The sequence below is a fragment of the Schistocerca gregaria genome, chromosome 8 (genome assembly GCF_023897955.1).
Source record: "Schistocerca gregaria isolate iqSchGreg1 chromosome 8, iqSchGreg1.2, whole genome shotgun sequence".
NCBI classification, from domain to species: domain Eukaryota; kingdom Metazoa; phylum Arthropoda; class Insecta; order Orthoptera; family Acrididae; genus Schistocerca; species Schistocerca gregaria.
Genome location: NC_064927.1, coordinates 125,041,013 through 125,542,564, shown reverse-complemented (window position 1 = coordinate 125,542,564; position 501,552 = coordinate 125,041,013). Strand labels below are relative to the sequence as shown.

Sequence of the window (501,552 nt, the reverse complement as noted above, 5' to 3'; positions counted from 1 at the left end):
CGACAACGTTTTGCAGCAGCATGGACCCATTGCTGCGGTTACCCTTGACAGTGCATCACAGACAGGAGCGCTTGCGATGGTGTACTCAAGGATGAACCTGGGTGCACGAACGTCATTATTTCGGTTGAATCCAGGTTCTATTTACAGCATCATGATAGTCGCATCCGTGTTTGGCGACATCGCGATGAACGCACATTGGAAACGTGTATTCGTCATCGCCATACTGGCGTATCACCCGGCGTGACGGTATGGGGTGCCATTGCTTACACGTCTCGGTCACCTCTTGTTCGCAACAGTGGACGTTACGTTACAGATGTGTTACGACCCGTGGCTCTACCCTTCATTCGATCCCTGCGAGACCCTACATTTCAGCAGGATACTGCACGACCGCATGTTGCAGGTCCTGTACGGGCCTTTCTGGATACAGAAAATGTTCGACTGCTGCCCTGGCCAGCACATTCTCCAGATCTCTCGCCAATTGAAAACATCTGGTCAATGATGGCTCGTCACAATGCTCCAGTCAGTACTCTTGATGAACTGTGGTATCGTGTTGAAGCTGCATGGGCAGCTGTACCTATACACGCCATCCAAGCGCTGTTTGACTCAATGCCCAGGCGTATCGAGGCTGTTATTACAGCCGGAGGTGATTGTTCTGGGTACTGATTTCTCAGGATCTATGCACCCAAATTGCGTGAAAATGTAATCACATGTCAGTTCTAGTATAATATATTTGTCCAATGAATACCAGTTTATCATCTGCATTTCTTCTTGGTGTAGCAATTCTAATGGCCAGTAGTGTACTTGGCGGTGTCAAAAATTTTAGGTTCTAAGTCAATGTAGTCAAATACAATGTATTTGTATATGTTACAAATTTTGTTACTCGCAAACTCGATCATCAAAACCGTTGACCTAAAACCGTAAAATCTGGCAAGAAACAGAATTTAACTGATCAAATAAAGGAAAAAAATTCAAAAATTGTTATTTTGTAATTTTATCATGTAATAATATTTTTTCCTCATTTGTTGTCCGTCTGCCCGATAGTTAAGACCCCTTTTTCTAAGAGATTTCAAGGCGAAATTTTTGTCACATACTGAGGTCTGCGACCCCTCGGCAGCAGCTTCTAAGTCAAAGCAATCACAAGACTCGGCGATATATGCACATATTTTGGTACGCGCAAGCACACTCATGAGAACCTTTAGACGTAGGAAGGTGTTACCTGCATACGTTCCGTCCTGCTGGTCTAGCCATAAAGCCGCGGGCCTGCAAATTGAGAAATCTCAGGATCGAAAATCTCGGTTGGATCACGGGTTTTTCACTCTTCGTTTTAACCCAGCCCTCAACTCTCAACGACTTGGGGAGTCTCCATAAGCATGCTGATCGGATTCCACGTTAAACCCTAAGTCCAATAGATAGATTTGGTTAGTTGGTTTGTGGGAGTTGAAGGGACCAGACTACAAAGGCCATCGATCCCTAGAAAGTTGGACCAGTTGATTGAGGCGCACGAAGTTATCATGGTCCTCAGAGTGCAAGTCCTAATCGCATTTGTGAGGTGTTTTGGAATAACAACTGGGTTTAATGGATCTTCGCGGAATTCATCGTTGACACAAGTACAGGAAGCGATATGAGAATAGTTGTTGAATTAGGCTATAACAGAAGTCGTAATAAATCATCCAACGAGATGCAAAATTTTCATTTTTTTCCCAACAAAGTTTCTTTAAACACTTATAGTAAACGAATTACTCCGGCAACTCCACTACGCCCTTGATGAGATGGGGGATGGGCTATCAGCAGTTAAAATTAGCCACTATTTAGTCAAACGATTTTGTAAATTTTAGATATACTAAAATTTTTATGTGGTGTTAAAAATGGATTTTCTCATGAAATAAAATCTAGATGGCAAGTTGCGTTGGTTTATAGATAAAAGGCTGAACTATTGATTATGTAAGACATTTACACAGGTGAGTGAAGTGATGAGTTTATGTAGCTTGCCATCGGTAGGGTACCATGGGACTCGTAAGTTTTGGGTGATGTCTAGGACAGCGGTGACTGACAAAAAAGCGTCGCACTGTAAATGCTTTCAGGCGGTTCCGCGTGTTCTCGTGAAGTATCACGATAACAATTCACGATATGCCGACCGAAATGGCCTTACTTCCAGGTACAGTAATACTGTGGTCGACTGTCATACACTGGACTCGCATTCGGGAGGACGACGGTTCAATCCCGTCTCCGGCCATCCTGATTTAGGTTTTCCGTGATTTCCCTAAATCGTTTCAGGCAAATGCCGGGATGGTTCCTCTGAAAGGGCACGGCCGATTTCCTTCCCAATCCTTCCCTAACCCGAGCTTGCGCCCCGTCTCTAATGACCTCGTTGTCGACGGGACGTTAAACACTAACCACCACCACCACCACCTCGACTGTCATAGCGTCAGCACTGCCTGATGTAAGCACAGCTTGTTCCCTTACTCCCCTTCCTGTTTTCGGGAAATCTGTAGGCGGAGCTTGATTCCTCTGCTCTCCACGCCCCCCCCCCCCCCCCCCCTCATCCTTTCCCTCAGAACCAATACATGCAAAGGATTGTTAAACGCGCTGTACACCTTGAACAAGTGCACGGGAACGACCTGCTGATTCGCCCTATGAAACAAGAAGCGTTGAAGCTGCTGGTATAATCATGGAACAGTTTGAGCTGTAGGAGATACTGTACCGTAACCTCGACGAAAATCGCGCTGCATAGTTGTAACTGAATTGCACCTGTTGGCTCGGATGACACAAAACACCTGCTCTTCCTTTGTTATAGCCATCTTAATTCGACGTACATTGGGTAATGAACGAGGAAGCGAGAGAGCTAGTTGCATCAACGAGCTCTACTGGCAACCTTGTGATCTGGCAACTTAAACTAGCCATCTTAAGTGGGTGGATATTTGTTCGAGTAATTTAGTAGGGTGACAAGGGACGAGGTCCCGAACCAAGCCTTATGATGTGGATCGAGGGGAGTGGTGATGACGAGGATCCTGACACGGAAACGAAGTCTGTGTTTCGCTAGATCTGGTAGGACGGGTTTCAAGGTCGGGTAGGCTCTGTTTACATGGGGATACTTAGATCTCCGAGCGGCTGAGATACTCTGCGACCAAGAGATCAGGCATGTGTAATTAGGTGGGGTCGTTCAGATGGGGACACTACAATAGCGGCCGGCGTCCCAGTCGCCGCGATTTGGGTACTATACGACCCGAGGTGCTGGTCGCCGAGTCTACCAGTCTGTCAAGTTGCATTCGTACCGCTGAGTTGCGCAATGTAAGAACAAACGTTTAATTTGAAATTCGTAGGAGAAGTGGAGAAATATCCGAACTATAAATTTACAAATTGAAAGAGTATCCAAGGAAGGAGGTGGCAGAGAGAGCATGGCAAAATCTAGCCAAGGAGCTTGATTATTAGATAACGTCATTAACAGTAGTTAAAATTTTTAACATAAAATAAATACGCCCTACTAAAAAAACTAATCAACGATTTATAAGCACTCACTATACAATAACTGTAATAACTGTAATAAATATGTAACTAAAATGGTTTTAATTACGTATTAATATGTAAATAAAAATTTACAGAAATTCATTTATAAGTTTTACGAACATACACATTACACATAAAATTTTTTTATAAAGAAAGATCCCGATTATTCTTGATGCAGTACTGTCACTACCACGGGCTGGAAGCACAAGGCGTCAGAGAGTAATTGGCTAAATAATTTCTTACTTCGCGTCCGGCATAGTGATTTAGGTTTTCCGTGATTTCCCTAAATCGCTCCAGGCAAATGCTGGGATGCTTCCTTTCAAAGGGCACGGCCGACTTCCTCCCCCATCCATCTCTAATTCGATGAGACCGATCACCTCGCTGTCTGGTCTCCTTCCCCAAACAACCCAACCCAATTTCTTACTTCATATGCAGTAGAATGAGGACGCAGTGTATGTCTTTCGTTGGCTGTATTCCGACTGTTGTCGTTTCGGAGTTGTTGCATTGTTGCTCATCCCATCTGTATTGGATACTTTCATGTTTTCGAATGAAATTATGCAATATGCAGACGGATTATATTAAGTCACCATCCTTCTGTAGTTCGAGAACGAGCAGGACTGCTCAGAACTTGGAACTTCTGTGTCAGCATTCCAAAAGCGCATTCCATACATTTTCTTTCTCTGATTAATCTATGATAATAAATTCTCTTCACATTGCCGAGTGTGGGTACGGTTAACATTAAGTTGAGTCATAACGGAAACGCTTTATCTCCTACAAAGTAATATGGGAAATTATATTTATTTTCATCATTTGGTAATCTCGAAGGCAACGGCAAGTTTAATCTTTCATTTGTAATCCAATGTTTAGTTCCTGAAGCATGAAATATCCTTCCTACATAGTTTCAATACTGATGAACAAACCGTCAGTATCACCGCATGCCAACAATACTGTGGTGTGGTATTGTTTATGACTGAAATTAAGTGAATCCGTCCCACGTAATTTTTCAATGCGGGTATGTTTTCCGGCCAATGCACCCAAGAAATTAGGCAACTTGTAACCTACATTTTATGTGGACCCACAACTTTCTCCTTCTGTAACAGCAGTAATTACAATACTGTGTGATAGTATCATTATCACTAACAGAGTCACAGGACGTTGTGCTACTGGGGTCACGGCTCACGATAAAGCGCGCTACATACATTCTTTGCCCACAACCAACGAAACTGATTTAATTTTCTATTCACACCGCAAGTGACTTGGCAGTACGGGAGACTCGTACGTGTCTGTGTGAATGTGATCTGCTACTCGAGTCGTCCAGTCTCCCAGTCTCTTGGTTGTTAAGTAGCTGAAGACGTGATTTGAGTATCCCCATGTAAACAGGTCCTTAAGAGGAGGTGACTGTACTCTCGTTGGTAGTGGTCGCCGAGGGTGCGCAGGTCTAGTGTAGTGGGAATATGGTGGTACAGTCGCTGCACAGTACCAAGACAGGAGAGCATGGGGAAACTAGAGGATGGTTGGTGTCGAGTTCACAAGAATGTCGAATATTCAGGAGTGTTAAGTATGGAAGGGAAGACTGGGCAATTTTATAAATTAATATAGTATTCACGTAGAGCACTTCTTCAGTTGCAGAACTATTACTTCAGAGACGACTTTGGCATTCACAAAACGACAGAACTAAAGTGTTCACTGGTTTCGCTATGTACAGCCATACATTAAACCATTTTCGTTCAGCTTTTACACGCATCCACATACAATTTTGGGGTACTTTTAATTATTACATTTAACGTCAGAGTTTTCATTCACTTTTCACAAATGTTCACTGTTCCCTCCAACGGCCGAACGACAAACGTATGGTAAAAATGTCACATACTTTGCGAGCACGTCTAGAATTACTGCATTCACAACGTTTGCCAAGCGACGTCGCTCTTTAGCCAGGGTTCATGGAGACAGGGGCACATAAATGGACTCTTTCACAAATCGTCACAAAAGAATACCGCGAGATCACGCGATCTTGGACGCCAGTAATGGAACGGGTCAGTAATGCGGTGCGACTTCATTGAGGTAATTCTCAGCTGGCATGATGGGTAGTCCTTCATGAACTACAGTCTGTTCACAAAGAATGGAACGAGGACTCCCTAGTTGTGGATCGTCAGAAGTCGGCACAAGTTGGTCGACAATGGATCTATTCATATATTGTGTCCAGGTACTTGCTTTGCAAGTTAATACACTACTGGCCATTAAAATTGCTACACCAAGAAGAAATGCAGATGATAAACGGGCATTCATCGGACAAATATATTATACTGGAACTGACATGTGATTACATTTTCACGCAATTTGTGTACATAGGCCCTGAGAAATCAGTACCCAGAACAACCACCTCTGGCCGTAATAACGGACTTGATACGCCTGGGCATTGAGTCAAACTGAGCTTGGATGGCGTGTAGAGGTACAGCTGCCCATGCAGCTTCAACACGATACCACAGTTCATCAATAGTAGTGACTGGCGTATTGTGACGAGCCAGTTGCTCGGCCACCATTGCCCAGACGTTTTCAGTTGGTGAGAGATCTGCAGAATGTGCTGGCCTGGGCAGCAGTCGAACAGTTTCTGTATCCAGAAAGGCCCGTACAGGACCTGCAACATGCGGTCGTGCAGTATCCTGCTGAAATGTAGGATTTCGCAGGGATCGAATGAAGGGCAGAGCCACGGGTCGTAACACATCTGAAATGTAACGTCCACTGTTCAAAGTGCCGTCAATGCGAACAAGAAGTGACCTAGACGTGTAACCAATGGCACCCCATACCATCACGCCGGGTGATACGACAGTATGGCGATGACGATTACACGCTTCCAATGTGCGTCCACCGCGATGTCGCCAAACACTTATGCGACCATCATGATGCTGTAAACAGAACCTGGATTCATCCGAAAAAATGACGTTTTGTCATTCATGCACCCAGGTTCGTTGTTGAGTACACCACCGCAGGCGCTCCTGTCTGTGATGCGGCGTTAAGGGTCTCCGATCTGATAGTGCATGCTGCTGCTCACGTCGTCGATCTGTTCGTGCAAATGGTTGTTGTCTTGAAAACGTCCCCATCTGTTGCCTCAGGGATCGAGACGTGGCTGCACGATCCGTTACAGCCATGCAGGTAAGATGCCTGTCATCTCGACTGCTAGTGATACGATGCCGTTGGGATCCAGCACGGCGTTCCGTATTACCCTCCTGAACCCACCATATTCTGCTAACAGTCATTGGATCTCGAGCAACGCGATCAGCAATGTCGCGATACGATAAACCGCAATCGCGTTAGGCTGCAATCCGATCTTTATCAAAGTCGGAAACGTGATGGTAAGCATTTCTCCTCCTTACACGAGGCATCAGAACAACGTTTCACCGGGAAACGCCGGGCAACTGCTGTTTGTGTTTGAGAAATCGGTTGGAAACGTTCCTCATGTCAGCACGTTGCAGGTGTCGCCACCGGCGCCACGCTTGAGTGAACGCTCTGAAAAGCTAATCATTGCATATCACAGCATCTTCTTCCTGTCGGTTAAATTACGCGTCTGTAGCACGTCATCTTCGTGGTGTAGCAATTTTAATGACCAGTAGTGTACATCTCTTGGAGAGAGACAAAGTGGTTCCTGGCCCGTCACAGGTTCTTTTTCGCAGAAGTGCAAGGGGTAAACTTTAAGTAGTGGAGCTACAAAATAATTAAAAGTTTTCGATGAACATTTCAAGCACAAGCTAGAAATACCCGACCACAATATTACTGCCCCTTGTGGCCGTTATCGGAAACATATAATGACGTTACAACATGTACAGCGATGAATAACCAAAAAGCATCGCACTGTAAATTCTTTCAGGCGGTTCCGCATGTTCTCGTGAAGCATCAAAATAAAATTCACGATAAGCCGACCGAAGCGGCCTCACTTCCAGGTGCAGTAATACCGTGGGTCGACTATTATAGCGTTAGCACTGCCTGACGTAAGCAAGGCTTGTTCCCTCACCACCCCTTCCTGTCTGTGTGCGGAGCTTGCTTCCTCTCCTCCCCCCCCCCTCCCTCCCTCCAGAAGTCGTCATCTAATGAACAAACATACATGCAAAACAATGTTAAATGCGCTGTGCGCCTTGAACAAGTCATGGGAACGACCTGCGGATTCGCCTTACATAAACAATACGCTTTGAAGCTGCTGGTATCGTCATGGAACAGTTAGAGCTATAGGAGATACTGTGCCGTAACCTCGACGAAAATCACGCTGCATAGTTGTAACTGAATTGCACCAGTTGACTCGGGTGACACAAAACACCTGTTCTTCCTTTGTTATAGCCATCTTAATTCGACGTACATTGGGTAATGAACGAGGAAGCGAGAGAGCTAGTTCATCAACGAGCTCTACTGGCAACCTTGTGATCTGGCAACTTAAACTAGCTCCAACGTAAACTTCTAGTTTCTATCAAACTTACTCGATGTTTCTGCCTAAATTCATATAGAAGAAACAGGCTTTTGAAATCAAATGTTGCTTTTAATCATCCCATAAAGGGTGATTTTGGTAAATGGGGACAAACTGTAGGAAATAGGAAACACCAAGAGTACAACACATTACCGTGCCTAATATGGTGTGGGAAATTTGTTGGCATTCAAACTAACTTCCATTTGCCTCGGAATGGATAAATAGAGGTCCTGTATGGTTTTGCAATGGAGTCTCAAACTATTCTTACCACAAAATTGTGACAAGTTCATATAATGATGATGGAGCTCAATAATATTGACATCTCATGAATATGATGGCCATGGGAGATGCGACAATTGGTGCTCATGCTCACAAAACCAGACTTGGACAATGAGAGCTATGTGAACAGGTGGCCTGCCGTATTGGAACACAGAATTTCCATTGGGGAACATACATTGCGCCTTGGGAAGGACCTCATCAGTAAAGCCGGCCGCTGTGGCCGAGCGGTTTTAGGCACTTCAGTCTGGAACGCGCGACTGCTACGGTCGCAAGTTCGAATCCTGCCTTGGGCATGTGTGTGTGTGATGTCCTTAGGTTAGGTTTAAGTAGTTCTAAGTTCTAGGGGACTGATGACCTCAGATGTTAAGTGCCATAAGGCTCAGAGTCATCATCAGTCAAAATGGTCACTCAATCCTTTGAAGTAATCTGTACTTGAAGAACAACCATGGGGCCAATGGAATACCACAATATGGTTGCCAAATCATCACCGAACTTCCGTCCTGTTTTATTCTTGGGACATAAAATCAGCCAGAAATACGAAACAGTGTGAAACAAGACTCATCCAGCCAAATGATTTTCTTTTGCTGCACGATAGTGCGAGTTTTCTGTCTTCTGCACTGCGTTTGCTGTTAGGGGCATCTGCAACACTGATGAGTGGTTCTGGAACTCCAGCTTGCTCTATAGTTCTCATTTCATGGAGGTTCCTTCATGTTGCTTTGCTGCCGATGGGGTTCGCTTGCCGGTATTCAGTTCTGCAGTGACTTCTCTAGCTGTTATCATCTTATTTTTCGTTGCAATCATCTTCCATGACCCCGATTTCCTCGGTGCGATATAAATCTTTGATACAGTGCCACCTTCAACAGCAAACACTTTGGTTATAGAAGCACATACTGTACGAGTTCCAACAATTTGTCAACGTTCGAATTCACTTAAATCTGTCATAATGCATGAACAACTAGACAGAGCGCTGTTCTGCCTCTGTTCTGACACTTGCAACATATGAGGACATTGCGTAGGTGCCATTCATGGTCAAATACAAGTTTGTAACGTGCAGTGACCCCAGCATCAGCACCAGGCTAGTGGCCAGCAGTAGGGGCGCAAAGTGGGATCAAGGACAACTGCTTAGTGCGGTCTGCATACATAGCGTTGTTCTGACAATTGATTTATGACCCCCTGGAGGTGCATTTATGGGGATAATCTGCCCTTCTCAGAAACCCTCATCCTTCCACTCCTCGTACCCACACCTTCCCTTCCTCTTCACCTACCCCTTTTTTCTCCCCATCGACGATACAAGAACACTTTTGATATCAGATTAACTGACTAATTAATTAAACCGACCAATTAATTAACCCCTACACCTCTGGGATATCCTGCAGCCCTGTCCCTCCTCTCCCCCACCTGGAGACTAGTGGGAAAAGGAATCAGTCTGTGCTGGAGAGGGAGGATCTCACGACAGGAAATTCAAATAAGTGTCAATTCCATAGCAAAGGATATACCGCTTATTTATAGAATTCAGTTCACAGGTGTTGGATCTCCCTTTTATTTGGTGGGAAAGCACACTGTTCTTTGTTGTTTGGGAAGATGCAGGTATTGTAAAATACATCGAAAACAAGTAATTAAATAGATCGCTTTTTTCCGATCGAGCAAGGAATCCCATCACAAAACCGATGTCAACATAGCTCGTCGCAAACAACTACACGATTAAAAATCTCTCGATCCCGTCTTTGCATTGACTGCAGGGCAGGCATGCCAGCCACTTCCTGTACAACACTTGCTGGATCCCCTGGCAACCCTTTGAGCGCTGGACTGGGAGGAGCCGGTCACCTGCAGAGGGATGTGTGATACCGGATGTCGGCTTTCGTTGAAATTTGATTTTTGATTCACTTCCCGTTTTGTTCCCAGACACACTTGTTCCACACCAGGTCAGTGGAAGCAACTGTTCTATCATTGCAGATACCAACTGAGCTAGTTCACTGTGACACCACCAGGGGACATCCCAACCCCTTCCACCCCTCGCCCTCTCCCTCCCCATCCCTCCTGGAAAAAAACTGGCGGGAAAAGACTCGCTATGCGCTGAAGAGGAAGGATCTCATGACACGAAATTCGAATCAGTGTCATTAATATATTGGTGCATATTGTTTATCTAATCAATTTGTGGGAGTCAGGGCTCCCCCACTTGGGTAGAGCTCACGTCTACACCCCCACCGCCGTCTCCCATGATATAATAACTGTAAACAGTGAGGAATGGAATGAAGGGCAATCTCCTGTGCGTATCTGTCGTCAGAGCGCGGCCACAGAGGTGAAAAGCCACCAAATGTCCCAATTACAGATTTGTTCAAATGTGTGTGAAGTCTTATGGGACTTAACTGCTAAGGTCATCAGTCCCTAAGCTTACACACTACTTAACCTAAATTATCCTAAGGACAAGCATACACACCTATGCCCAAGGGAGGACTCGAACCTCCGCCGGGATCAGTCGCACAGTCCATGACTGCAGTGCCTTTGACCGCTCAGATAATCCCACGCGGCCCTAATTACAGACCACAGTACTAAATACTAGCAGTCACAGACTAGATGTTGGCCTTCATTGACCTCGCGACCATGAACAAAGCATCAGGTGGCGGCAACTCTTTGATATTGATACCTGAGAAATTCCATTCTCTTTCTCAAGTAGTTACTTCCTGCCCCATCTGTCGTGTACCACACTAACCCCTCTTTTGTTCTGAACAAAGTAGTGGATACCTGGTAAATCACCAGCTGTGGATGTCTTGGAAATATTCCCTCACTTTCAGACTGATTGTCTAATTTATTAAATCGATTTGATAGTTGTGGGACAGTTTTTCCTTGCATCCTATAGGTGGATAGTAGGACTGGTATATGTGGTGGGATTCGTTCCTACAACTGCCTGGTTTCCAAATCCTTCTGGATTTTTTTCCTTTGCCTCCTATAGGTGGACACCAGCAGAGTTACATCAATTGGCAGGAAGTCCATTACGTTGGAGGTAGTTGAGAATGTAAAATTTCAGCTCAATTGCATTTTGTATTCTTAAACAATCCGTGGAGGGGTTGGATTGATGTGTGTGTTCACATTACCACTATTGGAAACAATAAATTGACCAATGAGGAATTTGACATCTCAACTGGAAGTGTGCTATGATGATGATGAGGTCCCATACTCCGAGGAGCATGGGGGACGATGCGGAAGACCTGCACCGCCGTACTAGGCAAGGTCCTAGCGGAGGTGGTTTGCCATTGATTTCCTCCAACCGTAATGAGGATGAATGATGATGATTAAGACGACACAACAACACCCAGTCATCTTGAGACAGAGAAAATCCCTGACCCCACCGGGAATCGAAACCATGCAAGACCACGAGCTGCAGATGGAAGTGTGCTATATAAAACAATAGCTGAAATTTAAAATTTTGAGGTGAATTTTTACTGTCATGGTTGTGGAATTCCCAACTTCCCGACCACTACAAGTCTCCTAAGTGTATTTTATAAAGCATTATAGACTTCCTAATTTTGTTCTCTCAGCTACACCAGAATGAAGAACGAGGAGGAAAGGATCTACCGCGTGACAGAATAGTAACAACAATAGAAACCAGTACAATACAGAGAGGACAGCAATGTACTGAGGAGCACAAAACTATGATCCTAGTACCTGTCATGTCTAGATGCCTGAGATCGCTGAAAATACTCCTACATATGGCCCACTAACCTTCCAGATGTCCACATGTGGCACACCCATCTCCTGATACAGCCCCAGCTCCAAGACATAGAGGCCGGAGAAAATTGCCGCCACAACAGCCGCAGTCTTGGATGCATGTGTTAGTCAGAGTGCATCACGCTGATCGTGGAGGGCATCCAGCAATGATTGGAGTGATAGGAGTTCAGATATTATCAATACATCCAGCACAAACGCTTGGCCGTGATCAGTATTTAACTGTTCAGTTTTCCACTGAGAACACATGCAATACACGTGGAGACAGTCCAACACATACTGAGTATCAGTTTATTCAGATATCCAGAGGATGCCACAGCTGAGACTTGTCCCCGTAGCTGCGGGTTAGAACTCAGCAGCTGGCCGGCCATAACTTTTCTTTATACCCACCACTCGCGACCCCCTTAAGCCAGAAATGTCAATTCGTTCTGGCCACCTCTGCCACATGCCCAGAAATCCAAATGGTGTCGTCCTAAAAAAGCAGCCACGTATTTATCACTGTTGTTGTTGTTGTGGTCTTCAGTCCTGAGACTGGTTTGATGCAGCTCTCCATGCTACTCTATCCTGTGCAAGCTTCTTCATCTCCCAATACGTACTGCAGCCTACATCATTCTGAATCTATTTAGTGTATTCATCTCTTGGTCTCCCTCTACGATTTTTACCCTCCACACTGCCCTCCAATACTAAACTGGTGATCCCTTGATGCCTCAAAACATGTCCTACCAACCGATCCCTTCTTCTGGTCAAGTTGTGCCACAAGCTCCTCTTCTCCCCAATCCTATTCAATACTTCCTCATTAGTTACGTGATCTACCCATCTAACCTTCAGCATTCTTCTGTAGCACCACATTTCAAAGGCTTCTATTCTCTTCTTCTCCAAACTATTTATCGTCCATGTTTCACTTCCATGCATGGCTACACTCCATACAAATACTTTCAGTAACGACTTCCTGACACTTAAATCTATACTCGGTGTTAACAAATTTTTCTTCTTCACAAACGCTTTCCTTGCCATTGCCAGTCTACATTTTATATCCTCTCTACTTTGACCATCATCAGTTACTTTGGTCACCAAATAGCAAAACTCCGTTACTATTTTAACCGTCTCATTTCCTAATCTAATTCCCTCAGCATCGCCCGATTTAATTCGACTACATTCCATTATCCTCGTTTTGCTTTTGTTGATGTTCATCTTATACCCTCCTTTTGAGACACTGTCCATTCCGTTCAACTGCTTTTCCAAGTCCTTTGCTATCTCTAACAGAATTACAATGTCATCGGCGAACCTTAAAGTTGTTATTTCTTCTCAGTGGATTTTAATACCTACTCCGAATTCTTCTTTTGTCTCCTTTACTGTTGCTCAATATACAGATTGAATAACATCTCCCTTGAAACTTCCTGAGTTCGAGTGTCGGTCGGGCACACAGTTTTAATCTGCCAGGAAGTTTCATATCAGCGCACACTCCGCTGCAGAGTGAAAATCTCATTCTGGGAACATCTCCCTTCCCAACCACTGCTTCCCTTTCATGTCCCTTGATTCTCATAACTGCCATCTGGTTTCTGTATAAACAGTGAATAGCCTTTCGCTCCCTGTATTTTACCCCTGCCACTTTTTTATCACTGTAATTACAATTAAATATGACCATTGCAGTCCCAATCTGATGACATTTGACAATGAGCGTAGTCTTGGAGATACCTCCTCCTGGTGGCTGTGGCTCTGGAAATATTAATATCTATATACTTCACATGACTGGACATAATTTTCCACGTAAAGTCCTCCATCGCCTCTACCGCCATCGGTGCACTGAATCGTAATTTCCCATTTCAAATCCATACCTTCCTTTCAACAGGCTATAGTCATTTTCTTTGCACATGTCGAAACATTGGAACACTGATCACAGTAACTTTACACCCCAACACATATTTGATAAGTTCTCCAACCGAAAGCGAATCTGTCACATATCCCCTACCATGCATAATACTTCACCAATAATTGAATGTTGGTGGTACCAAACAATATTGGACGAAAATCGGCGATGGATGATCATGTATCATACGTTTTTCTTTCGAGTGGTACCAGCGTTTCTAAGGAAGAGAGACGTGATCGTCCTATAAGCGACTAGCTGATAAAAATACATTCGCAATTACTGTATAATGTCACACTGCATAAAAAGAGGTCTTGGTTCTGCAGGCACACACAAGTATCGCTAACAATGTCCATGTTAAAAACTATACATGCTTTATAAATTGAGGAATTGTAGTGCTTCCAAACGAAGTAGTCTGCCACACAAATACCGCGACATTGAATACAGACATGTATTGGGGGCATGTGTCTAACTAAGCCAAAATTGCGGGTGTACGATGCTCGTAATAAAACCACCCTTCTCACCGAGCTTGTAATGTGATTCGACTAAGGGACGTGGTATTAAGACGATTTTTGCAACTCCCTCGTGCCGCTGCTAGATATTTTCCACGCTAACGAACAGTATTTGTAATGCATTCTAGCTCAATATCATTTAGATAGTTAACAGAGGTTCTGCGACGTATCCACAAGGTTAAAGGCGAGGGTGGCTGATGGTTGACTGAGAACGATCACATACAGTAGACGGCGTGCTATTTGCGGAATTACTTTCAAAATGCATTTCTAGGTTGAAGTCGTAAGAAATGTTTAAAATCCTATGACCAATACACTGATTTTTAGGATCTATGGTGTTATACTTTCTGGTGGAAATTCTGTCTGCGATTTGGAATCAAGTCTCTCCATTCAACCACACTCTTGCGTTGGATCCTATGGAGATATCTTTTAATGATTACAGCCGCTTGTGAATCATACTCATGGCACTCTCATATCCCGAAATGAGTCAACTTTTCGAAACTGTCTGCAAGGACCCCAAACAGAAAAACCCCAGCATGGTTTTAGACAGTCTCTTTACATATTGTAACTGTTCCTCAGTCTCTGCCCCAGCCTCCTTGACCTTCTGCATACTGTGGAGATATAGGGTGAGCTGAGTTAATGTGACAGGAATGTGTTTTGATCACTTGGTGCAAATGGGATGACAATTATTGAACTATATGAAAAGAACCGTAAATTAGCTACAAACTACGGTGTGCACACACTTTATTCAACATGTAAACGCCACTACATATATTCAGACTTAGATAACAACATGTTCCATACGCCTGCCATCATTGGTGATGATGTGGCGCAGAAGAATAGCGAAAATCTTCATGACAAATTGATTCCATATTTTTTTATTTCCAGAAGGCTTTCGACACCTTTCCTCACAAGCGTCTTCTAACCAAACTGCGTGCCTACGGAGTATCGCCTCAGTTGTGCGACTGGATTTGTGATTTCCTGTCAGAAAGGTCACATTTCGTAGTAAGGTCACATTTCGTAGTAAAACAGAACTAATATCCGGCGTTTCCCAAGGAAGTGTTTTAGTCCCTCTATTGTTCCTGATCTCTGTTAACGACATAGGAGACAATTTGAGTAGCCGTCTTAGATTGTTTGCAGATGACGCTGTCATTTACCGTCTTGTAAAGTCATCAGATGATCAAAACGACTTGCAAAATGATTTGGATAAGAGATCTGTATGGTGGTCCTGAATAAGGAAAAGTGTGAAGTTATTCACATGAGTACTAAAAGAAATCAGCTAAATTTCGATTACGCAATAAGTCACACAAATCCGAAGGCTGTAAATTCAACTAAATACTTAGGGATTACAATTACAAATAACCTAAATTGGAACGATCACATAGATAATATTGTGGGTAGAGCAAGCCAAGGACTGCGATTCATTGGCAGGACACTCAGAAGGTGCAACAGGTCTACTAAAGAGACTGCTTGCATCACACTTGTGTGCCCTATTCTGGAGTATTGCTGTGCGGTGTGGGATCCGCATCAGGTGAGACTGACGGATGACATCGAAAAAGTACAAAGAAGGGCAGCTCGTTTTGTATTATCGTGAAATAGGGGATATAGTGTCAGAGACATGATACGTGGAGTGGCAATCTTTAAAACAAAGGCGTTTTTCGTTGCGACAGGATCTTCTAATGAAACTTCAATCACCAATTTCCTCCTCCAATTGCGAAAACATTCTGTTGGCACCCACCTACATAGAGAGAAATGATCATCACGATAAAATAAATCAGGGCTCGCATAGAAAAAATTAAGTGCTCGTTTTTTCCACGTGCCATTAGAGAGTGGAATGGTAGAGAGACAGCTTGAAGGTGGTTCATTGAACCCTCTGTCATGCACTTTATTGTGAGTAACAGAGTAGACACGTAGATGTAGATGTAGACCCGCTGAAGTATCGGAATATTGATGCTGTCGATGAACTTCTGAATGGCCGTTTTCAGCTCAGAAATGGTTTTGGAGTTATTGCTATACACCTTGTCGTTAATATGGTCCCACAAAAAAGAGTAGGATGTGTTCAGATCTGAAGAATATGGAGCGAAATCGAGGCCCATGCCAGTGGCCTCTGTATACCCCAGAGCTAGAATGTGGACCCCAAAGTGTTCCGCAGGACATTAACACTGCTGCTTCGATGGGGTCAAGCTCCGTCTTGCATGAACCACATCTTGTCGAAATCAGGACTGGACATTGCACACCGCACAGTAACCTGGTTGAGGGTGAAGAGAATTCTAGATCGCGAAGTGCGGATTCTCTGTCTCCCAAATGTTCAAATTTTGGTTACTGACGAACCCATCCAGATTAAAGTGGACTTAATCACTAAACCAAATTATATTCACATACTAATCCCCATCATGCCCCACAGCCAACCATGCAGTTTGGACGTCCTAATTCAAACCGTTCAGAAGTTACGACGACTTTATTTCATATACTTCAATAATTATCACCCTGTAACTACAATTGGAACAAGCGGTTATTCTGCAGGACGTAAACCTGTTGAGCACGGATAGTATGCACCATCAGTTGTCAATACGACCCTTGGGAGGAATGGAATGATTTTCATACATCTAGGTGTGCACGTAAACACCCTCATTCCCCAACACTTTTTCGTCGTATTTTCATCAGGGTTATGTATTTTCCATTAATTTTCGTAGTTTTAGTAGGTTTTGCGTAATTTCAACGCATTTTACTCAATTACTCGATGTTTAAACATTCACTTTTGACGAGCTGTCACGACAAAAAAATCATCTCATTGCGTCGATCTCGTGATGTTATCGCTCACTGACATTGCAGCATGGTTCTCAGTATCTGTATTGTTGCTAAACCACCACCTCCATTACTTTGTAAGGGTCATGTGGACATATCACGAACCCTGTCACACAGCCTACATCACATGACACAAACACTGTTTTTTATTGTATGTAGTAAATAGTAGGCAGAGATGTAAAAACTACGTTCCTTAGCCGAAACACACTATAAACTCGGTAAGATTTTATTACGATTTGCCATCTGCCCCATGTGGATGGAGTCACAAAGTATTCTTGCATTCGTGAGATAAAGTCAAAGATTCGAAGCTCTAGTACTTAGTCCTCTGTTTAGAAACGAACTACCCTTTCGTTAAACCTATAGGTTAAGGGCCCTGAGCAAAGCTCTATATGGCCTCTCTTTATGCATGTCGTAACTCTTTTTCTATCTTCAAACAATTCTCTCTGCAACTGTGTCTCAGATTTAATCTGAAATTGACAGGAAGTAGGAGGGTACTATATCCTCTGCATTCAACGTCTCAAGAAGGAACAGAACAAGCTGAGTTCCACGTAAGCAATACGTTTCGATATTTTGCTCTCGCAAAGAGTATAGCACCTGCTCCAAACTTGTACTGACCTACGTTAACAATATATATCGGTTTTCTCGTTCCAATACTGTAATACTCAGTCACCCATCCAATTACACACGATCTCTCTAGATGATTGCATGCTGAGGAGTTTATCACTCCTTGTTGAAACATAGTACACACGAGCCTGATACATTTGACTGTGTTGTGGTGATATAACAGACAATTAAGAAGAAGAAGAAGAAGAAGAAGATGATGATGATGAAGAAGAAGAAGAAACGTTTGAGTTGTGTCTAACATGCAGTTGAATGTGAATCAAAGGCAAGTTATAACACACAACTGATACTCTCCGAGAGAACATTTAAAAGCGGTGAATAAGCCACATAGGATCATTTTAAGAAACATGTGCCCAGTAAATACATAAAGGGTGATTTTTCTAGAGGAACAAGCCACAGGAAACGAGAAAAAGGAGCATAAAAGGTCATGTGGACATATCGGTGAAAATGCATTCCAAAGGAGATATACCTACTTAAAGGTGGAGACAAAATACCTCTGTCAGTGTATGTTTCAATGGTTGAAAACACACACGAGAACACACAGGAAAGAACATTCTGTGCATACTAGTGTTTTAGTTACACACTTAAGAGGGCAGTAAAGCTTCCGCGATGCTGGGGCATTCACACACAGGTGCTAGGGGATGTCTGTGTGACTGCCTTTACTGACTCACTCTGGTGTAGAAGTGTGCCGTGTAGGCCAGCGCTGAGAGACGATGGCCTGATGTACCAATTAGGAACGAGCTGACATATACTAACAGCAAGTGGCACAGCGTCATTCATGAGAATGCATAACCCTGAAAGACGTGTGCGATCAGTAAATGTATATGGAACATTCTCCAAATTCTCCACAACTACCACTATATGTATCACAACACGTGCAGGCCTTATTACCTAAGGACTTGCCTCTGCAACGCCGGTTCGTTGCACATACCTCCACGGTGACGGGATATCTATCATCCGTCATATTCACAGATGAAGCTACCTTTACGAGGGGTGGTGTCATTAACCAGAAAACCGAATTGTGGGCTACAGAGAATTCCAAAGGTGTGGTGGCAGCGAACCATCAGCACTGGTTCAACTTCTGTGTGTGGGGAGGGACTGTTGACGATTGCTTTGTGAGACCAGCCATCCTGCCACAACGCTCACAGACGACACATACCAGCACTTTCAGCAGGTGACACTGCGCCCTTTGCTGTAAGGGTTACCTTTGGTGAGACGAAGGACAAGGTGGATACTACGTGATAGTCCTTCACTTCACTTCCGCATTTTCGTGTGGAGGCATCTTGACAACATCTGTTGTAGCCGATGAGGTGATTCTAACACATGACCCAACTGATTGCCAGATGTCACCCCTTTAGATTCCTATCTGTGGTGCCACCTGGAAGAAATCGTGTATACGGAGCCCATTCTGGACGTGCAGACACTGGAACAAGCACATTCATGCTGTCTGTGACGAAATTCTGTTGCAGGGTGGCACACTGAATGCATGTGTCAGTTTGCTTGTGTATGCTTAGAGGTATGTGAGGGGCCACTTTGAACATCTTATATGATGATGGTCTCATCAGAGCATGTCCTTCATTGTTTTGTACTGTAGGCGCATGATGAATTAATAAATACACTTTAGACTAGATACCATAAATTTCTGGCATATGTTTACATAATCTCTTTTGCTCCTTACAGTCTCAGGGACGGTTTCCTGCAGTTTGTCATCATTTAGCAAAACCACCCTGTATAGCTGTATGGATAGAGTATTCATCTTGTAAACTGAATTCTAGTTTGATAAGTATCCTGTTGTTGCACTCGTGGGTGATAACCTTCAGGGTGCACCAGAAATTAGTATGTATATATGAGTTAATCTATATCTAGAATATTACCTAGTGTTCTGCCTCTCATAAATATTCGTCCTGGTGACAGAACTGGTTTATGGGCAAACTTTCTTTAGTAGATGACGGTGTGGCACCAAATCAAAACCCTTATAGAAGTTTAAAAACAAAGAGTCCTATTACAACCATTGGGAAAAATTCCTTGGAGAAGAGACCTGCAATAAATCATGATCAAGAGTAAAATTAAATCATTCGTAAATACGATGCAAGATGTAACAAAATGGCATACCCGAACATTGAGAAGACATTCACCGCAAGTAGAAGACGAAAATATATATGAGCGTTGCCTCTATCCACGTTGGAAATAATTTTATACGTATTATGAATGTAGGAATGAAGGCTACTATTAATTTACCCTAAACATCCACAGTTTTCGTGTTATAGGGTAAACCTTGGCAATTTCGTGAGGATTTCTGTATTAAGTTAAAATATATAAAAATTATTTAGAAAGCGTGCTGAGTTACATATGTAAACCTGTTCTTAAATGCATTACTCAATATGCACAATACTATGATTAGTTGATTGTACATTCTCTCCCTTACGATTTCATCAACTAAGAATTTTGTAGGTTATTTCGTGATATCCCTTGGTAAGTTCATGACATTACTTGGGTAATTTCATGATAATGCATTAATTAAATAATGAAAGCATTGTATTTCTAGAAAAGATTTTATTTTGACATTTTATGATATTGAGGCTTATTTATGATAATAATGATAAAGTACTGACGAAGCAATGATTAAATGAAAGCCTCATTTTAGTCTTCATCAGAAAGGTTTTGAGACTTGTTGCACATAAAAACGTCCTCACTCTCTTCAAAAGTATGTTGACACTTCGAATGGTACCACATTAAATAGAAACGCCACTGAATCCATAGCGCCCCTGATTTTTTCCTCATGTGGTGGTGGTGGTGGTTGTTAGTGTTTAACGTCCCGTCGACAACGAGATCATTAGAGACGGAGCGCAGGCTCGGGTTAGGGAAGGATTAGGAAGGAAATCGGCCGTGCCCTTTCAAAGGAACCATCCCGGCATTTGCCTGAAACGATTTAGGGAAATCACGGAAAACCTAAATCTGGATGGCCGGAGACGGGATTAAACCGTCGTCCTCCCGAATGCGAGTCCAGTGTGCTAACCACTGCGCCACCTCGCTCGGTTTTTCCTCATGTCTTCTAAATAACTGTGGCCACAGGATCCACATTTATTGTCATCCTTCATCCTCTTGTTTGTCACTCCAGAGGTTTTGGATTGTGGATTTAATGTATCTTCCTTTCGTGGTCTACCTATAAATCAATAAATTTCATTAAAATAAGTAGACAACACCTCAAAGGAACGACTGTCAACTCTGTTAATAAAGCATGTGAGATAGTATTTTATAAAATGCATAGGCTTACCTCTGGTTCTTTTGGGAGCTGCTTCTTGAATTGGAGTCTTGCCTTGCTATCTGTCTTTCTCCTCCACTCTCATTTGTTCCCATCATCTCTTAACACAGGCAGAGGAAGAAGTTCATTCACCTCTGTATGATTTCCTGAACCATCTAATGCTGGTTCCAGATTGTCTTCTGCAGGTTTGTCTGTCAGCTTTGATGTTGCTATTGCCTCATCAGTCACATTGGCAGGATTAAATGGATATATCCCAGTATTTCTAAAAGCTGATAGGATGGCCTCAGGACTGAAAGCAGTGTAGTAAGCAGGTTTCAACAATTTGTGGAAATCATATCTGTTGGGTCTGAGACCTGGATTCTTGACCATGTAGCTATTTAAAGATTTTCCCCATGATCTTTTAAATTGCCTATATACCCCTACATTCAATGGTTTTTGCAGAATGTGAGTAGTGTGAGAAGGAAATGTCAGAATAAAGATCTGGTTCTTCTTGGCCAGATCAATGACCTCCTCTGAAATATGGGATCCATGGGGGGAAGCCATTACTAAGATTATTGGTCTTGCAGGAGGTATACATTGTATGAAATGATTGAACCATTCCAGAAAAAGTTCTCCATTTATCCACCCCTTTGGTGATAGTTTCACTATGGTGCCAGGAATTATGTCTTTCAGAAGATCTTCTGACATTCAGACACCCTTAAATATCACCATAGGTGGTCTTCAGTGACCACTAGCATTGACACAGGCAAGCAATGTGTGATTTTCACCTCGATCAGCAAACTTTCTACTATATACATACTTTTTTCCAAATGCTGTAAATATCTTGGATGAGAGCCCTGTCTCATTGCAATTCCATACTAGATCTGGACGATCTTTGGTCTGTGACTAATGCTTCTAATTTTTGATAAAAGTCAGTAATTAATGACCTATTTCCCACTGAAGGCCGATAAGCAGCTATATTTCAGGCACTCTTAAGGTAAGCCCATAACGTGTTTTAAAATCTTTCCACCACCAGTCCCCTGTAGCTTGTTCATCTTCATTGAAGGGATGTTTCCTACGAGTTGCTGTAGCTAGCTTATATGCCAGTTTGAGAATCTGAATTACAGTCAGTCTGAATCCTAATTCCTGCATGGAAAGTATGTAATTGCGTATTCTTTGTTCCATTTGTACAGGTAAAGCAAACGGTTCCCCTAATCTAGGTAGGTCTACACATTCACCTTCAGTCCTGCCAAAAAAGTGTTTCAGGGTACACCATGGCACTTCATATTGCTTTGATGCTTTGTAAACTGAGTACTTCTCCTCTTTTACCAACCTTGCTGCTGTAATAATACTGTAATATGTATTTGCGATATTTTGGAGGCATTTAACATGCCGAAGAAAAAATCTGGTTAAATTTGTGACAGTTTGCTTAATTCTTGTTGTGTAAATTTAATGTATTATCTAGTTTAAAATGAAGTGATCTATCTGTACCACGGGCATGTTACTACTTATAATTAAATATCTGCTTTTAATGCTGAGATTTTTACTAGCTCAGCTAAGGCTATTACGTTTAGACTTACGAAAGCAAAAACACAAACTTTAATCAGAAAAAGTTAATAATCACATAAACAACTGTGCAAAATCAAAAAATGGTACCTTGTTAATACGAGGAGTAATCAACACTTCGAAAACACGTGGGATTCTGCAGCTTGAAAGCGAAAGACAATTATCCCCAACGGAAGAAAACAACACACTGTACTGCCAACGCCGCTGGTAGCGCGGCGTGAAATGCCGCTGCAGGTAGGGGACATGCGCTGCTATCTGTGGGTCTACGGCTGCACTCCTAGAGTGGTTGATAAGTCCGTGAAGAGGAATCAACAATCGCGAAATAAGCAAATGCCACGAACTTACCAAGGTTTGCCCTAGTTTGTCAACGGTGGTCGTTGCACACTAAGATTCTTAAGAAGTCATCTGACGGTGCGTATTATAACACAAATTTGGCAACACGTTAAGAAATAACTAAAACATTTATTTTGAATATGTTACAAAATGGTACTTAATTTTGGTACAGTTTGATGCGTGGCAGCTGATGTTCTAAACCTAACACTACGATATCCAAATAAGTATACTCTCCATTGGCAGTATGATATTGTTGTTGTGGGTGAATGTAATTAGGCAGATACTGTTACTGGTTGTAGTTCTCGGTCAATAGCGAGTGTTAGGTCGGAAGATAGTCTTGAGGGTACTGTGCTGAGCTGACTGCAGGCGCTGAAGTGAATTGTACGAGGGTCGGTCAAAAAGTAATGCCTCCCATTTTTTTTCTACTTAAAAAAATTAAGTTAAGTGAAAAATTTGAATTTGGCGCCATTCCTCAAACCTTCTTCTGCAATCCACTGCAGTAGTAACTTTCTGTGTCAACAGGTGGCAGCACAGCAGAAGTTTGTAAGATGGCCGACATCGATGTTCGTTTTAGACAGCGTTGTGTGATTGAATTCTTGAATGCAGAAGGTGAAACGCCCATATGCATTCATGAAAGACTGAAGAAGGTGTATGGTGTTGTGACAGTGGATGTCAGCACTGTTAGACGATGGGTTCGTCGTTGTAAGGAAGCTGAAGGGCAAACACCGTTGACTGACGAAAAGCGGAGCGGCAGGCCGGTGAGTGCAGTGACTCCACACAACATTCAGCAAGTTGATGACATCATCCGTGGTGACCGTCGGGTGACTGCAGATGAAGTGTGTCGCATTATTTCTCTTAGTAAAGGCAGTGTGATCACGATTATTAAACAATTGGGGTACTCAAAAGTTTGTGCACGGTGGGTTCCAAGAATGTTAACCGATCAGAATAAAGAGGCAAGGAAAACAATAGCCTCCCAACACTTGCAGCGCTTCCGTTTGGAAGGAGATGAGTTTCTGAAAAAAATTGTGACCGGGGACGAAACATGGGTGCATTTTTTTGAACCCGAATCAAAGAGGCAGTCAATGGAGTGGCGTCACACAAGCTCGCCGAGAAAGAAAAAATTCAAAACTGTGCGATCGGCAGGGAAAGTTATGGCAACAGTTTTCTGGGATACAGAGGGTGTGATTCTGGTTGATTTTTTGGAGCAGGGATGCACAATAAATTCTGTTCAATACGTCACAACCCTCAAAAAACTTAAAGCACGTCTTCAGCGAGTTCGCCCAACAAAATCAATGGCAGATGTTCTTCTTTTGCATGACAATGCAAGACCACACACCAGTCGTCACACCTCTGACGAGATTGTCAAAACTGGATGGGAAGTTTTGCCTCATCCCCCATACAGCCCTGACCTGGCACCATCAGACTTCCATCTGTTCAGGCCACTAAAAGAAGCTCATCGTGGGATTCATTTTGAAGATGAGGAGGCCGTCAAAACATCCGTGCGTCAATGGCTTAGGAAGCAGAGCTGTGATTTTTACCGTGCTGGGATACATGCCCTTGTTCAAAGATGGACCAAAACTGTAGAGATGGGCGGAGATTACATTGAAAAATGACAAAATGATCCTCAATGTTGTGGTTTTCAACCTATGTAATTGCATTTAAATTTCCTGACAATTAAACGTAGAAAAAAAAATAGGAGGCATTACTTTTTGACTGACCCTCGTATGACTGCTGGTGAGCAACATCTGAGTGTCCATGGTGCGTCGAGTTTGTTGCCTGTCCAGCAGAAGAATTTCCATGGCCGCCGGTACGAGGAGGAAGCAAAGTTGTCTGCGATTGACAGCGTTCCCTATTGGCTACTCACACCATTGGCGGATGTGTACGGTGGCCAAAGAAAGCGGTGCAGAAGCAGGAACAGGACCGTTCGTGAGCGCCATATGGAGGCTGCTGCACAGAATTGAGGGACGCAAGACGAGTGGTGGCGGCCTGTCGCGATATTTGTTGTGTACCTCTTGGTTGCTACACAACGGTACAAATCTCCACAGCAGATTAATCATGCGAGACTCACAGGAAGAGATGTGACAGTGTACCACTTGATATTCTTTAGGCTCTGAGCACTATGGGACTTAACATCTATGGTCATCAGTCCCCTAGAACTTAGAACTACTTAAACCTAACTAACGTAAGGACATCACACAACACCCAGTCATCACGAGGCAGAGAAAATCCCCGCCGGGAATCGAACGCGGGAACCCGGGCGTGGGAAGCGAGAACGCCACCGCACGACCACGAGCTGCGGACTGATATTCTTTCTTATATATATCTTATGTGGAATGTTCACAACATCCGACATTGGCAATGATGAGTATCAGACAACAAATTAGCCAGCCCTCGTCCCCCAGGAAGCACCGCCTCTATCCTTGATAATGGCCTCAACTGGGCGAGGAATAAAGTGTCTTCACGTGTGACGCACCCAGCAGAACCAACACATTGATGAGGTCCTGTGAAGCTACCATACTGCAGGAATCAATATTTCTGCTAAGTTTTGCACGTCGTTGCAAATAGTGCCAGACATTTTCTGTGGGATAAAGATCGGGTGATTTAGCGGGCCAGTCGCACTGTGATATGGTATCGAGTATTCGTCAAACCAGGAGCGTAAGAGTGCCTCCCTGTGTCACCTTGGAAGAAGAGAGTGTCTGCAGTATACTCATTGTGGAGACGAATGGGCAACACTTGCCGAGAATGTTTAGGTAAATATCCTGGGTGATGTTCAAGTTAATCTGCATGAGTGGGTGCAGTCAAAGGTGCAAAAACCACCACCAAAACATCGCGGAACCACCTCCGACCTTAATTTAATCCTCCATACGGCGTGAGTTAAAAATCTAATTGAGCTGTCGGCGCATTCGACGCCTCGTATCGTTCGAAAAAGGCAAAATCGCGACTGGTCAGAGCACACTACACGCCTTCGGTAAGCTCTGTGAATGTCGGCGAACTGAAAACTAGCTTTGAGTGCTGCTGCAAACAATCACCTTATGCGAAGTACTTGACCCCAAAAGACCCCCAGCAAGATGGACCCAAAGTAATTCTGGTAGTGCGTACAAGGCCATTATTGGGAGCGAAGTTACTGTCCAGACTCTCATAGATGAAACAGAAATTGAAAGCGAGAGTAGCAAAGCAAAGCAGAAACACTTAACTCTATTTTCAAATGCTCCTTTACAAACGAAATCCCAGGAGTATTGTCCGAACTAAATTCTCCTACCACTGAAGAGACCAATGAAACAGATATTAGCGTCAATAGCGTTGATAAAGAGTTGATATCGTTACAACTGAAAAAAATCAGGGCCCAATGGAACCGTTATCAGATTGGCTGAGTTAGCCCTTCTCTTACCTGTAATCTACTGTAAATTTAAAAAAAAAAAATAGCCATGCCCAGCAGGAAGAAAGCTCAGGCCATACCTTTCTAGAAGAAGAGTAGCGAAGATATCTACAAAACTACCGTCCAACATCCTTGACGTCCATTTGTTGCAGAACATTAGAACATATTTTGAGCTCAAACATAATGAAGTTTCTCGAACAGAATGATGGTTCAAATGGTTCTGAGCACTATGGGACTCAACTGCTGTGGTCATCAGTCCCCTAGAACTTAGAACTACTTAAACCTAACTAACCTAAGGACATCACACACACCCATGCCCGAGGCAGGATTCGAACCTGCGACCGTAGCAGTCGCACGGTTCCGGACTGCGCGCCTAGAACCGCGAGACCACCGCGGCCGGCGAACAGAATGATCTTCCCCATGCCAGCCAGCGTGCATTTCGAAAACATCGATCATGTGAATCCTAAATCGGACTTTTCTCGCGTGACATACTTGAAAGCCATGGAGCAGCTAGATAGTTGCATTATTTCTGGATTTCCGAAAAAAACATTCGACTCAGGATTATTATCAGAAGTGCGATCTTATGGGGTATCAAGAGATATTTGTGCCTGGATTTTTTGATAGGGGAGACGCAGCAAGTTATCTTGGATGGAGAATCATCGACAGATGTATATGTAATTTCGAGGGTACCTGAGTGAAGTGTGCTCGGTCCCTTTCTATTAATACTGTGTATTAATGATCTTGTGGACAATATTAATAGAGGTCAGAGGCTTTTCGCAGACGATGCAGTTATCTGCTTAGAAGTACAGTTAGAAACAAGCTGCACAAATATCCAGTCATATCTTCATAAGATTTCAAAGTGGCTCACAGATTGGCATTTTGCTTTAAATGTTTGGAAACGTAATGTTTAGCTGGTAAAATAACGTCGAAAAATCAGTTAAGTTTACCATTGGTAACTTTATTCTACTCACAAAACATCATTTATAAATTGCACTATTGATAAAAGGAGATGTTTTAATACAGGATGGTAAAACCCAACTGCGTCCAACAAAAATGTGAACGAATATTCCCTGAATGGGTTTCCAAGTTCTACAATCGATCGAAGGATGACCTATGCCATATCACATCTATAATCTAGGTTTAGTTTAAGTTTCACAAAAGAGAAAACTATAAAAATGGTCTACAGTGGCCCTCAATTATCTTTAATTACTTATTTAACTTGTCGTGAATTACAGTGGCGGATGTGGCTTCTCAATAACTATATAAAAGAAAAATCATCGCGTTTCAGATCTGTTCTTCAAGTGGCAAATGTGAGATGATACACATGAGTTCCAAAAGAAATCCGTTGGAATTCGATTACTCGATAAATAGTACAATTCTCAAGGCTGTCAATTCAACTAAGTACCTGGGTGTTAAAATTACGAACAACTTCAGTTGGAAGGACCACATAGATAATATTGTCGGGAAGGCGAGCCAAAGTTTGCGTTCCATTGGCAGGACACTTAGAAGATGCAGCAAGTCCACTAAAAAGACAGCTTACACTACACTCGTTCGTCCTCTGTTAGAATATTGCTGCGCGGTGTGGGATCCTTACCAGGTGGGATTGACAGAGGACATCGAAAGGGTGCAAAAAAGGGCAGCTCGTTTTGTATTATCACGTTATAGGGGAGAGAGTGTGGCAGATATGATACACGAGTTGTGATGGAAGTCATTACAGCATAAACGTTTTTCGTCGCGGCGAGACCTTTTTACGAAATTTCAGTCACCAACTTTCTCTTCCGAATGCGAAAATATTTTGTTGAGCCCAACCTACATAGGTAGGAATGATCATCAAAATAAAATAAGAGAAATCAGAGCTCGAACAGAAAGGTTTAGGTGTTCGTTTTTCCCGCTCGCTGTTCGGGAGTGGAATAGTAGAGAGATAGTATGATTGTGGTTCGATGAACCCTCTGCCAAGCACTTAAATGTGAATTGCAGAGTAGTCATGTAGATGAACACCATGAGTTTTAATTAACGATCGACACTAGAATTACGCAAAAAAGGGGTGTAGCAGATGAGACTTCTGCAGTTCTGAGTGAAGCCTTATGCGCTCAAAAATGCGGCATCGCGTGCGTTCATTACCTTGTCGGTGTTTAGGCAGCGTCAGGGCGGCAGCGGCCGGCGCAGCAGCCATCCAGCTCCCCGTCTCGGAACCAACTCTACTCTAACTTCTCCTTACTACAATTTACCGAAGTTAGTTTAAAAAAAAACTATCTGGCTATGTTTTCATCTGACCAATCAGGGTCTCAATGTTAACCTTAAGCTCCGCCTACAAAAATTCTGTCTATCCAATGAGAAACGTTATACTTTTCGTGGTGGGGCAATGTTTTTTAAAGTTTGCAACGTAACAGAGACGCTAAAATGTCTCACACTGAAACCTGCAGCTGGTGTGGTCCTTTTAGCGTTCTCGTGAGATCTATACTGTTCTTCTGGAGGGCTCTATCTTTTAACATGGGCTGGAGGATTGTCCTAATGTAACAGACACGTGAAAAAGTCTCATGCTAAAACTTGCGGGCGGTAGTGGCCCTTTTTGTGTTATCGTAAGATCTATACTGCTTTTCTGGAGGGCTCCAGCTTTTAACATGGGCTGGGGGTGGTCCTTGACATACCTGAGACGCGAAACAGTCTTACGCTAAAACGTGCGGGTGGTAGTTGTACAGGTAGGCTGGGCCGTTCGTTCCTTATCGTAGGGCCTTCTAGCTCAACACGGTTCTGCTCTCGGCTTCTGTCCTCGTTTCTCCCCTCGGAACTGCGTCTGCCTCACGGTGGGAAGGTACGACATGCCTTTAGGCATTCTTGTGTTAGTCTGTGGTATTCCATTTGCTCACTCGTTACTCGTATTACTTTGATTAATTTAATGTCACGATTTATTCGGAGCTATGTGACATACTACTGGATTTGCTTATCATGTCAGGGTTTTCATGGAAGGTGTTGGATTTGCCTGCCACCTTACATATCACCACCCTTCGAACTTAATTTTTGCACTGAATTTAGGCAATGATTGAATCGTTGTCTAAGTCAGTCAAAAATTTTCAAATTTATCTAAATTTTGTTGCACACTGTTCAGCCACATTATTCTGTTCTATGCTAGTTTGTATTACTAATTTATATTTTTATATTGTTCCACATTATAATTAAAAATGACAAGAGAAGAATATTTTTATACTATTAGTTTTTAATTATTTTCTTTCTTTATTTAAGTGTGAAGTTTGTTTTTTAAGAAGTTTGTTATCGAAAGTGAGGAGTCTTTCACATCGATTTTCTTAGATATATTGTTTTTATAAATGTAGTAATTAAGTAAAATCTGTTCCTAACACATTTTCTAAATATCATGTGCAAGAAAAATGTTTTTGTTCCTTGACACTCATTTCAACATTGTTACACTAACAAGTAAGAATTAGTTCCAAGAATTGCTTTGACAAAGAAATATACATACACAAGTATTGAGATCTTATCCTAACAAATTTTACAAATGCTAAAAAAAAATTGCTTTGACAAAGAAATATACATACACACGTAATGAGGTATTATCCTAATAAATGGTACAAATGTTAAAGAAAGGGAAAACATCCAACAAGAAAATTTTTATTCTTTGTTTTTATAAGGAAAAAATAAGTAAAATATAGTGATTCTTTCATTTTTATGAGGAGAAAATAAGTGACATATTGTTTCTTTATACACTGTCCACTTCAGAACTAATGACTTATTTTTATCGATAGTCCATATTTTACTTAGTCCATAGTCAATGAATGTTATTTTTTTAGTTTATTAGCTGTGTGGTGTGCTTAACTTATTTAGTTTTTCACACGTTTCTTTTGCACAATTCCTGCATCACATAATTTGATTTCACACGTTCACACAATCCTATGAATGTTCAAGCATGAGGTTGGCGAATGTTTTTGCACGAAGGTGATGGACTTGAGCGGGATGGATCTGGGCAAGTATTTGATGTACAGCTTCGTTCGTCGTTCCTTGTTGGCTTTGCAAGTGTGTGTTGCTGTTGTGGAGGTCCCATAATGGAATGGAGCTGTGAGTGCAGAATCTCGTGGTCTACTGGCGTTGTATGCGTGAAAGTCATCGTTATGTGTCGCTGAATACGGTCGTTTTTCGTTGTAATACTTCGCCGACGACTAGTTTAGGATTTGGGAAGGTATGTCGTCTATTCTTCACCCATCGTCTTTCTTGGTCTCAATCTTGCGAATCTTCAACTTCTGTTCTTCCTGCTTTTTCTCTGCTTCTCACTTGCTTCTTGGTTCTTCTCTTGGCAGGATATGGAAATATTTATTGATAACTAGTCGCTTTGAAGTTCCTCCTAGTAACAGTTTGATAAATTGTTTGGGCGCGTCATTTTTACATTGTGGAAGTTCTTCTTCAGTTTCGTGCATCAGCGTGCTCTTTAATAGCAGTAGTGTGACTTTTACGCATATTTTTTTGCCAGTGGTGGCTTGCCCAAGCGGTCTTCTCGTCCGGCCGTTTTTTGCTCGCTCCGTTCATTCGGGTCTCGGAGACCCTTCCGCCGTTCGCCGTCCCAGCGCCGTCCCGCCGCGTCTCAGCAGGGGTCTGTCACTGTGCGGCTCAGCGTTCCATCCCAGCAGGATTCCTCCTAGCGGGCACATTTATTGCCCACTTTCGCTACGAGGGCCGTCTGTTAGTTTCGCCTTTCCCTTCTCTCGACGCTCCTGCTATGTAGGAATAGAGTCTTGCTGATTACGTCCTTTTCTTTCCTGATACATCTCGCGTTGCAACTTGTGGGTCGTTGCATCTCTTCCTTGCTGGAGTTTTTACAATGGTTCTTACAAAAAGTTTTACTTATAATCATCTAACATATATCTAGTACCTACTTGTTATACGCCGTCTTAAAAAGGTTTACAAATTTCGGCGCCCTTTCCATGTTACAATTCTAAGATATTTTAAGTCTTAACGTCTACTCAAGAATCCTCAAATTCGTTTTTTATTTTTGTATAGTGTCGTGGTGTATAGCATTTTAGTATTTCATGCTGTTAGACTATCTACGCTTTATCCCTTCACCTTAAGCTATGGTACTATTGGTGTTATTATTGAAACTACTTTCTTTTTCCCACCTTCCTCTCTCTTCATTCTTCTTTCTCCTGACCATCTTATCTGCAACATAATCTTGAAATATTGTGCTGATTATTTACGAGTAATAAAATTAGTCTTCATACTTGTACTGAAAGTGTTTAATACTGCCAGCCTTAGGTAAATGTACCTCTGCTTTATCTCGTAAAATACCCTCTAATTCTCTTTTACTGTGTTCCGAAATACCTTGAACTTCTTGCAATTTTTCGTCGATTTCTTTATGGACTTCTAACATGAGTTGAGGCGATTCCTTCTTTTGTGCATACTATTCTAATTCTTCATTCTCTTTATCTCGCGTCATTCTTAATTGTTTGTTTATAACTGGTATTTGTTCTAATTTTAGCTTTTGCTCCAAGAGAAGTGTGACATTCCCGAATGTTACGCTACTTTTCCCCATATCTATTATCGCTCGTCTCTCATTTAAAAAATCTGCACCTATTATCAAATCTACAGTTAGTTTAGGTATAATCACGAAGTTGGCTTCGATCTTTTGACTTTGGCACGAAAGAGTTAACCTTGTTTTTCTCGTAACTTCCGCAGCATTGTTTCTAATAGGACCTCTTACTTTAATCTTACGTGTTTTCAGAACTGGCAATTCCTCATTGGCATTTCACTGCATGAATAAATTTTCTGAGATCGCAGTCAGTTCACTTCCGCTATCAATTACAATATTGACTGGGATATTCTTTACTATGGCCTTCACAATTGGTTGAATTTGAAAGGGTTGGTTCTGTTCTTCTTCCTCTTGCATCAACGAATCCTCCACTGAATCATACATTTTTTTTTTAGGAATTTCCCTTGTGAATTCGAACTTTCTGTAGGATAAGCTTCGACTGCTACTTCTCTCTCTTTTATTTCCTCTTCTCTATTTCTTCCTTCATTTACGCTTTCTTCTACATCCTCTACTTTTTCCTCATCCTCGTCTAACTTCTCCTTCTTCGTCGCTACTTCCACATAATCGCATCTAAATGCTCTAATTATCGCTTCATAATTTCCTTCATTATATACGTTGGGTTGTGTGCCCACTCGTAACTTATTTTCAACTTCTGTCGACTGCGCATTATCCTCATTGAATTCGCTTTCCCTGGTTTCCCTCTCAAATAGCTCTGTAATACTCATTACTTCGTCCTTTCGTCCTACATTCGTTGTGCATGCCTCTGGTAATTCATCTTCATCGTCAGTATTCTCCCAACTAATTTCGTCCCAACACGATATTGTTATTTTCTCTCTTCTTCGTTTTCATCTGGTCCCTGCGGATTTGTTTCTTCCTTCTTCTCTTCTCGTGATAAGATTTTTACTTCTCTGTTCAAGGTACTGATGTTGTCCTGGGTCGGTGCGTCATTCTCTTTGGGATGGGCGCTTAGCTGTCAATTCGAACGTTTATCGGGGGTTTGGTGGCCTTACCTCCACCTCTTCTATCTGTGTTCGCTTTTCTTGTTCAGCTTGTTGATAGTGATTTCTTTGTTGATAATTTGTCGGTCTATTGGTTCTCCAGTATCCGTTCCAGTTGTCGTTATTCCCTCTGTAATAGTTGCTGCCGTTCCTGGGTGAATTATAGTTATTGCCATATTCTCTTCTAAATCCATAACCGGTTCTTTGTTGAAATCTATTGTCGTTTCTTGGTGCGAAGTTATCATGTGGTCCGTAATTATTGTTTCTTCGTACTGTGTCTTGTGGATTCCACTGCTGTTTGCTTCCGTTTTCACGTGTGCTTCGTCTTTTTCTTGTGTCATCTTCCGAAAATATGAACTCTAGTTCCCTTAGAGTACCTTTAAATGCTTCGACCTACTAATGATTGCTGATATTTCAATGGCAGCTTCATAGCGCATAATTTAATCAACTCTCCGTCACTGTATGGTACATCTAAGCATTGATTTTTGTTTGCCATTACTTCGAAAAATTTCACGGGACTCTTCTCTCCTGAATTTTCAAAATATGGGTTCTGTAATAATTCGTACTTCACTCTGTTCTGTGCTTCGCTGGACCAATATCGTGAGAGAAACTTCTCTCTGAAATATTCGTACGATCGGCATGTCGCTGCAACATTCTGCATGGGTTCTGCGACTGTTCCTGACATGTGTGCACATATAAAGTCTAATTTGTGTGCTAGCGTCCAGTGTTCTGGTAATCCTACTCGGAACTGATCAATAAAAGTTCGTGGATGTAATGAGTTTCCTTCTCGAAATTGTTGAAATTTTCTGACTGTGAGGAAATGATCGTTGTCGTACTTCGTCATAGGTCCATATGAAATTCGCGATTCTTCGCCACGTTTGTTTCTGATCATTTCTCTCGTCGTTCTTTCCGGTTGTGGTAAATCCATTGGATATTGTCCACTGTAACTTTCGCCTGCGCGCGGTGCTGTCTGTCTGATTTCACATATGCTACTTTCCTCCTGTGATTGGAATCGAAAATGTGTAATATCTTCGTTAATTGCTTGTTTTTCCGGTGCTGTTACAGATACGGACGTGGTTGCAGACTCAGTGCTTGTTCGATCCTGTTCACTACGCTCTCCAATGGTTTGCAACAACTCTGCTCACAATTTCTGAAACTGTCGCTTCGTTTGCGCTTCTATTTTGACTATGCGGTTATCATATCCTTTCAGCGCTGCTTTTCTGATACGTTTGTGCAACACACTGTTTTCAACAATTTTACGCGATGTACCTGCTGTAATTTCGTTTATCTGTTTCTTTACTTTCTTGATTTCTCCCTGGGTGTTGTTACGTAATGTTTTGATCTCGTCCTGAATGTCATTACGCAATGTTTGTACGTCCACTTGTACCTTGTCAATGTCTGTTCTCAATTGATTGTGACCTGTTATTAAGTTTCCTATCACTTGTCGAGATTCTTTTGCCTCGTCTTCAATATGACTTAGGCGTCACTGAATTTTTTTTGTTTTGTTCTTCAATCTCACGCATTTGTCTCGTGGTTTCAGCATTCTGAATTTGAATTTGGTTCGCAATTTCTTTATCTTGCCTTGTCATGGTTTCCGTAATTTGTTGTAATAATTCTGCCAGATTGGTGGGTCCTATTGCGTTTTGTTCCGACGTCCTACGCTCTGTCTTTTCTCCCAAGTGTTGGTTCGCAGCCAATTGCATTGAACTGTGTTGTGACACGTTTCTGCTCGCATTTCTTGTACTCTGTGGAGAGGGAGCTCTGATTACTTGTACTATGGGTTCTACATATTCAAGACGCAAGTTAAAATCCTCATCGACTGTCTCTCTACTTTGCTGCTCCTCTGTCGTATGCTGACCTAGGTTTTCTGTGCCTTGGCGTACATTATGCTCGTTATGGTTCGTTATCTGTCCTACTTCCCGCGATACTGCATCGTCTGTTGTACTGTCCTCTATTCTCTGTCCAATTTCATGCTGGGTTTCTACCTCAATTCGGTCAAGGTCTCGATTTGCCATTGCTAATCTTTCTGAATCCATTATTTTCTGTTTTAAAAGCAATTCACACGCCCTACTTCGCGACAACATGCACTCATACGATCTCACGAGTTTTATAAATTTTTTGTTTACAAGACTTGACACTACCAAGACTGACAATCCATTCACTTACTTGTTGGGACAGAACCAACTTGTCAACGAAGTATCCGCCACCTGTGCGCTTTCATTGGAGAGAAAACTTAATTCTAACAATTTTCAAAACTCATAACTTAATTATGCTATTGTCACTGATAGCATTCTCACTTTTTCTAGAATACTTTTACTATCTGTCGCTGCAGCTACTGTCTTTGACTATGTATAACGTTAAAAAATTTTTTTTTACTACAAAAATTTTTCAGCTATTATTTTTCTGACCTAGTTAGGCATGTGGTCGACCTTCAATCATGGTATTTTACCATCCTGGCAGGGTCGCCATTTTCTAAACATTCATGGGGGTGTCTGATTGTTCTATATCGTGTCTCCCTACCACTTTCGCACGCAACGACGCTCTGAGCGTGTTTTTTAGGAAATTAACTAGTTTGAACCTGGGACCTGTTGCTGGTAAGGAGACGCCAGACCACACATGACATGTAGAATTCAGAAGAGTTCAGTGAGACTAGCGATGATATAACCAAATACTTAATGATATCAGCGTCAGCTCCACTGCACTCCCTGTAAAAGAATCTTAATACTAACTAAATTTAGTGGAAAGGGTTCAAGGCTTTCCTATTTTTAGTTAGCTGGTAAAATAACGTCGAAAAATCAGTTAAGTTTACCATTGGTAACTTTATTCTACTCACAAAACATCATTTATAAATTGCACTATTGATAAAAGGCGATGTTTTAATACAGGATGGTAAAAACCAACTGTGTCCAACAAAAATGTGAACGAATATTCCCTGAATGGGTTCCCAAGTTCTACAATCGATCGAAGGATGACCTATGCCATATCACATCTATAATCTAGGTTTAGTTTAAGTTTCACAAAAGAGAAAACTATAAAAATGGTCTACAGTGGCCCTCAATTATCTTTAATTACTTATTTAACTTGTCGTGAATTACAGTGGCTGATGTGGCTTCTCAATAACTATATAAAAGAAAAATCATCGCGTTTCATATCTGTTCTTCAAGTGGCAAATGTGAACACCATGAGTTTTAATTAACGATCGACACTAGTATTACGCAAAAAAGGGGTGTAGCAGATGAGACTTCTGCAGTTCTGAGTGAAGCCTTATGCGCTCAAAAATGCGGCATCGCGTGCGTTCATTACCTTGTCGGTGTTTAGGCAGCGTCAGGGCGGCAGCGGCCGGCGCAGCAGCCATCCAGCTCCCCGTCTCGGAACCAACTCTACTCTAACTTCTCCTTACTACAATTTACCGAAGTTAGTTTAAAAAAAACTATCTGGCTATGTTTTCATCTGACCAATCAGAGTCTCAATGTTAACCTTAAGCTCCGCCTACAAAAATTCTGTCTATCCAATGAGAAACGTTATACTTTTCGTGGTGGGGCAATGTTTTTTAAAGTTTGCAACGTAACAGAGACGCTAAAAAGTCTCACACTAAAACCTGCAGCTGGTGTGGTCCTTTTAGCGTTCTCGTGAGATCTATACTGTTCTTCTGGAGGGCTCTATCTTTTAACATGGGCTGGAGGATTGTCCTAATGTAACAGACACGTGAAAAAGTCTCACGCTAAAACTTGCGGGTGGTAGTGGCCCTTTTTGTGTTATCGTAAGATCTATACTGCTTTTCTGGAGGGCTCCAGCTTTTAACATGGGCTGGGGGTGGTCCTTGACATACCTGAGACGCGAAACAGTCTTACGCTAAAACGTGCGGGTGGTAGTTGTACAGGTAGGCTGGGCCGTTCGTTCCTTATCGTAGGGCCTTCTAGCTCAACACGGTTCTGCTCTCGGCTTCTGTCCTCGTTTCTCCCCTCGGAACTGCGTCTGCCTCACGGTGGGAAGGTACGACATGCCTTTAGGCATTCTTGTATTAGTCTGTGGTATTCCATTTGCTCACTCGTTACTCGTATTACTTTGATTAATTTAATGTCACGATTTATTCGGAGCTATGTGACATACTACTGGATTTGCTTATCATGTCAGGGTTTTCATGGAAGGTGTTGGATTTGCCTGACACCTTACACTTCAAAAAGCCAAAAAAACGTAATGTTCTCCAACTACAGTATCAACGAGTCACATTTGGAATAGGTAAACTCACACAAATACCCAGGTGTAACACTTTGCAGGAACATAAAATGGAAGGATCACGTACGCTCAGTCGTGGGTAAAGTAGGCAGCAGAGTTCGGTTGATTGGTGGAATACTGGGGAACGAAATCGGGCTACCAAGGAGATTTGTTGCATATCACTCGCGCTTCTCATTCTAGAATATTTCTTGAGCGTATGAGACCCATAACGAATAAGGCTAGCAGGGAATATTGAACGTATTCAGAGAAGAGGAGCACGAATGATCACGGATTTGTTTGATCAGCGCCATTGTCACGGAGATGCTGAAATAACTGAACTGCCAGGTCTTGAAAATACATAGAAACAATCCCATTAAAGCCTACTTCGTTAGTTTCTAGAACCAACTTTAAGTGATTAATCTTAGAATACACTACAACTCTGTGGTTTGTAGAGTACGGATATAGATGTACATGTAGGTTTTATGCATTTCTCTTCGCAATGTTCACTCTGAATTTAGGATGGATCTACTTTCACTGACAGCAGCAATTACTGTCGAGTTTGAAACAGATCGTCATTGACATGGCATGACGCTCGTGTCCGAGCCTTACCAACTAGCATCCTTTTGCGACCACTGTTCTTACGATGAGCTACATGGCTGTGATTGTTATGATACTCCCCGAACACACGTTGAACTGTCCGCTTAAACGACGAGTGTGCTATTTTAAAGAGGTGACTAATATTTTGTGCCGTGAACTCACGTGCATCAACCCGCCGCCGCAGCAAATCCCAGGTATGTTGACGTATTCATCTAACAGAACGTATGCTGTCGCTGTGTTTGCAGCCTTCCACAATGCGGGCACGATGAGTCCTGCATCTTGTACCGATGTCTCGATGCACAAGAGCTTTCAAATGCTCTCACAAAGAAAAGTCCAGGGGATCTAAAACTAGAGAACGTTGACGCCAGGAAACTAGTCCATCTCTTTCTATCGATCTGTTAAGGAATATGCTAATTATCTGGCTACAGTCATTTAGACTGAAATGAAAAGGAGATCCGTAGTGCATGAAGTACATGTTTCGCTGTGCTGATGGAGACATATCTTCCAGCATGTCTGGTAGAGTATTCTCTAAGGACTGAACTACGGAGAGTTGCAGAAAATAAGTTGTAACATGGAACTAATGGTCTCCCAGACCATGTAACATACTGTATATCTCCCATATTTGCAACGGCGCCATAGTTAAACTGGGGCAATACTCTTTGATCTTCCCGTGTGAAGGAAAACTTAAAAACAGAGCTTCGCTTTTCTGCTTTTGGTTTCCAGCATTGAGTGTGTATGTGTGTGTGTGTGTGTCTAGAGAAAGCGATAATTACGTATTATCTGACGAGTAAATACGTCGTGGTAACGCGACAAGAATCTGCTGGGACACAATTTTGGCAAGACAACAGCTTTGGCTGCTAAATGAGAGAGTATTACGGGAACCTTCCCCTCCCCTCGTCTCCCTTCTCCTCCACACCCCCCTCCCCTTCCTTGCCAATCTTCTTCCTTCTCTCACCTTCCTCCAGAATCTCGCTCTTCGTTCTTCTGCATCTTTCTCAATATAAAAATAAGACCAGTTTTCGCAGTTTGACATTTGAGTGAAGACGCTTCGCTGCAGTATTCTAGGACCTGTCACAGGAGAGAAGAGAAAACTGTAACAGTGCCAGAGAGATCAGAATAGCTGCGTGTAATACGTGCCTCTCCCCACATTTCACGCACTCGTGTGCACTATCTGATTAAATGTAACGGGACACACGCATGTAATGCGGAACTGACCGCTAGACGTCACGAGAAGCCAGTATAAAAGAAGGTGAGGAGTATTGTGTTGTCAGCAGAGAAATAGTAACAGCAGAATCGTTAGGTGAGGAAAGCTCAGCGATTTCGAACGTGGACTGCTCATTGGACGTCACCTGAGTAATAAATCGGTAAGGGACATTTCAACCCTTTTAAAGCTGTCCAAGGCCACTGTTGGTGGTGTGATCGTGAAGTGAAAACAGAAGGAAGAATCACATTTACACTACTGGCCATTAAAATTGCTACACCAAGAAGAAATGCAGATGACAAACAGGCATTCACTGGACAAATATATTATACTGCAACTGATATGTGATTACATTTTCACGCAATTTGGGTGCATAGATCCTGAGAAATCAGTACCCAGAACAACCACCTCTGGCCGTAATAACGGCCTCGATACGCCTGGGCATTGAGTCAAACAGAGCTTGGATGGCGTGTACAGGTACAGCTGCCCATGCAGCTAAAACATGATACCACAGTTAATCAAGAGTAGTCACTGGCGTATTGTGACGAGGCAGTTGCTCGGCCACCATTGATAAGACGTTTTCAATTGGTGAGAAATCTGGAGAATGTGCAGGCCAGGGCAGCAGTCGAACATATTCTGTATCCAGAAAGGCCTGTACAGGACCTGCAACATGCGGTAGTGCATTATCCTGCTAAAATGTAGGGTTTAGCAGGGATAGAATGAAGGGTAGAGCCACGGGTGGTAACACATCTGAAATGTAACGTCCACTGTTCAAAGTGCCGTCAATGCGAACGAGAGGTGACCGAGACGTGCTACCAATGGCACCCCATACCATCACACCGGATGATAAGCCAGTATGGCGATGACGAATACAGGCTTCGAATGTGCGTTCACCACGATAATCGCCAAACACGGATGCGACCATCATGATGCTGTCAACAGAACCTGGATTCAACCGAAAAAATGACGTTTTGCCATTCGTGGACCCAGGTTCGTCGTTGAGTACAGCATCGCAGGCGCTTCTGTCTGTGATGTAGCGTCAAGGGTAACCGCAGCCATGATCTCCGAGCTGATAGTCCATGCTGTTGCAAACGTAGTGAACTGTTCGTGCAGATGGTTGCTGGCTTGCAAACGTCTCCATCTGTTGACTCAGGGATCGAGACTTGGCTGCCCGATGCGTTACAGCCATGCGGATAAGATGCCTCATCTCGACTGCTAGTGATACGAGACCATTGGGATCCAGCACGGCCTTCCGTATTACCCTCCTGAACCCACCGATTCCGTATTCTGCTAACAGTCATTGGATCTCGGCCAACGCGAGCAGCAATGTCGCGATACGATATACCGCAATCCGACCATTATCAAAGTCGGAAACGTGATAGTACGCATTTCTCCTCCTTACACGAGGCATCACAACTGCGTTTCACCAGGCAACGCCGGTCAACTGCTGTTTGTGTATGAGAAATCGGTTGGAAACTTTCCTCATGTTAGCACGTTGTAGCTGTCGCCACCGGCGCCAACCTTGTGTGAATGCTCTGAAAAGATAATCATTTGCTTATCACAGCATCTTCTTCCTGTCTGTTAAATTTCGCGTCTGTAGCACGTCATCTTCGTGGTGTAGCAATTTTAACGGGCAGTAGTGTATACCAAGACCCAGGCCGACCTTACGTACTGACGCACGAGAATCATCGATCGTAGTGGAGGATCGTTATAAAAAAATGTTATGAAATCAATTGTGAGTTCCATAATGCTACACCATGACTGTGTGTAGGCAGTCAAAAAGAATGTGATGTAATGGTCTAGCATCTCCTCATAAGCCACACGTCTCTGTAATAAAGCAGCGTCTGTGAGGCAATTGTTTTTGGTTCTAATATATTCCTGAAATGGACTGGCCTGCCCACAGTCCCAACCTGAGCCCAAAGCGAAATCTTTGTGATGAGTTAGATACGTGGCTCCGCTCCAGATCCCAGAGTCCTTATCTGGTTTCGGCTCTTAAGGAAAAACGGACATCCATTCTTCCACAGTCATTCGCCTCATTGAAAGCGTCCCATGCAGAGTTCAAGTAGTCATAAAGGCGAAGCGTGGAGAAATCCCATACTAATTGCCACTAATGAATGATTAGATAGTGTATATACTTAATTCAGTCCTTAAAGAAAATACTTGGGTAGTACAATGTGTTTCAAACTCTTAATATCAATATTACTTGGGTCCCCCCCCCCCCCCCCCCCAAGAACCATGGACCTTGCCGTTGGTGGGGAGGTGCCTAACGCGATACAGATAGCCGTACCGTAGGTGCAACCTCAACGGAGGGGTATCTGTTGAGAGGCCAGACAAACGTGTGGTTCCTGAAGAGGGGCAGCAGCCTTTTCAGTAGTTGCAGGGGCTACAGTCTGGTTGATCGACTGATATGGCCTTGTAACACTAACCAAAATAGCCTTGCTGTGCTGGTACTGCGAACGAATGAAAGCAAGGGGGAACTACGGCCGTAATTTTTCCCGAGGGCATACAGCTTTACTGTATGATTAATTGATGATGGCGTCCTCTTACGTAAAATATTCCGGAGGTAAAATAGTCCCCCATTCAGATCTCCGGGCGAGGACTACTCAGGAGGACGTCTTTATCAGGAGAAAGAAAACTGGCGTTCTACGGATAGGAGCGTGGAATGTCAGATCCCTTAATCGGGCAGGTAGGTTAGAAAATTTAAAAAGGGAAATGGATAGGTCAATGTTAGATATAGTGAGAATTAGTGAAGTTCGGTGGCAGGAGGAACAAAACTTCTGGTCAGGTGAAAACAGCGTTATAAATACAAAATCAAATAGGGTAATGCAGGAGTCGGTTTAATAATGAATAAAAAATAGGGGTGCGGGTAAGCTACAACAAACAGCATAGTGAACGTATTATTGTGGCCAAGATAGACACAAAGCCCAGGCCTACTACAGTAGTACAAGTTTATATGCCAACAAGCTCTGCAGATGACGAAGAAATTGAAGAAATGTATGATGAAACAAAAGAAATTATTAAGATAGTGAAGGGAGACGAAAATTTAAAAGTCATGGGTGACTAGGAAAAGGGAGAGAAGAAAACGTAATAGGTGAATATGGATTGGGCCTAAGAAATGAAAGAGGAAGTCGCCTGATAGAATTTTGCACAGAGCACAACTTAATCATAGCTAACACTTGGTTCAAGAATCATAAAAGAAGGTTTTATACATGGAAGAAGCCTGGAGATACTGACAGGTTTCAGATGGAATACATAATGGTAAGACAGAGATTTAGGAACAAGGTTTTAAATTGTAAGACTTTCCAGGGGCAGATGTGGACTCTGATCACAATCTATTGGTTATGAACTATAGATTAAAACTAAAGACACTGCAAAAACGTGGGAATTTAAGGAGATGGGACCGGGATAAACTGAAAGCACCAGAGGTTGTACAGAGTTTCAGGGAGAGCGTAAGGGAACAATTGACAGGAATGGGGGAAAGAAATACAGTAGAAGAAGAATGGGTAGCTCTGAGAGCTGAAGTAGTGAAGGCAGCAGAGGGCCCAGTAGGTAAAAAGACGAGGGCTAGAAGAAATCCTTGGGTAACAGAAGAAATACTGAATTTAATTGATGAAAGGAGAAAATACAAAAATGCAGTAAATGAAGCAGGCAAAAAGGAATACCAACGTCTCAAAAACGAGATCGACAGGAAGTGCAAAATGGCTAAGCAGGGTGGTGGTGGTGGTTAGTGTTTAACTTCCCGTTGACTACGAGGTCATTAGAGACGGAGCGCAATCTCGGGGTAGGGAAGGATTGGGAAGAAAATCGGCCGTGCCCTTTCAAGGGAACCATACCGGCATTTGCCTGAAGCGATTTAGGGAAATCACGGAAAACCTAAATCAGGATGGTCGGAGATGGGATTGAACCGTCGTCCTCCCGAATGCGAGTCCAGTGTGCTAACCACTTGCGCCACCTCGCTCGGTGCTAAGCAGGGATGGCTAGAGGACAAATATAAGGATGTAGAGGGTTATCTCACTAAGGGTAAGATAAATACTGCCTACAGGAAAATTAAAGAGACCTTTGTGAACAGAGAACCACTTGTATGAATATCAAGAGCTCAGATGGAAACCCAGTTCTAAGCAAAGAAGGAAAAGCAGAAAGGTGGAGGGAGTATATAGAGGGCCTATACAAGGGCAATGTACTTGAGGACAAAATTATGGAAATGGAATAGAATGTAGATAAGATGAAAAGGGAGATACGATACTGCGTGAAGAGTTTGACAGAGCACTAAAAGACCTGAGTCGAAACAAGGCCCCAGGAGCAGACAACATTCCATTGGAACTACTGAAGGCATTGGGAGAGTCAGTCCCGGCAAAACTGTACCATCTGGTGAGCAAGATGTATGAGACAGGTGAAATTCCCTCAGACTTAAAGAAGAATATAATAATTCAGATTCCAAAGAAAGCAGGTGCTGACAGATGTGAAAATTACCGAACTATCAGTTTAATAAGTCACAGCTGGCAAAAAACTAACACGAATTCTTTACAGACGAATGGAAAAACTGGTAGAAGCTGACCTCGGGGAAGATCAGTTTGGATTCCGTAGAAATATTGAAACACGTGAGGCAATACTGACCCTACGACTGATCTTAGAAAATAGATTAAGGAAAGGCAAACCTACGTTTCTAGCATTTGTAGACTTAGAGAAAGCTATTGACGATGTTGACTGGAATACTCTCTTTCAAATTCTGAAGGTGGCAGGGGTAAAATACAGGGAGCGAAAGGCTATTTGCAATTTGAACAGAAACCAGTCGGCAGTTATAAGAGTCGAGGGGCACGAAATGGAAGCAGTGGTTGGGAAGGGAGTGAGACAGGGTTGTAGCCTATCCCCGATGTTATTCAATCTGTATATTGAGCAAGCAGTGAAGGAAACAAAAGAAAAATTCGGAGTAGGTATTAAAATCCATGGAGAAGAAATAAAAACTTGGAGGTTCGCCGATGACATTATAATTCTGTCAGAGACAGCAAAGGACTTGGAAGAGCAGTTGAACGCAATGGACAGTGTCTTAAAAGGAGGATATAAGATGAACATCAACAAAAGCAAAACCAGGATAATGGAATGTAGTCGAGTCACGTGATGCTGAGGGAATTAGATTAGGAAATGAGACGCTTAAAGTAGTAAAGGAGTTTTGCTATTTGGGGAGCAAAATAACTGATGATGGTCGAAGTAGAGAGGATATAAAATGTAGATTGTCAATGCCAAGGAAAGCGTTTCTGAAGAAGAGAAATTTGTTAACATCGAGTGTCAGGTAGTCGTTTCTGAAGGTATTTTTATGGAGCGTAGCCATGTATGGAAGTGAAACATGGACGATAAATAGTTTGCACAAGAAGGGAATAGAAGCTTTCGAAATGTGGTGTTACAGAAGAATGTTGAAGATTAGATGGGTATATCATATAACTAATGAGGAGGTATTGAATAGTATTGGGGAGTAGAGAAGTTTGTGGCACAACTTAACTAGAAGATGGGATCGGTTGGTAGGATATGTTCTGAGACATCAAGGGATCACCAATTTAGTATTGGAGGGCAGCGTGAAGGGTAAAAATCGTAGAGGGAGACCAAGAGATGAATACACTTAACAGATTCAGAAGGATGTAGGTTGCAGTAGGTACTGGGAGATGAAGAAGCTTGCACAGGATAGAGTAGCATGGAGAGCTGCATCAAACCAGTCTCAGGACTGAAGACCACAACAACAACAACAACATTACTTGGGTGGTTAAGAATCTTAAACTGAGTACTTTGGGACGAGGAATCAGTGGGCGAAAAAGAATATTTAGTTTTTTATTTGTATAAACAAGCATATCTCACAACAGCAGCTTAAGACCATAGCAACTGTACACGGCGCTCTCATCAGTTAGAACGCAGATACTACAGGTTATTTTGTCACCGCTTCTGCGAGCACGTTATACTGACTTGTTACTGTATAACTTACTCAAACGCGTATTGTTATATGTAGAACTTAATTTCATTTGTAATTTTGTTTTCTAGTGTTTTCTATTCGTTTTTCTTTCTGTTCAAACAAATTACCTGCCGGTGACTTGGATATAAGTCCAAGTCAGTAACGAGACCACATGTGTGACCTAATGCCGAGATAACTAATGAAAAATTGTAACAATTGTTCAGATCCTTCCCCTTGCATGTGGATACAACAGTCCTGAAAACTGTGAGACCCTGCCAACTAGATCCCCTTCGTTTTCTGCTGGCATTTCTTACACTTACGACTTCATGTAAACCTGTAGAAGAGGAACATTCTGTGGACGCACAGCAGATCATTATGTCTTGTTTACTAGGAAGTGTTTGAACATAGGCCTGGATATTCATGGCCTCGAACCGTCGATCGTACGTCCTCATCTCAAAATACTAACTTTCAGGTCCTTTAGAGACTCTACAATTTTGACACTTTTAGAGATGGAACAACCAAAATTGCGAGAGACTGTCTTTATATGACTCGGAGTATGTTTTTGCCGTAAAGCGACTACTGGTATAATTCACACAGAAAAAACGAAGTGTTCTGGCACAGACAGAAGGAACTTAAACCATAGTATTTACTAGCTTAGTGTCCCATTCACCAAGAAATCTTTCAGGTTATTGTATGAGCTGACTGATTCCAATTCTGAATTACTCATATATGGTGAGGCAAATGATGTTAGCATTAAATTGGTGGTTAATCAAGCGAAATTACAAGGTAGCAATTTGGCTACAGGGTTTCAATTTGGCATCCTTCCCGCTCAATACATTTATAGATTCTGTAAGGTCCAGTGGATAACTACAGTCCCTCTCCATCCTGTTGCTCAATCTCTGTTCCGCCATCCCTGCACCTTTGCCCATGTGATCGTTCTAGTATAACTCGAAACTGAGCGGAAGTTTGAAAGCGCTGTATCTATCACCTTCTGTGAAACACGGTGAGCAGAGTTAAAGCAACAGCATCGTGTTTTTACCCTTGGTTGAAACTGGAACATGTTGTCGTATCTCTGCCAACTGTGTACAGTGTGTAAGGCCAGCGCCAAACGAAGCTTTTTCACGATACACGAGGTTGTAAAAAAAGACAGTATGAGCAATTACAGAGCTGCCTCTTATCAGAAAAATTGGAAAGGCTTCACATCATATGGGAACTGGAAGAAGGCCGAGGATTTTGCTACTGCATTGCAGTGTGTTTCCAGACTACATTTAGGTACTGCAGTCCGAAATACATCTGCGTCCCTCAGGGTGCATTCACGTTTGTCACCCAAATATTCTCTCTATCCTCATTATTTTGTACCATCCAACACAGAAGAAGTACGAATTATGAAAAGTTTACTAACGCTCCCCAGTAGAGAAGTCGATAATGTATTACTGTCATCCCTCTTTTCTGTCTTGGTGCTGGCATCGAGCATAGGTAGCTGTCATATTAAATATACAGGTATTGATCCACTGGAGCAGGTGGTCAGTGATTGAAGTTGCTTGCACAAATCAGTGTAATGTTTTATAGCCCGTATTATAGGAGGACCATATCCCACAGATTATCAATCGCAAGTGAGGCACCGGATGTTACGGTGTAACGTCAGTGATGGCACGCCAGTCGGGAACGATAGAGAAGAGAAGGCTGTGACTTCAGTCTGGCACACTGACTGATCTCCTTTCAGGAGGACAATGCGACAGCGGTGGCCCCTAGGTGAAGACGACATATGCGCCGCGCCTGACTGGTGGCATCCCACTTCGATAGCAGCTTCAACACTAGCCACTTCATTATCCGATGCATCGTAGCCTTCATTAGCAATCTCTACATAGCATAGATAGTGATCGGCAGTTACCGCAATTCAGTTGACAGACTTTTGCTAGTGTTTGTCTATTATGAAGAAAGATTATTTTGTATGCCACCCTTTGCTTGCGACACATCTGTGTAATTGCACTTGTGGATGATCATCTATAAAGGACTACAAGAATTCTCAGATCAATGTCAAGTATTTATGCTTGTCTTGTTGTAATAAAACTCATTAATACGAGTTGTTTGATTGTTTGTCTAGTCAACCGAATGTGTAGGATTCCTAGACACAACACCCTATGTTGTTTTTTCATAAGCAGTTATATACATTCTTTTTCAGCTGTGTTTGGTGTCCTCTCTCCATAACACAGCTGCATGCTTGTATTAACAGTGTTCTTTATTAAATCAAATAGGAAGCTACTTAAGATAGACCAGGTGTCTGGCTCTGTCTGGAGTCTGGGTGCATGGCAGAGGTAGCCAGTAGCCAGAAAGAATTGGCATTTCTGGCTTAAGGCTCTCGCGAGTGGCGAATAAAAGAAAAGTTCTGTCTGACCATCTTGTTGGTCCTTGCCTGTAGCTACAGAAGCAAGTTCCGATGGCGGCGCTCTCTGGATAGCTGAATAGTGAACTAATACTCTGTACGCATTAAGCTGTCTCCATGATCGGTGTGTTGCATGTATTCTCTGTGGAAACTTGAGCGATTCACTATCGATCCTTGCAAAGTATTGGTGCTGGTCGTATGAATAACATTCGAATTCCTACCACTCCAATCATTTCTAGATGTCCTTTATGGTCGGTGTGCCGGCCGGAGTGGCCGAGCGGTTCTAGGCGCTACAGTCTGGAACAGGGCGACCGCTACGGTCGCAGGTTCGAATCCTGCATCGGGCATGGATGTGTGTGATATCCTTAGGTTAGTTAGGTTTAAATAGTTCTAAGTTATAGGGGACTGATGAGCTCAGAAGTTAAGTTCCATAGTGCTCAGAGCCTTTTGAACCATATGGTCGGTGTGGTGCATCCTAGTATACACGTGTGTTCATGATTACGACCTCAGTCATGGTGTCAGTTTTTTCCAACCTTTGAGTGTTGGTGCTGAAGGTGCATGGGAGATGAGCGCATTGCATGTGGACATCAGAGCATGAGCGCAATGGGGTGTGCGAGTGTTTCACCGATCTCCGACATCTAGACATGAGAACAACTGCTACGGATTGGATCATGGTTTAAGTGTGTTACATTTAGTGCTTCTCAATACATTGTAGTGGACTCTAGCTTGCAGTGGTATTTGTTGTTGTCTCTGTCTAATTATGCAGTAGGCCCTCCCTACTCCTTTGGAATGTAGTGCAGTGAATCAACTCTATAGTGCTTTAATAACCCAGTCTCGACGTTGCATCCCGATTAATCAATTTATTGTTTCCAACAGTGGTAGTGAGAACACACACATCAGCCAACCCTCTCCCACCCCTTCCACAGTCTGTTTAAGGACATAGCATAAAACTGAGCTTAAATTTGAAATTATCATTTACTTCCAATGTAATGGACTTCCTACTAAATGAAATAACTGTGCCTGTATCCACCAATAGGAAGCAAGAGGAAAAATCCAGAAGGGTCTGGAAATCAGAGAGTCGCAGGATCGAGTCTCATCCGATATACCAGTCGTAGTATCCACCAATAGGATGCAAGGAAAAAACTGACTGCACACAAAGGGCATTGATTTAATTAATTAGTCAGTCAATCTGACATAGCGAGGAAATATTTCCAATACATCCACAACTGGGGGCTTACCAGGCATTCACTATTTTGTTCAGGACGAAGGTGGTGTAACGTTCTTTAACGAACGTCTGATCTATGGAATGGGTACTGAACTCGAATTATCGTGTTGCGTGTTGTAAGTGCAAGTGGTGTGCTTATTGTTAGCAAAACTTCACATGAACTGATTGGGCAATGCATCTCTCAATACCAATGAAGAAATACAGCCACTGTAAAATACATTCTGCCTCTTAGGCACTGAATCATCTGGCCCTGTTCAGAACAGATAACATTGGTCCCTGTGCACATAACAAATACATTTAATTGTCTTACCTCAGGAGTAACGATGGTGGAACGTGATATATTCTGGTCTCTCACAAAAAAATATAAAAGCTAGCTACACGCTCAGCAGTGCGCAATGCTGGCCACAATACTTTGAAATGGACATGAAATTTTTTTTTGGGTGATAAACGAGAACATTTAAGAAACATATAACTTCTTTTAAAAAATTCTTTACATGGACTGGGAGGCAGTACTGATTATGATAAACTACTAACACTGAGTTTTTTTCTAGCAAAATTATATTGCAAGTTAAGTTTGACTTTTCAAATACATCTGACAATTGAAGTTACATAACTCACAATTGATTTACAAACAATGAGATTTAAACAGCAAGTATTATGTAACCTCATTAAACCAGTATAAATGCAAATCGTCAAATTACATATAGCTCTATTAACGAATCTTAGAAGCATTACAGAAGTGAAATATCTAACTAGACATTTTATCAAATCAGTACGTGCATTCTGGGGTTACCCAACAAGTACAAATTATCAGCAGAGTAAACTATACTACCACACTGGCAAAAACAAAAATCATAATTACCTTGCTTTTATGAAGACTTCTGCTTCCATGTTCAATAATATTGACATACCTAAATTAATCTAACACTTGGTGGATTCACACAGCACACTTCAAAAACTGCCTACTCCATCGTCTTTCTCTCACAGGGAGATACCTACAATTGCGCACCCAGCTCCCTCTTGCTCCAACACTACAATCTCAGACCAGAAGCAGTATCTTAGGTTCTGCAGTCGCGCACAGTCAGCGATCCTCATTATCGAGCCTATCAGAGACGTTCACCATTTATAGTATTCTAGTTTCATTTTAATTTATTAATATTCTTATCTTATTCTGGTGCCACATACAAGTGTGCCCCAGTAGACCCTTTCAGTGGGCTCAGTGTGGCACGCAACAGACGTTACCTACTTCTCCTCAAATGTCTTTGTTCCATCTGATACAGTTTTCCATAGCAGTGTCAGAACAAAGGAATGTACAACTACCAACGCCAGGGCCGCATGAGCGGCGAGGGGGCAGGAGAGGGGAAGGAACGGGTGAGGGGGACATCTTGGTCTGTGTATGTTTGCATACGTTGGTTCTCACACAAAGGAAGCAATCTCTTGAGAGAGAGGAAGAGAGAGAGAGAGAGAGAGAGAGAGAGAGAGAGAGAGAAAGAGAGAGAGAGAAAGGGGGGGGGGGGCATATGTTTCGACAGGAATTCTTCAAGTATCAATATCAAAGAGTTGCTGCCACCTGATGCTTTCTTCGGGGATTAGCGTGACTTCCAACCTGTGTGTCACACCAGCCGATTAGCGGTGCAGCAGCCGACAGCGGCCGTAGGGCATGAGCGGGCATAGCGCAGCCTCTCCTATATCAGCGTTGGGTGCAACCTGGCGAAGAGGTCAGGGCGTGTGCCCTGCGATTCGCGTGAAACATTTTTGACAGTGTAATTACATGTGGTGAGTTATGTTGGCGTCGATTTCGTAACGTTACTCCTCTCCCGATCGGAAGTAATCTATGTAATTACCTCTTTTCGATGTACTTTATAAAACCTGCATCTTCGAATACAGCAGAGAATGATGAACAAGAGAGATTCAACCCCTGAAAATTCAATTTTATAAATAAACAGTATATTCTTTGCTCTTATTTGTTGTTGTTGTGGTCTTCAGTGCAGAGACTGGTTTGATGCAGCTCTCCATGCTACTCTATCCTGTGCAAGCTTCTTTATCTCCTACTGCAAACTACATCCTTCTGAATCTACTTAGTGTATTCATCTGATGGTCTCCCTCTACGATTTTTACCCTCCACACTGCCCTCCAATACTACATTGGGGATCCCTTGATGCCTCAGAATATGTTCTACCAACCGATCGCTTTTCCTAGTCAAGTTGAGCAGCAAATTTCTCTTCTCCCCAATTCGATTCAATACGTCCTAGTTAGTTATGTTATCTACCCATCTAAACTACATCATTATTCTGTAGCACCACATTTCGAAAGCTTCTATTCTCTTCTTGTCCACACTATTTATCGTCCACGTTTCACTTCCATACATAGCTACACTCCATACAAATACTTTCAGAAACGACTTCCTGACACTTAAGTCAATACTTGATGTCAACAAATTTCTCTTCTACAGAAACGCTTTCCTTGCCATTGCCAGTCTACATTTTATATCCTCTCTACTTCGACCATCATCAGTTATTTTGCTCCCCAAATAGCAAAACTCCTTTACTACTTTAAGCGTCTCATTTCCTAATCTAATTCCCTCAGCATCACCCGATTTCATTGACTACATTCCATTATCGTTGTTTTGCTTTTGTTGATCTACATCTCGTATCCTACTTTCAAGACACTTTTCATTCCGCTAAGCTGCTCTTCCAAGTCCTTTTCTGCCTCTGACGGATAACAATGTCATCGGCGAACCTTGAAGTTTTTATTTCTTCTCCATGGATATTAATTCCTACTCCGACATTTTCTTTTGTTTCCTTTACTGCTTGGTCAATATACAGATTGAATAACATCGGGGATGGGATACAACCCTGACTCACTCCATTCCCAACCACTGCTTTCTATTAGCCCTCGTCTTTTTACTTACTTGACCCTCTGCTGCCTTCGCTATTTCATCTCTCAAAGCTACCGATTCTTCTTCTATTGTATTTCTTTCCCCCATTCCTGTCAATGGTTCCATAATGCTCTCCCTGAAACTCTCTAAAACCTCTGTTTCTGTCAGTTTATCCAGGTCCCATCTGCTTAAATTTCCACCTTTTTGCAGTTTCTTCAGTTTTAATCTACGGTTCATAACAAATAGGTTGTGGTCAGAGTCCACATCTGTCCCTGGAAATGTCTTACAACTTCAAACCTGGTTCCTAAATCTCTGTCTTACCATTATATAATCTATCTGATACCTTTTAGTATCTCCAGGATTCTTCCATGTATACAGCCTTCTTTTATGATTCTTGATCCAAGCGTTAGCCCTGATTAAGTTATGCTCTGTGCAAAATTCTACCAAACGTCTTCCTCTTTCATTCCTTACCCCCATTCCATATTCACCTACTACGTTTCCTTCTCTTGCTTTTCTACTATCGAATTCCAGTCACCCATGACTATTAAATTTTCGCCTCCCTTCACTATCTGAATAATTTCTTTTATCTCATCATACATTTCATCAATCTCTTCGTCATCTGCGGAGCTAGTTGGCATATAAACGTGTACTACTATGGTAGGCGTGGGCTTCGTATTTATCTTGGCCACAATAATACGTTCCCCTATGCTGTTTGTAACAGGTTATCCGCATTCTTATTTTTTTATTCATTTTAAACCTACTCCTGCATTACCCCCATTTGATTTTATATTTATAAACATGTATTCACCTGGATAGAAGTCTTGTTCCTCTTGCCACCGAACTTCACTAATTCCCATTATATCTAACTTTATCCTATCCATTTCCCTTTTTAAATTTTCTAACCTACCTGCTCGATTAAGGGCTCTGACATTCCACGCTCCGACCCGTAGAACGCCAGTTTTCTTTCTCCTGATAACAACGTCCTCTTGAGCAGTCCCCGCCCGGAGATCCGAATGGGGGACTATTTTACCTCCGGAATATGTTATCCAAGAGGACGCCACGATCATTTAACCATAGAGTAAAGCTGCATGCACTCGAGAAAAATTACGGCTGTAGTTTCCCCTTGCTTTCAGCCGTTCGCAGTACCAGCACAGCAATGCCGTTTTGGTTACTGTTACAAGGCCAGATCAGTCAATCATCCAGACTGTTACCACTGCAAGTACTGATAAGGCTGCTGCCCCTCTTCAGGAACCACACGTTTGTCTGGCCTCTCAACAGATACCCCTCCGTTGTGGTTGCACCTAAGGTACGGCTATCTGTATCGCTGAGGCACGCAAGCCTCCTCACCAACGGCAAGGTCCATGGTTCACAACTGAATATCCAGTCGTCAGATCCTTCCACTCCAGCACAGACTGAGTCCTTTTTTCCGTTCATGTGGTGGAAGTGATAACTGAGCCCACTAATGACAAAGACAATGTGATGGACAATTTCTAGATGGAGACGTGGAATGCTGAAGTGTGGCAGGGGAGGGGTAAGCTGAATAATTTCCCAGGAGGGAGAAGGGTAATTAATTTGTCGATTTGATTAATTAGTCAATTAATTTGATATTGTGACATGTGCATGGATATCTGTGTCAGAAACCTCCGTAAACTTACAAAGGACTTTTTGAGTTCATATCACGCAAAATCACTGTGGCATTGCATCTCTGATGTAGGCCAACACATTATTAAGCAGTTCGTTATAATATTTAGGCTCATCTGTGTATATTGTAGTGCTTCACTGATGCTTCCTTAGGACAAGAGGGGATGCTTGGGTCGCAACTGGTACGTGAATCTTTCCCAAAAATCGGCTTATTCCCGTCATGAACAAGCGGCTTTGTTGTTGGGTAGCCGCTTTCTTGACTTGTTACAAAACAGCACTTGGTCAGGGATCCACGGACTATGGTGTGTTGTACCTTAACCTTGAGACCGATGCGGGAGTTCCTGGGATACGTATAAGAAGCCGCAAGACTGGAAATTTTCATTTTGTAAGAAGACAGGAAGGCGTGTTTACGCAGTATCAACTGTTCATGTGGTGGAATTGATAACTGAGCCCACTAATGACAAAGACAATGTGATGGAAACTTCGGTATCGTGACTGACATAGGGAGGGAAATCGTGAACATTACTGCCAAGAAGAAACAATCAAAAGAAGAGATTGATGGACTGTCGGTGGTTAGGAGGAAACAGTCAAGAGATCAGCAGACAGTCGATAGTCGTGGAGCAAGTGAGTAGTCAAGCAGTCACAGAGTCAGCAATGCAGAGAGAGAGAAATCAAACAGGAGCAGAGAGACAGCGGGTTTGCCTCCTGGGATCATGCCAGAGTATTGTCCGCTCAGTCTTCACACTTTGAGATAGATTTTGAGAATGAACAGTGAAGTGAACTAAAAATTTTGTCACTGTGTTTCAGGACCAAAGATCATGCAACACAGCTGAATACCATGGATACAATTAACGTTCTCTGCGGAGGCACATGATGTAGAACAGCAGGGTATCAGACAGTTGCCCCGAGCGGTCTAAGGCGCTGCAGTCATGGACTGTGCAGCTGGTCCCGTCGGAGGTTCGAGTCCTCCCTCGGGCATCGGTTTGTGTCTTTGTCCGTAGGATAATTTAGGTTAAGTAGTGTGTAAGCTTAAGGACTGATGACCGTAGCTGTTAAGTCCCATAAGATTTCCCACACATCTGAACATTTTTAGACAGTTGCCAACGACAGTTATTTTCTCCAAACGACAAACAATTACTGTCGTCAGTAAGCCTCAGAGGAAATGGAAGTCTATTGTTCGGAGAAACCGAAATTATTATGAAGAAACAGATATCAACAACATTATTGACATCAAACTATACAGGAATGTGTCGGCCAGTGGCAGCTCGAGCAAAATTTTACCAATGTGTTATAATGTGGTGGCCTATAGCCTTTTGTCTTAGAAGGGTAGTAATCGCAAATGAATTGAATATATTAATTTTAAGTGTGTAAATAGAACTGTTTAAGTGTATTTAAATTTCATAGTTAACCGGTTTATTTTATCTATTTTTTCGTATGGCCAATCAATCGAAAAATTCTAGGAACAAATCAGTGACCTTTGGGAAATCAACAAACATCTTTTGAATTCGGTAATCTGTGGTAAATGGTTGACTTCAGATTAAATGTTTGTTCAGAACATGATCTGCCCTTCCTAAATCCACCTTGATATTCACCCAAACTAATTTCCAGTGTTCAATATAATCTTATCTTGAACAGCCGGCCGGAGTGGCCTTGCGGTTCTAGGCGCCTGTCTGGAACCGAGTGACCGCTACGGTCGCAGGTTCGAATCCTACCTCGGACATGGATGTGTGTGATGTCATTAGGTTAGTAAGGTTTAAGTAGTTTTAAGTTCTAGGGGATTGATGGCCACAGATGTTAAGTCCCATAGTGCTCAGAGCCATAATCTTGAACAATATGTTGTACTCGTATGCAACGAATTGCACAGAAATTCCTCTGTAGTTTTTGTGTCTCGTTTATTGCCTTTCTTATGTAATGTATGTATCTAGGGTACTTTCGGCTTTCCTGGGAGTCTTCTATTTTTCAGGTTTTCTCAACATTAATGTTAGCTCATTTTTTGTTTTTGCTAGTAGAGATAATTTTAAACGCTCTGCGGTAAAAGAGGCTTCCACACTAGCTGTATAATATCTTCAATTTCCTTTGTGGTTAGGGAAAATTTTCTTCTACATTTCACGAGTGTTTGATTATTCGCGTTTATGGATTTTTTATGGACAATTAAGAAGATGATAAAATGTTTTGCAAGTACTTCGAAAATTTCAGTGTTACGGAAGGCAGATCGGTGAACCTCATGTCACGCACCTTTGTTGTTACATTTACATTTCAAATAGATCTATCTAACTCTTGATATCTTATTTTCTCCTCCAAAGATCTGTTGAAAAAGAGTCCCTTTAGCTGACCATCTACAGAAAACACTTAGATACTAAAGTCCCTTGTGTACTCGCTTTTTGTTACACCATCTAGCCTACAGCTTTTTGACTTGCAAGGTTGGTAATCGTAACTAAATCGAATTATTAATTTTACGTGTATAAACTTTACTGTTTCAATACTTTTAAATTTTATAATTCATAGTTTAACGTCGCGAGAAATAAAAAAAAGCGTTGGTAACAGCAGGAATCGAAACCGAGTCGACGAATTCTCGTACAGTGCACTAGACCTCTCACCCATTGCGCCGTCACAATTGCTTCTCAAAAATCTCTCATACTCTACTCTTGCACAGTACACTACTTGTAATTTTAAGGAAAATACTGAACTATTCCTGCGAGCAATGTGGCACTCGTAGTGCTGGAAGGACTGATGTCAGATCAGACTCCTGCGTTCCTTCTCTGAATTGATCCCAGCGCAGATGACTATAATTTCAGCACTTGACACTTCTTTCTAGTTATCATCGAGATAGCGCAGAAACACATGTTTTAGTCCGTTTTCTTTCCAAACCAGCATGCATTAGAAGAGAAATGGCGTAATTTTAGTGCAATATTTACAATATTAGCAGACGATAATCGGCGTTCACTAGTGTCACCACAGTGAGGGCTGGTGAATCTTAAGGTCAACACAAAATTCTCTACAGACTGAAATGCGTCACACGAATGTGGGCTGATATGTTTCGCATTTCTCTTTCATTGGACCAACTTCTATAGTCTGTAAAATGCTATTATGGATAATAACATTAACAGGAAAGATTGAGGCAACGGCCTTGCTGCAGTGGATACACCGGTTCCCGTCAGATCAGCGATCTTAAGCGCTGTCGGGCGTGGCCGGTAGTGGGATGGGTGACCATCCGGGCCGCCACGCACTGTTGCCATTTTTCGGGGTGCACTCAGCCTCGTGATGCAAATTGAGGAGCTACTCGACCGAATAGTAGCGGCTCCGGCCAAAGAAAACCATCATAACGACTGAGAGAGTGGTGTGCTGACCATATTCCCCTACTATCCGCATCCTGCGCTGAGGATGACACGGCGGTCGGATGATCCCGATGGGCCATTTGTGGCCTGAAGACGGAGTGCAGGAAAGATTGAGCTGTTAACACTCAACTAATTTTTGTCGCTTAACTATTTGGCTGTACATTTTTGATTTAGTTGCAAGTTTCTGTAGAGGACATGAAAGAGCCCCGTACCAGGTGGTATGGGAAGACATTTGCGAATGCCAGACGTGCCCCGAGGAATAGACCAAGGTCTAATGGGAGACCACCTGGGGCAGAGGGCACTGAACTCAGTGCTGGCCTCCAGGTAGAATCGGTGGCCAAGTCACTTCGGGTACAGCTACGCCAAAAGCTCACGCGCGTCTGCAAATCTTCAGAATTGCAAACTCTGTTCTGCTAGGTTTGGCATCACTTTCTAAAGAGCTCTGTTCGGCAGTAATGCAACGCATGAGGCCAACGCTACATAAATTGCATTACGAGCCGCTTACCTCTGTTAAAAGAACATTTAGATGGTGCGCTTTTGTTGAAATGCCTTCCAAGAAAGTTGGATGGAGTTATGGTTGACCAAAGATAGCTAGCTGGCTGTTTCTTTTACGCAGGAAAGCTTTGCGGCACGTATTGTTAACATTTTTCTCCTTTTTGTGAGACAGAAATAGTTTCATCCGGATGCAAAACCACGTGAGCAACAAAATTCTTTCTCTCCTGCCACTAGAAAGCATCTCACTGGGCTAGCTGAAAAAATATCGTCTGGATGGAAAGTCGGGGTGCCGTTTCTTAAAATTTCACTGGGTGGTTATTGGTCGGGCTTTGCCTTTGATGGAGGAAAGTTTATGGGGATTTTTGCGTGAAATTCGGGATTGACAGCGATCACACAAGACATTATTCTGGAGTTGGAGCTGAGAAGAGTCGCTCACACAGACATTCGGACGAGCGGCGTGGATTTGCGTTCGAGAGTCAGCTTGCCACTGAATGAGAGATGAGCTCCTGCTGCTGCCAGCAGGCCTTGTCGCTTTGTGTCTGGTAAGAAAAGCTTGCTGCTAGGGCTATCTGGTGATGAGAATGACTACGTTTTCGCTTCGTTTCCTCGTTAGATAATGCTATCTGAAATTACCTCTTACAGTAGGGGGCTCGCCCAAGCCTGAAGTTATTTAGGTCTTGGCACGTAATCGATACCTTGTTTCCTGGTTACGATCGTTTCCTGGTACGATCAGAGCAGTTATGACGCAGCCAACAGCGATTACGCATTTGTGGGAAGGACTTGCTGAGATGATTGTCATTCTTAATTTATCCATTCCTTGCGGAACTGTTTAATAGATTCAAGATGCAGTTAATTTATCGCGATATTCGCTACTTGTACTCCCCTTTCTTGTGAGTACGTGTAAATCATATTAATATGTTCTTCCTGTTGGCGTGTGTGCTTACTTAGTGCACTAGTTAATCTGGACCAGTGTTATCAATCGGTAGATAGGTAACTTTCCCAAGTATTAATCCTCATTTACTGTAAGAACTGACGCCCAGAACTCATTCTCACGGACCTTTCCCCTTTGTTAGTATACAACCTGTCGCTTGACAGAGTTGATTATATATCTGAGTTTAAGGGCAGGCATGTGAGTTCTGGTCGGTCCAGCAGGAACAGATTACAGAAACGACCGAAATAGGTGTTAGCTCGAATGGGCATGCTGCGAGAGATGACAAGATGAAATGTGTGTGAAACACACACACACACACACATGCACAAACGGACAAACATACACATATTCACGAACACACTCTCACGCACACACAAAGACACAAACACAGAAACACACACACAACCACACCACAGAGACAGAGATATAAAGAGCGAGAGGGAGGGAGAGAGAGAGAAGGAGGGAGAGTAGTGTTTAGTTTGTTGTCTTTGGCATGTAATGTGTATGATATACGAATAAAGTACACTGTATTCTCTCGCTGCAGCCTGATGATATAAGTGGAGCGAAAGTCTTGTCTAAATAATAAAATATTTTACAGCATTTTAAAAACTCGCCTGTCAAACAGAAGGTACGTAACATTAATTTATTTATTGGGAAAAAGCAAACAAGAGATTCTATCCGCCAGAACTTGATGTTGCTTGCATCAACTCGCATCGAGAGCTACAATGTCCACTCAGGTATGAGATACAGTTGAACAACATTGGTTTTGTTGACTACTGGAGGCTATAAGAAGTCACAAGAACAAAGTCCGAAAATCATGGGTTCCGGAATCACTGTCTACAATGACGATGCTTGTCTGTTGTGTGCTGAGAGAATGTAGTCCTATTTCAGATTTTCGCTGCGTGATTGATAAATGGTGTTCTTCCGGGTATACAACCGAGTTGTTATTTTATTTCATTTTCATTTTTTTTCGCAGCTCGTGGTCTCGCGGTCGCGTTCTCGCTTCCCGGGCACGAGGTCCCGGGTTCGATTCCCTTCGGGGCCAGGGATTTTTCACCTGCTTCCAGATGACTTGGTGTTTATGTTGTCCTCATCATTTCATCATCATTCATGAAAGTGCGAGACTGGACTGAGCAAAGGTTGGGAATTTGTACGGGCGCTGATAACGGTGCAGTTGAGTGCCGCACAAAAAAACATCATATCATCATCATCATTTTTTGCACAATACGGCGATGACCGACACAAGCATGGCACCAAGCGCTTTTTGCCTTCGTCAAAAAAGGTAACAAATATACTTTATAATGCTAAATACGATATAGTTATCCGAAAGCCGGGTGTGTACTGCATTCCACGCGGATTTGGCGTGTATTACGTGGAGAAGACAATTAGGACATTCGAAGAGAGACGCAAGGAACACCAGCAACACACCTGACTAAAACAACCAAGCAAATCAACTGTCGCCGGACACTACTTCGAATATAATCCTGAAACGGAATGCAAGGAGACCAGTATCGTAGTGCAAACTGGAAGTTTCTGGGATAGCATAATTAAGGAGTTTGTCGAAACAAAAACTGTCGGAAAATCTAATAATTTGGGATTGTTTTCGGCACTCAATTTATTGAGATCTCTCTGGCCATTCGTCGGAGCTGGGAAATGCTGGGAGAATGCGTGTTTCAGGGAATATCAGTACAGGCTCTGAAAACCATAGAGGATCAAAGATTGTAGTGGGCATCGGAAGTCGAAGTCACTATTACTTGTAAATAGCAGCACGGGACCAAGAAGTTCGCTGTCTGGTTGAATTACAACAAAAGCCGCAGAACCTGAACAAGGGGACTGGATCGGTCAGCGACAAGTTGAAAAAATTAAACAACTCGGGTGTATACCCAGAAGCACATCACTGAGAAAATAGTGTTCATTGTAGCACACACCCGTAACATCATACAGCCCATACTCACAACTAATAGTGCCCAGAGACTTGAATGCATGGTAGGAACCGAAACAGAAAATAGCAAAACAAAAACAGAAATGATCATTGTATCTTTTAAATGTTCTTTCATGGAGGAAACTTAAGCGATCTTACCATAATTCAACTGTTCCGCCACGGTAAAGATGAAGTAGAAATCATTACGAGTGATGTTCGAAAGCAACTTAAATGGCTAAAACTCTATAAGACACCAGAGCCCGTGGAGTCCTTATCCAGCTCCCTGCGGAATTTGCTGGTGAATTAACTCGGCTCTTGACAATAATATTCCACAATCCCCTTGAGTAGATGTACATTACTTCGATTGGGACAGATCACAGAGCATCTAAAAAAAGGTACAAGTGATCAACATTACGATATCTCATCTGTGGTAAAATTCTAGAACATATTCTGAATTCCATTAGTTTGACCTATCTACGTACAACAGAATAGCCTGCTCCAGTTAAATCAACATAGGTTTTACAAATATCGGTCAAGTGAAACACACACACGATATCGTCAGTGCCGTAGATACAAGAGATCAGGTTGATATGGTCTTTCTAAACATTCAAAAAGTTTTAATTTAGTACCACATCGACATTCTCGAAATACTTGCAACTGGATCGACAATTTCCCAACAGACAGAACGCAGTAAGTTATTCTGGATGGAAAATCGTCTACAGATACTGAAGTAATACGAGGTGAGCCTCAAGTAGGTCTACTCGTGAAAGGTCTGTTGCTGTTTATAGTACACAGTGAAGACTTAGCACATACTATTCGGTGTAATATCGGGATTTTTATAGATGATTCAGGTACGTATCAGGAAATTCTGCCTGGTAAAATTTATAACTACATCCAGCTAAATATCGATAAAATATAACTCTGGTGCAGAGACTTTTGACCAACTCTTAGTGCAAAGAAACACATTTGGTCACTTAAAAAAAACATAAAAGTATGTCACATCCGTTTATAAACTCCCAGCCGTTATATACTATCTGACCAAACGTATCCGGACACCTATTAGTGTGATGTCCTTAGGTTAGATAGGTTTAAGCAGTTCTAAGTTCTAGGGGACTGATGACCATAGATGTTAAGTCCCATAGTGCTCAGAGCCATTTGAACACCTATTAGTGGAGATTAATATGGGGTGTGTCCACCTTTCGCCTCTATGATGGTTTTACTGCGGCACTTCCATTGAGGTATCTGAACGCCTGTCGAGGAATGGCAACAAATTCTTCCTCTAGGTTATGAAGGGAAGTCGACGTTCTAACCTATCACAAAAGAAGTCCATTGGGTTTGAGGCCAGTTCATATCAGGAATGATCTTGTTCACAGATACTGCTTTATGACAGGCCACGTTATCATGTCGATTCAAACAATCATCATCTCCGAATATTTCCTCCTCTACAGTATGCAGTATACAGAACTGTAAAATGTGTTCGTATCATTCTGCATTTAGCGTTTTCTTAAGTGCAGTAAGGGTGAAAGGAGTTTTACCAGGAGGAAAGTAAAGGCCAGCAGAAGGGTTGTAATGTGGTAGGGGAACCGAAGAGTAACATAAGAGCAACACTGTTCAGAGTCAGAAAATTTTAATACAAAATTTATTTAACAGTTGGAAAGCTTAATTTGATATAGCAAGTATTTATAATAGTGAAGTCTTAAGGGAATTTTTTTGATCTCGCTCAGCTTGAACAATCTCAGATATATTTAAAAAAACACAGTATATAAAGCTTTAACAAATTACAAGAAAATGGCATTTTAAGTAAAATGTTTGCTTTACACATTTAGTAGTTATTAAGGCAATCAACATCTTGAACTACTAGAAACTCTGAGTTAGCACCAAAACTTGAGGTTACAAATGGTGACCTTAAGAAAACGACTGACTAGATTTATAACATCAAGAATACTAACACAAATAAGAACATTAGTCATTTCGTTTCAGACACAACCATTTCATAAGACACACAACTGGCCAAAACCGTACAACCCACATTCAGTAACTGGCTAGTAATAATTTACAGAGATCAAAACATGATTAAACGAATTTAGTGTACTCGCACAGAATGTAAGATAATACTCCGAGGCACGGACTTAAACACAGTTCAGTACCCAAGTGGCAAGCGAATAAAGCGAGGCACCTTAATAAACCTTCAAACATAAAAACTTTAACAAAACTGTTATGTACTTAACTTAGTCCATGACAAGGCCAAGACGACAACCCGTTCTCCTTTATCATATCAACATCACAAATACGGTTACTGCATTGTGCGCTTTCCTACCTTTATCAACTGATAGGCCCAGACCATTTGGACCACCGTAAACAACTTGAATTGCTTGCCCAGCAACATGGAGGGAAAGGTGCCAAAAAAAAAAAAAAAAAAAAAAATCAAACGTGTGTGAAACCTTATGGGATTTAACTGCTGAGGTCATCAGTCCCTAAGCTTACGCACTACTTGACCTAAATTATCCTAAGGACAAACACAAACTCATGCCTGAGGGAGGACTCGAACCTCCGCCGGGACCAGCCGCACAGTCCATGACTGCAGCGCCTCGGACCGCTCGGCTAATACCGCGCGGCGAAAGGCGACCAATTACAATACCCGAGGAGTAATGCTCTAAAGCAGACTAAGTTTACAACATTACTAAAGAATTGTACTTGGCCACGCCGAAAGCTTATATTGCTTAAAGCGGCTCTTGGCACATGAGCACTGACACAACGTCATCTGACAAGAATGAAAACAATGTACGAAGTTACAGCCAGTCTGCAGCAATCGCGACATGGCAAGGGAGCGTTTACAGTCGTGAAATAACAGACTAGATCAAGTAATTCAGCTGACCGAGCTATACCACAAACTCACACGCAGACGTATGCTTGACTCTACAACACAATCGGCATACAGCATTAAGCTCAATTTATAAGAAACATTTGCATTCAGCTTGTGATCCAACTCGTCACTTTATAGCCATTCGTTTCTCTGAGAGGGCTCGCCGTTTTCACTCGCTGGAACTGGTCCCGTCGGGCAGCGTACACAGTGGTATGAGTAGGCACGAGGCCTCCACTTCACAGCTCCACTTGCCGCTTCAGCGAAGGAGAATCGTAGCCGACCTAGGCCGCAGCACCCGACTGACGCCGGGCCGGTCTCTACACCCCCTGCGAGCCTACACGACTACTCGATTTTCCCTCTCCCGACAGCCGTCTACACGCGTCTCTTCGTGCGCGCCGCGACCCCGACCTCTCGCGGCTAGTTTCTCTACTCGATCTCTCGCAAAAATCTTTCTGCCGGAGAAAGCGCTCCTCGCATCGAACGCCAAGGCTCGAAGGGGACCACAACCTAAGCACGAAAAACACCACCATACCCTAGCACCAGGTCCTACATGCATCGCTGTTGGGATTAAACAGGGTGGTCCATTGATAATGACCGAGCCAAATATCTCACGAAATAAGCGTCAAACGAAAAAACTACAAAGAACGAAACTCGTCTAGCTTGAAGGAGGAAACCAGATGGCGTTATGGTTGGCCTGCTAGATGGCGCTGACATAGGTCAAACGCATACCAACTGCGTTTTTTAAAATAGGAACCCCATTTTTATTACATATTCGTGTATTACGTAAAGAAATATGAATGTTTTAGATGGGCCACTTTCTTCGCTTTGTGATAGATGGCGCTGTAATAGTCACAAACATATTGGCTCATAATTTTAGACGAACAGTTGGTAACAGGTAGGTATTTTTAAATTAAAATACAGAACGTAAGTACCTTTTAACATTTTATTTCGGTTGTTCCAATGTGATTGATGTACCTTTGTGGGCTTATTTCTGAGAACGCACGCTGTTACAGCGTGATTACCTGTAAATACCACATTAATACAATAAATGCTCAAAATGATGTCCGTCAACCTCAATGCATTTAGCAATACGTGTAACGACATTCCTCTCAACAGCGAGTAGTTCACCTTCCATAATGTTCGCACATGCATTGACACTGCGCTGACGCATGTTGTCAGGCGTTGTCGGTGGATCACGATATCAAATATGGCTCTGAGCACTATGGGACTTAACATCTGAGGTCATCAGCCCCCTAGAAATTAGAACTACTTAAACTTAACTAACCTAAGGAAATCACACACATCCATGCCCGAGGCAGGATTCGAACCTGCGACCGTAGCGGTCGCCTGGTTCCAGACCGTAGTGCCTAGAACCGCTCGGTCACAACGGCCGGCGATATCAAATGTCCTTCAACTTTCCACACAGAAAGAAATCCGGGGACGTCAGATCCGGTGAACGTGCGGGCCATGGTATGGTGCTTCGACGACCAATCCACCTGTCATGAAATACCGCTATTTAATACCACCTCAACCGCACGCGAGCTATGTGCCGGACGTCCATCATGTTGGAAGTACATCGCCAGTCTGTCATGCAGTGAAACATCTTGTAGTAACATCGGTAGAACATTACATAGGAAATCAGCATACATTGCACCATTTAGATTGCCATCGATAAAATGGGGGCCAATTATCCATCCTCCCATAATACCGCACCATACATTAACCCGCCAAGATCGCTGATGTTCCACTTGTTGCAGCCATCGTGGATTTTCCGTTCCCCAATAGTGCACATTATGGCGGTTTACGCTACCGCTGTTGGTGAATGACGCTTCGTCGCTAAATAGAACACGTGCAAAAAATCTGTCATCGTCCCGTAATTTCTCTTGTGCCCAGTGGCAGAACTGTACACGACGTTCAAAGTCGTCGGCATGCAATTCCTGGTGCATAGAAATATGGCTCGGGTGCAATCGATGTTGATGTAGCATTCTCAGCACCGACATTTTTGAGGTTCCTGATTTTCGCGCAATTTGTCTGCTATTGATGTGCGGATTAGCCGCAACAGCAGCTAAAACTCCTACTTGGGCATCATCATTTGTTGCAGGTCGTGGTTGACGTTTTACATGTGGCTAAACACTTCCTGTTTCCTTAAATAACGTAAGTATCCGGCGAACGGTCCGGACACTTGGATGCTGTCGTCCAGGATACCGAGCAGCATACATAGCACACGCCCGTTGGGCATTTTGATCACAATAGCCATACATCAACACGATATCGACCTTTTCCGCAATTGGTGCCCGCATCTCGTGGTCGTGCGGTAGCGTTCTCGCTTCCCGCGCCCGGGTTCCCGGGTTCGATTCCCGGCGGGGTCAGGGATTTTCTCTGCCTCGTGATGGCTGGGTGTTGTGTGTTGTCCTTAGGTTAGTTAGGTTTAAGTAGTTCTAAGTTCTAGGGGACTGATGACCATAGATGTTAAGTCCCATAGTGCTCAGAGCCATTTGAACCGCAATTGGTAAACGGTCCATTTCAACACAGGTAATGTATCACGAAGCAAATACCGTCCGCACTGGCGGAATGTTACGTGACACCACGTACTTATACGTTTGTGACTATTACATCACCATCTATCACAAAGCGAAAGAATTGGTTCAACTAAAACATTCATATTTCTTTACGTACTACACGGATATGTAACAAAAATGGGGTTTCCTATCTAAAAACACGCTGTTGATATCCGTTTGACCGGATCTAACGTCCCCGTATTTCTTTCTGTGGGGAAAGTTGAAGGACATTTGATATTGCCGGCCGATGTGTCCGAACGGTTCTAGGTGCTACAGTCTGGAACCACGCGGCCGCTACGGACGCAGGTTCGAATCCTGATGTCCTTAGGTCAGTTAGGTTTAAGTAGTTCTAGGGGACTGATGACCTCACATGTTAAGTCCCATAGTGCTCAGAGCCATATTTGATATCATGATCCACCTACAACGCCTGACAACATGCGTCAGCGCGGTGTCAATGCATGTGCTTTTACGGAAGGCGAACTGCTCGCTGTTGAGTGGAATGTCGTTACACGTATTGCCAAATGCATTGAGGTTGACGGACATCATTTTGAGCATTTATTGCATTAATGTGGTATGTACAGATAATCAGGCTTTAACAGTAGGCCTTCTCACAAATGGTAAGTTCACAAAGGTACAGGTATCACATTGGAACAACCTAAATAAAATGCTCAAACGTACCTTCGGTCTGTATTTTAATTTAAAAAACCTACCTGTTACCAACTGTTCGTCTGAAATTGTGTGCCATGTGTTTGTGACTATTACAGCGCCATCTATCACAAAGCGAAGAAAGTGGTCCAACTAAAACTTTCATATTTCTTTACGTACAACACGAATATGTAATAAAAATGGGGGTTCCTATTTTAAAAAACGCAGTTGATATCCGTTTGACCTATGGCAGTGCCATCTAGTAGGCGAACCCATAGCGCCATCTGGTTTCCCACTTCAAGCTAGACAAGTTCCGTTCTTTGTAGTTTTTTCGTTTGACGCTTATTTCGTGAGATATTTGGCCCGGTCACGATCAATGGACCACCCTGTATATTACTGTTATATGTGTAGTGTCTGTTCTTTTGGGCATGTCCATATAATAGCAATAACCATGTTTTTGTAAGAATGGAGCGTTTATATGCAGTTAGATTAAGTAGTGTGCAAGCCTAGAGACCGATGACCTCAGCAGTTTGATCCTATAGGAACTTACACAAATATCCAAAAATAATCAGCTCTTAACTCCTGCACCACATGCATTAGAGGGTACTGGTCTCAAAAGTAAAGATGGCTACCATTTGCTGCTCCACGTTGTTATGACCTGATGGAACTACAATCGCCCGATATAACTGTAAGTTCTCTGACTGCTCTGTGAGTTGGAGTGGAAATGTAACATATAAAATATTTATTACAAGAATGATAAAAAGATTTACTTAGTTTTATACAATCCATTGCCACAGGATTGTGCAGAGTATTAACACCTGTCTGTGAATATTGCAACATCATTTGATGTGCACCTTTAGTAAATTCCTCTCGTGAAGTACGAAGGTCACAATGTTCACAATGACAGTTCAATCTCCGAAGGGTATTCAACGAGTAATGCAACACATATTCTCTCGGACGATTTCGGCTGAAAAAAAAAAAGCGGAATTTGTTGTGGGACGTCGTGGAATATTTCCTGTTCATAAAGTTCCGTAGCCTTTCGAATGGCATATGTGACTGAGTAGCGTTCCAAGCATAGAGCTATCCCTTTGGTGTAAAACCAAAGCATCACATTCATAGGTGCTTCCAGAATGTCTATGGAGACCTAGCACTCAACAAAAGCACGTTGAGTCGTTGTGGAAGGCATCTGTCATCATCGCAACAAGGTCGCACAAACCTGTCCGATCTCCAGCGGGCAGGCCGGCCGCACACCGCTGTGACTCCTCCAATCGACACTTTCATTCGAGGTGATCGACAGACCACAAACACCTCACTGCTCATCTGGATGACTCTGTTGGTAGAGCTGAAACACTCTCCAACAGTTTGGAAGCTCTAAAGCGTTTGCTCGCTGGGTTCCTTGCAGCCCAACAGGAGACCATAAAGAGCAATGAAGGGCCATATGTGCGGAATTACTTGTGCGTTATGAGGTTGATCGTGGAAAACGCTGGTCGGAAATCGTCACAGGCGATGAATCATAGATTCATCACTTCGAACCGGAAACAAAACGCCATTCATTCTGGCCATGTGGTTCTAGGCTTTTCAGTCTGGAACTGCGCGTCCGCTACGGTTGCAGGTTCGAATCCTGCCTAGGGCATGGATGTGTGTGCTGCCCTTAGGTTAGTTAGGTTTAAGTAGTTCTAAGTTCTAGGGGACTGATGACCTCAGATATTAAGTCCCATAGTGCTCAGAGCCATCTGAACCATTTTTGGAATCACATGGAGTAGCGAAGCACCACCTCTTCTTCAACGAAAAAGTTCGAAGGCGCACTAGCAGCCGGTAGAATCATGACAACGATTTTCTGGGACTCTGAAGTTTTTATTTTGTTTGAGTGCTCCCTCATGGTGCAACTATCATCTCTGATGTGTATTGTGCTATCCTCCGAAATTGAAAAAAAGATGTTCGTCAGCAGAAAAATGAAGACGAATTTCTCCTTCTTCATGACAACGCAAGGCCTCACACAAGTCTCCACAAACTTCATTGGGCTGTTCTTCGTCATCGACCCTAAAGCTTGGATGTTGCACTTTCCTACTTCCATCTCTTTGGCCCAATAAAAGATACACTCTGCGGGAAGCAGTACGTAGATCATGGGGAATTATTGATTCGATAAGATGTTGTCTCCGGCGTCGGCCAATGGATTGGTACCATGTGGGCACACAGATTCTCCCTGTAGGGAGACGTAAGGCCGCGCATTGAACGGAGACTACGTTGAAAACAGAGTTTTCTAGTGAGAACAGTGGTGAATAATATGGTGTATTGGAATTCTGAAGAAAACCAACCTGATTTCAGAAAAAATTGTGTTGCATTACTTACTGGAGGCCCCTCGTAAGACATGAGCAACACATGTGTCCTCACTATGCAGTGTTGTTCAGAGGACGAGCGTTGCTTTGCTCGGCCTCTTGTCGGCATCTTGGTGCGGTGGTGCTGCGAAGCTGAGAGAGGATGTGGCTTCGCTATTGGACCTCATTCATCGTTGAAATATGCAGTGAGACCCAATTACTTTCTGTGGTATGGATGTGAGGTGCAGACTTTGCTAATGCACCACAATCTTTGGATGATACCACACACATAACGCAAAGGTTCGCTGCCATGTTGTTAAGCGACCGCTGTAACTTCTGAGAATTGCTGGACTTTATTAATTGATCCTAATGATATAGCAGGAATTCAGAATTCCATTTCCATAAGCTAGCAAGTCTGTTCATCCATAAAAGGTATATGAAGCAGCGTTTAATATATGCCTAAGTTTTTGTACGTTACTGACTCTATACCCAACGCAGATTATTTTCTGTTAAATTTAGGAGGAACGATATCAGAGAGGTAGGGAGCTGCCTGGCCACATCTCGCTATTATGAAGACATCACAAGCAAGCAAACTTTCCAATTACACATAACAATAGACTTAACTGCCTAAAGTACTTTTTGCTTGATTAACTCGGTCACTATTGTAGTTTAGTACTGGAACGTTAATAACCAATTTCCTTCATTAATATCTCAGTGATAAAATTTATAAGTAATTTTTATGTTTCATCTAGTTCAGGTATATATATGGACTCGGCTTCCTCCATGAAGTCGAGAACTGACTTCCAGTGTTGTTGGCAGAGTACTGTGTTCAGAGCTCCAGTTGATTTGGAGTAGTGGTATGAACATAGCAAGATTTACTGTGTGAAAAGTCAGTTTTATCCGCTACAAACAAATGCAAGGAAGATTGGGGGACTGGAGAGAGCGGAAGTGGTCGAAGTTGTGCCCAGCCTATGGCCAGAGCCAGGGTACCCATAGTGGGAACTGGGAGTGCCAGCTGCCTCCGTAGAACATGCATTTCTGTCATTAATAACTTCTGCTTTATCCATGCTGATTTCATAATACTGAATTTGAATCAATACTGTAAAAAAAAGTCCTATCAAGGAGGTACCGAGGACATGGCGAGGTGGACCCAAGCCAAGGGAGCAGGCACACAGGGGCGCAAAAGCTGACAAAAATACAATTTAACGATTAACTGAGAAATGTGCGTGAGTCCTCCTACCCCTTATGCTCCTATCCTCTGCCTGCGAGGAGAAGCCATTCCCTTGGTCTCAGTCTGTAAACACACCCTGTTGTCACAGTGTCATATCATTCAAGTTGCACCACAAATACGTATCACACGAGTTATGTATCAACAGTGTGCTTGGTTCATACAGCTACGACCTACAGGATTACCTCATGTCCAACAATGGACTATTTCACTACACAGTTTTGGGGTCTGATAGGTTGGTGTGTGGGTGCAGTATGATTCTTCTGAATGGGGGCAAACTGAATAAAAGAACTGAGAGCATAAAAGCTCATATGGACATGGTCGAGAATGCATTCCGTCGGAGGTATACCCACCTGAGCCACAAGATAAAAGATTTTTGCAGTGTAGGCTTCAGTAATTGGAAGGACACATGAGAAGACACCAGGCAAGTGGGAATGTTCTGCCTCTACAACTGATTTAGTATCACACTAAAGATGGCAATGAGCCATAGCGCGATCACATTGCAGCACGTTATACTTCCTGCCACCAAAGGCATGTCTTCCAGCAGGAGAAGTAGGGTCACCCACAGGAAGTGTCGACATGTCTCTTCTGTGAGACTCTGTGGAAGGATGGATGGTCCCACGACACAATCACAAATAATCCCCACCCACACACTGAGACTGAATTGGTGTTAATGATTCACTGTCACCATCGGCATTTTCTGTTGTATCGATCAGAGGTGCATAATTTGCTACTGCACCACAATCTTTGGATGGTACCACACACCTAGAGCAAAGGACCACCACCATCTTGTGAAACGACCCCTGTAGCTTCAAAGATTTTCTGGAAAGACATTTTATTAATTGATCTTAATGTTGTAGCAAGGGTTCAGAATTGGAAACAGAACCTTCGCTGCAAAGGTACCTACATAGGTAATAAGGCATACAGATTTTGTAAGTGGTATGGATAGTGGTAGATGTCATGGAGAACGTTCAACACTGTCGTCTCGCTCACCCCATACTGGCGTCTACTTGTTTGTTTTGGATACTGGGGTCACTGTGAAAGATCTTTTATCTCCATCTTCAAGTATTTTGGAACACATTTCCAACCATATGTTCATATGACCTTTTTAGCTCCTTGTCCACTCAGGGATTGTTTCCTGTCATTTGTACCGAGTGAGGTGGCGCAGTGGTTAGCTCACTGGACTCGCATTCGGGAGAAGGACGGTTCAATCCCGCGTCCGCCATCCTGATTTAGGTTTTCCGTGATTTCCCTAAAACCCTCCAGGAAAATGTCGGAATGATTCCTTTGAAAGAACACGGCCGACTTCCGTCCCCGTCCTTCCGTAATCCGATGAGACAGATGACCTCGCTGTCTGGTCTCCTCCCCCAAAAGAACCCTTCTGTCATTTGTCTGCATTTAGGAAAATCTCCCCGTATGTTGTATCCTCTACCACACATTTCAGAGTGGCGCCACAATATAAATTTATATACCGTGTTGTTACTGCGTATGACAACATTGGTGGCCAGTGTGCGGTACTGGGCATGGGGGATGGGGGGAAGGTTTATGTGGTTAACATTCCACTCCATCAGCTGTTATTGCAGAACATATTTTGATGCGTAGGCAAAGAAACGGAGAAAGTATGTTGCACCATTCCTTCCTACCCTCTATTGCTCATTTCTATTCACTCTCTCCCAAAAAAGTACTCTTTTCAATTATAATACGTTGTTGGTATCGATAATACACTCTAAGACAAAAAAAAAAGCACCATGAAGGACTTATTCGAATGGGGAATGGGACGGAAATCGGTAGAGGTGATGTACATGTACAGACAAACAAATGATCACAGTTTCAGAAAAACAGCACAAACAGCTTCACGAACTGAGCAGATCTATCTTTTGCCTTTCCGCAAACAGTTACTCGGCATGGCATTGATTGTTAGAGTTGTTGGGTGTCTACCTGAGGGATATCGTGATGAATACTGTATAACTGGCGCGTTAGATAGTGAAAATTCCGAGTTGGTTGCAGGGTCCTGTCCATAATGGTCAAAACGTTTTCAATCGGGGAGAGATCCGACGACCTTGGTGGCCAATGTAGGGTTTGGCGAGCATTAAGACAAGCAGTACAAACTCTCGCCATGTGCTGTCGGGCATTATCTTTCTGAAATGAATGTCCTGGATGGGTTGTCATGAAGGGCAACCAAATGGGCAACAGCATATTGTCGACGTACTGCTGTGATGTAAAATGGTTCATATGGTTCTGAGCCTATGGGACTTAATATCTGAGGTCATCAGTGCCCAAGAACTACTTAAACCTAACTAACCTAAGGACGTCACACCCATCCATGCCCGAGGCAGGATTCGAACCGGTGGTCGCGCGGTTCCAGACTGAAGCGCCTAGAACCGCTCGGCCACAACGGTCGACTGTTTTGGTGTAAGGGTGCCACTGAGGACAATCAGAGGGGTCCTGCCATATAAAGGAATGCTACCCCAGCCAACACTACTGGTTGTCGGATCGTATTTCGAGCGACAGTCCGACTCGCATCTCACTGCTGTCAGGGGCGTCTCCAAATAAGTCTTTGCTGGTCATCGGTGCACAATTTGAATTGGGACCCATCACTGAAGACAGTTCTGCTCCATTCAATGAGATTCCAGGCCTAAGACGAGTCTGCACACGTCCTTGAGAGCTGCGGGATACTGACTTGACTGCCGCCCACCATATGGCCCAACAGCCGAGAATGATGGTCTGCATTGCCATCGCATTTCGTAGCAGGTCCCCTTTGGCTGTCATCCGCAGTACCCTTGCAGCACAGCGGTGCTTCGACAATATTCTACATCCCGCTCTGTTGCCGTTCATGGGAAGGCATCCAGGGATTACCTTTCAGCAAGATAATGGCACCTGCACACGGCGAGAGTTTCTGTTGTTTGTCTTCGTGCTTGCCAAATCCTACCTACCTCGGCCAGCAAGGCAGCCGCATCTTTCGTGAACTGAGACCGTTTGGAGCATTACAAGCAGGGCCCGTCTCGGGAATCTGATGATCTAGTGCGCCAACAGTTGATTATCTGGCACAATATCCGTCAGGCGGACATCCGAAAATTCTGCCAATCGATGCCAAGCCGAATAACTGCTTGAATAAGAGCCAGAGGGGAACCAACGCATTACTGATTTCCTCAATTTGTGAAGCTCTTTCCCCCGAATAAATAATCCAGTTTTTCTGAATTTGTAATAATTTGTTTGTCTTTACATGTACATCACATCTACCATTTCCGTCCCATTCACACAATTCCATCGTGAAGCGCCTTTTTTTGTCTTAGTGTGTACAACAGGTATAATGCATCCCATATGTATGAGATTTGATTATAAAATAACAGAGGAATAACGCACTAACAATGTTTTAGAATTACAAGTCAACAAACGATTCATATGTTACCTGTGCTGTGGATATGGTGCCACACTATAGAAGTTAATTTCTCGACAATTTTATCTCCATGTCTGTGCCGGTAATAACTATCTGAAGTTTAGGCAGAAGTACACTAAAGATACAGCAAGATGCATTAGGAAATTAAATGTTTAGGATAGAGTAGTGTGGAGAGCTGCAACAAACCAGTCTTCGGAGTGAAGACCCAACAACAATACGTTTGCACCATACGATGTAACATGGACTGTTTATTGTGAAGCGAATAATAGAGCCCCTGTGCAACTGGATTCCAACCTTTGAAGATGGATATGAGACTCTGAGACACTATCCAAACATCCATCGGCACTAGAAATAACATTAACGGCTTAATTAATTATTAAGTTTGCAGAAAATCGGTGTTACTTAGAGGAACTGAAAGTGTCATTGGATCTAAATTGGACATGTGGATCATATTTTGAATATCATATTTTGAATATTTATATCTCATGTTTATGTGCTGTACTTACAGGGCGATTTTGGTTGTGTGGCCCCAAGAAAAAACCTTTTATGTTGTTGGTTCAGAATACTAAACCACTAATAACACAAGATGAGAAACTTAGTGTGTGGAAATGTTCTGCATTTGTGTCATAAATTTGGCGCACACCACTCACACAGTAAGAAGAGACGCCATGTTTCTATCCTCGTACAAAGAAAAAATCTTTGGTAATAACAAGAACTCAGACTCGCTCCTCCATGTAGCATTAAGATACATAGGCTCACATAGGCTAATCAACTGCACGTGGAGACCAAAAATGGATATGGACACTTTTCATTCGTTCTGTGAACTGTGCATCAGTACTAATGCGGGCATTATTCGAAAATGGTATACCCAGTCGTTGTACATCCTACTAACAATTGATACTACTAGTCGACAGACAACACAAGAATTTAATTATAGTTTCTCGTTCGGACAGAAAATTCTCCCTTCTTTTACATTCCATTTGATATGTTATTCATCCTTTGACAATTTACATTGCATGGATTACCTCATAACATGTACAAGTTAAAAATACAAAACTACAGCATTAAAGACAATAAGCCCTACATAAATTTGAGTCTGTAATGTCTTTGCATAAGTATTAAAATGAATAATTACTTGTTTCACGTATTTCATGAGCTTCTCAACATTAAGATACAAGTGGACACCCAATCTGTCTATACACACTTAATTTCCACTTTTACATGAGAGAATATCATTCATTAATTTTAGACATCACACCAGATGAATAATTCTCAGTTTAACTTACTTACTTACGCAACACAAGCAAGGCAATTTATGTCTAACAGGTACACTCTCCACATAAAGCGACTGCTTCAATCGATCAGTACTTCTTGCTTATTCACCTACTCTCCCAGCAACACATACTCGTCCACTGAATAAAAGCGATTGTCATTTATCGTACTGTTTTAGAGTATTGCTAAGTGACATAAATTACTTATGTGTTTAATGTATTGTGCCATAGTTGTTCCATAGGAACAATGGCAAAAAAAACTTTTCATGGGCCGGCAGGGGTGGCCGAGCGGTTCTAGGCGCTGCAGTCTGGAACCGCGCGACCGCTACGGTTGAAATCCTGCCTCGGGCATGGATGTGTGTGATGTCCTTAGGTTAGTTAGGTTTAAGTAGTTCTAAGTTCTAGGGGACTGATGACCTCAGAAGTTAAGTCCCATAGTGCTCAGAGCCGGTAGAACCATTTTTGAACTTTTCATGGTTTTACTTCTGTTTCTTCTTGGAATTTGAATGTCTTCGTTAATTGTAGTATTATAGTTTAAATAAGGGATGATCGCATAAAGGATTGATGATCAAAATGGGTAGAATAGTCTGGTGGCGTTGCGACTACGTGACGCGGTAACAAAAATATGTAAGCGCAGTAGACTCGGACGGGGGAACACGCTAGGGAAGATATAGGCTGCAGATGGGGAAAACCATTGAGGTAAGAGACTTTGACAAAGGGCACATTATTTTTACGCAGTCCGCCCTCGGCAGCTGAGTGGTCAGCGCGACAGAATGTCAATCCTAAGGGCCCGGGTTCGATTCCCGGCATTGTCGGAGATTTTCTCCGCTCAGGAACTGGGCGTTGTGTTGTCCTAAGCATCGTCATTTCATCCCCATCGACGTGCAGGTCGCCGAAGTGGCGTCAAATTGAAAGACTTACACCCGGCGAACGGTCTACCTAACGGGAGGCCCTAGTCACACGACATCATTAATACGCAGAGTTTGTGAACGAGTATCTCGGAGACGGCGGGCTGGTCGAATGTTCATATGGTACTTTTGTGAGCACCTACAGAAAGAGGTAGGACAGTGAAACTACCACTAGGCACTAAATGGTTGGCCGTCCACGACTCTTCACAGAAAGTGAGGTGCGGAGGCTTGTCTGAAATGAAAAGTAGCATAGATGGTGATCCGTGGTATCACTGTCGAAAGAGCATAATGCCGGTGCACGCTCAAGTGTTTCGGAGCACACCGTCCATCGTACATTGTTGAACACGGAGCCCCTACGTGTTCGCATGTTGACCCAACGACATTGTCAAATACGACTGCAGTGGCACGGGCCAAAAGAGATTCGACCGTCTATCAATGGAGACGTGTCGGCTGTCGGGTAAATCACATTTTTGCAACTGCAGGTGGATGGTCATCTCCACAAACGTCGTCATCGAGGTGAACAGCTCGAAATGTGCAGCGCGCCACGGGCTCAGGCTGGTGGGAGCAGTGCTAAGGTAAGGGAGACATTCTCTTGCGCTTACATGGGACCTGTGATAGTAATCGAAGATACACTGACAGCTGCGAATCACTTGCATCTCTTCATATTTGATGGCTTCCCCGATGGCGATGTCACCTTTCAGAAGTATCATTGTCCATGTCTAGGAGCCAGAACCGTGCTACAGTGATGTGAGGAACATTATAGTGGTCACGTTGACGTTTGTGCTACCAAATTTGCCGTATGTAAATCCTATGGAACCCGCCAAGGTCGCAATCGGTTGCCATCACCGATTAAGTAAATCAGCGACTCGTTATTTAGGCGAATTAGACGAGCAGAGCAAAGACATCTAATGCCACATATGTCCACAAACATACCAACAAACGTCGGATGCCTGATTTGCAGAATCAGTGATTTATTTCGTTCCAAAGACGGACAAAAGAGCAATTGAGCAGGTGATCATAATGTTTTTGCTCATCGATATAAAACAGCAAAGAGAAATAATTCATTTGGACGCCGAAGCAAAGGAAGGAAAGATCGATGTCGTAATAGACTACGCAGACACTTAGGTGATAAAATAAAAAGCTGCTAAGTAAGAATTTTGACAAATAAATTACAGCCTTTAAAATTTTCTGCTAACACCGTTGTCATATTCTAATAATATGTGTACCAATTAATCCTCTTCTCAGAGAGAGCTACGTTCTTGCTTTACTGTAGGGCTACTAGCTACTTGGATGTCCAGCAGCTTTGCAGTTACTAATCACGTGACAATGGATTCAATTGTTTGCTTCCGCACCACGATTGGCGCCCTTGATGCAGTAATTCGATGCCACTGGACTGACAAAACAGCTTGTCATCCCAAGTTCTGCATGGTGCTGCCATCTTACGCCGTGAACGAGAACCAACAGCGTCCGACGACGGCAGCGCCACCCAGTTTTTATGGGAGCCCGCGTTCCTGCGGCTATTCTCGGATTCAGCTCAGTGATACCACAGACAAATTTGTTGCTCGACAGAGAAAGCGCCAAGAAAATGCTCGCGTTTCACAACATATAGGACTTGTGCTTGTGTGTTGGAAGAGGTTCGTGGCTGAGAACGTTTCTAAGTTTTCTGTAGAAACACAATTGCCCGTCAAGCTTTTCAGTTTAAACTAATTGTTACCAATAGATTGTTCAAATTACGAACTTTAAGTTCAGGTTTGATTATAGTAAGCTTGTTGTGGGATAGGCGAAAGGAAACGACTAGCAAATGTGAGTGCGTTACAGTACGAAAAGTGGTCGGCATATGTGAGATAACATTTTCACCTCACGCTTTCAGTGTTCCGCACGCGTGGGTAAAGATTGGTCAGGTGGGAGTGGGACCCGCTCGCTGAGGCTTCCGTACAAACCTGTTTATATGCACATCGAGAGCTCACCTATTCCGGAAATCGAGAATCTCGACCATTTTTGCTTGTTATCGGCACATGCTGGCAACATGTGGGTCCCAGGGGTTCCAAGATTTTTGTAAATGTTTTCATTTCAATGACGTAAATGAGACATGAAGTCACGGAATTAGAATTATATATTAATATCTTCAGCTGCTGACTGGCGCTGATACATACCAACGGGGACAGGTGAAACTGTGTGCCCCGACCGGGATTCGAACCCGGGGTCTCCTGATTACATGCTCTATCCATCTGAGCCATCGAGGGCACAGAGGATACAGAGACTGCACGGACTATCTCGCGCACACCTTCCGCGAGGCCCACGTTCTCACGTTATACGTCCACACACTACATTCGTAGTGTCGGGAACCCAACACACTCATTACTCATGAAGACATACTTACCAAGTCCCGTAAGAGTTCGGATAATATGTGTGCATCCGCACACAAGAGGAAGGTCATGGCCGGTATTGCCAGAATTATATACCTCTATGGACATGGTGTCTCTTCTTTCGGACATGTCCGAAAGAACAGACAGCATGTCCATATAAGTATATAAAGTCACGGAGGAGGCAAGCGGCCTTTATTATAATAATCAGTAGTTCTCCATTCAGGATGACTGGGTCGCAGTTGTAAAAGTCAGACATAAGACAAGGAATGACTTTATTGATCATATCATGCGTTTCGGACTAGTGTGCGAATGTTTGTTTCACATACAATTTGAGTCTCCATATCTACGTGCAGTACTCGCTCCTGGATATCTGATGTTGGATAGGTTCCGGAACACGTCATGCGAGCAATAAAGTCATTCGTTGCCTGATGTTTGCTTACCATTGCGATCCATTCAGCCTGAAGGAAGAACTACTAATTGTTCCAATTTCAGGTTTGACGTCGGGTAACAAACGACAAAACAAATATTTTTTCGTCTGATATAAACACAAATTAACAGATTTCGCATTTTTTCCCTTACTTGTACTGTGAAACCTTGCATCTGCCAAATTTCATGGCTCTGAGCACTATGGGACTTAACATCTATGGTCATCAGTCGCCAAATTTCATGATCAACGGGATGTACCCTACAGGTTTTGAAGAGTGAGTTTGTGAGTACTGAAATACGTGACATAAACGTCTATATCTTTTGGCATTGACTTAGAAGCTTACGTTTACTGCACCGTAAAGGGCCTCTAGACCTTAGCATGTAATATAAATTTCAGCTTGGTACATTTACCCGTTCCTGAGAAATATGGATTACAAATTTTCAGTCTTAGGATTATTTCCGTTGGTTGTAATACGAAACCTTCCTTTTTGCCAACTTTCATGATTCTAGGCCAGCGGCAAATAGCTCATAGGTTTTGATGAGTGAATTTGCAAGTAACAAAATTGTGACATAAATTGCCGTATCGTTTCATTGCACTGACTTAGAAGCTTCATTTGTGTACACCGACAAGAGACTAACGTCGTTAGTATGTAACATAAATTTCAACTTGATACGTCAACCTGCTCCTGAGGAAAAGGGTTTTTAACAGTCGGACAGAGAGGCAGAGATGGTCAACAATGTGATCCTTCCGTTTTTATCGACTGAGGTACGGAACCCTTACAGGTTCTCTTTGTTGTCTGTCTGTTTGTTAAGATCGCTTTTTCTCAGGAACGGATCCAGGTGATAAGTTGAAATTTATATCACATACTTCGGTCTACAGGCCCTTGACGATGTAAATGTAACATTTTAAGTCAATGCAAACAAAAGGTTTGACTATTTATGTCACATCTTTCCATACTCGAAAATTCACTCATTAAAACCGACAGGGTACTTCCCGTTGACTTACAACCACGAATCTCGACAAGAAACAAAGTTTAGCAAAACTCATATACTACGTTAAGTGTTCCTTTCCTAATCTAATTCACACAGCATCACCTTATTTAATTCGACTATACTCTATTATCCTCCTTCTGCTTTTGTTGAGGTTCATCTTATATCTTCCTTTCAAGACACTGTCCATTCCATTCAACTGCTCTTCCAAGTCCTTTGCTGTCTCTGATAGGATTACAATGTCATCAGCAAATATTTAGTTTTTTCTCCCTAGACTTTAATTCTTACACCAAACTTTTCTTTTGTTTCCTTTACGGCTTGCTCAATATACAGATTGAATAACATCGGGAATAGTCTACAACCCTCTCTCGGTTCCTTCTCAACCACTGCTTCCCTTTCGTGCTCGTGAGGGGTATTGGGATTGAATCTTGGCATAAACAAGGATTTTTCATTCTCTGTTTTAAAGTAGGAGTTGCAAAAAGCAACACGTGTTTCGGATTCCACATTAAAATGTAGGTGCCATTTCCCCAGTTGAATAATTGGGATGAGTTAGGGACACGGAAGTTCTTGAAGTGGCGTCCAATAGAAAGACTTGGAGGAGGCGCTTGAGCTTCACGAAATTATTATTATCTATAACGTAATTAAGTTTGTGCAGAACCCTCAGAGCGCGAGTCCTACTTGCATTTTTTTGTGATGAGAAATATCAGAAAGGAAACAATGAATGACAGCGATTCATCTATTTCTTTTTAATAACTTATGAAACGATAGCAGTATCTGAGTATCTTCTTGTTTTTCCTCCTCCTCTTCTTCTTCTTGCCTACTTTCGTTTCTACAGGGTTGTCATTGTTACATGGGTTTTGGCTAGAGTTGCAAAACTATAGTAGGCTACCATAGACTACCACAATTAAGCATACACTATGGTAGTTTGCCGGGTAGCTTTGCTCAGTTAAGTTGGCACCTGCATTACCTGTATGTTGGGCATGTTGCGTACTTGTCAGGCATTGCCACCTAACGGTCACTTTCTTTATGTATGCAATCAGTGTCTTACTAGATTCCCCTAAAAACAAGAAGCAGTGAACCTTCTAGAAACTGGATGAGGATATATAAATGGCCGGGTAACCAGTGGAACATTTTTGTTCTACAAAGTTATCATCCTCTCCGTCACTTAATAATAACAGTGTTCATAATAAATCTGAATTTGTCAATATCTAGTTCAGGTTTTATTCGAAAATTGTTGATTTAAAATTTGAAACTGAGATATGTTGTAGTAGAAATAAAGAAAACAATAAATATTTACCGTATACCGCTGGAAAAAACGCAATTTTCTCAACAAAAAGGTAAAATAAAAAAGGCAAAACAAAATAAGTCAAACATCGCTTTCATACTTCGTCAAACGCGTATAAAATATATTTCTACTATTCACAAACAACTTTCGCATTTATCAGTAACAACAGAAGACTTTTGTCCTGCATCATGATGAAGAACATTGTGTTGAGTACAAAATAACTACAATAATCATGTACATTCTTTTCTGTTTGTGTCTGTACTTGGATCAAAAGTAATTCCTTTTGTTACATCAAACGCGATCAACTGATTTTTATTACATATAAAATGCAGTTTATGTTCTGTAAGGATACAGAACACACATGAAGTAATAATGAATGATGTGTGGTTCTAATTATGTGCAAAACAAACAACCAAGAAGAAAAAGAAACAAAGAGAAGTTATTGGTTCCCATTTTTTCTCTTACACATTCATTTTTTTCAGTTTTGATAGAGTGCAACTATAGTTTTGCGCAAATGTTAGTGACAACTGGTAACAAGATATCCTATCTGAATTCACTGCTCCCCTCAGATAAGAATTTCTGTAACCCGTCTGCCTGCAGCGAGAGAAATCTCATGTTCAAATGTGAGAACATTTCGAGAATGTTTTTATAGCGTTTTCATGGGATGGAATGTGCGTACCAGCCTGGTACTCACATAGCTGGATGCCATAACGTCTCTAAAAACCACAGACATGCTGGTCAGCTCACCAGCTCTCACTGTGAATCAGTGAGGTGCATTCGATCCGAGGGCAGGCTCGCCTCCCTAAATCTCATAAGATGCATGTCAGTGTGCTCAGCTGTCGGTGCTGTAGTACTGGAACAAATGGTGTTTTGTCCCATTATGTTTGTGCAGGTTACATACATTCAGGGGCTAGCAAATGGGGGCTAATTATCCTTCTCCTTCTAACCTATTGTTCTGTTAATTGATTCATGACCCCCTGGGATTAATTTATGACTACTGGGGAATAATCCATCCTTGAGAGAAACTCCAAGCCCTCCCCCTCCAACATCCCTCTGGGAAATCCCCAATCCTCCCCCTGCCAATAAGTGCACACTTTTGATGTAAAATTAATTGATTAATTAATTAAACTGATCAATTAATTACCCCCTTCCCCTCCTTGGAAATTACTCAGCACTCCCCTCCCCCAAGTCTCCCATTCACCTTCACATTTGTAAATTGGCATAAAAGTCTGTGATGGAGAGGAAGGATCTCACAGCTCGAAATTCAAATCTGTTGACATACAGGGTGACAATGAACTATGTGAAATAAAATCGTCATCACTTCTGAACAGTTTGTATTAGGACATTCAAACTGCACTGTTGGCTGCATCCAAGATGAGAATTAGTATGCACATGCTTGCATGCTTTAGCAACGAACTCCACTTTCATTTGGATGGGCTCATCAGTAAGCAAAATTGGCACATTTGGGGTACTAAGAATCCACACTGTGTAATCGAGAAGCCTCCTCACCCTCAACAGGTGACTGAGTGGTGTGTAATGTCCAGTCACAGAGTAATCAGTGCGATATTCCTTGACTGAAGGTGACTACATAACGATATGTGATGTTTTTGGAAGATGATTTCATCCACATTATCCAAAGTGACCTTGATTTCGACAACATGTAGTTCATGCAAGACGAGTCTCGACGCCATCGAGGCAAGAGAGTGTTTGATGTCCTGGAGGAGCACTTTAGGACTCCATTCTGGCTCTGGTGTACCTGGAGGCCACTGACATAGGCTTCGATTGGCCGCCATACTCTCTGGATCTGAACATATACGACTCCTTTTTGTGGGGCTATATTGAAGACAAGGTGTACAGCAGTAACCCCAAAATCATTGTTGAGCTGAAAAAAGTCATTCAAGAGGTCTTCGACACTATCGATGTCCCGACACTTCAGTGGGTCATACAGAATTTCGCTATTCGTCTGTACCACATCATCGCCAATGTTGGCAGGCGTATCAAACATGTCATAACCTAAATCTGAATATCTGTGGTTTACATGTTGAATAAAGTTTGGCATACCATAGTTTGTAGCTAATTTACTTCTTTTTCATATAGTTCAATAATTGTCATCATGGAGTAATACATTGTTCAATTAAATTTGCATCTTTGCTAAAGTCTTAAGTATAAAGTTCTATACAGAAATCCAGCAAGAATGTGGAGCAGAAGAGTTGCCGATACACGCAAAGGAAAATGTGGAATGCTATAAAATCCTACAACAAATAGTGTCATAAATGACATATGAAGAAAATTTAAAATTCCTGAATGCTCTCGTCTAGTAGAATTGCAGGAAACACCAAAGTTAGTAACTAAAACCATAAAAAAAATAATTGTCGAATTACTGGCTGGAGAAAGAAACAGATCACTAAGATGAGGTTTTAATTTATAAGTTAAAAATGAAATTCGATATTATTAAAACAATACATTAGAAAAATAAGAGAATGGTTATTTTCTGGGTGTTTAAGGTATATGCAAAAATTAATAAAGATTTTGTACGAGAATATTTAACTGTCTTACATGCTAACCTACCAAAAACCAAAAGAGACTTTTTGTATACAATGATCTAAGTGCATGATTACGGATAGGGGAAGTGGGTAGTAGGATGAACTTGAAAAGAGGTTGGAACTAGGTAGTTGAAAGCATAGCGACACTCTTGTTGTGCATATATGAAAAACACAGCAGCTGCCAGCCAACATCAGAAATTTTTCTCTCTCTGACAGTTCCTTCAAAGAAGCAGTTAAAAGTCGAAAAGTGGTGAGAGTCCTATTTCGAGTTACAAAGCTATTTATTCCGAGTTGTAGGCGAAGGGAGCGCTCTATGTAGAGTTTGAGTCTGTATGCTACTGGTTTCGAGTGGTGCTGTGCATTTTTTTTAACACTTGTGTGAAATTGTCAATATAAAGCTGTATTATGCTCTTTAGAAATAAATAAATAATGTCTGCATTTTTAACACCAGTTGTGTGAAACTGTCAATATCAAGCTGTATTGCGCTCTTTAGAAATAAATAAATAATGTGTGTGAATTCCATCACCGAAAACTGGTTAAATAAACGGTATTCCGCACTGGCTTGTCTCTTGCAAATTGTTTAAATATTCACACTTTGACAAGCTGAAAATGTGTCTTGACTTATTTGAGAAAACGGTGAGAACCCAAAACCTGAATCTACAGAATTTGCAAGATTGTGTCCTGTCATTTCGGATTCCTGAGGCGAGCCGTTGCCGACCGATCGATCGATAATGCTTCCCTGTTCACTAATTGTTTCACTGCGTACACCATTATTTGCAGCCCGTTCCATTTCCCTATGAACAATTACCAAATTACTACTTTGAACGTTAGTTAATTCATTACTCGGCGGCGCTAACACACTGCTTTCGTCTTCACTGTCATTTCTCAGTTTACTTTGGAGTCTAGTATGACGTTTTTCACACGCCATTATTGTCACAATATTTCACACGGTAACACAGAAAAGCACAATTTGAAGAGCAAACTAAGAAAACACATTAACATAGCATTGAAAATAATATCTCGTTAATTGCAAGCGCAGCTGCGAAATACTTGGTGCAAAACTACTTTTATGGCACAACTGTTTTACTGTACAACAATGAAAAACTACAACTACAAAGGAAATTCTCTCTACAATTACGCGCTAGCAATAAACAAAGGCTACACTAATTACACAAACTACAAGAAAAAATCAAAAGATTCCAGTGAGGTATCCTCGGCTAAGGGTCGACATAAGAAACGTCCCCTTACAAAAATTATACATGGCTGTGTTTAAACTGACACACAATATTTTTAGCGCAACGAAATCTGACTTTCAATAATCCCTACAAAAGAATGGCCCTGACTAACATTAACCTATACCTTCCACAAATCACTTACCTCACAAAAATCTTCGTTACTAAAGCTACTGCAATACAGGAAGCGCCACTACTGCCAGCTAAATAAAAGATTCAAACTACTGAAGGCACTAACTACTGATAGGCATAGTTAGCAAATGAAAGATTTTGATAGAGAGAAAACAAGGTATTTACCTTAATATTGTTCAAAAGTCATATTATATATATCAGTTCATGACATCCAGTCTAACAAATTTACTATCTCTGTCCAGATCATCCGCTCTCAAAATCCCGCCATCTCTCTCCCCACATCCACCACTGCTGGCGGCTCACCTCCAACTGAGCAACGCGCTACGCGCTGTTCACATCCAGCTGCCCAACACTACAATGGCAGACAACAATACAAACTAGCCACAGACTGCACACAACACAGCTAGTGATTTTCATACAGAGCGCTACGTGGCGTTACCAATAAGATAACCTAAACAGCCTACTTACAATATGATTGACGATATGCTAGGGTACTGTCATGACATTCTCCCAATCCAATAGTCCAACACAGACTGAGCTATTTTTCGTGCCATTTTTTCTGGGAGGGTTGGGACATCTTATGGTGGTGGCATTCCGAATTGTTTAAATAAATAAATAGGGTGAAATTACTTAAGTAAATACTGTATGGATCCTCCTAGTCAGGTAGGTCAACACTGACTAAGCGAGTTTCCTATGGGACAAGAGGTGTGGAACACAGACGTCAGACGTGAGTTTTAGGCAGACCAAGAACAGGAGGATCTCAACGGTGAAGTCAGTGAGAAAGAAGGTGAGTAGGCATGTGGAGGCTCTTGTTTATATAAATAAGAACACAGATGAGAACATACCGAGGAAAATTCGGCCTCGACAGTATAACAATGCTCAAGTGTCTTGAGTGACATCACTAATTGGAGAAGACTGGCCTAATCGGACGAAAAATATTATTATTATTGATTTTGGGATGGTAAAGGACATAAAGTAGAGCCTAGAAAAAGAATGGATGAAGTAGAGGAATAAGGTACTTGCGGTTGTGAACGAAGTGAAAAGTGAAATAGCGAAGGTCGGTGTCGAGTGTCGAGGCGAAGAAAAGGGCCGTTGAAGCCAAGAAGGAAGCAGAGTTATCAAGGGTTGAAGCAGCTGGAGCAGAAAAAGGCACAAGTCGCAAATAACAATGTAGGAATCCCTAGGCGAATTGGACACGTCAATATGGTAGGAATTGATGCAATAAAAGCCCAGGGGAAGGAAGCACTTGCATGCCTCGTTCTCATTCAAAATTCGTCAGAAGTAAAGAGGTACAAACTCTTCTCCACCCCGGCACCTCGCAAGAAGAACTCAGATACACTCCACAGTATGATATATTTCTGATGGAAATCTAATTATTTGATTTGCAAAATGTTTGAGTGTGATTCACAAACGGTGAAAATATGTTTTATTGTGATGAAGAATCGTCCTGAGGGGGCGGTGAGTGTTTTAAGCAATGCATTGAATTACTGCAAATCGTTCAACAATTAATTTGATAGGATACAGCAAATGGACTATTTCCCGTCATTTTTTATACTGCAGATGTGTCCCCATAACAGTGGACTATTTTTCCCACTCACATAAACAGAAGCACAGCCCAGCATTTCTCACCAATTTAATTGATTAATTTAATTACGGTTTAAATAAATAAACAATATTTTTCTGAATTTTACCACTCATTTCATGTCATGAGATCTTCCCAGTGCAGCGGTTCAGCTAAGGCTGTGTATTTTTCCCATCAGTTCACAAGTGGGGTAGGGGAGCGAAGAAGTCCTGTCTCCCACAATACTCATTAAATAAAGAATATGCAAATTTAATTGAACAATATATTTTTATGTCAACTGATATGAATTTCGTGTCATGAAATCCTTTCTCTCCAGCACAGACTGAGTCTTTTTCCTTCCAGTTTCCAGATAAGGGCCAATGGCCATGCCGCAGTGGTAACACCGGTTCCTGTCAGATCACCAAAGTTAATTGCTTCGGGCTGGGCTAGCACTCGAATGGGTGACCATCCGGTCTGCCGAGTGCTGTTGGCGAGTGGGGTGCACTCAGCCCTTGTAAGCAAACTGAGGAGCTACTTCATTGAAAAGTAGTGACTCTGGTCTCGGAAACGGACATATGACCAGAACAGCAGTGTGCTGACCATATACCCCTTCATATTTGCATCCACTGACGCCTGTGGTCTGAGGATGACGTGGCGGCCGGTCGGTCCGTTTGGCCTTCCAAGGCCTGTTCGGATGGAGTTCCAGATGGGGGAGAGGGGAAATCGGGGAGGGAAGGGTTGGGAGATTTCCCAGAAGTGGGAAGGGGCAATTAGTTGATCAATTTAATTTACGAGTCAATTAATTTTATATGAAGAGTGTGCTCTTATCGGCTAGGGGGAGAGGGAAGGTTGGGGATTTTCCAGAGGATGGGGGAAGGGGAGGCGTACGTGGTTTCTCAGACAGACATATTATCATCAGGTCGTCATAAATCAACCCAAAGGAGTCAGAAATAAATTAACAGAACAGTAGGTTAAGGCGAGAAGGATAATTTGCTCCTAAATGTATTTGTGCTCCTAAATGTATGAAACCCACACAAACAAAATGGCCGAGAACACCCTTTGTCCCTACACTGGCTGCAGACAGTATTACCTTATTATATGACCCATATATTAAATACTTATCAAACAACCATACAATGTATGATGTAGATACCTGATATTAACATAACACTTTCTGTTATGTGGCTCACACTCACAAAAAATGGCTCTGAGCACTATGGGACTTAACATCTGAAGTCATCAGTCCCCTAGAACTTAGAACTACTTAAACGTAACTAACCTAAGGACACCACACACACTCACAAAACTGTAGTTACAAATAGAGATGATATTCCACTAATCACTGTTCTTGACAAATTATGTCACTCTCCTGTAGGGGAGCAATAATTTTACGGCATTACTTCCACTGAATATAGTTCTGATTTCCTGTAATACTAGATATTAAAGTTACGGGACAATTAGCTAAAATTAGCTCGGTACTTGTCAGCAGGTCCTTGCATGTGAAATGACAGTGCTCTACAGTGCTAGAACGGCGTCACGTTCAACCACAGTTGCGACAGACAACAACCAAAACACACTGACTTGGTAGCAACCCCGTTATGTGGCTACCATAAAAAGAGCTATCTGAACAGATACGAAACTGAAAGTCAGCTTGTGTGTAAAAACCAACATAGATTCTGTAAACAGGGATCTTGCGAAACACTGCTCACTCTGTTCGTCCATGAAGTCCAGGGCGCCGCAGACAAAGGCATCCAAGTTGATGTGTTCCAAGATTTCCGGTAGGCATTCGATACAGTTCCGCATCGTTTAGTGATCAAGATACGACCTTACCGAGTATCGGAACAGTTCTATGTCTAGATTCGGCAGTTTCTAAGGGATGAAGCCAACACGTCATAATTCATGGAACGGAATCAATATATGCCAAAGTAATTTCTGGAGTACCACAAGGGACAAGAGATTGTAATGAAGTCATTGCTATATATATGGCACCCTGCCCCCCCCCCCCCCCCCCCCTCGCCCCCCACCAAAACGCACACATACACACATCAACATTGGAAACTAAACATAAAATGAAAAAGAATTTTGTTTGAATATTTTTATAATGGGTGTTTCATTAAGATGCAAGCTAATGAGTGAATGAGACAGTTGGTCTGACATCTTTTTTACGTTTCTGTCGTTCTCAGTCATTGCACACCATGAATCACGCTCCAAATCTCATCAATTTCTAGTTTTGCTACTGTAGGCAAAAAATCAACGTCTATCAATCTAGAATGTCTCATTTCTTTTCCATGTATTTGGGTAGTACGTACTGTAAGCTTTTTATAAAATATTGTCTGCATAAGGGAAAACTAACATTGATTTCGAAAATCTTCAAATCAAATAATATGTACTTATGATGAAGACGCAGTAAGATGCAGTTCAAAACTACGAATCGTGAAGGTAGGTTTTACTTTAAAGAAAATCGCTTTTGAGAACTCAAACTCTGATTTTTCACAAAAAGAGCGCACAACATAAGGAGAATGTAACAATTACACAATTCTCTCAGTACAAAGAAACTACAAACATACTTTTAAATACTTCCACAATCTTCTCTATAAATAACATGAATAAGAAAGCATTATATGTCAGTTTGTATCTCTAGAGTGAAGTATTCTAGACAGCTTCTTCCAGATTCAACCAAAACAGATCTCATTCTTTGAAAAACTCAACTGCACCTTACTATGACAAATAAGAATGACCCAGCGCCGCACAACGGACAGCAAGTCAACCACAAATAAAACTAAACACACAGTCGAGGATCTTACTCACTACTCCTGCAGTGCTATCATTCGCCTTTGCCCCAGTACAGTAAAAGTGAATTATAAACCATACGAAAACCTTACAGTGTGTGTGAGTGAGCACCCACTTTCGCGCGCCTGTGTGTGTGTGTGTGTTGGAATTAATGATGAAGCAATTGCCGGTGCATCGCAAGTGCAAACAACTCCCCTGATAAGAAACCTAACTACCCACAGTGAGGACAGACATTTAATATAAAACATGTTTTCGTTTCACTACGCCTCTTCCTAGCGACAGTTGCTTCATTCATACACTACATCCACATTTAAAAGTTAAAATGTGTGCACATCACTAACCATTTATAATTACTTGATTGCTAGACTTCTCACTTCTGAGTTGGAAGACTTAAGGCTGTTAACGCTTTGACCTCTCTAACAACAACAACAATAACAACAGAAACAATAATAATATGCGTACAGCACTAAAGTAGCACTTAAGTAGTTACAGTTTTGTCACGCTGTTAATTAGCTAATTAATCTGTTTCAAAGTGAGTAATGAAGAAATTTCTGCTCTAGTGCAGGAACCATCTACAACCGGGAAAGACATTTTTATGAGATATTTAGCGTTTGCTACGTATATGTCTCACTTTTACCATCATCGATGTATGGTACAGAGCACAAAGGATGTGTGTGAGGAACCTGTAACCTCCATCGTATCATGTCACGCTTTAATACTATTAACTGAGAAAAAAGAAATTGTTGATAACTAATACAATCAACTTAAGAATCTTAGTAAATTGTGATGATACACTGACGGAAAAAAACAAAATAAATGTAGAATAATGAATTTTTGGGAATATATTGGTCTAGCTTACACATTTAACTGAGTAACACGGCAAGATTACAGGTTAATGTAAGCACGAGAAAAGCCAATGAAAATGTGAAATGCTGGTACTTTAATAACCAGTGTAACCGGCAGACGGTTGAACGCAAGCATTCAAACGTGCGTCCATTCTGTTGTACAGGTGCCAGATGTCAGTTTGCCGGATGGAGTTCCACGCCTGTTGCAATACAGGGACGCGTGATGGCTGGGTGTTGTGTGCTGTCCTTAGGTTAGTTAGGTTTAAGTAGTTCTAAGTTCTAGGAGACTGATGACCATAGATGTTACGTCCCATAGTGCTCAGAGCCATTTGAACCAATACAGGGACGGTTAATTCTGTTTGCGGATGACGCTGGAGTTGTCGTCGAATGATGCCCCACCTGTGCTCAATTAGAGGCAGATCTTGTGATCGTGCAGGAAAAGGCAACATGTCGACACTCTGTTGAGCATGTTGGGTTACAACAGCGGTATATGGGCGAGCCTTATCCTGTTGGAAGACACACCCTGGAATGCCGTTTATGAATGGCTACGCAACAGGTCGAATCACCAGTTTGACGTACAGTTTCGCGTTCAGGGTGCTTGGGATAACCATGAGAGTGCTCCTGCTCTCATACGAACTCGCACCCCAGGCCATAACTACAGTCGTAGGTACAGTGTGTCTAGCACACAGACAATTCATTTGCAGGCTCTCAACTGGCCATCACTGTCACCGACGCAGAACCAACATTCATCAGGAAACACAACCGACCTTCACCCTGCGCTCCTTTGAGCTCCTGCTTCAAGAACCACTGAAGTCGCAAATGGCGGTGGTCAGCGGTCAGTGGAGTGCGCGCTGCAGGAAGGCCTGCTCGTAGCTGACCTTGAAGTAACCGATTTGTAACAGTTCGCTGTGTCACAGTGATGCCAACCACTGGCCATATTGCTGCTGCAGATGCCGTATGATGCGACATACCCATAGGCTGAATACGACGGTCTTCACTCGCTGTAGTGCCACGTGACCATCCGTAGTCCGGTCTTCTTGCGACAGTACATTATCGTGGCTTCAAACTCAGTGAGGTATTGATAATGACATCTCCGTCGTCTGAAAGGCGTTCTCGACTAAGATCAATCCACAACGTCCAGTGTTAAAGGTAACTATCGATCACGAGCGTTACACTGTGTATTTAAAGCAAAGCTGATTAGTATCCTCTTAATTTCGCTTATAGAGTCACTCTTATTTTACTGGTGTGAAATTTGAATAAATTCCATTTTCCAGACGTAGCAACACCAACTTCCGTTTATGTTGCACAACCTCATGGTTTCGCAATTTTTTTGTCAGTGTAGTAATGAAGCTTTAAAAATAATTTAGTTTCATGACAAACACAATGAAGCCATTTTGGTTTTACCGCTCAGAAAATTTCATTTCACCGCTCAGGGGATCATTACACCCATGCTGGAAGCCACGGATCTAGTGTGTAGCTCCATGAGGCTTTGTGGAGACGATGCTATCGTGTGTACGACGCTAAGTGGTCAGCGCGACAGACTGTCAATCCAAAGGGCCCGGGTTCGATTCCCGGCTGGGTCGGAGATTTTCTCCGCTCAAGGACTGGGTGTTGTGTTGTCCTAAACATCATCATTTCATCCCCATCGACGCGCAAGTCGCCGAAGTGGCGTCAAATCGAAAGACTTGCACCAGGCGAACGGTCTACCCGACGGGAGGCCCTCGTCACACGATAAAATAAATAAATAAATAAATAAAAAATAAAAAAACCGGCACTTGTAGACTAGTGAAGCACTGAAAGATCTTCAGGGATCTGTGACTGGTGTAATGGCTGGCAGTAGAGCATGAACATAAATAAATGTAACATGTTGCGCATAAAAAAATGTATTACTGTTGGACAACGCTGTTAGTGTAAACTCATTGGAAACGTTTTTCCTTTTTTTTTTTGCGTCAGTCTTCTGGCCGGTTTGATGCGGCCCACCACGAATTCCTCTCTTGTGCTAACCCCTTCACCTCAGAGTACGTTCTCAATTATTTGTCGGATGTATTCCAATCTCTGTCTTCCTCTACAGTTTTTGTCCTCTAAAGCTCCCTCTAGTCCCATGGAAGTCACTCCCTCATGTCTTAACAGATCCTATCATCCTGTCCCTTCTACTTATGAGTGTTTTCCACATATTCCTTTCCTCTCCGATTATGCGCAGAACCTTCTCGTTCCTTACCTTATCAGTCCACCTAACTTTCATCATTCGTCTGTAGCACCACATCTCAAATGCTTCGATTCTCTTCTGTTCCGGTTTTCAACCCAGTCCATGTTTCAGTACCATACAATGCTCCACTCCAGACGTACACTCTAAGAACGTTCTTCCTCATATTAAACCCGATATTTGATATTGGTAGATTTCTCTTGGCCAGGAATGCCCTTTTCACCGTTGCTAGTCTGCTTTTGATGTCTTCCATGCTCCGTCCGTCATTGATTATTTTACTGCCTAGGTAGCAGAATTCCTCAACTTCATCTACTTCGTGACCATCAATCGTGATGTTAAGTTTATCGCTGTTCTCATTTCTACTACTTCTCTTTACCTTCACCTTTCTTCGATTTACCGGAAACGGCAAGAACTGTAAAATACCTAGAAGTAGCAGTCTGCAGCGTCTAACGTGAGATGACCACAAACACTGAGGTGAAAGAAGTCATCGGATGCCTCCCAACAACGTGTCGGGTCTCCTTCTGCCCGCCATAGTGCACCATCTCGACGTAGAATGGACTCAAAAAGTAGTTGGAAGTCCCCTGCAGAAATATTGAGCCGTGCTTTATAGCCGTCCATAATTGCACATGTGTTACCACTGCCGAATTTTGAACACGAACTAAGCTCTCGATTATTTCCTACAAATGTTCGACGGGATTGATGTCGGGTGATTCCCTCGAATTGTCCGGAGTGTACTCCAAACCAATCGCGGACAATTGTGGCCTGGTGACAAAAAATTGCTCTGGGAATATAGTCTCCAAGTCACCGAATATAAACATTTCCAGTCAATGATCAGTTCAGTTGACCAGAGGATCCAGACCATACCACGTAAACACTGTCCATACCATTATGGACCCACTACCAGCTTGCACAATGCCTTGTTGACAACCTGGGTCCATGACTTAGTGGGTTCTGAGCCACACCAGAATCCTACCATCAGCTCTTATCAACCGTAAACTAGACTCGTCTGACTAGACCACGGTTTTCCAGTCCTTTAGGGTTGAACCGACACGGTCACGAGCACAGGAGAGACGCTGCAGGCGACGTCGTGCTGTTAGCAAAAGCATTCACGTCGGTTCTCTGCTGCCACAGTCCATTAACGCCAAATTTCACCGCAGTGTCCTAACGGATAGTTCATTGTACGCCCCACATTGATTTCTGCGGTTATTTCACGCTGTGTTGCTTGTCTGTTAGCACTGACGACTCTACGCAACCTCGCTGCTCTCGGTCGTTACGTGAAGACCGTCGACTATTGCTTTGTCCGTGGTGAGGGGTAATGCCTAAAATTTGGTACTCTCGGCAGACTCTTGACACTGTAGATCTCGGAATACTGAATTCCCTAAGTATTTCCGAAATTGACTGTTCCATTCGTCCAGTTCCAATTACCATTCCGTGTTAAATGTCTGTTAATTCCCGTTGTGCGGCCATAATCTCGTTGTAAATGTTTTCTCAGGAAATAACTGAGTCCAAATGACAATTCCGACAATGTATTGCCCTTTTATACCTGTGGGTGATACTACCGCCCTAAGCATATGAACGTATCGCTATCCCGTGACGTTTGTCATCTCGTTGCAAATTTAATTGCAGGGAAAGCAGATTTCAATCTGAGAGACATTGGGAGAAGGAATGAGATTGATCTGCGAAAGAAATGGCTTACAATACACTGACTCTACCGATTCTTGAATATTGTTCATTGGCCTGGGCGCTTACAGCGTTGAACTGTTAGAAGAGATAGAGACTATTCAACGTAGAGCGGCCCGTTTTGTCACGAGATCGTTTAGTCGACGCGATACCGTTACGGTGGTGCTCAATAAATTACAGTGACAGACTTTACAAGAGAGCGTTGTGTATTGCGGAGAGGTTTATTATTGTAATTCCGAGAACGTTCGTTCCGATTACGATCGGACAACATGCGGGTATTACAGCTACGCCACACAGGTGTCTCTGCTTTACTAACCCTTTCGTGGATGATGGGTTACATATCTCCCACTAAAGTAACATGCACTTTTGAGCCTTGGGATGTCTACATCACATAATGTCTAGCGCTAACATGTAGCGAAATGCTCTCGGAACTTACAGAAGAATGCTACAGACCATAGGGTTGGTATATAGAAGGCTGTGAGCTATAAAATGGGGCGCCGTGTGTTTATAGGCGGCAGAGTGCTTTTGTTTCACGAAAATCAGATTGAATCACCATCTTTCCCGTTCCAAGAATGTCTGAACTACCTAATTGTGTTTTATTGTACATCATAGACATTGTTTGAAACACTACTACCTGCTTCAGTGATTCTGCTAGTTTGTATGTAATAGCGTTTGTATACCCCAAAAATCTTCATAGAATGTAGAAAACCGTGGTGAGTGGCATGTGAAGCCCACTTCAAATGATATGTTGAAAACATGTGTGTAGTATTTCACGTTTAGTTGTCATGAGAATACATACGTTTTCGTACTAATTTGTTAAACGTCTTTCCATAATTGCCACCCTGAAATAATTATTAAAAAGTAAAAATCTGACTCCGAAAATCCTAGGTTCACATGAAAACGTGGATCTGGTGATGTTCGTGGGACGCATGCGCTCCATTTCACAGATTTTCAGAATCGGTCAGTTTAAAAATTTGTTGGTAATCAAAGTGTATTATTTATCACAAAGGAAGACAATTTTTGACCTTTTATTCTTCAAGTATATGCAAAATAGCTTTTAATCATGAAAGGGTTAAACAGATGGACATAATATTTTGGCTTACATCTCTGCAGTCTTTTTCCCAAATGACACATTCATCATAATGTTAAGGATGAATATGATCTACGGAACGTGGAACTAACAACTCGAACTGTTGATACTTTCCTCTACTAATTCTAGCCTTGCAAAATGTTTGTGCCAAGCACGTCCAGATTAGTTAAATGATCTCACTGGAGAACAGGAATTTGTGTAATACATTTACCGTTTGGTCTGCGTATGCTATTGTATATCTTACTGGCACCTTTCGGTTTTCAGTGACGAGTACGTTTTGCTGTCGGCGTGTCAACACAGTATTTCCGTGGGATACACGGGCGTGGCGCAGAAACGAGACCGCTCCGAATGTGGCACAGGAGTCGGTTAAACTCGCAAACTGGTTTCCGAGCCCGTTCATCGTCGCTGTAGTCTCAGGATACGTGGTCCAGACCCGGGAACCTGGGCGGCGAGCTGTGTAGGAGTTCGCGTGGCAGAAGTTTGCAAACGCTGCAGAAGGACGAGCTACAGAATGAGAAAATTATGATAGATCTGAACATATTTCCCTGGAAGCGACGAACTGACGAAAGTGAGTGAGTTGCAACATTGAAATAAAGTGAAAGCTGTCGTATACCTTAACGACGCCTTATGTTTTTCAGTGACGTAAGTTAATTGAAGAACACTATCGTCTATTTCCTTGTGGAAGAAATTGTCACCACAACACAATTTACTTACCGTTTATACTTTTAAATTACAATCCGTAACTACATTTTACTCATTTTCATGTTTTGCTTCAGACTGGATTTTACTCTTTGTCTTCGCGTTTCAAATTGCAAAGTATTTGTAGATTCCTTCAACACTGTTCGAACATTATAGTTTTCTTTGGCATCTGTCACTGCGCGCTGTTATTTGCAATGTCATATTACATCTGTGGCATTGTTTTGGCCCATTGAGATAAAAGTGCAGCATCCTATTGGTGTCGTTAACAATAGTCTATTCCATAATAACACTATTATCTACTCCCTTGTAGAAGAACTTGTCACACAGATACACCCAAATAGTAGAGCTGCTTTTATTCCGCACAGTTGTCAGATTTCAGATGACGTCGTCGATGAAGTCACTGTGCAGTGTTGCCAGATTTACCCACTACATCCACCCCTTTGACATTATAGACAAATTGTGTCATGTATAAAATGGCGGATAATCTAAAAAATAGCAGGAAATTCAAATAGCTACGGTTTTCCTCCACTTCTATTATGTCATAGCTCAAAGCCCTGTTGTCGTAAGTGTAAAACGGTGGGATATTAAAAGTTCAAGATGGCAGACCTATACCTTTTGAATCAATAAAATGAGAAACATCTTATGTTCATTACCAAAAAGCAAAAACTTGATGTGGGTCATTACATCAAATGAATTGCAGGAAATGGTGTTTTAGTGCTATTTATTAATGTATCGATAGCAACATGTTGTACAATATGTGCTCCTATGCATGTACGATGCGTCCTCCAATGAAATATTGTACAACATGCACGTATTCATGATCATCACCATGTTATGCATTTCTGCGAATGCGAAGTCAAAAAATCTGTCCATAAAACACTATCACTTGAGTTTCTTCAGGCACGTAAGGCCGAAACTTCTTGATGTCTTTGCTCCTGACTGGTGGAGATATGTTCGTTGGAGACTCCTTTTGACATGTTGAACGCTGATACTGCCAACCCATCAATGAAGGGCTTTGCAGTCACTATACCTCTCACGTTTTCATTTTCTTGTCTGGTGACTTCATGGGCTGCTTTGATTTTCTTCTTAACAACAACTTTTTGTAGTACTGGGGCCACAAGTCATGTATGTTCTCGATGTCAGAGATTTCAACCATTTTCACTTAAAACTTATTTTGAACACTTCATTGTAGAATAAGTTCTGTATATTCTTTAATAATGTCGACATGTTGTGTATTTATTATATTTCTCTTGACCATGCTGAAGTCCCTATCACAAGGTAGGTCTGAATGGCAGCTCATTGGGAATCAATTCATTATTGTTTCAGATCTCCTACATCCACCAACATAAGTAAGACCAAACAAGACTGAGATTTTTCTCCCCACCCCCTCCCTACCACATCTGATGTACAGATTTTTCACTTTGTGGCTAATTTTCTCTTCAATATAATCAAGAAGAAACGAGCAAACTTCATTAGTTTTATTTCTTCGTAGTACCTTCGTGATAAAGGTAGAATCTGGCAGTGTTGGTTTTGAGGAAATTGATGTTAAAAATATTCACTGTCAGCTGGCTAGATAGAAGTTTTTTGTACTGGAGTCAGACGAAGCATTACATTCTGCTGAAATAAAATGTTAACATGGCTATATCGTCATGAGTGTCCGCTAGTTCTTCAACTTTTTCAACTTTAGAATAAAGATTTTTATTCTGACACTTATGTACCATCAATGCCGCCGCAGCAGCTCTATTGGTGTTGATATTGAGTAAGGATTTATAATTTTGATGTTCAGCGCGTCATAGACATAACAGGTGTCAACGTTGGATTATCCAAATTTCAGATCAAATCTCATATGGAATATCTTCATGTGAAAGCAGTAAGTTACAGGCTCAGGTGGTTCATTCTTCTGGGCCCTTAACTATGGATGCATCTGAAAAATACTTGCCACATTATTTTGACGTTTATTCTTGGACTAAGATACTTGTATTCGTTGCTACCACAATGTGTCCTACAGACTGGATACATCTCAATGTGGTCTTGAACCAGCAACATAAGTCTGACAGATTAAGCATTTCCTGATGTCGATTTGCCTCTTTTGTCCTCTGGTGTTCACCCTAAGCCAGAAGTTTTCTTATTCTTTTCATTCTATCAACACTCACATAATAAGTAGACAGAAATGCATTTCTACACAACTGTTTTCTTCCACTTGAACTGTTTATCCAATACAGATATGTTAGTTCCTTTGGTTTTCTTGGTTTCCCTTCTTTCTTTTCCTTCCTTTTTATCTATAAGTAATGGGTTTTGCTTTAATAAGATTTTGAAGGCGTGCATCTAGTTCATTTTTAAATGAAAATGAAAAAAAAAATGATTAGGAATGCCCTGTTGATTTTTATCTTAAACACCTTCATTGCATCTCATGTGGAGTCTGAAAAAGTATGAAATAGTCAACACGAGCATCGAAAATAATTCTAGATTTCTAGCTAGTAGAAGATGGAATATAACCTTAATACACTTTGGATTCGTATTTAAAGGTTATTGAGTGGAAAACAAAATACACAAATCACAGTAATAACATTAAATACATAAGGATTATACTGACTATAGTTTTACCTGCTTTGTAACCATGAGCGTTGGGCAAAAGGACCTTTCCTTGTAGTTTGTATAGTCTCTGTTTTTCAATCTCGCTTTTTTTATAGTATCACATTTATGTTTGCTGCAAACGCATTTCTTAGCGATTCTTCGTCACTCATATTAGAAATTCTTTAATAGTGCAGAAGTAATAGCTAAACACTGTGATAATGCAATGAAAACTGAGTACAGTATTAGTTGCACTACAATCATTTAAAAAGCTTATGTATGTTATTCACTGTCAACTGTTTAGCAGTCAGGTACAGCAGCCTTAGAAAACAAAGTAAACTACCAACAAAACCGCTGAGAAACCAAAGAGAATGATATTTCCACTGTTTAAGTGTAAACCTACTATCTCATAACATGGAAACCATTAAGTGGACTTGAGGTATTTCTATCACAATTAATGTCGCTACCTTCAATATCTTCGAAGATAGGTAAACCACCATTATCTTATTTTGCAAAAAATGTGGACATGAGAGGTTTCTGATTTTATCGATTCAGTTGATCTTATAGAACCCAAGGCAACTGACTTGAGGATACTAATCGAGCCTGCATGGTTGTCAGATTTCCCCAGACCTCAGAATCTAAGGTGACTGACCTGGAGGTACTATCTAAGCCTGCATGATTGTCAGATTTTCCCAGCCCTATGGTGTCAGAATCCAAATAATGGACTGGGACATACTGACCAACACTGAATGTTTCTGGTTGCTTATACTAAATTAAGAATCCAGTTCTAATTTTAAAACGACGGGAAATTATAGAATCATGACACTATATCACACACAGTGTTCTTCAGACATGCATGCATGTGTAAAGGAACAGACACTGCTACCTCCAACAGATGTGTGAAATACAAGAAAAGTGTTTGCAGTTGCGGATATGATGAGACTCTGAAGTACAAGGTCTGAAGGACGCTTCATAGTAGACCGTTAACCACAGACACTGCAGATAGTGTTTACATGCCTAGACAAAGACCATGACCATAAAAGTAAGTCTATTCCTATGCGGAAATCACAGTGATTGTGTAAGTGCAGGATATGGACACAGTAGACATGTGGAAGCATTTCGGGATAGCTGAAGCGATTAAAGTGACCACTTGCATGCAGCTGAAAATCCAGTTTCGAGTACCAGTTAGGCACAAAATTTCGTATTTCGCCAATAAACTATACAGCTGGAGTCTCACTGTATTCTCAATTGCGAATACGTTTCTTTTTTAAAAAAAATCATTGATTTTTCCCCACTCCTGTGACGCTACAGTTCACTTGTACTACAAATCCATTTTCCATAAGTTTAAAAACAATGTAACCTGCATGTTTAAAGAATTTTTCTCCACTTCTCTAGTGTCACAGTTTGCATGAGTGCCATCCTAAATTTGCAGCCCAAGAGCTACCATCCAGTAGCCATTTTTATTGTGGTGTTACTACCACCAATGGGATAGGATAGGAACAACTGCGTTCTAACTTAACACAAAAAAATCTCTTCTGTGATGTACCATGCTAGAACGACATTGCCAGGCTAGGCTTCTGCTGCCTCATCTGCACACTGCAAGCAGTCCACACACTCCAGTCTGCTAGCACTGCCTCTCGTTGCTGTGACCCCAAGTGAGTACACAACATCCATTGACCAGGTTGTGCTGTCACATGACTATAGGTAACTGTGCTGTTGCATATTCCATAGCTGGCACAACCCGACATACTGTTCCTCTGATTTTTTTGACACAAACTTCCAGTGAAAGTGTATCTCTTCTTTCAGAAATATGCATGGAATGCAAATATGTCTGCCTACTGTATGCAGTAAAAAAAATTGAACACTTTTAATGAGGTATAAATGCATCTCATCTTGTAGAAAATACATGTGCGGTGCAGATGTAAGTGCACATTGTAAACAATTACACCGAAGAAAGAAAGAAAACATGTGACTCGTGTTTCATGAAGTAAATATAACTGTGATAGTTTTTCTTTAAACTAGGTCATTAAATTTCAGATAATACGTTTTTTTTCAAAATATGTGCATCTCACAAGTTGGACCTATTAGTACACCTTTCATTTCGAAATATATGTCGCACAAGTTGAACTGGAAAAAATGGAAATGTCGTGTGACGAGGGCCTCCCGTCGGGTAGACCGTTCGCCTGGTGCAAGTCATTCGATTTGACGCCACTTCGGCGACCTGCGCGTCGATGTGGATGAAATGATGATTAGGACAACACAACACCCAGTCCCTGAGCGGAGAAAATCTCCGAACCCGGACCCTTTGGATTGACAGTCTGTAACGCTGACCACTCAGCTACCGGGGCCGGACCACAACTTGAACTAATCACACAATTTCACAGCTGAGATAACATGTTTTTACAGAGAAACAAGGTACAAAAATTGTAAATCTATACAACAATTACAAAAAATAATTAAATGGTGTACAGAGAAAATGTAATTAATATGTCTCACAGGTTAACACACTTATATGTTTTCTTTCATACTGTTGACATACTTATATATGTTTTCAGCAGTGTTACAGTTGATTTTGTAACACATGAGATGCAATATGTGCAGTTCACAACTGAGGCACAACATAAATAAACTGAATAGGGATATGATTTTGTAAGGTCAACAGCAGGAAAGAACTGCACTAACTCAAAACACACAGAATTTGTATACATTATGTACAACATAGAATCTAATACACACACACACACACACACACACACACACACACACACACAGACAGAGTGTGCAAAACAAATTAACTCACAGACATAGTGTGCCCTCTATCACACATACACAATGTGCACTCACCTACATAGTATGCACTGTCTACATTGGCACACACAATATGCTCTCTCTCTCTGACACACACACACACACACACACACACACACACATACACACATATGAACCCACACATACACAAGTATATATACTAAAATAAGTGTATACAGGTCTTTCTATTTTGCCTATGTACACAACATGTATATACACTGACCCCATGTCACAAGTGAACAGTGAGCACTTGATTGGGTTCCACTCCCATCCTCACAAATAAACCACTTACCGTCATGACATGACAGGCTGATTCTCACCTGAGATACAGTATGTACCTCATATTTTCGTAACTGATTACTGATTTGGAACACTACATATGGAGGAGAAGGTGGAGCACACCAGCAACGTCGTGTAGGGGCATTAGGTAATCCTTAAGCTTGACAGCCACTGGGGCCGCATATCACGTGCCTTTAGCCTATCTAACTGCAGCACCTGCTTCTATACGGTATCTATACATTTGGGAATGGACACATACAGACTCCACAGTCTGCAACCCATTTGTCTCGTCTTTCATCAAGCTGATAACATTGTTAGCAGCCATTATGCCATAAGGGTCACCAGCTGCACATCCAGATGTGTCAAATGCATTGGGATGGCGCTATGTATCTTACTGTGAGAGTACTGTGTGGGGCAGTGAGGTCAGGCTCACAGCCTTGTCATGGGAGTGAGAAGGCTCTCAATGTTGTCATATACAGCAAAGGGTACTTGCTCCCCGTGGAAAAAAAATCTTAACTATAAGAATTTATTCGCCTAAGTCAGCATCTCTACACACGTTGGGTCATGTGCAGAGAAGGCCAACAGATGCTGTATTAATTTCACACTCATAGTAAATGGGTTCAGGCGGCTTCATACAAATATTGGTATGGCTGACCATGTGAACTTAATTGGGAGAAAATTAGGCAAGACATGTTTATAATTGAGCAACAGTGCTGTTTCGCGTCTGTTCTCGACATTGGCCAGTGAAATCAGAGAGGTGGAGGGATCAAACAACGTTATGCTTAACGTTATTCTGCTCATCATTGTGAACATCTGACTTGTATTCACCCAGGTCATGTTCACAAACAGGTATATGGGGATTCTGCCTCTCAAATTTACAGACATTGCCGAGTCTCGTTGGGAATTCAGTATCATTATGTTTATAATATCCTTAAACGTCCACTTGGAATTTAATTGTACACTATGCATGTTTCTTATAAGTTCTCTCACAAGCATAAAGTGACCATAAAACAGTATTTGGCTAGATTTTGAACATTAATAACGACGTTTCTGTCAGCTATATGCTTTGCAAGAGCGATATAAGAGAGCCGCTCACATGTTGGAACAAACACGTACAGGAGAATGTAAAAATACTCTACTAAACGCTTTTCTACAACCTCTTTCTTGGCTTATGTTGGGTTCAAGGTAAATTCCACTCAGCAACTGAGCTGCTCCACAGTAACACATCATTATCACCCTTCGTATGTATGATAGAGTTTTTGGAGACACCTTCTTTAGCTGGGAGAGTGAACTGACTCCATAGAGTGGCGGAACACTTACTGGCAGGATCGATTATGGTCATCGAAAGTTGTCTTTCTAAAACGAGTAGGCAAGCATTGAGGAAAAGGATTGCATCTCAATACCCAGCAAAACTAATGGTGTTCGCAAACGATATCTTATCCCCATCTCCAATCGCTGAGTATGACAAAGTTGTGTGTCATCATTCCCACTAACACCTCAGGTACAGAGGCTGCTACTGGCCTATAGATAATTTTCACTAAAACTATGAAGACTGCATCCAGATGTCGGTACTCATGATGGTCCAAGTTTAAGTGATGGTAGTACTGCACACGGCAGTCTGAACATCGGTGAAGCCAACACTGTCTGCTACTGTAATCTGGGCACGGGCTGTGTTGCAGCCACTGGCGATGCCACTGGTTATGCAGAGAGCAAAGCTGACGTTGCCAGTTGTGAAGACCCAGGTGCAAGCAATATGGATGGCTGTTCCAGTTCATCCAGCATTTCTGAAACAGCACAATTGCCAATTAGTGTCATACAGCATTTTGTACAGATACGCAATTAGAGAGAGAGAGAGAGAGAGAGAGAGAGAGAGAGAGAAAGAGATAGTTTCATAAAAACTCAGCCTCGGCCAAATCTGTCCATTTTGTCTGCAATGTGCAACCTTCCAGCTGCTTTTCTAGTATAACCATTTCCTCATCAAGGGCGATGTCGTCTTCCGAAATATCTCTGAGCCAGATCATCATGCAACACAGAGCTCAGATGATGCGTGCTGGCTCACCCAAATACAATAGCCCATGACATATTATGTACTTTGTGTCTGTCTCACTAGAAGAAAAACAGTACATGTTAAGTATATGTGCACAATAGTACTCGACATGTATGCACACACTGAGTTGGACATACATATTACAAATCATTGTCATCATCATCATCAACAACAACAACTGTGTCCTGGGATGGTGTGGCTAACATCTCTTAGTAATGACTAACATGAGGACGCCAGCTCTCTGATGTTGCTGAAGCCAAGAACACCGTAATTAAACGACCCTAAAACAACAACACTGTGCGGGTAGAATGCAAAAAATACACACATTCACAAACTTAAGATATATTATATTTGTCCTGAGATGAGATGGCCAACATACCTATGCACTGATCTACATGAGACTGTCACCCTCTATCCTGTCAGAGCAGCGAACTAAGTTGATGGCAAAACATGATAGTTCAACAATCGTAGAAAAAAATCAGTTGATAAATACACAGACACACATATGTGATTTTTTCCACCACATACAAACTCTGTGGGATGAACAATGGGAGGATATGGATTAAAATATGTCTAATGAGCTCATGTCTGGAAATGCATGGTTCCCATGCTAGAGAGCATTTATTCAATCATACTTTGTTACTGAGGCTGCAGTCTAATATGTGCTCTACCACGCAGCCACAGTTACTGTATGCGTGGTTTCCTCCTAGAGGGTGGTACTGTTCTTCATATATCATGCCATAGCTCCCTCTCCTGTCATAGTAATTGATAATATTGTGTCCGATTCACTTCTTCTAATGGATGTCAGACAGTGTTGTACAACAGTTACATATTCGAATCGAGAGCTTGTGAACATGGTGTTTACTTATGGAAAGGCAAATGACAATGGGTAGTGGGCAGAATGGTCGTATCAGGAGATATATCCCTGCCAACAACAACCACAGCATTCAGTGTTTGCAACAGTGCTTTGCCTTGTTTGAGACCAGATAGTTTCAGCAAGCAGAAAATCATGAAGGATGTATCTGAAATGTTTGGACACCAGACTTGGAGGAAAATGTGATTAACACTGTGGAAGGTGACCACCATGTCAGTGCCAGGCAGTTGGCCCGCCAGTATAGGGGTAAACCAGATGACTGTGTGTAACATTCTCAATAGCAATTCTTACTACCCTTGTCACTTACAGCCTGTGCAGGGCTTACTAGCGACAGACTTTCCACATCGGGAGCAGTTTTGAAACCGTTTTCTTTACCAGGTAACCAGAGTTCCAGGATTTCTGTCATACATCCTATTCAAAGATAAGGCTACCTGTCATCTATGGGATACTGTGCAGACCCCCTGTGGTACAGTGGCATTTAATCATCTGCACTGGCGACTATATTTTGGGAACAGTCTTCCTTCCACACTGCCTAACAGGCTGGAGCTATTGGCGTTTCTTGCAGCTGACTTTGCCTCCCCTGCTGGAAGAAGTGCCATTGATGATTGGAAGGGATATGTGGCTGTTATATGATGGTGCTCCAGCCCACTTTACTGGTAATGTCCAGATGCATCTCAATCGTGTCTCTCCTGGCCAGTGAATTGGATGAGGTGGTCCTGTTTCATGATGTGCTTGTTCACTGGATCTCAACCAGTGCAATTTTTGCTTGTGGGGCTATCTCAAAAGTATCGTATATCCAGAGCCTATTCCAGAAATGGAGACTCTGGAGATGTGTACTCATGCTGCCTTTGACACTGTTCAGATGCACCTTGGCTGATGTGAACATGTCAGACAAAACATGCTACACCATGTACTTACATGTGTTGAGGCAGATATAAATCATTTTCAGTATGTACTATAACTGTGGTTGCGTGGTACAGCGCGCTGTAGACCACAGTATCTATAACAATGTGTGATTGAATATGTGGTCTAAGCATGGAAACCATGCATCTCCGAACATAAGTACATCAGACCTTTTTTGCTCCATATCCTCTCATCGATCAATGCCTACATGTACACATCATGGAAAACATTACCCTGTATATATCAGCAGCAGCAGCATCCTGCGATAATTTGGTTAAAGCAGCCACATCTACAGGGATTGCCCTCAAATTGTTGTATATCAACAAATCTAAAACAACAACAAAAGTCTATAAGTATCGAAAATTAATGAAAACACACACACACACACACACACACACACACACACACACACACACACACACACATATATATATATATATATATATATATATATATATATATATATATACCTGACATGACTGTCATATAGCTATGCAGCATTGCTTAATATCACTATCCATTGTTATTTTACTGTAAGTACAGGGCATGTTTGCTTGGGAGAAAAGTTTTGCTTATTTTTCACGGGGAGTTTGCGCTACTGGTGTGGTCTCAAGTTCCTTCTTGTTGCCAGAAAGTGGTCAGTGAGTCTCAATAGCAGGGCCAAGCATCTCCAGGGAGTTGAGGAGTTTTGCAGAAGTGGAGCTGCGGCGCAAGGACTGCTGAGCTGTCACTGCTGTTCCCGGAGGGTAATTGAGCATGATAGTTTGCTTTTTCTGCACAGACACCAAAGGATAAGCTGTCCAACTAGCATGAGACAATCGTTTGCTTTCACTCCAAAATTCTGGTGCATCCAATCGAATGAGTCGCCCCCCCCCCCCCCCTCCAACACTGTGGTTGGCGCATAAAGGCTGATCAGTAGATGGGACACTAGATGGGACACAGAATCAACATCTTATTAGTTAATGTGTGCTTTTCGCACCTATACTGGGAAGTTCCTGCTGCATTTCCCTGTTTTATGTGAAGTAAGCGATAGTCATGTTTTTCACTTTCAGAAGAACATTGAGTCGCTCCTCCAAGCAGGTTTTTTTAAAAGTTGGGCAGTTGACGGCTATGAACTAAGGTTCTGCGGCTTTCGTCTTCCGGTCGCCGTCTGGTGCTGACTGGTGCACATTAGCTAATTTTGGGGAAATGTGCCACAATGGTGGTAGTGTGAACCACATTGTGAGCAGCTCACAACTTGCCTGTATTGTCATGAGACTTGTGTTGGCTAATAGATTGTTTTTTGTTGTTGTTTTATTTCTTTCGTTAACTAACTTTGAATTTGCAATCTGCACTGTTGAGAAAATCTTGTTGCGCTTTCCACAAGCTGTTTTCCATATAACTTTGTATCCCCCAAACATATACACACAGTTTAGCACCATTTTCTGTAATTTCAGTTGCGATTTTAGAGAACTTTGCTCTCTCTTAAGTTTTATGTGAATTCTGACCACTAAGTAAAGTAAATAAAAATATGTTATACTGAGTCTTGTCTTAGATTCCAAAATATCCTAATTATTACAATGTTCCACTGATTAGTCGATCTGCAAATAACAAATATAACTCGCTATATACATAAACTGTTCTTTTCATTGTGACAGTTTATGCATTGTGCTCAGTGGCCAGCCATTACAATTATATATTTAATATTGAAAGTAACGATTATTGCACTCACTTGTCTGATACTAGAATATATTTGTTTTTTAAGCAGTGAAAGATGAAGATCTTCCCTGGGTCTGAATCTTTGTTTTGTGCTTTTCATGATGATTTTGGTTAAAGGCCTTGCATTATTCACACATAGCAGACAGCAGCATTTTATAGCAAGATTTTATCATGACTCATTTCAAGAATATACTACATCCCTGAGTCAGATATAAAACCACTCATCGGCTAGTGGGAAGTAGTGAATGATGTGATCACGCAGTGTTAATGAGAACGCTGCTGCGTTTACTGGGGAGTTTTGAGAGGCGTCGTATTCAATATAGTTGTCCATCAGTCCATTCTTCATAGTCGAATTCTGTTTTGAACAGTCTGCAAGTGGAACTCAATGACGGCTAATTATGGTGTTTGTTAAATTACAATTGTTGAATTCATCCGAATCATATTTCTGATTCACGTTCCTACCAGTTTGAAATGTAAGTACGATAAACTGAGGTGCTTATAACTGAACTGATGTTGTAATAGTCCAAGACTGTCGAGATTTGTTTGGATGTAGAAGATATTCAAACAGCTCCCATGATCTGAAAAAGGCAACTAAATGCCAGTGTAAAGTATTTTTAAAAGTTCTTTATTTGTTACAGAGATATGAGGCATTTTTAAAACTAATTTGTCAAGCAAAGTCTTATTCTCTTCAGGGGTGCTAGCTCCTCGTTGGACATGTGCATTAGCGTCTGTTTCTCTTCATATTAAAACAAGTTCCCTCTTCATAATGTAGCAGAAGAAGCCGAGTAGCACCGTGGTTTAGTGGTTATGATACTAAACTGTTGCATGGAGGGTTGTACAATTTTAATTTCTATATTCGGTTCGATTACATTCTAGAAGTATCCACAAACGTGAAGAATCATTGTACTAGAATGTTCTGTAGCTGTATATATACTGTATGTGTTCTGGCCGGAGGCAGTTCGCTCCGCGCTCTTGTATGTGCAAGTGCTGAATAAACCTTCGTTAAGTGAAGTTAGTGTTCGTCATTCATCTAATTATACCTTTTTCTAGGTGACAATATTAACTAGAATGTGCTTTTCGGTCTTGAAGTATTTCATCAGCATCATGAGAGCTATGAATGAACTAAATCGCTTGTGTTCGTTTGCGGATGCCAGATTCTCTATATACCAAGCTGTATTTTCTAAACCGTTATGTCTGATTCTGACAACGAAACATAAGTTTTTAATGTTGATGTGATACCCACATTCTGAGTGCCCAGTTCAACTTATATCTTATTTCTTAAAACAGGAAAGTGAGTACGTTGTACGTAAGATGTGATGTTGCTATAGCATTTCCATTGTTTATCACAAATTTTCCTTCCATATGTAGGAAACGATTACTTGGAATGGTCAAAGCATCTTCGTGTTGGATAAGTTTTTGGACCTCATCATTGTTGTTGAAGGTCACTGATGCAAGAGATTTGTGTGAGAATTGTTCTGGATGATTTCAGGAATTGATGGTTCTTTGGTGTTAACAGATGTTTTGGTTGTAAAATGACATGCTGTTGCCTGTGTGTGCTGGTTTTATACCATATGTGCATCCTGCTTGAAATGTAATTGTACTACGATTCCTCACCGTGGAAGTCGACAGGATGTCCGTTTTGGTCCACAATATTAAATTTGAGATGGTCTAATGTTTTAACAGTAGCTGGAAGATAAGTTTTGTTACTTTGCGTCTCTACATTTTTATATCCTGAACCGACTGTAGACTGTGTTAATAACTTTGTCATTGAGATATAAATTCGTTGTAATACTGCACTCGATACGAATCGTGCTAACTCATAGTGTAATCACTGAATGAATTGCTTCATAAAATTTACTCTGTCCTTCAGCAGAATTTGATCCTTTGAGGAACCTAGCAGTGATCCTGTTCAATTTTCCTGTGTAAAGTCTGTTGCTTCCATGGTCGTTCTCATTTGCATTTAAGCACATTGACGTTCATGCATAGCTCGAAATGTAGTGCAGCCTACTTGAAGTATACGTTTAAATGATCAGTGCGATATGTACACGGGATATCTGCACAACCTTACCAATTCCTAGATGTAGTTTACAGATTGATGCTGTGATGATATTAGTGTTGCTGTACGTTTCTAATATGTGGAAAACAGTGACAAGGAGAAGGGACAGTATGATTGAGGATATCTGTTAAGACATCAGAGAATGACTGCCATGGTACTAGAAAGAGCTGTAAAGGATAAAAACTGTAGAGGAAGACATATATTGGAACACATCCAGCAAATAATTGAGGACATAGGTTGCAAGTGCTTCTGTGAAATGAAGAGGTTGGCACAGGAGAGGAATTCGTGGCAGTCAGCATCAAAACAGTCAGAACACTGATGACTCAAAAAAAAAAAACGTTTCTAATATATCAGCGCAATAGAGTACTCATCTCTACTTAGCAATTCAGTTCACACATAGCACCCACCAATGACTGATCTTTTGAAGTCAGAGTGCAACACATTGCTCCTGAAACTCAGCTGATGGACTGTTGCTTTTATATCTCCTTCTTTGTAGCTGTCAGGATGAACATGAGATACACATGCCCATACAGGTGTCTACTGAACTGTTGGTAGCGATGAAAATTGTAGATTTGTGGTTGCCAGTAAAGTAGCATACAATTCTTCCAGTGGTCGTAATTCACTGAAAGAATCAAAGTAGTAGACGCTGCTTCTAAGATGTCACCCAGCGAGTTCCAGTCCCTCCCCCAGCGTCTAAATTTACAATTATTCCTCATTCATTCGATTTATGCTCAGTCTTAGGTAGTGTATTTTGCATAAAATTCCACCAAACATTGCTATATAAAACTTTACCATAAATTTAAGCAATCGACATTTATAAGCAGTCTGTGGGCGGTATAGCTAGTAGCTTTTCTTGTTAACACTCCAAGTCCTTTCCTGTGCTGTTTTAAGTACAGTTGTTTCCCAATAGCCCCAGATTCAATGACCCTATTAACTCTTTTCACGTGGATCAATCTGATGTTGTGCGTTTCCCACATTTTCCACTGTTCTGGTGATAGCTGCAGTGTCAGCCACTAAAGACTCAGTTGCTGGAAGTCCCACCAGAGCTGGAATTATGAATGGAAGGATTTCACCTGATGGTCTAGGGAGTGGTGGAACTCTAGGCATTTTAATCATTTTTCATTTTTCCTTCAGAGGCTCTTACAGCTGCTATCAATGATAACTGAAGGAATTCTTTTAAATACTCTGACATAGCCTTCTTCTGATTCTTCTTTTAGTCTTCAGCAGACGATGAGCTGTATTCCTAACTCGACTGAACTTTAATTCCATATCTAATTTAAGTCTTACACAGATTTCTTTTTCTATTACAAATGGGGCAATATGTAGGCGAATACCAGTATCCATAATAGCATGAATTTCCTTGGTTCTATGGGCTAAAATTCGATCTGCAGTTTGGGGTCCTGTGAGAGTTTCATTTGCTGTATATGTGGCAATGTGCTGTCTGCAGGCCTTGTCTAACAGACTGATGCTCTTATCACCACATGTGAGTCGTTTCTCAAGTTGCATTCCCAGTTCACAGTAGTTATACATGGGGATATAAAGTTGCATGGGTAACTTGTCACGAATACTACTACCTATGCTGATGCACTTCCTGTCATGCATGTTACGCTGCTGCGTTTTTTGAAATTTGCACACCTCATTATAGAACAAATCATAGGTATCCACCTACCTGTTGTGTGATGAAGAGAAGTCAAGCCACTGATAAGGATCTTATTCCCTCATCGCCCTAAGATATACTCGTATTCTGTGAGAAAGACGTCTGGTTCTCTAATCCTCTGTAATTTTTTGTGTAGAAAACTACCAGTTATTTCATTAGCGCTGCCATCCTTTAAGAGGTAAGTTGTAGCGTTCATTTGTTGCACTTTGCAAGATATAAATATCTCCATTGACCAATATAATAGGTGCAGTTTCTCAAAGGCAGTCCCTCAGTTTTAAATACATTGTGAATCACCTACATTAAATTTTTGTTTGCACAATCTCCCATTTTAGTGCAACTGTATGCACTAACTAGGAGCTCATTATCATGAACATTAATTGATTTCATTGTTATTGTTAGATTAATGGTCAGATTATTCTGCTCAATGTTTTGTGGGAGGATATAAGTCCCTTAATAAGAACCAGGAAAGTTAGAACATATTTGTGCTTTCACTGTTTGGTTCAAATGTTATGTAACACTTTTATTAATCTGGGAAAATGTTGAGTAGTGATGTATTCCATACCATTCTATTATCAGCTTGAGGCAGTCATTGTAAAAGTCTTCACTGTTGTCTGTTTGAAGATTCTTGGAAATATCATTGCTTCCAATATGCAAGCAAATACCTGTGCAACTTCCTTCCCCAGCTTTGTTGTCGGAGGTACCATCCAGGTAGATTTTGACTGTGTATCTATGATCATCAAAATATATTTGAAACCTTTGTCCTTCCATGAATATTGTCTCTGATGTACACACCTTCATCAAATTAATTAGCTTTATTGCTATGACAAGCTCATTCAGGACTTTGTACATAATTAATCTGTGTATACTGTCATAAGCCTTTGAGAAATACACAAATGTTACCAGAAACTAATGACTGAATTACCAGCACTTCTTCCAGATTTTTCTCATGGTGTAAATTTTATCCAGTTGACACTGATGCCTGAAAACCTGCCTGGTAATCTCCAACAATATCTTCAGGAAATGACACATTTTACTACATTTGTGTTTAATTTACAAACAATACCTGTATTTTAAACAATTTTTATTTGTCATAGTTTCAAATTGTTATTCTTCTGCATTTTAAAATGTGAAATGTCGTTGGAAGTCCCTTGCAGAGATATTGAGCCATGCTTCCTCTATAGCCAACCATAATTGCGGAAGACCTGCCTGTCAAGAATTTTGTCTATGATCTAACCTCTCAGTTGGGTCCCATATAAGTTTGATGGAATTCACATGAGGCAATCTTGGTGGTCGAATCATTCGTTCAAAATGTCCACAATGTTCTTCAAAACTGTCACGAACAGTTGTGGTCCAATGATATGGCGCTTTGTTTGTCCATAAAAGTTTCATCGTTGTTTGGGAACATGAAGGCCTAAACAAAGCCCGCATCAACACGGTGGCACCACAAGCTTGCACAGTGCCTTGTTGACAACTTAGGCCCATGGCTTCATGGGGTCTGCTCCAAACACTACCACCAGCTCTTACGAACTGAAATCAGGGCTCTTCTGACCCGACCACAGATTACAGTCATCTAGGGTCCAACCAACATGGTCACGAGGCCAAAAGAGGCTCTGCAGGCGATGTCGTGCTAATAGTGAAGGCACTCACGTCGGTCGTCTCATGCCATAACTCATTAACGCCAAATTTCGCAGCACTGTCCTAACGGATACGTTAGGCATATGTCCCACATCGATTTATATGGTTATTTCGCGCAGTGTTGCTTGTCTGTTAGCACTGATTGTGCAAGCGCTGCTGGCCTCGGTCGTTAAATGAAGGCCGTTGACCACTGCGTTGTCCTCGGTGAGAGGTAATGTCTGAAATGTGGAATTCTCGGCACACTCTTGACACTGCGTACCTCAGAAAACTGATTTCACTAACGATTTTCGAAATGGAATGTCCCATGTGTCTAGCTCCAACTACCATTCTGCGTTCACAGTTTTTTAATAGATGCCGAGTGACCATAATCACATTGGAAATCTGTTGCCATGAATCACTTGAGTACAACCGAAGCTTCGCCAAAGCACTACCATTCTACACATTGTGCACACGGTACTAACACCATCTGTATAGGTGCATATCAGTATCCCATAACTTTCATCACTTCAGTATACACCTGTATACGTACACTATAACCACCGAGAGCGCAGGGTGAAGGGAACTTGCCGTTTTACCATAAATTTGCATTTCAGAGGTTCCATTCGTTGTAGAGTGCAGGAAGAATGATTGGTTAAGTGCTTCGGTATGCATTGACATTACCTTATGTTGACGGTCCCTTGCGAGACATACAGAGAGCCTATAGTATATTTCTGCAGATGATGTCTTTTCTTCAAGTGTCAGCCAGTTAAAGTTTTCAGTAATTAAATAAAAAAATCTCATGTTTTTATATTATACAGATCCTGTTGACAAAGTATCTGTGATTGGCATTCCTACACAACAGACAGAACAAAATCACCGCATATTTACATTCACTACCGAAACATTATTTGATGAGTGAAGGAATAATAAGATAAGAATCTTCCAAGTTAGGACGACTGAATAAAACTGGATGTTGATTCCCACCTGATCCAGCAAATTTGTGAATTAGAACAAAGACATAGTATTTCCCACGCTAAATACGACTGCAAAATATCACCTGTAAAGAAATATAATGTCCATAATTAGAAGAATCACGTAACGTATAATTACGTAAGTGCAGCACAAGCTTGTGAACCACCGACTATCTCACCATAATTCAGAAGGAAGTCACTTCAATGTGCCCATTTCTATACTAAAAAGATAGGGATCACCTCACACCCTCAAGTGGAAGAAGAGGGCATCGAACCGAAAGAGGACCTTTGTCTGCCGACCACGCAGCCTCATGGGCTGGTTCTGCCGCCAAGCTTTCCTATTGGCTTCGCGTCAAAGCTCAGACGACTTGGCGAGACCCAGCTCTCAGTTTCCACCCAGCGATATACACCCGACTCTCAAAGTGAACGGTATTCTGATTCATTGGTTAAGAATTGCAGCAGTAATAGCAGATATTAAAGAATATATGAAGGATACACTTGCTAAATGTTCATTTATTAGGAAAAATCTTGAATTTGAAATTAATAGTCAAAAACGAAAATTATGCTAGGATGAAAATAAAAAATTAGTATTTTTTACATCAAAATTGAAATTAATATAACAGAGAAATTGAAAATGATAGAAAACAACTTATTCAGCATGCAAATCAAAAAAATCTACAAAAGCTAACGGTGGTTTCAATTAATGAATAATACTACTAGTGAATAAGTTGTATAGTGTAAAATACCGTCACTGAAGACGCTCATGTGGAGCCTGATCCTACATGTATGTGGAGACTAGTCGCTACTGAAGACAGACAAAGCGATAACAGTGATGAAAATGTGAGTTTCGATTAAGCTGATGATGATCAAATTGACAGAAATATAATCAAATAAAGATGTTTTGAAACAGATCAGTAACCTGAGAAACCACGTAGCAACAAAGCAAAAAGGAAAACGAAAGTTTTTGGGCACTTATTTAGACGCAATGAGTTTTTAGCACCTCTTCTGGAAGGAAAAATTATGGGAAAGAAAGTCAATGGGAGCAGAAACAAAGCAGTTGAAGAACTACAGGAAGTAACGAGGTGCCAAATTGTCAAGAAATGAAGAGGACAGTATAAAATAGAGAAGAATGTTTATAAGAAGAAGAATAGGATAATGGACTACATCTACATCTATAGTCCACAAGTAGCCTTATGGTGTGTGATGGGGAGTACTTTTCATGTCACTGTCACTTCGCGTCTTTCCTGTTCCAATCGCAAATGATTCGTTGAAAGAACGATCGTTGTTAGTGCGAGTTCGAATCTCTCTAATTTTACCTTCATGGTCTTTTCGCGGTATATACGCTGGAGGAAGCCACATAATAGTTGACTGTTTTAGGAACGTTCGCTGTCAGAATTTTCGCAGTAAACCATGCCATCATGCACAACGCCTCTCTTTTAGCAAATGGTACTAAACTTGGATGAGCATCTCCATGACGCTTTGGCGGCTACTAAATGAACCTGTAACAAAACGCGCTGATCTTTTTTGACTCTTTTTTTTCTTGTATCAGTTCTGTCTGGTACAGGTCCCAGACTGATGAACAATATTGAAGCACTGATCAAAAGAGGGTTTCCTAAAACATCTTCTTCGTGGGCAGTCTTCCCGCAGATTTTGTCGTTACAACTTAAATCGCTCTGTATGCATGCTCCGAGATGTTTTATGGGTGTGACTGCTTCCAGTAATTGTTCTGCAGTCGTGTGATCATACAATAACTTTTTTCTGGTTTTTTACTCACAGTAGGTTTCATTTGTTTATGTTGAGAGTCAACTTCCAATCCCTCCGCCAAACGTCTATCTTCTGTAGGTCTTTCTGCATTTCGATACAATTTTCTAGTGTTGCGACTTCTCTATACAGTCCTTAGTCCTGAGATTAAATTTTATGAATGAAACTTTATATTGGTGGTTGACGCATTTTTATGAGACAAAATAATACTAAAATACTACATTTAAAGAATTGGCGTGGGGCACCAAAATTTCAGATTGAATAAGATTTATGTTAGAAAATTAATGGAATATGTGGAATACTCAGAAAACTCAACATTAAACCCTTAAAAATAATGAAAACAACGCCAACGGAATGTCAAAAACTATATCTTTTCGCCGAATGTGCAACATAAAAAAAAGTTTTTTGGTGTGTTGTTGTGGTGAAATCAACAACTTTTTCGGTTGTGTGTGGTGTATTAGCAATCACTGCGTGTTCTAAACGCATTGTTTGGCGTTCTGAATCTGCACTAACCTCACTAGGTTTTTTTCGTATTTTTTACAACTATAAACAAGCCTCCATCACCACCGTCCAACCTGTCCAGTCAAAATTCAGGGTTTCACTGCCATTAACATCTGGCTGTTACCAAGTTTGTGTCGCTAGTACTAGGCGGGCATTGTTGTGTTTATAAGCAGGATTAGTTCCGGGAACTTTCCATAGATGCTCCAGCATTTAACTACTACTATATTGACATTATCTTTCCCGGGTCTGCGATGATGAATGCTACTCTCATTAATTAATAGCATTTATTTCCCGTCTTAAATCAAAATTTATAATTTCGGGCCTGTGGAAGGATTTCTCAGTCCTAAAAAACCCACACGTGCACATCACCTGTACACCACTTTCCTAGTAGCTGCTTCCTATTAAGGGGTCCTACAATTCTCCGCCAAATATCGAAGGTCGAGGAATACGCATCGGAGATCGTCACAAAATCGAATGAGCCTCTGCTTCAAACCTTCGCCTCGGCTGTAAACCAGAGGACCGTGACTGGTCCTGGGAACGATGATGTAAAACACTACCTCAGTTTCTACCCCGTACTCTAAACCTCCAGCAGCCTGTAGGAATCGAGGTTGGCCCTTAAACTTTGATGGCAGGCATCATTCATGACGAGATGAGCCACGACTTGCAACCCACATCTCACATGCTGCCCCCTGTAAGGATATAGACCGAGCCCTTCCTTTCTGAGCTGCCTACTATTTACCTAAGGAACTCCACCATCTACCTAAAGCTGGAGCTTCTAATGATCATCAAACCTAATCTCAGCACTTGTCTGAACCTTCTGGGAAAATTGGCCACAGTCGCAACAAACGATACTCGCTCATACGTAATTTCCGTAGTGGGCAATACTTCACACCTTTTCTTAAGGGTAAGGGGACAATAGTGCGGCCAACCACCATTTTCACCTTCCACCCAGAGATTCGCTTCCCCACCACTGTTTGCTATTCAATGCCAGATGTGTGTCGACTAGCCAGGAAGAGCAGACCGGAAGACACTACGACATCTGGGACCTTCGTCTCAGGTGCCCCAATACTGCCACAGCCCAAGGCAACAGCCTGAAGGCAGTGGACCGTGACCAACACAACTTCCATCTATTTATTGACAGTGAGCAATTCCACCCACAATCGTATACAGCAGATACAGTCCCTATCCATTTCAAATCAATGTTCATCTTTTTCACAAGGAATATAACAGTAACAAAAACAGTCGCTGGATGCATTTTAAGTACTTCTTCTATACTAATCCTTGTTTACACTGTACTGTACTATGGCCTAAGTGGCTGCATCAACCGCCTAATGTTGAAGCTCCGAGTGATCAACAAACGCAACCTCAGCACTTGTCTGGACCTTTTGGGAATATTTGCCCACTCGCAACAAACGAGGCTTTCCATGCTGGCTCAGAAATACAGTGGATGGTCAAAAATGTGGAAACATCACAAACACAACACATTACTACTGCTAATGCGGTGTAGGAAAACCGTTGGCTTTCAAAACAGCTTCCAGTCATCTCGGTATGGACAAATACAAGTCGTATAAGCTTCCAACGGAATCTTTTACCATTCAAAAATGGCTCTAAGCACTATGAAACTTAACATATGAGGTATTCAGTCCCCTTCTCCTTGGAAAATAGTGACGAGTTCCGGAAACAGTAATGGAAGTGGATTGCGATCGCACGGCCTTCTTTCCAAAGTAGACTACAAATGCGAAATAATATTGAGCTCTGGTGACTGGAGACAAGAGGAGATTCTACAATTCATCCTCGTGCTCACAAAATTAGTCCTCGACGATGCAAGCTGTGTGGGCGGGGGCCCTTTCGTGTTGGAACACAGCACCACCATTGGGGAACAAACACTGTACACTGGTATGGACCTGACCAGCAGAAATGGTCACACGATCCTTATCAGTAATGAGACCTTACACAGTAACCATGGGGCCCATGGAATACCACGATAAGGCTGCCCAAATGGTCACTGAACCTCAGCCATATTTCACTCTTGGGAGTTAATCTCGGCCAGAAGTTGGAAACAGTGTGAAACAAGACTCCTCCGACCAAATGACCGCCTTCCATTGTTCCATAGTTCAGGTACCACGTTTTCCCGTTACAGGCATTTCCATCACTGATGAATGGCTTTGGAATTCCAGGTCGCCCTGAAATTCCCTGCTTCTGGAGGTCTCCTCGTGTTGTTCCGATGCTGACATTCAGTTCCTTGGTGACTTCTGCAGCTATCGCCTTCTTATCTTTTTTCAGAATCCATTTGAATGAATGTCCGTCACAATGACTTTACACCCACTTTCATCTGCGTTGTGACTCAGGAGATAATGTTTTTCCCTGTATGCGGTATAAATCTTCGATACGGTGCCTCTTGAGACACCAAACACTTTGGATCACTCGATTGTGGAAGGACCCACCATGAGAGCAACAACAGTTCACTCATGTTCGAATTCACTTAGCTTTGACATAATGCACTCACAGCTACAGATAACCCGGTTCTCACCACGACTGACAGTTGCAATGTATTGAGGACATTGAACAGGTACATTTCGTGGTCAAATACAACACCGCACCGAGCGAGGTGGCGCAGTGGTTAGCACACTGGACTCGCATTCGGGAGGACGACGGTTCAATACCGTCTCCGTCCATCCTGATTTAGGTTTTCCGTGATTTCCCTAAATCGTTTCAGGCAAATGCCAGGATGGTTCCTTTGAAAGTGCACGGCCGATTTCCTTCCCAATCCTTCCCTAACCCCGAGCTTCTGCTCCGTCTGTAATGACCTCGTTGTCGATGGGATTTTAAACAATAACCACCACCACCACCACAACACCGCAACTTACAGGCTTGGCTAGCACCTGCATTTACGTTGAAGTATGCATTTCTCGCGATGTTCCCGTATTTTTGTCCAGCTTCTGTACTTTCAGCAGCGGACATTTTTTTTCCCTTTATTGTCATTTCATTCCTCTGCCCCTAGTGGGCAGGGGTGGTCTGGCAGCGGCATAGTTCGCCGCTCTTCAGCCAAGAGGTTACATAAAATATCACAGGAGATCATTACATATATAAAATATGGGGATAAAACATGAAATGAGAACACATGAAAAGGAGTAAAAAATTAGAGTTAAAATATACAAAAAAGGGATAGTTTGATGAGGGACGTTTACATAAAATCCACATACAGTTAAAATAACACTCGATAAAGACGTAGCACATAAACACAGTGTTCACAGTATGGGACGACGAACTGAACATACACTGAACTTATGTTACATACATGGCAAGCACAAAAATACGACAAAGTAACTGCATTAAAATTCGAAGGGCCTGGCAATGGAGGGGAGGTTGGAGGGGACAGAGAGAGGAAAGAGAGACGTGAGGTTGATGATGGAGGGGACAGGAATGGGGGAGGGGTGGAGTCGGTAGCACACCAAGGGGTAGGAGACGGGGAGGGAATGCAAGGGCAGGGAAAGGGGAAGTGAGAAGGACAGTGGGAAGGAGAGGGAGTCCAGCGGAGGAGGGGAGGGGAAGAGGAGGGTCAATGTTGGAAGCGAGGATAAATATTGCGATCAAGCACATCATCCAGGATGGGCAGACAGAAGTTCCTTTGTGAGAGGAGGTGGAAAGTGTGGAGATGGAGAGAGTGGAGGACACGTCAGTAAAGCAGCAGCAGGCAGGGAGAGGAGAGGAATGGAGACACCAGGGGTGAGGAGGACTGAGGCAGTGGTAAGTGTAGAGGATACAGATGTGTTCAAGGAGAAGGAGGAGGTGTGGGAAAGGAATGAGGTCATAGAGGACCTTCGTGGGGGATGTGAAGGCTTTATAGCATTTACGAGATCTGTGCAACACTGGCATAACAAGAATTTGTTGGTGTGGAGGATGATGGAAGGGTGCAATCCTCATGTCCGACTGTACAGGAGTTTGAGGATGCAGAGTCTACTGTGGGCTTTGTGTTGGATGGTAAGGAAATGGGGAGTCCAGGTGACAATCGTGGGTGTTTCAATGTGGGGTTAATTTGGATAGGGCAGTTATAGATGGTGAGGCAGAAATCATTGAGACGAAAGGAGCAGGTGGTATGTCTTATAATGATTCCCTGGGTTTTGGAAGGATTGATTTGAAGGAGCCGCTGGTTGCTCCAAGCGGTAAACTGGTTTAGGTGGGTTTGGAGGGAGTGCTGGGTAGGATAGGGGCAAGGAAACGGTATCATCAGCATACTTAAGATGGGGGTGGTTTGAGCATATCAGCGGTGCACAGGGAATATAGGAGAAGAGAAAGGACGAATCCTTGGAGCACACCTGCAGTAGGGTAGAAGGTACAGGATTTGGTATTATGAATGGTGACATAGGAAGGACAGAAGAAGAGGAAGGAGGCAGTGAGACGAATGAAGTTGATAGGAAGGGCTTAGGTCTGGAGCTTGAAAAGGAGCATGGAATGCTATACACAGTCATAGGCGTTCTGGAGGTCAAGGGAAACAAAAATAGTGGAGCGACAGGAGTTAAGTTGGAGGGAGAGGAGATGGGTGACATTAAGAAGCTGGTCGTCGGCGAGAAGGAGGGCCGGAAGTGGTGGTGGTGTTAGGTGGTGATGGATGCGGCGGGAGAGATTGGACTCTTGGACTTGTACTGGACAATGGGACAACGTCTCAACCTGTTTTTAAGGCTTATAGAGGCAGCCGTGCGACGAGTACCCACTTTTGCCTTCCGCCTAGAGATTCACTATCCTGTCACTGTTCGCCACTGACGTTCAGGCGGCAGTGATGATGACAATGTACAGGAAGCCGGCGGTCCCTGCAGCTGGCCAGGGGGCGCCACCGCCGTGGCCGCCGCACGCACCGGAGAAGCCAGCCGACCGGCGAGCCGAGACCAGTCCGCGCGCCGCCGTCAAAGCGCGCAGTCACACCGCGCTACAGCGGCCAGTCGCGGGTTAACAGCTAGTCGGCAGCCGGCCGCAGGAGCGTACAGTACAGCAGCGACTTCTCCAGGCACCGGGCACCCAGGTGAGTCACTGCCGCTGCTGCGATATGACACAGCCCCGGCTAAATACACGCGTCACCAGTGGTTCAAAATTATTTCTTACACCGCTCTTGTATCCTTTAACATCCACAACTACACGCTGCAAACCACGGTCGAGTGCAAGGCAGTGGGTACTTACCAACGTATCACATGTTATCGTCTATAACGTTCCAGTTGCAAATGGAGCGGGAGAAGAACGATAGCTTAAATGTGTCCGTGCGCTCTACAACTATTTTTGTCTATAAATGATATAAAATCATCGTACGAGTCCGCGATCATTATCACTAGTCAATATAAATGAGAGGAACTATATTCGCAGTCTAAGGTGGATCAGCAATTAATGGAACATCTCAAGCTAACGCAAACAGTTCTGCTTCTGAACATTTTACTATATATTGTGATTTTTGTGATCTGTGAGCGCTATGTATACGGACATGGCCATGTACACAAGGCGCTTCCTGATCGTAAATGTTGTATTACTGACAAACCTTTGTACAACTTCCTACATTTTATCCATAAGGTGACAACTAGGCGTGAGGTTCCAACTCAAAATGACCACGTTCTTCAACAAAAATTTTGAAGACCTGAAGATGACAGCAAAATCTGTCGAAACCGTTCGATGAAAATAAAGAAATATTTATGAGATCGTGGCTTTAGAAAGTTTTTTGACAAGTAAAAATACATAACATGACAAAATTCATCTAGTCAATACAATTGTCCGTCTTGACCGTTATTTATTTTTATATTTTTTAAATATTACAAATGGTTCAAATGGCTCTGAGCACTATGCGACTGAGGTCATCAGTCGCCTAGAACTTAGAACTACTTAAACCTAACTAACCTAAGGACATCACACACATCCATGCCCGAGGCAGGATTCGAACCTGCGACCGTAGCGGTCGCTCGGTTCCAGACTGTACCACCTAGAACCGCACGGCCACTCCGGCCGGCTAAATATTACACCTTAATGCGTTTCGGTCACAGCCATAATCAGAATCTGTCAGGTAAACAGAGCAAATGAGAAGTAATATTCCTACAATAATTATTATAATATATTGTATAGAAACAAATGGTAGACATAGCATATTTAAAAAACTGAATACACTGTATCTCGTCAATTCACTTATACGCATGTACCATGACTAGTTTTGTTCAGTTAGGCAGCCTCTTCAAATAACAATCTGTCGACGTTAAGTGCCATTAACTGCAATCAGATTTGTCAGTGTTAAATTCCAATTAACGTCTACAAATTAAGCATGCAGTCATTTCACGAGAAATCTATGTATATATATGAAACGCTTGTGTGTTTGCGTACTGACAGACTTTTTTCTATTACCACCCATTCGTGGCTGTGGTGGTAGACAGCCCTTGGTCTCATGCTGTTAGTAAGGGAGGTTGGTTGCGGTGCGTGGCAGTGGGTAAGTGTGGTGATCAAAAACCCGCGAAATATGGATTAGTGAATACTTTTAAGAAAAGTACACACTTTGTGGCTTATGAACTTTATCGTACATGTGAAAACGCGTTTATCGTTTCATTTGTACGACATTATACGATCCTCGCCCGGTTTCGCCATTCAGATTTTAATAACGACATGCAATGTCAAATAGATCATTTTTTAATCTCTCAGTGTCTTTTCGTCAGTCACACTTTACCGACGATCAACAGAGACACAAAGAAAAACTCCACATAGATTCGAAGATAAAAATACTCCTAACAAAAGAATAATCGAACAGTACAATGTAGTCATTTCGGATGAACATTTCGCTTATTCTTCGTGACTATAATTCTTTTCATATTTTAGGGCGTTTTCGTCAGTCACTACGCTGATGCCTATCGAAATAAATTAAATTCTGTTCTACAGCTTCATTTAAATATAATTATGTTAAGACAATCATTTGCGGCATGATGTTATCAGTGGCTAAATATGTCTGTATAACGACCATCAACAAAAGAAAAACGAGGATAATGGAATGTAGTCGAATTAAGTCGGGTGATGCTGAGGGAATTAGATTAGGAAGTGAGACACTTAAAATAGTAAAGGAGTTTTGCTATTTGGGGAGCAAAATAACTGATGATGGTCGAAGTATAGAGGATATAAAATGTAGACCGGCAATGGCAGGAAAAGCCTTTCTGAAGAAGAGAAGTTTGTTAACATCGAGTATAGATTTAAGAGTCAGGAAGTCATTTCTGAAAGTATTTGTATGGATTGTAGCCATGTATGGAAGTGAATCATGGACGATAAATAGTTTGGACAAGAAGAGAATAGAAGCTTTCGAAATGTGGTGCTACAGAAGAATGCTGAAGATTAGATGGGTAGATCACATAACTAATGAGGAAGTATTGAATAGAATTGGGGAGAAGAGGAGCTTGTGGCACAACTTGACTAGAAGAAGGGATCGGTTGGTAGGACATTTTCTGAGGCATCAAGGGATCAGCAATTTAGTATTGGAGGGCAGCGTGGAGGGTGAAAATCGTAGAGGGAGACCAAGAGATGACTACACTAAGCAGATTCAGAAGGATGTAGGTTGCAGTAGGTACTGGGAGATGAAGAAGCTTGCACAGGATAGAGTAGCATGGAGAGCTGCATCAAACCAGTTTCAGGACTGAAGACCACAGCAACAACAACACAACGTAATGTTAATCCCAGTAAGGACGGAGTAGGGTGAGGGTTGTGTAAGCGAGTATTTTCACTAATGCGGTAAAGTCCAAAAGTCATAGAGAATATAGCTTTTTCTGAACTAAGTGTTCCACATCAAGCATTATATTAAGATATCTGCCAACCACTTCCAACCACCACATTATGGATGAAACACGTTGAAGATTCTTTACCATTACATTGAACTGTGAATAAAACAGTAAAAACATTTTCACATATATGGTGAGGCTCGTGAGTCATATATTATTTAGCTTTACCTAAGAGCATTTATCGCTTCATATTTCGAGGGTTTCTGCCCTACACAGTCACCTGCTTCCACCAAACTACCTTACTAACAAGTTAACTGCATTCATAATATCCTTTATGAGATATACGTCTGTATGGATCTCATATCTAGAATCGTACTTATGCCTTGTCCCATGCCATATAGTCTGATACGGACAATGCTGGGTTCCTCATCTAGTTATTTATAAAAATAATGAACTGAGCTTGTCACGTAAAAATTCAAATTAACGTCACATATTAAATCAGTGGTGCACATGCCCACTGCAGTGGAGAGCTGTTAATGTCACTTCTTGGCCGTTTTAAATCAGTCATTAATCTCCAGAAGCACCAAGGCCACACCACCAGTAGGGAGTGTACACTGGACTGGATTGCGTGCTTTTGCAGCCTGAGGACGGACTGAAAACGCCACATGTTCGCATTTGCACCAATGGATTAAGCATACAGCCATTTCATAAACAGTAATCTGTGAACACTAAAATGGACAATTGTGTTAATAAACCTTTTGTGGTTGACAGGACAGCCAACACCGTGTTACTAGAGGAGGCCGAAAGGCACGCGATTTAGCGCACGCAGGTTGGCGTGAGGTCTGGAACAGGACAAGGAAATTAGAATTTAGAAACAACGGACGTAGCTGGTGGAATACGTAACTTTAATCCATTAAGATGAACGTCGCTCTTGACGGTACATAGTTCACAATATCAATAGTAACTGATAATGACGCCTTGCTAGGTCGTAGCAAATGACGAAGCTGAAGGCTATGCTAAACTATCTTCTCGGCAATTGAGAACGTAAGTAGGCAGTGAACCATCGCTAGAAAAGTCGGCTGTACAACTGGGGCGAGTGCTAGAAAGTCTCTCTAGACCTGCCGTGTGGCGGCGCTCGGTCTGCAATCACTGATAGTGGCGACACGCGGGTCCGACGTATACTACCGGACCGAGGCCGATTTAAAGGCTACCACCTAGCAAGTGTGGTGTCTGGCGGTGACACCACAAAACCTTTATAAGGTATGACTATAGGGCTTATGGACATGATTTTGAAATTTAGATACTCAATTTCAATTTCTTATTTCCACAGATTAATTTTATGATACGATTGTTTGCTTAATTTGTAGATCTTAATTGAATTTTAACCTTGACAAGTTAAATTGTGTTTAACCCACTTAATGGCCACAGACTGTTACTTAAGGTAGGCTGCTTCACTGAACAGCACTACTCATGGTATAAGCGTACATTTGAAATGACGAGATACAGTGTATCGAGCTTGTTAAATGTGGTACGTCTTCTTATTGACTCGCGGTTGCTAGGGGAACGATAGGTTGACTGCATTTTTAGAGCGTCCGGTCATGAATCGAAGTCTGTCACGTGCTTTCAAATTGTTCAAATGGCTCCAAGTACTATGGGACTTAACATCTGAGGTCATCAGTCAGCTAGACTTAGAACTACTTAAATCTAACTAACCTAAGGACATCACACACATCTATGCCCGAGGCAGGATTCGAACCTGCGACCGTAGCAGCAGTGCGGTTCCGGACTGAAGCGCCTAGAACCGCTCGGCCACAGTGGCGGCTCACGTACTTTGATCTATGACTCAGCTTATCTTCACCTTTCCTCATAGATTGTTACATAGGTATTTGCGTGAGCTGATTAATGATTGTGACTCACTGACGTTTTTACGTTTTGTGACGCCGTATCCAAGTGGTAATTGTTGCCTTTTGCCCAAAACATGTGTTTGTGTTTTTACAAAAAAAAAAATCATTTAGCTGATGTGTGACTTAGGATGTGGTTGTGTACCACGGATGGTACAAGCGCAGGGGACTGTAATTTTCGCAGAATCCTTATCAGCCAGTCGAATTGAAAAGGAGCGCAGTCGCTGACCCAGTAGTCTGAAATGTATTGCACTTGAGCCGAGTATGTGTTTCCTTAACACACGTATCGCACTCTCACAGACTTTTATTGAAAAGAAATATATGTTTCACATATCTTCGTAGGAGAGCTATCACTAAGAGATAAGGCGCAGTGATAAGACATAGGGCTCGGATTTGGAACAACGGCGGTTCGAATCTCCGACTGACCATTAACCTATAGATTTTCCGCGGTTGCTCTAAGTTGCTTAAGATAGCTGCACCGATTGTTCCTTTGAAATAGACATGGGCGACTTCTTTCCCTATTCCTCCACAACCCGATATGGCGCTCCACCCATGACGACTTTGTTAGTCGTCGACGGGACGTTTTCCAAAGAAGAGTGTTTTTACTTTTACAGAACAGATGTATTACTTGCACGTATGACCGCGAATGTGGCTCTCTATCCCGGATGCACAGTTTTGTGTCTGTGTGCCATCTGCTATCAAATCTGCGGAAATGACAATTCCCATACTTGTGTACTGGCTAGCAACGTAACCTATATTTCACAGCAACAAAGAAATGATGTAACTTTGGCAGTGGTGTCAGAATAGTGAAACATAGCTGCGGACAATTACAATAAAAATTGTTTTCATGCCAAGGCTGCACACTCAATTGTCAAGCAAACTCGTAGACAAGTAGTGAGTTCCAAACCACCGGAAGACGAATATTTTTGAACCACGGGCTCGCAATTAAGTGCGAGACTGCAGTTCCAAAAGTTCAGGTTCAACAGCCTTGTTAATCGTATGAACTTTTTCTTTCAATTAATGAGGCTTTCCGCCTCTGGCCCCGGCCTGTGTACGGAAAAAACTTAAATTGCGTCGTCGTTCGCACTCCACTACTGTTTAGAAGCGCTGGCTATCATGTTGGCAGACGGAAGGGAACACAACCTCCAGTAGAACCATATCTAGTGCAGTGTGTACCGCTCAAAGCAACTATCGGGTTGACGGCAGGTGTACTCAAGTTCTTGGAAACTCGCTTCTTCTGAAAAGCCTACTACTCCTAAAGCCGTCCTCACACGGGACGAGGCACCTAAGATTGACGTGGACGCGGATGCATACGGGACATCCGACCTCACGAGAGACAGCGCTCTCGGCACACGGCACCAGCTGGGCAACGAGATTTGCACTAGCGCTCTCTAGCAGCCGTTGTCGGCTTTATGTGGCTCGCAGACCTCACAGTTCCTTCATGAAAACAGACACGCGTAAAATAGCTGCGTTAATTCTGACACGACTGTCTAAGAGCAACGGAGAAAATCGAAATGAAGATTCTGGACTCGTCGATTGTTTGATCAGGGAATGTATGGAAGAGGAACGTTACGTAGTACTATACAACGTTCTGAGCAACGTATTAATAGACGTTATTCGTTAATTCGATTGCATTTTCATCCCATTTTTGGTTTTAAATTGAATGTACGAGAGTTGGAACTTTAATAGTGGCAACTTTTCATTTACAGCTCGTACAAAAAAGATACGTGTTTCAATGTTTTACTGACCATCAAAGTAGTCACCAGCATTTTGTATGACCCGTTGCCAGCGATGTGGAAGTCGTCGGATACTCTTAGCAGTGCCAGTTGTGTTGACAGTTCGAGCGGCGCGGTGTAGTGCCCGACGAATCTGTAGAAGTTCTGAAGCGAATGCCGTGAAGTGTTTCCTTCAGTTGGGAAAGCGAGTTGAACTCACGAGGACTTAAGTCAGGGGGGTGCAGTAGCTGGTATAGCACTTAGCATCCCCATCAGTGAAACAAATCAGTAACAGCTTGCACAGTACGTGCTTGAGCATTGTCCTTCAAAATGATGGTCAAGTCCTGCAGAAAGTGTCATCACTTCTGTCTCTATGCTGTTCACTTTTGGAACACAACCTACAACCAGCTTAGAGAAAGAAGTGATGACGCTTTCTGGAGGACGTGTAGCCACAGGACGTCGTGTTACGACTCAAACTGCGCGCTATAGGCTGCGTGATGCGCAACTTCACTGCCGACGTCCGTGGCGAGATCCATCTTTGCAACCACGACACCATGCAGCGCGGTTCAACAACATGCCGAATGGACCGCTCAGGATTGGCATCACGTTCTCTTCATCGATGAGTGTCGCATATGCCTTCAACCAGACAATCGTCAGAGATGTGTTTGGTGGCAAACCGGTCAATGTTCAGCGAGTGCAGCAAGATGAAGGTTCCGTGATGTTTTGGGGTGGCATTATGTGGGGCCGACGTACGCCGCTGGTGGTCGTGGAAGACGCCGTAACGGCTGTACGATACGTGAATGCCATTCTCCGACCGATAGTGCAACCATACAGGCAGCATATCGGTGAGGCATTCGTCTTCATGGACGACAATTCGCGACCCCTCGAATGATTTCTTTCAGGATAACGACATCTCTCGAATAGAGTGGCGAGCATGTTCTCCAGACATAAACGCTATGGAACATATCTGGGATAGATTGGAAAGGGCTGTTTATGGACGACGTGTCCCACCAACCACTCTGAGGGATCTACGCTGAATCGCCGAAAAGGAGTGGGACAATTTGGACCAACTGTTCCTTGATGAAGTTGTGGATAATATGCCATGAAGAATACAGGCATGCATCAATGTAAGAGGACGTGTTACTGGGTATTGGAGATACCGATGTGTACAGCAATCAGGACCACCACCTCTGAATGTCTCTCTGTATGGTGTTACAACATGCAATGTGTGGTTTTGATGAGGTATAAAAAGGACGGAAATGATGTTTATGTTGATCTCTATTCCAATTTTCTGTACAGGTTCCAGAACTCTCGGAAGCAAGGTGATGCCAAACGTTTTTTGATGTATGTATTTAATATTCAAATTGTACCAGAAGGATACGCTTTTATGTCGTAGCATTGAAACGTTATACTTTCGTAGGACACAAGTTATAACACTAAAAACATCAGCTACAGGAAGTCATTACGTACCGATATGTGGTTTCCTGTAATTTTATTGTAAAACATCGTAGCTAAAACGACGCGTTTTCGAGAGATCCTCAATTTGCCGATGCCACGAAACAGCTTAAATTCATATCACGTATTCTGTGAGAAAGAAAATCCACCAAATAAGATTTTTAGAGGCATACAATACAGAGGCTCTTGTGTTCTGCTTGTAACGTAAAATGATGTCGTATCTCACTCGTCACGTTTCTCTTCACGAGACAAGAATGTGCCAGGCCAGGTTCCTTATTTCACGTTCCACAGAGCTGTGAAACGTGGAATTCCTCGCAGTGACGTCACCGGTTCCTCGTCCAAGTGCGTTTTCACATACCGTGAGAGGATGGCTTAAGGACTGAGCTCTCCAGCGCCACAAGGTTGGTTTGAACCTTACACCATAGATACATATCGACCACGCACTGCCTTGTTTTTACCGTGTTCTGTTTCAAACCAACAACTAACTCATGTGCCTGCTGGAATAATTCGAGTTTCTGGTACAAAGCATTGTCCGAATGGGAGGTATCAGTACTAATTTGTCTCATGGCATGCTTTGTTTTTAACAGATGAGCGACGTGTTGTCTCTATGGCGTATCTATGGACGTTTTTCCAACAGAAAACTTCTGCTTTTACACTCCTGGAAATTGAAATAAGAACACCGTGAATTCACTGTCCCAGGAAGGGGAAACTTTATTGACACATTCCTGGGGTCAGATACATCACATGATCACACTGACAGAACCACAGGCACATAGACACAGGCAACAGAGCATGCACAATGTCGGCACTAGTACAGTGTATATCCACCTTTCGCAGCAATGCAGGCTGCTATTTTCCCATGGAGACGATCGTAGAGATGCTGGATGTAGTCCTGTGGAATGGCTTGCCATGCCATTTCCACCTGGCGCCTCAGTTGGACCAGCGTTCGTGCTGGACGTGCAGACCGCGTGAGACGACGCTTCATCCAGTCCCAAACATGCTCAATGGGGGACAGATCAGGAGATCTTGCTGACCAGGGTAGTTGACTTACACCTTCTAGAGCACGTTGGGTGGCAAGGGATACATGCGGACGTGCATTGTCCTGTTGGAACAGCAAGTTCCCTTGCCGGTCTAGGAATGGTAGAACGATGGGTTCGATGACAGTTTGGATGTACCGTGCACTATTCAGTGTCCCCTCGACGATCACCAGAGGTGTACGGACGGTGTAGGAGATCGCTCCCCACACCATGATGCCGGGTGTTGGCCCTGTGTGCCTCGGTCGTATGCAGTCCTGATTGTCGCGCTCACCTGCACGGCGCCAAACACGCATACGACCATCATTGGCACCAAGTCAGAAGCGACTCTCATCGCTGAAGACGACACGTCTCCATTCGTCCCTCCATTCAAGCCTGTCGCGACACCACTGGAGGCGGGCTGCACGATGTTGGGGCGTGAGCGGAAGACGGCCTAACGGTGTGCGGGACCGTAGCCCAGCTTCATGGAGACGGTTGCGAATGGTCGTCGCCGATACCCCAGGAGCAACAGTGTCCCTAATTTGCTGGGAAGTGGCGGTGCGGTCCCCTACGGCACTGCGTAGGATCCTACGGTCTTGGCGTGCATCCGTGCGTCGCTGCGGTCCGGTTCCAGGTCGACGGGCACGTGCACCTTCCGCCGACCACTGGCGACAGCATCGATGTACTGTGGAGACCTCACGCCCCACGTGTTGAGCAATTCGGCGGTACGTCCACCCGGCCTCCCGCATGCCCACTATACGCCCTCGCTCAAAGTCCGTCAATTGCACATACGGTTCACGTCCACGCTGTCGCGGCACTACCAGTGTTAAAGACTGCGATGGAGCTCCGTATGCCACGGCAAACTGGCTGACACTGACGGCGGCGGTGCACAACTGCTGCGCAGCTAGCGCCATTCGACGGCCAACACCGCGGTTCATGGTGCGTCCGCTGTGCTGTGCGTGTGATCATTGCTTGTACAGCCCTCTCGCAGTGTGCGGAGCAAGTATGGTAGGTCTGACACACCGGTGTCAGTGTGTTCTTTTTTCCATTTCCAGGAGTGTATCTGTCTTTCGTCACGTCTATTGGGGTTAACATTTTTCGTCTTCGTGTGCCACGGTTCTAACATGACCTTAGTTGTGCTGGCGCCTTAAAACAAAACAAAACAAATCTCATGTTGAGAGAAAACAGAACACCTTGAACAACTGGAGATGTCCTGACATATTCACAGCACAGGTATGTTCTGCAGAAATGGTTAGCATCTGAAGCTTATCGGTCCGCGAGTTCAAGCCCAACATCGGTATCACGCCGCAACATCGCCCACCAGTAAAATGTGTCTGTGGCTCCCGTTGTCGCTATAAACCGAAATTAAAATATCAGCAGAGGTGCAGGACGCCTCACAGACGTATATGCCAACCCTGTCGTCAAATTAATGAGCTTGAAAGAGGGCGCATTATTGGCATGAGGGAATGTGATGCACCCATTCAGGAAATGATTCTCGCGTGGCACGAAGTGTTTGGGCAATGAAAAGTGTGTGTGCAAATGGGTAACAGAAGGCCATAAAACGTACAACACGACGACAGGTTTCCCCATTCAGACACCTCATCCAAATGGCACTGCAGGATCATCGGCTCTGCTGCAACAGTGGAACAGTGTAACACATCGTACACTATCAGGGATGGCAGTCAGTCGCCGTTTATTATGGCATGGCTTATGTGCGCGTTGTCCACTTCTCCGCCTACCTTTGACAAATGTGCCGGCCGGAGTGGCCAAGCGGTTCAAGGCGCTACAGTCTGGAACCGCGCGACCGCTACGGTCGCAGGTTCGAATCCTGCCTCGGCCTGTATGTGTGTAATGTCCTTAGGTTAGTTAGGTTTAAGTAGTTCTAAGTTCTAGGGGACTGATGACCTGAGAAGTTAAGTCCCATAGAGCCATTTGAACCATTTGATTTGAACGAATGTGCAGAAACATGCTTGACGGTTACGGTGTACGGAACGACATCACTGGGTACATAAATGCCATCAGATAGCGTCTTTGGACGAATGTAGGTTCTGTTTGTTTGAAAATGAAGGCATCATTTTGGTTCGCCGCAGACGGGGCGAGCGGCACCACAATGACTGCATTCAGACAATACATGCAGCCCCAGCTCAAGGCCTTTACGGTGTAGGAAGCTATTGGATACAATGACAAATCGCACTTGGTGTGTGTCCAGGGCACTGTGAACAGTGTGACCCTAGGGGCTATGACATCCTGCGACCCGTAGCAATACGCTTTTTCAGCAAGACAGTGCACGATCACATGTTGCTTCACGAACAGGTGCCTTCCTTGTGTCACAGCATGCCAGCCTTTTGCCCTGGTCCGCCGGATCATCAGACATGTCGCCAGTCGAAAATGTGTGGGATATGGTGAAGCGGCCGGTACAGCGCTGTGACCCAATGCCGGTTATCACAGATGAACTTTGGAACCAGGCGAATGCAATTTGGGTGACTTTTTCCCGCATGGAACAAGTTATCGGAGCCCATGGCGGACCCTGTGGCTACTAGGCAACAGGTCACATGCTTAACCGAGGTAACTGAAATGCTCATCGTATCTGTAGAGCATGCTAATGTACATGTCCCGTGAATATGAATGTCTTATCTCTAGTCGTTCAAAGTGTTCTGATTTTTCTGAACGTGGGTGTATTACACGTATACTACTACAATCAACGTAAGTTCTGCAAAATTTCGAGTGTTAATGCGTTTTAGTGTTCACCCAGGTGAGGGTGGGGAAAAGATAATAATAAAAAAAGAAAGTTGGAAACACTGTATATATACTTCTCTCATTAATCGATTAAAACTTGAGCGTAACAATGTTCTTTGCAATCACATAGCTAAAAGACAAACAAACTTCACCCGACACTTGATTTTCTCATTAAGATACCTTGCTTGCGTATTTTTCTGAATCTATCGTTTCGTCATTCTATCGTTAGGTACTAAATGGGGAGGAAAATCAAAAGTTGATGGCACTGCGTTTGTCTTCAGTTTCTTTCCGATGCCATACACCTTTGCCTCAAAACATTCAGGAAAAAAAGTATTGGCTGCTTAGTTTTGAGTGGCCGTTTATCGCAAATTTCATCCTTTCCAAAGCGGGAAAATTGTTACCATTATTAAGGTTACGTAAACATAACTTACCATGATCATATCATGGGCACAAGAAAAAGGAATACCTTGCAATTAATATTTCATAAATTTCCGTACGCATTTTTACAAAATAAATAAATAATACCCCTTATCATTAAATTTGTAATATTTATGCACAATCAGAATACCTTTCGTATCTCCTCCTTAATTATGTCACTTCTTAGCTTCAAATTATAATTGATAGACTTGATCTGGAAAGAGACTCTGTTCGAAAGACTTTTATAACAAGTTTACTTGATGGCCAAAATATTTCTTCCTATCCATGCTTCTTTAACTGTTCCTTGATTTGCCTCAATCAGTGCAGGTGACCATCGAGACAATTTATCAAAAAAATCAAATGGCTCTAAGCACTATGGGACTTAACTGCTGAGGTCATCAGTCTCCTAGATTTAGAACTACTTAAACCTAACTAACCTAAGGACATCCCACACATTCATGCGGCGAGGCAGGGTTCGAACCTGAGACAGTAGCAGCAGCGTGGCTCCGGACTGAAGCGCCAGGAACCGCTCAGCCAGATAATTTATCCTAAAGAATTAGATCTTCATTTACTGCTTGTTACAAACAACATATGAGTACTATACTGATTCTTGCTGTAAGCTCTAATACATGTCCTAACTCCTACCGTCTTTTCCTTCGACATATGCCAGCAGTTATGGTTTGCTTTCGCATAAATGCGAACTATCAACTTTGTGTGAAAACGAAACGTGGAAAAAACACTTGACTTAGTTTCGTTCCTCACAATCTACGTTTTAGGAAAGCCTATAACAAAATAAAGAAAGAAAAACTGCACCAGTTACATACTTTGTAAGTTTAGCACAACGCGTTTCGAGAATTTCTTCTCATTTTTAAGCTCGTTTGTTTATATGCATGTTTTTGGTGATGTTTGCAAGTGTGATTTCCGTTTATTTTGCACTGTAGATGTCTTTTTGAGGTTATATTGCAATCGGAAAATCGGACAAAATTGCCCTTGGAGTGTTTTTATATGCTAGTGTTAGAAATGGATTTTTGTTTGTCTACTTACCGGTATTGTGCTTCCTGTGTAATGCAGGATGCACAATACCTGTAAGCAGACAAATAAAAATACCATTTCTAACGCTAGCATGTAAAAACACTTCAAGATTAATTTCGTCCGATTTTCCAACTGCAATATAACATCAAAAAGACATCTGCCGTGCAAAAGTAGTAGAAAAACACACATGCAAAATCACCAGAAATATGCATATAAACAAATGCACTTGAGAAGAAATTCTCGAAACCTGTTGTGCTAAGCATGTTAAAACAAGTAACTGGTGCAGGATTTCATTATTTAAATCATATATTACTTTACTGTAGCTTACGAATTCCATTTCCTGCAACGAATGGAATAGAATTCTTCCGGTGTACAAACCACCTCCATATAGCTACACCAAATGCTAGGTAGAAAATGTAGCAGTGAAAAAGAGTAAATCATTTCTTGCTTACAGGTCTGAGCGCACAACGCAAACGCCCTTCAACGTCTAAGACACAGAGTGAGCGAGACTGGGTTTATTGATCGCTGCGAGCTGTAGACTGTGGTAGCCACCCTTCTCAGTCAGTCCCTTTATCGAGTCATGGGGGGAGAGCTTGCCACGGGTGTGCATATAGTAAGGAAATACAAAGCTCTCGGTTATGGCGCTCCGAGCACTACTTGAAACCTAACTGGCCACGAACAAAGCCATTAGCATCTGACAGGCTTACTGTATTGTACTATAGAGCGTATAGGAAGTGATTGCTGTGGCGAGCAGCCTGTTCACATCAATGTTTACGCTTTCTAACATTGCATTGGTCAGTCCTTCTGGACAACAAGCAAAGAGGATGTCTTGCGAAGATGACTATTCTGTATACAGCACTGGCCATTAAAACTGCTACACCAAGAAGAAATGCAGATGATAAACGGGTATTCATTGGACAAATATATTATACTAGAACTGACATGTAATTACATTTTCACACATAATTCGGGTGCATAGATCCTGACAAATCAGTACCCACAACAACCACGTGTGGCCGTAATACCGGCCTTGATACGCATCGGCATTGAGTCAAACAGAGCTTGGATGGCGTGTACAGGTACAGCTGATCATACAGCTTCAACACGATACCAAAGTTCATCAAGAGTAGTGACTGATGTATTGTGATGAGCCAGCTGCTCGGCCGCCATTGGCCAGATGTTTTCAATTGGTGAGAGATCTGGAGATTGTGCTGGCCAGGGCAGCAGTCGAACATTTTCTGTATCCAGAAAGGCCCGTGCAGGACCTGCAGCATGCGGTTGTGCATTATCCTGTTGAAATGTAGCGTTTCGCAGGGGTCGAATGAAGGGTAGAGCCAGGGGTCGTAACACATCTGAAATGTAACGTCCACTGTTCAAAGTGCCGTCAGTGCGAACAGGAGGTGACAGAGACGTGTAACCAATGGCACCCTATACCATCACTCCGGCTGATACGCCCCCTATGGCGATAACGAATACACGCTTCTAATGTGCGTTCACCGCAATGTCGCCAAACACGGATGCGACCATCAAGATGATGTAAACAGAATCTGGATTCATTCGAAAAAATGATGTTTTGCAATTCGTGCACCCACGTTCGTCGTTAAGTACACCATCGCAGGCGCTCCTGTCTGTGATGGAGCGTCAAGGGTAACCGCAGCCACGGTCTCCGAGTTGATAGTCCATGCTGCTGCAAACGTCGTCGAACTGTTCGTGCAGATGGTTGTTGTCTTGCAAACTTCCCCATCTGTTTACTCAGGGATCGAGACGTGGCTACACGATCCGTTACAGCAATGCAGATAAGATGCCTGTCATCTTGACTGCTAGTGATACGATGCCGTTGGGATCCAACACGGCGTTCCGTATTACCCTCCTGAACCCACCATATTCTGCTAACAGTCACTGGATCTCGACCAACACGATCAGCAATGTCGCGATACGATAAACCGCAATCGCGATAAGTTACAATCCGACCTTTATCAAAGTCGGAAACGCGATGGTATGCATTTCTCCTCCTTACACGAGGCATCACAACAACGTTTCACCAGACAACGCCGGTCAACTGCTGTTTGTGGATGAGAAATCGGTTGGAAACTTTCCTCATGTCAGCACGTTGTAGGTGTCGCCACCGGCGTCACCCTTGTGTGAATGCTCTGAAAAGCTAATCATTTGGATATCACAGCATCTTCATCCTGTCGGTTAAATTTCGCGTCTGTAGCACGTCATCTTCGTGGTGTAGCAGTTTTAATGGCCAGTAGTGTACATTCAGGAATTCATTTATGAGAATGATTTTAGAAGAGAGTTTGTGGCCGAAATGTGATTCCTTATTTGATGAGAAGGCAGAATAATGTATTACGTTCCACTTAATGGAATATCTTATGAGGATTTATGCTTTTACAGCCAGAATCGGCATCAGTAAAAGTCTTTTGGGTATGAGACAGCATCAGTGTTTGAACCACCGCTCTAACAAAGGAGTCAGGCCTGGGTAAAATCAGCGCAACGAATTAACAGCAGTTGGCTTGGTCACTGGCCAGGCGGAGGGTGTAGTTTTAGGCCGTTTCCTACGGTCCTTTAGGGGAGTGCCGGACATGTTACCAATACTCACCGCATAAAAAAAGGGAGCAAAAACAGTTAAAGCGCGATAAAACATGGAACGAAATTTACACCGTTCGCAAAATGCCGTACATGGCATTAATCCCTTAAGAGAGCCTGTATACTCGGAGAGTGGTAAGTTTTCGCCAGCACCGTCTTTTTAGCAGACTGTGCGCAGGATGTATGATGGTGTGCTAAAAAGAAATGCCTCTGAATTTTCTATGTGAAAACTTTTAAGGCGTGTTAAATGGAACAAAACATTATTAACATTCTAAGTCTGTATTCTTCGTGCCCGCATCTTCATGTCTCAGAATAGTCAACCTTGCGACGAACATATGTCTCTCAACGAGAAACCTCTTCGTTGATACCGTCACCGTACAATGTTTGACTTTGTAGACGGAGCCACAAGCTCACCTCTGTTTGCACCGTTTCATTACTATCAAAAGATGTCCTCGGAAGTGTTCTTTAAGTTTTGGAAACAGATGAAAACCGGATGGTGCCACGTCGGAAGCGTGTGGAGGATGATCCATGACAGTGGAGCTAAGGTTGTTGCAGATGTCGCAGCGCCCGTAACTGATCTGGCGTGGTGAAGGAGAGGGTGCTCCGTGTGTGCACGAACTCTTAGAATTCGAAACTCGATAGCAGCATTCCGTTTCTCACGCGCCGGCAGTTACGTTACACACCAGCATATTACGTGCTACAATTCGCAGCTCTTTGGCGGCACGAGGGCTGCGAATATGTAGTCATGAAGAATAAAGATGCAGAATGTTTGTTTTATTTAAAAAGATTTAAGAGTTTTCAAGTAAGAAATTCGCAGATATTATTTTTCAGCATCCATTCGTACAATTAGGAACCGTCCGAAGGGGAAGATGGACTATTAAAGGACATCGACGTGATAAATAATCTGTTATTTGATAAATAATCTACTATCTGATAAAAAATGGAACAGTTGGTCACAAAGCTGTGAATTAATACAGTACATTAGTTCAACGAACAGCAGACGCAGTTGTAAAGGAACCGACATTTATCATGCAAGGTAACTAGTACGATTATCAATGTCTGAATTACCCGATGCAAATGTTTTAAATAAATATGCTGATATAGCGAATGAATTTAATCTTCGAAAATGAGAGTTCGTCGCTAAATTGCAAGTTTGACACTGTAACAGAGCGCAATAACTGCAAATTACTCTGAAAACTAGTTCCATCAGATAGCCTGGACTTCGTAGTTCATCATAAAATCAAATTTGAATGAGTCATCTTTAAATGAAGTGTCGGAATTTTATGCAGTCGCCTACGGCAAGGAATAATTACTTTTGATCTGTATTTATTTATTCATAATTGAGCATACATCTTACAGTACATGAATTCTCAATGCTTTCGTAGTGACCATTAGCGACAAATACCAAGTCGAATAACAGGTATTTCAGGAATGTTGTTGTGCACAGACGATCGCGTCGTAGATGCTTTATCACAGGGTGCATTGCCGTGCTGAGACAATCATAGTCTCCGAATTGTTCTCCTGATGCACGCAGTACACAGCACTTTCAAATGTGTTCGTATGATTCCGCATTTAGCTTCTTCTTAAGGGTGAAAAACGCCCCTATACCATAACACTACCTCCTCCGTACTTCGCTGTTGCCACTACACATAAAGGGAGGTAACGTTCTCTAGGCATACCCCAAGCCCGAGCCCCTCCATGGGACTGCCACACTGTATAGCGTGATTCATCACTCCAGACCACTAGTTTCACGGTCATCCACTGTCCACCGCCGCCGACCTTGACAACATCTCAAATGTCGCATAGTGTTGACTACAGAAATGCATGGCTTATGATGAGCTGTTCGACCACTGTAGCCCATTATTTTTAACGCCCTACGCACACTGTGCTGGCTGAGATGCTCGTAGCACTTCGGAACTAGCGAGTTATTCCTTCCGCTGATCCTATGCGACTTTTTACAACACCCTGCAGTACTTGACGGTACCTGTCGGCCAGTACAATTGGTTTTTGTTTGGTCTTGGTTTAGCTATTGTTGTTACTTCGCGTTTCCATCTCAGAATCGCATCAGCAACAATCGACTCGGGCCAGCTTAGAAGGATTGAAATGTCTTTGAAGGATTTGTTACTCACAAGCAAAAGAAACCCCTGTCGCAACCCCCCCCCTCCCCCCGCTCATATTTATTGGTAAGATGTTCTAGTGGATAGCCCGTCAAAAAGTGAACACAGATCAAGCATGAAAACAGGAAAAAGATGTACCGAACTGTTAAAAAAAAGAAGCAAAATAGAAACAATGAAGGGTCCAAGCTTAACAAGTGCAATATCGAGAAAAATTGAGCAGCCTCGGCGTCGTGTCGTGTTTAAGTGGTGACGGTGTTGGACTGTAAACCAGACGAGCTGTGTTCAAACTATCTCGCGCCATTCTTTTTTTTTCACAACATAATGAAGTGTGCGTCCGGTCTTCGAAATGTTTTTTCTCTTCTGTAGTCTTGGCAGTTGTCATGCTATACACTGGTTATAGAATATGAGTCATGTAAGAATACATCACCGTCGCAGCTAAATGTGATGAATAGTGAGAGCAGGCGAGATACCACATAGACTTCTCATAGAAATGAAAGCAACAAATACACAGGTGTGAACGATGTTACAACAAAAGATTTCAAGAGCCAAAACTTACAAAACGGAACCCAACTTAAAAAACGTTTTGACAGAGCACAGAGAAACTGTGTGATTGTGAAACTGTTGCGTTCATTTGTTGCAGTTTATGTGACAAACTGTTATGTTTTCATCATTTCCTTGGGAGTGATCACATTCTCATTCATACCTACACCTATTTCGGGCAAGTAGGTACATCTCACTCACTTATCAGGCGCGCAAATTGGGGTGACGATAGGAGATTCCTGTTATATGACACACGTACTCTCCTTAATGCCGTGTATGACACACCAGACGTCTTTTCCGGTGGAGGATTCGGTTGACTTGCTTATCATGAAACGTTTGCGGTTCCCATTCGAGAGCCACTTCCCTTCGGCTGCTAATAGAGTAATTGTAGAGAATCAACTATCATTATAGGTCCCGACTTACACCTCGATGTTGCAAACGGACCTTATACCACGATACAGGCACCAATTTGAATACAGCAAACACCGAAAAAGGTAAAAGATAGATTTATCCGAGTGAGGTTTGAACACGGCTCACCAGCTTAGCAGTTCACCACCATGACCACTTATCTACGACGCCGTTGCTGTTTCAGGTTGCTGTATGTTGCACTTGTCGTGCTTGGACCGTTTACTGTTTCTATACAGTACACTTCTTCCCGTTTTCGTGCTTGATCTGTGTTCAGTTTTTGACGGGCTGGTCAGCTGACATCCAATGACTGGTCCACGTTCGAAGTCACTGTGTTCTCCCGTTCTGCTGTTGCTGCTTCCGTATTGACGACACAACTTTCCTCGCTTCCTCTTGTAATATACAGGGTGTTCGGAAATTCCCACTACAAATTTTTAGAGCTTGTGGAGGGGAGTGAGGACATAATACGTATTTTGGAAAGGAATTCATGTCCGGAAACGTACAGTTTTTAACGGGCTGGTCAGCTGACATCCAATGACTAGTCCACGGTCGAAGTCACTGTGTTCTTCCGTTCTGCTGTTGCCGCTTCCCTATTGGCGACATAACTTTCCTCGCTTCCTGTCGTAACATACAGGGTGTTCGGAAATTCCCACTACAAACTATTAGAGCTTGTGGAGGGGAATGAGGACATAATACGTATTTTGGAAAGGAATGCATGTCCGGAAACGTACAGTTTTTGACGGGCTGGTCAGCTGACATCCAATGACTAGTCCACGGTCGAAGTCACTGTGTTCTCCCGTTCTGCTGTTGCAGCTTCCCTATTGGCGACACAACATTCCTCGCTTCCTCTCGTAACATACTTCTATGACGGTTTCATTTCAAATTGTAACGCTTCCACGCCAGCTGAGGGAAAGAGAATAGCCTCAGAGTTGCTTGTCTTGATACGCAGCAGGGTAGACAGGATGACGTGTACTACGCCAGACATCCACCTGATGTCACTTAACATATGCAAAGTTTAATTTACGAGACTTCGTACAGGAGAGGAAGATGTGCTGGCACGATTTGTGGCTACTGCACAAAAAATTTAAGAGACATGATCTGGGATGGACAGTGTGTCCAGAACATGCCTCGTAGGTACAATGTCTGTAACAAAGCTTGTGGTCGCCAAACCGAGCCGCGTCGGTAGTGTTCTGCACGTACAGTAAGTTGGATTCTTTTTTGTTTTAAAATAATATAAACACGTAATAACAAGTTTGTCTTGTGGGCATCATCCGCAGCAAGCACAGAAATATTTGCCGGCCAATGTGGCCGAGCGGTTCTAGGCGGTACAGTCTGGAACCGCGAAACCACTACGATCGCAGGTTCGAATCCTGCCTCGGGCGTGGGTGTGTGTGATGTCCTTAGGTTATTTAGGTTTCAGTAGTTCTAAGTTCTAAGGGACTGATGACCTCTGCAGTTAAGTCCCATAGTGCTCAGAGCCATTTTTGAACAGAAATATTCATTTTGTGAATAAAAACCTCCTTTTCATGCTCCACTGTATTTTAATTCTTGCAAACACGTTTCGCCTTTTACTTTCAGGCATCTTCGGTGGACTCTACAATTATACAGTTTTGTTTTGACATGCGATATTTATAGGCTATAAAACAGCCTACGTCTCGTTTTTTGTAAATAGTGATTACTTACAGCTCTACGCGTTTTTGGTTGCCATCTGCATTTCCTATCATCTGGTTACATGCTGGAGGTCGCACTATAACTTCACTTACGAAATATAAGCACGTTTTCACGATCCAAATGTTTTCTTCACAATTTTCATATTGATTGCTCTTATTGCTGTGGAGCACTATTGGTCTTTTGTCACTAGTTGCAGAAATTTTATCGAAAACTGTGGTTTGAGAACGTAATTACTTTGAGTTCACTTTGTCTCATCCTGTTCGCTTTGTTTACATACGTGTTGCCAGCTTAACAAAGTATATACTGAAACCTAACGTCTACTCATTTCTGTTCTGCTTACATGTGTGTGTGTGTGTGTGTATGTGTGTATACGTATGGGTTAGTATTTCGCACGTTGGCGTGCGTTTGTATGTGTGGTTGCGTGGGGGAAGGGGGGGGCGGGTTGGTGAGTGGGGGGGGGGGGGATGTATTGGTGGTTATTCAGGGCTAGTTGTGTTGTTGTTGTTGTTGTCTTCAGTCCTGAGACTGGTTTGATGCAGCTCTCCATCCTACTCTATCCTGTGCAAGCTTCTTCATCTCCCAGTACCTACTGCAACCTACATCCTTCCGAATCTGCTTAGTGTACTCATCTCTCGGTCTCCCTCTACGATTTTTACCCTCCACACTGCCCTCCAATGCTAAATTTGTGATCCCTTGATGCCTCAAAACATGTCCTACCAACCGATCCCTTCTTCTAGTCAAGTTGTGCCACAAACTTCTCTTCTCCCCAATCCTATTCAATACCTCCTCATTAGTTACGTGATCTATCCACCTTATCTTCACTATTTTTCTGTAGCACCACATTTCGAAAGCTTCTATTCTCTTCTTGTCCAAACTAGTTATCGTCCATGTTTCACTTCCATACATGGCTACACTCCAAACAAATATTTTCAGAAATGACTTCCTGACACTTAAATCTATATTTGATGTTAACAAATTTCTCTTCTTCAGAAACGCTTTCCTTGCCATTGCCAGTCTACATTTTATATCCTCTCTACTTCGACCATCATCAGTTATTTTACTTCCTAAATAGCAAAACTCCTTTACTACTTTAAGTGTCTCATTTCCTAATCTAATTCCCTCAGCATCACCCGATTTAATTGGACTACATTCCATTATCCTCGTTTTGCTTTTGTTGATGTTCATCTTATATCCTCCTTTCAAGACACTGTCCATTCCGTTCAATTGCTCTTCCAAGTCCTTTGCCGTCTCTGACAGAATTACAATGTCATCGGCGAACCTCAAAGTTTTTACTTCGTCTCCATGAATTTTAATACCTACTCCAAATTTTTCTTTTGTTTCCTTTACTGCTTGCTCAATATACAGATTGAATAACATTGGGGAGAGGCTACAACCCTGTCTCACTCCTTTCCCAACCACTGTTTCCCTTTCATGCCCCTCGACTCTTATGACTGCCATCTGGTTTCTGTACAAATTGTAAATAGCCTTTCGCTCCCTGTATTTTACTCCTGCCACCTTTAGAATTTGAAAAAGAGTATTCCAGTCAACATTGTCAAAAGCTTTCTCTAAGTCTACAAATGCTAGAAACGTAGGTTTGCCTTTTCTTAATCTTTCTTCTAAGATAAGTCGTAAGGTCAGTATTGCCTCACGTGTTCCAACATTTCGACGGAATCCAAACTGATCCTCCCCGAGGTCCGCATCTACCAGTTTTTCCATTCGTCTGTAAAGAATTCGCGTTAGTTTTTTGCAGCTGTGACTTATTAAACTGATAGTTCGGTAATTTTCACATCTGTCCCACGCCTGCTTTCTTTGGGATTGGAATTATTATATTCTTCTTGAAGTCTGAGGGTATTTCGCCTGTCTCATACATCTTGCTCACCAGCTGGTAGAGTTTTGTCATGACTGGCTCTCCCAAGGCCGTCAGTAGTTCTAATGGAATGTTGTCTACTCCGGGGGCCTTGTTTCGACTCAGGTCTTTCAGTGTTCTGTCAAACTCTTCACGCAGTATCGTATCTCCCATTTCGTCTTCATCTATATCCTCTTCCATTTCCATAATATTGTCCTCAAGTACATCACCCTTGTATAAACCTTCTATATACTCCTTCCACCTTTCTGCCTTCCCTTCTTTGCTTAGAACTGGGTTGCCATCTGAGCTCTTGATATTCATACACGTGGTTCTGTTCTCTCCAAAGGTCTCTTTAATTTTCCTGTAGGCAGTATCTATCTTACCCCTAGTGAGATAAGCTTCTACATCCTTACATTTGTCCTCTAGCCATCCCTGTTTAGCCATTTTGCACTTCCTGTCGATCTCATTTTTGAGACGTTTGTACTCCTTTTTGCCTGCTTCATTTACTGCATTTTTATATTTTCTCCTTTCATCAATTAAATTCAATATTTCTTCTGTTACCCAAGGATTTCTAGCAGCCCTCGTCTTTTTACCTACTTTATCCTCTGCTGCCTTCACTACTTCATTCCTCAGAGCTACCCATTCTTCTTCTACTGTATTTCTTTCCCCTATTCCTGTCAATTGTTCCCTTATGCTCTCCCTGAAACTCTGTACAACCTCTGGTTCTTTCAGTTTATCCAGGTCCCATCTCCTTAATTTCCCACATTTTTGCAGTTTCTTCAGTTTTAATCTACAGGTCATAACCAATAGATTGTGGTCAGAGTCCACATCTGCCCCTGGAAATGTCTTACAACTTAAAACCTGGTTCCTAAATCTCTGTCTTACCATTATATAATGTATCTGATACCTTTTAGTATCTCCAGGGTTCTTCCACGTATACAACCTTCTTTCATGATTCTTAAACCAAGTGTTACCTATGATTGAGTTGTGCTCTGTACAAAATTCTACTAGGCGGCTTCCTCTTTCATTTCTTAGCCCCAATCCATATTCACCTACTATGTTTCCTTCTTTCCCTTTTCCTACACTACTAGTTGTAGAAAGCTGAATATGAATGTAAGAAAGAGCTGCCACAGAGTGGTTGAAAGTTTTGTTTTCATCTGACTTGGTTTAAACGTTTTGTGGAGGGTTTAATGGGCAAGTGAGTGGAAAGAACTTGGGTAGTATTATTACTATCATCATAATATTTCTCTTTTGGGATGTTACTCTATTATTTTATCTATTACTGTAAACAATCAGTTGTTTGGCATATGTAATTGAACATTCAACAGAGTTTTCTTTTCTGATTTGGTTTTCTGTTTGTGCTAATTTTTCTGCAGGTTTAGGAGGTGTTTTTTAATTGTTGATTCCAGTTAATTTCCTGTCTAATTCTCTAGGAGTTAGTTTGTGATTGTGATCTCTTAGGTATTCTGCAAATGTGGAGTGGTTTGTCCCATGTTTTCAGTCTCTCATGTGCTCTTTGTATCTGACATCAAATTTCCTGAAAGAATTTGATCAGATGAGAGGAAACGCACATGCCAACCATATCACTTATTTGAATCTGTGAAGGCATGAACTGTTTTATGGTCTACAAATATCGCATGTCAAAACAAATCTTTATCATTCTTGATTCCACTGAAGACGCCTGAAAGTAAAAGGCGCAACGCCTCTGGAAGAAGTAAAATACATTGCAGTCTAAAGGGCGGTTTTTATTTACAAAACGAATAAACACCTAATGTTTAATGTTAATGTGCTTAAATGATGAATGGATATTTCGTTATGTTTCCTTTCGAATTGTTACCTAATACTTGTACTGCGTCACGCCTAACACAATTTCTCAAGCAGAAGTGGACGACTTACACATCTGAACTGAAACCGTCGTAACGGAAACAGTACGTTTCCGAAAATGAGTATCTATTCGAAATGTTAAGGACTCATTCACCTCTACGAGTCTTAGAAATTTGTAACTCGATTTCCCGAACACCCTGTGTAATGATCAATTCCGCAATACGTATTTTTGTCACATACACTCCTGGAAATTGAAATACACCGTGAATTCATTGTCCCAGGGAGGGGAAACTTTATTGACACATTCCTCGGGTCAGATACATCACATGATCACACTGACAGAACCACAGGCACATAGACACAGGCAACAGAGCATGCACAATGTCGGCACTAGTACAGTGTATATCCACCTTTCGCAGCAATGCAGGCTGCTATTCTCCCATGGAGACGATCGTAGAGATGCTGGATATAGTCCTGTGGAACGACTTGCCATGCCATTTCCACCTGGCGCCTCAGTTGGACCAGCGTTCGTGCTGGACGTGCAGACCACGTGAGACGACGCTTCATCCAGTCCCAAACATGCTCAATGGGGGACAGATCCGGAGATCTTGCTGGCCAGGTTAGTTGACTTACACCTTCTAGAGCACGTTGGGTGGCGCGGGATACATGCGGACGTGCATTGTCCTGTTGGAACAGCAAGTTCCCTTGCCGGTCTAGGAATGGTAGAACGATGGGTTCGATGACGGTTTGGATGTACCGTGCACTATTCAGTGTCCCCTCGACGATCACCAGAGGTGTACGGCCAGTGTAGGAGATCGCTCCCCACACCATGATGCCGGGTGTTGTCTCTGTGTGCCTCGGTCGTATGTAGTCCTGATTGTGGCGCTCACCTGCACGGCGCCAAACACGCATACGACCATCATTGGCACCAAGGCAGAAGCGATCTCATCGCTGAAGACGACACGTCTCCATTCGTCCCTCCATTCACGCCTGTCGCGACACCACTGGAGGCGGGCTGCACGATGTTGGGGCGTGAGCGGAAGACGGCCTAACGGTGTGCGGGACCGTAGCCCAGCTCCATGGAGACGGTTGCGAATGGTCCTCGCCGATACCCCAGGAGCAACAGTGTCCCTAATTTGCTGGGAAGTGGCGGTGCGGTCCCCTACGGCACTGCGTAGGATCCTACGGTCTTGGTGTGCATCCGTGCGTCGCTGCGGTCCGGTCCCAGGTCGACGGGCACGTGCACCTTCCGCCGACCACTGTCGACAACATCAATGTACTGTGGAGACCTCACGCCCCACGTGTTGAGCAATTCGGCGGTACGTGCACCCGGCCTCCCGCATGCCCACTATACGCCCTCGCTCAAAGTCTGTCAACTGCACATACGGTTCACGTCCACGCTGTCGCGGCATGCTACCAGTGTTAAAGACTGCGATGGAGCTCCGTATGCCACGGCAAACTGGCTGACACTGACGGCGGCGGTGCACAAATGCTGCGCAGCTAGCGCCATTCGACGGCCAACACCGCGGTTCCTGGTGTGTCCGCTGTGCCGTGCGTGTGATCATTGCTTGTACAGCCCTCTCGCAGTGTCCGGAGCAAGTATGGTGGGTCTGACACACCGGTGTCAATGTGTTCTTTTTTCCATTTCCAGGAGTGTAGTATATTGCAGAGGCCAGACGAAATCCACCCGTTTCGGGCTCTGAAGGTGTATCATCGCGCTAGTAGAATGGGTGTTGACAATTTTGCGGCTGAGAAGCGCATGGCAGAAATTCTCTAGTAATTTGTAAGTGGCTCGCCGTGGACTGCGGAGAAGTGAGACATTTTCCGAGGAGCTGAAGCGGAACCCCTGTTCAACAGACGAGGGAAGGAAGTAAGCAGTGAGAGGCTAGCGCGGCGCTTTGTAGCGCTTAAGGTCGGCCGGGAGGGCAGGTTGCCGGCTCGCCTGGGAAGCCGACTCAGCGCTTTCCGAGGAACCGCGGCCGCCTGCGGAAGGCGCTGTTTGTCTGGCGGCGGGCGTGACGTCACTGGGCTCAGACCGTCAGCCAGGTGAGCTGTCCGGCCAGGAATCAGACAGCTACCGGTACACACATCCCCTGCACTGCGTTCCCGCTAGGCTAACACACACAGCTCTGGAATTTCATGACTTTGTTTCTAATATACAACAATCCGTAAAGAATTTATATGTGGGTATTTCCCGCCATTCTCTTCCTATTACTGAACTGTATGAATGTACGCTCCACATCTCCTCCTAAACCACTGGATCGATTTCAACCAAACTTGATGTAAACTTCATTTACTGTCTGCTAAGAATCGCCGCTGGAGTAAGAAAAACCTACCTCTCAAAGGAGCAGGGGTGGAGGTGAAAAACAAGAAACGACGCGCAAATAGCCAGACTATATTCGCCCAGTGTTTGAGAAAGAGAGCGCTTAGTTATACTTGCAACAAACTTTACACATCATAATAAACAAGAATATCGTATTATTGTGACTGTGTGCCAAAGCAAAGAGTTCTCCAGAGTTAAACAGAGAGAGTAGCTACTGTGGAAATTGTTCATGCTATTGATTTTGATTGTTGTGTACATTAGTAAGAAAATGTGGTAAATAAACGTAAATGTCGTGTGACTGGGGCCTCCCGTCGTGTAGACCATTCGCTGAGTGCAAGTCTTTTCGATTTGACGCCACTTCGGCGACTTGCGCGTCGATGAGGATGAAATGATGATGATTAGGACAATACAATACCCAGTCCCTGAGCGGAGAAAAACTCCGGCCCAGCCAGGAATCGAGCCCAGGCCCTTACTATTGACATTCTGTCACGCTTACCACTTGCTAATACAGTGTTACAAAAGCTTCATTTGTCTTAAGCATTAACGAAGTAACATGAAAAAGTAAGTTCTAACGGCTCTGAGCACTGTGGGACTTAACATCGGAGGTCATCAGTCCCCTTAGAACTTAGAACTACTTAAACCGAACTAACCTCAGGATACGACACACATCCATGCCCGAGGCAGGAGCCGAACCTGCGACCGTAGCAGTCGCGCGGTTCCGCACTGAAGCGCCTAGAACCATTCGGCCACCGCGTCCGGCGAAGAAGTAAGTAATGAATTTGACTAGGTTCCTGCAGCTATAACTTGCGACATAAAAATAGTTATCTAAAAGCTATGGAGAGCGAATCAGCTAAATCATGCACCACAGATATAGCGGAAATCGGAAGTGCTATCGATGTGCGGGTTTCACAGAATGGACTGGTAGTCAGTGGTTCGTATTTTTAGCTAACAAACAGATTGTAATAATACTTAGAAAGTGTATTTTTGTGCAAACATACAATGTCCATGGACATTAACAAGCTACAAGAAGGGTAAATTAGAATATCTGTGGTGTTTGTTGCAGCATTCTAGTGCGAGTCGTTTACGAGATATCGTACGGTGCAAGTTTTGCACACTGACTTGTTTGTGTCATTCAACCTCCGTAGTTGCCAGATACGATGGTGTTATGTTTGCTTACTGTGTGCTTGTGTGTTCCTTGAGTGCAATGCGACTTGCTAGACAGTCAGTGTGTGGCAGTCCAAGCAGTAGATAGTGAGTAGACGATGGGATTTAGCAATCAAGAAAGAGCCCACATGCTCGTGGTGTATGGAGAGTGTAGGAAGAATGCAGTTCGCTCTTGTACGGTATATTCTGGAAGGTATCCCAGTAGACTCAATCATCTCGGCAATTATTTATCAACCTCTTCAAACAGTCACGTGAAAGTGGAGTGTAAAACATGCGCAACGTAATAAATGGTTCAAATGGCTCTGAGCACTATGGGACTTAACTTCTGAGGTCATCAGTCCCCTTAGAACTTAGAACTCCTTAAACCTAACTAACGTAAGGACATCACACACATCCATGCCCGAGGCAGGATTCGAACCTGCGACGGCAGCGGTCGCCTAGTTCCAGACTGTAGCGCAACGTAACAGAAGGAAACAAGTGACCCTTCGCCACAAACCGTCAGGTGGCTTGCGGAGTGTGGATGTAGATGTAGAAGAGGCGGAAATTAATGTTCTCTGCTGCTGTTGCAGTTGATTCACATGTTAGCTCCCGCGCAGTCGGACAAGGAAGTGGAATGAATCAGGAAAGTGCTGTGCGCATTCTTCACCGACGCAGGTTTCATCCCTACCACACCTCTCTCCATCGAGAGCGCCATGGAAACGATTATAAGAAACGCGTTAACTTCTGTACGTGGGCATTAGGACAGAATGCATCACGTATCCTGTTCAATGATGAAGCAACAATCACCAGTCATGGCCTGGTAAAGCACCGAAACATGCACAGTTGGTCTGTTGAGAATCTCCGATGTCAGGTGGAACGTCAGCGTCCATGGAGGGTACACGTGTGTGGGATAGTGAACTGGTTTTCATAGGCGGAACACTGAACGTACACAGGTATTGCAGTCTCCTAACACACCATCTTCACCGGATGCTAAAATACGTTCCTCTGCAGACGAGGAGGAACCTGTGGTACCAACATGATGGCAGTCCGCCCATAGTGCGCGAAGTACTACAGGTTGTCTTCACGAATTGCTTTCAAATCGTTGGACTGGACGCAGAGGATCTGTCCCTTGGACGGTCCGTTCCCCTTATTTGACGCCTGTAGACCTTTTTTTCTGTGGGGAACGCTGAAAGACGCTGTCTATAAATACATATCAACTACACCCGGTGATGTGCAGCGACGTATTACTGTAGCCTGCTCGGACATCTCCGCTGAAATGGTAGCACGTGTGCAGAAGTCTTTCTATACCAGACTGCAAGCGTGTGTTGCCGCTGCCCGTGGTCATTTTGAACACAACGTGTGGTAGTCAGTAGTCTCGTTACTGATCAGTATCCGCATAATTAGTGCATGCAGTTACGTTGTTCTTTACCTTGTGCTACAAGTATTGTGCACGTGTGGGTATAGGAACTTGTCAAAATATTACATCTCGTAAACGACTAGCAGTAGAGTACTGCAACAAACACCACTGACATTCATATTTACCCTACTTTTAGTTTGTTAATGTCAATAGGCGTTGTTCCATTTAAAAAGTGTATATTTGCACAAAAAATCACTTTCTAATTATTATTACAATCTGTTGGTTGGCTAACAGTATGAGCCCCTGATTACCAATCCATTCTGTGAAAACCGCACATCAATAGTACTTTCCATTTCCGCAGTATTTGCGGTACAAGTTTTGTAGGTGATTCACTCTGTATATGAAATAAATCTGTATGATAGTGAGATGCAAGTCAGCTGCAAATATATTTCCTATCTGTTCGGTATCAAACACATGTAAAATTGGTAAATAATTTCAAATTGTGGTCTAGAAGTTAAAGAGCTGACACGACTGCAGCAGTAGTCACGTCACAGGGCTGAGGAAGGTGCGAGCAGATCCTCCATAGGGGCCTTTTGTCGCCGTCCTTGGTCTGGATAAGAGTTTGTGCGGTCTATGAGCCACTTGAGATAACGTGATGTGCAAAAAGTTTTAAGTCAGTCACTCAGCGCAACAGTTCGCAGTGTTACCAGTCAAAACGAATACGTTTCTTTTTCTAAGATGCCAGGACTCTCTGCGGAGTTCTACGTCGCCATACGCGGCGTTGTATTGTATGCTGACTATCCAACCGCCCACAATTCACGTCGCACCAGATCATAACTTACGGACACACATATACGTCGTCGCATTCATTCGCAGGAGCACTCTTGATTTTGCAAACGCGTCCTTACGGGCAGTCTCTCTAAACTTCTACTTCTCCATATGTCGTGCAATACCAGTAACCGAAAACTGGTTACTTTATATATACGCAGAAAAATAATCTGTGCTGAAATAGTTCATTCAGATACAATTCGCTATGAAACAGCATTTATTAGATAATTTCACATTTTAAGGTAGAATACGAAACTACCGTACTATTTGTGAAAATTGCAACACACATGAGTAATGCTCTGAATCACTCTATAATTGGAGGATATGTAGGGTGTGGAACCATAAGAAGTGATTAAGATTGCCAGAGACATGGTATGCTGGTTGGTTGGTTGGTTTTCGGGAAGGAGACCAGACAGCGAAGTCATCGGTTTCGGGAAGGACGGGGAAGGAAGTCGGCCGTGCCCTTTGAAAGGAACCATCCAGGCATTTGCCTGGAGCGATTTAGGGAAATCACGGAAAACCTAAAGCAGGATGGCCGGACGCGGGATTGAACCGTCGTCCTCCCGAATGCGAGTCCAGTGTTTAACCACTGCGCTACCTCGCTACATGGTATGCCTATAGGTCCAGCGCCGCCCTCCTCTCTCTGGCGTGAGAGGTCGGTGTTATGCCACGGTTAGACGACGCAAAGACGCCAAACGAAGTGGAAGCGTGCAAGCACGTGCCAATACGCCTCGTCCACATCAACGGGTACATCATCAGGATGTGAGTGAGTTGGAACAGGGCAGAATGAATGGTCCCAGGGAAACAGATTTGTTGTCCGGTGACTTGCGGCTCGTACAAGGCATACTGCTTCGATAGTGATGCGTGTGTAGAATCATCAGGAAGAAGAGAGAGGTACAAAGTAGTTATTGGGCACTGGAATGCGACTACAGTGCAGGTTGACCGGCGTCTTCCCTGCGTGGTTGTAACCGACAGAACAGCTTCGACCATATTGTTGGCTCGTCTTTGGAGTACTGTATCAAGTATCGATATACCTGCACCGTCAGTTCGGCGCCATTTGCTGAGTGGCAGAATGCATGCCACTGTTTCGGCTTCCGTCGATCCGAAACTACAATCATCTCAGACTGAAAGGGGTACACGAACGCCGTCACTGGCGTTCTGAGTGGCAAAATGTGGTGTTTTAGGATGAGTCTCGCGTCGACTTGCCCTGTCGCAATGGCCGCGTACTTGCTGGACGCTGCCATGGTGAAAAAAAATGGTTCAAATGGCTCTGAGCACTATGGGACTTAACATCTATAGTCAACAGTCCCCTAGAACTTAGAACTACTTAAACCTAACTAACCTAAGGACATCACACAACACCCAGTCATCACGAGGCAGAGAAAATCCCTGACCCCGTCGGGAATCGAACCCGGGAACTCGGGCGCGGGAAGCGAGAGCGCTACAGCACGACCACGAGCTGCGGACTACCATGGTGAACGCAATCATGTAAACTACATTGCTGAGAGGCATTAGCGGACATGCACCAAGTGTAGTGGTTTGGGAGCGCCATTGTCTGCAATACGCTATCTCACCTCGTAAGTAATGAGGATTTAAAATGTAGACTGGTAGTGGTAAAAAAAAGCGTTTCTGAAGAAGAGAAATATACATTTAAGTGTTAGAAAGTCTCGCATGAAGGTATATGTCTTGAATGTAGCCTTGCATGCAAGTGAAATGTGGATTATTAACAGTTCAGACGAGAAAAAAAAATGGTTCAAATGGCTCTGAGTACTATGGGACTCAAATTCTGAGGTCACCATTCCCCTAGAACTTAGAACTACTTAAACCTAACTAACCTAAGTACAGCACACACATCCATGCCCGAGGCAGGATTCGAACCGGTGACCGTATCGGTCGAGCGCTTCCAGACTGTAGCGCCTAGAACCCCTCGGCCACCCCGGCCGGCTCAGACGAGAAGAGAATAAGCTTTTGAAATGTGATGGCACAGAAGAATGCTGAAGATTAGATGGGGAGACTAGGTAACTAATGAGAAGGTACTGAGAAGAAGTGAGGAGAAAAGAAATTTGTGGCACAATTTGTCTAAAGAAGGGATCGGTTGATAGAATACATTCAGAGAAATCAAGGGATCACATATTCAGTACTGGAGGGAAGTGTGGTGGGTAAACATTGTAGATAGAGACAAAGAGATGAATACAGTAAGCAGGCTCAAAAGGATGTAGGTTGCTGCAGTTTTTCAGGACAAGATGGTCCAAATGACTTTGAGCACTATGGGACTTAACTTCTGAGGTCATCAGTCCCCTAGAACTTAAAACTACTTAAACCTAACTAACTTAAGGACATCACACACATCCATGCCCGAGGCAGGATTCGAACCTGCGACCGTAGCGGTCGCGCAGTTCCAGACTGTAGCTCCTAGAACCGCTCGGCCTACCTGGCCGGCCAACAAGAAGAACATCAATCGTCTGTATATTGTCGTGTCCCTAATCTGTGGAATAAATTTCCTTGGACTCGCATGTCTCTGACTTGCTACGACGGATTCCACAAACGCGACATTTATCGGATTACTTATGGTATAGGTAAAGACGGAGCTGCATGGGAAAGTCTAGGGGAGGACTACGGCGAGCAGAGGGTGTCAAAATGACTGTTGATGATGACACAAGACAGGCTTTGAGTCCGTTACACATTTCTTCAGTTTCTCTCGGCCATCGCGGGTTAATCAGACCAGCAATTAATTAACGGGAGTTTTGCAGTAAGATAGTTCCGCCAGTAGTCGGCGTACACCTCCTCAATCTTGTGGCATCGCTTCCATGTTGGCTGCCCTGCACTTGCACAATCCGGAGTGGCTGTGTATGTAACCCGGTATATCTGATGAAAGCGGCCCTCTGGTTCCGTCTTACACGCTGCCCGTCTTCCCAGCAGGCAAGTCCCTGTTCTCTCTTGTTCCTCTGCCCTCGGTGTGTTTACAGTCCCAGGACGTAAAGAGGTCGATACTCGCGCGTGACTGGAAACCGGAACCTCTTCCGTTAACTCCGACCAGCGACCGAGACCCGTTGCTTTTCCTCTCGACGCCGTCTCGGAATCAAAGTTACAGGGAATACAACGATAGCAGTACAGTGACGTGAAGTCGGTGCGTGCGGCTCGTGGGCGGGAGAAACTACACATGGTGTCCATTAAATAACTCTATCATTAAAAGAAAAAGAAAAAACAAATCCAGACAGGTGCTAGTAGGGCTCGCACTCTGACTATGCCATACAAAATTAATTACGTATACAGGTAATAATAATATTTTTGTTCGGCTCAGAGGGCTAGTGCAAGACTCTCTACTGGACGTCACTGCGGCGACTTGCGTGTCTCTACCCATCCTAGTTATTCAACCGAGGAAGGGGGACCTACAGTTTAACGCGGAAGCAAATGGTTCAAATGGCTCTGAGTACTATGGGACTTAACATATGAAGTCATCAGTCCCCTAGAACTTGTTGTTGTTTTTGTTGTCTTCAGTCCTGAGACTGGTTTGATGCAGCTCTGCATGCTACCCAATCCTGTGTAAGCTTCTTCATCTCCCAGTACTTACTGCAACCCACATCCTTCTGAATCTGCTTAGTGTATTCATCTCTTGGTCTCCCTCTACGACTTTTACCCTCCACGCTGCCCTCCAATGATAAATTTGTGATCTCTTGATGCCTCAGAACATGTCCTACTAACCGGTCCCTTCTTCTTGTCAAGTTGTGCCACATACTCCTCTTCTCCCCAATTCTATTCAATACTTCCTCATTAGTTATGTGATCTACACATATAATCTTCAGCATTCTTCTGTAGCACCACATTTCGAAAGCTTCAATTCTCTTCTTGTCCAAACTATTTAACGTCCATGTTTCACTTCCATACAAATACTTTAAAAAACGACTTCCTGACACTTAAATCTATACTCGATGTTAAGAAATTTCTCTTCCTCTTCAGAAACGTTTTCCTTGCCATTGCCAGTCTACATTTTATATCTTCTCTACTTCGACAATCATCAGTTATTTTGCTCCCCAAATAGCAAAACTCCTTTACTACTTTAAGTTTCTCATTTCCTAATCTAATTCCCTCACCATCACCCGACTTAATTCGACTACATTCCATTATCCTCGTTTTGCATTTGTTTATGTTCATCTTATATCCTCCTTTCAGTACACTGTCCATTCCATTCAATGGCTCTTCCAAGTCAGAATTACAATGTCATGGGCGAACCTTAAAGTTTTTATTTCTTCTCCATGGATTTTAATACCTAATCCGAATTTTTCTTTTGTTTCCTTTACTGCTTGGTCAATATACAGATTGAAGAACATCGGGGAGAGGCTGCAACCCTGTCTCACTCCCTTCCCAACTACTGTCTCCCTTTCATACCCCTCGACTCTTATAACTGCCATCTGGTTTCGGTACAAATTGTAAATAGCCTTTCTCTCCCTGTATTTTACCCCTGCCACCTTTAAAATTTGGAAAAGAGTATTCCAGTCAACATTGTCAAAAGCTTTCTCTAAGTCTACAAATGCTAGAAACGTAGGTTTGCCTTTCCTTAATCTAGCTTCTAAAATAAGTCGTAAGGTCAGTGTTGCCTCACTTGTTCCAACATTTCTACGGAATCCAAACTGATCTTCCTCGAGGTCGGCTTCCACCAGTTTTTCCATTCGTCTGTAAATAATTCGCGTTTGTATTTTGCATCTGTGCCTTATTAAACTGATAGTTTGGTAATTTTCACATCTGTCCCACGCCTGCTTTCTTTGGGATTGGAATTATTATATTCTTCTTGAAGTCTGAGGGTATTTCGCCTGTCTCATACATCTTGCTCACCAGATGGTAGAGTTTTGTCATGGCTGGTATTCCCAAGGCTGTCAGTAGTTCTAATGGAATGTTGTCTACTCCCGGGGGCTTGTTTCGACTCAGGTCTTTCAGTGCTCTGTCAAACTCTTCACGCAGTATCAAATCTCCCATTTCATCTTCACCTACATCCTCTTCCATTTCCGTCATATTGTCCTCAAGTACATCGCCCTTGTATAGACCCTCTATATACTCCTTCCACCTTTCTGCTTTCTCTTCTTTGCTTAGAAATGGGTTTCCATCTGAGCTCTTGATATTCATACAAGTGGTTCTCTTTTCTCCAAAGGTCTCTTTACTTTTCCTGTAGGCAGGATCTATCTTACCCCTAGTGAGATAAGCCTCTACATCCTTACATTTGTCCTCTAGTCATTCCTGCTTAGCCATTTTGCACTTCCTGTCGATCTCATTTTTGAGACGTCTGTATTCCTTTTTGCCTGCTTCATTTACTGCATTTTTATATTTTCTCCTTTCATCAAATAAGTTCAATATTTCTTCTGTTACCCAAGGAGTTCTACTAGCCCTCGTCTTTTTACCTACTTGATCGTCTGCTGCCTTCACTACTTCATCCCTCAGAGCTACGCATTCTTCTTCTACTGTACTTCTTTCCCCCATTCCTGTCAATTGTTCCCCTATGTTCTCCCTGAAACTCTGTACAACCTCTGGTTCTATCAGTTTATCCAGGTCCCATCTCCTTAAATTCCCAACATTTTGCAGTTTCTTCACTTTTAATCTACAGTTCATAACCAATAGGTTGTGGTCAGAGTCCATATCTGCCCCTGGAATTCTCTTACAATTTAAAACTTGGTTCCTAAATCTCTGTCTTACCATTATATAGCCTATCTGATACCTTCTAGTATCTCCAGGATTCTTCCATGTATACAGCCTTCTTTTATGATTCTTTAGCCAAGTGTTAGTTATGATTAAGTTTTGCTCTGTGCAAAATTTTATCAGACGGCTTCCTCTTTCATTTCTCTGCCCCAATCCATATTCACCCACTATGTTTCCTTCTCTCCCTTTTCCTACTCTCGAATTCCAGTCACCCATGACTATTAAGTTTTCGTCTCCCTTCACTACCTGAATATTTTCTTTTATCTCATCATACATTTCATCAATTTCTTCATCATCTGCAGAGCTAGTTGGCATATAAACTTCTACTACTGTAGTAGGCGTGCGCTTCGTGTCTATCGTGGCCACAATAATGCGTTCACTATGCTCTTTGTAGTAGCTTACCCGCAAACGTATTTTTTTATTCATTATTAAACCTACTCCTGCATTACCCCTATCTGATTTTGTGTTTATAACCCTGTAGTCACCTGACCAGAAGCCTGGTTCATCCTGCCACCGAACTTCACTAATTCCCACTATATCTAACTTTAACCTATCCATTTCCCTTTTTAAATCTCCTAACCTACTTGCCCGATTAAGGGATCTGACATTCCACGCTCCGATCTGTAGAACGCCAGTTTTCTTTCTCCTGATAACGACATCCTCTTGAGCAGTTCCCGCCCGGAGATCCGAATGGGGGACTATTTTACCTCCGGAATATTTTACCCATACAGTAAAGCTTCATGCCCTCGGGAAAAATTACGGCTGTAGCTTCCCCTTACTTTCAGCCGTTCGCAGTACCAGCACAGCAAGGCCGTTTTGGTTAATGTTGCAATGCCAGGTCAGTCAATCATCCAGACTGTTGCCCCTGCAACTACTGAAAAGGCTGCTGCCCCTCATCAGGAACCACACGTTTGTCTGGTTTTGGTTAATGTTGCAAGGCCAGGTCAGTCAATCATCCAGACTGTTGCCCCTGCAACTACTGAAAAGGCTGCTGCCCGTCATCAGGAACCACACGTTTGTCTGGCCTCTCAACAGATACCCCTCCGTTGTGGTTGCACCTACGGTACGGCCATCTGTATCGCTGAGGCATGCAAGCCTCCCCACCAACGGCAAGGTCCATGGTTCGTGGGGAAGCCCTAGAACTTAGAACTACTTAAACCTAACTAACCTAAGGACATCAGACACATCCATGCCCGAGGCAGGATTCGAACCTGCGACCGTAGTGGTCGCGTGGTTCCAGACTGAAGCGCCTAGAACCGCTCGGCCACAACGGCCGACTAACGCGGAATCCGAACCATGTGTTATTTATGGGGACTCCTCACATCGTTGAGGGGTGAGGGCTAGGTCAAAATTAAGACTGAAAACCTCGCGACCTCTGAGTTTCCACGCACACGCTTTACCGCTAGAGCACCAGGGCCGACATGTACGTAAATAGTACCTCCATAGTTTTTGATGAGCTAGTTTGGGAGTATCGACATATGTAATACATATGAACGTATCTTTTAATAGCATTAACTTAGAAGCTTACATTTTTCACTCCGCCAATGGACAGTAGACCTTAATGACATAAACTTCATCTTTATACGTCTCCCCTTTCCTGAGAAAAAAGGGTCTTAACAGTCGGACAGACAAATCGACGGGCAATAAAGTTATCCTATAATGGTTCCGTTTTTTCTGATTGAGGTATAGAAACCTAAAAATCACAACTTGGAAACTATCGGAGTCAGAGTACCTTGGTGATTTGCAAAACGTTTAGCAACGCTCAAAGTTTCCTTCTGTTATGCCACGATTTTAACGTGTGCCCCACCTCTTGTCTGAACAACATGGCAGGAAGAGCCGTTCCCATCAGATCAAAACCCTTTTTGTCACACTCGATCGTTGAGCCACATTCTCGAAGTCCTCCTCACAGCAAGAGCTCGACTCTGAAACAACCCTCTGCATTATGTTAGAGAACTGAATAACATCTCCAGCTTCAGAAAACAGGTAACGACACATCTACTAAAACGAGAATAAGACTGTCATTGTCCCTATATGCTCTCGTCAGCCTTATACATCCCTCTTTCCAGCCTGCTCCTTCAAATTTCCCGGTATTCTTAGCCGATGTAGCCTCCTTAAATTTCCTTTTCCAAAAACTCGCTATATCGGAAAATATCTATCTTCTAGATCTATAAATTCTTCTTTTATCTGCCACTGTCATTACTGTTATTAACGTCACAATTGTTGTCATTATTATTATTAGATTATTATTAGTAGTAGTATTACTATTATCAGTGGCTGCAGCTGCAGTTGTCCAAGTTATGCCACTATTAAATTTTTTACTTCATAGTCAGTATAATTTATTCACACCACCACTGCAGAAACTCAAATCATTTTAATACTAATTGTCATATTGATATTGTTATTTTTTTAGGTAACTGTGATGTTATATATACTTTACGTGTTAAACCATAGTCAGATGAAACAGAAGGTCCAATGGCCCTCACAAGGTTAAATAAATAAAACTAGTCGCTAGTACAACATCAAGTCGACATTCTTGTTCTGCTCGTGTACGCAGCATCAAAAGTTCTTCAGTGCAACTACTGTGCTCGTTTTGTGTGAGGATTTGTAATAAACCTTAGAACAAAGGAACTGGGACTTGTCATTGCTTCGTTGATTCGTGTGTCATGGGTAGTAGCATCTGTGACTGGTGTTGTGTACACGCGATCCTTGCTGTAACCTCATAAAAAAGAAGTTTAGTGGTGTGACATTGGGAGAGCGCGAGGGGCGTGTGATGGGACTATTCTTACCCATACATCTCCCAAGAAATGTCATTCAGTACACACTACACGTTCTAACTCAAATGTGAAGGTGCAGCGTCATGCTGGAAGATGATGGACGGCTACGGCTCTTCAATCTAGCAGAAAATGTTCCAGCACGTCCAGGTAAACATTTTCTGTTATGGTATTCTCTGCGGAGAGAAACGGGCCTGCCACACTCTAGTGCATTTGGTCAACCAAATATTAATCTTCGGACACCCAATGGCGAATCCACGACTGTTGTGTAGGCTTTCGAAGTTCTATATCCTAGTTTTATGGCGATTCACAAGCCGATAATGGGGAACGTTGCTTCATCTGAAAACAGGCACTGGTCATTGAAACTGCCTGTATCTTTGAAGTTTTTGAACCACCTCAGTGTGCTTGTTTTTATCGATGGTGCCCTCCCATACTGCCATCGAAAATTCCGCAATACCGCTGTTGAAGATTTGAATATGTATACCAGATGACACATGGCTTCTTCTCTGGGTCTGTCGCCATTTTCATGCACCCCAGCTCAATTCTGCAACAAAGGACAAAGAAAAAAAGTTTCAGAACTTCTGAAAGTTTCCAGCAAACCACCATTTTCTACCTCTAATAGTTCCAAACTTATATTTTTTGAACTGACAGCGGGGCTTTATGGACACTCTACATTATGTGAAGACTCCATAAAAAAAAAAGGCTCAGAAGAAACACTCGCTGCCGGAAAACTGGCAGACATGTTTTTATGGCCCCAACCGTGGCCAACTGTTGTCATTTTATTATCGTCACAAGGACGTCACGAACGTAGATACGCAAACTGCCGTTTTGGTCACTGGCCTTTCCAAGTCTACCTAGCAGTTGTGCAGTACGCAACAGGTAAGCTTGTGACCTACAACTGTCGTCATAAGATGTGGTATAAGCTACCTGACATACTGGCGAAGTTAACGAAGGAATACATTTTTTCTTGCAACAATATTCCTATTAAAAACTTCCACACCATCTTCCTCGCAGATTAAAACAACATCAGCGAGAATTTCACTTAATCAGTACTCATTTTATTCATCAGGCGCTTTCTATTTCCTGATAATATTTGGTTCGATGCGGCTCGGCAGAAAGCTTACAGGCAGGGCTCGCATTGTTTTGCTTGATGTGTTTGTTGTTAGTACGAGTCACAGACATGTAGAATTGCCAAAATGATGATGCTTTCGCTTTATACCCCAGGTACTCTACTGCCAGTATCGCCATTGAAGAGGTAACTGCTAATGACGTACTTTACTTATGAGATCATTGTAGAATTATGTTTGATTCTTGTAAGTGCAGGCAACCTACATGACACTTAAAACACTCATTCTTTAAGAATATTTCAAGAGATGGCAGCACTTTGGTGTCAGAGGTTTCAGGTATGATTTCGGCAGGTAGGTTCTATGCAATGGCAACCGGAAACTTGTTTGAAAGGATTGTGTTTTTCATTAGCAGAACTTTTGGGACACCCACGTGTCAAGTATAGTGTTACTCTAATTATTTTTTCCATATTTCCGTTTTGATGAAGTTTTCAATATCACCATAAAACATTGTCAGTGGTTCAAAAATGGTTCATATGGTTCTGAGCACTATGGGATTTAACATCTGAGGTCATCAGTCCCCTATAGCTTAGAACTACTTAAACCTAACTAACCTAAGGACATAACACACATCCATGCCTGAGGCAGGATTCGAGCCTGCGACCGTAGCGGTCGCGCGGTTCAGGACTGAAGCGCCTAGAACCGCTTGGCCACCGCGGCCGGCCCTTGTCAGTGTTCCCAAAAATACAAGTAATCATAATATGCCTAATAATTATAAATTATACAGGACCGGGGGTTAAAAAATAGATTTATTTTATTTTGTCAGTCAAATTCGCTTAAAATGGTAGGGAAAGAAGAATCATACAGGATTTTCTCAATGTACCGTACTGTGACGATGAAAATATAACTGAAGGAGGCGAAAAATATGCACACTACGAAATAGACGAAGATGAGCGCAGTAGTGATAATCGCTTTGAAGAAAATGTGATAGTCGATGATGAAGTGATATTTTCGGAAAAGAACCCAAGTTATACCCCTACAGACCGTCCCAAAAGAGAGTACAGTAGAGGAGGATGTTGTTGAGTTTGTCAAAGGGCAAATGACAGAAAGGCAACTGTATAGTATGGAAAACGTAATAGAGTTATTTGCAAACACACGTGCCCTTATGCACTGACTGTATGTAAATTATCACGTGAAAGCTGATTTCACTATTCATCAGATTGATAACAATAATTCCATAGCAATAAAACGTGGAGTTACAGTAATGGAATAGTGAATTTGTTTCGATACTATACAGTTCTTCAATATACAGTGGGGTGCCAAGTCATCGAATACCTCTCAATATCATGTCGGACTTCCTTTGGCCGGCGTAATGCAGCAGTTCGACGTGGTATGGATTCAGTAAGTCGTTGGAGGTCCTCTGCAAAAATATTGAGCAATGCTGTCTATATAGCCATCATAATTGCGAAAGTGTTATCGGTGCAAGATTTTGTGCACGAAGTGACCTCTTTATTATGTCCCATAAACGTTCAATGGAATTCCTTTCTGGCGTTCTGGGTGGCCAAATCATTTGCTCTAAATGTGCAGAGTTTTTTTTTTTTTTTTTTGTTGGAGCAAAAGGTCATATACGCCCGTATTATAACGTAAGGAAAACAAATACAGGTAGTCAATTAAAAACCTGAGGCGAAAAAGACAAAAACCCAGTCAAGCAACTTGAAAAGAGGAGCAGCTAAGGACAAAGTCGTCCATAAGAAAAATTTCTCAAAACGTCGTTGACATGGCAGAGATCCTACTGCGGGCGTCAAATTTGTTTCGCCATGCCGCTGCGGCAAATAAAAAGTAAGACGCGATCGACAGAACGCGTGTCATCCGCTAAAACATCTGAAAAAGCAGACGGCAAACATAGATAAATGTAAACAGTTAAAAAATGGGCACTGGAGTAGAAAGTGATGTACTGTCAAGGGTTGAGAGCAGTACGCACAGAGTCGGGTAGGGTCGCCACCTAATAAATGGCGGTGACTAAAACGTAGCCGGGCTAAAATGACCTCCTGGCGACGTGAGGGCCTGGAGGAAGTCGACCATGGTATTGAGAGGTTTAATGTCCCGGAGTTTGTTCCCCTGGAGAGAAGACCATTGTGCGCTCTAAAGTAGTACTACATGCCGACAGACAGCGACACGAAGATCATCCGAGGGAACAGAATGACTGGCAGGTCGATGAGATGCAGTCTTTGCAGCAGCATCAGCGGCCTCTTTCCTTGGCACGCCGACGTGTCCAGGAAGCCACAGGAACACCACGTTGGCTCCCCCCACAGTAACGGAGTGGAGGCATTCTTGGGTCCGTTGTACTAAAGAATGGACTGGGTACAGAGCGCGAAGCCCCTGAAGAACACTGAGAGAATCTGAGCAGATGATACAGTTTGGAAGCCCATGTCGCCAGATGTATTGGGTGGCCCGATAAATGGTATAGAACTCCGCGGTAAAAATCGAGCACTGGTCAAGAATCCAATATTAAAAAGCATCATTGCCAAGTACAAAGGCACACCCAACACCATGGCCGATGTTGTAACCGTCGGTGTAGTAGTAGACAAAGACACTATCCCGAAGCCGCGTGCGAAGAGCGAGAAACTCGCTGTGATACAACAGGCGAGGAGTAGTGTCCCTAGGAAGCGAATGGAGTCTGAAATGGACACGCACCTCGGTTCAAAACTCAGGGCGGTGAATGTCTCGCATCCGTGGGGAACGTGGCAGGGAGCGTAAAGATAGCTCTTGAAGCAGCAAACGAAAGCGAACTCTGGGACGCAACAGAGAGTGAAACGTCCCCTTAGAAAAATTATGAATGACTGTGCTAGTAAACTTCTACGTTATTTCATACAAAGACAGCTGAGTAAACCTGAACGTACTCAGACAGTTCTGTCTTTACTTGTTCTGATCATCACTAAACTGATCGTTACTCGAACTACTGAAATACAGCGAGAGCCAATACTGCCAGCTAGAAGATTCTTTCTACTGAAGGCACTAATAACGGATAGGAATAGTTAGGAAATGAAAGATTTGATAGAGAACAAACAGTGTATTTACCATAATAGTCTTCAAAAGTCATCATATATATATATATATATATATATATATATATATATACTCTCCTGGAAATGGAAAAAAGAACACATTGACACCGGTGTGTCAGACCCACCACACTTGCTCCGGACACTGCGAGAGGGCTGTACAAGCAATGATCACACGCACGGCACAGTGGACACACCAGGAACCGCGGTGTTGGCCGTCGAACGGCGCTAGCTGCGCAGCATTTGTGCACCGCCGCCGTCAGCGTCAGCCAGTTTGCAGGGGCATACGGAGCTCCATCGCAGTCTTTAACACTGGTAGCATGCCGCGACAGCGTGGACGTGAACCGTATGTGCAGTTGACGGACTTTGAGGGAGGGCGTATAGTGGGCATGCGGGAGGCCGGGTGCACGTACCGCCGAATTGCTCAACACGTGGGGCGTGAGGTCTCCACAGTACATCGATGTTGTCGCCAGTGGTCGGCGGAAGGTGCACGTGCCCGTCGACCTGGGACCGGACCGCAGCGACGCACGGATGCTCGCCAAGACCGTAGGATCCTACGCAGTGCCGTAGGGGACCGCACCGCCACTTCCCAGCAAATTAGGGACACTGTGGCTCCTGGGGTATCGGCGAGGACCATTCGCAACCGTCTCCATGAAGCTGGGCTACGGTCCCGCACACCGTTAGGCCGTCTTCCGCTCACGTACCAACATCGTGCAGCCCGCCTCCTGTGGTGTCGCGACAGGCGTGAATGGAGGGACGAATGGAGACGTGTCGTCTTCATCGATGAGAGTCGCTTCTGCCTTGGTGCCAATGATGGTCGTATGCGTGTTTGGCGCCGTGCAGGTGAGCGCCACAATCAGGACTGCATACGACTGAGGCACACAGGGCCAACACCCGGCATCATGGTGTGGGGAGTGATCTCCTACACTGGCCGTACACCTCTGGTGATCGTCGAGGGGACACTGAATAGTGCACGGTACATCCAAACCGTCATCGAACCCATCGTTCTACCATTCCTAGACCGGCAAGGGAACTTGCTGTTCCAACAGGACAATGCACATCAGCATGTATCCCGTGCCACCCAACGTGCTCTAGAAGGTGTAAGTCAACTACCCTGGCCAGCAAGATCTCCGGATCTGTCCCCCATTGAGCATGTTTGGGACTGGATGAAGCGTCGTCTCACGGGGTCTGCACGTCCAGCACGAACGCTGGTTCAACTGAGGCGCCAGGTGGAAATGGCATGGCAAGCCGTTCCACAGGACTACATCCAGCATCTCTACGATCGTCTCCATGGGAGAATAGCAGCCTGCATTGCTGCGAAAGGTGGATATACACTGTACTAGTGCCGACATTGTGCATGCTCTGTTGCCTGTGTCTATGTGCCTGTGGTTCTGTCAGTGTGATCATGTGATGTATCTGACCCCAGGAATGTGTCAATAAAGTTTCCCCTTCCTGGGACAATGAATTCACGGTGTTCTTGTTTCAATTTCCAGGAGTGTATATATATATATATATATATATATATATATATATATATATATATATATATATATATATAAATTCATGACATCCATCTTTACAAATTTCCTGTTTCTGGCGGACACGCGTCCAGATTGTCCGCTTATAGTAACCTCTGAAAACTCTGGCATCTCTCTCTCCACATCCACCACTACTGGCGGCTCACCTCCAACTGCCCAACGCTACGCGCTGTTCACATCCAACAGCCCAACACTACGCTAGTGAATATTTCAACAATGAGTCCAACCAGTCACAGACTGCACACAGCGCAGTCAGTGATTGGCGTTACAAACAAAAAAACCTAAACAGCCCACTTACAAGAAGTCTGGCGCGGTCCATACTGGTGGTCAAGGGAATCGTCAAAAAAGGGAGCACATGACGGGTGACTGGGCATAGAAGAGAGACAGCTCGCTTAAAGATTGAGCGGAACACCCGCTGGTATGATAACGGTAAGTCAGCAGCAACAGCATAAAGACTCTCAAAGGGATTAATAAAGAAGGCACCAGTGTCTAAACCTGTCCCGTAGTGGTGAATGGTGTTAAGACGACCAAGATAGACTTACATGCAGATGAAAATATGATACATTTATAATCCAGTTTTGCCGGCCGCTATGACCGAGCGGTTCTAGGCGCTTCAGTTCGGAAATTCGCTGCCGCTACGGTCGCAGTTTCGAATCCTGCCTCGGGCACAGATGTGTGTGATGTCCTTAGGTTAGTTAGGTTTAAGTAGTTCTAAGTCTAGGGGACTGATGACCTCCGATGTTGAGTCCCATAGTGCTTAGAGCCAGTTCTTGAATCCAGTTTCGAACGGAGAAGGGACCACTATAAATGGAGGAAGATGGTCAGATCCGCTCCCCACGAGATATCGCATAGAACAAATTGATTATTGACCAAGCAAGTACAACGAGCTGCCAGGTAAGAGACGTGGGAAAAACAGATGAGTCTACTATCAAATGTGAGTCCCAAGAATTTCGAGTCGTAGGGACGGGGGAAGAAACTCCCGGCGCTGCCAGAAGCTCCTACAAACACTTGTCAGCGGAAAAGCGGAAGCTATTCTTGATGCTCCACGAGTAAATACGATCAAGACATCGCTGAAGACGCCGCTAAAGTAGACAGGTCCGTTGAGAAATGCAGTAGATTGCAATGTCATCAACGAAAAGATAGCCTTAGATACTTGTCAGGACACAAGCCATAATAGGCAATGGCTATGGCTATGGCAAATAAGACGACGCTAAACACAGAACCCTGACGCGCCGTATTCTCTTGAATATAAGTGTCCCACAGAGCCGAGCCCACAACTACCTTTTAAAAATTCCCGGATAAAAAGGGAAAAGTGACCCTGGAAGCCCTATTCGTACCTAATATGAAGGATACCCGTCGTCCAACAGGTGACTTAAGCCTTTTCCAAATCAAAGGACGCGGCCACAGTTAGGCACTTCCGCAAACGATTGTTCATAATGTGAGTTGACAAGGTGACGAGGTCATCAGCTGCAGTGCGGTGTCTACGGAATCCACATTGAGCGTTAGTGATGAGATTTCGAAACACCAGCTGACCAATAGCCATACGTTACATCAATTTGCAGATGCTACCAGTGAGGGAAATGGGGCAGTAGTTGGAAGGGAGATGTTTGTCCCATATGCGTAGTATAGGAATGACAATGGCCTCTCGCCAGCGACTGGTAAATGTACCATCTGTCGAAATGCGGTTGTATGTACCGAGGAGAAAGCATAGACCCTTAGGAGATAGGGGTTATGACATCAGAATGTGAACGCCGTCCGGCCCTGGAGCGGATGACCGGGATGAAGAGAGTGCAGGTTTAAGCTCCTTCGAAGTAAAAGCAGCATTGTAAGATTCACGATTCTGGGAGGAAAAAGATAAATTTCTTTCCCCCGACACTCGTTTCAGATGGAGGAAGGCAGGATGGTAGTGTGTGGAACTCGAAATGTCTGTAAAATATCGGCCCACGGTGTTGGAGATATGAAGAGGGTCTATAATGACGTTGTTCGCTATGAAAACGCCAGGAACCGGAAAATGCACTGCAGCCGACGGAGGTTATCCCAAAAAACAGAAGAGAGTAAAACTGTTATAAGAGCTTTTAAAAGAAAGCCAACTAACTTTTTTGCTATCCCTAAAAATGCGGCGACAATGCGCATGTAGCTGTTTGTAATGGACACAATTCGCCATCGTGTGAAGGAAGAGAGCTCATTTTCGCTCTGAGATAAGCGTTAACAGACGAATGTCTGAGGGGAAATGGTCACTCGAATGTGTCTCAGAGGGAACAGATCACTAGAGACGACGGGCAAGCTGAGCACTACAGATCGAAAGGTTTAATTGGGAAAAGAAGTGCGTGGAAGCGGAAAGAAATGTGCGTCTACCTGCGTTCAAACAGATTGGACTGAACTGGTTTAAGATATGTACTAGAAGAGATCCTCTTGGACAGGTTCGTGGAGAGCCCCAAAGGGAATGGTGGGCATTGAAATCGTCGAGAAGTAAAAAGGGAGGAGGAAAGTGAGCAATATGTTGCAAAAGGTCCTCCCTGGTGACAGCAAAAGACAAGGGTGAGTAGACGTTGCAAAGAGAGAAGGTGAAACCAGGAAGGGAAAGGCGGACAGCAGCAGCTTGATGGGCAAGGAAATGGTGTGACTAAACATGCCAGCTCGAATGAGCAACGTGACTCCCTAATGAGTCAGAGTTTCTGTCTCAGGGGGAATGTCAAAACGGAGTGAAGTGAAGTGTGGGAGATGAAACCGATGGTGAGGGTGTAATTCTGTTTGCTGGAGGTAGAAAACAACTGGGCAGTATGATGGCAATTGGAGTTGTACTTCAACCCTACTGGTCCTGAGACCGCAGATGTTCCATTGAAGAATAACCGTATCTGATGATAGGAGATAGCTCAAATGCGGTGGCTGCAGAGTGACAGAATTCTTACGTGCACAGTGACAAGGTTCAGAGGCTGGAGAATCCTGGTTCATTAGTTCGATAGACGTGGCGGTATTCACCTTCAGATGGCCAGCACACTGGTTGTTGTTGGTGCGTCCTGGTGAACCGAAGGTCGACCAGTGAGGCTATCGCGAGGTGGCGCCTTTGAAGAAGAATGGCAAGGTGGAGAAGGGGAAAATCGTTTCTCTTTGTTTGACTGGTTAGAGCCTTGGCCTCTGTCAGGTGCAGACCCAGACGTTGGCTGGTTGCATGTGTTTAGAAAATCATCGTGCAGTACTGTGCTTAGCTGCAACTGTACTATAATTGCCAGAGTGTGCTGTACAAGGTTTGCAGCTAGCCAGCATTTTCCGAGCAATGTAATTAGGAACCTTTTCCTTCACCCGGATCTTTTGAATGATTCTCTGATTGAGGTAGATTGGACAGTCATTGGAGGAAACAGCACGATCAGAGCAGCATATAACACTTGCAGTTGATACAGTGAGGGGAAGGAGGTGGACACTCACCCTCATGAGCATCCCTACCACAGGTTATGCCTTTGGCTCCATTTCCACAAGATTCATGTGTGTGGCTGTAGCGCTGACGTTTATAGCAACGTGAGGGATTCAGGATATGTGGTCTAACAGTAATAGCTTCATAGCCAGCCTTAATTTTTGATGGGAGTACTACACAGCCAAATGAGAGGAATACAGTGTGGGTTGGTACCCTTTATCAACCCTTATCATGATGCAGTAAACTGCTGTCACTCTCTGGTCTGTGAGATAGGCTGCTATTTCAGCTCGGTCAGGCCATCGAGCAGCCGAGTGTATATGATGCCACAGGGAGAATTCAACGTGCGGTGGGCATTTAGTTTAACAGTTGTGGAGAAGTGTTGCATTAAGCAGTTTCTGTCCCTGGAAATCACTATCTGTCTCCCAAGCAAGGTCCCATTACGCAACGGAGAGTAGGATTTCACAGGACCGGAAATGGCATCTACACCCTCCTCAATAACAAATGGATTAACTGTCGTGGAACTGTGGCCATCTTCCGTGTATGACACCATGAGGTATGGGGGTGCAGCTGGGAGAGGCATTGATTCTTTTATCTCAACTAATTTACGTTTCTGAGAAGCTAAACTCATAATAGAGAAATCCCCAATGATTGTCAGCGTCTCCAATGCCACGCTCCTTCCTGCTGGGTGATTTCCCATACCTCAGGACACATCTTTCAGACTCGCGACAGAGGGAACAATCGGCGTAGAGGAAGGTACCAGGTCATGCAGTCACCCCTCCCTGGGCCTGGCGTTTACCAAGGGGTACATACGAGCCCTGCTACACGGGACTGGAAATTATGCATTACGCAGTCACCTTTTATGGGTGGGCTGGCCTTCAGAAAGGCACAGGAAGGATGAAGAAGTACAGGAAAAAGAGAGACCTGAACTCCAAAGCGGAGGAAGGCAAAGAAAAGAAAGGACAGGGAAAGAGAGATGGTTGCACAGGACGAATCTATACACAGTTTTACCAACAACTTCGATTTCCCGAAGAAGGTATTCGACTCGGTCCCCAAGAGAGGGGAAAAGAACAGCAAGAGGACAGACGTGCAGCATGAAAAGAGAAGTAGCGCTGCAGAGGCTAGGGTCCTGTGGTAGCCAAGCACATACTCACCAAAGAGTGGTGAGCCCCCTGGGGAGGGCGAAATATCCAGAATGTTCTTCAAACCAGTCCCAAACAATTGTGGTCCTGTTGCTTAGTGCATTGTCAGCCAAAAAAATTCCATCGGTTTTTGGGAAGTTGAAGTCCATGAATGGCTGCAAATGCTCTCCAAGTAGCCGAACATAAATATTCCAGTCAATGATTGGATCAGCAGGATCAGAGGAACCATTCCATTCCACGTAAACATTACGCAGACTATTATGGTGTGCACAGTGTACAGTGCCTTGTTGACAACCTGGGTCCATGGCTTTGAGGAGTCCCCACCACATTCCAACCCTACCATCAGCGCTTACTAACTGAAATCGGGGCTCGTCTCACCAGACCACTGTTTTCTAGCTGTCTAGGGTCGGAGCAATATGGTCGCGAGCCCAGGAGTGGCGCTGCAGGCGATGTCGTGCCGGTAGCAAAGGCATTCGCGTCCGTCATCTGCTGCGACAGCCCATTAACGCCATATTTCACCGCACTTTCCCAACGGATTCGTTCGTCGTACGTGCCACATTGATTTCAGTGGCTACGTCACGCAGTGTTGCTTGTCTGTTAGTACTGACAGCTCTGGCCTTTAAGTGAAGTGCATCGGCCACTGCATTGTCTGTGGCGAGAGGTAATGCCTGAAATTTTGTATTCTCTGCATAGTCTCGACACTGTGACTCTCGTAATATTGCGTCTAGCTCCAACTACCCTTCCAAGTTCAAAGTCTGTTAACCACAGTCGTGCAGCCATAATCATTTCGCAAATCTTTTCATATGGTTCACCTGAGTACAAATTACAGCTCTGCCAATCCACTGCCCTTTTATATGTTGTGTAGATGACGCACATGTGCACATCGGTATTCGATGACTTTTGTCACCTCACTGTAATGTTGCATACACTCCTCCGTAGCCGAGATCTATAGCGGACGCTCGTACAGTGACACTCGATTTGGAGCTATGACGGTTCATATCCTGGTGGCGGGAAATTGTAACTGCCATTATTTCATTATTTGGCCTGCAATTGAAGGAGAAGTGGTGGCATGAAGTCCCTGACCACTAATCTTTGCGCCAATGTCCTGGACTAAATTTCAGACATTTCCTGCATCGTCCCATGAAGTGAGGGCACGCCACACAGTTGTTGGCGATCCGTCCATCGGCTGGGGATGTCAAGCACGACGGCCCCCTTGGTGCTGTGGGACAGCTGTAGGCCGTGTGCTGCCACCAGATTTTACTTATCCTTCCTCTCCATAGCAACACAAACACACCCTACAATGTACAAGTGCTCATCACAGTCAACCACACGACACTGGTACATACGTGACACTTCGTAACAGGTCGGAGGTCTACTAGGACCTTATTTGGAACGTCAATAAATGATTTCTGCATTTGCTCCCCTATGCACATTTCCTGGGTTTACTCTGACATTTGACTCTAGTGGTAACGCGTCCTGCGCATAGTTTTAAATTCTTACTGTGGCGTACCATAAAAGTGTCTTTATAATTAATATTCCTCTATGTTCAAGCAACGAATCTGATTTTCGTACCATGTACTACAACATCTACATCTACATTTATACTCTTCAAGCCACCCAACGTGTGTGGCGGAGGGCACTTTATGTGCCACTGTCATTACCTCCCTTTCCTGTTCCAGTCGCGTATGGTTCGCGGGAAGAACGACTGTCTGAAAGCCTCCGTTCCCGCTCGAATCTCTCTAATTTTACATTCGTGATCTCCTCGGGAGGTATAAGTAGGGGGAAGCAATATATCCGATACCTCATCCAGAAACGCACCCTGTCGAAACCTGGCGAGCAAGCTACACCGCGATGCAGAGCGCCTCTCTTGCAGATTCTGCCACTTGAGTTTCTTAAACATCTCCGTAACGCTATCACTGTTACCAAATAACCCTGTGACGAAACGCGCCGCTCTTCTTTGGATCTTCTCTATCTCCTTCGTCAACCCGATCTGGTACGGAGCACTTAAAATAATTTCGAAAGGATGATAATGATATATTACTTATTTGCAATATATTTCGTACGAAACGCGCCCAGAAAGCCGTATGTGTTAAGAGACCACTTTCAGAATGGGAAGGTGCGCCGGCCATGGATCTATACGGCTTGATGGATTAACGATGAGGGCCAGTGTGCCGGCCAGCCTGGTTGTGGGTTTTAGGTGGTTTTCCACATCCGACTAGACGACTGTCAGGGTGGCACCCACGCTCTGCCTCGATTACACGATTCGATAACATTTAGAAAACGTTGGTGCTCTACTGGGCTGCTACTCACTTTCCGCTTCACGATACACCAACAGTTATCACACACAAAACAAAATGTATGCAGTTCACAGACAGGTGGCGCAAACGACTTCCCTCCCATAGGTAACGGAGTATTCACCGACAGAAATGGCCTCCGACCACAGAATTAAAGAAAAATAAATTCTCTAAAAGCTGATTGCAGCGGAACCCTTCCTAGATTTCGTAAATGCTAAATAAAACACAAAACAATGTCAAACTCAATAACGTAAGTGGCCAGTGTGCTTAAAAAGGGCGCGGCGCTTGTTCTTTAGCTTTGTCTGCTGGAGAATTGTATGAGTGGTGCGTGAGTAAAAATACGCAGAGCAACGTGCTATTAAAGATGTCTCCCATCACTCGCTGCCTGCTGCCTTCAGCTTTGTTAGCCGATCAACTCGGAGACAGTCTCTGCTTGAGAAAGTGCTTAACTTGATGTATGTCGTCTGGACACTCCAAATTTGTTTCGTCAGACAGCTCGATATAGTGCATAATTCTCATTTCAGAGTCTAGTCTAATGTTTTCGTTATCAAACTGGATGTTACGTATTCAGAGAGGTAAAGAGTGAGAGAGATAGCCGGCCGATGGTGGCCGACCGGTTCTAGGCGCTTCAGTCTGGAACCGCGCGACCGCTACGGTCGCAGGTTCGAGTCCTCCCTCTGGCATGCATGTATGTAATGTCCTTAGGTTAGTTAGGTTTAAGTAGTTCTAAGTTCTAGGGGACTGATGACCTCAGATGTTAAGTCCCATAGTGCTCAGAGCCATTTGAACCATTTTCAGTGAGAGGGATAAGAAAGGGCGAAATTGATTATTTGTGCTGTCAAAAATAGGATCCTCCTAAGCACACGAATAGCAGCCAAATGATGGTGGAACTTGAAGTAACTGACTTACTGTTACAGTTTATTATAATGATCATTGTCCACACTGGATTACATTGCCAGCTTACGTTAAGATGTTCACCCTGGCGTAATTCGTTTATTACATGAATCTGTAACTACCGGATTCTATAACGTTGTAGCTTTTTCTTTGAAAGTTTTACGTACAAGAGTTGACGCTCATGAGGAAAAATTTACGATATGTACTTTGTTGAATTTAATTTACTATAAGTGATTGGGAAAGTATCTCAGTTTTATGACCTGACTATTTCTCGATTGATTTGCTTATAGTGGATCATTACTGTTGGTAGGAGAGGGAAAAAGTTCGCGAATCGATAGTTGTTTCACGTATCATAGATACGAGTCGAAGTATGTCGTCACTAACAGCTTTACCGTTCGAGGACCTTCTGTCGTTGAACAAGAGAAACAAGATGGAGAAAATGACATGTGATTGACGTCCCTGTGGAAAGCAGACCCAGCCGTTAACGGAGTTTCCTCTTTCTTCGACACAGTAGCAAGCAACTAACCGGTACTGCGGCGGGCTAAACCGGTAATGACCATACCTTCAGCATTTTTTAGTTGCACAGTGGCAAATCAACGATCGCTACGTGTTCTTCTCCGTATTTCAATTAGCTGATGACGCTTCCGTCATCTGACAGCAGTAGAAACTAGCTATGAAACCGTTTCTCGATAACTCGAACTCCGGATATTCTTATTAGTTCCTTCTTCTCAGAGATGAAATTATTAGAGGTCATGCGCTTTTATTTGCTGTTTTTAACGAGAAAATATAGTTATGAAGTTTATTAGTGAGTTTATTATTCCAGCCGGCAGCTGTGGCCGAGCAGTTCTAGGCGCTTCAGTCCGGAACCGCGTTGCTGCAACCGTCGCAGGTTCGAATCCCGCCTCGGGCATGGATGTGTGTGATGTCCTTAGGTTAGTTTGCTTTAAGACGTTCTAAGTCTAGGGGACTGATGACCTCCCATGTTAAGTCCCATAATGCTTAGAGCCATTTGAATCATTTCTAATATTCAAAAATGGTACAAATGGCTCTAAACACTATGGGACTTAACTTCTGAGGTCAGCAGTCCCCTCGACTTAGAACTACTTAAACCTAACTAACCTAAGAACATCACACACATCCATGCCCGAGGCGGGATTCGAACCTGCGACCGTAGCAGCAGCGTGGTTCTGGACTGAGGCGCCTCGAACCACCCGGCCACAGCAGCCGGCTCTAATATTCCTGCGACGGTGAATTTTAAATCTGTATGGTTGCAAAGACAGCGACTGTGATAAAACTCCGAAGATAAGTCAGCTTCTGTTTCAGAATATACGGCTGGCCATTAAAACTACAGCAGCATGAAGGCAGTACACGAGAAACGTCATACTGGAATGAAGTGTGTTACATGCTTGGGTATGCAAATGATTAGCATTCCACAACAAAGACACAACGTGTCTGGAACGAACTTCACCTATGTGGTACACACTGTCCAGTCACATTAATGTGACCACCTGCGAGGAGCCTGAATAAACAATTTCTACCCTGCGGACCGCTGCGAGACGTGTAGGTAGAGGGTTAATGAGGTTCTAGAAAGTACCGATAGGGTGTGGAGGCAAGCCGACTCCAGTGCCTTGTAGGTTTCTGGGTCGAGGATCCACAGCGCGAACACCCCGACCGATGTGGTCCCACGGCTTCTCGACTGGGTTAAAATCCGGGCGGGTTGGTGGCCGGGAGAGTACGGTAAACTCTTTCTGGGACTCTTCGAACCACGGACGTACACCGCGAGCTGTCTGACACGATACATTCTTCTGCTGATAGATGCTGTCGTGCTAACGTATAACAAACTGCATGCAGGGATGGAGATGGTCCCCAAGAATAAATACATACCTGTGTTGATGCTATGTGCATCCAAGGAATGCCACGAAAACACTCCCCAGACCATAACGCTCTGACGATTGTTGTAGGGTGTTTCCTTTCAGGCGTCTCACGCCTTACACGCCAACGACCATCTGTCCGGTGGAGGATAATATGTGATTCACCGCCCAACGGACGTCCAGTGGCGGTGTTGGCGTGCAAATTCCAACCTTCGTTCTCGATGTACAGCAGCCAGCATTGGTGTATGAGCCAAGCGCCTGCTGCAGCAATATTCGCTGAACGGCCGTTGAGGAGGCACTGTTGGTAGCCGCTTGGATCATCTGGGCAGTCAGTTGCTCAACAGTTGCACGTCTATTTGCCCGTACAAATCTCCGCAGCAGTTGTTCACCCCTATCATCTATGGCCCGTGGCGGGCCACAGTTGCCTCGGCGCTGGTTTTGGACAGCGCCATTTTGCCATGCACGGTGTACTTCAAGCAAGGTGGCACGCGAACATCTACATCTACGTGATTACTCTGCTATTCACAATGAAGTGCTGGCAGAGGGTTCACTGAACCACCTTAATGCTGTCTCTCTACCGTTCCACTCTCAAACGGCATGCGGGAAAAACGAGCACTTAAATTTTTCTATGAGTCCTGATTTCTCATATTTTATCGTGAATATCATTTCTTCCTATGTAGGTGGGTGTCAACAGAATGTTTTCGCAATCGAAGGGAGAAAACTGGTGATTGAAATTTCATGAAAAGATCCCGTCGCAACGCAAATCGCCTTTGTTTTAATGATTACCACTCCAATTCGCGTCTCATGTCTGTGACACTATCTCCCCTATATCGCGTTAATACAAAACAAGCTGCCCTTCTTTGTACTATTTCGATGTCATCCTTCAGTCCCACCTCATGCGGATCCCACACCGCACAGTCATACTCCAGAATAGGGTGGACAAGCGTAGTGTAAGCAGTATGTTTGGCAGACCTGTTGCACCTTCTAAGTGTTCTGCCAATGAATCGCAGTCTTTGGTTTGCTCTACCCACAATATTATCTATGTGATCGTTCCAATTTTGGTTATTTGTAATTGTAATCCCTAAGTATTTAGTTGAATTTACAGCCCTCAGATTTGTGTGACTTATCGCGTAATCAAAATTTAGCTGTAAATAACTTCACACTTTTGTTTATTCAGGGTCAATTGCCATTTTTCGCACCATACCGATATCTTATCTAAATCATTTTGCAAGTCGTTATGATCATCTGATGACTTTACAAGACAGTAAATGATAGCATCATCTGCAAAAAATTCCAAGACGGCTACTCAGATTGTCTCCTATGTCGTTAATATATATCAGGAACAATAGGGGGCCTATAACACTTCCTTTGGGAACGCCGGATATTACTTCTGCTTTACTCGATGACTTTCCGTCTATTACTACGAACTGTGACATTTCTGACAGGAAATCACGAATCCAGTCGCACAACTGAGGCGATACTCCGTAGGCACACAGTTTGCTAAGAAGACAGGCTACAAAATTAGCCGTTTCGAGAATGCTTCCACCCTTGTCTGTTCGCAATTGGCCTGTAATGCAGACCTGAGTTCACTGAAACCATGGAATATAACTTTTATTGTGCCGGCCTTTGTGGCAGAGCGGTTCTAGGCGCTTCAGTCCGAAACCGCGTTGCTGCTACGGTCGAAGTTTCGAATCCTGTCTCGGCCATGGTTGTCTGTGATGTCCTTAGGTTAGTTAGGTTTAAGTAGCTCTAAGACTAGGGGATTGATGACCTCAGATGTTCCCATAGTGCTTAGAGCCATTTGAACCATAACCTTATTTTGTGATCGCATGCAAAATGACTGAGGCTTGGAACATTGTTGACATTTTGTTTTCTTGCACATCATGCCATAAAAACAAATCAGCAACCTAAAAAAAAATTGATGATGTTTTAAGTGAAAACCATGGTCACCATTACTGTTGTTGGTTGTGACTTCAACGGTCTGAATTGTCATCGGCTGAAGTGTAAACTGAAATTTTCCCTTTTAAAGTACTATTGTAATTCAGGCTCCTTAACGAAGTAATCAGTTAGTTCCCTCATGGTGTTCTATATATGTCATCATGTGAAACTAGGCCAATTATACATGGGAGAAGCAGCCGCTGTAGGCTACCTGTGTAAAGTTCACTAACAATTTGTTATGACGAGTGCTAATCTACTCATACTGATAATCATTGGACTCATCTCTGGATAATTACATATGTGTACAATAGCTGAAAGAATCCACTTAATTTGATCGTTTTTCAAATTATTTTCGAAAAAAAGCAAACAATCATCTCATTTTTATAGCATCTAATTTATTCAAAGAAAATTAATAGAAACTACGTTTTGTGTTTTGCTTTCTAGTGCAAATACAAACATGTTTTGTGGTTGTCCAACACTCCAACACGTTATGTATAGCTGTCCCTGCGAGAAATACGATACTTTTTAATGCACACCGCAACACTGGATTGTTTGCGCTTGCGCTTTAGTGATCATTATACCGTACGAGAACTTTATGTCAAACTAGAGTATTTTAAGGCTAAATGGCAAGTTTGTTGGAATGAGTGGAATGTGTGGTATGAATGCTGACCTACCTTTTTCTTTTTCGATCAATATTTCCGGTTCTGTGACGATGTTTAGAAGCTTTTTTGCAAGGGTATATCGGAAACACAGACCAAAATTAGGAGTCATGTTGGGAAGTCGACGCTTTCATCTTGGTTCATCAGTATATCAATGAATTTAAATATTATTCTTCCCCGGTATCATATTCTGTATTCTCTGATTTATTTGTTAAACTAAGCCACTTTTTGTTACTAAAATTTTCTTTCACACGACTATTGTTTGTTTACGTAGTTTCCCTCAATAAGAGGATTCACTTTTTAGACGAGTTGTTGCTCTGCCTTTACTGCGATGTACATCAGTTAGACGGTTTTTGCCAAAGTGAGGATCTATGTGATATGTGCCATATCCAAGTTGTGTTGTAGAAGATTCTAGAACGCTCGAGAATTTGTGTATAAGTTGGAGAGCACTATACAACAATATCGAATATTATCCCTTGAAAAATACAGGATGATTTTTCCACCGTGTACAAATTCTACCGACGGAACAAAAAATGGCTAATGAACTTAGTCCGGAAATGCATGCTTTCCACGCTGGAGACCATTAATTCAATCCTACTGTGTTACGAAGACTGTGGTCTAATACGAGCTGTACCATGCAGCCACAGTTACAGTATGTGTTGAAAATGGTTTCCATGTACCTCAAAGCATGCGTGTAGGCGCCGTTGCATGTTCTGTTTCTCACGTTCACATCGGCCAAGCTGCATCTGAACAGTATAAAAAAAAGCGTGAATACATTGCGCCAGCGTCTCCGAATCTGGAATGGGCTCTACATACACGGTAGTTTTGAGGTGGCCCAATAACCAGAAATCGCACGGGTTGAGATCCGACGAACGAGCACGTCCTGCACATGGACGCTCTCGTCCGGTCCATTGACCACGGAAGAAACGATTGAGATCTGTCCGGACGTTAACGGCGAAATGGGCTGGAGCATCATCATGCAGCAGCCAAATAATTCTTCGAATCATCAGTGGCACTTCTTCCAGCAAGTGAGCCAAAGTCTCCCGCAAGAAACGCTGATAATTCCGGTCTGTTAGGCAATGTGGAAGGAAGACTTGTCCCAAAATACCGTCGCCTATCATCCCAGCGTACATATTCCGGCTGCCCCGATGCTGATGATTCGATGTCACCTAGAGATTGTAAACGGTGGAAAAAATTACCCTTCATATTGATTCGAAAGAGACAGAATATGTCCTGGTGACCACCATATAGCGATGTCAACCTCTCCAAATAGTCACATCTCCACAAACCACATCAGCTACCACTGCTAGACACTGCTCAGTCGTTATAGTGCACAGAGAGCAGCCAAATGTAGTATCAGACACAAAAACCAGTGACTATACTTTATTTTAAGCATACACGAAACTTTACACAGCCCATTATCAGCTGTCTATACATACACATCTGTGCTGTGGCGGAGGGTACTTTGTGCACCAGTATCACTTCCCCCCGGTAGCGAATGGTTCGCATAGACCGATTTCTGGTAAGCAACTGTGCGAGCTCAAATCTCTCTACGTTCACATGCGTGGTGTTTCCCCGAGATATACGTAGGAGGAACCAATATGACGACTAACTCTTACAGGAACGTACTCTCTTGGAATTTCATCAGTAAACCACATCGTGATCCAGAACGACTTTTTTACAGTGTCTGCTATGAGAGTTGGTGAGCATCTCCGTTACGCTATCGTGTTTACTGAATGAACCTGTAACGAAACGTGCTGCTCTTATTTGGATCTTCTCCATTACTTGTATCACTTCTATTTGGTACGGATCCCAGACTGACGAGCAATATTCAGATGAGGCTTTTGTAAGCTTCCACTGACAAGGGGATCGTGCATTCTAGTCATCATCGATTTCTTCCAAATTTATGGTACATGCAGGTCTTGGCCAGAAATGAAAGTGGTCGAAGCGGGAGTGCCAGGTCGCAAAGCGTTTAGAAAAAAATAGCATTTTTGGCGTGAGTCGAGCGAGGCGTAAGCCTTTTACGAGTAAGTCAGCTAGGTTTCCAGGCAGCGCTTCTGTCGGCGGAGAGCGTACAGAAAAGTATCCGGAGGGTCAAGCGGACGAGTCTCTATGCAGAACCTTTTTTAGGCTTTGATTTTCAGTTTTTATGTTATTTACATTGCAAATAATCCGAAATACTGCTTTATGTACCGCATTTGCTAATATTTCCATAAAAGGCATGAAAAGGAGAAGCAAAGGAAAATTTGGGTCTACAAACAACTTTCCAAGAAGGGATTGTAATTCAAGCGTAAGGGATTTGTTTACAACCCAAAATTTTGCTTTGCCTTCGCTTTTCGTGCATTTTATGCAAATGTTAATTAACACAATATACTGAACATAAATTGAAAATAATGAAACTTTATCCGTAGTTACTCGACCCCCACGGCCCTCGGAATATCATTCTGTTCTCTTTCCGCTGGGCTAACGTGTGCCTAGAAACCCACCTGATATAGGTGGCTCTTGCCTCGCCCGCCTTGCGCCAAAACTGCTGTTTCTTCTAAACGCTCGGCCATCCGGCGCTCACATTCCTCTTTCATTTCTGGTCGAGGCCTGCATGTATCGCAAATGTGGACGAAATGGGTAATAGTGAATAGGCGCGGTGTCCTTGCGAATCTCTGTCCTGCATCTGCCTTACCTGCAGTTAGTCTTATGTCGTCTTCCCACTTTAAATCCCTCCGTGAGCAGTATAGTGTGGACTTGACTGCTTCCAGCGATTGTTCTGCACTCGAGTGATCATACAGTACCGGGTCCTTGTGTCTCACGCGCAGTTCGTTATATTTATTTATTTTGAGAGTCAAGTGCAAATCCCTACACAAAGTGTAGATCCTCTGCCGGTATTCCTGCATTTTTCACTGCCTTTTTCAAGCGCTGCGTCTCCTCTGTATAGAGCAGGATCATCAGTGAAAGTCTTCATGGAACTTCTGACGTTACTCATGAGACCATTTACACGCACTGAGAAAAGTAATGGTCCTCTAACATTCTCTCTGGTGCGCAGAAGCTACTTTTCCGTCTGAAGATTTCCCTCCGTCGAGAAAGACATGCTACGTTCTGTTTGCTGAAACTCTTCAGTGCAATCACATCACACAGTCTGCGGCTGTTTTCTGATGATTCCGTGGTGCACGGTAAGGTGTCTAAGTAGAATGACTGCAGGAAGGTACAAAAGGACTTAGACAAAATTTCCAGTTGGTGTGATGAATCGAAGCTAGCCCTGAATGTGGAAAAACGTAAGTTAGTGCGGATGAATAGCAACAGCAAACCTGTAATGTTCGGATAGAGTATTACCAGTGTCGCGCTTGACACAGTCAAGTCGTCTAAATATCTGAGAGCGACATCTCCATGCTCTTCATCTACATATATACTCCGCTAACCACCAAGCGGTGTGTGGCGGAGGGCACAAATCGGGCCAATGTCATATTTCCACCCACTCTGTTCCACTGGCGGACCGCGCGAGGGAGAAACGACTATCTGAACACCTCAGTACGAGCTCTAATTACCTTTACCTTTGAATGGTGATCATTGCGCGAATTGAAAGTTGGTCGTAAGAGTATATGATCTATATCCTCGGCGAAGATCGGATTTCGGAATTTAGTGAGCAGCCCCCTCCGTTTAGCTCGTCGTCTATAAGCAAGTGTGTCCCACTTCAAACTTTGTATGATATTTGTCCATACAGACGAACAATACTCTAAGACTGGATGAACTAACGTATTGTAAACAATTTCCTCTGTTGAAGGACTGCGTCGCTTCAGGATCCTACCAATAAACCGTAATCTAGAGTTCGCCTTGCCCGTTACTTGTGTAATCTGATCATTCCATTGAGATCATTTCGAATACACCCAGATACTTGACGGATGTTACCGCTTCCAGAGACTAGCATTTATTTCGTACTCGTACATTAATGGCGATTTTCGCCTTGTTATACGCAGTAGGTTACACTTACTAAAAATGAGAGATAACTGCCAGTCATTACATCACGCATTTATTTTCTGCAGATCCTCATTGATTTGTTTACGATTTTCGTGTGATACTACTTTCCTGTAGACTACAGCATCATCGGCATACAGTCTAATGCCGCTGTCAATACCATCAACCAGATAGTATATGTAAATGGTAAAAAGCAGCGGACGTATTACGCTGCCCTGGGGCACACCTGAAGTTACGCTTGCTTTTGTTGAAATCACCCCATTCAGGACGACATACTGCTCTCTGTCTGCTGGAAAACGACTGTTAGAAAATTTTCTATCCAACCGCATATGTCATCAGATAGACCGAAAGCGCGCACTTTTTGGAGCAAGCGACAGTGCGGAACTGAGTCGAAAGCTTTTCGAAAGTCGAGAAATATGGCATTAACCTGGGAGCCGGTATCTAGAGCCTGTTGTATATCGAGCACAGAGAGGGCCACCTGTGTCTCGCATGACCGCTGTTTCCTAAAACCGTGCTGGTTTCTGCAGATGAGCTTCTCAGAGTCTAGAAAGGTCATTATGTCTGAACACAAAATATATTAGATGATTATACAACAAATTGATGTCAGTGAAACTGGCCGGTAATTATGTGCATCCGATTATGCAAAGCGATATGAAATGGAACAAGCTTGTGAGGATTGTGCTAGCAGGTTTATTGGGAGAATTTTAGGAAAGAGCGGTTCACCTGTGAAGCAGACTGCTTATAGGAAGCTGGTCCGACATATTCTTGAGTACTGCTCGAGAGCTTGGGATCCGTACCAGGACGCACTGAAGGACGACATCGAAACAATTCAGAGGCGGGCTGCTAGATTTGTTGTTGATATGTTCGAACGATACGTAAATGTTACGGAGATGGTTCGGAAATCTGAATGAAAATTCCTGGAGGGAAGGCGACTTTATTTTAGAGAAACACTGTTGAGAAAATTTAGAGAGCTGACTGCCTAACTATTCTACTGCCGCTAACATAGATTGCGCGTAAGGACCACGAAGATAAGAGAAATTAGGGTTCATACGGAGGCATATATCCAATCGTTTTCCCCTCGCTCTATTTGCGAGTGGAACAGAGTAGCAAATGACGAGCAGTGGTACAATGTACCCTCCACAACGTGCCGTATGTGGCTTGGGGAGTATCTATGTAAATGTAGATGTAAATGTGAATATTCCGCATGCTCGTATTTTGTTCATTAGGCTGCAGTGCGCAACTGTATCGAACGCCTTCCGGAAATGAACACTTCTTCTGTATTGGCTCCGGTGTGCACTGCTTCCTGAGTCTCGTGGACGAACAAAGGGAGCTGGTTTGCTCACGATCGTTTTTTTCCGGAAGAAGACATTTTCAGCCTCCAAAAATGTCACAATAGGCGAGCGTAAATCATGTTCTGAAATTTACAGTAGACCGACATAGGAGATATAGGGCTTTCGTTTTGTGCGTCTCTTCGACGACTCTTCTCGAAAAAGGGAATTACCTGTGCATTTTTCTAACTATCAGAAACATTTCGCTCCTTCAGAGACGTACGGTGCAGTTTGTCTGCCTGAAAATGTACTGTTGTCCCAAGCATATTGCAACAAACGGTGTATTTCTATCGCTGCTCGTTTAGTTTTTATTGCCGTTTCATATATACCGGTCATTTTTGAAACACCCTGTATGTTTGCCGTGAAACTGTTTCTACTTTGCAGCAGCTTCCCGATATGGCTGCCGAATCACGGTGGGTATATCGCATTCCACAGCACTTTGCTCGTCACAAAGGTATCTAAAGCGTATTGTACAGTTCTGCTGAACTTTGTGCACTAATGCTCAACATAGTCAGTGCTGGAGATGAAATTTTCAAGTTGACCACTCGGGTAAAACTAATCTGTATACTCGGAAAGTTAACACCTATCTAATGTGAACATTAGTGTTGGCTAGAAGTTGCATCCCCGAGTCCCTATATTCTGGCAAATTAAATTTTATAAGTTTTGTCAAAGAAAGCGAACAGACGGTGGTTATTGTGTCAGCCATGATCATTCTGGCATTAAACCTAGAGGATTCTGGAAAGCACGTTGGCGCTGTATATAAATGTTGTAGTAGATTAAGAATTTGAAGCACTTGCATTTCGTGGTCGTTAGGTGAGGAGCATAGTTTAGCATAGGAAAGGATTGAGGAACGAAACTGAACGTTGTCTAATGTAGGGAACCGAAGTGGCAACATATTTAAGGAAAATCATGTCAAACCTGAACCTGGATCGTGGAATTGGGATTTGACCAGAATACTAGTCGACTATTTTAACCACTGAGCACCTCGTCCAGCTGCATGTCATGGCAGAGGGCGAAGAAATTCAATTAGGTCTCAAATGTAAAAGTAAGTTACGGAGATGCATACAGAGCACTAATAGCGACTTACTACATTGCTTCCTCTTTTTTTTCGTGTGCACAGGACAAGTTCTTTAACTAGAAACGTCAATATATCTCGACAACTATGTATCTCCATAGACTAAATACGCATAAGTGAGACTTTCTTCTAGATTTTTAGGGTTCCGTTTCTCAATCGGTGAAAAGTATACTAAACCGGACTCGCATTCGGAGCCGGCGGATGTGGCCGAGCGGTTCTAGGCGTCTCAGTCCGGAGCCGCGCTGCTGCTACGGTCGCAGGTTCGAATCCTGCCTCGGGCATGCATGTGTGTTATGTCCTAAGGTTAGTTAGGTTTAAGTAGTTCTATGTCTAGGGGACTGATGACCTCAGATGTTAAGTCCCATACTGCTCAGAGCCATTTGAACCATTCGCATTCGGAAGGACGACGGTTCAGATCTCCGCCCGACCATTCTAATTTAGGTTTTCCGTGATTTCCCTAAATCTACCCAGGCAAATGACGGGATGGTTCCTTTGAAAGGGCACGGCCGATTTCCTTCCCATCCTTCTGTAATGTGATAGAACCGATGACCTCAATGTTTAGTTCCCTCCCCCAAACCAACCAACCAAAAACGGTACACTTTTTAAGATCACTTTGTTATCCGCCTGTTTTTCTGTCCGTCCTTCTGTTAAGACCATTTTTTCTCAGGAACACGTAGAGGTATCAAGGTGAAATTTATGTCACATAATAAGGTCCCTTGCCGGTGAAAAAAAAATTAGCTTCTAAGTCAATGCAAACAGAAGATATGACATATTTCGACAGTCGCAAAATCACTCATCAAAATCTATCGGATACTTCTCGCTAGACTAGAATATGGTTCAAATGGCTCTGAGCACTATGCGACTGAACATCTGTGGTCATGAGTCCCCTAGAACTTAGAACTACTTAAACATAACTAACCTAAGGACATCACACACATCCATTCCCCCCGCAGCAGGATTCGAACCGCCGACCGTAGCAGTCGCGCGGTTCCGGACTGAGATCCTTGAACCGCTAGACCACCGCAGCCGGCAGACTAGAATACTGAAATTTGACAAGAAGCAGGGTTTCGCAGCACAAATAAAGGAAAAACTCCAAATCTTGTTAATCTGCGATTATATCATACGAAAAGAAATATTTCTTTTGTCATTTGTTGTCAGAGTTCAAAACTGAAATTAAAACATTCTCGGAAGTTTTGGAATGCCCCGGGCGATATGTTGCCAGTACCAATGTCAATAGCAGGCAAAAATCGTTGAGATCCCGATTCCCGGCATGGATAAACTGTCTGTATGCATAATTAAGTTTGTACAGAACCCTCAGTGCGCTAGTCCTACAGGCACCAGGACATTTTTTCCAACAGCGTAGCCCCCTGTTTCAACATCAACAGCGCCATGTAGTTGAGCCGGCCGTTGTGACCGAGCGGTTCTAGGAGCTTCAGTCCGGAACCGCGCTGCTGCTACGGTCGCTGGTTCGAATTTTGCCTCTGGCGTGGACGTGTGTGATGTTTTTAGGTTAGCTACGTTTAAGTAGTTCTAAGTTTAGGGGACATGACCTCAGATGTTAAGTCTAATAGTGCTTGGAGCCATTTGAACAATATAGTTGCAGGTGGGTGCCGGCCGGAGTGGCCGAGCGGTTCTAGGCGCTTCAGACTGGAACCGCGCGACAGGTGCGGTTGCAGGTTTGAATCCTGTCTCGGGCATGGATGCGTGTGATGTCCTTAGGTTAGGTAGGTTTAAATAGTTCTAAGTTATAGGGGACTGATGACCTCAGATTTTAAGCCCCATAGAGCTCAGAGCCATTTTGCAAGTGGATAGTGTCATCTCGTATGGTCTTCCATTCATGCGAATTTGGTTTATATTGTTCCCTTGTGTGACGATATTTCTCGAGATACTTCGATATCTCAAATTAAATAGCTTACACTGTGTAATACAGCAGAGCTGCAATCACAAACTGGCTTACTCGTTACTATAATGTGTCAGGCTATTACGTGTGTCATTCCCAGTAATCAGTGAAGAAGAACATTTACAAGGGACGTTCACTCATACGACCTATAATGGCTATACAGATCGTCATTGTTGCTTCATTGCGGAGGCACGTAGCTCGTGATAAGCGGAGTGATAAGAGTGTTATGTAGACATTTAATAGGAGAGTGACAAAGAAGAGAAAAGAAGTGCCAAGTGCGGACAGCGCAGCCCACACGTGGCCAGTCGTCTCGTCGTATCCAGACACGCACCACCGCGCTATCACGGAGCGCGTAGTGTTGTGATCTCTGTAAGGCAAGCGGTAAGGAGAAGGTGAGGGGGGAAGGGGGACACGTAGCGGCTCGACGCTATGGCCGCTGTCCAGCCGGGCTTTCTCCGCGCCGGTTACTCAACTGTTTCCTGCTGACGTCACGCCGCGCTGCTCTGGTGTAGCCGGCTTACGGAGAACTGTACCTGGCGTGGCCAGTAAATAACGAGGCTGGCGTCAGAAACGTGATTTATTACAAACAAAGCTATAATGAACTATCATCCTCTTCAACATATTCCGCTCTCCTGTTCATTGCTGCATTATGTCTTCTCCCATTCTTCAAAGCAGTGCTGTAGGTCACCCGTTGTCATCGTTTTCAGCAACTCCGCAGTTTTTGCTTTTACTTCTTCACCATACTGAAAATTTGTTCTCTTCAATGTACTTTTCACCTTTGGCTACAGATAGGGAGCAGCGTAATTAGCTCTTCTCTGTAGTATTTATAATTAAAGGTTTCGCCCCCAGACATCCATTCAGTCACGAAAACACGCGTAATATCGAGAAAAAAAAAAGATTACCACTGCCGGAGCGTGTTTTTATTATTCTTGGCGATGTGCGAGTCCTCCAGTGCATCGATTGACACTTGGCTTCTGTGTAGTACTGGAAGGTCACTGTTTCAGGACATGACAGTGAGTATTCTTCCGATGGTCTTTTTGTTCGTGAGAGAGGTTTCACTTTGTCATGTTCAGTTCATCATGTAAAATTTGTCGTACCGTCTTTGTTCATGTTCACCATGTCTGTGATTATCCGAATGCTCAGACGTCACTCGTTCCGAACAGTTTCATTACCGAGGGACGTGGCGCAATTCTTAGCACACTAGTCGCGCATTCGGGTGGGTGACGGTTCAAACCCGCGTCCGGCCATCCTGATTTAGATTTTCCATGATTGCGCTAAATCGCTTCAGGCAAATACCGGAATGGCTCCTTTGAAAGGACACGGCCGACCTCCTTCCCTGATCTTATGGGACCGATGACCTCGCTGTTTTATCCCCTTCCCTCAAATCTACCAACCAAGCAGTTTCATTAATTTTCTGAACGTTTGCTTCAGTTCTTGAACCCACAGACGGACCGGGGCGTTCATCATCTTCAGGCTCTTCCTGACCTGAAAACAGTTTGTGATATTCAAAAACTCGAGCCCGTATCATAGCATTATCATCAAACAACTCCTTTAACATATGAAAATATTCCGGAGGCGAATTTCTTAGTTTCACAAGGAATTCGAGTTCATCGTGCTGCTCAGTTTCTCATGGCACTGCTACGGAACAATCTCCTCTGCAACCAAGGCTTAGATGCAAGTCAAAGCAGACAAACACAAACGAACGGTTGCTGCTCTTGAAGGTTCAAGGTCAACTGCATTCCAATGCCAACCTCCCCCCTTGCCGCTGCGCAATAGGAGGTCCGCAGTCTCGCTATTTAATTGCCAGAGATCGTGTGCTCTTGGGTTTCACCTCTACATCTATCTACACCTATAATCCGCAAGTCATCCTACTGTGTTTGGTGGATGATACTTCTGGTACTTCAATTATTTCCATTCGTGGATCGCACGCGGGACTAACGACTGTCTGTAAGCCTCCGTGAAAGCTCTAATTTTACTGATATTTGCCATCGTGATCGTTTCATGACATGAATGTTGCAAGATGTACGCCTCTCCCTACATACATTTTGAATCATTGTGGTGAGTGGCTGCGAGCTGCGTATTTTGGTTTGTCATCGGTGAGCATTCTCCCACTGTCGTGTTTCTGCGAGTGATGGCAAACCTGAAAGACGACAAATGGATGTTTAAAGACGTTGTTGTTGTTTGCATTTGACAGACTGTAAAAATGTATGGTAGCTGTCAGCACAAAATAACTTGTTATAAATATTTGGATCAAAAATAATACTGTATGCCTAATTTTTTCCGTAACATAAACATACAATGTTTTATGACTCCATGATAGTTACGGGGCCGTCAGCACAAAATGACTTGCCTTAGCGCCATGTATTCCAAACTAGTGCTGTATGACTTATTTTCGCCATAGCATAAATATATAATAGTTCATGCCTACGTTATGTAACATGTGTCATGAACTACATATGTAAGCCAACACAAACGCTTGACGCATAAATATGTACATTATAACTTTAAGCTGAATTCATGTGTTACCATATTATAATAATTTTTAGACTGAGCAATAAACAATTCCAGTGAAAACAACACAAAAACTGCTGAAATATGTGTTGATAAGGAAAAACTAAACAAATGGTGTCTTGCATTATCTCTACAATTTTGATCCAGGACATCGGCCCAAAGTCTGGTGATCCGGAAGTTTACCTTCTTCTCCTCTTACAGACAAGATACTCGGACGAAAACTTCTTTGACCACCAGGTTTCAAATAGCTACCTGCTTGTCGAATGCCACTTCACTGGCAGGCACTAGTGACATCGGCCAGTGAGGCTGCGCTTAGATATGTGTGGTGTTTCTTTACGCCTAGAAAATTTTCGATGCAGTGCTGCACCAACGCATAGTAAACAAAACACGAACTTACGAAGTATCAGACCAGGTGTATGACGGATTGAAGGCTGCCTACCTAACAGAATTCATTGCGTCTTTCTTGGCGTGGGGATTCCGTCAGATGCGAAATTAGCGTTCTCTGTATCTCATGAAACTTTGATAGGAAAAGAAATGGAGAAAAATCTACACGTCCCCCTCGACCTTCCCCCCCCCCCCCCCCCCCCCCACCACCACCACCACCACAAACACCGCATTGTGCATTATAGAGTAGGCAAATGGCTGTAGATATAGCTTCTCGTACTTGATATCTTCTCCGATACATTATGTACACAAGTAGAACCGTCCATTGTATGAGAACAGTACTCAGAGGAGTTGGGACAGTATGGCAAAAATTTGGCGTTACTGGCCTTTAGCAGTAGACGACCGACGCAAGTGCCTTTGGTAACAGCACGATACGATGACGCCTGCACCCCCCCCCCCCCACCCCTCTTGGGCTCTTGACCATTTCGGTTGCACCCTAGACGATTGGAAAACCGTGACGTGGTCGGATGAGTCCCTATTTCAGTTGGTAAGAGCTGATGGTAGGATCAGAGTGTGGTGCAGACCCGGCGAAATCATGGACCCAACCTGTCAACAAGGCACTATGCAAGGTGGTGATGCTGTGGGCTGTGTTTACATGGATTATACTGGGTTCTCTGGTCCAATTGAACCGATCATTGACTGGAAATGGTCATGTTCAGCTACTTGGAGAACATTCGCAGCCATTCATGGACTTCATGTCCCCGAACAAAGATGCGCCATGTCACTGGTCCACAGTTGTTTGCGATTGGTTTGAAGAACATTCTGGACAGTTCGAGACAATGATATGATCAACCAGGTGGTCCGACATGAATCCCACCGTAAAATTTATGGGACATAATCGACAGGTCAGTTCGTGCACATAATCCAGCACCGGAAATACTTTCGCAATTATGGTCAGTTACAGAGACAGCATGGCTCAATATTCGTGCACCACTTCCAACGACTTGTTGAGTACATGCCACGTGAAATTGCTGCACTACGATGGGCAAAAGTAGGTTCGGCATGATATTTGGAGGTATCCCGTAACTTTCATCACATCGGTCTAAGAATGATCTCCACTTTCTCTGGGAGTAAAGGTTTGTCTACTTAACTCAGTTTCACTTTATAATCTCGTATGGTGTTATATTCTGAGCATTTCTGTGTACACGCCAAGAACATTCTTAGGCAGAAAACGGGCGGTCAGACTGGTCAGCGTTGTCAGTTAGCTAACTTTGTGTAGGCCCCGGTTCTGGCGTGTCGGAATTGTAACTGTGCCGACCCTTGTACAATTATTCTGTGCCGCGCGGGGTAGCCACGCGGTCTGGAGGTTCGACTCCTCGAGCCCTCCCTCCAGTTTTCAATTATTGCGTCATGGGAGTTTTTGCTGACAGTATTGACTCACTCAGAAGAAAGTGCAGCAATAAATCAGTGAACAGTAGACGGAGAAACGATGTGTATTTAAGCATTGTGCCTTGGGCAAATAGGTGCACATTGTGCAGTAACTTTCATTTTCAGTAACTCTCCATGAAAACTGAAAGAAAGTATTCAAATCCAAGTTTTAAGATTTACTTGCGGCACATTTCTTTTCTTCACTACATGAGTTCCTCGCAGTAGCTGATACTTCGATATTGAGCACATAGTAATAAGCATCACTGGCATACAGAAACAACTGAAAGAGTTGAAAGCAAATAACTCGCCGATTCCGCATGGAATCCCAGTGTGCTACTACGAGTATTCTACGACACTTACCTCTTTTTTTGGTTGCATTTATCGCGAATCTCCCGACCGCCGTAAAGTCCCCAAGAGACTGAAAAAAAGCGCAGGTGACTCCTTTATATAAGAAGGGTAAACTAACTTATCGCCGCGCGGTCTTAGGCGCTTTGCCACGGTTCGCGCGGCTCCCCCTGTCGGAGGTTCGTGTCCTCCCTTGGGTATGGGTGTGTGTGTTGTCCTTAGCGTAAGTTAGTTTAAGTTAGATTAAGTAGTGTTTAAGCCGAGGGACCGATGAGCTTAGCAGTTTGATCCCACAGAACGTACCACAAATTTCCAGATTTTTCCAGTAACTTACCCTCAAAATGACAGACCAATATAATTAACATCGGTTCGTTGCAAATTCTAAATCATATTCTGAGTTCGAATACAACAAATTTCCTTCAGACCGAGAATCTTATGTCCGCGAGTCAGCGCGGTTTTAGAAAGTGGCATCTACCCCTGAATAAGGAAAAGTCTGGAGTTATTCACTTGAGTACTAAAAGAAATCAGCTAAGTTTCGATTACGCGATAAGTCACACAAATCTGAAGGCTGTAAATTCAACTAAATACTTAGGGACTACAATTACAAATAACCTAAATTGGAACGATCAGATAGATAATATTGTGGGTAGAGCAAACCAAAGACTGCGGTTTATTTGGCAAAACACTTAGAAAGTGCAAAAGATCTACTTAAGAGACTCCTTACATCACCCTTGTCCGCCCTATTTTGTAGTATTGCTGTGCGGTGTGGGATCCGCATCAGGTGGGACTGACGGATGTCATCGAAAAAGTACAAAGAAGGGCATCTCGTTTTGTATTATCGCGAAGTAGTGGAGATAGTGTCACAGACATGATACATGAATTGGAGTGGCAATCGTTAAAACAAAGGCGTTTGTCGTTGCGACGGCATCTTCTCATAAAATTTCAATCAGTAGTTTTCTCCTCCGATTGCGAAAACATTCTGTTAGCACCCACCTACATAGGGAGAATTGACCATCACGATAAAATAAGAGAAATCAGGGCTCGCACATAAAAATTAAAATGCTCGTTTTTCCGGCGTACCGTTCGAGAGTGGAACGATAGAGAGACAGCTTGAATATGGTTCAGTGAACCCTTTGCCAGGCACTTTATTGTCAATAGCAGAGTAATTACGTAGATGTAGATGTAGAAAGCATCGCTCTTGTGAAACTCAGCTTGCCCTTTTGTCACCTGATATACTGCGAACTATTGATGAGAAACAAGCAGATTTCATATTCCCAGATTTCCGTAAAGCATTTGAGACGGTGCTCCACTATAGACAGTTAACGAAGATATGAGCGTATGGAAGTTTTCATCAGTCATAGAAGCTATTCCATTGTCCTCGGCGAAAAGTGTTCATCAGAGACAAGGGTATGGGCAGGAATGCCTCTAGGAAGTGTAACAGGACCGCTCTTATTCTCTGTATACCTATATTATCTGCCGGATAGGGTGAGGGTCAAATGGTTCAAATGGCTCTGAGCATTATGCGACTTAACTTCTTAGGTCATCAGTCGCCTAGAACTAATTAAACCTAACCTAAGGACATCACACACATCCAGGATTCGAACCTGCGACCGTAGCGGTCGCCCGACTCCAGACTGTAGCGCCTAGAACCGCACGGCCACTCCAGCCGGCTGGTGAGGGTCAATCTGCGTCTGTTTACTGATGATACTGTGTGTACGAGGGCTGTAGGAAAATGACTTAGACAAAATTTTTGTTGGTATGATGAATGGCACTAGCTCTAAATGCAGAAAAATGTATGTTAATGCAGATGACATTGAAAAACAAAGCCATAAAGTCCGAATACTGCTTTAGTAGTGCCCTGCTTGGCACAGTCACGTCGTTTGAAGCGATATGAAATGGAAGGAGCATTTGAGGATTGCGGTAGGAAAGACGAATGGTCGACATCGGTTAATTGGGAGAATTTAGGGAAAGTGTTGTTGATGTGCAAAGGAGACCGCATATAGTGCGCTAGCGGGACCTGTTCTTGAGTACTGCTCGAGATTTTGGGATCGGCACCAGGTCGGAGTTAGGGAAGACATCGAAGGAATTCAGAGATGGGCTGCTAGATTTGTTACCGGTGTACATTCGAACAACACGCAAGTGTCCCGGAGATGTTTCTGGAACTCAAATGGGAATGACTGAGAGAAGGCGATATTCTTTATCGAGGAACACTGTAACACTGCTGAGAAAGAGAAAAGACATTTGAAGCTGACTGCATAAGGATTCTATTGCCACCAACATACATTTAGCGCAAGGATCTCGAAGATATGATAAGAGACATTAGGGCTCGTACGGAGGTATATACAGGGTGAGTCGCGCAAGACGTAACACTCCCTTTATTCCGGGGGCGATTGCACGTATCGGCATGCTGTTTCCATCGAATCATAGCGGACTATGGGACACGTACGTTGGTACATGCACAATAATCACAACGTTTATATTGTCCGAGATAATGAGGCAAGTATATGTTTTTTTTAAATGGAACGCTATACTTTTTTTACCATCATTCGAACGCTCTGGAAAAGATGCGTATAGTGATGTAACGCATGTTGCTATTGTGATTCAAACTTTGCTTAAAAGAGAGCGGATGAGAATTTACCTACATAGCGTAGGTCGTGCGTGCTGCTCAGAGCACGGCAACTCGGCCTGTGGGTCGCGCGAGGGGTGTTTACAGTCTGCAGCCGTTTCCGACCGCCTCGACCTTCAATCGTACAATATTTCACAGCGTCTTCTAAGCCAAGTTTTAATCACAATAGCAACATGCGTTACATCACTATATGCGTCTTTTCCAGAGCGTTCGAATGATGTAAAAAAAAAAAAAATATTGCGTCCCATTTAAAAAACATGTACTTGCCTCATTATCTTGGTCAATATAAACGTTGTGATTATTGTGCACGTACCAAAGTATGTGCCCCATAGTCGGCTATGATTCGACGAACACCGCTTGTCGATACGTTCAATCGCCAACGGAATAATGGGGGTGTTACGTCTTATGCCACTCACCCTGTAGATAATCGTTTTTCCATCGCTCTATTTGATACTCGAACAGGAAAATAAATGATCGGTAATGGTACAGGGTACCCTCCGCTACCCACCGTACGGTGGCTTCGGGAAGATGTATGTAGGTACATGTTATATGTCGATTTATTAATATACTCTTTGTCTTTTCGTGTTTTATTAATTCTTTAGCCGGCCGAACTGGCCGTGCGGTTCTAGGCGCTACAGTCTGGAGCCGCGTGACCGCTACGGTCGCAGGTTCGAATCCTCCCTCGGGCATGGATGTGTGTGATGTCCTTAGGTTAGTTAGGTTTAAGTAGTTCTAAGTTCTAGGGGACTAATGACCACAGCAGTTGAGTCCCATAGTGCTCAGAGCCATCAATTCTTTAATTTTATCTTTATTAAATATCTATCAAGCATTCTGTAAACTATGTACTGACTAGTTTACAAAAAGCTTTGCCACGCATTGGCACACGGAACCTGATGAATAAATAAAAAGCAAAAAATAAGTAAATAAAGCTCCGCCCGCTGAAGTCAAACACATTAAGTGCCACAGGGAGAACGGATGTGCGGAGGGGAGAAGCTGCGCTCTCAGTGCTGGCAGCACATGTGTGTGTGTGTGTGTGTGTGTGTGTGTGTGTGTGTGTGTGTGTGTGTGTGTGTGCATTTCCGCGGCAATCATTCTTACGACTGTGCGAATCAAACGTGAGATTTGAGAGGCCATTGTAACAATCGCGATCACCCCATAACTAAAGACTAATAATGTTTTCATTCACAAAACTATACTATAACACATACTGATTCATAACAGTATCATTGAAATCATAGTCTTGTAACAAGCAGTTAAGTCAGAAATGATCGCGTAATGGCCAGAGCGTCGTTTCTCTACAGGTAACTACAGCATTGACGTTCCACGGACACTTCTCGTGGTTGAAAAGCAACCGCAAACGACGACTCACAGTTTTTTTGAACTATTCCGTACGGGTAATTTGCTGTTCCCGTTACAGCAGAGCAACGGATCTCCGATCCTTTCCTCGAGGAAACAAGCTACAACGAGCTGTAGCGAAGTGCCTAATAGAGAACATCCTGAAAGCGACTTTGCCACTTTATGGGATACGTAACCCATTTTCTAGCTACTTCGGAGCTTTAGCTCAACATCCCATGTAGTCGCAGTCAGCCACTACAGCGGATATAATACATTACTCTCTGTTTCTCTTCTCCAGTTTCGGACAACTTTGATACTCCTATTCCAAAGCAAACAAGTAGTTTTGCTTTAACTTGGTCTATAACTTCCATTTACAATCACAGGACGTACGAGTGTATGACAAACCACTGTATTTAATTGCATCACACTGCATCTACATCCACATGATACTCTCCAAGCCACATAACGGTGTGTCGTGGAGGGTACTTCTGGCAGCACTGACTGACCTTCCCTTGTGGCTCTGTGAACCCATCTTCACGTGCTTGTTTTGTGTTGCTCTTTGTTAGTTTTTCTTTTTACGACATTTACGTTGTAATTGTGCTTTGTGGTCACTAAAAGCGTGGAAAACATAATACGAAAGTAAAAGAAAGCCAAATAATAGAATTTTCACCAAACGCAGCAGAAAATGTGGATGGAACAATTCCTTATTTTGTAATGAGGAGTATTGTATGACACTTCACGCCGTTCAAGGCTCACATTTTTAGAACCAGGATTCAAATGGCTCTGAGCACTATAGGACTTCTCAGGTCATCAGTCCCCTAGAACTACTTAAACCTAACTAACCTAAGGACACCACACACATCCATGAGCGAGGCAGGATTCGAACCTGCGACCGTAGTGGTCGCGTGGTTCCAGACTGCAGCACCTAGAGCCGCTCGGCCAGCAGCCATGGTAAAATATAGTTTACACGTTATGATTGTCTAAGACTTAAAAAAACGTTGTCACTGGAGTTATTTCATAAGTTTAATTGTTTGTGAATTGCATTATAGTGTGCTGTTAAATGATATAGCCTTATCTAAGCATCTTAATGTTACTAAAAAAGCTGTAACTAGCCACATTGACTTAGTCATGTAGTATGGATTCAAGTCTTTCAATTTTATGAAAATGCATTTCTGTTTTTTCCAGTACATATAGGTTCTCAGATTTTGGGCGAGTATTTTGTAGGCAGGAAGTTGTTGTACATTGAGTATATGTTCTGCAGTGCTTAATTTTTCAGGCCGATGTGAACGGGAACATTTGCAGCTTTCAGTTGCAGTAAACAAGAACAAGTGGACAGTCTTGTACAATGAATCGTTCCGTTTTCTTCCAGTTGTTATTTCATGAGCTAATATATGACGAAAATTATTGTTACTGGATCACGCGTCATACATTTAATTTTTATTCATAAGATTCGTGGGATCGAGGGATCCAAAGCTGCGTTATTATGTAACGAGTAACTAGAAAATTCACAGAAAGCTCACGTGAAAATAAAAAAAGGGTTCTCTTTTGTATCTATCTATACATATTGTAAATTAACATTTCCCGCTGCGGATTCTGTCTATATTTTCATGCTCATCTGAGGAAATTCTGGAGGGATTTTGATACGGTCTTCACTAATAGATAGACCGTTTCATGACGAAAGTTTCAGTATAAAATTTATTACGGCTTCGGTGCACAAATCGTCCTGGCGTAGATACTTAATATTGCCCGTACAAAGAAATTAAAAATATGAAACCAGCACAAGAACATAAAATAGATTTACAACAGTGTGTAAAATAAATAATACTTTACGACACAAGGCTCTGTACTACTATGAGAGCCGCACGGGATAGCCGTTCGGTCTTGGGCACCTTGCCACGGTTCGTGCGGCTGCCCCGTCGGAGGTTCGAGTGCTCCCTTGGGCATGGATGTGTGAGTTGTCCTTAGCGTAAGTTAGTTTAAATTACATTAAGTAGTGTGTAAGCCTAGGAACCGATGACCTCAGCAGTTTGGTGCCATAGGAACTTACCATCACCACCATCACTTTACTGAGAAAAAGGAGAATGCTTCAAGGAAGCCTTTCGAGTTACATTTGGAAGTCTAGAATATATGACTCTCTTTCACTTTTGCTATAATCCTCTTGAAAATGTAACATACCGAGAAGTGCACAGATATCTTACAACAGTTGCGTTATCCATCTGCAAATCATCCTTTCATATACTGTTCATGGAGTAAATGTGGCAATTCCTTTTGAATTAATCTATGTTAATAACCAAAAATTCTAACAGTAAGTACACGCTCAGGGATTACACAGAATTTCTAAGTGAAAAAAATAGAGATTAGGAGAAGGATGGAGAATGGAATCGGTGGTCCCATTCAAAGAAACCAACGTACCATATACCTTGAGCGATTTAGGAAAATCACGGAAAACCTATGTCTGGATGGCCACATGGGCATTTAAACCGCTGTACCCTCCAGAGTCAGAATTCCGAGAGGCTTAAACAACGGCCTGCACAAAGATGCGGAACTACGTCTGCAGACTTGCCTGAGCGCCCTCTTCTCGCTAAGCACATTAACACAGAGAGTTGCCAGTCCGGAACCGCGCGATTGCTACGGTCGCAGGTTCGAATCCTGCCTCGGGCATCGATGTGTGTGATGTCCTTAAGTTAGTTATGTTTAAGTAGTTCTAAGTTCTACGGGACTGATTACCTCAGATGTTAAGACCGATAGTGCTCAGAGCCATTTGAACCATTTGAACTAAACAGCTAAAACATTAATACGGTCTCTCACGAAAGTTGTCTACCTAATGGATTCTAAGGCAAGGGCAAATTTGACTTTCAGTATTTCACACAATTAATTTAAAAATTTAAAATGTTGTCGTAATCTGCTAAATAAGAAGCTTGATATTACGTAAAATGTTTGACACAGTAAGTATTAAAGTCAGGGATTGTGTACATGTCTTGTGGCAGCGTAGGTAACGACGCGTGTATTACCCAGACTATATTCATCCAGTGTTCGAGAACGAGAGCACTTTTCTACTTCCAACAAACTTTCCACATAATTACAAACCTTTTCAAAACTTTTTGTTGCTGACTCCCGCCACAAAATAGTGACAGGAGAGAAGTTTATCAGTTACTACATTTTCGTTACTCATGCAGTTAATCAACGTCTCGCATGACATTTTAATTTATTACTGCTTCAGTACAAACTGTATTTGTAATAGATTTGCAGGCAGTATCCACATATACCAGCGAATTACTACAAAATTATATTACTGAACGACAACAGGTAGTCTAGGATATATGACGTAGTAAACATTGATATGCGTGAGTAACTAGCTTTCCTTAAAACAGAGCACAAATTACTTAGACTGTAGTCATGTAGTGTTTGATAATGAGAGTGGGTAGCACCAGTTTTGATATAGACATTTTGGCTAGTCTATGGGTCAATAAACCGAAACTTATAGAATCAACATGATTAGGATTTTCGCTGGCCATTGTGGCCGAGCGGTTCTAGGCGCTTCAGTCCGGAACCGCGCTGCTTCTACGGTCGCAGGTTCGAATCCTGCCTCGGGCATGGATGTGTGTGATGTCCTTAGGTTAGTTAGGTGCTAAGTTCTAGGGGACTGATGACCTCATATGTTAAGTCCCATAGTGCTCAGAACCATTTGAACCATTAGGATTTTCGTATTCAGTTATGAAGGTATCACACGCCTAAAGTAAAATATTTAGCGCATTATCTCATTTGTAAAATAATCTGACGTTTGAGGCTGTTTTATATAGAATAGTTCAAATCCTTAAAGAACTACGGGTGGAGCGGTGCTATTGGTGTTTTAACAAGGTGTAATAAACTCGTTTCTGGTGTACAGCTACATGTAAGTGTTAAAGCTGCCCGAGGCGTTTGCCAGTAAGCAGCAAAAGTACGCCGATAAAGTCTTTTCCGTTATTACTAACGTGAGTCCCTTAACGTATAGCTAGTATTCAAATGCGGCCGTAGAGGCTAAAATATACTTTAACGTGCCGTCATGTGTATGGAGCGCCAAGTGAAGACTTGGCCGCGTTAAGGTCGGACTTCCCCTGCAGGTAAACGTAGCTGCGGAATGAGCGCTGGTTTCTTCTCCGACCATGTTTACTGTCGGATCAGCTTTTGCGGAAACGGTGTTCGGAAGCTGAAAGGCTGAAGTAGGACGCCGGACAGGACGCTTGCTTTCTCGGCAGGGGCTGCCTCTGTAAGTAGCGAGCACTGACCCACAACCTCACACCGACACGGCAGTGAAGCGGTGACTCGGCTCCTCTACAACACAAGACAGGGGTCACAGCGATTGGAGGAGAAACTGGCTTCCACACCGTTTATGTGTAGTAGGCGCGTGTAGCGGAGCGACTTACGTACTCCAAGATACAGGTATCAAATTCGAACGCAACTTATACCGTGTGCTGTCTGAGCGAAAGTGGGGATACGAATGTTTGCCGTAATGTAATGCTCGCAAAAACATGGAACAAGAGTAGGAATTAGTATGTCGGTTTTTTGGTAGAGTAAGGTCGTACGTCCTAGACAGGCTTCGGAGGTAGTTATGTTTTAAATTGGCGTTACCTTGTGTGCCGCAAGAATGCAGTGTTTCGGGGTATTTTTCTTGTGTATTCTGCAAGGAATGTGATGACAGATAGTTAGGAGCACAACGGCCCTTGTAAGCGCATGATCACTTGCTCTCGGGAAGTAGTGGGAGCGCAGGAATATGAGCATTGCCGTTTGTGTTTTACATAAACAATGAAAATCATTTCATTGTTCCTCAAAATATTCTTTAAAATTTGTACTGATTTACAAGCGATAGAAACAAATTTAGAAACATTTTTTTCGATTCTGTTTGTTGCAATCGCAAAAACAGAGTTTCAGAAGGCTTCATCATTTTCCTGGAGGACCTATGACATTAGCTGCTCACGCACATTGTTTGATATAATAGAACACAAAGATGTTATTATGCCATAAATTGAACAGTGATATATTAACTGATATTTTTCGCCACGAAACAGTAAATTGTCTGAAGTGTTGAAACGTCCTGGCAGATTAAAACTGCGTGCCGAATCGAGACTCGAACTCGGGAGCTTTGCGTTTCGCGGGCAAGTGCTCTACCATCTGAGCTACCCAAGCACGACTCACGCCCCGTCCTCACAGCTTTACTTCTGCCAGTACCTCGTCTCCTACCTTCCAGACTTCACAGAAGCTCTTCTGCGAACCTTGCAGTTGGTAGAGCACTTGCCTGCGAACTGCAAAGATCCCGAGTTCGAGTCTCGGTTCGGCACACCTTTTTAATCTGTCAGGAAGTTTTATATCAGCGCACACTCCGCACCAGAGTGAAAATCTCATTCTGGGAACATCTCCCAGGCTGTGGCTGAGCCATGTCTCCGAATAGCCTTTCTTCCAGGAGTGCTAGCTCTGCAAGGTTCGTAGGAGAGCTTCTGTGAAGTTTGGAAGGTAGGAGACGAGCTGTAGAGTGAAAATCTTATTCTGTCTCAAGTTTTGTGTGACAGCTAGAACTGTTATAATGAATAATGATGCTATTTTTCTCTTATTTTCTTGATTGCACTGATGACTTGTGGCATTTAGATCCGCTACAGCAATGTTAGCGACACGTCCAAGCGGCTTCTAATCAAATTGTGTGCCTATGTAGTTTCGTCGCAGATGTGCGACTGGATTTGTAATTTTCTATCAGAAGGTCACAGTTCGTAGTAACCGATGGAAAATCATCGAGTAAAATAAAAGTAGTATCTGACGTTCCCTAAGGAAGTGTTATAGCACCTCATCTGTTTCTAATCCGTATAAATGGCTTAGGACACATTCTGAGCAGCCATCTTACATTGTTTACAAATGATGCTGTCGGTTGCCGTCTATTAAAGTCATCAGAAGATCAAAAGCAATTGCAAAACGATTAGGCAAGATGTCTGTATGGTACGAGAAGTACCAGTTGCCTCAAAAAACTAGAGGCTCTCGACATGAGTACGTACATTATATCCACTGGTTCTGGAGGACCTATCGGAACGGACCAACTATTAACAGAGTTATTAGATGTTGTGCAGAGGGATGTGAGATCAGCACACACTTCTCCCAGCAGTTGTCAGTTTACGTAATCAGGAACCGCTACTACTCGGTCAAGTAGCTCACGGGCCTGAGTGCACACCGCTCCAGGCCTCCCACCGAGTAAAAATCTCTGGCAGAACCGGTAATCGAACCCAAGTCTTCCGCATGGTAGTCAACAGCGCTGAAGGCTCTGCTATGGAGGTGGACCCTGCAAATTAGTGTTATAAAGAATCTGTTACAATATAAATCAATCTTATTTCAAGACTGTCGATTCAACTACGTGCATAAGGATTACAATTAAGAACAAAATTGGAACAATCATATAAAAAATGAAGTTGGGAGAGCGAGCCTACGATTGCGTTTTATTGGCAGAATAATTAGAAGAAGCAACAGGATAGCTAGAGAGATTGCTCACACTACGCTTGTCCGTCCTCTTCTGCGCGGTGTGGGATCCTTGCCGGTGGACATCGCAAAAATTCAGAGAAGGGCAACTAGTTTTGTATTATCGCGGAATACGGTAGATTGTGTCACGGATATGATAGCCGAGTTGGGGTAGCAATCATCAAAACATCAGTGTTTTTTGTTGCGGCGAGACGTTTTCATGAAATATCAATCATCACCTTTTTCCTCTGAATTCGAAAAGGTTTTATGGCTTCCACCTACGTAGGGAGAAATGACCATTGTTATAAAGTGTTCATTTTTTGTAGGCGTCGTTGAAGAAGAGATTTTTAGAAATTCCAACCGTAAGGGGGTGAAACAGAGGATGGAAGGCTTTCCGGAAATATCTCGCTGTTAAGGCAATTTTGAAGCTAGAACAACGAAAGTTCGTATTTGGTTTCTTAGTCAGAAATAAGAAAAAAGGTCTTTCATCAATTTTGGAAATTCAGCTACTAATGGGTAAAACAGTGTGTAGAAGTTTTTTAAAAATAAATCATTACTAACGAACTACTAAAGCATTTTTAAAGCTACATGTTTGTGACTTGTTATTTGATGTCTTGGTTAGAAACAAAAAATACGTGTTTCAGTGTTTTCGGAAATTAAACCCCTAAGGGAGTGAGCAAAGAATAAAATATTTTAAGAAAATGTTTCATTGTATTAAAAAATTATTAGAGGTTATTCTATGAAAACTGATATTTCACTTCTCGGTTGCATGTAGGGAAATATCTGTTAGGGGATGAAAGTTTCTAAGGAAATATCACCACAAGAAACATAAGTCGTGATTGACAGAAAGCTTCGTTCGGAAAAGACGTTGCTTCTACGACCTTAATTAGCGTGAAAAGTTTAGAAGGTATTGAATTTGCGAACAATGAAAAATTTTGCAGACCATACGATCTACGCGAGCGAAACGCCGGCGCGAAGCTGTTGAATTATAGTTGCAATTCGGTACAACAGAAAAAGGTTCCTTTCATGTTAGGAGAGTCGGCCGCACGAATGTGGTACCAGAAGAACCCCTCGGCTCTCGTGCTGAAGAAACTCTTCCGCAGGTGACGGGGAGAAGCCAGCCAGAGCTGGTGGAGAATTAGCAACGTCCCGGACGTGGGTGGTTGCACGGTTGCTGACTTCCCGAATGCGGTGCACAATGGGAATGGGAGCGCAAAACCTGCGATGGAAACCTTGCGCCGGATGCCTCGTATCTCATCTGTGCAACTGCTTCCTCTCTTCGGGTTCTCTAACGACTGCCAAGAGCCACTTTCATTCACCGCTTGAAAAACCCGCTGTCCGTTGCCGAACTTGTGATTAAAATTCACCTGATGCTAGCCGGCTCCTTTTCGATTTTAACTTCTTCCCTCTATTGTCTCCACTAGCGAACCTTTTGAATAGTTGGAATATTATCACTGTATACCACACTTACAATGTACTACTTAACCCACTGAAACGCTCCTTCCGTCCTTGCCTCGGAGATCCCCCGTGCCAAATTCTGTCCAATTGGTGCGTTAGAGGGTCAAAATCCCGAGCTGGTTGGTGGACCCTGCCAATAATACCCCATAGAATGCTTCCCAGATCATCTGGACTCGGGATTCGTCACTGAAGACAAGCCTGCTCCAGTCAGTGAGATTCCAGGCCGAAGACGTGTCTGGAGACAACCTGGACGGCAGTTGAATGCCAACCCGACTGTCGCCCGCCATGCAGCCCAACAACCAGGGTTCCATTTCTCTTCATAGTGGGATCCCTTTGGTTGCCATCCGCGATAACTTTAGAGCACAGCGGTATGTGGACGATATTCTACATGTTTTGTTGCCCTTCATGGCAAGCCATCCTGGGCTTATATTTCAGTAAGATAATGCCCCCACCCCCTTACACGGCGAGAGTTTCTACTGCTCGTCTTCGTGCTTGCCAACGCTGCCTTAGCCAGCAAGGTTACTGAATCTTTACCCAATTGAGAACGTTTGGAACATTGTGGGCAGCGCCCTCCATCCAGTTCGGGGTTTTGACGATCTAACCCATCAGTTGGACAGGATGTGGCACGATATCCCTCAGGAGGACATCCAACAACTGTATCAGTCAACGCCAAGCCCAATAACTGCTTGCATATGAGTAGGAAGTGGATCAATACGTCATTGACTTGACCAATTTGTGTTCTTCTCCTGACAAAATCACTGTATTTTTCTCATATTGTAACCATTTCTTTGTCTCTGCGTGTACGTCACATGTACAGATTTCCGTCGCTCCGTCGCGTTCTGATAATTCCTTTGTAGTGTTTTTTTTCCGTTAGGTTGTATTACGTCGCGTAGTTTGTCTGACGCGCCGCACACCGGCAGAGGTGCATGGACTATGGCCGCGACCGCATTCTGACTTCGCCGAGCTAGGTGGCGCACTGTTTAGCACACTGGACTTGCATTCGGGAGGACGACGGTTCAAACCCGCATCCGGCCATCTTGGGTTTTCCGTGATTTCCCTAAATCGCTTCAGGCAATTGCCGGGATGGTTCCTTTGAAATGGCACGGCTGACTTCCTTTCCGATCCTTCCCTAATCCGATGGGACTGATGACCTCGCTGTTTGTTCCCCTTGCCCCCAATTAACCAACCAATCCAACTTCGCTTGACGCCAAGGGAGCTCCGATGACGATGATGATGTTTGGTTTCTGGGCCGCTCAACTGCGCGGTTATCAGCGCCCGTACAAATTCCTAACCTTTGCTCGGTCCAATCTCGCCACTTTCATGAATGATGATGAAATGATCAGGACAACACAAACACCGAGTCATCTCGAGGCAGGTGAAAATCCCCGTCTCCAATGGTTAGCACACTGGACTCGCATTCGGGAGGACGACAGTTCAAACATGGGACCCCGTGCTCTGGAAGCGAGAATGCCATGGTCGACTTAATCTGGGCATATGTTGCACCTCCTGTGTCATCATAGACGATTAGGAATCGTTCTCTTGCAACGTGTGCGTCTGGCCGGCTACCACTGAGACCACCACACCGCCACGCATGGTTACAGTGGTGTTGTAAAGTAGTCGACTGGAGGGTTGCAATGGCGCTCTGTGTTTTCCGTGATGAGAGGAGGTTCTGTCTGTATGCGAGTGGTGGACGTTCGCGAGTGTGGCGTAGAGCTGATGAGCTGCCTACTCCAGAGTGCATTCGCCCACGGCACACAGGTCCCATCTCAGGGTTCATGGTGTGGGGGTGGCGCGGTCACATTTGGAGTTTCTGCTTGGTAAAGTAACCAGTACATTTCACCCACTGTTATCCCTGTGCTACTGTCATTCCTTCAATAGGAAGGTGATGTGCTTTTTCAACACGACAATACACGTCCCCATACGGGTGCTGTGACGCAATGATCCCTTCGTGTTGCACAACAACTGCCCTGGGCAGCAAGATTACAAGACGGCTTGCCAATTGAACACGTAAAGGGCATTGTGTAACAGGAACTTACTCTTTCTCCACGGCCTGTAAGGCAACAAAAGGTCAAGATGATTGGGACAATCTATCGCAGGATGCGTTTCAAGCACCTTTACCACCGTTTCGATGCGAGAATACACGCCTGCGTTACCGACAAAGGCTGGTGTACTGTATACTTATGTTACTGTTTGTGCCATGTGTGTTTCATTTGGTGTGAACTTGTAAACTTCTGCAATGATGAATTACCCGTCATCTCACTCGTCAATAAAATAACTATACGATGGAGGATGTGGCATTTTTTCTGCAGTGAGTATTCATCACGGTGACTATAAAACAAAAAATAACTACCCCGCAGCATTCGCTAGTGCTACACACGTGTTAAAGTTATCTATAAAAACTGTTATTTATTACGGAACTGTTGATAAACGGCCCTAGTGATGTTACTTTAATCTCTTGTTTCATAATTACAGACGGCGCGACTGAGAAACACCACGTTGTTCAACCAGTACTCCACATCTCGAAGAGGCTTCTCCAAGACGAGTTTAATAAGGTATGTGTTCATTTCATCAGTATTCGTTTCGCTGTGCCCTAACAAAAAGGTGTTTTGGCAACTACTGTTCAAAAATAAAGTCTAGTTATGTGCAATATTTAGTTCGTTAAGAACTCGTGTAATCAACGAGGAGCGAAATAGAAGTGACCAGGCTTAACTTAAACGAAAAGACATACAGCATTTGTGGCATACATCTGGAAACCTATCGAATTCATGTCCCGCAGAATAACTCATGTTTGCGTTTCAAATGTGGACCAACACGCTACAAGTAGGTGAGCATAACGTTTTGTCTCATCGGTGCGTTTACCGTTCCTACTTTGCATAATCTGATCTAGCCATGCGTGATCAATTTCTGGCATAAAGGATATTTTCAGTCTGAGCGCTTTGCTTCCGGATTATGTGGGACGATAATTCATGAATTCCATGTAGGCCATCATTAAAGCAGCTGGGGTTTTTGTGGTGCCCCAGCAGTTCATGTATCTTATCATGGCGTGTCTTCTTAGCCACATGCATTTGATTATCTTTTCACTGGGTTTCTTAGCCTATTTTACCCACAATAATAGACGGTGGAACGGGTTCTTGCAGATCATGAAAAAAGCTGCGAATTGGATCTAGAGTGTCAGAAGCATCTGATAAATCTCGCCTCAACAATTTAAGGAGTGATGCGTAGTTTGGGAGTGTTACCAATATGATTCCCCCCCCCCCCCCCCCCCCAAAAAAAAAACGAGGATTCACACACATCAGATTTAAGACATAATAAAAACATAGCTGTTGTGTTGTAACGAAATGTTGGTCCGAAGGCTCGTAGTGGCTTCTAGCCTGGCGGTGTGTAATTACAGAAAGGGAGCCACAGCTTCCTGTGCGGCCAGGTGCCCGCGGATAACGGGGCAGCAGCAGAAGTCTCGTCCTGGGACTCTGGAGTGATAACCTCGGTGGCAGTACGGGAGTACGCCACATCTAAATGTGCCTACGTAAACATACCTGGTGCACTTTAGCGCTTGGAGAGTTACGTGTTAGTTGTTTACGTGAACAGCAGTTCGTCTAACGGAGTGTATCTACATTTTCATTTGTGCTGCTTAATGACCCTACAATATGCGGCGGAGGATACCAGTATTTGGGGTACGACTACGAGCGTAATTTTACACGATGACCCTTGTCAAGTAGTTCATAAGCGGTTCGATATACTGAAACACGGATTTTTACAAATAAAATCACTTAAAAAGACGTATGTTTTATTGCTTTTTATGCTATTTGCCGAGGTACTGTATAAATCCTGATTATTTTTTACATGAAACGCTATACTCTTTTTTGCCTGAACTATTATGAAGAGGAGCGGAGTAATATGACGTTCGGTAATGGCAGTGCTACAGACGAATGCTGAAAATTAGGTGGACTGGTAAGGAATAAGGAAGTTCTGCGCAGAATCGGAGAGGAAAGTAATGTGTGGAAAACAGTGAGAAGAAGAGAAGAAGAAGGGACAGTATGATAGGACATCCGTTAAGACATGGGGGAATGACTTCCACGGTACTAGAGGGAGCTGCGGAGCGCAAAAACTGTAGCAGAAGACACAGACTGGAATACGTCAAGCAAATAATTGAGGACGTAGGTTGCAAGTGCTACTCTGAGATGAAGAGATTGGCACAGGAGAGGAATTGGTGGCTGGCCGCATCAAACTAGTCACATGACTGATGGCTCAAAAGAAATGGCAGTGGTGAGACTTACGGCAGAAGCAACGGCGAACTGTACGTTGAAGTGACAAAAGTCGTGGAATAGCGATATGCACATGTACAGATGGCGGTAGTATCGCGTACACAAAGTATAAAACGGCAGCGCGTTGGCGGTTCAAAAATGGTTCAAATGGCTCTGAGCACTATGGGATTTAAGATCTGTGGTCATCAATCCTCTAGAACTTAGAACTAATTAAACCTAACTAACCTAAGGACATCACACACATCCATGCTCGAGGCAGGATTCGAACCTGCGGCCGTAGCAGTCCCGCGGTTCCGGACTGAGCGCCTAGAACCTCGAGACCACGGCGTTGGCGGAGCTGTTATATATTCATGTGAAAAGGTTTCCGAAATGATTGTGGCCGCACAACGGGGATTGACAGACCTTGACGCGGAGTGGTAGTTGGAGCTAGACGCAAGGGACATTCCATTTCGGAAGTCGTTAGGGAATCTAATAGTCCGAGATACACAGTTTCTTACTAGGGTAAGTGCCGAAAATACCAAATTTCAGGCATCACCTCTCACCACGGACACGCAGTGGCCGACGGCCTTCGTTTAACGACCGAGAACTGCGGTGTTCGTGTAGAGTTATCAATGTTAACAGTCAGACAGACTTCAGCACGATATTCCACAGAACGACGTCCAGCAGCTCTACCAATCAATGCCAGGCTGAACAACTGCTTGCACAAGGGCCAGAGGTGGACTAATGCGTTGTTGACTTGCTCGATTTTTTAAGGTCTTTCTCTTCTTCTGAAATTGTAATCATTTGTTGATCTGTACATGTACGTCACATCTATCAGTTTCGGTTTCATTCGTATGATTCCTTCGTGGTGCGTCGTTTTTATTGCCTTGGAGAGCACACACTCCGCAAGCCACAATATAGCGCAAGGCGCAGGGTACGTTGTTCCACTACTAGTCACTCCCTTCCCTGTTCCACTCGCAGTTGGAGTGAAGAAAAACAACTGTCTACACTCCTCCATATTCTTGCTGACGTACTGTATTCACATACCGTAATATGAAGGTACATTAATAAAGCGAGATGAAGGCCTATAGTTACAAACTTCAACTTTTACTTCAAAAGTATTGTCTATCACTGCTGAGGTACTTGCCCCACTGCAACAATGGCGGTGAATGCCTGTTTCGTAAAGTTACTGGGGCTGCGTTATGAACCAGTTCCGAACGTACTGCATGATGTCCTCGTCCGAGTTGGGTCGTTCGCCCCTAAGAACTTTCTGTATGTCACAAGAAGGCGCATCACAGCAGTGAGGCAGCTCAGGGCCTCCCATTTCAATGCCTGCAGAGTTCATTAACTGCATTTGCTGTACAGGGTCTTGCATTGCCATGGAGCAAAATGGCCCCGCGGGTGAACTGCCCTGGTCGGTCTGACTGGATCACTAAGAGAAGGCTGGTCGAGGTTCAAATGGCTCTGAGCACTATGCGACTTAACTTCGGAGATCATCAGTCGCCTAGAACTTGGAACTAATTAAACCTAAGTAACCTAAGGACATCACACACATCCATGCCCGAGGCAGGATTCGAACCTGCGACCGTAGCAGCAACGCGCTTCCGGACTGAGCGCCTAGAACCGCTCGGCCACCACGGCCGGCCCTGAGGTCATCGGTCCCTCGGATTACGCACTACTTAATCTAACTTAAAAGAACTTACACTAAGGACAACACATACGCACTCATGCCCGGCCCGGATGGAGGACTCGAACCGCTGACGAGGAGGGGGGGGGGGGGGAGCCTTCTTCTGCAGGCAATGCAATTACGATCCTCTCAACGGTTTTCATTTTACACTCTCCAGTTCTCTTCTCTTTCAAAGCACCTTGTGAGCAAAATTCCGTTATTTGCTACCGCTTCTGGCGCCGCAGTTCTAAGAGCCAGCAGTGTAGAAGCAGAGCGGGATCGCGCTTCACTGTGGCCTTCTCGTTACTTATGGCAGCTGAGGGCGTGCTGTTAATTGGAGTGCGGCTTCTGCGAGATAACTGTACCGACACGGCAAGGCGAGGCGAATGCCGACTGGCGAGTACGGCGCTGCGGGACCTTAGCTGGCGGCTGCTCGCCTTTCCGTCCACTCAATGACGCGAGAAGGTCACCTGTACACAAACACCGCCATATTCTGCTCCACCACTTCGTGCTCACTGCTCCAATACGACAGCAGCAGCGCCTTTTCTATCGTTTCAGCGGTGACGAATCGTTAGCACGTAATACTTAGAGTAGCTAATAGAAACATTAAAAGAATGTTTGCAAGTAAACAGGACGCTACAGCTTACACGAGAGGTACACCGCTCCGCATGTCCAGCCGGGCCATCCACAGCCATCAGAGGTGTACACATTCGGCTTCTAACCTGCCCAGACCTGCCTGTTAGCCAGGCCGGCAAGCTGCCGCATATCGTCAGCAGAACGGCCAGGCTGCTTTACTCCCATGGAAGCCAAGCTGTGTGCAACCCAAGCAGACTAAAGGTGTCTTGGTTGCCTGTCCGTTTTCTCGCTGTGCTAAGCTGTGTCGCAGTTTACTGTATGTGCTTTCATTAAAGAGCCATGAGTAGGATTCGGAAGTCAACTGCAAGTCTTCTTTTTTACCCAAGTAAAGCAAGACGAGTTTCATGAAATATGTATTCATTTTGGGTCATTGGAGTCCAAAAAATGGTGGATTTTATTTGTCCTTTTATTCCTTTTCGGCGTATTTTAGCCTTATTTATTTACTTCGATGTGAACGGTTTTCTCTGCAAGTTTATCCCCTTTCGACTAGGACTGGGTATCCTCAGTTCCAACCATCGTCAGGTCAGCTCTAATAGACGCTTGCTGTAGCAAGCAGGCTCATCTCTGAAAGTCGAGATCCATTGCACCTAGGAAACTGGCTGGCGTTGCAGTTTAATCGACATTTTTCAAGTAAGGTTTCGGAAGTCTAGTTTCTGTAACCTTAGTGTGTTCCAGCCAAATATAACCCCAGTTATACCAATGTTAATTACTTCATCCAGGATTTGTAATTTGGATATGCTGACTTTAATCTAAATGGCCAAAATAATTCACACTAAATTTTGCAAATACGAAGCTCGTTATTCGTGTTGTGGTCATCTAAAAAGTGTGTGTCTGGAAGAAGAACCTTTTCATTTTTGAAAGAAGAAGTTTTTCTTTCATACTACGTTGCATACGACCAGAATGTGGTTTATAATACTTTAAAAAAATGATTGAAATGGCTCTGAGCACTATGGGACTAAACTTCTGAGGTCATCAGTCCCCTAGAACTTAGAGCTATTTAAACCTAACTAACCTAAGGACATCACACACAACCATGCCCCAAGCAGGATTGGAACCTACGACCGTAGCTGTCGCGTGGTTCCAGACTGCAGCGCCTAGAAGCTCTCGGCGACTCCGGCCGGTCAGCTTAAGGAGATTTCAACATAAACTTGTCTACCACTGTCTAGCATTACTGTTTTCCAGCTTATTTACAATTCACATGCGTACAAGTGTACATTCATTATTTCCTGCAAGGAAACAAGGGGGACGAGCCTGATTAGTAGGCAGTCTACCTGGCCGTCTGAACACCTGTACTTGAGATTCTCTAGCTAAGCTGTTGGAGAAAGTACACTTCGCTGTTCGTGAGAGGATGTGGATACGACATGACGGTGCACCGCCTCACTTCAGTATGGATGTCCGCAACCATCTTAGTGCTGAATTTCCTGGTGGCTGGATTACAAGGAGAGGTCCTATTGCATGGCCTGCTTAGTCAACCGACCTTAAACCCCTTGATTATTTCCTACATGGATATCTAAAGTCCTTTGTGTATGAGACCGAAATGAATACGGAGATGGAATTAGTTGTCAGAATTGTGGCTGCCTGTGATGTGAATCCACCAGGGTTATTTGTCAGGGTGCGTAAGAATCTTGTTTGCTGATGGTTGAGGTTGATTGCGGTCATTTGCATCACATTTTGTGATATACAGTACCAATGGTTCCTTTCATTGTGTCAGTGATATTATTTGCAGTTAACTACAATGTAAATAAAAAAGTACACAGTTGCGTGATTTTATACCTATTATAGCCTTAAAATGGCTTCTCCGACTCCAGGTCCCCTATCTCAAGTTGTTCAGTAGAGTGTCCTCTACGTCTTGTAAATTTTTGCACGTTCTTAAGAAAACACCCTGCAGAAGTGCTCTGTATTGGAAAGCAGGATAACTTCACATGTGGCAAATTCTTTTTGGTGTGTTTGGTGGTTTGCACAAGATGGTGATGTACAAATTACGTAAGTGCTGGATATATTTAGGAATATTCGAAAAATACTATCCTGCAACTTCGCAACAAAATCGGGCGGAATTTTCGACGGCAACAACACACCAAAAATACTTCGACACAGTGGAATAATAAAAATCGAAAACGTACGATAATGTAAAGTGTATCTTGAAAATCATGTGAACAGCCGTCTGATGATGAGCTTGCCAGTTCGAAAGCGGTAACGGCGCTATTTACCTAAATAAATAGCAGTATTAATAGTGGCTGGTTGCTGTCTATATTAACTGTAGACAGCCACGGTCTCACCATGTCAGTTTTAGACAAAATAGCATTAGAATCAGGAAGGAATCGTGCGAACGTTCACCGTTGTGCCGTTTGTGTATTACAGATGCTCGGCATGAGTTGGTGGTCGTGAGGTCCGCTTCGGGAGCTGCGCGGTTAGCGCGGCGGATGTCTGACTGCACAGGATCGGGTTCGGTTCCCGGCCGCGTCGGAGATGTTCTCCGCTTGCGGACTGTGTGTTGTGTTGTCCATACGTTCGTATCGTCATATAATTGACGTTAGTAAGATGGCTGTGGTAGGGAAATAGGAACCGCGAGGTAGGGTACAGTTTCTGACTGTCGAAGCTGTAATTCTGGCCCGAATGTCAGCTGAGTATGGCGAACACAGTATATCACACGCGCCTATGTTTGCGTGGAAGAAAAAATTTCGGGAAGGTCGTGTGTCATTCAAAGATAGCAGTCGGCCAGCACAGGTTCATCGTGACATTGCCCCTTCTGTTATTGCTGCGGTGGAATCACCGACCCCGTGTCCGGCCATCCTGATTTAGGTTTTCCGTGATTTCCCTAAATCGCTCCAGGCAAATGCCAGAACGGTTCCTTCGAAAGGGCACGGCCGACTTCCTTCCCCGTCCTTTCCTAATCCGATGAGACCGATGACCTCGCTGTCTGGTCTCCTCCCCCAAAACAACACAACCCAACCTCTTCGGTGTACTCTCTCGGTTAGGGTGGAAGACATTCGGCTCATGTTGGGCATCAGTCACGGTACCGCCGTCAAGGCAGAGCATCTGAATCTCTGGAAAATCTGTGCGTAGTGGGCTCCCCACGGCCTGAGGAAGGAGCACAGGTTGAAGAGAATGTCGACATGACTGCAGCACCTGGGACGGTATCACGATGGAAATTATCGCTCTCTGTCCCGTATTATCGGGAGGAGACGACTCGTGACGTCATCGTTTGGAGCCGGAGGCCAACAAAGGAAGCACATGGATCCACCACAATCACGGAAAAAATCCAAAACCGTGCATGGCAGCTCCGGGAAGCCATGATGACTTTTTCTTTGACATCAAGGCCCCGCAACCGATTGACTTTCTGAGACACGGCACCACAATTAACACACATCGGTATGTGAACACTGCAAAATTGAAGCGCACCATCAAGTCCAAAGGCTTAGGAACGTTGAAGGACGGCTTCATTCTGTTGTAGGATAATGCTCGCCCGCATGTTGCCAAGGTTGTTTCGAGTATGTTGCAGAAGTTCTGGTGGAAGCCCCTACATATCCTCCATACGGTCGCGATTTTTCCCCATGCGATTTTCATAGTTTTGGAGCCCTGAGGGGGGAGATTCGTGGCCGTCGATTTGCTTGGATGAAGAGGTGCACCCCTGGGTACAACCATAATTTTTACACAGAGGTATTCACGTCTTGTCTGACTGCGGGATAAATGTGTTAACAGATATGATGACTGCTTTTGAAATAATAAACAGTTTACCTACTTTTTTTTTAATTTGTCACGTTTTCATGTGATGCCAATTATACAATGAAGCAAGCACAATATTTAGCCGTTGAGAGCCTTCACTGACGTTATGCAGTGAAAAATGAAGTAGAGCACATAGACTGAAATCATATCTAGATAAATAGTACAGCGATCAACCTGGGGAGGGAATAATGAATCAAGAGAGCACGTGAAGGTGACCGAGTGGGACGTTCGAGCGGATGCTACCACATGGTTGGCGCCGTTGGTTTGCGGTCGTAGCGCAGGGTACTTGCGAAATGGCGATCGTACGCGGGCAACATTGATGTGTCCTGTTCAAGGTGACGAACAGCTCAACTGCTACTACCGGCAAGGCGGTAATCGCCTGTAGCAAGACGCGACCGCCACCGTGACGAACCTGCACCTGCTGGTTCGTCTCGAAGCTCACAGCGGTTTGCGGTCGTAGCGCAGGGTACTTGCGAAATGGCGATCGTACGCGGGCAACATTGATGTGTCCTGTTCAAGGTGACGAACAGCTCAACTGCTACTACCGGCAAGGCGGTAATCGCCTGTAGCAAGACGCGACCGCCACCGTGACGAACCTGCACCTGCTGGTTCGTCTCGAAGCTCACAGCTGAATGAGCGGGACCTGCCGACAAAAAGCACTTTTATGGCTCGGTAGCCTCCGAATTCTGCTGTCAACTACGTGGTAGGGTAGCAATTCAGGCCTGTGTGCAGAGAAATAGGGACTGACCACGTCGTTTTGTCGACAGAGGTTTCCTACTCTCGCTCAGTTAAGGCAGTAGGAGAGGCGTTTCTCATTGCATCCCTATGCCTGCACGAGCAAGAAGAAAGAACGTAGCAGTTTTTAACGGCTGCCGCCATTTTGAGCTAATAATCAACTACTCTCGAAATGATGCAAGCCGAAAGTTGTTTTCAGATTTCGGTTCCTCAATACGGTTCAAATGACTCTGAGCACTATGGGACTTAACAGCTGAGGTCATCAGTCCCCTAGAACTTAGAACTACTTAAACCTAACTAACCTAAGGACATCACACACATCCATGCCCGAGGCAGGATTCGAACCTGCGACCGTAACGGTCGCGCGGTTCCAGACTGAAGCGCCTAGAACCGCTCGGTCACTCCGGCCGGTGTTCCTCAGTACGTAAGGAACTGTTAGCACGAGGTTTCTTTTCTCTCGGAAACTTCGTTAATGCTTTAAATCGCGATAGAATTTTCAAGGAAATCGGAGTAAACTGTATAGGGAAAATATGGATACACCAGTGGGTTGCTCATTGCGAGCGGCTCCTGGAACTGTCACCTGACTGGATGATAATTCCTACTCGACTCTTTGACCTTCGCAGTCTTGTGCGTCCGTCCTCGAACAAATCTCGTCACATGGCGGTGCTCGGCAGGTTAAGGGGAGGACCGTTGCGTTGAAAAACTACAATAATAGACGTCAATATCTCTTTCTGGAACGTACTATCTCAGAAATTTGCAGAGGGAATTAAAGTTAAGAACACAAATTTGAGGTTTGCCGGTGATACTCTGATTCTCTCGGAGACGGTAAAGGGGTATGAAGAGCAGTCGAAACGACAGGATAGTGCCTTCAACAAACATTATAAGGTGAATATCAACAAAAGTTGCATCAGATCAGGCGATGCTGATGGAATTGTGCTATGAAATGAGACTAACTCTTGTTGACGAGTTTTACTATTTGGTCCATAAAATGATGAGCGAACTAGACAGGATACAGACTGTCCAGTCCGATTAATGCGACCTCCGCCTATGACCGACGTCAACATGCAATAGTCGCCCGTACACATCGCCGCAGAAGTTGGTCACCTCTGTCATCTATGGCCGGTGGTGCACGACATTGTGTCAGAAACAAATTAAAATTAGTTTCTGTTCCCAAACTCCGACTAAGGTTTTCGGGATATTTTCATTGCATGTAAGGCAAAAGCCGAAACTGTAAACGCCCTGCCTCATACTTCCCATTGGGAAGGCACTATCGTACCTCGCCATGGATTTTGGCTGAAAAGAACGGAGCTGAATAATGTGCTGGGTTTCAAACAGACCGCTCTGATCACTTGGCCAGGGAATGATTAAAGGAACTTTCTATATCTCCCGGGTATCGACGTAATACAACACTCAGACGAAGTATAAGAAATGAAACGGCAAGTCACAACATTGTGTAACTGTCTGTGATGAAGACCTGTATTATTCCTTCAACAAAAGTGAAAGCCTTTTGCTGTCTCACGTTGAATTGTAAGTGCCATGATCTACCGCTAACTCTATCTGACTTTATCGTGAGTTGGCGACGAAATAGATTTTTAGATGATGCTTCCGTATTTTTAATATTGTGTTAACACTAAATGTTGCAATCAGCGACTTTACTTTCTTTGGCCTGAGTTCAAATTAGAGAAAGTAACGGTTCGCGGAAGACGAGTGGGTTGCACTGCTGACTGCACTGCTCGCCGTGCGCGTCTTTTTGGTGGGGTTACGTAAATTTTCCTGTCTACTTCAGTGAGCACTGCAGTTCCTCGCCGTCAGTTTCTTATTTCTTTTTTTTTACCCTACACCCAACACCACATTTCATACACGTTGATTATCTATGTGCATTTCGTCTTACAGCCGAGTTGTCATTTTATCTTTACACAATATTCCAAGAACTCAACCTAACTTTTTTCGTCAGATGGCGACCGCAGATGTCGTTGCTCGCTGTTTTTGGACCCTAACCAAACTGTAAACGGTACGTGCTGTGTGCCGGCCTAGCGATAATTTCCCTATGCTTAGAAAATAAACAACTATTACACTACGAAAAATGCCGTAAGACAGTTTCTTCCATCAAAAATATCTTATCAGTGACCAGAGAGAGGGCACTGAGATGTTCACAGACGTGATTTAAGTCATTTGAGTGTCAGATGCCACCCTTTACTTAAGCCAAAACCTTCCTCTCTGTTAATTATATTATAAATTATTCGTCACTGTAACCGCGAATGCTTCCTTTCTCAACGGTCCCAGACACTCGAAGCCTTCTCCACTATGCTGGTATCTTCGTATTTTGTTTCATCCTCTCAGTTGAGGCAGTGTTTGTCGACAGTTGATTTATTTGGTCACTAGAGTCACGTGTAACGCTCTTGTACATCAAGAGGTACTGATGTTTCAGAATGAACAATGTTTGTGTTATATAGATGTTAAATATTTTCAACATTTCGCGGCTCTGTCAGCAACTGTATAAATATTAATTTTAATTTTAAAAACCAACAGTCTCAGTTGCAAAGATTACCTAGATTTACCTAGGTTTCAGTCGGGATAACCCAACCTTCTTCAGAATAAAAGTAACTACCGTTTGTCCATAGTGGACATCGTCAAGCTAAAACTACAAATCCATGAATTATCGTCAGACTGTAAAAACTTATCTGAAACTGCCTCGGCCCCACTTCGCGACTGCGATGAGGCAGCCACGAGTGCTCTACTGGAACTGCAGTTACAGTAATTAAATTGTGCTTGAAAGAATTTAACGACTTATTTCAAACACTACTTGTTGTATTTGATGCCATTACAATACATCGCGCAAGTGAACCACAGAGTATGTTAGCAACATAACAAAAAATAGTTCACATGGCTCTGAGCACTATGGGACTTAACATCTGAGGTCATCAGTCCCCTAGAACTTAGAACTACTTAAACCTAACCAACCTAAGGACATTACACACCGAGACGGCCACGCGGCTCCAGACTGTAGCACCTAGAACTGCACGGCCACTCCGGCCAGACAGCAACATAACAGCGGAAACGTAACGTGGTACTGAACTACATGATAATTTACTAACACACGTTACTGGAAATTATAACATCGAAAAGGGCTGCATATGTTTGGATATTTGCACGAAAAAGTAAGACTAGCGCACATTTTGGGAGAGCCACCTTGATGTTACACAAGATTTTGAAGTAAGGGTTTTTGTTGCGCTTTGAGATACATGCTGGAAAACAGCAAAATTTACATCTCCTTCTTTGTTCTGACATTCACTTACTTACACTAATCTGGTGTAAGCGGAGAGGTGTTGATTCATCGTTATGACGACCGTTGTTTTCTCCTAGTCCGGTGTTTTCGAAACTGGGAAGAGTTTCTAATTAATGGTCTCATAATAGCGTAGCAGTGTACAACATGGCTTATGCTGTCCTAGCCGCTCTCACCAAACCTCGGATACGAAAGATGATGAAGGAGTGTGCTTCCAGCTAGAAATTCCCAACGGAGCTTTCTGTTGACGTCCCTCTAAACGGAATATAATGTCAACCGTGTAACCGTAAAATCACTCTGGAAAATTACACACCGATGACAAAAACATCGCCTCACTGAAAAATTCAGCCGTAGACAGGGCAGCCATTGGACACACACACAAAATTCAATTAACATGAAACTAGGAAAATAATGGCAGTTCCTAATAAAATTAAAAGTGTATAAAATTATGGTGATATTATAGGAGCAAACAGACATTTAACTGAAGATAAGCAGCAGAATACGAAAACTCTAAATATTGATCATTTAGGAGCATCCGACGTAACATAGAGTGTATTTGTGTGTGTGTGTGTGTGTGTGTGTGAGTGTGTGTGTGTGTGTGTATTATTATTGTGTTTCTTGTTTGTTAGCACGAAGGAAAAAAAAGCCGTTCGAATCATAAGGCAATTTTTATTTAACATCTAGGAGAAGTCACCTACACAAAACAAGCGTAGGCTTGAAGATATATTTGCTAAGGCATCAATGGATAGTTAACTTCCTACTGCAAGCGTGGGGAACAAACTGTAAGGATCAAAAAAGAAAATAATATACACGACAGACAATCGAGCGTGTTTTGTTTTAACAGTTGTGTAAAACTTGACAGGTTAGTACAAGACTTGTTGAGACAGATGAGGGCCTGCAACCAGGCGAAAGGCTGACGAGTCAAAACAATACAATATGCAATTCTCTATTACCAGTAAACAGCACGACAAATGTTTTCCACTTCTTCGTTGTTGCTGACTAGAGGGCAGACCGCTTTTACCTTAGACTAATACACTGAAGAGCCAAAGAAACAGGTACACCTGTCTAACAGCGTGTAGGGCCCCCGCGAGCACGCAGAAGAGCCGCAGCATGACGTGGCATGTCTGAAGTAGTATTGGAGGGAATCGACACCGTGAATCCTGCAGGGCTGTCCATAAATCCGTAGCAGTGCGAGAGGGTGGAGATGTCTTCTGAACAGCACACTGCAAGGCATCCGAGATAAGCTCAATAATGAGGAGAACGATACCCCCATGACAGATTCGGAGCCCGTTAGAAAGATTAGCTACTACTCGGTAAAATTATTTCTCCAATTTTGAATACATTGCTCAAACTTTATCTGGTTAATTAATAAACTTATGTGTGGCTATTTACAGGGATGATCTGTAATATTGGCTGAAATCTGAGTAAATATTGGTTTCTATTTGCAACTTAGGCTGACGTGTTACATGTTCAATTATCATAGTTGCTGACAGGGCTGCACGGTGTTAAAAATTCTTGTTATTGTTGTTGTTGTGGTCTTCAGTCCTAAGACTGGCTTGATGCAGCTCTCCATGTTACTCTATCCTGTGCAAGCTTCTTCATCTCCCAGTACCTACTGCAGCCTACATCCTTCTGAATCTGCTTAGTGTGTTCACCTCTTGGTCTCCCTCTACCATTTTTACCCTCCACGCAGCCTTCCAATACTTTTTGGTGCTCCCTTGATGCCTCAGAACATGTCCTACCAACCGATCCCTTCTTCTGATCAAGTAGTGTCACAAACTTCTCCCCAGTCCTATTCAATACTTCTTTTCATTAGTTATGTGATCTACCCACCTAATATTCAACATTCTTCTGTAGCACCACATTTCGAAAGCTTCTATTCTGTTCTTGCCCAAACTATTTATCGTCCATGTTTCACTTCCATACATGGCTACACTTCATACAAATACACTCCTGGAAATGGAAAAAAGAACACATTGACACCGGTGTGTCAGACCCACCATACTTGCTCCGGACACTGCGAGAGGGCTGTACAAGCAATGATCACACGCACGGCACAGCGGACACACCAGGAACCGCGGTGTTGGCCGTCGAATGGCGCTAGCTGCGCAGCATTTGTGCACCGCCGCCGTCAGTGTCAGCCAGTTTGCCATGGCATACGGAGCTCCATCGCAGTCTTTAACACTGGTAGCATGCCGCGACAGCGTGGACGTGAACTGTATGTGCAGTTGACGGACTTTGAGCGAGGGCGTATAGTGGGCATGCGGGAGGCCGGGTGGACGTACCGCCGAATTGCTCAACACGTGGGGCGTGAGGTCTCCACAGTACATCGATGTTGTCGCCAGTGGTCGGCGGAAGGTGCACGTGCCCGTCGACCTGGGACCGGACCGCAGCGACGCACGGATGCACGCCAAGACCATAGGATCCTACGCAGTGCCGTAGGGGACCGCACCGCCACTTCCCAGCAAATTAGGGACACTGTTGCTCCTGGGGCATCGGCGAGGACCATTCGCAATCATCTCCATGAAGCTGGGCTACGGTCCCGCACACCGTTAGGCCGTCTTCCGCTCACGCCCCAACATCGTGCAGCCCGCCTCCAGTGGTGTCGCGACAGGCGTGAATGGAGGGACGAATGGAGACGTGTCGTCTTCAGCGATGAGAGTCGCTTCTGCCTTGGTGCCAATGATGGTCGTATGCGTGTTTGGCGCCGTGCAGGTGAGCGCCACAATCAGGACTGCATACGACCGAGGCACACAGGGCCAACACCCGGCATCATGGTGTGGGGAGCGATCTCCTACACTGGCCGTACACCTCTGGTGATCGTCGAGGGGACACTGAATAGTGCACGGTACATCCAAACCGTCATCGAACCCATCGTTCTACCATTCCTAGACCGGCAAGGGAACTTGCTGTTCCAACAGGACAATGCACGTCCGCATGTATCCCGTGCCACCCAACGTGCTCTAGAAGGTGTAAGTCAACTACCGTGGCCAGCAAGATCTCCGGATCTGTTCCCCATTGAGCATGTTTGGGACTGGATGAAGCGTCGTCTCACGCGGTCTGCACGTCCAGCACGAACGCTGGTGCAACTGAGGCGTCAGGTGGAAATGGTATGGCAAGCCGTTCCACAGGACTACATCCAGCATCTCTACGATCGTCTCCATGGGAGAATAGCAGCCTGCATTGCTGCGAAAGGTGGATATACACTGTACTAGTGCCGACATTGTGCGTGCTCTGTTGCCTGTGTCTATGTGCCTGTGGTTCTGTCAGTGTGATCATGTGATGTATCTGACCCCAGGAATGTGTCAATAAAGTTTCCCCTTCCTGGGACAATGAATTCACGGTGTTCTTATTTTAATTTCCAGGAGTGTACTTTCAGAAAAGACTTCCTGACACTTAAATCTATACTCGATGTTAACAAATTTCTCTTCTTCAGAAACGCTTTCCTTGCCATTGCCAGTCTACATTTTATATCCTCTCTACTTCGACCATCGTCAGTTATTTTGCTCCCCAAACAGCAAAACTCCTTTACTACTTGAAGTGTCTCATTTCCTAATCTAATTCCCTCAGCATCACCCAACTTAATTCGACTACATTTCATTATCCTCGTTTTGCTTATGTTGATGTTCATCTTATATCCTCCTTTCAAGACCCTATCCATTCCGTTCAACTGGTCTTCCAAGTCTTTTGCTGTCTCTGACAGAATTACGATGTCGTCGGCGAACCTCAACATTTTTATTTCTTCTCCATGGATTTTAATACCTACTCCGAATTTTTCTTTTGTTTCATTCACTGCTTGCTCAATATACAGATTGAATAACATCGGGGAGAGACTACAACCCTGTCTCACTCACTTCCCAACCACTGCTTCCCTTTCATGTCCCTCGACTCTTATAACTGCCATCTGGTTTCTGTAGAAATTGTAAATAGCCTTTCGCTCCCTATATTTTACCCCTGCCACCTTCAGAATTTGAAAGAGAGTATTCCAGTCAACATTGTCAAAAGCTTTCTCTAAGTCTACAAATGCTAGAAACGTAGGTTTGCCCTTCCTTAATCTAGCTTCTAAGATAAGCCTTAAACTTAAATATTCCCCGTGCACGTAAATACATACACGCGGGACAGTCCAGTTTCGCTCGCCTGCGCTCCACACTCCATGATGTGTCTTTGCAGGCGTGATCTACGGCCACAGATTTGAGCAGTTTCGCTCCAACTTTGACATTCGACACGTAACGATTTGAGGCGTGCAGGCGATACGCACCGGCGCATCACCTGTTAACGGGAGCAACACGGCCGTTAGACTAGGCGGTTCAGGGTGAGTGGTGAGCACGCTAGGCAGCGGGCAGGCAGAACTGGTTCCTCGGCTCTGCTGGAACTCAGCTGCGAGACGGACAGACCAGTATGGGAGGGGCGGACGACGAACCCGCGCCCACCCGCGCCTACGCAGGGCTAGGTCATCGCCACACTCGCCGAGCAGCGTGCAACACAGAGAGTGTTTCGCGGGATCAACTCGCTAATTTCAAGATAGACTTCTATTTTCTACTCGAAAATTGCATCAGCTCTGATGTGGAGTAGTCTTCACATACTGCGTTTATCACATCTTTCGTGTCTCTAAGAAACTTATAAGTGTGAAACGCGAGTATACAAGTACACTGCTGCGCAAAACTTATGGATGAAGGTAACTTTTACATGAAGTGTCACTGCAAAGCTACACAGCTCACGTAACTAGATCCATACATAGAAAAAAACTGTTACAGTATGGTACAGAAGGTATCTGAATAAATACGCAATGAAACTAAAAGAAATGACACATTTATTCAAAGAAAATAATAACACCACGGTTTATGATGGTTCCCTGAACATTACAGATGGCATGCCATGGTTCTTAATAGGGTGCGTGATCCCCATGGACAGCGGTTCATGCTCTGCAATGTGCTCCCATGCTGGTCACCACGGTTTATGATAGTTCCCCGAACATTACAAACGGCGTGCCATGGTTCATAATAGCGAGCGTGATCCCAAGGACAGATGTGCATGTTCTGCAATGTGCTCCCATGCTGGGCACGGGCATTGGTAAGGAGTTCTTGTGTTAGAGCACTCTATTCCACTGCCAGTGCGGTTGACATCTGCTGGATGGTTGTTAGTGCATGGACGTGCTGCAGTATGCCACCCGAATACATCCCACAAGTGCTCGATGGGATTTAAGTCGGGGGAAGGTGCAGGCCAGTCCGTGGGATGGGTTTGGAAGACGAATTGCAGCACGACCACATACGCCAACGCTCATCCAGCACTTGTCAACGGCGCTGTGGGAGGGATGAGACACCGTAGCACAAGGACTGCTTTCCCAACTTGTGGCCAGCAATGGAGCACGCTGCAGAGAATGTATTACTGTCCGTGGTGATCACACACCTATTACAAGGTGTACAACTGTGCTCCCGCCGTTTTTTCCCCAACATTTGAGGCCTAAATGAAACAAATTGGCTTAAATGGTTCAAATGGCTCTAAGCAATATGGGACTTAACATCTGAGGGCATCAGTCCCTTAGACTTAGAACTAATTAAACCTAACTAACCTAAGGACATCACACACATCCATGCCCGAGGCAGGATTTAAACCTGCGACCGTAGCAGCAACGCAGTTTCGCACTGAAGCGTCTAGAACCGCTCGGCCACATCGGCTGGCCAAACAAATTGGTACACATATATCATTCAAAGTATTTTCCATCGCTGGCCACTACTTTCTCCCATCTTTCGGGCAGTGTACGAATCCAGCGTCGAAAAAATTGTTCATCTTTTGAAGCGGTCCATGAATCGATCCATTTTGTGACTTCTACATGAGATCGGAAGTGTTGGTCAGTCAGGCCACGTGACATTGATGTAAACAGGTGATAATCAAAGGGAGAATTGTCTGGTGAATACGGCGGGTGGTGTAGAACTTACCATTTTAACGTTTCCAAGTACGTTTTGACCTCTTTTGCAACATGGGGTCGAGCGTTCTCGTGCTGCAAAATAACTTCATCGTGCCTCTCGCTGTATTGCGGCTGTTTGTCTTTTACTGCTCTACTCAAACGCATTATTTGCATTCTATAATTAGCACCTGTGATTGTTTCTCTTGGTTTTAACCCCTCATAGTACACGACGTCGAGCTGGTCCCATCAAATGCAGTGAATGATCTTGGACCCATGATACTCGGTTTGGCTGTATACGTGGAAGTATTACCGGGATATCCCGATGATTTTTTGGGCTTAGGGTTATCGTAATGAACCAATTTTTCGTCCCCGGTCACAATGCGATGCAGAAATCCCTTCCGTTTTTGTCTTTGATGCAACTGTTCAGAAACACACAAACGCCGTTCAATTCTCTTGGTTTCAGCTTACATGGGACCCAAGTTCCTTCTTTCTGAATCATGCCCATAGCCTAGACGTTTTGAAATGGCTTGCTGTGTCATTCTCACTAATCGTGCCCATTCTTTTCGAGTTTGACGCGAGTCTTCACTCAGCAATGTCTCCAATTCTACATCTTCGAAATCATTCTTTCAATACTATGCCGGTCTATGACATTAAAATCACCGTTGTTGAAGCGTTGAAACCACTCACGACACGTTCTTTCACTAATAGCGTCCTTACCATACGTACTTGAGAGCATTCGATGAGACTCAGCCGCTGTTTTCTTCATATTGAAACAAAACAGTAACACTTCCCGCAAATGGCAAGAATTAGGCTCGTTGACTGACATTTTCAATCACGAACAACTTTATTATGCAGACACAAATCGACTAATGTTTGAATTAGGTTATGTTATCTAAGGTCCATGTTAACTGCCTGACGCCTGCGATCTGTTTCTTTCGACCGCTACTTACCGTTGTCGCCACCTATCGGCAAACGGCGGAAGCAAAGTTGTATACCTTTTAAGAATCATAACTCACCTTTTGTAACGTCCAGGGGATCATCATACAACGTGGTGACTTCAGTGTAATTGTTGTTTTCCAACAAAAGTGTCATTACTTTTGGTTTCATCACGTATTTATTTCATTTGCTTTCTGTACTGCACTGTAGCAGTTCTTTCTATTTAGACCCCAAGTTTCATCGAGCTATGTTTCTTGGCAGTTACACATCATGCGAAAATTAGTTTCGTCCTTTAATTTGCACGCTTCGATTCTGAGAATGTACGAAACAGCCGAATTCTAGTGACATGTACCAGAGAATGCTTTCAATGGCCTTGATACAAAAGAAAAACGTCTACTAAAATACGAGAGGCATCGATGACGGCGTTTGTGGAGACGACCATCGACCTAGTGTAGTAAAAGTGTGATTCACCCAAAGAGCCGTCGGCAGGCAGCGATTGAAGCTCCTCAAGACGCAGTAACAAGCACAGCCGTCACCCAGCCAGTATACTGATATATCATTGCTAAGACTTAATTCCTGCAGATGCTTGCGGCAACAGCGGTACGCTGTATAGAGGTGAGCGACTTTCTAGTGTTAAGGAGAAACCACGGGCAACCTCCAATTTTTCTTAAGAAAGAAAGCAAAGTACGTGGCGTGGCAGAGCGGCGGATGGAGGTCAGGACGAGCCAAACAGTCGGCGGTTTTGACGAGAAAGCCGGCGATCCGAGTTAAGCGATGGCCGGCCGCGAGAGGCGCTGCAATTAGCGTGGAAACCATCAGTCGCCGAGGAGAGAGGAATGCACCTGCCGGGGGGGCCGGCGCTAACCTCGGGCTGTACGTGCGCGCAGTGGGTCAGCCCGCTGCGATAGTACTGTATAATAGCGATAAACAAACCGGCAGACCGGTTCTCCGGCCACCTGTCCGCGGAAGAGGCGTGCGTCATCCGGTCGGCGCTCTGCCTGCAGCTACGGGGGGCGAGCTGCGTTTGGTGCATACAGAGTGAATGGGTATCCATGAGATGAGGTTCACATACTGTGTTCAGTCGTTCGTAGAAAGCACAGGTCACGCCAGTCTACAAGGATTGTTGCGAAAGTGATACACAAATCGTCCCTTCAGTCTCACTAACACCCATCTGTCACAGAATCTAAGAATATACAATGGTGCGCAAAATTCAAGGGCGAAAGCAGCTTTCAAATGATATATCAACATGCTTTTGTTACACCGTATGATCGTACTTTTGATGTTAGTGTTGTGGTCTTCAGTCCAGAGACTGGTTTGATGCAGCTCTCCATGCTGCTCTATCCTGTGCAAGGCTCTTCATCTCCCAGTGCCTACTGCAACCTACATCCTTCTGAATCTACTTAGTGTATTCATCTCTTGATCTACCTCTACGATTTTCACCCTCCACGCTGGCCTCCAATGCTAAATTTGTGATCCCTTGATGCCTACATCTACATCTACATTTATCCCTTGATGCCTACATCTACATCTACATTTATACTCCGCAAGCCACCCAACGGTGTGTGGCTGAGGCCACTTTACGTGCCACTGTCATTATATCCCTTTCCTGTTCCAGTCGCGTATGGTTCGCGGGAAGAACGACTGTCTAAAAGCCTCCGTGCGCGCTCGAATCTCTCTAATTTTACATTGATGATCTCCTCGGGAGGTATAAGTAGGGGGAAGCAATATATTCGATACCTCATCCAGAAACGCACCTTCTCGAAACCTTGCGAGCAAGCTACACCGCGATGCAGAGCGCCTCTCTTGCAGAGTCTGCCACTTGAATTTGCTAAACATCTCCGTAACGCTATCACGGTTACCAAATAACCCTGTGACGAAACGCGCTGCTCTTCTTTGGATTTTCTCTATCTCCTCCGTCAACCCGATCTGGTACGGATCCCACACTGATGAGCGGATCCCACACTGATGAGCAATACTCAAGTATAGGTCGAACGAGTGTTTTGTAAGCCACCTCCTTTGTTGACGGACTACATTTTCTAAGGACTCTCCCAATGAATCTCCACCTGGTACCCGCCTTACCAACAATTAATTTTATATGATCATTCCACTTCAAATCGTTCCGCACGCATACTCCCAGATATTTTACATAAGTAACTGCTACCAGTGTTTGTTCCGCTATCATATAATCATTCAATAAAGGATTCTTCTTTCTATGTAGTCGCAATACATTACATTTGTCTATGTTAAGGGTCAGTTGCCACTCCCTGCACCAAGTGCCTATCCGCAGCAGATCTTCCTGCATTTCGCTACAATTTTCTAATGCTGCAACTTCTCCATATACTACAGCATCATCCGCGAAAAGCCGCATGGAATTTTCGACACTATCTACTAGGTCATTTATATATATTTTCAAAAGCAATGGTCCCATAACACTCCCCTGTGGCACGCCAGAGGTTACTTTAACGTTCTTTCGCGTACTCTGTGTAGAATCGAATTGGTATCCCGTCAGGTCCAGTGGACTTTCTCTGTTGAGTGATTTCAGTTGCTTTTCTATTCCTTGGACGCTTGTTTCGATGTCAGCCATTTTTTCGTTTGTGCGAGGATTTAGAGAAGGAACTGCAGTGCGGTCTTCCTCTGTGAAACAGCTTTGGAAAAAGGTGTTTAGTATTTCAGCTTTACTCGTGTCATCCTCTGTTTCAATGCCATCATCATCCCGGAGTGTCTGGATATGCTGTTTCGAGCCACGTACTGATTTAACGTAAGACCAGAACTTCCTAGGATTTTCTCTCAAGTCGGTACATAAAATTTTACTTTCGAATTCACTGAACGCTTCACGCATAGCCCTCCTTACACTAACTTTGACTTCGTTTGGATTCTGTTTGTCTGAGAGGTTTTGGCTGCGTTTAAACTTGGAGTGAAGCTCTCTTTGCTTTCACAGTAGTTTCCTAACTTTGTTGTTGAGCCACGGTAGGTTTTTCCCGTCCCTCACCGTTTTATTCGGCACGTACCTGTCTAAAACGCATTTTACGATTGCCCTGAAGTTTTTCCTTAAACACTCAACATTGTCAGTGTCGGAACAGAAATTTCCGTTTTCATCTGTTAGGTAGTCTGAAATCTGCCTTCTATTACTCTTGCTAAACAGATAAACCTTCCTCCCTTTTTTTATATTCCTATTAACTTCCATATTCAGGGATGCCTTATGATCACTGATTTCCTGTTCTGCACTTACAGAGTCGAAAAGTTCGGGTCTGTTTGTTATCAGTATGTCCAAGATGTTATCTCCACGAGTCAGTTTTCTGTTTAATTGCTCGACGTAATTTTCGGATAGTGCACTCAGTATAATGTCATTCGATGCTCTGTCCCTACCACCGAGTGTCCCAGTCTATATCTGGTAAATTGAAATCTCCACCTAAGACTATAACATGCTGAGAAAATTTATGTGAAATGTATACCAAATTTTCTCTCAGTTGTTGCCTAAGAACATGTCCTACCAACCTGTCCCTCCTTCTAGTCAAGTTTTGCCACAAACGTCTCCTCTCCCCAATTCTATTCAGTACCTCCTCATTAGTTATGTGATCTACCCATCTAATCTTCAGCATTCTTGCCATTGCCAGTCTACATTTTATATCCTCTCTACTTCGACCATCATCAGTCATTTTGCTCCGCAAACAGCAAAACTCCTTTACTACTTTAAGTGTCTCATTTCCTAATCTAATTCCCTCAGCATCACCCAACTTAATTAGACTACATTCCATTATCCTCGTTTGGCTTTTGTTGATGTTCATCTTATGTCATCCCTTCAAGACACTGTCCATTCCGTTCAACTTCTCTTCCAAGTATTTTGCTGTCTCTGACAGAATTACAATGTCATCGGTGAACCTCAAAGCTTTTATTTCTTCTCTATGGATTTTAATTCCTACTCCAAATTTTTCTTTTGTTTCGTTTAGTGCTTGCTCAGTATACAGATTGAATAACATTGGGGATAGGATGCAACCCTGTCTCACTACCTTCCCAACCACTGCTTCCCTTTCATATCCGTTGACTTTTATAACTACCATCTGGTTTCTGTACAAGTGGTAAATAGCCTATCGCTCCCTGTATTTTACCCCTGCCACCTTCAGAATTTGAAAGAGAGTATTCCATTCAACACTGTCAAAAGCTTTCTCTAAGTCTACAAATGCTAGAAACGTAGGTTTTCCTTTCCTTAATCTAAGATAAGTCGTGGGGTCAGTATTGCCCCACGTGTTCCAATACTTTTGATAATACGCGTAAAAGCGCTACTGGCTCGAACGCTTTTCGGAAGTTACAAATATAGTACGTCTGTCTGACAGCCTTGATCGACGACTTTCAGGAAGTAAAGTGAGGAAAATGTGACATGTCCGATGTTTTTGGAATCCGTTCGCACGGAGAACGCCATTCTGTTTGAGATAGCCCAATGCGTCTGAGCTTTCAATACAATTGCGTGCGAAACTTAAAGATGAAAGTATCTTTCACATAATGTTTCACTGCCAAGTAACATAGCTCGATGAATCTTGGACCTTACACAGAAAGAACTGCTATAAGTAGAGAAGGTAATCGAAAAAATACGCAGTCAGAAGAATAGACATAACACTTTCATTCAAAGACAATACCTACACTGAAGTCAACGCGATTCATGATGGTCCACTGTCGTTACAAACTCCGGGACATGATTCTTAACAGGGTGTCTGATCACCACGGATGGCAATGCGCAGGCCGTTGTGGCCGAGCGGTTCTAGGCGCTTCAGTCAGGAAGCGCGCGACCGCTACGTTCGCAGGTTCGAATCCAGCCTCTGGCATGGATGTGTGTATCGTCCTTATGTTAGCTAGGTTTAAGTAGTTCTAAGTTCTAGAGGACTGATGACCTCGGATGTTAAGTCCCATAGTGCTCACAGCCATTTGAACCAATTTGATAGCAATGCAGTGTCTGTAACTTGCTCCCATGCTGGCCACACGTTTGGTAAAGAGGTTTTGTGGCAGGGCGTTCTATTCCTCCACCAGCGCCTTTGACAACTGCTGTATGTGCTGTCTCTCCAGCTCACAACACACGTGCTCGATTGGATTTAAGTCGGGGGAACAGGCAGGCCAGTTCATTAGTCCATTAGCTGAATAACAACTCGTCCCAAGAGCTGTTCAATGTGGTCGCACATTGTTTTCCATAAAAATGAAGTCACGGCCGGACGCACCCTGAAAAGACGTACGTGGGGAAGGAATACAGTGTCACAGTAACTTTGCCGGCGAGTGTACTGCGCTCAAAGACATGGAGGACAGTACACCCATTCACCGTGATGCCTCCCCACACCGTAACACCTGGACCATCATAACGATCATGTTTGACAATGTTCATGGGTGCATTAGATGTCCAACCTCTCACAGTGTGAGGATAAGTCCAGTGTTGTCGCGAACGATGGGTTTGGTGGTGCAGCTGTTATGGTGTACGAAAGTGTAATGTTTCGCGGGCGTGCTGACCACGAAATCTGAACTCGTTACACTCACTGCTCAACATTATTGTGAGACTGTACTTGTTCGCCATGTGTGCCTTCTCGTGGGTACATTACGACGTGACGTCAATTATTGGATGACAAAATGGTTCAAATGGCTCTAATCACTAAGGGACTTAGCAACTGAGGTCAGCAGTCCCCTCGACTTAGAACAGCTCGGCCACAGCAGCCGGCTTATTGGACAACACTTCACGACCTCATCAAACAACACAGTTGGAGGAGCAATTAGAATGACAGGATATTCGGGCAATGCACTGCCCTGCCGTTCCCCTGACTTAAGTCCAATCGAGCATGTGTGGGATGCGTTGGGGAAACGTAATACAGCACATCCTGACGCCTCAACGACGATCCAGTTGTCAACGGTGCAGGAATGGAGCGCGTTACCAAGCTTGTGGCCTGTCTGATAGCATGTTACAGAACATGCATTGCTAGCCATGGTGATCACACACCCTATTAAGAACCATGTCCCGCCTTTTGTAATGTCCAGAGGATCTTCATAATTCGCGGTGACAACAGTTTAATTGTTGTGTTTGAGTAAAAGCGTCATCTCTTGTCGCCTCACTGCGTATATCTCTTAGTTATGTCTATACAATATTGTAGCACTTCCTTCTGTGTGTGGTGGAAGTTTCTTCGAGCTGTGTCACTTGGCAATGAAACATCATGCGAAAGAAACTTTCGTCCTTAGGTCTCGCACACCATTGTAGTGTGAGCTCAGACGTAATGGGCTATCACGAACAGAATCACGTTCACCTTGGCAATGGATTCCAAAAACATTGATTATGTCAGTCTTTACATTACATCCTGAAAGTCGTCGATCAAGGCTGTCAGACAGACGCACTATTTTTTAACTTCTGAAAAGCATTTGAATCAGTACTGCTTCTACGCTTATTATCGAAATTTCGATCGTATGGTTTGACAAGAGAATCTTATGACTGGACTGGGTATTTATTGGTAGGCTGGACGCAGCATGTTATGTTGAATGGAGAGTCATCGACATATGTTGAAGTTATTTCAGGAGTGCCCTAGCGAAGATTGTTGGACTCCTCGCCGTTCCTGTTTTATATTGATGACCTCGCAGAAAACATTATTAGTGGTGTCAGACTTTTCGCAGATGAAGCACTTACCTACAATGAAGTGCTCTCTGGAAGGAGCTGCACAGCTATTCAGTCAGACGTTTCAAAGTGGTGAGAACATTATCAACTTGCTTTAAATGTTCGAAAATGTAAGAATATGCACTTTACAAAATGGTAATCGTATCACTACATTATCCACGTGTCGGAAATAGAACTGGTCAGCTTTCACCAACAGCTATGTTTAATAGTTTGTAGGAATATCAAATGGGACAAGCACAGCCTCCGTCACAATTAAAGCACGTGGCAAACTTCGGGTCATCGGCAGTATACATGGCGAATATGTAACGTACACAACGAAGGGCATCATGAATAGTCACAGGTCTGTTTGACTCATGGTGCAGTGGGACGGAGGTACTGAAAAAATAAAGTGGAAGTAATCAAGAATACTTTGTGACCCAAATTTATCCAAGCTGCTCGCTAGTCAAGAAGAGCCTGTTGCCAAAAATGGATCTCGTAATAAGTACCACTTCGCACTACAAGCAATGCATCGTAATGTCAGTATATTATAGCTATATAATAGGCATGCCAGTGTCTTAGTAACTTTTTGGAACATTATAGCGTGCTTAGTGAAAGCACAAACTTGTGGAGAGGAATTTCATTGACCCGAGACGTTAACACTAAGCAGGGTTCCATCCTTTCACCATAAATTCCGAGAAAGTCACAAGTGAAAGAAACCAAGAGAAGACAAATCCAATTAAGTTTACAATTCATTTTCATCGAGTGATTATTGTAATAAAAACAATAGTAACAATAGCTGCTCGTATAGCATTGAACTACTACTGCAGCCAATCAGTTCAAATTAAAAGTGATTTAAAGTCAAGTTCATAATCGATGACAAAGTAGTTTTAGAATTTTATGTTGTCTTTTGTAAATGTGTACGTCTACGTATCACTAGTACCGAAAAATAGTGGTTACCATGAATGAAAGTTATTGCGGCATTAATATGAAATTCAGTCACTTGCAAAGTAATGAGTAAGGAATGATAAACAGTTTTTGTCACCTTTAAGCATCTTTTCCAAACAGATAGCATTATTGTGAGCTGCGTTGCACTGAACAGTTTCCATGATGTGTAGCGAGATGAAACATTTGCTGAAAGGTTAAAAAAACCTTAAGTCTAATTTCAAACACGTACTCGACTCACAAAATTACTGTTGGTGCTAATTTCAATTTACCCTCTATGTGTTGGCAAAAATACATGTTTAAATCCGGATGTATGCATAAAACATCATCCGAAATTGTGCTAAGCACAATTAATCCGAGCATTTAGTTCAAGAGCCCACTCGAACAATAAACGGTCGTGAAAACACACTTGACATCTTAGCAACAAATAATCGTGAGCTAATAACGAGCATCAAAACGGATACAGGAATTAGTGAACAGAAGGTTGTTGTATCAGATAAAAATTCGCTTGACGTCTTCCTGAGAGACAATCTCCACTCCTTCTAGATTAACAATGCAAGTATAGGACAAACGTGGCTTGAATTCAAATTATCTTCAGCAACTGAGAAATGTATACCAAATAAATTAACAAACGATGGTGCTGATCCCCCCATGGCACACAAACGATGTCAGAGCACTTGCAGAAACAACGAAAAATGCACGCCAAATTTAAACTAACGCAAAATCCTCAAGACTGACTTCAAAGCGAGATGCCCAGAATAGTTTCCACAACGAAACTTTGTATCGGAACCTGCCAGAAAATCAAAAGAGATTCTATATCTCACGTATGTTAAGCACGCCAGGGGCAAGACACAATCAATGCCATCTCTGCACGATACCAATGGAAAAACTATTTATGATAGTGATGCTAAAACAGAGTCACTAAACAAAGCCTTCCGAAATTCCTTCACCAAAGAAGACGAAGTAAATAATCCACAACTGGAATCAAGAACAGCTGTCAGCATGAGAACCTTAGAAGTAGGTATTCTCGGACTAGTGAAGTAACTTAAATTACTTAATAAAAGGAAGTCTTCTGGTCCAGATTGTACACCAATTAGGTTCCTGTCTGAATATGGTGATGCAATAGCCGCATACTTATCAATCCTGTACAACCGTTCGCTCCATAAAGATCCGTACCCAAAGACTGAAAGTTGCTTAGTTTACACCAATATTCAAAAAAGTCAATAGAATTAATCTACTAAATTACAGGTCCACATCAGTAACGTCGATATTTCTAAATTACAGACCCATATCATTAATTTCCATAAGAAGTAACGTTTTGGAACATATATTGTGTTCGAATATTATAAATTACTGCGAAGAGAACTGTCATCGACATATAGACAACACGGATTTAGAAAACATCGTTCTTCTGGAACACAACCAACTCTTTATTTACACGAAATGTTGAGTGCTATCGACAAGGTATTTGAAATTGATCCCCTATTTCTAGATTTGCAGAAGGCTTTTGACAACGTATCGCAGAAGCGGCTTGAAATGAAATTGCGTGCTTGTGGAATACCGTCTCAGTTATGCGACTGGAAACAATCTCAGCAGACGTCTTAGGCTGCTTGCAGATGATGCTGTCGCTCATCGTCTAGTAAAGTCATCAGAAGATCAAAACCAATCGCTAAACAATTTAGATAAGATGTCCGTATTGTACGAAAATTGACGGTTGACCATAAAAAGTGAAAAGTGTGAGGTCATCCACATGAGTGCTAAAAAGAATCCCTTACAGTTCGGTTACACCATAAATCAATAAAATCTAAAGGCCGTAAATTCAACTAAATACCTAGGAATTACAATTACGGACAAATTAAATTGGAAAGAACACATAGAAAATGTTGTGGGGAAGGCGAACCAAAGACTGTCTTTTATTGGCAGAGCACTTAGAAGATGAAACATCTACAAAAGACACTGCCTACCCTACACTTGTCTGTCCTCTTTTAGAATACTGGTGCGCGGTGTGGGATCCTTACCAGATAGGAGTGATGGAGTACATAGAAAAAGTTCGAAAAAGGGCAGCATTTTGCATCAACTAGAAGCAGTGGAGGCAGTGTCACGGAAATAATACTGGATGAGGTGGAAATCATTAAACCAAAGGCTATTTTCTTTGCAGCGGGAGCTTCTTACGAAATATCAATCGCCAGTTTCTCCTTCGAATCGAAAATATTTTATTGACGCCGACCAACATAGTGAGAAACGATCAACATAAAAAACAAGGAAAATCAGACCTCGCAATGAAAAATATAGGTGTTCTTTTTTTCCGCGTGCTGTTCGAGAGTGGAATAATAGCGAATTAGTGTGAAGGTGGTTCGATGCACTCTTTGCCAGCTACTTAAGTGTGATTTGCAGAGTAGTCATGAAGATGTAGGTGTAAATGTAGAAGTAGATTTTGCGAATACTAAAGCTCGTAAGATATATATTTGCAAATATTTTTCTTATTTTAAAATTGAACGTCTAATTGTATAATTCACCGCTTTGTGTGCGATAATAAATGGGGATTCCATAAAATGTGTATTTACGAAAATAACAAAACTATTTTCTTTATTTTGTTGCGCGTCGTGTACAGCTTTTGAGGTCATTTTTCGTAACCTCGTTTCCAAGCTTCTTGATTCTTGCACAAATATTCGTTCAAATTTCTTCATTGGACATCCTCCTGCGTTTGATGTTTTCACCCAGCCTACGTCTTCATTTTTTCTCTTGCATGTAGGTGGCCAACACGGAACTTTTTTGGATCATTGTTCATTTCTTAACATCATCACATGGCCATATCACTTTAAACGCCGTACTCCATCTCTTCGCTGTGGTGCGTGCGAGTTTTCATTCGCCTCCTGATTTTTTTATTTGGGTCTAATCTTCTTCCATCCTGGTTTGTTATTTCTCAGGACACCGTTCAATACAAATAAATGCTTTTTATTATTGATTCATATAACCTTATTTTTGCCTTTTACTTAATTCTATCTGGCCAAATTAAAAGAAAATTAATATCATAATAAATATTTGAATACTAGAACTATAACATCAGATAGGAGCGCCAAGATAACGTCCACAGCCCAGCGATGGATAGGATAGAGTCGTCTCTGCCCTAATGGTAGACTGAAATGCGCCACAGACAGCATATGCTATTTACTGATTTACTCGAACCAGAAGCCGTACAAAATTCTACATCACGTGACTGTGCAATATTAAGGGGTGTTATAGAACCAGAATTCACATAATTCAAAATTTACACAACGAACTAAATGACCTTCCCCCGGAACTGAGCGGCAGCGACTGCATCACTTTCAGCCTTCATCAGCTCTTCATCACTGCATGATTAAGGGCAGCATGGACAGTGGTACAGATGCCGTTTCCTTCTCATTCGCAATGTGGATTTACCAACTCTTGTTCTTAGCCTGTTCAGTGATCTGCAGGCAGACCAATCTGAACTACCTCCATCTGGTTGACACTCGCCAGATTTCATCCACGTTTGAAGTTGCTCACATCTAGATGGCCACAGTTGGTCTCTGGGAGCATTTTGGAATACAGTTAGTGCTGACATTGAACTAAGGAAACTTCTTCCGGATTTCAACCTAAACCTTGGTGGTTGATGGCCGTAGATAGGGTGTGAATGATTTAGTTCAGCCTTTTTCCTTTCAATGTTTGTGGCTATTTTACGACCTACATCAGTCGGTGCAAAACCTGCCCAGCAATTAACCTTGTCCATAGGTGTTTTGTTCATACATGCAATATTCAGCCGTGCAGTTTCATTTAGTGCGCCATCCACTTGCTTTGCATGGGGAGAGCAGTACCATACAGGACGCTCATACTGCCCTGCAGAGAAACAGAGTGCCATGGCGTAGGTTCTGGTCACTTGAGGTTGTGCTCCCCAGTTATTGCAAGCGATTTTCCAAAGACGATATTTCGAGCTGACAGTGTTGAGACAGTGATTGCGGTATGTTAAAGACACTGCCTCGTGATGACTGGGTGTTGTGTGATATTCTTAGGTTAGTTAGGTTTAAGTAGTTCAAAGTTCTAGGGGACTGATGACCACAGATGTTAAGTCCTATAGTGCTCAGAGCCATTTGAACCATATGTTAAAGACAAGTATAAACTGAAGCTTACGTATTTAGACGTAAACCAACTCGGTGCCCTACCAATTAACTTTTAGTTTTGTGTTTGCCTGTCTGTTTCGGAGGTGGAAGCCACAGATCTGAGTTCCCTGAGACCTAAGTTTGAGGTGGTTCTTAGCGTAATAGTCAACGAACGTTCTTAGTGCTGTTGTAAGAACTTATTCCGCCCCCTCAAACTTCTTTGCTTGGGTTGCTAAACCAAGATTGTCTGCATATATGAAGCTTTTGTACTATTAGGCCTACTATATAAAGACAAGTTTTTAACTTTGTTACGAAATTTCTATAGATGTTCTTAACCGATTGCCTTCAAATTTTTACTTCATACTCTAATAAACATTCGGACAGACATGGACTATATGTCTAAAGAAAAAGGGAGATTAGCAAAAATCTTGACTAGTTTCCGACCGATGTACATCAGATTGTTACACGTTACTCGAATAAACAATCAGATGGACATAGTTTTTTTAAAAAAAACAACGATGTGCAGGCTTCCTCATAAAATCGTCCTCTGTGATATACTTTGCCGTGAAAACGTGCGATTTCATTTTCTTTCTCACAATCAGAATTGACAACGAGAACACCTCATTTAAATCAATAGACATATTCCCCCATACATATTCTTTCTCATTATATATAATTTTAAACAAACATCGTATTCACAACACTGTGCTGTTTCATGTTCTTCCAGGCAGTCGGTTTTAAAAGAAAACAGGAAAGTTGTATTTATGGCTCATCAGCTTATGATTAGAATACTACTATCGAATATGAATCCTTGACAACTTAGTAATGGTACCGGTTCGCACATTAAAACCATGTAAATACTGTCACTGAAGCTAGTATTCTCACAGATTAAGCAGAAGAAAAGGTATTTTAAATCCCTTATGACAATTACCCCAACCGATTTGCCAATTTATTTTAAGCGGCTTCAGTTCCCAATCAAGCTTTTGTTGGCAGTAACGATAAACAATACTCAAGGTCAGAGAGGGGTGAGAGGGGGAAATGGACAGAAAGGTGGGGAGGAAATGGACACATAGCGGAGGAAGGAGGAGATGGACATTGAGAGAGGGGAGGAGGAGGTGGAGAGAGATAGAGGGAGGTGAGGAAGGAGAGAGAGAAGGGTGAGGAGAAGGGGATGGCAAAGACGGGGGAAGGACAAGAACGGGCAGAGAGACGGTGGAGAAGGAGATAATGAGGTATATACAATTCCGATATATATTTACCAATTGCAAAGCATCGCCGGGATCGCTAGTTAACGTATACATTAAAGAGTGCAGGAGACAAAATATTTCCTTGGGCAAGCCTTCACCTTCGTTGTAATTCAGCAAAAACCTTCAATTGTGCAATAAAGTGCGAATTATTTCTATGAAGCATGCTGTAAGTCTTTTGGAGCGTTACACGGTGTTAAACAGTGTCATAGTTTGATGACTGGTCAATAAAAACAACACCAGTGACGTCAACTCCTTCAATTCCGACCTCTATGCACTAATAGGCAGTCAACCTTAGGGCTCAAACTGTCCAAAAAAACATTTGGTGTTCTTATCCTATCGACAGTTGGACATCATATGACCCGCCATCGTGCCCTGCCATCGATAGCCAACCAAGTCTGTGTAAAGGAATGAATATTAATAAAATACAAAAATAGATAGCACGTAGATACACACCGAAGTGGCGAAAGTCATGGGATATCTCCTTATATTGTGGCGGGCCCCTTTTGTAAACGCACTGCAGCAACTCGATGTAGCATGAACTCAACAAATTTTTGGAAGTCCCCTGCAGAAATACTGAGCCATGCTGCCTTTTTAGTCGTCCATAACTGTGTCCGAACCGACCTCTCGATTATGTTCCATAAATACACATCATATGTACATGTGCATATCGCTATCCCATGACTTCTGTCAACTCAGTGGACTAAATGGAAGAATAGAACGCCATAACAAGTTTTTACAGTTGGTTTCTTTCTTTACATGGACAGTGCGCGCATTAATCTTGGCGGTAACGGGAGAAAGACAGGCGCTCCCCGGGTGAAATCAGCAACGGCTGAGCTCTTTGCCGCGTTTAGAAGCCCGGGGAAAGCTACGCCACAGATTAGGGGCGGCAGGAAGGGCAGCTGCAGGGCAGGAAGACACGGCGGCCCTCTTTAGCTGCTGGGTCAGCGCCGGCGCCGGCCGCGGGTCACCTCTCTCTTTGTCTCTCTCTCTCTCTCTCTCTCTCTGTCTCTCTCTCTGTCTCCCTTCTTTCATCTCCAGAACAGCCAGACAGCCTCCCACGCAGTCTCCAGGCTGGCCGCTGCCGGAGGTGAAGGCAGCTGGCTGGCGCCACAAATACAGCTGCAGGTGCCTGCAATCAGCTACGGAACTTCCAAGAAAAGAAGGAAGGGCAGCTCAAGAGTTCAGCCTCCCGTTAATAGAGCGGTCGTTTAAGATTCAGTACCACTTCGTCGCCTTCCAAGAAAAATACTTTTGGGTGGGTGGGGGGAGGGGGGCAGAGAAGTTCCCGGTTTTGCACAGAAACTGTAAAATTATACGAGGTGGTATCCAAAAGTTTCCAAAATTTCGATTTTATGGGCAAATGGTTACAGGTGTGCTGAAATAGCGCTACGCGTCATCCCTGAGATGACCAAAGTCGTGGGACAGCGATATGCATATTGTAAGTAGGCTGTTTAGGTTTTTATGTTGGAAACGCTACGTAGCACTCTGTATGAAAATCACTGACTGTGCTGCGTGCAGTCTGTGGCTGGTTCGACTCATTGTTGGAATATTCGCTTGTGTAGTGTTGGGCAGTTGGATGTCAACAGCGCGTAGCGTTGCGCAGTTGGAGGTGAGCCGCTAGCAGTGGTGGACGTGGAGAGAGAGATGCCAGAGTTTTGAGACGTCACTATACGCGGACGATCTGGGCGTGTGTCCACCAGAAAAAGGAAATTTGTAAAGATGGATGTCATGAATTGATATATGATGATTTTTGAGCGCTATTAAGGTAAATACATTGTTTGTTCTCTATCAAAATCTTTGATTTGCTAACTATGCCTATCAGTAGTTAGTGACTTCAGTAGTTAGAATCTTTTATTTAGCTGGCAGTATTGGCGCTCGCTGTATTGCAGTAGTTCGAGTAAAGAAGAGGTAAGTGATTCATGAAAGGTACAGGTTACTGTTAGTCATGGCCATTCTTTTGTAGGGATTATTGAAAGTCAGATTGCGTTGCGCTAAAATATTATGTGTCAGTTTAGCGATGATCAGAATAAGTAAAGATAAAACTGTCTGAGTACATTCAGTTTTACTCTGCTGTCGCTGAATCAAATAACGTAAGAGTTTTTCCAGCACTGTCATTCTTTAATTTTTCAAAGGAGACGTTTCAATATATACAGAGGGCGGCAGCATCGCGTACTCAAAGTATAAAGCGGAGGGCAGCTGTCATTCGTACTCAGATCAATCGTACGAAAAGGTTTCCCAAGCGAAACCATCTCACGCCGTCTCACAGCTCGGCGCCTGTACCATCAACAATTAACTAGACGGTTCACTCACATTAATGTGACGAACAGCCAGAAGCCTGAATAACCTTCTTTGGCAGCGCGGGCCGCTACAGACGTGCATGAACAGAGTCACTGAGGTTTTCGAAGGTTCCGGCAGGGCTATTTAGCAATGCCGGCTCCACTGCCATTGCCTCACAGACTCCCTATTGGGTTTAAATCTGGGGAGGTCCGTGGCCAGCGATTTATGGAAAACTAATCGTGGTGCTCTTCGAGCCATGCCTGTAAACTGCGATTTGTGGACATGTTGCATCGACCTGCGGCCAGATGTCATCGTGCCCAGGAAAAACGACAGCATGTGGGGTCGACATGGTACCGAATGGTGAATGCTTACAAAAACATTCCCTAGGGCACAATGCTCCCTTTATCGGCCTGGACCCTAACGAAGATTTTTGCAGGGCGTTTGCTTTCAGACTTCCAAGCCCTACACGCCAACAGTCATCTGTCCATTGGATCATAAAACATGATTCGTCTGAAAAGATCACCAGTCACCACTCAGTGGACGTCCAGTTGCTGTACTGGCGTGCTGATTCCAGCCTTCGTCATCGACAAACAGCAACCATCAAGGGTGCATGAACCAGGCGCCTGCTACGGAGGTTCATACTCACTAATGTTCGCTGAACGGTCGTTTACGAGACACTGCTGCTAACCCCTTGGTTCGTCTGGATCAACAGCACCTGAGGTCATCCCCGTTTTCAAGAAGGACGTAGAACAGATGTGCAGAACTATAGACCTATATCCTAACGTCGATCAGTTGTAGAATTTTGGAAGAGTATTATGTTCGAGTATAATGACTTTTCTGGAGACTAGAAATCTACTCTGTAGGAATCAGCATGGGTTTCGAAAAAGACGATCGTGTGAAACTCAGCTCGCGCTATTTGTCCACGAGACTCAGAGGGCCATAGACACGGCTTCCCAGGTAGATGCCGTGTTTCTTGACTTCCGCAAGGCGTTCGATACAGTTTCCCCAGTCGTTTAATGAACAAAATAAGAGCATATGGACTATCAGACCAATTGTGTGATTGGATTGAAGAGTTCCTAGATAACAGAACGCAGCATGTCATTCTCAATGGAGAGAAGTCTTCCGAAGTAAGTGATTTCAGGTGTGCCGCAGGCGAGTGTCGTAGGACCGTTGCTATTCACTATAGATATAAATGACCTTGTGGATAACATCGGATGTTCACTGAGGCTTTTTGCGGATGATGCTGTAGTATGCCGAGAGGCTGTAACAATGGGAAATTGTACTGAAATGCTGGAGGATGTGCAACGAATTGACGCATGGTGCAGGGAATGACAATTGGATCTCAATGTAGACAAGTGTAATGGATGTGCTGCGAATAGACAGAAAGAAAGATTCTTTATCATTTAGCTACAATATAGCAGGTCAGCAACTGGAATCAGTTAATTCTATAAATTATCTGGAAGTAGGCATTAGGAGTGATTTGAAATGGCATGACCGTGTAAAATTAATAGTTGGTAAAGCAGATGCCAGACTGAGATTCATAGAAGAATCCTAAGGAATTACAATCCAAAAAGAAAGGAAGTAGGTCACAGTACACTTGTTCGCCGACTACTTGAATACTGCTCACCAGTGTGGGATCAGTACCAGATAGGGTTGATAGAAGATCCAACGGAAAGCAGCGCGTTTCGTTACAGGATCATTTAGTAGTCGCGCAGGCATTACGGAGACGATAGATAAACTCCAGTGGAATACTCTGCAAGAGAGATGCTCAGTAGCTCGGTACGGGCTTTTGTTGAAGTTTAGAGAACATACCTTCACCGAGGAGTGAAGCAGTATATTGCTCCCTCCTACGTATATCTCGAGAAGAGACCATGAGGATAAAATCAGAGAGATTGGAGCCCACACAGAGGCATACCGACAATATTTCTTTCCACGAACAATACGAGACTGGAACAGAAGGGAGAACCGATAGAGGTACTCAAAGTGCCCTCCGCCACACACCGCCAGGTGGCTTGCGGAGTATGGATGTAGATGTAGAACAGTTGCACATCTATTCACTCGTACACGTCCGTCCTTCAGCCCTGTCGTCTATGGCCTGTGCCGCAACACAGCTGCATCGGTGCCAGTTTTCCATAACGCCAGACGTAGCCTCGTTCTTCCTCTCGTTTAGTATGAAAATCAAGTGGAAAGGGCGAAAATTCAAGCACTCTTGACAAAACATACTTCCAGTACGCATTTAAAAAGTAGCAGAAACTTTGGCATCGGCGCCTTCGTTGCCAAGCTGAATACTTTGCAGATCATGGTGCAGAATAAGATCTAGGTATAACCTGATAATTTTAATTTATATAATTGGGAAACTTTTAGATATCATCTCGTAAATGCAAAAATTAGAAAAAAAGGTATTATTCAAGAGTGTAGTAACACAGTGAGAGGAAGGCGGTGCGTGGAGTGAACGAGCGCTGTATAGGCTCCCGTGGACAGTGTGGCCTGTGTGTTTGTCACCCGCCAGGAGACAGTAAGCGGGGCAGTGGTCGGCCGGTGGCCGCTGCGCTGCCAACTAAGCCAGTGTGCCGGCGTGGCGGGCAGGCGGCCGCCTCTCGGCACGTGAGTGGACTCTCTGACCAGGGCTGCCTGTGCCTGTAGAGTATACCGGCTCTCGGGATTCAGAGGCGTGGCCTGCAGAGAAAACCGGGGAGGAGGCGTCTGCGCTGCAGAACAACGATCTAGAGCTCCTACAGCTGCCAAGTGTATATGCGAATTTATCCTAAGCATGTTATTTTGAAGCTCTGTCCCGAATTTTTTTCGAGGTAACTCCGGACACCTATTTCCTCTGGATTTATTAATTATAGAACTGTTTGTCTCGAATTAGAGACTTGTATCGGTATATTTTGTTACTAGTTTTAGTTAAATAGGCGAAACTGTACCCACATACATTGTTGCACACAAGGCACAGAGCTGGTTTCTACCACCACGGCCGGCCGAGAGATTATAGGCGCTACAGTGTGGAACCGTGCGACCGCTACGGTCGCAAGTTCGAATCTTGCCTCGGGCATGGATGTGTGTGATGCCCTTAGGTTATTTAGGTTTAAGTAGTTCTAAGTTCTAGGGGACTCATGACCTCAGAAGTTAAGTCGCATAGTGCTCAGAGCCATTTGAACCATTTCTTCTACCACCATGTGTCAACTGGTTCAAATGGCTCTAAGCACTATGTGAGGTCATCAGTCCCCTAGATTTAGAACTACTTCAACCTAACTAAGCTAAGGACATCACACACATATCCATGCCCGAGGCAGGATTCGAACCTGCGACCGTAGCAGCCACGTAGCTCCGGCCTACAGCGCCTAGAACGGCTCGGTCATAGCGGCCGGCATGTGTAAATTGTACGTTGAAATTATATCAGACTGTATGGTGGAAAATTGGAAATTTGTGGTAAGGTCTTATGGGACGAAACTGCTGAGGTCATCAGTACCTAAGTTTACACATTACCTAACCTAACTTAAACTAACTTACGCTAAGGGCAACACATTCACCCATACCCGAGGGAGGACTGGAACCTACGACGAGGGGAGCCGCGCAGACCGTGACAAGGCCTCCAAGACCACACGGCTATCCCGCGCGGCAGATTCTATCGTGTGCTACACGGAATTACGCAACACCGCGTTAGTTAAGTTTACTTGTTTTTCTTTGTCAATGATCATATATCCGGGAAAGAACGAGTTCGATACGATATTGCAGTGCCTGTGTTGCTTAAAAGCACGATCGTGGTTGCCAACCGAAGAGACATGTCCCTACGTGTAGGGACTTCTTGCATTTTTTTTCCAAAATGTAGAAATGTAGGAACGAATTTCCGGTATCTCTAAAGCGTAGGGACTTTTTGTCCATGAAAGAAAAATTGCAAGATAACAAATTAAAATATAAAAAAATTCCTAACTCTATAAATTTTAAACATTGTATACGTCTGTCACCATTGTGTACGGAAAGGTGGCCTATACGTGACTACTTCGAAGACGAAACGAGGTGCAGAAGTGAAGTATTTTACTCACTGTCTGGAGAGGGTACGTGACAGGGGAAATACTGACGTGTTTGGTAATTACAAGGGGAACTCCCCATCGTACCCCCTCAGACTTACCCGTAAGATGGCCCAGTGGATACCCCGTCAAAATGGTTCAAATGGCTCTGAGCACTATGGGACTTAACTTCTGAGGTCATAAGTCTCCTAGATTTGGAACTACTTAAACCTAACTAACCTAAGGACATCACACACATACATGCCCGAGGCAGGATTCGAACCTGCGACCGTAGCGGTCACGCTGTTCCAGACTGTAGCGTGTAGAACCGCTCGGTCACTGCGGTCGACGGATGCCCCGTCAAAAACTGAGCAGAGATCACGCATAAAGGTGTACTGCACTGGGAAAAAGGAAGCAAAATAGAAACAGTGAAAGGTCCAAGCAAAAGATGTGCAGCATTGACCATATTTGCGTAGCCATGGCGTTGTGGTTGTGTAGTTATGGTGTTGGACTGTAAAAGGGGAGATCGATATTCAAATCTCGGTCGTGCCACTACTTTTTTTTCACAAAATTACGACCTGTCCGTGTGTGTGTTCGCTGTATTATAAAGTTTGCTGTGCCGTGGTGTAACGTCCGTTTGCAACACCGAGGTGTAAGGAAGGGACCTCCAGACGGTCGTACCTCCTATTTGTTCTACACAAGCACTACGCGTTATGACTGTTGCGTTCTGTTTTGGAAGTTTTGACCCTTGAATTCCGTTGTTTTCATTTCTATGAGTGCTCTATGCATCATCTCGCTTTCTCTCACTATTCCTCACATCTACTTGCGACGGTCTTACACGTGACTCATATTCTTTAATCGCTGTATAGTATGAAAATTGGCAAGACTATAGGAGAACAGACACATCAATTATTCGACGGAAAATTCATAAAGAAAAGAGTCTGGGGGACGAGCGAGATTTGAACTCCGAACTTCTGCGCCGCAGCCCAGCGCCGTGACCACACAACCACGCGGTGATTAATATTAGCACGATGTGGCAGATCTTCAGCTGTGACCGTACACTGTTTCTATTTTGCTTCTTTTTTCACAGTTCAGTAGACCTTCTTCCTGTTTTCATGCTCGGTCTGTCTTCAGTTTTTGACGGGCTATCCACTGGGTCATCTAATAAGTAAATCAGAGGGGGCTGCGACTGGGAGTTATCCTTGTTAGCGCTTCTCGTACCGATGAGCTGCTGCCTCCTAACAAAACGCAGCACAAATTGCCAAGCAAAGTAATTAATCCGTAGCAAACCGCTTGCACAATGAGGCAACGTGTGGACACGAGAACGCGCATGCCTTGCGTACGTTCTTTATACTAACTTTGTGCATTCTCTTTTGTTCCCGTCCGTCAGCGATTATGCACGAGGAGAGACGGGTGATGTTGATATCTCTACATATTGTATTGTACTGTATGAAACTGGGGACTTAGAAACGACGGAGAGGCTTCGTTCCGTCGTAGCTCAGTGGTTCACAACCCCACCACAGGCCACAGCACTCCACCCACCTCACTGTCGCCCCACATCGAACCCAGGGTTATATCTGTACGCTGCCAAATGTTTACTGTTTCACCACGAATTGTACGTTAGTGAATTGCGTAAGATGCGCAATGAGACTCAAAACCGGTGGTGTGAAAAATTAAACAGTCGACCACAGATGTGCAGGAATGTCCCTGTAACGCGCATTTGTGAAACACTGATACCTCGGTACGTCATTTCAATCTTAGCAAGTGTTCGATAAGAATCACGAGCTCCATAACTTATTAGAACTGCCTGCCGCGGTGGCCGAGCGGTTCTAGGCGCTTCAGTCCGCAACCACGCGACTGCTTCGGTCGCAGGTTCGAATCCTGCCTCGGGCATTAATGTGTGTGATGTCATTAGGTTAGTTAGGGGGCTGATGACCTCAGATGTTAAGTCCCATAGTGCTCAGAGCCATTTGAACCATTTTTTTTAATTATTAGAACTGCGAAACATCCTGAGAATGTTGGCAGTGGTAATGGTTTCAGTGCTTATTCTGCACCTGTTTTGTTTTCCAATTATACAAAAAAGCCAACTTTCCGCTAAAATGGTTCAAATGGCTCTAAGCACTATAGGACTTAACATCTGAGGTCATCAGTTCCCTAGACTTAGAACTACTTAAACCTAACCTAACCTAAGGACATCACACACATCCATGCCCGCGAACCTGCGACCGTAGCAGCAGCGCGGTTCCGGACTGAAGTGCCTAGAACCGCTTGGCCCCATCGGTCGGCTTTCCGTTAAAACTTTTTATTTCTCCCAATACGCGTTTTATGATTTCACTATATAACAAACTTAAGATTGGGACTTTGTGAAACTCCGAAACTAGTCATAATAATTTGCATCTGGAAGCAAACTTTCCTTCTCTGTATAATGCGGAACATGTGTTCCCTGCCGCACCCCTAACGGCATCGCTGTGCTTCCCAAGAACCCGGTGTCCGACAGCTTTAGATGAAGGGATCTGACAACTACATTAAAACATATCTAAAAAATTAAAAGTAAAAACCAAAAATGAGTCGTTTCTTTTCAGGCATCTCCAGTGGAGAATAACTGGAAACACTGTGTCATTTCCAAAAGAAATACCCTATTTCGCTGCGTCTTCTGCCGTCTTTAGTAGGAACCACAAAATGATGTACAGCCGCACAAGGCGTAGAGGCTAACAGCAGAAACTTCCCAAATAAATTGGGAATATCTTGTTGGAAAACTGTGATCTTTCAGTGTACAAAATTAAATGCTGGGGATATGTTACTATCCAACACGTGATTAATTTGGTTGTCAATCTAGAATTTTTGGCCTCCATAAGGACATTCCAGGTGGACGTAGAAGTTTTTTACATATCGTGTAGTGACATAGTCGAAAGTATGTTGTCAACACTGTGTACGATGCAATGTTAGTTCGGACATGCATGAATTTCCATCGGACATACATGCATGTCCGAAGGAACAGACATTGCTGCGACTACAGCCGTTATGAAACACATGAAATTCAATCGCAATTACAAATATGGACAACTGTCAGCTGTATTTCATAACGGCTGTAGCCGCCGTAAAGGCTGTTCGTTCGGACCTGCATGAATATCCGAAGGAACATTGCATCGTACGTCTGAACAAGGCACTGCATACTGGTTCAAATGACTAAGCACTACGGGACTTAACATGTGAGGTCATCAGTCCCCTCGACTTAGAAACTACTTAAGCCTAACTAACCTAAGGACATCACACACATCCATGCCCGAGGCACGATTCGGACCTGCAACCGTAGCAAAAGCGCGGTTCCGGACTGAAGTTCCTAGAACCGCTCGGTCACAGGGGTCGGCATAGGCACTGCAATATCGAATTTATCCGCAGACATCGGGCAAGCGACTTTCAGTTACAATGTTTCCATTGTACGGCAAATGGGTAATGAATGTACGAATGCAGATTATGAGCATATGGTTGACGACATTTGGAAATTTGGGTCTGTCCGTGAGTGATGTTCGGATAGCCTCGTAGAAAGGCGACCGCTCGCAATAAGCGAGAAATCCGAGTTCGAGTCGCGGTCCGGCAAAAATTTTCATTGTTGTTATTCCATGACAAAGCTGGTGGTTGTCTATATTCGCACCAGCCAATACATTTGATGCATAAGAATGAGTGGAATGGACAATTGCAAAAAGAAATATCATTCGTCAGTGACTTCAGTTCTTCGGGTGCAGAGGAAAAGTCAGTTTCTGTAATCTAAATCCATTTGAACGTATTTTCTGTAGTGAGCTCTTGGTTTCTCTCTAAAATTTCTGCCCTCAACAGTTCCCTATCATCAAACTGACGATTCCTTGATGCCTCCGGAACCTTACTAACAACTGATTCGTTCTTGCCGGCCAAAGTGGCCGAGCGGTTCTAGGCGCTTCACTCTGGAACCGCTCGACCGCAACGGCTGCAGGTTAGAATCCAGCCTCGGGCGTGGATGTGTGTGATGTCCTTAGGTTAGTTAGGTTTACATAGTTCTAAATTCTAGGGGACGGATGACCACAGATGTTAAGTCCCAAAGTGCTCAGAGCCAGTTGATTCCTTCTCTTACTCAAGTTGTGCCATAAATTTGTTTTCCCCGAAATTCGAATCAGTACCCATTCATTACTTATACTATCTACTCACCTAATTTTCGTCGTTATTCTGCAGGATTGAAAATCTTCTAATCTGTTCTTGTCTGAATCATTGTTGCTCGCTTATCGCCTTCGTACAAGGCTACAGTCTAGATAAACGTTTTCTGGAAAGATTTCCTAACACTGAAATTTGAATTTGATATTAACAAATTTCTCTTGTTCAGGATTTTTTTTGCTATTGCCGGTCTCCATTTTATATCCTTTTAATTCATTAATCGTCAGTTATTTTGCTGCTCAAATAGCAGAACATATCTACTAGTTTTAGTGTTTCATTTCGCGGTCTAATTCCCTCAGTATCTCCTGATTAATTTCGACTTCCATCAATCACCGTTGTTCTACTTTTGTTATTGTTCATCTTACAAACTCTTTTAAACACACGGTCCATTCCTTTCAACTTAGGTGTCAAAATCCAGACCACCACTGACAGAATTACAATGTCATCGGCAAGCCTTAAAGAGTTTATTTCTTCCCACAGAATTTTAATTTCCTTCACAAATTTCTCGTTGGCTTCCTTTGCTGGTAGATGGGTGCACAGATAGAATAACAATCCCGTATCTCTCCATTTTCAGACATTGACTATTTCATGCTTCGACACTCATAACTCCCGTCTGCCTTCTGTACCAGTTGTGTACAACCGTTTGGTGCTGGTATTTTTTTCCTGTAACCTTTAGATTTGAAAGCATCTATTTCTGTCAACACTATCAAAAACTTTCACTAATTCTACAAGGTAACCAATTATCCACGGGAGGCGGTCCTAAACGTCTGCTTCCAAGATTAGCTGATCTCATTCCTTTAAAATCCAACGTCTGGGCTCAATCTTAAAAACGTTGCAAACAGCGCCCACTCTAATACGGTTGAAGAACTGGAGACGAAAACTGTCAATGCTTGTCAACAATCTGGAAACGATCTGGATATATTTGGATGAATTTTAAATTTATGGGATGCAAGTGTAGTACATCTATCTACAAAAACGATATTCTGAACATCTCCTTTAACAATTAAGCGTTAAAAATAATCATAACATGCTACTGTAAATGCTAAAATAGGACCTTATTCCTTGTTCCTTAAAAGCAAGCAATAATTTGTCTTTTAACCATCACAATTTCTAAACTACAATAACGTTACAAACGGTGAACTCGTCAGCGGCGGGTGACGGCAAATTTGCATCTATCCCACGAATAGTACGTTTGCGGATAATGTTTACTGCGACTTTTTGCTTCTAGTTTCGACTATTTTCAATTGTTTCGATTTGAGCATTCAATTATGACAAACGCCTTGTAAGTTCTGGTACGTTAGTTCACTCATTCCGTTCAGACTCGCAGTTTGGTATACACCTGTAAACTAGCCCCACGTCCAGACCGCAAATGTCGACGATGATCAGGACACTACTAATGTATAAAACTTCGGCGTTTCTAAGTTATATTTGAAACCAAAGCCCAAAGCTCTGTAGAAAGGTTTTTCAGTCTCAAAGGTGATAGGTGGATAGCTGGGTGTAGCAACTATGTCTTGTAATTCTCATCAAGAACCACTGAAACCGTGTTCCGTTGTGCAAAGACCGTATCGGCGAAAGAAAACAACAAACAATGTGGTGATTGCATCACGGTAAGCCGTTAAGACAACGAGGCGAAAACGACCACTGAATGTAAAGTAGGTGTTTCCTTTACCTACGAGGAGCGTTGTCCGTGGCCCAGTATTGCAGCAACCTGACCGCCCGTAAATGAGTGAAGCACATGGCAAACAGTCAATCACGGTCCACCACACGCGTCCACAGTGCAAGGAAGAAAACCGTCTTGAACTATATCAAGTGTGACTGCCGGCTCCGCATGCAGCAGTCATACCAACTGCGCAACCGTCTTGAAAAAAGAAATACAAATACTAAAACATGAACTAAGTACCTGTCCTGAACGTCTGAAAATGTAAATAACTGTCGTGAGTGGAGACAGTTCAATAAAGCCTCGATAGACGAAGAGCAAAATTTTTACCGGTGTATCCGGCATTATCATTAGATTTTCCTTCAAGGTGTCCATGTGAGCAAAATTAATATAAACCAATATAATTATGATCACATTTATTCATTGTTAACTGTCATACCGTGAGATCACCGAAGCTAAGCGCCATACTTGGATGGGTGAGCGTGAAAGTACGCCGCGTGCTGCCTTTACGGCAGAGGGCTCAGGATGGACTGTGGTGTTAAGTTCCTGATCACCCGACTTTACGCCAATGTTCTGGGTTAAATTCCAAAACTCTCCGCTGTATCTCGTGAAGTGAGGGCATATGATACTGTTGATTGTGATCCGTCGGACCATTCTCTTGATCCTATCGAACACCTCTCCTTCCTTGGTTCTGGGAGGGCGGGTACGGGACATTGAGGCCAGGCCTCGGAAGAAGACCCCTGCCCTCTTTGCCCGCGACCCTTCTCTCAGGCCGTTATGGAAAGGAAAAAAGTGGGATGGCTACGTTAAACTCGGCGGTCCACCTGATGCTATTCAAGACGAGTAGGCTGTGTGTCCGCACCAGTTCTCACTCTGTCTCTACTCTCATCATCATCATCATCATCATCAAATGGTTCAAGTGGCTCTGAGCACTATGGGACTTAACATCTATGGTCATCAGTCCCCTAGAACTTAGAACTACTTAAACCTAACTAACCTATGGACAACACACAACACCCAGCCATAACGAGGCAGAGAAAATCCCTGACCCCGCCGGGAATCGAACCCGGGAACCCGGGCGCGGGAATCATCATCATCATCACCCAACATAAACACAGCACTAAGCTATATGCGCCCCATCACACTCACATACTCTCTACAAATACACGTAACGACACATCTCTCACATATCCTCAAGTAAACGGGCCAATGTTTGTGGAGGAAGAACACCCTCTCCGTTGGATGTCTGTTGTCGTGCCAAGCTAACGCAGGATCAATAGAATCGGTCTACCAGTATCTCGCATGTAATTTCCTTTACCGCTCTCCCAGAACCCTTACAACACTCATTTCATGTCGCATCCTAGTATTGCCACCAAATTCTTATGGAAGATATTAAGCAGATACCTTGTTACCGGATATTTAGAGCTTTTTTCTCTTTGTTATAGACATTATCTTGTAGTTACCCACATTTATGCAGAGCTGCCATTCATTTCACTAAGCTGAAATTTTGTCAGACTCTTTCTGCACTTCCTTATGATAGTTCAACGGGGATTCTTTCCTGCAAACAGTGTTAATTACATTGTAATTCTGTGAGATACGGCAAACGACTTAGTAGAACAGCCGAAGAAAAGTAATGGTAATAGAATGCCGTCCAACTAAATCAAACCATGCAGATGGAATTACTTAGGAAATGAAATAGTAGAACTATTAAAATTTTGCTACTTAGGCGACAAAAAACTGATATGTCAGAAATAGCTAGCAAATAAAATGTAAACTGGCAGTAGCGAGAAAAGAATATCCGAAAAACAAATTTAACACTGGATATAAATTTAAATGTTAGGAAATCATTTCTGGTGGTATTTGTCTAGGGTCGAGCCCTGTGCGCAACTGACAATGCACAATAAAAACTTCAGACAACAGGAAAATTAAAGCTTTCGAAATGTTGCACTATAGAACAATGCTCAAGGTTAGATGGGTACATCAAATAAATGACGAGGAGCTGCTGAATCAAGGTACAGAATAAAAGAATTTGTGGCACAACTTGAGTAAAGGAAGAGACAGATTGATAAAACGCATCTTGAGGCATCAAGGAGTAGTCTTTTTGGTAAGATGTGTGTGTGGAGGGGGGAGGGGGGAGGGGGGAGGGGAAGGACTTAAAATTGTAGAAGGAGACCAAGGCTTGAACATAATAAGTAGGTTCAAATGGGTGTAGGTGTCAGTAGTTATGCAGAAACGAAGAGCCTTGCCCAGGATAGACCAGCGTGGAGACCTGCGTCAAACGAGTTTTCAGAATGAAGACTATAGCAACAAGACCACAACCTCGTCAGTGACAGTCAGACTACTACCGTGCCAGTTCCTAGTTAATGGGCGTGGGAGCGGTTGAATTATAGACTGCTGCTGTGCTAGAGGGACGGCACTGCGAGTAGTTACCTGTGTCACGTGGCTTGAGAGTAGTCTGACGTCTGGTCGTCAGCGTGACAGGCGGAGAGATTAATGGGCAAGATGCGTGGTGTAGGCGCATATAACTGCGGACTAGTCATGAGACCTTCCATCTCGGAGTTGGTGCAGGTTCTCCACTTGACACTCCGTTTAGGGTGTATTCTGACGGTCTTCATTCGAGGGAAACCGCTGCCGCTAAAGTCAACTGCTGTAGGCAACAATGCCAGGGGTCACCATCGACCATCGCGCATTGTTACAAGCTAAAGACAGGCACTGTGCGTACAACAACTTTCGACGAGCAGACAAGCCATCCTCAACCATCACTACAGAAACCGCCGCCTCACAGATGAACACATCAAAAGTATCTTGACAAGTGATAGCGAACATGAATACATCCATCAACTTTACCTTAATGACGGCTTCGACTCTTCTACAAACACTGTCAGTGAGGGGTTGGAATGTCTGTGGAGGAATGGCAGGCCATTCTCTGTTAAAGCCGAAATCAGAAAAGGTAGCAATGTTGGAGGCTTCGGTCTGGAGCGAAGTCGATGTTCTAACTCATCCCAAAATGACTCTATCCCAGAGGTTGTCCTCGATGGTGAGTGTTCATCGGAGGTGAGGGTATCATCTGGAGTGCCCCAGGGAAGTGTGGTAGGTCCGCTGTTATTTTCTATCTACATAAATGATCTTTTGGATAGGGTGGATAGCAATGTGCGGCTGTTTGCTTATGATGCTTTGGTGTTCGGAAAGGTGTTGTCGTTGAGTGACTGTGTGAGGATACAAGATGACTTGGACAGGATTTGTGATTGCTGTAAATAATGGCAGCTATCTCTAAATATAGATAAATGTGAATTAATGAAGATGAATAGGAAAAAGAATCCTGTAATGTTTGAATACTCCATTAGTACTGTAGCGCTTGACACAGTCACGTCGATTAAATATTTGGGCGTAACATTGCAGAGCGGTTTGAAGTGGGACAAGCATGTAATGGCTGTTGTGGGGAAGGCGGTTAGTCGTCTTCGGTTCATTGGTAGAATTTTGGGAAGATGTGGTTCATCTGTAAAGGAGACCGCTTATAAAACACTAATACGACCTATTCTTGAGTACTGCTCGAGCCTTTGGGATCCCTATCAGGTCGGATTGAGGGAGGACATAGACGAAATTCAGAGGCGAGGTGCTAGATTTGTTACTGGTAGGTTTGATCATCAGGTGAGTGTTACGGAAATGCTTCAGAGTCTCGGATGGGAGTTTCTAGAGGAAAGGAGGCGTTCTTTTCGTGAATCGCTACTGAGGAAATTTAGAGAACCAGCATCTGAGGCTGACTGCCGTACAATTTTACTGCCGCTAACTTACATTTCGCGGAAAGACCACAAAGATAGTATAAGAGAGATTAGGGCTCGTACAGAGGCATATAGGCAGTCACTTTTCCCTCGTTCTGTTTGGGAGTGGAACAGGGAGAGAAGATGCTAGTTGTGGAACGAGGTGCCCTCTGCCACGCACCGTATGGTGGATTGCGGAGTATGTATGTAGATGTAGATGTAGTATTTATGAATGATTCCTTCTACTCCTTTCATGCGATTCCACAACGCTGTACGCTCCCTGCCCGTTAGTACATAAAGAATGCCTGATCTTCGTCTATCTGTGGTCCTTTCCTGTACATGTCCAGTTCACAGTCATATCACTAACAGTCGACTTGACCAGCATTAGAAGGGTTAAAATGTCCCTGAAGAATTTGTTCCTCAGGTGACATCGAATGACTGTCTCACGTTTGAAGTTACTGAGTTCTCCTGACTGTTACTGCGGTTACTGCTTCTCTACTGACGACACAGTGCTCCCCGCGTCCTTTTTAACAGGCGGCTACGTTTCTTGTGACATCAAGTGGTCGATCCGCATTATCTAGTGCTGTTCAGATCGTTTTCATCATATAGTGTACCTCTCCTCATGCAACGCCACTACTTGTCCACTGTGTGCAGTGTTTGGGCGGCGGAATACCGCCAGTGGACACTCTAACAACCATGGAAAAAGGTACCATTGAATGATGAGTCATATTGCAGGTTGATACTCGCGGGTGTAGTGGTTTCCCTAAGTCGCTTAAGGTAAATGCTTGGGTATTGCCTTGGAAAGCGACCTCGTGCTCTGTCTCTAATGACCTCGTAAAAAACGGGACGCTGAACCATCACATTTCTTCCTTAGTTCCCTCCGAAAGCATCTTCCATTGGAGGACTCCGTTACTGGAATGCGCAACTGCGTGCGAGCCCGGCAGTGCAGCCAAAATTCCGCGAGTCTAGACTTGTCCAAATGGGCCGCAGAGTCGCGAACTTGGCGACGCAGAGTGGAGAGGTGATCGCTGCGTGCCGGTGCGTGCAGTGTAACGGATAGCGCTCCGGACCTTGACCATGGGATCGCGCCAGGTTGGCTCAAATCGCTGCTTTCGCCGCGGCGAGCCAACGAGATGCAGATATGCGACAGGCTCAGTAGAATACTGCCCCGAAGGTTGGCGCTTGGGTGCTGCAAGTTTCACATTAAGCGAGGAACCATAGGCATCCTCAGCGTTGGTTGTGGTGGTGGTGGTGGTGTTTTTGGGAGAGGAGGGGGAGGGGGAGCAATAGGGTCACGTGCCCCACCCCACCTGGCACATGGAATACAGAGTTTTATTCATTACACAATGCTCCTACACTTCTAGAAATGAATGGATAACTTCAGTTCTCTGGGATGTGATAAGTTTTCCGTACCACAACTAAAATTTAGTTCTTGTGGCATCACACCTCCAAACCGATAAACTCGTTTATATAAAAACTGGAACTTTTAAGAGTCTTGCCTCCAGACCTCTTCCCACCACTCTGGATAATTTTTTTCGGACACCTGTGCACTGATCACTTGCAGAATATGAACGACTGATGCAGAGACTGGTAGATGCTCCTCAACGTAAATACATGTAACGTACTGACCACAAATAGCCGGAGATATCCACTTCTGTACGATTACGCTATTGGCGAACAGGTCACTGTGAACAGTCACTTGTGCAAGTTACAGTATTAGCCGGTATGAGGGTGCAAGAACCCTCATATTTCTCTTTAGGAGTTGGTAACATTGTTTTTTGGCCGTCAGACCATGATGACAGCCGACAACTTCAGCAGCGCCACGAAACTTGGTAGTGTCAAAGGCGTTGTCGTTGAGTAGAATTATTTGTTACATTTTTGTGGTTTTGTATCTTATTTCTTGATATTGTGTGTTCATTAAGGGTTCTAGGCGCGCAGTCGGAACCGTGGGACTGCTACGGTCGCAGGTTCGAATCCTGCCTCGGGCATGGATATGTGTGATGTCCTTAGGTTAGTTAGGTTTAAGTAGTTCTAATCTCTAAGGGACTAATGACCACAGCAGTTGAGTCCCATAGTGCTCAGAGCCATTTGAACCATTTTTTTTGTTTATTAAGTAACTTATACCGTCGTATTAAAGGCTGACACTAATAACACAATGAATAATACTTTTAGCAGGCCTCATGAACGTATGCCATGTTAAACGATGTCTTTCTTCCGCAGATGCTACAAGAGAGGCGTTGTGCTTCACGGAGGTGTTTACTGTTGAAATTTCGAGACACACTTTACGAGAAGAGTCGCACTACATGTTACTTCCTCCCACACACATCTCGCGAGCTGCTCGTGGCGAGAAAATTCGTGAAATTGGAGCTAATACGGAGGCTTACCGCCAGTCATTCTTCCCACGTGTCGTTTGCGAATGGGGACAGGGAAAATGGGATCAGTCAATGGTACAAGAAGTACCCTTCACCACACACCGTTCCGTAGCTTGCGGAATCTGATGTTAATGTAGATAAAACAAATGGTAGCAAAATCAGATGCCTGACTGAGGTTCAGCCGACCGTTGTGGACGAGCGGTTCTAGGCGCTTCAGTCCGGAACGGCGCTGCTGCTACGGTCGCAGGTTCGAATCCTACCTCGGACATGGATGTGTGTGATGTCTTAGGTTAGTTAGGTTTAAGTAGTTCTAAGTCTAGGGGACTGATGACGTCTGATGTTAAGTCCCATAGTGCTTAGAGCCAGATTGAGGTGCATTGGAAGGATCTTAAGGAAATGTAATTTAACCTCGAAGGAAGTGCCTTACGAAACATTTGTTCAACCGACTGCCAGCACTGTTCATCAGTCTGGAGCCCTTTGTAGGTAGAATTAATAGAGGAGATAGGGAACATGCGATGAAGAGCGGTCCGTTTCATTAGGGTATTGTTTAGTCGACGCGAAAATATTACAGAATTGCCAACAAACTCGAACAGTAGAGGATACTAGAAAGGCGCTGTGCATCAACAACAGTTCTACTAATGGGATTTTGAGAGCGTACATTCCGAGAAGAGTTGTACAAAATATTACTTCTCCTCATATACGAAGGGTGTTCAATAACTAATGCAACACTTTTTTCTGAAGGTGGGTAATTTTATTCAGGATTCCGATAAACCACATTATTCCCCTCTCTTTTGCCCATAAAACCCTATTTTTCAACGTAATCTCCGTTCAACGCGACGGACTTACGCCTCCTTACTGGGGGGTCCCGTATGCCCGTATGGTAGCACTCTACTGGTGGGAGCCAACGTCTTGCAGCATCAATAGTATCGTTCATTCCCAGAAATCGCAGAGAGGAGCCTCGGCGAGACTCCCTAGCTGAAGACAATCACATAACGGTCAAGGAGGAAATAACTGAAGGTTCACACCCGTCAGACATGAGCTGGAAGACTTTGAACAGACGGCGAGTTGGGGTGTCAAGGTGCAAAACCAACCCCAGGAACTGGGGCTTCAGTAATGAGGGGGAAACTCGGCAGTGTGGTGGCGTACAGGAGGAACAACATGTGCTAGTCTGTAGGAACGTACAGGCTGCTTGCACTATCTGTGATCTTGCTGCAGCCAACGAAACTATTGTGATAACCGGCGAATACCGGGCTCGTCAAAAAATATAATCATCTTGCTGCTTGTTCATCTGCTGCTTGTTTGTATATGTTATTGAATCTGTGTCATAAATACTATTGTACATATTTAATTCTGCAAAATTCTTATGTGAATCAATACGTATTAGTTTTTGTAATTATTTTATGTCCTGGAGTCGAAAAATAAAAATAAATAAGCATCAATAGCCTCCCCGCCATCCACCTACTGCTTCCCCAGCAGTGCATCCTTCGTTGGTCCAAACAGATGTAAGTCGGAAGGTGCGAGATCCGGGCTGTAGGGTGGATGAGGAAGAACAGTCCAGTGGAGTTCTGTGAGCTCCTCTCGGGAGCGCAGACTTGTGTGAGGCATTACTTTGTCATGGAGAAGGAGACGAACGTGCAGAAGTCGTTTCTTCAGTTTTCTGAGGGTAGGACAATACACAGCAGAGTTGATTGCTGCAGCATGAGGGAGGACAGCAAACGGAATAACCTCTTCACAGTCCCAGAACATCTTTGCCTTGACTATACCGGCTGAGGGTGTGGTTCTGAAATTTTTCTTCGGATGAGAGGTGGTGTGGCGTCACTCCATGGATTGCCGTTTTGTTTCCGGTCGTAGTTATGAGTCCAAGTTACATCGCCTGTGACGATTTCGATAAAAAAAAAATGTTCCGATCAGCCTCGTAACGGGCAAGCAATTCCTTAGAGATGGTCCATCGCTGCTGTTTATGGTCTTCTGTAAGGCGGCGAGGAACCCAACGGGTGCACATCTTGACTGCCCCAAGTGGTGGACGAGTGTGTCAGTACCAACAAAAGAGACATCTAGTTCCGCATCGACTCATTTGATTGCGATCCGTTGGTAAACTTGAATAACGGTGTCCACAAGTTCCAACACAGCTGTGTTCGGCCGGACGGCACGCTTGATAGCGGACATATTTGGCCGACCTTGATGCGATGATGACAGATACTCAATGACTAACCGTTCTTCTGCTCAGCACCAAGTCCCCGTAGACATTTTGCAGTCGCCTATGAATATCTGTGATGCTTTGGTTTTCCGCCAAAAGGAAGTCAACGACAGCCCTCTGCTTCAAACGAACCTCCATTACAGACGCCATTTTGAAGGCTATGTATAGCGCCGCCACCTATCCGAAATTCATGGAACTATACAAGCTGAAGCAGGTATATTTTTCCATGTCCCAAACAAGTTCCTCATTTTATCAACATAAATTGGCCGAGGAAAATAATGTATTGCATTACTCATCGGACGCCCCTAGTACGCCTCACGAAATGACGGTGACGAGAAAATCAGAGGACTTGTAGTTCCTACGGAGCTTTCCTAATAATCATTCTTCCCGCGTGCCATTCGCAAATGGAATAAGAAAGGAGGGAAAAGGCGGTGGTTCCAAAGTAGGCTCTGCATGAGACACGTAGATGTAGGCATTTGCCAGCTTCTCCTGCCAGATTATGAGAATGCATGTCCGCCTATTATGCAAACTGTTCTTTGTAAATGTCCAAACATAATGCAGTTACTTGGTGCCATCATCAGTGAGTAGTCAGTTCTGTGAAGTTCAAGCATGTTTCAAGTAACAATTATTCTAACCAAATTAGCCCCAAAACAGTTTATTTCTGTCGTGACTATTACTTATTGCCTTATTTTCTACGTTGTTCGGTTCTGTAGGGCCACTTTTACCTTATTATGTACCCATAAAGAGGACACAGGACGTCCGTGACGTACCATTGTGATGCCAGAGTTCCCTCAAGGACTACTAGCCGTGATGTGACGTCATACCCGATAGCTCCCCAAATGAAACCAGTAGTAAAACCGCTGCACCTCTCCAAAATATTGCAAGAATGGGGCGTCTTCTCCCAGCGTCGCTGTCATTCTCGCCATCAATAGCCATCCAGGGTAGTGCAGAACTGCGTTTCATCCCTGAAAACAATGCAGCACTATTCCACACCTTTCAATGTTCCCCGGCCAGGGTACCGCTTCAAATGCAGCGATTTTCACTGTGCTATTAACGGCAGCCTGTGTATGGGACGGCAGATCCCTAGTCTGGTTGCTGCTAGTTTCCAACGAAAGGAGTGAGTTCACACAGAATGTTGCAGGGAGTGTTACCGTGTGGCAGCGCAGATGTGAAGGGGTTACGATGTACCTGGTACACAGTGTGGCGATACTGTCTTGTGGCGGTCAGACACCGTCGATGGAGACGTTGACGACGAGTTTGCCCGCCCCCACTTTCTCATGCAGTCCAGCATCGGAGACGGCCGCAGTGGCCGAGCGGTTCTAGGCGTTTCAGTCTGGAACCGCGCGACCGCTACGGTCGCAGGTTCGAATCCTGCCTCGGGCATGGATGTGTGTGCTGTCCTTAGGTTAGTCAGGTTTAAGTAGTTCTAAGTTCTAGGGGACTGATGACCTCAGATGTTAAGTTGCATAGTGCTCAGAGCCATTTTCCAGCACCGGGCCACTACCGCATCCGGAACCTCTCAACTCTGGATACTGCGTTATTAGACCAGCCATCCACATGTATATGTAGAATGAGCTGCCTTTCACACTTTGTCAGGTGCTGATAACGCCGTCTCACACGAGCATGCGGCATTTCCGTGTCGTTCACGGTGATCACTCAACATTCAACGCTGTTCACGCTTGTTATATACCGAACTAGAACAGGTAACAACACTAAATATGAACAACAACAGTGCACTCTGCTGGCTGTTCTACCTATCACGGAGAACAACTCTAATCATTTACAAACTCGCCAATGGCGTGTATGTGTATAAAGTTACACTGACAGCCGACCATGTCTTCTGTGTGCTTCGCTTTCTCTATCAGGCAGTGTATTGGCGGCTGTCGAAAATATGCATCACCATCTCTGCAAGAAAAGCAAATTACTGTCAAAGAGGTCTAATAACACATACGTAATGGCCTCACTGCAAACATATATTACATTTACGGTAAAGACACGACGGGTAGTGTTAATGTTTTAATCATCTCTCGGAAAGGATGGTGTGGGAGCAGTCCCATATCTAGGAGAGGAGGAGGGGCAAACCGGAGTATTTGCCCCGGGCAGCAATTTCAGGGGGCGTCAAATTCATATTCTTGAAGGAAAAAACCTTGTTTCACAAAGCGCCTGACATTGAAAGCACGTTGGTCTATAGATTATTCGTATGATTTTGAAACACATCCCTGTTGGTATTTGAACATTTTAGAACATATTCTCAGTTGATTTCTGAACTAGTCACAAATTGATTTTTGAATGCATGCACAGTGTACGTGATGTCTCTGCCAGGGGAAATCCTACTGCATCAAGAAAGAAAACACTGTCCCGCAGACAAAACGGGGCGGAGCTATACGAACTGAGCCGAATAAACGCGAACGGCTGAATAACAACCGCTGTTTGTTTATGTTGTTGATTAGGTGTTCAAGTGATGAGCGTTGTTATAATTGTTAGCGAAATCCATAGATTCTGACTACTGGAGTGAAAATAAAAGACTAATAACAGGTAAGAAAGATGATATATTATGTTTTCAGTGTATCCAAGAAAATGAAATTTTGACAGAAATTTTTTTTTCCTGATCAATAGACTACTAAGGGCCAGTTGTACAGTCCCCGGTTGTGCGAAAACGTGATAACGCCTAACCGGAGGATTAATGTGGGATAACTAAACCGCTTATTCTGGCAGGGTTAGTAAAGTTAACCGGAGAATAAGTTTTGATAGTGGCATGAAAAGTTGCAGGATTAGCGATGACAAGATTGTTTGATAGAACGAGGAAGGAGAAGAAACGAGGACATCACAAAAACTTTTCGATCTCACTTATGAGAAACTGACGCATATGAATGGTATGTGAAACTATTTCCTAAAATAAAGCTTTTTGCTTGTAAGAGGCCTAATAGGTATTTGATATTGGTACTTCGTGAATTATATTCTGTTGTGTTTTTTATGTAAATGGGGTAGCTAAAATGACCATTTGTGCCAAAACATCTCGCTTATTTGGCGTTGTTACAATTGCTGCAAAATTAGAACAGCCTTTTTCGTTATCTCTAGCAGATAGCGACAAAACAGACGTAATCAAATCGAGAAACCATACCACTTGGGTACTATTCGTAACAGCTTTTTCAGTATTAGACAACGACATTTTGATTTTTTGTGTAAAAAAAAAACGTTTGACGAACTTTGGTGAGGCAATAGATTCTTTCGCAGAAAGGAAAGTACGCTGTGTGAAGCTGTAGCAAGATTAGAGTGAAATAATGTTGAGACGTAAGGATTGAACAAATGTGTACTGTCTTGCATGTCTCTTGGCTTTAATGGTTTTATTTTTTTGTATTTAATTTTATTTCACATGAAAGAGAAAGTTATTACTTAATAGGGAATGAAGAGGACAAATTTTCTGGAGAGTTCTTATTCTCCCAGTTACAAATAATCCCACACAGTATTAATTGTGAGCTTTTTTTAATGGGAGTACTATCTCAAACCGGCCGACTGAGTGTAGGAGAGGCACCACAAGACATTTTAATTTCCACTGTCCTGAATATAGATAATATGATGGCTTCTATTACAAAATATGCAAGTTTGAATTCCACAGACGGAAGTACAGTGACACGTGATAGAAGAATGTTGTGTGAATAGGCATGGCACTGCACCCTTAAGACCAAATAACATATGTTACATTTCCTCGAACATATATGTTCTACACATCAAACTCTTCAGAAAAAATGCGCTAAAAATGAACATATTTTTGAAAACTCAATTTCTTTAAAATTTTTGACATCCTACCACAAACGCTCGACTAGGAGGGGAGTTTTCGACAAAACAGTATTCGTGGACACATAGTACGTATCTCCGTGAGCTAAGACAGTGATGTTGAGATACTCACATGGCCAGCAAAATTCCCAGACATTCAAAATGGAACACGTTTGGGACCAGCTCGAATGTCAATTCTACCCCAGTGCTAATATCCAGGATATCAAGGACCGGATTCAACAGCTGTGGGCCAGCTTGTCTCTTGAGGTTCACAACGGTTTTATGACACACATGACACGCTTTCCAACGGAATCATCGCATGCATGCATACAGGCCGGAGTGTGTGCAACGTCATTCTCATAAGTGGGCTGAAACTGCTAAGCTCTTTGTAAAGTTGACTCGATTATGTAATCACGAACATTACATCGCATAGCATCTCACCCCGCGAAATATCATTTGGTTTCCTCCTCCCCTTCTGTGTGTTTCACTATATTTGTAGACAGCGTAATTTTTATTAAAATGGTTCAAATGGCTCTGAGCACTATTGGACTTAACATCTGAGGTCATCAGTCCCCTAGTACTTACAACTACTTAAACCTAACTAACCTAAGGACATCACACACATCCATGCCCGAGGCAGGATTCGAACCTGCGACCGTAGCGGTCGCGCGGTTCCAGACTGAAGCGCCTAGAACCGCACGGCCTTCGGCCGGCTAATTTTTATTACTCTTTTAAAACACTTGAAATTGTCTCGTTGGTATAGAGGTCGACGTCCCGGTTAGTGAGGCGGATGTCCCGAGTTCCACGATTAGTTCAGATTTTTCTGTAGTGGAAAGGTGCGCAGCAGGGATAATACCACCTTGGGAGGTCAAATGAGAGTTGTTCGACTAAAACGACCAACGATATTCACGGCCAAGCCGTCGAAGTGGCATCAGACAGAAATACTTGCATCAGGCTGGGATAGGAGTCGTCCATTTATTTATTTACCAGACTTATGAATGTACGCTCGCATCTTTGCACACAAATGCACTGATAAGATAATCAAAAATGTTATTTTACCTAAAAGTGTGTCCATTGTCGTTAAAGCTTACGGTTGTAAGTATAAAGCAAGACAGATTTTGTTGACTCGGCTCCTCTTCTGCACTGTAGTAATTGAGACACGAGGCTGCGCATGTTTTCCATCCGCGGGGAAGGACGTTTCGCGACTCCTGCACATCATCAGGGACATCAGCGGGGCCGAGGGAACTGGCGTGAGGTCTCTACACAAAAAGCACGCAATCCTCAAAGCTAAAGGACCGCAATTATTTGTTGCGCCTCTTCAACTTCTATAATTACTTTGTATGTTATTCTCAAACTAATTTACGCAGCTCCCAGATAGCTGTACGCGTTAAAGTGCCGCGTCCGGTATGGTTAGGTGCTCCGGCCCCAGATGGAATCAGCCCGGCGGATTAACGACAGGCCTCAGTATGTTCCACTACGTGAATACTGGGCTGGCACCCTTGTCTTGCCTTAGTTACACGATTTTGGAAACTTTCGGAAAAGCCTCTCTCACTTCCACATGAATAACATGACGCGCAAAAAATGGGTGTACACATATTCCGTCCCGGGAGGTAATAGAGTGACGCCAGGAAGTATATCCGGCCACTCTTTATATCAAACACGCAAAATCCTTTAGAGCTACGCCGACTCTGCGCCGATGCATAGAATGGGCATATTTTACAAGTAAGCACGTCGGTCCAAAAATTATTCAGTGCTAGGAGACAACACGCTAACATCGCGTAGCATGGTCTCTGGCCTTCATAATGACATCCTTACGGCGACCGAGCAGGGCAGCGCAGTGGTTAGCGCATTGGATTCGCATTCGGGAGAACGACGGTTCAAACCCACGTCCAGTCAGCCCGATTTAGGTTTTTCGTGATTTCCCTACATCGCTTAAGGCAAATGCCGGGATGGTTCCTTTAATAGGGCACGGCCGATTTCCTTCCCCATTCTTGACATAATTCGAGTTTGTGCTCCATCCCTAATAACCTCGATGTCGACGGGACGTTAACACTAATCTCCTCCTCGTCCATTACGGCCCAAAAGGGCGCCCACAAGTTTCGTAGGGTATACTATATCCAGGTGAAGCGACTCATAGATTGTTAGTTTGTGTAGAGCTACCAAACTGCGGGGCTGTTTATTTCCGCCTTTTAGCCACTGTTCCAAATAATCCCAAACATTTTCTATGTGACTGAGATCGGGTGATTTGGCGGTCCAGTTGAGATGTGATAGGGCGAGTGCTCGTCAAACAAGGAGCTTCTGTTTTCATAATGGAAAAGATGACTGTCCACATCCCTTTCATCATGAACGTGTGGAAGCAAAAGGCAATACTTGGTCACCGAGAACGATGAATAAACATTCTGGTTCATGTTCACGTTTACGTTAATTACCTGGCCCAATCATGGTGCGGAAAACACCCCCCAGCCACACGAAAATAATCTGCGGCATGAAATATGCCCTCCACACAGTGTGGGTCAAACGCCTCATTGGACGACTGGTCCAGTCGACGACTCGCATCATTTGAAGAGAGACAAAACTGCAACTCCTCGCACCAGACTACAAGCCTGCAGTCAGTTGTTGTTCAGTCCCTAAGTAGTTTGGCGCATTGATACCATGTAGCTTTATGTGCACTGTGATCAATGGCATTGTGAAGTACAGACTCCAAAAGTCCATTTGATGCAGTCCAATTTTCGTCCGCATCCTGAATGAAATGCACCTGCCCTCTTTGGCAGCATCAGTTCCTTACGGGTATGAAATATGCTGTGACTGGCAAAGCGTGTCATTTGTCTTCGGTTCCTATCGATTACGAACCGTTTACTATCACCATCCTTACACATTTTTACATGACTGCGACTGGTACGCCGTCCTTGTAGACATACTGTACGGTCTGCCTCGATACACCAACAAATCGCACTGCTGCCCGTCTCTTGTGGTCATGGCCACATGCAGGTACGATAGCCCTTTTCAGCCATTCTGTTATGTGTCCACATCGACCCACCTTACAGTGCTGATCGCATACTGCTGACTTCCACATACACAACACTTTATTGCCATGGATGATGTCAGCATTCACATGGCCTTCTGGTAGCAGTTCTACACCTTTTACCCGGCCCTGCCACATAAATGTGACCATCGCCTGTGTTCAACATGAATGTGCAATAAACTCTGACGTACTGCAGGTGGTAGCACTAGGAATGGAGGGATATAAAGACGCGGAAAACAGTGCAGTCGTTGCAATACGGAAACGGAGCGATTTATGACATCCAGAAGGGCACGACCATTGGCTTTCGTGCCAAAGGTGGTAGCATTTCCGAAGCGGCTAACTTTGGAAACTATGCACGTGCTGCCGTGATTAAACTACACCGTTCATGGTAAAAATGGCACAATCCAAAACCGGCGCCGAGGCGGCTGTTATGCACACTGGCCGTAGATGAAAGGGGTGAACGACGGCTGCGGAGGTGTGTACGGGCGAACAGACGTGCAACTGTCGAGCAGCTGGCCGCCCATACGAGACAAGGAGCTGTAAACAGTGTGTGCTCAACAACCTTTCAGCGAATGTCGTTTATGAGCTTCCACAGCAGACGCCCGCTGCTTGCATCATGTTGACTGTTGTCCAGCGGCGAAGAAGGCTGGAAATTTTCGAGCCAAGGGCGCAACTGGACGTTCACTGGGTGCCTGTAGGTGGCCTTATCAGATGAATCACTTTTTATGCTCCATCGGACAGATGGTCTTTGGCGTGTACGGCGTGAAACTTCTGAAGTAAAACGTCCTGAATGTATTAATCCCTGGCAAGTATTTTCATAGCATTCCCTTGGTAATCTCGTCATTCTGGAAGACACAATGGATCAACACAAATATGTATCCTTGAGGACCATTTTCATCCCTACATGCAGTTTGTTTTCCCTCGGCACGATGGCATCTACCATCAGGACAAGGTAACGCCCCACTCTGCTTGCAGTGTACGTGCGTCGTCTGAAGAGCACCAAGATGATTTTATAATACTCCCCTACCCACCAAAATACTCGGATTCAAACTCAATCGAGAATCTGTGGGACCAATTCTATCTAATTGTTTGCACCGTAGATCCTCAAACGAGAAACTTGAGGCAGCTGCCCACAGCACCGGAGTCGGCATGGCTCGATATCTCTATCGGTACCTCACTGACACTCACCCTGGTTGCCTCGCAGCGGTCCCCCCTTCAAAAGGTGTTCATTCAGACTTTTGACAGGGTATCACATTATCGCTCCCAAACGAACAGTGCACTCTTTTAAGAAGACAGCTAATATTTCACACTGCGATTTTATATCATTCATAGAAATAAAATAATGTATACTGCTTGATGGGAGTTCTGTTTTTTATTATATGAACTGAGCTGAATTATAATGCAACACGTTTCGAAAAAGAGTGCTTATCATAAAATGAAGTCGCTCAGGATCAACTGCGTATGAGATGGGCTTGTGGAAGAGGAACGTCTTGCTGAAACTCCTTACTACGTTAGTGTGTTTAAAGTCAGTCTTTCCAATCATAATTAAGTCTGGCCTTAGCGCTTGGTTTCTGTAAATTTCACTGTCTCTGTTTTATATCTGCCTTTATGCCTGTACCAAAATGGTCTGAACTTTATTCATGTGTTCTGTTTTGTGCCCTGTTTCGTGCAGGCGGCTCGAGTCAGCTATCTTAGCGTGATTCTTCAGTAGAAGGTATCCGATTTATTCGCGAAATTTGCTGTCAGACGACCCTCTTTCTTCGGTGAAATGCCCTTACCTTACCGCCTCTTAGCTACCCAGCCAGCGCACACGACTCTTTTTTTTGTTGGACTATGGCTCATGAAAGAAATAATATTGCGGAGAAATGCTATGATCAGAGAACGGGAGACTGTTTGGGAAATGTGGGAGAGACGTATTGGTAAATCCGAAATTCTGAGGGCAAGTCGTGTGACGTGCCCGGATAGCTCAGTAGCTAAGGACATTGCCCGTGAAGGGAGAGGTTTCGAGTCCAGCCCCTGTTTCAGTCTTGCATAAATCCCGAAACAGCCCACATTCCCGCTAACTCTTCATAAATGTATCCGATAAATGAGCCAAAGTTGAATGGCAACGACAAATCTTTTTCATCTTGTCATTTCAGTTTGTCTTATTACTCACTATTGGTGAAAAGAATCGAGGTCTATCATTTGATTCGTCTTAGTTAACAATCCAATTTGTGTGCTACGTTCGAATCCCCTACCAAAACGAACTTTACTTCACGTAATTTCGACTTTAAATATGCATACATTTTGTTACTTGTGATTTGAACCAAATCTTTCATGGTTAGTTAATAGGGACACTAGTTGTGGAATAGTGATACAGTAAAAAATGACCGTTCTGTAGTTTCAAGCTGAGATCTACTTTTAGAAAAGTTACTTATTACAATAAATTAGAGTTTACAAGCGCTATACATTGTATCATCTGCAATTAAGTGTTTCCTCGCATTTTAATTGTTGGACATTAATTTGTTTCTGGACTGACTGCCTCACAGACCGGTACTCTCTAATGGTCTCTCGTAGTAACCATTTATACAGTCAAACGACTGTACCGAAAAGAGCTTACTGGACCAGCAAGACAGTTACCTTTTGTCCGTTGCATACAAATCTGGCGGAAGCCAATTCAGGTTGTTCAGACAATTTTGAGAATGATAGTACATCACGATAAACTGACACTACGACAGAATACGGTCGCTATCACACATCTTACAAGGAGACCACGCCAAGTGCCATAACCCGATTCCCCAGATACTTAGCCAATGGAAGAGGAGCCAAAATAAGCGAACACGTGTCTCGGCCTATGCGCAGATATTCAACCGCTTCTGAGAAAATGTCCATCAAAGTTTTCGAGGTAGCTTAGATGCCTTTAGCGTGTGATGAGCTCAGTCTAACCGCTGGCAAAGTGACTAGCATCGCGTTCTTTCAATTTTTGCATCCCGTGTTCGAAATGCAATCATCGTTTTTATTTATTGTCTTTTACATTATTTAAGTTTTTCATTTATCTACCCATGTCTTTAGAAGGTTACTACCTGAATGTTTCTTATAAAGTTAGGGTATACGAGGGCTTTATATTAATAGTAAAATTTCAACTGAGTTTCACAATCAGTGTCATATATTCGTTATACGTTTAATACATGTGTGTTCGGTGTTTTTAGGGGTTGCAATCATTTTAAATTCTCATATTTTATATCAATTCTTGATTCTTATATTTTATTCTTAAGTTTATTCTACAGGAAGATGTGGTTCATTCCCTTTGATGAAATCTACCGTAGAAACATTCGAAACAGAAATTCCGAACACCACAAGCATCGCACGAAGGCAGATTTTCCATAGCGGCATTTCTTCGTATGAGTCTCACTCGGGAAAGAACCGTCGTTAATACTATTGAAGATTTCATGCGTTACCAAAAATTACGCAGCAAATCAAGCATTAGAGATCACTTTTTCGAAAACTGTCGCTTGCAATTTATGAATCAAGATACGCCACAGGAATTTCGACGAAAATAATTTCAGATAATTTTTCCATTCATTTAGCCTATTTTTTTAAATTCATTCGTCAGACATATAACTAGTAGATGAATAAGGACAACGTTATTTCAGTATACATTGGAAAGCATTCGTGTACTATCCTTTTACGGACATTGGCAGATAAACGAAAAATAAAAATAACACCCGCGTTTGTTCTATGTCTAACAGAAATCATCAGTGAAACATAGACAAAAAACAACTTACCATCAGAATGGATCAGCGTTAATACATCGACTACATAAGAACGGAAAGAAAGGTGATCCTAACAATCATAGAGGGATCTCCCTCTCGCCAGTGACATAAAATCTTATCCATGGCACTTTTAAAGAGAGCTAAAGGAATACTCGACCCACAATTAGGAGAGTATCAAACAGGATTTAGAAAGGGAGGGTATTCTGCAGAGCAAATACTAAATCTAAAGAACATAACAAAAAAATGAGGAAAATTAGAAACTTGAAATACATGATAACTTTTGTAGATTTTAAAAAAAGCATATGACTCAACTGATAGAAATGCACTGATCAACATTTTAAAGGAATCTGGACTCGACAATAAAACAACAGAAATAATTAAAGGAATTTTAACAGCAACAACATCAAAAGTAAAATTTGTGACGGAACTGTCAAAAGATTTAGAAATAAAGCCAGGAGTAAGATAGGGATATTGCTTAACACAACTAGTTTTAAACTGCGCTTTAGAGGGGGTATTGAGAGAATGGAGAAAATCCATCTATAGTAAGCGTATTCGAGTACGAAGAAACCCAAAGAAAATCAACAAAGATTATCTAGATTTTCCAGATGATATGGCATTAATCACTGACTCATTGTGTAGTGCCAAAGAACAAATCAGTGAATTGCAGAAACAAGCAGACAAAACAGGACTAAAAATGTGATTTGATAAAACACATCTAATAACAAATATCAATTATGCCCGTGCAAGTCTTAAAATTCATAACAAGAAAATACCTATAAGCTATAGGAAACAGAGTAAATAAAATGGGAAGGGCATTGCAAATGACAAGAAACATATAAACAAAAAACTTTGTCCTCGAACACAAAGTATTACATTGTCAAACAGTGGTAAGGTTAGAAAGACTGTAAGCAGCAGAAACACTTACTCTAACAAGATTTGGGGACCTTGAAGAACTGGAAAAAGCTGAAAGAAGAATTCCGAGAAAAATACTGGGACCTAATAGTAATAGTAATGTTAAATACAAATTAAGATCAATCAGAGAGCTTTATTTGGAAATAGAAAATCTAAGTGGCTACTGAGGAAAAGAAGCTTACGGTTTTATGGCCACATATACCGAATTGATAATACAAGACTAATCAAGCAGATCTTCAAATCATTAAACAGCTACGAATCCAATGCCACATGGTTCACCGAACTTAACAGAGATATGAAAAACACAGGAATCAGAATGGACATAATAGATAACAGAATACTTAGAGAAGCAACACGAAAGGCAGGATTACAGAAAGAAAGAAGTTTGCAAAAGGACAAAACTGTATGCAGGAAGAAAAAGAACGACACACACAAAGGATGAAGGAAGTTTGGGAGCAACGATAATTAAATACAAAGAAGTAAAACTAATATTGATCTATCATAATCTCCAAAAGGGTTATTCGAATAAATAACTACATAAATAATCGGATTTCGAGGTCGCAAAAATGTGAATCTGCGACGCTCGCCACTACGCCACAGCTTCGGTCGAACCATTTCTTCACTAAAACGCATGTAAAATATCTCTGACGTTTTGACCGTCGTTTCCTCGGAAACTATCAAATATCTACGGATAAACCGAGACACCCCCCATGAACCATGGACCTTGCCGTTGGTGGGGAGGCTTGCGTGCCTTAGCGGTACAGATAGCCGTACCGTAGATGCAACCTCAACGGAGGGGTATCTGTTGAGAGGCCAGACTAATGTGTGGTTCCTGAAGAGGGGCAGCAGCCTTTTCAGTAGTTGCAGGGGCAACAGTCTGGATGATTGACTGATCTGGTCTTGTAACATTAACCAAAACGGCCTTGCTGTTATGGTACTGCGAACGGCTGAAAGGAAGGGGAAACTACAGCCGTAATTTTTCCCGAGGCCACGCAGCTTTACTGTATGATTAAATGATGATGGCGTCCTCTTGGGTAAAATATTCCGGAGGTAAAATAGTCCCCCATTCAGATCTCCGGGCGAGGACTACTCAAGAGGATGTCGTTATCAGGAGAAAGAAAACTGGCGTTCTACGGATCGGAGAGTGGAATGTCAGATCCCTTAATCGAGCAGGTAGGTTAGAAAATTTAAAAAGGGAAATGGATAGGTTAAAGTTAGATATAGTGGGGATTAGTGAAGTTCGGTGGCAGGAGGAAAAAGACTTTTGGTCAGGTGAATACAGGGTTATAAATACAAAATCAAATAGGGGTAATACAGGCGTAGGTTTAATAGTGAATAAAAAAGTAGGAGTGCGGGTAAGCTACTACAAACAGCATAGTGAACGTATTATTGTGGCCACGATAGATACGAAGCCCATGCCTACTACAGTGGTACAAGTTTATATGCCAACTAGCTCTGCAGATGATGAAGAAATTGATGAAATGTATGATGAGACAAAAGAAAATATTCAGGTATTGAAGGGAGACGAAAATTTAATAGTCATGGGTGACTGGAATTCGAGAGTAGGAAAAGGGAGAGAAGGAAACATAGTGGGTGAATATGGATTGGGGCAGAGAAATGAAAGAGGAAGCCGTCTGATAGAATTTTGCACAGAGCAAAACTTAATCATAACTAACACTTGGCTAAAGAATCATAAAAGAAGGCTGTATACATGGAAGAATCCTGGAGATACTAGAAGGTATCAGATAGGCTATATAATGGTAAGACAGAGATTTAGGAACCAGGTTTTTAATTGTAAGACAATTCCAGTGGCAGATGTGGACTCTGACCACAACCTATTGGTTATGAACTGTAGATTAAAAGTGAAGAAACTGCAAAATGGTGGGAATTTAAGGAGATGGGACCTGGATAAACTGATAGAACCAGAGGTTGTACAGAGTTTCAGGGAGAACATAGGGGAACAATTGACAGGAATGGGAGAAAGAAGTACAGTAGAAGAAGAATGGGTAGCTCGGAGGGATGAAGTAGTGAAGGCAGCAGATGATCAAGTAGGTAAAAAGACGAGGGCTAGTAGAAATCCTTGGGTAACAGAAGAAATATTGAATTTAATTGATGAAGGATTTACATATTCACATACACCTTTACCTTTAACCCAAATGAATACAGATTCGTTAACAGATATTTTCCTCCTGTTACGAGTATACAATGACAAAGAAGAAGGAGAAACATATGCAGATTTACCAAAATCCTTATTAGCCAATTCAGAAATATGGTAAGTGCGAAAGGCAATAATGTCTCTGTCAACAAAACTTTCAAGTCCAGGAACACTTGGTACTCCAGTACCTCCTCGAACAATGGAAACAGTTAACCATCCATTACCATGAGAAAACGTATCGTTTATATCTATACTAAAATTAAGTCTACATCCGACGAAAACAGCAGGACCATCCAGCAGAGCTTGTGCAGCGACAGACTTAACTGGAATACGATTCTTCTTGTCTCCAGCTGTTGTAGCAAACTCGATGTTCTCGATGGTCTTGTAGACTGTTTGTTTAGAACGGCGGCGATATCTTCTGTAAGGCATTCTGGTATTCGTCATGGATGTTATGAGTTTTGAGGTAATCCGTCAGCTGTTAATGGTCGATGTATTCTAGGGCTTTAGATATTGCAGGTAGTATGCTGATCGGCCTGTAGTCACCTGGTGACTTAGGGTTGTCAGTCTTGGGTATAGGCTGAATTAAACTTTGTTTCCACTCAGTAGGATATGTACTACTGACAAGAGACAGGTTGAAGATGCCAGTGATAACTGGTATAATAGTGTCTAATCCTCCCAATTACACATATATACAAAACAGTATGGTAAAAGAGAAAAACGTACTAAATAAGAAGTTAATTAATAAATGAACACATCGGCACTCTCTCTTAGCAGAGGAAACATGAGTGATGTTGCAGCGAAACGAAGAAAAGAAAGAAAAAAAATGACATAAACTAGTAGGTGACAAGAAGTCAAGACGCAAGTTGCACTCAACTTTTATGAAAGCGGGTCTTATTGATCCCTTTCATGGATTCCTCTGTGGCAGACTATGGTAATGTGGTGCAATGATTACAATTTGTACCAAGCTCGCAGACATGTACCTACAAACAAACAAAAAATTTATTAAATAACTATTTTTAGAGGACATAATCAAAAGTGTATGACTAAGTTTCTTACGTTGCCTGGCGGACGTTACCATTATTAGCAATTCTCTGTTCTATTCTATCACGTATGGTACGATGGAGAAATGGCTATCTGTATGCCTCTGTTCGGATCCTGTCTCTCCTGTCTTATTCTTAACTACCTTTCCACAGATAATGAACAGACTAATCAGAATTATTGGATTTCTTCCTAGATTTTCGTTTCTCTAAATTTATTCAAGAGGGTCGCGCGAGAATACGTCGCCTTTGGTCCAAAATTATCCGTTGTTTGTTCCCTGGTCATCTCTGTAACAATTCCATGTGGACGATACCGACCTTTTCCGATCCCAGTGTTGTTCCTTCAATTTGTACCCTGTGTGTTATCATGCCTAACTGACAAAGACCCCTACGCTTCAGCAGTACTTTGATTGGTGGCACTAACGTCTTGTATGTGAGTCATTTACATATGAAAATCAAAGTCTTTGATTTGCCTTTCAAATGGTTCAAATGGCTCTGAGCACTTTGGGACTTAACACCTGAGGTCATCAGTCCCCTAGAACTTAGAACTACTTAAACCTAACTAACGGAAGGACATATCACACATCCATGCCCGAGGCAGGATTTGAACCTGCGACCGTACCAGTCGCGCGGTTCCGGACTGAGGCGCCTAGAACCGCTCGGCCGATTTGCCTTTCATACTCATTGTATGTGTTCATCTCATTTTATATTACTCCTCTGTATTACTAGATCATAAAGTGCACCCTATTCTTGCGATCCGGTTTTATCGGATCTTTTCTTTTTGTTGTAGGCATTTCCTTCCATTTACCTACATTCAAAGAAAACTGAGTTACATTTCACCGAGTGGGAATATTGTCCAAGTCTATCGGCAGTGCCTTGCGATCGTTCCAATTGCTGCTGGTCACGTATAATAGACCGATTATGAATACTGTCTGACCAAAAGTATCCAAACACCCCTATGTAATACAGAATTGACCACTAGATATCAATAGAGCCGAACCAGCGATTTATAAAAGGAGCAGCAGAGTATTGTGTCGTCAGTAGACCAGCAAAGTAGGTCGTCGGGAGAGCACGACGACTTCGAACGTGGACTAGACATCAAATGTCACCCGAGTAATTTCAAGCATTATAACGCTGTCTAAATAGATTTTTGGCGATGTTATTGTGAAATGGAAACGCGAAGGAACAAGCACAGTTAAACCAAGGCCAAACAGACCTCATTTACTGACGAACGGGGATCGTCGAGGACTGCGCAGGACGGTTGTAAAAATCAAAAGAAATCGGAGTACTCGTGGGTTCCAAAATGCTACCAACAGTCCAGATAGGACAATGAATCTACGTAGGGAATTAAAAAGAATGGGGTGGTATGACCGAGAAGCTCCTCAAATGTCAAACATTTCTACAGTCAGTGCTAAGGGACGCTTGAAGTGGTGAGAAGAGCGATGCAGTCGGACAGTCCGTGACTAGAAACATTTGATCGGAGTGATGAATTACACTGTAGTCCGTGGCAACCAGACGGAAAGGTTTGGTTTAGCGAATGCGTGCAGAATGTTACCTGCCATAACTTCTAGCACCAATGGTAAAGCACGGAGGGGGTCATGTTACTGTATGGGGACGTTTTCCGTGCTTAGGTCGTGCTTTCCTTACTGCGTTTAAGAAAACGATAAATGCGGAAGGATATGGACACATTTTACAGTACTGGGCACTGCGTCCAGTACAGGAACAATTCGGAGTCGATAACTATCAGTATGGCAATGCACCCTGACATAAAGCAACATATCTGAGGCAATGCTTTGTGGGCAACAACATTCCTAAAATGGCCTCCAATGCCCAGAGTCCCAACCTGAACATAGTGGAACTTCTTTGGCATGAGTTAGAACGTTGACTTCGCTCCAAATCCTAACAGTATCACTATAATCCCAGATGGCTGCCATGTCGGTAGTGCGTTAACGTCCGTTCTGGTTTCACCACGTACTTATGTTGCAACACGGAATCCATTAACTTCCGCGCACGGTTGGCGAGTGCATGTAGTGCCATTGATGTCGGTGTAAGTGAGCGCAGTCCGTGCGGTCATAAAATAAGTGTAAATACACTTACGCTCATAAATTAAGGATAATGCTGATACATGGTGAAACAACGCTCCCGTGGGCGGTTTGCGGGTTTAAATCACCTCGGGGTATGACCATGCGGTGCATTTGACCTGCGGTCGTCGCACGGTGGCGCTGGCAGCAGTCCACATGCATGTCAGAGTACGGTGCAGCGATTAAGTGTTGCGACGTTTTCAGACGTGCTAATGGTGACTGTGTGTTGAAAATGGCTCAAAGGACACATACTGATGGTGTTATGAGGGGTAGAATACTAGGGCGACTGGAGGCTGGTCAAACACAGCAGGTCGTAGCACGGGCCCTCCGTGTGCCACAAAGTGTGATCTCAAGAGTATGGCAATGATTTCAGCAGACAGAAAACGTGTCCAGGCGCTACGGTACGGGACGTCCACAGTGTACAACACCACAAGAAGACCGATATCTCAGCATCAGTGCCCGCACACGGCCACGGAGTACTGCAAGTAGCCTTGGTCGGGACCTTACAGCAGCCACTGTGGAATAGTTGTCTCCAGACACACAGTCTACAGACGACTGAACAGTCATGGTTTATCCGCCATGAGACCTGCAAGGTGCATTCCCCTGGTCACAGGAGAGCCCATAAAGCCTGGTGTCAAGAAAACAGTACATGTTCATTGGAACAGTGGTCCCAGGTTATGTTCACGGACGAGTATAGGTATAGTCTGAACAGTGATTCTCGCCGGGTTTTCATCTGGCGTGAACCGGGAACCAAATGCCAACCCCTTAATGTCCTTGAAAGGGACCTGCATGGAAATCGTGGTTTGATGGTGTGGGGTGGAATTATGATTGGTGCAGGTACACCCCTGAATGTCTGCGACAGAGGAACTGTAACAGGTTAGGTGTATAGGGACGTCATTTTGCACCAGTATGTCCGCCTTTTCAGGGTTGCAGTGGGCCCCACTTTCCCTCTGATGGATGATAACGCACGGCGCCACTCAGCTGCCATCGTGGAGGAGTACCTGGAGATATCAAGCTAATGGAGTGGCCTGCCTGTTCTCCAGACCTAAACCCCATCGAGCACTTCTGGGATGCTCTCGGTCGACATATCGCTACACGTCTTCAAACAACTAGGACACCTCAGGAGCTCCGACAGGCACTGGTGCAAGAATGGGAGGCTATACGCCAGCAGCTGCTCGACCACCTGATCCAGAGTATGCCAACCCGTTGTGCGGCCTGTGTACGTGTGCATGGTGATCATATCCCATATTGATGTCAGGGTACGTGCACACATGTGTTTCGGGACTGTTTTCTCAATCACCAATACCGTGGACTTACAGATCTGTGTCGTGTGTGTTCCCTACATACCCACGCTATTAGCGCCCGTTTTATGTTGTGCCACGTTGTGTGGTACCACATTCTGCAATTATCCTTAATTTATGAGCATGATTGTAGTTACGTTGCAAAACGGAATCCACTAACTTTCGCGCTCGGTTGGCGACTGCATATAGTGCCATTGATGTCGTTGTGAGTGAGCGCAGTCTGTGCGGTTAACACTGTAATCATAAAAGAAGTGTAGATACTCTTCGTGATTTCGCCTGTATTTAACAATTATTACTCCGCGGCCCGGGTCGCGGCGCGCCGCGCCGGTTTGCGAAACGTGAGCGCGGCTTACATCAGCGGCAGCGGTACCATCTGACACACTGTCAACCACCAGGGACATCGGCTTCAGCGGCGGAGGCGGCATGTGACGTCAGCGACTGCAGAAACGGAAGACGCGTCAGCAACAACGGCGTCTGCAAGTGAGTAGCGACAAGCAAAGTAGCAAGAGGGCCGCGAAACGTCGTTCAACGGGCGTGTGACTTTTTTGTGCCCCCTGTTTTCTGTTTCTACGATACAGCGAAATAGACTAGAAGCCGATTCTATTTTAGAAAAGTATAAGTGATTTTTATTGACTGGCGACTCCATAGAGTGCTGTGTGCACAACGACCATATGATAGACAAAATAAAATTGCTTGACAGTTTCACTTCTGTTGTCTCAATTGTAAATGTGTGTATGATGGATTCTGACCCAGTGCTTCTGCAAAAGTTTATAACCAGAGTGCGATGTATTTTTTAGAACAAAGTTTTTATACTTTAAAGAGAACACTGTTTCCTTATACCCAAGTTCTGTCTGTATCATATGAGGAAATTTTTTCGATAAATAATAGGTGTGGTAGTGGAGGTTTCTACTAGGTTAGCTTATTTCGTACACTTGTGTCTCTAGCCAACATATCACTAGTTCTTTGCAATTTGTAACACTAGTTCTTACTGATGTGTGCGCTAAAACATCTCTGCATCCACAATGCGGGAGGATGACGGTTCAATCCCGCGTCCGGCCGTGATTTCCCTAAATCGCTCCAGGCAAATGCCGGAATGGTTCCTTTCAAAGGGCACGGCCGACTTCCTTCCCCGTCCTTCCCTAATCCGATGAGACCGAGGACCTCACTGTCTGGTTTCCTTCCCCAAAAACAACAACATCCATAATATGCTTTTATATCATTCTGCTTGTCATAATTATAATGATTTTTTTGTAATTAAGCCTCAGAAATAGTTATAATGTGTTAACATGTCCAACCGGGACGAATGAGATGTCTGTATCATCATGTCGTTAAATACGATAAAAATTCAAAGTACTTACGGGCATTCAGCCAGGTTGAATTTTCGACAACTGCCGATATTTCGGCGGATGCACACTCCGCCATTTTCAAGGCTTAACTGCAACGACCAGACGAAGTGCAGAAAACACGAGAGCTCGGTTCTGCGAGTTTAACAGAAAAGATAACACACACCTAAACAAAAGCCACCAAAGATGAACGAAGTCAGAGCTATCGATAGTAAGAAACTATGGACTGGTAGTTGAGGAAACGTTAACTCTGTCCCTATGTTTTTTAACAAGTGAAAGAGCAGGATTCCAGGCCGAGTTTAAACAAAAGAAAATGGCGGAGTGTGCATCCGCCGAAATATCGGCAGTTGTCGAAAATTCAACCTGGCTGAATGCCCGTAAGTACTTTGAACATAGTTTACGCCAGGAGAAGCTCAGGTTACACGATAAAAATTGTTAATCCGCACCCCCAAAAAGTTATAAAATGTTTTTATAAGGAATATTCTGTTTCATGACATTTTGACCTGTTAAATTGTGGCACATATTGTACAATCACTATTATTCATGTATCTGACTTGTTGGTTTCAACGTAATATTTTACGTAAATTAAGAACTTTGCACCTCTGACTTCTCACGCCAGATGGCGGTTACTGTGTTGTAACAACTTCTGTTATATTTGATGTCATGTTATTTCTATATTTTTCTTTTTTCTAGTCCTGTAATCTGACACCTTATAAATTACGTGTTGATTTTTATTCTTGCATGTTTATTTTTTAAGTTGTTTTGAAAATAACACGCCATTGTATGTTGGCAAGATACTCCCTTCCTTTTCGCTATGCGTTTTTAATATACAATTTTAAATTTGAAATATTCAATTAGTAATTTGAAAGTGCACATTCGGTATTTTATGGTAACCTCTTGCCAAATAAAGTAATGTTAAGTCTTGACGAGGCATATGTCACATAGAGGACGTTCCAAGCTCCTCTCACACCGAGGTCAGCTGTATGGGTGAATGTAAACAGCGGCTTCAGTTATTGTGATCGTTTCATAGCTTCTGTTACTGCTAATAACTAGACACCAGTGCCTACGAGCTTTAATTTGTACACTAAAGGTATGTTCTTACCAACAGTTCGTTTATACTCAGCTGTATTTGTGGTCTTTTGTTTCTTATTCACTGATCGCTATGTGAAATGTTTAACTTCCAGCACTGCAGATGATCATTATGTGATTGAAAATCGATTTTGCTGTTAATAAAGTATCAAAATTAAGGCCAATGCTGACCTTCCTTCTAATTTTATTTTAAGTGATTTTTGCTTCCAACACCTCACGCTGCGAAGAATTTGGGACGCGCGTTTTGTACCTGTCAGATTGCGCTGTCGCCATATCCACGTCAAAGCGTGGTTACTGGAGAAAACTACTCTCTGCTGGTGCCGCTAGTCCTTGTAGCGACAGCGCATCACCAAAAATAGTAATCACATTTACTTCAGAAAGAAAACAGAGTGACAGCGTACCTAGCGGCAGAAAAACTGTCGCTATAAAACGAAGTTCGTCTGCTGAAATGGCATCGTCGGTGAAATCTTCAGATGGGTCAACTGCGGAAAACATCGCCGTAGTCTACTATATTCTTACGAAGCTTCAAAACGAACTGCGGCATAAAAGAACCAAAACAATTATACCAGCAACAGTAGAAAACTGAATTTGGGTACTCGTCATCACTCAAGCAAAATTAGAACAGCAGAATGAGGAGTTAAATACAAAGAATGAGGTTTTACATAAAGAATTAGCAAACGGCAATACACCAGATGTGCTGAAACGAATTCGCCGTGTGCAATCAGAAATAACCGATATCAAATCAGAAAAGGTTGCCGCCGCTAGTACATCTTTAAAACCGAATGGCAAAGTAGAACGCATACAGCAAGCCAAATCAAAACAGTCTAGTGTTCTCTTCTTCTAATCGGAAAATAATAAAGACGCCATACGTGAAACAATCACTAAAACAATCACTAAAACAATCAACTTCAGACAAGACAAAGTAAAAATATAAGCAATCAGATCCATCGCAAACACAGTCATCTTAGAAATGGAAACATAAGCAGATTAAAGGAAAATTATAAAAAAGACAGCCCAACTAAAAGATATGAGAAGTGAAGAGCCGAGGAAATTCTGACCTCTCCTTGTAGTGTACCAGGTCGCAACTATTCTAACTGATCCGGACTTCCACATCAAAGATTTTGTGGCTGTTTAGAAATGCTTCAGCTGCTGAGGCCTAGGCCACCCGCCAAAACGTTGCGATGAAGAACCAGTCTGTGGAAGACGTGCGAAGCCAGACCGCAAGAAGACAGAATGGCGAGAGGAACTCACAGTTGGATGTATACCATGCAAATGCAGAAACAGGACATGAGATAAGGGAGGGAGACCTGGCTGCCTTACCTAAAAGCAGTTGTACGAGAGGCAAACAGAGAGGACCGAATTGACATTACCGACAACAATACATTTACAACGGTCAGACACTAAAGCCATCCTTAAATACAAGTATAGATTTGTGAAGGAACAATGCATGCGAGAGCAACCATAAATCGTCATCAACTAAAGCGAGAGGTTGGTGGCGTGCCGTCGCTGGCGACAACATGTGGGGATAGCATAATTAACTTATGTAGGAACAAACAGTCTTACATCGCTGTTAACGTGTGAAATAGTACAGCAAAGATATTTGAACATCTCTGATTACATAGAAGACCTGTGTGTGAAGGAAGCCATTGACTCCAAGTAGGAAGGCAGATAAAACACGAAATTTACGGCGGACAGTCTTTCAGTCTGGACTTCTACTACGAGCGGAAGAACTAGAAGACGTTTTCTACAAATGTAGCGGGTAATGTAACAAAACAATCAGAAAACAAACACAAAAGGATGCCCTAACGTACCTCAGCGATACTAGAACATCTTTATCTTAAAACACCGAAAAGCAAGGAACAGATAGACATATTTAGACACCAGCACAAGAAACACAAAGAGATACAACACCTGTTAACAGTTCACTAGGCCAAAATACATTATTAAAATTACAATCAGAATATGACTCTAGCAAATGCTGACCGTACATAAAGCCCGTGCGTTTTACATACGATCGCAGCACACACAGACACACGAGGAAATAGCCACAAAGAAAACTCTCAGTTGCCGAATAACCTCGAGATGGCCAAACAGTATTCCAAAAACAGAGCTACTGAAATTCCAGTGCTAAATACAAGCAATCTATCTAATAAATCAGTTAAAAATACTTCATCCACACACAATTCCCAATGTACACAAACAATAGAGGAAGACAAATGTCAAGATGTTTCAGAGGACACTCCCAGAAACTCCAAACAATACAATAATAACGTAATTGATTATGATAATCTTGAGAGTAACTTGCACATAAGTAGGTTAGTTCAAATGGTTCAAATGGCTCTGAGCACTATGGGACTTAACATCTATGGTCATCAGTCCCCTAGAACTTAGAACTACTTAAACCTAACTAACCTAAGGACAACACACAACACCCAGCCATCACGAGGCAGAGAAAATCCCTGACCCCGCCGGGAATCGAACCCGGGAACCCGGGCGCGGGAAGCGAGAACGCTACCGCACGACCACGAGATGCGGGTAAGTAGGTTAGAAAGTACTGAAATTTTTCAGGTCTGATATGTCTCAGTCACCCGGAAGGAAAAAAAAAACATGTTTCCCTGGAACAGAGCAGACCGACAGAATGATACTTAGGACAGAGAACCTGCGAACCGACCATCGTGAGCTCTGCACGTTATTAGGACAAGCATGCACAGGAAGAGGTGAAAGTTTAAACGTAGATAAAGTTGATAAGGACTTCGTAGGGAGCATAGTCGCGTTTATTACGGCCCTAAAGAGACAACTCCTAAGTGCTATGCTTTACGAGATACCCCCCTTTGAGAAGATCTTACAGCTAAACTGCAATAGGAGCACTTTGATTGGAGTGGAACTTGGTAGACTTCTGAACGAAGTACAGGCAGGTAGAATTGGTCTCCAAGAGTCATGTATGCGTGGCGGAAGACTTCCACGCCTTCCCAAACATGTCGTAACAATTCCCAGGACACAAATGCCAAGACTGCAACTGTAATAGCGCACATAAATTACATAGTCTCGAAACAACACAACTTTGTTCTGAACATGTAACCACAACTGAAGCTATACAGCACGAGAGTCTTGGATTATCAAATCCATTTGTGCACAATATTCATACGACATAGAATCTTTTGCTGTCCAAATAAGAGATGTAACACAGTTTTCCAGGAGCAAAACGTTACTTAGTGACATCAGTGCACGGTGAACTCTGTGGCAGGCAGACAGAACAGACAATAGGGGACAAATTTTAGTTGACACAATAAATTAATACAGCCTCTTTGTTCTAGTCAAAGCAGAGCGAACGCCTAAATACTGCAACAATGCAGGAGGATCCAGCAATATTGACATCTCACGAGCAAATGCGAAGTCCATTATATGCTTCAACCTTTGGAAGTACTGAAAACGCCATACACAGTGACCACAGCGCCATATTCATCCACACAAACAGGTGCACAAACACAAACAGACGAACTTTACATCAACAAAAACGACGACTTCTTCTAACAAGGCTGACTGGAAAAAATTAAGGGACGTGATTGAAGAATTTTCCCTCCATACAGTCAATGGTAGCATAGACTATAAATCTCACATTCTGACGGAACTACTTCAAAAAGCACAACAATTAGCTATTCCAAAGACCGACTGTGCACCTAAACAGAAGTTACCCTCGTCCACTAAGTTAACAAAAGTAAGGAAAGACACTAGAAACAAAAGGAAACATTACCAAAAAGCAAAAACAACACACGAAGGGGCGGTAAGACTGGGACTATATCGTGATGCAAAGCAAAGATATAAAAGCAAATTATACAAGATGAGACATGATCACTGGAACAATTTTGTCAAAATTCAGCTACAAAACAGTACATGGGGGGAACCACTTAAACTTCTAATAGATAAAGTACAGGCACCGACGGTACTGTAAACTCTTAGGCGCACGGACGTCTCTACTACAAGGAGCTGGAGGCGTCCAGCACGGTACCTGCTGAACAAGCAAATGACCAGCAACATCACACAGACTTACGAGGACGAAGAGGACACCTACACAAATAGCCTCGTTACTGCCCCCTTTGGCCCAAACATAGGTAGCGTTAGCAATAAAACAATTAAAGAACAAGAAGACTCCCGGTCCATATGTCATACACTCAGAAACACTAAAAAATTCTGTTGCACAGGGCACCCCTTTTCTAATAGAGTTACTGAATGAAGCATTGTTGAAGGTAGGGTCCCTGCCATGTGCAAAAAGAGCGAACGTACTATCATTAGAAAATTAGAGGATCGGGACCCAAAGACTTAAGGCCCATATGGTTCTTGAATACTTTGGCTAAGATGCAGGAGAAGCTCCTGTGTAATCGGCTACAGTCACACAGGCGCTCTTCAGCCTCAGTCTACATTAGTATGGCCTTACACCAAAAATCTGAATATACGATGCAGTTAACCTCGCACTGAAAATAATGCAGGACACACAAGAAAAATACGCGTTATTAATAGCAACAGACATAGCAGGCGCCTTAGACAGTCTCTGGTGGCCTGCCTTGTTCGCAAGGCTACGAGAGACGCTGACAACAACAGTCTTGTACAATAGCTTACTCGACAACTGCAAAGGTGCAATGGCAAGCAGGAACACAAAAGGTTACCAAGAAAATAAAAAAAGGATGTTCATGTGGCTCAAGCTGTGGGCCAATTTTCCGGGATATTGCCATAGAACCGATCCTAAACAATCTGCATGAATATGATAGGGCAAAGGGCATAGTAGCCCACGCTGACGACTTGCTTCTAGTAATAACTACAAACTCGAGATCGCAGCCGGAAAGAAAGGCTACAGAACTCCTTATAAAAAAAAAGTGACTGGTGCTGCCATGCTCACTGCTGTGACAAATAAGACAATATATTTACTATTCAAAGGAGCCTTGCAGAGAAACCCCATTATCAGGCTGAACAACACTAGTATACAGAGGAAAATAACAAAAAGATACCTAGACATACATCTCGGCGAACGATTTTATTCAACGAAGACTTAAGACTTACAACTGAAAAAGTGACTAATACACAAACTCGCCACACTAAGCTCAGCTTACTACGGATTAGCATTGCAGGACTGCGAATATATCATACAGCCCTCTTTGAATCTATAATGTGTTTTGCAGCAAGTGCCTGGGCACATCAACTGTCACTCGCTACTCAAAAAAACATTTTGAGGTGTGGACAAATAGATGTATTGCTCAGGTTGCCAGGGGCATCTAGAACCACTTCCGCGGAAGTCCTGTGCGTTGTATTTACAACACACCCTATTGACATAACTATTAGACACAGAGCAGCAGCATACTGGCTCAAAGGGGGTAGACTGGATATAGTATATGAGATAACAGGGGAGCATATTACAGAAAAACGCAAATTAAATCTTTGGAAGGCAGAGACATGGCAAAAAGAATGGGAAACATCTGACAAGGGCCGTCGAGTTTTCTCCTTCTTCCTGAACATCCGGGAAAAGTTGAGGATCTGGCACGTTGACCCAAGTATGGTACACTTCCTGACAGGGCATGCCCCTTAACCTACACACTTGTACATGTGTGTGAATGTGGGCAATATGCAACCCCAGAATACATAACACGTAAGGTCGACGTCAGAAAATGAAAACATAAGGCAAGCTTTAAGACATCCAGATAACTGGAGCACAGTTAACCGTATCAAGAGCGCTGCACAAGACTTATAAGCAAGAACGACCATATACGAGATCAGGACCCGAAACACACCCTACGCAACAACGTGATGCATGGGACAACAGGGATTCAAAAGCATATGGAAATAGATGAACATATAGGCACAGATGATGACGTGAACACTCCAATATCACCAGATACATATACGGCATAGTAGCAGATCACACCACTGCAATAATTCTACAAGTAACACAAATTTGGAATTTAGAAATAAGTTAATAATAGAAGTAAAACAACGAATGTTCCTCTTTGTATAAATAAAACAAGCAGTTATTTAGTTCTTTGAATATTTATTTTTAGATATGTTAATGTGTAATTTGTGAAATGTATCAGAAACTGTAAAACGTGTGAGCTTTATAAAATTGTGCATAAACGTACATTTGCAGTGTAATAAGACGTAAATACACAAACACAAGCGCACAACATATGTAAAATGCGCCCTTCGGGGAGACGAGGTTCGAGGTCACCTACCGAGACTCCTCTCCCGCTTAGGGCACGTAAAGTGGCGCAAGCAATTATGGTAACTAATAGTACTGTCATACCTCATACAAAAATCACGAAGAGTTAATATGACAACCTACACACATGTAGTAGTATTTACAGTGGAATAGAATATGCTGATTCAGGTCAGACAAGCTCGAAGTGTTTACCGAAGTCTTCCCACTTGAAATAGCTAGGTAAAGGGACCTCTTTTGCTACCTAAATCTCTCCTTTCATGTATTATTTTTTCTTAAGAATATAGTAATTTTTTCCATTTGCGCTTTATGTATCATGTTTTTTTTATTTTGTTTGTCTTTTATAACTAACAATTTAACTATATAAAAAAACAAGAAAAGTACTAAAATTCTGAAAATTGTCTAGTTTGTAGTAGCAAACGGCCAATTACAGTTACGAAGGTGGTGGGTCACTCTGTAATGTTAATGAATAAATAATAATTAATAAATTAATAATAACAATCACTAGTTTCTCTGGTGTTGGCTCTTTGAAAAAAATGGTGTTATTCGTCCACAGATATTCAAATACTTCATTGAAAGAGTCCCCAGCTGAGCTCAAACCACCATAAAGGCGAAGGCTGGACACATCCCACATTAACTTCCACTAATAGGTATCCTGACAGTGTACTATCTAGAACAATAGCGGTCCTATTACGCTCCTATGGTACACACCCAATGTTACTTTCATTTCTGCTTAAGTATGCACCGACTTGATTCTGTTAGTCAATACTTCTTCACGCCACTCACAGTTATGGTCGTATCTTGCTTATCAGCCTATAATTTATGACAGTATCGGACATCTTTCGAAAAATCTAGGAATGATGAATCTATCTGTCCATCTGTTTCCATTGTCTGGAAGAAGTCATGCTAAAGTGGACGAAGCGAGCAGTGTTACACACAAGTATTTTTTCCTGACTGTTTCATTGAACGTTATTTTACTCCAGGAGCGTCATGTTGAAGCTTACAAAGTGCTCTAGGACAGAGCAATAGGTAGAAGTTAGGGATAAGGGCCCGTAACTCTTTCTAACCATCCTTTTACGCTTCATGCTATCAGGAGTTACTTAGGCTGTCTTCTACAAACGGTAGACTGATCGTCCCACGAGAGATTCTCGATGAGTGAGCTAGGAAAGGAGTTACTTCCATTCTCATTTCTACGCAACGACGAATATTTCCTTAGGAGTGCGACAAATTTAATTTTTTGTCAAGCTGTGCAGTTCGTAAACTATTTCAGATATCGAAAAGTTTTTTGTAAGTGATGGTACACAATAGGTCAAGTAGTTTTCTGCATGGTAAATGGTCGCAGTTTTTCAAGCAACGATGTAACTTTTTAACGAAGCACTTACCTCACCGAAATATTTAAAATGCAAAATTTAATACCACCAATCTTCTTACAATTGGTCCGCAAGTACAGATTTTGAGCCCTATTAGGTGCTTTTTAGAGCGTACATGGAGCCGGAATCGTGCTGTGTTGGCAGACTTCGATCTCGTGTTTAACACACTAACTTTTCGGCTAATTATACGAACAGTGTCACTGTGGACATTAACATGTGCCCTATCTTTGTATTCATCTTGTCCTCTCTGTTTATTGCATATTAACTAATGGTTTCAAGGTTTACAAACAGTTTAACAAGTATTATTATTGAGAGGCGTAGCGTTGCATTTTTAACGTCATATTAAATACTAAGTGTCTTCAACTAAGCGAAGGTAAGCTCAACTTGGAGTTTGGTTTGACTAGTCGTGGTTCCACCTTAAGGGCCTAATCGTTTGCCAAATTTTTCCCAGAAGTGAAAGAAGTAAAATGTAGAAAAAATCATAGGAGGAGCGTTGATTCTCGAACGTCTGGATTTAAAGCTAGATGTAGGGTAACATTCTGAAAAAATCCGAATTTTCAAGTGCATAATTTATTAGATTGATTCTTCAAGAATAACCTGCCAAGCCCCCTCTTTCTATGCTGTGACGCACACCTCTACGCTAGAAATTTTTTGTGCATTAATTTTTCGTTCGCAGTATCGAAACGAACTGCAGATGAGTCTAAAAGTCTGTGAGAGAGTTTATCTAAGGTTGTTCCTTTGCTTACAAAGTGCTTTTTAATAGTACTGCTACAGACTTATTTCAGTTTTCAGTTTTGTGGGTCTCAACCTGTTTTGCTCGAAATGGGTCGTAAGAGTGGGCGCATATTCAAAAAAGTTAGGAAATGTCGAATTTCACGTTTAAAAGGTACAGGAACTTAAATAATTGTCACAGATGCTGCTCCTAAGTGTGAACAGCAATTCCCGAGAAAGTCATTGAGTTCATCGAAGAAGAAAATTAGTGGAGAAACTAATGATGCTGCATACAGCGCCAAAGACGAGTTTGCCACTTGCTGTTTTCGACATTATGAAACTGACTTTCAGATACCTAGCCAATCCTGAACTACTGAAAAAAACACAGAATAGAAATGAGAGCTACAATCACATTATATGGATTCGTTGTCCAAAAACGGTTTTGTGTCCTTAATTTTCGTGAAGATAGCTGCATGTGATGCCTGTTATAGTGTTCACTAGTGGAAGTGTAGGTAGGATTAAGTGCCTATAGAGACTGGGCTTCCATCCAGATGCATTCACACTGAAGATACTCAGAAGCATCTTGAGGGTAATGCATAATGGTGTTGATGATAATAAACTACGCGTTTTTCAAAAGTTTGTAAAACAGCGAACAACAAAAACCACGTAGCCACAGTGACGGAAGACGAAGAACGCGCCACAAGCAAATAGCCTTTCTGATGACCTGCAACACAAGCCGAGGAACAAAGATCTATTTATGTTCGTGTTGAATGTTTTTGTACTACCTTTTTTGCTCTATGTAAGATCATATGTCGATACATTTTCCAATGTTAAAATAATTTAAGCACAGTTAACAAAGAACTTGTGACTGTCAGCGGTCTCTGAAAAACTTGGTCGAGCGGTTCTAGGCGCTTCGGTCTGGAACCACGCGACCGCTACGGTCGCAGGTTCGAATCCTGCCTCGGGCATGGATGTGTGTGTTGTCTTTAGTTTAGCTATATTTAAGTAGTTCTAAATTCTAGGGGACTGATGATCTAAGATGTTAAGTCCCATAGTGCTCAGAGCCATTTGAACCAGTTCTGAGGCGGGCTGAAGATTTGTTACCGGTATGTTCGAACAATACGTAAAAGTTACGGACATGGTTCGGGAATCTGAATGGGAATTCTTGGAGGGAAGGCGACGTTATTTTCGCGAAACACCGTTTTGAAAAACTTGTTTATAAATATTAACAAACAGTTGCGGTAGAATAACAGCCATTGTGGCTTTAAATTGTTTGTCTTCGCCGCTTTTCACAGATATTGTAATTGCAACACTGCCATCTAGCGTGTTTACTTATACGTGGTGTTTATGCCTAATAACAAAGACTCTTTCGAAATCAACTCTAGAATCATAGCAAGACCCGTAGTTAATAAATGGCTAGTACGACCTAAGTTGCCTCTCAACAAGCGCACTTCTTATGAAATGATCCTATGTGAGTGGAGAGACCAGTCATTTCTTGATAACAGCGCTGACGGTCAATCAATGAGTTAAATATTTCCGGATATCTATCAATCTAGAGCGATTTACAGTGGAATGGACACACAAATCTAGTTGTGTGAAAGGTAGGCGATACGCTCAGGTTCATAGACACTTACGGACGGACAATCCATTCACGAAAGATGTCGCTAACAAAACTTGGGCAAACTAACGCTTAAATGCTGTTGTCGGCCTGAGTGGTTTCCGGAGTACATACAATATGCACGTACTTGCATTAACGGGTGTGGCATCAACAAAATGAACACTGCATCACGAAGGTGAGCACACGCTTGTACATTACGACAAATTGCCACTGCAATGGAGTAGAATTCACATCGCACGACGCAGTTACTCTTAAAGGTGCGCTCAGTTCGCTTAAAGTCTCAGTGAAGTACAGGATACGACCCTCATTGGACGCGAAGACAACAATACAAGTACAGTGTATATATACTTGACTATGACCATGAGTTGGATACGGCCGATCGCTATATATAATGAAGAATTTTATTTTGAACAACAGATAGTCTAAGCAGATACGTGACCTCTTTTTATGAACGGTACTTTTGAAGGACAAATAAGAGCAGTGTAGTCGAACCGTTCTAAGGGACCGTAGGAACCTAATCTTGGTGAAAGATTTTTTGTAATTTGTTTTTAATCTATGAACAACACGTTGTATGCCCTACAAATTATACATCAGTCATTTGAATAACGTGTTTTTATTGTCCAAGAAACGATTAATAATGTTTTGGACAATATTTTATTTCCGATACGAACTTTAATTTTGTCGGACACAAAAATTTGTAGTTAATATTGTCTTATAATACAAGTTTTGATGAAAAGACTCGGTCTCAGGAAGATGACAATCACCAGTTCCTTTCCTTTTTTGCTTGTAACCACATTTCGCATAGCATAAACACGACTTTTTTAAGCCCTAAAACACAGACGTTTGTACTAGATTTTCTTGTGTATTACTATTGTTAAGTCAGCTGACACGAAGTCACAGATCAGAAAGTCACAGATCAGAATAATTTTTATTTTTCTTCTTTTACAGAGTCTTCAAGGACACGTGACTTCCCTGTAGCTCAACAAAGGTAAACAATATTAAATTATCATATATATCGGCGTGTTACTTTAATTCCACGATTGTGGAACCTATTTAGTGAGATTTAGTACATCTTTTACTTCCCATTTAGGATAAAAATCAATCAGACGTTAGTTAAGTTATTAGGTAGTTTCGTAGTACTGCTAAACAAGTCGAATAAAGTGTTAAATTGCCATAAGTAAGAGATAAAAGAATATCAATCACTTATTTATTATGCTTGTGTGAAGTGAGAAATATTTCCTTGAGTTTCTTATACTCACTTTTCAAGCTCTCATTTTATATCAGTAGTCTATATACGCAGGATAAACTCACAATAACATCTTGTACTGACACGAGTTTTCTCATAATATCAGGCGTTAAAATGCTTTGAACTGGCGCTAGCATTTGATGCACAGCAGGTGCCAAACAAATGTTTAACAATCGATGAAGAACTGAAAATGAAGTTTCGTACACATCCTCAATAATGCAACATACACCGTCAGTCCAGAAAGATTCGAGTATGGATTAATAAAAAAATAGAGAAAAGTGTAGATGGTGGTTTCTACATCATATTCTCCAACTTGACAACAACGCAAGTGCAAAAGATCATACAACCTCGTGAGACTGTCAGGAAAGTCCTTCTTTGGAATGTTCCATACACGCATCACATTGGTTTGAACGTCGATTTATATCGTCAGAGCGTAGACCCTTCATGCAACTGTTTATACTTTGTCGTTTTGTGGTAGTTTCGTATCGATAACATAACAATTTTTTCCATAAGAGAAGTGTTCACGTTTGACATTTCAATCAAAGCGCGGAAGGAGTCCAAGTGTCATTGTTTTTGTTCGTGAGTCGAGAGGTGCGGGCCGAAATTTGCGCATACTTTTCTTTTCTTTAAAACGTTTTGTAGAAGGTCTTGAACTCTTGAATTAGAGATGTCGCTCCATTGCGATCTGAAACGGAACAGTGTTGATACAATACTGCCGCAAGTCGACTACTTAACACTTTCTGTTCTCAACTAACTGGTAGAATGCACCTCTGCTGTTTACAGTCGTTACTTCAAGCTGCCACCGTTGTTACCTCGGTGACGTCGCATATAGGCCAGGAATAAAATTAGCCTCGGTCCTTTTTGGACGTAGAGTGTATATTAGTTTTGATATTTCACTTCGGCATTGTGCTTTGAGGTCATTTATAACTCTGCATCTACACTAACGAGCCAAAATATCATGACCACCTAATTAATAGCTTGTTGGTCTATCTTTGGAACGCAATACGTCATCGAGTTTGCGTATCATGGATTCGACAGCCCGAGCGGTCTAAGGCGCTGCAGTCATGGACTGTGCGGCTGGTTCCGGCGGAGGTTCGAGTCCTCCCTCGGCATGGGTGTGTGTGTTTGTCCTTAGGATAATTTAGGTTAAGTTGTGTAAAAGCTTAGGGACTGATGACCTCAGCAGTTAAACGTCCATACACCTTTGAACAACTTTTGATTCGACAGCTTGTTGCTAGGTTTGTGGAGGTATGTCGCATCAGATGTCCACGCACAAGTCATGTAATTTCCTTAAACAATGGGCTGCTGATTTATGTACGCGGTCATGGTGCCTGATAGCGATCCAAATGTGTTCCATTGGATTCACATTAAGCAAGTTTCGTGGCCAAGACATCGAACTGAGTACACTATCATGCTCCTCAAACCGGGGTGCAGGTGGTCCACAGCTTTCAATGCGACATCGATTAGTGCCACAGATACCATACAAGCGACTATCGATCCATCGACCTAGTGGAGCAAAAATATGATTGATCTGACAAGGCGACATGATCCTATTGGTCCAAGGTTCAATCTCGACAATACCATGCCCACTGCAATCGTAATTGACGATATCGTTGGGCCAACATGTGAACGCGTAGGGATGTCTGCTGGGGAGACCCATGTTTAACAATGAACGATGAACGGTGTGCTCTGAAAAGCTTATGTGTGCACCAGCATAGTGATCTTTCGGCAGAGATGTCCCCAGACATGAACATTATTGAGCATATCTGGGATGCTTTGCAACGAGCTGTTCAGAAGAGATCTCCGCCCCTTCGTACTCTTACGGATTTATGGACCGCCCTGCAGATTCGTGGCGTTAATTCCCTCTAGCACTACTTCAGACATTAGTCGAGTCAATTCCACGTCTTGTTGCGGCGCTTATGCGTGCTCGCGGGGGCCCTACACGATAATAGGTAGGTGTACCAGTTTCTTTAACTCTTCAGTGTATAATAAAGTGGTAAAACCGCCATTTTTACAAAAAAAGTTATTGCATGAAAAAAATTCTAAACTTCTTCCATTTTTCGTGCTTGTCGATCAGAACCTCCCCTTATGGCAGCAGGCCTCATTGAAAAGCCTAGTCTTGTAGGAGACCCCCGAAATTCACAGCGTTGCATACCCTCTCTCCGTGAGACACGTCGTGTTGAGCTCGGATTTAAGCCATGTATTAGGCGCAAGATTTGGTAATCAGAAACTGAACGCCTCTGTGTTCTCTCCGCTCCCTTCCAAATGGTGTTGATCACGACTGTTCCCACCATCAGGGCCGAATCGTCAAAGTTTATGTCGAGCACCAACGCAATGGCGTGCGTTAACTACCTTGACCGTGACAGGCGGACACGGTGTAATGCTCGCGTTGAAATACGCTCACTCTGTTCTGTGTCATAGCGTGGAGGATCGTCACTCAGACAAGGCAGTACAATTCTGATGACACCGTGGCCACGCTAAACGCGGAACTATTCCATTCAGCAAGGCGACAGGTGCACTTTCTCCCCTCAATGTGGCAGATTCCTCTGGTTTAATTGCTCGTCTTCGTAATTACAGCGCAAGTCGTGACGTAACGAGTCTGCCTGGTGGCAATACAACGCGTACTGTTGCAGAAGCAGTTGTCCGTGCATCGTCCGTGACCGCTCAGGCGTTACAGCTGACTGACTCCTGTGTATGTACTGTGCGTGCGGTGTTACCTCACATGACGTTGCGCGGGTTGCCTGCAAATCGCGGCAGGCGGCGCCGACCGCCGTAGCGCAGTGGCGAAACGCGACCGCGGAAGCAGCCGCGAATATAAATGTGTAACCGGCGCTCTTTATGGCTGCCGTATACGTGCGAACTGGCGTAGGAAACGAGAGCTCGGCAGGAACTCCCGTCCGTGGCGAAGGGTGCTCTCTGGCCACTGCTCTGTAGTACGATAACTAGAGCACCGACCAGTTTACATCTACATCTACATCTACATGGATACTCTGCAAATCACATTCAAGTGCCTGGCAGAGGGTTCATCAAACCACCTTTACAATTCTGCATTATTCCAATCTCGTATAGCACGCGGGAAGAATGGACACCTATATCTTTCCGTACGAGCTCTGATTTCCCTTATTTTATCTCGGTGATCGTTCTATGCAGGTCGGTGTCAACAAAATATTTTCGTATTCGGAGTAGAAGGTTGGTGATTGTAATTTCGTGAGGAGATTCCGTCGCTGCGGAAAACGCTTTTCTTTTAACGATTTCCACCCGAAATCCTGTATCATTTCTGTGACACTCTCTCCCATATTTCGCGATAATACAAAACGTGCTGCCTTTCTTTGAACTTTTTCGGTGTACTCCATCAGTCCTATCCGGTAAGGATCCCACACTGCGCAACAGTATTCTAAAAGTGGACGGACAAGCGTAGTGTAGGCAGTCTCCTTAGTAGGTCTGTTACATTTTCTAAGTGTCCTGCCAATAAAACGCAGTCCTTGGTTAGCCTTTCCCACAACATTTTCTGTGTGTTCCTTCCAATTTAAATTGTTCTTAATTGTAATACCTAAGTATTTAGTTGAATTCAGGGCTTTTAGATTAGACTGATTTATCGTGTAACCGAAGTTTAACACGTTCCGTTTAGCACTCATGTGGATAACCTCACAGTTTTCGTTATTTAGGGTCAATTGCCACTTTTCGGACCATTCAGATATCTTTTCTAAATCGTTTTGTAGTTTTTTTATCTTCTGATGATTTTATTAGTCGATAATCGACAATGTCATCTGCAAAAATCAGAAGACGGCTCCTCAGATTGTCTGCAAAATCGTTTATATAGATAAGGAACAGCACAGAGCCTATAACACTACCTTGGGGAACTACAGAAATAACTTCTGTTTCACTCGATGACTTTCCGTTAATTACAACGAACTGTGACCTCTCTGACAGGAAATCACAAATCCAGTCACATAACTGAGACGATATTCCATAAGTACGCAATTTCACTACAAGCCGCTTGTGTGGTACAGCGTCAAAAGCCTTCCGGAAATCTAGAACTACGGAATCGATCTGAAATCCCTTGTCAATAGTATTCAACACTTCATGTGAATAAAGAGCTAGTTGTGTTTCACAGGAACGATGTTTTCTAAATCCATGTTGACTGTGTGTCAATAGACCGTTCTCTTCGAGGTAATTCATAACGTTCGAACACAATATATGTTCTAGAATCGTGCTGCATATCGACGTTAACGATATGGGCCTGTAATTTAGTGGATTACTCCTACTACATGTCCTGGAATCTGAGGTACGAATTCTATTCATTACAGAATTCTCAGGTATTTCAAGAAATAATTGTGTGTGACTCTGCTGAACCTTTTAGCATTTCCGAACGCAAAGCGAAACACTGTTTACGAGGGGCGTTCAATACGTAATAGAGCACTTTTCTCGGTCAGTTTCTGTTGAAAAAATGTGGAATTTGTTGTGCGACATCGCGGGATACTCTAATTTTGCATCTCTAGTTTCATGAAGTTCAAATAGATGGCGGAGCTATACGCAGACTGCAAAATGACGCCCGTAACGGATGTGCATTCCAAGCAGCTCTACAAGGTCGCGCAAACATGTCCGATCCACCGCGTACTGGCCGGCCGCGCACAGCTGTGATTTTCGCAATGTCAGACCGCGCCGAGGCACTAATTCGAGGTGATCGACGGATCAGAACCAAACAGCTCGTTGTTCAATTGGATGTCTCTGTAGGTACGAGGGGCGTTTGAAAAGACCGTGCAAAGTCCGAGAGATGGCACCACCGGCGCGTATCGAGGTCATGTTTAGTTAGTAGCATCGTTGGAAAGAACGCACACCAAGTTTCAGCCATATTGGTCTATATCTTTGTGTTTGACATTCGTGGGAATCAAGGAAGTCGAGAGATTGTCAAAAAATGGACGAAATAGAATATCGTGTGGTGATTAAACATTACTTTATGAAAGGCAAAATGCCTCAGGAGACTAAAGAGAAGCGTGATAAACATCACGGTGACTCTGCACCTTCGATTAGAACAGTTTTCGGAGTGGCCATATGGGCACAAGTGATGCTGAACGTTCTAGACGCCCTGTGGAGGTTACGACTCCAGAAATCATTGATAAAACCCATGATATGGTGATGGATGACAGAAGAGTTAAGGTGCGTCAGATTGCTAGTGCTTTGGGCATTTAGAATGAACGGCTGCATAATATTTTGCATAAACATTTGGACATAAGAAAGCTATCCGCAAGATGGTTTCCACGATTGCTCAGTCTTGACCAAAAACGGTTTGCAGCTGTTCAGGAAGTATCCGCAGGACTTTATGCGTAGTTTCGTTACTGTGTATGAAACATGGATACATTACTATAGTCCTGAGACGAAACAACAATCTAAACAATTGGGTACGAAGGGATAATCGGTACCAAGAAAGGTGAAGACCATTCCTTTGGCCGGAGAGGTTATGGTGACGGTCTTTTGAGATTCGCAAGGGATAATCCTCATCGACTATCTCGGAAATGGTAAAACTATTATAGGTGCATATTATTCATCGTTTTTGGACTGTTTGAAAACCGAGCTTCAAGAAAAACGCCGGCGATTGGACAGCAAAAAAAGTCGTCTTCCATCACGACAAAGCACCAGCACACACCTCACCAGTTGTGGTCGCAAAATTAATGGTAATAGGAACCAACGCGTTTCATATCCCCCCTATTCTCCATACTTGGCTCCCTCGGACTACTGTTTGTTCCCCAATTTGAAGAAATGACTGGCGGGACAAAAATTTTATTCAAACGAGGAGGTGATTGCAGCAACTAATAGCTATTTTGCAGAGTTGGGCAGTTCCTATTATTCGGAAGGGATGAACAAATTAGAACAGCGTTGGACAAAGTGTATAAGTCTAAAAGGAGAGTATGTCGAAAAATAAAAAAAGGTTTACCAAAAACACGTAAGTAGTTTTTACTTTTGCACGGAATTTTCAAACGCCCTTTGTAGTGCTGACACATTCACGCACCAGTTGAGGTACTCAACGGTGTGTTCAGCTGGGTTGCTCACCACCAACAGAAGACCATAAAGTTCAACGAAAAACCATTTTGGGGAATTGCTTGCGCATTACGAGGATGATCGTGACAGTTTTCTGTCGGACATCGTCACAGGTGATGAAACATGCGTTCGTCACTTCGAACCGCAATCCATGTAGTGGCGCCATTCATCCCTCTTCCGAAGAAAAAGTTCAAAACCCTAACGTCTGCCTATAAAGTCATGGCGACGATCTTCCGGGACTCCGAAGATGTTGTTCTATTTGATGTCCTCCCTCATGGTGCAACGATCAACTCTGACGTGTAACGCGCGGCCCCCAGGAAATTGAAGAAACGACTTCATCCTGTTCGTAGCCACAAAAATACGAACGAACTTCTCCCTGTCCATGGCAAAGGAAGACCTAACAGAACTCTGCGCTCCCGGGAGGAGGTCACGAAACTTCATTCGACTGTTCTTGCTCATCCATACTTCAGCCCGCATCTCGCACCTTCCGTCTTCCAGCTGTCTGGCCCAATGAAGGATGCACTCTGCGGGCAGCAGTACGTGGATGATAGAGAGGTCATCGATTTAGCAAGACACTGGCTCCGCCGTCGACCAGTAGAGTGCTACCACGCCGGCATACAGGCCCTCCCAATAAGATGGTGTAAGGCCGTCCCAGATTTGGAGCCCAATAGCGCCTTCGATGTTTTCCAACGAGTTCATATGAGGTATATTTTAAGGCCAATACATCAAAGTTAGCCTATTGTCATATTCCTAAAACATTTTTGCACGATTTTGGCTATGTGACTCCGACAGTTATCCTGCTGATAGATGCCATCACCGTTAGGGAAGACCTCAAGCATGAAGGGATGCTTGAGGTCCACCCACGTAGTCCACAGCTGTCATGCTGCCTTAGATTATTGCCGGAATGTCTTCCAAAGCATGACATTGCCTATTCCGACTTGCGACCGTGGTACATTGTATGTTTCGAGCAACCGTTTGCCACAATGACGATGTGTCCGGGCACGAACCTCAAATTGCCGTAATCACGTTTACTAGAATAAACAGAAATATTACACGTAGATGTGCTGTGAGTCGCGGCTAACTACCTCACAGACAAGCTTATAGGAACTGCATGCACTCATATGCTTTTAATCGGTTTTTTATGTTATATTGCCTTATTATTATTGCTCTTAATATTATTATTAATCAAATAAATAAGCAAATCAATTTGTCCATATTTAAAAGTTTTTGTCTGAATGAAACTGTGTTTAAAAGTTCTCGATTTCAACACATCAAACCGCTGCTCGTAACTTTTCAGCGTCACCATTGTAACGGAACGCGGGAAAATTATGACAGACGACTTGTGTCAGCTCTGATGTTTTCCTTACATTTTGCCTTTCTGTACCAGAAACAAGCAAATAGTTCATGGTCACTTACTGGGCACATTGTAAATCTACTCAGGTACTTCGAAGTTCAACTAACCTCATGCGAGCAAACTACCAGATTTAAGTCTATAACCACCGTTAACCAGATGATTGCTTAACAGATTTAAGGCACAACATAAAAAAAGACACACACACACTTTTCTGTTTGAAATAAATGATAATTAATAGAAAGCCTCAGCCACCGACAGGTGTTGTTGATGTACTTCGATGGGGACAGCTGAAAATGTGTGCCCCGACCGGGACCGGAACCTGGGATCCCCTGCTTACATGGCAGACGCTCTATCTGCCTTTTTTTTCTTAATTGTTCTCATTTTGTTCGTTGCATTTGTTTGTCCCATGACACCCGTTCAAGTTCAGTGTTGAGCCGATGACTCAGTTTTTTATTACAGAGGGCAGCTAACCCTCTGATTGAACTTGCTCAGCTACCGTGCCGGCGCCCATCTGAGCCATCGAGGACACAGATGAATAGTCGACTGCAGGGACTTATCCCTTGCACGCTTCCCGTGAGACCCACATTCTCATCTGTCCACAATCTAAATACGTAATATTCGTAATAGATATTTGCCCATCCACTCATTACTCGCGCACACTAAGGTGACGATTCGCCTAAGAGTTACGCCAACCTGTGCGCATTCTGTTTGGGTCTGACGGATTTTCGTAACCCTTAGATTCAGTATACGTATTCTGTTTGAAGGTTCTGTACATTTAAAATTCATCACTTCCTATGAATCGAATCATCGCGGTCAGCAAGACCTTAGAAACGCTCGTGTAAAAGTTGTAATAAATAGCTGTCTCCACTTTCCTACCCAACTTCTGATGACCATAAACTGAACATTATTGTGGGATTCTTAGTCTCCTCTACCTGACTCAAACATAACTCAGTGTTAACTTTTATGTCATCAAAGCTAAGAATTACGTCTTTTTCAAATTTGTTTCGTAACTTTGATTGTGTTTTCATGATGTTAAGGCTTAAATCAACAAAACCAGATAGAATACTAAACTGCCTGGCTCCTCTTTTAATAGAGACGGCACTAGGAAGAGGATATTTCAATTCGTTACTGTCAAAATATGACGTTTTAAGAGATGTACAATGTGAAGTTGGCACCGAGCGAGGTGGTGCAGTGGTTAGCACATTGGTCTCGCATTCGGAAGGACGACGGTTCAAACTCGCGTCCGACTATCCTGATTTAGATTTTCCGTAATTTCCCTAACTCGCCTCAGGAAAATACCAGGATGGTTCCTTTGAAAGCGCATGGTCGACTTCCTTCCTCATCCTTCCCTAATCCGATAGAACCGATCACCATATTGTTTGTTCCCCTCCTCCAAATCAATCAACCAACCAACGTTATGTTGCTCCCCTTACAGTATCTTCAGATGACCAATTAGTACAACACCTAAAGAAACGTCAATCACCTGAAAATGTTTTAAGTAACTCAGTATTACAGTGAGAGAGACGAACCTGCAAATCTTTATTCTTTTGTCGAAGTTCTTCTATTTCTTTTTCCGTTATTTATATTTGTGGGCACAAACGTGCTCTGTCGCACTTACAGGTTTTTTGTTTGTGTTTTAAGTAATGGTTTCTCTGTTAATGGTTTCTTCATTAATTAATGTTATATTTTCTTTTCCGAGAACTCGTTATATCAGAAAACATCTTGTGCATCTATCAATTCTTTTTATATCTCCCAATATAATTACCGCTATTATTGTCATTTTATTGTTATTATTATTACAACTATCATTATTCATGGCAGCAGCATCGGTACAAGTACTGCCAGTGTTAGCTTTACAAGTTCGTAGTCAGTATTATTTATTCACTCAAATAACACGTTGGACGATTGCTTCACGCTCCTGTTTTTATGTTGCAGTGTATATAGCACTGTAGATTTGTCTACGGCAACATTTGTTGCTATTGCCCTACTACAATAACCTTTCTGTCTCAGAGGTACAGTTGCAGCACCTATTTCAACTGCAGTCTCCTGCTTGCGACCCATTAAGAGGTAGTATGGCATGAATCTGATCAAGTTTGCCAGATGCACACATGTACTGGTTCAAATGGCTCTAAGCACTTTGGGACTTAACATTTGGGGTCATCAGTCCCCTAGACTTAGAACTACTTAAACCTAACTAACCTAACGCCATCACACACATACATCCCCGAGGCAGGATTCGAAGCTACGACCGTAGCAGTAGCGCGGTTTCGGACTGAAGTACCTAGAACCGCTCGGCCACAACCTCCGGCTAGACAATGTACTGTACTAATGCGAACTGACTACTACACCGACAGCTGAAGAAATGAGGCCTGGCCGGCCGCGGTGGCCGAGCGATTCTAGGGCCTTCAGTCCGGAACCGCGCGACTGCTACCGTCGCAGGTTCGAGTCCTGCTTCGGACATGGATGTGTGTGATGTTCTGAGGTTAGTTAGGTTTAAGTAGTTCTAAGTCTAGGGGACTGATCAGATGTTGTCCCATAGTTCTCAGAGCCATTTGAACCATTTTTTAATGAGGCCTATTTGGATAAACCCGTCGTAGGTAAAGGCACGTAAGTGTTGTGGATATTCATCAACGTCCCTCTATGCGATCAACCAGTCAAATATACAATAGAAGCGCTTAGTCTTTACATGTTTGTACTTCTTTTACTATCAGAAAGGGGATATAATAGAATCTTAAAAAATAAATCCCTGTTTTAACCACAAAGCCAGCGGTAGACAGTGGTCATTATATTTTACCTCGTCAGTGTTGGATGGGTTTGTTTGGCTGTCAGATTGTTCACGGGAAACTGTGCCAGCTTCTTGTCGTGGCTGCTGTTTCGGCGCTGTTCGAAATGTGTTCCCCAGTGTTATGTCTGTCACTTCCTAGTAAAGCCGTTACCTAGCTGCAGAATGGGTCACCTCCAAAACGAGTACAAAGTAAATATGGATCCAGTCCACCCCTCCCCTTTTCCTATCCAACACAACTTAAGCACAATAGTAGTTTGCTATTGCTCTGTGGTAAAAGAAGACCCGCAAGCGTTGCTGAGGCTACATTGACTTTTACGTGACAAAGCGATTGTGCTGGACTCTGTTGAACTCGGCCCCTACATTTCATGCATGGATTCAAATGCATCACTCGGAAAGAAGAAACACCATCTTATACGCTGTAAGAAAGGAAAAAATAAGTGATGTCAAAGGTAAAATGATGTCCTCTCCAGAATATGGAAGCTCCGCGAGCTGCATAGGACACTACACTATACGACATGATGCAGCAGTAGGGTTACGAATTCTACAATCCAACTGCACACTAATGTGTCAAACTGGGGGTGCGAGGATCATGATCATCTACGTTCGTATCTGGGCTGCTAACGCTCTATTCTACTGGCCAGTTAAAGGGTTTCTTGGATGGTTTCCCACATGCATCTTGTCGAATGCTTGCCTTAATTTGCACTTAACTAAATAATCAAAAAGTATGTATCTTTCAAAATGCGTCTTGTTCAACTTTCAGAACCCATGAAAATGTGCAGTTAAACTGTTAAAATATCCATGTCGTAAGTTATTAGTACTATAGTTGGTATCAAACATGAATAAGTGTTTTTTTTAAAAAAAATTATTTCCTGTTTCTTCAGTGTGAGGATTACTAATCAGTTGCATATAAATACAGAGAACTGCAACCAGTCACATTTTGAAATATTTGTTTATTCCGACAACCTAATTTTCGAGCCTTTCCTCGCTCACCTTCCGATGAAACACATGAAGTTTAATCGTTATTTCCGTATCGTGGTGTTGGACACTGGCTCTGCGGATGAGATTGGAGAGAAAAGAACTTTAATGACTCGCCGTGAATGATAGTGCGTTGTGTCGAAAAACAAATTCTTTTACTTCTTGTCTTTTTTGTTTACTTAGTTTACAGATAAAAAACCAGCTCATGCTCACAGAACAACAACGCCCACGACTTAGGTTTCTGCAGAATTTCCTCAGCGAGCAGCATTAAAGGATGCACGAGTTTTCCGCTTGGCTTAGCTCATAGCGTCGTCAGTAGAAACGGCAAAAGAGAGTGACGGAAAGTTGTAGCCTATCGAAATAACCACGCTTTCTGAGAGCTGGAGAAACCTCGCATCTTGAGTCTTAGCTTTTCATTCAGCGCTACGGCTGTTAAAAACCGTTTGCATTCATTGGTGACTGTGAGTAATGTGGATTTCACGAGACTCGAAATGCCCATTCGGTAATCTTACATATGATTCGTTGTTTACTTCTTGTTCTTCCGCATGCAGTTCTCGCTCGACTCGATCCAAGTGATCAGTTTTCGTTTCAATTTAGATTATTCGAGTAGGTCGAGTTAAGAGAAAGTCATAGTATTGAATACGTTTCATTAACAGCATTCGTCTCGTTTCGTGACTGTTCGTGCCCCCATCTGGTCGAGTCACCAATTTTCGTGCTCTAATAAGTTTCTCTCTGACACGTTTCTCTTGTATTCGTTCTCTCCGTGAGCATCCTCCAAACATAAAGGACTTACTGTAAATCAATGTATGTTTTGTTAATATTTGCAGCCATTCTTCGTCAGTTACAAGTTCAGTATTGAATATAAGAATAAATGCTGTTTGTCTTCTGCTCCTGATTTCTATTTTTGTTTTTAACCAAACATGTTTCATGTAAGCGTTTTAGGAAACTTCAGTGGCCTACAAGAGGAGCCTCTATAACAATGACTATTTGCTTAATTATAAAACGAGATGTCTAGTGTTTCATTACAGAACTGTAGGTTAACTTAGAAGTTATGCTAATTACTAGCAGAATATGCAGACTGTACAATAAATTTGTCTCCTATACGTATTTTGTGCATGTTGGATTGGCAAACTTGTCCAGAAAATAAAACGAAAAAGTTACCTATTCCTGTCTTCTGCCTGCAAGAATAAGCATTTCCCTTGGCTCGCGACTGCATTAAAGCGCAGTCGTCTTAGTTCCATTTCTAGACAGGCTCATCTGGTTCAAGTATCGTAATAAAATAACAGTTACTGCAGAGCAGACGGCTATCGCCAAAGTGGTTTAAGTCTGTTCGGTTCACATAATTGCACGACTCGTCCACATTCGACATTGGAGATCTTGCTGCCACTTCACCACGGTATTGAAGGGAGTCGTAGGGCGACGAGTGACTGTTGAAACAAATATGCTGTTTAATTGGAGGCTTCCGATTTTTAACAATTTATGCCATTTGAAGTCTGGATGTAATTCGTTTGAGCCTCTGTTGTATCAGCTAGGGCGGGGGATGTTTCCAGAATGAGATTTTTCACAGTGCAGCGGAGTGTAAGCTGATATGAAATTTCCTGGCAGATTAAAACTGTGTCCTGGACCGAGACTCGAACTCGGGACCTTTGCAGTTCGCGGCCAAATGCTCTACCAACCAATGATATTTCTTCGCTCAAATAAATAAGATATAAGTAAAATTATATCCCTATTATTTTATTTCGGATTAGTAACTTAATATTTCATAAAAGTTCACAAGGAACAAATAAAATTTGTTCTTTATTACTCACCATACTATAAACAATGCACTGTAGCAGTCATAAACATTACCAAATAGTTATTGTTTTACTTTCAAGTTTTTAGAGTTTGTACTAATTGTAATTTATTCACTAACATGTTACATTTAATTAGTTGGTTCAATATTCTATATACGAGTAAATACAGTTCATATAAGGAATATCTTTCAGTAAAGCTCCGGTTTTAAAACCCACTCACAAGATTATAAAATTTGCTAAATCTGCCTACAAAAAACTGCAGAAAGGAAGTTTTACTTGGGGGAGGGGGTTGTCGAAGGTTTGGCGGTTCAGTCAAGGGCGCTCGTTACGGCTCTGATCCAGTTAGAAATGTTAGTGATAAGAAAAACATTAGCGTTAGCCATTTAAAACCCTTTTATATGCACGCTGCTATTTCACCCAGTGTTAACAATGCTTTGGCACATAGCGTACTTGCAGTCTTCTCTCCTCTCCTACCCCACTCCCCCCCCCCCCCCCCCCTAAATCAGCTGTAACGCTAGCTTTCCATCAACAAACACCTGTGCGTTCACTGCTCAGGCGTAACGGAACGTTAGTCACGCGTTATGCATAACGACGATCTGTAGCGGAAGTAACGTGAGAAGAGTAGTTAGTAACATGTAAGTTGCCCGATAGTACAGGATACATACGGTTCACCGTGTAGCGATTACTTTTATAACCATACTTAAACGCGAGTGTTCATTGCACCGAACTTACCCCACAAAGCTTTCGTCGGTCAGGAGTCTGCATTTTTAGGCAGAAACTAATGTTGTTTTATAAACTGATCTTGTTAAAACAAACCGCCTCTGTCGTCACTGTTTTTCCCACCAAAACGCTGTGGGTGGGGGGAAAACTGCTGTTTAAATTGTTAAGCGTGGAACTTGGTCAATACCTCTGCTAACACTCACTTTACGTTCACGCTTATATTTTATTTCTTTTTTTTAGTACGTGAAACCCGTTTCAAGTCTGAACTTATCATACGAGAACTATCCATAGTCAATTAAATTATGCCTCCGATAAAATTTACGAAGTAGATTAGATTAGATGTGCTTTTAGTTCCTTGGATGGATAGTGAGCAGATCCTGAACTATGTAGAACATGTTACGAAACAAGAAAGCATAGCATATATTAAAAAAAAAGATATAGTAATGAGTAATGTATTTTCATCAGAGCGGAAGTGAAATGGTTCTCATGGACGTGAAATAGTTTTCCGTAGTTTTTGCACAAAATAAATAATATACACAAATACTTTTGGAAACTTGTGCCCATTAACATTGTAATACAAAAATGGTTCAAATGGCTCTGAGCACTATGCGACTTAACTTCTGAGCGCCTAGAACCGCACGTCCACTCCGCCCGGCAACATTGTAATAGCTGTATGAATGTCCATTTTACACATACTAAAAATATCAACGTGCTGTAGTGTGGCTGCGTAAAAAAACAATTAGAGATCACAAAATCAAACTCTCATCACGTTTTCTGTACTCTGTGATGAAGAACTAAAGAGAAAGCGGCAGGAAAAAATTCGCAAAGACCTTTCAGAATCAAAGGAGCCTGTAAGATGCATAAAACTTGTTACTAGAAAGTGCATAATAAAATCAGAACAGTTTATTCTTTATGTGAAAAGTTATTCAAAATAAGAACCACGTGCAGTACTCTAAATTTTTCCAAGTTTGCCACAATACTCGACACTGGTTGGATCTTCGTGCAGGACGTTATGTAATGATTTTTAAAAATTAGTGGAAAGAAGCTTGGAAGACTATATGTTGTGTTGAGATCAGATTGCTATTAACAGTTTTGGAGACATACGTAAATACGTTTCAGTTGCGATAAATATAAACGAGGAATATTGGCGGTATACTGATTGATTAGATCAACACTAGAGATCGATATCTGCTTGCCAATTAGGTGTGGGTCTATAGTACGTCACAATCGGCAATGTTTCGTAAACTGGGTTATAAGTAAAGATAATTCAAAATAATTCAGTGTCAGTGTGTTGTGCATACTCCCGGGTTTCCGGGTTCGATTCCCGGCGGGGTCAGGGATTTTCTCTGCCTCGTGATGGCTGGATGTTGTGTGATGTCCTTAGGTTAGTTAGGTTTAAGTAGTTCTAAGTTCTAGGGCCCCCCCATGAACCATGGACCTTGCCGTTGGTGGGGAGGCTTGCGTGCCTCAGCGATACAGATGGCCGTACCGTAGGTGCAACCACAACGGAGGGGTATCTGTTGAGAGGCCAGACAAACGTGTGGTTCCTGAAGAGGCGCAGCAGCCTTTTCAGTAGTTGCAGGGGCAACAGTCTGGATGATTGACTGATCTGGCCTTGCAACATTAACCAAAACGGCCTTGCTGTGCTGGTACTGCGAACGGCTGAAAGCAAGGGGAAACTACAGCCGTAATTTTTCCCGAGGACATGCAGCTTTACTGTATGATTAAATGATGATGGCATCCTCTTGGGTAAAATATTCCGGAGGTAAAATAGTCCCCCATTCGGATCTCCGGGCGGGGACTACTCAGGAGGATGTCGTTACCAGGAGAAAGACAACTGGCGTTCTACGGATCGGAGCGTGGAATGTCAGATCCCTTAATCGAGCAGGTAGGTTAGAAAATTTAAAAAGGGAAATGGATAGGTTAAAGTTAGATATAGTGGGAATTAGTGAAGTTCGGTGGCAGGAGGAACAAGACTTCTGGTCAGGTGACTACAGGGTTGTAAACACAAAATCAAATAGGGGTAATGCAGGAGTAGGTTTAATAATGAATAGGAAAATAGGAATGCGGGTAAGCTACTACAAACAGCATAGTGAACGCATTATTGTGGCCAAGATAGATACGAAGCCCACACCTACTACAGTAGTACAAGTTTATATGCCAACTAGCTCTGCAGATGATGAAGAAATTGAAGAAATGTACGATGAAATAAAAGAAATTATTCAGATAGTGAAGAGAGACGAAAATTTAATAGTAATGGGTGACTGGAATTCGAGTGTAGGAAAAGGGAGAGAAGGAAACATAGTAGGTGAATATGGATTGGGGCTAAGAAATGAAAGAGGAAGCCGCCTAGTAGAATTTTGCACAGAGCACAACTTAATCATAGCTAACACTTGGTTTAAGAATCATGAAAGAAGGTTGTATACGTGGAAGAACCCTGGAGATACTAAAAGGTATCAGATAGATTATATAATGGTAAGACAGAGATTTAGGAACCAGGTTTTAAGTTGTAAGACATTTCCAGGGGCAGATGTGGACTCTGACCACAATCTATTGGTTATGATCTGTAGATTAAAACTGAAAAAACTGCAAAAATGTGGGAAATTAAGGAGATGAGACCTGGATAAACTGAAAGAACCAGAGGTTGTACAGAGTTTCAGGGAGAGCATAAGGGAACAATTGACAGGAATAGGGGAAAAAAATACAGTAGAAGAAGAATGGGTAGCTCTGAGGGATGTAGTAGTGAAGGTAGCAGAGGATAAAGTAGGTACAAAGACGAGGGCTGCTAGAAATCCTTGGGTAACAGAAGAAATATTGAATTTAATTGATGAAAGGAGAAAATATAAAAATGCAGTAAATGAAGCAGGCAAAAAGGAATACAAACGTCTCAAAAATGAGATCGACAGGAAGTGCAAAATGGCTAAACAGGGATGGCTAGAGGACAAATGTAAGGATGTAGAAGCTTATCTCACTAGGGGTAAGATAGATACTGCCTACAGGAAAATTAAAGAGACCTTTGGAGAGAAGAGAACCACGTGTATGAATATCAAGAGCTCAGATGGCAGCCCAGTTCTAAGCAAAGAAGGGAAGGCAGAAAGGTGGAAGGAGTATATAGAAGGTTTATACAAGGGCGATGTACTTGAGGACAATATTATGGAAATGGAAGAGGATGTAGATGAAGACGAAATGGGAGATACGATACTGCGTGAAGAGTTTGACAGAGCACTGAAAGACCTGAGTCGAAACAAGGCCCCCGGAGTAGACAACATTCCATTAGAACTACTGACGGCCTTGGAACAACCAGTCCTGACAAAACTCTACCAGCTGGTGAGCAAGATGTATGAGACAGGCGAAATATCCTCAGACTTCAAGAAGAATATAATAATTCCAATCCCAAAGAAAGCAGGTGCTGACAGATGTGAAAATTACCGAACTATCAATTTAATAAGCCACGGCTGCAAAATGCTAACGCGAATTCTTTACAGACGAATGGAAAAACTGGTAGATGCAGACCTCGGGGAGGATCAGTTTGGATTCCGTCGAAATGTTGGAACACGTGAGGCAATACTGACCTTACGACTTATCTTAGAAGAAAGATTAAGAAAAGGTAAACCCACGTTTCTAGCATTTGTAGACTTAGAGAAAGCTTTTGACAATGTTGACTGGAATACTCTTTTTCAAATTCTAAAGGTGGCAGGGGTAAAATACAGGGAGCGAAAGGCTATTTATAATTTGTACAGAAACCAGATGGCAGTTATAAGAGTCGAGGGGCATGAAAGGGAAGCAGTGGTTGGGAAAGGAGTGAGACAGGGTTGTAGCCTCTCCCCGATGTTATTCAATCTGTATATTGAGCAAGCAGTAAAGGAAACAAAAGAAAAATTTGGAGTAGGTATTAAAATTCATGGAGACGAAGTAAAAACTTTGAGGTTCGCCGATGACATTGTAATTCTGTCAGAGACGGCAAAGGACTTGGAAGAGCAGTTGAATGGAATGGACAGTGTCTTGAAAGGAGGATATAAGATGAACATTAACAAAAGCAAAACGAGAATAATGGAATGTAGTCAAATTAAATCGGGTGATGCTGAGGGAATTAGATTAGGAAATGAGACACTTAAAGTAGTAAAGGAGTTTTGCTATTTAGGAAGTAAAATAACTGATGATGGTCGAAGTAGAGAGGATATAAAATGTAGACTGGCAATGGCAAGGAAAGCGTTTCTGAAGAAGAGAAATTTGTTAACATCGAATATCGATTTATGTATCAGGAAGTCGTTTCTGAAAGTATTTGTTTGGAGTGTAGCCATGTATGGAAGTGAAACATGGACGATAACTAGTTTGGACAAGAAGAGAATAGAAGCTTTCGAAATGTGGTGCTACAGAAGAATACTGAAGATAAGGTGGATAGAGCACGTAACTAATGAGGAGGTATTGAATAGGATTGGGGAGAAGAGAAGTTTGTGGCACAACTTGACTAGAAGAAGGGATCGGTTGGTAGGACATGTTTTGAGGCATCAAGGGATCACAAATTTAGCATTGGAGGGCAGCGTGGAGGGTAAAAATCGTAGAGGGAGACCGAGAGATGAGTACACTAAGCAGATTCAGAAGGATGTAGGTTGCAGTAGGTACTGGGAGATGAAGCAGCTTGCACAGGATAGAGTAGCATGGAGAGCTGCATCAAACCAGTCTCAGGACTGAAGACATCAACAACAAGTTCTAGGGGACTGATGACCATAGATGTTAAGTCCCATAGTGCTCAGAGCCATTTGAACCATTTTGTTGTGCGTAGCCAACTTAAGACGATTCAAAGAGTGAAACGCACGTATATATTAAACCTAAAAACCTTTACAAACGAGAAACGCAACGAGTAGTCACTAAAATGGTGAAAAACGTACGCTATATGACACAAAATAAAGCTCCAATACGGTTCATAGAATATGCGTGTGAAGATTATCTCACAAAACTGGAACGTTTCTACAACTCTTCTACATCACAAGGAAGGAGACAGGCAAGACGTAAAAAAATACTCCACCGTATACAAGAGGGTTGGAACGTAAAAAGTGGCAACTATCTATTCACAACCGATACGAAAGAGTTACATGTTTGCACCTGTTCATGTCCTTCAAAGCGTTTTGTAGAACCCGTTGCCAGCGATATGGAAGGCGTAGTATACTGTTAGCAGAGCCTGTTCTGTTGATGGTGCGATGGGAGCGATCTACTGCCTGTCGAATCTCTGGAACATTTCTGCAGCGAATGCCACGAAGTGGTTCCTTCATCTTCGGAATCAAATGAAAGTCACAAGGACTTAGGTCCGGTGAGTATGGTGGATGGTCCAGTACTTCCCAGTCCCATCGACCGAACAGAGCAGCCACAGCTTGCGCTGTACGTGCCCGCGCATATTCACACTCTTAAACTGGAAAAACGAAGGAGGAATACATATTACTGGATCATAAACTTAATCAGCTTCGTTTTGCCGCTGACGATACATTTCCGCCTTTAAGTAGATAAAGTTCAACAACGAACATAAGAAAACGAGATATCCACCCCCCCCCCCCTTTTCCTCTGCCCCACCTGTGATTGATACTTCGACGCAAACTCCAATGTGTAGAACAGCTTCAAACTTCAGGTTACTTTACAAATGAGTTAAATATTTGACGTTAAGCACGTAAAACATTTGTGATTAAAGACGCATCTCAATGTTTACGGCGTTATATCTCGTGAACTGTGTGTTGTACATTGATATAATTTTGTAGGTACACTCAGTGGTATATGTAGATACTTTCCGAAAAACATCTTGCGAATAGAGTTAGTGGGAAAGAAGTAATGAATTAAAACATCTTGTCTGATACTGAAGTTTTACTGCTTGTACAGCGAAAATGAAAATGCTTTTTCTTTTCATTATCTTGTGACAGTTTGGGGAGACGATGTTAGCGAAAAAAAAAAGATATGAGACTATGTGTTAAGTTTTTTGGAAGTTGCTAAATACGTTCATACTCAAATAAATATAGTATGGGTAATTTACGCATCTTGTGTTATGCTGCTTCAAGACATATGCACAGTTTGTAGCTTTGATACCTATTGGGTTAAATCCTAAACGCAAAGGTAATTATTTTAATACCCCCTTTTTATGACAGTGTTCTATGTATCTGATGGTAGTTTCGCCACAATTCGCTGCCTATCCTGTTTTAGTAATCTGCCCAGCCTACGACATCCAACATCTGAAATGAGTGGTCGCCCAACTCCACGACGTCTTGGTTTCGTCTCGTATTATAGATACTCACCAAATCACTCCTCGAATACAAAAAAATCGTATAGTTCCCGAAAATCTCGTTCCGAGCCTCTAGGCCATCACAAACTGCCCTCAGTCAAACTCAGAGAGAACGCGCACCTTCCCCAGTCTATATACGAAGAGAACGCTTACACACATGAACCGTGTGTATGTGTCTCTAACTAGGAGACATTCTGCACTGGGTAACGCTGCTATCGCCTGGACAGGTTTATATCGACAGTATGTCCGTGGTCATAATGTTCTGGCTAATCAGTGTATGACTGTGATAGAAATGAAATTGCGCTGCGCAGCCAGTATAGCCAGCTGAATGCATAGTAGATGGACCAGAGAAGTTGTCTGCGGGATTCCAAGAAACAGAAAACGGCCTGAATGATGAATTAATGCATGTTAGGTGAGTGTTGCTGAAGACCATAATGCACGGAAAAGTCTAGAGGAAATTTTATTCAGTAGTGGATGTCAGATAGCTGATGCTGACGACCTTCCAAAGGATACAGCTCCTAGCCTACATAGAGTGTCGAACTGCCTACGACAGGCACAACACTGTTAAAGTCAACCCCCAGAGAGAACGCACATGACTAGGACTATGTTACGTATCTGCCTTACGTCACACAAAAGTACCTAAGTGGACAGCCATCCGCCAAACATAAATATAAGCAGACAAACGGCTCCACTCAATAGGGTAATACTACCTCCAAACAATCAGAGGACAATCGTTACAAAAGAGATGAGGACTCATCTACTGTCACCGCTAGAAAGAGTTATTACACGGTCCAGTCAATAACAATCGCCTATGTTCGACGTCAACGAGCAATAACCACTCACAAACGGTAGGTAGCACCATTAGCGGTGGGGAGCATATAGAGCGTGTGAGGGTGACGAGGAGGCGACTACAGTCGTTCTTGTAGTACAGAAATGGAGCGATTTATTTCACGTCCAAAAGGGCACGATCATTGGCTTTCTGGTCAAGGGTGGAAGCATTTCCGAAACGTCCAAGTTGTAAACTCTTTGTGTGACACTGTAGTTACAGTTCATCGTACATGACACAATCCAAAACCAGTGCTGAGGCAACTGTGGTGGACTACGGGCCATAGATGACACGGGTCAACGATGGTTGCTGAGATGTGTACGGGCGAATAGACGAGAAACTGTTGAGCAGAGCCTGCGCAGCTTGCGCCAGGTTCATGCACCCATGCTGGGTGCTGTTCACCGACGACGAGGGCTGGTATGTGCACGCCAGTAACGGAATTAAATGTCCACTGAGTGGCCACAAGTGGCTTTTTCGGACGAATCCCGTTTTATGGTCCGTCGGACGGTTGGCTGTTGATGTGTTAGGCCTGAAACGTCTGAAAGCACACACTGTGCAATATCGGATGGAAATATTTTAATGGCTTTCCGTGAGTAATCTCTTCATTCTGAAAGCCAAACGATAAACACAAGTATGCATCTATCATTGGGGACCATGTCTGCCCTAGATGCAGTTTGTTTCTCCTCAGTGCGATGACATCCACTATCAGAACAATCCAATGTCTCACATAACTCGCAGTGTACATGCCTGGTTCAAAGAGCATCAGGATGAGTTTACCGTACTCCCCTAGCCACCTAACTCCCTGAATGCAGGCGATATTTTGTGCTACCACCTCGATCGGTATGTATACGCCATGGAGCGTCACCCAACAAACCTACCGCTGGTCACGGCACTGAAAGCGGCATGTCTCCACATCCCTGTCGGTATCTCCCAGAGCCTCATTGACACTCTTTCGCCGGCCGGGGTGGCCGAGCGGTTCTAGGCGGCACAGTCTGGAACCGCACGACCGCTACGGTCGCAGGTTCGAATCCTGCCTCGGGCATGGATGTCTGTGATGTCCTTAGGTTAATTAGGTTTAAGTACTTCTAAATTCTACGGGAGTGATGACCTCAGATGTTAAGTCCCATAGTGCTCAGAGCCATTTTTCTGACTCTCTTCCTACTCGTCTCCCAGTTCAAAAAATGGTTCAAATGGCTCTGAGCACTATGGCACTTAACATCTGAGGTCATCAGTCCAATAGACTTAGAACTACTTAAACATAACTAACCTACGGACAACACACATCCGTGCCCGAGGCAGGATTCGAACCTGCGACCGTAGCAGCAGCGCGGTTACGGAGTGAAGCGCCTAGAACCACTCGGCCACAGCGGCCGGCCGTCCCCCAATGGCCCGAGTTGCAAAATGTGTTTATTCAAGCTTTTGAAGGCGGTCACATTAAATGTTCGGACAGAGCAGAAGTGAGGCTAGTCATCGTTCATTGAATTTACGTCTCTACCAATTTTTAAAGACAGATCTGTGCAAATAAACATTGAACTACATTGCCAGACACAATCTTAATTCCCCCAGTAACGTGTTGCAATCCTTCTATGAATAAATCATTGTAAATTGTTGCTAATCCGTGTTACCATCTATTTTTGACGTAACTGTTGCCAACCCAATCTGGCCCTGTCACATATGTGTGTAGTTGCTGCGTGGTAACAGCACTTACTTAAATGACCGGCCGTTATGACCGAGCGGTTCTAGATGCTTCAGTCCGGAACCGCGCGACTGCTACGGTCTCAGGTTCGAATCCTGCCTCGCGCATGGATATGTCTGATGTCGTTAGGTTAGTTCGGTTTAAGAGGAGTGATGACCTCAGATGTTAAGTCCCATAGTGCTCAGAGCCATTTGAACCATTTTTGAACTGGGGGACGAGTAGGAAGAGAGTCAGAAAAATGGCTCTGAGCACTATGGGACTTAACATCTGAGGTCATCAGTCCCGTAGAACTTAGAAGAACCATTTTTACTTCAGTGGCACGGGTTCTCTTCCTGTCACATTTATATGTTGATGCCAAGTGCATTTGTTAACACTTGACATGCAACTATGCGTATGAAGCGATTGGTTGCAGTGTGAAAAACCAAAACTCACCTTCGATTCACAGACACTTTACTCGGCCAGAGTGGCGAGAGACGCGGTAAGTTATGTTGTGCACTGCCAGCGCCGAAGGCCAGAGGTGGGCAGCGGGGCTGCCCTACTGGACAGCCCTGGACAGCCGCAAAACACGTCGACCATGGCGCGGCGAGGCGTGGCATCGCGGAGCGAAAGTCCGCCCTTCCTGTCCGCCAGTCTATAGCGGACGACTGCGGCTGGCTGCAAGAGGCGCCAGCCACTCATGTCTGGACATCGTGCTTGTCTTTCAGATCGCATACTGCATATACACTGAGGCGCAAAAGTAATCGAATAGCGATATGCACGTATACAGAATGGCAGTAGCATGGCATACACAAGATTTAAAAGGGTGGTGCATAGGCGGAGTAGTCGACAAACAAAATGGTAACTGGAGCCACATGCATGAAACATTCCGTTCCGTAAATCGTTGGGGATTTCAATATTCCGAAATCCATAGCGTTAAGAATGTTCCGAGCCTACAAAATTCCAGGCATTACCTCTCACCACGAACAACCAGTGGCCGACGGCCTTCAATTAACGACCGAGAGCAGCGGCATTTGCGTAGTGCAGTCAGCGCTAACAGACAAGCAACACTGCATGAAATCGCCGCAGAAATCAATATAGGACGTATGACAAACGTATCGCTAGGACAGTGAGGCGAAATTTGGCGTTAGTGGTCTACTGGAGCAGATGGCCGACGCAAGTGCCTTTAGTAACAGCACGACATAGCCTGCACCCTCTCTCCTGGGCTTGTGGCCGTATCGGTTGGATCCAAGACGAATGGAGAACCGTAGTCTGGTCATATGAGTCACGATTACAGTTGGTAAAAGCTGATGGGACGGTTCGAGCGTGGCGCAGACCCCACTAACCCATGGACTAAAGTTGACAACAAGCCACTATGGGAGTTGGCGGCGGCTCTGCAGTAGTGTGGGCCATGTTGACATAGAATGGACTGAGTCCTCTGGTCCAACTAAACCAATCATTGACTATAAATGGTTTTGCTTGGCTAATTGGAGACCGTTAGCAGCTATTCGTAGGCTTCATGTCTCCAAACAACAATGGAATTTTTCTGGATGACAACGCGGCATGTCACTGGCGCACATTTGTTCGCGATTGGTTTGAAGAACATTCTGGACTATTCGAGAGAATGATTGGCCTACCAGACCTCCCGCCATGAACACGATCGAACATTTATGGGACGTAATCGAGAGGTCACTTCGTGCACAGAATCGTGGACCGACAAATTGTTCTAATTGTGGACGGCTATAGAGGCAGCATGGGTCAATATTTCTGCAGGGGACTTCCACTACGCTGGGACACAATAGAGGAGGGGTCCCTTGACTACTGTCACATCAGTGTAAAAGCGACGTTCGGCTGATTATCCTTATTCTTCACCACATAGTGAGAGTAACTTTACCATACCAACACACACGGATTCGCTAAAAATCGGTCTTACGAAAGCAACTCGCGCTCTTCTCACGCGGTGGCCGAGCGGTTCTAGGCGCTACAGCCTGGAACCGCGCGACCGCTACGGTCGCAGGTTCGAATCCTGCCTCGGGCATGGATGTGTGTAATGTCCTTAGGTTAGTTAGGTTTAAGTAGTTCTAGGCTCTACGGGACTGATGACCTCAGAAGATAAGTCCCATAGTGCTCAGAGCCATTTGAACCATTGTGAACCTCAGTTCTTGTGTTAAAGAGATCAGTTACAAATTTCCTCTTGCCATGCACTCTATTAATGTTAATGCCCAGTTGCTCTATATTTCTCTTATGTGGTTCAAAAATTTTAGCCGGATTAGTTTCCAATGACCTTCGCAGTTTATCTGCGAACTCTAGTCTCAAGAAAACTTCCAATGATGTAATGTCATACTACGTGATCGTCCTGTGGAACTTCTAACTTCGGTAAAATCACGTGCACAATCATGTGACTTTTCCAGTCAAATCCTTTGTGACGAAAATTTTTTTAAGCATTTGTCTTTCAGCACATTGTATCAGACGTCCTTCTTGTTATTTCATTCAATTTATTTACGCAGTAGACGTTGACACAATTTTGACAAGTTCATTTATTTGTTACCTACTCACAACTGAAGCGCAATGACGATCACCACTCGTCATCAATATTACGTCACCTGTTCACACTGTCCGTCAACCAGTTAGTTCCCAATAGGTTACAGGCAGTAATATGTATTTCTTTGTTTGTAAATACGTATTTCATTCTGTATCTAGTCCACTACTTTCAGCATGTAGATACAATAGAGAGTACCAGCAGAATAATTAATTTTATTTCAGTTTTAAACTGTGAAAATTTCGAAGAGCATACAGTTATAGCTTTTGTTTCACAACAACTCAATGCAGAAGTTTTAATTTTTTTGGCTGTACTTGACTGAAACCGATTTTCACAGTATTCCTTGAACCTCCCATTTAGTCTAGACTATTTAGAAAAATAAAGACAAATATCATTTATCCCTGCTTAGCACCGCCGCTTCTCCCTGTCCGTTAAATTTATGTTGTCAAAATTCGTCCTCTTCAGGCATTGGCTCATATTAAATTAGCTTTCCAATACATATCGTGGAAAATTATTTCTGTTTAGATAGTAAAGGTCTAAAAGCGCCATTTCTCACTGCCCAGTGATTAGGTGTCTTGAGGATATTATACACTTTCAACATACAAACATCTGTAGGAACACTTTCCACATTCAGTTAACAGTTTAATTCGAGCGGTTACTTTATCCTCCCATAACAAAAATTTGAATGTTGACCGTTCGCAACGACACCACTAAAAGCGTCCAAGAGGCCTAATGTTGCCACTGGTAGGCTCTTGTCTGACCAAATAAGTCTTAAAATAGTGACTCACTATTAGGTGTCAGAAACCCCCTTCAGGCCAGACTAACTTCCGAAACTGCAACGCTTTCCGATCTGCAGGGCGGTTCTTGTTAACGTTTAGAAACCTCTGCTAGGAACGCAGTAGGACGACGTACGTATCTTCAGTCAGAAAGATTCCCAACAACTGATAGTAAGATGGTATTTATTAAAAATGAAGAAATACTTAAATTATGCTTCTTCTTGTGAAATGCCAACACAATTAGACGTTTGAAATATTAACATCCTACCACTGTGTCTCTGAGTGATGTCTTCGCAGAATCGAGAGGTGGCCTACGATTCCTATATAGCCTAAGTCTTGACGGACAAACACTGTAATTTGTAGACTCGGCGGTAACTAGTGACTGTATACGAATCGGCCCACTGAAAGGAACTGCCCTCCGTTGCTCATTGCTCCAGTGTTTAATGAGGTATCGACCAATCGCTATCCACACACTTAACGCTCCTGGGTTCGCAGCTGCGGCCCTGGCCGATCTCGGTATAGTTCATACTTCCAACCCACACAGCTCCTGCGCTACGAACGTGGCGGGTCGATTGTGATGCGGTATTCTGTTGAGTCGTGAGTACGGTCACCACATCTCCGAAGTGATGAAGATGACGCCGAAACAAGTAATTTAATATGAGACACGTGGGGTCACAATTGTTGGGAAATACCCCAAAAGTGCATGACGGATGTTGAACATGTGACGTCACCAGACAGATGATGTACCTCGCCGCACGTGCAGATATTGTCTCGCCGGTAAGTAGCAGTACTAAACATCGCTGAACTGGGATACCCTATTTTCGCTCTTGTATTATCAAAGTAGTGCTCGCGGCAGTAGTGATACAAGACTACGATGAATCGGTTTAAAGTTACGAAAACAGCTTAGTCTAATGGAGCGATGTGTAGCACTGTCCTCTGCCAACGAGAGTAGGGTCAACAAGCACAACCACTGTACGTGTGGTGACGTCACATGTTCAACATCTGTCATCCACTTTTGAGGCATTTCCCAACATTCGCGGCCCCATGTTTCTTATTTTAAATTACTTGTCTCAGCGTCATCTACGCCACTTCGGGAGTTTGGAAACGTTAATAAGACTCAACCTGTGTATCACTAATTCACATCTATTGCCACTTGTACAATCTGGAGAGAGATTGAGTAAGGAAAGATCTATCTCAAACAACCAAAGAAGTATTCATTTTTAGATCTTTTACAATAACATCTCCGGCTTTTGAGAATAGCTATCGCAGCTCTTCCTTGTGGTCGGCTTCTTGGCTTTCATCGATAACAGCCAGCCACGAGAGATTAAAAACGGGCTCTTTATACTAGCTGTAAACTCGCTAGCGTGTGTTATGACGTCATCTTCGAACTCACCGTCTTCGTATTCTCGGAGACTCGACTCGCAAGTCTCCGCCGCTGTTCGCTTGTCACTTGAGCGTATTTTCGGAGACGAGAGGACTCTGCCAATGTAGATAGGAGACCGAGTACACGAGATCACAAGCATAAAGGAAGACTCACGGCATTCCCACTGCATACTGTTTGTGTACATACCTATACTGTATAAATGTTTGTGTATACATATGTACATATGTATGTATGTATGTGCAGATGTATAAAAAGCTTTTCGAAGACTGCTGTAAACTTATTTTAATACCCATTCTCTATTCACTTTAGTTAGAGACTATCTGATCGCAACAATCGATCATACTAAATCACAACTAGCTTTACACTCCCGTGCACTTCAGCAAGAGAGAACGAGTCGACGAGCAGGAAGCGACTGCAGTGCCACCATTTTCAGATTCGTCTTATTCGTGGAACTAAAGCGGGAAGGAAGGAAGCCGTTGTGGTGCGAAGGTAACAGCGGCGCCTTGATTTCTAATGTATGCAACCCGCAATATTAGTCGCGTACTCGCTATGTTTCTGATCTCGACCAAATACGAATTTTCCGCCTTGCTACGTTTCACTTGCGCCTGCTGTAGCTTCAGTTCCCTTCTCTCTTGCTTATCTACAACACAAAACAGACAGTTCGCAGCTCGTGGTCGTGCGGTAGCGTTCTCGCTTCCCACGTCCGGGTTCGCGGGTTCGATTCCCGGCGGGGTCAGGGATTTTCTCTGCCTCGTGATGACTGGGTGTTGTGTGATGTACTTAGGTTAGTTAGGTTTAAGTAGTTCTAAGTTGTAGGGGACTGATGACCATAGATGTTACGTCCCATAGTGCTCAGAGGCATTTGAACCATTTTTGAACAAAACAGACACATACTTAAAACCTCATCACTAAGAAAATATAAATTTATCCTTTCCTGTTGACTGGTACTGAATATCTTCCGGTAACATTATACTTCTGACTTTCATCATTCCTGATAACAGGGACACTCCACAAATTTCTTAATTGTTTTTCTGCAGTGTTGGTACACACTGAAATCCCTGTGCTATAGTACCATAGCGTGTCCCAGAGGGACCAAAACAAAATGAGATTGTCCACTGACAAAGCGGAGATAGGCTGCGCCATTTTATTTTGCCTCCTCTGGCGATGTGCTACGACACTTGGCAGAAAAACAAAAAAATAATTATGTAACTTCATTTTTTCCTGCTGATAATTAAAACATTTTGACTACTCCTCCTACTCCCATACTCTACAAATCATTGTGATGTGCATTATAGAGGCCACTTGTCGTTATTCCACATGTTGGATTTACTCTCGCTCCCCTCGAGTATGGAACACGAAAAGAATGAGTGCTTTGATATCCTTTGTGCGCTATAATTATTATGATCTAGTCTTCACGGCTCCCATTGGTGTGATATATATGGAGCTGCAGTTTATTTCTAGAATCCTCACTTAATACTGGTTTTTGAATATTTGCTAGTACGTGCTCGCTGGATACTTGCTCAGAGGCTTTAAGTGTCCGCCAGTTCTCGTTCTTCAGCATACCCATCACACTCTCCCATGGCTCATGCAAACCTGCGACCATTTGACCTGCACTTCTTTGTGCACATTCAATAACACCGCTCAGTCTCATTTTGTGTCGATGCAGTAGCCTAACATGGTATGGTGAGTGTCTTGTAAACAGTCTTTGTTGTAAACTGGCTGCCTTTTCCCAGTACACTACCAGCGAACCAAAGTCTGGCACTTTCTTTAGCCTGGAGCCGATGTGATCATTTTATTTTATACCCCCACAAATTGGTACTTCCAGGTTTTTATATGAGTTGATTGATACCATTTGCGACATTGTTATTGCCATAACGGGATATTAAGGTACTTTTGGCTTTTATGAAACGCACAGTTTTACATATCTAGACACTTAAAGGAAATTTCCAATCTCTGTACCATTTTCAAATATTATCAAGATCTAACTGGATATTTGTGCTACCTTTCCATTTAGTATTGCATTTTAGATAAGTGCATCAACTGCCAAAAGTCAAAGGCTACTATCAATGTTGTGAGAAGGTCATTAGTATACAAGAGCTGGCCAAAAATATGGAAGCGCCACGAGAAATGCTGCTTGAATATAAATACAGATACTAGCTAAGTCTGCAGGTTGCGCTGTTGTATTTGACCACGAACGACACCTGTACAATGGCCTCAGTACGTTGCAAGTGTCAGTCATTATGTCGCAGCTATGAGAAGTCGAACGTGGAAAAATTATTGGTACTCGAACGGTGCGTGCTTCCACAACCAAGGGAACGGAAGTGTTTGGTGTTTCAAGAAGCACTGTATCGAAGATTTAAACAGCATACATGGAAAGCAAAAAGACATCATCACTAAGTCACAACGAAATTGTGTGTTCAATGATTGTGGCGGATGATGACTGAAGAGGATTTTGACTAAGAATTAGAGGACGACAGGTGCAAAAAGCACTGCAGAACCGAATATCGCACTCGCAAACACTGCCAGCACCGAAGTAGCGTGGAGAGAGCTCCATGAGCACGGAACTGTATAGGGAGCTGGAATTCCAAAACTAATCATTAGTGATGCTAACGTCCGTAACAGAGAAACGTGATGCCGAAACCACGGAACCTGGAGCAACGGAAGAACGTCATTTGGTCGGATGAGTTTTGTTTCACTCTGATTCCCACTTCTGGCCGAGTTTACATTCTAAGAGTGAAACAAGGTGGTGGTTCGCTTATAATCTGAGCAGCCATATTGTGGTCTTCCATGGGGTTCATGATTACTCCGTGAGGTCGCATTACTGCCAGATACTATGCTCTCGTTAAATCAGTTCCATCCCATCTACCATATTCGCTCCCCAGTTGTGATATTGTGCTCCAAGATGACAGGACCCCGTTCACACAATTCGCAGCGTCCAGGACTGGTTTTGTGAGCTCGAGGCTCAATTATCGCGTCACCTCTGGCGACCACGGTCACAAGATGACAATATTATTGAGCCTTTGTGGTCTAAATAAAATTTTTGAAAACATTATCATCGAGCTTTTAAAATTAGAATTTAAAGATTAAAAACAGACTTGATCGCAACTTTTTGTTTTTATTGGAGTGACCGGTTTCGATTCTATTTAAGAACCATTTTCAGACTCCGGAACGGTGGATGGACTCCGTAGAGCAAGTCGCGCCGACCTTCGACGATGGAATAACTGCTTCCAGTGGCGAAGGTCGGCGCAACTTGCTGCAGGGCGTCCATCCACCGTTCTAAAGTCTGAAAATGATTCTTAAATAGAATCGAAATCGATCACTCCAATAAAAATAACAAGCTGCGATCAAGACTGTTTTTAGTCTTTAAATTCTTTGTGGTCTAGTTTGGAGGGAAGGGTACGTGATCATTCTTCACTTCCATCATTGTTATCTCCACTTGCGCTATTTTGCAGGAAGAATGGTACAACATTCCATCGAAAACAATACTGGACCTGCATTTATGCAATCCGAGATGACTAGAAGCTGTTCTGAATGCCGAAAGTTTTCCTACAGCGTGTCAGACATGACCATGTGTTGTACTTCTGGTGTGTGCACAATTTTCTTCACCCTGTGTACATCACAAGCCAACGGCCTTGTCGCATTGGTAGTGCCAGTACCTTCAGATCACCAAAGTTAATCGCTGTCGGGCGTGGCTGGCACTTGGATGGATCACCGTGCGAGTCTGGCAAGTATTGTTGGCAAGTGGAGTGCACTCAGCCCTTGTGAGACCAACTAAGGAGCTACTTGATTCAGAAGTAGCGGCACCGGTGAGGACAACTTTCTACAGCCGGGATAGCTGTGTGCTGACCACGTGCCCTAAGTATCCACTTCCTGTGACACCTAAGGGTTGAAGTTGACACGGCGGTCGGTCGGTACCATTGAGCCTTCAAGGCCTGTTCGGACGGTATTTGTCTGCGTCTGCGTCTACATCCATACTCCGCAAGCCACCTGACGGTGTGTGGCGGAGGATACCTTGAGTACCTCTATCGGTTCTCCCTTCTATTCCAGTCTCGTATTGTTCGTGGAAAGAAGGATTATCGGTATGCCTCTGTGTGGGCTCTAATCTCTCTGATTTTTTCCTCATGGTCTCTTCGCGAGATATACGTAGGAGGGAGCAACATACTGCTTGACTCCTCAGTGAAGGTATGTTCTCGAAACTTCAACAAAAGCCAGTACCGAGGTACTGAGCGTCTCTCCTGCAGAGTCTTCCACTTGAGTTTATCTATTATCTCCGTAACGCTTTCGCGATTACTAAATGATCCTGTAACGAAGCGCGCTGTTCTCCGTTCGATCTTCTCTATCTCTTCTATCAACCCCATCTGGTACGGATCCCACACTGCTCAGCGGTATTCAAGCAGTGGGCGAAGAAGCGTTCTGTAACCTACTTCCTTTGTTTTCGGATTGCATTTCCTTAGGATTCTTCCAATGAATCTCGTCTGGCTTTGCTTTACCGACGATCAACTTTATATGATCATTCCATTTTAAATCACTCCTAACGCGTACTCCCAGATAATTTATGGAATTAACTGCTTCCAGTTGCTGACCTGCTATATTGTAGCTAAATGATATGGGATCTTTCTTTCTACGTATTCGCAGCACATCACACTTGTCTACACTGAGATTCAGTTGCCATTCCGTGCACCATGCGTCAATTCGCTGCAGATCCTCCTGCATTTCACTACAATTTTCCATTGTTACAACCTCCGGATATACCACAGCATCATCCGCAAAAAGCCTCAGTGAACTTCCGATGTCATCCACAAGGTCATTTATGTATATTGTGAATAGCAACGGTCCTACGACACTCCCCTACGGCACACCTGAAATCACTCTTACTTCGGAGGACTTCTCTCCATTGAGAATGACATGCTGCGTTCTGTTATCTAGGAACTCCTCAATCCAATCACACAATTGGTCTGATAGTCCATATGCTCTTACTTTGTTCACTAAACGACTGTAGGGGACCGTATCGAACGCCTTGCGGAAGTCAAGAAACACGGCATCTTCCTGGGAAGCCGTGTCTATGGCCCTCTGAGTCTCGTGGACGAATAGCGCGAGCTGGGTTTCACACGATCGTCTTTTTCGAAACCCATGCTGATTTCTACAGAGTAGATTTCTACTCTCCAGAAAAGTCATTGTATGTTTGTGTACAACGTGAACAACAGGTAACTAGCACACTTCTTTCGAGTACATCTCGAGTTACTTCCATACGTATCGCTGACTCACCAGCCAATATAAGTTTTTGCGATCTCCCTACCAAGAAATCCTGAATCCATTCACAAAGTCTGTTTGATACCCGACGTAATCGTACTTTCGTACAAACTATTAGTATGCTACTGCCTTTTTAATCTAAAGAACAAATGAACTTAATTTCAGGTTCTGGGCGGGCGTCGACATTATGGACGTAGTCCAATCCAACCCTGTCGCAATTTGCAGCCTTTCCTCGTTCTTTATTTTCAAAATCGTGCCTGAAGCTAAAGAATCCATTTGCTGTTGTGTAATATTGTCAGACGGTGTAGAGCGAGGTCCTTCGCCGCGTGGGAACGCCCGGGCACATCCTCATTACTGCCTGCAAGCCAGAGCCACCTGGGAGCCGCGGTGTCGGCGGATTTTCACGCCCAGTGCGCCTGCTTACGCAATCCGGCCAGAAAGCCGGCTGCCGGCAGCCGGGAGAAAACGATTACCGCGGCTGTCGCTTTGTTCTCTGCGCCGCCCGTACAAGTAGTAGCAGTAAAGTCTGCCCTCCAACCCACCGAGGCTGATCACAGGTGGCCGGGAGGCGCCGTTTGTAGTGCAGAAGCGCCTCGCCAGTGCAGCAGACATCTGGAATGTTTACCAGGGCCTGGGGTCAGATATTTATAAACATAGCGACATAACGCAGCGGTTACCATAAATGAGGAGAACGCCACAGGAATTGAAGTAAACCGTATAGTAACTGACACTAAAGCTGAGTATGTTACTACAACACTAGTCCAAGAAACAAAAGTCGCATACAAACGCGCCATCAGTTCCAGATACAGGTTACCTATCTAACGGCTTCCAGAGTAAACAAAAATCTGACTTTTCAGTATTCCATATAATTACAGACCGAATTTAAAAACCACCCGGATAGCCAAGCGCTTTCCCGCACTGCTTCAAGGAGTTGAGAAGGTGCGCCGGCGGCGGATCGAATCCTCGCGGCAAATTAACGATGAGACCCGGTGTCCGGCCAGACGGAGTGTGATTCTTAGGCGGTTTCCCACATCCGACTAGGCGAATACTGGGCTGGAACCCTAGTCCCGCCTGAGTTACATGCTTCGCGAACGTGTAGAAAGCGTTCCCACATCCCGGGTGGTAAGGGATAATGGGACAGCGACAGGTAATCCGGCCACACCTGAAATTAACCATACCAAATCTGTTAATAACCCTGGCGCCCCTGTAAGATATGGGACAAAGGCGAAACAAAAAGAAGAAAGAGGAGTGACCGAATTTAAAAATTTAAATTGCTTCATAATCTAACCATAAAGAGGTATAGTGTTACGTTAAAGGTTTAAAATAATAAATTAAGTATTGTAGTTAGAAACTGTGTACAGGTTTTCGCGCAGTGAAAAATACCGCTTATAAATTACCCAGACTACATTCATCCAGTACTAGAGGTGGTGGTGGTTAGTGTTTAACGTCCCGTCGACAACGATGTCGTTAGAGTCGGAGCGCAAGCTCGGGTTAGGGAAGGATTGGGAAGGAAATCGGCCGTGCCCTTTCAAAGGAACCATCCCGGCATTTGCCTGAAACGATTTAGGGAAATCACGGAAAACCTAAATCAGGATGGCTGGAGACGGGATTGAACCGTCGTCCTCCCGAATGCGAGTCCAGTGTGCTAACCACTGCGCCACCTCGCTCGGTCATCTAGTACTAGAGAATGAGAGCACTTAGCAACTTCCAACAAACCTTACACATAATTTCAAACTATCTCGAAACTTTCTCTCGTTGACACTCCCCACAGAAGAATAGAGAGAAAAAAGTGCTTCGCTTACTATATTTTCCCTGTTCATGTAGTAAAACTTCGGTAACACGTACGAAATATTAGTTTATTACTTCTTTACTGATAACTCTACTCGCAACATACTTTGCATATAGTATCCACAGATACTATTGACTGTAGCTGCAAAATTTTATTCGAGTCATAGTACAGGAGATATGACGTCATAAACATTGTGATCCGTGGAAAGCTTACCTTTCTTAAAAAGTTTTCAGCTGTTTATTACATGAGAGTTAGAATCTTCGAAGAGACTTTGGTTGGGTGGGGGGGGGGGGGAGGAAGAGGAGGGGGAAATATTCTTTTGCACGTAACAAGACAATGCCATATACGGGAGAAGAACGCCGGTCGGTTCTATGCAAAGTGGAGACGACGTCTGCACTAGTTACCTTGTTCAAGTGGCGTACAGACGTACATAAGTGCACGGCCTACAACGTATGTTGCCCACCGGCCTATCACAGACAGAAGTAGAGGGTTGGTTACATTTCACCTTCCTGCTGTGCGTATGTTGTTGTTCTTTCCTAGCGTATGCCGTAAATTCAGGCAAAGTCAGCTTGGTTCTTTGCTTCCCACTACGATATTCTGTTGAGTGCATCCTCGGGTTTGAGGTCAATGACTTGTATGTCCTCATTGACCTCGTCGAACCATCGCTTCTTGAGACGTCCAAGCACCGGGATCGACTTCCTCCTGGACCGTAAAAGAGGGTTTTTTGCCCTGGAGAAGTCGTCATTACTGGTAATACGCTCCTAAAGAGTTGGTGATTGATCCGACTACCATCGTTTCTCTTATACATTTATTTTTCATAAGGCTCAGCCTCGTGACACCCATGAACCAGAGGTTCAGCACGGGAAAATCGGTCTTGCGTTATCTTGTTGAAAAATAACATCAAAGAGACCTGGAGCATTTGGCACTGCTGTCGGCCTTAACATCTCAGCAATATGACGGCCACCGTCCAGATTACCAGTTATGAGAACCAGAGGTGATCGTACTGTGTACCCCATAATATCACATCAGGTCCTGGGCCCATATGGCGATTATGAACGCAGTATGGCCACGTTCGATCAACTACGAGTATCCATATGTGAATATACATAGTCTGATGCTGTACGCATCAGAAACACGACTCTTCTGTAAAGACACGAGGTGCTATTCGCGATGGCGGTGGTGGTAAGTTCCTATGGGACCAAACTGCTGAGGTCATCGGTCCCTTGGCTTACACACTACTTAATCTAAGTTAAACTACCTTACGTTAAGGACAACACACACACACCCATGCCCGAGGGAGGACTCGAACCTCCGACGGGGGGAGCCGCGCAAACCGTGGTAAGGCGCCCAAGACCGCGCGGCTACAAGGCGTACGACTCGTGTGTCCAGTCTTGTCGTTGCGCGCCATTGTCGACACCTCTCTGCAAAGCCGGTCAAGGTTAGCAGAAAGCTGATGCTGCTACAGACGCCTTCGCATTGTCTGTGTCGATACGTGCCCTGCTGTTAACTGTAGTATCGGCTGCAATCCCGTCGGCTCCACTTTCAAATACGCGGGCCGCCGCAGTTACGCCGCATCGTTTTCGACAGCCACCACCGCTGCGTAAGGACACTGCCACGAATGATAACGCCGCTGCCAATGAGATGCAAGCACCCTCTCTCTGGGGCACCAGCGGCAGGTCTACTGAAGTTCGAACACACACTGTGTGTCTGCCAGTTGAATAACACTTACAGACTTTCATAGTGGCCAGGGCTCGACATCTTCTGAATACACATTGTATTAAAGGGTGACAGATTCATAAATCTTAAATATCTGTATGTATTTCTACATTGAAATCTATTGCTACCAAACTGACCCTGCAACTTCAGCAACAAACTTATGTATTACTTTTACTATTTGATATTAGATGTAGAATAAATTAATATTTGAATTCTCTGTTCAGGAATGGCATGTTTCTCATTCCTGTATTCACTAAAGAACCACACAACGTGCAGAGGAAGTCATAACGCAAACAAGACCATTTCATGATTCAAGTTATGTACGCGGCTGTACGATCCTGCCCGGGCGAGAGCAATACTTCCTTCCGACTGGATGCTAGTCGCATAGGGCAGTTGAGATCGAGCAATGGCTTTCAGTATGACCCTCCTGAAACAATCGTTCGAATTACAGTCGTGGGAGTCTCACTAATGCAAGCCACCGTTTCTCTGGACGATAAACCGCAGTCTCGATAAGCCACGATCCTAGCGCTGTCGAATTCTAACAAGTGTTATTAGGCGTTTCTACTTCTTGAACGAGGCATAACACGACCTTCTCACAAACAACAAAAATTCAGATGTGATTTATTAATTACAAAAAAATTTCGTAATCTTTTTATACTGAATTATCTACGTTATGCGGTTGCGCGAAAATGCTAATCATACGCAAATCCCAGCATATCGGCCAGTTTCGATTTAAAAAGTGCGGAATTTGTTGTGGGACAGCGTGGAATATTCCCACTTCAGCCCCTATAGTTTCATGAAGTTCCGAAACATGGTGCAGCTATATGTAATTGTCAAACTTGCGTCTGTAGTGGAGGTGCGTTCGAACTAGAGAGCTTTCACTGAGTTTCTTTTGGCGGAAAATCAGAACATTGCAGATATTTATAGGCGTTTGCAGAATGTCTACGGTGACCTGGCAGTGAACAAAAGTACGGTGAGTCTTTGAACAAGGCGTCTATCATCGTCGCAACAAGGTCACGCAAACCTCTACGATTTTCCGCGTGCCGGCCGGCCGCCCACAGCTGGGGCTCCTGCAGTATTGGAACGTGCGGACACCCTCGGTCGATGTCACAAAACAGCAAAAGAACTTCTTCTTTTCCGTGACAACGCAAGGCCTCATGCAAGTCTGCGCATTCTTCCTCATCCACCCTACATCCCGGATCTGGCAACTTCCGAGTTTCATCTGTTTGGTCCAATGAAGGATGGACTCTGCGGGAAGCAGTACACGGATAGTGGGGAGGTTATTCATGCAGCAAGACTTTGGCTCCAACATTGAAACAGTAGGGTAGTATCATGTGGGCATACAGGCTCTCCAAGTAAGGAGACCTAAGGTCGTCGCTTTGATCGGAGATTATGTTAAAAATAGAGTTTTGTAGCCAAAGAGTGGGGAATAATATGGTGTACTGAAATCCTGAAAAAAAACAACGTGCGTTCAGGTGTTGCATAACTTATAGAACACCCCACGTTGATTCCATGCCATTTTGAAAATGTTTGCATGCTCTCTTAATGGCCTCATCCAGCAGTGTACATCCTTATTAACCGAATAAGTGTCTTTTTATTTGTGTTGAAGAAGCTATGCGATGTGCGATGTGTTTCGTAACTGTAAAAAGGCCTCATATACTTCATTGAATGGCAACCTGCCACAATGACCAAGAATGATCGCATCTGTGCTGGTTTGTAGTAATTTAAAATTTCTTGTATCTGGATGAATTCTTTGCGCCGAGAACACAAAGGACAGCGTCGACTTGTGCTGGCCTCCAGATTATTGGCTCAGACGCCGTATTCGTGATTCACTCGTGTGGCCGACGTGCTAATAGCGGTCACGTTCCCTTTCAATGAAGGTGCGCTGGCTGTGTTCCTACCGGAAACGTGATTCACGCGAGCGAGCAGTCGGGGTCTGTACACCATGCAGCTATTGTGTGAGGTCACGGACATACAGCGCCGCCTTTTTGTAGTACGCATCACGTGTACAAAGACCCGACCACTCTGAAGAGTCACCACGAATTATTTCAGTGCAAACCCGCCTTCGTAGCCGAGGCCGCTAACTCACGTCCGTGTGGTGGCTCTCGACTCGGACATGGCGAGCTCGAACCATGCTCGTAGAAAAAAATTCGGTGCCAGTATTTAGTCGGCAAGGGGTGGGACTGGTCACCAGTCTCTGCGCCAATGTTCTGCATTAAATTCCAAACCTCTCAGCAATGTCTCATGGAGTGATAGCACGTCATACTGCTGATGATCGGTCCGTCGGATGGTGACGTTAAGCTCGGAGGATCCCTTGGTGCTATTCGGGAGGAGTAGGAGTGTGCCAGCATCGTGTTTCACACTCACCCTTCACTCATCACCACAGAACATAAAGCATTACACCATCCTACGCATACACTCATTACGTAGATATTTTCTTCTTTTTTTGTGAGTCACCGGGTTTGTGACTGGTTTGATGCGGCCCGAATTCCTCTGTTGTGCCAACGTTTTCATCTCAGAGCAGCACTTGCAACCTACTTCATCAGTTATTTGCTGTATGTATTCCAATCTCTGTCTTCCTTTACAGTTTTTACCCTCTAAAGCTCCCTCTAGTACCATAGAAGTTATTCCCTGCTGTCCCTTCTTCTTGTCAGTGTTTTCCATATATTCCTTCCGTCGCCGGTTCTGCGGAGAACCTGCTCATTCCTTACCTTATCAGTCTACCTAATTTTGAACATTCTTCTGTAGCACCATATCTCAAATGCTTCGCTTCTCTTCCGTTCAGATTTTCCACAGTGCATGTTCCACTACCTTCATTGCTGTGCTCCAAACGTATTTTCTCGAAAATTTCTTCCTCAGGTTAAGGCCTATGTTTGATACTAACAGGCTTTTCTTTGCCAGGAATGCCTTTTCTGCCAGTGCTAGTCTGTTTTTGATGTCCTCCTTGCTCCGTCCGTCATTGGTTATTTTGTTGCCTAGGTAGTAGAATTCCTTAACTTCATCTACTTCGTGACCATCAATCCTGATGTTCACTTTGTCGCTGTTCTCTTTTCTGCTATTTCTTATTACTTTCGTCTTTTTTTATTTACCCTCAACCCATATTCTGTAATCATCAGTCTGTTCATTCCATTCAGCAGGTCCAGTAATTCTTCTTCATTTTCACTCAGGATAGCAATGTCATCAGTAAATCTTATCATTGATATCCTTTCTCCTTGAATTTTAATTCCCCTCTCCGACCTTTCTTTTATTTCCGTCATTGCTTCTTCGATGTGTAGACTGACCAATAAGGGCGAAAGACTACAGCCCAATCTTACACCCTTTTTAATTTCATAACTTCGTACTTCCACTCTTACTGTTGCCTCTTGTTTCTTGTACAAATTGTACATCACACGTCTTTTCCTACAGCTTACCCCCATTTTTCTCAAAATTTCGAACATCTTGCACCAGTTACATTGTCGAAATCTTTTTCGAGGTACACTAATCCTATGAACATGTCTTGATTTTTCTTGTGCTTCCTTTATCAACGACAACATCAGAGTTGTCTATCTGGTGCGTTTTCCTTTCCTAAACCCAAACTGATCGTCATCTAACAGTTTTCTATCCTATTGTTTTGTACATTATCGTTGACAGCAACTTGGATGCATCAGCTGGTTAGCTGACTGTACGATAATTTTCGCACTTGTCGCCTCTTGCAGTCTTCGGAGCTTTGTTGGTGACGTTCTTCCGAAATTCTGATGGTAGATCGCCACTCTCATACATTCTGTACACCAACATGGTAGTCGTCTTGTTGATACTTCCTCAGATGAATTTATAAATACCGATGGAACGTTCTCCACCTCATTTGCGTTATTTGGTCATAAGTCTTCCAATGTTCTTTTAAATTCTGACTATAATACCGGATCCCCTATTACATCCACTGCACTCTATATGTACACTTAAGGCACAGCTTACATGTACCCTAAGGAAAGCTACCATCGTGCGCTGAATAAGAAAACATTTTTCCGACTAGGCAACTGAACCTAAGGAAACTATCCCTCGAGGTCCCCTAGCCAACATTACAGTGTACTCTGATCTGCTTTTGTCGCCCTGTATCTTCGAATTATCTGAGTACAACTATGAGCAACGCAATGGATTAAATACGGCAATATTTCTGCAGCCGCTTACTGTTACTTTTTATCTAAGTACAGAGAGTGTTTCACTATTGTTGGTTGAAACGAAAGGGGAAAGTAGAGGGCAATGAAACAAGCAAATAATCGTAACAAGCATAGGTCTGGAAATCAATGGTTCTCCCGATACGACGTTTTATGTCTGAGTACGTGAACACCTTACACTGAGGCATTAACTTAGATGACAAGTCATGGAATAGCGATACGCACGTATACAGATGGCGGTAGTATCGCGTACAAAAGGCACTGTATAAAAGGGCATTGCATTGACGGAGCTGTCATTTGTACTCAGGTGACTCACGTGACTAGGTTTCCGGGATGATTATGGCAGAACGATGAGAATTAACAGATTCTGAACGCGGAATAGTAGTTGGAGCTAGACGCATGGGACATTCCATTTCGGATATCGTCAGTGAATTCAATATTCCGTGATATAACCTAGCGTAAAGAGCTTACCGAGAATACCAAATCTGAGGCGTTACCTCTGGCCACGGACAACGCTGTGGCCATGGGGTTTCACATAACGACCGAGAGCAGCGCTGTTTGCATAGGGTTGTCAGTGCTAACAGTCAAGCAACACTTCGTCAAACAACCGCAAAAATCAATGTGGGTCGTAAGACAAACGTATTCGTTAGGACAGTGCGGTGAAATGTGGAGTTTGTGGGCCTTGGCAGCAGACGACCGACACGAGTGCCTTTGCTAACACCACGACACTGCCTGCAGCGCCTCTCGTGGGATCGCGGCCATATGGGTTGGACCCTAGGAAACTGGAAAACCGTGACCTATTCAGATGAGTCCCGATTTCAGTAGATAAGAGTTGATGGTAGGGTCAAGTATGGTGCAGGTCTCACGACGCCACGGATCCAAGTTGTCAACAAGACGCTGTCCAAGCTGTTGGTGGCTCCATAATGGCGTGAGCTGCAATTACATGGAATGGTTAAAATGGCTCTGAGCACCATGGGACTTAACATCGGAGGTCATCAGTTCCCTACAACTTAGAACTACTTAAACCTAACTAACCTAAGGACATAACACACATCCATGCCCGACGCAGGATTCGAACTTACGACCGTAGTAGCAGCGCGGTTCCGGACAGGAGCGCCTAGAACCGCTCGTCCACAACGCCCGGCTTACGTGGAATGGACTGGATCCTCTGGTCCAACTGAACTGTTCATTAATTGTAAATGTTCGGTTACTTGGAGACTGCATCCATTCGTGAACGTCATGTTCCCAAACAACGATGTTTTCACAGCGCCACAATTGTTCGCGATTGGTTCGAAGAACATCCTGGACAATGATTTGGCCACCAGATCGCCGGACATGAATCCCATCGTACATTTATAGAGCGTAATCGAGAGGTTAGCTCATGCAGAAAATCCTGCCTCGGCAGCGCTTTTCTCAATTGTGGACGGCATTAGAGGCAACATTGCTGAATATCTCTGCAGGGGACTTCCAACGACTTATTCAGTCCATGCCACTCAACGCCACTCCGTCAAAAGGAGGTCCGACGCGACATTAGGAGGTTCACATGACTTATGTCACCTCAGTGTATAGCGCAGTCTCGGAGGATCCAAACTGCAGATATGGACTTTTTTACAAGTGTTCCACACGGCCGTCGTTCATTTGAAGGTGCGCTGCAGCACGTCTCCTCGTACATGTTCAGAACTCCAAAGTGTTTGCGAATTATTTGACAACCACTCGAAATGCATTCCCAGCGTTCATGGTCGCTATCAAAATGACTGGAGTACACCAGAGCTTTTAAATGTCACAAAAAAAATTAATTGGTTCAAGTCGGGAGACTTCGGAGGCCGTCGTACTGGCGATTGACGACGAATATACCTACTGTCGAAGATCCATGCTGCTTATGCTTGAGCAGTTACATGAAACTGTGCCGTCGCACCATCATTCATGTACCTTATAAGCATTCTTTCACCCATAAGGAACATCGTCCAAGAAGTTGATTACATTTTGTTCCAAGAAAAGGAGGTACACAGGACCAGTAAGTGAGATAGGTACGAAATGCGACCGCATCAAAGAAAGCATTGTTCTCCGGACGACCTATGTTGCTTTGGATTATTTACTTCTTTCATCATCCTCTAATATCTCTTTCTTTTGTAACTACAACAGTCAAACACAGTGTATACTCTGTAAGCCATTGTACAATGCATGGCGGAAAATTTTGTTTCTGTAGTTTGTAAACAGACACGCGAAAAGTTGCTTAGTGCAGTTTTACGCAGTAAAGATAATGGGGAACCCAGTAAAAACGATAAACTGCGAAACAAAACAAGTGCATTAAATTACATAAAATCCAGGAAACAGAGAGCATATGGTATCAAGAAGATAACAAAAAACTCACTGCTGATGCTGAAGCTTCAGCAAATCATATCTGAGGAATAAATAGAAAAATAAGTTTTGTTTTGCTCAAGGCAGGTCCTCTACACAAACAAACACGGAAAAAGAGCATCAACCTCAAGATGATTATCCAAAAGGATTTCGCGGAATAAAGTAGACTTTCTTCAAATTTAAGCTCCCAGAAAGACCCGCCCCGATAGCTGAATGGTCAGCGTGACGGACTGTCGTCCGTTCGATTCCCGGCTCTGCTCAGGGACTGGGTGTTTGGCTGTCTTCGTCATCATTTCGTCCCCATCCGGTGCGCAGGTCGCCAAATGTGGCGTCGAATCTAATAATACCTGCAACAAGGCGGCCGGACCCGCCCCTTAAGGGGACTCCTGGCCAATGACGCCAAACGCTCACTTCCGTTTTTTAGTTCCGGGAACAATACTGATACACTTGTGTATGGTCTATACCGACCTGTTACGATGCTGGCACCGCGTCTCCGAATTCCTTCCACATCTGCAGTCACGTCTACTTGATAAAGACTCCACAAACTGGAACAGTACCCTACAATTGGTCGCACTAGCGTCTTGTATGCAATTTCGCTTACAGATGCACCCCACTTTCCCAAATCCGTTCCAACAAATCTAAGTCTTGCATTCGCTCTCGGTAATACTGGTTTCATATGTACGTCCCATTTCATATTGCTACTTCATATTGTTCCAAAATACTTACATGATCTGTCGCACTCAATATGTTCGCCACTAATCTGTAACAGGACACTAGTTGATTCTTTATCTTCGTTAGTATTATCATCTTGAATTTACTCACATTTATATCCTCTGTGTATCAAAGCAGCCTACATCAATTAATACAGGCAATTCCTCCGGTCCAGATTTTTTATCAGTAACGTTTCTACCAGATTACGCTAATACGATAGCTTCATACTTAGCAATGAAATACAATCGCTCGCTCTACGAAACATCCCTACCTAAAGACTGGAAAGTTACACAGTCACACCAATACTCAAGAAAGGCAACAGTAGCAATACGCTGGATTACACACCCATATCACTGGCGTCGATTTGGGGTAGGACTGTGCAACATGTACTGTGTTCGAACATTATGAGTTACTTCTACGAAAAGTGTCTATTGATACATAGTCGGTACCCAGTTACAAAATATCGTTCTTGTGAAACACAACTAGCTCGTTATTCTCACGAAGTAATGAGTGCTATCGACAGGAATTTCGAATTGAGTCTATATTTCTAGATTTCCGAAATGCTTTTGACACAGTTCCTCACAAGCGGCTTCTAATCTAATTGCATGTCGGTGGAGTATCGTCTGATTTGCGCGACTGGATTCGTGATTTCCTGTCAGAAAGATCACAGTTCATAGTGACTGACGGAAGGTCATCGAATAAAACAGATGAGATATGTGGCTTTCCCCAAGGAAATGTTATGGGCTCTCTGCTGTTCCTGATCTATAGACAATTTAGGAGACAATCTGAGCAGCTCTCTTAGATTATTCGGAGATAGTACTGTCATTTATCGTCTTGTAAAGTCATCAGAAGATCAACACCAAGATCAAAAAGATTTAGACAACATACCTGTATTGTGAGAAATGTGGCAATTGACCCAAAATATTTTAAAAATGTGATATCATCCACAGTAGTACTAAAATGAATCCGTTACATTTCGGTGACACTATAAATCACACAAATCTAAAGGCTCTTGTTCAACTAAAATCTTGGGGATTACAATTACAAATAACTTAAACTGGAACGACCACACAGATAATGTTGTGGGGAAAGCGAACCGAAGACCGTTTTATTGGCAGAAGACTTAGAAGGTGAAAAAGGTCTATTAAATCGACTGTCTACTCTACTTTTGTCTGTCCTTTGCTGAAGTAGTCCTCTGCGGCGTGGGGTTGATGGAGGACATAGAAAAAGTTCAATGAAGGGCACTCTGTTTTGTATTATCGCGAAATACGGGAGAGAGTGTCATGGACATGATACGCGAGTTGGGGTGAGAATGATTAAAACAAAGGCGTTTGTCGTTGCGGCGAGACCTTTTCACGAAATATCAATCTCCAAATTTCTCCTCTGAATGTGAAAATAATTTGTTGACGCCAGTCTACACAGGCATAAATGAGCATCATAATAAAATAAGAGAAATCACGGCTCGCACGGAAGGATTTCAGTGTTCGTTTTTCCCGAGCGCTGTTCGAGAGTGTAACGATAGAAAAATACCTTGAAGGTGTTTCGATTAACCCTTTGCCAAGCACTCAATTGTAAATTGTGGAGTAGTCATGTACATGTAGATATTAAGGAGAGTTGTCATTCAAAACACGTGAGTTTTAGTCGAGGGCTTTCAATATTTGTTTAAGGCGATACTTCCCTGCAGACACAGTCATCGTCAGCGAATATACTGACAGTGCTGTATATTCTACCTGTTCGTGACCGTGTACCGCGAAAGGAAAACAGGCAACTTACAGGTGAAGTAAACAGTGAGTTCTTGGAAAAGTATTTCCGATGCTGAATAATTAACCATCATCTGAAGGACACGTGCGGGAGAGGCTTCTTTGTCTCTTTAGCATGTTAAATCTCGTCAGAGTATTTATCAACTTCACTGCGTGACGGTATAAAGAAAGAAAATTTTGGTTCAGCATGGAGCTTTATATCAAGATCCAAAAGTTTATAACAGCTTGCCGGTAAGTATCAGACAAGAAATTGAAAATCCTGAATTACTCAAAAACAACTAAAAGAATACCTTATTTGCCACTCCTTCTGTAAGATTACTTGGGCATAGAGAAGTAAATTTTGCTTACCTCTGATGCTTGCATTAAACAAATCTTGACGTATCTACCATGTTGATAGCTGATAGTGTTCTGCGCAAAGTTACGAAAATGCTTTGTTTGACGTATTACATAAAATCATCATCAAAACTGTTTAAGAGAAGAAGCAGTGCGTTTTTTCAGTGTCGCTGTCTTTCTCCTAACACACTTATTATTATATAAGAGGCAGTCAAACGAAAACCAGGCAGAGGGAAAAATGTAAGTAAACAGCCTATTATTTCGAAAGTAATCGCGTTAACTGTTAACATATTTATCCCTCTGTGAGACAAAACAATCGAAGCCTTCATGGAAAAATCTTCGCTCATGCCTACGAAACTCTGATTGTACCTATGCTTGCATCTCTTCGTCCGAAGAAAGTCGATGGCTACGAATGTCTTTCTTCAGGGTTCCAAAAATATGGAAATCGCATAGGGAGAGATCGGATAGAGGATGTGTAAGGGACTTCTTACGAAACTTTTGCAGCGTAGTCGAAACAACCTTAGCAACATGTGAGTGGGCTTGGGAACCTTTTAGGCATCCTCCATACAGCCCCAACCTCTCTCCACTTTATTTTTGTAGCCCTGAAGAGAGACATTCGTGGCCGCCAATTTGTTAGAGACGAAGAGGTTCATTCCTGGGTGCTATAATGGTTCCGTACGCAACCACAAACATTTTTTCTTAAGGGCTCTGACCATCTTGTCTCACAGTGAGATAACTGTATCAACATTATTTTGAAATAATAATTTTCCTTAGTTTTTATTGTTCTGACCCGTTTTCATTTAACTGTCCCGTATATAAAGTCATTTAGAAACAATTTTCATAATTATACATATTGTCGTGTTTTTTATGAATTTAACTATCTCTGAATAACTCCAGAAGTTGGTAATTGGTACTAGTTGTAGTTGGTTGTTAGTGCACATAACAGTAGTAGCCTCCCTCCCCCAGTCGTTGCTTCTGCCTGTTCGTGTACAACTTGACTCGTTCCACTTCCCCAGTTAACACGCCCCACGATCATTTCATTTCATCAGAGAACGGAGTATAAAGTCGAATAGGACAAGGATGTGAAAGGAAATCAATCGTATCATTTTCAAAGAAACGAGAAATTCACGTTACGCGCTTTAGAGAAACCACCGACAAATCTAGGTAGTCGAGCAGGAATCTGAAACTCGCTGGTCCACAATACGAGAAGGCTGCAGCGGAATGCAGCAACAGTTGGCGAGGACAGGTGCAGGGACAGGCAATGGACGTTAAATATACGTGTAACGCTCCGCGCGTAAACAGGCGAAGAGATTATGTCACTGGAAAGAGTAACACGTGCAAAACTCAGAAGAGTGACCGTCTGGGATGATCTAAAGCGAAATGACCACATAAAACAGATTACAGAAAAGGCAGATGCAGAACTAAGAGTGACTGAAACAATCTGAAGGGAATGTAATTCATCCACGAATGAAGTAACTTAGAAAACATTATTTCCACCGTGTTTAGACTACTGCTCATCAGCCCCAAATCCTATTCCTGATTATGTAAGTAACACTTAAGGAAACTAGAGATATTTTCACGGGATATTTCAAACTGGGAGAAAATTTTCGAAATGTGGTGATGCAAAATATTTGAAATCTTCAGAAAAACAGTCACGTTTATACAATATCTTCAAAAACCAAGAAGGAACACTAGGAATGGAAGTCCAGGAGAGAAGTGCTTGCGTAATTCAGGACCGCAGTCCTTCTCTTCTACTGTTCAACCTACACATGAAAGAAGCAATGAAGGAAATGTAAGAAAGGTTCAGGAGCGCAATTTAAATTATGAATGAAAGGGTTTTAAAGACATTCAGACTGAGTAACAATTAGACAATCTATTGACTGCAGTAAAGTCTACTTAGCCACAGAAATATCATCAGCGAGTAAGCCAAGGAACGACGGAAACACTGAGGACTAGCAGGAATGAGATCAGCGACAAACGTATCTTCAAAATTGGCAGCCGTACAGTAGACCTAGACAAACTGAAGAAATTCTACTTCTTGACGGCGAAGTAACACGTGAACACGAAGTAAGAAGGACGTAAGGATCAGATTAGCACAAGCGACGAAACCATTGTGTGTCAAAGGAAGTCTACTAATTTGAAATACAGACCTTAGCCTACCAAATAAATGTCTTTGGGCAGTTACAAAATCAAAGAAAGTAAAGTAGAAGGATTTTTACACTTGTTGTCGCCGAAGAATGTTGGAAATTAAGTGGGTCGTCGTGTGACTAGGGCCTCCCGTTGGGTGGCCCCGTCACCGGGTGCAAGTTTTTCGTCAGTCCCTAGAGCAGAGAAAATCTCCGACGCAGCCGGGAATCGATCCCGGGCCCTTAGGATTGAAATTCTGTCGCGCTGACCACTCAGATACGGGGGGCGGACGGAAATTAAGTGTCCTGATAACATTTGGAGAGATTCTCCGCAAAATTGGTGAGAAAAGGAATATGTTGAGAACACTAACCGCCTCCGTAGCTGAATGGTTAGTGTTCCTCCGTTCGGTACGGAAGGACCCGGGTTCGAGTCCCGGCATCGTCTCAAGTTTTTCTTAGGAAGGGAGATCTGGAACGGGGTTAACTCAGCCTCGTGTAACCAGATAAGAAGCTGCTGGAATAAAGAAGAAGTGGCGTCATCGTTATTCATATACTGGTAACAACGGCTGGAAGGATTGGCGACATGCTAATCGCATGTCTCTCGATCATAGATCGCTCCTGGTACTGCCTTGCACACAGCAGTCGCTCGTTCGGAACGGGCTTATTACGTGAGTGGTGTTTACTTATTTCGTCACCAACTAGAAGAAGGGATCGGACGACAGAACCTGTGTTAAGACATCAGGGAATGTAAAACTTCCCGGCAGACTAAAACTCTGTGCCATACTGGGACTCGAACCTGGGACATTTGTCTCAGGTGACAACTTGCACGGTACTGGAGGGAGTCGTAGAGAGTAAAATCTGTAAGGGAAGATAGAAATCGGAATGACAGCAAATAATTTAAACGGACGCAGAATCCCTAAGATTGGCGATCTTTTGCATAAGCTCGAAATTTAGCGCGGACTTCAGTGCGAGATACTTACAATCGTCTTCACAATGGAACTCTGTCTCGAAATCTGGCAGAAAATCCAAAGAGATTCTGGACGTATCTAACTATGATCGCAGCAAGACGCAAACAATGCCTTCCTTGTGCGACAACAGTGGAAAAACTATCGATGACAGTGCTGCTAACGCAGAGTTACTAAACACAGCCTTCCGAAACTCTTTTTCCGTAGAAGACGAAGTAAATATTTCAGAATTCAAATCGAGAACAGCTGCCAAAATGACTAGCTTGAAGATAGATATACTCGGAGTAGTGAAGCAGCTTAAATCACTTAATAACAGCAAGTCTTCTGGTGCAGATTATATAGTAATTAGGTTCCTTTCAGAGTACGCTGATGCAATAGCTCCATACTTAACAATCATATACAACCGCTCCCTCAACTAAAGATTCGTACCCAAAGATTGAAAAGTTGTACAGGTCACACCAATATTCAAAAAAGACAATATGATTAATCCACAGGCCCATAACACTAATGTCGATATTCAGCAGGATTTTGGAACATATATTGTGTGCGAATATTATCAATTACCTCGAAGAGAGAGGTTTGTTGTCACACAGTCAACGTGCATTTAGAAAATATCGTTCTTGTGAAACACAACTAGCTCTTTACTCTCGCGAACTGTTGAGTCCTATCGACAAGAGATTTAAATTGATTGCCAACAGGCTTTAGTCACCGTTCCTCACAACCGTCTTCTAACCGAACTGCGTGCCGATGGAGTATCGCCTCAGTTGTGGGTCTGGATTCGTGATTTCCTGTCAGAAAGGTCACAGTTCCTAGTAATTGACGGAAAGTGATCGAATAAAACAGAAGTTATATATACCCCCCACCCCCCAAGATAGTGCTATAGGCACTCTGCTGTTCCTTATCTATATAAACGATCGAGAAGACAATATGAGCAGCCGTCTTAGGTTGCCTGAAGATGATGCTATCGTTTATCGTCTACTAACGTCGTCAGAAGATGAACCATTCAGAGACGATATCTGTACGGTGCGAAAATTGGTCAATAACGCTAAATAATAAAAAGTGTCATGTTATTCACATGAGTGCTAAAAGAAATCCGTTAAACCGCGGTTAAACGATAAATCAATCAAATATCAAGGCCGTAAATTCAACTAAATACCTAGGAACCACAATTACGAACAACTGCAACTGCAAAGAAAGCATAGAAAATATTGTGGGAAGGCGAACCAAAGACTGCGTTTTATTGGCAGAACACTTAGAAGATGCAACAGATCTACTAAAGAGACTGGCTACACTACGCTTGTCTGTCCTCTCTCGGAGTACTGCTGCGCGGTGTGGGATCTTTACCAGATAGGATTAACAAAGTACACCGAGAAAGTTCAAAGAAGAGTAGCACGTTTCGTATTATCGAGAAATAGAGGTGATAGTGTTACGGAGATGATACACGACTTGGGGTGGAAATCATTAAAACAAAGGCGTACCTCTTTGCGGCGGGACATTCTCACAGAATTTCAGTCACCAAATTTATCCTCCGAATGCGAAAGTATTCTCTTGACGCCACCTACATTGGGAGAAACGATCATGATACTACGGTCGCAGATTCGAATCCTGCCCCGGGCGTGGATGTATGTGATGTCCTTAGGTTAGTTAGGTTTAATTAGTTCTAAGTTCTAGGGGACTGATGACCACAGCTGTTAAGTCCCATAGTGCTTAGAGCCATTTGAACCATTTGAACCATTGATCATCACAACAAAATAAGGGAATTCATTGCTCGCACGGAAAGATAAAGGTTTTCCTTTTTTGCCCGTGCGCTGTTCGAGAGTGGAATAATAGAGAATTATTGTGAAAGTGGTTCGATGTACCCTCAGCTATGCACTTAAGTATGATCTGAACTCATCAATACAATCTAAAAGAACAATAAATAAAAAAAACAACATTTTTGACATCAGAATTCTCCTAACGGTTGAGAATAAGCCAGTGTTTGTGTGCAACAGACGGAAACAGAAGAGGGATTCTCTACGTCCCTTCCGTGGGTCGTATCTCGCTACTGATAAGGTACTGTTATCTTACGGCGTATCCTTCAGCGATCAAGATAACTTTCGCGTTCTTTGTTACTGCCTGTTTGTTTCAAGGTCTGCGGTTCCATCAACATCCAACTTACGCCCTGGTTCCATAATCTTGCGGCAGTTCCTCGCTCCCCAATCCATTTCCTCCCGTCGTCCTTGCTGAAACATCACAGAGGTATTACTTGAAAAAAAATCTTGAGCTATTTCTTTGTGTTTGGCATTCATGTGAATCAAGGAAGTCGAGTTGATTGTCAAAAAAATGGACAAATTACTTTATGAAAGGCATAACGCCTCAGGAGACTAAAGAGAAGCTTGATAAACATTATGGTGACTCTGCACCTTCGATTAGAACAGTTTGTCAGTGGTTTCAAAATATTCGGAGTGGCCATATGGGCACAAGTGATGCTGAACCTTCTGGACGCCCTGTGGAGGTTTCGACTCCAGAAATTATTGATAAAATCCATGATATAGTGATGGATGACAGAAGAGTTAAGGTGCGTGATATTGCTAGTGCTGTGGGCATCTAGAATGAATGGGTACATAATATTTAGTATAAACATTTTGACATGAGAAAGCTATCCGCAAGATGGTTTCCGCGATTGCTCACGTTTGACCAAAAACGGAATCGTGTGAAGTGTTGCAAGGATGATTTACAGCTGTTCACCGGCCGGAGTGACCGAGCGGTTCTAGGCGCTACAGTCTGGAACTGCGTGACCGCTACGGTCGCAGGTTCGAATCCTGCCTCGGGCTTGGATGTGTGTGATTTCCTTAGGTTAGTTAGGTTTAAGTAGTTCTAAGTTCTAGGGGACTGATGACCTCATAAATTAAGTCCCATAGTCCTCGGAGCCATTTGAACCATTTACTCTTACGCGTAAATATTTCTCTCCGTTAAGAATAACATGTGTAGTATCTGTTGAATTTGTCAATACTTTCACAAGGCTGGTATGATATTCCGTAAGCTCGTATTTTGTTCATTGGGTAACAGTACAGAAATGGATCGAACGCGTTACGGAAGTCTAGGAACACAGCATCAACCATGGCGCCGTTATATATTGCCTTCTGGGGTCATGGACGAACACAGTGAGCTGGGTTTCACACGATCGTCGTTTTCGGGATGCATGTTGACTGCTAATGAGATTTTGTGTAAATATAAGGGTGGGCGCGGGGGGGGGGGGGGGGGGAGGAGAAAGGAAAGCAACTGTTGGTATCAGCTGCATCAGGACTTTGTGCGGTATCAATGGCGACGAGTGAAAATGTGTGCCGGACCGGAATTCGAAGCCGAGATCAGCTACTTACTAGACAGTGGCGTTAACCACTGCGCCACCCGGGCACATCTATACCCTCCATGCTCGCTACTTAGAGGTTTCCTACTGGAGGCCGGACGTGAGTGTGCATCCGCACTGAATGTGATGGATGCATTGCACATCAGGGCGAATTAATGATACGAACGCGTGTCTATTCTTCAGGACATGTCCGGAAGAACAGATATCACGCATTTACATAATTCACCTAATGAGATTTTAGGTCTCGAGAAAGGCAGTACTACACTAACATAAAACGTGTTCCAAAATTCTACAACAAACTGACATGAGCGGTATACGCCCATAGTTTCGTGCGTCTTTTCCAATGTCTTTCGTGAAAGCGACGTGACCCACGATTTATGTCCAATTGCTTGGGAAGTTTTGTTGTTCTGCGACGTACGGCTCACTGTTTCTATGAGAGGATGAAGATGTTTCACACACAGTATGTACAATCGTAGAGGTATCCATTAGATATAGAGTTTTTCCGTTGTTAAACGATTTTATTGATTTTTCTGTCCCGCAGTCATTTACTTCGATATCTGTCATTTTACACTAATGGCCATTAAAATTGCTACACCACGAAGATGACGTGCTACAGACGCGAAATTTAACCGACAGGAAGAAGATGCTGTGATATGCAAATGATTAGCTTTTCAGAGCATTCACACAAGGTTGGCGCCGGTGGCGACAGCTACAACATGATGACATGAGGAAAGTTTCCAACCGATTTCTCATACTCAAACAGCAGTTGGCCGGCGTTGCCTGGTGAAACGTTGTTGTGATGCCTCGTGTAAGGAGGAGAAATGCGTACCATCACGTTTCCGACTTTGATAAAGGTCGGATTGTAGACTACCGCCATTGCGGTTTATCGTATCGCGACATTGTTGCTCGCGTTGGTCGAGATCCAATGACTGTTAGCAGAACATAAAATCGATGGGTTCAGGAGGGTAATACGGAACGCCGTGCTGGATCCCAACGGCCTCGTATCACTAGCAGTCGAGATGGCAGGCATCTTATCCGCATGGCTGTAACGGATCGTGCAGCCACGTCTCGATCCCTGAGTCAACATATGGGGACGTTTGCAAGACAATAACCATCTCCACGAACAGTTGGACGACGTTTACAGCAGCATGGACAATCCGTTCGGAGACCATGGCTGCGGTTACCCTTGACGCAGCATCACAGATAGGAGCGCCTGCAATGGTGTACTCAACGTCGAAGTTGGGTGCACGAATGGCAAAACGTCATTTTTTCGGATGAATCCAGGTTCTGTTTACAGCATCATGATGGTCGCATCCGTGATTGGCGACATCACGGTGAACACACATTGGAAACGTGTATTCGTCATCGCCATACTGGTGTATCACCCGGCGTGATGGTATGGGGTGCCATTGGTTACACGTCTTGGTCACCTCTTGTTCGTATTAATGGCACTTTGAACAGTGGACGTTACATTTAAGATGTTTTACGACCCGTGGCTCCTTCCTTCATTCGATCCCTGCGAAACTCTACATTTCAGCAGGATAATGCGTGACCGCATGTTGCAGGTCCTGTAAGGCACTTTCTGAATACAGAAAATGTTCGACTGCTGCCCTGCCCAGCACATTCTCCAGATCTCTCACCAATTGAAAACGTGTGGTCAATGGTGGCCGAGCAACTGGCTCGTCACAATACGCCAGCCACTACTCCTGATGAGCTGTGGTATCGTGTTGAAGCTGCATGGGCAGTTGTGCCTGTACACGCTTCCAAGCTCTGTTTGACTCAATGCCCAGGCGTATTAAGGCCGTTATTACGCCCACATGTGGTTGTTCTGGGTACTGATTTCTCAGGATCTATGCACCCGAATTGCGTGAAAATGTAATCCCATGTCAGTTCTAGTATATATTTGTCCAATGAATACCCGTTTATCATCTGCATTTCTTCTTGGTGAAGCAGTTTTAATGGCTAGTAGTGTATTATCTGGTAGTCCAAAAGCGCAGATTTGTTGATGATAAAAAATGGAAAAATGATGATGTGACAACACAATAACATTACTAGGAATAGCGATACAACTGCTCCGTACTGTGGTTGAACAATGTTTACAATCAAATTACTTACAGTGTTGCAATGATAACTCATAAAATTCGAAGTAGAGCCCTGGATTTATTTAGTGATTTCGCCAGATTACACAAATTTTAAAAGCTCAGTGTTAATACGAAGATTTTAAGAGAGGTGAATGGGTGCGCCTGTGGGAAATTCTGCTTTTAGGCGGAACAGTTGTTTCAAAAACGGAGGTCTATTTCATCCCAATGCAAAAAGCATGTCATTAGTATCACATTATGCAGGCTTGGTACAGTCGCAGTATAGTGTTGGAGTCATTCCTGTGAATTGTAGATGTGTCAGGAAGCAATCGTGGTTAAAAGAGCTGCTCTTCCAGACCGTGAAGGCCCACGGGGTGTCTACCGGCCACCGTGCCATCCTCTGCCTAGGGGTGTCATGCAGATATGGTATGGAGAGGCATGTGGTCAACACAGCGCTCCCTCGGCCGTTTTGCAGACTTTCCGGACCGCGGAGCCGCTACCACTCAATCGAGTAGCTCCTCGAGTGGCGTGACGAGGCGGAGTGTAACCTGCACCAGTCCTTCCGCCGAGGAGAAAATCCTTGGTAGTACCGCGAATCGTACCCGAGTCCTCCGCATTGCACCCATTTACGCTGATCACTGTGCTACGGAGACTCGTGACTAAATGCCAAACGGCAAATATTTTATATCAGCCGTCTTGGTTAAGCGACGTCGCGAAGCCAAGGTCTGTGTGGGATAATAGGCTCAGTACACCCAAAATATGTACCCTATTTAGCTTAGAAGCATTCCAGGGCTCACGCCAAGTCTGGAAGGTGTTCTGGGTCACCAAACGATGTCATCTCTAGTTATGCCTATATTACCTGGTCAGTAAAGTCTGTCCTTCCTCTTGGCTTCCATCCGTTCTGCACTTAGCAGTTATTTTGAATGTTAAGTAGTGGTCATAACATAAAAAAAGTCGACCATTTCTCCCCCCTTAGCGCATAGCAATTTCGTTTGGGATGGAAGATGCTGTGAAACAGCAGATGCAAATGTGCTAATATGGCGTATAACGTGGTGTTGTTGTTAACTGCTGCTTGTGCGGAAGGTTTACGAACCAGCAGACAGGACTGATTACTGTTGTCAACAGTGGCAGCATCATAGACGTTTACTCGCCTTGTGGCTAAACTCGTCGGCAGTTTGTAATGCGAGTCTCCTCTTGGACAGGTGTGCTTAATGATACGTCTTCAGATTTGAGAAATGGCCACTTACACTGAACTTGTTGGTCAGAACCGGTTCAGTGCTAAGAAGCAGCTTACGGAAACCAATAAATCTGCACTAAACAGTACCAAACGCATGTTTCTGAAGTTTAAAATCCCAAGATTGATTACAGCATCTGTCTACAAAAAATATCTTATCTGAATCACCAAGAGAGGTAGCGCAATGGTAAGATATTTGACTCGAATTCGGGAGGACGGGATTCGAATCTGTCTGGCCTACTAGCTTCAGATTATCTGCAGTTTCGCAAAATAACGTAAAGCGAATGCTGTGGCGGGCCCTTTGAAGAGGATACGGCTGATTTTCTTTCCTCATCCGAGCTTGTGCTCCGTCTCTAATGACATGGTCGTTGACAGGACATTTAAGTTCTAGCCGGCCGGGATGGTCGAGCGGTTCTAGGCGCTACAGTCTGGAACCACGCGACCGCTACGGTCGCAGGTTCGAATCCTGCCTCGGGCATGGATGTGTGTGATGTCTTTAGGTTAGTTAGGTTTAAGTAATTCTAAGTTCTAGGGGACTGCTGACCTCATAAGTTAAGTCCCATAGTGCTCAGAGCCATTTGAAACATTAAGTTCTAATCTTTCTTTCTTTTCAATTTCACGAATGCTCCACAGGCGGAGTCGTGCAATACCTGGTTAACAGTGGTTATTATATGTCTGCCACTTGGGTTTTTATTCTCTATCAAATCCTCCAGTATGGTGTGGGGAAGACTGTTGCATTGTAAATAGCCCGTCTAGATGCCTCTACCCTTCCTAATCACTTTTCACAGCACTTCTTCAATTCCCCGGTGAACTGTTCCATTTAACATCTTATCCGTGAAACTTCCCCTTAGAAAAATTTATACAAGACTGTGCTTAAACTGACACACAATATTTTTAGCTCAACGCAATCTGGCTTTCAATAATCCCTGCAAAAGAATGGCCCTGACTAACATTAACCTATACGTTTCACAAATCACTTACCTCACAAAAAAATCTTCGTTACTCGAACTACTGAAATACAGCGAGCGCCACTACTGCCAGCTAACTAAAAGATTCAAACTACGGAAGGCACTAACTACTGATAGGCACAGTTAGCAAATGAAAGATTTTAATAGAGAACAAACAATGTATTTACCTTAATAGTCATAATATATATCAGTTCATGACATCAATTCTTACAAATTTCAAAACTCCGCCATCTCTGTCCCCACATCCACCACTGCGCAACGCTACGCGCTGTTAGCATCCAGCTGCCGCTGCCCAACACTACAATGGCAGACAACAATGCAAACCAGCCACAGACTGCACACGGCACAGCCAATGATTTTCATACAGAGCGCTACGTGGCGGCGGCGTTACCAAAAAAAAACAAACCTAAACAGCCTACTTACATCCGTCCGGATTTTGAGGGCCCTTCTAAAACATTACATTACAAACCCTTCAATCTATATCATTTCGACCACTGCAAATCTACAGATCTCACTTCGGTAAGAATGGGCAATTCTACGAGGGTCAGTCAAAAAGTAATGCCTCCTATTTTTTTTCTACGTTTAATTGTCAGGAAATTTAAATGCAATTACATAGGTTGAAAACCACAACATTGAGGATCATTTTGTCATTTTTCAATGTAATCTCCGCCCATCTCTACAGTTTTGGTCCATCTTTGAACAAGGGCATGTATCCCAGCACGGTAAAAATCACAGCTCTGCTTCCTAAGCCATTGACGCACGGATGTTTTGACGGCCTCCTCATCTTCAAAATGAATCCCACGATGAGCTTCTTTTAGTGGCCCGAACAGATGGAAGTCTGATGGTGCCAGGTCAGGGCTGTATGGGGGATGAGGCAAAACTTCCCATCCAATTTTGACAATCTCGTCAGAGGTGTGACGACTGGTGTGTGGTCTTGCATTGTCATGCAAAAGAAGAACATCTGCCATTGATTTTGTTGGGCGAACTCGCTGAAGACGTGCTTTAAGTTTTTTGAGGGTTGTGACGTATTGAACAGAATTTATTGTGCATCCCTGCTCCAAAAAATCAACCAGAATCACACCCTCTGTATCCCAGAAAACTGTTGCCATAACTTTCCCTGCCGATCGCACAGTTTTGAATTTTTTCTTCCTCGGCGAGCTTGTGTGACGCCACTCCATTGACTGCCTCTTTGATTCGGGTTCATAAAAATGCACCCATGTTTTGTCCCCGGTCACAATTTTTTTCAGAAACTCATCTCCCTCCAAACGGAAGCGCTGCAAGTGTTGGGAGGCTATTGTTTTCCTTGCCTCTTTATTCTGATCGGTTAACATTCTTGGAACCCACCGTGCACAAACTTTTGAGTACCCCAATTGTTTAATAATAGTGATCACACTGCCTTTACTAAGAGAAATAATGCGACACACTTCATCTGCAGTCACCCGACGGTCACCACGAATGATGTCATCAACTTGCTGAATGTTGTGTGGAGTCACTGCACTCACCGGCCTGCCGCTCCGCTTTTCGTCAGTCAACGGTGTTTGCCCTTCAGCTTCCTTACAACGACGAACCCATCGTCTAACAGTGCTGACATCCACTGTCACAACACCATACACCTTCTTCAGTCTTTCATGAATGCGTATGGGCGTTTCACCTTCTGCATTCAAGAATTCAATCACACAACGCTGTCTCAAACGAACATCGATGTCGGCCATCTTACAAACTTCTGCTGTGCTGCCACCTGTTGACACAGAAAGTTACTACTGCAGTGGATTGCAGAAGAAGGTTTGAGGAATGGCGCCAAATTCAAATTTTTCACTTAACTTAATTTTTTTAAGTAGAAAAAAAATGGGAGGCATTACTTTTTGACCGACCCTCGTACATCTAAATCTACGTACAAATTCCGTAAGCCAGCGTGCGGTGCGTGGCGGAGGGTGTCCTGTGCTACAACTTGTCGATTCCTTTCCCATTCGCAGATAGAGCGAGGAAAAAACGACTGTCTGTATGCTTCCTTATGAGCCCTAAATTCTCGCATCTTATCTTCGTAGTCCATACGCGAAATGTGCGTTGGAGGCAACAGAATCGTTCTGCAGTCAGATTCAAATGCCAGTTCTCTAAATTTTCTCAGCAGCATTCCTCGAAAAGAACGTCGCCTTCCCTCCAGTGATTCCCATTTGAGTTCCCGGAGCATCTCCTGAACACTTGCATATTGTTCGAACCTACCGATAACAAATCTATCAGTCCGCCTCTAAGTTGCTGCGACGTCTTCCTTCAATCCGACCTGGTGCGGATCCCAAACACTCGTACAGTACTCCAGAATAGGTTGCACTAGTATCCTATATGCGGTCTCCTTTACAGGCGATAAGCACTATGCGACTCAACATTTGAGGTCATCAGTCCACTAGAAGTTAGAACTACTTAAACCTAACTAACCTGAGGACATCACACACATCCATGCCCGAGGTAGGATTAGAACCTGCGACCATAACAGCAGCGCGGTTCCGGACTGAAGCGCCTAGAACCGCTCGGCCACAGTGGCCGGCGTTACTTAGGAGTGACGACAAAAATGTATTACTTATGAGGAGATGTTCGACCATAGTACCCCATTCTCTTTAAGTCCTTACGCACGATCATTGTAATGGGAGGACTACTGGCAGCACTGTTATGATGTGAGTCGTCAGCCGCTATGCTGGTACAGAGCCAAATGTTATGCCCATGTTGCTACTGATAAATGGGTGGAAGGTGGCCAAAGAGATCTGTCGCCGCTGGAATCTGGATAGGCAAGCAAAAAATTAGTTGACATAAGTACAGTTTAAATAAATACAATTTACTCAACTTGTGCGAAAGAATTGCTACATTGTTGACAATGTGGGTAGCTATAAGCAGTGGTCCAACAAGGGTGTACGTCGAAATACACTGAATGTTTGCCAGTAGAGCTATCGATAACTCCGTGTAACTTTCGGCAGCAACTTGCAACTATAATCAATCTTGAACTAGCAAACTGATGGCCAGGTGACCACCGATTCATTGATCGGTAGCCTAGGGGTTCTTCATTTGTGACGACGTTCAAAGCGCCACTCATGGTGCTCACGGTAATCTTCGAGGCACTGGCTCCCGCAGTATCGATAGGTAACGATAGCACACCGTGCGCTGATTTCATGCAACGTTTTACAGCCACCCTCCGCTATGCTGTCCATCAGTACATCAGATCTGACTGGTTTGGGTTTAGCCGTGGTTGTTCCTTCGCGTTTCCACCTCATATCCACATCACCAATAGTCTATTTGGGCGGCTTTAGAAGAGCTGAAACACTGAAATGTCCGTGATGGATTAAACCCAATGATTAGTCCATTTTCAAAGCCACTGAGCTCTCTTGACCGACCCATTCCGTTGTTTCTGCTTCGCTACAGACAATACATTAACTCCCCACCTTCTTTTGTAGTGGAAGGTCCACCTCTTGTGACATATGGTGGTCACTTCCGCGTTGCGGAAGGGTGTCCGGATATTTTTGATCAGGTAGTATATATCTGTTCAGTTTGATGCATCGGTACCATAGAATGAGATATTTTAATTCACAGATGTATATACAAGGAATCCCAGAAACGTTGCAACAGACTATGAGGTGTTGCAGAGGGTGTTTCGAGGATCCAATCCAGGATAGGAACCCACGCCCGGAAACGCTATCTAACGCCACTACAGAGAGACGAAGTTATAGGCGCTGGCGCCTGCCAGTAGGCCACACCTTCAGCAGCAAACGTGACTTTGTATGCTGATGTGCTGCATTTTATTTTTCTCCAATTCTTTTCAGCATACAGGAGAAAAATTAATTTCAGATGGAAACCTATGTCTGAAACCGAATCCGCCAAGGCAACAGAGCATAGCATAAGAGATGCGACAATAAAGTAATGAGACTCATTGAAAGAAAATATTGCTTACCGTTTTAGTCATGTTTAGTGTTGTCTCCTTCAAAGTAGTTCATTTCTGGTTGTACACACTTTTTCCAGCGCTTCTTCCGTTGATGGTAACATATCTGGAACTCATCTTCTGTAATATCCTCCAAGACCCTCGTCACAGCTTTTTGGACATATTGTGTTGTTTGAAAATGGTGTATCTTGACCGCCGTTTTGACTCTTGGAAATAGGAAAAAGTCGCACGGAGCGATATCTGGTGCATAAGGTGGCTGTGGTTTGCTCTAACAGATCGGTTGCTACATTTTTCCGTGTTTCTCGCTGTTGTGGTGTGAGCTTTTTGGGGACCATTTTTGCACAAATCTTCTTCATACAAAGATCTCCAGTGATTATTAGACGAACCGTTTCTCGACTGATGTTCAATTCTTCTGCAATCTTTTTCAAGGATAACCTTCGAGCAGATCGTACGAGTTTACACACCCTGGCCAAGTTGACATCTGTCCGTGAGGTTGATGGTCGTCCACTGCTGTATCCATCTTCAACATTCGTTCTGCCTTCACTAAGCATTTTATGCTAACGAAAAACTTCAGCTCTTGACATAACGTCCTCTCCAAAAGCCTTCTGAAGCTTACCGTAAGTTGTCGTCGCGTTTTCACCCAATTTAACGCTTTAGAAATGGCATATCTTTGCGCAATATTATGTGGGTGCATTTCTGTGACAAGAGACACAAGCACCTGTTAACTTGAAACTTCCTGGCAGATTAAAAGTATGTGCTGGACCGAGACTCGAACTCGGGACCTTTGCCTTTCGCGGGCAAGTGCTCTACCAACTGAGCTACCCAAGCACGACTCACTACCCGTCCTCACAGCTTTACTTCTGCCAGTACCTCGCCTCCTACATTCAAACTTTACAGAAGCTCTCCTGCGAACGTTGCAGAACTAGCACTCCTGAAAGGAAGGATATTTCGGAGACATAGCTTAGCCACAGCCTGGGGGATGTTTCCAGAATGAGATTTTCACTCTGCAGCGGAGTGTGCGCTGATATGAAAATTCCTGGCAGATTAAAAGTGTGTGCCGGACGGAGACTCGAACTCGGGACCTTTGCTTTTCGCGGGCAAGTGCTCTACCAACTGAGCTACCCAAGCACGACTCACGCCCCGTCCTCACAGCTTTACTTCTGCCAGTATCTCGTCTCCTACCTTCCAAACTTTACAGAAGCTCTCCTGCGAACCTTGTAGAACTAGCACTCCTGAAAGAAAGGATATTGCGGAGACATGGCTTAGCCACAGCCTGGGAGATGTTTCCAGAATGATATTTTCATTCTGCAGCGGAGAGCACTTGCCCACGAAAGGCAAAGGTCCCGAGTTCGAGTCTCGGTCCGGCACATAGTTTTAATCTGCTAGGAAGTTTCATATCAGCGCACACTCCGCTGCAGAGTAAAAATCTCACCTGTTAACTTATTACAGCATAACTCACGATTGAGCAGTTGCATCGATGTTCCTCTTGGACTAGAAGTAACTTATGGACCAAGGTCAAAGATATTGTACCTACGGAAGTCTGCAGGGTTGCGACGTCTTGCAAAGAAAATCAGTCGCATTACTTTATTGTCACACCTCGTAGGAGACAAGCCTGTCCATGTAGCAGCTAGCACCACCATCTCCAGTAGCGATCATGACAATCAGTCCCAATCGCCGAATGACAAACAAGATTGCGAGTAATTCTTACGGTCCGTCAGCGGACAGTCACGTTTGCTACCGAAGGGGCGGCTAGTGGCAGGCGCCTGTGACTTCGACGCTCTGTAGCGTAGATGGATGGCGTTTGCGGACATCGGTTCCTGCCATCTATTTGTTCCTCACGACATCCTCTACAGCTCCCCCAAAGTTTGCAGCAACATTTCTAGGACACCCCGCATGTCGTCTACTCCTGCCACAGAGACGGCGTCGCCATTCTCGTACCTGGCATCCCGCGCCACCGGAGAAACTACTGAACGTTTTCCGGCGCGGCGGTTGCTGCTACTGTGGCCTCGAGGGTCGTGTTTGGTTTGTTGCCGGCCTCGGAAGTAGGGCCGTATAACGAGAGAAAGTGGAGCGGTAGCCGCGCGGCGCCGACTACTGTTTTGCCGCTGGTCGCACGCTCCCGCTTGCATGTTCGCTATTTTTCTGTTGCTTTCTCACCACGTTTCCTCCCTCTTCCCCTCCTCTCCTCGCTGCCCGGGGCGGTGCCGGCTACCAGGTTTTCACCTCGCGGTCAGCTATTTCTGCTTTCAAAGCTACGCGCTGGGGACCAGTTTTGCGCCTCGTCCATAATTACCGTCTGTCGCTGGCGGGGCCGAGGTTCACGGTGAAGGCCAGCTGACTCGTCTGCCTGCCCCAAGGCCGCGTTGTCTCTATTGCACGGTAATTCGCTGGCTTCTGCCACGAAGGAAGTCTCCACAAAGGTAGTCGTCAAGACTGCCACACACACAGTACTGTGTGAAGTCTCCTCACACGTAGAATGCTGCCCACTGCATACCAAGAGCGGTGTGCGCTATACTCTGAGATCCACTTATACTTTATTTTGATAGGCATCAACTCGAACTGCCATTAATAACGTATTAGGTCTACAACTACGCTTCCGCCGTTTTGCAATAGTTGACAATAAAGGCAAGTGATGGTGCAATGGTAATTCATACCTGTCATACAATACGCTCAGTTCATCTGTCAACACAATGTCATCAAACTATTAGTCGATTTGCGATTGCATCAAAAGATATTCACGATTGAATATGTCAATTTACGGAAGCAATTCTCGTCGTTTTGCGTGAAGTTTCAATTTTTTGCTTTCACGTGAAGAAAACTGCGGCTGAAGCTCAGAAAACGCCGGGTAAGATCTCTGGTGAGGCAACTATTAGCGAAAAACGTTCAGAGAATGGTTTCAATGCTTCCAGAACAGTCATTTGGATGTCGAAGACCGGCATGGCAGTGGAAGACAGAAGACTTTCGAAGCTATTGAAACTGACGGAAACAGTCACAGGAAATCGTAATGGAAAGCAACTGTCGCGTTTGAGCCGAGCGCTGAAAGACAAACGGCTGCAGTACATTGATAGACATGAAAAGGTGATTTTGCAGCATGGTAGTGCTCGATCCCATGTCGCAAAATCCGTCAAAACATATTTGGGGAAGTTGAAATGGAACGTCCTGTCCCATCCTCCAGACATTGCTGCCCCGGGTTACAGCCGGCCGTAGTGGCCGAGCGGTTCTAGGGCTACAGTCTGGAACCGCGCGTCCGCTACGGTCGCAGGTTCGAATCCTTCCTCGGGCATGGATGTGTGTGATGTCTTCAGGTTAGTTAGGTTTAAGTGGTTCTAAGTTCTAGGGGACTGATGATCTCAGAAGTTAAGTACCATAGTGCTCAGAGCCATTTGAACCCCGGGTTGCAACCTTTTTCGATCAGTGGCACACAGCCTGCTTGACCAGCACTTCAGGTCATACGAACAGGTGCGAAATTGGATCGACTCACGTATCTGCTCAAAAGACGCCCAGTTCGTTCATCGCGAGACTCGTATGTTGCCGGAAAGAAGTTTTTCACAATAAAGCCTGGAACACCAAGAAAAAACTGTGGAAGCAAATTTGTAGGTGTAATAGTTTCCCAAATCCACAACTCCTGTGGATACATATAGCTTGCAGTCAATGTATAATTCCACTGCTTCATATGTATGTCTCAGACAACCTTTTAGCTTTATATACAAACAATTCCTCGGGACAGAGAATCAAAGTGAAATGCAAGACAAGCCTTCAAATACCATATGAGAAGACTCATTTGATGGAAAATTTACATAAAAGTATCATAAGATTCCCATTATAAACGAACTGGGTCAATTTTACATGTGCCATATCTCGGAGAAACCGTAGTGTCATATAGTGTAGACAGTAAAGCCAGTTTAGAAAAGCCACCAAACTCCCGAGAGCGTACTAATAACATATCCCGTAATGCGAAACTTTGACATTACAAGACAGCTGCCTTCCCTGATGCGTTACTTGCCTCAGAAACTACACCTCTACGACTCCATTCAAAAGTTGATGAAACTCCGAAGTAATTCTAACCAAAATATATGGTCCCAGTAAAAAAAGCTTATGGATTAAAAGGAAAACTACGTACCTATATACAATACGAGGGAAATTCAATGACGCAATGTGTAGAAGACGTTTGAAGTCCTATGGTCACATCTACAGAATGGATAGCACTAGATTAACAAGAAGCTACTTAATATAACAAATTCAAAAAAGATACAAACTGCTTGGTTAGAAGAAGTTAAGCAGGACCTACGAAAAATAAATGCCACAGAAGCCACCATCAGACAGCGCAGATACTTTGAAATCCTAGTTGCAAATCACAAATCCGCAGAAAAAGCTAGAAGGCCCTCTGAAAAACAGTGTCCAGAGGAACTCAAGAAGCAATATAGCGAACTCATAATGAGATCCTGGGAAGACAATAAGAAAAAGAACGTGTCAGACCAACCTAAAATGTTCAGACGCGTTTTGTGACAGGCACTACGAAAAAAGAAGAACAAACACTACGAAATATTTGTTCTTTATTTTTGTTTATTAAGACTGTGGCAAAGCCAGTCATGACTTCAAAAATCCTTTCTTGCACGTGTGCTAATCTCCCACGTTTAGCAGAACTTCTGTGAAGTTTGGAAGGTAGGAGATGAGGTAGTGACGATAGTAAAGCTGTGAGGAGGGGTCGTGAGCCGTGCTCATGGAGCTCAGTTGGTCGAGCATTTGCCCACAAAAGGCAAAGGTCCGCGGTTCGAGTCCCAGTCTGGTACACAGCATTTATATGCCACGAAATTCCATGTCGAATAACATTGATTTACTACTGCTCTGTTCATAAACATCATGACATTATTGTACTGAAGGAATTAAATACAGGGCTACAATAAATAATTCATTCGTTTTGATGACTTTATATTTTTCAAAGTATTACATGGATATACATGACTGATGCGTGAAGAAAACCGTCCTCTCAACAAGTTTGCATTTTGCACTTTACAAATGTTCTATGAGTGAACTTTGATCACACGACACACGTCCAACCGCTAGTGAAGTTTGCTCCGTCCCTTATGTGGTAACGGATGTTAGTGGTCATCAGAGCAGCACTAATGTTCCAGTGTTCTTGGTGGCAGTGGTACATAAATGCGGTCTTGACTGTACCCCCAAAGCAAAGTCACAACGCGTTAGGTAAGGTGACCTGAGGGGGAGGGGGGGTAGAGAGGGGGTGGAGAGGGGGTGGGCGGGGGGAACGGAGCCACATCATCTCGTAGCGACGATGTAGTTTAAGTAGCTCTAATGAGAGGGTGCACCGCCTTGCTAGAAGGTGAAATTGTCGGAATCAGCAGTCAGTTATGGAAAAATAATAACTGAAACATATCAAGGTATGAGGAACCCTTCACAGACTTCTCACAGAAGAGAAACGGCCCATATAGATTCGTCTGCGGCACTGCACAAAAAATATAACTTTCGTCGAATCTCGTTCATGCGCCACAATTTCATGAGGATTTGCTCCACATCCTCACATTCTGCCAGTTAACCTTTCTAGAGCATCAGCTTGGAGGTGAAATGTCCATCTTCAAGAGCTTCCTGCGTTGTTATGTAAAACTGAAGACGACGGTAATAATCATCTGTTTTTAATTGTTGTACGAACTGCAAACAGCATGTTTGAAATGTAACCGCCGTCGTAAAATCTTCCACTCAATTTGCTGCAGTATTCCAAGTTTGTGGCTTGCGCGGATCGTGATCTTTTTGAACTCTGTGTGAAACTTTCCATCACCCTCTCCACGGCTGCATCTGGCACAACTCATCAACCCGCACTTTTCTATTTACGGCGACAATCCGTGTCCCTAAACTGTCGATACCAATGCACACTGCTCTCTTTACATGGTGGTTCTTTTCCATAACTCCTTCTGAATGCACTCTGCAATCTCATAACAAACAAACATCTCGCTTATTTCAACACACAAAAACTCCTTCCTTGATCTGTCGTTATTTTGGTAAGGCACTGCACTCTAATGCCAGCTGGTGGACACAAAGCAAACTCGTTGAGTTTACGGCTATATTCATGGAGCAATAGCATTTGTACATGTAATACTTTGGAAAATATAGAATTTGAAAACGAATGAATTATTTGTAGTAGCCCTGTGGGTCAGTGTTGCCACCTTCACCCTAAGTGAAAGCAATGCAGCGCCATCTTGTAAACGTAAGCACAGTTACTGTCTTTTGGTCAGTATGTACAAAGACTGTCACCACTATAACAGCCCATGAAGTGCTACTGAACAAGAGAGAAAAAAAAGACCTTTAGCTGAGGCCGCCGGTTGTATTCTAGTGGCGTCATTCACCTGATATTAGACAATCCCTACCTCAGAACTGCGACTTTCTTCGGTCTAAGGCGCTGCGGTCATGGACTGTGCGGCTGGTCCCGGCGGAGGTTCGAGTCCTCCCTCGGGCATGGGCGTGTGTGCTTGTCCTTAGGATAATTTAGGTTAAATAGTGTGTAAGCTTAGGGACTGATGACATTAGCAGGTAAGTCCCATAAGATTTCACACACATTTGAACATTTTTTCCGACTTTCTTCTGCCACAAGTTAAGTATTGTGTAAATTTAAATGATGTTGTCGACTAATAATACCGATACTTCAGTGGGTCCAAATGACATTGGGAATTCTTCACGAATTGCCGTTTCAGGATGCATTTAAATTTTGCTTATAGGCCTAATGTTTCAATTTGATTCAACAGGTTTGAAAGCGGGTGGTAAGGGCCAAAAACATGGAAATAAAAACTTACTAGAAAAATTCCAAGATAAAAAATCTGACAGAATGTTATCATGATGCACATCATTCCATTTGATAAGAGGATTACAGATGTGTAAGTGGGTTTCGTCTAAGCGAAGTTTTATGAAAGTTATTAATTAATGTGCAACAATTACAACGTGATCTTCTAAGTACGACTAATGGTTAGAAACGAGGTATTTTGACTTCCTTCGATTGAAAGACGTCAATTGCTTCAAAACACTTTTGTAAAATAATGTCAAAATTAATATGAGCTGTGTTCTCATATGAGGCTTTGCACGATTAGTTAACCCTAATCAAGTTGGGCCTTATCAAAAACCTTGTAAACGCTCTGGATACAGAAGTTGAGGCCTTCAATCACTTAAAAGAAAAGTTACCCAAATTAAATGAGGCAAAGCTGAAAGAGGGTATATTTGTTGGACCACAAATAAAAAAATTTCTGAGAGATCCAACCTTTGATACCACACTCACAGATATCCAGTTAGCTGCTTGGTCTTCTTTTAAAACAATTGAGAGGGGCTTTTTGGGTAATAGAAAAGACAAAAACTGTGTTACCATTGTGAATGATCTGTTGGACAACTATAAGAACATGAGGTGCAGAATGACGCTTAAAATTCACTTTTTACATTCTCACCTTGATTTCTTCCCGGAAAATTTGGGAGCCGTAAGCGATGAGCATGGTGAATGCTTTCATCAAGACATTCTTACCATGGAACACCGTTACCAACGCCATTGGAACCCTTCGATTATGCGTGACTACTGCTGGGGTCTTGTTAGGGAGAGTGATGAAACGGCGAACAAAAGAAGTAATCGCATTTTTCAAAAACCGAAGACGATTAAAGGTGAAAATATCTCCTGAACTAATTTGGACATTTTATTGGCATCATGTCCAAATCTACAAACAAAATAGTATTGATTTCAAACGCTCTGAATGCATTGACTTAATTGTGTCAGTTTTCGCTATTACCATTTTTTATTCTTCTGTGTATCTAGGAAATGTGACTTGAGTTTACCAGTGTATTCAGCACCCCAAAATTAGGTAAATACACCCGTTTACAAACCAGATGCAGAAAAAAGTTAAATTTGTTAACTAGTGTTATTAAACCCTCGTAAATTTTGCGATTGCAGTTGGGTATAAAACAGGACATTTTGTATATTTGGTATGTGGCATAGCCTACCACTGCAGATCTAACACTTTTAATTAACTAATAAATAACCTACAAATTATTACCTCCTTTGAATAAAATCTGGAGTAGTAAACTTTACGATGGTTTAGTAGCGATGAAACATTTCCCCCGTTACTGTTGTAGGGTTAATGGGAGCCATCCCCCACAAAACCGATCATGTCACTTTGAATGACTTTCAATGCATGTTAGTTAAGCTGGGGATTATTTCTAGAACAGAAACCAAATACGGAAACTTTAAACACGCAAAGAAAGCTGACAAAGTAAATAGCATTAAAAGGATCAAAAAGTAAAGGAATGAATAGTTTCAAGCAATTTTGCGTAATCGCCAAAAGTGACATGGAGCAGAACGACTGGGTCGCAGTTGTGTGGAGAGAGGAATGGAATTATACCACGCCCATAAGGGTCAAAATAGGTTATTATTCAATAAACTTGCACCACTAGAAAGCACAGAAAATAATGAAATTTTATTTACTGTGTTAACAGTATAGTGGGAAGCACACGTGATTAACATTGTAGGTGATTCAGTGGCGTACAGAGTGCGAAAATTAGTGCACAGAGTTGTCAGATATGGCAGCAACAATTGCTTTAACCCTATTAGGTATCGAGTCGAAATATCTCAACAAAAAAACTATCTATTCTGCATCTATATGATTACTCTGCAATTAACATTTAGGTACTTGGCAGGGAGTTCATCGAGCCACCTTTAAGTTACTTCACTCTCGAACAGCATGCAGGAAAAACGAACGCTAAAATCTTTCCGTGCAAGCTCTGACTTCTCTTATTTTATTATTATGATCATTTCTCACTATGTAGGTGGGCACCAACAAAATATTTTCACTCTGAGGAGAAAGTTCGTGACTGAAATTTCATGAGGAGGTCCTGCTGGAGCGAAAACCGCCTTTGTTTTAATGACTGCCACCCCAATTCATGTATCGTATCCGAGGCACTCTCTCCCTTATTTTGTGATAATAAAAAACGAGCTGCCCTTATTTGAATTTTTTCGATGTCCTCCGTCAGTCCTATCTGATGCAGATCCCGCATCGCACAGCTGTAATCCAGAAGACGGACGACAAGTTTAGTGTAAGCAGTCTCTTTCGTAGACCTGTTACACCTTTTTAATATTCTGCCAATAAATCGCAGTCTTTGTTTTGCTTTCCTGCAACATAATTTTGTGACCGTTCTAATTTAAGTTATTCGTAATTGTAGTCCCTAAGAATTTAGTTGAGTTTATAGCATTCATTCAGAGTTGTGTGATTTTTCGTGTAACAGAAATTTAGCGGATTCTTTTCAGTACTCATGTGGAAGACTTCACACTTTCCGCGATGTAGAGCCAACTGATCCTTTTTGCACCATACAGATATTCTGAATAAATCATTTTTCAATTCTTTTTGATCATCTGATGAGTTTACTAGACGGCAAATAACAGCGTCATCTGCAAACAATCCAAAAGGGCTGCTCGGATTGCCTCCTAAATCTTTTATATAGATCAAGAACAGCAAAGGGCCTATAAGGCTTCCTGGGGAACGATATATATTACTTCGAAAGAAATGATAATTAAATCAAGACCCTAATCTGCAGACAGCAACGGGGAAAGTTGAAAATGTGTGCCCGACTGGGACTCGAACCCAGGATCTCCTGCTCACATGGCAGACGCTCTATCCATCTGAGCCACCCAGGGCACAGAGGATAGTGCGACTGCAGAGATTTATCCTTTGCACGCTCCCCGTGGCTCAGATGGAGATCCCGGGTTCGAGTAGGTACCCAACACATCTTACGTACAGAAAACGGGGGTCGACCATTACTGACCAAAGTTACTAGAAAACTACCGTAGACTACACTTACTTATGGTAGTCTACTGTAGCCTACGGTAGTTTTACAACTCTAAGTGAGACAGAAAGGATTTTGCTCTGATGGGGGCGAGTGTTTCTGCCATGTTATTCAGACAAGAGCGGTAAGGTCGAGGAGAGAGATGAGGGACAGGCTACGTTGACAAGTACAGAAGACAGAGGATATGGAAATTGCAGCCACAATAGCTGTGTATTGATGGTGAAATATGATAGAAGAGTTGAACATCACAGATATAACGAACACAGGCATTCATAACCAGTTTCAGGCACCGTGAGGTTTCCCGAGAAGGACCCTGCAGGATAACACCGCTCTAATCAGTAATTGGAAGTATTAGCGTTTGTACAGGTTTGCAGATCGGAATATGTAGAATACTTCATGCTAGTTTAACATTCACTGCGTGCCGCCTTCATGGGATTAATAAGTGAGAATGCAACATCAGATAATCAGTTAACACTATGAATCTTCTGCCACTCGTAGTCATCTGCAGACTGTGGCTGCCAATACAGAAGCTACAAAAGTCGAAGGAATGAAGAAAATGAAAACTTTCATCATCACGATGTGCTACGAGCATCTGCATTCATTTACAATCAGTCACTACAAATCAGACCAAAGCTTATAGAAACTCTTTAACAGTATCAATATTACAGAATGATATATTCCTTGCTGACTTACAGCCATTATTTAAGAAGTAACCCATTATGACGAGAATGCTTTATTCCCCTCTGATATGCCTGATTTGAAACGAGCATTACTTTTTTTGCGTCTTGTGAATGCAGATTCCTGATACCTTTAGATTTGTTCTTTATCTCCAGCTCGCCTAAACTCAGAGCTCAAAATCACTGCACTATTTCACGCCTGATTGCCTCTTGTGCAATTTTTTTTTTTTTTTTTTTTGGTTACAGGAAGCTCTTGATAGAGCTTCGGCAACTCACAACCAAACTGTCACCATTTAACCTAACCTAGACCTCGGGCTATGCTACACATCAGTCTGTCGTCACAAGCTACACCCCGAATAATAATACAGTTCCAAGAGAAATATTGTCAGTATTCTCTTTTTGTTCTGTTTGCGGAGGTTTGGAATCGCTCGTCACAATATCATTAAGTCGCAGGTCAAAGCCAGCGACCGGTCTCCGTCGGTTCAATTGATCCACTTTTTTGGTCGATGGCATAGTTACAATTTCACACATACTTTACGTCTTAGTAAAGGTGGACGAATTTTATAGTATCACTGTCAAATAACCTCTTAAGCCAATATCATGCCGAAAGCAAAGTCAGTACTGTTCGTACGATAGCAGTTTGGGAAGGTAAGGAAGCCACTTCCTAGAACGACGGAAAGCCCCGTCCTTAGACAAACTGATGCTGCTCCATTGTTCCATTCAATGTCTCCCTGCCACCTTTCTCCACGCCTTCTGTTCTCTTGACCTTCATGGGTGATGCAGGACAGCGGTAGATAAACACTTTGGCTCTGCTACTCCCAATGATCAAGTCTGGACGCTGTTGGTTGGATCGATTCCAGCGAAAGTTCTCGCTGGACTGTTTGCCAGGAATACGTCGTTCCAGACCACATCCTTTCAGAAGAAACGTGAAAACGGAGACTAGAAATTTCTCCACCTGGCTTATCAGGTCGATGCTCACGAAATGTAAGGCATTCCGAAGAGAAGGCGACTTTAACAGTAGCAAAACGCCGGAAAATATTTTGCTCTAAAGGAAGAAAGAATGGCTGCACTTCCAGATATGCTTAACGTAGTATAGCTACTCTGAAACGACTAGTTTTTCCACATCCTTCCGATGTTTATGACTTAAAGTCGGTGACTATGTTTGCTCCCAGTCCCAAATGGTTCAAATGGCTCTATGGGACTAAACTTCTGAGGTCATCAGTCCCATAGAACTTAGAACTACTTAAACCTAACTAACCTAAGGACATCACACACATCCATGCCCGAGGCAGGATTCGAACCTGCGACCGTAGCGGTCGCGCGGTTCCAGACTGTAGCGCCTAGAACCACTCGGCCACCCCGGCCGGCCTTCCAGTCCCAAAAATCTATTGTACTTTAAATCGTACAATAACACAGCCCCTAAACGAATGTTGGAGTATGCTTAGCGTACAGCTAATGAAGTTTAAATCTCGCGACTCATATCACAACTGATAGACGCAGATACAGAAGTAAACTCAGTTCGAAATTTCCCACGCTATCCAGATGCCTCTCAAAATCTGTATTACTGTTTACTGACTTCTCGTAATTCTGATACTTGTTTAATTTTTGAATGCTCTGCTGTTGATTTTTAATAATTAAATACACAAATTAATACTGAACAAACTAGGGATGCATCGTAATTCTTGAATTATCGATCTAAATAGCACAGAATTAGAATTAAGAGTTGTTTGTGAAAGGTAAAGGAAATATGAGCCATCGGCGATATTCCTCGACACTGGCGCCACAATACCAGTGCACTGGAAACTAGTCAACAGGTAGAATCAGAATCGTCCTCCATCGTAGGCTACTTCTGGAAAGCTAGTAGTAACCAATTATATGGCTAAAGCTAATGTACTCACATTGTTAGTTCCAGTTAAAAGCACAACGTCAGTCAGTGTGTGGTATTCAGGCGTTTTCCGCGCAACTCTCTCCAGCCCATGAGATCAATGAACATCCGGTGCAGTTAAAGTGCGTTTAACGCTCAGCTTCATGCGTCTACGAGAACCAATTACGTAAGACAATTTTGTTTACGTTTCTATGGCAACGCCTTAGTGTTGCTGCAGTAGCAGCTATGGCTTTGAGTGTTGCAGCCGGCTTTTTTACTTCGCGGTTGAAAGTTAGCAGCAATGTTGGTAGCTGCCAGGGATCCTCTCTCGCCATAGGTAGTGCAGGCGTATGTGAGCTAGTTCTCTATCGCCGCCTCAGAACCACAACTTACGTGGCAATTAAAAACGAAAGCATAGAGAACGTAATTTTTACAATTTACAGATGCACCATCAGCGTCAGCCAGAGTATGGTATTCACGCATTTTCCCCAAATCTGTCTCTAGCCCGTTAGGCCAGAGAAAATCCGATGCACATAAAGTCCGTTTCACGCTCAGCTTCACGCGTCTACCAGAACTAATTACGTAAACGGATTTTGTTACGTTTCTGCCTTACGTTAAAGTGGTGTTGTGTCGACAGGAAGGGCTGTCAACCACAAAAGTAAAAATAATGTGAGTCCAGAATGGACATGTGTCCCTCACAGACAGACTCTAGAAAGCAAGAATAACGCGTAAGGAAAAGAATCATACTCACGCGCCCTCCCTGCTTCAGATACCTATAAAGGCCTGTCAGGATATGAGTGATACACTTTTATCTTTTCTGCTTCCAGTGAGTGCTGCAAACGTGTTTATTCCAAAGATAACCACAGAACTTTAAACCGTCTTGGTGTAACCGAATTTTAGCACTGTGAGGATCATAGTTAGGACGATAACGTCAATACTCTTTTCTTTAGTTACACCTCATGAACATCGGACGTTTGGACAATGGAAAACATATGTCCACTTCAGCAATATTTTAGACCAACGATTTCCAAACAGCGACCTCCGAAACTATTTTGTGCGGCCACCCGGGACGTTATTTTTTCGTCACAATTGGTATCATAAACGGTTTCGAATTATTACAGAGTCATCATTACATGAATTGCTTGAAAAGACGAAAAGGAGAGATAGTAAAACACTTGGAAATTAAATTACAAATCAACCTAATTTCTGCAGTGTTTTAATACTGTATTTTCACCGGCCAGTCCATGAAGTACGGAACATTCAAGATGCTGGCCTTAGCCTCATCCAATGGGAACTCAGTGGCCAAGGAAGCTGTGGGAACACAATTAGCAGATAACCTGCTCAACCGAGATGAGGGTTTCCAGTTTGGCAAAACATGGACGCCTCTTACTTTCCATGAGAAAATATGTTCAGTTATACAAGTAGATACAAGCTGACAGCTAACTATTCGTTTGCATGAGAATATTTAATTCACTTTGTTAATTTCAAGTCCATCATTCCCTTTAGATTTTTGATAACTTGTACGTAGTGATTTTTTCCACTGCGTACAAACCCTAGAGATTGATCGACGAGAGGACACGGGACAAAAAGGTATAATGAACTTATGTCCGGAAATTCATGGTTTCCATGCCAGAGACCTTTTGTTCAATACTACATTGCTACAGAGACTGCGATCTAATACATGTTGTATTATTCAGCCACAGTTACTGTATGCATCGAAAATGGTTTTCTTTTGTGCCTCAACTCATGAATGTACGAGCCGTAGCATGTTCTGTCTCACACGTTCACATCGGCAAGGCGTCTCCTCATCTGGAATGGGCTCTGTATAAACGATATTTTTGAGATGACCCCATAACCAGAAATCGCACGGGTTGGGATCTGGTGAACAAGCAAGCCATGCAACTGGACCCGTCGTCCGATCCACCGACCACGGAAGACACGACTGATTGTGAGATGCGTCCGGACGTTAATGGCGAAGTGAGCTGGAGCACCATCATGTAGCAGTCACATAACCCTTCGAATCATCAGTGGCACTTCTTCCAGCAGGGGAAGTAAAGTCACCCACAAGAAACCCCAATAGTTCCAGCATGTTAGGACGTAGAAGAAAGACCTGACCTAAAATACGGTCGCCAATTATCCCAGCGCACAAATTCTGGCTGCACTGACCCTGATGATTCGTTCTCACCATACCATGGGTGTTCTGCATACTATCCCACAAATGACCGTTGTGAAAGATCCCGGAATTGTGGATGGCTCGTGAAGAAAGCAGTGACAAAACCGCTCTCGATATGGAAAGTCTGTCACTAGTAAGCCCTGCACATGTAGGAAGTGATAAGGGTAGTAACAATTGTCACGGAGAATGTTGCACACTGTCGTCTCGCTTACCCTGTACTGGCGGGCCAACTGACTGGTACTGACACGGTGATTGCCTTCTTCAGTGTTAATCACATTTTCCTCCAGGTCTGGTGTCCGAACATTTCGGGTACGTCCTTCATGATTTCCTGCTCCCTGAAACGACCCTGTCTCAGACAAATGGCAAAACACTGTTCCAGACATTGAATGCTGTGGTGGTTGTCGGCGGAGATAGGTCTCCTGATACAACCATGTTGCCTGTCGTCCGTTCGCCATTTGCCTTTCCCTTAGTAAACACCGTGTCGGCAAGCGCTTGATTCGAATACGGAAACATCGTGTACAATGCTGTACCACATACACTTCAAGGCGAGTCAGCAAGAGAAGTGAATCGGACACAACATTACCACATTACCAATGACTATGGTAGGGGAGGGCGATAGGGAATGACATATGAGAAACAGTATACATATACACGAGGGTTGGAAAATGCGACACATGCAGAGGAAAGGACCTGGTGCGAACTACATGTGTGGCCATTGAAGAACACGCAAACATTGTGCCTCGTATATTTATCACGGCAGTGTACAGAACAATACAGGTTTTCACGGTGCAAAATGGATACAGCACAGCACAAATACAGCTGAAATGACAAAATTGCGTCTAAATGGCCTCAGAGAAGTCCCGTGCAAAGTTCACTACACACTACCAACACTGTGGGAGGCACTGAATACCATCTGCGTCACTATCATCTACACCATGTCTCAATCGACTCATGTGTTGTTGCACAGCACTGGCAGTGTCCTCTCAGATTGCAAATCACCTACTAAGTGGTGGTTCCTTTACCTTTCGTATGAGATGGAAGTCGCAGGGCGAACCGTCAGGAGGATACGGCGGGCGCTCCAGTTCTTTCCATCCCCAGCATCGCATCCAAGTTGCCGCCAGACTGACTTTTCTTCATGTTTTATGTCGTCATAAAGTATGGTGGCACTGTCCACAAGTTCAGGATGTTTCTCCTGAACGCCACGACATAATACCTGTCGCACCAAGAAGTCCTTGTAATACGCTGCAGTCACAGTTCTGCCATGTGGAATGAAGTTGCATACAGTCACACCCCTCACGTCGTACGTGGCGATCACCATCAGTTTCACAGGGGAAGGATTGAGACGGAAGTCCTGCCACTTTAGTGATCCGGCATGTTGCCACTCTGCGACCTAATGTTTAAGTTGCAGTTGGTATGCCCTGGTCCACAGTTCATCGAAGGTGATTTTTCGTGATAGGACGTTGTCATGGTCCTGTTGCCAATGTGCTCAGTGGCTGGAGCTTTTTGCATATTGCATCCACCGTTGAACTATCAGTTCATGCCATATCCACCGCAATGCGATTTTGCGCAGTTGTAACTATGACCGAATATGCTGTGGATGGTACATTTTTCGATGACCCCTCTAACTCCAGTGACGCCCATCGTCTGTCTGCATCCAGGAACTACTCGATGATGGCACGTGCCACATCGATTCGCATACTGACAGATTGTCGGAGTGTTGCTGATTACACGTTGCCACCTGTCCTCTCTGAAACATTCCTACCCACTCTACTGCACAGTACGGGAGTCCTTTCCACCAATCCACTTTTACATTCTCTCACGTTTCTCCATCAGAAAAAGATATTTTGATATATCCATCTTGCCTGACGCTCGCCACAAAACTGATTTCGCAGTGCATTCTGTGTTACTACTTGCATTCACAGAGCCATATGTTACCGTAAATACACAATATAATTGCATAGTTTTCACGCGACAAATAGCAGTGGATGTAGCAATTCCAGCCTGGATGCAAATTTAAGAATCTGTGCCCTAATATGTATGTATGAAGATGGTCACGTGTTACATTGATATGTTTGAAAATCCATTTAATTTTTGACGGGTTGCAATGTATGTATGCTAGAAGCAAAAAATAAAGTAATAAATAACGGTGTTAGCTCTGACACACACACGCTTGCCCCACAGTAATATGTAAAACGGTTTGAATTCTGCCAGTAACTCACATTAGCAAGCGCTGTCAGGTTATCAGCCGAAATCTCAGAACAAGAAGTAATACTGTTCCCAATGCATGCTCGAAACATGATGGAATAGTTTCTATATACAACTACACTGATCAGACAGAACATTATGATCACGTACCTAATAGCTGGAATGTCCACCTTTGGCGTAGATAACAGGCACAACACACGATCTTGGTTAGTCGGTGGAGGGAGTTGTCAACACACTTGCTCACACAAGTCACCTAATTCTCATAAATTCCAGGGAGGGGAGCAATGAGCTCTGACGCAACATTCAGTCACGTCCCCGATGTGTTTGATCATGTTCAGATCTGGCGAGTTGGGGAGCCAGCACGTCAATTGGAACTCGCCACTGTGTTCCTCGAACCACTCCATCATGCTCCTGGCCTTGTGACATGGTGCATTATCTTGTTCAAAAATGCCACTGCCTTTGGAAAACATGATTGTCATGAAGGGGTGTGAATGGCCTACAACCAGTGTACGATACTTCTTGGCCATCATGGTGCCTTTCATGAGCTCCACCGAACCGATGGACACCAACGTGAATGTTCCCCAGAGTATAAAGGAGCCGCTGCCAGCTTGTCTCCATCCCACAGTGCAGGTGTCAAGGAGCTGTTCCGCTGGAAGATGACAGAGTCGTACCCTCCCATCGGCATGATGAAGAAGGTATCAGGCTTAATCAGGCCATTCAATGATCTGCCACTGCGCTAGAATCCAGTGCTGATGGTAATGTGTGCATTTCAGTCATAGTTGCCATTGTCACAGTGTTAACATTGGCACATGCATGGGTCATTGGTTGCAGAGGCCCATCGTTAAGTGTGCTCAGTGCACTGCATGTTCAGACACAATTGTACTCTGTCCAGCTCACTGCCTCTCCTGCTTTACCAGTCTGCCCACTCTATGATGTCAGACATCTGTAATGAGGGGTGGCAGCCCAAGCACACAACATGTGGACATGGTTTCACCTAGGTTTTGCCACATTCTCAAGACATTCACCGCAGCACTCCTCAAACCCCCAACATGTCACGCAGTTTCCGAAATGCTCGTGCAGAGCTTCTGGGCCATCACAATCTGCCCTCGGTCAAACTCAGGTAGATCATGCGTCTTCCTCATTCTACACATGGATAGCATGCTTACTGATACCACATGCATTTGTGCATGTATATGACTAGAAGTCATTCTTTGCCAGGTGGCGCTGTTATCACCTGGAATGGTTTATATTGATAGTAGATGGCGAGCCAAAATATTCTTGCTGATCGGTGTATAGTCACTTGAGTATTTTACATAATATCTCCTCAACTGAACAGACCTGGGAGATGTATGCAGTATGAACATATCTGCACTCTGGTTCCTGGAAATGAAGGCTATAGTTGACTATGTAACAGTGCTGTATCTACAAGTATATCTCCATATATACACTCTGCAAATCACCATGAAGAGCAGGTGGTGGTGTGTTGGGGCTTATGGGCGCTCAACATCGAGGTCATCAGCGCCCGTGAAGAGCATGGCAGACGGTACTTAGCATGGCATCACATGTTAAGCCGCATCCACACCATCCGCGCAATGCCATACAAAACCAAGGAAAGAGTTTCGGCCGCAGCGCTGCATGTCTGTTGTGGACATCAAACGATGCTGCTCTGAGCAAACAAAGAACAAGTTCCGCACTGTGTCAGAACATCAAAGGAAATGGTTCATCTGCGGGCGCTCTGTTTGGATGGGATTTCTCACTTCCTTTTTTTCAATGCCGGCTTACTGGAGCAATGCTACGCACCTACGAACACACTGTTCCATTCTTCACAGTGCTGTCCTGGTCTGCATCTTTCTGCGCTGCTCTGCGCCATGTGTTCGCGCACGGTGCCTCCGGTGTGGTTTTAGGTTTATTCCAGTAACGAGTCGGGCTTAATTTTACCAATATGCTACATTGTTGTGGCCTACAGCCTTTTGACTTACAATAGTAGTAATCAGAGCTAAACTGCCAGTATTACTTTTATGGATATAAATTGAACTGTTTAAATATATTTCAATTTTGTAATTAATAGTTTAAATCGGCGAGGAGTAAAATTTAAAAAAAAGTTGGTAAGGGGGAATCGAACCTATTTTGACGAGTTGCCAGTCTGTGTGTTAAACATTCGGCCTTGGCGCCGTTACGATAACTGATCCTCAAAAATTTCTCATGCTCTACGCTTGCACAATACGCTACACACAATTTCAAAGAAAAATACCGACGTGCTGCTGTAAGCATTGCAGCACTCTTATTGCCAGAACGAATGATGCCACAAAAGAGCATCTGCAATCGAAAACAGACAGCTAGGTCTCTTCCCTGAGCTGACTGTAGCGTGGCTTACCCTCCTTTCAGCACTCAACACTGGTTTTCTAGTTATCGTGGAGAGACAACTTCAAAATATGTTTTTGTCCGCTTCGTTTGCAGACCAGCACGCATTCTGTGGAAAATGGCGTACTTTTAGTGCGATTTCCGGCTCATATTTGAAGAGAAATGGCACTAAGTCCAGTCCAATATTTACAGTATGCTGGCCACCACTGGCTGCTTCCTGTTTCATCCGTGTATGATGCACGCATGCACGGGAAGAATGACTGCTTAAAATTTTCTGCGCATGCCGCCATTAATGTATGCATCTATTCATAGCTCTCATGGGAGCGATACGTAGAGGTGAAGATTATCTCCAGATTCTTCACTTTATGTTGGCGCTTAAAACTTTGCAAGGAGATTTTTGTGGGATAATTGGTGTCTATCTTCAAGCATCAGCCAATTCTAGTTTTCCAACATTTCCGTGACACTGCCCTGGGAGTCAGATAAATCTTTAATGTTCAATCACAACTTCAAGAGCTCTAGCAGTTTTAGTAGCGCAAACTTCATTCATCCCTTGTTGGAAACAAATTTCATAATGTGTGTTTTACTATTTTTATTCGGATTCAAGATACCTCCTTTGGACATGTCGAATAGCACAGGCAGTGTACTCATGTAGCACATGCTACGGCCGCTGCGCTATCAGGGACTAACAGCAGCACTGCCGTATTTTTCAGGAAAAATTGACTGTTAGCACTTTTGAACTGACAATAGGAGGAAATTGGTGTTTAACGTCCCGTCGACAACGAGATCATTACAGACGGAGCACAAGCTCGGATTAGGGAGGGGTGAGGAAGGAAATCGGCACGCCCTTTCAAATGAACCATTCCGGCATTTGCCGGGAGCGATTTAGGAAAACCACGGAAAATCTAAATCAGGACGCGGGTTTGAACCGTCGTCCTCCCGAATGCAAGTCCAGTGTGCTAACCACTGGCCACCTCGCTCGGTTAAAATGAAAACAGTAAAACTGGTTCAAATGGCTCTCAGCACTATGGGACTTAACTTCTGAGGTCATCAGTCCCCTAGAACTTAGAACTACATAAACCTAACTAACCTAAAGACATCACACACATCCATGCCCGAGGCAGCATTCGAACCTGCGACCGTAGCGGTCGCGCGGTTTCAGAGTGTAGCGCCTAGAACCGCTCAGCCACAGTAAAACTGTTTAGGATTATGTATTCATGGTTGTACAGTATTTTTAAAGCAATGGAAATACTAGAGCACCAACATACATTTGTATTTTTGAACGTTTGAAGAATACATTTGAAGCAATTCTATTTTACTGACTCGAGTTTTACGCATTAAAAATTGGGGTAACAGTTTTATTTACATATTGTGTAAATGTAATGTAATGTGAACTGTCAGTCAATGAGAATACTTTCCAAGTATGACAGGTACTCGTTTTGAGTCAAGTTAAAGACAATCTAGTTCAGCTCACTTAGTGCAGTTTTTGCGACACAGTTTTATGTCCCCTTCATTAAATTTGATTTCAAGCGAGTATGTCTTTACATTATGTTTGTCTACGACGTTTCAATTCGATTTTACACAATTATCATGCTCGCTTTGTTGTTTAACCCAAGCAGAAAACCTGTCTGCTCATTCTTTCCCACCTAATGATGCAGTATTAGATTTCCAGCTCCCATTTCTATGCAAAGTGTGCAGGGTGGTACAAAGGCCTGGAGACACCCTTCCAAAACAAAACAAAACAAAAGAAACACGTGGATAAACAGAAATCTAAAGTAATTTTGGAAGCCACCATCTTCCATGCAATCCAGATTTTCAAATGGAATGGGGATCATATGACTTATCAAATAGTAAATTACACAATAAGAACAAGTGGCTTTCTTTTGAACACAGCCCTGTTCATTCTCCAGTTTTGTAGCATTTTGTACAGAAAAAGGTAAACGCTGGTGACAACGCATTAAGGCTACAGGATGTGCTCGACTGTCAACGTGTTGTCCAGCACAATGTAAGGTTGTCGTTATCTGCTTCACCCATTCCTGATGGACTTAAACCAACGCATGTACTAGAATGTGATTTGAAACACCAACAGTCCGCTCACTGAGGTGTGCATGGTTTCCGAGTTTCGCTCATATGCAGCTGCCTTCACAGGTGTCCACAGATAGAAATCCAATGGACTTAAATCTGGGAAACGTGGTGGCAACTACACCAGACCTCTACACTTACTTACCCATTTCCAGGGAAACTGGACGTTCAGGTATGCCCAGACAGCTATACAGCTATGCAATGGGGTACTATTATGCTGAAAGAAAATTGGAAATATGATATTGCACTGCTTGTGTTATTCTGAATTATGATGCGGAGTTTCTTTGAACATGCATGCCTGGTTGAGGACATGTGGAAGTTTGGGCCCAGCCGTAAGTCATTCACATGTAGCCAAATGGTAAGATGACCACTCGCGTTAAGCAAGAAATTTGGATTCGAGTCCCAGTACAGCAAAAATTTTCATTGCCGTCATTCCATTCTGCAGCTGATGGCTATCTATATTGACAATTGCTAAAATATTTAATGAATAAAACTGGACATCTCACATCCTATAGACAGCAGTGATGGCAGCACATCTTCATCTAACAGCGACAGATGATAAGTTGCTGTTTGTATACCCTGAATGAAGAAGGGCACAAGAATATGAGAACCTATTACTCCACACCAAACCATTAGTTTCAATGTGCCAACTAAATTTGATGGATCCATCCATTGAGGGCTGACATACAACTAGTATATATGATTCAGTTTATTTACCTCTGGATTCACACAGAAATTAGCTTCATCCATAAACATTACATTTAAGGGGAAACAACAGCTTTCGTGCAGCTTAGGTGGACCTGATAATCAGGAATTTCCGTGGTGAGACATAATATATGAATTTTTAATGGTCCCATTTATGTGAGGTTCAAGTTTTCTTTATTGATGTATAGCTGACCTCTGTTTCCTGTGAGATGTGACAAAAACTGTGCCCTGGACTTCTGCTGAACAGTCTCAGAAAAGTGGTTGATGTTGCTCCGTACATAGCCATTCCTGATCCCCCAGCTTTCAATTTCTCTGTGACAGAGTCAATTTCACAGAATTTTGAGAGATGTTTCTTCACCGTACCTTCTGTAAAGGGTGGTCCATATGGGTGGTGTTGGTTGAAATTGTCTGTGATAACACAAGTGCTCCTCCCTCCTGATAGAAGGACAATCTCAATGTAGTTATGTCTACATCCACACACTGTGAACTGCTGTGAAGTACATGGCAGACTATTACTACGACTTTCTTCATTCCAGTCACACATGGAATGTGGGGAAACTGATTGTTTGTTTGCCTATGTAAATGATACAATTAATCAAATCTTATCCTCTTGATCCCTAGGGGAGGAGGTTGTAGTATATTTCTAGAGCTATCATTTAAAGCCAGTTCTTGAAGCCTGGTCAGTGGAGTATCTTGGAATAGTTTCTGTCTGCCTTCAAGAGTCAGCCAGTATAGTTATATCAACATCTCAATGATTCTCCTCCTTGAGTCAAACAAACCTGTGACCATTCCTGCTGCCCTTATCTTATATGTTCAGTATCCCCTACTAATCCTATTTGATATGTGTCCCACACACTTGAGCAATATTCTAGAATGGGTCACACAAATGATTTTTAAGCAATCCCCTTCGTAGACTGATTGCACTTCCAAAGTCTGCTACCAGCCTTACCCATGAGACTGATTCTACGTGATCGTTCAATTTCATGTTGCTATTTTGAACATTTTGAACATTTAAAGCAAGCTGCCAATCACTGCACCACTTTGAAATCTTATCAAGGCCTGACTGAATATTTGTACAGCTTCGTTCAGACAGTACTTCACTGTAGATGACTACATCATCTGCAAAAAGTCTGAGGTTACTATCAATACTTTCCACAAGATAGCTAATATAAAACATGATCATCAAGGGACCCAACGATGGAAGCGCATTTGACGTGTGTTAACACCATCAGACTTCACATCACCTGTCAGACAGAAACATGTTAATGCAATAATGAATGAAGCTATGCTCAAATGAAAGGCATCATTGTTTTCATCATGTGATTTTCTGTCAGTCTAGTACATCACACAATCTAAATTCCACTTGAAAACTACTAATTGCAACCACGATGTCGACTTCTGAAATGACTGCCATGTTGGTAACATAGCCTTACAGGTGCCCCCCCCCCCCCCACACCTCATACTACTTCACTTTAAATTTGTTTATTCAACTGTTTACATATCCATGAACCACACTGTATATTAGGTTTCCCCATCCAGTTTTTATATTTCATCGTGTAGCATAGTCTTATGGGTTATGTCTAAAAATTTTCTTCTATCCAGAAATGTAATTGATATGTTCATAATACTATTCATACATATTGCTTTACTCCGTGCTATGTGTATTAAGGAAATAAGAAGTAACTGTGACATGCAGTTTTAGTGTCTTGAGTTACGATATATCAATTAGGTTGCTCTGGTAATAGTTAAAAACTAAAGGTAAATAATGCCAATTAGTGCTCAAAATTAATTAAATAAGATTTTGCTAAGTGTTACCTTTATATATTATCTAGAAGTAAAATAATTTTAAACTGTGTGTGTACATATTTCTAAATTTAGGCCTCGTGCGAGTTTAAACCTGCCCTGCAGTAGACCATTATGTAAAATAAGAAATTGTGCTTTACTTATTTGAAATAATATAGATGGAACAGACATTTATTTGTTCGAGCTTCATAAGATACAACATTTTTCAACTGTTGCAGAAACACATTGTGAAATTGTGACTCCAAGATGAGGCAGTCTTTGCTATGGTGTCTCCCACTTATTATCGTCCTTTTTTCACGGGAAGCGACCAGCCATGGCAGGCTGATCGAACCACCTTCCAGAGCTACCATGTGGAGGTGAGCAATGAAACTGTGGCATACAAGTTTACTTCATCTGTTATTATACATAAAGCAGAGTGTATGTGTAAATGTCTATGTCTCGTCTGAAACCCTGGATCAACTTCAACCAAATTTTGCACGGTAACTGAAGGTCCCACGAGCATGTCTTATGAAGTATACAATCCCATAGCTCCAATAGGAGTGGAGATATTGGTAGACACGTGTTTTTCACAGCCCCTGACATAAAGCCTGCCCTGCATGACAGGCATGCTGTTTAGGAACAGTACTGGTCTGCCAAATCAACCCACTCTGCAGGGCAGCCAACATGTCAGGGGCAAGGAACTGTTTTTCTGGGCCCCCACACATAGGGTGCCCTGCATGACAGGCGTGTTGTGTTGTTGTAGAAGTGTTGGCCTGCTTCATCAACCTTCATTGCGTGGCGGCCTGTATATCAGGGGCAAATAAATTATTTTTTTAGCCCCTGATGTGTAGTCTGCCTTGCATGACAGGTGTGTTATGGCAGTAATATCAGCCTGCTTTACTGAACTGCATTGCATGAGCTAGACATATCTATGAGCATGGCTGAGATGGATGGAGGAGAGGATGCACAGAGTGAGGGAGAGGAGCAAACAGACGGAAAGAGAGAAGCAGGGGGAGACGCATGAGGCAGCTGGATCATGTAGAGAGGTAGTGGACAGTTGGACAAGGAAGAAAGGGAAGCAGAGAAGGGAACAGAGACAAAGAACAGAGAATTCAACATTAATTATACCCCAATTGTCATATCCCACTGATTTAATGGACAAGCTGCACATCTCTCAAAATGAAATTACGTTACATTCCATCATTGCTGCAGTACCTAATATTAAAACAAACACTAGGACTTTGAGCACAGGACCCCTTCAGATGGAGAATGCAATGGTTCCTCAGGCATTCATCTGTTAACTCATATGTACATCTCAGAAAGTTTAATGGCCTCTTGGCAAGTATGCCTTTAAATACAAAGACAAGCTTGAATTGGAAAAGAAGAGTTCAACCCACAAGATTTAGAGTCATTTGTTTGTTTCAAAACCTCAAAGCGATTCCCCTGCATTCAACAAACATGAATCCAATAACTGAAAACAAATTCTGAGCTGATGCAGGTAAAGAAATCAGAAGTTGCTAAGTTTTATGACAGCATAATCTGATCATGTATTCCCTGAAACAATTCCTGAAAAAATTGTCACACACATCTACTATAACAATAAAAATCTTTCATTTCTGAATTCTGTGTTCAAATGTCTACAAAATATTTCTGCTCTTTACCTGAGTAAGCTGTACACTAATTTTCACTTTTACTAGTAGTTTCAGTAATTTTAATGTTAGCTGTTGGTTGCAGGTATGGTTTTGACACACCACCAAACTACAATGACCACGAACTGTATTGTGGTGGCTTCTCACGCCAGTGGAATAAAAATGGTGGCAAGTGTGGAATATGTGGTGATCCTTGGGATTCACCAACGGTGAGCTGCTGCAAAATTATTTTCATTCTTACTTTAATTGACTAAATTCACAGAAACCAGTATTGTAGAGTCATTGCATAACCTGACTGAGTTGCCTAAACTAAAAGTTGTGTCTTGTCAGATTTAAAGTGCAAAAATGTTGCTTTCAAAGGATATCATTTATCTTCAATTATTGTATTCATACGTAACACACTTCCTAACAATCTTGCTCATATTAGCAGTTAAATTATATTCCTCTTTCACAGTCAGGCTTGGCATTGCTGTATTGCTTCTTCAAATTAATGTTTCACACTACAAATGTTAAAATAGTAACATGTTCCACCAATGTGTACTACTGACATGGAATGACAGTACTGTCTTTTCCACCAATTTTGTGCACAATTGCAAATAAACTGAATTATGACTTTTTGTTATCCTACCAATCAACAGAAAATGTCCAAACTCATATTTCATGACATCAGCTACTTGTGCACATAATTGCTCTGCGTAAAACATGAACAATGACTCTATCCTCGAATTTTGGTGTGTGACCATTAGCAATTGGGCAGTGTTGAAAGAAACTGCCAGACATCGCCCATGCCAGAAAAAAAATGTGCATACAGAACATGATTTACTATGTCATACCATTATTGATGGTAGTACCCCCCTTACCCAGCTCAGATTCTGCACACTACTGGCCAATAATTTGCATGATCTGTGCATAGACATCTGGTGCACCTACCAAGGACTTATCAAATCCATGTCACATGGTATCACTGCTGTATTTGCTGTATTGTGTTCTAAAGGCACAGCAACATGCATTTTAGCAGGTAGTCATAATGGTTGAGCTCATCAGTGTAAGTTATAAACCAACCACTTTAAAAATATAAGAAGAATAATTAGATGTAGTCAAATTGAATCAGGCTATGCTGAGGGAATTAGATTTTGAAATGAGACACTAAAAGCAGCAGATGAGTTTTGTTATTCCACCAAAAAAATAAGTTGTGACGGCCTAATTAGACAGGGTATAAGATGCACACAGCAACAGCAAGAAAAGTGCTTTTGAAGCCGATAAATCTGCTAACATCAAATACAAATCCTAGAAAATCTTTTCTGAATGTAATAGTCTCGAATGTAACCATATGTGGAATAGAAATATGGATGAAAAATAGTTGCAAAAACAAGAGAATGGAAACTTTTGGAATGTGGTGCTATAGGAGGAAGCTGAAGATTAGATAGATAACTAGTGAGGAGGTACTAAAGTGAATTTTGGGGAAAAGAAATTCGTGGCACACCTTTACTAAATAAGGGACCAGTTAACAGAACATATCCTGAGGTATCAACAGACTGTCAAATAGGCAACTGAGGAAAGTGTGTGGGTTAAAAACTGTAGAAGGAGATCAAAACTTGACTGCAGTTAGCAAGTCCAAGTAGATGAAAGTGTTCACAAATGAAGGAGCTCGCACATGAAAGATTAGCATGAAGCACTGCATCAAACCATTTTTTAGACTGAAGATCACAACACATTGCAATATAAAAGTCTCTGCTCTATAAACACATCTTTTACATGTTCGCTTTGGTAAGACACACACTGTCACTGCCACTCCTCCCCCCCCCCCCCCTCTCTCTCTCTCTCTCTCTCTCTCTCTCTCTCTCTCTCTCTCTCTCTCTCTCTCTCTCTCTCACACACACACACACACTTGTAGAAATTCAGTTTACTCTAGTTGTCACAGTACCTTCAAAGTTGTCATGCAAATGAGAGCAGGTGTGAGTGACCCTTTGAGCAACCAGTTGTGTCTTGATGTAGAAAAATGTACTGATGTAGATAATGTCATGACTTACATAATACTTTAAGCTGATCTTCTTTACATATTAGAAACTGAGTGTCTTAGTAAGGCTGGCAGCATTCGGGAGTATAGGGGGCACATTGTATTGTAGAAGATACAGGTTGACTGAGGAGTGCTGTAAGTGATCAGGCAGCTTATTGATTAGTACTGTAGTTCCATCTATAGCTTGCAGGTGGGGGACCATGGCAAACATAATATGTCAGGAAAGTACAAAGGCACATTGAGAGCAAGACATATGCTATTTTTATTGTGGGGTTGAATTCTGATACATTGCTGCAGAAAAAACTGTACTGTTAAACTAACTATTTTAGGTAAATTGTGAAGGAAGTATCAGTATAATACAGGGTGTTCATAATTATAGTTCCAGTTTCAAAATGTTGTAAAAAGAAAACCATTGCTCAGAATGATGCCGAATTTGAATAGCATATTATTTATGCAGGAAGAAACGTCACTGAACACAAAAAATGAAAAAAGGAAATTTGATCAATAGATGGCATAGTAAACATCAGAACATGCACATCAACAGATGCACGGCACAAGGCCGTTTCTCAGTTTGTGTCTGATATGTTCAAGATGACTGTTTCCATGAAGGGCTATGTGCTGCTGGTAAAGACAAGAGCAATGAGTGTGTGCCAGTAGACCTTTAAAAGCTCTGTACATGCACTGGTATGAAAAAAAAGGCATTGGTTTGATGCCTGTTAAGGGTCTGGACAAAATTGTTACAAAATTTTAAAAGATAGGTTCATTTGAACAGTAGTGTGGTACTGGGAGGAAAGCAGTTGACCTGACATATCGAAGATGCGGCCATAGCATTTCAGGACAGGTCGAGCAGTCATGTGCAAACATGTATTGCATGGGGTATTGCCCAAACGTTGGACATGCCTGTCAGCATGGCACATAAGATCCTACGAAACATTTTGCATGGCTATTCATACAAAATCACCCAATTTCCTACTGACCTGCCATCAATACAAACATTTGTTCTGGAATTCATCGCTTGCATAGAAGTGGAGAATGAATGGCCAAGGACCATTCTACGGACAGATGGAGCACGTTTCCATCCCCATGGACATGTCAATACATAGAACTGCAGAATATGGGCAATATCTGTTCGCATATCAATTGGCACCCACTTCATTCCGCAAAGGTGACTGTGTGGTGCAGGTTGACAGCATCATTTATCATAGGGCCACATTCTTCCAAGAGCACAAGTCCTGCAGGTCCTGTTTACTGTACCATCTCTGGTAAATGCTATGGGAGTCTTAAGTCATTCTAACTCTTCAACAGCATGGATGTGTGGGTAGGACAATTTTATGCAAGATGATGTCTCTTCACACATTGCACAGCTGTGAAGCAGCTTCTGCAGAGGCATTTCAGAAATGTTAGAATTATCACCTATCATTTTCCTACTACCTGGCCATCCAGGTCACCAGATCTTAATCCATGTGAGGTTTTCTGAAAGATGTCGTTTTCAGTGCACTACAATTACAAATGAAGCAGAATTGAAGGTATGCACAGCACAATGAATTATGAAGATGATCCCCGAAACACTCTGATCTGTTATGGAACATGCCCTTTCTCAGTTTCAACTTGTGGCAGAAAATGTTGGACAGCATGCTGATCATGTCGTGATAGGATTTTGTTTTGCTTTTTATGCGGTTTTTGGTCCCAGGACAGTTAAAAACAGATTTTTCCCAGCCAATGTGGTGTGAACTTCACGTGGTGGATGTGCTTACCTAACTAACAGTCTGCAACTGTTGACTATTGAACTTCTGTGGTCATGCACATTGAACAATTACGTAAAGTTAAACTCGAACCACAGCAATCGTATTGTGATTCATCTGTCATTTGTAGCTAAGCCCATTTATAGCAAGATGCTTTCAGTGCCAGCTATTGGTAAAATTTTTATTATTTTTTTTCCTCCTACAGCAATAATATGACATCATTCTGAGCAGTAGTTCTCTTTCTACACCATTTTGAAACTGGAACTTTAATTATGGGCAGCCTGTAGTGATACAGAAATGGGAAAATAGTGGGAGATGACAAGAAAGTGAGTCAGCATCACTGCTAAGCATTTCTCACATATAATCCTCAGGCTTCATTAACTCCATTTGGTCCAACATATCTATCCCTTTCACCACTTTACAAGTTTCTAAATATCTCAAACATTTGGTGGCTCAACATACCTAACAAGAAAACTGAAAGTGACGCAGATTGGTTATATATCACTACTGCCTTTCATTGTTTCCAATTGCTGTGTTGCAGCCTCGTGCCCACGAAGCTGGTGGCAAGTATGGCCTGGGTGTGATAGTTCGCAAGTACAAACCTGGTGCATCTATTCCAATAAGAGTGGAGCTCACAGCCAATCATCAAGGCTATTTTGAGTTTCGACTGTGTCCACACAACAATCCTCGTCGAGTTGCCACCCAGGAATGCCTAGACAAGTATCTATTGGAACAGGTAGGTTATTAATTAGCACATGCCATTACTGAAAAATTACAAGAGTAAAAACCAGTGACTCTTGCATTTATACATATTTTAATGGATATTGTACCATTAAATTCAGTACTCATTTTTAAAGCTGTAAATATTTTCAAAATTCTGACCTGTTTATTCAGGCAGTAGTGACCTCAATGACTTTTCATTCCAGTACATAAGTGCAAATATTACATTGTTATTGATTTTACTTGTACGTAAACTTTGATGCTGGTCTTATAACTAGCAATGCAAACCTAATTTAACTCTAGAATGGCAAAAATTTAAATGTTTTTTTTTTGTATGTTATGGAAAACAACAAGGTTGTCTTTAAATAATTTTGTTTCCTGAACTCTCTGTAAAGCACTTACATACATGACCATGATTTGCAGCCTAATATCTACTATTTCCTTCAAAAAATTGAATGCATGTTATAATATGTGGCAAGATAGCAGTGTATTATAAAGTGAAAAGAGAGAATAATGATGAAAACTATAACAAGTCTTGAGAAAAAGCAGTAGCAAATATAATGTTTACAAAACAAATTGACTTATAACATCGTGACATTAATAATGTGTCACTGCTTCCAGGCACGTGGTGGTGGTGCACGATTCTACCCTGGCAGTGGTGGAAATCGTGTATTTGAGCTCCGATACAAACTTCCTGCTGGGCTTACATGTTCACAATGTATCCTACAGTGGAGGTACATAGCAGGGAACAATTGGGGAAACTGCCCAAATGGAACAGGAGCTGTTGGCTGCGGACCACAGGTAACAGTTATTAAGAAAACATAAGAACAGTTTGATTTGCAAGTACAGTGTTCATTGACCTTGTAAATATCTACAGCAGTCCATTGTTCTTTGTACATCTGTCTGATGTACATAATCAGGGCAGATAATGAGAGGCAGAAATTAGTACAAAACCACATACCAATGTCAAGACAGCTGTGGTTGTGCACCACAGGACATAGATGACAGAGATGAACAACTGCTGTGGAGATATGTACAGGCAAATAAACATGTGATTGTTGAGCAACTAACCACCCAGATGAACCAAGTGTCTACCAACAATATACCTTTAACGACTGTTGATTCATGTCAGTCTCCACAACAGGTGCCTCAATCATGCATCCATGATGACTGCTCTTCATCGGCGATGAATGCTGGAAGCTACATGGGATGTCCACTGTGTGTTGGCATGTGGCCTTTCAGAAGAATGACGGTCATTAGTGTGTATGGCATGAAGCAACTAAAAGCAAACGCACTGCAACAATCATTGGAAGAGTCCAGACTGAAGGAGGGAGTATTGTGATCTGGGGAGTGTTTTCGTGGCAGTCCCTGGATGATTTCATCATTCTGAAAAGTACAACTTATTAACACATGTATGCACCTATCCCTGGGGATTTGCAATTTGTTTTTCCTTGGCACAATGGCATCTACCAGCAGGACAATGCAATATGTCACACAGCTCGCAATGTATGTGTGGGGTTCGAAGAGCACCAGGATAAGTTTACTGCAGTCCCTTGGATACCAAACTCCGTGGACTTAAACCCAATCAAAAATCTGGAGGACCACCTCGATCAAGTTGTTTTCCCCATGGATCCTTAACTGAAAAACCGAGTGCAGCTGGCCACGGCACTGGGGCCAGTATGGCTCTGCATCCCTGTCAGTACCTTTCAGAACCTCAATGACTCTCCTCCTGCATGTCTCTTACTTGTTTTTTGCTGCAAAAAGTGGTTATTTAGTTTTGACAGGTGGTCACATTAATGTGACTGGACAGTCTATAACATTTCATGGTGACTGCAGTCAAAAACTTGAAAACTTATTCCACAAAATCTTTGTTAAAATCCCATTCACTAACTATTATTCATACATGCATACACTCACACCCTGGCACACAAAACATGAAATAGATAACTTGTTATTTTCTTATGATGAACTGTCAAAATGACACACACAAATAAAAGGAACTAAAATAAAAATGTAGGATATAATGCCTGGCTGTTTACCTACACAAAAATGGCTGAGCCAGGCAGCCTGAGAACGCATTAACATCTTCTACATAAACATTTAGGTAAACAGTTTCACAAGATGAAATATTTAGTACTGCCAGTAGATAGACATACGAGCAAAAACACACATGACACTATTGTAGTTTTCTGAACTATTAGTTTCTTCCTCAGGGAGGAGGGAGGGATAGGTTGGGGAATGCTTAAAATAAAGAGCAGATCTCTCAGGCCACAGGGTGAGTGGGACCCACCTGCAGTAGAGGGGAGAGTAGACAACAATCTATCCTGGACTACAAATGTCCTCTCCTTCCTTTTTCACTTAACACAATCTATGTCTCTCCGGTCCCTGAGGAAGGATCTGATAGTTTTGAAAAGCCAGGTAGCATAATTTACTTTTGCTGTTACATGTACCTATCAACAGTAGTAAATATTTCATTTTCTGATGGTTAACACTGACAGGAATCCTGTCGCATAATACAATAGTTTGTTTGATTGATCTGTCTTTTGATACATTAGACAGAAATTCGGATAGAACACAGAACCTTAAAACATGCATCTCAATTTTCTCAATGTCACTTAAACTAGAGGGCAGACCAGCTGGTAAACCAGATTATACCCTCTTGCCATGACACAAACGCAATCAGTTAAAACGTGACATACAGAAACTTCTATATTACAATCATTGCACAGAGGTGACTCCACTTACCGGAGGAGAAACTGTGTGACGAAAAACAATCCCCTTCCTGGAGACATATTGACATTACTTCCCCTCATGTGAGTGTCGGAAGGAGGCATGCCAAGGAGGGCTTAATGGCTTGACTGACCACTACACATTGTCCCTTACTTCCAGCCACTCTTCCATTGATGCATAATGCTGTACCTCAACAGCAAAGTGATTGCATCTATGAGGACAGCACATTTTCTCACAAACTGTTTCATGCATGCATCCTCAAAATGTTTCATCAGTGGCATCATTTATACGAATTCTCAAGTACCCTTGTATCCAGTAGAATGATACCTCCTACTCCTGCCTTTATAGACAGAGAAATAATGCCTGGATGGTCTGCACTTGATAGTCTATTGTGTATAAGCAATGAACAGATTAAGGTGCACTTAAGGAGTAACTGCAAACAACGAATTTCTTAGTCTGAATTCGTCTTAACTTCATCTGTTCTTATGACCTCATGATCACTTATATCTCTGCATCGTGGACTGTGAATTCTCTAGGTAAGGTAATCTTGTGGTATGATTCATGGAATACCACAGGACAGCTTGCCAGACCCACTGCATATGTTACAAAACTGTTGCTATCTTTCAAGACTTATCTGAGTGACTGATTAGTGGTGTCCTTCTGAGTGTACAGCCGAGTTGTTGGTTACATTCTAAGCATTAGACTCTCGTCAAAAGCACTGCTCACAGCAACTGAAGACAGTGACAGGGTCAGACATCAAACTGTTGTGCAACCAATGGAAACAGTAACTTTGCTGTACACCTGAAAGCACACCATCAATACAACATAGTGGCAGTGCTCGGCTAAAACAGGAGGGGCAGTTGAAAAGAGGCATTTGGTCAGAAAGGAATTTATATTCATTATAAAGACCTTTTCTTGGCAGTTTGTATTCTAAAAATATACTTCACTTTCCAGCATAATCATCCTTCTACTTCTAAGCACGTTTACTAGCTTTACAGTAACTTCTTTAACATCTCTGCATAAAAGTTCTCTGCTTGGGAATTGAACCACCTGACAGTGGTAGTCTTACATTCATCTTTTCAAATTGTTATCCATCAAGCCATTGTTTCAGGAGCAAGAAGAGGTAATAGTCATGGTTGGGAGATCGGGACTGTAGGTTTGAAAGTCAAAAATATGCAACTGCCCTAAACTATACATCAGGTTCATTCTTGAAACTGAATTATCCACACCATTATTATTATTATTTACAGGCCATGAAGGCTCTGTGTGCAGAATGAACAGCACTTTCTCACTTTGCTCTGTCCATTGAATTCCAAGGTAACAAACATTGTTAAAAAATATTTTAAAAAGTCTTAAGATACGAATAGTGGCTCTATCAGTGCCCAGAAACCTGGAACCTGTTGCAGATTGCCTATCTAACAGATTCCTGGGTCAATAAAAATTTGATCTTCAAGATTTTGCATAGTTATTGACAGAATTTAAAATGCTGTGAAAATCTACTCATGATGAAGTATAAACTTATGTTAAAAGTTTAATGCAAGAAAACATTATTACAGTTGGAAACTCTGTGTTTGTCTTGAGGCAGTGTTAACTGAAGGTGTGCAACTAAACAGACTTCATTAATCCAGTATTTGAGAACGAGAACACTTCATGACTTCCAACAAACTTTACATATCATTTTAAAGCTTCTGAAAATTTTTCTTGCTGACACCCCACATGAAATGATGAAAGGAAAGAATTTTATCATTTACTACATTTTTGTTGTTCATGTAGTAAAACCTCAGCATGAAGCATAATTTAATGTATTACTTCTTTACCACTAATTCTATATGCAACACAGTTTGCAGATACTATCCACATATACCACTGAATGTATCTGCACAATTATATCACTGTATGTTACGTAGTTCAAGAGATACATCATAAATATTGAGATGTGTGAAAAAGTGGCTGTTGTTTAAAATGGGGCGCCCATTATCCAGATTATATTCATCCACTGTTTGCGATAATGAGAGCACTTAGTGACTTACAAGAAATTTTAAGCATAATTTCAAAACTTCCCTACATTTTTCTCCCTTACATGGCCGAAGTCAAATAATTAACTCATTTGTAAAGTTCTCAGACATATAAAGATCTTTTATACATGGGAGCTTGCTTATTTAAAAAAAATCTACATTACATCAACACACCACTAGTCACCTTGTGATGTGTGGTGGAGGGTACTTTGTGTGCCACTGTCACTTGTCCTCGTACTCTTGTTCCAGTCATGAATGGTTCGCAGGAACACTGACTGCTGGTATGCTCTGAGTGGGCTCAAATTCCTCTGATTTTATCTTTATGGTATTTTTGTGAGATATAGATAGGATGAAGTATTAAAACTTTAATATTAAACCACACACTGATCTGGAATAACTCTCTCGCAGTGTCTGCCACAAGAGTTGATGTACCGCCCCTGTGGCTTTAGTGTGCTTACTACATTAACTTGTAACGAAACACACTTCTCTTCTTTGGATCATCTGTATTTCCTCAATAAATTCTACCTAGTACAGATCCAATACTGACTGGCAATATTCAAGCTCGGGTTGAAATAGCGTTTTGGAACTCTTTTGCTGATGAACTTAATTTCCTGAGTATTCTTCCACTGAATCTCAGTCTGCTATTTGTCTCTCCTGGAATTAGTTTTATGTGGTCATTCCACTTTCGATTGTTCTGTACGTATACTCCTAGATATTTTATGGAAGGAACTGCTTCCACTGAAAGTTCAGGAAGATTGTAATCATACAATAATGGGTCTTTCAGCCTATTAAATATGTTAATTTGTTTATATTGAGGATCCTCTGCACATCTTCCTGCATTTCACCTACAATTTTCAAGCATTGAAACTTCTCTTTATAAAAAAGTATAATCAGCAAGAAGCTTCATGGAACTTTCAATTTTGTCTAATATGTTTCTTACATACAAATTGTGAGAAGTAATAAACCTGTAACATTCCCTTGCATAACCACCAAAGTTACTTTTATGTCTGAAGACTTCTCTCCACTGAGAAAGACATGTGTTCTGTTTGCTAGAAACTCTTCTAACCAATCACACAGTTGGTCTGATATTCCTTCGGCGCATATTTTGTTCAGTATGTGTCATTATGGCACAGCATTGAATACCTAACAGAAATCAAGGAACGTGGCATCTAACTGTGTGTCTGTATCTACTGCTTTCTGGGTCTCGTGGTCAAACAGAGGTAGCTTTGTTTCACATGATCGTTGTTTTTGGGACCTATGTTGATTCTCACAGAAATGTCATAATACATGAGCATAAAAAGGTTCTACAAGAACAGACCAACATCAGAGATACAGGCCTATAGTTTTGTGTGTCTGTTTCACTACTCTTCTAGAAAATGGGAATGACCTTGCCTTTTTCTAATTAGCAGAAATGCTTCACTCCTCCAGATACTAATGGTAAACCATTGCTGGAAGAGAGGTACGATCTCTCACATACTCTGTGTAGAATCATATTGGTGTCTCATTTCTTTTTGTCCAACTTGCTCTTGCCACCTTTTACTGGAACATTTTCCTTGTGATAAGATTTTTACTAAGATACAGATACATTTAGCTGTAACCATGAAGCACTTAACGCAAGAGTACTCAATAGATGTATCTATAATTTTTCAAAATGGTTCAAATGGCTCTGAGCACTATGGGACTTAACATCTGAGGTCATCAGTCGCCTCTAATTTTTCACTTATGCTTTGTACACAAGTTTTCACAGTGAGCAAAGAAGTAGCTCCTCATGATACACCTGCAAATATCACTTCAGCAGCCAATTCCTATATAAAAAAAAGAGCAATGGTCTGTCCAAGTTCTTCTTTAAGTTCCACCATGAAGCTTGAGCATTCAGCTAGTAGTAAAGAATGGTGATATTGGAACAGCATCTGTGGCTTTGATATTACTTCCTGGTTTGTCTTTAAATCACACAGATCTTAGCTGGCCTGAATCTCATGGCTCTCTTGAAGTATTTGTATTTGCCTCTACAAACTACGTGTACTTCTTAAACACTAACAATTCTATCTTTATTTTGAGAATATTCCTATTTTTCTAAACAAAATAAAAAAAGAGGAATTGTATATTACTTACACAAATAGTCATTTTATAGAAATTTCATTACAAAAATGAAAAAAAGTAACAACACTATGCAATGAATTTTGACGGGTATTTTTACACAGAAAATGGGACATATTAAAATAATTCCTCAATTCAGATCCTTTGTTATTCCAAATTGTCACTGGCGAATGGAGAGGAAGCTGGAAGCTATTTATCTGACAATATGCAGTTTTATCACTACTCAGGACATAAAAGAATGCTTTTCAAATATCTTACTAAATGAAAAGGTACCCTAAAAAGTGAGAGCAACATACGAGTTCCTTTTACTATATCACATAATCTCCTAGTAAAACACTTCATCCCTCTCTTGATTTTTTTAGGGATACACGAAGGAAAATGCTGATTTGGCTGCTGAAGATCCATATTCGATACAAACATCACTCTTTTTTTATTCCTTACAGAGCAGCTCTCTTGTTTACCTTTCATTCAGTGAAATAATTACAAATTTACTTTGCCAACAGGAAGAATTCCGTGCTTGTGCTGATGTTTCAATCGACTCTGGCGAAGGCACTGTTGAAACAGAGACAACCGAGACCTTGGAGACATCTGGAACAACTGTACCAGCCACAGGGGTTACAACGCCAACACCCGAGACAGTCGCTGTGGAGCGCTGGCTGGTTGTTTCTATTGTGCTCGCAACACTTGTTGGAGTGTGTGCTATCATTGCATTGCTCTACCTGTATTTTTACCATGCTCGTGATACAGTCAAACGATGGCTGGCACGCAAGCAACCCATTCCACCTCCGAGGACACGCAAACATCTGCACCAGCAGCAACAAGAAGAGAGACTGCAGCAAGAGGCATAAGTTGCATGAGCTATGTGAACGAATACAGTCCTTTTCTACTGTGCTAAATCTGAGCATAATGTTTGTTTATATTCCTTCCCTGATTTGACAGCAGTGATTTTCACAGTTTCCTCCACCCACAAGACACCTATTCAGTACTCTTTACTGAAGGAGGAAATATCCCAAATGAAAACGTAATGTGAGTCCATGCAAAAATTATGGGAAGTCATTTTTTTTATAATACTGTGTTTGTTACATGCATATGATAATTATTTAATTATAGAAAAATGAACATGAGACTGACTGTAAGGCTGTCTCACTGCTGTGAACCAACTGAACAATATTGCTTTTGAAAGATAGATTCTGCTCCACCTATCCATGAACACCACAAGTTTGTATTTATTTCTGTGGTGTTGAAACATCTTGTCTGAGTACAAATACTGAAACATGGAAAGATGATGGAGTGTTGTTAATGAATTTAGTTATATGGTTTCTAAGATTATCTGATTATATCTTTTTGTAGTCTGAATTCACAAAGAAAGTGTGTTTCTTATTCATTTAAGCATAAGAATCACTGAAATGGTTACTCTTACCATTCAAGAAGCAGAACTGTAACAGTACTGTACTGCTGCTATATTCAATGTATGGAAAACAAACGAGAAGTTAAATAGAAAAATGGTGGGTTTAAAAATGAAAAAGTTTCAATGAAACAAAATTACTCTACATCTGAGCAAAACTCGGGCCTATAGTCAATTGCTTATCATAAATTAAATTATGTTATAACTGTTGAAAATTGTACAATGTCAATAATTCTTATTTATGAGAACAATGGAGATACAATCAACTGGGTACTTTCTTACACAAAAATAAAAGTAAGAGGTTGTAAAAATGCACTGCTTTGGAAATATTCTGTAACTGAGAGAGTTGTGTGTTGTACATATTGTTATAAATAAATATTTAATTTTTTTTATGAAAGTGTTTGTTGTAATGATTCTTCACTGCAACTCATACCAGCACAATGAAATGAATCATTACAATAAATAAGAACTGTTTTATGAAAATAACAAATGTTTAATACTATCTTCTTAAAACACAAATAGAATAGCTATATGGTAGCAGAAGTTTAATCTGCTAGAATTGAGGGGAGTGTAATAACAAATTGTTCAAGATTTTTTCCCCGATAAGAGGAACTGCCTAAAATCTGCATTAGTCATAGGCTTTTGAGTTTCACCGTTTGTGACTGGAGCAGATGAAGAGGAGGAAGAAGAAGTTGAGCTTGATCTTGAGCTTGAGGCAGCCGCAGTTGTCCCTTTAGAAAGCTGTACAGATCTTGGGAACATTGCCATCTTCCTCATGCTGAGACCACGACTGAAACATAGTGTCAAATAATTCAGTTTGCAACATTCCTACTTCTGAACATTTTATGTTATACAATCTTCAGCTAACAAAGCTAACAGCTACCTAGCCATAGGTACATATATATTCCCCAAGTCACAGACAAGTGTGTGATGGAGGGCACTTCGTAACAAACTTATTTCATTCAGAAACTGAGTGAAGGAAAATATCATGATAATTTATCTGGTGATACCCATGTGAGACATACGATGGACACAGAAGAATAGTTACCGAGTTTACCTAAAATTCCCCACCAGGATTTCAAAGGAACAATGTCACTTTTATTCCAAAAATTTGCATTTAAGCTAACATCTATGCAACACTTTTATACCAATTTGTTGCAATACTACTGCATTTCTGTCTCTGAATTCCATCAACATCTCCCGACAGGTGTATTTCACATAAATCCAAACGGGGCAGTTTTCTAGAATTGATTGCACTACTGTCTTCTGTTTTCCTAACAGATGACTTGTGCTTATACAAGCAGTTTGGAACAACCTAAGAAAATTTAAATCTGGATGGCTTCATAAAGATTCGAGTCCCACTCCTCATAAATGTGTGTCTTATCCACTACACCATCTCACTTGAGTGTTTTCCAATAATCCTGCCAGCAAATCTGCAGCCTGCCTTCCCTACAACTGATTTCCTTGTTCATTCCACTTCATTCTTTCAATCACATATTTCAGGAGGCACTCCATATAAGCGCCAATGCTGTTCACAAATCTCAAAAGATGAAAACTAAATGCAAGTACTTTCAATATGAAAAACAACAACTCTAAAGAGAAAAACGCATCAGGGTCCATTAAAACTCTATTAGATTTTTGTCTTAAATTCACTGTGGAATAAAAGAAGTAGAGTAATGAAATTTCCGGAATACATATGTCTTGGTGACATGTGTAAGTGATTAACATTGCAAGACCACAGTTCAACGCAAGCATGCAAGCCACTGCAATTTGAAGTGCTAGTGCATTAATAACCAGTGTAACTGCCAGAAAGTTGAATTCAAGCATACAAATGTGCATGCGTTAGGTGCCGGATGTCAATTTGTGGGATGGAGTTACACGCCTGTCACACCTGGACAATACAAGGATGGTTAATGTTGTGCGTGGAGGACACTGGAGTAGTCATCTAATCATGTTCTGTATGTGCTTGACTGGAGATCGATCTGGTGATCAAGCAGGCCAAGGCAACATGTCAACACTTTGTAGAGCATGTTGGGTTACAGCAGCAGTATGTGGACAGTACTATCCTGTTGGAAAACACTCCTTGGACTGCTGTCCATAAATGGCAACACAACAGGTCAAATCACAAAATTGTCGTACAAATTTGCAATCAGGGTGCTGGTACAGCTGCCATATATGAAACCGTACCCTAGACCATGACTCCAGGTGTAGGTCCAGTTCGTCCAAGACACATATAGGTTATTTGCAGGTGCTCAACTGGCGTCATCCTAACCAGCACACAGTGATCAGTGGCACCAAGGCAGAAACAGCTTTCATCAGAAAACACAATGGACCTCCACCCTCCCCTCCAATGAGCTCTCACTTGACATCACTGAAGTTGCAAATGGCAATGGTTTGGGGTTGGCAGAATGCATGCTACAGGGCATCTGGATCAGAGCTGTATTTGAAGTGGCCAGTGTTACATCACTGTGGTACCATCTGCTGCTCAAATTGCTGCTGCAGATGCAGTACAATGCACCAGAACCATACGCCAAACACAATGGTCTTCCCTCTCGGTAGTGCCATGTAGTTGTTTGAAGGCCTGGTCTTCTTCCGACTGTACATTCTCGTGACCACAGCTGCCAGCAGTCATGTACAGTGGCTACATTCCTGCCTTCTGCATTATCGTAAAAGGAACATCCAACTTCTCACAGCCCTGTTACACGAACTCGTTCAAACTCGGTGAGGTGTTAATAATGGTGTCTTTGTTGCCATAAAGGTATTTTTGACTAACAGCAACTCACCATGCCTAATCTCAAAAGTAACTAATGCTCATGACCTACACAGTGTCTATATTAAGAAAATCTGATTTGCATCCTCATAGTGGTGCTATTAGTACCAGTCTTACGCAAATGGTGCAAAATTTTAATAGAGCATATTTCAAATGTAGAAATATGCCTTACAACTTTTATTTATGTTGCACAACTTCTTCTTGGTGACGCAGTTTTTTTTTTTTTTTTTTTTTTTTTTTTTTTTTTTTTTTTTTTTTTTTTGGGTCAATGTATTTATCAAGACTCTCATGCATATTCAGGGGCACAAGAACAGACACAGAATCACAGTCCAGTATCCCCAATGTCCTTTTCTTGCATCTTGCAGAATCCTAGAACACTACCCTTGAGGGCTGGGGGGAAAAAAGCTTTTTTGTCCCCATCCCCTTTCCTGACACAATACCTACACAATACTTTACGTTTAATACACTACATAAAATAACATGTTTTGGACTAGGTTATCATCAGTCATGATGAAAACTTTTATGCTCAATAAAATGTCAATGCTATGTGTACTTCCAAGAAGATTGGTAAGTGCACTTGTCTATGGTACATAAAAGTACACTTAGCTTATCAAAGTTTGCTCAACTTGAATCTGTTGATGGCCTAGATGGAAATATATTATTGTATGTGATAAAAATTGTGATCTGGATCAAACACTGAAATAAAATATGATTGAGAAGATGGGGTGGAGACAAACTCAAACTAAGCTGCTTGATTACAGATACAAAGATGATTATCACTGACTGAAACTGGTAACTGTCGCAATCAAAGACTGGAATAAAGAATACTTTCTGTTAATTAATCACTTACGGCTTTACAGCTTCAGAAGCAATAGGTGCCACTAGTTCTGCTACTGTCGGGGCTGCACCCTTGTCTCTCTTCTCTGGTGGTCTACTGTAGGCCACAGAGATAGTATGACCTGCAACAGTCATTGTATCTGTTGCCTGAAGGGCACGTGCTGCAGAAGCCTGCAAAAAAAAAAAAAAAGTGAACTGGTATCAGACATTTGAATAAGGGGAGGCAGTAGCTCTGAGTCTTATTTACATTTTCACAATCGCTAAACAATACCTGTAGGAGAGTGCCTGCTACTATTGTTATTTCTTTTCCTAGACATTTTATTCATATATGATTCTGGTGTACACTTAGGTACACATTCAAATCACTAATTCTGTCACTGTAATGCTTGTGTGGTATTTATGCAGATGAACATATATGTCCTCACGATATTTTGTGAAAATATGAGGGTCACGTTTTAAGTTTTAACAAAAACAATGTACTTTGTTTTATTGTTGCTCAAAATATTCACCTTTAAAATTTATATGCTTTTGCAGGCATTCAAACCAATTTTCCACTCTGCTGTTGATATCACAAAAACATGGTTTTGGAAGTAATTATTTGTGTTGCAGCATTGTTAAAGGTAGTTGGTGGACTGATGCCCTTCCTGATGTCACCACTCTGCCCCGGGGCAGAAATTGTGCATCCAGTCCTTCCATGTCCCGAGTAAATCTCATGTTCAAGTGTGAGAATGTTTTCTAAATGTTTGCATATTGCGAATATGAGGTGAGATGGTGGAACCAGCCTAGTATTTACCTTACTGGTTGAGGGAAAACTGTCTAAAAACCACATTGAGGCTGGCCGGCTCACCAGTCCTCATCATTAACAAAAGAGACAGATTTAAGCTGCAGGAGGTTCACTTCCCTATATCCTGGAAGAGGCACATTAATGCACTTGGGTATATGTGCAGGTGAGCATTTCTTATAAGAACTGACACAAGCCTGTTTCCAAGCTTTGGCCAAATTGTGTGAAATATATGGGAAACATTCTTCTTTACAGCTAAATGTTCACACAACACAGAATGTTACGAGCCTTTGATGTGCCTATGGGCACCTCCATTTTACAGTAAGTCACATGCCAGTTTTCTTCAGTCTTTTTGCCTACAATGTGAATGTTTTTGAACAGATTTTGGTTGAAGTTTACGAAATTCATGACGTCATGAAATTTGACATTGATGGCTGCACCACCACGATGAAATTCTTCAAACCAATTGTAAACAGTCTTTTCTGAAGGCGATAAATTTGAACAAAGCAATTCAAGGGATTTTGTTGAGTAGAGCCTCTATAAGAACCACCCAAGAGAAACTTGAAATTTCCAGTTTTTCACAACAATGTTCCTTTAATCACTCACCATAAACAAACTAATTGACAATTTCTGAGTTGCTACTAACATAAAAATAACAAATCATAAATTTTAAAAGAACAGTAACATCACGTCAGTAGAACTTAGGATTTATGTGTTTGAACATCAAACTGATTGTTGGCTTATGAGAAGTTCGCAATTTCATAACCAAACAAGGAAATATGATATGTTGTATAAGGAGGCAATAGAGTGCTAAACTACCATAATACCTGTATAAAAGTGGCACAGATGCAATCTAGTTTTCTATGTTCTATGAGTAGTTTGCATATATTGAGCGCTGTTTTGCCTTAGGAAAAATGACGTCTTTTGCAAACTACTACGAATGATATATTCTGCTTCTTTATGGGGAAAGCAGTAGGAATGTTAAAAGTACAGCAAGTTGTGTGTACAAAGGTGCCTTGACAGGCAATGTACAAAAAGAATAATAAATTAGCAAATAGGCAAAAATGTAGGGCACTGGAATGTTATATAAAAGGTAAGGGACAAACCTCCAATGAAAGGAGTGAATGAAATAGATGTTCCGGCAACTGTGTCTCATAATCCATATGTTAGCTCCTGAAAAATTGCCATTGACTCCAGAATACATTTTTCCAGTGTTGTTTGCATTTTACACATAATAGCTTCCACCTGTATCTTGTATCACTTCATCAGAAGATTAACCACTGGAATTATAGAATAAGCATGGAATTCTGTCATTAATTTCTGATGTGATTTCAAAACAACAGATTCTTTCTTCAAAGAATTCTAAAGATGAAGCAAACATTACAAGCAGTGGAAATTTGAATATTAAGAAACATGCATTGTAGGGCAACTGAGAATCCAAACTAACTGAGACGGTCTGAGCATCAACAAACATTACAAGTGGTGGAAATTTGAATATAAGAAACATGCTTTATAAGGCTACTGAAGATCAGCTGCAGTGGCGTGTGAATTTTCTGTGTGGGATTACTGACCTATACTTTACTGAAGAAACCTTTTTTTTTTTATCTAACTGCTACCTGCTTTAATAGAGGAAGCACCACTAGGAATATACAGATTTATATGGAACCAGCATGATGTGTGCCTGGCTCATTACTTGCTTGTGGCTAGCAAAGCCCTCACTTAACTCTTCCCTGTTTGCTGGATGGGATGTGAAAACGTTAACAGATGGCCTGTGCATTCACCTGATTTGATACCACTGGACATTTTTCCCTGAGGGTGAGTCCATGTACAACTTATGATGACCCAAAAGTATTTAACATAGTGTGTTGTTCCAGTGTGTCCAACATTATAAAAGGAATATTTTCAATACACCAAGAAATAATTGCAACAATGACTGCAAATGTGTATTGTCAAAGATCTGATGTCCTAAATGAAATGCTATGGAAATGTGTCACTACTTTCATTTACTTATTTGCTTATTTTTGGATGATGATGTAATTCTACAGTTTAAATGTGTACCTCAAAATTAAACTCATGTTATTTCTTTGTTCAAATGGAATTATTATTTAACAATCTGTGAAGCACAATTTCCAAAGTACAAATCAATTCAGTTTGTGACAATCAGCTTGTTTTCAAGGTTCTGGCAGATACAATGGCAGAACTGTTATGGTACAATAACTGTTGTATCATCATTAGATGCTACATGTTCTGTCTTCCAGTTAGGGTGTCAATTCAACTGCATGTAGCTATGTGTGATTAGTATAAGTTCTGAAATAAACTTTTTTTTCCAACTATTCAAAATCTGTAATCAGCCTCTCTTAATTGCATCAAGCTGGATTTCTCTGCCAGCTAGACACAAATGTTCCATCCCACAATACCACCTTCTGCATAAAGCTCCAAGCTTCACTACATTAGCTGCTCTGTAATGATTGTATTCTTGTCCTCTGCACTATGACTATCTTGTGTCAACTACTGAACTTTGTTTTACCGTATTTACTCAAATCTAAGCTGCACTCGAATCTAAGCAGCACCTGAAAAATGAGACTGGAAATAAAGGAAAAACAAATTTCCCGAATCTAAGCCGCACCTGAAATTTGAGACTCGAAATTCAAGGTGAGAGAAAAGTTTTAGGCCGCACCTCCAAATCGAAACAAAGGTGGTCCATTGTAATATGAGACACAATTTAGATCGAATGAATGACGATACAGCTACCGTAGTTTGGTTCGAGTCGTAAGCTTAGCAGTTAAGCTTTACCAGGTAGCCATTGCTAAGCGTCAGGCGCTCCGTCCATATTTGTACGGGTACCCTTCCTTTTTCATGTGCTTTGTCTGGTTTGAATCGATTGCTTATTTTCCTTTGATCTGATAAGTGCCATTTTCTTTGTTATAGGTGTTTACATCACTTTAAGCTGAAGATGCATTACTGTAGTGTGTCATGCATTCTTTGTCGCATTCTGATAGTGAGTGTTTACAATACGTATATTCTTCCGCGTTTGCTGTTGTCTCACTCTAGTTTCGTAGTTTATTAGGCAGACAGGATTTAAAAGAGATACCAGCAAACATGAAAGAATACATGGCAAAATGTTTATGGTCGTATTATTCTTATGGTGAAGAGAATACTGCATGTGATTCACATTTCATTAGGCTCCTATTAGCAACCATCTCTTTGCACAGGTAGGAAAAAATTCAGAACGTAGAGTTGGCCATATTGACAAACATCCCAAACAGACTTGCCAGTCGGATTTTCGTAGCACATTGAAATTCTGCTACATTTTAAGATGAACAATACGGAATTTGTATTTACTTCGTTGGATAATGTATGAAAATACAGTGGTCGAAACTCGGGGCATAGAAAAAAAGGTTGTCTTCCCCCATTCCTTTTTTAAATTTATTTACTGACGCAGATGTTTTGGCGCCAGCATTTTTCTTTGTGCCTACAAAGCATGCCTGTGTAGCGCTACATATATTCGACGGCAGAAGTTAGTTGTGGCAGCACCTACCAACATTTTTCAGAACTTCCGCTTGCTTCGCACTCGATTCTAAGCCGCAGGCAGTTTTTTGGATTACAAAAACTGGAAAAAAAGTGCGGCTTAGATTCGAGTAAATACAGTAGATTACTGTCTTTGGATCAAGATTTCTCAGTGCTTGTACTTTTAGTGTTAATAAATGTTATCACTGTGGGCTGCCTCACTGTATAGTAATTGCTACACAAGTGGTGCAAGAGGAAACTACGTGTCTTACGAGAAGAAAAACTTCTTAGTCAAGATTGCAATAAAACAATGTATTGTGGATGACCAATTTTGGTAAAACTATGTTACCATTATCAGATTGTGTATAGGTTATTATCAACATCTTGTGCCAGATACAGACAAAATCTTTCCATTAAATTTCCAAATGCACTACATATGACATGAATGATGTGTTGTCATGCCAAAAGTACAAGTTAAAATTACTGTGTACACAAATTGTCACAATATTGCATCCATGTGATCACACATCATTCCTAATAGGGCACTACAAGAACCAACAGGTTATGATGTGTGATCGAATGGATGCAATGTTGTGGCGATTTGTGTAGAAAGTAATTTTAACTTTTACTTTTGATGTGCCAACATACCATTCATGTCATATGTCATGCATTGGAGATTTAATGGAAATATTTTGTGGGCATCTGGCACAAAGTGTTTATAATAACCTGTACGAAGATCTGATGATGGTAATATAGTTGTACCGAAACTGGTCACCCACAATACAGTGTTTTATTATGATCTTGGCTAAGAAGTATTTCTTCTCCTAGCAAAGTAAATACAGATTGCACCTTCACACTAAGTATAAGTAAACCAATGGAGCGTAGTGTACTTTGTTTTTCAAACAGAACATTCAACAGAGGCAGATATGAACGATAATAAATAGTGCCATCAGGAAACAGTGCTACGAAATTACACAGTTTGGAATCAGTGCATCATGGATGATATCCCTTCAGCAAAAAATTTACTTCAGAGCCTGCTGCAATGCCCGTTGGAAAACCTGTTACAGATAGAATAAATTCAGCAAGACACATCAACATCACTACATTGGGAAGGGTTTTTTTCAGTAGTTGCGCATTGCAGCAGCATCTACAGCCGGCCAACCTGCTGCTGTTCACACCATGCGAGGAATCAGTGGAGGACTGGGAATCATAAATTAGAGGGGCTCCAGCAGCACCCTGAAGCTTTTCAGATAAATAATGCCAACACTATCAAATCTCTTGTCTTATCTTGGACCAAGCTACAGACTTGTAGATTTTAATGTAAACTGACCCCACTCACTGAACCCTCTCAGTTGTCATTCGAGGAAATGTGAAATTTAGTAATCGTATACTACCACCAGCATGAACATATGACTGCATCTCAGGTACAATTCTATCAAAGTAAATAACACACTAATCAATGCACAGGGAGTAAGTAGGTTGCAGAACTGAATGGCCTTAGTCAAAAGTGTCATTTAATCATTTCTGGAACATAAGGAATCATATGCTGACATAACAGTAAGAGGCATCATTATCTGGAAAACCTGCCCCACATAAAGATGTTAGACATCAGGCTTACAGTTTGATGACCATCACTTGAACAAGTTCTAGCTCTTGTGCAGGATTTCAAAGTTTTGCTTGCAGCAGACCAGCAATTAGAAAGATTGGTAACCACTGAAGCTGCCGGCATGCCAGATGGCAGTTTCAGGCATCATTAGACTTGGATGATGCAGAAGTAGCGGCAGTGCAGCCCATCCATAAACAGGTGCCACCCATGCAGTGCTGCAACAGGAAACAGTCAGAGCATTGCCTGCTTCCATCTTGCTCAGCATGTTTTAAGAAACATTCCTGGGAAGACTGTCCCTAATGTTGGGCAAATTGCCACAAGTGCAGTAAGTCAAGACACTTTGCAGTAGTGTATCAGTCTTCCACCCTTCACTCTTGTCAGCTTCAAGAACAGCCTACGGACATAAACTTGAGCACTGCCAGCACTTCCATACCCAAAAAATTATCATGGTGCATATCAATGCTCAAACAGTGGAATTGCAAGCACTGGTGCTGGCACTTCACTTATCAAAACAAAAATGTATTTGAAAATGACACACCTCCTGTCTCCAGCAACTCCGACACTTAGTAAACTACAACAAGCAAACCATTTCTATCAACAGTCAATTCACAGCACATTCAAAAGTGTCGTTCAGCAATTAATTTTTCTGGTACAAAATGGCAGTTAGGCAGAAAACCCATTTGGTCTTGACACCTTCACGTCATTTGGTTTTAAGATCACAGATAGCGGTAACTTAGTATCATATGAAGTATCTTTTCAGGACTCAGAGTTATTATGCAAGGGATCTGCTAACATCTTCTCTCCTGAACTTGGTTGTGTGTGCTCAAATCTTCCTCTCATTCTCACTTTTGCAGAGTGTGTCCTATCCCACTAGCTTTCTGCGACCAAGTTAAAGAAGAATGTAAGAGACTAACACAAATGGATGTTATTGCACCGGAGACATATAGTCTGGCATTCACCAAGAAGCATTCAGAAAATTGTGATTATATGGTGACTTCAAAACGTCAGTAAATGCACAGACCCATATTGATTCATATCTGATATCACATCCAGATGAAATAATGGCCAAATTTGCTGATGAGAGATATTTCTGGGAAACTGATTTGGGCAAAACCTATCTGTAGCTTCCATTTGGAAAAGTCACAGCAGCTCCCGGTAGTCAACACCCCTTTTAGCCTGTTTAAATAAAGTGCTTATATTCGAGATCGCAAGTCCTGCCACCATGTTTCAATGATTTCTTGATAATTAATGCAAAGTTGTATCAATTATCTTGATGGCATCATAGTAACAGAAACTTCCACTGAGGTGCATCTCCAGAATCTGCTGTTCCACACACGCTACACAGTGTAGGTTTACAGTGTAATCTTGGCAAATCTCAGTTCTTTCAGCCATCAATTGAATGTAATTTTGCAAGAAAGCGTCAAATTGACAACCACTAGTGTGGAATCAATACCAGCACTATCTCGGCCAAAGAATGTCAAGAAACTGTTGTCTTTTCATTGGATGGTTTCTTATGACAATAAGTTCATCCCCAGTGTTTCCAAGATCGCTCATCCATTAAAAAAACTACAAAAAAATGGCATACCATTTGATTGAACATAGGATTGTGAGACTGCCTTTCAAACTTTGGAAACTTGCCTTCAATCAGACCCATGTTCAGCTACCTTTGTCAGCCTTGCAAACAGTTGGCAGTGGCGTCTTGACGTCTTGGACTACTGGATTGAGGCTGTCCTTGCACATCAGTGCTCTGATGGGACTGAGCAAGCAATAGCTTACTCCTCCAAAACACTGACTGCAGCTCAAAGGGCTTATTCCCAAATTGAAAATGAGGCCTTAGCCATTGTAATACACTCAAGAAATTTCACATCTTTATGTATGGGGTGAAGTTGCATCTGATAATGGACTGCAAGCTGCTCCTTTCCCTATTCTGCCCCTCATCAAGGCTCTCTGATAAAACAGCTTACAGACTGCAGCAATTGGCTTTAGTAGATAAAGTTATGAAATCCATTTTTGTACCACAGATAAACATGAAAATGCAGATATCCTCTCTTGGGTTGGTTGGGGGAAGAGACCAAACTGCGAGGTCATCAGTCTCTTTGGATTAGGGAAGGACGGAGAAGGAAGTTGGCCATGCCCTTACAAAGGAACCATCATGCCATTTGCCTGGAACGATTTAGGGAAATCACAGAAAACCTGAATCAGGATGGCCGGACGCAGGACTGAACTGTCATCCTCCCAAATGCAAGTCCAGTGTGCTAACCACTGTGCCACCTTGCTCGGTCCATCCTCTCTTGGCTACCAATTACCCGCAATCCATCATTCAACAAAGAAGAGATCCTGTGTTTTTACCTCGATGAGGAGGCACAGTTCACAGACGACACATTTCCCATTACGAGCAAGTTCATTACAGTAGCCATGTGTCCGGAACCCATCTTACAACATGTGAATCATAACATTCTGTTGGGGTGGCCAGAGCAGCTGTCAAAAAGGCGGATCCACTTTATCAACATTTTCAGCTACAAAAATTGTTGCAATTGATTGATGGCGTTGTGCTCCTGGCTACGGAATATGCGTCACCACGAATATTCATACCCCTCTCATTACGGAATGACATTCTGCGGTTTCTCCATGCGCGGGGATGCATGATGGAATGACCAGAACAAAAACACTGGTGCAATATCAGGATGTCAGGTATACTTGCCAGGAATCACCAAACACACAGAACAGTTGGTCCAGTCATGCAACAAATACATCAAACAGTAAGCAGCTCCCAAGACGACTTCCTCTCAATGGCCTAAATCTGCACCGTAGAAACAAACTGGCTCATTGTGATTGAGGCCTATTTCCATTTACCATACATGCTCAGCCTCAGGTCCATGGCAGGGGACAGTACTGTCATGTCCTATCAAAAATCTTTTCTATACAAAGCCTTCCCCAGACTCTGGCGATGTACAATGGTCCCCAGTTTCTATCACACATCTTTATGAAATTCTGTGTAACCAGCTTTTCACCCATAAACAAAAAGTGAAGTTGAACATCTAGTGCACACCTTTAAGTCTCTGCTCAAGTACATCAGTGGCTGTTGGGCAGAAGATGCTTTAACTCAGTTTTTAAGTTCTTAGAGAGCCACACTCACAGGTGATGCGAGCCTGGCAGAGCTTCTGCATGGCCACCAACAATGCATGACGCTTCACCTGCTGACACAAGCTCTGCACCTGGAGCCAGCACCACCAGTGTCATAATTCTGTTCAGGCACCACAGTCTGGGTACATACATTTGGTCATCAGGACAGTTGGGTACCGGCAGCCAACTGGCAACAACAAGGGCACAAGATGTTTATGCAGCAAATGGTGTACACCTCAGCCTACTTGTAGACTGTCAGGCAGGAGCAGCTACCATCACCTCCAGCAGTTACAACCCCCTCATTGGTGGATGATTCCTCTCCTACCCTTTCTCCCTCACCTCCAGCCTCACCCATCCGGGCACCCCTTTCGTTTCCTCACCCTGTACTGTCCGTGCCTTCTGAGCCTAGAGTCTAACACACAATATGTTCCAAGCTTTGGCAGGTGTTGCCATCAGCAGGGGGCCTGACTGCCCTCACCCAGCAGCCCCCTCATCCCCATCATCACATGGAGCGCAGCAGCACATTGGACCTCCACCTCGGGAACCGTGCCAGGCTTTACCACACTCCTACCCATCTGTGGCGCAGTGGGGTCCCAGGACATGGAGATTGCGTCACTAGCACTGGTGGCACAGCAGGCACCCTTTTCAGAACTCCTGTACCTCCATTTTCGCAGCGCCCACCCATATCTGGGCCGCTTACAACCCTACAGCTCATAACCAGCAAGGAGGGAGCTGGTGGTGGCTCCACCATCTGATAGTACCACGGACATTGCATTCATGGGGGCCTATCAGAGTGACAGGTCTAATAGTTTTTACAGCTGCCAACAAGTAACCTCTCTCCTGCAGCAAATCGTCCAGCAGTGGCTACTGCCACTCGACTGGCCGCTACTTGAAGTACACACAGTTGATGAGTGGCTGCACAAACAGCATCATATCATTTCCCTCTCACCTCACCACACTACATCATCAAGGTCTTCCACTGGCCACGGCCTCCATTCCAGATCAACCGCTAGCAATAGCACCTGCTCCCCTGTAGCAAGTCTGCAATACTGATACGCATGCTTATGCTACAGCGCCACTTGGCACTCATTTGAATACTGCAGTTTACTTATGCCAAAGACAGATCCATGCTTCACTTTGTTAGCTGCTCCAGAATGACCATCTTCTAGTACTCTGTGCTACGACTATCTTGGATCTACTACTTGACTTACTTTTGGATTACTCTCTTTCGATCAATGTTTGCAAGTGCTTGTACTTTTGGTGTTAATAAATGTTATCGTTACCAGTTGTTCCACTTTGTTGTAGTCACTACTGTATTCATTGTTTCTATGGACTATAGGCCTATATCAAATGGCTGTCACTCTTTACATTTCTTCCCTCTTCGAACAGCATACTTATAAAGTATTTTCATAGTTGATTATAAACCTGACTTCGGAAAATTCTTCCATGGAATCTTAAGGGTTTCCCTTGGCATGGTGCATGACTTTTCTATACATTTCACATTAACCTTTGTTGAAGCAACCCAGCTATCCACCAGCCCATTGCTTCCTTCTGACATCCAGTTTCTGCTATAAAACATACTGAAATGGAATTTACACAACAGTTTCGATTACCAGATACAAACTATCATATTCAAGTATAAAATGTGCTTCAGAATTCTACAGCAAACTGGTGATGATAATACAGAATATTTATGTGGCTTGGTTTCACAACTTTTATCTAACAATGGGTACAACTTAGGCTTTGTAAACACACATCTTGGATTTTCCAGTGGAAGACATAGTGGAACTCCTACAATATTTCATCAAAATAACTATATGACATCTTCAGGTGGAGGCTGTTGCTGTGTTCATAGTGTGATAAATTCTGCCACCACTGTCAAACGAGCATCACAGGTCGCATCTTGCAGCAATGTACACAGCAACCACCACCATATGATGATGTCAAACAGTTATTTTGATGAAATATTGTGGGACTTGGGAGAATTTTATCCAACAGTAAACCTGAGCACAGTATTTGCAACAGATCTCACAGGAAGGCTTTCTTGCAACTGCACACAATAAGTTTCACTGCATGAGTAAGCAGCACTATGAATTGTACCATGAATAGTGTGTATTCACTACTAAGCCCGAAAGTAAATACAGTGAGTCACTATGCTGCTTTTTCTGTTTAGAGATTATAGTTACCTTCTATTTCAGCAGAGAAACAACCACTACATATACATATAATTGAAAATATTTGGGAAAGATGTAACTTTTCAGAACCACTCACAAATTATTAAAACAAAGAAAACGAATCATTTGGGACATCACATGATACTGAAACATATTGTATATTGCCAGTTATTGTGTGTGTGTGTGTGGGGGGGGGGGGGGGGGGGGGGGGGAGGGGGTGGTAGATAAATAAAAAAGCAAATGTTGTGATGAAAGAGTTTACAGCACAAAAATATTACCTGATCCTCAAACTCTACATAGGCGAGTCCTTTAGAGTGGCCATTCCTATATGTAACAAGGCGAACTTCTTTCAGTGCACCATATTGTTTGTAAATTTCTTCTAAATCTTCTTTTGTTGTTGAGAAGGCTAGTCCTAGAAACACAGAATTTTGAAACACTGTGGAATCTCCAATAAATAACAGAAGACAAAAAAACGGCTATGAAATTAAAACATGTGAAAATTATGAAGTGAACTGGAGTTACAGATCTGAGTTGGGAGCATGGTATTATATCAATAATATTGCATTAATATACAAACCTTTAACAAAAAGTTTATTCTTCTCAAGACCAGTATTGTACTTGAAGACAGGTTTGCGTGTGTGTTTATCAGGATCACATTTTGACACAAAAACAGGCCTATTATTCAATGGGGTCCTGTCCTTTTTCAAAGCTTCAGATGCTTCAGCCTAAAATATTGATAAAATCAATTATTTTTATATAGATGTGATGTTCTTAAAATTCTATCTGGTACACAGTGCAAGAAAACTAAAAAAACTGCATTCATCATACATTGTTGCAGTGTAATACTTTCTAATTCAACTCCACTTATCAATATGCTTAATTTTACACAAAGAATTTTATAATAATAACTGGTCAATTGTGCATGTTACAAGGAGAAACTAAAGCAAGAAAGCAAGAACACACTTTTAAATTTCCAGTTTTTTATCACTAAACAACTATTTAATTTGTCTTTAATAAACAAAAAATAGCATGTAGCTCCTGAACCAATTCTGGAGCATACAACTCTCATCATCAATGCACATTTTAAACAATGCAGCAGAGGTTCAATGACTGGTACTCACTGTCGTGCTGAACTCAACGTAACAGTAGCCTTTAGAACGGCCTTTGTAATCTCGGACAAGACGGAAGTCTGTAATTGTGCCAACACCTTCAAATAATTTCCGCACAGCATCTTCTGTTTCAGTAAATGCGAGGTTACTGACAAATACTGTGCGGTCATCCTTGGACGGGTCATGTGGAACAGTAACACCATGACTGTGTTCCTCTGACTCACTTTCTGTGGGAAAGATAAATCATATGATATATCAAATAAATAATTGTTTAAGCACTATGTATCTGTTACATCTGTGAAGGCTCTCCAACTTGTAAACATCATTACTGTAAATATCGACATCTTAAATGAATACATAGGTATCACAATCCTTTCAATGAGGCTGAAGAGCATGCTCAACAAATTTAAAGTTGGTTTCATGTACTTCAAAAAAATTAGTTAATGAACTAACTCATCTGTACCACATTTGCCATCATCAGACTCTTAGTCAATCTCCTTCACTATCAACAAATTTGCTAGCCATCACTACAAAGCTTGTTGGCATTAAGCATTACTCCTTCACTATCAACAAATTTGCTAGCCATCACTACAAAGCTTGTTGGCATTAAGCATTAATTGTATATAGTTGACAATCCAGGCCTCGAAATGGTAATAGTTCCAGTTAAGTTAATGCTAGTGACATTTTGTGTAAGTGCAGTGTATTTACACTGAACTGTGCCACAGAGATTAATGTGAGAACAATGTTTTTATAACAACATAGTTGCCTTTCAGATTCTTGTGTTAGAACCACCAGTATCCACAGAAAATTATACAGGGGAAGGAGTGGGGTGGAAGACTTTAAAATTGTAATTTTTGCGTTTATATGAGTTGGTTATTTTCAAGATGTGTCATGCCACAATAAGTAAATTTTGTACATGAGACAAAAAAATTTACTGTATCCCAGACAAATGATGGTTATCCACTCACTTCCAGAAGTTCACGTGAGTCCTGTAATGAATAAAAACTCTGTGTTCCAGATTCCACCATGGTGCACATCCCTGTCTCTTGCCCCACCTTGCAGACACCTGTGCTTGGATTTGTGTAGGAAATGGACAAACTTATTACACATTTTGACTGAAGCCATCTTTATTATAATTCTTATAATACTGAAATATGCACAGCATATTAAACAGTATTACAGTTTCTTTTCCTTTTTTCCCAAACTAATCAGATATGTATTGCCGATTATAGAAGCAATTAGTAACATATAACTTCCAGAGGATCTGAAGTAATAAAAAGCTAAGAGGAACAGAATTAAAAAGAGGAAGTAAACCACAACACCTTTTTAAGTAATGTCTGCCAGTTCAGGGATATTGTTTATTAAAGTTGAAAGAGGGTTGTTCACTGATGCAAGTCCTAAGTTTAGTCATCTTCATCAATTATTGTTATGATGATTTTAGTGTGTTTTCTCAAACAGTGTTCCAATCTTCAGTTGCCTCGAACATAGTGAGCTTAATGTTTATGACTCGTGCACATTCTTGTACAAGCACATTGTCACTGAGACTAAGAGGCAAACATAGTTTAAAGTCTTCTACAACTCCTTGGTCCATGGCTTGAATTTTACTTGTATGAGGCATGTTCAGAACTTAAGTGTACTGTGACTATAATCGGCTCTCCTTTCTTTTATTTTTTAGTGTTAGCAACAATGAGTGGTGGAGAGAGCATCCCAAGAACATGGCAGCATGTAAACTCATGTTGTGGTGTCCAGTTGCATCAAAGATGTCACTAAGACATCCCACCAAGTGCTGCAATCTGCTTCCTACTTGTGGAATGAATAACAGGTGCTAAAATTTTTTTGCAAATCAGAATGGCTATGGCGAAGATGTTATGAACAGAGTGAGCGTGTTTAAGTGGTGTAGAAAGTTTAGTGGAGGCAGAACAAACTTTCATGATGAACAGATGAGTTGAAGACATTCCATTTTGGCTGATTACTTGGTCTGAAAAATTGAGGAAACTGTCCGCGAAGACCACCGATTGACACTGGATGATATTTCTGCAATGTTTCCACATCAATCCAGCACTCTCTTACACGAGACACTCACAGAAGTGTTGGGATACTGGAAACTGTGCACAAGATGGGTCCCAAAGCAGCTGACAGAGTAGCATAAGAAAAATTGGGTCATAGCACCCATGAGTTTCTAGAGCAGCTTGAACTGAAAGAGGAGGATTTTCTGAGCTCTATTGTGACTGCAGATGAAACGTTAGTGGCTCATTACATGCTTGAAGCAAAAAGACAGTCATCACAGGGCCTCACACCGATCCCTCATTTGCCAGAGATTCAAAAGCACATTTTTGATGCAAAAGAATCATGGCTTCAGTGATTTGGGACTGAAAGTGCAGTGTTCGGGTCAAATTTCTGCCTCAGGAGGAGACCATCACCACACAAAGATATTGTTAGAGGAGGACTTACAGAAGTTTGTGCCATGGTTCACCAAATGCATTGAATGGAATGGCAATTGTGTGGAGAAACAGTCACCAAGTTTTTCTATAAAAAATATAAAAATCTATTACACTTATTTCCGAACATGCCTCTCGATTTGGGTAGGAGATACTTTGCAATTATTCTCCCCCTCCCCCTCTCACCACTTTAGATAAATTTCCACTTTGATGATTTTGGCAGAACAAAGGGAGCCTTTTGGAAGAATTTTTTTTTTTTTCTTTCAGAGTTCTTGCCATGCATGTAGGTGCGGCTTACAAGTGAAATACACCAAAGATTCTGTGTGGCATGGATTCGGTAAGTCCTTGATAGATTTCTGCGCATATGTGGCAACTGATTCCTACATATAGGTCATGCAGTTACCATAACTGAGCCAGTCAATAGTTTGCGAGTGCAGAGCCGGCACATGATAGTGTCCCAAAATGTGTTCCACTAGATTTATACCAGGTGAATTTGGTAGCCAAGACATCAACGTAATTCACTACAATACTCCTCAAACCACTGTGGCACTCCTCTGGCCTTGTGACAAGGACCGTAGTTGAACTGAAAAATACCATCATCATCAGGGAAGATGTCAAGCATAAAATGGGTGCAATTAGTGTTACATAGCCTACAGCTGTCATGACTCTGTAACATGATACTGCCCTCACTGGCCTGCATCCATGGCACTGTGCATATTTTGAGCAGCACAGTAGCAAGTGAACAGCTAACCAACTTCATCATTCTCGGCTCCTCATTCTCAGGTGTCGGGCTGTAACAATCTGCCCTCTGTCAAAGTCACTTGTCAGTGGATTTCCCCATTTGCAGGCTATGATATCAATAGAATGGTTACCCACTCACCCTGCTTTGCTTATGTAGTTTCCTTACTGTGCCATGTTCCCACAATGCCAGCAGGTGGCATTCAATAAATGTTAGCCTGTCTCATCTGCTCAGACAGTTAACAATGTGAATAATCCCATTTTCCATCATATCTTGGAATTACTCATAACATAGGATAGCTGCTATGCCACCACCAGCTTATGACTTTTCTCCTGAGAATTTTAACTGCTGAATCCCAAGTATTAGACACCTATTCAGACTTCTCATCAGAAGTCTACACATACAGTATCTTCACCTTGGACATAATTACAGGACTCGACATTCACATACCTCTAATATGTAGCTGATGGATCCAGGCATGAATAGGTTCATTAGTTCTCACAGAAGATTTCTTACTTTCTGTAATCACCAAGAGCAGACATAGATTGATCTCCAATTTACCGTATTAACTCGAATCTAAGCCGCACCTAATGAGACGCGAAATAAAAGAAAAAAAAAATTCTCGAATCTAAGCCGCACCTGAAATTTGAGACTCGAAATTCAAGGGGAGAGAAAAGTTTTAGGCCGCACCTCCAAATCGAAACAAAGTTGTTCCATTGTAATATGAGACACAATTTAGGTCGAACGAATAATGACGATACAACTACAGCAGTTTGGTTCGAGCCGTAAGCTTAGCAGTTAAGCTTTACCACGTAGCCATTGCTATGCGTCAGGCACTCCGTCCGTATTTATATGGGTACCCTCCCTTTTTCACGTGCTTCATCTGGTTTGAGTCGATTGCTTATTTTGCTTTGATCTGATAAGTGCCGTTTTCTTTGTTATAGGTGTTTGCGTCACTCTTAAGCTGAAAATGCATTACTGCACTTTATCATGCATTGTTTGTCACATTCTGTTAGTGCGTGTTTACGGCCTGTTGCGGATCGCGACATGGCTTGCTTTTGTGCGCGCTACTGCCCCGTAACATGTTCTGAACGAGGCTTAGGCGAAAATTTTTCTCCGTTTGAAAATCTTTGCGGCCGCTTCTTTATTACATCAAATTCTGCACAGGAATTAGTCACCTTAGATTTAAAAATCTAGTCAGTTGTCTTGATTCATTTCTGACTGTATCACTATTACGCATAAGAATAATACGAATATAAACATCACACGATACGTATATTCTTCCACGTTTGCTGTTGTCTCACTCTAGTTTCGTAGTTTATTAGGCAGACAGGATTTAAATGAGATAGCAACAAACATGAAAGAATACATGGTAAAATGTTTATAGTCGTATTATTCTTATGGTGAAGAGAATACAGTATGTGATTCAAATTTCATCAGGTTCCTATTAGCAACCATCTCTTCTCACAGGTAGGAAAAAATTCAGAACGTACAGTTGGCCATATTGGCAAACATCCCAGTCTTGCCAGTCGGATTTTCGTAGTACACTGAAATTCTGCTACATTCGAAGATGAACAATACGGAATTTGTATTTACTTTGTTGGATAATGTATGAAAATGCAGTGGTCAAAACTCGAGGCGGAGAAAAAAAGCTTGTTTTCCACTTTTTTTAAAATTTATTTACTGACGCAGAGGTTTTGGCGCAAGTATTTCTCTTTGTGCCTACAAAGCATGCCTGTGTAGCACTACATATATGCAACGGCAGAAGTTAGTTGTGGCAGCACGTACCAACATTTTTCAGAACTTCCGCTTGCTTTGCACTCGATTCTAAGCCGCAGGCGAATTTTTGGACTACGAAAACCGAAAAGAAAGTGCGGCTTAGATTTGAGTAAATACGGTAACAGAACTTTTTCTGTTGAGCTGTTCTGTCAGGCTCATTAATAACTGAATACATTTCTTGCCATTATCAGTATGTTTCATTGCTTTTAAATTTAACTGCAGCAGCAATGAAAAGTGTGTGCGTAATCACAATAATCAAAAGTCAGTAGCATGGCTCCACGAGTACGTGTAAAATTCAGTGCATAGTTCCAAAGTATTACATCTGTATTACAGAACTTTGGCTATCATAAGAACAGTTCTTTTTCGGATGATCACCACTGAATTCACATAAAAACAAAACACGTGAGAATATGAAAGAAAGGGCGGGAATGGGGGCGAGGGGGATGGGGGGGGGGGGGGTCGAGGAGAAACATGAAACACTACTCATCAGTGAACAGAACTCTAGTTTTATATGCTGAGGGAACACAACAGAGTTTGTAATGAACATTTTAACTGCTTCACATGCTGATTTCAAAATATGTATAGAGAATGGAAATAATCATTAGCAAGATCAAAACAAGTTAACAAATTACAGGGCAGAGCATTAGGTTTTCTTTGGGTTGTTTCAGTGCCAAATGTTAAGTGGTTAGGGAGGGTTGCTGCATAGCTCTCAGATCATTTCTGCTAGATTACTGCACACTATAATTAAGGTAACAGCATTTGCTTTTGGAAGTACTGTTTTGGTATTTGCCTTGCGGCCCTAAAAAGAAAACTAACCCAAAAACATTCCAACAGAATCGCACTGAACAAGCAGACAGCTGAGAATGACATTAACAAGTTTTAAAATCTGTATGCTGCAAGTACTAGAAACAATGAAAAAACCACCTTTTCTAATTTTCTTTGCTGGAGGCTGTGATTCATCACTCTTGGTTGCAGACTGTGCTTCCTTACTTGAGACAACAGATCCTGCTGCTGGCACATTTGCCCACTTCCCTTCATTTTCTGTATGGTCAGCCTGTTCAAGAAAAGGTATTCAAGTAATCAATATGCTGAAGTTCAAGGTAAAATTTAAAGAGCATAGTGAAATAGAGTAAGAAACCCACAGTTTATTTTAAAAATGAAGTTACAGTCCAATTATGATGTAGGGAATTAATCAAATTTTAAGAGTTGCAAGGTTATTTCAGCTGCTAAAATCAGAAGTTGAAAACGATATACATTATAACAATACAAGGGTCACCTTTTAAGTTTTTACAGTTGACAACTAGATGGTAGTGTTGAGCTGTGACATTTCTAGAGTTTTAAAATATGTCCCTTGTTATTGTGAAAACACTGGCAGCCCAGAAAATACGCAAGTAGTTTGCTTACAGTGAGCATTCAGCAGTATTGACATAAAATGGAAATGATAGTTTACATTAAATCATGATTTTCATGAAGGCCTAACTGGTGTGGGTGTGGAGGGAGGGAGGGGGCAAGAGACACAACCTTGAGTCACGCCATTCATTTTTTTTTTTAGTGAGTCACCTTCACAAAAAGATAGTTTACAACAGTTGCATAATTTTGTAGAGGTCCTGCTTCTGTGATAAATTTGTGAAGACACCAAAATTGGATGTTCTTCCAAAAAAGAATCAGTGTGCAACTTGATTGAAGATTATGGTCATGGGATAGAGACCTCTTTGGGAATACCACAAACTGGAGAATATTCAATTTTGATGTGAGAAGATGTTTTTCAGATAGATTCAGCACAATTTGACCAGAGCCCGAAAACAGATTCATGTTCGTTGCTGTAATGAAATGATCAAAACAGTCGACAAAGGAAACACAAAAGCTGTATACTACATCGCGATAGGGCATAAAGCTTGGGTATGTTCGCTCTGTAGTGTTTCAGGATATTTGTAAACATCCCAACACACCATTCGGAAGCCGTCGACAAGAGATGCTTGTGAGTAAGACGAATAAGGATAAATTAAGTGGGAAAGGAAAACTGTGTGTTTGAACAGCAGTGTTTCTTTTATCTGTTTTTTGTTTGCTCTCTCAGATCCTAAAGTATGCATGTACGGAGGTTTCAATTCCTAGCACTTTTCTCGCATGACATACTGAAAACTTTGCATCAAGACAGTCAGGTAGAGGCAGTAATCCTTGAGTTCCAAAAAACATTTGACTTAGTACCACACCTACGCTTATTGCTAAACATATGATCATACAGGATATCAAGTGAAATTTGTGACTGGACTGAGGACATTTTGGTAGGGAGGACGCAGTATGTTGTCCTGGATGAAGAGTCATCATGAGATGTAGAAGTATCTTCAGGTGTGACACAGGGAGGTGTGTAGGGTCCCTTGATGTCCATGCTGTATATTAATGACCTTGTAGACAATGTCTTTGTTGTTGTTGTTGTTGTTGTTGTTGTTGTGGTCTTCAGTCATGAGACTGGTTTGATGCAGCTCTCCATGCTACCATATCCTGTGCAAGCTGCTTCATCTCCAAGTACTTACTGCAACCTACATCCTTCTGAATCTGCTTAGTGTATTCATCTCTTGGTCTCCCTCTATGATTTTTACCCCCCACGCTGCCCTCCAATGCTACATTTGTGATCTCTTGATGCCTCAGAACATGTTCTACCAACTGCTCCCTTCTTCTTGTCAAGTTGTTCCACAAACTCCTCTTCTCCCCAATTCTATTCAATACCTCCTCATTAGTTATGTGATCTACCCATCTAATCTTCAGCATTCTTCTGTAGCAGCACATTTCAAAAGCTTCTATTCTCTTCTTGTCCAAACTATTTATCGTCCATGTTTCACTTCCATACAAGTACTTTCAGAAAACGGCTTCCTGACATTTAAATATATACTTGACGTTAACAAACTCCTCTTCTTCAGAAACACTTTCCTTGCCATTGCCAGTCTACATTTTATATCCTCTCTACTTCAACCATCATCAGTTATTTTGCTCCCCAAATAGCAAAGCTCCTTTACTGTGTTAAGTGTCTCATTTCCTAATCTAATTCCCTCAGCATCACCCGACTTAATTCAACTACATTCCATTATCCTCGTTTTGCATTTGTTTATGTTCATCTTATATCCTCCTTTCAATACACTGTCCATTCCATTCAACTGCTCTTCCAAGCCTTTTGCCGTCTCTGTCGGAATTACAATGTCATCGGCGAACCTCAACGTTTTTATTTCTTCTCCATGGATTTTAATACCTACTCCAAATTTTACTTTTGTTTCCTTTACTGCTTGCTCAATATACAGATTGAATAACACCGGGGAGAGGCTACAACCCTGTCTAACTCTCTTCCCAACCACTGCTTCCCTTTCATGCCCATCGATTCTTATAACTGCCATCTGGTTTCTGTACAAATTGTAAATAGCCTTTCGCTCGCTCTATTTTACCCTGTCACCTTTAGAATTTGAAAGAGAGTATTTCAGTCAAAAGCTTTCTCTAAGTCTACAAATGCTAGAAACTTAGGTTTGCCTTTCCTTAATCTTTCTTCTAAGATAAGTTGTAAGGTCAGTATTAATTGTAAATTAATGGTAAAATTAGGCTTTTTGCAGATGATGCAGTTATCTCTGATGCAACTTGCTTCAAATGTTCAGAAGAGTAAAACTGTGCACTTCACAAAATGATAAAACTTAGTATCCTATGGCTATAATGTCAATGAGTCACTGATGGAATTGGTCAATGCATAAAAATACCAGGGTGTAACACTTTGTAGGGATATGAAATGGAATGATCACATGATCATGGGTAAAGGTGTTGGTAGACTTTGGTTAATTGGTAGAATACTGGAGAAGTGCAGTCAACCTACAAATCACATGTGACCGGTTGTGTAAATTGCTCAAGTAAGTGGAACCCGTACCAAACAAGACTAATAGAGGATACTCAACGCATACACAGAAGGGCAGCACGGATGGTCACAGATTTCTTGGTCCATAGGAGAGTGCCACAGAAATACTGAAAGAACTGAAGTGGAAAACTCGTGAAGTTTTTTTAAAAAACACTACAGTTTCCTACATATCGATCACACAGGGATCGTGAGGATACAATTACAATAATTACTGCACACACACACAGAGGCACTCAATCAATTATTCTTTCTGCAATACACACATGAATGGAACAGGAGGAAACCCTAATAACTAGTACAGTGGGATGTACCCTGCTGTGCAACTCACGGCAGTTTGCGGAGTGTAGCTGTGCATGTATATGTAGATGAGTAAAAACAATGTTTTCTGAGTGTGTGGAGTAATCACTGCCAGAAAGGTAAACTGGACAGGGTAGAAAAGAAGAGAGGGTCAGTGGAGAAAAATACACATGATTAAAATTTAAAGTAAAAATCTTACAATACTAAGCAAAACATTTGACCTGTTTTGGTTCTAGCCCACACAAAGTGATTACAATCTTGCTGCTCTTGAAGGGTAAAGCTGAAATAAATAAATAATTAAATAATCTAAAGCGTTAAAAAAACTGTCTGCCTCTACTATATGTTTAATATCATGTACGTAGTATACTAGACAGAAAATGAGAAGGAATTGTGTTATCCATTAAAGAAACAAACAACTTTATCCCAAATGGGGACCATAAATAGCACAGGTGAAATGATCTGGAAACAGGCGTATGAAATATAATCAAACGTGAGAAAAAGCACAGACTTGACTAATATTGTAACTTCTTGCTATATTAAAACTGTGTGTCGGACCAGGACACATACCCAGGACCTCTACATTTCACAGGCAAGTGCTCCACTGACAGAGCTACCCAAGTGCAACTCACGACCCGTCCTCGCTGCTTAACTTTTGCCAATACCTCATCTCCCACCCCCCAAAGACTGTGGCTAAGCCATGTCTCCGCAATATCCTTTCTTCCAGAAGAGCTAGTCCTGCAAGTTGCGCAGCACAAATTCTGTGAAGGTTGGAAGGTAGGAGATGAGGTACTGGTGGAAGTAAAGCTGAAAGGGTGGGTCTGGAGTTCAGCTTGGTACTTCAGTCAGTGGAGCACTTGCTCACAAAAGGAAAAGGTTCCTGGTTTGAGACCCAATCCGGCATAGAGTTTTAATCTGTAAGGAACATTCATTCAGTGCGCACTCTGCTGCAGAGTGAAAAATTCATTCTGTACACTAATATTTGTCTTTATAACTTTGCCACTCTGTTGTTACCTATTGTGGTTACAGTCACTATGGGACACACACATATTATTTTCCCACTGACTAATATATGGCAGTGCCACTCATTTCATTACCGTGTGTCCAGTTGTACACTACAGTGTGAATTTGTTGCTATGGATTGCTGCCCAACTGTTTGCAATAATTTTACATAATTGTTTTTAGCGTATCATTGTTATTTCTCTGATTATTAGTCATGAAACTTCACACACTATTAAATGGTAAGCTTATCATTGATCATATTGACGAGCACTACCATCTGAATTTCTTATATAACTTTTGTCAATTTTAGGGCTCTATTTTGCTTGACGTAGTTTTGCAGTAAAAGAAAATTGCAGACAACTTCTCTTTTCCCCGCTGTGGCAGAGCTCTTCCTCCTCCTCCTCCTCCTGCCCCCACCCCCCTTTTTGGACTGGAGCAGCTTAGTCTCTGTGCCCATAGAACTGCATATATTTTAAAAAATTATTCCTTTTTAAGTTTCCTGTAGCCTTGTTAAAGAAGTTGAGTATTATTTTACAGAAGGCCACATAGGTTACATTACTCCTTTCTATGAATTAGAACAAAGGTGTTTTCTTCACTGGAAGGATCAAAGGGCAAATATGAACACAAGGAGTGAACACACAAAAAAATGTAGCAGGACACATTACTCTTCTTCTGCAAATGAATAAAGGGTACCATATAGGTACACCTGAAAGATAATAAAATTGTGTGAGCTCTCCAGAGTAGTCCTCAAACCAACAAAAAATACAAAAAACATTACATATTTTCTGTCTTTCTCTTCTTGTCTACTTCCAATGAAGGTCTTGTTCTCTGACAGTCTTTTTGTCGTATCTATCTGTGATTCAGTATCACCACTATGTAATGAGTATCAACTATTATTTTCACAATATTGTAATTATTTTTAAAGATTATGAATAGAAAATAACATCACTTGTCAAAAATCTGTATACTTAATGCACATGTTTGTAATTTGTTTTACCTTTCTCTTTCCTTTCACTTTTGCATCAGGCGTACGTTTCTTTTCCTGTTTGAATGATTCTCTCTCTCTCTGCTTCCGTACCTCTTCCATACTGTTAAAATGAAACACACACACAATATTTAGTAGGAGGCAGAAGGGAAAAAAGTAATGCTCCTAATAAACAAACTCCATTATATGCAAAATTGGTATTATAATTAAATAGCAATTTTACAGTATGAAACGAAAATACTAAAATTACAGTAAAAAAATGTCCTGCCAGACAGAAATATAAATAGCTTTTATTTCTCCGAAATGTTTCCCTCTACTGGCATGTAGTAGTACAAGCAAATGCATTGCTTATGTTTTGTTAAAATATGGTTTTTGATTATAACTGTAGCAGGATTAAACCGAATCTTGAAACTAGCAATGATTTTCCCTGAATGCCTGCCAAGCATGAAGCACCTTTCAGTGGCTCATAATGGCTGCATACTTGCTAGAATCTAAAATTATCAATTCTTATTCAACTTCTACATCTCAAAACTTTTGCTGGCTGGGATGTGATATCAGAAAATGGTGTGTGGTGTCTAAAGTAAAAGATCTGTATTTCAAAGAGTGACACAGACAGTTAAACACAATCATTGTGGTAGCAGAAAGCACTTGGTGGAATACAAATAATGGAATGAGTAAAGATAACAATAGTTAAGGTGCTGAGTCCTCAATAAACACATAAGCACGACTGAGAATATTGCCGACTTCTGGAAGAATTCTTCACTAGTTCTAAAAAACATGAAATGTCTGTGCTCTATAGCTGTGAAGACAGATTAGTCCAAAAGGCAATCACCGTAATATTGGACAACAAGACATCTTTCATTGGCAATGGCTGATTTGTCCTCTAGTATCAATAATCAAAGCATTTACTGCATCACAAAGACAGCCAATCCAGTATGTTCGCAAGTTATATTACAAATAACCTCTGCATCTCAGCCACTACAATTCCTTATCTGGCTTGCAGTATTACAACTGCAATACAGAAGCACTTCTGAACTTTGAAAGAATTTACAATGAGTCTACAATAGCAGGTAACAATAAACGGAAATTATATCTGGTATTTATATGTATGTAGGAAGTACTTGCTTTAACCACAAGTGGACTTAGTACTGAATTCTTCCTCTATAATTTTGTCATACAGTATAAAGGTGAACCAAAACAGGATGCCTTTTATTTTAATGGAGGGTCATTTTCAATGCATCTCGCAATCTCACTAAATGTCACCTTAAATGCCAACCTGTTCGCAACAGATCTGGTAACTTATCACTGCTGAGCAGCATGTTGCACATGCGAACAACTTTATTATTTTCCAGTGGCTTTGATTAAATGACTCAGTTGTGATACGGAACTACATACTGTTTCTTCAAGATGATTTTTCAGAACACCCCCTCTAAGTGCTGATGTTCAGTCATTGCTACAATAAAAAAAAGTAAATTGCAAATTACTTGTCTAATGCACTCATTACTCAGCAATGTAAGTGGTATTTGACTGATTCTGACACAGTCCTCTACATGGATAATTTGGTAGTGTGTGTTTTCAAGGTAGTAAAACAGTCAGAGCCTTTCCTCATGAGAACCCAAAGCGCAAAAGTCGTACCTATTGTTCTATAGAGTGAGCACTTCCATTGCTATTAGCATTAAATCTAGGATAAACAGTATCACTGTGTGTGGCATATGGGGCACAGGTTTGTATTTTCTACAGTATGATATTATTAACTCATAACATTTACTGAAAAATTCTCACAATTTGAAATTCCATTATCTCTCTTTTGCAGCACAATGGGTTTCAGTCGGATGAAAGGTCATAATCCCAGGAATATGAATATCAATCCATTTAAAATATTGCTGTGGTTCCTAAACTGCCGTATGGAGAACCCTAAAGCCTTGTAAAGCTTTGTATGTTTGTGTGCCTAAATAAAAAGTAAAATTTAAGTACAAATCACTTGAGTGAAGTAATTAATACACTAAAAATCAGCTATGTAAGTTACCCGGCACTGGGAAACAGTTCTCACATTACTGTAAATATACGGATTTGACATTTAAAAAGTAGTCACTTAACACAAACCATGTATTTACAGTCCCCAAACCTCGATTGAGTTTTTGGTGTTTCTCAGACTGGAAATTTTGGGATCTGAGAGTGTAGTTTCATAAACCTTACAAGATAATGTGAATATTATTGATGTGGAATATTTTACATCAAGATAATGTTTCAACTAACCACTTCTTGTATTTTGCGTCACAGTCTTCCAATGTATCAAGCGTACCCTCATCACGTTCGTAGTTTATCCATGCTTGGTAGATGCTTTCCGGCCAATCCTGAACAGAAGACAAAGCTCGTGCAAACATTGAGCGCAGCCTCTTGCGTTCACCATGTAACCTGCATTAAGATGAAGTTAACTCAAAAGATACGAAATAAAACAGGTCAATCACAACCAATGAAACCCAACTAACTAAATTTAACACTTCAAGCACAATTTATATGTAGCAGTTTCATCATGCAAAATATAAGCGATAGGACAACAGAAAATAAAGACACGTTAATTTGTTGTTAGAAGTTCTGAATACTAGTTCTGAATAATAGATTTCAAATGCATAAGGTTCTTGATGAATAAGTGAGACACTAATGGCCTCTTTAAAATTGTAATGAGGGAGGCTCACATTCTGCTGCTGAGTGGCCAACAGTAAATTACATGAGACCAAAATTACAAGCTTCTAAGACCTTTTACAGTTGTTTATTTCTTACAATTACACACACTAGATGCAAAAATATATTCTGTAATAGAAACGTTCCCTTGTTCAGGAAGCACTCTACTCAACATTATGTACAGCACATTTAAAATAAGTTGTGACTTTTGACATTTGGCTCACCACAGGGGACACGACACCATTACATCTACATCTACATCTACATCTACATCTACATCCATACTCCGCAAGCCACCTGACGGTTCTCCCTTCTATTCCAGTCTCGTATTGTTCGTGGAAAGAAGGATTGTCGGTATGCTTCTGTGTGCGCTCTAATCTCTCTGATTTTATCCTCATGGTCTCTTCGCGAGATATAAGTAGGAGGGAGCAATATACTCCTTGACTCTTCGGTGAAGGTATGTTCTCGAAACTTTAACAAAAGCCCGTACTGAGCTACTGAGCACCTCTCCTGCAGAGTCTTCCACTGGAGTTTATCTATCATCTCCGTAACGCTTTCGCGATTACTAAATGATCCTGTAACGAAACGCGCTGCTCTCCGTTGGATCTTCTCTATCTCTTCTATCAACCCTATCTGGTACGGATCCCACACTGTTGAGCAGTATTCAAGCAGTGGGCGAACAAGTGTACTGTAATCTACTTCCTTTGTTTTCGGATTGCATTTCCTTAGGATTCTTCCAATGAATCTCAGTCTGGCATCTGCTTTACCGACGATCAAGTTTATATGAACATTCCATTTTAAATCACTCCTAATGCGTACTCCCAGATAATTTATGGAATTAACTGCTTCCAGTTGCTGACCATTTTGTAGCTAAATGATAAGGGATCTATCTTTCTAAGTATTTGCAGCACATTACACTTGTCTACATTGAGATTCAATTGCCATTCCCTGCACCATGCGTCAATTCGCTGCAGATCCTCCTGCATTTCAGTACAATTTTTCATTGTTGCAACCTCTCGATACACCACAGCATCATCTGCAAATAGCCTCAGTGAACTTCCGATGTCATCCACCAGGTCATGTATGTATATTGTGAATAGCAACGGCCCTATGACACTCCCCTGCGGCACACCTGAAATCGCTCTTACTTTGGAAGACTTCTCTCCATTGAGAATGACATGCTGCATTCTGTTATCTAGGAACTCCTCAATCCAATCACACAATTGGTCTGATAGTCCGTATGCTCTTACTTTGTTCATTAAACGACTGTGGGGAACTGTGTCAAACGTCTTGCGGAAGTCAAGAAACACGGCATCTACCTGTGAACCCGTGTCTATGGCCCTCTGAGTCTCGTGGACGAATAGCGCGAGCTGGGTTTCACACGACGGTCTTTTTCGAAACCCATGTTGATTCCTACAGAGTAGATTTCTAGTCTCCAGAAAAGTCATTATACTCGGGTAACACCAGTAGCGAGCAGGCTTTCCCAACCACACTGCTAAAAAATCAGTTGATAAAGTACCTCTGTTGCAGCACCGTCAATAAACAGTGCCACGGGGTGTCATGAATTAGATGCACTTATGTTCGTTAGATCTGATTGCGAAATCATATTTTTTTGCACTGAAGCATTTTGCAATCGTCAGGTGTTACAAATGAGTATTTTGTGTTTATGTTGCATCAACAATAACAGAGCAGGATATCTGAACAGAAGATATAGAATAAACAAGGTCACTCGAGAACAAGTTCACCAGCTGTGATGATATCGAGCACCGGAAGGGAAATTATGATCCATAGACAAGAGTGCAAATTTGTGTACCTTGTACACAGTTGTGTTGAACCCTAGTGCATTAGTGACAGTCCAATTTTAAATGTTAAATGAGTGGTAAGCATAATGGCTGCTGCACTTAATGTACACTGATATATATGGCACTGAAATATGGGAAGGAGAAGAAAAATGTTGTGTTGGCAGAAGAGCCAACACCGTATTACAAATGGAGGCCGAAATGCACGCGTTTCAGCTCATGCTGGCTGGTGTGAAGAGGGAAGGACTATACTGATGTGAGGTCTGGAACATGACAAGGAATTAGAATTCAGAAAGCGGATGTAATTAGTTTGATACTTAACTTTAATCCATTAATGATGAACGTCGCTCTTGACGGTACATGATTCACAATATTATCTGTTCAGATTATAGTAACTGAATATGGTGCTTTGCTAGGTCGTAGCAAATGACGTAGCTGAAGGCTATGCTAAACTGTAGTCTCTGCAAATGAGAGCGTATGTAGACAGCGAACCATCACTAGTAAAGTCAGCTGTACAACTGGGGCAAGTGCTAGGAAGTCTCTCTAGACCAGATTTGTCATGTGGCAGCGCTCGGTCTGCAATCACTGATATTGGCGACACGCGGGTCCAATGTATACTAATGGACCGCAGCTGATTTAAAGGCTACCACCTACCAAGTGTGATGTCTGCCGGTGACACCACAGAAAGAATGGAAGATACCAATGATGCAGCAACATCAAGTCGTTCTTTATTAGGCAGCCCACCCAAGAAAAGAAGCTACAACAGACGGGTTACCAAGATGAATGTATTAGCAAGATGCACTGTGCAGGCATGTCCGTTTGTTATCAGCATAAGCAATACTGTACCGCACTTTACTTCTTTTCAGTCTCAAAGAAGTGGAGAGTTCACTGGAAGCAGATAGTCACTTCAAAATTGTTTTCATGAGACACTGTTTGGCTGGACGAGACATCAGTTAATGTGCATTACATGTTGACAAAAGGGTGGATGGACTGCACAGGAAATAGAAAAATGAAAGCATCAGTAGGCAAGGGTAGCAGAATAATCACCCTTCATGCTGACTCTACATCAACATAGATACCCCCAAGACACTATACAGTGTGTGGCAGAGGGTACTCTGTACCACTACTTGTCATTTCCTTTCATGTTTGACTCACAAATAGAGTGAGCGAAAAACGATTCTCTATAGACCTCCGTATGAGCCCTGATTCGGTTCGAACCTACCAGTAACAAATCTAGCATACCGCTTCTGAATTGCTTCGATGTCTTCCTGCTCGCGGCTTCATTCCGAACTGTTTATTGCTGTTTCATTCCAGGAAACGAGGTGACTGTCACGAACATATGAATGCCACAGTTTTCGTGTAGTGGTTTTCTAATGTTCCGCTGCAAAATATTCTTCAAATGAGACAGTAGTAATGGAAAATGGGCTCTACCACTCTGTTGTGATGAGTAAAGTTCCAACAAAGCAGTGGAGAAAAGCAGATTTTTGCTCTGGTTGCAAACAAATGTTCCATCAGATGAAGTCAAGCCTGGCATGAATAATGTGGAGTTGATGGAACTTGTAACGCTGTACAAGCCAAAGCTCCACACTATCATGTCGATGAACTGACTGAAGTTAAAGGGCTTAGTGTAGTCATGCTTCTTCTGTATTATGCTCATTTGTATCTGAGTGAGCATATATATGGCAAGAAACAACAAGAAGTTTATGATCAAAGATTGAAATGTGGACAAAACAGGCCACTGCAAATGTTACTCACAGGACCTGTCTTGAATTGTCAACCATATCAAGAAGGTAGTAGAGGAGACATGGATTCATGGAGGACTGCTGGAAGACCCAATGGTAATTTCAGTAGCTCCAGTAACAGTTCTGGATCTGAGAAAGAGGATAGTGACTATTCTTTTCTTGGGGTCGCTCTACTTACACTGTAACTGTGAGATTCAGTGACATAACTGTATTGTTTGGTGTTGTCACATTTCCTTACCGCCAAAGGCCTGGTGACTGGCTAATGGCCACAACCTGAGGTAGGCATGGTATTATCATCAAATGCCAGCACTCAGCCGTTGCTGGCAACTACAGTTCGATGCACTCACTCTGTACCAAACTGTCAAAAGTCACAACTGCAAGCACTACTCTAATCAAGTTCGAAACTAATAAAAGTGACTATTCACAATTTAGTCTATTTTTTATTATTAACATTTTTTCTTATGAATCTATACTTACCTCATTACACTGTATTTCTGACAGATAAGCATGGCCACACTCTCCCTTTTCGTATCTGATCTGTTCCATGAACTTTTTAGTTTGAACTGATGATTCCATTGTTATTTCCATATAGACCTACTAGTTTTTTGTCTCTAATATTCTTAATGACAACAAAGTCTCCCAAATCTTCCCAACAAATGCTGTTAACTTCACCTGATATATGAAGATATTTGTATTTTCACTGATTGCTCCCAATATGGAACATCAAATTATCAATCTATTCATCGTAAAAACAAATGCTGAAAGAGATGTGAAGTGCACTGACTAGCCTAAAACTTCATCATGCACATCTCATACACAGTGAATTAAAACAAAAGCAGTGACTACAAATCTTCCTGACAACAAGTTTCTCACTCCCATGAATATATATTAAATTGTTGATACATAATTTTTACTTGTGTAAAGGAGGTCACATTATTTCTATTGTGATATTATTCTTTCAGGAAACTAACACTTTTTCATTAGCGAGCGAGGTGGCGCAGTGGCTAGAACACTGGACTCGCATTAGGGACGATGACAGTTCAATCCCACATCCAGCCATCCTGATTTAGGTTTTCCATGATTTTCCTAAATTGCTCCAGGCAAATGCCGGGATGGTTCCTTTGAAAGGTCATGGCTGACTTTCTTCCCAGTCCTTCCATAATCCGATGAACCGATGACCTCGCTGTCTGGTCTCCTCCCTCAAACAACCCAACCCAACTTTTTCTTTTTGTATACTGTATGAAGAATGAAATAGACCATATAACTTACTCACCTTTCCAAATTGATGTACTCAAGCCACATAGCTGCACTGGAGCTGTGACCCTGACTGAGTATGTCATTCCACAGCTGTCGAGCACGTGCCATGTCACCCACACGTCCACCTTCCACACGTGCCCAGTACTGCAATATCTCACAGGCAGGATCACCCTGTAACCCAAAACCTGGAAAAGTGTTTTAGAAAAAAACTTGAATTATTACAACCTGTGTCAGGAATATTTAGTAGCTTATAACTGAGGTAACACAATTTCCAACAAACTGGCTGTTCATAATCCTGCACAACTGAGAAGGTACTAGATAGTAAAAAAGAAAATATATTATATTCTGTTCCATTATATATCTGAAGATGGATGTACAAAACCTGTCTTTTGTCTGTAAATGATACACCATATTTCCTCCACAATAAAATTTACACATTCTTTGTATTTCCTCTGTGGGACAGCAAAATTATTACTATAACTTCTGAAAAAGACACAGAAAATTAACATTATAGTTTTTTAGGACACTACTGTGCAGAATGAGTGTGCCTACCTCTCTTTATGTTTTTCTTCATAATTAATACATGAGTTACAATTAATCACATTTCAGTGCAGAGCGCCATATGCTTAAGTTTCCTCAATACTAAGGGACCAAAAGACATTGTGCGGGGTAGTCAAATAATTTTAATTATCAGCTCAAAAAAATAAAGTTACATAGTTATTTTTTTATTTATTTGTGGGTACATGTCTGTAGTTTTTGTACACGTTGAAATCCTTATGCCACAGTACCATACTATGCTGTTACAGGGGACAAAACAAGATGACACAGTTCATTGGTAAAGTGGAGTATCATGTGCTATTTTCCATAATCATACATGTTTTTACAGCTTTCAATTTTTCCTCTAGCCATCTCTGCTTTCCTATTTCGCACTCCTCATGAGTTTTATTTGTAGAACACTTATATTCCCTTTTGTCTGCTTCATTTCGTGCAGTTTTATATTTTATCCTCTCATCATTTAATTTCAATATTTCATGTGTTATTTATGGATTCCTACTAGGAGTTGTCTTTCTGCTTATTCGATCCTCTGCCACCTTCACCACATTGTCTTTCTTTCCCATGGCTTAGTCAATAGTTGCCTACAGCTCCCTCTGAAACTCTTAAGAACATCTGATTTGTTCAAATTACCCTAATCCAATCTAATTAATTTTCTATCTTTCTGCAATATCTTCACTTCAAAATCTTATTTCTAACTGTCTCTCTCATTATTACATAATCCATCTAAGACCTTACAGTGTCTTCGGGCCTCCCCCACATATATAATTTTCTTTCTAAACCAAGGGTTAGCAATGATTAAATTGTACTCTGTGAAAAATGTATCAGATAGCTTCCTCTTTCATTCATTCCCCAGTTCATTTTCTACTGCACTTTTCCTTTTTCTTTCTTACGTTTACATTCCAGTCTCCCAGTATAATTAAATTCTCATCTTCAATAACGAGATGAATAATTTCTTATAACCCATTACATTTTTTTTTATCTGTTCATCTGTGGAGCTAGTGGGTATGTACACTTCTACTACTGTGGAGGGTCTTGACCTAGTGTCTGTGTTGTCTACAGCAATGCAGCCACAGTGCCGTTGTGCCATTTAAAAGTGCATAAACAATAAAATTCAACTAATATGGTTCACACACATCATTCGTGAAACTCAGAAATGTAACAAACATTGAACAATAATTATAATTAGACAATATTTGATACAATTATGGTGAATTTTCAGAAGAGACCTATTTTTCCCTTCGGCAGTGGGATCATTAGAGATGGAGCCCAAGCTCAGATTATGAAAGGATAAGGAAGGAAACTGGCCATGCCCCATTCAAAGCAACCATGCTAGCATTTGCCTGAAGCAACTTAGAGAAATCATGGAAAACCTTACTCTGGATGGCTGTAAAGAAATTTGAACATTTGACTCCCCCCCCCTTTCTCTCTCCCTCTCTCTGAATGCAAGACCAGGTATGCTGACCACAGTACCATTTCACTCAGTAGAGACAAAATAGATAATATTTTTCAATGTGTCTGAATTCATGTAAGTATTGTTGGAATATTCCATAACTGTTCATAAGCAGATATGCTGGTGATAATGTTTCTAATCTTTGTAGTCAAGACAGAATCAAATCAAATTTGTTACCACAGAAAGGGTATAAATAAAGAACGTCAATCCTTTGCAATTAACCTATGGGCAAAAATGAAGAAAAGTTGATTGATGAGTCAATAAAAGACTCATACAACAGCACAAAATATTCAAACTACATACATGCTCATTCTGCAAGCTACAATACAGTGCATAGTTGACAGCACATTGTACCACTGCTAACCATTCTTTTTCCTCTTTCACTTGCAAATGGACCAATGGAAAAATGATTATCCATATACCTCTGCATAAGACGTAATTTCTCTCATCTTGAGTTCATATCCCTAATACAATGTTGTGTATGTGCCATTTCCTTATACCTTTTCAATAGCATTTCATGAAAAGAACATCGCACTCCCTCCAAGGAGTTCATAGAGCATTTTAGTACTGCATGTTGATCAAATCTATTGGTAATCTGACCTAATGGAGATCCCAAATACCTGCGCATGTGTTCTATACACAATCTTATTTATTGATGAGCTACACTTTCCTGAACTAATGATACCCTTGTCTCCAACAAACACTCACTGTCCAGGACAACACACTGAGTTCTATTACTTAAAAAGTCTTCAAGCCACTGACATATGTGAGAAACTATTCTGTATGCTCACATCGTGTTAACAGACTGCAAATGCCATTGTGTCAAATGCTTTTCAAAAATCTACGAATATGAAATCTCCTTGTTGCCCTTCATCCATGGTTTGGAGGATACTGTGTGAAAAAAGGGTTAGCTGAGTTTCACACAAGCACTTCTTTCTAAACATGTGCTGCTTTGTGGATACAAGCTTTTCTGTCTCAAGGAAAATCATTACATTCTAACTTTAGAATATGCTCAAGAATTCTGCAAAAAATAATGTTATGAATATCGATCTATAATTTTGTGGGCCTGTTCTCTTCCCCTGCACTTTTTTCTACTGATCTGAGTAAGAAATTTGCAATAAATACAAGCTAAGTAAGGGACCAGTACCGAAGAGTACCCTTGGTAAATCTGAATTGGGATTCCATGCGGACCTGGTAACTTACTTGTTTTCAACTCTTCGATATCTCAACAACAAGGACATCAATTTCTATGCCCTCCATATGGCAGTTTGTGTGGCTGTCGAATTATGGTACATCTGCATGAACCATCACCAATATTTCTTTAACTGTGGAATTACAAAATTTCAGCTTTCCTTTTCCTGCCTGGAACATGACACAGAAGCCTCTTGACCTATTTAGCTACTTTATGTAGGACCTGAATTTTTTAAGGTTCTTAGACAGAATTTTTGCCTTTGTATGACAATGGGAGCTGTAGGCTCCATAGAATGATCTTTTTCTAATGTAAGTACACACTCTCTTACACACAGGGTTACAAATGCCGTCATTCACAGGTACAGTGTCAATCCTTGTAACTGTTTTCTACATTGTGTTATGTAGAAACTTAAACTGAGAAACAACAGGCCTGAAGAAACTGTGCATGTTCGACCATTTGCTTCTCAGATAATTATTTTACACCCCCCCCCCCTCCCACCATCCAGTCACAAATTCAGCATGCTATGGGTAGTTCAACAAGAACCAGACCACTAACATGTTGCATAAAGTGAGGCTTAATGAGGCCTGCTTGGAACTTTTTCACAGGAAGATGCACAGATTACACGCATTTTTCTGAAATTTTGTGCAGTGCCTTGCACCATATACATGTAGACGTAGCTTGCTGTGTCCAATAAAGTCTTAAGTACATAATGAAATAGCTATCAGTATGATAATGTCACTGTGTTCATTCCTCATAAGATTTCATTTATAACTTGATCCAAACACAACTTCAGTAATCACAATTCATTATCGGAATGGCTGAAAAAATCACACACACATATACTTTCATAAAATGGGAAAAAAATGATTGTACTATGAAATGGGGTGGTTAAAACATAAAATGGAATCATTATTAAACAATCAGAATTGAAGACCAAAATAAAATATAAAAAAACTGTTCAACTCCACAGACACTTTACTACCTTGCAATGCATTTGTATAGCAAATATCTTTTTTATTCTTTTCAGCCAAATTTAGTTACAAATATGTCATACACTTACATTGTGCCAAATGCTCACAGGCCTTATTGAAAGTAGCTCTCAGTTCCTCAAGACCTTCAGGTTCACCTTTGTCACTATCCAAATTGGATTTCGTAGACCATTTCACTCTGCGCAGCATGTATGATGCAAAGCCAATCCAGATGCTTCGTAAACTGTCAGCTGCATCTGAGCATGCTATCAAGGCTCGTTCCATTAATCCTGGATAAAAGAAGAGAAATAAAACTTAAAATTGAAATACACAGTGGATGACTAGGAGCTTTACTAATTCCAGTTCTCTGAGAAAAAAAGAATTTCTGCGAAATACTGCATTTTATGTAATTTTTGAACCCAATGAACTATACATGTTGTCATAGTAGCTTGAATGCAGTATCACCAACCTGTAACATCACTATTTGGCTTTTCAAACCGTTCCATTGCTCGTAAGTAAAACTGCCACAATTGGGCACTCCATGGGCAATTTCGCACTGCACGCTCACACAGAGGTAGCACCTCTGAGGCTGTCCCTCCGCCCCTCTGATACGCAAACTCCAAGTAGTCGAACCACAGTTCAGGATCCAGACAGCTTTCTGCAACCGCACGCTCCCAAATACATGTTGCCCGTGCTCGACTTTTCAGTTCTTCACGGTGGCAATAGTCTCGGTATAGCTGTGGCTTTTTCCCGAGTTCACATGACTCCTGGCAATAAAAAAATTAGAGGTGTAGAAATTACATTCATCCACTGTGTTTTGCACTTGGTGTTAATACACACATAAGGACAAACAGCACACGGGTCATGATCATGGAGAAATTCATTTACTAACACGTTTTCTTGGCATGGGTGTTCAGCCAAAGCACACCATTAGTTATTAACAGCATTAAAATACTCATTGTAAAATATTCAAAAGAAGAGAGGAGGAAGACACAGAAAGAGAAAGAAAGAGAGAGATATCAGAAATTACATGAGGTTAGCAAGGGTTTGAGGTATTCCCTTGTTCTATTATATCATTCCCTCTCAATAGGTAACCTTATAAAATGTTTATTCATATTCCAAATTAATCTGAATGCTTACAAGTCAATTTCAAGGTCTCCAATCTTTTAGAAGACTGTACCTCTCTCTTTGTTGTTTAAGAACTTTCTACGACTTGAATCACAATGAATGCACGATTTGGTATTTTAGTTGAAAGAGGATAGCAATTGGAAAAAAAACTTAACCTTTTCCACAACACTTTCTTCACACAAATTTAAGCAAGGGTGTGTGTGTGTGTGAGAGGGGGGAGGGGGAATGGGAGGGGGGAGGTGTAGGTGGGTTGTAACAGAGTCAGACTTCAAAAATGCAGTGTCTGTGTACGGGCACCTTAGACAGTGCATGCTTAGAAATACTTTCACTTGCTGTAAAACTGTCTTATTTGGTTTAAAATTTAATTCAACATTATCTATTTGCAACAACTGTTGATACAATTACAAACAATAATTTTACTCCTTACAATTGTTTTGAACTGTGCATTCCAGTTGGAGCTGCTGGAGGTAGGTGTGTGTGTGTGTGTGTGTGTGTGTGTGTGTGTGTTTTCTTTGCTGAAGAAGGCTTTGACCAAAAGCTAAAAGCTATAATGTGTTAATAGTCTTTTCATTGGGCCTGTCTGCAACTAAGAGGTTATCTTGATGATGGGTAGTAATCAGTACTTTTCAGCAATATATTATCATAATATTATCATTACTCCATCCTGGATTTTCCACTGTTTAATCCACCCTTTTCCTAATATTGTCGATATTCCAACATGGGAGTTTCCACTGATTGAACATTTTAGAATAATTTTATGAACAGAGACAAGCCAGCAATGCAGTAATTACCACTAAGAGAATTACAGATATAACAAACTATTCTCTCTCTCTCTCTCTGTCTTAGCACTTATCTCAATTAGGCCTACCTCATATAACTTCAAGTTTTTAAATGTTTTCTACTGTAAGCATTCCAATATTGATTTCTCCCTCATCTTATTCTGCAGTGCCTCTTCAACACATCTCCTGTTTAATTAGTCTATTTCCTCCAATTCCTGAAAATCAATGTTTGTGTCGCCTTGGTTTCTCTACATTGACACCCATTCTGTTTGAAAAGCAGCAAAAGTTTTCTTTCTCCTTATTGCAATGCAGAAAATTCCCTGAGAAAATAGTTATTTTAAAATAGCAAATACCAAACAGCAGAGGCTTTGAGCAGTCGACAGGCATACAAAGAAGAATGAAAGATGAACCACCTTTTCGAAGAAACCCTTGACAAGCAAGAGGACACACACACTCTCTCTCTCACTCATTCTCTCTCCTTCTCATATATACATAAACTTTGCCAGATGGACATACACTGTCAGTGCTGCAGTTCGACAGATGGACTGTGGTGAGGATTGTTCTGTTTGGAATGGGTAGAGCAGGAATGGAATGGAAAGCAGGAGGCAAGTGGAGGGGTTGCGGTCAGAATGTTACTGGCTTGGAGGGAGGCAGCAAATGTGAAGGATAGGAATGCAGGAGGATGCTATGGCAGGTACACGGGCTATGCATGTAACACACAGGCACTGAAGCTGGTGAGGTGTGGTGTGGTGTGGGAGTGTGGGTTGGGACAGGAGTGACTTGACAGAGGAGCGGAAACTCCTCAGTAGTAAGTGTGGGGTCAAAGCTGGTGCTAGTGAGAATGACTAAATGGCGCATGTTATGAAGAGCCATTCAACTCAAGCATGTTGTGCTCAGCAGTGTGTTGTGCCTCTGGTTGATAAATTTGGTTTTTGGCCACAGTGTGCTTGTTATTATTTATTCAGCCGGACAGTTGGTCGGCGGCCATGACCACATAAAATGCTGTGCAGAAACTGTAGCACTGCTGCTTTCACAGGCCCTGCTTTTGATGGGATAGGATAAGCCTATGGCAGGACTGCAGTAGGATGTGCTGGGTGGGTGAATTGGGCAGGTCTTGCACCTGGGTCTCCACACAGCTGTGACCCTTGTGGTAAGGCATTGTGTAGAATGTTTCTCCACACTGTAGTTGGTTACTGTGCTCCCACTGAAAGAATCTCCAACAAAACTAATCAACCAACCAACCAAAAAAAGCAAACAACTGGCCAAAGCCTAGCCTCTCATATCAAAGGTGCAAACCACTTCCTTCACCGACTCTTGACCACCCCACCACATTACCTTCTGGATCCCTACTCAGCACTGTTGATGCCATATGCCTATACACTAGCATTCCTCATGCCCATAGCCTTGCCACAATGCAACACAACTTCTCCCAACATCCTTCCTACTACAAACACAATATCTCATTCCTTATACACCTTATTAATTATATACTTATGCACAACTACTTCTCCTTTGAGGGGAAGGTAAATAAACAGCCAAGGGAATGCACATGGCAACCTCCTATGCCAGCCTGTTTACAGGCCATCTAGAGGAAACCATTCTAGCCCCCCAAAACCCAAACTCCTTACCTGTTTCAGATTCAATGATGATATCTTCATGATCTGGACCCATGGCCAAGACACCCTATTCTCATTCCTCCTCAACCTTCACACCTTCCCTCTCAGCCGCTTCACCTGTCCTAATCTACCCAACATGACACCTTCCTGGATGTTGAGCACCTCCTCTCTGATGGCTCCATCCAAAGCCCTGTCAACATTAAGCCCACTAACAACCAACAACACCTGCATTTTGGCAGCTGCCAACCCTCCCACCAAAAAGTCACTCCCATATTGTCTGCACATCCACAAACAGTATATCTGCACTAATAAGATTTCCCTTGGCCAGTATGCTCAAGGACTTCATAGACAGGCTCTCAAAACCTAGTCCACGATCCCCACTCCTTTCTTCCTCCCAAGAATCACTGCAAAAGAGTGCCCACTCCCCTTGCAATCCATTATCACAATGGAATGGAACGACTTACCAAAAACTTTAGTTATCTATCAAGCCCAGAAATGAGCGACATCCTGCCCATGACCCTTCCCATTCCTCCTAAAGTGGTATTCTGTGCCCACCCTACCTACACACCATCCTATGAAACTTCAATTCCCAACTACTTGCCACAGGGGTTTTATCCCTGTGGAAGACCCAGGTGCAACACCTGCCCAATTCACCCATTCTCATCAGAGGCAAGGCCACCTATGAAAGCAGCCATGTTATATATAAACTTTGCTGACTTCTGCACAGCATTTTATTGGGCATGAACACCAACTGTTCATCAGAATCAATGGGCACTGCCAAACTGTGGCCAAGAACAGAGTTCACCTTTCAGTGGCATAAAACATTGCTGAGCACAGCATGTTCTAGTTAAATGGTTGATTCTCAACCTGTGCCATCAGGATCCTTCTCTACAGCACCAGTTTTTCTGAACTATGTGGATGGCAGTTATCCCTCCAACACATCCTTTGCTCCCATAATTCTCCTGGCCCCAATTTCCACTACCTCAATGTCCTCACAGTCTTCACTTAACAGTTTCCCCTCCTCTGTCCTGTTACCACCCCTCTCCCAATCCATGCCATCTCTTCTTCTTCTTCTTCTTCTTCTTAATCATCATACACCTCACGTCACAAGCTGCGGTACTCATGTGCCATGTGTAGCTCGTGTGGCTGCCATGCTTCCCTCTCACATTCCTATCCAACACACTTCTGCCTCCTTCTGAGCTGTTGGCTATCCATCCCCAACCCCTCCTCCTGCTTACCGCCTCCTTCTCCCTCTACCCATTCTAACCACCGCAACCCTCATCCCATCTCATCTGCCGAACTGCAAACCTGGCATTCTGTGTCCAGATGGCACAACGTAAGAGTGTGTGTGTGTGTGTGTGTGTGTGTGTGTGTGTGTGTGTGTGTGTGTGTGTGTCCGTCCGTCTGTCCATCCCTTGCTTGTTGAAGGGTTTTGAAAACTAACAAAAATTTAATTCTTTTTTGTGTGCCTGTCAACAACTCAAAGCCCCCAGTGTTTGGTGAGTGGCCTTCCTTCCTCCTAAATTATTTACTTTCTGCCAGAATGTCAGAACTTTGGTAACTGCATTTATTTTAAAAAAGGACCATTAATTTTCTACTGTAATGATTTTGTTGAAAGACTGCATATTGTACTTGAACTAATGGATTACTCGCCACAATGCTACAATGAAAGGTGGTAGAATATGTGACAGCCTGTCACATGCAGACAATGACCAAAATTGTGGCAAATTCTGCAAAAGACTTGCAGATTTGTCAGTGAAGGTAATGGTACTGGTCTAACTGCTGTATGAGGAAATATCACCAATGCAAGTATAGTACCACCAAGTCCCTTAAATACAAAATACAACATATTGTTGTTGTCATTGAAGAAGTTGTACTATTCATAATGAGACTAAAATCATACACAGTCACTGCACAAACAAATAGTCTATTCAGGAAAGTCATGCCACATCCAAAACGTAGCATGAAAATTACGATTACTGTACCTTCAATTTTTTATTTATTTGATTTAGATGTTGGGAGTGATTTTCCATTTGATGATAAAAACTGTTCCCATGGCAGATGGTTTACATGCAACAGAAGAAGTGAAGAAAATTCGTTTCTCTCTCATGGATTTTCTCAACACGATGTGTATCAGAATGCATGCCAAAATGTGAGAAATAAGAAGAGGAGAGAGTTAATAGTGAAGACAATTGAAGTGTGGAAATAAATCTAGCTGATATGTACATGCCAACAAAAAGCTTAAAAAAAGATTGAAAAAATTGTTTTCTGATGTATCAATTCCCATTTTTCAGTGTAACATACAGAAGGATGCTTTTACAGGCAGGGCTGGTGATATGAGATATGTTCAAATTATCAGTTGTAACTTAGCGTATTATCTTTTTGAGAAAATGTTTTACAACTGGCACTCTGACTAATAACTATACAGCATTACGCAGCAAACAACAGTTCCAACTGCAAAAAGGATACCATTACAACAGTATATATATATATATATATATATATATATATATATATATATATATATATATATATATATATATATATATATTAAAAACAAAGATTCCAAGACTTACCAAGCGGGAAAGCGCCGGCAGACAGGCACATGAACAAAACACACAAACACACACACAGAATTACGAGCTTTCGCAACTGGCAGTTGCTTCGTCAGGAAAGAGGGAAGGAGAGGGAAAAATGAAAGGATGTGGGTTTTAAGGGAGAGGGTAAGGAGTCATTCCAATCCCGGGAGCGGAAAGACTTCCCTTAGGGGAAAAAAAAGGACAGGTGTACACTCGCACACACACACACATATCCATCCGCACATACACAGACACAAGCAGACATATTTAAAGGCAAAGAGTTAAGGGCAGAGATGTCAGTCGAGGCGGAAGTACAGAGGCAAAGAAGTTGTTGAAAGACAGGTGAGGTATGAGCGGCGGCAACTTGAAATTAGCGGAGGTTGAGGCCTGGCGGATATCGAGAAGAGAGGATATACTGAAGGGCGAGTTCCCATCTCCGGAGTTCGGATAGGTTGGTGTTGGTGGGAAGTATCCAGATAACTCGGACGGTGTAACACTGTGCCAAGATGTGCTGGCCGTGCATCAAGGCATGTTTAGCCACAGGGTGATCCTCATTACCAACAAACACTGTCTGCCTGTGTCCATTCATGCGAATGGACAGTTTGTTGCTGGTCATTCCCACATAGAAAGCATCACAGTGCAGGCAGGTCAGTTGGTAAATCACGTGGGTGCTTTCACATGTGGCTCTCCCTTTGATCGTGTACACCTTCCGGGTTACAGGACTGGAGTAGGTGGTGGTGTGAGGGTGCATAGGACAGGTTTTACACCGGGGGCGGTTGCAAGGGTAGGAGCCAGAGGGTAGGGGAGGTGGTTTGGGGATTTCATAGGGATGAACCAAGAGGTTACGAAGGTTAGGTGGACGGCGGAAAGACACTCTTGGTGGAGTGGGGAGGATTTCATGAAGGATGGATCTCATTTCGGGGCAGGATTTTAGGAAGTCGTATCCCTGCTGGAGAGCCACATTCAAGGTCTGATCCAGTCCCGGGAAGTATTCTGTTACAAGTGGGGCACTTTTGGGGTTCTTCTGTGAGAGGTTCTGGGTTTGAGGGGATGAGGAAGTGGCTCTGGTTATCTGCTTCTGTACCAGGTTGGGAGGGTAGTTGCGGGATGCGAAAGCTGTTTTCAGGTTGTTGGTGTAATGGTCGAGGGATTCAGGACTGGAGCAGATTCGTTTGCCACGAAGGCCTAGGCTGTAGGGAAGGGACCGTTTGATATGGAATGGGTGGCAGCTGTCATAATGGAGGTACTGTTGCTTGTTGGTGGCTTTGATGTGGACGGATGTGTGCAGCTGGCCATTGGACAGATGGAGGTCAACATCTAGGAAAGTGGCATGGGATTTGGAGTAGGACCAGGTGAATCTGATGGAACCAAAGGAGTTGAGGTTGGAGAGGAAATTCTGGAGTTGTTCTTCACTGTGAGTCCAGATCATGAAGATGTCATCAATAAATCTGTACCAAACTTTGGGTTGGCAGGCTTGGGTAACCAAGAAGGCTTCCTCTAAGCGACCCATAAATAGGTTGGCATACGAGGGGGCCATCCTGGTACCCATGGCTGTTCCCTTTAATTGTTGGTATGTCTGGCCTTCAAAAGTGAAGAAGTTGTGGGTCAGGATGAAGCTGGCTAAGGTGACGAGGAAAGAGGTTTCAGGTAGGGTGGCAGGTGATCGGCGTGAAAGGAAGTGCTCCATTGCAGCGAGGCCCTGGACGTGCGGGATATTTGTGTATAGGGAAGTGGCATCAATGGTTACCAGGATGGTTTCTGGGGGTAACAGACTGGGTACGGATTCCAGGCTTTCGAGAAAGTGGTTGGTGTCTTTGATGAAGGATGGGAGACTGCATGTAATGGGTTGAAGGTGTTGATCTACGTAGGCAGAGATACGTTCTGTGGGGGCTTGGTAACCAGCTACAATGGGGCGGCCAGGATGTTTGGGTTTGTGAATTTTAGGAAGTAGGTAGAAGGTAGGAGTGCGAGGTGACGGTGGGGTGAGGAGTTTGATGGAGTCAGGTGAAAGGTTTTGTAGGGGGCCTAAGGTTCTGAGGATTCCTTGAAGCTCCGCCTGGACATCAGGAATGGGATTACTTCGGCAAACTTTGTATGTAGAGTTGTCTGAAAGCTGACGCAGTCCCTCAGCCACATACTCCCGACGATCAAGTACCACAGTCGTGGAACCCTTGTCAGCCGGAAGAATGATGATGGATCGGTCAGCTTTCAGATCACGGATAGCCTGGGATTCGGCTGTGGTGATGTTGGGAGTAGGATTAAGGTTTTTCAAGAAAGATTGAGAGGCAAGGCTGGAAGTGAGAAATTCCTGGAAGGTTTGGAGAGGGTGATTTTGAGGAAGAGGAGGTGGGTCCCGCTGTGATGGAGGACGGAACTGTTGCAGGCAGGGTTCAATTTGGATAGTGTCTTGGGGAGTTGGATCATTAGGAGTGGGATCAGGATTGTTTTTCTTCGTGGCAAAGTGATATTTCCAGCAGAGACTACGAGTGTAGGACAGTAAATCCTTGACAAGGGCAGTTTGGTTGAACCTGGGAGTGGGGCTGAAGGTGAGGCCTTTGGATAGGACAGAGGTTTCGGATTGGGAGAGGGGTTTGGAGGAAAGGTTAACTACTGAATTGGGGTGTTGTGGTTCCAGATTGTGTTGACTAGAATTTTGAGGTGTTGGGGGGAGTGGAGCTGGAAGTGGGAGATTGAGTAGATGGGAGAGACTGGGTCTGTGTGCAATGAGAGGAGGTTGAGGTTTGTTGGAAAGGTTGTGGAGGGTGAGTGAGTTGCCTTTCCGGAGGTGGGAAACCAGGAGATTGGATAGTTTTTTGAGGTGGAGGGTGGCATGTTGTTCTAATTTGCGGTTGGCCTGTAGGAGGATGCTATGTACAGCCGGTGTGGATGTGGGAGAGGAAAGATTGAGGACTTTGATTTGGGATAGGAGTTGACGGGTGTGTTCATTGGCCGAGTCGATGTATAGGTGAAGGATTAGGCGGGTGAGGGCTATGGATTGTGCTGTTTGGAACTGGTATAAGGACTGATGGAAAGAAGGATTGCAGCCAGAGATGGGAACTTTAAGTGTGAGGCCTTTGGGAGTAATGCCAAATGTCAGACAAGCCTGAGTAAATAAAATATGGGAGCGTAATCTGGCTAGGGTGAAGGCATGTTTGCGGAGGGAATGTAAATAAAATTTAATGGGGTCGTTGTAGGGATGTTGTGAGGTTGACATGGTATTGGTAGGTGGAAAGGGTAATATGAGGTTAAAGTGAAAGTAAAGAGAGATTTATATAGGGAGAGAAAAAGGTGTGAAAAAAGTCGAAAAAGTGTTGGTTTGAGATGAGCTATGTTGATCATGTGCTGAACTTAGGTTGGTGAACAACAATGGGTGCAAAGGTTGGGTAGTTATGTTGTCTCCAGATCCCCTTACTGTTTGCCTTTAAATATGTCTGCTTGTGTCTGTGTATGTGCGGATGGATATGTGTCTGTGTGTGTGTGTGCGAGTGTACATCTGTCCTTTTTTTCCCCCAAGGGAAGTGTTTCCGCTCCCGGGATTGGAATGACTCCTTACCCTCGCCCTTAAAACCCACATCCTTTCGTCTTTCCCTCTCCTTCCTGAAGAAGCAACCATCGGTTGTGAAAGCTAGCAATTCTGTGTGTGTGTTTGTGTGTTTTGTTCATGTGCCTGTCTGCCGGCGCTTTCCCGCTTGGTAAGTCTTGGAATATATATATATAATTCACATCAAAATATCTGTTTCTGTCCCAAAGTTGACATTGGAACATAGTACACAAGTTGGACTTTATTACCAGGGGATATACAATATTAATTAAAACTATATTTAAAAAAATACAACACAGAGAAGGGATGATGGAAGGAAGATTTAGGTTTAATGTCCCATCAAGAACAAGGTCATGAGAGACAAAGCATAAGCTCCTTTTGGGGAAGCAAATATCAGTCACACTCTTTCAAAGGAACCATCACTGGCTTATGCCTTACTACTAGAATGATGGAGTTTCTAAGATTTCTAAAATGGCAGAAAGGGGTCATTTTGAGTCCACATGAAACACTTTCATATTTAAAGTAAACAAGTAACTTATTTTGTGTTTTTGAATCCCCACCTTTCTGCAAGTTATAACAACAACCGCTTAACATGATAAGTAATACATTAATTATTTCTTTTAGCAAATCTTAATTGTTTAGCACTGCTTATGCTAACAAATTTCATAAGATGTAGATTTTCATATATTATCTATTTGTAAAACTACAAAAATTTGTATGTATAGTCCAAATATTATACTCATGCATATTTCACATGTGTCTTTGTTGTACTCTTTAATCAAGTCACTCGAATCTGCTAGATGCACTTAGCATGGGTGATTTCTGCTTTATGTGCACATTTTCTGCACAAAGCTCAGTGTTGCTGGTCTAGTTGCCTTTGCAGAGGCTGATTTGGAACTTCAACTTTCTAGATGATTCTGGTCCCATAACCTCATTTTTCATCTACTCTTCTTCATGCTTTTTCATTTCCTTGAGTTCATTGGTGAATTTTGAACTTCTTCCTTTCCATTTCCTTGCTCACAGATGACTCATGCATTTACTGCTGCCATGTCCAATATGTAGTAAATTTATGGGTCATTTGATCAACCATCCGAACTTTATTGCATTGTAGATTGTAATAGTATTAAGTTTCTTCTTTCCTTCTTCGCTTACAGCTACTTCAGCATGCAGTGCACACAGAAGAGTAGGATTTTTCTTCTTACATCTACATTATTACATCTACATGACTACTCTGCAATTCACATTTAAGTGCTTGGCAGAGGGTTCATCGAACCACAATCATACTATCTCTCTACTATTCACTCCCGAACAGCGAGCGGGAAAAACGAACACCTAAACCTTTCTGTTCGAGCTCTGATTTCTCTTATTTTATTTTGATGATCATTCCTACCTATGTAGGTTGGGCTCAACAAAATATTTTCGCATTCGGAAGAGAAAGTTGGTGACTGAAATTTCGTAAAAAGCTCTCGCCGCGACGAAAAACGTCTATGCTGTAATGACTTCCATCCCAACTCGTGTTTCATATCTGCCACACTCTCTCCTCTATAACGCGATAATACAAAACGAGCTGCCCTTCTTTGCACCCTCTCGATGTCCTCCGTCAATCCCACCTGGTAAGGATCCCACACCGCGCAGCAATATTCTAACAGAGGACGAACGAGTGTAGTGTAAGCTGTCTCTTTAGTGGACTTGTTGCATCTTCTAAGTGTCCTGCCAATGAAACGCAACCTTTGGCTCGCCTTCCCGACAATATTATCTATGTGGTCCTTCCAACTGAAGTTGTTCGTAATTTTAACACCCAGGTACTTAGTTGAATTGACAGCCTTGAGAATTGTACTATTTATCGAGTAATCGAATTCCAACGAAGTTCTTTTGGAACTCATGTGGATCATCTCACACTTTTCGTTATTTAGCATCAACTGCCACCTGACACACCATACAGCAATCTTTTCTAAATCGCTTTGCAGCTGATACTGGTCTTCGGATGACCTTACTAGACGGTAAATTACAGCATCATCTGCGAACAGTCTAAGAGAACTGCTCAGATTGTCACTCAGGTCATTTATATAGATCAGGAACAGTAGAGGTCCCAGGACGCTTCCCTGGGGAACACCTGATATCACTTCAGTTTTACTCGATGATTTGCCGTCTATTACTACGAACTGCGACCTTCCTGACAGGAAATCACGAATCCAGTCGCACAACTGAGACGATACCCCATAGCTCCGCAGCTTGATTAGAAGTCGCTTGTGAGGAACGGTGTCAAAAGCTTTCCGGAAATCTAGAAATACGGAATCAACTTGAGATCCCCCGTCGATAGCGGCCATTACTTCGTGCGAATAAAGAGCTAGCTGCGTTGCACAAGAGCGATGTTTTCTGAAGCCATGCTGATTACGTGTCAATAGATCGTTCCCTTCGAGGTGATTCATAATGTTTGAATACAGTATATGCTCCAAAACCCTACTGCAAACCGACGTCAATGATATAGGTCTGTAGTTAAATGGATTACTCCTACTACCCTTCTTGAACACTGGTGCGACCTGCGCAATTTTCCAATCTGTAGGTACAGATCTATCGGTGAGCGAGCGGTTGTATATGAGTGCTAAGTAGGGAGCTATAGTATCAGCGTAATCTGAAAGGAACCTAATCGGTATACAATCTGGACCTGAAGACTTGCCCGTATCAAGCGATTTGAGTTGCTTCGCAACCCCTAAGGTATCTACTTCTAAGAAACTCATGCTAGCAGATGTTCGTGTTTCAAATTCTGGAATATTCCATTCGTCTTCCCTGGTGAAGGAATTTCGGAAAACTGCGTTCAATAACTCCGCTTTAGCGGCACAGTCGTCGATAACAGTACCATTGGCACTGCGCAGCGAAGGTATTGACTGCGTCTTGCCGCTTGTGTACTTTACATACGACCAGAATTTCTTCGGATTTTCTACCAAATTTCGAGACAATGTTTCGTTGTGGAACCTATTAAAGGCATCTCGCATCGAAGTACGTGCCAAATTTCGCGCGTCTGTAAATTTTAGCCCATCTTCAGGATTTCGCGTTCTTCTGAATTTCCTTACAATATATTTAGTCATGGTGCAGTTGGTGCTGTCAGTTTTACATAGGATTTCAGTATTTGCCTTCTTTACCTCTTAAGAGATTTCATGATAGATCACTCATTGTACCAACTAATCCAGTTTTATTTTCTTTGGGCTTCTTGGCAAGTTCGAAGAGATGAGAAGTTGTTGTCTGTCATCATGTTTCTTCCTTGATTTGAAAATGGCTCCTTGAGATATAGAACAATGTATTCTTCAAATGACTGCTCCTCTCTCTGTGTGTCCTCTTTTTTGAGGTACAGAAATGCATTACATATATATTTTGTTGCTACATGGACAGCAACACATTTTGAGACCATATTTTTTGCCTTTGTTTGGCATGAATTAAATGAACCTGCATTTTGTTTTGCTTCATAATACTTGCTTTTCTGCGGTTATATTTTCTCCAGCACAGTGAGAATGAATATGGTCTAATATGAACTTTCCCCAAATTTCAAATACAAGGGTAAAATTGTTGGCTGAAAGTCATTCAGCTTGCATTGATTTTTCATTAAAATGGAGAAACCTGAGAAGCTCCTGAAATCTGTCCATTGGCATAACATCTTTGATAAAAGTAGGCCTCCAAGAATACAAACAAAGATCATCCACAAACAAACCTTTTATAAAAATGACATCCTGAGTGTGTACAACGGCCAGCAACATTTACAGTTCATCAAGTGGCACGCTCCAGTCATCATTTTTGTAGTAATTTTTTAGCATTTGGTGCTATACATTTCCTCATGAGATGTAGCCATTCTTCATCACAAATAAGACAGAAAGCACTGATGAGAGTAGTCTACTCACTGGCAGACATGAGTAGACAGGACTTCCTATCTCTTTCAGAATGTTCACTGACGACCTTCGAGAAGGCCATCTCCCATTCAGTTCAATCCCTAGCAACCATCTCGGTAGAGATGATCACACTGAGTCTACGGTGAAGGAAGAGGAAAGTGTTGACTGAGATCAGCATCTGACTCCTCCTCGTTCACAATGTCTTCATCTTTGTCTCTGGTAAAAACTCCGTAACTTCATCATTGAAGTCAAATACCAGTTCATTGTTGAAACATATCTTCAGAAGCATGTCCATGCTGACATGTCTAAGAGTGTCTTTCACAGACAAAGAATTTTACCTGAATGACACAATATAATGATTACCGATTGTTGTTGCTTAATTGTTACGGTAGATTATATAAATACATTCAAAAGAGAAATTACAGAAGTGTCAAATCGACCATTTCTGCTGTTCTAAGTTTTTCAAATGAAATTTTTAAGTAAAATATATAGACTTTTAAAACTTAACACCTCATAATAACAAGGAAAAATAAAACTTGAAAAAATTCTGTGACTTCACCAACAAATTTTAAAAAAATGGATTTGACATTGAAGAAAAAAGTATGACAAGGATCATTTAGACCCCTTCTTCCATTACAGTGTCAAGTATAGTGAGTAATAGTATTACTGTTACTACTGCAAACAATACAACAACAACAATAATATAGAGAATGCCATGTTATTGTAAAAAGAGGAACGTACCAGCTGTTTCTCGAATTTTTCCAGTCGGTGCATCTCTGATTCTACCTCAGACACATCAAAATCTATTGGAACGTTATGTGAATTTGCCCATTCAAAAAACTCTCTATAAGATTTATCTGTCCCTGCCAAAGGGACAGACAGCAATCGACGCCAAAGTTTTGCTTCCTTTTCTGACTGATCAACCTACAAATGAAATTAACAATAATTTCTTCATGAGCAATTTAAAGTACAGGAGGCTATATTAACAACAAAAATTTTAATAATAAGATATCACAAAGCAAGATGCATCTAACAGTAACCTCAACCATTTTATCTACATACAAATTGAAACAGAACCCTGTTTCTCTAAAGTCACATTCTGCAACTCAAGTAAAATGCAGTAAAGCATATTATTTTCAAAAAAATTATCAATTATGTTATCTACACAGTAAATGAGACAAACTGTCCTTTCTGAAAGTCCTCTAAGGCATCAATCACACAGAAAAGTCTGCCTTGCTGATGTCACTGTCAAACATAAATATGTTATTAAAAGAGTCAATTCTTGCAGCATAGTTTGCTAGCTTAATATGGTCACAAGGAAGCAAGGAGAACGAATATTTATCTGGTGCATTACAAGGGGACATTGGTCTACTTGAAGGAATAGTAATTTTATTATTTGCTGTTATGTATAAATAAATTTGTGTTCCACAAATAACATATCACTCAATGTATGCCAAAAATTTAACTGGGCCAGAGAAAACAGTGATTGTGTATACGTAAATGTATGTTGTGTGAGTAAAATATCAATCAACAGTTCCCAAAAATTTAAGTGATCTAGATACAAGGATGTAGTAGAGCTTGCACGCAAAACACCAAATGATATAAACATTCCATGGTCATCATTATTTTACAATTATATTTCAGTTTTGCAAAAGTTACAGTATTTCAACCAACAATGATATGTTTACTGGTCCACCCTCCCTTCTCCCCCCGCAATAGGTGGAGAATGTATCTCATACAATGGCATCTCTGATTTGCAGCTTAAGAAGAAAAATTTCATTTTAACAGTGTGCACTGCCTACATGAATACTTATCATGAATGTTCATATACAATTAATATTTAAAATAGAAGTTTTCCAAATATCATAACTTAAATTCACTTAGGTGCACACTTTGTAATTTGGAAAGAAATAACAAGCTGAACTGATACTGAGGTAACATACATGGACAGCTTACAGTGTCTACTATCATAATGCAAAATATAAATTTCTTCTTTCACATATTACTATTCTCACAAGTGTATCCTTTATGGGAATGACCAACGAAGTAAAATAATGCAGTTTCCAATGTGTAGGTTGTTTTGAGGGATTCAAGTCATTCTTGTTTCTGATAAAGTGTGTAGTACAAGTCTACTTACTTCTTCAGTGAAGCTGATTTATTGCATAAAATGAACAATATGTGCTTATCATATCCAATTAAATTTTGTTAAAATCCAATCAACTTTTCTGTGCAAATTAGCATTGACTCATTAACCAGTGACTGCCTGCCAATCTGTTCATGCAATACGAAGAATGTAGATAGTGCTGCAGTTACATATTATTGCTTACTAAATAAAACAGATGCTTGCGTAACGCCGGAACACACACACATCGGCTTCTTACCAGGCAGAACCTACCATATCATTGCTAATGAGATGTCATCAGAGAGGCATAGGTAGTTAAGTGCATATCTCAAAATACTATCATGAATGTATTTTATACAGGGCGGGTGGTACCTGAAAAAAATTGCTGCAAAAATAACTGGGACTTACTTTGATGACGAGAAATTACAGTACTGCCAACATGTGAACTTAAAAGAGAGGGGAAAAACTATTCCCACGTTTGAAAAATGTTAGTTCCTTTGTCGAGGGGAAAAGTGGGATAGGTTTGAGGAAGCAGCACACATGACTCAGACTCAGTGAGGAAGCTACTTGTTGTGAGTAAAAGAGGATGCAAAGTTTCTCTCCGACACATTTCCCTTAATCGTTGTTGTTGCTCACTGATGGTTGATTTAGGGCGGGGGGGGGGGCAGTGAGTTTATCGGAAGGGAAGGAAGTCAGTCGGCCATGGCCTTTCCAAGAAACCATTCCAGTATTTCCCTGAAGCCACTTAGGGAAATCAGGATGGCCGGATGCGGGTTTGAACCATCACGTCCTCCCAAATGTGGGTACAGTGTGATAACCAATTCAAGTCCAGTTTGCTAACCACTGCGCCACTTCGCTCACAGATCTTCTCATAGACATTTAAGGAGTTGGGTATTCTGACTACTGTTTCACAGTATACTTATTTCCTCAAGAAATTTGTTGTAATTGACCCACTGTGGTTGAAAAGAAACAATTATGTACATAATTACAATACCAGATGGCAAATGACATTCATTATTCCACATTAATGTTGTCTTTAGCACAGAAAGGGATGCACAATGCTGCAACTAAAATTTCGAATCACTTACCCAGGGCTACAAAAGGTCTACCAAAAAGCAAAGCAAAATTTTAAAACAAATCTCAAAAGTTTCTCCTTGACAACTCCTTCTATTCCATAGAATAATTTCTTTTATTGTAACGTGTAAAAGGGGGTGGACAGAAATCACCAACACACATCTGCAGGTTTTTTTTTAACTTATTTATAATTATTCAGCATGTAGCCATATTTACAAATTAATTTGTGCTGTGAATGGCAAATGACTGTTCCACATATTTTCCTGATGTATCATGCAAGACAATCCACGGAACAAGAAATAAGTAAATCAAGTGAATTTCCCTTCTGATATCATTTTACAAGAAATGTGGTTTGCGATTGCTTAAGCCCATATTAGACTACAAATGTAAAAGTCCAGGGCTGAATTACCAGTTGGTCTGAGAATTTTTTTTCTGAACCTAACAAATCTTTCACTTCTGACAGTGCTTAGGATATGTGTGTGTGTGTGTGTGTGTGGGGGGGGGGGGGGGGGGGGGGGGGGGAAGGAGTTACATCATGATTCAAACTCCTTGTTCAACTGTACCTGAAGTTGTTTTGAGACTCGAAGAAGTCATGAATATACTTCCTACAAAATGTATCAAGAACAATACAAAGCTCAGCCACAAGAAATAACTAGATATTTAGTCATTGACATCTACGGTGGCTTTAGCAGAAATAACCACATAAATTGTCGGAAAAGATAATGCAAGGCTTACATAGTGGGAGGGGGGAGGGGGGGGGGGGGAAACAACCTGTGGAGGAGCCAACCTGTAAGACACCTCTGCTACATACATGGCTCTTCACCATTTAAGATTAACAGACTACAGATAATCTTAAAATAAGAGCTGTGTGCTTCTGCATGCATTTGTGTAGTCATATTGAGAGTGTTACAGACAATAAAAACTCAAATTTTGGTTGCTAAATGGCAAATTGGATTAAGAAAAGGACTGCTAAAAAATTCAAAAACTATACAAGGTATCCCAGAACGTTTACCCTGATTCTAACAGATATTGCTATTTACTTATGCCTAGGACCTATGCTATCCTGTTTCTCGTGTGTTGACAAACTCATTAAGCTTCCATGATTCCTGAAACTGTTGCTAGGAGCCCCAATATCTCCAATCATGGTACAACAAAGGTTCAGCACAACTTAGGGAAAACTATCACCAGATGTCAGATTGGTTAAGGCATAGATGCAAATATTTTAGAAGCAGCAGGCAACCTTCATCCACAGCAGACACTGTCAAAAACATACGAAATGTGTTGACGAAGTCATAATCCAAAAGAGAGACACACACAGGCCTTCAGCTTTAAGCAGTGAAGATCACAGAAACAGTCGCAACTGTACAAAAAAAAAAAAAAAAAAAAAAAAAAAGAATATTTAAAAAAAAAACTCCAGATTTTGCAAAAGCTGATGCCTTGCAAATAATATGTTATTCTATATCAAAGGGATTGAAGATTTTTTTACAGCAAATAGCATTTTCAAATGAATCAATATTTCATTTAAGTAGTGTTGTAAATGGATGTAACATTTGTATTTGCGGCAACGGAAAGACTGTGAGGAAGTACACAAGGGATACCTGGAAGATCAGTGTCTGGTGTGTGCTAATGTATGACAAAGTCATCAGTCCATTCTTCTTCCATGTTATTGGTACTGCGTACTTAGATACATATCAGAATTATGCTATACCCCAGTTCCAGATGAAGCAGCCCAATGTAATGTTTCAACTAGATGGAGTACTGTCTCAGTGAACAACATGTAGTTGGGACTCTTTCAATGAAGAATTTCAAAATCAATGGATCATAAGGGATGGCCCAATCCCACAGCTACATTACCCTACTGAATTTCTTCCTTTGGGGATACGTTAAGACCAAGGTGTATGTAACATCTGTACCAGACAGGCACAAATTTTTTGAATGCAAATCTTTAAAAATGTCAAGCAACAAAATGTATGGTGTAGTACAGAGTACAGTTTGGATGTTTTACACATTGCCAGTTATACTGAAATTGAATGTATTAAATGACTGAAAACTTTATGATTGTATGTAGGCATGTGTCAAATATGGTGTCTGTGTTGATGTTAATTTCAGAGTTGAGATCACTTAAAATCTAGATAAACACTTTTGAATGCCCTGTATTATTATTATTACATATATGTATACATGTTGTAAATACCATGACACTAAAAACAGCAAAGCTAACATATTCTAATATTATCCATTGTAAGGATTGGATGTAATGGTTGTGAAGATAATAGCTGTTGTCATTTAGCATACAATACACAAATACAAGGAATATTATCCATGCACTGGATACGATTTACAAGTGATGCACATAGTGGAGAAAGAAAGCAATAACAAGCATAATGTACAAACAGGAGAGCAGTAAGACATCCATCAACAGATTCATGGGCCTTTTCTGGATTTAGCAGCAACGCAATACACACGAGCAGTTTGCACAAACAACTATTGGTATGTTGTTTCTTCATGTCCCATGTAAAATTTCTGGAATACTGCAAGATGATTAACAGCTCAGTGCAGTCAGTATGCTTGTTTACAGGACTAGCCAATATACAGGAAAGCAGATGGTTAAGCACGATGTAGTTGTGCCGAGTGTTACCATTATAGGAAAGGAGCAATTTGGTGAATGGGTGGTAGTATGAGGAACCATAACAGAGTCAGGTGTTGCCAATTTTAAAGTAAGAGAAAGGACTTTATGTAGAAATACCTTTGTTTGCTTTTATTTCATGTCTATTTTGTACTTTTTTTAAGTGCCTGTGTATGAAACTTTGAATGCAGACAGACACGCATGAAGGGAGCTTCTCTCTTGAAACAGACAGCTGTAGATAACATTCCTCGCATTTGGGTGTAGTAGTAGTAGTAGTAGTAGTAGTAGTAGTAGTAGAGGGGTTTTGGGCGCACGACAGCAAGGTCTTCAGTGCCCATTCAGTAACTTAGTGAGACGGGTGTCAAGAAAAATCCCAGAACAGGAATATAAAACGGAACAGAAAACATGGGTAATAATCGTCGAAAAACATGCTCACCCACACTAAAGTGTGGGATGACGCAGAGCGTCAGCAGTAAAACATGGACAACACAGGAAGAAAATGATAGAAGAAGCTAAAACAATGTAGCAGATGGAAGTGGCTGGCTGACCGCAAGGAAAAAAGGGGAGGAGTCAGCCACTCTGCAATACACTAAAACCTCCAGCCTAAAATTTTAGGCCAGAGTCCAGACACATCACAAAACTTAAAAACCCTAGACACACACGTCTCATCATTAGCTAAAACAGAAGGCAGATCCGAAGCAACTTGTGCTTCTGCCTGTGCATCACGGTATAAAATGCAGTCTGTTAAAATGTGCCGGACAGAGATGTGCACACCACAAGCATCACAAAACGGTGGATCCTCCTGTCGTAATAAAAAGCTATGTGTGAGAGGACAGTGCCCTATCTGAAGACATGTGAGGGCCACCTCCTCCTGCCTGAGCAACCGGCAGGAGGAACGCCACGGCCAAGTGGTTGACTTTATCAACCGCAGTTTATTGGCCGTCACCGCCAGCCAGTCATCCTCCCACAACTCCATGCACTTCCTGTGGAGTGCAGCGATGACTGACTGCAAGGGAATAGGACACTGGACCACACCCTGCTCTCTGCAGGCCTCCTTGGCAGCCCGATCGGCCTGTTCATTGCCCCAGATGCCAACATGACCAGGCACCCAGAAGAAGGATAGTTTTGTACCCCGCCGTTGGAGCAAGTACAGTTGGTCATGTATCAGCTGGACCATTGCCTCAGTCGGATAGAGGTTCTGCAGTGATTGTAAGGCACTAAGAGAATCGGAGCAGAGAAGAAATCGATCGCCCCGAAAACGATTCATCTGCTCCAGTGCCTTCAGGATCGCGTCGAGCTCTGCTGCGAAAACGGTATATTCAGCAGGGAGGCGAATCTGGGTAACTTGATCAGGGAACACTACAGAACAGCCAAGGAAATTCTCCTGTTTGGAGCCATCAGTGTACACGACAGTGAAACCGTGATGCACATCTAAAATGTTAAAAAACAGACATTGGAATGTAAAATCTGGTGTGCGATCTTTCTTAAAATTAGTCAAATCTAAAATAAGTTTGGGTCTCCGGAGGAGCCAAGGGGGGGATCTGCTCCAACCGTGACGCAAAACACGAAGACCAGCCATAGACATCGCAGCGAGGCAATCCTGTGCGTGAATCCCATAGGGCTGCGTCACACGTTGCCGGTTATGAAATAACTGTGCCAGAGGAGGCTGAGCAATGGCAGGGTATGCAGGGGTGTATGGTGTGGACAAAGTTTTATACGCCTGGTGCACCGTAAGCAGCCGTCGCCGCATAGGAAGTGGCGGTTCACCAGCCTCTGCACAGAGGCTTGGTATGGGGCTAGTTTGGAATGCCCCAGTGGCCAACCGAAGCCCTTCATGGTGCACAACATCCAACATCTTCAAGTAAGAAGGCCTCGCAGACCCATACACCGTGCACCCATAATCGAGCCGAGATCGCACAAACGCCCTGTAAAACTGGAGCAGACAAGTCCTGTCAGCTCCCCATGTACTGTGGCTAAGACATTTTAAAATACTTAAAGCCTTAAGCGACAGCCGTTCCAGGTCTTTAAGATGAGGTAACCATGTGAGCTTCGAGTCAAAAATGAGCCCCAGAAACCTCACCGTGTCTTTAAAAGTGAGAATAGTGTCCCTCATCCGCAACTCAGGAAAGGGTAAAATCGAACGAGAATGGTTAAAAAGAACACATACAGACTTCTCGCCCAGTCATCCAAACGTCTAATCGTAAGTTGCAACTGACGAGTTGTCGTTGCAAGGCTTGAAGAAGAGCAAAACAAAGAGAAATCATCCACAAACAAAGAACACTGGACAGGACTTTTCACTATGGACGTAATGCTATTAATAGCGATGGCAAAGAGAGTCACACTTAAAACGCTACCCTGAGGGACACCGTTCTCCTGCTCAAAGCGATCAGACAGGACGTCACCAATTCGGTATCTACAATATTGTGGCGAGAGGAAAGACTGAATAAAAAGAGGAAGACAACCCCGAAAACCTCATTCGTGAAGTTGATCCAGGATGAGACGCCTCCAAGTGGTATCGTAGGCCTTCTCAATGTCAAAAAATACACCTAGAAGGTGATGACGGCGTAGGAAAGCTTGTTGTATAGCCGCCTCCAGTAGGGCCAGGTTATCGAAGGTGGAACGAAACTTCCTGAACCCACACTGAAAGCGACTAAGGAGTTGCCGGGATTCTAACATCGAGACAAGGCGGCGGTTGACCATCCGCTCCAAGGTCTTCCCGATGCAACTATTGAGGCAGGGATTAAAACTGCCTCACGCCACGCGTCAGGAAAGTGACCCGACGCCCAAATTCCATTAAAAAGTGCGAGGAGGATTTCTTTGTTGCGCATTGTGAGGTGCCATAGCATACTGTAATGGACCCTGTCGTGACCAGGGGAGGTGTCACGAGCTCCAGACAATGCAGAATCCAGCTCCCACATAGAAAATGGGCAGTTGTAAACTTCATGAGATGTGGACTGGAAGTTCAGACTACATCTCTCAGCAACAGCCCTATGACGCTGGAAATCTGGATCCTGACTGGTTGTTGCAGTAACTGTGGCAAAATACGCTGCCATAGTCTGGGCAATGTCTCGCGGATCCGTGTGGAGAGTGCCGTTATTCAGTACAGAAGCTATTGGACACCTCCCTCCCCTGCCAGAAATTCTCCTGATGGTCTCCCACACAATGGAACTTTTGGTGGAACGATTAATGGTGTTCAGGAACTGTTGCCATGACCTCTTCTTGCTCTCACGAATAATGCGGCGACACCTTGCCCTCACCACCCGAAATACTGCAAGATTCTCAGCAGTCGGCCGAGACTTGAACCTACGCAGAGCCGCATGCCTGGTCCTGATGGCAGAGCGGCAGTCGGCACTCCACCAAGGCACAGGTGGCCTCTTCCGGGGGCCCATGGACTGTGGAATGGATGCTGCAGCGGCGTGGTGGACCGTTTCGGTAATATGATCCACCCACACCTCAACAGTAACACAGTGTTCGAATTGGGCCAACTGGCTATAAAGTGTCCAGTCAGCTCCACTGAGAACCCATCGTGGTGGTCTCCTTTCGGGGCCCACGCAATCTGGCAGGTGAATCCAGATGGGGAAATGATCACTGCCATGCAAGTCAGCGACCACTTCCCAGTGAGCACTGGAGGCAAGAGCTGGAGAGCAAAGGGAGAGATCAATGGCAGAGAACGACCCAGTCGCTGTGCAGAAATGAGTACTCTGTCCTCCATTGAGCAAGTAGGCACAGGATGACAGGAGAAGCCTCTCAATTGCTCTTCCCCTGGGGCAGGTAATTGCAGAGCCCCAAAGCACATTGTGGGCATTAAAATCACCACAAATAATGAATGGTTGGGGGAGCTGTGTAAGAAGGTCGGTGAGGGCCACTTCATCAAGTGCCTCATGTGGGGGCAAGTAAAGTGAACAGACAGTCAATGGATGACGTACTTGCACAGACACAGCGACAGCCTGTAAAGTCGTCATAAGCGAGAGAGGCGAGGAGTGGTAGTCCGTTCTGACGAAAATACCTAACACCTCCTCTAGCTCTCTCTCCACGCAGGTCGTCCTTTTTGTGGAGTGTATAGCCTCGCAGCTCAGGGGAGTATGAGGGATGGAAATAAGTCTCCTGGAGACAGAGACACAGTGGTCTACCCTGAGAGAGTAGACGAAGTTCCTCCACATGCGTCCTGAACCCTTGCAAGTTACACTGAAGTATGGGAGCCATCTATGTTGGGGGGAGCACCTTCATTCTGTCTCTCCGACGGGGCGGGGAGACCCCAGCAGGTGGAGGGGCAGGTGTGGGGTGAGCTGATTGCCCCACACATCCTTCGTATTCCATCAACTCTGGTGAAGAGTCAGATGAAGCCTCACGTAAAACAACAGCCGAATGGTCAGACGGTTTACCACGGGATTTGACCCAGTGTTGCTGCGGTACAGGAGCTTTCTGTGGTTTGGTGGGCTTTGGGGGAGCTGTGGGAGTGGTAATTGGCGCACTGGGCTTGGGAACAGCCTCAGCTGTTGGAGGCGACAGGGGCTGGCCCAAGTTTGCCACTATACCCTTGTCTGCCTTTCAAGTAGGGGCTACCGGCTCTGAAACACTGGCTGTGTTGCAAGTGCACTGACAGCTGCAGGTGTTAGTGCCAACACTCACCACCTCGGTCTGCGTTGAGGCATCGACTTTTGGAGTAGGCTTCTGAACCAGGGATGCGAAAGAAGTAGCAAATGTGGGAGGTTGCATCGACTTATAGATCTTCTTGGCCTTACCATAGGGGATTCGCTTGGTTGTTTTGATTTCCTGGACTTTACGTTCCTCTAAAAATATTCGGCAGTCCCTACTCCAAACAGGGTGGTTCCCAGAGCAATTAATACATTTAGCTGGAGACGAACAACCAACTCCTTCATGAGCAGCCTTACCACAGTTGCCACAAGTCGCTTCGCCTTTACATCCTAAGGTGGTATGCCCAAAACGCTGGCATTTAAAACAGCGCATTGGGGTCGGGAAATAAGGCCTCACACTAAGGCGAAGGAAGCCAGCTTTAACATTTTCAGGAAGTTTTGTGCTACTGAAGGTCAGAATAAAGAAGTCGGATTTGACAAGATTGCCATCAACCCTCTTCATGATGTGTTGGACATCAACGATACCTTCCGGAGCCCACTCACGTTGCACTTCGTCCTTGGGAATGTCAACTAGATCCCGGCATGTCACAACACCTTTGCTGTTGTTCAAGGTGCTGTGCAATTCAGTGTCTATGGCATACTCTCCGAGACATTTAGCAGATTGGAGGTTAGTTGCTTGCTGGTAAGTGGAAGTTTCCACTAGCAAGGTCCCATTACGTAAGCGCTTCACCGATTTCAAGGAGCCACAGATGCCCTCCAATCCCTTTTGTATATAGAAGGGCGAAACCTTCTCGAAACTACCCTCCTTCCATTTCACAATGAGAAACACATTCTGAGCACCAGAATGCATCCTGTTACTAAAGACTTCACTTGTCAAAGATGTGCTGCAGTCAGGGGGACTGACTGCATGAGCCCTCTTCAGAGACTGGGTGTTAGAACCCTCCAGCGGCCCACCCTTTCCGCTGGGAGGAGGAAAAAAGGATTTTGAAGGATCCATCTCGGTCCCACAAGCAGCTAGGGAACTAGAAGTCCACCTAGACAGAGCCCCGCGTGCCTAGGTAAGCCTTATACAACAGCCATGCATCTCATCGGCGCGCAGCACACCTTGAGATTGAGGGGTTGTTTATAGAGGTTTATTCCATCCTCGCGATCCGGGCGGCCAAGCCAAGATCCCAACTCCCTGAGACACACAACATTCCACCGCCGCACCGCACGGTGGTCGTTGAAGCATGCCCAGAGCTTACGGTGACAGGGGACTGGCGGCGCTTACCAGTCCCCAGCTCAAGAACCCCGGGGTTGCCAAGCCCGTACCCAGCAAATGAATGCTGAACCCCTGGGGGCGCATTTGGGTGTTGTGTAGTAAATAATGATAATGGAAGTCCGTGTATGCACAGTGGTTGTTCTTCCTGCACAACATTCACCAGAAGTGTATGAGGTGAGGGTACAAATGCCCTTACTTTACAGAGTGTATTCAAATGGAAAATCCACTTTAGTAAAACTATAAAATTACAAGGAGAGAGAATGGCTGGCAACTGTTCACCCAGAGAGAGAGAGAGAGAGAGAGAGAGAGAGAGAGAGAGAGAATGTAGAATGGGTGCAACAGGTGGGTTTTCCTCAACCCGGAGTCTGACTGATCTGCCTTCAATCCCAGTCCTATCCCTCTTTTCCCCCTGATGAAAGAACTGATTGTTCCAAAGGCCAACTATAGCTGTTTATGACTGTTCCACCTCAACAGCCATGCATCTTATCGGCGCGCAGCACACCTTGAGATTGAGGGGTTGTTTATAGAGGTTTATTCCATCCTCGCGATCCGGGCGGCCAAGCCAAGATCCCAACTCCCTGAGACACACAACATTCCACCGCCGCACCGCACGGTGGTCGTTGAAGCATGCCCAGAGCTTACGGTGACAGGGGACTGGCGGCGCTTACCAGTCCCCAGCTCAAGAACCCCGGGGTTGCCAAGCCCGTACCCAGCAAATGAATGCTGAACCCCTGGGGGCGCATTTGGGTGTTGTGTAGTAAATAATGATAATGGAAGTCCGTGTATGCACAGTGGTTGTTCTTCCTGCACAACATTCACCAGAAGTGTATGAGGTGAGGGTACAAATGCCCTTACTTTACAGAGTGTATTCAAATGGAAAATCCACTTTAGTAAAACTATAAAATTACAAGGAGAGAGAATGGCTGGCAACTGTTCACCCAGAGAGAGAGAGAGAGAGAGAGAGAGAGAGAGAGAGAGAGAGAGAATGTAGAATGGGTGCAACAGGTGGGTTTTCCTCAACCCGGAGTCTTACTGATCTGCCCTCAATCCCAGTCCTATTCCTCTTTTCCCCCTGATGAAAGAACTGATTGTTCCAAAGGCCAACTATAGCTGTTTATTTATCTACTTTTAATGTTTATATTGGCTGTACAGGAATTTCACTGAAAGTAAGTACTGGCCTGCCACTCTGCCTCTTTATAACTGTACATTATACACAGATGAACCAAATCATTCTCACCACTACCTACAATGAGACTGAATGCCACCTGGTGGCATTATAGTTGTGTGACACAATAAGGAAAGTGCATAACCAGACCCGACCAGAGGCAAACTAGGAATCATTCTAGCAACTATAAGGACCACAAATGGGGAAATTCACTGACATGCGATTTTGACAAAAAGTAGTTTTGTTACAGCGGTACCAGGAAAGAGCATCTCAGAAATGGCGAAGCCAATCAACTGCTACTGTGCTACTGTTGTGAGCATCTATGGAATGAGAGTGAAGGATGGTGAAATCACAAGTAGGCAACAAGGTGTCTGACACCAATGTCTTGCTACAGAATGTAGGGGTCAGATGCTTTCCCACTCTAAAAATAAAGATAGGTAGTGACCTGATGACAAGAGTATAATGTTGGTGGAGGCAAACGTGTTTTGGAACATGCCTCTCAGCACACACTGTTGAATCAGTTATGACTGCAGCAGGAACAGGGTCATTGATATTGGATCGTGTATCAATAAAAATGTGTTATGTGCTCAGATGAATGAAGTTTCTTGTTAGTTAAGGTCAACAATTGTGTTCCAACATGCTGTCACCCAGGTGGGCAGCTGTTCTTAATGAGCACCGTACCATGGGCACAGCTGTTGAGGGCAGTATTATGCTATGGGAGATGTTGACCTGGGCTTTTGTGGAAGCTGTGGTAGTAATCAGATACATCTGTGAACTATATGACATCTGTGAACTATATGAACATTACTGCAGGGTACCAATATCCCTCCATTCATCTGTGACACTGTCTGGCACCCACAGACTGCCAGCCAGTAATTTACTGGATTTCCATGGCCTGTGCATAGACATCTGGTGCCACGTAACTCTGGAAACCTATTCAACGCTTGCTGAATAAAAGCGAGCAGAACAGCTGCTGTATTGTGTTCCAGAGGTGGACCAACACATTATTAAACAGGCAGTCATAATGTTTTGGCTCATCAGCATGTATCCTCTGCTGCATACCTTATGATGGCCTGTGGGACACAATTGTGGATTTGTATTTTACTTTTTTTTGTGCTTTTAACCTATGTTTATGTGTCAGCATTAAGATGTTTTTTATTTAATTATTAATCTACATTTAAAACAATTTTCAAAATTTCAACATTTGGGCTTATATATTTTGAAGCATATTTCTCTCTATCAAATGCAACCATGAATAAAACAGAAGCTTCAAAGTTTTTACGTAGTTTTCAAATGTGGCAGTACTTCTTACCAACTCAAAAACTGAATTGGCGCTTTCATCTCTCCTGTTCCTACTGAAATAATTTGCATCAAATCAAGAAAGGACTAAGTCTACAATTTGTTGTACTAAATGCTTTAAAAAGAGTCCCCGGAATACAGGGGGAAAGAAAGCAGAAGCGGATAAATAAAAGAATAGAGCAGAAAAACTGAAAACAAGGCTGACTGTAGCAGCAATGGTATGATGTATTTCTTCTCTATGGTTTCCATTACATAGGTAACATCCATCTTCCACATGAGAATTTAGTAAAGTAAACATCCATGTTTGGGAAGACTGATGAAATGGAAAAAGAATTTCCAAAGAAATGCAACCAAGAAAAATTAAACAATTCTGGTAGTCAAACAGGAACGGGTTAACACAGACAGACATTTTCAATTTAAACACACGGCAACATCAAGGATGAGAAAGAGGAAAATCTCATCAAAAAACTAATACAAAGGCCCCACATACAGACCATAAAGCGATAGTTACATTTATATTCATATTTCTTTCGTAAATATTACACATAACATCATACCTCTTTTACAGCTGCTAATTGTTTCTCAAATAATATATATTCCTTCCAGACTTCTGTACCTCTCCTGAAATCATGTCCTGCAATTGCAACAGCTTTCTCACAAACATCACGCACATAATCCTCATTACAGGCAGACCCTACACAACTGCGACTGTATCGGATATACTCTAGCCATATGTCAACAGCTGGAAGAAAATTAGAAATTTGTTATTTTAAATATTATCCTGAGACAGTAATGTAAAGCTGAATTAATAACAAATCAGAAAATTACACATGTAATCCTGCACTGATTTTTCAAATAAATTCAGAGCAGATTTCTTTTCTTCCTCTGACGTAGCAACAGCAGTTTCATCTCTTAACCAAGACAGCCAAAGACCTGGAACATAAAGTGATCACATTACTATATGAAATATAAGCAAAATTGCATTGTTTAAAATAAAATCTACTTACCAGGTGCCAAGGGAAAATATTTACACATGCGTTCCCTGGCAGCACGCAGTCTGCTAAGATCAGCTAATTTTTGCAACGTAGTTATCAAAGCTACATGCCCACTGTAGTCATATGGATTCACACCAACCTACAGAAAAAATACAAATAGTTTTAGTAGCTTTAGGAAACTTACAGATGAAACAGGATTTCATCTACAGCTGCTAGTTAGCTCAGTCTGTTACTAGCAGTTTAGGAAATGCACATAATTATGCAGAGTCCTTTGCAATGCACAAGCCAAGAGTCTTCAACATTCATGCAGATTGTCTGACAACATGGACTCAAATTTCACTTCAAGTCTTGAATGACCCAGAAATAACTTTTTCATTGTTGCACATTGCTCTCATTACAGTGCTGACCCCCATGTAGAGAGTCTTTGGTAGTTCTGGATATACATTTTTTTTCTGTGGTTGGATTTAACTGCTGCTAGAAAAAAAAATACTTTCTGCACATGCTGGCAGCCCAATTTCTGTTGTTTGAACTTAAACAGAAGTGCAAATTACAGTTAATGTGGCAACACTGTAGCATCACATGACAAATCTCTAATGATATTTGGTTTTAATCCGAATGTGAAGACAGCAATGATGTGTGTGAAAACAGCCTGTCAATTGCATGATTCACATTTTGTGAAAGTATCTAACTCAACTTCTCGTGTTCACTCCACCTGAGGTGGAAAATGGCTTGAAAACTACATTGGTCATTTAAAAGATGATAATTAATATTCTGGTGCTCCCGGATCTGACACACTCGTGTTTACCTCCTTTTTTTGCAAACTAACTGTTAAATGAATCATTCCAGTACTCACCTTAAATGATTTATGTAAACTGGCTGATTATGTACCACAACTGCCTGCTGCAACCTGTTCATCACACACAGACATAAGATGCTGACAAAAGTAGCCACATTTAACAATAATATCTCCCACGTGAACATAGCACAATGCTGTAATGACTCTTTTGATTTGCCAGGAGCTTCTAATGGTGATGGGGATTATCATCTCAAAAAATTCCCAGTTCAGAAACACACATACTGATATGTATTACATTTTAGAAGTATCAATTACCCATGCCAAAGGAAGCCACTAATTTATATATAGATATGGACAGGAATACCAAACTATCATTATGTGTAGGATGGGGAAGGTCTAATATTACATGAAACCAATATGAAATTGATTTAGGACGTGAGAAAGAGAGACATGATATAGTCTCCCACACACAAAAGTAGGGCTTGGTGCACAGTTCAATACAGACATCACAATAGTTAACAAACAAGCTGTCAGAAAGAACAGAAGCTGGAGAGGCTTCTCCACAATTGGCTAAAACAACATTTCATTACACAATTAGTATGAAATTGGTTACTTTTTTAGGTCACATGTATGGTTTTTATGCACTTATTTATGATGATTAAATATTTACTAATGATTTTCTATAAAATACAGATCGTATGTTTCCAACAAGACTGAAAACATGTACCTGGACCCCAGATCGTGTTAAGGATTGGGAAGGAAATCGGCCATGCCCTTCCAGAGGAACCATCCCAGCATCTGCCTGGAGTGATTGAGGGAAATCACGGAAAGTCAAAATCTGGATGGCCAGTAGCTAGTCTGAACCACTGTCCTCCCAAATGTGGGTCCAGTGTGCTAACCACTGCACCAACCGCTTGTGCCTGAAGCATACATAATAACCTTATTGGCTGAGACTAGCCAATCAGAAACAACATGATGCCTGCAGTGCCTCTGGTGAATAAGATGCAAAACCTTTGAAGCAACAATGTATGTGGCACCTCTCTCAGAATAAGTGTTAACTTGAAAAGCTTGTTCCTGTCGCAGTGCCATTAGTGAAGAGAGATGCAAAATTATGGAACAAAAGATTTATGACTCATTTACAAGTGCAATAATTTTGAGTTTAAACAGATCCTCATCTGCTGTATGGGCTAATTATAATCCAAACAAAATAGATTTAATATTTTATGGAATTAACAACATTAGGAGGCAAATTTACACAATTCTAATGGCGTCTTTATTATGTTACATGTATTTTATAGAGGTAATTCGCATCAAAAATGATGTGTTAGTGAAAATGATAATTGCATCCAGACTATTATATGTTTTCATGAGTTATATTTTATATGTTGGAAAATTTATGAATATGATACTTACAAAAATATCACTAACTGTTAAATCTATTGAATTGTAGGTACAGTAGAGTCCTGTTAAACCAAACTAATTAGGCCTGGACCTTGTTTGGATTACCGATTTGTTCAGATTAGCCGGAATTACAGTGACGAGTTTCTAAAATGAAGTATACCAAGCAGATAAGTAGGTACACCATGGTAACAAATGAGAACAAGTGTGGAAACAATGGCTCACTCTCACTACCTACCCTTGTTGTTGTGCACTGTTGAGACCTTTGTAGAGTCTGAGGTCAGTGCACTGCCAGTTGGCTCGAAATGCGCTTTGTTATGTTAGTTATTGATCGCTGGCATACATAACAGTTATATCGTATTCATTCAGAAGTACTGAACTGGCTGCTGCTAAACCAACCACTTGTGATTGGAAGAAGATTTGAATGAAGCTTGAACAGTCCTGTGCAACGTCTTCAGAAAAACACTCGAAATTTGGCAGACTTTGAGACAGTCTCTGTATGATAAAGTGGACGAAGCTCTTTTCCTCTGGTTTATGCAGGAAAGAGAAAGGGGAACTTCTCTGAGTGGAGTACTGGTTCAGGAGAAGGCTGTTTACCTGAACCAGTTACTGAATGGTAATGAGTCTTTTAGTGTGAGTACAGGTTGGTTGGACAGATTCAAAATACGTCATGGAATCCATCAGCTAACAATTCTGGAAAGAAGCTTTCTTCCGACCGTGATGCAGTGAAGGAATACTTGGGTGAGTTTGAAAAAATGATACGAGAGGGAAAGTATTATCCCCAACAAATTTATAATGCTAACAAGACTGGCCTTAATTTTAGGACATTGCCAACAAAAAGCCTGGCATCAGAAGACCATGCTCCTGGTTTCAAAATGTGCAAAGATCGTGTGACTTTATTAGGGTGCAGCAACACTACTGGTAATCACAAGCTGCCTTTAATGCTGTTCGGAAAATCTGCTAGGCCCAGAGCTTTTAAAAACTGCAACATGAAGTCCCTGCCTGTATATTATCGCAACTAGAAAAAAGCATGGATGGGTGGTAAGCTGTTCAAAGACGGTTTCATGGCCAGTTTGTTCCCTCAGTTCAACAGTTTTCTAAGGAAAATCATTTGTTTCCCTGTGCAATCCTTTTGATTGATAACGCACCATCTCACCTCAGCACTGAGGAATTATGTGATGCAGAAATTGTGGCGAAGTTTTTGCCGCTGAATGTTACAGCACTTCTACAGCTGATGGACCAGGGCGTACAGCAAACATTAAAATTGATTTACAGAAAACAATTTTTAAGAATGCTGATCCAAGATGATAGCATTCCTTTAGTGGACAAAATAAAAAAGAACCAGTGTGAAGAATGTTGTTTATTGGGACGTTGAGGCATGCCAGAATATTTCAGAAAATACTCTGAGAAAATCGTGGAGAAAACTGTGGACATCTCTTGAATTTCTGGACAACATAGTTGAAAATCTACTACAAATGACAGACAATCCCTGGATGTGAAGAAGCTAGTGAAGAAAATGTAGATGAGTGGATGGCAGGGGATGTGGCGTGTGTGGAGAACCTTACTGACACTGGTTTAGTTACCGCTGTGACTCAAGACCAGGAAAAGTGGACTGCTGTGACAGAAGTGACAATGAGCCTGAAAGCGACGAAGGAGAGCTGGTGCCACACAGTGACGCAGCAGAAGCCCTTGACCTCGCGTTAAGTTATTTGGAGCAACAGTCCATTGCTACACATGCTGATTTGATGTTTATGAGACAGTGGCACAGTTATGCATCATATAAAGACTGTCTTCATTATGCCCAAAAACAGTGACTGAGTTTTTGTAATCTAAAAAGTAGGGATAAAATGTCCGCTGTATTTTAGTAAGTTTGACAGCTTTTCTCTCATCGTTATGCATTGTTTAAGCCTAATGTTTTCTTGCCAATTTTTGTAATACATGTTTATTGTACTGTGTAAATCAAAATAGTGTGTATGTACAGCAGTTTAACGCACAGTTTTCCATACTTAGACTAACATTTTTCATATTTCAGATTAACTGAACATTCGGATTACCGGGGTTCAGATTAGCAAGACTCTGTTGTATTTAAAATTTCGCAATGTATGGACAAAATAGTCGTTTAAAATTTTGCAACAGATAGATACAAACTATCCTGGGAAACCTTGGAAACAAAGTTTCAAGAACTAGCGTTAAATGATGAGTCTATGAATATGCTACTACTCTCTAAATATGCTCCTGTAGGAATAAAGAGGAGGACATGAAATTAATTACAGCACTCACAGAGACGTTTAAACAGTCATTCCTTTCACATTTGGAACTTTAAAAGAATGGAAAGCAGCACTAATAATTGGCTCAAGGGGAAGTACCGACTGACATGCACTTCACAGTGGTTAGCAGAGTACTGATGTAGTTACCTCACTGACTGGCAAAGTAGCATGAAACTGTTAACACGGGAGTAAGTGCAAAAAAATCTGTCTGTGCACACAAACTGCTCTGTAGTGTAGACCAACATCTAGGTTAGGTTGGAGTACAATAGTCTAGTTGTGATTTGACAAATCAACAAACATAAAACTGAAAAATCTGGCTGTGGCGACATATGTCTATAGCATAGTTCCAGGTCTGGGTTATGCTGGAATGTAACAGTCTGGTTGTGAGTTGGCGAAGCCAATGAATGTGACAGTGAAAAATGTGTCTGTGGCGACAGACTGATCTGCAAAAAATTTGTTTACTGGTCTACATCGCAGTCTGTTTAGGCTACACTGGACAGTGACACTTCAGCTGTTACATGTTAGATAATATTTAACCCCAGAATGAGATGTTCACTCTGCAGCAGAATGTGTGCTGATATGAAACTTGCATGTTGCAGATTGTTTGTGTAGGTCCGAGCATATGGTTTGTGATTCCCAGATATCTGAGTGGCTCGAAGACTTATAAAGTAATAGAAGTGTGGTCTTTGAGAGCGAGTGTTTATCAGAGGCAAGGGTATCATCAGGAGAGCCCCAGAGAAATGTCATAGGACAGCTTTTATTCTTTATATACATAAATGAGCTGACAAGCAGTGTGAGCAGCAATTTGCAGCTGTTTCCTGATGATGATGTGGTGTACAGGAAGGTGTTATAGTTGCTTGACTATAAGAATACACAATATGAATCAGACAAAATTTATAGTTGGTGTGATGAATGTCAGCTTGTGTTTATATATAAAAATGTAAGTTAATGCGAATGAGTAGGAATAACAATCTTTTATCATTTGAATACAACACTAGTAGAGTGAAGCTTGACACAGTCACTTTGCTTAAATATCTGTAAGTAATGTTGGAAAGTGATATGAAATGAGAAGATCAGGTTGGTGGTATGGAAGGTGAATGCTTGATTTAGTTTTATACGAAGAATTTTGGGAAAATGTAGCTCATCCATAAAGGCAATGACGAACAGAACACTAGTGTGACCCATTCTTGAGTTCTGCTTGAGTGTCTACGATCCCAGTCAGGTCAGATTACAGGTAGACACCGAAGGAATTCATATGTGGTCTGCTAGATTTGTTACCAGCAGGTTCACTCATCAGACAAGTATTATGGAGATGCTTTGTGAACTCAAATTGGAATCCCTGGAGGAAAAACTATGGTCTTTGCACAATTCACTATTGAGCAAATTTAGGGAACCAGTACTTGGAGCCAACTGCATAATGATTCTACTGTCACATTTCACGCACGGACCATGAAGATAAGGAACACAAAATTAGGGCTCATTTGGGCACTTTTAGACAGTCATTTTTTCCTCACTCTATTTGCGAATGGAACACTCGAGGAAATGACTAGTCAGTGGTTTGTGAAGTATGTATGTGCATTCAAATTGGAAAAGTTTGGAGAACGTCTTTACCCAGCAATGGATGTCATACGTAAGGTGATGTACATACACAGAAAGAAGTTACAGTAATCACTTAAGAAATAGGTAGTATGCTGTTCCAAATTAACATTCGTAACAAATGATAACACTTTTTGACACCACACGATCACTTAGCTAAATAAAAAAACACACACATTACTGGTTTCAGCAAGTAGTTGGCATCATCAGATGTGCTTAATTCACTAAAAAGCTTTGTACAGGTACATAAATGATAGAGTTTAGTACAAGTTAGATGCAGAGTATGTTGTTCTCTTCCCACTTTTCCTATGCCCCCTGCCCCTCTGTTCAAACCTCCATCCCATTTTCCTGTAGGACCTACCCTGTCCCACCCATAGCACTATATAAAGGGTTACAAGTATTGAACTACATGAAATAAAATCATCATAACTTCTGAACAGCTTGTGTTAGAATGTTTAAACTGCACAGTTGGCCACAGGGCGTGATAGAAATTACGAGGGCGGGTCAAATATAAATGGGACTTTATTTTTTATTTAAATTCATTTATTGAAAAACTCAATAATGTATTTTTCCACATAGTCTCCTGCTTTGAAAATGCATTTGTCTCAGCGTATCGGCAGCTTTCTGATGCCCTCATCATAAAAAGAACTGGGCCATGTCACCAGCCTGTTGCGAACTAAGTCTTCCACACTCTCGTCATCTTCAAATCATCGCCCTCCTACAGCTTCTTTAAGCGGTCTTAATAAATAGAACTCGCAGGGTGATAAGTCGAGGCTGTAAGGAGGCTGATCAAGTGCAGTCCAGTGCATTTCCTGTAGCTTCGAGACAGTTGAGCTGCTGTATGGGATCGCACATTGTCGTGGAGGAGGATGACCTGTCGAATCGATTTGTCTCGTCTTTTGCGGCGATATGCAACTCTCGCTTTGTTCAACAGTTTGCATTAGTAAGCAGCATTGTTTGTGCGTCGCTCATACAAAAAAATCAATTGGCAAAATGCCTCGCCGATTGAAAAAAAGAAGAAAAAAAAAGGTTGAAAGAACCTTGCCAAGATGACAGTCGGGTGTTGGCTTTCAATGGTGCTGCTTCCACTTTCCTCTGCACCTCCTTACTGGCTTGTTTGAATTTTGGAATGTAGTGGTGAACCCATGTTGCATCAACGGTGACAATCCGACTCAAAAATGCATCACCTTCTTCCGCCAACATTGCTTTAAGCTTCTAACAGACCTCCAAATGTCTCAACTTAAGATTTTCGGTCAAAAGTTTATGGACCCTCTGGAACACACTTTACGGAACTGCAGGTCATTTGCAATGATTGCTAGACAGCTCCCACAACTGATTCTGACTTTTTGGTGCAGTTTCTGGTACTCTCACCTGCCAATCGTCAGTAATAATGTCTTTAATCATACAAATGTTTTTGTCTGTAATGCTGGTCCGAGGACGGCAATTGTGTTGCTGATTTTCCACACATTCTTGTCCTTCCTTCCTTCCTTGAACTTTTTATGTGAGGCAAACACAGGTGAAGCAGGCAAAAAGGAATACAGACATCTCAAAAATGAGATGTACAGGAAGTGCAAAATGGCTAAGCAGGGTGGCTAGAGGACAAATGTAAGGATGTAGAGGCTTATCTCACTATGGGTAAGATAGACACTGCCTACAGGAAAATTAAAGAGACCTTTGGAGAAAAGAGAGTGACTTGTATGAATATCAAGAGCTCAGATGGAAACCCAGTTCTAAGCAAAGAAGGGAAGGTGGAAGGAGTATATAAAAGGTTTATACAAGGGCGATGTACTGGAAATGGAAGAGGATGCAGATGAAGATGAAATGGGAGATACGATACTGCGGGAAGAGTTTGACAGAGCACTGAAAGACCTGAGTTGAAACAAGGCCCCGGGACTAGACAACACTCCATTAGAACTACTGACGCCCTTCGGAGAGCCAGTCATGACAAAACTCTACCATCTGGTGAGCAAGATGTATGAGACAGGCGAAATACCCTCAGACTTCAAGAAGAATATAATAATTCCACTCCCAAAGAAAGCAGGTGTTGACAGATGTGAAAATTACCGAACTATCAGTTTAATAAGTCACAACTGCAAAATACTAATGCGAATACTTTACAGACGAATGGAAAAACTGGTAGAAGCGGACCTTGGGAAAGATCAGTTTGGATTCCGCAGAAATGTTGGAACAATACTAACCTTACGACTTATCTTAGAAGAAAGATTAAGAAAAGGCAAACCTATGTTCCTAGCATTTGTAGACTTAGAGAAAGCTTTTGACAATGTTGACTGGAATACTCTCTTTCCAATTCTAAAGGTGGCAGGGGTAAAATACAGGGAGCATAAGGCTATTTACAATTTATACAGGAACCAGATGGCAATTATAAGAGTCGAGGGGCATGAAAGGGAAGCAGTGGTTGGCAAGGGAGTGAGAAAGGGTTGTAGCCTCTCCCCGGTGTTATTCAATCTGTATATTGAGCAGGCAGGAAAGGAAACAAAAGAAAAATTTGGAGTAGGTATTAAAATTCATGGAGAAGAAATAAAAACTTTGAGGTTCACCCATGACATTGTAATTCTGTCAGAGACAGCAAAGGACTTGGAAGAGCAGTTGAACGGAATGGACAGTGTCTTGAAAGGAGGATATAAGATGAACATCAACAAAAGCAAAACGAGGATAATGGAATGTAGTCAAATTAAATCGGGTGATGCTGAGGGAATTAGATTAGGAAATGAGACACTTAAAGTAGTAAAGGAGTTTTGCTATTTGGGGAGCAAAATAACTGATGATGGTCGAAGTAGAGAGGATATAAAATGTAGACTGGCAATGGCAAGGAACGTGTTTCTGAAGAAGAGAAATTTGTTAACATCGAGTATAGATTTAAATGTCAGGAAGTCGTTTCTGAAAGTATTTGTATGGAGTGTAGCCATGTATCGAAGTGAAACATGGACGATAACTAGTTTGGACAAGAAGAGAATAGAAGCTTTCGAAATGTGGTGCTACAGAAGAATGCTGAAGATTAGATGGGTAGATCGCATAACTAATGATGAGGTATTGAATAGGATTGGGGAGAAGAGGAGTTTGTGGCACAACTTGACAAAAAGAAGGGACCGCTTGGTAGGACATGTTTTGAGGCATCAAGGGATCACAAATTTAGCATTGGAGGGCAGTGTGGAGGGTAAAAATCGTAGAGGGAGACCAAGAGATGAATACACTAAGCAGATTCAGAAGGATGTAGGTTGCCAGTAAGTACTGGGAGATTAAGAAGCTTACACAGGATAGAGTAGCATGGAGAGCTGCATCAAACCAGTCTGAGGACTGAAGACCATAACAACAATAATAACAACAACAACAACACAGGTGTCCTTGATTATGTTTTATTACCAAACTGTGCAGTCAATCTTTGGCAAATTTCCACTGCTGTAACTCCTTCATGAGCAAGAAATTTGGTAACTATGCTTTGCACAATTGAGGGGTGCACCTGTTGTCAGACATCATGAGCGTTACTGACGTAATTGCGAGAAATAGCTAACAGCAAACTCTGGCAGTCTCGCCTAAGCGTAGCGTAAGTGCGGGACAGTCCTACCAGCTGTTGATGTTCAGGAACAAAAATTTTGTTTATATTTGATCCCTCCTCATAGTATGGTGGTTTAGCAATAAAGCCCACTTTCATCTGGATGGGTTTGTCAATAAGCATAACAGTACATGAAGGTTTTGAAAGATGATTTCATTCCCATTATCCAAACTGACCCTAAGTTCAACAAGTTGTGGTTCAAAAAAGATGGAGCTCAACCCCATCAAAGCCGGAGAGTGATGTCCTGGATGAGCACTTTGGAGACCACATTCTGGCTCTGGGGTAACCAGAGGCCACTGGCACAGGCAATTGGTTGCCATATTCTCCAGATCCAAACACATGTCCTTTTTGTGAGGCTATTTAAAATACAAGATGTACAGCAACAACCCCAAAACTATTGCTGAGCTGAAAACAGCTATTCAGGAGGTCATCGACAGCATCGATTTTCCGACACTTCAGTGGGTCACGGAAATTTTAACTATTTGTCTGTGCCACACCTTCACTAATATTGACAGGCATATCAAACATGTCATAAGTTTAATCCGATTATTTTCAGTGATGTTTACATGTTGAATAAAGTGTGTATGCCATAGTTTGTAACTAATTTGTGTTTTCTTTTCATATACGCCTAGTGCAATAACTATCACCCTGTAATAACACAGTGCGATGTTCTAATTTCAGTATTTTATCATGTGATTATACGAGGCACATTCACTGAAATGTTAAATGACTTCATCATGTCCAAAGTGCCTAAATATACTGTTTATATATTTGTACAAAGCTTGTTAGTGGATTAAGCACATCTGGAGAAGGAAACTACTTGCCAAAACTTGTAACATCAATATTTTTTCATATATCCAAGCAATCATGATGTAATTTAATAAATTATTATATGAAATTTTCATAAATTGTTTACAAAGCCTAGATGTACAGGTAAACTCCAAAAAACAACAAACAATCAGAGAAACACAATGAAACTGATTGAAGGTTAACACATTGTTGCCGACTATATGCAAACCAACAGCATAACAATTTGCTTGCATCTTCGGTGTATAAAAGGTAACTGCAAATCAGAGTAGAATACTGTAGTTTGTATACGGAAAGAAGAATCCAAACAGCTTGCAATACTTTCAAGCATGAGGTGCAAAATGCTGGAGTCAGATCTACCTGAAAGCCACAGTCAACTGATAACAATGAGGCACTGCCACAGAAATGTAAACAAAGCTGAATTACTGGACTGGTCATCACAGGAGTGCAAAGCAGCTGCACTAAGGCCATGACAACTGTCAAAACTTGTGTTTCAGTATATCAACTACAGCACAAGAGTTATTATCCCAACAAGAATAGTATGTGGTGCTTAAGGATTTAAATGAATTACAGAGTTGTCATTTACCAGACAAACTGTAGTGTAGGATCTATGCAAGGAGATGAAACTCCTTGCCACAATTGAGTGGCAATTAACTGCTCATTGTTGTCATGTTCAGAGACTGTAGATACATTTTATAACTGAAGGCTCAGCATCGAGTAATTTGTGTTGCTAACAATGATATACAAATATGTTTACTGATGCTTGTACCTTAGGCAAATGTCCTAAGACAACCTACATAATTAAAAATCACTCTGCAATACAACAACATGATAATATAAAGAGCTATATCTACTTTGTTGTAGCTCTCCTGTTTTAATGGAATGAAAAGAGAACCGTAGAATTTGTGATTTTCACTTGTTTCTCATTTACACTGTTCTAGAATGAACAGAGAGAGACAGCACTAGATGGTATTATGGCACAGCCTACGTCAACCCTTTCCATAACAAAAGCCAGTGAAATAGGTATTTTCTTGGTGTGAGTAACTAACAGATTCAACATAGCTCTAAATGGAAGACCTTGTCTTTAATGACACAAATTTTAAGGATGATGATAGTGTGTTTGTAGTCGACACAGCCACCATAAATTATTTTTGTATCTTGCCAGTGACAACGCTTAATGGGTCATTTGTGTTTGAGTTATGTATTAACCTCCTCTGCTTTTGTAGTTTTCAAAACTGCTGCATGACATGACATAGGTGTATAATATACATTGCAATAGTAACTGATAGGTTGTTTATTATTTGGTAGAGCTTTAATGAATTTACCTTGGAGTTTTACTTCTCAGTATCTATAACAAAAAATTGTTTAAATATGGAGGGAACTTACACCTGACACTTGTTACACATCAAATTCTAGCCATATCCTGCATTTTGTGTTAATATTTTATGGCTTCGGCATCTCATGGGCAGACAATCGTCTTCCAAACCAACCTAGATATCAGGCTATGCTACAGATCAGAATGTGCAAAGTAGATATTACGTAGTTTAACCTCAATATCCATTATATGATCTGGCTTTCTCCAAAATGATACAGAATCGATGCGTTTGTCTCTTTGGCCCTTGTATCACACTAATTGAATATTAGAGTAACATGTCAAGCAAATAATTGTTTATTTACCTCCGTTTCAATTACTTAAAGATAACGTTTATTATTAACTAGAAATACCTTTTCTTCTAGCTCCTGTGCTTCTTTTTCCAATTTTGCTTCTTCTTCATCCGAGTTGGACGAGGAATCTGAATCACTGTCGGAATTTTGGTCAAACAACAAATCATTACCACCCTCGACTTCTTCTTCGGCAGTCATTTTATGTGCGGATTCGTCACTGTTTTCGTTAGAGCAAGATAAGTCTCTTAATGCATCATTATCAACTTCCATTGCACTACTTACTCATCACCATGAATCCCTCCATTATACAAATCATAACAAACACATTAACAACAAAACACAAAGATACAGTCGCGCACCTGGAAAAATACTTCAAAGATGCTATACGAGATACATTTCCGTCCAAGGCTGTTAGAATTCTAACCTCCTTGTTTCCGCCCTTGATCTCATTGGTTTGCGCTAGTGAGAAGTTAGAGATTTTTGAAAAGCAAACTTGGTTACATAGATGTATTGACTATGGCATTCATCCTGCAAACATTATATAAAGCATATGTTGCCACTCAAAGTTTATTATGAAGATCAGGCACTGTCACTAGAGCCTCAGTAGGATAGGCTTGAAAATGAAGCCCTAAGATTCGAAACTAGTCAACCTATAAATACTGCAACTGTTGACAGCACGATTAATAAACGCTTTCTGGAATTTAAATAAAGTTGTTATTCCCCTTCAACGAAATGCTGAAACTGAGAAATTGGTAACTGATTTAGTGGTTACTCTTTCAAGTGTACTTTACCTCAGCACACAATAATTGACATAGCCATCCACTTCGTCCTTCTTTTTGCACTGTATCGACCCTGGTGTCATCCAGGCCTACCTCCTAAAAAATGTTGCCTACGCCTGCCCTTATAGCTTCTAATTATAAATCAACCGCCCCTCCTGTATTTGATTCAATTTTCTTTGCCTCAGCTTTCACTGTTTCTCCTAAACTTGTCTCTACCGAATCTATCTCTGTTTTTGTGGAACATATCTCTGTACCCAGTAGTTCCATTTCACAGTTCCAATTTGTTGGAATTTCTCCTAACTATGCCATCGAATCATTCGTAATACATCTTCTTTCTCTGATTTCAAACTATCTGCCCCACTAATATCATCCCTATCAACACCATCACAATAAGATTGTAGACTAACGGGCCCACTAACATTACCTAAACCATTCACACTGGATGATTGCTTAATCGTTGGAAGCTCAATCACCGATGACGACACCTCAGGTGCAGGCATTTTAACTCTATCAGTGGAAGTACTTAACTTACCTGTAATATTAACTTACACATAATGCTGGCTGCTTCTGCTTTACTGCTGCTGGCAAATTTGCAGATGCCATCGATGCCGACGTCGCTGCCAATGCTGATGAAATCGAAGTCGACGTCAGTGGCCAGCACTGCTGTGGCCGCCACTAGTGCTATGCCACCTTCGGGGTGTTTGCTGCTGTGGCCACTGTGGACTTGATCTCAGCATGTCTCTGCGTGTACTTCTGCTTTCTTGTAGTTCCATGGTGAGCTTTCCCACACTTATTTTTTGCTACAGATCTCCATGCATGCAACAGCTGAAAAATCTTATGCTCAGACCTCATATGGAAACTGCCATCATGCAATAGATTTGGGAACTGGCTCGCAAAATTTTGCCACGTGCTAGAATTGCAACTGCAACTGTAAAGGGATTAGACTCATATTCCAGACGAGAAAACGCCAATTGCGATGGTACCCATTGGTTACTAATACGTGATTACTCTTCCTGACAGTATCCCATAAGTGCAAACCGGTGTCGTCTTTACCTGCAGTTAGTAATGTTTTAGGTACTTGGGCTATGCACAGCTCCATTTAAAAAGAAAGGCTCAATGTGCTCATAGGGCTGAGGGGCACACATCTGTTTTTATGCCTCACAACTATCTCAGTGCAAATTAAACCTATAGCTGTGACCCTTCGAGAAGTGGTTTCAAGATGTTCTTCCTCAGCTTCAGGAAAATGCAGTTATTGTTCTTGATAATGCCCCGGAGAAAAGAAAAAGTACTCAATGCGAATTCCAATAAGCACGAAATATCAGAGTGGCTAAAATCTAAAAACATCGACTTCGAAGGTGGTTTGTTTAAGAAAGAACTTTTTGATTTAGTTAAAAATCACAGAACAGCGCACAACGAATACACGATAGATGAAATGGCGAAGAATGCAGGGAAAACTGTTCACCGAATTCCTCTGTACCACTGTGAATTAACCGCCATCGAGCTAGTTTAGGCCACAATCAAAGTCTATGTTGCAGCGAAAAACAAACATACAAAATGGTGGTAGTACTGCTAGAAGAAGCAGTAAGAACAGTGACTACAGAGGATTTGAACAATTGCGTCCTCCATGTCATAGAAAAAGTGGAAATTCAAATGTGGAAATTAGAATGCATTATAGAGGAGAGAGAGGAGCAGTTTGTTATAAACCTCAATGAAAACAGTTCAAGTTCGACAGAGTGAACCTTGTTTCGTCCTTTATCATTATTATTACAAGTTTTGTTATTAAAATTAACAATTAATTGTGTTGGAATGGAGCGTTTTGTTAGCAACCTGAATGAAAATAAATCTGATTCGATAGAATGAACTCAGTTTAACGTTATTTTAATATTATTGTTAAATTTTTTTCATACATTGTTGCCCATGTTTCTCACGGTCCGCTGTGACAGCTCGGCAGCCAGCCAAACGCTGCCAGATGCAAAGCGTGCGCCAAGGATTTTCCACACCCCTATGTATCACATGAACACCGAATGCTTTCTCTGGAAACGAGAGTAGTCGCTCACGTGACACTGTTTATGTTTCGTCCCAGATCTCGGTGTATAGACTTTAGAGTCATCGACTGATGTGGATATAACTTCGGTGTGTTTCAGGGAAACACATAACGTGTATTACTGACATTACAGAGAGTTTTAATAGTAGCCTCACACATTTTGCAGATGATGCAGTTATCTTCAATGTTGTCTGAGCAAAGCTGCACAAATATTCAGTCACACCTTGATAAGATATCAGAATGGCGCAAAGAGTGTGTATGAAATCATTATAATATAATTTTAAGTCAAAGATGTAATCATCCTGCAGAAAGTACATCTCAAAGACATGTTATCTTATCTGTATGAATTTCGTGAATCAACTGTTTTAAAAATTGATATATGACTCACTCTTGTTTCAACTCTTGCCTTAACACTTATCTGGATTGCTTGTTATCTCTCTCTTATTGGCCTCTGGATGTGAAGGTTGCATACCACTCTTAACTGTATCTGGCAACGATTTAATTTTAATAGATTTCATAATGTCTCTTATTTTATTTAGTAGAAGAATAACTAATAACCTACTCCACTAATTGTAAATATTTGATGACATTTCTGCATATTACGTCAGTTGGAAGTCGTTAGTTTGGCGACATTACTATCACACATCATTAGCATGCTATTGTTCCCAAGTTTCTATGAACATCATTTGAGCCTGCAGTGGATAGATTAATTAAGTCTGATTGCAATCATTATCTTCATGAAAAGCCTTTCTTTGCATCAATTACAACAATTACTCAGTCAGTTGTCACCAAGCTTTGAGAATTACAACATCATGTCGAGAAAATATGTATATGGCCCTAAAGACAATAGTACGCCATATCATTGAGGTTAGCACCAAAATGCTTCTTCTTTGCTCTCTATGTGATGTGTTCCACCATTCAAACATTAATCTTGAAACAATCCCATCATTTGCCCTTCGTTTTATTTTTCGGAGGTACATTACACTATTACTAGTTAATGTGACATAACGAAAATTTGTATCTAAATTTTATTGTCATTATGGTGTTAGCAACTTCTTTTATTAGTTTCATACAGCATAGAATCAAATAACCATAGGGAAATGTTAGTATGATGGAGGGATAAACAATTGATGCACAAAGCAAAAAGAAGTCAAGTAACCAGATCATAAGAATAAACAAAATATTCAAAATAAATATTGTGCACAGCAATTTATGATATGACACACACAAGATAAGCAAACATTATTCATTCTCCTATGGTAGTGTGTAGGGTAGATTTTGTTATATGGGCATGACCACTCATTGCTCAGTTTTATTTGGTATTGAGTTATTTTCAAATATTTGAAATAATTTCTTTTAACAGTAGTGTATTTAGTTTTCACAACATGGCCGACTTCTCATCATGAGAGTGCACTGGTGCACTACTTCTTTATTCTTCCTTCTAATTAATGCACTCTTTCCCGAAAATTTATACTTGGCACTACTGTTATTTGAGTGCTGATATTAATTGGAAACATGTAATTTCATTCATGTTATACATTGTAGTAAAAATAGGGAATTTCACCACTGTAGGAACTAATCCTCCTGGTCAGAAAATTAATCCGGTCTTCAGCTACACGACAGATCAATTTAGCAGTTTATCAGAAATAAGGAGTACTACTGAAAACAAATTTTCAACAAATGTCAAAACTGCTTAATAAAATGTCAAGTAAACTATCAACTCAGTTAGATTAAATATCCACAAAATATAATGAAATATATTCTAAATTCCGTGAAACGTCATCTACCAAGAATGAAATGTCAATTTGTTTTGATGAAATGTTATCTACATGTTATCGAATGCCATCTGCCCTAAATCAAGTGCTAACTAAGCCACATAGCATGTTATCTAAACAAGACACCATGTCCTCTAAGATGACAATTAACCATAATGAAAAATTAGATTCTGAACTGCCTCATGTAGTAGAACAGTATCGTATTGTACCATCACCTCAGAAAGATGCTTCAGGAGAAGTTGTAAACACCGAAGTAAACCCAGTTGAATGTGAATTAGGCAAAGATTTATCAGAGTTTCAAGATAATGCTACATCATAAATTAGTAATGTACTACGGCAGCAGTATGTTGTAAACCAAACAATATATGGCACACTGCCCTCTGTTGTTAAATTTATTGGTGGAGAAATTAGCCTTACATTACATGGTAAAATGTATGAAAAAAAACAAATCATGCAAATGTAAGTGGAATCTGTAATAAAAATGACGTTATATAATGCCTGTTATTAACAGTAAGTGAGTTGACTGTAGAATGCATTTTCAGCATTTATTTCCTGTGGGACAAGTCCACAGGGCTCAACTTCTTCTCAGGCAAATGATTTCTAAACATCTGTGTGAATAACTTCAAATGTCATACAAAATTGTGAACAATTAGGATGAATTCATCTCTGCCAGTATTAATATTAGTTTCCGTTTCCATGTGAGAAAGATTTAAAACATTTTTGTCTTCGCAGTAGCAGAAAACGAGTAAATATGATAACTCTCCACTAAGTTCATGATTTATTAAGGGATAAATTTATTATTACATTTTTCAAATTACTGTTACACAAGCATTATTGAAATCAATAAAACTGTGTTTTCTTTCAGTGATAGTTATCATTAAATTTTGAATAGTATCAAAAATTGGAATATTTAAAAATAATTTGGTTATAGATTATTGGTCCTTCAAATTCACCATTTAGTTTAAATGAAGAAATAATATTAGTCATTCTACGAAAATGATCATAATGTTTAACAAACTTTCCACTGGCTAGATTAAAATTTATATTTACTAATTCAAATGCTATAATTTTAGGAAAATAATGGAAATGCCATGTGGCTAGGGCCTCCTGTTGGGTAGACTGTTCACCTGGTGCAAGTCTTTCAAGTTGATGCCACTTCGTTGACTTGCATGTCGATGGGGATAAAATGATGATGATAAGGACAACACAACACCCAGTCCCTGAATGGAGAAAATCTCAAACCCAGCCAGAAATCGAGCCCGGTGGGCATGACATGCCATCATGCCGACCATTCAGCTACCAGGGACGGCCATTTTAGGAACATTATTAGCATCTATTTTTTCATCACCTTCAATAAGTTATTTATTGAATCCAAAATCTGTCCTATAAAATTTTAATACCACTTTGAATAACAGCTCTATTTAAAATTTTACGTTCTTTAAGAATACAGGGTACTTATAAATGGTGGAAAATAGAATTTTTTATGACTTTACTAAGTTCTATAGTCTTTCCTGATTACATTGATTTTTACCATATCGGGTTTCAAATGAAAAATGACCTATATATACCAAATTTTAAAGTTATTTTCTTGTATGCTGCTATTCTCTCTTTATTTTCGTTACAGAAACAAGTATTATTTCGAAAAGAACAGTCAACTTTCTGTTATGAATGAAATAAAACCAGTTCATAGAGACCTGAGTGACCCTGTTTTGCTTTGTAAATGTCTTCAAGGGGGCACTCACAAAACAAATGAAAGTTTCAACCATTGCATATGGGAAATATTACCCAAAATGTTTTGGTAGGACTAAATACATTGACGGTAGGTGAACTAGATGCAGTGATATGTTAGAATCATGAAATCATAGGTAGGTTGGAAGTCCTGAGAATTTTAGGCATTAAATGTGGCTCTAATATGGAAGATCAATTGCTTGTGTGTAACAGACAATGGGTGCATGAAGTTGAAAGATTCGCTATTCAAGATACCAAAGAAGCTAGAAGATCTAAAAGGAATGCCAAGAGAAAGCTTGAAGATTAAGAAATGGTGCAAAAATGTTCTGAGGCAGAGTTTAATTGGACTCACATCTTAATTTGCAATTTCCAAAAGTCTGTATTTTTCGGAATTCAGGTAAAAATAGTTCATTGCTCTAATTTTTTCTGCCACTTGCAATAGTCCATACTAATGTAGTAGACCTAAACTTTATTGCAGACTTAACTAAATTATAGAAAAAATAACATTTTTATTAGGAAGAAAGTTATAAAAATTAAAATAAAAGATGTGACTATTTGTATCCTTGTATTATACATAATAGCTAAAATTAAATAGGTCTAGTACCTCACTACAGTCTAGTACCTCACTACAATGGCAAGGAAAGCATTTCTGAAGAAGAGAAATTTGTTAACATCGAGTATAGATTTAAGTTTCCGGAAGTCTTTTCTGAAAGTATTTGTATGGAGTGTAGCCATGTATGGAAGTGAAACATGGACGATAAATAGTTTGGACAAGAAGAGAATAGAAGCTTTCGAAATGGTGTGCCACAGAAGAATGCTGAAGATTAGATGGGTAGATCGCATAACTAATGAGGAAGTATTCAATAGGATTCGGGAGAAGAGAAGTTTGTGGCACAACTTGACCAGAAGAAGGGATCGGTTTGTAGGACATGTTCTGAGGCATCAAAGGATCACCAATTTAGTATTGGATTGCAGCGTGGAGGGTAAAAATCGTAGAGGGAGACCAAGAGATGAATACACCAAGCGGATTCAGAAGGGAATAGGTAGCAGTAGGTACTGGGAGATGAAGAAGCTTGCACATGATAGAGTAGCATGGAGAGCTGCATCAAACCAGTCTCAGGACTGAAGACCACAACAACAACAACAACAGTACCTCAGGAATTATGTCATGCATATCTGGTAAACATTTGGCCTCCTTCAAATGTATATAATAAAATGGTAGCTCAATTTGAGGAAGCATTTTGGAAAAAAATTACATGGATTTCCTTGTAATTCCTTTAAAAAACCCAAGCAGATTCAAAAATAGTTAAAATACTTCTAATTTGTTTAGAAAATGTGCTGCATTACTTTATATCCACAAAAAACCTGTAAAACATATACATTATGAACTGTGTGTGAAAGAAATAAGTGTTGATTTTTACAAAATATTGAGCCAGAAAAGTACCCTGTATTCTTAATGTGAATATTAAGCTTTTTCGATTGAATAAATTTTTCTAAATATCCAAACTATATTGACCAACAGAAATTAGAATCGTTTATTCATTAGCATATGATTTATAATTTAAAGTTGTAATATTTAGAGTTAAAGAAAATGAAGAAAAATTATATAGTTCAACTTTATAAGGGCAGTTCACCTTTTTAAGGAATAGATGAATTATCACTCAACTGGAATAACATATTCATATCTCTTAACAAAAATTATAAAAGTAAATTATGGATCAGGAACCAAAAATACAAAGTCGTGAAAAATAAATGAAAAATAAGTGTGGTAAACATTTACCAAAGTCGATTTGACCTTTGATAATAAAACCAAGTAGTTACTTAAAAACAACATTAGTGACTTATAATTGTATTCTAGCACCTGGATTGTTAAATTTGAAAAAAAAAACATTTGTATGTTTATTCCCAAAGTTTAGATCAATCAGTATATCAAGAATTTATAAAAATATGCGCAAAAATTTTGAATAAATGTAATGAAAAAATCAATACTATTATTGAAAATAATAATATAATTATTCCATTAGATGAATGCGAAAATTATTCTGTTGTTGTTTTTGGCGATTTCCTTCTTCAAAATCAAAATATTGTTGAAGACCTCAAAAAGTACTTTTTACTTCATAAGCTGGAACTGCCTAAAAAATACTTAAACAACTAATTGATGAAAATCTAATAATTTGAAAAATTAGCAGACAAGATCACACAAATAAAATTATAATTATCATGAAATGTTGTTTGTGATTTAAAATTTGATGATTATAAAGAAATGTATTATAAAGAAATGTATAGTAAACCACGAAAAGCAGGTGGATTTGATTTTATTGCAGAACGTACGACAAAAAATCATAAAAAGATGGAACGATTAACAATTTTGTAAATATTAAAAGTCACAAATAAACATTTAATACAAAATTTTTGAAAATAAAAAAAGTTAAATATGTAAATGTTGAATATAAAACGGTAAGTAGAAAAACGTTGAACATAAAAAGTTGACCAGAACACATTAAACATTTACATTGAATGTAAAATAAAATAAATTATTGTATTATTCTTAATGAATGTTTAAATAAGCGACCTAGGGTTTCTTAAAAAGCTAGACTAAATATGAAGATTATAGAATAATTAAAAGAAAAGTTTAAAAATAGAAAAATCAACCAAGAGAAGACCATGAAAACTCAAAAAAAAGCACACTGAAGTAATTAAACAACTTAAATAAGGAATCGAAGGATTAGGCCAACTGCGTTAATAAGCAAATGAAGAAATTAGAATAGTTGAAAAATAAATTATTCCGTAAAATCAAAGTTATTTTGGAGAATTTAACAATATTATATCAATAAAAAATCATGATCCTGATAAAAGAAATTATACATCCAGTGAATAATTAAGGAGAAAAGATTTATACTATAACATTGAGAGAATATAAAATAGTAATTAATTTGTAGTTATTTCTGTTTATTTTTAGGACTATTATATTGTAATAAAAAGTTTAATGATTTTTTTAAATTTAAGAACTTGGAATTTTAGAAAATAATTTAAATGCTAAACTCAGTAACAATTTAAAAAAATGAAAGATTTTCAATCATTTGAATCCATTCTTAAAATTTAATTATTTTCATAATTTGAAGATTTTCAATCAAAAATAAAAGATTTTCAGTAAAAAATTAAAAACTTTCTACCAACAATAACATTAAAAGTTCATGCAGAATAAGCAACAAAATCAAAGAAATAATCAAATTTGTTAAATTAAATTTTAAATATGTTTAATCATCAGAAGACTAAACAAATGCAAATAAATTTATTCCTAAAGGATTAAATGATATTTTTGAAGTAATTAGAAAATACTAGTTTTAGAGACAGAACTTCCACTATAAATGATCTTAATAATGTGAAAGAGAGAGTGTTAAACCATATTTTGTTAACAAATGAAGGCATCATGTTACTAAAGCTGAATATATCTCTATTTATGCGAGATTGCATATTTATATCTGGAAAAAGGATTTTGATCTATTTAATAAAACTAATTCTACCAAATAATATACAAGAAAGGAAAACCAAAATGGTTTTGAGGTTATTTCTCAAAAACAGTTTTTACTCCATACGTAAATGATATAAGTAATCTTAAAGATTCACGATGTCATAGACAAAAACTGAAATTTTCTTTTATGACTGACGTGAACACTGAATCTACAATATCAATGCCTATTTTATTCTTTTGATGATATTTTATCCTCTTTGTAAAAATATAATCACAGATTAATGAATCAATTATTTTGACCTTTCGATGAGTGTTTTGGAGTAATTTTACGAAGATACTGCTGACAGCCAATCAATAAATTTTCTAACTATAAAGTTAAGAGACTATCTTTATACTGTTTCAGTTGTTGTAAATTTAATTATATTTGGTAAAATAATTAAGTAGTTCTCAATTCTATACAAATGGAAACTCATAAGCAAATCTATTGTCTCAACTGTTAAAGATTTTCTGAAACACATAATCCTCATACATTAACAACTTAAAATGGAACACAATGATTTGTTAGTCTCTGTCAATTTGTAAAACTAAAAAAGGCAAATATGAAAAAACGTTTCTAGGTAAAGGGACTATGTATTCATGAACAAATTATTAATATATTACATAAACGAGTGAGAAACAATTCAAATGGAGAATATGTTTTCTTTGGGAATAAATGAATGATTGTTAGCTTATTTAGTCACAACACATTCTGGGAAATTAAAAGGAATTTCAGATATAAATGAATGATTAATGGTTATTGTCTATTATAATTTTTTTTCAAAATTTGCTTTTTTGTAGATAAAGCAGGTAAGAAATTAACTGATTCTCAAGAAAAATATTTTGGTAGAGAAAATGTGAAAGATTACAAACAATCAAAGGTAAATAATTTTAAAGTAGACAATATCATTAATTAAGGAAAACTTTAATATTACTAATTATTTAACTTTTAGTGAATTAAAAGCTTCTGTTGTTGAAAGATTTAATAGAACATACTCAGAAAAGATGAGGATAAAATTAGACATAAAGGAAATTATTAATGGATTGAACTAATTCCAACAATAATAGCAGTAAATATTCGACATAAAAATGAAATCAAACATTTAAGAAAGAAAATTGAAAATTTTTGTAGAAATAAGTTTCTGCAACAAATTTGATGGATAGTAAGGCTAAATAAAAAATTGGTGGCAAAATAAGAATTTTCGTTAAAGGGTATACAGCCAATTGCCCAAAAACTTTTGAATTGAGAAAGTTATTAATTCTAATCCACTCACACATAAATTGTAGTATATAAATGATGGAGAAACAAAAGGAAATTTTTATGAACAAAAGCTATGGAAAACAGATTTTCCAGATGGTTACCTTCTTGACAAAATTTTAAATTAGAAAGAAATTATGTGTATGTTAAATGGATAAGATTTAATTTGACATAATAGTTCAGTGAGTAAGAATAAAATTGTTTTACATAACTTTTTATATATAAATGAGGAGTCTAAAAGCTAGAGGAAAACAACTAGGAATAAAAGGTTCTTCTTACATGAAGAATGTACTTACTGTTTTGAATAACTATTTATTTGAAAATTGACATTTAAGGAATCATAAGAACTGTATCAACAACAACAGAAACATATTAGAACAAAGTGGCTTATTTTAACAAAAAAGATAATCCATTCGATGTATTACTGTAATTTGAAATATCATATTATTATGAAACATCTGAAGTTATTATTAGAGATACTTCAAGATAAACTAGAATTGAAATTTTGGCAAAAACTGTTGGGAACTTTTATTAGACAGTGCCAAGACTAAGTTGATTGAGTAAAGTTTCAATGGATCAAGAATGAAATAAAAATTTTAAAATAGAATCTAAATAAAATAGATTGGAAGTCAAGAATTTCCTGAGTATTTTATTTGTGAATTTCAAGAAAAACTTCATTGTTTTAATATTAACAATCATCAAAACTTATCAGAAGATTTTATTAGAAGGACAAATTAGATTGATAAAATTATAACTCAGAATAAAAATAAAATTTTTTATGATATTGTCGTATATAAATGGAGTTAATTTACATATGTTTCTTATTGAAAATAATATTCATTATCTGTAATTGTTTATTAAGAAGTGAGTGTAAAATTTGATATCCAAATAAAGATTAACAAAAATTATTTATTCTCCGAATTACTTGATAATTTTAATTTTGAATGAGTGGATCAACTGATTTTAATAAATTTTGCTGATTAGATGTATAAGTTTTGAATGTTACTTAAAATTTAACTATGGGAATATGGTTTTGAAATTTAGGATTATATTCTAAGAAACGTTACCTATATTATTTGTTTCATCACATAATTGGTGTAATGAATATTTATTCAAAGTTTAACATAATTTTGACAACAAGTAATTCTTATAGATTTTTCATTCATGGATATAAATTTGATGCATAAATAATTCTTAAACCTTTTTCACAATTTGGATGTCTATTTCTGTGTAGTCTTAAAATAGCCTAAGTATATCTTATATGTTGATTATTTAATTGAAGAACAACATTCTCTGTCCTTTCTTACTGAACGTAAAACGCCATTAGTAACTCATTTTTAAAAATGCTGTGATAGTTCTTTTTTAGTATTTAAAATTAAAGAAATAAAATCTTTCTTCATTGGTGAAAATAGCTAATTTTGATTTACTTTCAATATCTCTAAATTGGTTGTAATAGTAATCTCATCAATAAAATGTTTGATGGGTTTGTGTAATTTTTTATCCTAAAAGTTTAGTCTCATCTTTGGCTTCAAACATGGATTATTATTTTATTAATAAATATAAAAACTAGTATCTTATCTAATTGTTATTTTTATATCTAAAAAGACTGCATTTACATAAAATAAAATATACTGTATTTGGAATTTTTTAAATTGTGATAAATTTATTGTTTATAAATGGAAGGGGGAAATAAAATGATTGGTCCATCGTACAAACAAGAATAATTCTCAAAGAAATAAAAATTAGAATTAAGAATATAAAGAATAAGAGTTAAGAAATCTGTTGTAGTGAATATTTAAAAAAGAAACAAACATAAATAAGTTAAATTTTTATATAAGACAATTTCTTAACAACTTGAATAAAAAACAACAAAAAACAAGAAACGGAGCAAAGAGCGAAGGGGAGGTTGCAATTTTCTGGATAAAAAGCTGATTTTATTCGGTAAGCAAACATTTTTGATCTTAATTTTTTACATTAATTGCAGCTTTTTTATCTTTAATTGCTTTTGCTAGATCGATATCAGAAGAACAAAAAATTAATTTATTAACACCTAAATCGAAACTATTTATATGAAATAAGGACTAATCACACTCGTTCCTTTGAATTTCTTCCATTTCACTTAATAGTTTATTGGTTGATCTTGGACAATAATCTTCTAAATTAGATTACTTGTTGCAAATTCATAAGTTGTTTTAAAATTTAATTCTTGTACTTTGTCATGTCTTTTAAAATTTCAATAAATTCTGAGGTTAGCAGTAATAGCCCTCCTTTGTTTAAAAAATCTTCTTAATGTTAGTGATTTCTTCTTCTTTAATATGTTAAAAATTCTTGTGGTTCAACAAGCACATGGACATTATTAATATCATAAAATATTATTCTAGTTTCAAAAGCAGATGCTACTATTCATTGGTTTACGTGATTATAAAAAATCAACATGTAGAAAATTGTATGTAGGTAAGTTTATTGATAGCTTTTTCTTTAATTTCTTGATATGTATCTAATAGAAACTTTTGAAAAGCATTAAGATTATTGATATTACTAAGGTTACCCTCAGATCTATTGAAAAGATCAATTAGTTTTTTTATTACTTCAGAATAATTCTTAGTATTTTTCGTTTTACAAATCTGATAAAGTCTATTTAGGAATTTTTTTATTAAAATTGTTATCCTTATTATAAATATTCTCCTCAGATTTTCTGGTAACAGTCATTAAATGTTGTTTGTTAATTTTTGAATATTTTTGAAATTTTTGTTTCTAGGTTTCATGAAGTTCATTTCAGATTTTTATTCAGTTGTTTATTATTATTAATGTCATAAACAGGATTTAGTATAACAGCGTTTAATTATTTAATTTTCTCGTTTTACAAATCATTAAAAGGTCTTTTATATTTTTTGTCTTAGTTCTCGTTTCTTCATTTCTTTAATTTTAAAATATTCAGTGCATTCCTGTAATTCTTGTTCAATTCTATTTGAATAACCGTTTTCTTTCAAATAATTTTCTGAATCAGTATAACTTGATCTCTGATTTTTTTATAATAATTTTCTGTTTTGAAGAAACTCCGCTCTGGAGTAAATTTTGTTTTTCTTTTATTTATTAGATACATTTAGCATTTTAAAAAATTAAATTTTTTACTAAAAATGCACTTTGACATTTTCATTAAAATTTCTGTTGATGAAATAGACAGATGAGGTTTGACCCTGATTATTTATAAAGGGGGTAAATTTATTAGATTTTTATTTTTAAGTAAATGAAAACTGGTTTATGTATATAGATAAACATGATATTTGAGATCTTATTTATAAAGAAATAAAATTATTGTATTTTTTAAATAAATGAAAACTATGTGGGTGGATATAGATAAACACAATCTTGGGGAAACTATTCATAAAGAAAATAATTTATTATATGTTTTTATTTTTCTAATAAATTATATGGATATTGTTAAATTTTTTAATGTGTCAAACGATAAAACGAAAAATTTTTTAATTTGAGATTGTTGAATTAATATTTCATTTTTGGTCTAGAATTGTCATAAATATACATTAACATATGACTTTTTATCCATCTCACACCATACCAGAATAAGTTCCTGCTTAGAATATAAACTATCCAGCGTTTTCTAAAACGTTATAATCCGAGGTAGACGCAGAAGCATACTTTTTAAGAGTTGATATCATGTTTATACTGTGTGTACAGCTAAGCTTGATCTCCTTACGTTCGTAATTACCTCATGAAACAGAAACACTAAAGAATTATATGTAAGGTTGAATGCCACTGGCAGTACCATTCCTTTTAATAAATGGTCCATCAAGATATATGAAATTCATGCATGGGAGGGTTAAATCGTCTTGGTGTTGGATGATAATCCTAATTTTATCGTTCTTCTTAAGTGTGGTTGATGCATAAGGTTTATACGAGATAAATATTCCTGGTATATAATGTTGCTGTTGTTGTGGTCTTCAGTCCTGAGACTGGTGTGATGCAGCTTTCCCTGCTACTCTAACCTGTGCAAGCCTCTTCATCTTCCAGTACCTAATGCAGCCTACATCCTTCTGAATCTGCTTAGTGTATTAATCTCTTGGTCTCCCTCTACGATTTTTACCCTCCACGCTGCCCTCCAGTACTAAATTGGTGATCCCTTGATGCCTCAGAACATGTCCTACCAACCGATCCCTTCTTCTAGTCAAGTTGTGCCACAAACTCCTCTTCTCTCCAATTCTGTTCAATACCTCCTCGTTAGTTATGTGATCTACCCATCTAATCTTCAGCATTCTTCTGTAGCAACACATTTCGAAAGCTTCTATTCTCTTCTTGTCTAAACTATTTATCGTCCATGTTTCACTTCCATACCTGGCTATACTCCATACAAATACTTTCAGAAACGACTTTCTGACACTTAAATATATACTGGACGTTAACAAATTCCTCTTCTTCAGAAACGCTTTCCTTGCCATTGTCAGTCTACATTTGATATCCTCTCTCATTCGACCGTCATCAGTTATTTTGCCCCCCAAATAGCAAAACTCCTTTACTACTTTAAGTGTCTCATTTCCAAATCTAATTCCCTCAGCATCACCTCAGTTAATTCGACTACATTCCATTATCCTCATTTTGCTTTTGTTTATGTTCATCTTATATCCTTCTTTTAAGACATTGTCCATTCCATTCAACTGCCCTTCCAAGTCCTTTTCTGTCTCTGACAGAATTACAATATTATCGGCGAACCTCAAAGTTTTTATTTCTTCTCCATTGATTTTAATACCTACTCTGAATATTTCTTTTGTTTCCTTTACTGCTTGCTCAATATACAGATTGAATAACATCGGGGAGAGGCTACAACCCTGTCTCACTCCCTTCCCAACCACTGCTTCCCTTTCGTGCCCAAATTTTAAATAGCCTTTCGTTCCCTGTATTTCACCCCTTCCATCTTCAGAATTTGAAAGAGAGTATTCCAGTCAACATTGTCAAAAGCTTTCTCTAAGTCTACAAATGCTAGAAACGTAGGTTTGCCTTTACTTAATCTAGCTTCTAAGATAAGTCGTAGGGTCAGTATTGCCTCACATGTTCCAATATTTCTACGGAATCCCAACTGATCTTTCCAGAGGTCGGCTTCTACCAGTTTTTCCATTCGTCGTTCTTTGGGATTGGAATTATTATATTCTTCTTGAAGTCTGAGGGTATTTCGCCTGTCTCATACATCTTGCACACCAAGTGGTAGAGTTTTGTCAGGAATGGCTCTCCCAAGGCCGTCAGTAGTTCTAAGGGAATGTTGTCTACTCCTGGGGCCTTGATTCGACAGATATTTCAGTGCTCTGTCAAACTCTCCACACAGTATCATATCTCCCATTTCATATTCATCTACATCCTCTTCCATTTCTATAATCTTGTCCTCAAGTACATTGCCCTTGTATAGACCCTCTGTATACTCCTTCCACCTTTCTGCTTTCCCTTCTTTGCTTAGAACTGGGTTTCCATCTGAGCTCTTGATATTCACGCAAGTGGTTCTCTTTTCTCCAAAGGTCTCTTTAATTTTCCTGTAGGCGGTATCTATCTTTCCCCCAGTGAGATAAGCCTCTCCATCCTTACATTTGTCCTCAAGCCGTCCCTGCTTAGCCATTTTGCACTTCCTGTCGATCTCATTTTTGAAACGTTTGTATTCCTTTTTGCCTGCTTCATTTACTGCATTTTTATATTTTCTCCTTTCATCAATTAAATTCAACATTTCTTGTGTTACCCAAGGATTTCTACTAGCCCTCGTCTTTTTACCTACTAGATCCTCTGTTGGCTTCACTACTTCATCTCTCAAAGCTACCCATTCTTCTTCTATTGTATTTCTTTCCCCCATTCCTGTCAATTGTTCTCTTATGCTCTCCCTGAAACTCTGTACAACCTCTGGTTTAGTCAGTTTATCCATGTCCCATTTCCTTAAATTCCCACCTTTTTGCAGTTTCTTCAGTTTTAATCTACAGTTCATAATCAATAGATTGTAGTCAGAGTCCACATCTGCACCGGGAAATGTCTTACAATTAAAAACATGGTCTCGCTTCCCACACCCTGATCCTGGGTTTGATTCCCGACGGGGTCAGAGATTTTCTCTGCCTCGTGATGGCTGGGTGTTGTGTGATGTATTTAGGTTAGTTAGGTTTAAGTAGTTCTAAGTTCTAGGGGACTGATGACCTTCGATGTTAAGTCCCATAGTGCTCAGAGCCATTTGAACCATTTTTAAAACCTGGTTCCTAAATCTCTGTCTACCATTATATAATCTGTCTGAAACCTATTAGTATCTCCAGGGCTCTTCCATGTGTACAACCTTCTTTCATGATTCTTGAACCAAGTGTTAGCTATGATTAACTTATGCTCTGTGCAAAATTCTACCAGGCGGCTTTCTATTTCATTTCTTAGCCCCATTCCATATTCACCAACTACGTTTCCTTCTCTTCCTTTTCCTACTGTCGAATTCCAGTTACCCATGACAAATTTTCATCTCCCTCCACTACCTTAATAATTTCTTTTATCTCATCATACATTTCATCAATTTCTTCATCTGCAGAGCTAGTTGGCATATAAACTTGTACTACTGTAGTAGGCGTGGGCTTGGTGTCTATCTTGGCCACAATAAAGAGTTTAATATGCTGTTTGTAGTAGCTTACCTGCACTCCTATTTTTTTAGTCATCATTAAACCTACTCCTGCATTACCACTTTTTGATTTTGTATTTGTAACCCTGTATTCACTTTACCGAAAGTCTTGTTCTTCCTGCCACCGAACTTCACTAATTCCCACTATATCTAACTCTAACCTATCGATTTCCTGTTTTAAATTTTCTAACCTACCTGCCTGATTAAGTGATCTGACATTCCACTCTCTGATCCATAGAATACCAGTTTTCTTTCTCCTGATAACGATGTCCTCTTGAGTACTCCCCACCCCTAGATCCAAATGGGGGACTATTTTACCTCCAGAATATTTTACCCAAGAGGACACAATCATCATTTAATCATACAGTAAAGCTGCATGCCCTCAGGAAAAGTTACGGCTGTAATTACCCCTCGCTTTCAGCTGTTTGCAGTACCAAAACAGCAAGGTCGTTTTGGTTTGTGTGACATACACTCGTCATATTTTACCAGGCTATTTATATAAAATGATGTCATAGCACTGCTTCAGACATACTGGTTTTAGAAACTCATAGTTTGCATGTGTTATCACCTTCTGTGTTCTTAAATTGCTTGTAAATGTAGCACAACTGCCAACAACGAGTCCAAGTGCGTTGATCAGGAGGTGTAGTATGGCACTGTACTCTATTGTGTCCAGTCACCTAAACAGTTGGAAAGTGTTTCATCTGTTTTCTGTATGTCTGTGTATATATATGTGTTGTGGAAGGCTTCCAGGACACAGTCTCCCCTCTGGTGGACCAAACATTTATCATAGAACACGTGTTTGTATGTAGCCCTTGACTGGTCCACCTGTGAGCCGTATCCAAGATTCGACATGAGGTAGTTGCAAGTACAGGGATAATATATATGTGTGTGACTGATTTCTTAGGATGATGATTCTACCTGTGCATGCTTGGCGTGCAGCGCCAGTGACCTGTGCTGGGATGATTAATGTTCCACGTTAACAATTGGAGCTGTCCTAATGGAGAGGATTGTTGGGGTGTAGGAGTGTAGATGACTTAACTGTATTGTCATCTAGATGGCTGAATATCAAACTAATACTTAGTATGTGTTGGATAGCTTTCGTGATCGCGTAGAAATTTGAGAATATTAAATATGGATGTGTGTTTGTGCTGGACCGTTATTCCTTCCCATGTAAATTGTTCGATTGACTGCTTCTTCACATTTCGCATCTTTATTTAGTTGAGAGAACATCAATTATGGTATACGCATCTAGCAGGTGGATGACACTTTTGCTGGTTCTCTAGACATGAGAAATACGTTATTTGACTTTGTAAATTATAGGGATGATTTGGAATCTGTTACATCACAGACATGGGTATTATCAAGTGGAAATATTAGTTTACTCTATTATTCTTTTGTCGAGTTTTTTCAACTAAAGGTCTTCACAGATGGGATAAGTTTCTAGTTACTCAGTGGTCTAGAGCATGCTCCACCTCGGTAAAGTTTGGGGTTTGTAGAGAAATAATTTCCAGTCTATATCTTCATAATTATGTTTCGCGAGTGATCAGCAGGATACTGCTGTGTGCTTGATATCGGGAAGTACCGTGATAATGGTATAAATTATGGCAAACCATGCGAAAATACAAGTGTTCTTGTAATCCTAGAGTCTGGGGATAGGTGTAGAATAGCAAGCAAGGAAACAGGTTCAGACCACAAACAGTAAGGCGTTTGTGCCCAGTGGGAACGAGCCTCAATTTGTAGAACAGTTGTGAGAGTGACTTTGGTCCAATGAGGGTTCTGTGGTTACCCACTGGGGGCGGATTACCGCCGACCTCGCAGGTAATATCTAGTGCTGTGAGGAGTGTATATGGTGCTGTCTGTCTTCGTGGTATATGTACAGATGATGTGAAAGGGCTGATTTTGTATGGCGCAGGATACGAATTGTGTGTTTACTACATCGACACGGTATGCAGTGATATATTGCTGGGTTGGAGATCGGTTTCGTGCTCTAATACTCAAACTCCTCTCATCAGTGGGACAGCAGAGTAATTGAATAAGAGTTTTTCAGTATTTGACGATATGTAGTGGTACTTTGCAAGGTTTAATTGTCAGTGCAATTTGGCGATCTGTGTAAAATAGTTTTTTTTTTGCCACTGAAAGCCTCGTCTGCCGAAAGTAACAAAAGGTGGACAGTGCTTCCACACCAGCGGCATCTGTAATTCGGCGGCTAAATTCGATAAGAGCCAATCATAAGGCACAATTCATTCACAAGACATCCTTTGTGCTGGGATATAGGAGCATGTGCATAGGGGTGACAACATTTGTGTATGTTGAAAGCAGGAAGGGTAACATGTGATGGATGGGGTACGACATTAAGATCTCGAGGAAGAATGCATTCGACATTATTCTGCGCTTTTTTCGTAAACAGGTTCTGTTAGGGCAAGAATTTCTGTCCATACAAGCCATGACATCACGAATGCGCACTTTAAGTATTTCTGGGGCACTATACAATTTCCAAGAGCTGGACTTGCTTCTTATTTTAGATAGCCATCTGGCTTCAGTATAACATTGAGGTCAATGTTAGATGTTTCCAGAATGAGATTTTCACTCTGCAGCGGAGTGTGCGCTGATATGAAACTTCCTGGCAGATTAAAACTGTGTGCCCGACCGAGACTCGAACTCGGGACCTTTGCCTTTCGCGGGCAAGTGCTCTACCTACTGAGCTACCGAAGCACGACTCACGTCCGGTACTCACAGCTTCACTTCTGCCAGTATCCGTCTCCTACCTTCCAAACTTTACAGAAGCTCTTCTGCGAACCTTGCAGAACTAGCACTCCTGAAAGAAAGGATATTGCGGAGACATGGCTTAGCCACAGCCTGGGGGATGTTTCCAGAATGAGATTTTCACTCTGCAGCGGAGTGTGCGCTGATATGAAACTTCCTGGCAGATTAAAACTGTGTGCCCGACCGAGACTCGAACTCGGGACCTTTGCCTTTCGCGGGCAAGTGCTCTACCTACTGAGCTACCGAAGCACGACTCACGTCCGGTACTCACAGCTTCACTTCTGCCAGTATCCGTCTCCTACCTTCCAAACTTTACAGAAGCTCTTCTGCGAACCTTGCAGAACTAGCACTCCTGAAAGAAAGGATATTGCGGAGACATGGCTTAGCCACAGCCTGGGGGATGTTTCCAGAATGAGATTTTCACTCTGCAGCGGAGTGTGCGCTGATATGAAACTTCCTGGCAGATTAAAACTGTGTGCCCGACCGAGACTCGAACTCGGGACCTTTGCCTTTCGCGGGCAAGTGCTCTACCTACTGAGCTACCGAAGCACGACTCACGTCCGGTACTCACAGCTTCACTTCTGCCAGTATCCGTCTCCTACCTTCCAAACTTTACAGAAGCTCTTCTGCGAACCTTGCAGAACTAGCACTCCTGAAAGAAAGGATATTGCGGAGACATGGCTTAGCCACAGCCTGGGGGATGTTTCCAGAATGAGATTTTCACTCTGCAGCGGAGTGTGCGCTGATATGAAACTTCCTGGCAGATTAAAACTGTGTGCCCGACCGAGACTCGAACTCGGGACCTTTGCCTTTCGCGGGCAAGTGCTCTACCTACTGAGCTACCGAAGCACGACTCACGTCCGGTACTCACAGCTTCACTTCTGCCAGTATCCGTCTCCTACCTTCCAAACTTTACAGAAGCTCTTCTGCGAACCTTGCAGAACTAGCACTCCTGAAAGAAAGGATATTGCGGAGACATGGCTTAGCCACAGCCTGGGGGATGTTTCCAGAATGAGATTTTCACTCTGCAGCGGAGTGTGCGCTGATATGAAACTTCCTGGCAGATTAAAACTGTGTGCCCGACCGAGACTCGAACTCGGGACCTTTGCCTTTCGCGGGCAAGTGCTCTACCTACTGAGCTACCGAAGCACGACTCACGTCCGGTACTCACAGCTTCACTTCTGCCAGTATCCGTCTCCTACCTTCCAAACTTTACAGAAGCTCTTCTGCGAACCTTGCAGAACTAGCACTCCTGAAAGAAAGGATATTGCGGAGACATGGCTTAGCCACAGCCTGGGGGATGTTTCCAGAATGAGATTTTCACTCTGCAGCGGAGTGTGCGCTGATATGAAACTTCCTGGCAGATTAAAACTGTGTGCCCGACCGAGACTCGAACTCGGGACCTTTGCCTTTCGCGGGCAAGTGCTCTACCTACTGAGCTACCGAAGCACGACTCACGTCCGGTACTCACAGCTTCACTTCTGCCAGTATCCGTCTACTACCTTCCAAACTTTACAGAAGCTCTTCTGCGAACCTTGCAGAACTAGCACTCCTGAAAGAAAGGATATTGCGGAGACATGGCTTAGCCACAGCCTGGGGGATGTTTCCAGAATGAGATTTTCACTCTGCAGCGGAGTGTGCGCTGATATGAAACTTCCTGGCAGATTAAAACTGTGTGCCCGACCGAGACTCGAACTCGGGACCTTTGCCTTTCGCGGGCAAGTGCTCTACCTACTGAGCTACCGAAGCACGACTCACGTCCGGTACTCACAGCTTCACTTCTGCCAGTATCCGTCTCCTACCTTCCAAACTTTACAGAAGCTCTTCTGCGAACCTTGCAGAACTAGCACTCCTGAAAGAAAGGATATTGCGGAGACATGGCTTAGCCACAGCCTGGGGGATGTTTCCAGAATGAGATTTTCACTCTGCAGCGGAGTGTGCGCTGATATGAAACTTCCTGGCAGATTAAAACTGTGTGCCCGACCGAGACTCGAACTCGGGACCTTTGCCTTTCGCGGGCAAGTGCTCTACCTACTGAGCTACCGAAGCACGACTCACGTCCGGTACTCACAGCTTCACTTCTGCCAGTATCCGTCTCCTACCTTCCAAACTTTACAGAAGCTCTTCTGCGAACCTTGCAGAACTAGCACTCCTGAAAGAAAGGATATTGCGGAGACATGGCTTAGCCACAGCCTGGGGGATGTTTCCAGAATGAGATTTTCACTCTGCAGCGGAGTGTGCGCTGATATGAAACTTCCTGGCAGATTAAAACTGTGTGCCCGACCGAGACTCGAACTCGGGACCTTTGCCTTTCGCGGGCAAGTGCTCTACCTACTGAGCTACCGAAGCACGACTCACGTCCGGTACTCACAGCTTCACTTCTGCCAGTATCCGTCTCCTACCTTCCAAACTTTACAGAAGCTCTTCTGCGAACCTTGCAGAACTAGCACTCCTGAAAGAAAGGATATTGCGGAGACATGGCTTAGCCACAGCCTGGGGGATGTTTCCAGAATGAGATTTTCACTCTGCAGCGGAGTGTGCGCTGATATGAAACTTCCTGGCAGATTAAAACTGTGTGCCCGACCGAGACTCGAACTCGGGACCTTTGCCTTTCGCGGGCAAGTGCTCTACCTACTGAGCTACCGAAGCACGACTCACGTCCGGTACTCACAGCTTCACTTCTGCCAGTATCCGTCTCCTACCTTCCAAACTTTACAGAAGCTCTTCTGCGAACCTTGCAGAACTAGCACTCCTGAAAGAAAGGATATTGCGGAGACATGGCTTAGCCACAGCCTGGGGGATGTTTCCAGAATGAGATTTTCACTCTGCAGCGGAGTGTGCGCTGATATGAAACTTCCTGGCAGATTAAAACTGTGTGCCCGACCGAGACTCGAACTCGGGACCTTTGCCTTTCGCGGGCAAGTGCTCTACCTACTGAGCTACCGAAGCACGACTCACGTCCGGTACTCACAGCTTCACTTCTGCCAGTATCCGTCTCCTACCTTCCAAACTTTACAGAAGCTCTTCTGCGAACCTTGCAGAACTAGCACTCCTGAAAGAAAGGATATTGCGGAGACATGGCTTAGCCACAGCCTGGGGGATGTTTCCAGAATGAGATTTTCACTCTGCAGCGGAGTGTGCGCTGATATGAAACTTCCTGGCAGATTAAAACTGTGTGCCCGACCGAGACTCGAACTCGGGACCTTTGCCTTTCGCGGGCAAGTGCTCTACCTACTGAGCTACCGAAGCACGACTCACGTCCGGTACTCACAGCTTCACTTCTGCCAGTATCCGTCTCCTACCTTCCAAACTTTACAGAAGCTCTTCTGCGAACCTTGCAGAACTAGCACTCCTGAAAGAAAGGATATTGCGGAGACATGGCTTAGCCACAGCCTGGGGGATGTTTCCAGAATGAGATTTTCACTCTGCAGCGGAGTGTGCGCTGATATGAAACTTCCTGGCAGATTAAAACTGTGTGCCCGACCGAGACTCGAACTCGGGACCTTTGCCTTTCGCGGGCAAGTGCTCTACCTACTGAGCTACCGAAGCACGACTCACGTCCGGTACTCACAGCTTCACTTCTGCCAGTATCCGTCTCCTACCTTCCAAACTTTACAGAAGCTCTTCTGCGAACCTTGCAGAACTAGCACTCCTGAAAGAAAGGATATTGCGGAGACATGGCTTAGCCACAGCCTGGGGGATGTTTCCAGAATGAGATTTTCACTCTGCAGCGGAGTGTGCGCTGATATGAAACTTCCTGGCAGATTAAAACTGTGTGCCCGACCGAGACTCGAACTCGGGACCTTTGCCTTTCGCGGGCAAGTGCTCTACCTACTGAGCTACCGAAGCACGACTCACGTCCGGTACTCACAGCTTCACTTCTGCCAGTATCCGTCTCCTACCTTCCAAACTTTACAGAAGCTCTTCTGCGAACCTTGCAGAACTAGCACTCCTGAAAGAAAGGATATTGCGGAGACATGGCTTAGCCACAGCCTGGGGGATGTTTCCAGAATGAGATTTTCACTCTGCAGCGGAGTGTGCGCTGATATGAAACTTCCTGGCAGATTAAAACTGTGTGCCCGACCGAGACTCGAACTCGGGACCTTTGCCTTTCGCGGGCAAGTGCTCTACCTACTGAGCTACCGAAGCACGACTCACGTCCGGTACTCACAGCTTCACTTCTGCCAGTATCCGTCTCCTACCTTCCAAACTTTACAGAAGCTCTTCTGCGAACCTTGCAGAACTAGCACTCCTGAAAGAAAGGATATTGCGGAGACATGGCTTAGCCACAGCCTGGGGGATGTTTCCAGAATGAGATTTTCACTCTGCAGCGGAGTGTGCGCTGATATGAAACTTCCTGGCAGATTAAAACTGTGTGCCCGACCGAGACTCGAACTCGGGACCTTTGCCTTTCGCGGGCAAGTGCTCTACCTACTGAGCTACCGAAGCACGACTCACGTCCGGTACTCACAGCTTCACTTCTGCCAGTATCCGTCTCCTACCTTCCAAACTTTACAGAAGCTCTTCTGCGAACCTTGCAGAACTAGCACTCCTGAAAGAAAGGATATTGCGGAGACATGGCTTAGCCACAGCCTGGGGGATGTTTCCAGAATGAGATTTTCACTCTGCAGCGGAGTGTGCGCTGATATGAAACTTCCTGGCAGATTAAAACTGTGTGCCCGACCGAGACTCGAACTCGGGACCTTTGCCTTTCGCGGGCAAGTGCTCTACCTACTGAGCTACCGAAGCACGACTCACGTCCGGTACTCACAGCTTCACTTCTGCCAGTATCCGTCTCCTACCTTCCAAACTTTACAGAAGCTCTTCTGCGAACCTTGCAGAACTAGCACTCCTGAAAGAAAGGATATTGCGGAGACATGGCTTAGCCACAGCCTGGGGGATGTTTCCAGAATGAGATTTTCACTCTGCAGCGGAGTGTGCGCTGATATGAAACTTCCTGGCAGATTAAAACTGTGTGCCCGACCGAGACTCGAACTCGGGACCTTTGCCTTTCGCGGGCAAGTGCTCTACCTACTGAGCTACCGAAGCACGACTCACGTCCGGTACTCACAGCTTCACTTCTGCCAGTATCCGTCTCCTACCTTCCAAACTTTACAGAAGCTCTTCTGCGAACCTTGCAGAACTAGCACTCCTGAAAGAAAGGATATTGCGGAGACATGGCTTAGCCACAGCCTGGGGGATGTTTCCAGAATGAGATTTTCACTCTGCAGCGGAGTGTGCGCTGATATGAAACTTCCTGGCAGATTAAAACTGTGTGCCCGACCGAGACTCGAACTCGGGACCTTTGCCTTTCGCGGGCAAGTGCTCTACCTACTGAGCTACCGAAGCACGACTCACGTCCGGTACTCACAGCTTCACTTCTGCCAGTATCCGTCTCCTACCTTCCAAACTTTACAGAAGCTCTTCTGCGAACCTTGCAGAACTAGCACTCCTGAAAGAAAGGATATTGCGGAGACATGGCTTAGCCACAGCCTGGGGGATGTTTCCAGAATGAGATTTTCACTCTGCAGCGGAGTGTGCGCTGATATGAAACTTCAGCGCACACTCCGCTGCAGAGTGAAAATCTCATTCTGGAAACATCCCCCAGGCTGTGGCTAAGCCATGTCTCCGCAATATCCTTTCTTTCAGGAGTGCTAGTTCTGCAAGGTTCGCAGAAGAGCTTCTGTAAAGTTTGGAAGGTAGGAGACGGATACTGGCAGAAGTGAAGCTGTGAGTACCGGACGTGAGTCGTGCTTCGGTAGCTCAGTAGGTAGAGCACTTGCCCGCGAAAGGCAAAGGTCCCGAGTTCGAGTCTGGGTCGGGCACACAGTTTTAATCTGCCAGGAAGTTTCATATCAGCGCACACTCCGCTGCAGAGTGAAAATCTCATTCTGGAAACATCCCCCAGGCTGTGGCTAAGCCATGTCTCCGCAATATCCTTTCTTTCAGGAGTGCTAGTTCTGCAAGGTTCGCAGAAGAGCTTCTGTAAAGTTTGGAAGGTAGGAGACGGATACTGGCAGAAGTGAAGCTGTGAGTACCGGACGTGAGTCGTGCTTCGGTAGCTCAGTAGGTAGAGCACTTGCCCGCGAAAGGCAAAGGTCCCGAGTTCGAGTCTCGGTCGGGCACACAGTTTTAATCTGCCAGGAAGTTTCATATCAGCGCACACTCCGCTGCAGAGTGAAAATCTCATTCTGGAAACATCCCCCAGGCTGTGGCTAAGCCATGTCTCCGCAATATCCTTTCTTTCAGGAGTGCTAGTTCTGCAAGGTTCGCAGAAGAGCTTCTGTAAAGTTTGGAAGGTAGGAGACGGATACTGGCAGAAGTGAAGCTGTGAGTACCGGACGTGAGTCGTGCTTCGGTAGCTCAGTAGGTAGAGCACTTGCCCGCGAAAGGCAAAGGTCCCGAGTTCGAGTCTCGGTCGGGCACACAGTTTTAATCTGCCAGGAAGTTTCATATCAGCGCACACTCCGCTGCAGAGTGAAAATCTCATTCTGGAAACATCCCCCAGGCTGTGGCTAAGCCATGTCTCCGCAATATCCTTTCTTTCAGGAGTGCTAGTTCTGCAAGGTTCGCAGAAGAGCTTCTGTAAAGTTTGGAAGGTAGGAGACGGATACTGGCAGAAGTGAAGCTGTGAGTACCGGACGTGAGTCGTGCTTCGGTAGCTCAGTAGGTAGAGCACTTGCCCGCGAAAGGCAAAGGTCCCGAGTTCGAGTCTCGGTCGGGCACACAGTTTTAATCTGCCAGGAAGTTTCATATCAGCGCACACTCCGCTGCAGAGTGGAAATCTCATTCTGGAAACATCCCCCAGGCTGTGGCTAAGCCATGTCTCCGCAATATCCTTTCTTTCAGGAGTGCTAGTTCTGCAAGGTTCGCAGAAGAGCTTCTGTAAAGTTTGGAAGGTAGGAGACGGATACTGGCAGAAGTGAAGCTGTGAGTACCGGACGTGAGTCGTGCTTCGGTAGCTCAGTAGGTAGAGCACTTGCCCGCGAAAGGCAAAGGTCCCGAGTTCGAGTCTCGGTCGGGCACACAGTTTTAATCTGCCAGGAAGTTTCATATCAGCGCACACTCCGCTGCAGAGTGAAAATCTCATTCTGGAAACATCCCCCAGGCTGTGGCTAAGCCATGTCTCCGCAATATCCTTTCTTTCAGGAGTGCTAGTTCTGCAAGGTTCGCAGAAGAGCTTCTGTAAAGTTTGGAAGGTAGGAGACGGATACTGGCAGAAGTGAAGCTGTGAGTACCGGACGTGAGTCGTGCTTCGGTAGCTCAGTAGGTAGAGCACTTGCCCGCGAAAGGCAAAGGTCCCGAGTTCGAGTCTCGGTCGGGCACACAGTTTTAATCTGCCAGGAAGTTTCATATCAGCGCACACTCCGCTGCAGAGTGAAAATCTCATTCTGGAAACATCCCCCAGGCTGTGGCTAAGCCATGTCTCCGCAATATCCTTTCTTTCAGGAGTGCTAGTTCTGCAAGGTTCGCAGAAGAGCTTCTGTAAAGTTTGGAAGGTAGGAGACGGATACTGGCAGAAGTGAAGCTGTGAGTACCGGACGTGAGTCGTGCTTCGGTAGCTCAGTAGGTAGAGCACTTGCCCGCGAAAGGCAAAGGTCCCGAGTTCGAGTCTCGGTCGGGCACACAGTTTTAATCTGCCAGGAAGTTTCATATCAGCGCACACTCCGCTGCAGAGTGAAAATCTCATTCTGGAAACATCCCCCAGGCTGTGGCTAAGCCATGTCTCCGCAATATCCTTTCTTTCAGGAGTGCTAGTTCTGCAAGGTTCGCAGAAGAGCTTCTGTAAAGTTTGGAAGGTAGGAGACGGATACTGGCAGAAGTGAAGCTGTGAGTACCGGACGTGAGTCGTGCTTCGGTAGCTCAGTAGGTAGAGCACTTGCCCGCGAAAGGCAAAGGTCCCGAGTTCGAGTCTCGGTCGGGCACACAGTTTTAATCTGCCAGGAAGTTTCGTATCAGCGCACACTCCGCTGCAGAGTGAAAATCTCATTCTGGAAACATCCCCCAGGCTGTGGCTAAGCCATGTCTCCGCAATATCCTTTCTTTCAGGAGTGCTAGTTCTGCAAGGTTCGCAGAAGAGCTTCTGTAAAGTTTGGAAGGTAGGAGACGGATACTGGCAGAAGTGAAGCTGTGAGTACCGGACGTGAGTCGTGCTTCGGTAGCTCAGTAGGTAGAGCACTTGCCCGCGAAAGGCAAAGGTCCCGAGTTCGAGTCTCGGTCGGGCACACAGTTTTAATCTGCCAGGAAGTTTCAATGTTAGATGTGTTTGCAATGCTATGTAGCTACGTGGCTGTGTCAGCCACATGCCACGCATGTCCTGTTAGAATCGCTAGGGAGAAAGCAGCCTGTGCTATTCTGGAACGGATTTCTGCTGCATCTGCGAGGGTGAGTTGCTCGGTAATTAGGTCTTCGTTTGACCACAGGTAGAGAGAGGGATCACACCAGCAGCGGCAAACACACACATGCACATTGCAGAGGACAACTTGGTGCTTATTTAGATCGACTTTAACTATAGAGGTGACTTTGACATGTCATCAGAAGCAGCGTGAGACTGATGGCTTGTGTCTGGTGGTGGCTTGCGGAGGGTTCAATGCCAGCGCACCCTTGGAGTGTCTGTGCTCTGCAAACAGGTCTTTGCTCCCACCCGGTCGTGTCAGCAATGGTGCCTAGGTGATCACTTATTTCGAGAGGAATTTCTCAGGTCTCAAGTATGAAAGGGATGCCGCCACCTCGTGCTTGAGGGGCCCGAATGGGCACCTATTATGGTTTGGCAGATGCTAGTGCATTCCAACTTCTGGGAGCGTGTGGGGTAGCTCCCTGTGCAGTCCAGTGGATAGGGGGCGGCGGGTTTGCGAGTCTATTGCATTATTTTGCGAACAGGTCTGTAAGCTGTGCTATGCCTTATTTGAACAGTTTATGAGTTGATTTTGTGTCTGCACATCAGAGTACTGCATTATTTAGGAGGAGTTTGCATGTCTGTGTGCTGTGTACTGAAATTATTTCGATAATTTAGGAGCTGTTTGCATGTCTGTAGAGCGTTATTTCAATTACCAGTAGTTTACAAATCTGTAGGTTGTGTGGCATGACCCCTAGCATGTCGGAGTGTGTGTTTTGTTTCAGTGTGATAAATATATTATCTAAAATCCATCCCTAAATAAATTGTTCCAAAATAAATAAAGTACACTCCTTCCTGTCTCCAGCAGCCCAGAGTGGGCAGACTCATTTTCTCCTCCATACAGCCATCTCGGGTTACGTCATGGAATGGATGAGAGCGCCCTCTGATGGTGATACTGTGTACGTCAGTTGGACTCTGGACCTCGTGGTGACTGCACTAGCTCCCTCCATTTTCCCCTGCCATCTTGGATTATGTCATGGACAGATGACAGTGCCCTCTGGTGGCAGTGCCATGTACTAGATCAGTAGGACTCAGGAACTTATGGTGACTACACTTGATGGTGGTTATGCCTCTGATCGTTTAAATAAATAGTGCATGCAAAATAAAGACTTATGTCCCGCACATGTCGAGTCCTCTTCCTGACATTTCTTAGGATGATGTGGTGGTCGGATGACTTATTGGAGGTAGCCCAAGTGACGTATTTTACCACCATTTTCTTAGGTTAGTATAGGTGTGTTGCAGTGTCCTGATGTAATTTGAACTTCCTGCCAGGGGGACATGGCAGGGCCCCATTGCACTTTCCTACCAAAAGCCACCATCTCGGATAATGATTCTTGCGTCATTAGCTGATGTCATGCGCTGCTGCCAAATCTACAGGCTGCCATCTTGGATGACGTCATCACCGCCATCTTGGATACATCTGGCAACAATGGAGAGTGGGGTGGTATGAAGGTAACTCTACTACTTGTGTCACAGCAAGAAAACCCCTTCTAAGACCCATAAATAAACATAACAGACTTGAATGGGCTAGAAAACATCGTAATTGGACATTGGAAGAGTGGACAAAGATGTTATTCACTGATGAATCGACGTTCGAGATTTTTGGAACCAGAAGGAGAATATTTCTTCGCCGAGTTGTGGGGGAAAGGGTAGCCCAGCAGTGTGTTCTACCTACAGTTAAACACAGTGGAGGTTCTATTATGGTTTGGGGGTGTTTTGTTTGTTTAGAGTTGGCGGCATTGAGTATGTATGGATCAGAAGCAGTACCACTCCACACTCCAGTAGCATGCAATATGAAGTAGACTGAGCTTAATAGGGAAAGGATTCACCTTACAACAGGATAATGGCCAAAAACATTGGCTGGCATACTGTATGAACTATATTGCATCAAAGGGAAAACAGAAAGTACTGAATGATACGGTATGGTTGTGCCAAAGCCCCAGTTGTAATCCCATTGAAATGGCCTGGGTTGAAGTGGACAGACGTATCAGGAAAGTTAATATATCCAGCAAGGAACATTTCTGAAATATTGTTAAGAATGTGTGGAATCATATAGATTCACAATACCTACAAATACTGATTGACCACATGCCTCGAGTTTGTGAGGCAGTCATTAAATACAAAGGAGGGTACTTTGATGAAAGTAAAATATAACGATTGTGATTGTGTTATATATGTGGAAATTAATATAATTATATTTTGCGAGAAATAACGTTTGATTTGTGTTGTAAATCTGAAATAACAGGCTGTATTGAAATTAATGAGCGATAGTATAGGGCGACGTCATGATGCACTTGTCTGCAAAGTCCGTTGGATGTTACCGCCAAGTGCGAATTGCGCGCAGTTATTCGGTTTTTGAAAGCAAAGGGCACTGCGCCGTTTGAAATCCATTACCAATTGACGGAAGTGTATGGTGAGTTGTGCATGGATGTCAAAAATGTTCGTAAGTGGTGTAGAGAGTTTGCACCTGGTCGGACCGAAATTCACGGCGATTAAAGGAGCGGGAGACTGTCATTTTCTGAAGAGACAGTGTTGAAGGTTGAGCAAAGCATGCGTGAAGACCGGCGGATCAACCTGGATGATCCCTGCACGTTGGTTCCTGAGGTTTCCCGAAGCACCGCTCACAGAATTTTAACGGAAACATTGAATTACCGGAAGGTGTGCGCAAGATGGGTGTCACGCATGCTGACTGAGGACCACATGCGGCAACGAGTTGGTGCTTCCCGCGCATTTCTTCACCATCTTGCACCCGAACAGGACAACTTTCTGGACTCAATTGTTACGGGTGACGAAACCTGGGCATACCGTTTTACACCTGAGACCAAGCAGCAATCACGCCAGCGGCGGAATCCTTCTTCGCCAAAGCCGCGGAAATTCAAACAAACACAGCCTGCCGGTAAAGTCATGACAACCGTTTTTAGGAATCGGAAATGGGTATTGTTGGTCCACTTTTTGTCCACTGGGACCACAATTAACGCTGACAGGTACTGTGAGACTCTGAAAAAACTCAAACGGGCAATTCAGAACCGGAGAAGAGGAATGTTGAGCAAGGGCGTACATATTCTCCATGACAACGCTCGCCCACATATGCTTGGCAAACTGTTGCTCTCCTGCAACAGTTTCAGTGGAACATAATCGCCCATCCACCGTATCTATAGTCCTGACTTGGCGCCCAGTGACTATCACCTGTTCCCTGGGTTAAAAGAACACTTGGCCGCAAAGCGATTCAGCTCCGCCGACGAGGTGAAAGAAGAGGTTCAGAACTTTCTGAACAGTATGGTGGCGAGCTGGTATGCCATGGGCATACAAAAACTGCCACAGCGTCTACGAAAATGCATCGACATAAATGGTGATTATGTCGAAAAATAGCTAAATGTTCAAGCTGTAAACTGATGTAAACCATTGTAGAAATAAACAGGTCTATGTACTTATAAAACAATAGGAGACCTTGCTTTTGGGATTACTCTCGTAAAAAGTATTATACGACAGCAGTACCTATTAACAGTATTTAGTGTTACACAGTCACGTCAGCTATGGGCTGTTCCTGGGGGGGGGGGGGGGGGGGAGGGGTTCTGCAGGCTGCAAAAATCTGCTTTTATTACAAAAGAAAGCAATGAGGACCATTACCTCAACCAAAAAAAAAAAACTGACCATCGCAAATCAATTTTTTCCGGATTAGGACTTACGACTGTTTTCAGTCAATATAGTTTCAACTGCCTTGTGCACAAATCACAAGACGTTTGCGTACGTCTGGTTAGGGTTAACCATTAATACGCTCTCATCTGGAGATAGATTGGTCGAAATCGAATGAAGGGTAGAGGTTTGAAGGGCAGAGGAAAAAAAGTGCCAAGGCAAGAGCCAAGGGAAAAAAACCTCTGCGATAGTTAGGTCGGGTGGTAAGAGCAGTAGCGGTTGTCTTGCTGCCTGCGATAGGTCGTGCAAGGATAGGCTTTGTTAGTAGTGGGAATCATGTATGTCGATACCTTGAAGTTGTGCTGTTGTGCTGCTCGGCGGCTGGCGCTGGGTGCTGGTGCAGAGTCCTCGTTCAGCGTCAGCAACCTGCAACAGTTAGGTTTGTTATCGATCTTGTGTCCGATAGGTCATATACAGGAAGCACAGTGTGAGGGAATGTTGGCAGATTATTTGTGCGTCTGTGGGAGAGTTCGTCGGTGTCCCTGCTGTGGCCTGTTGGTCGGCTCTAATAGCAGCTGGTAGTTACCAGTCAGTGTTGCTGATATCCAGGGGCTTGCCAACGTTTGTCGCTTGTTTGCATATGTTAGTTTACCATAGGTGGCTATGCCCTAGCTAGCAGTGTCCTCGGAAGAAATGTGGATCTACTTTTTTAAGGAAACCGAAAATCCTGAACGCAGATGACAACTGCTAAAATTATGCGAGTATCTGTTTTCTATTCCCCCACACAACGGCACTATGAAAAGTGTATTTTCGCTGATGTAGGCTCAGAGGACTGATGAATGAAATCGACTGCCGTCATCGGCTGTTAAATCAGTCTTGAAGTGCCTGGTTAACTACAAGCTGACTTGCATGGAGTTTTATAAATACGTAAAAGAGAAAAAGAGACTTGCTGAAAAGGTGAAATCTTCCGGGAAATATGGTGTAACTGTTTCTGCAGCAACTAGTTCCATGTAATTATGTTCTAAACAAAAAGTAATTACATTAAATAAATTTTTACTTCATTTCTATACCCCCATCTGAAGAGTGTCCTGATGAGGCCACAACTAGATATGGTAGCCCTACTCATTGGAGTTTTTTTCGGTCGAGGAGATGTCTCAGTGTGTCACTCCCCACTTGGCTGCTTTGTCTCAGGATCATACTAAAAAAATACAGGATTCATCACTTGTGATCATGCGACGGAACCATTCGTGGTCACTGGCAGTCCTCCAGAGACGATCAAGCATTGTTCGACTATCCTTGCGTCACCATTTTGGCACAAACCATTCCCATTTGCAAATCTTCTGTCAAAATTTGACGTTTGGTGAAAGTGTTTAACAGATCAGCCATCAGCCATATTGTTAAACGTCCGTCTGGTCTCACAGAAGGGAGGACACGTTCGACGTATTCTTCGGTTTTTGAATTTGAAGGTCTCCCTGAGCAAGATTCATCCACAACGTGTTCTCGGCCGTTCTATTTTCGTAACACACAACTTCGTTCTAAAAAATCACGTGACTGCTGTACGGAGGACCGAGTATCTGGAGGGGATGAACACACTCGTCTATACAAGTACAACAACACAGAGGTGGCAGAAACCTTGCAGTGTTGTCAGTCTCATTACTTTTCTCACACACTTCATAATCACCCAGAGATCGCCTTTTAATTAATTTTCCATTTTTGCAAACAGTTTTAATTATTTATATTACGAATGTAAGGCATTTATGTTTACGCTAACATTAAAAAAATCAGATAAATTTTAAAACCGTCTGTACCATTATTCTTCTTTCACTTCTGGTGAAACAAAGTAATTGGTAAACTCATTTCACACTTCCTTGACTGACGGTGCCTAATTATATAAGTTTAGCGGTTGCAACAGTAGATTTGCTTCGGACCATCTGTTTTCCATAGTAACATTTGCGGAAGATGCTTCTGCAAAATTGAGAAAAATTGCGGAAGTCGTTTCGCTCGGGGAGGTTCCACGTTACATACAGAAGCAGCGTCAGCAAGCGACTTGCGGAAGTTTAGGCCCACTTGCTAGTGGAGACACGCCTATGTTGACGAAGAAATTGTTCCAAAATGGTTCAAGTGGCTCTGAGCACTATGGGACGTAACATCTGAGGTCATCAGTCCCCTAGAACTTAGAACTACTTAACCCTTTCACTGCGCATTAACTCTCAGCGGCTCCCGCCCTGTGCGCGTTATTTTCACCCGGTGCGTATATATACGACTGTAGCGGTCTACCATTATTGTTGAGATAAAAATGAGACTCAAAATCCAGTATTGTCGGTGTAAATCTTTGTTCAGAAAGTCTTATTTTGTTCAAAAAAAGGTACTTTATTAGGAGAAAAAAATACAAAACGTATTACATTAGTAATACTTCAAAGTGTGATATCTCTCAAAACAAAGATTCAAACATAAAGGCACATTACATTTTACACAAATGTATCTTGTGTCACCTCGTTTATCATGTTTTGCACATTCAGTACACCTTCTTTGGGCGGCCTTCTTCTTTGAAGTTCCTGGGATTAGCGAGACAAAGTGTCGCTCGGTTAGGGGTAAGGGATTGTCACCATCAGCCGATCTCCTTCCACGACTTCCCTCTGTTTGCGGTTGGTGGTGAATCTCTATGATTTCCTTGATAAGTTTCTGTTGAAAATCAGATACTGAAATATTTCGTCCCGTTTGAGTTTTATATAATGCATGCACATTGAGCAGAGACAGATCCACCAAATGAAAAAATAATTTTTTGTACCATTGTACAGTTTTTCATACAGATTCTACTGAAATTAGCATCATGTCGCTCCTGTCGACGGCCCCCATGTTTTCAGTGTAGCTTACGATGCAAGTTGGTTTTGTTTTTGGTCCATTCGTGGTTCCGTCAATTTTGTCAGTCGCTGTAATTTCGCTTGTATGAGGAGTTGAAAGCATCCTCACTTCTCGCTTGTCCTGCCACTTCAGAGCAAGAAGTTTATCTCGCCTTTTCTAAGTTTTTTTTTGATAAAGCAGGCAAGCCTTTGCGGTTTGTTCTCACAGTTCCACAGACATTAGTCACTCTGTCATGCAAATAAGAAAATAGCGTTGGGCTAGTGTACCAATTGTCAACATATAAGGTGTGACCTTTACCAAGGTAACGTTCAAGTACAGTGAGAACAATGCTTCCAGGTATTCCAACAGTTACACCAAAGTCAGTTTCTTTTCTTTACATCTGTTGCTGCACCCACATAAATAATAAAGTCAAGAATATAACCAGTTTCACAATCACATAACACAAAAAATTTTACACCAAATCTGTGGCGTTTGGAAGGAATGTACAGCCTGAAGAAGACGCCATTGAAGAGAACTAAACTTTCGTCAGTGCACAAATTTTTAAAAGGATAGAAAGCACCTGGAAATACTTTCCTTAATTGATCCACAATTCGACGTAGTTTCCAGATTTTGTCATCTCCAGGGTCTTTACTGTTATCAGCAAAATGTAACATTCTAAGTAACAGAAGATATCTATCTCTCGGCATGATTTACACAAACATTGGGGTAGACAGTAACTGATCATTGGTCCAATAACTGTTAATTTCATATTTTCTCACTTGAGCCATCAGAAAATTCACAGCAAGGAAACAGTTAACTTCGTCACTGTTTGTGTTTTTCCAACGTCGCAGTCTTGATTTTTCACTGGCATCATTGTAAAGGTGTTCATAATATAAATTACATTGCTCAGCTATGTAGCTCACAATTTATTGGCTAAAAAAAACTTGGAAGCAGTCGTATACAGTACATAAATCATCTAAATTGACGATTATGCAACCGGAACCACTGTTATGGAAATTATACACTTTAGGGTCCAAATCAGAGTCTTTCCATCTAAAATCAACTGTTTTGTGTCTCTTAAGAGATTTTTCAGGCATACGCTCAGGGTCTTCTTCGGAATCGGAGAAAGAATCGACAATAATATCAAAATCTGATCTGCATTTAGTTGTTCAACGATGGTTGGTTCAAAAATATTTTTTATATTTGTGGTGACAGATTTATCTGCCAGCTCGTCGTCGTCATTATCTGCCCACGCATAATCAGCTGGATTAGGCATGATGATGTCCTCGTCGTCACTTTGGTTTAGAATACTCAGCAGCTCATCGTCTGTAAATGGACGGTAACGTCGCGTCATGTTATTCGATAACGCAGAAACGGCCGCACACAAACTAGGTAATGTAGCGATACGAATGAACTCAGCAGAAAGAGAATTCAGCATTCAATAGTTGTTCAGGTATTTCCTAGTGGTCCAACAATTAAACTGCATACTTGTGCGATAATTACCTCCGTCTCGCTGGCCCGATTGTCGGCGTTATACGTAACTATACGACAGTAGCAGGGAACCGCTGCAAGTATTTTTTTATAGCAAATAGTATATAAGCGTCTGGAGCACTGAAACGATTAGAGTATATTTACGTCTGGAACAGTGAAAGGGTTAAACCTAACTAACCTAAGGACATCACACACATCCATGCTCGAAGCAGGATTCGAACCTGCGACCGTAGCGGTCGCTCGATTCCAGACTGAAGCGCCTGGAACTGCTCGGTCACCTGAATGCTCACCAGTAGATAATGCTGCTCTATGTAATCCATCCACAGTCTCCATTCTATTACAATACGTGAACTGTGGAGAAATGAGGGTGGCTACTGTCAAGTATCCTTCATGTTACGAAGTATCTATAGCGCGCAGCCAAATGAAAACGAAACAGAGGGAGGAAAAGTAAGCAAACTATTTATTATTTCAAAAGTTATCGCCATAACTGCTGATACATTATTTAATCATTTAATTTTGTCTTCATGGAAAAACGTTTGTTGTACCCTGGCGTACACCAGATCGATAGCCACGAATGTCTTTCTTCAGGGCGCCAAAAAATGGAAATTGTGTATGGAAAGAAGGGGATTCCATGGAGGATCTGAAAAATGGCTCTGAGCACTATGGGACTTAACATCTGTGGTCATTAGTCCCCTAGAACTTAGAACTACTTAAACCTAACTAACCTAAGGACACCACACACACCCATGCCCGAGGCAGGATTCGAACCTGCGACCGTAGCAGTCGCGCGGTTCCGGACTGAGCGCCTAGAACCGCTAGACCACCGCGGCCGGCTCATGGAGGGCTTCCCAACGCAACTTCTGCAGCTTAGTCGAAATAACTTTGGCAAGACGTGGGCGGGCCTGGGAAGCCCTTACACATCCTCCGTTGTCCCCATCCCTCCCCATGCGACATTTTTGGTGCCCCAAAGAAAGATATTTATGGTCATTTGCTTCAGATGGAGACCTGTAAGCCTGAGAACGACAGTGGTTCCTTACGCAAGCGCAAACATTTTTCCATCCTTACAATGGGATAAATTTATTAACAGTTACGGCGATTACTTATGAAATAAAATACAGCCTACTTACCTTTTTCCCTCTGTCTCGTTTTAATTTGACTATATCTTATAGAATTCACTCAAACATCGTTTGACTACAACGCT

General features: G+C 42.4%; 2 protein-coding genes across 2 annotated transcripts; one reads left to right on the top strand and one right to left on the bottom strand.

The window, feature by feature from the left end:
* The first annotated feature begins 119,202 nt into the window (after positions 1-119,202).
* Positions 119,203-384,463, top strand: LOC126284351 (uncharacterized). Its single transcript, XM_049983216.1, has 8 exons — positions 119,203-119,340; positions 202,574-202,653; positions 285,903-285,942; positions 369,931-370,068; positions 371,426-371,549; positions 375,641-375,835; positions 376,441-376,620; positions 383,165-384,463. The coding sequence occupies exons 4-8, from the start codon at positions 369,959-369,961 to the stop codon at positions 383,507-383,509; spliced, it is 954 nt and encodes a 317-aa protein (XP_049839173.1). The 5' UTR covers positions 119,203-119,340; positions 202,574-202,653; positions 285,903-285,942; positions 369,931-369,958; the 3' UTR covers positions 383,510-384,463.
* Positions 384,464-384,538: 75 nt separating this feature from the next.
* Positions 384,539-464,128, bottom strand: LOC126284348 (squamous cell carcinoma antigen recognized by T-cells 3). The gene is made up of 16 exons (XM_049983203.1): positions 463,560-464,128; positions 451,412-451,538; positions 451,233-451,337; positions 450,962-451,146; positions 437,004-437,186; positions 423,211-423,508; positions 422,834-423,031; positions 418,593-418,761; positions 413,353-413,511; positions 411,109-411,199; positions 405,854-405,983; positions 399,986-400,200; positions 399,442-399,589; positions 399,143-399,276; positions 387,687-387,844; positions 384,539-384,856 (listed from the first exon to the last, which is right to left on the bottom strand). The coding sequence occupies exons 1-16, from the start codon at positions 463,767-463,769 to the stop codon at positions 384,652-384,654; spliced, it is 2,715 nt and encodes a 904-aa protein (XP_049839160.1). The 5' UTR covers positions 463,770-464,128; the 3' UTR covers positions 384,539-384,651.
* Positions 464,129-501,552: the final 37,424 nt, after the last annotated feature.

Coding starts and splice junctions, on each gene's coding strand:
- LOC126284351 (XM_049983216.1), top strand. CDS start 369,959: ATGAGGCAGTCTTTGCTATGGTGTCTCCCACTTATTATCGTCCTTTTT. Junction 370,069..371,425: donor TCCAGAGCTACCATGTGGAG/GTGAGCAATGAA, acceptor TGTTGGTTGCAG/GTATGGTTTTGACACACCAC. Junction 375,836..376,440: donor ACAAGTATCTATTGGAACAG/GTAGGTTATTAA, acceptor CACTGCTTCCAG/GCACGTGGTGGTGGTGCACG.
- LOC126284348 (XM_049983203.1), bottom strand. CDS start 463,769: ATGGAAGTTGATAATGATGCATTAAGAGACTTATCTTGCTCTAACGAA. Junction 451,338..451,411: donor ATATTTTCCCTTGGCACCTG/GTAAGTAGATTT, acceptor TTTATGTTCCAG/GTCTTTGGCTGTCTTGGTTA. Junction 437,187..450,961: donor AATTAGCAGCTGTAAAAGAG/GTATGATGTTAT, acceptor TTTCATTTGTAG/GTTGATCAGTCAGAAAAGGA.